The sequence below is a fragment of the Trichoderma asperellum genome, chromosome 5 (genome assembly GCF_020647865.1).
Source record: "Trichoderma asperellum chromosome 5, complete sequence".
Taxonomy (NCBI): Eukaryota; Fungi; Ascomycota; class Sordariomycetes; order Hypocreales; family Hypocreaceae; genus Trichoderma; species Trichoderma asperellum.
The window spans coordinates 3,453,502-3,980,309 of record NC_089419.1 but is presented as its reverse complement, the minus strand read 5'-3'; the positions used below and the strand labels follow the sequence as shown (position 1 = coordinate 3,980,309).

Sequence of the window (526,808 nt, the reverse complement as noted above, 5' to 3'; positions counted from 1 at the left end):
ATAAATATAGTAAAAAAAATAAAGCTAGTTGCCTTTAAGCTTAAATATATATAATTTCCTTTTATTATATTTACTGCCTTGTTTATTATTTATATAATTACTTTAAATATTACTTATATTAATAAATATTAATTTATTTTTTATTTAAAAGTTTATATTACTAAAACTTAAATTAATTTTAAATTTATTTATTTTTAATACTCTATACTTTTAATTAAAGCTTTTTTTAATATAGTAAATATTTTTATAAAAGAAAATAAATTTAATATTATTTAATAAAATAAATATTTTTATAAAAGATAGTAAATAAGATTTTTTATTTAATATAATTAATTTAAATAACTTTATACTTTATAAAGTATTAATATATAAATATAAAAATTATAAAAGTATAGTTATAAATAAATAATAATTATTAAAGCTTTAAAAAAAAGTAAATAGCTTTTAAAGTATTATAAAAATTTAAATTATAGCTAATATAACTATAAATATAATATAATTACTTTTATATACCTTTTATATTACTACTTTATTATACTTATAAAAGTAATTATTAAATTAACTAGTTATTAAATTAATATTTATATATATAATAGTTATATTATAATAAAATAAAAATACTTTAATATTATATTTATATAAAAAAATATTTATAATACTTAAGTATAAATTAATTATAAAAAGCTTAATAATTATATACTTACTATAATATTAATTAAGTATTTTAATAAAAAATAAATTTTATATTTTATTAAAAATATATATTAATTTTTTAATTATTATTTTATTAAAAAGCTTAAGATTATTATTATTAATTTTAGTAATTTAATAAAAGTTATTTTTAATAATTAGTTTTTTAATATATAACAATAGCTTTATATATAGTATATTTTTTTTAAATATTATATTTAAGTTTAAGTAAAAATAAATACAAATATAAAAGAGTAGTAGTAGCTTAAGTAATAGTAATAATAAAAATATTTTTTTATAATTATAAGTAAAGCTTAATATTATAAATAAATAGTTTATTAATACTTTAGTTAATAAAAAAAGATTTTATATTTATTAAAATATTTTACTTATATAAAAGTATATACTTTATATTAAAATAAAAAAAGTTTATAAATAAATATAAAAGAACTTTTATATAAAGTTTAATAATTACTAAATAATTTTAAACTACTTATATAATATTTATTTATTAATTAAAGTTTAATAAATATATTACTTTATTATTATTATTATAATTTTAATATTTATATAACTTTTAGTATTAAAGTATATAATAATAATATAAAAAACTATTTTTTAAATAATATAATTTATTTTTATTAATTTATTAAAGTATTATAAAATATAATATATAATTAAAAGTATAACTTTAAAAATATATATAAATAAAACTAGGTTTTAATTAATTATAAATACTTAAGGTTTATTAATAAATATTTGAATAAATTATTAACTATAATATTATTAAAAAAGCTTAAATTTATTAATAAATAATATTATATAATATATTTATTTATATTTATAATAAAAAAGCTATTTTTAATTTAGCTAGGTAATTATAATAATAATTATATTATTTTTATTAAATTTAAAATCCTCTGCTATTATAAAATTTATAAAAAGCTAGCTTTTAAAATTAGTTTTATTAAATAAAAGGTTTATTTATATTAATTATTATAAAAGTTAGTATTTATAAATTTATATTATTAAATTTTAATTTTAAAATTATTATTATATTATAAAAAAAGTTAAAAAATATTAAATAATTTATTTTAATATAATTAGCTATTATAATAAATAATTAAGCTTTTAATAAATTAATTAATTAAGCTATTAATTAAATAAAAATATAATAAACCTTATAAAAATATAATTAACAAGTAAATAATTAAAATAAATTTATATTTATTAAAAAAGCCTAGAAAAGTATATAAAATAATAATATAGTATTAATTAGCTTTTTAATTTAACTATAAATATATTAAATAAATAAAACTTTAAATTTAAAAAAATAATAAAAGTTTACTTAAGTAATTAAAAAATATAGTTTAATATTTAAAAAAGAAAAAATTAATAAAAGTTGTTTAAAAAAAATAATTTATAAATAAAAATAAGTTAATATTTTTAATTTATAAATTAAAGTAATAGCAAGAGTTTATTTAATTTATAAATTAAAAAAAATATAAAAAAATATTTAATTTATAAATTAAAAAATAAATAAAAGTTTAAGTATATTTTTAAAAATAATTATTAGCTTTTATAAAATTAATAAATATTTATTTTTAAAAGGCTTTAAAATATAAAAATAGCTATTAAAGCAGCTGGCTTTATTACTTAACCTAAAAAATATTTATAAAAATAACTTTTTTTTAATTAATAAAAAAATATAAAAAGTTATATATTTATAAGGTTATATATTTATAATAAAATAGTTATATATTTTTATTAATTGCTTATTTATAATACTATATTAACATTATATAAAATAATTAAATAAACAAGGTTTTATAATATATAATTAATATAATAGTTTTATTTTAAAATTTATAAAAATTACTTTATTTTATATTAATTATAAATTTATATTAAAAGCCTATAAACTACTTTATAATAATTTAAATATAAAAAATAATTAAATTTTAGCTAAAAATATAATTAAATTATAAATAAAACTTAAGGTATAACTTAAATTTATATAAGATTATATAAAATATTATATTAACTATATAAAAATTAAAAAATTAACTTTTTAAAAAAAATAGAATTTATTTACTATAGCACTTATATAATAAAAAGTTATTAAATATAAAAATAAATTAGCTAACTAATAAACTAGATTTTAAAAAACTTAAACTATTTAAAATTTTAAAAAAAAATTAAAAAAGTTAAGTATAAGTTAAATATATTTAATAATATAAAATTAAAAACTGCTATTTTTTATATTTTATTATTAAAAAAAGTATTAATAAATAAAAAAACAAGCAAGCTTATTATAAATAAAATTATTATTTAAAATAAAAAAAAAATTAATAAAATAACTTATATATAAATAAATAAAAAAATAAATAAAAAAGAATATTTTATAAAATAAAAAAAAAGTATAATTTATTTAAAAACTTATAGGTTTTAGAAAAAAAACTTAAAAAAAATACTTAAGCAATTTTATAAAAATATTATTAGTTTTTAAAAATAAAAATAATAACAAGTTTAAGTTAAATATAAATCAATTAATATTATTAATAATAAAAAATAAACTAGCAGTAGAATTAAGCTTTAATATTATAGCTTAATAAATAATTACTTTTACTTTTTTATATTTTACTTTCTTTAGCTTTTTTAAATTATTAATTTTTTATATAATAGTATATATTGTTTTTTTTAACTATAATTATTTTTATTTTTAAAAATATTTAATTTTTATATTAATAATTTTATATTTTTCTTTAGTTTTTTTTAAAAAAAATATTATAATATTTTATTTTTAAATAAAACTTTTTATAAATATTTATTATAATTATTAATTAAAGAATTAAAATTATTAAAAAAAAAAAACTAATATAATAAAAAAAAAAAGTAAATACTTATATTTAATTAAATAAAGTCTTAAAAACAAGACTAATAAAAGAAAACTATTATATTATAACCTAACTCTTATAGTTATAATAGTAAACCTACTATATAAAAATAGCTAAATTAACTATAATTTAATAAATTAATTAAAAGTAAATTAATAGCTTATTTATTAATTTAATATAAAATTAATAAAAAATAAATTAATTTTTAAAAAAATTAATAATTATTTTTTTTAATTTTATTTAAATTAATTAAATATATAAGTTTATTTTTTATATTTATTTAAATAACTTAAATAATTAATTATTAATATAATTTTATATTTATAAATTAAAAAATATATTTAATTTCTACTAGTAATTATTATTATAATATTATTGCCTATAGGTTTTTTAACCTATCTGCTAATATAAACCTAAAGAACTTATTTTAGGTTTATCCCTTAGGAATTTACCCTATACTAACTATTTAGTATATAGTTTGTTATAAAAAGATTAGGCCAATAACTACTATTATAGCAGTTACTGTAACAGAACCAGCTGCTTTATAAGGGATCTATCTGTTACAATACACCAGGTTGTAACAATATATACTAAATATATAACTTTACTTCTTATACTTATTTCAATAACTTAAATAACTACCTAGTTATTAATAACAGACTTAAAATTAAAATATATTTTTAACTTTTGTTTAGTAGTAACAAGTAGTATAATTATTATATTGCTGTTATAACCTGAACATTCGTTCATACATTAGCTAAGCAAGAGTATATACTCTAGGAATAACTATAGACCGATAGACCAATTACAAAAAGATTATAGTTTACAGACATCCCTATTAAATTATTAAGTGAGCTATTATAAGCCTATATAAAAGTAATTTAACCATAAGCCATTTAAAATAACTTACTATATAAAAACCATTTATTATGCTTATTAAATAAAACTTAAATAATTAATTATTAATATAGCACTTTTAAATAATAATTAAATTAGTTATTTATAACCTTATTAGCTATATAACTGCATTATTTATAAGACTTTAACTTATCTCTTTACTAATATAAACTTAATATTAAGTTTATAGATTAAGAACCTACCCTATACTTAAGTATAATAGTATAGGTTAGGATATTATATATTAATAACTTTTATTTAGAAGATCTTTTAAAATCTTGTAAGTAATTAAATTACTATAATTAAAAATAATACTGTAGCTCTTTAAATTACTCTAGCATTTACTGCAACCTTTAAACCTATTAGATTTATTAATGTAAATAGCGATCTTGCTATAAGCTATAAGCCTGACTAAAATAATCTAGAGGGAGATGCTTTAAAGGAATATCTTTAAGATATATTTTAAGTTAATAAGTAATTAATTAATACTTTAAATAATAAAAAAAAAAAATTAAAAAAAATATAAGAATTTTTATTAAGCAATAACTACCTTTTATATTTAATAAAAAGATTAATAAACTTAAATTTTTTTAAATTTAGCTTAAGGCTTACTTTATAGACTTTAAGAATATAATTAATATTAAAGATAAAAAAGTTTTTTTTATAGTATTATACCTTAAGGGAACTGTATTTAAGTAGTTTTAACTTATATAAGATAAATATCTTAAGGATTTAATTAATCCTCTGCCTGCTGTTAAAAAAGTATTTAATAATTTTAAAGAATTTAAAAGAGAACTTATAAAAGCATTTAAAGATGTTAGAAAAGTTTAAATAGTTAAAAATAAACTTATAGAAGTATTTTAAAAAGGAAAATGCTTTAATTATACTGTAAAATTTAAAGACCTTGCCTTTTAAATTAAATAAAGACAAGCTGTATTTATTAAATAATTTTATAATAGACTTAAGAAAAGCATTAAAAAAAAAGTCTATAATATTAACTAAATTTAATATAACCTTTTATTTTTTATTAAAAAATATATTAAAGTTAATAATCTTTTATATAAACTTAATATAAGCATTTATAATAATTAAAGAAATAGAGGTAGGAATAATAAATAAATTACTAAAAATAATAATAGTACTCCAGGACCTATAAATATTAGTATAATTTAGAAAGATAATAAAAAGAAAGACTTTAAATATTATAATTATAAAAAGCTAAACTATATAGCAAGAAACTGCAGATTACCTAAAAAGTCTACTATTCTACTACTAAAAAATAATTATGCTATAAAAAAAGATAGCAAGACTATTTTAATAATAAAAAAAGACTTTATAGCTAAAGAAAAAAATAAATACCCTTACTATTAATTAAAAGCTAAATTATTAAATAATTTTAATACATTAGCTAAAGAATTTAAAATACTTAACTAATAAATAATCCTTTAAAAAGACTTTTAATTAATTAAAAATATAGATAAAGTAAATATTAAGATAGATAAAGATTTTAAATAGTAAAACTATAGATATAACTATAAGCATAATAATAATATCTAGAGATAATATAATAACCTAACCCTAGAAGTTAATTAACTATTTAAATTTTAAAATTGCATTATTAAAGCCTAAGAACCTTTTAAGAATAACACTCCTTTATTTCTATATAGATAGTTATTTAAACTCTAATAGTAAGAAATAGAAAGATAACTTATTCTTTAAGCTATTATACTAGACTAAGCCTTATAATAAAACCTTAGTTATAAAAAAAGATTTAAAGATGTTAATTATATTAATTTAGACTATCTAAAATACTATTATATTAGCTGGGTTAACTGTATTATATATTAATATATAGAATATTTTAATAACAAAAGGAAGTATAATATCTTTCTTATTAAGATTCTATTTTTTTTTATTATTTATATATACTCTTGTATATGCTTTTTATTATAGGACATTAAGTAAAGGTTTAGATCCCTTAAGGTAGTTGTCTTAAGAAAAGGAGAATATATAAAATTAAATAAGTTTACAGAGGCTTATAAAAAAGCCTTCTACAAATATTATAAAGCTTAAAAACTCTTTATATAGTATAAAAGAGAAGATGCTTAAGAAGAATGCAATAAAATTAATTTTTTTAACTATAAAAATCTAAAATATATATAATATGCGGAAATTAAGATTTTAAACTAGTATAATTTAAAAAATATAGACAGTCTTCTGTAAGAGGGTAATAAAAAGATTTAAAATATATTATATCTTTTAAACTAAATAATAAATATAATAGTAAGGAAGAAGAAAAAAGAATATTTAAAAAAATGTTATATAATATATTTTTAAACAGAGAGCCTTTTATAGTTTTAATAAACAGTAGGTTGTAATATAACTATATATCTGCTATAACTGCAATATGCCTGTGGTTATTAATATATAAGAAAAAGAAAAAGTATTAGTTATAATATATAGAAGAAGTGCACTTCCTTTATAATAATAGATAGATTAAATAATAAACTAATTATTTATTAATAAATATTAAAAATTGCATTACTAGAACTATATATAATATAGCTAATATTCTATAATATAACTTTATTCTAGGGATACCTTAGTTAAGTAAATATAATCTTAATATAGACTGGGAAACCGGCTAGATTTATTAGTAAAATAATAAAATTTTAGAAGAAAGGAAATTAAGTAGCCAGAAGCCTAAGATTTTCCTTAAGCCTACTATAACACCTCCTTAATATATTAAAAAAAGAAGAAAGATATTAGAATAAAGAATGTAAAAATATATTGCTATTTTACGCTAAGAACTAATGCTATTAAACCAAGAACTTAAGAAAATTAAATAATTTAATAATCTACTAGCATAAGTTCTAAAATAATATAAAAAGTATAAAAAACTCTTTAAAAAATAATTAAAAGAAAGACTTTTATTATATTTAAAATAAGACTATAAAATAGTTTTAAAAGATAGAGCCTCTTTAAAGTTTTATAAAATTTATAATTTTAATAAAATAAAACTTAAAACCCTTAAAGAATAAATTAAAGTATAACTTAAAAAGAAATATATTTAAATCTTTAAATCTCTAGTTAAATACTTTATTATTTTTATACTAAAGAAAAATAATAAACTATAGTTAATTATTAATTATAAGGAGTTAAATAAAATAATTATTAAAGATAAAACCCTACTACCCTTAATTTTATAAATTAAAAATAGATTGTATAGGAAAAAATAATTTATAACTCTTAACCTTATAAAAGTTTATAAGCTTATTAAAATAAAGGAAGGATATAAATAAATAACTGTATTTATAATAAAATATAGATTATATAAATATATTATTATGCTATAGGGATTTATAAATGCACCTGTATTTTTTTAAAAAAAAATAAACTATATACTTAAACTATATTTAAATAATTTTATAATTGTATATATTAATAATATTTTAATTTTTTTAAATATCTTTAAAAAACATAAGAAATATATTTATTTTATATTATAAAAGCTTAAAGAAAATAAACTTTTTATTAACCCTAAAAAATATATATTTTATTTTTAAAAAGTTAACTTTCTAAAATATATTATTATACCTAAAGAAATTTACATAAACCTTAATAAAGTTAAAGTAATTAATAAGTGGCCAGTACTGACTATACTTAAAGAATTATAAGTATTCTTTAAACTTATAAATTACTACTAAAAATTTATTAAAAACTTTTTGCTAAAAGTAATTTTATTTATTAATATAACTAAAAAAAATAAACCTTTTAAATAAGGGGAGGAATAGTAAAAAGCCTTTAAAGAACTTAAAAAGGCTATTACTTTAAAGATAATTTTTATTATATTTAACCTAAAGAAACCTATTATAATTAAAACTAATGCATTAAATTTTATAATTAAAGGGGTTTTAAGTTAACCAGGCGATAATAGTAAACTTAAACCTATTATATTCTTTTTATATAAACTTAATAAACTAGTGCTATAATATCCTACCTATAATAAAGAAATATATACTATATTATAAGTATTTAAAAAATAAAGATATTATTACTATAAAAGTAAATATAAAATTACTGTCTATATTAATTATAAGAATATTTTATACTTTATTATTATTAAAGAGCTCTTTAGTTAATAAGTTAAATACTTTAAATTTTTATTATAATTTAATTATAAACTTATTTATTATAAAGGCATAGAAAATAAAAGAGCTAATGTATTAAATAAAAGAAGTAACTATAAATAAAATATACTAGAATTTATAGTATAAGCATTATACTATAATAATAAAAAAAACATTAAGCAAATATATATTTATATAATATTTAAAATACTTAAAGAAAACCTAATGCTTAATAAAATTAAAGAATATATAAAAAATTATAAGAATAAGGAATATTTAAAAGGAGTAATTATAGAAGAAGGATACTTTAAATATAAAGGAAAAATTTAAGTACTTAAAGAGTTAAAAAGGGATATAGTAAAATATATTTATAAGCATCTACTGTATAAATATAAAGGAATATAGAAAATATATAATTAAGTCCTTATATATTATAAAATAATTAAACTTAAAGCATATATTTAATATATTATATTATACTGCAGTATATATTAATAAATAAAAGATAAAAGATATAAACTATATAAGAAACTATAACTGCTGCTAGTAGTAAAATAACTATAGGAATTAATAATATTTAATTATATTACTGACCTGCTTTTTTTTATTAAACTTTTTATAAAGGTAAAATATAATAGCATTTTTATAGTAGTCTGCTGCTTTTTAAAAGAAATATACTTCTTGCTGTATAATAAATTATATACAGTAGAAGACCTTGCTTATATTTATATAAAAATAATTACTGTAAATTATAGACTACTAAAAGAAATAATATTAAATAAAGAATAAACATTTGCCTTTAAATTTTAGCAGGAATTTATAGCTAAATTAAAAATAAACTATAAATTAAGTACTATATACTACCCTTAAATAAATAAATAAATAAAATATATTAATTAAATTATTAAAGTATACTTAAGATACTATATTAACTTTATATAAGATAATTAAGTAGAAAAATTATTAATAGTATAATACTGTTATAATAATATACCTTTAAAATCTATAGAAATTATACTATTTTATATAAACTATAGATTTACACTAAAAGTATTTAAATTACTATAAGAAGGACTTAACTTTAAAAAAGTAAGACTATAAGCAGAATTAATAATTAATTTATATAAAGAAATGCATATATAACTTAAATTTATCTAAGATAGAATAAGGAAGTATATAAACTAAGATAGAATTATAGAATTAATTCTTTAGAAAGGAGATATAGTTTATTTATTATAGCACTTATAAGGCTATAAATTACTAAATATTAAGACTAATAGGCTAAGTAATAAGTTAAACATTAGAAAAATAAAACCTTATAAAATCTTTAAATAAATTAAAGAAGTTAATTATAAGCTAGCATTGCTAGATATAATAAAGCTTTAAAGCCTAGTGTTTTATATATTATAACTAAAAAAAGCATAAGTTAATGAATTTATAAGAAGATTTATTTTAGATGAAATTATTGTTAAAGATAAAGAAGAAGAATATAAAATTAAAGAAGTACTTGCTATATATTAGAACTCTAAGACTAATAAAATAAAGTATTTTATTAAATAAAAAGAATATTTAAAATTAAAAAACTTATAAAAATTAAAAGAATACTTTAACTTTTATAAGCTAATAAAGAAATTTCTTTAGTTTATAAAATTAATAAATTAAAATCAGTTAGTATAGCATTTTAATTAATTATATTAATACCTCCGCTAAGCTAAATATTAATTATTACTTTTAATTTAGTATGCTTTGCTTTATTTAATTTATTAAAACTCTTTAGGCTATAATTTACTATCTCTGCCCCTTAAGTTACTAAAGATTTATGTTAAGAATGGATATGTAATAATTAAAACAAGGCCTTAGTGGCTTTTTATTAATACTTAGCAAGCTGTTTAATAGCTTCCTTTTCTTTTAAATATAATTATTTATGCTTAAAAGTTATATAATTTACTATATTATTAAAATAATAAGACACTATTATTTTAGAAAATAAAACTTATAAGCTGATAATAGAATACCTATTCTATTATAAGAATGACTGTAATGCATACACTCCTTGTAATATATTATATTATTTATTATTTTACAACAGTTGCCTATGCTATAATATTTACAGAAAGAATAAGCTATTATAAGAAATTCTAATTCCTTAATAGTAGTGGCTAAAGAAAGGCGCTTATGTATTTTTTAAGATATTGGTTTAAATATATAGTTAAGCATTATAAAAATTATAAAAAGAGTCTAAAAGAAAAATTACCTTAATAAGCTAATATAGAAAGGGCCTCTTTATAAGCCTTAAGGACAAGACTAATAAAGAGAGGGCATTGTATTATAACTTAAACATTTATTTATACATTAGCTAAGCAAGAGTATATACTCTAGGAATAACTATAGACCGACGGACCAATTACAAAAGGATTATGGTTTATAGACATCCCTGTTGAATTACCAAGTAAGCCATTGTAAGCCTATGCAAAAGTGATTTAACTATAAGCCATTTAGAATGACTTATTATATAAGAACTGTTTATTATGCTTATTAAATAGAACTTAAATAGTCAGTTATTAATATAGCACTCTTAGATAATAATTAAATTGGTTATTTATAACCTTGTTAGCTATATAACTGCATTGCTTATAAGACTCCAACTTATCTCTCTGCCAACATAAACCCGACGTCGAGTTTATAGATTGGGAACCTACCCTATACCTAAGTACAATAATATAGGTCAGGACGTCACAATTGCCTATAAATCTTTTTAATATATTTCCTAATATAAACCCGAAGAACTTATTCTAGGTTTATCCCTTGAGAATCTACCCTATACTAATTATCTATTATATAGTTTGTTATACTTTCTTTAGCTATAATTAGCTATTAGCTCTGAGATTCTCCTAGAGATATATATTTAAAAGATTTACTATTATTAGCCTATAACAGCAAGTATAAGAAGCATGTATTCATAATCCTTTGTGTTTTAATACAGTTAGGTCTTTTTAATATATTGTATTAAGTATTTAGTATATAGTTTCTTTAGATATTATACCTTAGGTAACTTTATCTATTAATATATTATAATCTATTATTATCTAAGTATTTCTTAACATTAACTATATTATAATAATATAAGCAATATCTTAGAATGTAATAATATAAAAAAATAAATATAACATTTTAAGAAAAGATATTGGTATTGCAAGCTGGTGCAAAGTATCCTGTAGTATCAGTAGTAAAGTCTCCACTAGGAGTTGTAATAGAAAAGTAGCTCTGGCCTGCTCCACCTCCGTTTGCCCAAAGCCACGTCAAAGGGATGGCATCACCCTGGTTCATGTTAATCTGGACCGATCCGCCCACGTACGGCCACGAGGTACGGCTCGCCTGGAAGTCAGTATTGTCGTCGTTCCAATTCTGATAAGCATTGCTTCCTGTCCAGAGATATCCCCAGTTGTCAATGTAATCGCCGCTTGACCCTAACGTATACAAGCCCTCCTCTTGTGCGACAAAGAAGCCACTTAAAACCATGGCCGCCTGAGAGGAGTCGAAGCTGCTGCCATCGGGTAGCGTGAGAAGGGTCACACTAGGCCAGTCAACTGTGGCAAAAGTGAGGATATCCAAGGTGCCACTCCAGTCGGGCGTTAGACCTTTGAAGAAGGTTGACGTGAAGCCTGTGTCTGGGTCATCAGCATTAAATTCGTGTGTAAATTTGCGATAGTTGAGACCATTGCCGCCAGTATAAACAGAAGTAGCTACGGCGTAAGCTGTGACGGTCTTAGTGGTCGTTTGGATGACAGTGGTTGTTGTGATGCTCGTTGAGGTCGAAATTGAGGTTTCAGTGCTAGGACTCTTAGTGAGACTAAAATAGGCATTCTTAGCGGACGTTTGCTTACAGTGATATAACAGGTGTAACAGTATCAGTGACAGTTACAGCAATAGTAGTTGGCGTTTGATACTTTGTTGCAGTAAGGGTAGTTGTCGGAGCAGTGACAGAGAGACATGAGCAAACTCTAGACACCTTGTTCGAGTTCCAGTCCTTGGGGATACAGGCTGGTCTCTGATCCTGAATGGATCGCCTGGCTACGGTTGCGACAGGGGCAACGGCAGTATAGGCGCTGTTCAGGCAAGAGATATACGAGGTTGAAGTCGTGGAGGTTACAGTGCTAGTAGCAACAGTCTAGAAGAGAAATGAGTGAGCCAAGCTAGAACAATGTGAGTAGTTTGAGGTAGCTAACCTGAACAGCAGTAGCTGTCACAGTCTGTGTCTGCGTTATGACCTGAAGCGCAGTTTCTATCCTTGTGAGCGCATCCGCGGTGGTGGTCAGATACTCTGTGTTGTAGCCTGGCGCTGCCTCAGCCGTGAAAGTGGTTGAGCTACCTAGTTATTAGAAAAGGTTGTCGTAACGGATTGGGAAAGAACTCACACAGTCAAAGTGTCAAGCCCTAGGTAACTAACGCAGAATGCAGTAGCAGCCTTGTCTTGTTTCAGACTATCGATGACGCCTGAGTTGATGCGGCAGAATTGCTTGTCGGCACAGGCATTCGGGGCCGCAACTACCGCGACTGGCAGCAGCGCGAGGCAAGACTGAAGACGCATCTTATCAAGATCACGATATCGTAACACAGGCGGTTTGTTAACAAAGGAGTCACAACAGTCTAGCAGGCAGAGTATATCTATTTATATTACGCTATTTAGACACACTTATGTCAGATTAGTGTAGACGAAAACCCCTTATTGTACCTTAATGCACCCGATTTGGCGCTAAGAACTAATAGCGGCGGCAACTATTAAGTAGCTAAGATGAATCACGTAAAGCTGTTAAATAGTTTGGCTGCAATTTTAGCAAAGTTCCACAGACGCTAATTTTTCCCCTGGTTGTTCTTATCTTCTTTTTATTTTCTGCTCTTAGATCCATATCGTAATTTTATTAGTCCTACGCGCTTGAGATTGATAAGTAAGAGTTTTTCTTTTCTCAGCTTCTAAAAGCTGTTTATAAGAATCTTTCAAACACTCTCCTAGCGACCTATACTGCACTTTTAAGATTCTCTCCACCATGCTCCCGTCAACATTATACGTAGTACTTTGCGCAGCTATCCAAGGACCTGGCTTGCCTTCATCAATCCGATTCTGTAATTCAGGCAATATCCTTCTTGCTTCATCTTTCACAAGCTGCCAGTGGCATTTTTGTGCGGCCAAGAAACGTTCACCGCCTGCCTCTGGGATATTTACCGCCGCAAGCAAAGCTGCAGACACATCACGGACATCAACTCACACTCCAAGGTGGCCAGAATTATAAGGCGGCGGATTTGGCGAAGGGACGACAAGTTCCCACATCATCTGAGTTGATATATTCAAATGATTAAGATCCACTGGCCCAATATGTGGTCCAAAGATCGGCGCTGGATCTACAGATACCATGTCGAAAGCGGGTATGTTTTCTTTCATCCAATTCCACATGCGCTTTTCAGCCAAAGCCTTCGATCCAATATACCCAGTTCTGTGCTCATCAATTGCAGACTCCTCATACGTTAATTGATTCCAGTCACTAGGTGAATATGTTTTCCCTGGAGCGAGGCCCAGCGACAGGTAGAGTGTCGATGCAAAAGATCTAACATAGATGACACGTCTCAGCTGTGGCCCAGCATATTTGGCTGAAGCCTCAAGAACTGCCCCGCCACTTTTGATGGCAGGATCAAGGACATCGGTCTTAACGTCCTTTGGGCTATTTACTAGTGGTGACGCTGTGTTGATGACAGCTCTAATTTTGAACTTCCGAAAGGCCATTTCGAAATTGTTCGCCTTTGTAATGCCGGGCACTTCGATGATTTGCAGCTGTGAAGATGAATTAGGAAAGACTTTCATGATTTTCTCAGCTGCAGCTACAGAGCGAACTGTTCCTACAACTCTGTATCCCTGGGTAATGGGCTTCCTTAATAACATGAAGAGCAACAAAGCCGTTCGCTCTAGTAACAAGGAGTGTATCTGCCATGGCTAGATCTTTAACATTTCTTCAGATGGTACTCGAATAGTCAAAAAAAAAAAAAAAAAAAAAAAAAAAAAAGAGCAGGAAAGACAGAATTGTATGATCTTGAATATCTTTGGACATTTTACTTTAGAATCATACTTTTCTTTAACCTGTTGATTCTTCGGCACTAAAGAGTCGACTAGCGGACACACCAGACATTATGGACATTACGGCATAAAGAAGCTACCTAGACGTGCAATGTAATTTTTAAAATAGATTTTGGGTACCTATGTCCGTATACTATCTGAACACATCTCGTATGCCTTTTTCGGCATACGAGATTCCTTACAACAACTAGCCAGATTGGTTTGGAGTAGTTTAATCATCCAAAATTTTATTCGGCGCCTCCGTGCTTTCAAAAAATACAATACTAATTATAGGGCTTACAAAAGGGCCATTCTTTTGAGCCTCCTGTGCAGTAGTGATACCCATAGATAGTTCTAAGTTAGAAATGATAAAATTTTGATCAACTACTTTCCGCTGACCTGGTGAAATTAGATTTTCGAAATTTTCGACCTTCTGTTAAAAACCAGGATTCTTTTGATAGAAGCTTTCCTGCAATAATGAATTATGGTTCAATAACTAACTATGAAATGTGTTGGCAAGTAGCCTGTTGGTTAGGGTTAATGAACCTTTGACACATGGTAGTTTTTCATCATAAGCAGGCAGCTGGCCTCCATAATACATCAAATGTAAGCAGAGCAAACCCAAGGTTAGAGGCATCCCTGCCTCTAAGCCAGCATGCATAGGCTGGCGGACAAGCATCTGGACTGGCCGGTTGACCCCATGAGGAGATTGAGATTGTGGACTCGGGTCAAACGTCAATGGCAACTGCCATTGCTTGCTCAAGGTTCCCGTTTTTAATATATTGTTTCTTGGACGTAGGCGCCTCGGTAATGCTGTCTGTCATATCCCTATTAGACATGGCGCGTATCGGAATACTGAAGCATGTGCCTTTCCACATCTGATCGACTTTTTGGTTATGTTCGTCCGGTACATAGCGCACCAACTGCCCTTTGGTTCTTTAATCTGATGTTTATATACGCTGCATCTATGTCGCTCAGAAAGTATGCTGGCGGGTACTGGTCTCTGTCGCATTTCCCCCACTGCCGGTCCGCTACTATAGGCTGACTCGACCAAGAAGCCGTCACGCTAGCGTTTAGATAATGCTTCGTCGCCGCTGCCTCTTGCGGGTAGGTGAATGTCTCCCATAAGCGATTCACTTGCTGGGCTGTGATGGCGATTCGCCTGTGTCCAAGCACTATCTCAATGTTTGGCCACTTGCGTTGGCTTCGCATTGAACGCGTAGTAGAGCGAGGTGATGATGCATTCGGTAGCTGTCGTCTTGTCATTGACATTAGATTTTATGCGCAGTGTGTTCTTCCCCGAGCTAATGAGCTGTCTCCTTAGAGGCCACAATCTCTCATTACTTCCTGGTCGGCGGTGCTCTGCAACTACCACCAATGTCGCTTGGTACCAGTCGGCGTCGAGAGGCTTCCCAACTTCAGGAATCAAGTCCAAACCGTTAGGCCGACCGAGTTCTGGGGATAACAAAGGAACTCGCTAGAGATGGCCACTAATATAAAGAATTGAATGCAATGCGTCCCAGACTTGAATGGATTTTTTTGCACTATATCAATAATGTATATAGCCGGATTTGTCAACCAAGTATCCCTCTCTTGCGCGTGGGTTCTCTCGAGGTAGTCTAACCTCCCTAGCTTGCAACTTACCCTACTCTACTCTCATTACTTCATTATAACTTCCTTACAGCCGAGACACTACACAAGAGCCCTCTAGCAGTGTCCCAGATCGCAGCTCCACTGGCTTAGCTAGTAACTCTGGTAGTTTAGCTGAGAATTTGCGGAAGTAGGGGGCTTTGAGGTGTGCTTGAACAGCGGCTTGGTTTTTATATCTGGAAGCGGTTAGGGCCGTTGAACTTATCTCAAAGCCTTCTAGCTGCGGTAGGAATTGACAACACATAAGAAGATTATGTATACGGACGGATAGCAAAGGGAGGGGAGCGTTGTGCTCCTATATGGGAATTCCGTAAATAGGCAAAAGATTTACCTTTCGATGATGACAATTTCATTCTTTTTTTGAACCCTGATTGCATAGTATACAAGTGTATCCGGCTCGTTAGCCTGGACATTGGTAGTGACCTCAGCAATGAGTGCAGCGAGCTTGATTACATGGACGTTGGTTAGATTGAGAACAAAAAGATCGTATAACAAGAGGAAAAGGACGTTCTCACCTCATCAAATTTCTCAGGCTTAGGATAGAGCACGGCAGCGACGTTGATTTCTGACATGGTGGAGTGGCGCTCTCGGTGCTGGCGGGGAAGTCTCTACTAAAAAGACACTCTCGCCGTAATAGCCGTACTGTAAGTAGAGATTTCTTAAAATCTTTCTAACTGTGTTGGCTTCACCTTGGTGAAAAGCTGGTGCATGGAGTATATATGAAGGTTCAAGTATTCAAGTGAGGGATTGATTCTTATCTTTTGAGCCCTCAATTTTGGGCCGCGGCATTGGATGCCATAGACCCACACTACACATCGTACCGAAACCTCGGCGGGAATTGTGATTACCTAACACTGAAACATGCTACCTTGGGCTGGCCTCTAATTTGCGGGAAACGGCGAATAATTAGAGGTTTTGCTCTTTACACAGTTTTGACTTTAGTAGTAATTTACATTAGCGGTCTGTATAGTCTACGGATAGACCTGTTATCATAGTCATTCAGCAAGCCTAATTAACTGGGATCTTATACAAGGGTGGTATTGTATAAGTCCATATTAGGGAGTGCGTAGATGTCTGTTCAATTAATGGTAAACTTGGCCTTTGATTTACATATTAGTGAAGACGATATTCTTCTTGCCATGGGTGATAGACTAACTTCATACTTATTCTAATACATACCCGGTTTCCAGAAGAGTTTTGTCACTAGAACATCTCCCAATCGCACTTGTGAGAAGTCGTGGGCTTAAAGTTCCATAAGTTGACCAGCTTACTCGCCCCCACGTCCTTTAGTGCTGCCTGTGTGGCTCAATTATAAGTGATTAAGCTATTTATGGCAGGGCTGTCTAACCCAACTGAATTCTCAGGCTCTTGGTGGGCATGGAGCCGGCTGTAGCCCCCGTTCAATTTGACTGGTTGAATTTCAGTCTAACTTGAGACTCCTCTATACAATAATACGTGCAGTCTTACCGATATATTAACGTCACATTATAGGTGCTTTTTAGACATACGGAGCCTGCGGAGTCCTTTTTAACTTGCAAATACGAGACTTGAGTTAACTAGAGCTTTGTGCAACTGCAAAACTCATATATTTACTTTTCGGCGCCCCCGCTGCGAGTAATGAGTCCGTGTGAGGTGGTTTTCAGAGGAGCAGGATACTTAACTGGGAAGTATTATATTTTTTGTAAGTTAAGTCACTTACGTTACACACAGTCCACTCATGGCAGTTGAAAGAATTATTACTGCTCTAGTCGATGGTGAAAAGTCTCTCTGGCTGGGTAATAATGTATTGTTATCACTCTTAATAGACAATCCAGACTCTAGACATCCCGCATATGTGTACATTCAGCAGATATCAAGACCAAATACAGCAAGTCATCATACCCGTCTACCAGATATTCGGAAATTAAACTTAAACAAGAAAATCCCCACGGCTACGTTCAGAGCGGATGTCTTCGCCTAGTAAACAGTCAACCACACCACACTTCCCGATAAGTTGCTAGAGTAATGCTTTTGAATCAGAACTGTGTTGTGCGTGTTGGTGTGCTAGCAGAGCGGCCATACCACCTGGCTAATGTGAAATAGCTCCAGCTCCCCACTTGATGACATTGAAAAAAGTTCTGCACCACGTTGACGGCTCTCAATCGTCAACTTTACTATGCTCGACCGCCCTAACACACAAACACACTACCATGATATTCTAGATGTTTGTAAGGTCGTGGAAATTTAGGGTTTATAATTCTCTCGCACGCTGAATAGGGGTAATACCATCCCACTGTTCAAATACTGGTTGATATAGCGTGCCTCGTCCTTCGGCTGCTGCAAGTCCACATTTCCACAGCGTCCTCACAACCCAAAACTGATTGGGAGACGACCTATTGACACAGGCTATCGAGAGTTCGAATCCGGTAGTCCCATTTAAACGTCAAATGCGGCACGGTGGCATGTCTCCAACCACGTGTGATTGTTCTTGCAGCTCATATCTCACCAACTGTTGACACTTTGCCAGATGATTATTCTCCCGCATCCTACTTCTATCACACCTGAAGAACTCTGGGAAATATAAATAGATTCTGCTTCAAAAAGTAGATTGCCTTTGAAGATATTGGCGATACAAAGGGTAATGATGGTACTTGTAGATAGAGGGGTTCAAGGATTGCTAAAACCTGCAAGATTCTTAGAATCAAGAAAAGCGCCTGGTCAACACCAGCGCAAGTGCTGTAAAGAAGCTAATGATTCCAAGCCATTTACAATCCAAGATCCTGATCTCATGACATGTGGGATTTATAACACTGGATAGTAGTCGATATTGGCTCCTAATGGATAACGCGGAGCTGAAGAGGAGTCGCAGAGGAATAGCGACCGCTTGGTGTCCGTGAACATATCTCAGGGGATGTACACCGAGTAATTGGAATCAGATTGTGACGGAATACGTCCACCTATACTGGGATAAACTCATTACAGCCATCCGCGCTAGGATACACAATCCAGCTGAGATGAAGCTAATGACTGCTTAAGTACCTCTGCTTACCATTGCAAGCCAGTTTACTATAACAACATGCGCAGCTACCGCAGCATACTCCATATAAGAAGCAAACCGCCTTGCTAACTCCTGGTCTATCATAGGTACATGTCGCCTAATCCCCCCCCTGCCTAGACTCTGAACCCTTTCAAATCAGCGTTCAAACCGCAGTCTCGGTCAGCATGTTCCCACATATGCAGGTCTACACAGGTCTCTATGGCTAAAATCTTCCTGGTAATCCTTCAGAGCAACCGAAAGATCCTAGTAAACTTCAGCCAACCGTATGTTGCAATTGTTTCGCCAAATAAGGCTTGGTAGTCAGCACACGAGATACACGAGGACCATAAAGTAGTAACAGCAAGGTTTCTATTTCTAAATAATGAAGTATGGTAACCGAAGTAAAGGTGATCGGCCAACCCCATTAACTAGAGCGCTAGAGAACAAACAGCAAGCATGGTGACTTTACATCGGCTGCTCTTCATTTATTATGTTGGTAACCTATTTGAATACAAGCTAGAAAGGCGCTAAGAAACGCCGAGTCTCCAAACTATACTCAGGATGTTCCGAGCTATCTTCTGAAGTCGCGAGAGCCTCTTTAGGCTGGTCACTGGAAAAAATAAATGAAAAGAAAAGAAAGAAAAGAGAAAGTCGCTTGGCTCGTGCAGAGTGTCCTAGACTCGTCCGACAAATTAAGGAAGTTGGGTACAAGAAAGATTGGCTAGCGTCCATTGCTATTAACTTTATCCTTTCAAATTGGTAGTTCGGCCGCAAGCTATTTAGCCGGCAACAAACTTATTAGGGATGGAGGCTATGGCCCTTGTCCATGTCGCCATTTTCATGGACGACAACCTTTACCGTTACCAACTCCGTGTACAGTCAACCTTATCTCAAACTGACTTAATCTGGGCCTGGTGTAAATAACCAAACCGTTCAATTCAGCGAGCTGGGGTTGCATGCTGGATAAGCTAGCGTGAATCACTCCGCATTCGAGAGCTCGTGAGTAGCGGAAGTCGGAACGTTAGCACGATGCGGGGTTGACTTCCAGATTATGAGCCTGTTCCTTCGGGCCTTCAGGGGGGGAGCGTAACTTGGCTCGGCATTGGCTCGCTTCTAAGTCAATCAATTTGTATCTAGCGGTGCGTATGTCTACCATTATAGCCCAGGCTGTTCATTGGGTCGCAAAAGAAGCTGACCTAGGCTGATCAGCCACTGCAGCTGTCGAGTCAGCCATTGGTGCCTATTGGGTCGGAAAATGGCAGGCTATGTGTTTCCCTCAACGCGGTTGCGGCAAAGTTCCCATTTCCCCACGCTTGTCATTCCTCATTACTAGATTGGGAGACGCTGCTCGGTGTAACCTAGTCCGCAGGATATGCGCTCGGCCCGTCTTCCCCCCCTACCCGATTTCTTTCAGGATAACAAGTCAGAATAGCACGATAGCATAAAAGCCAGGAGATGGTGTTAGCCTTTCCCACCACCGGCGTTTCTTCTGTTTTGTTTCTGTATTCTTGTCCTGTCATCTTCTTTGTTTACAGGATTACTTCTCTTCTGTGCATGTTATTCATGCGGAAATAATATCGGCAAACACCAGTCCAGCATGAGTAACCCCGTCGAACCCAAAATGGCGGAATCCAAAGCGCAGGACGACGCTCCACAGGTCGAGAAGGAGGTTCAGGTAGAGAATGCTGACGATAATAACGTTGACGAGAAGGCGGATCATACACTCGACGAGAAGGCGGATTATAAACTTGATGAGAAGGCGAAGATCGCCGATTATAAGGCGGATGCCATCGAAGCAGAGAACGCGGAGCATAATATGACGGTGCTCGAGGCCGTTCGAGCATATCCCATGGCTTCCTTTTGGGCGTTCATTATGTCCTTCACAATTGTGAGCTGTTTAATGCCCAATTCCGATTAGCTCTTATATTCTCCTCTCTTGATTCTGAGAATTTCCCTTTGAATGAGGACTAGCCATCACTTGGACTAACACTTTTCCCAGATCATGGAGTCGTACGATGTCTTTCTCTGCAACAATTTCCTCGCCCTAGGTGCCTTTAGGGCAAAGTATGGTGACCCTGTCGATGACAACCCATTGAACAACGTCGTTGCCACCAAATGGCAGTCGGCACTTTCTGTGTCTGGGCAGCTCGGTGCGCTTGTTGGCGTCTGCCTCGCTGGCTCTCTCACCAGTTGGTTGGGATACCGCTATGCAACATTGACTGGCCTGATGCTCTTGAACGTCTTCATCTTCGCCTTTTACTATGCAGAATCAATGCCTGTAATTTTCGCGGCCCAAATTCTCGAGGGCATTCCTTGGGGCATCTTTATTGCCAATGCGCCGGCGTACTGTAGCGAGATCGTGCCTATCCAGCTGCGAGCCCCTTGCACCCAAATGTTGCAGATGTTCTGGGCTATTGGCAGTATTATTGTTGGTGCTGTAACCTACAGTTACCAGGGTCTTGACAGCCCTTTGTCCTATAAGTACGGCCGCTAGAGATCCTGTTTACAAACATGCAGAACAACTAACACAAACGGAATTTCCTACAGGGTCCCGATTGCCCTTCAATGGATGTTTCCCACTCCGCTTGCCATCCTAATCTTCTTCGCTCCTGAGTCGCCCTGGTGGCTCGTTCGAAAGGGGCGACTGCAAGAAGCAGAGCATGCCGTTGGTCGCCTTGGGCGGAGGTCCAGGCTTAACACTGGTGAGACCGTCGCCATGATGCGTCGTGTTGTCGAGCTTGAGGCCACCTCTAAGCCGCCTAGCTACGTTGAATTATTCAAGGGCACGGATCTCTATCGCACTCTTATTGTGTGTGGCGTGTACGCGGCCCAGAACCTCACGGGTAACCTCATCGCCAACCAGGCAGTTTACTTTTTTGAGCGTGAGTCAGCATCAGCATTATAAACATATCATCTATGCTAATCCACAAGCAGAGGCCGGCATGAGCAATAAAACTGCCTTTGCTCTAGGTCTTATCACCTCGGCATTGCAGATGATCTTTGTTATGCTCTCTTGGATTCTCACTACGTACTTTGGCCGGCGTACCATCTATCTCTGGGGATCAGCTATCAATGTCATCTTTCTCATCGCTCTCGGTGTCGCAGGATCTGTCGGAAAAAGTAATGCGAGCTCTCTAGCCCAGGCCTCCTTGGGCCTCATCATCTCTGTGCTCTTTACCTTGGGACCTGCCCCGGCCTCCTGGGTCATTATTGGTGAAACATCGGCCATTCGCCTTAGGCCACTGACTACTGGAGTGGGCCGCGCTTCGTACTACATCATAGAATTTCCTTGCATCTTCTTGGCAAGCTGGATGCTCAACCCTGAGGTGAGACTTCCCTTTTACCTCGCCCCATTCGAGTACTAATATAATATGTTGCAGGGTGGAAACCTCGCTGGCAGATGTGGCTACGTCTGGGCTTCTACAGGTTTAGTCTGCTACATACTGGCATATTTCTTCTTGCCTGAGATGAAGCATCGGTCCTACCGCGAAATTGATATCCTGTTCAAGCGTAAAGTTCCGGCTCGACAGTGGACAAAGACCACCATCGATGTCGATGACGATGAGTAAATGGAGGTGTAATGCATTTAGTTAAGAAGGTCCACGATATTATTTGAGACAGGACTTAATGTCGGCGAGTAAGGAATAAAGCATACAGCGCAGTTACATTTACCCCATATTATCAGCTAATGCAAACACCTTAGAATTCGGTTCCAACTTCAACTAGCTAATGGGTGATAATTTGCAGCTGCTGAGAAGCTGTGTAGTATATAGGGTTTGCACCAAAACATGAGAAAATATTAAAAGTTGCAAACAGGAGCTACATAATCTAAGTCTAAGCCGACTGTATCGCAAAGTACATGTATATTAATATGCTCAAGCCAATTGATAGCAATAAGTCGTCCAAGCTGTTTGTTTGTTTGTTTGTTTGATAATTAGCGACCGTGGCTTAGCCAAAATCCCCTTATGGGGACTGACGGTCAGTTAAAGCTAACTAGTTTTTATCTATAATATATATATAGTTTTTGTTATTTGCGACATGTGGCTAATAAAGGAAATTAAGGTATTTTTGCCTGTTTTATCTGTTCTTTAATAACCTTCCTTTAGATGCTCTTTTCCTAGTTCTAGAAAAGGGGATCACTCTTATACTTATAGACTTATAAGCTTACAAGCTTATATCCCAAGCTGCAGGGTAAGGGCCTTTTAGGCAGGATTTTCCTGCTGGGTCTAGGTCTAGGGTAGGTAGTAGGTTTATTTGCGAGCCCAGCTATAGGGTAGGCTTGGGCTACGGGGTAGCTACAGGGTAGCTTTGGGGTAGCTGGCTTTTCCCTCCACGCCGGCCGATTTAAAAATCTAGCTAGTTTAGTTTATTATTTATATGGCCGTGAGTCGATTTGACTGTTTTTGCATACAAATGAATTTTTGCAGAAAATAGGAATTGGCCCGCGAACCCAATTCCGGCAGCCCTGCCCGCCCGGGAGCCCGGAGGACCTGTGAGGGAGAGCAGATGCGAGGCAGCCGGCACGGGGCTTCAGGGCTCGGGCTAGCAAGCTATATATTTTTAAGTAATAAGCAATCAGAGACTGGAAAACAAGTAATTTAAATTAGTATAAGCCAAAATAAATAATATTCTAATATCTCCAAGTGCCTAATAGAGTTCTAATACAATTATAACTTATATCTGTAATTACATTAAATAAACTATATTACAATATTTACAGCGCCTAGTTAAAAGTCTCTTGAAGGCTAGGTAGCTGCAACTGTTAAAAAGATATAATTATATAATAAAAATATTTATATTTTAATTAATTTTATAGCTAAAAATAAAAAAAATAACTAGAAAAATACTTAATTAATTACTTTTTAAAACTTAATTTACTATCTTTTAGTAATAATATATTATTACTGCTAGTACTTAATATTATTTATTAATACTATAATTTTATTTTAATTAAATATAGCTTATATTTTTTATAAGTATTTTTTAAATACTTTAATATTTTATAATTTTTTTAAAAATTAAAAATTTTAAGGAATAATTTATAAAGTTTATAGTTTAATATATATTATATATATTTTATAAAATTAAAATTTAAACTATAGAGTAATTATTTTAAAATTAAAATTTTATAATTAAAAAAAAAACCTTTACTGCTAGTAATTTATAAATAAAAATATTATTTTATATAAAATAATAAATTTTATTATAATAAAAAATTAATTCTTTTTTAGTATTTTAATATAGCTTTATAAGATTTTTACTTTTAAGTATTAATATCTTAAGTTATAATAATATAAAAACTATATTTAGTTTTTTAAATAATTATTTATATTATTATTATAGTTTATAATTAAAAACCTTTTTTAATATTTATATATTTTAATATATATATTTTAAAAGTATTTTTTTATATTTAATTTATAAAATTAATATATATATTTTATATAAAATATTTATTTAAAAAATATACTTATATTTTAAAATTAAAACTATAATAACTTATTAACTTTAATTCAATATATTTATATTAATTTATTATTTTTTTTAACTTTTATATTATAAAAGCTTGCTTTTTATTTTTTTTTTTAATAAAAAAAAGCTTTTTTTAATTTTATATATATAAATATTATTATTGCCTAAAGTTTATTTAAATATTAAAGTATTAATTTTAAAAAGTAAGTTAAAAAAAACTATTTCCTAGGTTATATAAAAGTTATAATATATTATATATATTATTATATAATTACTATAAAGTAAAATACTTTAAAAATATTTAATTAAAAGTACTAAATATAAAAAACTAGTTTTTTTAAAGTATTTAATAATATAAAAGACAGCTTATTATAAAATACTAAAAGGATACTTAATTTAAATAACTTATATTTATATTTATAATTATAATAATTATTATATATATTTTAGAAGAAATCTCCTAGTTAGCCTAGTAATTTAAAAATAAAATAATCGCTAAAGTATTTATTTTAAATAAAAATTAAATCTTTTATAAATTTTTAAAGTTTATAGTAGTTAAAAAATATTTTTATAATTGCTTAAATAATAGTCTTAGTTAGGGGGCCAACAAAAGACTTCCCACTGTACTCAATGCACCTATTTTACACTAATTTTCAGGCTATATTTTAGCGCACAAGCACTGTAACAGCCGCTACACTGTACTAACTACTAAATGTTACATGCACTTGCTTGGAAGCCAGATAAGTCGCCCCGGAACGTATTGTAATAGATCATGTGTTATTTTAATGCATCTACTTTAATCTTGCCAACCAACACGCGTCCTTCGCTGGCTCTTCTGCTAGTTGCGTCATCCGTTGAAAACTCTCATCTCTAAAGCCGTAATCTAGCAACCCCAACTCTATTGCCACCCGTGCATAACGAATTGTCTCCCAGTACAATCCTTGCATGCAGCTTATTAGCGCTGCATACCAATATGCTGAGCTTCTTGGAGCGTGCAAGCGCTCCTGCTCGTAGAGACTGATGAGTGTCTGTGCCATTTCTAGTGGTGCCGTCTCCCAGTCTTCCAAACGGTCGTTTATTCTTTTAATCTGGCCAAGGCGCTCGTCAGATGCACGCGATAGCTCGGAGTGGAGGCTACATAAGCTGCAGGAGCAATTGAACCCCCAGAGAGAAGATAATTTCTTCAGACGTTTCTGGAGTGGCATATGAGGATCAATATATGTAATGGTAATTTCGGTGCCTGGAGTAATGTCGGTAATAGCGTGCACGTAGTGTGTGAGGGTTTGTTTGTCAAAAAAGTAGGCCGCGTTAGGGCGGCAATCATGGTTAAGACGCTGAAAGTTGTCAGAATCGATATCGTTCCCATCTACTTCTTCAATACATAGATTATGAACTTACAGCTATCTCAGGAAATACAGCGTAATATACTACCTCATCCAGCTCAAGTTCAAAAGCATTTGTGTCAATCCGGTCGCTCACTGGATCCGTCATTGGGCGACCATATAGTGCCGAAAACATCTTTTTAGTTTTTGGTGGAAGGTTGTTGGCAGCTGTATGTTCCAGTTCAAGCCACTGTTTCTTTTCTAAGTCTCCAAAACTTTCTCCATCAAGCATCAAGATTGGGGTATGGGCAAAAATCCTGTCGCCACGATGCAGCGTCTTATTCGCAATGAGGCCACGCCCTCTTCCTGGAAGCTCTGTTTCTTCAAACGGCGGCGATACTTGCTCATTGATGCCCGACAATGCATCGTCATCAGAAAATGCTGGTAGTTGCTGGAGACTCTCAACGCGGTCAGGTGTTGTTAAGATGGATATACCTCTGCCATCTGCAAAGCCGTAGGATGAAAAGACACAAAACATTTTGGCATTGTTGCGACAATCGATTTGTGATGTCCATGGAGCTAATGAATTTGTTACATATATGGGACTGAGCTTATGCTGGCCAAAGTAGCTGCACAATTCTAATTGATTGTGTTGAGCAGATGAGATCTGAAGCAGAGACGAAGAGCAGACGTCTGCAGAAGTAATATGTTGCCGGAGAGCTAATGCTACGGTTGCACAGTGGAGTAACTCTAGAAGCATAATCAACTTCATCTTAATTCTCTACACTTTAACAACATAAAGGAAGCGAGAAAAAAAATTCGGCGCGCATAGCAACTTTTAAAGCGGTGCCGTGAATATGTAATATACCATCAGTGGCACTATCATCGGCTGAATAGGGCTCTTGGCAACGTGATTGTGTACTAGGTAGTTGCCAATTGTCTTTTTACATAATTAAAACTCCGGCAAGTTGAACCGTAATGGTAGAGATCTCGTAAAGAAAAAATGATGACTTATGTGAAGTCATAATAGTGTCGGCCTGTGTGCAGGCGTTGTAGTGGTACCTAGTTTAAGGTGGATGTAGTTTATGACACAGACCATGCGCCACGTGTACTTTCTTGGGAAAACTCTCATTCCAGCCTGTCAGACGCAAGTCTCAGATACTTTTACACCTCGCACACATGTCATTTTCAACAACTTTATTGGTAAAAATCGACTAAATTTAGTTTTCGATTATTAGCTTACTGCTTATGCCTAAAACTAATGCATGATTCTGTTGATGTGTCTAGAGTTACCTGAACGGGCTCCACCCCAAATGACCAGCTGTTCAATTTCACCTTAGATTAAGTACTTAATCGAACATTCGTAGGCTTATGCACTGATAATCATGGGAACTCTGCCGCTTGTAGGTTTATTTGGGCCTGGTTACCTTGTAGAGACGTCTCCTTCCGCCAGATCAGGATTGCAAAGGTATTTAGTAGTTTTTTGTTTTTCGTTTTTTTTAAACAAAACTATTTGTTTTTCGTTAACAAGAAACAAATTTTATTAGTTTTCTTTAACCTACTAATAAAACTACAGTAGTTTTCATAAACTATATAATAAAACTAATTTATTTTTATTAATTAAAAAACAATATTATTACTTTTTAACAATTAAATAAGTTTTAATATAGCTTTCTTTAATAAATTATTTATATATATATAAAAGCTTATAGAGAATACTATATAAAAAAGTATAAAAGGTTAAATATTATATAATATTTTATAACTATATAACTATTAATTTTATTTAATTATTATAAATTAATTACTTTATTTTATATTATTTAATTTATTAATAAAATTGAAAATTTATTAAATTAGTAATTAATTTTTTAGTAATTAAACTTTTAGTTAGTAGTTTTGTTTTTAGTAACTACTATGAAACCCTGCGCCAGGTGCATGCGTCACCGTGGTGCTACAGGCAATTGCTCGGGTACATAGCCCGATATCTCTTAATACGCCCAAAATGAGAAAAAATCGAGAAGTAAGATTTACTGCCCTCCTATTTTAATGCGAGCTTGTTCTAGTAGGTATTTGGGACCTAGCGAAGTAGAATTAACTATGCGCTCTATATGGCGTAGTACAACTACTGATGCTGTGTAGCGTTACCTTATTCTGGTGAGTATATTCGCTATTACCCTTGGGAAACGCGTGAAACGCAATCCTACATGACTTGAGATTGCCGAATGTATGAACTTGTAACAGGCTTCCCACTCACCGGATTTGATCCAAGAGACATTTTGGGGTTTGCTATATCCAAATTGCCGCTTCCCGTTAGTGGATTTTAATATTTTATAATGTGTTATTAGTTCAGTGACGATCTCTAAGGACATGTGTGGTAATCCGATGATGCTTACCCCACATGTGTACCCTTAACAGCTTGAAGAGAGAAATTATGTGATATGTTGACTGCATTATCTGCATGTATTTGCATCTTGTACCTCCTTTGGGAAATGGCCGATCTTCCCCACTCATATTGAAGCTTACAGGTATGTACTCCGTATAATGCATAGAATCCCTAAGTACCTTATACCTACACACTATGCAGGTGGAAATGCCTTGTCATTGTTATTTAGACAAGGCCACATTGGTATATTTGGTCCACTTAATAGCGGATACCAGTACATGCTTGATTCCTTCTTATAGCCAGACTTCCATCGATAAATACTAAACAGCTGGTCCAAGATCTAAGGAACTCTTTGACCATATTCAAATCGACACAATCATTCCACCTTCAACGAAAAAAGACCGCATAACACTCTACATATATAAACAATAATGAAGGCATCTCTCGCTCTTCTAGCGGCTACTTGTGCCAGCAGCGCTCTAGCAACGTCCCTGAGCGGCATCGGTCCTAATATAGATGAGCGTGACGTTCTTACTGGAGACTTTAAGCGCACAGGGACCTATCCAGTAGAAGCCCAAGTTTACCCTAGACGCGATATTGAAGAAGATGGCGACATAAATATTCCGGATGCAGGACAAGGAAAAGGCAAAGGTGATGGTAAAGGAAAGGGCGATGGCAAAGGAAAGGGCGATGGCAAAGGAAAAGGTGATGGCAAAGGAAAAGGTGATGGCAAAGGAAAGGGCGATGGAAAGGGAAAAGGTGATGGAAAGGGTAAAGGTGACGGTAAGGGTAAAGGTGACGGTAAGGGTAAAGGCGATGGAAAGGGTAAAGGAGATGGGAAAGGGAAGGGGAAGGGGAAGGGGAAGGGGAAGGGGGACGGGAAGGGTGATGGCAAGGGAAAGGGGAATGGGAAAAGGACTTAATCAATTCTACATATAGAATATAATATCCTATTGCCTTTTATTACCTGAGTTACCTAAGCAAACATCATATACTACCCTCTGCTACATATCTTCACCGTGCAACTCTTAATTGCCCCCTTTGGCCATTTCGGTCTTGGGTTTTCTGCTTTAGCCACAAATGAATGATTTGCTCTCCTGCCGCTGGGTAGATTAACACCGTTATCTAGTCCACTGCCGATATCGATGCTACTAGATTAACGTATTGCCTATTGATACTCAGTTTATTAGTATAGACCTTGTCAACAGCTTCAATATAACAGAAAGTGGAGGGACCTACTGTCTTGACCTGGTAAAGTCTTCTTATTATAGCTCACTAAGTTAAGCAATGCTACTCTATGCTAGATTACTGTAGCCGTCTCGGAGAGCAATCTTGCGCTATAAGTTATATATATATATTCGCATTAATATATACTAGAATTCATTAGATTAGAAGTACTTTGCCAAGGTGCACAAGTATATCTTATAGAAGGGAATGTTAAGTAATTTCCTCGCCTCTTTGCTTCCCTCAGCAATGATTAAAAAATATCAAGGCAGCACTAGCCACGTGCTTTAACACTGCTGTATCAACCCCCTCCCCCCTTTTTATTTTTTAGATTCACTCATTTCTTATTCAAGTAGATCCCTACACCCAAAAAGAATAGGAAGATGATATGTAAGGTTTACAAAAGTAATACAAAAGTGTATGCTAAATCTACTTACGTGGCAAATAGTAGGCGAGACAAACAGTAGACAAAAACCAAAAACCCATTGGGAATGCCTATATCGACAAGTATTTATTCCCCAAGAATGTATATATGTTTGTTCTGGTTGAGAAAATACTTAGTGGTTAGGTTAACTGATGTGATAAGCCTAAATAGCCGCTACGGTCCAATTTTAAAGTGAGCATGGGGTCTGATTGAATGTCCCCATTGTAGCTAAATGCCGGCTACGTCCTTGAAGAAGCAGAAAGCTAGCTGGCTGTATTTACTTTTTAATTTTAAAAGAGGTTGATTGCCAGACTATATCCTTTGCGAAACTACTTTTCCAACTGTGGCTAAGGGGGCAGGCTTTGAGAGCGGGATCGGAAAAGGTTGTGACTCATACCATTTCCAGCGAGACTGCAGGCACAGATATAAATTTTCTGCATTTACCTCCACGGTCTGCACATTTCTGGTGTTCCCGATTTCCATTAAGTATTCTGGATTTCGTCTCACGCCTACTGCATTATCCCCCGCTTTTTCTTGACTTGCGTATGCCGCCATCCATAATGTTTTCAACACAGGCCACCGATAAGCCCATGAGCGAGAAACAGCGGCTGAAATTTGAGAAATTCAAGCAAAAGCAGGAGAATCTCGCACAAAAATCGCAACATATATCAGAAAGGAAGACAAAGAGGCAGGGTACCCCTATGGTCGCGGCCAAGGATTGGGTTGAGGAGACACCTGCTGGACATAGAAAAATTTTAAAGCCATTGGATGACGACTTTCACAAAGCCTATCTACCTAAGGTCGTCGAATCTGCGTGGTACAGCTTCTGGGAGGACCATGGCTTGTTTAAACCGCAAACTGAGAAGGATGGTAGACTGAAGCCAAAAGGCAAATATGTCATTGCCATGCCGCCGCCAAACGTATGTACTTGTGGATCCATTAGTGCAGTAGTCATTTTGTTAACGCCTGAAGTAGGTGACGGGGAAGCTACACATCGGACACGCCTTGGCGCTCTCACTGGAAGACACCCTCATCAGATGGCATCGCATGCGACAGTTCTCAACTCTTTTTATCCCTGGCTGCGATCATGCAGGTATTGCGACACAAGCTGTTGTCGAGAAGCAGCTCGCCAAGAATCCGATAAATGGCAAGTCCAGGAGGCAAGATTTCAGCCGAGAGGAATTCGTCCAACTATGCCAGGATTGGAAGGAAGACTATCAACAGAATATCAACAATGCGGCACGCAGACTCGGCATCTCTCCTGACTGGTCTCGGGAGGCCTTCACCATGAGTCCTCAATTGTCTAAAGCTGTCACTGAGACCTTCGTAAAGCTACACGAAGATGGCCTTATATACCGAGCCAACAAGCTTGTACATTGGTCGTGTCGCCTCTCCACGGCTTTGTCAACCCTAGAAGTCGACCAGAAGGAAATCGAAGGGACGACGAAGCTTGACGTGCCAGGCTATGACAGAAAGATTGAATTCGGAAAACTTACGTATTTCAAATATCAGATCGAGGGCTCTGATCAAACGATAGAAGTTGCAACAACAAGGCCTGAAACGATGTTGGGCGATACTGGTATTGCTGTGCATCCTCAGGACGATCGATACACAAGTTTTGTCGGCAAGACTGCGATTCATCCGATAATACCCGGTAGAAAATTGCGGATCATTGCTGACGAATATGTTGAAAGAGAGTTTGGTACTGGCGCAGTCAAGCTGACACCCGCCCATGATTACAATGATTTCAACCTCGGCAAGAAACATGGCCTATCCTTCATCAACATCCTAAACGAAGACGGTACTCTTAACAGTAATGCTGGCCCTTATGCCGGAGAGAAGAGGTTTAATGCGAGATACCGTGTTATTGAGGAGCTCAAGAATCTTGGCCTCTATACGAAGTCGGAGCCGAACAAAATGACTGTTCCGATATGCAGCCGATCAGGAGACGTCGTTGAGCCGCTTCTCAAACCCCAATGGTGGATGAAGATGGAGTCACTGACGAAACCCGCGATTGCAGTGGTTGAGAGTGGTGAGTTGGTCATTAGGCCAGAGGTACAAAAGCGATCATACCTTCAGTGGATGAGAAACCTTCAGGACTGGTGCCTATCAAGACAATTGTGGTGGGGCCATCAGATACCAGCTTACTTTGTCAGTATCGAGGGCGAAGACGCCGGTGATGATGCTGATGACAAATATTGGGTGTGTGGCAGAACAGAACGTGAAGCTCGTGAAAAAGCGGAGAAAAGGTTCACAGACAAGAACCTGACGCTTAAGCGTGATGAGGATGTCTTAGACACCTGGTTCAGCTCTGGGCTTTGGCCTTTTAGCACCCTTGGATGGCCAGATCAGACGGCAGATTTTGAAAAATATTTTCCAAATACCACTATGGAGACTGGCTGGGACATTATCCCGTTCTGGGTGAGCCGTATGATTATGTTCTCTCTGAAATTGACTGGAAAAGTGCCTTTTACTGAGGTCTACTGTCATGGCTTGATTCGTGACAGTGAAGGTCGAAAAATGTCCAAGTCGCTCGGTAATGTTGTTGATCCGATTGATATAATCGATGGTATTAGTCTTGATGGCCTGCACCAGAAGCTACGGCAAGGGAACCTGGCCCAGAGCGAGATAAAAAATGCTGAAAAATACCAGAAGAAGGCCTTCCCGCATGGTATTCCCGACATCGGGGCCGATGCGTTGCGGTTCTCACTTATCAACTATACACAGTCATCCGGCGGTGACATTAATTTCGACATAAAGACGATGCACGGCTATAGAAAATTTTGCAATAAGATCTACCAGGCCACCAAATACGTCCTTGGCAAGCTGGGCAATGATTTCGTTCCTCGTGAGAGTTCTGCTCTAACAGGGAAAGAGAGTCTGCCTGAGAGATGGATCTTGACAAAAATGAATACTGCCGCAAAACATATCAACCAGGCACTCGAGGCGCGTGAATTCTCAAAATCGACCCGGATTAGTTATCAGTTCTTGTACGATGAGCTGTTTGACATCTATATTGAGAATTCCAAGTCGATAATATCGGATGGGACACCCGAGGAAGCTCGTTCAGCCATGGATACGCTTTACACCACGCTCGAATCTGGCCTACGACTTGTGTCTCCATTCATGCCCTTCTTAACTGAAGAGCTTTGGCAGCGGCTGCCACGCAGACCAGGCGATGATACATCTTCAATTTCGATCGCCGAGTATCCAGAGTTTGAGGAATCCTTCCATGATCCGAAGTCTGAGGTAGCCTATGAACTCGTACTGGGCTGCTCGAGAGGCCTCCGTTCTCTCTTGGCGGACTATGTTGTTAAGGATAAAGGCATAGCTTATATCATACCTCTCAGTCAAACGCCACATGACACAGCGTCTGCTCAACTCTCCGCGATCAAGTCACTCAGTGGCAAGACACCAGTGGATATTCGCATTCTGCCAGTTGGAAGTGCCAGCCCATTTGGTTGCGCAGTCTTCCCTGTTTCCACTGAGGTGAATGTCTATCTTGAAGTCAAGGATCGTATACAAGATGCTGGAAAAGAGGTTGAAAAGTTCAAGGCAAAGTTAGCCGAGACAAGAAGGGACCAAGAGGATAATGAAACGCACAGGGCAGATCTCAGTAAATTACAGGACATTAATGTCACCGAGGCCAGACAATTGGTTGAGCGTCGAAAACTGGATCTCGAAGCTAGATCGCAGGCATTGCAAGAGACAATCGTCATGTTTCAGAAGATGATGGTTTAGGGCGAGCGGCGCATGCTAGGCCCATAGAATGGCTAAAATATGGGACATACCAACCAGACGACGCTACCAGGCTAGGATGTAAATATTTGAACAGTCATGCCCTAACACGTTTTGTAGCCTGGTGGATAGATGTGGGTAGATAAATGCCAGCTGGATAGTCCCTTTTTCATAACGGCTGCTTACTCCGTTTTTGCCGTTAGCAACGAACGCCTTCACCCCTACTGGGCGCTGAAGGCAGCTCTCAATTATGCAAATCGACACTTACTATTCCACAGAGGATTGTTTTGTTTCTTTACTGCTCCTAACATTTGAGACAATTACTGCGGTGGCCTTGAATCTTATACATAGCTGGAGGTGGAGAGGAGAGATAGGGGAAGCCGGCGGAAAGCACGAACGACATTCTTTTAAATCCCTTTTATTTGCGCAATAACAAAGCAATATTTACTATAAAATATTTCGTGGTCGCCCTTTTCAAGGCCTTGTGATAAGAACCATCGTCTTGTTGTTTGCAAGGATATCACTGTACAGCACCCCGCTCGCCCATGAGATCTCTATAGAGCTCTTTCTCTGCCTCAAATCCGCAATGGGATAAATCAAAATGCACGCATAGCATCAATAAAGCCCCACTCTGTCCCAGTTCCAAACTCCGTCCAGAATGCCCAAGTCCATTTCCAAAAACTCGGAATCATCTGCCGCCAAGATGTTTTCTACAGATCGCAATCCCTCGTGCGACTCAGAGTGCAAATGGCTACTTGACTCATTGATCGAATGAAACAAGTCATCGTTTGCTGGTTCAAGAATGCTGTTCAGAGCCTGTGTGGTGATATTGGCTTTGCCAATGCTCTTTAGCTCCTCGAGTACGATCTTTTCCGTCGGATATAAATTAATACGCCTCTTGAGTGTTGAGAGAATGCTCCATGTGATGTCGCCCATCTTCGTGCAACCGCGCAGCCGGTGAGAAATATGTAACGCTTGTCCAATGGCGTAAATAACTTCCGATCGTCGAGGGATCACTGTGCCATTAACATCGTGTATCAGCAAAGAACTTAATAGCGCTGCATTGTCGAAAGGGCAAAAGGCGACCATGTAGTATTTTGCTTGTTGTGGAAAGCAAAAGTCAAAAGTGTCTTTACTAATAGACATAGCCTTCAGACTAAGGTTGACGACCTGATGTATTAACATCGTGGTTTCCGAATCAAGTCCAGTTTCAAGATGATTTGTCGTCGAGAATATTTGACATGAGGTCAGAATGGACCGTACAAGTATCACTTGCGTCATATAGCCTATACAGTGAAGTTGCAGACGTTGAAATGGTATATATGGATAACTGTATATATGGATAACTGCCGTCCCAACACTTGTCTGGGTTGACAATACTGAATACTGGTGGTAAAGACAACATCCATTTTTCCACACAGGCGATCTTGCTTTGTAGGTTCGATCTGTCAACACGGTCCCCTTCTCCCAACTGCCTGGCAAGCTGACACTCCAATATCTTAGCGACAATGTAGGATGGAGCGTTTGGATCAGCTCCAGACTGGTCTAAACCAGGATTGGGGAGCGGAACAGGAGCTTCTGATTGGATTATCGGAGGACGATTAAAGCTTGCGGTCATGTATCTTGTAGATATGATTGTTAGCCATGACGCATAAGTAGAGGCCAGGGCACCAAGTGGCCACAACTCAATCAACAACTCACCTATCCCAAGTGTATAAGGCGCACCATAGCCTTCGTCTGATTTCCAGGTCGAATTCATTCATCTCATCAGAAAAAACGTCCCTGTGGATTCCTTGAAGCATCCGAAATCAGTGAACCCAATGTCTAAATGGTCATCTGCCAACGGAGAACTATACCGATTTCTTGGGATTGCCTCACGGCAGCACCAAGCTCATGCCATGACTTAACAAAATCGGCCTGTCCCTTATGCCATGTGGCAGCTAGAAAAAGTTGCTGCGCAATGAGAAGGCCGCCGGTTCCTGGAGATAAAAAGCTACTGATAATTTGCGCAGCATCATGGTATGTCTTGCTCAAATTTTGGGTGGAGTCACCTAGATCTATTTCAAGCTGCGACGAAGCATGTGGCGACAGAAACTGCGTAGAGTTTGCACAGATGCGAAGTATCAGGCAAGTGAGTGCCACGGCTGACGGGCGGCGTAAGCTTTGAGCATCGCGGCGTTCAGACCACCAGTCGACGTAGACGGCCATGAAAGATGGCTGGTGTAAAATCCCATAGTGGTGGTTGACATTATCGAAGAAGTTTTTTAAAAGCATGTCCGTATAAGGCCGTGGTGAGACAGCACGAGAGGCTTGGATAACTAGCTCCGGAAGAGGCTCGGAAGAATCCGCATATTGAGTCTCCTGCGAGTCAAAACGAATCAGTAGGGACATTCTACATTTTACATACACCTTGAGCCTTAATAAGACGACTTACCATGATACTGCCAAAGAGCGCATCATTCTTCGCGTACATGTAACCTAGCATATGCACCATAGATGCTGGGCCTGTATTACTCGCAGTGTCGTCTTGCGACTCTGAGACAGAGTTGGTGGAAGCGGTCGAAGGTGTGTCCTTCGGAGACCTTGTTCGTGCTCCATTTAGCCTGAGGCTATCGAGTGAGATGGAATAAACATGCAGGTAGTCTAGGGAGGCTTTGGGCCACTTACCGCCGATGGCTTCGAGTCGCCTGTGAGAATTGACACGTGTGTGCCATTTTTCGGGTCGTGCATTGATTGCATGGCCATCGACAGTCACACTTCTTCTTCATCTTTCGGCACTCGAGGCACGCTGTGACCGTGCGGCCTCGATAGCGTTTGCCCACATTCGTCTTTTCAAGATTCATCGTGATTTGTGTTACAATAACGTTATGCCAAAGCTATTGATACAAGCGCTACGTTTGTTTGTTTGTTTATTACGACGTGTCCCGCGGCCGACATATAGCGGGAAATAAAATCATTGTCGGCTTTTGTTGCACAAGCAAAGGTCTAGCGCGAAACTGCTGACTGATACTCCGAGCCGCAGCGGGTTTCATCAGCATTATCGGAAAAGCAAGTAAAGGAAGATCCTGGAATGCGCTGCTAAGATATCTATAAAATGACTTCTATGCAGTATATATTAGAGATGAAAAATCACTTTAATCGTGTCAAAATACAAAAACGATAAGCAAATATTCCAGGATCATAAATACATTAACAACCCATCGATATCCTTCATCTGTCTCACAACATATGATCAAGCGTCCATAAAGATTGCCAAAAAAAAAAAAAAAAAAAAAAAAAAAAAGATTAGCTGGATTATTTCAACATCATGGCACCTCTTATATGGTTTATTACTGGAGCAAACGCCGGGTTCGGCCTCCTACTCGCAAATCTAGCGCTGTCCAAGGGTGATACAGTTGTTGCGACTGCCAGGAGCCTCTCGAAATTTCCAAGGTCTCTTATAGAGAATCCCAAGGCTGATTTGGTGGAAACAGAGATCACCGCATCAGCCACCAGTATAACCGAATTGGTCGTTGCCGCTGCTGCTAAACATGGCCGTATTGATGTTTTGGTTAACAACGCAGGATTTGGACATATTGGCGCCGTTGAGGAAATATCAGACGAACAAGCTCGATACCAATTTGACGTCAACTTTTTTGGTTTGCTTAATTTCACAAGAGCTGTGATCCCACACATGAGAAAACAGGGTTCTGGCGTCATTGTGCAGCTTTCTAGTGGCGTGGGAATTCTCGGCGCCCTTGGTGGTCCGATTTACTCTGCTTCCAAGTTCGCCGTTGAAGGATTGAGCGAGGCTATGGCTAACGAGCTTAAGCCTTTTGGCATCCGCGTTTACATCATTGAGCCCGGGATTTTCCGGACCGACTTCTTGAAACCTATCTCGAATGGTCAAAATGTGGGCCGCCATTTGGAAGGATATGTGAATTTGGAAGAGATGCTCGGTGGTATGCATGGAAAGCAGCCTGGGAATGCAGAGCTTGGCATCCAGCGCATGTATGAGGTAGTCACTGGAACAGGATTGGCCACTGGATTGGAAGATCAACTTCGTTTCCCTTTGGGTTCCGACTGCTACTCAATGCTTGAAACGAAACTTAAGATGCTAAACGAGACAGCCGATAAAGTAAAGCATGTTTCTTTAAGCACTGATTATTAGATACTTCAGAAACATGCCTCGATAGATAGTATAGCTGATAATATGAGAAGGAAAATGTTGACATGAAATATTTTTACCTTCACCTTGAATATGGGGAGTAATTGAAATGGATATTCAACCTAGATGATGATCGTGGGGAGTGCTTTGCCAAATTTTTGGTAGACGATTGTCAAGATTGCCAAGACTTAATTGACTGGCCAGGCAAGAATTCAAATTTAGCTGTGATAATGAACGTGACAACGGAGGCTTTGAGTTTACTCGTGAGAATACTTTAATGCTAAGGCCGATGGAGTGCATCACTATTGCTGTGGTGCAGGAATATCAGCGGATGAGACAACTATGTCCGCTCTTTGGGGTCCTTTAACCCCACATCTCTATAGTCCCAGAAACAACCCTCCAGAGTAGGACCGACATCAACTTCTAGCCAATTAGGCCGTCACAAGATCTTGGTAGCGTGATTTCAGTGCTGTTAAACCTGCGGCAACTAGATAATATAGATGGCATTAGGGCAAGCTATAACAATCAAGTACTTCCTAAAGATGCCAGTTGAGTAGCAATTTCTCTCAGCTTAGTCTCGAGGAGCTCCACTGGTGGGCACCTTACCAGCATGCATTCTCCCTACATTAGATGATACCGATAACACGCAGTCGCCATCTTCCCTCTACCATAAAGCTCCCGTAAAGCCTAAGACACCTCCAAAGTGGCCGAGCCACGCGTTCTCCTCAGAGTCTTCCATTTTGAAGAGACAGTGGCCTATCTCAGCAGCCACATTTGTAGTTGGCCGCCACATCTTCATTGTCTCTAAGGATTCTGTGTTTAGAAGTCTTCCATCGCGAAGAGCAGTTGCAAATTTGACAAGATCAGATGGCGAGGAAAACATATCGCCGGCTATCCATTCAACTGATAGGTTAGACGCAGTGCAGTCTATAAGCTTGCCGTCATCAATTTCCGGTAAAGCAGGATTCATGCCTGCCGTCTCGCGATACAATTTTGTAGCAAACTGATATCGCCGTGGTATATTGCCTTTGTTCTTGGATTCGAATACCTCCAGAAAAGTGTGCTCCATGCCAAGCGGTTCTATAATTCTTCGACAGATTTCTACTTCTGCCGTATTTTGTGTGATATTCTCAATTACGTAGCCCAGAAGCTCGTAGTTTGTATTGGAATAGTAGTAGCTGCCACGTTCCGGAGCCGAAGGAATATAGAGAAATGATATTCGTATTTAATGCCAGCTAATCTAAGGCTATACCGATCTATGCGCCTCGCCAAACTGCAATGCTTGGTATCCACCTCACCCCTGGCTTACCACTCCAGATATTAGGTAGAGCCATTTTCCATGCCATAACAACATTTATCCTACAGAGGAACGTAAAATGGAGAATTGGGATAAGAGAAATTGCTTTTATTTTTACTTTTGAGAAGGCGCCTGTCTTTAGAAGGCGTCTGTAACAAGGGGGCATCGGTAGGGAAAGATATTGATTAGTATTTCTAGAAGTAAAGAACTAAGAGTACAATAGCCTGAGACTTCCATGTCGATGCGAATCTATAATATAAGCTAATCAAAAAAACTTACATTTGGCTTGAGAATGGTCCGTGTTATAAATAGTTGCTCTCGAGCGATCCACTTGAAGCTCAGTGGAGCGTTCCAACTAGCTGTTCCCTATAGCTTTAGAGGGTATCAATATATCAACATGCAAGCTACAGTGAGCCGTTATTTATATACCTTGGCCGCCACCATTTATGCCTCTTAAAAGAATGTTATAACATTATACACAAGCGCGATATTATAGTGGACAAGTTCTGTATTATAGCGGATAAGTGCTGTATTTTATTAGTAAGCCAGTACTATAAGCAATACAGGTTTCGCTTTTTTAAATATATAATACACCTGCTTGAATACTGAACGAATCTTCCTTTGGTATCCAGCATGTATAATGTAAAGTTTAGATATCCTTATTACAATAATGAATATATAAGAATAAATATAATATTTAATTGAGGTTAGTAAACCTTTCTCTCCCTCCTCTCTCCCTTAGCAAAGTGGTGAGGTTCGACTTAGCTAACAATGGCCTTACGGTGTATAAATAAAGATAAAGGTTGTGGCTCCTTCGCGCAGTAGCAAATAATATTACCCTAGAACTTTTATTGACTTTAAGTAACAAGCTACACCACTCTCGTGGGATGGGAACACTATTATAACTTATTATTTACCTTCCCTAAGTAAGGCTCAATTAGAACTCAAAAACAAAAGGATGCTAAAAGATGCGAAGCTATTAGGACAAAGTACATGACCTACAATTGTGGGCTATAATTATTTCTACCCCATCTTCGGATTCGACAGGACCGCCTCTAGACTGGTAGAACAGACAGACTTTCTATCTATCTGCGGGCACTGCCAATTCTCCGGCCAAACATACAATGTTCAATTACTTTTGGGGTCATATACTACGGATTAGAAGAAACATCTGTTGAAATCATATATATACTAAGCCTTTACACTAAATTTAGTGGTTCGGTTGTAAATTAGTTGTCTTGGAACACCGAGAAATATCACGGTGCTGTTCTTGAATAAAGCAAAAAATTCCTGGATATTCGATAATAGTTTCCTACCCTACAATATAATTTGGGAAAGTTCAGTGTTGGCATTTCGCCTGATGGAGATTTCGACAGAGACAAAAGAAGAACGCAAAGGTGATGGACAATAATATATCTAGAGTCTAAGAGAAAATACACCTCCCCGCAATATTTACCGCAGCCGTTAGACACCCTCAGTTAAGATTCATAACACGATTGGTGCTCGATAATATAAAGAGTGAGGTTGGTGGGATTGCTTAAGCTGCCTCACAGAGGTATACAACTTAGCAAAGCGCCTTCAATATTTTTTTAAAAATCCTAATTAGGCGGGAGGGATTCAGGGTAAAGACGGCTTTCAAGATTGCTCATTAAATTATGTAGTCTGAGATACTAACACTAGTAATTAATCAGCATCTTTCTGACCACATGTGGAAGTGAGCTGAATACGAAAAGTTCCACCTTGACCCAGTATGTAATGTCATAATTGTGGATGTTCCAAAAAGCCCTCAAATTTTGCCTGGTAACGAAGCTGTTAGAATGCATATAACACATATCGACGCCTCCGGATATCTCTACAAAAGTAGCTTTAAAATAGTGTTTAATCTATGATAGTATAAGTAGAAAAACAATTAAGAATTGTAAACGCTATGCAATTTTGCGAGCTAAGATCTTGCAGCAGAAGCTTAATTAAAATAGTTTATTCTTAACTAGCTCGTATGTAATAATTCTAAGTGCTGGCACTACTAAACGCGAGGGTCATTAGAGGGAGAGAAATAGCAAGTAGGGCAGTCAATGAAGAAACCTTGAAAAATAACAAAAAAAAATAAAAGGTATGGGGTGGGGAATATGTTTTATGTAATTATTGTATAAGTTCGTTGGCCTTGAACTCTTGAGTAGCTTAAACACTTTATTCTTTATGCTCTGAGGAAAATATTTTTGGACTTAGTTATTGTAACGCCAGCATATTATACTATACTCACTTGCCGTCCCCCTAAGCCGTTGCCGGTCTTCCCGTGAACTAGGCGAGGTTTCTTGTCCGGATTCTACAACTTCACTTTGGTCTCTTGAACTTTTTATAACATTACAATTGCTTAGGATATTTCTCTCATTTCTTCAATTCTCTCTCTTTTAACTTATAAAAAGTACCTTAAAGTACAAGCGCAGCTTAGACTTTTCTTATAGCATTATTCATACAGGAGACATATTTGTACATATACATTCAGAACTTACTCCATGGAGATATTTGAGGCCGCGGACATTTACGCAGGTAAATTGGCTAGATTTAGAGGGGGGCTGGAACGTTTCCTCAAATATAAGGCGTAGCTTTGACTTGGGAATTTAGTGGAAACGGGGGTTTATCTCCCTCGGCAGATTGCAACCGACGCCGAGGGTTACATAGCTGCAACCCCAAGGGGTGGGTAGGGGGGAAAATACTGCTGCACGTCACATACAAATTATAGTGGTATACTAGCGATATTTTTTTTGGCTATCGCATGGCCCGACAGGAATTGCCGATTCCGACCCCTGACACGTATTTTTCGGTGGTCCCCGTCCCGCTAATCAGATAGAAATTTCCAGCCGGCCGTGCCGTTTCCCTCAGCCACACAGATCTTGGGTATCCATAAACGTCAACCTGAGTAGCGCATAAGTGGGGGCTGTTGAGATCTTGGGAAAGCGAGATGCATTACAGTGTAGGATTCAGGCACGCTGTCTCTTCGACCTCATGCATTGGTCAATAATATTAGATATGGCATTTTGTGCTATTTGCGTAACACTATCATTTCACTATTATCGATGAAACTTAGATTTCTCATTTTAAATTTATATTTTGCAAAGACGGTACTTGCTTCCTAGCAAGACTATATTACTACAATACGTTTACTCAACTCTTTGAGCGTTATAAAAAGAAGGAGTAGCTGGCTGAGAAGACTGGTATTACTGATATGTAGTCTAAATATTGCATTAAGAAGAGAACCCCTAAGCCTTTATTGCGTCATTTGATAATAACTGTATCCCTAATCACCCCTTTACCCTTGAGCCAGCGGCAATGAAAGGTTATCTCTGCATTACGTTTACACAAGATAACAAAATATCTCTCTATCCACTGTTATTTCGCCCCTCCTCGTGGGTACTTGGCTGAAAAAAAGGACCCAAATAAATACATACGCAACGGGATGCATCGGATACTCCGGCACCCGTTCATAAGAAACCCATATATAACATCCCCAACATCTCCTACAGATAAATCACTTTGAAATGGCATGGATGGAATGTGCGTTGTTTGCTTTCTTCCATCCAGATAAAATACAGCCATTATGGAGCAAAACGATCTTTTCAACGACTCTGAGGCAGATTTGCCTGAAACAAAAGAACATGGAACTCGCACCGTTCCTCATCGCGATATGCGGGAAGCCTCCAGTGCAGAAACTCTCACCTTCTACCATGCAGACAACACATCCACGCCTAAGAAGAATGCGGAATGGGGTATGACTCCTCAACTGATTCGTCAACAAGAGCGTGAAGCCGCAGCAGGATTCAAGAGACGCGAGCTCGGCGTTACCTGGGACAATCTCACAGTAGAGGTCCCTGCTGCTTCGGCGGCTGTCAAGGAAAATCAATTTTCTCAATACAACATACCACAGCTTTACAAAGACTGGCGCCAGAAGCCGCCTATGAAATGCATTTTAAAGGACAGCCACGGTTGTGTGAAACCCGGAGAAATGCTACTGGTCTTGGGTCGCCCGGGATCAGGCTGTACTACCCTCCTCAAGCTACTTTCCAATCGTCGTCTAGGATACCATACAATCAAAGGCAATGTCCGGTTTGGGAACATGACTGAAAAAGAGGCTTCTCAGTATCGATCCCAGATCGTGATGAATACTGAAGAGGAGCTTTTCTATCCTCGACTGACGGTCGGCCAGACAATGGACTTTGCTACTAGGCTTAAAGTTCCTGCTCATCTTCCGGACGGCACTAGTTCAGAGAAGGATCATACAGCCGATACCAAACAATTCCTTTTAGAATCTATGGGAATCGCTCATACATTTGAAACAAAAGTTGGGAATGAGTTTGTTCGAGGTGTGTCTGGTGGTGAACGGAAACGTGTGTCGATTATCGAATGTCTGGCCACCAGAGGATCAGTATTCTGTTGGGACAACAGCACACGCGGCCTTGATGCAAGCACAGCATTAGAATGGGCCAAGGCTCTTCGCGCCATGACCGACGTCCAGGGGCTTTCGACTATCGTCACCCTATATCAAGCTGGAAATGGAATCTACAACCTTTTCGATAAAGTTTTGGTTTTGGATGAAGGAAAACAGGTTTTCTACGGCCCCGCTGCAGCAGCAAAGCCATTCATGGAAAATCTGGGGTTTGTGTATACTGATGGTGCTAATATTGGTACTGCATTTACTATTCCGTTTTGATGTTTATGATAATAGCACTACTAACTAGAGTTAAAGGTGACTTTCTTACCGGTGTAACCGTGCCCACTGAGCGAAAAATCCAACCTGGCTTTGAAAACACATTCCCAAGGAATGCTGATGCCATTTTGGCAGAGTACGAGCGATCTCCGATTCGAAGCTCTATGGCGTCGGAATACGACTATCCAAATACCCAGGATGCGCGTGACCGAACCGAGTCATTCAAAGAATCCATTGCCTTTGAAAAAAATAAACATTTACCGAACAATACGATCCTCACCACTAGCTTCATGACACAGCTCAAGGCGTGTACCCTCCGTCAATATCAGATTCTGTGGGGCGAAAAATCGACCTTTTTGATCAAACAGTTTCTATCACTGGCTATGTCTTTGATTGCTGGCGCCTGCTTCTATAACTCCCCCGATACATCTGCTGGCCTTTTTACCAAAGGCGGTGCGGTCTTCTTCTCCCTCTTGTATAATTGCATTGTCGCTATGTCTGAAGTCACAGAGTCGTTTAAGGGGCGACCCGTCCTGGTTAAACACAAGTCCTTTGGATTCTATCATCCGTCCGCATTTTGTCTGGCACAAATTACAGCAGATGTCCCCGTCTTATTGTTACAGTGCACTATTTTCACTGTTGTGATATACTGGATGACAGGGCTCAAAGCCACTGCATCAGCATTCTTTACTTTCTGGGCCATCCTTTGGGCAACGACTCTGGTGAGTGAAACATATCGCACGTAGCCTTTCATAATCTTCTAAACTGACCAATAAAAGTGTGTTACGACTTTATTTAGAAGCATTGGTGCTGCATTTAGTACTTTCGAAGCCGCTTCGAAGATCTCCGGAACGGCCATTAAGGGTATTGTCATGTACGCTGGATATATGATCCCGAAACCGCAGATCAAGAACTGGTTTCTAGAACTGTATTATACCAACCCATTTGCATATGCATTCCAAGCAGCCTTATCGAATGAATTCCACGACCAACATATTCCCTGCGTGGGCACCAATCTCGTACCTAGTGGACCTGGATACGAGAATGTTGATTCTGCTAACAGGGCCTGCACTGGAGTTGGTGGCGCTTTGCCCGGTGCAGATTATGTGACTGGTGACCAGTATCTTTCTTCGTTGCATTACAATCATTCTCAGCTCTGGAGAAATTATGGTATTGTTTGGGTTTGGTGGGCCTTATTTGCCACCATTACCATTGTCTGCACATGCTTTTGGAATGCTGGAGGCGGCAGCGGTGCTTCACTGCTGATTCCCCGCGAAAAACTCAACAAGTTTCGCGCCTCTGTGGATGAAGAATCACAGAGTCAAGGAGCAGAGCAATCGAAAGAAACCACCGTTGGCAACGGAACGGGAGAAGTGAATGGTAACTTATCTCGTAACACCTCCATCTTCACCTGGAAGAACCTCAAGTACACAGTCAAAACTCCATCAGGTGATCGTGTGCTCTTGGACAATATCCATGGATGGGTCAAACCAGGTATGCTTGGAGCATTAATGGGTTCTTCTGGCGCCGGTAAGACCACCTTGCTCGATGTCCTCGCCCAAAGGAAAACCGACGGCACTATCAACGGTAATATTCTTGTTGATGGCCGCCCTTTACCAGTTTCATTCCAAAGAATGGCTGGGTATTGTGAGCAATTGGATGTCCATGAGCCGTTTGCCACAGTCCGTGAAGCTCTTGAATTTTCCGCTTTACTACGCCAGCCCCGAACAACTCCAAAAGCCGAAAAGCTCAAGTACGTTGAAACCATTATTGACCTTTTGGAACTCCATGATTTGGCAGATACGCTTATTGGCACTGTCGGAAATGGTCTTAGTGTAGAGCAGAGGAAGCGTGTTACAATTGGTGTTGAACTAGTGTCCAAGCCAAGCATCTTGATCTTCCTTGATGAACCTACGTCTGGTCTAGATGGGCAATCTGCATATAACACTGTTCGTTTCCTGCGCAAACTGGCTGATGTTGGCCAAGCTGTGTTGGTCACAATTCATCAACCATCAGCGCAGTTGTTTGCACAGTTCGATACTCTCTTGCTTCTGGCACGCGGAGGTAAAACGGTTTACTTCGGCGACATTGGCGATAATGGGAAGACTATCAAGGAGTACTTTGGGCAATACGGTGCTGTTTGTCCCATCGAGGCCAATCCCGCTGAGTTCATGATCGACGTCGTCACTGGTGGCATTGAAAGCGTCAAGAACAAGGACTGGCATCAAATTTGGCTCGAATCTCCTGAACACGATCGAATGCTCACTGAACTCGATAATATGGTCTCCGAAGCTGCTGCTAAACCGGCTGGAACTGTTGATGATGGCCACGAATTCTCAATGCCAATGTGGGAACAGATCAAAATTGTAACTCAGCGCATGAATACTGCTCTATTCCGAAATACCAACTACATTAACAACAAGTTTTCATTACATATCATTTCTGCATTATTAAACGGATTTTCCTTCTGGAGAGTTGGTGGTAGCGTATCCGACCTGGAACTGAAGATGTTCACAGTTTTCAATTTTGTCTTCGTTGCACCCGGTGTTATTAACCAACTTCAACCACTTTTCATCCAAAGACGGGATATCTACGACGCGCGTGAGAAAAAGTCCAAGATGTACTCTTGGGTTTCCTTTGTTATTGGTCTAATTGTTTCCGAGTTCCCCTACCTCTGCGTATGCGCGGTTCTCTATTTCGTGTGTTGGTATTACTGCGCGCGATTGAATGATAATTCAAATCGCTCCGGCGCTACGTTTTTCATTATGCTTATATATGAATTTGTCTATACGGGTATCGGCCAATTCATAGCTGCTTATGCACCCAATCCCACATTCGCGGCTCTGGTAAACCCTCTCATTATCAGCATACTCACCCTGTTTTGCGGCATCTTTGTACCATATAGACAGCTGAATGTCTTCTGGAAATATTGGTTATACTGGTTGAACCCCTTCAACTACGTTGTCTCGGGTATGCTGACTTTCACTATCTGGGGTGCTGGGGTTCACTGTAAGGAGGAAGAATTTGCCGTATTTGACCCAAGCAATGGAACATGCGCCGACTATCTCCGCGAGTATATTGCCGGAAACGGTTGGCGGATTAATTTGACTAACCCAGATGCTACATCAGGCTGCCGAGTCTGTGAATATAAGAATGGTAGCGACTTTTTGACAACGCTCAACATCAACCACTACTATTACGGCTGGAGAGATGCAGCAATCACGGTGATCTTCGCTATCTCTGGATACGCACTAGTATTTGGCATGATGAAGCTTCGAACTAAAGCATCAAAGAAAGCCGAGTAAGCAAAAATAAATGGCACCGTGCAGGAAGACAGGGCAGTCCAAATTGAGAGCTTTCGGAAATAAGGAAATAGATAATTTGTGTTTTAAATACAATTAGAATATTAGAATATTAGAATGTTAGACTATTAGACGATTAGAAGATTAGAATATTAGAAGGTTACTGGAATTTATATTATAAAATTATTAATTGATCTAATTCTATAAAAAGGGGAGGCTTTATCCCCTATCCAAGCAGTTGTATTCTGTATCTAATGACCTAAACTTTTTACTACTTTGACGAGACTCTGCAACCTGTCTTCTTCGCATGGATGGACGCTAGGATTACTATTTAAGACAGCATAAAGAAATTAAGTTTTCTTTACTAGATAGAAAAACAGCATAAGTTCGCTACGCAAATTGACCCCTAGCTGCTGCAGGAGATTTGTTCTTGAGAGAATGAAACAGTACGGGCTTCGTCAAATTGTTTTGTAACTTATTTTTGCTCTGTGGTCTTAATATCGGTACAATACGGCAGGTACCCACAGATGTGTTTGTATGCGCGAGCCAGTTCGAATGTGCGTTCCCGACTTATCAGTAAACTACTGCTGGTTAATCTTTATAAAATAAATAAAAATTTACAAGTTCCTTAGAGTATATATACATAATTTTTTTTTTTTACTAATATTAACATCTTCTTATTGTATATCAAATACTATGAATTTTATATAATTTATCTATTAACTTTAACTAATGTCTATTGGTATATTTTAATTTATATAGATTATATACAGTGGGGTATTAAAAGTCTTTTATTGCCCCCCTAACTAAGACTACTATTTAGGCGATTATAAAAATATTTTTTAACTACTATAAACTTTAAAAATTTATAAAAAATTTAATTCTTCTTTAAAATAAGTGCTTTAGGGACTATTTTATCTTTAAATCACCGGGCTAATTAGGAAATTTCTTCTAAAATGCATGTAGTATTTATTATAACTATAAATGCAGGTGTAAGTTAGGTCTAGACTGGGCGCACTTTCGGCGTCTTTCAACAGGCTGTCTTCTATATTATTAAACGCTTTAAAAAAACTAGTTTTTTACATTCAGCACCTTAAATTAAATATCCTTTAAGTATTTTACTTTATAATAATTAAGCAATAGTATATATAGTATATTAAAACTTTTATATAACCTAAGAAATAATCTTTTTTAATTTATTTTTTAAAATTAATGCTTTAATATTTTAATAAACTTTAGGTAATAATAGTATTTATAAATATAAAGTTAAAAAAAAGCTTTTTTTTATTAAAAAAAAATAAAAAATAACCTTTTATAATATAAAAGTTAAAAAAGAAAAGACTATAAATTAATATAAATGTATTAAGTTAAAGTTAATAGGTTATTGTAGTTTTAATTTTAAAATATAAGTATATTTTTTAAATAAATATTTTATATAAAATATATATATTAACTTTATAAATTAAATATAAAAAAATACCTTTAAAGTATATATATTAAAGTATATAAATATTAAAGGCAGTTTTTAATTATAAATTATAATAATAATATAAGTAGTAATTTAAAAAATTAAGTAAAGCCTTTTAATTATTATAATTTAAAATATTAATACCTAAAAGTAAAAATTTACTTTATAAAGCTATATTAAAGTATTAAAAAAAGAATTAATTTTTTTTTATAATAAAACTTATTATTTTATATAAAATAATACTTTTATTTATAAATTACTAGCAGTAAAAGTATTTTTTTTTTAATTATAAAGTTTTAATTTTTAAAGTACTACCCTATAGCTTAAATTTTAACCTTATAAAATATATATAGTATATATTAAAGCATAAACTTTATAAATTATTCCCTAAACTCTTTAATTTATAAAAAAATTTATAAAATATTAAAGTATTTAAAAAATACTTATAAAAAGCATAAGCTATATTTAATTAAAATAAAATTATAGCATTAATAAATAATATTAAATATTAGCAGCAATAATATATTATTACTAAAGGTTAGTAAATTAAATATTAAAAATTAATAAAATAAATTCCTTTTTAGCTATTTTCTTTATTTTTAGCTATAAAATTAAGTAAAATAAAAGTATTTTCGTTATATAGTTATATCCTTTAGCAGTTGCGGCTACCTAGCCTACAAGAGACTTTTAACTAGGCGCTGTACTTTAGAAGTACTCTGCTATAAGGTATAAAGATAAGCGCTGTAATTTAGTTGATAGGCACTGTAACTCGGCGCTCTAAGTCACCCGACGCAGCTTCCTTTTACACGTCCCGCCATTTTGGATACATGTATACCTACTCGGAAACCGGATATATTGACATGGATAAATTTTCCCGCGCACATATGCAGTATTAAAATTGCTTTCTGTACTTCATCTGAATGTAAACAAATAGTTTAATATAGAATTATGTATACATTAAAACTATATCGTAGCTTCAAAGGCTGTCTAGTATTTCACTGGTCCAGGTCCAGAGTTTGTTAGCTAACTCTTCATTCTTGGCAGTCTTATCCTTATTCACATCGCTATTGCTCAATACTCCTACCGGGATGTAGTATGCTCCATTAAAAAGATCATTCCGGTTCGCCCCTGCGGCTGCCCACAATTGATTGAGGACGCCCTCCTCCGGCGTAAGAATGGAAACGCCTTGAATCGCGTTTGCAATATATAGGAAAGCCGAGTCTGCAAAGGACGAGGTGTTTACCAAATCTGTTCTCACAACGCCAGGGTGAACAGAGACGGTCATGAGCTTCGGAAATCGACGCCCAAGTTCCGCCGCATATACAAGATTAGCGAATTTGGATTGACTGCGAACAATTTTCCTGTCAGCACGAGTCCCTCAATATCTCGAATTTAAGTGAATAGATTAAAAGTGATATTACCCATATCTTAACAGCCAAATTGGCATTCCGCCTTTATCTGTTCGCACTTTATCATACAATATGCCGCCAGATGGGTGTCCTTTCCACCCTTCTGACGTCAGACACACGACTCGCACGTCAGAGTTTGGCATGTCTGCAGTTCGTGTGAGAAATGGTAGAAGTTTCTGTATGATCATAGCATGGGCCAAATGGTTGATTGCAAAATGGACCTCAAATCCATCTTTGCTTACTGCTGGCGGCACTGCCATAACGCCGGCGTTGCAAATGAGGATATCTAACCGGTCATGTGCGAATTGTTTGATGCCAGCCCTTACCGACTCGAGGGAACTAAAGTCCATCTGTAGAAAAGTTAATTCCACGCCCGAATTTTCTGCGTTGATATCATTCATGATAGCGTCGGCCGCTTTTTGATTACGACCAGTGAAGTAGATGTGTTGGGGACCATGTTTTGCAAGAGCCCGGATGGACTGTTCCCCCAAACCGCCGGTTCCTTAGGTGTTAAGTATTAGTAGTGGTTGCCGAATTTATAAAGCGAGATAATACATTAAAACGTACCTCCAGTAACAAGGATAACTTTGTTGGTCAGAGACGGGATGTCTTTTTCTGGATTGAAATTCGCAATGCCAGCAAGACGTGGCATGTTAAATGATGAAAAACGAGGACGCTTAGATACAATGTGATAGGTGTTTGTTTTGTGTGTGATTAGGAGAGAAGAATTTACAAGCTGTCTGTCGCGCATCTTATATATCCTATCGAGGGCACCCAAATGAGAGGACCACATTCGCTGGTCCTCCGTGTTCGCTATTCCTTCAGGTGGATTCGGTTTACACAACCTTGGCATTACTAAAAAAGGTGTTAGCGCGTCACGATCTTGCATTAGCCCTTGCAGGCCGGCTGTCCAATCACATACAACCAGCCGTAACAGTGGGCCACTGTTTCAAGTTGAACTCTTGATACTTTGGTAGTTCCGTGCTGACGGACGAATGCCTATTGCCTTCATAGCCTCCTATTTTCACATCTTCGTGAGAGCCATTCATCGGCATAACCATCATTCTGAAGAGACGATTGCAGACACGGACATTAGTGTCAACTATCCACTAGAGCTTCTCAAGGTACAGCCCACTAACTCAGTCAAATGCTTAAAATTTAAGCGACACTTGGTTTCGTGTGACAAATCTTACAGAGGTGACGTTAGATGATTGTGGACCGGGACGACTGGAGAGGAGTGACAGACCCAGCCGAAAGGAAGAAGCGTCAGAATCGTCTCCGCCAGCGGTTAGCACGTAAGTATTGCAGTATTCTTCAAACTTAAACTGCGAAGTCAATGAAAGATAATACGAGATCGCAGGCAGTCTAAATAGACTATGCTGCGCTACTTGGTATGTGAAACTGATTCATGGCTAGGTGAGAAAAAAAGGACCGCCGCGTATGCAACGCTTACGTCTAATATCGATTCCTCTTGGAATGGTTTCGGTATTCTAGTCTCTAGAGCATCACACAAGCCTATGGCTAAGAGCGAGGATCTCGCCATTTCCAACTGCTTTAGACATGATTCGTTTGACAAAAATCTTTATGAATCATTCGAACCAGACACAGAAATCCGGAAAGAAGAGACACACATGGTTATGCCGCCTCTCATGCTGTACACGACAGCCGCAACCTTTGGACAGCCAACGTCTCCTCTCATTTTTCCTCTGAGCCCAGACTATTGTCTACTCACGATGGTTCAATACAACGTTCAACGCGCTTCGCTGTTCAATATGGCCGTCCTATCTCTTCTAGACCATCTCCCTCTAGAATGTGGGGCCACCCTCAACCTTATTACACTCAGATGTATATTGTATTGTATAAGAACTAGAGTTCTAACTACTGTAGGTATCTAGTACATAACTTAAATAGTGATATCCACTAGGCACCCTGTCTTATAACCTGATTGTATTATAGAAATCTAGCACCCTTTCTTAAGCTGGTTATAAAGAGGTACCCTATAGTTTTATTCCTGCTATCTTTATTAAAAACCCAGTAAAAAAAAAATAATAACTGCTGTTATTAAATAATAATCTTTAATATAGGTTAATTAATCTATTAATATATTAATTTATATATTTTAACTTTTTTAATTTATTTTTTAAAGAGATTTTAAAATAAAGCTTTAATCCTTAAGTCTATAAAATTCCTTTCTTTAGGTATTTAATTAATAGCTATAGTATTATTATTTATTAACTCTTTAATTTTATAGTATTAAACCCTTATATATTTAATTTACTTATAGTATTTAGCTTTCTTTACTATAATTATTAATTTATTATTATTAATATATAATTAAATAATGCCTGGGTTAATATATAGCTTTTTTATTAAGCCTTATAAATATATAGCCTTTAAGCTGCTGGCTGCTAAAGTAATATATTTTAATTTTATGCTAGAGGTTACTATAATGCTTTATTTAATGCTTTTTTAGTTAATAGTATTATTAACTAAAAAGAAAATATAATATTATATTAATTTTAATTAAAGGTATCTTTAGTTTATTTTATATTATTATATTTAATTAATTTAAGCCCTTCCTGACTTTTATAAGTTAAAGCAAGCTTTAAATTATATATTATATATTTTAATATTTATTTTATAGCTAAAAGATATATTACTATAAGGTTAATTATAAATTTATTAAGCTTAGCTATAGGGTAGGCTAAGTTAATTTTTATATAAATTATTATAAATATTAATATTTTAATAATATATTAATAAAGCTTTTTTTAATTTAAATTTTTTAAGTTTTTAAACCTTGCTAAAATAAGCTTTTTATTTATATTTATAAAGGTTTACTAAAGCTTAATATTTTATAGCTTTAAATATTTAAGTAATTTTTTTAAATAAGCTTATTATAAAAGTTAAAGTTATTATTATTTATAGTTTTAAATAATTTAAATTTTTAAAAAATAGTATATAGGCTTTAGATTATTTATTTAAAAATAACTTTTTAATTAATCTTTAACTTTATATACTGCTTTAATATCTATATTAAAAAAAAGTAAATTATTAATATAGACCCCTATAATAACTTTTTTTTTTTTATTTATAAAAACAGCTTTATTATATTAAAAAACTATAAAGTTAAGCTTTATTAATATTTTAGTAAGTATTTTATATTAAACTTTTAGTGCTTACTTTAAACTATAAAGTGCCTTTTATAGGCAATAGACTTTATAATTATTATTAAAATTAATAGGAAATTTAATATAAATTAATTTATTAACCTTGCTATAGAGGAAGGCTGTTTTAATATTTATTTATTTAATTTCTTAATTTAATACTACTATAATTATAAATAGTAGCCTATAGGTTTTCTGCCTGACTACTATAGTAAAGGTTTTATTATAGTTAATACTATATTTTTATTTAAAGCTATAAATAACCCAGCAGGCTTTATAATACTTAATTTAATTATTAATATTAAGTTTAGTCTTATATATTTATTTATTAATTAATATATTCTATATTTATAGATAATTAATTAATTTTTATATATTATTTTTTATTAAAGAATTATATTTATTTTATATTATAGTTTATTATTATTTTTATTATAATAACTATTAGGCTTTTTTATAGTTTAATAAATTAGTGTTTTTTAAGGCTATATTAATAATTATAGTAAAAGTTTTAATTATTATAAAAATATTATATAGCCTTAAGGGTAATTTATTTATAATTTTTTATAAAAATTATTATTTATTTTAATTTAGTTTATTATATTAAAAAGGATTTTTTTTTTTAAATATTACTTTATAGGCTATAATAAAATCTTTTTATATAATTTAAAGTAACTTTTTAAATAGATATTTTAAAGCTTTTATTATTTATAGTATAAACTATAATTTTATATTGCCTTAATATTTATTCCCCTCTTTAAGCTAAACTATAAGTTTTTTAAGTATTAAAGGCTTTTTTAATCTAAAAAATTAAAATTTCTTAAATTAATATATTAATAAAATTTCTTTTACTATAAATAAAGCTAGTAGGTTTATACTTTTTATAAAAAGCTTATAGTCTATCTTTAGGTTAATCTTTATTTTTTTATTAAATATTACTTCTTTAGCTTATTTAATTTAATTAATAATAAAATTCTATAAATAATAAATAATATTAGCTTTATAGTTAATTAAAAAGTAAAGTTATATATAATTATTTAGCTTCTTAAGGAACTTAAGCTTAAGGATAAGTTTATAGGCCCTGTAGCCTAGGTATTTAAGGTATAAAATATTAAGCTTAATTTTAATTTAAGCTTTATATAATATTATATTACCTAAAGCACTATATAAGCTTTTTTTTTAAATATATATTATACTTTATAAAATTTCTTCTTATAGTTCTTTAAGTAGTTAATTATTAAAGAAAATAACTTTTATTTTATTTTATATTATTTAATATATTTTTTTTATTAAATTTTATAATAATATATAAAGTATAATTTACTTAAAATAGATTTTCTTTTATAAAAAAAAATTAAATATAATTATATTTTTAAATTTACTTTTATTATTTATTTAATAAAATTAAACTTTTAAGTTAATTTAGGCCTTTAAATAAATAATATTTACTTAAATATATATAGTTGCCTGGCTTTTTTTTTTTAATAAATAAAAATAAAGTTTTTTAATTAAATTATTAATTATTAATAAATAATAATATTTACTTTAAAATATTAATAATTTAATAGGTCTGCTTAAATTTATTATTTATCTTTAGCCTTTAATAAGTGCTTTATATAATATAGCTTGTGTATTTTTTACTTTACTTTTACTAGTAATATAGGCCTTATATAGTCTAAGAGTTTTATTAATAAATTTTATTTTAATTAAATCTACTAGCTTAATATAATTTTAATAATTTAAGTAGTTTATTTATTAATATAAAATAAGTAAAGGCAGTGTTTTTATAATATTATTTATAAAGTAAGCTATTAAATTATTAAAGTTATTAAATATCTTTTACTTAAATATATTTTTTATATATAAGTAATTTAAATAGCTAAACCTTTTATAGATTATACCTTAAAGAATAAAATAATTTTTATATATAATAATAATTTATTATTTATTTTAATAATACTTAAAGTAATTATATTTTATAAAAGCTTTTATAAATATTAAGTTTATTAATATAAATAAAATATATAAAACTTTTATTAAATAAATAAATTTAATATTATTAATTTATTATATTATAAGTAATACTTTTCTTTAACTAAAGGCTTAAGTGCTTTATTTTATATTACTTATAAGAATTAATATAAAAAAAAGTTTATATTTACTATATATATATTAATTTTAATAAATATAGTATTTTACTGCAGTATTAAAAATTTAATCTAGCTTTTTAATATTTAATATATTTCCTTTTATTTTTATTTAATAAATTTTAAATTTATTTATAGTAGCTATAAAGTAATTACTTAAATTAATTAGCTAATTAAAGAAAATATTTATGCTAAATAAAGGTTATTTTTTTTTATTAAATATATTATTTATATTTATATTATAGACTGCTAGTTTAAATACTTATTTAATAAATTAACTTTACTATTAGTAATTTTAAATTTATTTATAGCAGGATTTATTATTATAGTTAAAGGCTATTAATATTTAGCTATATATAAAGTATATCTTTTACTATAGCCTTTTATAGTTAATAGGTTTTTTAAATTTAGATTTTTTTTAATTTAGTTTTTAAAAATTATTATTATATAGTCTTTTATTTAATTTACTTTTTTTAAAATAGGTTATATAAGTTTTAGTAAAACTAGATATTAAATTTATAAATAGTTTTTTTTTAATTTTAAATTATTATTATTTATCTTAGGCCTTTTTTATTAATTAATCTAAAGTAAATTTAGCTTTATCTTTAATATTAGCTACTTTATAGTATTAATAAACATTAAATTAAAATATTATAAAGGTATTATTTAAATTATTTAAAAACTAAAGTTAATAAAGCTTTTTAAAAATACCTTAGCTAAGTTATATTTATTTTAATTTATAAATATATTTTTTAAAGGCTTAAGTATATTTTTTTATATTACTATAAAATTAAAGAATATTTATAATTAATTTTATAATAATTTTATTAAATATATTAATACTATATTATTAACTATATTTTTAAAGTTTTTAATATACTGCTAAAGTGCTAGTATATTTATATATTTTTTTATTTATATAGCATAAGTAATATTAATAAATTTTAGCTAGCAGGTTTATATTTATTTTATTTTAATATATATTTTAATTTATAAAGTAATTTTAAACTATAGTTAAGTATACTTTAAAGGGTTTTATAAATTATAGCTAAATGCTTTTAAAGATATAGTATATTAATTTTACTATAGCAGTATTTTTTAATGTTTTATTTTATTTAATTTAATTATTTACTTCTTTAAATATAAAAATAAATATATAGTTATTACTATTTTTATTAATTTTAATTACTTTTATTTAAACTTTAAAATTAAATTTATTTAATTATAGTTTTTTATATTATAGTTTTATTTAAATTATTATTTTTTATTATTTTTATATTAAAGGTATTATAATATTTTATACTTAATAATTTAATTATAGTATTAAACTATAATAATATTAATTATTAAAAAGTTTAATAAAGTTATTATAATTATATTATAATATTAATAATTAATTAATATATTATTAAATTATTTATTTTATTTATTTAGCTAATTATAGTAGTTATAAACTATAAAATTATTTATTAAAACTTTTTTTAACTTTTTATTTTTAAAAAAAAATATTATTATATAATTCTTTTAATTTACTTTAATTAATTAATATTTTATTTATAAAGGTATTTTATAAATTTTAAATAGCCTGTAGAAATATAAAGTTTAATTTATTATTTATAAATAATAAAAAGTATTAATTTAATATTTAAAGAATATATTTTAAAAATAATATTATAAAATTTATAATATATATACTATTATTTTAAATAATATTCTTAAGTTTAAGATTAATGCCTTTAATTAATATATTAACTAGCTTTTTAAATTCTTTAAAAACTTTATTTAATATTATTTTACTATTTATTTTATTAATAATATTTATAAGTTTATTAAAGGTTTTTTTAAAGCTTTATTAATAATTAAATATATTTTATATAATAAAAAAACTTTAATAATTTAAAGTTATTTTAGTAATTTTATTAAAAAAGCTTTTAAAAATTACTTTAAAAATTTATTAATAATAATTAATAATATTTAATTAATAAAAAAAATATTAATTTATTTTAATAAAGCTTATATAATTTATATTTATTATAATAAAAAATATATTAATATATTATTTTAATTTTTAAAAAAATATTAATTTAATAAAAAATTAAAAATTTTTAATAAAGTATTTTAATATTAAAATATTTAAATTATATAGTATTTTAAATATAATATAATTATATTATTAATATTATATAAATATAAAAAAATTTAAATTTATTTTTAAATTAATTAATTTAAAGTTAATTAAAGTAAATACTTAATTAATTAATTAAAAGTTTATTTAAAATTAATTAAAATTATTTAATTATATTAAGGCTTTCGGGCTTATAATCTATTATACTTAAATATATATTATATTATATAAGAACTAGGGTTTTAACTACTGTAGGTATTTAATACATAACTTAGATAGTGATATCCACTAGGCACCCTGTCTCATGACCTGATTGTATTGTGGAAATCTAGCAAACCTTCCAAGCTTAGCCATAGATCCGCCTAGTTGCGTCCCACCAGAGCTTTTACCCACTACTTTACAGAAATCTACGCCTCACGAGTACTGGATAGACATATTCCCATGCCCTGTGATGCGGGATAATCTGATCCGCCTTTATAAACAATACGATGCTCACGCCCTTCAACTCGATCTAGCGAAGAGTTTGTACGAAGGGTTTGTTGACGGAGAGCAACGCGGTTGTATGGTCTGGGGTGAGCCATGGACGGTCCACGGGTGGGAAGTGAGTGAAGGATTTGTCAGAAAATAGGGGTTTTTGCTCAAAGGCTGTTCTAGACTTCTTGCATCAACGAACCGCTGGAGGGAATCGCGAGGCGAAGATACGCTAGCCATAGAAGTATGCGGGAGAAGTGATCATGTATATTGAGTATTCTAATTTTTGCAAAGTCATGAGGTTATTTGCGGGTCAGGCGGCCTATATAGTCAAATAAATCTTCCTGTTTAACCTCTCTAGGGTTCCTAGGTTATTACTAATATTATTATACATACGTGTACAAATATATGTATTTATATTGCTACTTTGCTTCCAATAGAAGGGCAAATATACCCTTTTATCGCCCATATCGCTAGGTTTAACAACGCAAAAAAAAAAAAAAAAAAAAAAAAAAAAAAAAAAAAAAAAAAAATAAACAGCTATTGACTATGCATCTCCAAGAACATTAATTACGGAGGTAATACAGCCCTGCATCTAAATTTATTATATATAGTACAAATTTACTTTCTATTTTTGAAAGAGCACTTGGTATAATAGGAACGAATGAAGATTTCGGATGCTTTGGGTATGTCAATTTAATATTAAGATACCGAGAAGCAATTGAGACACTATCGACCAATGGCCGGTTCTAGCTCCACGCAAACGTTAAATACAATCCTCATATGCAAACCCCATTCGTCAATCTTATATTTCATTTTCTTGGAGACCCAGTACTTTGGCAAAGTCTTTTTTAAATAGTGTCGCTCAGTCCTTAGCGGAACTTGTTTCTACAAGTTTATGTCAATGTTCGTAGTTGATATAAAACAACTGTCTTGCCCTCCTTAAATCACTTGTAACCTGACAGATCTTCAACAGGTTCTAGATCAACTTTCGTATAATACCCGCAAATTAACTTCAACAGCAAATATAATTAAAATAACAATGCCCATTAGCGAAAACTCTTATTTTACTAAAATAATGGTGTTAAAATTCAATATCACCAGTATGGGCACGGTCCAGTATGAGTTTTCGTTCACGGCCATCCAGATAATGAAATAACCTGGTCCCAGCAGATTGATGGCTTTTCTAAAGATCATACTGTTAGGGACGGCCTATCCAGTATTCAAGCCGGCGTCTTTTGTGTCCAAAAAAGCGAAGCTTGTAGAAAGAAGTTCTTATACTTTTAGATACTGTATTAGAAGGCTTTCCACTATAATACAGCACTTGCCCACTGTATTACAGCACTTATCCACTATATTACAGCGCTTACCTACATATACAATAACGCAGTACTTATCTATATGTTATAATACATATTGATTAATATAATATTTATATACTATATTATAGCACTTATTTATTATAATACATTCCTTATTTTATATAATATAGTGTTTATTAATTATATATATTAGTCTTTAATATTCTTACTTTATATATATATACTTTAAGTTATTTATTTTAATTTCTAATTATACTTAAATTAATATATATATTAGCTATAATAAGATAATTTTTACTTTTTTAGATATTAAATACGCCTACTTAAATACTGGATAAGCCGTCTCTACTGTTATTCTCCCAACAGTTCGGGAGTATCCGCCGAGCGACGTCCTATTATATGAGAATGCCTATGAACGCCACGCAATGGCCAGAGACATGGTGGCACTTCTAGATCATCTGAAATTCAACAAGGTCGTCTTTGCTGGCAGTGATATCGGCGGTAATATTGTACAAAAACTTGCCTGATACTATCCCGGCAGTGTTGCGAGTCTCGTTATCTTCAACAACTTAATTATGGGCACTATGATGCATCGCATCCACTACGACAAAGGGCAACATAATTTCCAAGTTCTCGGTAAGGTTTATTAACCATAATTCTGGTGACCCTTGGGACGTGGACCATGTCATCCGTATAATCGAAGACCCTGAGAATCGCGGGGAAGTTAAGAAATATCTCCAGCAATCTCCCGACGGTGGCATGTTTTATTGTTTCCGTGCAAATTACCCTGGACCTCCTTATGGCCAGAATATCGACACTTCCGAGATGTATTATCAAATACCCTGGATTAGGTATTATTTGGAGAATGCATGAACCATATTTATCTGAAAAAATTCTCGATGGTTTTTATTAGTGGTTCATGCAGTCTGTGGGGGAGGTTACACTCCCTAACGCTGGATATTGGCTGTGGCAATGATCTGCTGAAGGTGAGTAGGGAGCTGCGATAGTGGCTGAGCGCGCTTGAAGCTGAGGAACTCTTATAGCGAATAGCCAACTACCATATTTGAAGCAATAAGTAAGGTGCTGGTACAAAAGATCGACAAATTTTGTCAATTTAAAAAGCAAGCTTGAAGTTTAATGCAGGTGATCCAGCCAATCCAGCTGATCCTATGATATTTACTTGGTAACTTGTAAGCTTATTTCTACAATTACAAATATTAGGCCCTAGTCATATATTTATTAGCTGTACTTAAAATTCGCAATATTATATTAATAGTCTCAAATCATAGTTAAAAGCTCTGGATTTTATTTTCCTGAATACTTATTAGCTCCGACAGCTCCAACTCCAACAGCTCCAACAGCTCCAACAGCTCCAACAGCTCCAACAGCTGCAACAGCTCCAACAGCTCCAACAGCTCCGATAGCACCCACAGCTCCAACAGCTCCAACAGTAAATGACCCCAACAGCTCCAACTCCCGTACCTTTAACCTTACCAATTATCTTAATACTACCAATGCTAATTAATGTTAGGCATGCTTTTTTGATGGACAGTGCTGATTCATGCCATTTTCCCTAATATGTTATAAAACCTAACCCCCATGTGAGCATTATATTTGCCTGTCGTGTCTTATTATATTTGCTTACCTTCACTGATAAATTCATACTCACTCCATTAGCACAGGCTTACAACATGGCTTCCACACAAACAGTTTTTCGTCTAAACAGCAGAAAGAACATTGTCGATCTTACCAAGGTTGAGGAGGAGATTCCAAAGGCTGCAGCACATGAGGTCCTTATCAAGATTCACAGTGTTGCGCTAAATTATAGGGATATAGCCATTGCTACCTCAAATTATCCGTTCCCCGTTAAAGGCAATGTAATCCCTGTTTCGGATGCTGCTGGGGAAATTGTTGAAATCGGACCCAATGTCCAAGGGTTTACTATAGGTGACTTGGTTATTGCAAATTTTAACCCGGTCCATTTATACGGGCCGATGAAGGACTGGAATGGTGGTTTAGGAGGCCCTGTGGACGGTGTTCTTCGGAATTACCTTACCATCAATGCCAACTCTATAATAAAAGTCCCTAAAGCGTCTTCCTTAAAGGCTTCCCAGTGGGCTGCACTTGTCTGCACTGGCACAACTGCTTGGAATTCTCTTTATGGAAATGTTCCTTTGAAGCTAGGGTAGACGGTATTATTCCAAGGTGAGCATACCATACTTTAGGAAGTGCCCAAATTGATTTGACTGAACGGCATAAAGGCACGGGCGGTGTTTCTATCACTGGATTGGTCTTGGCTAAAGCAGCAGGAGCAAAGACAATCATGTAAGACTTCTTCGACCTGCTCAATGTTATGGTAAAATGCTAAGAAATGATGATTAGAACCTCGTCCAGTGACGAAAAGTTGGCCTATGTAAAGGAAAAATTCGGCGCCGACTACACTATCAACTACAAAACTTATCCCGAATGGGCTAAAGAAGTGCAGAGAATTACCCAAGGAAACGGGGTTGATCACATTTTCGAAAACGGCGGGTCCGGGACAATTAAACAAAGTATTGAATCTGTTGCATTTGGTGGCGTGATATCTGTCATAGGTTTCTTATCCCCCGCTAAGCAGGAAGAAATGCCGGATGTAGCTGGTCTTGCACTTTCCAAAGGATGCGTCGTTCGGGGAATCAATGTCGGGTCAAAGCAGTTGCTTGAGGAATGCGTACGTTTTGTTGGGTCTCACAACTTAGATATTCCAGTGGAAAAGGCGTTCCCATTTACAGAGGAAGGTGTGAAGGCTGCCTATAAGTATTTATCCGAAGGTCAGCATATTGGGAAGATTTGCATCGACCCAGAATAAGGGAACCAGTCTGAACTTGAGACGCCGCCAAAACCTACTTAAATGGGCAAGACTTGTAGATTAGATTATGTTAGGTACTGACTAGAGTTCTCATAGATCTTCAAATATTCATTTAGACATTCGCCAACGTGCTCTGTGATCGCCCATGAGGACTTTTCGCTGAATACTTTCGACCAGATTTTCAACACGGCTATACTCATTTGGCGGGGACCTTGGCACCAGGATGATGTATCTGCATCTCCCCAATCCCCAGAATCAAGTGCTTCTTTGATGACAGATTCAATCGACGAGAGTATATGTCGTTCGTAGACTGTGCTCGAGTGATTAGGGCTGAAATGCGGAAAGCGTATGGGGAGAACCTCATGTAGTGCGGAGGCTGAACCAAAGAGGAACTCACGCTCTAGAGCATTTGCCATCTGATAGATGGTAATATTCTCTAGCCACTTGGAGAGGAAAACTGCACTCTCAAGGGCGCATGCTGCATGCTGACAGCACCATAGAATTGACTGACTTCTAGCCACATGGTCAATGCCAAAAGCTACTGGCAGGCTTAGTGCGTGAATTGTGTACAGTAAAACGCTTGTTAGATTTGAATGGCGTCGCGGAGGGGCGATTGAAAACAGCGCCAGCGCCACAGTTGCTGGGTCGCGTGTTGCCAACCACATTTTAGGGCCTATGTCTAGATGGGTTCGGACATACGCTAGAGTGAGGAAAGCAACAGAGGTGAAAGGAATGGGTCCATGTTCGCTGCTGGGGTGTAAATCTGACCCTGATGCGCGCTGCCAAATTCTAGCCCATTTGGAGAGTGCTGAACTGTGATCGAGTTAATACTAAGGTACTTGCTCTCCAACTCGTGTTTGTAGATCGTTAAGGACGCATCATTGTTTGCTCCAACGTACTGAATGTTGTCTATTTCATGATCACTCAGATTGTGTCCAAATGATAGTTGACGCAGTAAATAAATGCGTTGTAAGACTCCGTGAAGCAATATCAAATTGCTAAAAGGGCAAGGCAAGGTTTCTCGGTTGACTGCCTTGGGGTCCACAAGACGCTCAAGTGCATCTTGGAAGCTGATTATATTGCATATGTACGCTTGACGAGTTGCTGCCCAATCTAGCTCATTTGTGATTTCCCACTCCTTTGTTGAACAGGGAAGGCGAAGTTGAATTTCTCTAGCGAGCAGAGATGGTGGGCGATTATATATTAAAGTGTGAATGTTGAGGAAGCAAAATGAAAGGAATTTAGTTCGACGTTCGGATTCATATAATGACCATTCAATCCAGCTTTGCTCCATAGTGCTGTCGTATTCGGCAAACCCACTTGCCTGCATATATTGTACCAAGGGCGAATGTAGCTCGAACCCTTCAACAACAACAGAGGCATTACGAGCCCAGCTTGAATATATAAGGAGAAAAAGCAGGGTCTGAGCTGACTGCAACTTCAGACTCCGGCTAATGGTATCTGATCTTGATGTAGTTTTAAACTTTTAATAGGGGTTAGTACCTGGCATTCCACAAAATATACAACTCAAACACAAACTTCTAAGTTCAGGTTATCCACCTTCAACTTCTGCCAGGCGATGGCTCTAGCAGCCCGATATAGCTTCTTGGAAACATTCTCTTCCAATGTCTGTACTGCACCGAGCGCCGCCATGGCTAGAATGAGTTCAGGAATGCAATGCCCTACTTGAAATGTAGGAAAGTGTATTACTGGAAAATGAGGGGCTAATGAGGTTCTCCAGACATCTATATGCCTCGTGAGCGTACGGAGCGATGGTAGAGTAAAATCACTGACAACACTCCGGAAGGGACGAAGACTTTCTTCAAGGATCTTTATATCGTCCACGGTTATCTCGAGAGACTTTTCAGTAGGTCGAGGCTGCTGTTTGGAACAGCAATTATGCCTTTACCAAATATAGAGAAAGGAAAAACCTGCTTGAAAGATACTTGACTTGCATTGCAAGGGGCATTCTCCGTATTAAAGGCTCCAGAATGATCATACATTGCTAAAGATTGACATTCAAGCGGTGTTCGTATAATAACAATAATAATATTCAAGCTCCTTTAGAGCCTGCTTTATTATGGAAATTTAGTAACTGAAAGAGTGACCAGAATCACTGCCACAATAGTTGAGACTTCGAAAAGTAACATGTATACTAGGCCCTTCTTTGAGGTGACACGTGCGTGAGAGAAGCGCTGTGATAAGCCTGTTCATGTGATATTTGTTGTCCCATAAGCATTTCAGTGGTGTTATTTAACGAAAAAGCAAGCACCGGTGAAATTTACCGCAGAAATGGATGAGCTGTTGGGTTGATAACCCCTAGTTTCTTGGCTACAGCACTAGCTGAGGCAGAGTATTCTGGGCGGCGCCATTCATCACCTTCTGGGCACCGAGCCGTAGCACGTGCTGCGGCATGGCTAGAAAATAAGTCCTTGGCAGATGCTAGGCAGCCATTGGCATCAAGAGGTTTTAGTTTTACGCTGATCCGCAGGTTGTGCAAAGGATCCTGAATCGTTTCCTGCCGCTAGTTCCATAGAGATGCCTTTAAATCTAGCCGTAACTCGGCATACCTACAAAAACTCACTCATGTAAGGGCCGCCACTTCAAGGGAAGGGATCTGGAAATAGCTAGCGTTAGATATTCCGCCAAGCTTAATTATTAAGTTTATGCAGCGGTTCCCCAGTAGTTAACCTTGCTGTGGTTTAGCTCAATGGCTTGCCAAGCTTAGCAAAGCCAACGCACGAAATCTTTTCCTTGAAGTGTCCGAGCACGTGCTCTACGCGATTAATCTTTTCTTGCTAGTACCCCTACAACCTTTTTCTTCGTAGCATTTTCTCATGTACGCACGAAGCTCAACCTAGAGAGCACATGCTGTATCAATCCAAATATCCGAGCGATGTAGATTTCTGATTTACACCCAGTTGCCATCTTAATCTTCTACTGGGTGATTGATCTTACTCGGTTCCCTGGGCATTCACGCGCCACACCGTCCAACTTTGAGATATGGCGGCTATGTGGCCGCTTCAGGAATCTCTTGGCCGAAGTAGTATACCTATTTAGTGGGTCTGGGGCCTATATCGATCTACCGTTACGGCGTCTTGCTTGAACCCACGTGTATATTTTTAAAGATTTGATAGGAAGACAGACGGTTCTTAATATCTATACCGGAGGTAGTCTCATTCAACGACGTCGCCCGTTTGAACGGTGTAAGGTTCCACAAATACATCTGCGAAGCAACTATTGCCACAGGTCTAAGAGAATCGTATGGCTATACGCCGATTTAAATTATATTTCTCTCCGATATTCGTATTCATTTGGAGATTTCGGTGTCATAAGTGGAAAAGACCGCAATATGGTACTCCACTTTATTCTTATTTTCTTCTCATAAGCCCTACAATTCAATGGCGCTTATGAAGCACGCGAATAGCCATAAAGTTGGACCGAAACCTAACAATTCTGGTACCTTGTGTTGTGGCTGTCCTTCAGTTACTAGATGCACACGTGCAGGCAGGACGCTCATATAGAAGAATTGTATATATCTGGGAAACTTCCTGTGCGACTGGCCTGAGATCCCATCTCGGCTCCTTTTCAGACGACATTCCAACCCTCCAAAGATCAGTCGAATTACCCTGCAGAGCTGCCTAGACACTTATCCATCACAATGGTGCTCCATCAATACGACTACATCTTTGCCATTGGCACTTTATTTGCTATGCTAGATGCCTATAACAACGGTGCAAGTGCGTTTTTAAACATTCAGCTTCATCATCCTTTTATTGAATGAATGTATGAAGCAATATGATGCTCACATTTATTGTCTCTTTCAGATGATGTTGCCAACTCTTGGGCTACCAGTGTCTCCTCAAGATCGATCTCCTACCGACAAGCTATGGTTCTCGGAACCGTCTTCGAAATGCTAGGTGCCATTACTGTCGGTGCCCGAACTGCAGATACTATAAAGAACGGTATTATTCCAAACGTTGCTTTCCAGGGCAACGCCGGTGTCCAGATGCTCGCCTTTACATGTGCCCTTGCCGCTGCATCCTCTTGGGTTATGTGGTGCACTCGCCATTCTGCTCATGTTTCCTCCACCTACTCGCTCATCTCTGCTGTTGCTGGCGTCGGCGTTGCAACAGTAGGCGCAGGACAAGTCCAGTGGGGATGGAACAATGGCAAGGGACTTGGTGCCATCTTCGCTGGGCTGGGAATGGCCCCTGCAATTGCTGGAGGCTTCGCTGCCAGTATTTTCCTTTTGATCAAGTTTGTTGTCCATGTTAGGAAGAGTCCTGCTAAATGGGCCGTATATACCTCTCCATTCTTCTTTCTCATTGCTGGTACAATCTGCACTCTGTCCATTGTCTACAAGGGTTCTCCCAATCTCGGTCTAGGCAAGAAACCCGCATGGTACATTGCTGCTGTCACTATGGGCACCGGTGGAGGCGTTTGTCTTCTATCTGCTCTCTTCTTTGTCCCTTTTGCGCGCGCTAAAATTCTGAAGAAAGACTATACTATCAAGTGGTGGATGTTCATTCTCGGTCCTCTCCTCTGGAATCGCCCAGCTCCTGCAGATGCTGAATCTGCTGCCGTCCCCAACTATGCTGTTATTCAAGAGGAAGAGCACGTTCATGAATCTAGTCGCTCGTTACAGACCGAGTCACTCGATAGCGAGTCGCCGAAGAAGACTGATGGCGACGGTATCACTGCCACTTCCATTCCGGCCGAAAAAAACCTTTCAATTGTTGAGGCCAATACTCTCAGTCACGAAGAGCATACGCAGGCCAATGAAGCCAAATTCAATTCCCGCCTTTACAAAAGCCGAGGACCAATTGGCTGGGCTATGCGCACACTTCGCGACAACCCCATGGGCCCAGGCCAAGTTTACGAGTGGCATAACGTCAGAATCTTGGCAAAGCGCATCCCAGCCATGGTTGTTTGTGGTGCCCTCTACGGTCTCTATTACGATATACATGCCGCCCAGACTGGTACTGAGGGAACCCCTGATGGTGATCGCATGAAACGGGTGTACGCCAATGCTGAGAAATATCCAAACGAAGTTGAGCACACGTACTCGTTCATTCAAGTTTTGACAGCATGCACTGCTTCTTTTGCCCATGGTGCTAATGATATTGGCAACTCCGTCGGGCCTTGGGCTGTCATATACTCTGCTTGGAGAACTGGTAACGCCGCTGCGGCAAAAGCCCCTGTCCCCGTTTGGCAGTTAGCTGTCTTGGCTGCCATGATATCGATTGGTCTCATCACCTATGGGTATAACATTATGAAAGGTAAATATCACTGTACCATCCATTCTTTACTTAATATCAGCTGTTAATGTCGTGAAATAGTCATGGGCAATAAGATCACCTATCACTCTCCTTCTAGAGGTTGTTCCATGGAAATGGGCGCTGCTATTACTGTTCTTGTCTTTTCTCAGTACTCTCTGCCTGTCTCTACGTCTATGTGTATCACTGGCGCAACAGTCGGAGTTGGTCTCTGCAACGGTTCCTTGCAAGCTGTTAACTTCCAGCGAGTTGGACTTCTGCTATTTTCTTGGATCATGACTATTCCCGTCGCAGGTACTCTCGGTGGTATCCTCATGGGCCTCTTCCTAAATGCGCCACACTTTATATCTTCGTAGGATATCCAAGAAAAATTAGATAGGAAGATTCAGTAGTAAGTTCATTAATGGAAGTTTTTGAGATATTCGAAACCAAGACCAAAAGTCACAAATTTATCAGCATTACAGTTGCTCGCTTCTTGCTCGATTATGCTTAGCTTTATTGCCCCGCCATGCCGATGGGGCCGATGAGGGGTGTTGGCCTTTACATCTAGGAAAGAAAACGCTCTATCATGGCATAACAAAGAATTTCACATAATCAAGGGGTATAGCTCCTTAGTTAAGGCTTTATCTGTTTATTTTAAGCCAATAAGCCAAATCTTCGTATTTCCACAACGTAACGCCACTATTCCACCCAAATAAATTGCAGTTTTCCACACAAATGTCTTGAATCATTCAGAGAACGCCAGCTAACTTGCTTTCTAATCATTAGTAGATCAAGCTGCTAAATTGATTCCATAGCCCTTTGTGGAGACGGATATGTTTTTTTACTCCAATTAAATTTGAATTACTACACCTAAGGTGTACATGCATGCGGTGTGTGCAACTACGAGCGTCGATTACAAATCCCAAAATGGCGTTAGAATCGGAATTACACCAATTGAGCAAAGCCACCAATTAAGGTAACTTAAGAGAATTTATTGGAAAGCCAGCCAGAAATCCTTATCGCTAGCAAGATTGGGTAATAAATGACAAATGATACATGTTCACCTGTTGGTATAATAAAAGTATTCCTAGACTAAATTGAGCGGTTGCGAGAAACAATATATAAATATCAATGTAAACTAATAGAATTATTTCACATCTCTGGAAGTATTACGCTGAATCATAAAAACCACCTACTTCAAGTGAAAAATAATAATAATAATAATAATAATAATAATAATAATAATAATAATACATACATACATACATACATACATACATACATACACAGATACAAAATGGCTAATGTGGGTTACTGGCTTTTTGGAGTTGAAGAGCGACCCAAGCTTGGCTCCGGAGATTTATACGACCCTGGAGAAGGGGAAATGTTGATACAGGTTCGCTTAGGCTCCGATATGTGAGCTACTGGCTTTATAGAGTGATACTAATTTGGGGACCAAGGTGAAAGCCGTAGCAGTTCAACCTGGAGAATGGAAAATGCAAGAGGGCCTCATTCCAATCTCACTCAAATATCCAACAATTATTGGCCGTTAGTGTCCATATGATTTCCTATTTTCGCTTCATTCCTAAAAATTATCAGTGTCTGCCTCTGGCATCGTTAAAAAGACGGGTCCGGGAGTGACTCGCTTCCAGCCGGGTGATCGCATCTTGACAAACACTACGGGCGTCCTGCGAAATGATAGTCGCTTTGGGGCCTATCAAAAATATTGCCTCGCCCCGGAAAATCTGGCTTCAAAGATACGTCCGTTGTAAAAGGACAAAAAATGATGCGAATGCTAATAGCTATATACCCCAGATTGGTGATGTGCCATTTGATGAAGCTGCGAATCTTGCGACTTCTTATGCAGCAATGAGTGCTCTAGTCCTTCATCTCCATTTAAACAAGCCGCAGATGCCAAGTGCTATTTCGACAGGAGAAAAGATTCTCATTTGGGGACTGTCGTCGTCGATGGGAATATTTGCTGCACAGCTGGCAAGACAAGCTGGCTACGAAGTTGTTGGCGTCGCATCTGGACGCCATCAAGAGCTAGCAGCGCGATTTGGAGTCACTCATTTCGTAAACCGTACAGCAGTGGATGTTGTCACTACAGCCTCTTCATTGGGTCCGTTCAAGGCTGTTTTCGCAGCGGCTGATTCCGCTGAAGACCAGGTTAAGATCGGTAAAATTTTAGCCGCTTTAGGAGGAGGCTCGTTTTTAACTACAATGGGAGTCCGAGCGGGAGTAAAATTGCCCGAACATGTCACTGGGCATTTTGTCCAATATATTGATGACTACTTGGACGAAAAGAATCGTGAGTTTACCAAGTGGTTTTGGTGGAATTATTTAGAGACCGCTTTGGAACAGAAACAGCTCAAATCCATCCCTGTTACAACTGTTGGGGGATTAGACAAAACTGGGGAGGCCTGGAGGATTTTGGAAGAACGGCGAAAACCATGGTACTAGATTGATCATTGTGCCAGAGTAAACAAAGGCGAGTTTCTTGAGGGAAAAAAAGTGAGAGAGCCATTTGCTCGTTCTTAGGATACTCTATAGTTATTTATTAGCCTAATGGGTAGTTCGTTGCAGGTCATTAAGATAGAGCCGTTCGTGAAAATTGTTTTCAGCAGTGGGGAACATATTTCATGAATCTAAAGTCAACAAAATACATATTCAGTTCTGGTGCAATGTTCATTGACAGATTATGTACACGTAGCAAGCTGGCAATCAGAATATTGTTGCACTACCCACGATGTCATACTAGCAGTAGGAAAATCTGAAGAGTAGCGCCCTCCAAACATGTGGGTCGCGCAATCAAAATTTTGTCTGCTCTTCCAAGCGACCACGACAATGCATGCATAACCAGTTTACAAACTCCTAAAGTTCTTGAAGATCACGCAAAGTCAGTCTTTCAACATGACGATATCTTCTTACAATGACAGCTATGTCATTATCGACAGAAACGGCATTATTGAGAACAGACACTTTGTTCATGCTGCCATCGTTGATTCCACGGGAAAGCTTTTATTTAGCCTAGGGGATCCCTCACGTATTACCTTGTTGCGTTCAGCTGCTAAGCCTGCTCAAGCGCTGGCAGTCGTAGAAACTGGTGCGCTTGAGAAGTTTGGTTTTGATAATGCTGATCTGGCCCTCATGTGCGCCTCACACAGCAGCGAGGATCGACATATTGCGCGGGCTCGGAGTATGCTGGCTAAATCACAGCACACTGAAGACCAACTACAGTGCGGTGGCCATCCAGCTCTCAACCCAGCCGTAAACCGCGAATGGATAAAGCGCGATTTTGAACCTACAGGGATCCACAACAACTGCTCTGGCAAACACGCGGGTATGCTAGCAGGAGCCAGAGCTCTGGCCGTTTCATCAAATGACTACCACTTGTTGACGCATCCAATTCAAGCAAGAGTCAGGGAAGTTGTGGAAGAACTGTCCGGCCTGAGCGAAGAAGAAGTCAAGTGGGGGGTTGACGGATGTAACATGCCAGCACCGGCGCTTCCGCTCTCTTGCCTTGCTAAGCTGTATGCTTCCTTCGCTCGGGCATCTGACGCTTCCGCGAGCGGTGATAGCATCGATGCCAGAACGCAGCGCATGGGCCAAATATTTAACGCCATGTCTCAAATGCCTGAAATGGTTGGTGGTGAGGGTCGGTTTTGTACTCTTCTCATGGAAGCTTTCCAGGGATCGCTCATTGGCAAAGTCGGCGCAGACGGTTGTTATGGCGTTGGTATGCGTGAATCTGAGATATCGCGAAAAATGGGTGCTGTTGGCGCTGTTGGCATCGCGGTAAAGGTTGAAGATGGCAACTTGGATATCCTTTATGCAGCAGTTGCTGAAATCTTGGAGCGGATGAAGATTTGCAAACAAGAAAGTAAAAAGAATCTAGACGCATATCACCATCCTACAATTAAAAACACTAAGGGCATTGTCACAGGTACTACGAAATTTCACTTCAGCTTTCGGTCCACCGGCTAGTCGATATCGATTTAACTACTGAGCAGAAGTACTGCCACAAGCATCGCAGGATTTTCTCATCTTTGTTATATTTCCTACTAGATTCTAAACTATCTATTAAATATTTTATACCTCCTTGCTATTGAATAGAAAATCGTTAGAGTACATGTGGCCGTAATACCATTTTATGATATGCTCCCACTTGCCTTACATCGTTCATACCCATCAAGGAAAACCCCATGCAATCATACCTCCCATCCTCTATGTGACAAGTATAGTTTTTCCCAAAATATACTAACCAATAAATACAAAATGCGACACAAATAGCACGCATATAATTGATTATTTCATCGGGTTGTTTTCAATGGATGAAAATGGGTTATGAAGCTGTAAAACAAATATTCATGGATGTGACTCTGTGTAATACAACTGCAAGAGAGGCTATTCTCTATGAATGTTAGAGGACAATCTTTATTTTTTTGACCCAATTCAGGCAGTAGCGTTAATATAAACGCCACATAATGAAGAAATAAAATATAATGTTAAAGCATTTGGGCCTCTTATTATTATCGTTAGATGGGTGAAAAGAGGTGATCTTTCCAATACGAACTGGTACCTTAATTGCACTCCACGCGTTGTGGAAAGAAGATGTTTGTAGTGGCAAAAGCAAGCACCCTCGGCTGAATTGTTACATCGGAATCGGCATCTTCCGTAATGTACGGCGCCAAAATCTGGAGGTTGTACTATAAATATCGCTGTTACGTGACTATCAATGCACCTCAAAAGACTTATTGTTCAGTAGGCTTTCTAATCAATCAAGAATCAAATCGCAATTCTCAATATGGCTTCCTATAGTGGCACTTGCAATTGTGGTTCTGTAACTGTCACACTCGCTGTAACCCCTTCTATGACTTATGCGTGCCATTGGTAAGATATTGCGTGAGTATTGCGGCACTGTATGTTAATGAATCTTCCAGCTTGAACTGTCGTCGTGCCGGTGGACGTACTCTTGACTTCACCATTAACTGTGCTTCACTTGACTAACAATGAAACAGCTTTCTCGATTAATTATATTCTTAGCGAAGACGAAGTGACGGTTCAGGATTCCCATGATTCAAGAGAGCAGTATATTGACGTGAACACGATATCCAAAGCCACTGTGAGGGTGCGTCTATTAATTTTAATTTCAGATCAGTTAAATATCCACTAATTCGTATTCATTAATAAGAGAACATTTTGCCAAATGTGTGGGAGGTCCGACATATCATTCTGTTAACAATGACATGGGAAGTCATACTGATCCGATATCGATTTCACAGCCCTCTCTACAGCCAGTTGGAAAGTATGGCGGGAACATTCTTTATCAAGGCTTCTTTGTTTGATGAGATAACTCCGACAAAAACAGATGTTTTCCAAGATCGGCAGATTCATTGGATTTGAACGCTATTCCTTTACCCTCTGCTCGATCCGTTGTTGAACTTTGAATCTCATCATGGATGGTTGTTGTCAAAAGTTTTATATACTATGACGACAGTTGTCTTTGGAGACGAGAGAATTGTGCTAAAACAGCGTTGAGAAGATTATATTTCAGAATTTTACAGAGTTTGTTCTAAGCGCCGGAACAGGTTGTTTTATAAGCAATCAAGTCCAATTTACCAGCCGTTATAGCTACCCACAAAAACTCAACCAATAAGTAGCAATATATGTCTCTGGTTGCAAATTCGTCCAATTAATGTGTTGCATGCTCAGATTCTAGCTGTCCAGTTGGTGTAGAAACGAGTCCTTTGATCTGCCTCGAATAGACTTTCCAAAAACCCAAAAGAAGAAACCAAAACCGCAGACCAATGTAATTAAGGCCATTAGTGCCATAATAGGCGCGAGATAACCAGCATCAATTGTCCAGGGCGTGATAAATTTGCCAAACCCATAGCCCCACACGTTCTTGTTACTTGTATTAACCGTTAGCTAAAAAAAGAGAACCATGATGATATGAATATCTTGACTTACATAGTAATTGCAACAAAAATAGCACCCGTGGCTGGTTTATAGCTGTCAACGGCGTAAGTTGACGCTATGCTCGGCAAACTTGTTACTTGCATTCCGAGCAAAGTATACCCGACAATGACAATGACCTGCCACGACCATAAGCGACTATAACCCACGCCAACCACAATAAGGCCAATCATCATGATTAAGGTGTATGGAATCATGGCGATTAGTCTCATTTCGGGCTCCCTAATGCCTCGATTGCGCTTGGTAAAGTAACCTGCAACCCAGTCTGACAGTGGACCAGACGTCAATAATCCAATCATCTCGCCAACAAAAATAGCGAAATTGGTAAATCCGACCTGTTCAGTTGAGAAGTTATAAGGCGGTGCTCCAAAAAATTGTTGTTGGGTTAGGTTAGCCAATAGAAAGCCAGACGCGGAAAAAGAAACAACAAAAGCAGCAAATTCGACGATAGGGAAGACCAGAAGGTACCACGGAAGCCATAATTCTTGCAAAATATTCCCATGATATGAGCCCCAAGGACTGAATTGCTTGAGAGATGGGCGTCCTCGCGATAGCCAATGATCCTGAGGTTGCTGGTTAGAAACGTTCTCCGAGTGATCTATAACAGAACTGCTCTTTAATTCTGGTGACTCAATAGGCGCAGCCGGCTCCGAAAACGTTTTGGTTTGTGTTTTTCGAGCAAACCGTGTTTCTGGAAGTAGCCCAATATTGAGAACCAGAGTGAAAATGAGAAGGCCTGTGTTAAACCACCAGAAGCTCCTCCACCCAAAACGTTCAGCCATACTGCCAGCTATAATAGGGCCAATCTATCAAATGTTAGCGATTTATCATGTACAGAGAGCCTACATACGAACAGCAAGCGATCCAAAGTAAATTGTAAAGTATAATGTCTGGTATTTACCCCGATCGTGAAGGAAAATAATGTCAGAAATTATTTGTGGCATCATACTTTCGCAGGGGCCAGCGCCGAAACCGTTGAGGCTAGCAAAACGTTAATATCTTTGATCTTCTGTATTATAGTGGCGCTATATGCACTGAAGGTGAATCTTACGCTGCTGCTCCAAGAAATGATTTATAACTAGTAGCCCGCACTCTCCAAATTGAAGAGACCGTACATACTAGAGTGCTGAAAATAAGAGCTGGCCTTCTGCCGAAGCATGTCGATATCGGAATCCATACTAAATTGCTGAAGCCAAGTATCAGGATTGTCACAGCTAAAGTCTGTGATTAGTAGTGGATTGTAGAATGAATGACGGGTCACTATCATTAGCGAAAACTCACCAGTCGTCTGAACAGCATCAGCCAGCTCAATGTTCCACTCCTGCATATATAATCCTATCCGGAGAGGAAAAGAAAAATATTAGGCGTCAGAAAGCTATGTAATTAATTTGAGATACTGACCGAATAGAGGCGCATTTGCAAGAGGACCAAGATTCTGACTGATAGACACAAAGCTAACACAAAGCAAAGTCGTGATTTTCCATAGCGCAGTCCAGTTCAGAGGATCGAGAGGGTCATCGGAAGGCTGGGGAACAAGTACGCGACCCTCATCTTTACTATCGCCGGATTTAATGAAATGGTGAGATCCAACATCTGCCATCACCTCAGTCCCGGGATAGATCGTAATATCGAGCTCATTCTCAATATCCTGTAGAGAGCGGTCTCCTAATATCTGGCTCATGATGGACAGCTCGAAGGAGACAGTCAAGACTGCCTATGCACAGAATCAAAGCTAGAACACATAAAATGGAATAATCTTAAGCACAGAGACACCCTTTATATAAAAGATGGATGGACGGCAAGGGTACCTCTTATTACGAGTAATGCAGCGAGTCGACCAATGGAATTCCAAGAAATAATTCCCCATAGCCGTAACTTGAGCCAACGATGTGTGTACATCCTCTAGATGCTTAGCCGGTCATTAAACTGGCCGGCGGCATGGGTATTTAGATCATAAGCCACCATTAATCGGCAATAAGGCACGGTATCTGTACTCCATCACCCGAGACTATACTACAAATAGCCCATGCACCATTGGTTACGCAAGTTCTACGCTGATCCGCCCCCAGATTTACCAATCGTTAGCGCAAATTGGTTTCTGGGTGCCCCGTAATACGCGAGCCGACATCTGGTTATCCCCGCATTATGTTATTGCCACCTGCCGGGTATTATGATGCTAGGGAACATGAATCAGGGGCGCTCTGTATTTTGAAGGCGTGTTTGAAAGCTTCAGAAATTGGTAGGTTGATGCTAAGCGTCTGATTACCACATACACTGTGTGCTCAAGAGATTCGCTGATAAAATCTGAGACGCACGTTACTGCCTATTTTATCTAAATGCTTGTAGAAGGCACTTCAAGTTGTAAATCTCTCTTTTTATCTAGCGGCTCCCGCTACACCTAACACGCTTTTCTCAGCAGGCAATGTCATGGTCATCTTTAAGACTATATCTATGGAAGACAGGCTGGACTACTATTATGCCTTAGACATGTTATTATTAGCTATATTGACTGTATTCATGAGTAATTTTGATTTGTACTAAATTTTAGACAGAAAATTTGTACATTGGGATTTGTTCTGAGTTTCTTTATATATCAATCGAGATCAGATTCATATCATGGTGATATTACAATCTATTTCATTGGAAATGGCCCTCTGCTTTGTCCGGATCGTAAACTCGATGAGAAGACTGCATACCAAATATGCCTGGGAGAGAGTATATCTTTCTCGGTACCAAGTAAGTCCTGAACCCTCTTTTTGGTAAACGCAATACGCAGATAATGGCAAGATGTAGTTTAATCAGGTACCCAAATTAACATGGAGATTTATGCGCTGACAGCCAGATTGATGAACTGGGAGCCCGTTGCGTGCCATAGAAGAACTAGGGTGAATATTTATCACTGATTTCATTATGTCATGTCGATTCATCTTGCGTAAAGTAGTATTGAAGCGGGTATGCGTGTCCCAGATCATAAAGTACATAACCAAACTGATTTATAACGATGGTACATTGTTAGATTGGTTCCGAGCAACCGACACCGGCAAATTGTGATATTGGCTAATAATGTTAGTGCCATGCATATCCCCATTTTCGACGCTGGATCCAGACTCAGAAACCCAAGATATCGGTTTTTTTTTTCTTTTGTGGGGAAGCGGGAGAGGGAGTGTGTGTGTGGGGGGGATTTTTAGAATTTTCTCCTTCAGAACGCATATATTCTGACAATATGTTGTAGGGGGTGACAGCAGCTAAAATAATGCAGCATGCTTAATCAAGCAATTCAGTTGCAAGGCAGCTTTCTGATAAGATCTTTTGTCCAAGAGAATGCGATGGTAGCCCCCTAGTTGTCCTCTTGCGGTACCAGCAACTGCTCACGTATGTAGAATAGAGCATACTAGTAGTGACTGCAAATCGAAACTAATATGGCGCCTGGTAAACAATCATCCGAGTCTTGTTAGCCGGGGCTCTTGCTAGGTCTACGTTTACTAAATACTTCTTCATTGACTAGTAGCTCCATGTTATCCTCCTTTAGTGCCAATTCGTATTGCCGTGATGGATTGCCGTAGCGCCACCGCAATTTTTGCAATTCGTTTGCCCCCCAGCTTTTCTCAGCACCGATGCACCTTACAAATGCACTTGCCAGTCAAGCATATACTTGCATAAACCTTCGCTGCTACGCTATTAATTAAGGGGTTATCTTCCGTGGATTCGAGATCCAAAATCAGATGAAGAGATAGTTAATAAATATGACGCACAAGTCCTACGGGAATTGGAAAGCCAGTCCTGTGTAGATGCCTATGTTTACCAATGGTATAGGTTGATTAACAGGTGATTAATACCCATGAGACCCATGAGCAGCATCTCGACGGAAGAGAATTTCGCCTCGCCCCCGCTCTGATTGGAAAAGTCCAGATCTTTTTGTTTCTATTTCGCATTCATAGGAAAGGCATTTATAGGAAAGTTCTTCTGCCATAACAAAGCTATTGCCTTGTGATATTTCATTGGCTGAGTCCATAGTCTTCAACTGCAGCTGGATCAGATCGGTTGCAATGGCAGCCTGACATCCACTGTCGGCTTCATAGCTGTGCATACTCGACCCAACGGAATTTCCATGTACATAGCAGTATGACAATAGAGGGGAAAGATGGAGACTGATGCGGATGTGCATAAACTATAAGCGATTAACTACATATATGATACGTTTACAATGTTAAATTTTTCCTGGCCATTCTTTCTTCTTAGCTCTGGTATCATAAAGCTCATAATCGGACTTTCTTTACATGTCGAATGTAACCGGAGACAGTGCGGCAATACGTAAAAACAATGTATTCTCTTCCAATTTGTAACAGGAGATGACACTTAAATCGGGGATGAAGAGGTACTGTTAGCTTTATCGGCCACCCTGCCAACTACAGCTTCCTACGGGAGAGCTACCTCATTTCTCTTCGACAATTTGGAGACCGTATCTTGGTAAAATATACATATCTTCATTTTACTCTGCAGTTAATAGGATACGAGACAACTTGTCTACCGGTCAGTATGAGAGCAGTCTGAAGTTACTCGGGCGATGTATTCTTAAAATCTGCCATCTGCGCCCAGCCACAGACGGGGTTACTAATACGACAGCCGAGCCATATTTAATTTCGGCCGATGTGTGAGACGATTAGTTCTGATAGACGATTATATAACTTCTTCTGCTCTATGTCCTTATATTTTGTAGCTCATTTACGCAGAAATGCGGCGTACATGGATTCGAGTCTAGCCATGTGTGAGGCTTACGCAGTGGAACATCGTAGAGACGTCTCTACGCTGTACGAATCATGAGAGAGTACATAGAAAGGGAACAATTATAGCAAGGTCTCACAACACGATTCATTCTTCAATGTGCCATTTGTTAGACCACCATACAACCTCGAAATTCGAAATACAGTAGCCGAGAAAAACTCCTCAGCCATGAACAAATTGTCCTTCATATCAAGCAACGTTTTAAATTGAGAATATGGCAATAGCAAACGCATGTTCACATGAATACATTTGTCGTGTGCGCATATTAGCATTCTTCCGTAACGCTTTTCTACATAGATATTTTATTGTACAATCTACCAGGTTACTTTCTCAGCCTATTGAAAGCTATAGCTTGCTTTCAAAGGTAGGTGATGCAACAGCATTCTCTGCCCCGTGGCACAGTTGCGCGGCCCCCTTCGTGCGCTGAGCTTCTAAATTGCGTTTCTCACTCTCTCCTACCACTTGATTAAACGCTTCTTCAACGTCATGCTCGGATAGCCACAAGAGATCAGGTCTGCTCTTCATTCTTGTTCTGAGAGCTTCGTCTTCCTCTTCCGGCGTCGCAAAAGTTGGAACTTTACGATTCATCAAGCTGTGAACAATGCTCAATAAACGTGCCGTGTGAGGTCTTCGTGTTTGGTCATAGAGTGCCAATGCCTGTTGAATATTTTCTTGCGGAAATGAAAAGCCACCATAAGGGAAAGCATGTTTGAAGGCTAACCCAAGGGCAAGAGAATCATCGAGAGCTAGTGAGCCACCTGCAGCAAACGAGCCTCCATGAGTGTGCGCCGCATCGCCTACTAGGGTGACTCGTGCAACTGGCACCCACGTCTGGAGAGATTCTCCAGCATAATTGGGGTAAAGGCGAGCGTAGGGCGTCAGTTCTGTTAGAGCTTTAATAACAGGATGCCAGTCCTTATGAATCGTTAGCTGAGGAAGGCATCAATATCAGGAAGAAATTCGTACTTTGTATTTTTCTCTCAAGAATTGGACATTACCGACTTGGTCCCACGTAATAGACTTTTCCAACTCTTCTGCACTACGCCCGTCGTCATATGCACCAACAACTGTATATAATCCCCTGCCTTTCAATGGTCAGTTATATTTCGCATACCTGGCAGATAAGAACGTTGGGCGTGAAAATACCAAGTCTAGAAGAAAAGAAGGAGTCTGTTGTTCCCCACTAGGAAGTTGTCAGCAGACTGATCCTTAAAACGAGATGGGTCAGCTAACCCAGTGGGCAGCATCAGCTGGCAAGTCGGGAACTTTGCCCTCCACTAGAGATGCGTCAAATGTAGATCTCATAAATACTTTCCCACTGAATCGCAGTTTATAATCAGGAAAAAAGGAAGCTCTGACTTGCTAGCACTTAATGTTAGTGTTTTACAGTTGAATACAGATTGAACACAGAAACTCACTGATCGAATTCCATCTGCTCCTATTAAAATGTCCCCATAGGCACTGGAGCCATCCTCAAAATGGAGCACCACACCATCATTATTACTTTCTGCGCGAGATATTTTCTTTTTGAGATGAATCCATTCTTTAGGGACATGCTCAAACAAGGCGGTATGGATATGTCCTCTGTGGAATCTCGCCGTCTGGTGGCGACGATCAGGAACATTGGCAAAAGTATCTACTGATACTACCTGATTCGTCTTCCAATGCCTTTGATATGATACTGTTAGCGAATTCTACAATCTGCAGTTTCATTTTTTGAGATATCGCACCTGTATATTTGAGGTATTCCACTTGGTCCTCTGAACCCAATCTCATCGCCTAAAGCCTCGTCAATACCAAGTTTTTCTAGCGTCCGCAAGCCCTACATCCTATCAATTAGTAAAACATAGACACGAACAAACGCGTTGCAATGCTCTCAAAATGCTTACATTAGGACTAAGGGCAATGCTGGCTCCAATCTCTCGCAGCTCTGTGGCTTGCTCATATAGCTGGATATCTAGATTCACGATCCCGGATATACGCACAAGCGATATAGCGGTTGCTAACCCCGCAATACCCGCGCCTGCAATCAAAATGCGGAGGGGCTTTTGATTGCTTGCCATTTTCCTACCTTTACTTCTTTTTTTTCCCCTCCTCTCAAAGAGTGAAGATTGGTAGTCGATGAAATGATCAGCGATGTGCAAACGCGATACACTATTTTATACCCGGCAGAGAGTTAGCCCCATCATACCAGGCGAATTTCTAATCTGTGATCGAGCAATGCTGAGATAAATTAATCGTCGGGATATACTATGGATGCAAAGGCAGAAAGATATGTAAGAGTTTAACCGGAAGTGGGCTGATACGTTAATATTAAAAGGTATGATAGGCCTAACATAAGCACGTCAACTACACGACCATGACGCAAGGCCGGGCATTTTTACCAATTTCGAATTCTGGGTCAGCAGTAAATATCTTGCACTTCTCTCTGGTGTTGATGTTGAACCTTTTCAGTGGGTAACTTTCTGCAATTCGCCAGTGTAAGTGAGGTCCATATCATGTCTACTGTGGGCGCGTTTTTTATGACTGCCTTGGTCTTATTGGGAAAGGGTAGACATTGATCTTTATTGATGACGATCAACACCGTTACAATTGCGCCATGTCTTAGAATACGGGGCCACAAGTTAAAACTTACATGAAGAGCATTCCTGAAGCAAGTATTAAATAGAAGATTTGATTCATATGCTAGTTATCGTCATCTCATCAAATATTCACGGAAACCATGTCGTTAAAAACTGACTATGAGGAAACGACACACTCGCAGCCAGATTCCCAAGCTGCGGGCAATTCGACCGGGCCCAAGCTCAGACTATCCGATCGCTTAGTTGATGAGAGCTACAAGCTCTTTTCTACGGTACATGTGTCAGATCCCACGCCGGAAGAAGGCCGGAGAATTCGTAACAAATGCCTCTGGAGGATACTTCCGTTCCTTTGCATCGGGTATCACCTGATGTATGTCGATAAACAAACAGTATGTTAGTGATATCTAAATGGCCGCTGTGAGATTGCTAATATACAAGATGATTATTTATGTATAGCTAGGAAGCTCAGCTATACTAGGTATCCTTGAAGATGCACATTTGAATGCAAATCAATATAATCGGCTCTCATCAATATTTTATTTCGGCTACGCGGTAGCTGAATGGCCACAAAACTGGGCTCTTCAACGCTTCCCTGTTGCCAAATGGTTATCTGGGAATCTCATAATATGGTGCGTAGGGCTAAGTTTTCTTCATCTACAACTCGCGAAAAAGCTTTGGTATTGACGTTTTCAGGGGTGGTATAACATTGCTACATATTCCTTGTAACAACTTTGCATCACTCTTCGTTGTCCGCTTCCTTCTAGGTCTGAGCGAAGCTTGTATGGTCCCTGCGTTTTTGCTCTCCATGTCCATGTTTTTCACATATCAGGAGCAAGTCATTATGGTGTCAGTCATGTGGTCTATTGGCAATTCCAGTCCAATTACTTCTGGCTTTCTTTCATATGGAGTCTTATGGATTAAGACAGGATCATTTCACCCCTGGAAATGGCTTATGGGTACACATTCCACTTGACGTATTAAGAACAAGCTGCTAACTTGGTATTGATAGTTATCACTGGTGTGGTAACCATTATTTTCGGCATTTTTGTGTATCTACTCTTTCCTGACAGCCCACTCCATGCGAATTTTCTCACACACGAGGAACGGGCCGAGGCAGTTTTAAGGATAAAGGAAAATAACTCTGGCATTGAAAATAAACACTTCAAAAAACATCAGTGAGAGAGACCGATTGCCTCAGCTCTTACATCTATTAACCTTTTCGTTATAGATTCATCGAAGCAATCAGGGACCCTAAAACATGGCTATTTGCCTTGCATGCCTTATCTCAAGAGATGGGAAACGGAATTAACAACCAGACCTCGCTGATTATCAACTCGTTTGGGTTTACTGTCTTCCAAACAACGCTGCTTAGCACTGTATCTGGCGTCATAGCCTTTTTTACGCTCTCATTAGCCGCAATTACGCTATACAAAACTCGGGTAGGTTGCTTACAATAGTCTTCCATGTTTTATTCTAACAGGCTATTTAGAATGCTCGAGCTTGGATATCACTTGTTGCATATGTACCTGCTGTAATATCCAGTATTCTGCTATTAAGTAAGTCTGTCATTCCTTAAAAAGCTTTTCCGAAATGTGTCTTACCATCGCAATGTACAGCTCTCCCGTGGTCCAACCGTTGGGGCCTAATAGTTGGCGTTTGGCTACGATATACAACTGGTGTGCCGTATGCTGTTGTTATGATATGGGCGGCAAATGCTTCAGCTGGTCACACAAAGAAGACCACTGTTATTGCTCTCTATCATATAGGATACGGATTAGGAAACATTATTTCACCTCAGCTTTTTGAGCCACGATGGAAACCTCGATATAAACCCACGTGGGTCATTTTATTGATCGTAAGTAGGAATACGCCCATATCGCCATTGTAGCAGCTGACACATTTTAGTTCTCTGCGATTCTTCCTTCAGTTGTTATTGGTGTCCTTCGATTCTACTTATGGCGCGAGAATAAACGCCGTGACAAACTAGAAGCGGAAAATCTTGTAACGAGTAACGGTTTTGTAGAAACCACAAATACTGACGGAAGTAAAGTTATCCATGAAGTGGACGCTAATCAGTTGGATTTAACAGACAGAGAAAATCTCAAATTGTGAGTAAAGACGCAATGACATAAGATCTCATATATTGATGCTAACAATCTATAGTCGATACGTTCTTTAAATTTGCCTAACTAAGAATGAACGAATCTATCTTTGTTTATCTAATCCTCGACTCATTAAACTTCTTGTTTCCATCCTTTTATATGAAACGCCTTTTCTTGACACACTATTTGCTCTTCTATGGCTGTTTGTAACTTGTTGCCTATCGGGAAACAAGCAGATTGTGCATAGCATAAGTGATCAGACGCCATGATGTGTTGTAATCTCACAAGCTTCATACATGAATGAGACAACACTTCAATATATTAGATGCCTCCAATGAAAATCCACCTATATCTTAAATCTCCACTTCTATCGGTACCTCAAAATGAAGAAGAAGAAACTGGATAACTTTTTTGAATAGCATTGAACCGAATATCTCTGGCGTACCGACTTAGTTTGGCAATGAAAATTGTCATTCCCTTTTTTTTTCTTTTTATATCATAAGTCGTTCTATCAGACAATACTTAGAATATATATATCCTCAATACATATTGAGTTCTAAGAATTAGTATCATGCCAAAAAGGAAAATATATGGCCTATGTATAGAGTTGAAGCTAAGCAAAGACTGATCAGAGAAGAGATTGTGTGTGTATACAAGTTCTTCCTACCCAATAACCATCAATATATATTTATGTCCACTCATTTAGTAAAAGATTCCACTGCTCTCACGATAAACTCAGCTGTTTCTTTTGGCTTGCTGAGCATTGGTGAGTGGCTGGTATGGATTTGTTCAATAACAACTTCTGCTCCTTGCTCTTTAGCACCTTGACCAATACCAAATTGAACTTCGGTAGGAAAAGTCTTGTCATCTGTCGTAACCAAGTATCGAGTTGGAACATCTTTCCAACCTGAGTAAACACGCTCTCCACTGTCTGTGAGAGATTTCAATGAGTGGTTTAAAAGTCGGCTAACCCAGTAGTTGCCCTCGTCTTCCGGGAGGTCGTGATAAAACAATTCTCTTGTATCAACAACAAGCGTAGCGTATCCTTTCTGTGCATCTGCTTTCCAAAATGGCGGCGGAGATCCCCCAATACCTTCAAGGAAGCCAATGCCTGTCATACAATAACCAGTTGCCACCATTGCAATGCCAGTGACACGTCCGGGTCTTTCATTTGTAGCCTTAGTAAGACCTCTAATAGCGCTTGGGCCCACCATTCCACCATACGAGTGTACCACAACGACAACATCGCGACCTTGCATTGTTTCAGCTAAAATTGCCTTTCTTGCCTCATCGATATCATCCGCTATGCCCTTTCTTGGATCTGAAAGAGTTGAAGGGAGAGTGATACAAATTGACTTATAGTCTTGAGGTTCCAGCTCGGCCGTAACTTTGCCCCATGTATCAGCGCTATGCCATGCACCAGGCACGAACACAAGAGTAGGCTTCAAAGACATGGTTTGACTAGAAATTTAAATTGAAGCACTTTTTGGCTTCGGTTAACGAAGAAGTGGTTGTATATTATGAATTAAATTGAATGCCATTTGAGTCATATTTGAGGGCAGCATACCCACTTTTTATAGCAACATTACTCAGTGCCGAATAATGCTCATTTAATCCTAGCATCCGAGTCTTTTTCGTATCTGCTGTCAACTTCAAGTAACCATCTCCTAAACTGGGTCCATCTTGGGACAGGGAGGGTTCTTCTACAGGTCCATAAATCTGTATAGTTTACCAAGCGTTGGTATAAATCCGTAAGAGATAACCTAATTTCTCTTCTCTCAGCTGACCGCTGACCTGTTATGATACTTAATACTTCCGCCAGTCGACAATTGGAATGGAAGCTCAGCAGCGATATGCCAACTCTAATGCAGTTAGACTTCTCAATCCTCAGTGTCATTGTTTTCTACATGGGAAGCCAAATGATCTAGACATTTAGTCTACTTCGTAAGCAGATATTTAATTAGAAATCTGCTGTCTTAGAGGTCGCAGGCCGAGCAGCTCCGACAGCGATGCATTTCAGCTATTTTAGCATATAGCTTGTCGCATTTTGAGTTTTTCCAGGTCGCACTTCGGACTTCTTTCTTGGCCGTAGCGTTGTGCTTGGCTGATCATTGAGTCATACAAATCGGCTAGGTACCGCAAATATTTTATCACATCTCAAAGTACGCATAGAATAGCAAAATCATCCTTCCCCTTTTATCTAGCAGTCTAGCAGTTCCAGAGTGCTCATTGGTGGGATATTTACGTTTAATAAATTGCCACAAAGCAGTTATCGATATATACTAAAACACACATATATACGTATCATGTGCCTCTGCCCTAATTACAGCTGACATGACTACTTGTTGCTTTCCATAAGGCTGGAGATTCAGCAATGCATTGCGCCCATTTATATAGCCTATATCTAACAGCGTTATGAGTCACGTCATTATCTTTATATGATCTCGCTTATGGTCTGTTATCTCTCTTTACAGCTTCAATGCCCATACGGTGGCTTCTCCCGTGTCGAATATCGCAATTTGTAGGCCATAGCTTTTATGATTTCTCCGTCAGCTCCATTATCAGCCCAATCTCTACCAGCATATACACTTTATTCTTAACTTCCTTTAGTCATATGAGCGGCTAACGAGCCTTGCCTTGTCCTGTATATCCAATTGCAATTAAGTTCTCTAAAGTCTTGGCTAGAGCCGAAATAATAGTTGTTCTTTTAACCTAAAGTTAATAGGATTGGAATATTTAGGTATGACAGCAAGCTTTTGGGGTCGTTAAAATTCTAGCGTCGGCAAGCCAAAGCCTAAAAGAATTGACACTTTCATGTCCATTAAATTCGCACGCCACTTCCGGAAGCTACCCTATAAGTTGCATCGCTGCAATCCCGCAGCACATTGTGCCGTTAAAAACACAGAAAGAAAAAAGCGGACCTTGGTAGTCACAAATATCAATTTTGAGCCTATAGCATTTAGTTTAGCTGTATGGCCCATATAGTGATTTCAGCTGAGCCACAGTCAGCCAGACACAAACAAATAAACGAATGCAATATAGTTTATTACAATCAGCTTTAATGATTCAGTCGGCACCAGCAATTTTGGCCAATGCTTGAGTAATATATTGTACATCATTGTTCATTTCTACCCAAGGCCTATTACAGAGGGAAAAATTAGAGAAGTTACTATTTCTTGCTGCATCAATCATAACCGAGCTGTTGGGCGGTTAAATATTTCCAGCTAACAGATAACACGCAAATTCTTCCACCAGCAGGCCAAAAGCGGGCATATCCACCTTCAACTAAGGCTGACAGCGACTCCTCAATCTCATTCCAAGATTTATGCGAATTGCGAATTACGGAGTCCATGCAGTGTTTATTAAGATAACGAAGCTGATTAGTCCAAGTCAGTAAGGATGACAATTCGCTTTTACCCCTAAGTCTGATATATCCACACCAAGGTTTACTTGATTTACCAGAAACGTCCAAGAGCCATATCGTCAAGACTTTGCGCTGCCACTATATGATCATTGCATTCCAATTACGAAAATATACTGCAAGTGTTTTTCCATATCGTATGGAACTCTCCACGCAGGAAATGTTAACTCAGATTACACATGGCATATCGTGTTTTTAATTACTAGTCAGGGGGCCGTGTTTTGAACAGTTAATTAGCAATGCAGCATACAGCCATCGAATGTTCTTAAGCAATACTTTGCATTAACAACCAGGCCTAAGCTTTCACTCTTTAGGTCATTACGCTTTATGTCGTGTCATTTGGCGCAAATTTAGGCCGCTAATTCTCTGCGGGGAGAGTCTAGCCCACTGACAGTGACAGTTGGCGCCCCGAAGGATGCACCGAGCAATCGTCCGCGGCCTCTCTCCACAACCCCAGCTTCCCCAGATTCCGGTCAAAAGGCTCGTAATGATGAGATTTAACTCCACATGAATTCAACCGCGGAATTGACGTGAGGTGGTCATGAAGTATCTAAGGTTTAAAGGCTCGACGTGCTTATCCGGCTAGTAAATTGGTCATTGAATAAATAGCCCTCGGATAATAACTGTGCTTCCTGGAGATAGCTTGCAGGTGAGCTCTCCAAGTTCTAGGCCCTTGTGTGCCCCGGAAATTTCACCGCAAGCGCAGCAATCTCTGCCGAGCTGACAACATGAATGTCGAATGTCGGCAGGGGCTGGCTTCAAAAGATCCAAGGAAATACACACACATATATAGGAGCCGTGGACGTTTTCGTGGGTGCAACACTTTTTTGTCAAGCAGAAGACAAAGAAGAGGCTTATGGGCTTAGAATTGTTTCTCAGCACAATGGCCCCTGCTACCACACTTATTGCCTCGATGGCAGGGCTCCTCCTGTTTCGCCCTGTGGTCGCTCAAACTTCCTGTGGTGGTAATCTATATACCCCCGGAACTCTCAATTTCACTTTGGAATGCTACAATGCGTTTATAGACTGCGCCGCTAAATTCGAGGCCAACGCAAGCTTGGTGAACTGCGACGATGGCAAGGGAAATCTGTTCATGCAGCAACAGGCCAACTTGGGGGCTGCCGCGGGGAGCCAGAATAACGACGCTGTCATTGCTTTCCAGGACATCCGCGAGCTTTGCCTGCTTAGTGGTACAACAACTGCCACGTGGGGCTACAGCGATAATCAGTGGTATTGGGCTGCAGCCGAGGATGCTTGCTACACCAATGATCCCAGTCGCACAGACGTTGTCAAAACCCATCCGGCGCCATTCTGTATCCAGAATCGTGACTCTCCTCTATCAGAATGCTATCCGGAGCCAGATATCACCTCTGGCGGCCCCTTGAAAATCCTAAAGACTGCAAAGACGCCAAATGGGTTCAAATCCTCCGCCCGAGGTTGGAATACATACGGAGTCCAGGCATTACAGAACGGTTCTGCAGTGGTGCCATCCTTTGCTGGGCAGTCTGGCTTGTATTACACCCAAAAGTTCGTTGAGACTCAGTGCGGTGTGCTTGCGCGACCTGAATTCAAAGCTGCTGGATATGACCTTTGCAGTCTTGATTCTGGCTGGCAAGCCTTTAGCGCTGTTGATAACCATGGTCGTATCATCTACAACTCTACACGCTTTAACCTCCCGCAGTTAGGGTCATGGCTCCACAGCAAAGGCCTAAAACTAGGAGTTTACATTACGCCTGGAGTTCCATGCGTTGCTCATAACCAGACGATTCTGGGCACAAACATCAAAATCGCCGATGTCTTGAACGGCAATAATGACCAGATTAATTGTGACTTTGATTTCAGCAAGGACGGTGTTCAGCAGTGGCATGACTCGGTTGTAGAGCAGTGGGCGTCATGGGGCGTTGATATGCTTAAACTGGACTTTGTGACTCCTGGCAGCCCCTCAAACGGCGCCAATCTTGCTTGCGATAGCTCGGATGCTGTGCGTGCCTATAAGAAGGCCATTCAAAAATCAGGGAAGCACATTCGCCTTGATGTTTCATGGAAGCTTTGCCGTAATGAGACCTGGTTGCCAGTATGGAGCGGCCTCGCTGAATCTATGCGAACAGACCAGGACTTGGATAACTACGGCACAAACACATTGATGGCTTGGCAGGTCGGTCAGCGCGCAATTGAGAACTATCGACAATATATCGGTCTTCAGGCACAGCGAAATGTTCCAATCACAATATATCCCGATATGGACGCATTATTCACGGTCAATCCAGAGCATCTCGCAGGTGTCAATGATACTATTAGAACTACTGTTATGAATCACTGGCTGGGAGCAGCCGCTAACCTTGTCATTGGCGGCGACATGCAGCAAGTCGATGCACTGGGTCTTAAGCTGACCACTAGCAGCCAATCCGTTGCTGCTGCAAATTTCTTTGCTCAATACCCCATGCAGCCCCGCAACCCTGGCACAGGAAGCAATGCTGCAAAGCAGCTCCAAGCCTGGATTGGAGGTCCGTCAGACAACCACAAAGAGGCTTATGTGCTCATTGTAAACTATGGACCAGACCAGGGGTACGGAGGTTTTGGAACCCAGCTTTACGCTTCGCAGAAAGTAACTGTATCTTTAAAGGATTTGGGCATCTCTGGGTCAACTTGGACTTTTACAGATATTTGGAAGGGTAACTCTACCAGAGTGTCACAATCATACTCTGCTTGGCTCACAGAAGGAGAGTCACAACTACTGCGCTTATCAAGGGTTTACTAGAAACTATGCAAATCAATTTGTAGTTTCCTACAGAGCTTTAGATGGTACGTAATCACGAATTTACAGCAATTTGCAAATGAAAGAAATAGTCACTAGCCTCTTCCTAAAGCTTATGATTTATGCATATGTATATGTATATATGTGCGTGTGTGTATGTGTGATATATAGATGAGCAGTGATACTCAAAGCCGTTTATAGTAAGAGATGGATGGCTTCTCTCATTAATAGCTGTCTAGCTACATATTTGGTACCATTAATGGAAACTATAGCACGTATCTAAACATTGGCCCGTAATTTTCTATGGCCTTAGCCTGAACAGTTTCTTCGCCTCTCTCCCGTGCTTCAACAAGCCTCGCTTTCTGTTCCTCTATAGTGCCATATTTCTGGTCCAATTTCTTGTTCTCTCTGACAAGGAAAATACGTAAACCAACTACTAGCAGCGTGGTAAAGAACATAAATGCGGCACAAACTGATTGTCCCTTTATATAGAAAGGTCCTTCCTTGGTCGGATATAGTCGCGTGCCTAGCAATGGACCACATTGTCCGATGACATTGAGAAGAACAATGCCCGCTCCTCGACGTGTATCGCTTCCCTGATTATCTACGACACATTAGCTGGTAGAAATGGGATGAAACACCATGTCTTAGGGGACACTTACTTAATACCCACGGCAGAATATTGGCAATAGAGGGAAATATGCCCCCAGCAGCCATAAATACACCGAAGTAGCGTGCTCCAACAGACTTTGCAGTTGCTAGGATAACGTATCCCACCCCGCCAATTAAGGTGAGAATAATCAGCATAATACCACGCTGCTGAGTTCTATCGGCGATGTAAGGCGTAGCAAGAGTAACAAGAAAGGAGAGGAAGAAAGGAGGGGCCGTTAATCCTTGAGCATCTACGTCAGAGAATCCCATTTCTGAGAGAATCGTCGGCAGAAAGACAGGGAGAGAGGCGAAGCTGACATTGCAGCTGAAATACATGAGCTATAGGAACCGTCAGCACAGACTTTTTCCAACCATCAGAGAATCTTCTTACGCCTGTAAACCAAGCCTTTACGTCAATAAGGCCTCTCAAAAAATCCATCCAGTCAACGCTGCCTATTCTTTCTGCAGAGCCCGCTTGTCGGACGCTTCGAGCATTAGCTACTCTCCGTTCGTCTTCATCCAAAAATTTCGCCTTCTCAGGAGAATCGGGGAGATAGAAGAAAGCTACAACAGCCATTATAATGGTTGGTAAGCCTTCAACTAGGAACAGCACTCTCCATTTCGCAATGGAAGGATGCCCCGAGGTAATTCCATACGCCAGAGCTCCCGCAAACGTGTTAGCAAGGGGAGCGGCAGAGAGAAATACTCCGCAGCGGAAGCCGACTTCATGACGCAGATAGAAGAAGGAAAGTAGAAATGGTATTCCAGGCCCGTACCCAGCCTCAGCGGCCCCCATCAGAAATCTTAGAGCCATCTCGCCCCCCAAGTTTGGGTGACCGATTGGAGGGTCGCTACGATGCCCCTAATTCCAACCCTGTTAGTATTGCATGATGGCGATGGTTGCTCAATTTGGGTCTGTACCATGTAAAAACAACGATAGTAGCCCATAAATGCGGCGGTACGATTTTCCACATGATGCCGAGGAACTCAAATATAATGTATGGAATATAAAATATTGTGAGCAGCCAATCGTAACGATCTCCGATTAGATTGAGATCCTGGCTCATGCCGGCAATACGAGCATTCCTTTTATATTTGCTTTAGAACACAGCCTTGCACTTAGTTAATTAGGGCGAATACATACCCGACATTTGATCGATCAAGAAATGCGAGGAGATCTACCCCCTCCCCCAAAAACAAGTTAGCTGCAGGTGGTGTTACAGGTGCGATGCAACGTACAAAGAGCCATCACTAACGGAACCAGATTCCTGTCCGTTTTTCGGACAACGCGTCGCTCCAATTCGGCGTCGATAACATGCTGCTGTTCGACGACGTCTTCATGTTGGACAGGCGGAAGCCCTTTTTCGACATTACCCGCCTCCACGTCTTGTGGTTGCGATCGCTTTGCCTTTGCCTTTAGAAACTGCATTGCTCTTTCTTGTGGTTGCCAACAATGAGTGGCGTGGAATGTTCTGCCAGCAAAGCGTCGCGAACGCTCAGATTTTATGGGAGTGTCCGTTTGCGGGGTTGAGTCTCAGACATGGGCAGGGAGACATCATCGACTCCATCTTAACCCCGGATTCTAGCTGCCGATCCCTGCGATTTATGGCCATCGATGTGCATTGAGGAAGAGTACAAGAGTCAGTATCGGCACTCGAGTTCCGATGCGAGCGTGACTCAATCTGGCAGTTACTGGCGGAAGAAATAAAAAGAGAGACCCTTAGCCTCAATTCATATCGAAAATGGCATCTGCAGGTCAGTACGTGTACATATTCTTTGATCCCAGTGCGTGCAATGGCCTATCGTTATTCCCTATTGCGTGGCTACAATGTGATTATCGGCTCCGCCCTCAGGATCTTATTCCGCGCCTCCATGCAACCCCACCCAGCAGTATACAAAGCGAAATCGGACCTGTAGAGTCGTCCCAACTCAACATCTGGTATCAGTAAATACCTATTCACGATCATGAATCAGATTTTGTGGTTTTGTTACCTCGCAGGATTAATGGCATAGCAGAGTACCTATCACGGCTACTGTATGGCCACGGTAGTAGCTGAAGCTGCTAATCGCCACTCGCGAAGGATCGTTTGCCCAAAGTTTATTACTCGCCGCTAGCAGTTACAATAGAGGCAAGGATGTAGTACAAGTGTCGTTACTACTATGTGGTCTATTTGTCTCTAAGTTGTATCATGCTCCTACAACGGAAGTTGCCCGACGAAGTGTTCTTCTTCAAACTCGTCCAAGAGTTATACCGACCAGCGGAATCGGCGATGTTCACAGGCGTAAACTTAAGATATTTTGGTATCATAATATAAATAACAAGCATCTCCCTCTTTTTTTTTTTTTTTTTTTTTTTTTTTTCCAAAACGCAGCGCGTCAATACCATGCATTAAGCTTTGACCATGCTATAAAAAGCTGTCAGAAGCTGCCGAAACTGTACACAGCATGCGAATAGAGCGTTCCACCGAGCGAAAAGCACGTTGGGGGCAGCTATATAGTTGGATAATTTAGCGGGCTGTAGTTCTGTGGAGAATATAGCTTCGGCGAAAAATCTCCGGGGCCCACCTCTCTCTTTCGAAAACCTCGGAGGCGTCTACCATGCGATCGTGCTTTTTGTCCTTTTATCGCCATTCGCCGGTGATGGCTAGGCATTCTTTTACGGAACGGGTGAACAGTCTCAGTTACAGCCAACGTTGCAGGACCCTAGCGACCCTACCCATATGCAGCCGCTGGCTTGGGCCACGGCCAGTCTCACTACATGGCGACCAATACCGCAAGGGCGTGCGTTCGCTGCCACCGTAAAAAAACAAAGGTAGGATAAAGCAAGGCAGCAAATCTTCAGAAGAAATGAAACGTCGATAAATAGAGATGCTAAAAAAAAAAAAAAAAAAAAAAGTGTTCTGGCTACCCAAATTGCCTATCATGCGGGAAAGCGAAAACTACCTGCGAACCGTACACCAGGCATAGGAAAAGCGATAGTTTAGCGTACGTAACTGCTTATTAGCTTTCAAAGAAATTGAGCGCTGATTAATAGAAGGGAACTTAAATATTTTAGGCAAAGGGCTTCTTGGCTTGAAGATGAGATATATCGACATTTCCGCATCCAATGCAAGGATGTGCCAACTGGGGGTTCTCTCAGGTCAGAAGGTCGTGATTTTGCTGAAGGGCCCACGTTAAGCCCAGGAATTATTCCACACAGCACCCATACGCAAGAAAAACAAGCCCCCTCAACGCCAGCTGGCGACTCCACAGATATGGGAATTTTAACTTTAAATGCTACTGGTGAAATGAAATATCTTGGCCCTTCAAGCGGCGCTTTCTTCGCTGCATACGCCAGTGCGCTCGCGAGATCTTGTCTCTCCGCAAAGGGCCTTTGGAACACCTCACTCAGTTCCCAGCAAGCAGACGCTAGGAGAGAAGAAGGACATAAATCAGCCGATAAGCCGAGCAGACTCTCTTCCAGCGACATCAATCTGTTTCTCCTGTCATATAAGATGTGGATACTGCCTCTCTATCCTATTCTGAATTCTGATGATCTGGATTTGCTAATAAGTAGGTATACTGAAGATATTGGGAAGGATGATTCACAGCTACGCCAAGGCGACTTTGAGAAAAATATATCGCTGATGACATTTTACATGGTAATGGCGCTTGGGGCAATTAATACTTCAAATACAATTCAGCAAATATGCAAACAATCTGGCCAAAAAGCTTTACTGGACTTTTCGGTTGGGAGGCCATCACCGACATCTCTTTGCACACGAGTTTTGCAGTTGATAGACTATAATTCTCATATATTGCGTCCGAGTGTTGGATTCATCAGAGTATTTCTCTTGATTTCAATTTATAGCTCTTTTGGACCTATTGGATCGAGCCAATGGCAGCTAGCTGGCTTTACAATGAGGGTATGCATCACCGAATCTTTCTTTCTTGTTGAGAACCTATTCAATATCGTTGCTGACGTTTTGTAGATGGCTGTAGAAATAGGTTTGCATTGTACTCCTGAGGCAAGTGATCTCTCAGATGAGGCCAAGGACCAACGGAATCGCGTCTTCTGGACCATATATGCGATTGAGATTAGTCTCGCTTATAATCTTGGGCGCCCTTCGTCGATTGGAGATGATCATATCGCTAGTACGCTACCAAAATCCACAAATGAAAATTTATCCAGTCTACATCATGTGCGGCATCGACAGATACAAAGTCGAATTGTGGCTCAAATTTACGGCATCACCAACAGTACTCGAAAAATGTCAGTCGAAAAGAAGCAGCTGCTGATCTTGGATTTACAAAGAGATCTTGACGAGTGGCAAGTCAATATACCAGTCGATTCCCAGTACGAGGTAGCATACCCATATAGGTTCGTCAAAATAACCTTGCTGAATATCTTTATATGTGCTGACTCAATTAAAGCTACTGGAATCGCCTTTATCATGGCACAACTTTTGTCTTGCACCGACCAAGTCCGCTTTGCCCACATCCCTCTGCTCAGTCTCTGGAGCGATGTATTACCTCCGCTGGGAGCTATATTGACGACGTTCTTACAATTCTTCGCCTCAACAAAATACCATTGCCTTGGATGCTAGTTCAAGGAGTCTTATTCGCGGGCTTGACCATGGTCGTAACAGTTAGAACCGGTCTTCATCAGTTACTATCGCATGTCGAAGCATCTTTCTTGTTGATTGATCTTCAGTCTTGGGTTAGAAATTGTTCTATCTGTCTCGCCATTATGAATGAACGACTCCAAGAAGAAGAATTGATGTCAAAATTGGATTCTCAGTATGAGCTTCTTGCAAATGATACTCTTAAATTAGTATCTTCAACTATGACTTCACAAGCTGGGACTATTTGCCCTGAAAGCTCTGCATCCGCGACAAATATAGAGAATGACTTAGAGACAGAACAAGGTCTTAACATGGACACATCATATTCTAGTATGAGCTTTAGGGAAGAATATGATTATTTCGAAATGTTCAGGGATTTTTTGGGCCAAGACCCAACAGAAACATTTTGGAATATGTTTCCCAATGAAATGAATATGGCGGCTGATATAGATCCGGGAAAGACATCTTCTAATATCCTCTAGTAAGCCCCCCCCCCCCCCCCCCCCAAAACAGGCTGTGGAGTTTGTACGATGAGCTAATTATTAATGATTTAGAACTATTCTTAAGCACGCGGTATGTTTCTTAATTGACATATCTATAGCTCTATTCTAAGCTTTGCCACGGCGTTTTGTATGGCCTGTATGGCTTCATCTAGCAAAGGTAGATTTAGAACATTATTCGCATCCGAAGCTAAATCTAGAAGATGATATCCATGTTCATATCTTTCAATCTGGTCATGGAAATACAGGTAGCTTGTGGCCATCCTCAGGCGATATCGACCACCAATGGGCCCAGCATCGTCCTCGCCAAATGCCGAACCTGGAAGGGCTGCGACACCACACTCTTCAATAAGCCACCGGGATAACTCTTGGCTAGACCAAATTCCACGAGCTTCAAGCTGTTTCGAAAATGGATGAAACGATGGATAAACATAAAAGGCACCCTTTGGTTCTGCAACTGCGAGGCCACATTGACGTAAAGCTTGATACAACGCCAACGTGCATCGCTTGTGTAATGACACAACCTGGCTACGATACAAATCCATTTCTGGACTAGTATCGAACGCTACGGCAGCGGCTTTTTGGGCGGGTGCTGAGGCGGCAGACCAGCACTCAGACGCATATGCCAAGACTGCCGATTGTACCCTCGCTCCAAAGTCGTTTGCAGGAAAGATGGCATAGCCAACCCTCCATCCTCCAGCAGAATAAGTCTATATAAAGGTAGTTAACGGTCAGCTAATTAGAGATTATAACAAAGGAGGAATGTTACCTTTGAAAGTCCACCAGTCAAAATTTTGTGGCCAATGTTAAATTGCGACCCTGAGCATGGAGTTGCACTGCTTTCTTCAGAGAAGCTTATGTCAGAATATATCTCATCACTGATGAGAGTAATATCATGGCTTCTGCAAAAGGCGCTGATGGTCTCTACATCACGCTTATTGAAAGCCTGACCAGTGGGATTGGAAGGACTGTTTATAAGCATAATTCGAGGATTGCCACCTTCTTTGACTGCGCTTGAAAACGCCGATTGCAGAGACGCCTCTTTGTAAGCTGTTAGCTTAATTGCCTGTAAAGTAAGTTATGGAAATATAGCTTCGCACCTGTGATAGTATGACGATCGTCTTTATCTGTTTCTACCCAGAAGATTTGCTTTCCTGCATGGATAATCTGAGGCTCGTAACTGACCCACGACGGTCGCGGCAGTAAAACGTCTCCTTGTAGAAGGTCAAAAAGTGCGAATAGCAATGGCTTGGATCCTGGGGCCACGACAACTTGGTCGGGCTGAATGTTATTCTTTAGACGCCGAGATTGGAATTTGGCAATAGCCTACCCCAGGAGTTAGTATCCTCGTTAATATTAGCATATGGCATCAAAATACGAACCTCTTGTAATTCGGGCAACCCTGCAACTGGAAGGTAACTAGTGATATCGCTGGCGTTCCTGTGAGCTGCAGCTACATTGCGCTGAATAGGAAAAGTAGCCTCGCCAAATCCCAGGTGCACAACTTTGTAACCTTTAGCTGTGCGCCGATGAACAAGCTCGTTTATTGCTAAAGTGGCGGAAAGACGCATTTTCCTTGCCAGCGCAGTCAAAACGCCAGATTCTGTCTCTTTAGATTCCATCTTTTTTTTTTATTAATCTTGTTAGAGTGAGAGGAGGAACTGCAGTATTAGGCAACTATTAATGGGAAACTGGGCGTTAAATACTCGATTTTTACCTCAACCTCCATGTATTCGGCGATATGCGCCGAACAGGCGTGGTGAAAGCAGAGAGCCGGTGCAACGGCGCCGCCCGCCGCGTGCACTCGTAGCGCGATGGCTCAGGTATTTTCTCGTAAACATACGATAAAATATTTTATTATTTATGGAAAGTCGAAGGGACCTAGGAAACGGAAAAAAAAAAAAGTATAATTAGCTTAATGGTTCGTATATCTGCGGGGAGAGTCCGTCCAAATCATATACACATAATGGCACATAATGGCTTCACATCAGAGTTATTAGAGTAGCTCTGTTGACACCTAGTAGCTGTTAGAAAGGTATGTCATGAGCCACCCGCGTTCCAAAATACATGTTGGCAAAACGCCAAAGATATAGTGAATTATGCTGCCGCATGCATAATTTGTAGAGCCTTAAACATATTTCCTCAAATGATAACACTTTTTTTTTTCACGCAAGATGATACTCTTCATTACATATAACCCTGGTGGCTTTACGGAAATGGTCGGACGGCTAAACAGGAGCTCTGCATAGAATCGGAGTTTTGGCCAACCTTGCCAACGTTCCTAATTTTGAGCTAAACTTCTTTTCTCCACGCTAAGAATGGCATCATTTGCCAAGAAACACGACTAGCGACTAGTATATTATTATAATAGTGGGCACCATACATAGTCAGCAAGTTAAAAACAGCTATACGAGAGTAGGTACTATTGCTACAACACGTATCTATATGCTGAAATGTATATATAGCAGACCTTATAATAAAAGGAAACACATGCTTGTAGCTAGCTAACGGCCGCAAGCCAAAAGCATAAGGTACAAAAAATAGCATGTATTTCATCCGACATCCTGCACATCGTATGAAGAGCAAATTTAGCGATGGCTCCTAGTGTATTAGATACCCAACACACGAAACAATTGACACAAATATTTGTCAAATGCATTTGAATATTTTATGCATCTTCCCCCTGGCGTTGAAATTTAATAGCGGTGACCATTATACTCTACATAGCAGAAGAAATTGTTTTCCTCTATCAATGTTTTGGAAATCAGAATGTTTTATATTCTCCCAGCCTGAGAATTATACTAACCACTGGTCTTTATTTTGCTTATATCTATATTCTTTAGCTTGCATATATGTGCTCAAACTCTAGTATAGCTATTTGAATTCCCCAACGTAATCAGTCTAGTAAGTAAAATGACACCCTGGCGTCTAAAGTGATTTATATCGTACTATATTACGTCTAGACAGATATAAATCCGGTTTATTGAGTAAGATGTGAGCCAACATTACCCACAAAGTGTTTATTTTGTGCACCGATCACATAACACATATTCATAGAGGGTGGCTCTAGCGTCTAAGTATTAGCTCAATATTCTTGATAAGGTGATAGACAAAGCCGGTCAGGTGTTCGGGGATATTCGTACTGGATACTACTACAGTTGCTTTTGAACGTGACATGGGTGGCAAGGTGACCCCCAAAACGCCGAAACAGCTGTGGATAAATGTAACCTTCTAAGTTATTCGCCGTACATACTACTGATATTTAAAATACCCGCAGGTCGCTTTCTCAATGCAGGGAAAAAAAGGGTCCAGGAAAGGTGCCTATTCGATTGCAAATAACAATTGTTCCATGTGACTCGTCTGCTTTATCCTTCTACAGATGCAAGCCAGAGCCAACAGGAAAATCCCATATATGAAGATTAACATGCATTTTACTGCACTTTTATGCTAATTTATATGGATGAGTCAAAGTGCTAGAAATGCAGTACCTATATATTGTAAGACCATTACCCATATATCTTCGCCTGATTTTCTTGAAGCGTGGCGGAGCGTACTACTGGACTTGTTGTCTCTTTTCGGGGCAAGTGAAGCGCTATGTAAGATGATATCTAGTAAGTAATTTCAATGTATGCGCAATTTATGAGAAGTTTGATAAATTTTGTATGGAAGGCTCGCCATTCTTGTCGCTCTGCGATATAATCTAGAACGTCTACATTAACTTAATCTACAAGCTAGCCTCGGGAACTTTTCCAGTCGTATGGAATCGAGACTAACCACAGGCGGAAAGTCCGTGCCATTTTCGTGCATATTTTCAAAAGTCCCTCCCAGAACAACAGTAGCTGGTCTTTAGTTGCCACTCTAAAATACCTGATCTATTGATTGCATAACGTCTCACCAGTATTACACCACCGTCCTGGTAATTCCATAACAATTCAAACGTATGTTATCGCTTCACACTATCACGTTCCTAGTATATCGTGATTCAGAATACCGAGGAGAAAAAAATGAAAATGCTTATAGAAATAGACTCTGCCAAAATGCCAGCCATTTTTATCTCCCTTTTCTTTTTCGTTATGATGCAGCGTCTTCACTACCTGCGTGAATGCTGATTTATGCCAAGATGGCGGCGTCAATGCCAGATGATACTGTTGTTACTGAGAACAAGGCAGTCAGACATAATATTTCCGATGAGGGAGTTCCTTCTGGTGGCAACATAGATTTTGAGAAAAACGAGAAGGTTAAAGGCGGAAGCAGCACTGTTCCCATCGATAGTGACGACTACGACGACAATAGTGGCCAAGACAATGCCAGCGACGATGTTATTATCATTACCGGCGCTGATGCAGCTGCCCATCTACTGCCACTACGAGATGATCATGAACCGTCCGTGACTTTCCGAAGCCTCTTTTTAGCTACTTGCCTTTCTGCTTTTCAAGCTATCATGAGCCAGATCTACCAGGTGAGTAACTTTGCATTGGCAAGTGCTCTACATATATATTGAGAATAATCTGACACACAATTTAGTTCAAGCCAACGTCAGTAACAATCTCAGGAACCTTTATCGTCCTCATCGCCTATTTTGCAGGCAATGCGTGGGCTGCGTTCCTTCCCCGTGGCGATCGACTAAAGGCACGATGGGCAGGCAAAAAAGGCCAAGAAAAAATTCCATTCTGGATATCCGTTGTCTCTTTCATCAATCCTGGCCCTTGGAATCTTAAAGAGCATGCTGTATGTGCCATTACAGCCACATCTGCTTCAAATGCCTCTGCCAGTATCACCGTTTTCACCGCACAAAATCTATTTTACAACCTACCCTTGACTGCATCAACTGTTATCTTAAGCACAATTTCGATTGGATTATTTGGCTATGGCATCTGTGGCATGCTGCGTCCTATTGCAGTCTGGCACGTGGAAGCGGTATACTGGAGCACCCTTCCGACAGTCAAGACACTTCAAGGACTTCACTGGCAAAGCTTGAAAGGCTCTAAACCACTTCGGGTTTTCTGGTACAGCTTCGTCGGCATGTTCTTTTACGAATTCTTCCCGGCTTACATTTTTCCGTTCCTAAATTCCGTTTCTATTCCATGCTTAGCAGCCATGCGTGCAACTGGCTCAAAAGCAGCCGTTCTTACAAATCTTTTCGGTGGCTCGCTTAACAACGAAGGACTAGGGATTTTTAGTCTTTCTTTCGATTGGCAATACGTAAGTGAGCACCTGTTGATTGAGATGCTAATTAAATTAGCAGACTAAACTGACGTACTTCATTAGATCACATCTATCAATACTTCTTTGCCCTTGACGCTGCAAGCTCATTCCGCACTTGGATATATCGTTTGCTACATTGTGATGATCGCCATTTATTATAGCAATGCTTGGAATGCAAAATCGCAGCCATTCATGTCTACGCAGCTCCGATCTGAAAATGGTACCAAGTATCCTATTTCTAAAGTGTTTTCTGGTGGCGTGCTTGATGAAAGCGCTTTGCAGAAATATGGCATCCCTAGGCTTACAGGAAGCTTCGCATACGCAATGTTCATGGCAAATGCAGCAGTGAGTATCCATGTACCACACACCAAGATTATGACCCAAATTTGTTAACAACTATTTAGATAGGAGCCCTAGTTGCACATTGCTGTCTATTCTGGGGTGGAGATATCAAAAGGGCATACAAGAGCGCAAAGAACGGACGATACGACGACCGCCATCATGCACACATGTCTGAGAATTACAAGGAAACACCATGGTGGTGGTACATATCAGTACTTGTTTTCAGCTTTGTCCTCGGCCTTGTCGTTGTGATCAAAGAAAACATTACGCTTCCTGTGTGGGCTTATATCGTATCGCTAATCCTTGGAATCTTTATCGCGCCCTTTGTAAGTGTTTATCATAAGAGACTATAAGTTGAGCGATCTAACACACTTGCCAGAGCACCATCCTCTATTCACGTTATGGTAACGGCATTGCTACCAATAATCTTTCCAAGATGTTAGCTGGCCTGATGCTTCCGGGCCGCCCCGTTGGCAACATGTATTTTGCTGCTTGGTCACATAACGTTATTGTGAATTGTGTCAACTTATGCAATGACCTCAAAATGGGGGAATATCGTATGTATTATTTCTTATAATGCGCAACTAGAAATATTAATGCATCCATATAGTCAAAATTCCTCCTCGAGTCATGTTTGCGACACAAATATACGGCACTGTCTTGGGCGGTTTTGTCAATTACGCCATCATGATCACTATCGTCAATGGCAACCGCGACCTTCTTGTAGACGGTAATGGAAACGCTTCATGGAGTGGTGCGACTATTCAATCATACAACACCAATGCGACCTCTTGGGCCCTCGCAAAATATCTTTATAAGGCTGGTGCAGAATACGAAATGGTATCTGTCGGTCTGGCTATCGGCGCTGCAGTAGTTGTTCTTCATCGTATATTTGCATATGTAAGTCTCATCGTGCCTACCAGTCCATGAACGACTCTTAATCGGCCCCTTTCTTTTTCTGCAGTTCGTCCCCAAAATCCGAAACTTTTCCACTTCAGATATCAATATGGCCCAGTTTATTCAATATGCGGGATTCATACCGTACAATGCGTCCCAGACTTGTGTTATCTTGAGTCAGCTTCTCGCCGGGTTTTTCACTCAGTTTTACCTCCGAAACTATCGACCTCGTATCTTCAAAGATTACTCATACCTTATTACTGGTGCCTTTGATGGTGCTAGTCTTACTGCACTTTTCATTCTATCTTTTGCAGTATTTGGGGCCGGCGGTCGCTCTGTACCCTTTCCCTCATGGTGGGGTAACCATGTCGATGGCTACTATGACTTCTGCCCAGTCTCGGAGTAGGCAAGGTTGACCATTTTCCTTTTCGTTACTAATGTGATTTGGCAAAAGAAAATTGGTTGTCAAGTCCAAAAACCTCTTTCGTGTGTTCTTTCAGCTATTTCTCGAATACTTTGTAAGAAGGATATGGCTCAAGAGCTTATAAAGGGAGATCCATCGGAATTTCACAATTGGCGCATCGCCTTGCGACAAACAAAAGGGCAACGAGATATCATCTCAAATAATAGCTTTGATTCAGGTTGCTTAACATATGTAGTCATATTGGAAGTGAATTTTAGTGTACACCAGTGTGAAGCGACACATAGAGCTAGCAAATGTTACGCCATCACCACTTCGGTGATAATCAGGCCATCATCCCGATACACTCGCTCAAAGACTCGTGTGCCTACTGGTGAAGATATAATTTCTCTAGTTAAATGGGTGGATATATCAACGCATAATTTAGTTGAGATTGCCATCAACGAGGTGAAGGTTGAGTTTGGGAACTCTGCCTCAAAGGATTACTCAAATAAATTGCCGAGTATGAAGGTTGTTGGGCGGAGACTTTTGGAGTAAGACAGAAAGAGTATTATTCATTCCGTCATTCCGTCATAATGGTGTTATGGCATCATATCGCTGAACATTATTACTCATTATGATTAAACCAAGTGGATGTGTTTCAAAGAAAAGGTAGCTGGTTCATCCATGCTGATGCTGATAGTCATGTTACTTTTTCAAATATGTAACAGGACTTATGGAACTAGAGGACAGCGCCATACCAAATACACAACGAAATTTTGACTTTTTGAAAGTAGCAAAAAGTAACAAATTAGTTACAGCCTAGACTTCTATCAATACGGCTATACCCAATCTTCCACCCCTGGTCATAAGTCAAAGATACATAGTTAGAATCCCTCTGGTAAAAGTCAACACCATCAATGTTCACAAAAGTTCCAGGTGTAATTTTGTAGATCTCTATCCATATCGTCTTTTTTTATCGATCTTTCTTCCATTAGGTCCAGCCGGATGCTTTTGGCTTCATTCAAGCTGATCGGAAGTCCTACCGCATCTTCAAGAACGACGTTGGCCAGTTCATTCGGTAGCCGATTAGCAAGAGCTTCTTCAACACCAGATTCGCGAGACCACCAGTTCCGCTGCTGTGGTGGTACATTGGCTGTGGAAATAATAGGAATTGCTGGATCCACGAGGAAGAGAGCTAGAATTTTGCGGTGGCCTGGCCGCGTTGAGTCCTTAAGGCGAAATGAAGAAACCCGATGTTGCAGAAGGTTCGGAAAGAAAACAGCTCGAGTATCAGCATCTCCTGTAGAAGGGCTGTTCGTGGTGAGAACGCCGCCAATGTTTTGTAACCTGTCGCGGTTGGCATTTGGGATAGCGAAAGTGCGCTCGATCGGATAATGTTGGTCTTGTTCGTAACCGAGATTTACAACAAGCTCCTCACGATCCGCAGGCGTACGAAAGTCAAGATGACAGTCGGTAATATTTTCGGAATCGTAATAGAAAAGCGCGGTTGCGCAGATATGCTCATTTAACATTCCCTCTGTGTGCCATGATCCGCCTTCAAACTCAGTAGGATCGTTGTTCATATATAAGTCATGATAATCGGAAAGGTTTAGGGACAATGATCGTCTCGGGTTTGACGAAATATCGGAATCCGATGTAGAAGCCTCAGAGGTGCCCGGCTTGTAAGAAGATCCCTCTAAATCTAGATCGCTGGCATCTTTGTTGAGAGGGGTCATATACCAATCAGCAAGCTCTCTCGATACCTCAAATTTAAATTCGGGGTCTTCGGGATTGAGGTGAACATTAGCCAACTTGACGATAACTTGGATACGAGATGCTCCGTTGAAGAAGCCGCTCGATTTGACGTCAGATGCCTTTAACCGAATGTGGCTATCATCGTCAGACACAGGTTCTGGCAGATTGAGCTTGTGCGTTTCAACCATCCACTCCATATCGCGCTTAAAACGTTCAGAGTCCCGATACTCTGCTGTGTAAGGCTCCCTATCATCGCGCCATGGCTCACCTTCGTCAAGTGGACGATTCCACGGCTTGCAACCTCTATGTTGACAAATTTCATTAGTTGTACACTCTTCGCGCGCCTGGGTCGTTGTCAAGCGCTGAGTTTCAAACTCTGTAGGCCATCGGTATATAATATCCCATGCCGATAACGACTTCTCGATGAAGCGTTCAATAATAGGGTATAAGCTTGCATGATCCACTGGATGCAAGTTATTGATATAGCTGTCGATTTTGGCAGACTGGCCATCAAGTACAACGTCACATGGCAGCCATTGGAATTTGTGTGAAAGAGAAGGCATAGATAGCTGATAAGGTGCTGACGAAGACCGCTTAGGATCAGCCATTTCGATTGGCTTTGGAGCCGGAAGGATAGTTCCAACACCACAGTGGCTCAAAGCGTCCGTAACATTAATTCGTTTGTCAAGTAGTACGGGAGTACGGCCATAGATGAATGGCCACAGAGAGGGGTGTACAAGGTCGAGAACCTTGCGGGTGCTACCTGGATGCCAATCTTTTTCTCCATCAGGAACATTCTCAAGTTTTGCAACTGCCGCCCGAAGATCATCTCGTAAGGTCTCGGGGACAAGGCTATCGGATTTGATGACACAAGAAGAATAGTCAAATATAGGAATAAGTCCAGTCTTTATAAATAAATCCGCTTTAATTCGCAATTCGCGAATGCACTAGTGGTTTTTTCTGTCATTTAGGTGTTCTCTTGGCATTACGGATGTAAAACTCACAGCTTCTGCCATTGCGGGAGTGAAATCTGCGTAACTTCGATATTCTTTCCAATTCATTTCTAATGTCTCTTGTGTCCACTTTTTGGCAATTTGAGGATTGAAAACTTTTTCCCACCACTGAGCCTTGTTTGTGATCTCCTCTACAAACTTTAACATACAAACTTCTCGTATCAGAAGTGTTGCAGCTTTCCAGTCATAGCCTTCAGAACCTATCAAGACAGGAAATCGCTTGTCTTCGGGCGGCATATACAGTAACGGAAGACCTAAACCAGGAATTTTGAGATGTGACAATACCTATAGTCATCGTCAACATGCATTTATTAATGAATGTTGAGGGTAGCGACATCAAAACAATGAACAAAAATTAAAACTACCTTGTTGCGAATTTTCATTTCATTGACAGCATCTTCGATGGCCTCGTCAATGAGTGAGCCCAGAGTCTTGTCTAGTGAGGCATCTGGCTCATCATTGTTGTGATAGGAGTCACGGAACCATTGTCGAGCATCCCACATGTAAGGCCTTTTATTTTGGGACTGAACCCATGCTTTGAACCCGTTAATTTCCTCTTCGGAAAGCCCGAATTCTGCGTTGCCCATCATGATTGTTGTTGTAAAGTGTTGCTTGAACTGGGCGCGTATCGCCAGGGGCTAGGCAACAGGAAGACTTTAATATGTAGCAAACAACGCTAGGCTAATTTTACCTAATCGCCATGTGCGTGCCTAGAATACGAACGAGTCTCGCGACCCGGGATTTCAGCTTAAACAAAAAAAGCACGTGAAGCTATGAAGGCTACCTTATATAATATGATTTATAATAATAAACCCTCAAAAATCACTACAGTATGTGTGTGATTCATGTTCTCTCCTTTTCTTCCCTTTTCCCATCCAGAATTACAGACAGGAAAGCTCCTAGCCAGAAACGAAAGGCAAACATCCTTTGTAGGCTACTACTCTACCCCGCACTTTCTCGACTCTTGAACCCTCGCCCAGCCAGATTTTCTCAGGGGATGGTAGAGTCTCTGGATAGTACTATGCGCCGCACCAATCAATTTTAAACTATGTTGGAGAGCGGAATGGCATAGTAAAGATAAATGCCGAAGCTTCAGCTATGACTCCGTGCAAAAAAGGCCGGGAGGGGATTGGTGGCCGCCACTGAAGGCTCCTAAATCGAGAGGGGGTTTGCCGTTAATAGGTGGGGGTTGGTGGGGGTTGTTGATCTCTTCTCAGCTCAATACTCATTAGTATGTGAAATCGGCCACCATCTGCGTTCACTAATCGTTCCACCTCTGGGGCAGAACACAATGTCAAGACCAGTTCAATGCGAAGTCGGAAGCGTCTGGTGGAGTAACTATTAAGCCTTTAAACTGGTTTCGCATTAGGCGCGGCGAAGTAGTAGAAGCACTATTAAAATAATAACTCATCCAGACACTTCAATGCCATCGACCTTGCATCAATGTCATTTCGGATTTATCAATAGCTATCATAATATCAACATTACCCAAGTGGCCTAGAATGACCGAAAGTATCCAAAATGGCGTCTTCCGGCGTAACAACACGACGCCCCCTGCGGATAACGGGGTGATGTCTCTCTTCTCCCTCAAAGGCAAGACAGCAATCATATCAGGCGCAGGAGGAGGGATTGGTCTTGCCGCTGCCAAAGCATTCGCCGAAGCGGGTGCCAATGTGGCTATTTGGTATAACTCAAATGAAGAGGCTATTGACAAGGCAGTAGGCATTGAGAGAGCCTTTAATGTCAAATGTAACAAAGACGAGCCCGAAGAAGAAGAAAAAAAAACCCGTTTTTCTTATTCCACCGATTCAAAGCAACTGTCTTGTACTAATCATGTTACTGAGCAGGCAGAGCGTATAAAGTCAACGTTACATCCTGCGATGAAGTAGAAATAGCGATGGAGAAGGTTATCAAAGAATTCGACGGCCGCCTTGATGTATTTGTCGCCAACTCTGGCGCTTCTTGGGGCGATGAAACATTTGTTGACGCAGACATTGAGAGATACCATAATCTCATGAAAATCAATGTTGACGGAGTAGTCTATTGTGCACGTGCCGCTGGCAAGCACTTTCGGAGACAAAAGAAGGAAGGAACAACTATAGATGGAGCAAAATTGGGTAATTTTTCCAGTGGCAGCTTCATCGCCACCGCCAGCATGTCTGGACACATTGTAAATATTCCTCGACGCCAGGCGGCGTATAACGCTTCAAAAGCGCATATTATTCACTTTTGTAAGTTGGCCCACGCTCCAATTTACCTCCGAAGCGATATCTTACACTAAACTATTTTGGTAAAGGTAAATCTCTTGCCATCGAATGGCTTGGGTTTGCCAGAGTTAATAGCGTCTCCCCGGGATATGTTAACACCGGCTTGTCTGGGTCTGTGGCTGAAGAAGTTATGAATTCAATTAAAGATAAGATTCCTATGGGGTAAGTAGATACTTCAAATCCTACCATAGAGACACCTAGTTAACAGTTTTAGACGTTTTGGAGAGACGGTAGAGATGCAGGGAATTTACCTATACCTGGCCTCCGATGCCTCTTCTTATGCAACTGGGGCTGATTTTATTGTTGATGGTGGCTACACTGCCCCCTAAATCATGCATCAGACGTCTAAGTGGAACTGTAATGGTAACACCGCACCAGAGAAAAGTACTCTGAATTCCATCGCTTGTCGAAAAAGAGCCGATGTTTGAGATTAAATATAAATACATCCTTAAAATATAGCTTCAGACCCCGTAGACTTATTGATAGTTCTTCAAAAAGTTCGCTCTTCTCTTATAAATATTGCTTTTTAATTTTACAGATCAAGAGCTTCTTAACGGTATGTTCACCCGTATAACGCATTGCACACTTGATCTAGACTTCAGCTTTCATTATTCACTGTGTATAATAGCTGCCTATTGCAAAGTCTCTCTTGGCTTATCCCAGGGCTCGTTTAGCGGAGCAGATAGACAGGTGTACATGTATGATGAAATTTGTATAGAAAAGGAGCTGTTAATAGTCTGCTAATTCCTTTCTCTTATTTTTCCGCATCAATCAAACTTAGGTCAATCAGCGGCTAAACCGTACATGCACCCTATCCACACCACACCTCACAAAACCAAGTCTAAGAGTACTCAGAAGTTATAAAATGCCAATTTATATCGTGTAATCTATCACTATAGTAAACATCCCGAAGCTCTGTCGCTTGGTAAAGTTTCAGCCTAATCCCTACACTCATAGCTGCAGTGGTGTGCGGCTCAAGTTATTTACAGTGTTGCAGGCTGCGTATAAAAAAAGATCAATCTGCGCAAATACTTTGTAAGTAATATATCGCCATGTAATTGGGTTTAAGGCACGTAAATAGATGGAAATTAGAATAGAGCATCCCCTAAGTTATGTTTTCTTCGCTCACTTTGGCAAAAAACCTGCCCACTCCCATCATGCCAACAGTCTTTACAAAGTAATGCTCTGAAGTTGTCATATTCTTAAAGGCTATAAGAATGAAGCTTGCCAAATATATCACTTCATTTGTTTATCTGAAACAATCACGCCTCATACCGCTAATAACTACTGCGTGTTTCATAGAGCGCGCATTTTGGAAATGCTGGCTGTGAAGTTAGTCAGATCCTAGTGATTGCTAGGGACATCCTTCCCACTTGTAAAATGGAAGAAAGAATGATATAAGGGGGAACAATATTGAACAGATGAAATATTACTTTTTTTTTTTCCAAAAGCCCTTGCTTCGTTCGCACAGAGCGCTCTGCACACCGACACGACTGAATATCCCGCGATCGGACTAGTCAGGGCATTCGGACCTCCGAAATCTTCAAAGGGCGCGAATGATTTGTGCATCGTATTTATTGAAGACTGGCCCTTGACAAAAAAAATTCTGCAATCCATAAAGATCAAAATTTCAATGGGCAAAACCCGTCATTTTTTTGCGTCGTATACTCAAGAAGCTAAATTGTGCGATGGATATCAAAGGCGAAAGTCGTGTTCGTTCTATACCTGTTCCCAAGCGACATGACTTGGGTGAAAAATTTAGCGACTCTGAGTCATTCCCAGATGGAGGCTTGCGAGCATGGCTCGTTGTTTTTGGCGCATTTTTCGGTCTATTTGTATCCTTTGGTTGGACGAATTGTACGACATATCCATCATGGCATAGAAACATCGTATTCTTGTAAAAGCTGACTCTCATAGGTGTTGGCATTTTCCAAGAATATTACGAGACTCATCAGCTTGCATCATTGTCGCCAGGTACGGTATCTTGGATTCCGTCATTATCCATGTTTACGATCTTTATCGCGGTAATTGGAACATTTTCTCGAATCTGAATAGACCCAATTTCTTACTTTATCACAGGGGCCTTTTGTAGGGCATCTATTTGACCATTACGGTCCTAAGATTCTCTTGCTTTTTGGCACTGCTATCCACATATTCGGTCTCATGATGGCATCCATCTCTTCGAAATATTACCAATTCATTTTATCTCAATCAATATGCAGTCCAGTTGGAGCAGCCATGGTTTTATACCCGTCTTTTAGCTGTACTACAACATGGTTTCAGAAGAAGCGCGCTTTGGCGATGGGTATTGTGGCCAGTGGATCCAGCATGGGCGGAGTCGTAATGCCCATCATGGTAAATCGACTCATGCCTGTTATCGGTTTCGGCTGGACGATGCGAATATGTGCCTTTCTTATGCTGGGGTTGCTTATCATAACGAACCTGACTGTTCAATCACGCCTACGTCCACAGCCAAAAAACTACGATGCTGGAGCCTTGATAAATTCATTTAAAGACATTCCATTTCTATTAACGGCCATTGCTGGCTTTTTCTACTCAATGGGCATGTTTATACCTATCACCTTCTTAGTAACGTACGGAAGAAGCCTAGGCATGTCGCCACAACTTGCTGGATATCTAGTCTCTATGTTTAATGGAGCAAGGTAGGTCACATCAATGCGTGTCGTATGGGTCTGAAACTTTGTTCTCTATGCTAATCTGCCGTTGATGGGTTCTAGCGGTATTGGTCGTATTCTTCCAGGGTATATAGCCGACAAGGTGGGAAACTTCAATGTATCGCTTTGCGCCGCCTGCTTGTCTACCACTCTAGTATTCGCTCTATGGCTTCCTAGCCATTCTAATGCAGCTACCATGGCTTTTGCTTCTCTATTTGGATTCAGCAGTGGAACTTATACGGCAATAAGTCCCGCATTGGTGGCTCAGATATCAGATATACATGAGATTGGCCTGAGATCTGGGACCATGTATGCTTTCATGTCAGTCGCAGCATTGACAGGAAGTCCTATCGGAGGTGCTCTGATTACGGCTGCAAATGGGAGTTATTGGAAATTACAAATCTTCACTGGGGTCATGCTAGCCACGGGAAGTATTTTTTACGGGGCCTCAAGATTATATTTGGCAAAAGGCAAACTATGGGCGAAAGCTTAAGCATATTTGAAGGTAAATACATTCACCAATTGACTGAATACGCTCTCCTCGTTCATGTGGCACATATTTTGACTTAGCTAAAAACAGAACGGAAGGAGGGTCACTATAAACAGAGATACGACTGTCGAATAGCTGTAGCCAATGTTACTAGTGTTGCATATACAATGTAGGAAACAGATATAATATGTCAAATAATGCACAAAGAGTAGAGTTTTATTATAAAGAGAAACACAAATGGTTTGCTATGTTTGCAGCGAGACCGACTGCTCGGTCACCAATTGGGCGGGAGCCATATATTAAGCGCATTATCCTAAAGAGTCAGACAAAGGGACCTATCACTGGGATTAATCGGGAATGGCCAAGGTATTATGATCAAGCGGACGCATTATTACTACCTTGTAGTTTGTATGACTATAATGAGCTGGATTTTGGTATCAGTAGCTTTCCACTTCTCAATTGACGTACTCATTTTCGCGTCGCAAACGCTGTCCTTGGTCAGAAGCATAAGCCAATGATCCAACTTTATCCGGACTAAGAATTGAATGCATCATCCTAATGATTCACTCATAACGTATAAGTAAAGTATTTAGAAATTGTCCACTTCAATGTTAATAGGCTGTTGAAGTTCTTCACTACCATGCCGACTGTTACGATTTTGAGGGCGTGCGTGCCCAAGATCTCACTGCCAGGGGCGCAGTATGTCATGGTGATGTCTTTCACGAAAGAGTAAATAAGGGCTCTTGAATGGTTAGCCATATACAGCAAAAGAGATGTTAAGATGTTAAGACAGGTTAAGTTCTATAAACTACCGAACTTGGTCATATCGCATTGGGCTTTGCGTAAGATCACAAGTATCAGCGAGGAGGCCCTAAAACTATATCAAGCCTCTTCAAAGACTACTTCATATAAATACTATCCAATATTGTTTTCATTTTGATTTAATATAGTGTTTAACTCTAACAGTCTGGTACAACTTTGCAATCTACCACAGTTGTTTGTCCAGCCTTCACTTTGGCTACAGCATCTCTCAGAATACTTTCGAGTTGGTTAGCGTTCGTCACTTTCAGTGCGCAAATATCGCCTGCGCCAGCTGCTGCTGCAATACCAGCATAGTCAGGTGTTGGATTAAATGAAATATTCATTTCTTCGTTGGTTACCTGGGCGGCTTCACCGTCGGGATGAATCAACATGTACGATTTCCTCGGCGCATTCCATCCTATGCAAATTAGTACATGCCTTTCTAAGACGTACGGGGCCAAATACATAGAACTTACCATTGTTGTTCAGAACAATTGTTAAAATCGGAATATTATACCGTTTAGATATCCAATATACGCTCGAAGGCATGGAGAAGAGATACGTTCCATCTCCCACAATTTGGCATACAAACTTCCCCCTTCCTTCAGCATCAGTGGCCAGTTTAATGCCCAGAGCACCACCGCCGGACCAGCCAAGACCACCACCTCCGCAATTGATCCATGAGCCTGGTTTTGTCGGTCTTACGTTATCGTGAATAAAGCCAGTGTTGGTCACTGCCTCCACAGCCCATATTGTGTCTACTGGGCAAACAGTTCGAAGCACTTTACTCAGATGGCCCGTTCCAAAACTGCCATCAGGGAACGGTTGTGCCGCTTCAGTGATGCGTTCAATCTTGGCAGCATAAGAGCTACGACGCGCTTCTTCGGCTGTGGCCTGGTCTTTTGTCGCGAGGATCCCGGCTGCTTCGCCTGTCTTGAGATTTTGAAGGATTTGCTCAATAGAATTTAGTCCATCTGCCAGGTATCGAGCATTGGATGGAATATAGTGCAAAGGCATCCGTTGTTTTAAGGGGTCGGCATCAATGTGATATATCTTTGCATCCGGATTAGGCTTGCACCGCGTTGGGATCCATGGCACGTCGCAGTCTAGAACCAGTATAACGTCTGCTTCCGGAATAGACTCATCAGCTCCTTGTTTAACTCCTAGCCAGGCTGGATGGTCACCCGGAAAACACAGGTCGCTTGCCCCGGAGTCAAGCACACGTAGGGCCTTGATAATATCTGCTAACTCGACCAAAGCACTTGGAATACCATGATTTCGACCCGAATAGCCGGTCACAACCAGTGGCCTCTTAGCATTGGCCAACGCTTGAGCAATGTTGCTTGCAGCATTTGAAGGAAGGCCGCCTAATTCGACAGAATTCCAAAATTCTTGCTGAATAGAGTAAGGGCTGATCTCTGCCTCCATGACCTCTCTAGCCGCACAAAGGTATACTGGACCCTGCGGAGCGGTTTTGGAAAATTGCAACGCTCGGTTAACCATTTGCTTGACATTGACGCCTGTTTTAATCTCAGCTGTGTACCGGCAATATTGGCCAAGAATAGCCTTTTGATCAGGGACATCTTGTAACCAGTGGATAAACTCGGTGCGGGAGCCGAGCAGCTCACCCTCCTGAGTAAAAGGGGACATTCCAGCAAAGATGAGGACAGGGGCATGGCCACTTGAGGCATTGTGAACCGCCACACCGAGGGCCTGTGTTCCAACATCGACATGGACAATAACACACTGTGGCTTTCCAGTTAATCGGGCGTAGCCGTCTGCCATGGACATGGCCACCATCTGTCCACGTCAACTATTATCAGCAGCCGGTTTACAAGAAGCTAGGCTCTATGTAGGGAAGGATGATACCTCGCTAGGGCACGTAATAATACGCGGAAATTTTCCTTGCCTCTCTCGCTGGCCCTTCACCATGGCCTCAATCATACCTGGATGATCTGACCCCAAGTTGACGAAACAATGGGTGACCCCTGCGTCCCATATTGCTTCAAAGAATGCGAAAGATGTCGAATACATACTGGGCCTTCTTACGAACCCTACAAGTGAGTATGTTCTTGCTGACGAGTCGGACAGCATGCAGCAGAGTGAGACTATGATTGTTTTGCGTCTTAGGAGAACTAACCGGCAAAGAGCTTCTGCTCCGCGTCGTGCGCTGTGCCCCTGTTTAAAAGAATGTGACTATGGGGCCTCAACTATCGCTAGGCCGCATAAACCGATCCTTCCAGTGGACGCGATCAAGCCCCATTGATTAGCGAATCCCTACTCTGTCGTTTGTATGGAGTACCAATGCATACCCTGGCCTTCTCCTCCAGCATCGTATCGAGTAATAGCTAGTAATAACAGTCTGGGTCTCACTTGCAAATCCTGACAGGCGACTTTACGAGGAGAGACCCCAGCATCGGTCTCAATAGTCTCAATAGTTACAGGGCTCATGGCCCCGCTGCATGGATTTGCATATATGCGACATTCATAAATTTATGGTTACCATGGTTCGTCGGGGGAGTATGGTATCATCAGCTGTTCAAGGTTAGCCTCGCTGTTATTATTGAACTGCTCAGCCTGTGCCAGTTCTCTTGTCCTAGTGAAGTTGCAGCACTAATACATACTAGCTACAATTGTATGTTAATAGCCGACACGGCCGATGCGGTTTTCGCCGGCGTGGCCGCATGGCTACTAATCAATCATTCTAGCCTCAGAAATTCAAGCCCATATTCCCATGCCATCTGTACATGCCCTACGCCGTTTCGTTAACTCCATTTGTAGTGCCAACAGTATCGTCATTTCTTGGTGCCGCGTACCTGGTTGATAAATCTAGCTAATGGGCCCGCAAAAGCAAAGCAACACCACAGTATTACACTGTTCCGTATTCCGTAATCCTACATATGGATATCAATACTACTAGTACTAGGTACTAGTATTGTGTATCCACCACACACAACGGGCCGACCGCAAATGGAATGTCTTCAAACACTCGAAGATTCTGGATGGTGATACTACTCTGCAGATGCTGCTTGCATGCGTATCTACTCACTTCTAATCCCGTAGTGCCTTTAGCTTTTGACGCATCAAGAGCGCTTCCGCCGCATATATTCACTTATATAACTATTGACTGATTGATTCTTCAGATATGGAAACAAACAAGCATGTATAATTACTTTGTATATTTGAATCACTCTGTTTTCTATATATTAGTCTGATCTGAATGTTTCTTTACCGCGAAATCGTTAATATCACGGCGTATAGAACACGTATTAAAATAGCTAGGTTAGGGTATGAGAGGGGGCCTGAAGAGTCATACAACGAAAAGCGGATGAACCGCAGGATAAGGATAATCTCTTAAAGAGTAAACCGGAAGGTGGGATATGCATCACCCAGGTTATTCTTTACATCGTCGGGAAGGTTCAGTCTATCATCCCGCTCGCCGGCATCACGCTTCTTATTTTCACGCCACATGAGCAAGAACATAAGAGTTGCCGCGATTAATCCAACCCACATGCAGGCAAGAGCAACACCATAGCCAGTCTTATATGTGGGGGCCTCGCTGACGAGGAAAATGTTGCTTCCAATGATGCCCGCAATATTGCCAATTGTGACTTGAATTGACGAACCGAATGCGCGCTTCCATTGGCCAGATAAATTATTCTGCAGCCATGCAAGGGCCATGGGCGTGACCATGTAGGCGCCACCGAAGACGAGGAAGACGGCACCGAACTTGTAGTCTCGAGATTTTCCAACTTGGGCAAGAAGCATTCCATATCCAATAGTTACCAGGGCGGTTCCGAAAACAAAAAAACTATAGCGGTGCTTGAGTCTATCAGAGGCCCAGGCACCAATGATCATCATGCCGGCTGCAAAGACGTAGACAGGGATAGTGCGGACTTGTGCCTCTTCAGCCACCCAGTCGAATTCTAGCAGAATAGTGGGGAGGAAGAAGGTTCCAGACAGACCAGGGACACCGACTCCCAAGTAAACCAAAGCTCCAAGCCAAATCTTATAATCTGACAAGATGAGCTTCAGCGAAGCTTTGTTGAGGACATCCATGCGGCACGAGTCATCGACATCGGTTGCAAGACGACGGCGAAGCAGCTCTTTCTCTTCTGCATTAAGATATTTGGTCTGCTCCGGCCAGTCGATGATAAGAAACGAAGCAATGATGGCGATTGTTGAGGTAATGGCGCCTTCAATGATGAAGATCCAGCGCCAAGCGGCATACCCGTGCTTGCCACCGAGGTGGGCAATGGCATAAGCCAATAATCCGCCAAATGCACCTGCGACGACGGTGCTGCAGAAGAAGAAAGACATGCGTTTTTGATACTCATGTCGCTTATAATACTGCGATGTAACATAGATGATACCAGGTAGGAGACCGGCTTCGAAAATACCGAGCAAAAATCGAAGTCCAAGGAGTGCACCATAGGAATGGACAAATCCCATGCACATGTTGATAATACCCCAGCAAAACATCAAAGAAGACAGGTACAGGGAAGGCCGAAATCTTTTGATAATCATGTTAGAAGGTACTTCAAGAAGAATATAAGAGATGTAGTAAATCTGGACGAGTTAGCTTCTGTAATATAACGCGCCGTCATTTGTTCCAAGCTTACAAAAAGCGCGACATTGAATCGATTTCCGACGAGATCAAGTTCAGCGACCATTCCCTGAATACGAGCGTTGCTGATATTGATACGATCCAAAAAAGACATCATGTATATTACAAAGAAAGTAGGGAATATGATGATGTCCAGTTTCGTAACCAGCCTACTCTCGGCCTTGGGATCAATTGGGGAATCCGAGGAGTATTCGCTGCTTTTTTGAGGCGTCTGCGGGAGAGCCTGCTCACCCGTCTCAACGGGCATCTTCTCATCGGCCGTCGCCATATTGTAAACGTTGTGGTAACCCTGATATGGTAATATATATGGTCCCAAAGCAGGTGGTAATTGGGATACTATAGGAGGCAGGGGCAAAAGAAGAAAAAAGGGTAAAGAATCTGGAAAGGAACAAATGAGTAGTTGTGTAAGAACACTAAATGGTCACGTTGTGTGACATTGGCTTTGGCAAGAATGCAAGTGAGACATCTACAATGTGGGCGCTACGAAAGAAGGATGTATAAAAAGGAAACAAGACGGGTGATTAAGAACAGGCTCTGCCTGCAGATACGGATCGCATGGCCCGGGGTAGTGTTTAGCGAAGCTGTGTCTTCAGTCGGCTAATAAACGACGAGCCCCGTTGAGCAATGCAGCTGTTTGACATTGAGGACTGAGTTCCGTCTTGCATACGAGCCGTACTGCTGTAGCAGAGTAGGGAGTGCCGAGACGGGACCAAGAGTCTCGACACAGACGAGCCAACTAGAGCTAGGCCGCAGATTTAGCTTCCCCGTACCATCATGGTGGGAAGTCCAGAAACAGATAGCATATTCAATATTTTTTTCTTATTACGCAGGGGAAGCCCCGGCCCATGGTCGGCCGGCCCCCAATGGAGAGCAGTGAAAATGAAGAACCCGGACAACAGCTGTGAGCACATGCGTACGCTGCTCTTGCCTTTGCCCCAATCAGCTAAAAGCTTGTGGGTTTCGGCGTAACTCATTACAGATAGAGTAGAGCATATGCCTATGAAGCACAGCCGATGTAACGTGGCGAATTGAGTAAGGGAGCATGGCCTGATTTGTTCTGCCGAGCCGGACGATGCACTCGAAGGAGCATCTACAAGTACTACCTACGGTAGATGCCATGGAACGACTCCGACAAACAGGAGGGACGTCTTATAAAGCGCAGCAAGAGGAAGCTAGCCTCGTGCTAAATTCTACCAGTTCCCCACTTGGATTGGGTGCTATTAACCGTCAATTGGGTTTGCCCACTATTGACCCTCTTCGCTGTTCACAATCTCGATGTAGTCCTACTCATACGCAATTCCCCAGATAGATCTGTCTGCTTAGTGTTGATCCCGGACAGCCGCGAACTTGTGGATCGGCGCCGGGTAACAAGTATCTGTACACTGGCAGCCGTGAACCTCTGGCGCCGAACTGTGGCTTTAGCCATCCCAAACACGCCCAAAATCGCTCTGCAGGGGGAGTTGAACAACTTCTAGACGAGGTAGCATCAGGCCCTGGATGAGAATTTTTTTTGTGCTGCAGAACTTTTGCATGATAACCTGACGGCCAACAGTTCACAGACCTAGAGCCAACAGCAGACATGCATCAGAGTGGGTACGACAGGGGGAAGACCGCTTTTCTTCAGCAATCTTATTTCTCACATGGATCGGCCAAAGTTTTCACTTCCACCCTTGCAACGCCACCGGAAGCGAGACGCGGACCAATGGGGCGAATGGTCAAGACGGTTGCGCGAAATGGCGCTAGGTAAAATCAATACAGACAGCTATTCGGAAGGCCTGCCGATGGAATCGAATTCCTGTGGAAAGAGCTGCACCAGGCAACGACAGGCACAATCAATCAGTCCATCGCAGGCTCTTGAAATAAAAAAGGAGCTGGGGCCCAGTCAATGCAATCACGGTGGCATCAAATACGGACTAAAGGCCACCCCTGCGCCGGCTCCCGCGAGGTTTGATGTTATTTTGATTTGATTCAACGTCTTACACCCATGTGCGTCTGTATGTAGCCAGTAAGCAGGCAACTGTGGCATGAAGGACCCAAGTACGAGAATGTAGGAAGGGTTCCCAGAGCCTTGTCCCTGCATTGGTTTGACGCTTCGTAAGTAGTAGTAGTGGCCATTCGGCAGCTGAAGTCAAGTGCAACCCTCTCCAGAGTGCAAGTCAGTATTAGACAGCGGTACTTGTTATTATTATAACGAGGCAAGAGTGGCCACCCTCCCCCAGGCTTGGAATTTGATTTTGATTTTCCAAAATTTTCACATTTCCGTCGACACATACTGGAGCAGTCAAGCCAGAAACAGCGGAGTCCAGCATGACCACTCCACAGGCGCCACGACCCAATCCAAATGATAATGACTCTCATTTGGTATACATACCTGCAATCATTTTTCTGGTTATAAGCCCTGTTGTCGTTGCATTGCGAGTATGGGCTCGGCTGAGGCAGGGCGGGAAGATGGGGGCTGATGATTGGACTGCTATGGCGGCCTTGGTAAACATCTCTAGATCGGATTTCCTGCCCACTATTCGTATGCTAACGATTGAATTTCTCTCATTTCTTTTTGTAGATATTTGCGATTCTTACCAGTGTATTTTTGATGACATGTAAGTCATTAAATCGCCAGCTAAGTTCCACCTCGATGCTAATAACTCATGCAGGCTGCCATTACGGCATGGGTCGGCATTTTCTCTATATAGAACATCAGAACCAGATCGAAACACTAAAAGTACGTTTTACTCAGAGTTTGTTCCAGTCATGTACTGTTTTTTGGCTATCTAACATGGATGGAGCGGATAGTACCTGTATATGTCCCAAGTCACCTACAAAGCGGCAATCAATCTCACCAAATGCTCCATTCTACTGCTCTATTTGCGTCTATTTGAAATCGTTCGTTGGATTAGATGGACTTGCAGGGGCCTCCTTGCTTGTGTCATTATTTACTGCATATCTTCTATGGTCGCGACGATCTTCCAGTGCAACCCGGTTGTCAAAGCCTTCGACAAGGCCCAGAAAGGAACTTGTATTAACCTTGCTACGTTTTGGTTCGCCAACGCTGGATTTTCGATCGCTACCGATGTTATTATTCTTCTGCTTCCCATGCCCCTGGTCTATCAGCTAGAGGTTCCTCGGCCGCAGAAAATCGCTCTAATGGCCGTATTCGCCATTGGTGTTTTCGTCGTCATTACCTCATGCCTCCGAGTCACAACCCTCGATGTATTTGCTACCTCTAGCGACAACACATACGACATCGCGAATGTGATGTGGACGATCATTGAACCAAACGTGGCTATTCTTTGCGCATGCTTACCAACTCTGCGGCAACTAGTTGTCAAATTATTCCCAGCACTCGGCAGCAAAAACTCAGCCAATAGATACGGCACCCCTGGCTACGATTCGAATGGCTACGGTTCGAAGTCAAGAGGTTCGAGAGGTACGGGAGGAAGAAGTCAAATACCACTCGCAGATGAATGGGTGGAACCTGGTGCGAAGTCTAACGGCATCCACATGGCGACTATCCGGCGAAACAACTCCAGTGCTGGAAGTGAAGACAGTATTTTGGCCGGCGGGCAGAACGATGCGAATAACGGAATTAAGAGGACGGTGGAGTATAGTATTCAATATTCGGAGAAGAAGTAAAGAAATATCGTGGAGTTCCCTGAAGGCTTTGAAGTCATGTTCAAAGATTTAATGTTAGTTGCGATAGAACTTTGTGCTTTAAGCGAGTTAAAGGAAGGAGAGAAAAGCATGAAATATTGTACATATATATCACAAAAAAAAGATGTGACTGCCCAACGCCAATTCCCTATGTTATCTTTATATAGCGATAGTTTACAATACCTAAAACGTATAACGTAAAACTGTGGTCTCTCCGTTTTCTATAAACAGCTATGTTATATTTTCTTGTGGGATTATACAATATATAAGTAGGAACTTCAAGTCTTCAACAAAAGATTCGAGAGGCAAGGCGCCACATATCTTTTCCGAGGAGCAACATGTCTAAGGCACCTCGGTAGGTAAATGTTACGCGTACGGAATATATAGTGGCATGAAAAGTATTCCTCTAGAACTTGGAGGTAGATGTGTCACTAGGTTTCTTATTAGGCGTAATTGTGAAAGATTGGAGAAAGCCTGTTACGCACACGACTCGAGCTATGAAGATTAAAACATTAGGGAAGTCTGTGCAACCAATCTGATTTAGCTTGAAGATGCCCCTTTATAAACTAAAAGCTAGGATACCGGTAAGTACTACTTACATAAATGTATAGCATTAGTATAACCTTTAGCCACTTTATATTTCCGACGCAAGACTGCATCCAACATCCAACAGTGATGCTCACGGGTAGGTCGCGGGACGGGCCGCAAGCCAAGCCCGGTTTGGCGTAAATGACATATTAGCTAGTAATATTTTATCGGGGCACGGGTTATGCGATACCTGTTATAGCAGTATTGCAGTATATACATTATCAGTATTAAGAACCCAAGTTATAGCAATTTGCATTGAAAGGATAATTGGCATATTAAGTAAGAGATTTTCTTTTATCTCGATATCCACTAAAATTATTTAATATATATAAATTTTTAGTGCTATCTTTTTTTGCATAATATCCCACTCGCATCGGCGGTGGAGTGCAGTGGGTCACGTGGTATCTCTAAAGGTTATTTGGTGAGCTAGTTGCGTTGTGGACTATGATACCGCTCAGACTTAGTCAATGCCGATACTCTGAAGATAATGCCTCTTCTCAGATCAGAAACTTCAAAGGAGGCTAGTTGAAATGGTATCGGTTCATTGCCTGTCTGCAAGAAGATAAACCGACACCCAGTCTACATCATCAGGTTGATCGAATCGCGAGAATACCAATAGCGTACGCGCGACCGGTGATGCGCGTCGGCTTGACTTACGAAGCAGAAGCTTCGCATTGTTATCATGTGGTGGCTGATTTGACAGCCCAGCCAAGCAGTCGACTCCTCTGTCAAGTACGGTAATCGGTGGTTATGGATAGTAGCTTGAAGCTACGAAAACTATTAGCCTTGTAGGTCTCCGTCACTGAATAGAGATTGGCAGGCTGTTTTTCGACTAAGAATGGTGGTGACAAAGTCTTTGGAGAAAAATTTGCCTGTAGTTCATCATCTGTTCAATCATTCACGTCGGGTGAAAGTACTCTAGCTCTCCTGGCTTGAGTAGATGGCATCTGCCTCTGCTCTATTCTCTTTCGCTTTCTGTCATCCGTGACTGACTGCCCATGTGCCAGCACAGGCACCCATGCTTTATTTGCAAGTGCTTCCTCGGCGCTTGGTCGGTCCTTCGGATCCCAGGCCAGCATTTGGCGTAAAAGAGTTGCAAACGGGCCTTGTATAAAGCCCTTTTCGCTCTGGCTATCTAATGTCTTCTGCAGAGTGTGATAAGACTCTTTGGTAATTCTGATACCGCTTGGTGGTCGTACGAAAGCAAACAGCCATGAGGCAGCAAGTGACCAGATGTCAGCTTTGTACTGATCCAAATTCTCCTTGGATTTCCAAACTTCTGGAGCAACGCATACACTTGCAATTGGCTTCTTTCCAAGCGGTTGTATATAAAGAGAAATAGCCGCCCTTTTTGGCAGCGCGTTAACACCTGGCAGTGGTTCGCCTTTCGCGTCTGCCAGTATCAGCAACGATTCGGGTAAAATATTCCCGTGGGTAATATGTTGCCGATGTATCTCGGATAGCCCTTCCAAAGTCTGAAAGAGATAAAGAAGGCGAGTGTTGATATCGATCTTGGCCCATGGCATGTTGAGAAAATCGTGCTCGGCTAGGGACACGGAGTAGAAAGTGTGGCGACAGTAATCCACGGCTTCGCTCCGCCTACTAAAAAGGCATGGTGAGGATGACTTGTGCCTGCACCAGACATCAATAACACCCAGGACGCCTTTATGCAGTTTATCCTTATACTGACTGGCAATCTGTAGCCGGCGTCGCATATGCTGTCGCCCTTTCGCCCTAGTCTCTAATTGTTTAACAGCAACTGGCCAGCCCGTGTAGATATCAATGCCAGATATTATCGAAGAATTTGGAATTTTTTGATGAAGCCATACATTCCATGAAGTCTCAGATTGTGACATTGGTATAAAGCTCAGGAGCTGTGAAGGACGAAGGCCGCTGTAACAGCAGCCGAGATTTTCGTCAAGCTGTGAATCCAAGCTTTTGCGACTTTGGTCACTGGCGACAAATTCGAGAACAAAACGGTATCGGCCGAAGCGAAGATAGTTCCGCTCTCGCCGCAAAACGCATGTGTTCCTCCTTGCTGACGCATCCAAGATCAAATCGCCATCGTCCACGTCGCCTTGTTCGTAGACAATAGGCCGGCTAGAGTGCGTCTTGAGCAATAGAACGCCCGATCGCGGATGAATATGAATGGTGGCGTGAATGTCTTTGACGAATCGACGGACTGCCGCCGAGCTGGGCGTTCTGCCTGGGGGGCACAGAAGGATGTCCGGCTTGCAGTGACACAACCCTTTCTCAATCAGTGCGGGAGACGGCCCGGCGCCAATACGCCATCTGAAGCGTCCAGAGTCGAAGCTGTCGCACGACAAGGGTAGCGATAGTTGATAGCCGATTGCGTTTTCGTCGCTCTTGAGGGTAGGGGGTGATGCTTTGCATTCGACGGTCTCTAAAAGGTGAATAGCAGCTTCGTTATCGGCAGAGAAGACTGCAAACTGGATGTCGCCGGCTTCCTCAGTTGGTACGCCATCGGGAGCAGCTGCTGCGTGTGTCATGAGAATGGCGGGCGAAGAGCAGTAGCTATGGCGGGCGATGGGTGCTGGAAACAGCGGCTGTCGGGCATGAAGAAGGCAGTTAGAGCAACCGGGAGCGAATTAAGTAGAAAGTTCTGCCAATGCGCATCTGCTTCTGAGCTCACATCTATTTTGAGTCTCTGATACGGCAGCTTTGATTCTACGTCGGGTCGCGTCTTGCGCTGATGGACATTGTGGGTCACGTGATGTTGCTGCGCGCCTCACTTGGCCGTATCGTCGGCAGCTTCTTAGCGGGTCAGCAGAGGATTGAATCCATCGTTCGCCAGACACTCCACGACGGTCGCCGACGCCTTCCCCAGACATTATTCGGGCGTGAATTTGCCGTTTAGCACCATGACCAAACGAAAATCCGACACTGGCCCGGTTTTGCCGCGCAAAAGGGCCAAGCTAACGCAGCTCCACGATCCGTCCGAACCTCAGAGTTGCGATGTCTTCCTCGCGCCATCGCGGCCGCCGTCACCAGTGATGCCTCCACGACTCGAAAGGCGCAAGAGGAATAGGGCGGATACTTCACAGACCGACTCGGACGAAGAGCCGGGCGCAAAGCGGGCTAGGACGAACTACAGCTCAGGCAATCTAACCAGACGCTCTCGAAGCTCATCTCCAGAGCTGTGGTCAAGCATTGGATATGAGCCAGAACAAGAAAAGAAGCCAAATCCGCGAGCAGAGGCATTTCAAAGGGCGTGGACAGACGCAGAATCAGTGTGCAGCTGCCAGCCACAGACTGTTTATCGAAATCCACTACCGAGCCCAGTGCCTTCAGATAGGGACGCAAGCGAGCCCGTTGGAGACGATTTCGCAGCTGTCAGCGCGACCTCTCTACCACAGCAGTCTAATTTAATATCCCAGCCATCACCATCTTCGAAGTTGCAGCAAACGACTCTACATGGCCCCTCTCCGCTCGGAAGGAAACGTCGAATCTCTCGCCGGCAGTCTACAATCCCTACCCCAGCATCATCTCGTGGAAAAGAATCTCAGCGGCAACCACGGCAGAAGAAACACAGCCGCAAAGATCAGCTGCAAGAGAATAATGATCCATCTCTCATTGAAACTATTTTACACTCAAGGCGGTCTTCTAGACGGAGTCCAGGATGCGAACTGTGGTATTTAAACGACAATGGCATTGCGTGCGCAGTTATGGACAGCAGGTGATTTTAAACCATGGGGAATCCAACATCGAGTACCGGCTGACTGGAAGGCATACCCGTTAACCTGGCAGGGCTGGGGGCAGCGGGCAGTCTTTCAGGATAACTACTATACAAAGCTGGTAGCACGTCGTAGTATATACACCAAGTGCCTTGGTATGGTCGTTAATCTGACAGGGTCGGAGGCAGCGGCGTAATCAAGCTGGAGAGTCGTTTACTACGATGGAGCTAGTTCTTAAATCATGGTCGTTATCCTGGCAGGGCTGGGTGCAGCGGCGAAGATTTGGATGGCTCGCATATTGGATTCTCCCGATTGGCGTTACAATCATAGGGAGCAGGCGTTATTTCCATTCATCTTACGACTTGTCTTTATAGTAGTCTTTTCATTATAGATACCCCGGCAAGCTTATACTCTGCTCGCCACAGTACAATATATACCCACCTATATCGTATTCTAGTAATCTCTATTCACTCATACCTTGGTTTCTAATTTTTTTTATTGCGATTTCTGCAGCACGCTCTTGGCGATATATTTTCTAATAGACAGGCCAACAACCACATGTATACAATCACTGTAAAGCAGCGGACTAGATAAAATAGTAGTATTATTCACTATCACATCTCTATGAATCTTGTAATAGCCTTTTGATGTCTCTGTTAATTTTGCAACGCTAGATACTCCTTACTGAATGGATAATCAACAAGTCCCTCTGGGGCGCCCACCTTATAAAATGAGCTGCGGTCATACGGGTTTAATTCAAGTCCTCTCTGAATACGGAATGGCAGATCAGGGTTAGCCACATATCGCCTTCCAAATGCAACCACAATGTTCTTGTCCTTGTGCCCCTCCACCAACGCCAGTGCTGTCTCTGGCAGATAGCCACCAGTTGCAATAATCACTTTATCCCAGGGCGCCCACGCCCAGTCAAGCTTCTCCGTACCATCTGTGTAGTCGATCCCCGAAACGCGAGACTCGATCAAGTTCAAGTAGCCAAGGCCAACGTCCTTGAGACGGCGAATGAGGTCTGTGAATTGTGGGATTGGATTTTTCATCCGCATGCCCTGGAATTCAGACCATGGGCTCAGCTTAATACCGACACGCTCTGCTCCAAGAGCGTCGGAGACAGCTTGGGCAATTTCTATTACCAATCGATTTCTGTTTTCGATGCTGCCGCCGTACTCATCTGTCCGCTGGTTGCTCACATCTTGAATAAATTGATCGAGAAGATAGCCATTGGCAGCGTATAGCTCGACGCCGTCGAAACCCGCGCGCATGGCGTTTTTGGCAGCTTTGACGTAATCTTTGATAGTGTTCTTTATATCCTCTTTGGTCATTTCTTCAGGTACTGCACCACCCTCGAACGGAATGGCACTGGGTGCTTTGATCGCAAATTCGTCTTCTTCAGCGGCTGAAGGCTGGGCAGCTCTTCCGAATGCCATAAGTTGGAGATACATAGAGCCATCTTTGTTGTGGATGGCTTCTACGATAGGCTTCCATCCCTGTACATGCTCTTCGCCCCAGATAGCCGAAGTATAAGACATGCCACCGTGATGTTTAGCTACTGAGGCGGATTCGGCAATAATAAGGCCTCCTGGCATGGAAACGCGTTGAAGGTAATATTCCTTCATTAGATCCGTTGCAACATGATTTTTATTGGCACGAAGTCGCGTGAGGGCGGATAGTACAACTCGATGACCAAGCTCCACTTTGCCGATAGTTAAGGGTGTGAAGAGGAGAGAGTCTGAGGAAGCCATTGACGAACGAGAATAATATATCTAGATGCGTTAGATGAAGGGAAACAAATCGTGTTTGGGTTCAAGATGTTTGATGCGATTGAGAGTAATCTTGGATAATATGGGAACTTGTAATTCCAAAGGCAAAAAATAATAGATAACTCAATGAGCTGATGGTTTGTTGTTGATACTATTAGAAGCTTTAAAAAAGAAATATCAGAATCTGTAAGAACATCTACTGTATATATACACCTTTGGGAATCGCTTTCAGTAAGGAAGCTGCGAGGTTCTAGAGATAGCCATAACTTGGATCGGAGCAAACGGTAATCAATCTAAAACTCTACAATACAGCTTTATAAGAGCGAGTAAATATTATAACAAGAGCTCTCCTTAAACGAGTTAGTGTCGAGACCTTCAGTTCTCAAGATTCCATTCTTGCAACTATTATGCTCGAGAGGCTATCTACATTTCGTGTGATTCCAGCGTTAGCAAGCCTCAACTACACGTTCCGGGAGGTTAGTCCAAAATAGGAAAAAAATATTGCGGGCTAAAATCCTATATCAAGTTAGCCCTCAAGATTTTCAAGAACGAACCCTAGAGCAGTAGACTGGATTGGCGCTTTTGTTTTTCCCACCAAGTTCACCAGTGTCCCTTGCGAGGACGCAGCAATATTCCATGTACAAGTGAAACCCAAGCTGCAATTATTTGATAAGCATTATATAATGATTTAGCGTTAAGCCATATTTGGGCACAACCAATGCAAATATTTTTACTCGATTTGGAACGTGCTAGTACGTAAGTCATAACGATCAACACCCACTTCCAGTCTTAACGCCTGAATGCTTGACAGTTCAGCGATGTTTCAGCAATATCAAGATCCTGCGTGATGCGAGAGACTATGAAGAAATGCGGCTATGTCGAAGACCAAGTTTCTTCATCACCTGTTATGTAGAATAAGTATTAGGTAGTAAGGCTACTATAAGACAACCGGATCATTAAGAACTTGTCGAAGAGTCGCTTATATTTTCGATAACATTTCTACATCCTTATTTTCATGCGTCCTAAATGCGCTGGGTATGCTAAATGCCCACTTGGTAGCTATATTTTACAATGGCCGGGGACTCTCTAGACTGCCTAGATAATTGAAAAGACGGCTTATCCTGAAACATTGCTCCTTGCTTGTCTTAAGCACCACCCATCTCTATATCCTATGCAGTCCTATTACTATAGCTACTAGTGATACTTAGACCTTGTTGTTGCACAAGCTGTTGATGATTTATTAGCGAAGTGTTGCTGTTTGCAAGAAAATAGCGTTGGCCTAGGCGTGTGCCCGTTGATAGCTATGTACACTCCGAGCCTGACTTTCACTCGAAACTAGTGGTTGCCTGTCGCTTGGCTCGCTTGATTCTTAGTGTATCCTTCATATGGCATTTATTGAGACCTAATTTGCAAGACTAGCCTACCATAAAAGCCTTGTGACAAAGCTCGCATATAGTACGATTGGGATTTTGGATGTTTAAAGTTCTTTGGGTACTGTTATAATAATGGATTTGTACATGAAGATATAAAGTGTAGCAATTTGTCCAACACGTTACAGGTTGTCAAAGTCAAGTATATATTAGCTTCTTATACAAATTACAGAGTAGTCAGTGGACGATTGGGCTTTCCAGTTATGTCTGGCTCGTTTGTTGCGAATACCGAATTAGCACTATAGAACAAAAGAAGTAATCAACAGGCATGTATAGTAAAGAAAGCAAGATAGGAAATACAGATAGCTACTACTAACATATCTAGTTATTTCATGACGGAGCTGTTGGAAGTAACCTAGTAGCTTCTACCTCCAAGCTCAATCTTTTTCATATCGTCGGGATATCTAACTAGTTGACGAATATCTCAATTTGAGAACGAGTGTTTTGGTTACTACATTAGTACACATATTTCATAGCATCACCATAAGAAGCAATATGAAGCTGCCGATAGCTACATTGCTTATGTAGCGATGTAATATCTGTCATCGATTTCGCGTTAAAATTCCTCAAACTTCGCCCTTCAGTTACTCTCAGTATTCAGCTGCAGCAAATACACTTATACTCACCTCTAAATCTGACATTCGGACGTACTAGCTATTAGAATGTCCTCTATCTCGCCTTGTAGTATTTAAGTTTGGTTAGCGGCCGAAACTAATAAGTATTAACGCAGCTACAACATCATGGCTTTTTCCAGTAGCTGGAATCTGCGTGTGCAATATGAGCAGCTTGGAATAAACTCGTCCGTGAAGTTATCCTAATTTCTTTTGCTAGGTAACCCATCAGAGGACTATTAGAGACAAGTATAGATTAAGTAGAACGGACATATCGGCTCTCAACGGACTATCAACAAGCGGCACATATACATGTCGATTCCACTGAATCGGGCTTAAGCCATAATTCCGGCGATCCATTTTCACGCAAGCCAACTCGGCGAGTGATAATCGCGAGGCTCTGCATGCTATAAATTTACCATTTCTAAAGTAAAGCAGTGGCCGTTTATTCACTTTTATCAATCTTCTTGATGTACACCACCATTTCTTTTGAAAAGTGAAACATGACCGTCTTCTTGATAACAGGCGCGAGCTCTGGCCTAGGTTCCGAGCTGAGTCTCAAGGCTCTGCAGCATGGCCACAAAGTCTTCGGAATAACTCGCAACTCGGATAAAGCTAGAGAATCTAGTCCAAATTTTGCGAATTTGGGAGGCGTATGGTGTGAGCTAGATGTTTCCAGCGCCTCATGCGAAAATTTAATTCGCGATATCGCTGAAAAGGAGAATGTGGATGTTCTAGTCAACTCAGCCGGGTATGCACTCTTGGGCCCTGTGGAACAGATTAGGTTCGTGATATCATGATCATCATTTTCCAGAGTATAGCATCTCAAAAGCAAAAATGTTAATATCGGCGATTGCAGCGACACAGAGGCTCACGCCCAGATGGAAACCAATTTCCACGGGACATTGCGGGCCATTCGAGGCGTCCTCCCGACATTTCGCTCTCGCCAATCTGGCACCATCGTCAATATTACTAGCGGTGCAGGATTTATTGGACTCGCTAGCCGGGGACTATACGCCAGCAGCAAGTTCGCAGTAGAAGGTCTTTCCGAAGCACTTGCAAATGAACTCAGTCCATTTAACATACGAATTATCATCGCTGAGCCCGGTGCATACCGAACCAATTTTATGGACACTCTCACCTTCCCAGAAGCAGGATTAGGTCAATATTCGGACACTCCAGCTGCAAAAATGCTTGAATTGACGAAAAACATGAGACATCGTAAATTAGGAGATGTCGCCAAGGCTGCCGAGGTGCTTCTCAGCGTCATTCTCGGAACGGGCCCTGCAACTGCTGAGGACATAAAAAAGTGTTTGAGAATACCTATGGGCCAAGACTGTTGGCCTCTGGCTAAGAAGGAAGCAGAGGCATGGCTGAAGGAATTGGATACAATAGAGACCATCTCAATGAGCATTGGAATAGAAGAATAGGAAACTAAGAGTAACATATTGTAGTAATTGCACAGCCACCGCATTTGAAAAGGAATTTGAAAAGAGAGAAAATTGAAGGATACATATTGCTGATAATAAAGGCATTTTCTCAATGCTAAGATAATCCCCCCCCCCCCCCCCCCCCCTTCCCCTCCCCGAGCGGCTTTCTCTAATCCAGCAGCGGCTCTCAGCCGAAAGGTGAAACGTAATGACTGAGCACTAGATAGATGGATAGGTACCGGATACTTAAGCGGAATCTTGTTACCAACATAAGTATCCAGGCTTATATATAGCTAAGGATACCACATCGTGCTGATCTCCTTTCGGTTTCTTCTGTATTTTCTTGTCTTTAGATCTGCATTTGTATTAGCCATGTCACGCACAGTGTTGCCTGAGGTTGATACACACAGCTGTGAGATTTCGATTCGATCAGTGTCGGTGAGTAGTTTCCTAGGATACAGCCCAGGCTTCATCGATTTAAGGAAGTCTTCGCAAAGTTCCCAAACTCTGTAAGGCTGTTTTTGCTGCAAGGGACCTTTGTAATCCGTACCAAATGCAAATAGCGGCCAGTGGACTAGTCGGCCCAGTGGATAGCGCCCGGTTTGCGTATAGCTTGGCATGAGACATTCCAAATATCCATAGAGCTGTTTTTCGGTGATGATATCGTAAGGGGTTTTCCCCTCTAAATCCTCATAGAACAGAACATGAGGCGCTTTCTCGATAAACGGGAGAATGAGACTTTCCAGCGACAACATTGCGAACTGGTCGAGTATTGCTATTAGCCAGCTGAATAACCTTGATAGAAAAGAGGGAAGCGTACAGTGTGGAGGGGTGTAGAGCCTCTGCCGTCCCACATCTCCATTGCCTTTATTGTGGAAAACTCTAACAGAGCAATGGATAATGCGACTGGAGCGAATTTGACAGTAGCAGATATCCAACGCGCAAGAGGCGTCAAACCACCAGGACTTTCAGCACAGCGCTCTTCTAGAAGCTTGTGAAGCGCTGGCCTGTCCACTATGCGGAAGAAAGAAGAAAGTTTTCCAAGTTCATAAACATGACTCTGGGTAGGGGAAACGAGAAACAGGTGGAGCATGTTACGGCCAAATGGATCCGTGGTGAAGGGGTCAGCCCCTGCTTCAAGAAGTGCTTGTATACTCTCAACCTGTTGACACATTGCTGCTGTCAACAAGGGCGTCCACCCGTCTATAGATTTAACTTCCAGAAATTCCGGACGAGCTGACAGTACAAGTTTGACGAGATCCTTTTTTCCAGACAAGATGGCGCAATGCAGAACTAGATTCTCTGGCGGGCAACACTTATTAATGGTTACCAAATAATAAACAGAGAGACCCTCACCTTGTTTGCCTACCCATTCCTCTGCGGCACTAAGGAACTCCGCTCGAGCTTGTTCGGGACCCAATTTATTGGTTGAAAAGTCGGTGCGTGATGCAAAATGCTTATACGCTGCTATTATTTTGGATTTATCAAGAAGAAATCGCACCATATCTAGGTTACCAGACCAGGCAGCTCGAAGAAGAGGCGATAAATGGTGAGTCTTGTCGAGTTGCTTTTTCCCTTTTAGCTTACCTTGAACCGCGGCATGCTGAAATGGAGCACCCGTTACGTTAATGTACTCTTGGAGGCCCTCAGGCCAATTTCCCCATTCTATTGAATGATAGACGGAATTGGCATTTTGTTTCACATCGTTCTGCTCAAACCCAAACGAGTAATACGTCTCTAGCGAAAACTGGAGCATCTCCTCGTCTTTGAGCTTTCCTGCAATAGAAGTAGCTCCACTGTCGCGAATAATTGTTTTTGCTAATGTAGTTGACTTGACTTGAGCTGAAACAGCCTTGATGTCTTCAACGGAGTGTACATCGTCGGCTAAAGCACTGGATAGATCGTTCGTTTCATTATCTATAAAGTCAATGTGCTGAACTGTCGCAATTCGAACAATAATGCGAGCAAGATCATAATTTTTCGATTCCATAGCAGTGTAATAAGGTCCTTTCGAGGAGCCAGACACCTCCGATATCGAAATCGGGGGAAACTTTAAGTCGACTCCCCATCTTCCCAATGTAAGTGCTTTTACCAGCGCAGCATCATTGTTTCTGCAAGCTGCCAGCCTAAATTATAAAGACAAACTTGTTTCAGCACTCACACTTTACCGATTTGGAAGGCAAATTCAGGGACCTACAGTGCCATCTGGCCATCCTCCGCCGTTTTCAGCGTCTTGAAGTCGACTTCTTTAGAAGATATGTGTGAAGGTAGTGCGATCTCAGCTTGTGTCTCAGAATTAGGGGCATGCAATTGAACTCTTTTATGAGATCGACGAGGCGCAGCACCTGATTGGTCTAGGAAGTTCAGCCCGTCAGTTACCTCGGCTGCTAGTGAGACCAATTTTGCTTCTGCTTCTTCATATAACTTGATCAACTGGGTGATTGCATTTTCTTTCCCATCGCGTTGCTTAGACCCCTCTGGCGTCCCTACGAGATCGTGAGAGACGGTTTCATCCTCCTTATGCCAGCCACGCAGCTCTGCGAGTTTGGCTCTCACTAGGTCCAAGACACTGCGGCAATCGCGATAGTCAATTAGGCTACGAGCCTGGTGATCAGTGAGACGGGAATTGGGGTCTACTCCGCGATCTAGCAGCTCTATCACCAACCGTGGCATTTCATAGTGAGCTGCGCTCAAAATTGGCTGCCAAAAATCGCCTTCAGCGGCCTCTAAAGCAGTTTTTCCAAATATGTGAGATGGACGGTTTCCTGTAGTATCCAGGGAAGAATCGAAATCTAATTTCGGAGGTGCTCCATATGAGAGGAGCTTTAGTGCCGTATCCTCAAGGCCAAGCTCGATTGCACTAGTTAGAGCGTTGTAGTATTTCATCGACTCCCCCCAAACAAACTTCTTGATCGCATGGGCAAAAGCTTCTGAGTCAAGTTCCGCAAAAATATCCAGTACATCCTCACCTCTCCGCAATATTAAAACAAGCAACGACGGTGATACAGCACCCGTTGATGGGTTAAGCAAGCTGGCACCACGCGGAAGTAGCATCTTTAAGAGAGAACGACAGGTATCACGAGGATGCTGAAGAGCTGCTTCAAGAACATCAGCCGCTCGTGTCCCTCGTTGGTCGTCTTGTTTACCAGCAATGATGTTGATATCGGCATGGTAGGTAGTCAGTAGAGCTTCCACAACTTCCATGCGTGCTATTTTCTTGTGTGAGCGCCTATTGACAGTTATGGGGCAATATGTAACTTACCAAGAGCAACAGCAATATAAAGTGGTGACATTTGGTACTTTTGCGTGAGGCAGTTCACATGTACAGTGCGATCATCCTTTTTCCCACCAGCGGCGATATTGTCCTGGGTAGCTGATTTCTCTGCCACAAGAGGCGGCATTATCGCGTGCAAAACATCCACTTGTCCTCTCTTAGCAGCTAGATGTACTGCCGCTTCGCCTTGTTTAGTCCATGCATCCAATCGCGCGCCATTATCGATCAAACACTGGCAAATATCTGCTGATGCTGCAGTAATAGCCAGATGCAGGGCAGTTCGACCAACAGGGTTTCGAGCTTCAAGGTCCACTTCCTTTGTTGCCAGACTTTGTTTGAGACTGGAGATATCTGCACAGGCAATTGCCTTGAAAATTTGGGACTGAACCGGAGGTGAATCTCCTTCCGCCATTATGGTAGTACTGCCTCAGAGCAATGTTTTAGTGAAAAGAGGAAAAGAGTTGTGTAGTCTTGTCATAAGTCGTAAACGGGGGAGTTAAGTGAAAATGAACACGACTTGAACATGACTAGTGTAAGTCAGCGCTCACTAGCGCTTGGCTGCCTAGCAATACCAATCTGTCAGCAAGGTCGAATGACTAAGCTGGAGAGATTGTTTCTTCTCTCTGGCTTGTATAGCTGTCTTGTTCTATAGGTGAGTGGGCCACTGAGTGCAGCTCAAGTCGCTCGCTGCTTGCTGCATATATTGGCATACAACCATAACTTGAGTGTGGTGTATGCAGTTTCACTAATATAGTTCAGCCAAGAAGCGCTTTACTGGCCCTTGTTAATACATTGATCGCGCTCATCCGTGCAAGCCCGTTACTCCGTACGAGTGGATGGAGAGTTTTATATGTCCGACGTATGCCTTAAAAATACTCTCTTAAATCTAGTGTGTTTGATATCTAACTATTTGGCAGCTCGGGCTTTCGTAGTGTTTCAAGATCGCTCAAGATTTCACGGACTCGCAGGCTCTTACCATATATGTGGTAATATGTATGCGTATAGATACGTATGTATATAATATATTTTGACTGATATATTGAGCTATGACTAAATCTGTAGTTTCGGAGGCTAAGGGAGTTAATGGTTCTATCATTAGCCACAACAACAAGGCCCCCGGATGACCATTGCGAATAATATTCCTTTTGAAGCGCCACTTAACAACACAGTTTGGCACAAGTAATGATTGCAACTCGCTATCCGAAAGATTTAGTACTTGCTACAACAAACTTGTTGAATACAGCCCGTATAAGCATTATACTGGTATACAAAGTACCTGGCGCGTTTGAGGGCGACACCTGCAGACCCTGCCTCTAATGGCGACGCCACACCTTCAAGGGCATCGAGAGAGATCAAGCTGGCTGCCTGCACCGAATTCTAAAAAGGAACCCCCCGCGGCATATTTCACCTTCGCTTTTATTGTATTTAATTTTCATATTGCCAGAAATCCACAATGCTGAAAAAGGGATTCGAAATACAGGTAAGGAGAGTTATGCTATACATTGCGTTATCAAGAATGTATATACTGCTGGAGGAATATTTTTTCATCCTACTCTAGATAAGTTGGCAAATCTTTTATGCCAACGTGCTCAAAGATTAAAACTACTTGTTGTATAAAATTACCATACTATTAGTTTATATCTTTATATTTTGTGAAAGCTGTAGAAGGAGGGTTAATAACTTGTGGCAATGTGACAGATCATCGTTTAGTACGGTATAGATCCTAGTCGAGTTTATAAGAAAATAGGAGCTCGTACTGCGATAAATATAATATAGCTATTTGTATATAAAAGAATTATTGAGGGATTTATTACGAGCTATTCTATTAGGCAAATCTTGTATTTATTATTTCTAGTTGTCTAATTGAACCAATTTTAATTATTGTGATGGTAGATATAAAGCAGATGCATTACCACTCCCAATGAGATAGATTGACTTTCTCTGTTTGATGTTAAGTGACGTTACTAATGTTATATATCTGTACAGTGACACCGACCAGGCGTTGCATCTATTATTAACAGTCTAACTCTTCAAACCATGGTGAGGGGTTTCGCTTATACGGCTTAGTGTATTAATGGGGCGCAGCTTAACACACAAAAAGGGGGGGACTTTCACAACTCTCGCCTCTACCTTGCACTCTTCTCCACATCTGCCTTTTCCTCTGCACAGCCATCCCTATTACCAGCCAATTATCATGTCTGCTGAACTTATAGCCAAACATCCTTCCCTTAAAAAAGCCATTGAGCTGGGCGATGCTTACGTCGAGGTATGTCTTGATGAGCCAAACCCCTTTTCGACCATCCCCCACCTCCCCCTCTTAATACCGTTTTCAAGCATGCCAAGCTAAATCATTATACAGTGGAATGATGGCAGAGAAGCCAGATTGATGGAGTATATTTACTCACATCCCGAATTGGACTCGTTGAGAGGACACCCAGAGAAGATCCTAGCGGCTATGGACGAATTTTCCTCTCAACAAGATTTGCTCATTAGTGTCGGTTTTCAGAAGGCAAAAATCCTCAAGGATCTTGTTGCCTCTGAATCACCCCAAATTGTGGTAGAGTTGGGCGGGTATCTGGGGTACTCAGCCATCCTCTTTGGTGATCAGATGCGTCGCAACGCAGCTTCAAGCATGGACAAAGTCTCTTCGCTTCGAGTGTGGAGCCTAGAGGCCAGCCCAATCTACGCCGCATTCACAATGAGCATGATTGACCTGGCTGGTCTGAGTGACATTGTCAAGGTGGTTACTGGTTTGGCTGAGGCATCCCTCCGTCGCCTTCACCATAGCGGAAACCTAAAGCAAGTCGATTTCCTCTTCATGGATCATCAGGAAACTCTATACACTAGTGATTTGAAGTTGTGCGAAGAGCTTGGCATCTTCAAACTTGGCTCTGTTATTGCGGCTGATAATGTTGTTCGCCCTGGAGCTCCCGAATATCGCGAATATGTCCGTGGTCAGTCCCGCTTTGAGAGCAAAGGTATTCCCTGTTTTATTACACCAGGGGACTTGCCGGTATGTTCTTGTCAAATTTTTGCATTGCAAATATATAGGACTAATACAATGCTTTATAGGACGAGATGGAGGTAACCAAAGTTCTCTCGTAGTACTGAGATAAGCAGGGCATTTGTTGTACAAAGACTACTAGTATCATGTCTAAAATATAGTGGGAAATGAACAACACAAAACGCATTACTCATAGCGACCCTTCTTCACACCTATTATCCAGTGTCCGGCGCAATGTTATGTCTCGTCCTCTTCTACCGTAGAGCTATTACCTTGAAAAAATCACCCACAAATTCGGTCGCGATAACCCATATTCGAGCTTCTTATGACAAACGACTTGTAATTCTGCAACAGAAACCCTCTAGCTATGTTGCTGATACAAGTCGGCCAATTGCCATGGATATAGCAAAAACCTGCCTCAGTCACTCACTACCTCCTGAAACTGCCCTCTATGTGTTCTTGATTGTATGTATTGCTAGATCTTAATTTTCTCTTGTAAGGGGATGTATATAATGGAAGTGCTTCAGCTGTTTACACTTAGCTAATAAGCATTGGCCAAGTTACTTATGAACGTCAGCGTGGAAGGATACTTCCCCTCCCTCCCTCCTCCTCCCCCAATTGATGGGAACACGCCATAGCGGTCAGGGTGGACATTGCATGAAACTGAGTATTTTCTTTCATCACATGCTAAGAGGACTTGGCTTTCATATTTACTTAACTGGTGTTTGTATTGGTTGTCAGATTTTACGAAAAGGAGAACCAACAAAAATATCCCTGTGGGGAGTGTAAGTAAGATCGTGAGTCGGAGATGAATATCGTTGGCAAAGTAATGCTCATCAATAATCTAATCAAGGTTAATATGGGCAACAAGACAAAGGTGGTGTATCAGGTTAGTTCCGAGGCAGAGAGATTGGCGGCGTTGGGGGGATATTTTGGCATTCGTCTTATGGAAGAGGACGCTAATTCGATATGTGGCTGGGATATGGCGTTGGATGATTCTAGCTAAATGAAGCTAACAACCCAATACTTTCAAGAGGGATCCACAGAGTCGTTACGGAATCATTTCTTTCTATCTCTTTTTGCCAATCTATCTGTTCCGGAAAGATGACCAGTACAATGAATAGCTGCAAACTACTCAGAAAAGCAAAGACTTCTGAATATCTTCCCGCAAAGTCATTCTCTAAACATTAAAACAGAACCTAGCTCCCAGACTAGCTATATGACACAATAGCTCAACAATGTTTCTTGGATGGGTATCAACCCCGCTCCGCCTTTACGATTATATTAATGGAAGCAAAAGAGCGCAGTAGCTCTATGCAATATATGATGTTGGGTATAGATAGAGAAATTATCAGCATCTGCTTGTCCATTGCTATTTCTATTCTTGTTTCCTAGAATATTCTCTGACGTACATTGATCTGACATCATAAGACACAGCAGTTACTGAAATATGTGATTCAAAGGTCTGGATGAAGCTAAAACAAATGTACTTCATATTACACCATTCTAACTCATAGCTACTCTATTTATAATAGTTATTGTCGATATAAGCTGAGACAAGGGTATTAGTTAGTCTTCTCCGTTAAATTGGATCTTGATTTTTTTTTTTTTTTTTTTTTTTTGGGGGGGGGGGGGGAATAATTGACTTACAGGAAGTACCAGTATATACTAAATCGAGAAATTAGAGGAGAGGGGAAAGTAAAAACATGAGCAGACGAACATTTTGATCACTAATCAGAAGACACAAATCACAAGATTAATAACCATTTATAGCGAGATACGCGAATTATGGCACTCGAGATCACTAATCATTCAACTTGGTGTATATCGGGAGCTTAGTTATGATTTATAAAATAACAAAGTGTTCTTTGGCTACTATAGTGGTATGCACACCAATTGCGACATCAAAATAGTATAAAGTGGAGGTCTTCTCAAGAATTATTCAAGGAAGCTCGAAAGGTATCTAAAGAATAATCTCGGTTTCATCTATTGAAAATGTCAGCCTTGAGGCAGATCTTAGTCATTGGTGGAACGGGTGCCCAGGGCATTCCAGTTATTAAAGGTAGGTATACGATCTCTGAGATTAAACGTAGGCTAATAATTGGAAATAATTCAGCGCTTTCCGAAAGTAAACGTTACTGTGTAAGGGTACTGACTCGAGACTCTAAGTCGCGACGAAGCCTGGAACTAGCCGCTTTGCCCAATGTTACCCTCCTCGAAGGTAGCCAAGACAACTTGGAGGATCTCCGAAGAGCGTTCGAAGGAGTTTATGGAGCTTGGGTTAACCTAGACGGGTTCACTCTTGGCGAGAAGAACGAGGGCTTTTACGGCGTCAGGGCTTATGAGATAGCTAGACACCAAGGGGTAAAGCATTACATTTGGGCCAATTCAGATTATGCACTTCGCAAATCGGGTTGGGATGAGAAATATCACTGGGGTCATAACGATGCCAAAGGTCGCATCGGTGACTTCATACTCAGCCATGGCCAAGAAAGCATGAAGACGACACTTTTTACCACCGGGCCATACATGAATATGCTCTTCGACGGCATGTATGTGCCAAAGGAGCAAGACGACGGATCGTTTGTTTGGGCTAATCCTGCCAGTATGTCCAGTGATACTGCCAATAGGTTCAATTAGAAGTTTTGTAATCTAACTTATTTCGAATAGGTGATGGCAAGATACCACTGATAGCTCTTGAAGATGTGGGCGTCTATAACCTATGGATCTTCGACAACCCACACGAATCAGCTGGGCTTGATCTAGAGGTCGCCACTGACCAAGTTAGTATGACCGACATCGCGAATACATTTACCAAGGTCACTGGAAAGAAAGGAGTTCACAAAAAAATATCACTCGATGAATATTTGGATCTTGCCGAACCTTACCCCAATGCATATACTAATTGGGCAGCGGGCCCCGATGCCATTCGAGACAAGGATATAATGACTTGGAGAGAGAATTTTACCGCTTGGTGGCGGTACTGGAGCGAGGGTAAGGGTGCGACCAGAGACATGACATTATTGGATAAAATTCATCCTCAGAGAATTAAAAGTTTAGAAGAATGGATGCGAACCGTGAACTATGATGGAAGACAACGAGAGGTAATGAAAGGACTTGAAGACTTGAGAGCTAAGAAATCGGCGATTGACCCCTAAGTACTTCTCAGCATTCCACGCAATGCATTTAATAACGGAAGGAATAGAAAGGTTATACAAATACATGGTTCATCAAGTCCAATTTGTTCCAAGTGTCTTGTCTATCTAGCTTTGTTGTAGCTGTAATACTAGACGGTTTAATTCCTTTTTTGGAGGAAGAGCTTTCTTTTCGGCTTTATAATCTGTCTCAACGCAATGTACTAGTTTCCAAGAATAAAATACGCAGGATCATTATAACCGGGGTTGTTTCTCTTTTACCCTTTGTTTACTAATGTAGAGCCAAGTTTATCCATAAATTCAATTAATAATTTGCTATTCGCGGCGCGGTTTTGACAAAATTGCGTGGCGAAGGCGGTGGTATGAAACCGCAACAGGGTAGCCAATGGCAAGAGTGATAAGATTATGGGGGAAAGGCCAAGTTATAATGCAGAAGGTTAGTACGTTGCACATCGAGACAGTTTAACATGTAGGCAAACATAGAGATATGTGCTAAGAAGATGCGCATCTAATGTCGAATAGTAATCTAGCTTGGATCATGGCAATGCAAATCAGCCGGTAGCGAGATCGGATACTAGAGATAGAATTGAAATAGGCAACTGTAGTTTATAGCCAAAGGGTAGTAAGACAATCCCCTTTTCCATAAACCGCTAAGAACATAATGCAGGTACCATAGTTCTATTATGATATTCCCTAATGGGTTCTATAATCGCTCTTCATATACCCATGCAAGCCGGAGAGAGAGAAATAGAATATGTGAGAACATTGAGCACCCACGCCAAGATTATGCACATCCAATATCGTGAGTCAATTAGTGTAACAGGTGCTCATATTCTAGTTTTTAACGCGCCTATTCATTTCTTGCCACGCCATGAGCCAATTTCTCCGCATACCTATGCTCATGCCGCCACTCCTACCGCAGTGCACTAGTACTGTCTCTTTTCCATGTATTGCTTTTCTACAGCTGTTCTGGTGCCCCCTACCTGCTAGCTCATCCCCTAGGCAATTCATCTTTACGCAAATTAGTATATTATCAGTTCGGAGTAGCACTTCGAAAGACTACTTATGTGGCAAAATTACCTTTGATGAGGCTGTCTCCTTCGTCAAGCCCCTCTCTTATAAAGTGCCGGTACGTTATTTCGCCTGCCCATAGTGATTGCCTAGTCTTCTTGATGCTCTGTTAGGCTCTGGATGTCTCGGAAAAGGCTGTTGGGCTCCTCATGGATTGGATTCCCTGTACGCAAGTGGGGGCCCGTTGGTAGCAACAAGTGGTGGCGATGAATGACAACCTGTAAAAAGGCTGCCGCCTTATCCGAGATGCCGACACCCCGCAGCAGGAACGAGATCCATACTGAGAGCTAGTTAACCGAACTCTTTTTCCCAAACAGGCTGGTAGCAGTCAAGAGTGTCGATAATCTCGTCTTTAAAAGAGAAGGCCACTGTAGGCTCTAAGCGCTAAAATTAGCTGAGGGGAACTGGGTTCAATGATCATTGTGTGGTTTGTCAAAGTACCCTGAAGTGTTTACACTTATAGAAAATTGAACCTAGATACTATTCTCATTGATCTCATATGTAAAGGCCTTGCCGGAAGAGCTATAACGTAGCTATAACATACACAGCTGATATAAGAGTTGTATCGAATGTACGTAACTGGTAAGCTACTCGCATGTAAACTTTCGATAAAAGTAAACGGCGTATTTTTGCTGACTGCCATACCCCACACGGATAGGTAGTCGTCAATAATTTCAAAGGTAAGTAGAAGAAAATAAATTATTTGTGTATTTTTCAGTTTATGGTAGCTGTAATTTCCCGCTGACACTTGCGTTCAATTTTGAATATCTAATGGGAGTGACATAATAAACGGTGTACATATTCTACTCTTATCGTTTCGGATACGAGATGAGTGGCGTAAGGGTTATTGTATATTCCCGTTTTGGCTTACCTTTATTCCAACTGACATTGGGGAATATCGTTATTCTTTCAACACCCTTTGGCCCTTTCAAGGCCAATACCGTAGTGCCTCGCAGGAGATGGTACCGACATTCGCGAAACGCTGCATATCGGCGGCCGATTTATGTACTTAGCTTATACGCCTGCTAGGAAATCGGTGGATCAGCGATCCATTTAGTGGCACCACACCGCGGCTTTGCAACTCTAGCTACACGCTTCACATACTACGTACATAGGTACTTGTACTACCTACTTGAAGTAGTACCCTCATGTTCCATGCTATCATCTCCAATGGCAAAGGGTGCATTTTCATTTCTAATTTTAGATATCCGTCACATGTATCGCTTCACTTCGCTGTCTCCTGTGTATATTGTGGATTGGAGACTATTCTGCCTGGTACCGTGACTTATAGAGCCTACCTAGGTAGTTATCGCCAATTCCGTGGTAGATGGCTTGTTAAGAATGACTTTTTGTTCTCTCATTTATACCCAAAAAAGTTACAGATCATTGCACGAGTACGCGCTATGCGTCCATGCGGAGTGAGGTATCGTTACGTCACGAAGCAACGGCATGCATGGCTAAAACGTCTCGTATGGAATGGGCACTCACTCCAAAGACGGGCAGATACCTACTAGCACTGATGCTATTTTCTCCCAGCAACCATAAAGCGGAACGGCATACCACCTACTAGCGGCACAACGATACCGAATGTCGTATTTGTGGTTCGTATTCATGTAAACATCAGCTACATAGTTGTAACTGCATCGCAAATCATCATCCGTTTTGTTGACATCTAGTCAAAACGCGTCAGCCTAACATTCTGGCTAAATATGCTAGTAGCTTAGTCTCTGCCACGCGTTGGCGTTGTACGGTTCTCAGCGACATGGTCCCACACCCTTCCTGTAGGATGCCGTGGTTTTCTTCGCCGCTGCCCCCTGTCATCATAGCGGATGTGCCTGAGTTCCTGCCTAGCCGCCGAATTCATGATGGAGGGTACTGAATATAAATCATTAAATTGTCCCGGCCGCTCACTCTACCGTACCTGGAATCCCCCCGCGTGTGATTAAACGCTCCGACGAGCTGATTTTCGCTGCGACAACAAACAAGTATTGTTGACTCGATTGCTCTGGTGCTTAATTCGGTGGTCGATATCCGTTGTATATGCGCAATCGAGAATGGCATTTGTATAAGTAACATCTACTTCGCAACCCACAGGTTATCGACCTATTCCTTCGGCAGAAATCTGTTGTATTCCCCCCCCCCCCCCTCTCGATCCCGCTACCTAGCTTCTCGGCCACTTTTGTGAAGTTTTAACGTTGGATAAATCTGTATTGCCTTTTTTGTGCCTCTACGGATTACTGCTGCCTATCCGAAAGCTACGAGCGAGATCTCTAGTATTATTCCCAAACGAATTTCTGTGGGAGCTCACGGCAACGGAAGCATCCACCTTGACTTGTTATCGCTAAAGATCATAAATATATCGTCATATTACGACCGCCATGGGGATGTACAGAGTTTTGTTTCCCATTATAACGCTCGCTTGCAACGTTCTAAGCGCTGAGCTGCAGCCAATTCAGATTAAAGTAGGTTTACGAATTCTCCTCAATTGCGTCAAGTTGGTCATCACAACGGTAATGGCCAAATGGCCTACGGTATTGGATTTGATTCTCACGCCCCATGACCAACTTTTAGGGCTCCAAGTTCTTTTACGCCAACGGAACTCAATTCTTCTTAAAAGGGGTTGCCTACCAACAGGACTCTTCCGCCAATGGCGCAACAACCACAAGTACCAAATTCATCGATCCATTGGCGAATGAGGCCAACTGCAAGCGTGATATTCCGTTACTGAGTGAGCTTGGGACTAATGTCATTCGCACCTACGCGATCGATCCGGCCGCAGATCACTCTGCTTGCATGAGTTTACTTAATGATGCGGGTATCTACGTTATTTCTGACCTCAGCAATCCGCAACAATCTATAGATCGCGAAAATCCCCAATGGAACGTTGATCTCTTTACTCATTTCCAGCAGGTAGTAGACAGCTTCTCCAATTACTCAAACGTCATAGGCTTTTTTGTTGGCAATGAGGTCACAAATAATGCCACTACTACGTCTGCTTCGTCCTACGTCAAGGCCGCCGTGCGAGATGTGAAACAATACATCAAGGACAAGAAATATCGCGCCATGGGTGTCGGATATGCCGCAGATGACGACCAAGATATCAGGAACCAGATAGCGGCTTATTTCAACTGCGGGCCAACAGAAGAGTCAGTTGACTTCTTCGGCTACAATGTTTACGAATGGTGCGGCCAAAAAACATTTGAAACGTCCGGCTATAATAGGATTCTCAACTTCTTCCAACATTATTCTGTTCCGGTATTCTTCGCAGAATATGGCTGCAACCTTCCAAACGGCGCTGCAGGTCGTATTTTCCAAGAAACAGGTGCGCTCTACGCACCAAACATGACGGAAGTACTTAGCGGCGGCATTGTCTATGAATACTTTGAAGAGACCAACGACTACGGTACGTTCTGCCTGGAGCAATTCTGATTTACCATTCAAGAGAAGAAGAAGGGAGAAGTCTGGGTTGGCGGCTTGGGATGGCTGATATTAAGAAATTGAAATGCATAGGTCTCGTCCAAGTCAGCGGAAATTCTGTGAGCAAATTAAAAGACTTTGCCGCGCTTCAGAACCAGATCCAGCAAATAAGCGTCAAAGGAGTCCAGATGGCTGACTATAAGCCCTCTAATGTGCCTGAAGACTGCCCAGCAGTAAATGCGACGTGGCAGTCGAGCGATAAACTCCCACCCACCCCGAACACTGACGCCTGCAGCTGCATGGTGAAGGCGGCCCAATGTGTTGTTGCAAACAGCACAGATGCAAGCGACTACGGTAAAATCTTTGACTACATTTGCGGGTCGGATCAGACTTTATGTGACGGTATCAATGGAAACACTTCTACGGGTGTCTACGGTGGATACAGCATGTGCGGCGACCAGGCCAAACTAACCTACGTCCTTAATCAGTATTACCAAAAGCAGAACAAGGATAGCTCAGCATGTGATTTCAACAGCAGCGCTCAGACACAGACAGCTTCAGGGACTCTGGACAAGTGCAATGAGCTGGTTGCCTCAAGCAACTCTACCAGTTCGGGCGGCGGTTCAGGTTCGAGCGGCGGTGATGGAAAGGACAATGGTGCTCTGGACGCTCCGATTCCCGGCAGTTGGCTGCTTGGCTTGCTGCTGCTGGCCACCATTGTTAGCACGAACATGATGAGTTGATAGATTAGCTAGGAGTTATTGACGCTGGAAGGAAATTGAAAAGAAATACACAGCAAACAGAAAGTGTATTCTGTAAATTATATATATTTAATACACTAATACATAAATGTTTTGCTTAAGTGCACTTGCGATCAGCGATACCAATTGGTGTCTGTAACCAAGTGGCAAATGCCCAATCGGCACAGTTGATCTCAGATAGCTATGGTACGTCGGAACTAGGCGTAGGTGTTCCGCGGGTACTTCGGGTTTATTCGTGGGGATGGTGATTTGATTTTCCGTAGCGCTGGGAGCTTCCAATGTGAATTGTCCACAAAGCGGGTACGGCTAAATGTAGGCTTATATCATGTTGCTGCGTTAATTTCTTATCTTCTTGATTACAACAACACAACTGGACCACACAGGAAAAAAAGGCCAATAGCTCACGTAATACCACTTTTAATATCTCTACGAGTAGAGCCAGTCTTACACACCCCTAGGATCACATTGACTGCTATATCACGCAGATAACTAGTTAAGTCCCACAGCCTCTCGCCAAGAACCGCCAACATGCCTGTTTACCACGTGGGTATGATAGACCCAAGAATGTGCAAAGAATTAAGAGTTTTTGAGTAACAAGTGGAATAAGTTCTCTTTAAATTGAAGCCAGAAGTTACTGCGGAGCAGGTTGAAAACTGGGGAAAGATAATTTTAGACATGAAAGGCCGGGTCCCTGGTGAGTAAATTCTTCGGAAACGTGACACATTCATATTAATATCCGCTACAAAGGCCTCCTTAAAATATCCTTTGGAAAGCCGTTGCCTATAACTGCTTCTAGAGCAAAAGGATTCGATGTCGGCCTTGTGGCAGTATTGGATAAGCCAGACACTGTTCCTATCTACGCCGCACACGATGCCCACCAGCCGTATGAATACAATCCCCAACAGTAAATAACAGCTGCTAATCTCATTTTTAGAGTTATGAAATTGAGAGGAGAACTGTGCGATGATGCTTTAGCATATGACCTTGAATTTGAGGATTAGATGGGCAACTAAGAACCAGGTCAAAGATTTGCAAGCTTGATACAGCTTTATCTATATAAATAGACTAGTCATTACATTTGTCCAGCTAAATGATGAAGCAATTATATATAGCATCATAGATGATCAATGTCTAAAGACGTGCTGTGATAACTTTGTCGTCATGATAAAAAGTTCGCCCAGCTGGTTCAAGTATGGGAATTAATTTTGACTGCATCCATAACCAGTAATTACTTTTTGGGTTGTTATCTGAGATGATATCTGATCTACGCAATGAAATGTTTCTCTGTCTAATATTGCCCTTCTTTTGGTGGAATAAAGTTGCGCGTAGGCTATCTTGGCGCATGGCTTGACATCATGATCTTGCGGTGCATTAAGGCTTTTTTAATGCCCGCAATCAGCTGTGCTGGGAGATTATCAAATTTTGTACTATTATCGAGGTGTGAGCGATAAGTGTTTAGACGTTTTCTTCTTTTCTCGGTCACTTTTGTAAAAGCTTACATCAAACATCCTAAGTATCCTTTAGAAGTAATATATAATATGTCTTCGAAAATATTGAGCTCTATAGCCTATATTGAATTCTACGGGAACGGCTGACTAAATTGTACTGAGCGCGGCAGTGTTAAAAATAACCTGCAGTTATTATCGATAGGTCTCTAGTGAATTAATTCCTCAGTCGGGTTTGCGTGCGGGCAATGCTATTGTAAGTGCTTATAAAATTGTGGTCCTGTATTTATAATTGAATTTTAGTACAATATTGCGTGCGACGTCATCTGCTTTAAAAAGAACTGATATATACCTAATACATCTTGGCTTCAAAATAGACCCGTAAAAATACGTTCTTTATCTCTTTTGAAATAATAATTAGCTTCTAGAGAAGGTATTCTACAAAGAAAATTGCAGATGTCTACGAGGAAGCCAATTTTGATCTCGGGCGGCGGCCTCGCTTCCTTGCTATTGGCTCAATCGCTACGACAATCTAATATACCCTTTAAAATATTTGAGCGAGATGCATCGTTTACTTTTCGCGCTCAAGGGTATCGTCTTAGATTGTCATCAGAAGGACTTGAGGCTATTGAGTCGGTTTTAGACTCTCAAACGTTCCAGCGATTCTGGGACAAGTGTGGTAAAACGGGCGGCGCCGGCTTTACCGCATATAATGCCATAACTGGAGAAGAAACCGAGCATGCCGCTCCCGAAACTTTGGCCTCGCGAGGCGGCAAAATTGTCGGTATCGCTCGGGGAGAGATGCGGAAAGTATTTTCGGCGGGTTGCGAAGAGCATATTGAATGGAACAAGCACGTAGTTGGATATGAACTAATTGATAGCGGTGTTGTTGCTGTGTTTGCCGATGGAGCGAAATCGATCGAAGGCTCTATGCTTGTTGGGGGCGAAGGCATCTATTCTAAAGTCGCAAAGCAACTCTCAGGAGGAAAGCTCAAGGTCTATGATACAGGCGCCAGAGGCATACACGGCCAGGCGCCAACTGCGGCTTTCAAAGGCCTCGGAGAGGGCGTCTTTAGCATACGAGATAATACACGGCCAGAGGGTGCTGTATTTATCATTACTAACGTCCGTCCTAGCGAAATGGATGACCCCAATGTCGAATTTGGGTGGACAATGGGTGGCCAGCCGGGCATAATCAAGGCTCCGAACGATGATTACACAATAGTGGGTAAGCAGGCTGCTGAAATCGCAAAGTCGTTGGTTAAAGATTGGCATCCACGCTTCAAGCCTCTATTTGATGAGATGGCCGAGTCCGAGGCGGCCTTCTGGAAGATCACATGCTCAACGCCATCCGGAGTACCTGAATGGCCCAACGAGCCTCGCGTTACGCTAATCGGCGATGCAGTGCATTCGATGACGCCGGCCGGGGGCATTGGAGCTAATACTGCCGTTCAGGATTCAGCTTTGTTGGGCAAATTATTACACGAGGCTGGCGGTTATGGGCCTGGCGTGACTGCCGCGTACGAGCGAGAGATGAGAATCTACGCAAGCAAGGCTGTTCATCTTAGCTATACCACTGCGGTTGGTTCATTCGGCATCACGATTGATGAAAAGACCACCCCAACCATATAGATGCAATTAGAATAGGAATCGTCATCTTTGTTAGTTTGAATGAACGTATAAAGCCCTGGAAGCTTGCTAAAACATCAGCGAGACCGCGGTTTCTTTCATCACTACCACAATTTACTCTTCTGTTGGAGGTGAAATACCTTATTCTAATTACTTGACTTTCAAGCATCACTATCTTCAAATGTGGAAATCTATCTAAAGTTTCCAAAGACTGGCTCGGTGTTAAAATGAGTGATCATTTCGTCAAGCTTAGATGGACAATGGTAACTTGCTTGACCTTCGTTGGAGACAGAGATAGTGCTTCTGGAAAGGCAAAAAAAGCGAAAATGTCTGTTACGGTGAATGCTTTGGTAAAGAATATTCGCGGAGTCGGGCAGAATGGATTCATGATGTTTACCAAGCAGGCGGTCGATGGGTCATGTGCTTTCTCGTAATGAAATGGACTTTCAGACGGCTGATTTAGTGCTAACATCAGCGCTCGCCGGGGGTCAGATCAGCTCAATGCATGGCATACAGCATTGATACATGTACATACCACAAACAACTACACATATACCTACTTAAGGACTAAATTTCGCAGGAGCCTTCTGTATATAGCTGAATGAGCGTTAAAAATCTAATAAATATTTGAGGTTTTTACAGCAAATGTGCGGGCTAATTACTCATGAACAAATGACCATCCCAGTATTGCTAAGGGGAAAATATTTCGGTAGATATCAGCATTTAGTGCAGGTAAGGTCATACACATATGTCTGCGCGTGCGCCCGCGAAGAGGAAGCTAAGACAGCACAAATTGAAAGCTAGTAGTCTACTACTTGCTGAATGATAATGAATATGGTAGCCACGCATTACTTCGTCTTGTCACTCTTGTGAGACGTAAGCATAAGCGTAAGCAACATATCTAGCACCATCACAATAACTTAAAATCTCCTATATTCTTGACTCAATACCATGAACTCACATACGTAATGAGGTCAGCCGCTTTGCTAAGCGAAATGGAAACTTGGGAGCCAGTATTTTACTCGGGTCGCTCAGCCCATGCAGCGGAATTCAACCCATCTCACAATACCTACCAACGGTCATCAAGTCTCTCTCCTTTCTTTAAACAAAAAAAACTTTTGCTATCCTGATTCAATTTGGTGTTGGCAGACATATCACTACTGATCTTTCTTTTTTTGTGTTATAATTGCTCCATCGTTTCAACCTCGGCTGTGCGTGTATATTTACTCACCGAAACATGATTTCGATGAATGTAGAACGAAACAAATTAGCCGTTGTTGGACTTGGTGAGCATCGTATCTGAGCATCAAATTGCGATTGCACATACTACTCTCACTGACATATTAAACAGGGATTGCTGGTATTGCGGCTGTGAAGAATCTGACCGAGGTCGGGTTTGATGTAACTGGATTTGATGCTGCCGATGCAATTGGCGGACTCTGACATTATTCAGAAGAACAAAGAACGACATGCTTATATAGTAAGAAATGAAACACACACTTAAATCTATATCGGCTAAGTAACTTACCCACTCTGCAGATACTAAAGCATTGATAGGAGGAGCACAGTAAGCGCCACACGTAATTTCGAGTCAGCTGCATCTAACTGATCCTGCTGCAAAGTTCGGCTTCTCCGATTTCCCCTACGCCGCCGGTACGTTTTCGCGCTTTTGCGCAATTCCTTTCAAGATCCATGTTAAAATTCTCTGTTGTTTATAGGTGACAATGAGGTTCCACTTCGCCCGGCCGAAGTCCAGGCATTCCTTGAGTCGTATGCTCACCATTTCAATATTAAGTCTCGATTTCAGCTTAATACCAGAGTGACGGCTGTCCATCGAGTTGGAAATAAGTGGCATTTAATTCTCAAACGTAAAGAAGGCAATCAAGAGGAACAAGCATTCGATAGACTGGTCGTATGCACCGGACTCTTTCAGACTCCGAGAGAGCCCCACGTTGAAGGGCTCGATCAGTTCGAGGGCAAAGTATTCAACACTCAAACCTATAAAAAGTAAATAGCGCTATAATACACCGTTATAACATTAGAAAAGCTAACTAAGTATTGATAGGCCGGACAACGTTGAAGGAAAACGCGTATTGATCGTCGGTCTCGGCGCCACGGCAACAGACATTGCTAGAGGCCTTGTAGGAATAGCCAAAGAAATTTATATTTCTCATAGACACGGATGTCTTGTCGTTAGCATTCTTTTTCATCATTTGTATTCTGCAGCTGACGTTTTGTATAGCTGCCATATGGCAAAGCAAACGACATATGTTTCCCATCTCTTCGTAAACAGCATGAGAACGCAAATGTGCCAACTTCAGAGCAAACAAAGATGCTTCACAAGGCTCTCATTAAAATACAAGATTAATCATTCGATATTAAGCCGGAATGGGGCCTCGGGAATGCTCCATCATTGCCTCACAAATTACCAATCCTTGGAGACGGATTTTACGATCTTCTTCTTTCTGGAATAGTTACTTTAGTTCCTGGCCTGAAACAAATTCATCAATCTCACGTAGAACTAACAGACGGGAAAAATCTGGAAGTCGATGTTATAATATTCGCAATTGGCTACGATAGGTCTTATTCATTACTCGGCCCATACGATCCATCCCGGAATATGCCACAAGCTTGGAAAGACGCTCCTGGATCCATGGGCCGGCCTCTCCCAAGGCTTTACCAAGGGATCTTTTCTCTAGATTTCCCAGATTCCCTTGCCTATTCGGAACACGTAGGTTCCACTCTATCCGCAACGATAAACGGAGACACGGCATCAATGGCGCTCGCTCAGGTGTGGCTCGGCAATTCAAAGCTACCGTCTGATGAAGAGATGGCGATCAGTGCCGACAAACAGAATAAAATGGCCACAGACTTGGCGAATAAAGGAGGAGTTTATGACCCTGCTCTCGTGGACAGCTTGGAATGGAGCTTATGGGCAGACAAAGTAGCAGGGTTTGGCATCCAGGAGCGACTTGGATATGGGTGGAAAGCTTGGTGGCTTCGGTTCACCGATCCCAGCCTTTACAAATCGCTTCTGGATGGGAAGTTTTTACCACAAGTCTATCGCCTTTTTGATGAAGGGAAGCGGCCCCCATGGAAGGATGCTCGAGAGTCGCTCGTCAAGGCAAACGAACTCGGGTAGCCTGGTGCTCACTTCATCATGTGATAAATACAGTGTCCATTTAATCTTGACGACCTGTATTTCAGTCTTTTCACCCTTTAGTCTGACACACAGTCGTGTATATATAATGTTGGACTAGCAAATAATTTAGCATTCAATGAAGCTTGCATCAGCGAAGATTAATCAACCAACACAAGGCGTATTGATTGCCAAGAAACGCTATGTGGGTCGCTGTAGATTTGCATCAGGTCGCAGTCGATTGGCTACGGCCCTTCGCAAGTAAGTCACACCAGATATGTGATTGCATGTCAACCCAGGCGTAGTAGGACTGGATAATGATACCATAGTATAGAAGCTATCAAGGACATACCGATAGGATCGCAATTACTACCAATACTACAGTATATAACCAGGATCGGACATACTTTGTCATTGTTGAAGCGCGCCTTAAAATTTCAACGTTGATTTTGCCTTCTAGCCGGGCTTTAAGGCATTTTCGGGATTTTAGTAAACAATTGAAAGCCACAATCTCATTTGCATTTGTGTGTAGCTGAGATCGGATAATTCGCTATACTACTAAATGCCGGACAATAAGCCGGCTCGACCTATAGATATAAGAAATCAGTCATGCTATGCCTCTGCGCACAAATATGCTACAGACTCAATCGAGTATTATAGCACACTATCTTTTCGAAACAACCTACAACCGCTGGCGGACAATCAAAACCTATAATACAATCAGCTATGGCATCACCCTTCTTCATCCCGGTAGATATTGCTCATACCGCGTTGCTTCTTTCGGACGTGCAAACGCAAATCTTACAGAGATTCCCTTCCGAAGTCCAGAAAAACTATATCGGCAACATCAAAACACTTCTTGACTACTTCAGGACTGAAATCACCAAGCGCCGCTCGAATAAAGCTTCTACAGCTGGATACACTCCTTATGACGGGGTGCCTCTCATTGTCCATCATACATTGCCCTTCAACCTCAACTCCAATGCCTTTGTTTCACCTTACAACAAGTTAAGCAAATGGGTTGAGCAGCTTGAAAAGGCAGGGTATTTTGCGAATGCACCCTCGGATCCACACCATCCGCATTATGGTATACCGGCCGAATTAACGCCGTCGGGTAGCTGGGGCAACAAGGATGAAATTGTCTTGGGCAAACTGCAGCCGAATTGCTTTGGTTCATCGGACTTGGTCTCATATCTACGGGCACGTGGCGTTCGACACATTGTATTAGTGGGCCTGACAACAATGGGGAGCATCTTAGGATCGGCAAGAGGGGGCGCGGATTTGGATTTTCATATCAGTTGCGTGGAAGAGGGAATTATGGATGATGATGCGGAGGTGCATAAATTTTTGATGACAAAGGTGTTGCCAAAGTTTGTGGACATAGTTGATCTTCAAGATATTCTGCGGCTGTGAATATAAGAGATACAGAACTAGCCTTAGTCTTGAGTCAACCAAAGATAAGTATTGGATCTTGTTGATGGCTTAGAGGCAGAGGAGTATGGGGAATATAACCTCACGCATATGGATAGCCAATTCAGAATACCTTGTAATTCACGTCCATGTTGGAGATGACAGCATAATTTAAATAGTCATATTGCTCCGTCGTATATCCCTACAACGGATAGTGGCCATTCAATGTAACGGTGCCACTGGCTCTCCAAATTCTGTCGACATTGCTCCAAGATCCTTGCGGCACAGCCTTCCATAAACCAAAAAGAATCGAGCATTTTTAGCATGACACAGTAATGAGCTAAAACTATGAGGGCCTTAGGCTTCCTTTCACTGATCAAAGTGATGTATTTTTGAGGGACTTGCACTGGCCAGGAGTATGTAAGAGTTTTGATAGTGATGGTCTGCCCGGGAGTGGCAGCCATGGCAAGTAGTCGTCGGAGGCTATTGAGGGCTGCGCAGCAGAGGTTGCTGTCTTCAGAACTATCAGCAAGCAGCAGATATAAAAGTTGAGCGAGGTATGAATCATCGGGATTTTGGCTGAAGTCGGGGTTTTCATCCAGTGGCTTTTCCAAACAGAAGCCGAGTGGGCCATTGGAAAGCCATGTCTCGGCATAGCCATGCATTGTAAAGGCACCGCGAAGAAGGCCAATAAACTCTGATGGGGTTCCAACGGCCGGCGAAAATATCAGATTCCGCCGAGACTGCGGACTGGCAAACGAGTATTTTATGACAAGATGGCCACACGCGTAAAGAGCATGGCTGCTGCTCTCCGTAACATTAGTCAGAGCTGAGCGGAAGAGCGGAAGAGCAAGGCTCTGATGATGCGCAGCCCGCTTTTCGTATTCTTTCGCTTCGGTTGGATGCAGGTAGGCCATATGGAGAGAAGTCAACGCTAGCATTGCGTGCCTAGGACGGACATATATTGGTTAAAACAAGTATAGTTAATAAGGCGGGATGAGGTAATTCACATTAGATATCTGTGGTTCATGGCTAAAACGGGAATGAATTCTCGCATAGCACGTTGTAAGGCTGCATTCGGCGCAAGTGTATCGGCCGTGCAGATATTCCAGTGGTGCATCAGTTTAAAGTCCGAAAATGAAAAGGGAGAGTTGTCTGGGGATTCATGCTTCAAGCGCCCAGATGTGTCGACAGTTGTCGAATAACTACATTCTAATGAATGTCTAATGCAGCCACTGCATATCGGCTTTAACTCGTCGCACTGCGGCGCTTCTTGTTAGGCATGCCAAGCACATGTTGTCTGGGCAATCATACATACCTTGACACGGCGCCGTTTACACGAGTCACACCCTGTCCGGACTTTTTTATGGGATACTTTCTTAAAAGCCATTTTGGATTTGTCAAAAAAGATATATGCGATGTCATATGAGGGCCAAGATGGAGTAGGGAGAGAACACAAAGTTGCGAGAAGCGAGAACGCGAGGATCAAATATGTATGGAGCGAACAAACGGCAAGCGAGGAGCGGAGAGCGAAGAACGAAGAACGGGGGAGCGAGAACCAATGAGCGAGAATCGATCAGCGAGAGCCAATGAGCGAGAACCGAAAATGCGAGAAACCAACTAGAGAGGCTTAACGAAAATTATGTCAGCTGTTGATTAAATTAGCTTCAGGACCAGTTGGTTGAGAACTTGGTGATAGTTGCATCACTAAATCGCCCTCACCGATAGCCCCTCAAGGATACAACAAATTACCATTTACAATGCATAGGTAGCTTAAAACGTCACAACCATCGTATTGTTTTAGTGCTATGATCTTGTATGCTTCGTCATGAATCGTAAAACTCTGCTCGCTCAAGATATATATATCTATGTGCATGTTCAAGTTCTAGATCTCGCCGTTCAAAGACCTTCAACAGGGTTTCTACAGCGCAAGGGTACAATTACCTAATATTGCTCGCCATGGTTGGCAAAATCCCAGCAAGCGCGGACTATATCATCCTTGGTGGCGGCATAGCCGGTTGCGTCCTTGCTTCACGCCTTAAAGAGGCAAATTCTTCTTTGTCGATTGTATTGATCGAAGCAGGGCAGGATCCTACTGGCCATCCTCTGACAACCGCCCCGCTCGCTTGCTTCGCGGCGCACTATTCCGATCTCGACTACGCTTACAGTACCGCGCCCCAAGAGCACTTAGGCGGCCGCCAATGCTACGCAGCAGCCGCAAAGGCCCTGTCAGGAGGCTCTGCGATCAATTACGGTACATGGACTCGCGGGTCGGCTGCCGACTTTGACTGCTGGGCTGATCAAGTTGGCGATTCCGGATGGAGCTATCGTGGCCTCCTACCCTACTTCAAGAAGACAGAACAGTATACCCTCAGTCCTCGGGTAGATCCCGAGCAGCACGGAACCAGCGGGCCGATCAATGTGGTGTCTGTATCTAGCAGTGATCCGATGCGAAAATACCCCCTTCGAGAACCCATAGAACGGGCATGGTTGGAGATTGGGGTGGAAAAAGCTTGGGACGCCAATGGTGGTGAACCGCTAGGGCTCACCGAGTTGGCGGAATCTTGGAGGGATGGCAAGCGGCAGTGTGCATCTCAGGCATACAATCTGTCGGGTGTGACAGTCCTTTGTTCTACAGTCGTCTACCGCGTAATTGTCGAAGATCTATCAGGGGTGAAGACTGCAACAGCAGTGGAACTAGTTGGGGGTCAGACCATAACCGCGTCAAGAGAAATCATACTTTCTTGTGGGACGTATCGAACGCCGCAGGTATTGATGCTGTCTGGCATAGGAGCTAAGGAAGATGTTACACGCCACAACATCCCGTTGACGGTTGATTGTCCCGAAGTGGGCCGCAATTTTCACGACCATCTAGCAGTGTGTCTCTGGTGGAAGTTGCGGCATCCCGAGCGGGGTTCTGCGTTGGGAACCCCGGAATGGAAAGACTTGGCCTACAGCAAAGGGCTTCCATCTGATTGGATTGCTTTCTCGCAAGTTCCGGTCGGGATCATAAGCCGAGCGTTGAATGCCGATGGCGAGGATCCCGACGCCCACGGCCTTCTAAAGCCAGAGCGGTGTCACTTGGAAACGCTAGTTGCTTACGCACCCGCTGGCGCGCAACTCGCTGATGTTGCGATCCCGCTGGATGGAACGCATGTAACGACGGCGGTGCTTGGAATGACGCCTACTTCGCGCGGCACTGTCGTTATTACCTCGAATGATCCTCAAACGCCACCAAAGATCGACCCAAATTACTACGCAACAGAAGCTGATCGCGAAGCCCTTCGGTACGGCATTCGTCAAGCTTTACGATTGCTCCAGGAAACCCAATCCGGGAGTAGCATTATCGAGAACGAAGTTCCTCCCGCTGGATATCCGACCCTGAACGCTAGTTCAACAGATGCAGAAATTGACGCAAGGGTTAAGCGTGTAGGCAACACCTTTTATCACGCCGGAGGCTCTGCATCAATGGGCAAAGTTGTAGATACCCAATTACGCGTATATGGTGTCGATAGGCTGCGCGTCGTGGACGCGAGTGTCATTCCACTTCCTATTGCGGCTCATTACCAGGCGGCTGTTTACGCAATTGCTGAGAAGGCTGCCGATTTGATTCTGCATTCTGCCAAGTAGGCTTATTATTGTGGGTAGTAGTAAGCACGGCAATTTCTTCCAGCCCTACCCCTTTTGTTCTTAATTTTCCGGGTCAGCCTTATAAAATTGGGATGGTCATTTTCTATGCATTTAACAGCCGCCTCTTCTCTCTTCGTTGTTTACTTAACCCATCTTGTTTAATTCACTATGTGTGTTCCTTCGTATTGTCTAGAAGGCTAGTCATTTGAATAGAGAGGCTTGTGAAGAGAATGGCTCACTACTGTTGTAATGGAGGTTGCTGAGGAACGATTGAATGCGAACTACAGTTTTGGCAACTGTCTGCTGGCGGCTCGTCCCATTAGATAATTTAGATAAATCTTTTGTTCTTTGGCAATTCTTACAACGGCGGATTGTGGAGCAATTACCTAATTAACCCTGCGTTCTGCTCGTTATATGCGACATCACGAACCTATCTGTAAGTGCACCCAAGTTCGAAAACGTGTTGTCGGTCGCTGCGAGGTGTTATAGGGAGGGCAAATGAAAACAAATAATACAGGGCAACCGCAAGTATTTCCAGGTGAGATTGGCTGAGTGGCCCCACCTGGCAGCCGAGGCCTGCACAACTAGAACTTTGATCTATCACTCAAGGCGGCGATGCGGAACATGAACTGCGCACGGCAGCCGGAATAGGATTTCCACTTTCAAGAGCTGGAAGAGCAGCTTTTGAATGTGGAAATCACTCGATCATATGGTGTAGAGTAGGTCATCGTATTACTATTTCGTATAAGTGGATAAAATGTTGGAGAAAACACACAACATTCCTCGGCTGGGAGTGGGCCACAGATAAAAGACAAGCTTTTTACAGTGCAAGAGGGGCCTGAACCACGGGCGGCAGGCCCGTGAATTCTTGCTGCCGGCCCAGCAGTTGCTGCTTCGGCGTAAAGTGGATTACTTGACCCGAGAAAGGCGGCATCGCCGGCCTTTCAGTATCCATAACTTTTTTTTGGCGGCCGAGGATGGCCTCGTCCTTGCTTGATATTTGGAATTTCAATGTTTTAGCATTTCATGGCAAGCTATATATACATATCAAGCTTCATTCTTTCCCAGCAGCAAGGCCTCACTCACCCGAAGCAGACTTTCAGGGTAGATGCACGGTCTATTGAATCCAACTTCTCCAACACAACCTACCACTTCTAGAATTGTTAAGCCGCAAAGTTAAACTTTCGCCTTGACCGAATATACACGAAACGGCAGCTAAGATGAGCTCTTCCGACTCTCACCGAGCCCGCCGTCGAAGGCACCATACGCGAAGCCGCAATGGTTGCCGCGAATGTAAGCAGCGACATATCCGCTGCGACGAACTGAAGCCTTATTGGTAAGCTATCACACGATAACGTATGGGGGCCGTATGAGATTGCATGTATGTAGTAATGACTTACTCTATTGTGGAATTCTAGTACCAACTGCCTAGTGCATGGACGTGGCTGCCATTATGACGCTGTTGGGCCGAATATGCGGCTCAGAACCACGCTATCGAATGCCACGTCGGATCCTATGGGATTAGATTTATTCGAAGTTTTGCCTATCCCTATGCCGTTTGAGTCGATGAAACTGCTTCACCATGGTTAGTGCATCTGACGAATTTGCGAGATGAAACGATTGAACTAAATCCGTCTCCTCATAGGAACTCACTTTCGTCTTTTGACAACGACTGTCGTGGCTAAAAATCCTAATGCTAGCCTGTAGGAGATGCGCCCCAATACCTTAACTTCGCATGTTCCATGACTAAACAGTGTTCTTTAGTGCTGGGTTTGTCACGCACAATGCAGCCACATTCAGGTCCTTCTTACTCATAGCCGGTATACATCATGTCTGGGCCGGTGGTTCGCTCCAAGCAATCGAAGAGACCATGCTTCATCACAAGCTCGAAGCAATCCGTGTTGTCAATGGCATGATTGGCGATCCTCTGCTGAGCCAAAGTGATACATGTATATCGGCTATGGTCGGCCTGGCCATGGTTGAGGTGCGTCCTCCCTAGAGCTAACGTAATTCGACTCTGACGATGTAAATAGGCTGCCTTGGGCGATAAAAAGGCTGCAGAGGCTCATTTAAAAGCTTTAGCCCGGCTGTACGATGATCGACATTCGGACCAGGACAGGTACAGGCTGTTCGGACTGCTTGAAAGACTTGTTCTGTTGTAAGCCTGTCCAAAACCAAAAAAAAAACTACTAATATTTGCGTCACCATTCGGTCTAACATGGTTTCTTCCATCTCTTAGGGCAGCCAGCCTAGTTGCAGCATCTAAAGACGGAAACGACAACGAGTCTCATTATTTTGTTAACGAGCCGCGCGAGAGTCTGGAGCGGGCTTACCATTTCACACGACCAACACGGCCTGTGTTCAGCGCTGTTCCTTTTCTTAGTCTACATCTATCACCCTTCTATTACTCAACTCCACCGGACATTGAAGCTTGCAATGCTGATGCCGAATGTGAGATTATCGCAACGACCTTGCGCCGATTGTCTAAGTCTGTTCCAAATGAGGGTACTCAAGGTGGGGAGGAAGAGGATATAGCATCGCTTAATCAACAAAAGATCCGAGAGACTCTTCGAGAAGATGCAGAATCATACATTGTCTCATTACTTTTCAAACCTTCTAGACCCGCACGAGGCGATAGAAGCGACCACGGCCAAGGTCAGGCGCGGGGTTCGAGACCCAGCTCGCAGCTTCGGCGAGACGATTTAGAGGATATGGACGACCAGTATGTCAGCTTTTTAGAGTATCCCTTCGCAAATCTCCCGCCTGTCATCTTCCCATCTACCTCGCGAGCTTGGGCGTGCGCTGCATACTTCTATCTTCATTTGGTTGTAGATTGCCTCCCGCAGCAGCAAGATCGTGCTCAAGAGGCAATGAATATGGACAAACATCTGTGGCGTTGGTTGATCAGCAGTTTGCGCCAAGATCTCGTTCACACAGAAGAAGCGATGCGCGTCGGAGCACACAGCTCAGAGTTATGGCTATGGAAAGCCATGCTTGGCGCTTATGCAATGACCAAGAGTCCACTGGAAGCAACCGATGAAGCGAGTAGTAGCGATGAAGACGAGAGTGATGACCAAAACATCCCCCGCTTAACGAACAGGATGGTGATTAGCCCGGGGGCACGATCAAGTGGACGATCAAGCCAGGCGTCTTCTTCAAGTAACAGAGCAGACATGCAGTGGTTTACTTCAAAGCTGCGGTTATGGAGCACTGTAATACGCATAACGTCATGGGATGGCGCAAAAAGGGCTCTGAGTCGCATCGCATGGCCTGAGAATTTTCGCGACGAGCACCACTTGGCTGATCTGTGGGATGAAGCTATGGAATCAGCGGATCTAGAGTATTGAAGTTCGAGAAAGTTGCTCGCTGCTGAGGGATTTAGTATTTTTGGCATTGGCAAATCCGTATAACCACCCAGACTGAGTGGGCTTTGAGATCTGGCGCGAACAAGTCCTCTGTCGAGCATCTGGAAAAGAATAAGTGTCAACAGCACCATTGTACATGAGCAAGGAGTTTTATAGGAACAAAGAATATAGTTTAAGTTCAACTAAATGAAAGCCTGTCTCCTACTCCTATGGTAGGTTGTTCATTATCTCATCGGGATTGCAGACTTAAGCGCTCGCCAATTTCTTCTTAAAGTCAAATATAGCTTTAAGCCCTTCCGGAGCATCATATTTATCCAGCACCATATCGATGCACTGCAAGCCAGTCAGTTCAATTTGATACCATTGAGTGATAGTGGATAAGTCTCACCTGTGGACTCGTTGCGTTCTGGAAATCATCATCAGAGAGTATCCTGTCAAGCTCTGCTGCTGTTCGAACTTTAAATGTATTTGTCGAAACCTCAGGGGAAAACGACTTGAAGAGTCCGCCGTAGTCCCAACCAGGCACGTCATTGTAAGAAGCGTCCCAGCCCTCAAAGTAGCGCTCAACAGTGTATCTAATCATGTTATATTAGCATCCACTAATCTCTTCTCCGAATGAAAGGTTTGTAGATACCCATTGTTATTAAGAATGAATCTGCTCCCATGTTAGTATGTAACCTTCGCTCATTAATAAGTGGCTGACGACATACAAATAAGGGACTACCCCATGGCGATTCAATATTGACATAGCTTGCGCTGTTAATTGCAAGCTTCCTTCGCCAGTGAAAATAATCATCCTCTTGTAACGACCTAGCTCTTTGCCAGCAATCGCGGCACCTACGGCACCGCCAATGGCATAACCAATGCTTCCCCAAACTGCTTGTGTCCAGTAATAGGTGCCTTTTGGCATTTTGGTAGCGACGGCTCCAACTTGAGAGGTTCCTGTCTCTGCGACAACCATATCGCCCGATTTGATAAAGGAAGATAGGCGCTGCGTAAAGAGAGATAGGGGTTAGTCGATGTCAGCTTGCTTGTCTAGGGGTTGCAGAAAATACAGGCCAAAGGTAATTTTGCGTAATTATTGATGCCAGTATGCCCGAAACTTGTTCAAGTAGTGGTGCGACAGGCTCTGGAAGCAGTTTCTCAGCCAAAACAATACTCATTTTGATTGCTTGAGTCAATCTGGGCAAAACCTGCTGATTATGAGACTCTGAACTATTGCGCATATCCTCTACTCTTGACTTACGGTGGTTATTCTTGCTTGGAACTGCTTATTCCCTACCTAAAGCCAACTATTGTTAGTATTCTTTCAATATTAGGGCCACGTGGGTATATTTTACAGCGATATGGAACCGTTGAAAGTCAATAATTAATGAAGATTTGACTTGATCGGTGAACATTCCTCTGTAGCCAAAGTGAGTACGATAAGGTAATGTAGAGCATGGCGCTGGGGCACTGACGTATTAAAATCAGAGGGCATATGGCCAAGCCATAGTATACAGTCTGAATTCTCGACAGCTTTGCTCGTTAGCGGCAAGGAACCAACGCCAGCATAACAGCCTGCGAACAAGAGGTCATCCTCTGCAACGGCGCCCTTGCCCATAATGGTGTTGAAGTGTAAACATCTGAGCGTTTTGATGAGATCGCTGGCGTGAGGAGCCCAGCTACCTCTACCAGCACCGCCGTCAACAACCACAATAGGGTTTTTTGATGCTTCTAGTGCTGCCATGATGGCTGCCAAAGCGTGGTCATCTTCAAGACCGGGTGATAGTGTCATCTTGACTGATGTCGCATTCAGTGAAGAGGCAGGCACCATTGTTTTGACGACATCCTCCGTAATGCCGATGCTAACAGGTATGAGCAAAGAATAAACCATAAAAGCTATTGATTTCGAGACTTACTATCCAGGTTGAGAGTGAAACATCATCGCTATTGAGAAGGTTAGAGAAGTTTTTGATCTCAGAGATTTCTCCTGATGTACACATACCATTCAAAACTTGATCGATTTCGGCGATAGCGTTCTCTGGATCCTTTAAAATGGTAGTTGCACAAGACATTTCCGAAGAAATACGGACGTAGTGGCTATATTGAACTTCATTATGTGAGCTCTAATGCGAGATAGAGGCTTAAACTCACTCATAGCTTTTGTCACCAAGAGTATGGTGCAAGATCCGTCCGCTTGACTGAGCTGCAAATGACGGATACCCGACGATATGCAAAACTGGGACCATTTCACAGAAAGCTCCACCAATACCACAGAGAGCACTCAATTCGCCTGGTCCAAATGTCGTGACAAGTGCCGCAGCACCTTTGAGGCGGGCATATCCATCAGCAGCATACGCTCCAACAAGCTCGTTTGGGGTACCGATCCATCGTACACCGGCAGGTTCTACGTGGTTAAGAAGAGCAAGTTCATAGTCTAGACATGGACAACCGGTATTAGATATTAGAAGTAGCTTGTGGCTCGACGAATAAAATGTAGCGGTACCTTACCTCCAGGAACACCGAAAGCTGTCTCAATGCCCATCTGTTTGAGACGGCGGAAGAGATATTCGCCAATTGGAATCTCCGCCATTGTAAGATGTAACAATATTGTTATATGAATTGAAATAAAATTGTAGAAAATTAACGAGTTGCTACGCACTCAGACTCATAGCTAGGATAAAAAGATCGCTCGAAGCTTTATAACTTTGGCACGAGGATATGTCAATGATGCTCTATATACTATTATGCTAGTTGGCGAGTGATCGATCAATTTGTCATTTATAGATATCAAGGCTATCAAATGTCTCGGCTATTTCGGCAACTTGAGCATGCATTTAGAGCAAATGGATTCCGCTATTAGTACACTCCTCGTATAATATACGACAATGAGCTGTAATAGTAGGTGCTCAACATACCCACCCTCTAGTCTGTAGAACTACTTATTGTGACTCTAGTTTCGGCCGTACTTACTATAGCTTTCACTGCATCGTACTTTCAGTTGTGTAGTGCGGAATAGAGGCTGGGGGTTCGGCCAGAACTATTCGAGCTAGTTTGGGATAGAAGCGCCAACACACAGCATCAGTATGCATAAGAAAGTACGAGGGGTCCGCATAGACGAACATACGCAGCTTGCATATACGTGGTTCATGTATGGAAGGATCCTAAAGTATTTTACCCTATGCGAGCATTTATCCATCCACTCATAGAAGTGACTACTTTTAGTTCATGCAAGTGTCTCATAGCTGAATGTTGTTAATTCGAGTGATACTGTTAAGATCGCGGCGATTCCTATTTATTTCGATCATGTGGGCCCGAATCATCATGATTCGAATTTTAATATGCTCCCATTATACTATTTCCAAGAGCAAGAAACCTCATTTGCCTCGTGATAAAGAACAAATGGTGGGGGGTCATTTCTGGTGGCTAATTGTACTAAATGGTAAGGGTGTATTGAGATTAGATTGTAGTATACACTAGGTGACCGTGTACTCGTATAGATGTTTAAGGGACCCATGCATCAGTTTCACACTAATTTTTGGCCGGAAAAATATACACGTTACACTCTAGAAATAAATTCTATAGGAGAAAAGCAATGCCGAATACAGCAAAATAATTGAGCTTTCTGGCGGAAGAAATGAGCCATCTATCTCGAGAAATCCTTCTAATACTGTATGAACCTGGTAGCCACCTTTACGCTACTAGTTTTATATTATATTATTCAATAACGGCATTACATCCACCCCCATGAGTTTTTACTACACTTGAGTGGGCTAAAACCATGCATTTGAAAATCTAGATTACTTTTATAAACGTGAAAAAAGGGAGTGGGGCCATCTTGCCTAAAAAGCGAAAACTTGGCATTATTACACAAACCTATTTAATATTTGGAATTCTTCTGTTAATCACTACCTATGAACCAGAGCCGGTAATGGCTGTAAAAGTATAAGAACGTATGAGCACCGCATCTAAACGGTGGGTGCTCTGCATTCAGCGACTCCCAGAGGAGCCCAGAGGAGAGTAAATTCTTCTGTCCGTCATAATTTTCTGTTTAGAATTAGCGTTGCGATTCAATCACTACATCGTGTCTTGGTCAATCTTCTAGACTCTATCTCTATGCAGCTAAAATGGCCGACATCGCATCTCCAAAACGTACTGTCGTCCTCATCCACGGCCTCTGGATGACTCCTCTCTCATGGGAATATTGGGTTCGTTATCTTGAGGCAAAAGGATTTAATGTTTTGGCTCCCGGTTGGCCAGGTGTTGATGACCGGACACCTCAGCAAATCCGTGAGGACCCAATGCCAATGGCTAATAAGAGTATCGATGAAATCTGCGATCATTATACGGCCATCACTACACGTCTCTCAGAGCCACCGATATTGATAGGCCATAGTTTTGGTGGATTGTTTGTTCAAATTCTCCTCTCTCGTGGTCTTGGAGCAGTGGGTATCGCCATCTGCCCAGCCAATCCAGCTGGCGTTTTTGCCCTGCCTCTCAGTACAGTGAAGGCAACGCTGCCAGTCCTATCCAACCCTTTCGACTTCGAAAGCACAGTGAAGATTACAGAGTCCGAATTTCGGTACTGTTTCGGCAATACCATATCTGAAGAAGAGAATAAAGCATTATACGAACGATACTCCATTCCTAGCATTGCACACGTTCTTTGGCAAGGCGCAATAGGTGGTCTCGTACACCCTAAAGGCGTATTGCATGTGGATTTTAACAAACGCGACCGTGCGCCACTTCTTCTTATTTCAGGGTCAAAGGATCATGTTGTGCCGCCTCAGACAGTGAAGAAAGAATACAAAGCGTATCAAAAGGGAAGTGGGCTAGTGGAGTACAAAGAATTTGAAGGACGCTCGGTAAGAACACCCTCAGTATTTTTGAGTTTATCCACCTCTATTATGATGATCGAGATGCTTATTCCAAGCTTTGTACTTTCTCTCAATTCAGTGGCAGGATCGCTAACTCAAAGCTACTTAGCATGGTATCGTCAGCCAGGAAGGATGGGAAGATGTTTTGGACTATGCTCTCGGATTTGTAGAGAAATATTGGCATAGCGCTTGACTTAAGTGGTAAAATCCTTATAATAGTAACAGGGTGATTCGCAACGATTTTAGTCTTGTCGACTAAAGCTGTAATAAACGCTCGCACAATAGTTTATCATGGAGATGGTGTATTCCTTAGTTTTTAAGAGTTAATTACTTTTTGTGTGTAACGTGGTTGAACAAATGTTTCATGTCGCATTTTCTACGCCTGATCGGCTATCCAAGCGTCCTGACAAACCAATCTAAAATTCCCTTCATCATTTGCTGGTTTTGGCATTGCTCTAACTTCAGAAGATACACTAGCGACCGTCATATGTAACGCCAAGCTATGTTTGGAATAGAGGATGCAAGCTGTTTCATTAGTTGAACCGATATCCTAAATCTCTCATGAAGCATGTATGGCAGCACGCAGCAGCAAGGCCAGGAATATTTGGCGCTGGAATCTTGGCTCCTCAGCACCCTGCCGCAAAATTAATTTGCCTGTAACGATGGCAGGTGCGAACAAGCGCCTTTGGCAAAACTCAGGCAATCGAAAGCGCTTATTTTTTGTATAAACTGATATGGAAACACAGTCCTAGCACATCACGGATATATCTTTTTCCCCTTTTCAGCTAACTTTCATTCATGAAACGTCAAATTTGTTGTTTATATTGGCTCCTGCTTTTGTTTAATTGGCACGGGTAAACTGGGATTTCCGCTGTGGACATGTTTCCAGCTCTCTTGCCTGACCGATGGGACCCACCCATGGGGCTTCAAGGGGTTCAATTGTAACAGCCCTGAAACACAAACACTGCGAAGCCATCATCACAAACGTCTGGGAAAGTGCTATACGAGCTTCATATAATAGACTGCCTATAAATCTACAGCAAATATCCTGCATCCAGTTTGCTTTTTCGTTAGACAAACACCGATAAACTCTTCCAATTACAATAGATATTTACACAGTCCACACTTTTTTATCCTCTCATCAACTCTACTCATCTATTCATCATGCATTTCGTCAAATTTTGTGCCGCTATCTCCCTAATCTCTTCAACTATTGCACTGCCCATTACTGGCACATCAATAGCGAAAAGAGACTTGCAATTCCGCAAATATGCCGATTTTCAGATTTCTAGTGGGGAAGCGGGAAATGCCTTGAGTGAAGCTCAAGCAAAATTTCCGGTACGCAAATTTAGTCATTTAATTACCGACCATCAATTAACTCCTCTTAGATTGATACAAACAATTTGAAAGGTGTCTCCAGTTCAGATCTAGCTATTATCAACGCAGCTCGGGAGACTGCAGAGGCTGCTGAAACAGACGCCTTTAATGGTCAAATTAAAGCTGCCAGCGGCGCTGCGGCAACAGCACTTCAGAATGGCAAGATTAAAAACAAGGTTTTGAAACTATTCTTGGAGGTGTCAGCTCTTCAAATCCAACAAGCTCAAGGAGCGGATAACCAGGACAAAATTGATGAAGAAACGAAAAAACTCAATAATAATATCAGCTTGGATAAAAAGGCGGCTGGACAGACGAGTAAAGCAGTTACTTTCACAGGAGATGTTCAACCAAAAAACTAAATTAAACAGCTCGTGGATTCAAATTGGATGTTCTAGGTAATTAAGATATGCTTGCTGGACAAGTCATGAATAATATCTTTGTTAAATTTATAGCTCTTCTTGTCTACTTCATCACTATTAGAAGTTATAACAAGTCCATTTTCGTACTCATAATGCCAATGGCATGATATGAATATATATATATATATATATATATATATATATATAGGTTCAACTCTTTAATAGCATCAATACCTGTATAAATCTGGCGAAAATCCAAGGTAACAATATCTCCCAATCGTTAATCTTCCGCTATATCGCTTGTGTACTATCATGGTTGTGCAAAAGACAAGATTAAGCCAAATCTTAAGATATACTAGAAAGTCTGCATCAAGCACAACGGCCTCAAAGAGCGACTGCATGAGAAATAAATACAGTGAAGTGCGGGTAGTAGATGTTTAAGCCAAATAATGCATTCTAGGCGTAGCTCAGGTTTCTCATGCACCCTATCTCTGTATCGCTGGAATGGCATGTTAAACAAAATAGAAGTACATCAACCCTGGGACCTGAAGTTAAATGGCCTGTTCATTCCAAGAAGGACATTCTAGGAATTGAATGCGGAGGTATCAAATTGATAGGATTAGTAACGTTGCTAGTAATGTAATATTTTAGTTGAGAATATTCCTTTAGTCACAATGATCATTGGTGTACAGCAAGTGACTAGGGTGCACACCATACCACCCTTTGGTAACAATCATAAGCTACATGATAAACACCAACATATATTCATCGTTTATGTAGCTTTCAAAAAGCCAAGCATCAATGGCTTGTTACAACCTGGCCCCTTTTAACAGTTAGGTACCCTATAAGCAGCTGGTTCTATCACAGTAATTGCCGCAATTGCGGTTATTAGCTTAATCTTTTACCCTGTGGCTTAACGGTCTAATGGGTGATTATATAATTTTGCTAATTATCATAATGTTTGTGCCGACTTTTTGTGTTATATTAATATATGCCTTTAATCTTCCTGTACCACCCTGGCTTCTTGGCGGACAATTGTAGGTAGACAACCTATCATTAATAATACATGTATAATTTTTTAACAGCTAGAGACTCTTTTATTAGCTATTAAATCCCGCATACTTTGTGTGATTGCAATACTACCTTTTGTAAGCTTGGTTACCTACATATAGCTCATTATCATGAGGCTGACATGCATGAGCATATTTATAAGGCTAACGTCTTACCTCGGTACAAGAAACTTAGTGCCAGCTAGTCTGGTTTTCAGTAGGCATTTTCGAGAACACCAGCGTGTAATATGAAGCCAAATACAAGAACGCTGCAATGGCATTTCCATTACAATTTGACAAAGAACTGTAGGATTCGCTATTTAGCTTGAGGATTTCGTTTACGCATTTTATCAAGGAACACTATCGTATCTCTAAGTCTGGGCCAAGACGTCTATGATATCAGTTGGTAACAGGGCTAGTAATGCAAGGCGTACGTGTGGCCATGGGCTTATCAGCTACAGCGATCCTCCAAAACAGGCTGCGCCTTCTACACAAGGCTACCTATTTAAACAGCAAAATGTATTAAGTCTATAGGTATTATATAAGTACATTATCTGTATACAAATACCAATATGCATAAAGGTCTTCTATGTTAGAACCTGTATTTAAACCCTATAGTATATATCAGGATCAGTAAGTATACGTACTACCTTTTAATTTTCTATATATTTTCATTTATTCTTTTGCCAGATCGGCTCCGGTCGCCCGACCAATGTTGGTCTAACTTTCTCTGTACCTCGCATCGCTGGGGGGCATGCTAAAGAGATTATACACACATGAGGGCAGTGATAGTACCTTACAAGGACAGGGTTGCTGTAGTTGCCCTCTGAAGATGTGCGGGTGTTTAGATCGAGATCTTTCATTTTTGATATGTCGTGGGTACTAGTTTGCCCGCTATACCTCTATTGTAATAATGTAACTTCCTAATATAACTCTTTTTAAAATATACAACAAGATACTTCTTACTAGAAGGGACTTTACATTACTAAATGAGAGTAGTATGGCTTACACGTCCAACAGGCAGTCACTACCCGTATGTTTCTTTGTAACCTAAATCGTGCTAATAACTCTATGAGTCTTTGCCTCTTTCAGTAGCAATCGCTTACATCTTGGACTAACCTCCTTTACTACTACTAATGTCGGTCTCGATTAGCCAAGCCATTTTTGTCAAATCACCCTTGTTACTTGTGTCAGCTTGTCTTACGCACAGTAGTTCTATCAGCCGTTCCGGCCATCACCATTTTAATTTTGTATGTTGACTGGACCTATGAATGGCCATTTATTGACAACAATGGCGTAATATTTGACACCTAGTTATGGTAAGCTCCGATTTCTTCATCAGCCTCCTGTAGTCTACACGTCAATGACGTCTCAGCCTCCTAAAACGCTCTCTAACTTGCTCACTTGCTCTACGTGACTCTGTTCTGTAGACCGTTATACACATATAAATATAGACTACAATATCTCCGAGGAATCAGCTCCCAATCTGGTCTCTAGTTCCTCATCATCATCTGTACCATGGGATCTCTCAGTGCTGGAGGAGCTTTCATTAGCCAGCTGGGGCTCAGCCCATGGCTAATTTACTCTTTGGCTGGCTTTGCCTTCTATCTCATACTATGTTCGTCTTTGCGGTATCAGAGACTTAACTCGATGCGCCGGCGCTTCAACTACCCAGATCGTGAATCATTGTCCCGAATGACGAATGAGGACGCACAAAAGATTGTCCACGCTGTTAGCGTTTATGAGTTTCCCCTCCTTTATGATCTGGCCCTTAAATACGCAATTTTCAAGGTTGGCCTTTAGACTTCTCGATCTGCTATACCTATATTTACAATTCTTAGTCTTATGCGATAGATCAAATCGGTAATCTCCTGTATAGAGTCAGTGATCTTTCCCGGCCTACGGAAGCCTCCAAGCGGTATATACTATCCATTCACCACAAATCGTGATTTTTAAGCTTAATTTGAACTAACGTTTTACCACAGCTACGATGATACGTCGGTCTTACTCACCAGGTAAGGGTATTTGTATGTTGCTTGAAAAAGAGTCTAACGCTGATAAACTCTTCAGCTTTGTCACTTTTGCCCCTGGATCAGACACTCTAGCAAACAGCATTGCTCGGACAAACTTCATGCATAATCCGTACTTACAGTCCGGCAAGATTAAGAACGAAGATATGCTGTACGTCCTTTTTGACAACATGTATGAGCCGGTTCGCTTCATGAAACTGTATGAGTGGCGAGAGTTGTCAGATATGGAGGTAGCAGCTTTCGCTACCGTATGGAGGTACCTTGGCGACATGATGGAAATTGATTTCAAAGCCGAGCTAGGAAAAGACGAGTGGAAAGATGGTATTGAATTCTTCGACGATATGGTCATCTGGGCTAAGGATTTCCAAATGAAACACTTGGAGCCCTCACCAAGTATCACTAAGCTTGGTGTAACATTGAGAGATCTGCTCTTGTCGGCTTATCCTGAGTTTATGCGAGGACCTATGAACAAAATTCTTATGGTTCTCATAGGCGAGCGCCTGCGAAATGTTTTTGGGTATGAAATTGGATCACCTATCTTTGATAGTGCGATATTAACATGGAAACAGTTTCGATGAACCCGGAATGTTGGAGACATCCTTTACATACACTTTCCTTCTTGTACGAAAGTTCATCTTACGCTATCTAACTCTACCCCGCATATTCCCCGAGCAATACATCAGTCAACCTGACGCCGTTACGGGGCGTATTCAACATTATAAGTGGCTTAAAGATCCTTGGTATACGCCTGCTACTTTCTGGTCTCGTTGGGGCCCCGAAGCTTGGTTCCGACGCGCATTTGGCCTCAAGATTGCTGGAGATGGTGGTGAAGGAATGAGGCCAGGCGGCTTTTTATTCGAGGATATCGGGCCACGCAACAAAATGGGTAAAGGGATGGAGGAGACAGCTCAACTGGCAAAAATTGCGCAGACAAGAGTGGCTGCCGGAGGGTGTCCTTTCGCACTACCAAGGAAGTCTTAAACCAAACCGCAAGAAAATTGGATTGTTTTGCGCTCCTTCTAGACTGAAATCATGGAGGGTCGATATCGCGACCTAACCAATTTTTTTAACATGTCTCCCCATGGGGAAAAATAACCTTAGTATACAATCTATTAAATAGAAAAAGGGCAGAAAAGAAAAGAAAAGAAGCAATATATTCTATGACTATCACGGACTCTTCGGTATCAGCTAAGCGCTGCACTGACAGGAAGACCACTGCGTGACAGCGAATTTAGCCTGGCTTTTACAGCCGAGTGACATGCATATATTAGTTTTAAAAGTTATTGAATCTCTACTTTATACTACATAAAACTGGCCTGTCTTGCATTTACAGTTATCCTACTGCGTACTCTGCTGGGTTTCTATGTCTTAGGCCTTTACAAGCAAGAGCCTTGATCCTGGATTTTATATTTCGCTGCTCCACAGATCGCTCTGAGCGGATTATTAGTAGTACGCAGTTATTGTAATTAGTAATACCTACAGGGGCTGTAGTAATAGCATTACTACTAGGATACAAGTTGGTGAGCCTAGGTAATCATAATGAGACATACAGTGCATTACAGTGCATCCCAGCGATGAGAACCAGAAAACAAAAACCCATTGGTGATGGAGTTCTCGTGTGATGATTTAAACCACTCTTTTTCCAATCTAATAAAAAGGCTTCTATTCCCGCTATTCCCGCTATTGCAGCTGCATTACTTTGACTGATGATATTCGTTACTGGTTGTCATATCATCTGTCAATTAAGATGTTGCCTGCATGATATTGACTGAATCAGAAAATTTTACTGCAATTTTACGAACATATTTTATTGTATAAGTTGGACGCTGCTCAGCTTCCTTCACGCCATATCTTGTGCTTTCACTTGCAAGGCAGACTCATTCTTGGTACCAATTACCAGATCAATTAGATTTTTCCAACTGAAAAACATGTTCTATTTTAGAGTCCTTGTGTCATATTCAAAAGATCAACAATTAAGCTTTGTTCACCTCTATCTGGGCACTTTTGCTGTCTACTTGGAAGAAGACTACCTATCTCATTCCAGAAGGTAAAATGGTGGGTGGGACGATGAATTCTAGAAACAATAATCATCCACGATGCCGATATACATCTGAATCGCTCATTACGGAGGAGGAGTAAATGGTTTTGAGCGTGTTTTTATAATGAAGAGTGCGGGCTAGATGGATGCTCAGTGGCGTATCTTGTGTGCTCGGGAAAATTACTAAAACATTCCGAAGTTGAGGGGCAAAACGCTCTCAAAGCCATGGCCAACCTTAGCCCAAGCCCCTTCTCCAGCATATTGCTCCTATTAGTAAGATGATTAGAGGGTGATTATTCCAAAAGCGGAATTCAGTACCCTGGCCTTCAGGGATACTCCAAGCATGAACACTCGGATGCCTCGCAGCTATGGAGTGTTTCCAGATTCTTTCAGGTTCTCCACATTTGTAATCCACCTTATTGCCTATTATTCGGCTTGTTTTTGTGTATCGGGCAGCCAAAGTTTCTTTTCTTTAGTCGAAGCAGACTATTCTTATTATTGATACTCCATATTAGCTTGGTATGCTGCTTTACGATTTAAAATTATGCCGTGGACTAAAGTACCATATAGTTTGGCGCTTGACTATTTGTACAGCTCTATGATCCTATGAGTGGCAAAATGCAAATCAATTCCTCCCGCCACAGTTTGCTTTGAGGGAAGGATTGCATAACTGTGGTGAATTTCGATGTTATTCTGCTATTGCCCTGATTTATAAATCATGAAACATTTCCAAATTGTATCTCTTCAGATCAGTAATCTCTATTTTATACTTACAACGCTAGGTGCATATCGGATACGTGACATCATGAAAACAGAAGTAGAAGAAAAGCCATTGGTTGCGATTAGTGAACCCTATAAAAATAGGCAGATCATGAGGATATATAAGAGTAAAGCATGTCTCCATCAAAATATTTCCAGCAGCAACTCATTCAATAAATCATTTGACTACCTTATTACTATAAAATAAATAGACGTGTTCACCATGTCTAAGGTCATCCTCATTTTGGGAGGAGCGGGTGCTCAGAATGCCGCCGTGGCCCGAGAACTGGCTAAAAACGAATCATTTACGGTCAGACTTCTGTCGCGAAATATCAAGTCAGAAGAATGTGTGTCTCTCTCTACTGTCCCTCGTATTTCGCTGGTTCAGGGTGACTGCTATGACGAAGACACTCTTCTCTCCGCCTTCGAAGGCGTTTATGCTGTTTTCGTAAACACCAATGGCTTCGCAGTTGGTGAGAAGGCTGAGCTGTTTTGGGGCATTCGAATGTACGAGATTGCATACTGGGCCGGCGTCACGCATTTTGTCTACAGTTCTCTACCCTATGTGTCTAAGAAGTCTGGATTCAACCCAAAGTATCGTGTTCCCTTTGTTGATGGCAAGGCTAAAGTTGTCGGTAAGAAATCGGTCCTATTTGCGTCTACAACCTTCGAGTTGTATTGCTAATCGACGGCATATTCCTAGAATATTTAAGAGCACAGCCTGTAGATAAGATGAACTGGAGTGCTATTGAGAGCGGCCCCTATCCCGAGTCTCATCTTGCTACCTGGTTTCCTACGCGAGGTGAAGATGGTGTATACGTCTTCCGCATGCCGATTGAGGCCGATGGTGCTATGGCCATGGTCGGATTAGCTGATTTTGCTTGGTTCACCCGCTACATATTTGAGAATCCGAAGGAATTTGAGGCCGACTTGCTTAGCGTCGGCATCGACCATGTGAACGGCAACACTATTGCGACTGCCTTTACTGCCGTAACTGGACAGCCTGCTCGATTTGAGCCACTGCCACTCTCAGCCGTAGCCAATACATGGCCGGATACTAAAGTTGGTCTTGCTGGATCTCCAGGTTATGACGATCCAACATTGAAAACAATGGCTGGTCACTTTATTCCATGGTTTACAATCTGGCAGGAGAGCGGTGGTAATAAAGGTCTATGGACAAAGGACTACGAGCGACTAGACAAGATTCACCCGGGCCGTATTAAGACTATTGAGGAGTGGATGCGGTCGGTAGGCTACTCGACTGAAGAGTATGCCAGCGCTCTCAAGACTGGCATTTTCGGCTGAGTGATAGCGTGTAAGGCAGTTACTGGGAAAGAGTTAATCTCAAAATAAGTTTATATCTGAAAATAAGTATTCCAATAGTGCTACACATATTTGGAACCAAACGAGCGTACATGCATCATTGTTTCAATCTCACTTCTTGATCTTGGTTCGTCAAATGTATTATCCATTCAGTAGGCGCATCACTAGCCTAGGTTTCGTATTCGATATAGAAGTGGCTTCGCTATAGTGAGACTATATACGGGGTGGATTGTATTTGCATAGTGCACGTGGGCAGAATATTATTTTTGAATAAGGATTATACCTACACGTACTATGCATGCAACCGCAAACTTGAAGACAATATTTTTTTGACTTCTAAACTATTAGTTAACGCTATCCACTTGGCCTTAACATCTGAATCGTGATAGAAGAATACGGTCGAGTTTGTATCATAGCTGGTTATTGAATTAAAAAAAAAATTGTACAATCAATTTTGCTGTGGAAACACTATTCTAGGCTGCAGATATCATCTGTGCTATTTCGACAACGCAATTTGCTGCTCAACAAAGGCACGGATAGTGTCTTCCATAGGTGTCCAATTCACTCCAAGCAATTTATCAGTTACGGTCATATCCATAATCATTGTAGGCTCCTCTTGGGGCGCAAATTTCATATCCAAAGCAGGATAGCTTGATTTGACAAAGTTTGCGAACTTTTTCCATGTATAGAGGGGGCCAGTGATTGGCAATTCGGTTCCGGAAGGAACATCAGCATCGATGAGCCGTGCCAGCGCGCGTGAAACATCGCGAATATCCACCATCATGTACGGCGTCATAGGAGGTCCATCAGATTGTAAAGTCATCCACATGAGGAAGTTCACTCCACTGAGGTCGCTTCCGGACTTCTGGACCAGGCTAGGCCCGAAGACTTGGGATGGATGAACGCTCACAATCTTGAAGCTGGACTTTTCTTTGCTGATCCAGTCGCGATATGCCTGGTGACCAACAATCTTGCCTGTTTGGTATTTGAGAAACTGGCCTGGTAATCCATCCGGGAAAGCCATTTTTAGATCGACAGGGAACGTTTCATTCGTATTAGCTATTATTTATTCGTTTATTTTTCTTTTCGTCTTAATTTTTTTTTTAAAAAGAAAACTTACCCTTGATATGAAACGACTTGTGCATCACAGCGTCGAGGGGCATTAGAGCCACAAAGGACGAAACAATGACAACTTTCTGGATGCTGCCTTCTTTCTTTGCAGATTCCAAGATTGACAAGGTTCCGTTGACCGCTGGATTAACAAAATCGCTTTCGAGATCAGAGCCCTTGTCAACCATTGCTCCGGCCAAGTGAAACACATAGCTGACACCTTTCAAAGCGTTCTGGTACGCGGTTGGCTGTGACATATCAGGCACAACGGTAAACTCAATTCTGCCCAAAGAAGAATGATACAGCTCCTTGATTGCCTGGCCCTTCTCCTCACTTCTTACAGCAGCACGCACACGGTGGCCGGCTTTGAGGATATCTCCGATTAAGTGAGTTCCAATGTAGCCAGAAGCTCCGGTAATTAATACAAGGCTGTCTGACATTTTGCAGCGTAATTGGTTTTGGAGATTGAATGATAGATATGATAGATGGTGTATTAAAGATAATGTCGAATGAGGTGAATGTTGGGACGAACGAACAGGGTTTTTATATCAAGATTGGCCGTGAAAGTGAAGATATTTTTTCATAGAGAAGTAGCTCTTGTCTGTAGTAGCGCATGTTAATGCCTTATTTTTTTTGAGGTCAACGTTAAACAAGCAAGTAATTCCGGATTTTTCATCAATAGCTTCAATAACTTCGTATCTACAGGGTTATTCAAGTAGTTGTTAGCGTATAGATTATTATTAAATCTCTTTCTTTCTATTAACGGCGCCCATAGTCCCTAATAAGGGTCCGCAGGTTTCAAGCCAGATTAGTGATCCCGCAAGCAGGGTCGGAAATACTATGGGAGAGGGAGAATTGAAAGGCAACTCTTTCCGAAAGCGCTACGGTAGGCAATATCGAAGATTTGATTGGCAAGTTAAGATACAATAGCGGGCCTCGCTATTTGCGCTTCCCCGGGCCAGACAGCTTTTTGCGGGCAATTCTATCCGTGGCAACAATCTTTTGGCACATTATTGGCCAAATCTTCATCTATAAACTAATCATTTTGCCTCTTCTTCAATCTTTGAGGTCCTGCGTGCGATTCAATCGCCCTCAATCCCCCCCCCTTTTGTTCGCAATACTTGCGACGCATGCTGAGTCTAACACTAAACTTCCGAGAGTGAATCATTCATTGGGATAAAGTGTGCTAATTACACTATATAATCTTCAGAGCTGCTAATTACCATATAAAACTTTCCTCGTAATAATCGATACGGTGGTTACCCTCTTTCAGTGCATGGACCACTGCCAGTCGTGAATCGTCTTCCATCTTTGCGGGTCCACATGCCACGACAGCTAAATTACCGGCCCGAGTATCCCTTGCCGCCGACGTAATGACCAAGCCAATGTCAAGTCGACCAACATGGTGTTGTACTTGACTTGGTAAACTGTCAATATAAAGGCCCTCTAGCTGGGAAGATGTATAGAGTTGCAGAGATAGTTTGCCTGTTTCTATAGCCTGCTTGACCCCTTTGGATAACAAATATAAAGATAAAATATCCTTTGCAAATGCAGATTCTCTGACCGCCCAATATAGATCGATTTTGGCCGGCGTTTTTATTTCTTTGAAGAGAGAGGTCAGGTATGACAGCGCAACGACAATTCCCGATCCTCCAGCGATGAAAATAACGCGATGATACTCGTGTAGTTTCTGTGTATGTCCATATGGCCCATCTACCAGTATTCTAAGAGGCTTGGGATTCGCCTCTTCGTTAGCCAACATATCTCTGAGGCGCATTGTGAATCCATTATATGGTCTGATGAGAAATGTCATATGCTCATTTGTTGCTTCTAGTGTTGTATACTGAGAATTAGTCTCTGGGGTTGTCATAATGGAGCCCAAAAGCGGTAGACTCTCCTCTGAGACCTCCATCTTTTGCGGCATCTCGTCTGATATCGAAGCAACGGTGAAAGGGTGGCTCTCCCAGGAATTCGAGTCGTCTAATATTGACAGAAAAAAATAGTTGCCGGCCCGAGGCTTGTATAATGCGCTACCAATGGGAACAGCTAAGCGGATGATATTTGCAGAGTCATTGTAGCTTGCCAATGCAACAGTTGACCAGTGTCCAGGATTGAACATGATGATTCGCAAAACCCTCATTATTCGATCGAAGACCCAAATGATCGCTGGGGCCCAAAATAATGCATCGTATTCTCCGTTGAATATCGATACATGTCTGCTATCGCGTTAACTCTTTGTTATTAACCCTCCCATAGGAACGGGGTGATCCCACCCAAGCATCGTTAATAAGAGGAGGATGGATAGTCCAATGTGGATGACCAGAAATGTCTCGTAAAATCGACGCCTTATCCAGTACACAGAAAGTATTAACAGCGCGCACATAAAAACTGTGGCCTATTTGTGAATTTAGTAATATTCTTCAAAATGATAAGTTGTAGATGTTTTACCATTTGACCAGCGTTCCAAAACCACATAGTGAACCACCACGCGTAATAAGTTATTCCTCCATCTATGTCGCAATTAATAACAAGCACTGAGCACTTCATACTGTCACGGCTATCGACCCGCAAACTTACCCATGAATATTAGAACTGTATAAAGAACAGAATGGATGACAGCTTCTATAGTCGATATTCGGGCACACCACCGATGGAAATTGTTATACGTCCCAAAGTCCCAACCAGTAAGCCACAGAGCGACATTATTTCTCATTCCAAATAGCCATATGAAAGGAAAATTGGCGAAAGAAATTATTCCAGTACGATCTGAGACATAACGCAGTACCTGTTTCGTAGGCGTGGAAAAACTGTACGTACGAGTCAGTATGGCAGCTCGGAAACACAATTGGAACAGTATTGACGTACTAGAGGCTTTCATCAATAATTCTGTAGCCATGGATGCTGAAGATGGCATTCATCAGAAAAAATATTATGAGTGTAATCGTCTGGATTCGTGGCGGAATAGTAGCCCACCAGACATTCTGAGCACACCTGTACCCAAATGTTGCAGGAATGGCCACATTGCGCTTAAACCACGAACTCGTCTGCGTGCGAATTCCAACAGATGTAAAGCGATCTTGGCTACGATACATCCGAAAGATTGCTAAATAAACTTTGTATGAAGCGCCTAACAATGCGACAACAATCCAAAAAACCATCACGCCGATGCTGAGAAAGCATTAGCAGAGTTTCTTTGCCATTAAACGCAAATCGAGTTACCCATAGAGATAATGGTGTCTACGCGCATATTCAGAGGCATCCTGTGGGTAATTGAACTTCTTGTTAGATTATGGGTGATAATAAAAAGTAAGAAGAAAGCATGTTTACCAAAGTATTGAACCAAGCACTGAATAATTCAGGTGATGGGATAACTACCCCATTCAAAGGGTTCTCATGGTTAAAGGAGTCATTTTTGTTGATTCTCTTTAGCCCTGCTATCTCTTCATCGGTAAACCCCGTCTTGAAGTACGGGATAGAGCTACCAAACGAATCGTAACAGGTAGTATTGAGTTGTCGCAAAGCCCGGTCGCGTGTCTCCTTTCCACAGTTGAGGCCAAGACACAGATACGTTGATGATAGAGAGAGACGACTTTGGCAAGCTTGCTGTGGTGCTGATGCCTCAGCGCTTGCATCAATATATCGCAGTGACTGCAGAGAACTTTCACAGCTTTTCACACATAAACCAGGCGAGCTTTTGGGTTCGGAAAGTGTAGCAACAGCGACATAAGTGAAGTATGATAAGAATAGGGCATGTGTAAATGCCCTCATTGCGCAGACACGTACTATTCGATCAAGCTTGTCGCCGCTGGTAAGCGATCTTGTGGTATCTCCAAGATGACCGTGATGCTGCGTGATTTAGACCGCGTGCTATAGCCGAAATTTCCAGGTATCAGCTGATTCGATGCCTCTGCGCCCCTTCGGAGCGACTAATGAGCTCCGAGCCATGATAGTGGATTGCTTATCTGATTGATAAGATCCACCGACAACCGAAGTTCGGCGGGCTGCTACGACTCGGCTAATCGTATTATGTTTGTAGGATACCATTGCTAAAGTCATGCGGGTCTTGTGTATAATAGCTCTTCAGCCAATGCATGTTGCTACCAAAGCCCGGAGGAGTACATAAGCTTAAAATCTTGGTCTTAGGTATAGGTCGCGACAATCATCCTTCCATTCTTACGTCCATTTCTATTACTCAACACTTTAATTCAATTATGACACATTTTCTCCAATTTTCTATCTCTAAGATTCTCTACAAAGAGCATAGTCTATCTGCGTTGTACCAAAATTTGCATGAGGTGAACGGTGAAATGACTTTGAATATCCGCGGTGAAAAGCTCAGAGCACTTCTGTAATCTAACCGGCGAAACGGCAATTGTTATTATTCTTTCTACATCTTCATCCATCAGGCGTCTGGGGAGCAGCTGACGACAAGATAGCCAATCATCGACCATCGATATGCGAACCAAGGCTGTGTCTGTATGAACAGCTTTTCCGCACCATATCCGAGAATTCATCCCCGTATAATCGGGATTAAAAAAAAAGGTCAAAAACGGTCTTACCATAAGTGACCCATATTTTATGGCACCTACAGAGATTAACTAGACTACAGTTGACTAGCTGCCGTCTTAATCCTCAGCCATGAATCTGGGGTAAGGCTCATTTTCAATTGTCCTTACCTGACGCCAATCTGTATTTAGGAGTTTCCAATTTGGTACAGGTTTGAGGAAATAACGAGAGAAACACTATGATATTTATTCGCATGACTAAAATTGGGACTCAGTAGAACATGAGCAAGTTACAAATAAGACGTTGCTGGCTTTCTTTCTTCCCTTAGGTACTTTACCAATTTGAGCGCCCTCCAGTGACACTCACTCTGTTACTTATTCATCGTACTCATTATAACACTGCTTCCAGCGGCTCTTCTTCTTCGCAGCTCAGAAGCGAGTTGCTGCCGTCGGCTAGTGGACTTTCTCCACGATTAACCCCTGTCAATTACCAGTGCGCCGAGATCAGTACAGCTTAGCTCAATGGGCTTACTTCCCAGTCTTGCTTCGCGTTGAAATAGGTAGTGGGTTAGCAGATACTAGTTTGCGAGATTCCCATCCCACAGCGGCGGAATAGACGCCTTTCATCGCATAGTTCTTAGGTATTGGTATCCGTCGGCTTAATAAGTAAAACCCCTACGGGCCGAGTAATTCTCCTTCACGATGCGGCAAGTTGAAGAGTTCGACGAGGTTTCCAGGGCCCCCGTCTTCATAGTAAGCTATATTCCGCTGTAGTAATCGCTTATAGACATCTCGACTCATATCCCCGCACTTTTCAAACTCCATAATGCATGCCGATGGATGATGCCAGGGTTCCCCTGTGACAGTTATTTAAGAGGCTAGAATGGCCCAGGTTATTATCCTAGGAATTGGCAGTTGTTTCACGCTCATCAGCATTGAAGACAGAGTATCACTGGGCAACGATGCTTCTAGCTGGGCTCATCGGCGTCACAGCCTGCGCCCAAGGCGTAAGGGCAAGACGGCTGTGGGCAACTGAACCTGCCGACCCAGCCAATATTATTATGACTGCTTATCCACTAGGAAATGGAAAGCTTGGAGGTGAGTATTTGTAACGATTTCGCCAATTGCTAGTAAATGAGCTGCAGTTGACAACGCTTTAGCCATGCCTCTTGGTTTAGTCGGAGAAGATATCGTGGTCTTAAACGAGCACAGTCTTTGGTCCGGAGGGCCTTTCCAAAGTCCCGTAAGCGTTTAGATTCCTTTTATCGCTGTTTATCGCCTGGTGAAGCCTGATAGATTCGATATAGGACTACATTGGCGGTAATCCACCCGGCCCAGTATATACAGCCCTTCCAGGCATCAGAGAGACAATTTGGCAAACTCAAATCAATAATGGTATGCTACAGTGGGCTCAATTGGTTCTGTCCTTGGTTAGCTAACAACCCGATGCTCGAGCAGACATAAGTCCGTTGTATGGTGATCCGGCGGATTACTATTACGGCAACTATGAGACTCTGGGGAATCTCACAGTCAAGATTGCCGGGGTCAGTCAATATACCTCTTACAATCGAGCGCTAGATCTCGAGACAGGCATACATCAAACGGTATTTCGGTCCAACGGTGCAAGTTTTACCACGTATGTATTTCTGATTGCCAAACTAAGCATTTTATAAGATGGTATTCTATTGACGACTAACGCATCATTTAGAACAACCTTCTGCACGTTTCCAAACCAAGTTTGTGTCTATAACATTCAATCCAACAAGCCACTGCCGGCCATCACCATTGGTCTACAGGACAATGCTCGAAGTAACCCATCGTCCAACTCGTCTTGCGATGCTAATGGAGTACATCTGCGAGGACAAACCCAGGAGGGTATTGGCATGGTGTTCGACGCCCGCGTCCAAGTTGTTAACCGGCCCAAGGGAGTAGCATGCATAGCATCCCACGAACTTATCATTCCTGCGGAGAGCAAAACTAGTTCAGTCACCGTGGTATACGCAGCTGGAACAAATTACGACCAGAAAAATGGTACGAAAGCCAGCAATTATTCCTTCAAAGGAGTCGACCCAGCATCAGCAGTGTTATCAACTATCCAAGCAGCTGCAAAAGAAAGCTATAATAGCTTGTATAACTCCCACGTAAAGGACCATAATGCCTTGTTTAGCCAATTTACTCTGAAGCTCCCAGACCCCGATAATTCGGGTTCAATACCCACTGCAAAATTGATGGAAGACTACGACGATGAGGTTGGCAATCCTTTCATTGAGAATCTTCTCTTTGACTATGGGAGATATCTTTTCATTGGCTCGTGCAGACCAGGGTCTTTGCCTCCCAATTTGCAGGGTATTTGGACGGAATCTCTAACTCCAGCTTGGAGCGCAGACTATCACGTCGACGTTAACGTTCAGATGTAAGTGTGCTTCTATTCTTTCTTCGCTGTAGCTGACCCTTGTTCATGCAGGAACCACTGGCACACCGAACAAACGGGACTTGGCGACATCCAAGGGGCGCTGTGGGACTTTATCACCGACACATGGGTTCCGCGCGGCACTGAAACTGCAGCGTTGTTGTACGATGCTCCTGGATTCGTTGGGTTCAGCAATCTTAACACATTCGGGTTCACTGGGTAAGAGCCTCATTAACGGACAACTTTTTGTATCACTACGTGAGCCTGCTGACCATCTAAAAGCCAGATGAACGCTGCTGTTTGGTCCGATTACCCAGCATCTGCTGCCTGGCTGAGTAAGTACATCTAAGCGAAATTTGCCTATTTTACATGCCTGTTCGCTAATTTATTCCGCAAAAGTGCAAAACGTTTGGAACCGATATGACTACGGCCGTGACACCAACTGGTGGAGGACGGTTGGATATCCACTGATGAAGGCTGTTGCCGAATACTGGATCCATGAGATGGTACCAGATCTGTATTCAAATGATGGAACCCTGGTTGCCGCGCCATGCAACTCTCCTGAACACGGCTGGACGGTAAGATAATATGAGCCCTAACCGCAACATCATTTGTCATTTACTGACTAGAATAGACATTTGGATGTACACACTACCAGCAGCTAGTGTGGGAAGTGTTTGATCATATTATCCAGAGCTGGGAAGCTTCTGGTGATACCAACACGACATTCCTTCAAACCGTCAAAGAAACGCAGGCCAAACTATCTCCAGGCATCATTATCGGTTGGTTCGGTCAAATTCAAGGTAATCCCACCTCATAGTTCTCTAATTCTTTACCATGAATTCTTACTAAAGAGATCATAGAGTGGAAGATCGGCTGGGATCAGCCTAACGACGAGCATCGTCATCTTTCCCAGCTGGTCGGCTGGTATCCTGGCTACAGCATCGGCACAAATATGTGGAATAAGACTGTGACTGATGCTGTCAATGTCACCCTGACGGCCCGAGGTAACGGCACGGCTGATTCAAATACCGGCTGGGAAAAAGTCTGGCGAGTTGCATGCTGGGCTCAGCTTAACAACACAGATATCGCGTAAGACTTTGCACCCCACCTAGATTATTCTGGTTCCCCGAGCGTCCTCGTCATAGTTACTTACTTTACTTTTATAGATACACATACTTAAAGTACGCTATTGGCATGAATTATGCGGATAACGGCTTTTCTGTATACACCACTGGCAGCTGGCCGTACGAGCTAGCAGCACCGTTCCAGATTGACGCCAATTTCGGCTACACTGCCGCGGTATTGGCCATGCTTATCACCGATCTGCCTGTGCCATCAGCGTCCAAAGCTATTCACACAGTTATTTTGGGCCCGGCTATTCCATCAGAGTGGGCAAATGGCTCGGTTACGGGTATGCGCGTAAGAGGTGGTGGATCTGTGGACTTTTCGTGGGATAAGAATGGCCTTGTGAAACATGCGACCCTTCATAACCATAAGGCATCGATTAAAATTGTTGATGTAAATGGCAAAATCTTGCTTCACCAGTAAAGAGAAGAGAAAAGGCCTCCTTAAGAGGTAATAAAACAAATTGCGGTGCATATTGTTTGATATTGGCATAATAAGTCTGCCACGTTTTAATCTTAAATTTATAAGGCTGGGACCGATTTCTAACTCTTAGTGAAGGATCTGTCTAAATAGCCAATAATAATTGGCACGAGCCATGTTGAAAGAAATCAACGTCACTACGTAAATATCCTGCACCATTATGACTTATCGCTTCTGTAAATGATTCACTATAGCACATGCTATGGCAGATATGCTTATGAAGGCGGGGAACAGGTTAGTCATTTTTTTTTCTCCTTTTTTGTTTTCTTTTGTACTTGGCGAAAGAGTGTTCCTTATGCTTACGTACCAGAAAGATGCGGGCAGTATCTTGAAGCTAGGATGATTGAAGCTCTTTGCATGTCCATCTCTTTACATGTACTTAAAAGTGACACCTATACTTTTCCAATTTCTATATTTTCGTAGTTTATGAGGAGCATACTCTTGTTTACAGCACTGCTGGGCTGCAGTGAGAAATTCTTGGCCTAGAGAAAAGCGTGCGGTGGCCTGTGAGTGGCGAAGATTTAAGCCAGAATGACTCGGGCTTGGCTGCGTATATGCCATAATGTGATGATGCGTGCTCCGTATAAACCCTGTTACAAACAACCAATCTTGAGTCTCATCCGCTAGCATGCAACGTATGTAAACTAGTATTTGATGCAGCTTACCCATTCACCCAGCTCCTATTAGCTAATACAATTTCTGGCACATGCAAATCCCCATTTCATCACCCTTTCGTTGTGGCGCAGTCTAGCAACGAGTGGAGTCTGCCGTAATGGCTATTGGTAAACCGTCTCTCTGCAGCTGTAATGCGCCTGTGAACTGGACTTGTGCAGCGTTTCCCCAGCACCGGCACACAGATCCGACAGCCAAAGATGAGCAACCAATCGATGTCCTACGCTGGCGAATCCCTTGCAGCCCTACCCACATGTGGACGTAAACGTAAACCTGTCCTGCTGCCAATCTCTCGACACATTACGGAGTAGAATAGGAGCTCTTCTCCTGAGGCTGCTTTGCCCGTCGGCTAGTTTTCCGAGTGAAATATCGCAGTTTTCCGTGGACGGCTAAATCGCTGCTCTGCGTCTCTCTCTTCCCAATAACTTCGGCTCCATCCCAACCGTATTCGGCGCCCCGGCCCGGCCTTGGCATTGACGGACAGATTCTCGGGCGTCGCTTCGGATATTTCACCATCGCCTGACCTCTGATTCCGCATCCAGCATAGCCATCGCCGAGAGTGCGCCGGAAACCGTTCTTGAGCAGGCAGGGCGGAAAAGTGCGCCATTGGCAGACACCAGCACCGTTGTGTTGAGATGCCTCTACATCTGCAGGTGCCACCACCCACAGATCCGGCATATCGCCGGTCGCCGTCACCGCCTCCATCGCCCTCGAGAGCTCTTCAGACGTATTGCGATAAATATGTTGTAGTCTATGACTTCAGCGATATAGGTATCTCTCTACTCATCGTCGTACCATAGCTTGCATATTAATCGTGAAAATAGATTACGATGCGGCCACAAAGGAGTTCATTACCCTGCTCCAGAATCTGGAAGCCACTGGTCTTCACGTGGAGGTGAGACCAGGGTATGAGCAAACTATCCTGCTGTTTGTTAAAGCACCAAGCGAGCTTCTTGGAAACAGGGTCTACAAGCTGAGGTATATATGTTCATATGTAAACTGACAATCACGGTATAAAAAAAAAAGGAAAAGAAAAAAAAAAGAAGCTAATGCTATATGAAATAGAGTAAGAGATTGGCTCTATGGCATCACCCAAACGCGACCACCGGGAAACAAAGACACCATTGTGTCTGCGTGGTATGAAGCCGAGGATATCTTGTCCATGGATCATTTAGTTAGCTGGCCAAAGTCTATGGGAGGAGCAGGCATCACTCCCGGCCATGGCCAATGGAAGAATGTTAAGTCAATCTTCCCCATGCATAATGAAAAAGTCAACCAAGCATTTCTCCGGCGTCTGAGCAAGAAGCTGCTCCTGGGAACCGACGATCTCGACAAGATACGGGACCTCTTTGGCTCAAAGGTATGCGACCCTGTCCCTGGCGTATAGCAATCGTTTTCGCCAACAACTTTTAATGTCTCTCAGGTTGCATTCTATTTTGCGTTTGGCCAGTCATATTCGGCCTTTCTACTGTTTCCAGCTATTACTGGCCTTATCGCCTGGTTATGGCTGCCCAACTACTCTCTTGCCTACGCAATTCTGACCGTTATTTGGTGCACCGTGTTTTTGGAGTACTGGAAGGTCCGTGAAGTTGATTTGAGCATTCGATGGAAAGTGAGAGGAGTAAGCAAAACCAAGATGAACCGGCCGGAATACAAGTATGAGCAAGTCATTGTCGACCAGTACGGTCGGACTATCCACTACACTCCGAAATGGAAGCAGATTTCGCGACAGCTTCTTCAGGTACCGTTCATGGCCATCTCCACGGTAGCACTGGGGTTGATGATTAGCTCGGTGTTTGCGGTCGAGATCCTGATATCTGATTCATATGACGGGCCAAACAATTTCTATCTTGTGAGTTACGTTTCATGCGATATTTTTTTTTTGGAAAGACCGTGCTATTATCTTCTTATCTGTGCTAATATGAGACTGCAGGAATATATACCCACTGTATTACTGGCTGTTCTGATCCCCTACATCAGCTCATACCTTGAAGGTGTTGCGAAGTGGTTAACAAACTTTGAGAACCACCGAACAGCAGACAACTTCGAAATGTCACTCACGCAAAAGATTTTTGTTCTTAGCATCATCACCAACTATTTGCCTATCTTGCTGACTGCCTTCGTCTATGTTCCTTTTGGAAATCAAATATTTCCTTGGCTTGAAGGCCACATCGTCCAGTTTGCGCCCAGCATCGGCAACCGTCTCACCGAGCTGCCTTTCCGACTGGACGCTGACCGTTTGCGCCACGAAGTTATTACATTGACTGTTACTGGCCAGCTTTCCAGTTTTTTCGAAGAAAACATATTGCCGTTAATCAAGCACAAGATGAGCGGCTGGTATCGAGAATATCGTCGCGCTTATACCAAAGACACCATCCTAATATCCATGGTCACTGATGATGATGACGAGGCAAAGTTCTTGGAGCAGCGCCGCAACGAGGCCACGCTGGAGCCATATAATGTCCAAGATGACATTGCAGAGCTGGTTCTTCAGTTTGGATATCTGGCGCTATTTTCGCCTGCCTGGCCACTCATCCCTTTGGGCTTCCTCATCAATAATTGGGTTGAACTTCGGTCTGACTTTGCCAAAATTTGCATCGAACATCAGAGACCGGCGCCGTATCGAGCTGAAGGTATCGGTCCTTGGATTGCCTCGCTGGAGGTCCTTGTCTGGCTGGGAAGCATCTCTTCCGCCGCGATTGTTCACTTGTTCAGTTCTGATAGCATGCTGGGCGGGGGTTGGTCTACCCTGCCATTGACCATTTTTGTCAGCGAGCATATTCTTTTAGCGATTACGACCATTACCAGGGTTATCTTTTTACGTTTTGGCTCGGAACAGCTGCGCAGAGAAAGAAGTGAGCAGTATGCCAGGCGGCTGGCTATCTTGGAGGAGATTGAAGAGCACAAGCGTGAAGGAGAGCACATTGATGTCAGAGAGAGACAACGGAGGAGGTCGTTGCTAGTCTCTGGCAATGAGAGCTTCTGGACAAAACAGGTTGAGGAGGGTGCGAGCGTAGCAGCTGGTGTGAAGTTGATACAATTGGCGAGGAAGTGGGAAGAATCCAAGGATCTTAAGAAAAAGCAATAGAGGGCTAGGTACATGCAGCCGTTTTAACTGGTGATTTGGTATAGCCATTTAGACGATGCCTAATACGGCCTGATCGTTTGCTTTATACCACAGTTAATAGCCACTTTTGCCCCTTCTTTCCTTCTTTTTTTTCTTCTCCCCTTTGTTTATGCTTAACAAAGGATAGTGAAGCTGGTAGAGATATGTAAGTTGCGCCAAAGTTTGTAAGTCGGCAAATTCTCTACGCAAGACACCATATCTTTCTCAGCGCCAAATGGGTCTTCTAAGCCGTTCACTAATCACCGTGATTTTACCATAGCTACCGTATCTATCTTTATTTCATGACTCCGCAATGCAATTTATCGGCTCTCGTCGGCAAATCGGCGGCCGCCGTGCTCCGCAAATGAAATCTCCATTTCGTTTTTTAGTGTGTCCACGTTTAAGCTTGAAAATTGGCGTAAAGCCACAGCCCGATATATCCTCTCTGCCCGTTAAAAATCGTACGCCAATTGCAAGCAGCTTGCTCTCTCTACTCCTCAATTCGCTCGCTAAATCAAATTCAACGACAGAAATAAATTCTTGAAAACATAAAGAATCCGAAAATGTTGCGTTGGGGCATTCTTGGTACCAGCTTCATCTCCGATACGGTGGTAAAGGCCATCCTCGCTAGCCCTGGTTCACGCATCACGGCCGTCTTTGGGCGCAACGAGGCTCGACTCGCAGCCTTTGCCGCAAAATACAACATCGCCACCAAGTATCAAGACTTGGATGCCCTGCTCGACGATGCTGAAGTCGACGTCGTCTATGTAGGCTTGCCTAGCCACATGCACTCTCCCGCAGTGATTGCTGCTGCGAAGAGGGGCAAGGCTATCCTCTCTGAGAAGTCGCTTGCAACGACCATGGAAGACTCCCATGCCATGATTGCGGCTGTTAAGGAGGCAAATGTCTTCTTCCTTGAGGGACTTATGTATCTCTGCCATCCTTTGATGGAGAAGGTCGCCTCAATTGTGCAGTCTGGTGTTCTCGGCACAGTCAAGGGCATGTCTGGTTACTACGCCGCCAACATCTGGAAGAAAGCCAACCCTCTTGGAATGGGCACTATTTACAATTTGGGCTGCTACCCGGCTTCTCTGGTGCACTTTATCATGGAGACAGCGTTTGGATCTGAAGCATTTGGAAAGAGACAAATCACCGGACTGGGTAACGTTTCCAACGAGGGCAGCTTGCATGTTCGGGATGCTTCTCTCAATATCCGGTTCGACAATGGAGTTTTGGCCACCATTCAATCCACTGATAGCTTTGGCAACGACTTTTCCTTTTCGATCCAGGGTGACAAAGGCGTTCTACGATTCAGGACAAACCCGTGGCTCCCGCTGGCTGGTGATAACATCATCGAGATCAAGACGTACGGCGGTTCCACAGAGGAAATTGTTGTCAGCGCTCAGATGGATGCTTTTGGGCATCAGGTCAAGCGTGTGGAAGACTGTATCGCCCAGGGTGTCAAAGAAGCCCCCCGACCATCACCCAGCTGGACAAATTCTGTTGAAATCATGGGACTGTTGACCGATTGGGAGGCAGACATCAAAAAGCGACACTCTGATTAGGTGAAATGGGTTCTAAGCGAAATGAGTCAAATCGACCTTTATATATTTTAATATTATCTTATTATGTGCATCAAAGTGGTATCTTCAAATTGCAAAGCCTCCAGAAGTCACCTGCCTTGGCTCTCCTGCTGCCTCAAACGTTCCGTTAGGGAGCAATCTTACGGCTTGCGCTGCACTTTCTCCCGGCGCAATCCATGTAACATTGTGGCCAAGTGACTTCATGAATGCTACAGTCTGGTTATCATATGCGTATTCAAAGGTTGCCTGATTGGGCACCAGCTGATCATGCAAACGCGGCTGGGCCAGCGCTTCAGCAGTTGTCATATTGCCATCGATGACATGAATTGTGTTCTGGATATTGGCAGTAATGATGCGGCTGCCCCCAGCAGCACCAAGTGCAAGATAGAGCTTGCCGTCTGCAGTCTCTGCAATGATGGGAGAAATGGATGATAGGGGACGTTTCCCGGGCGAATGTAATTAGCTGGGCTAGGTATATAGCCAAAACTGTTGCTAAGACCAGGAATGCTAAAGTCGTTCATTTCATCGTTCATGATGACGCCTGTCTCTGGAACAATGACGGTTGATCCAAAGAGCAAGTTGATAGTAGTCGTCATTGATACGGCCATTCCACTGGCATCTGCTGCGACAATATGAGATGTTCCTGGAGTTTCAAGAGATTCCAAGCCTTTGGGATTGTAATAAGAGACGTTTTGCGTTCTGAAATCTGAAATCTTTGACCGTATCTCGGCTCCAGTTGCCTCGGAAATCATCTCTTTAGTGTATTTATCTATGCCATCCACAAATGATGGATCTCCCAGCTCAGTGCGCTGGCCATACGCAAATCGAATAGCCTCATCTAGCCGATGGGTTGTCAGATTTACTTGTGAAGGATCATTAAATCCATCATAGCCGCTGACAGTATTTAAAGCGCTTAGTGCCACCGCACCACTTGAAGGAGCATTCGTACTGGTGAGTTTATAACCGCGATACTTTATCTGCAGAGGCTCTCTTATGGCAACAGTGTAGTTCTTGAGATCCTCTAGCGTCATGATGCCCCCGGCAGCATTCAGCGCGCGAATTGTAGCGTTGGCAATGGGCCCAGTGTAAAATGCATCAGCTCCATGTTGAGCAATCGCCTCCAAGGTATCAGCATATCGCCTGCGAGTCATTGTCTCGCCCAGTCTGACGAGGCGCCCCTTGGGAGCAAAGTCAATAGCCCATGCTGGGTCTTCTGTGAGGAAGTTGTTGGGTGATGTCTGCCGGATGGTGCTGATCAAGTCCTCTGTCACCTCAAAACCATTCCTGGCAACTTCGATCGCAGGCTTTATTACGTGGGCCCATGGGAGAGCACCATATTTATCATGTATGTACTCAGTGCCTCGAAGCTCCCCAGGAACACCACTATTTACAGGAATCAGTCATTTGTTAGAAGAGAAGAAAGCCCCGTCGTGTTGCGATCTTACCTTGCCATACCGCCGTATATGCTGAGATTTTCATCATCATTGTACATGTCTTGAGAAGCGGCACCTGGAGCTGTCTCGCGCATGTCGACAAATTCGTACGTGCCATCGCTCAGTCTCAAGAGCAAGAAGCCACCGCCACCAATACCACTGTGGTACATCCCAATGACGCCAACGCAGAAGACCGTGCCCACGAGAGCATCGACAGCATTGCCGCCATCTTTGAGCAATTGGATGCCAATATCACTGCAAATAGTGCTTTGAGAAGCGACTGCTCCTTGTTTGGGAATATGTACACCAGGAGGTGTACTGCATGGTGGTGTTGGAGATGCCTTGCCGTAAGGCAATACCGAAAGGAGGAGGGCAAGCGGCTTGGCCACTGACCTTAAACGGTGATGGGCCATGTTGAAGTGCAGATTTTAGAAATGACCCAGCCTAGGAATGTCGACACAGGTATATCTGAGCTCCCTCAAAGAAGTCTCTTGGCGTGGTGGCTCTCCAATTTCTACGAGCAAAGGATTGAGCTATCCTTATATACTTTCTTTCCCATCTCCTCCCATCTTCTCCTATCTCTTCCTATCCACTTGCCTGCCCATGTGACACATCGCAGCGTTTGTGACATTGTCAACTAGCCGTTGGCTGTGTTCCCATGTGTAACAGAATAAGAGCTGAGACATTATGAGATTGGCCTATCGGTCTTTGCGAGCGTAGGCACCGAAAAACGGAGCTCTGGATTTGTCGATGTTATTGCGGGGGAATAGACAGCAGGGATGCTAGTAAATGAGGACGTGCTTTCTCTTGCTATTCAAGGAAGATAGATAAAGGCACTTATCGGTTAGGTTACGTGCTTGTTGCAACGACCGTTGTACTATGACGTTTGGATCATCCATGTGCATTCTTATCTTGGCCTTCCTGTCTAAGCTAAAGAAGCCGAATGGCCGGGGGTTATCTCTATTAAATTGCTACACAAGGAGGCTGCAGCAAATCCACGAAACCCGGGCTCTTTCTCAGATCCTACCAGCCAGCCTTGTTGTCTGCCGACATGATCAAAGCGATCAGTTGTTTATATAATGCCTTTTCTACGATAGAGCGAAGCTAAGAGCCGACCCGTATCTTACACTCAGCCTCGTGCCGTGCAGAGTCATCATTCGATAAGCCACGCCTTTGTCTCCCGTACCGTACCCTTGTGCTTGCTTTCACGCTTCTAAAAAATCGCCTACAGAGGGCGCACGTTATTACGGGGCCTTTGGTTCAGTATCCCCGCTTTCCCCTCACATTAAAATAGACAGTTGTGAATCCACTATGCCAAAATAGATTGCTCTTTGTCAAGACATACAGAATTGCATTCTGCTTCTTCTCCATAGTTGTCAATCTAGGAGGATTCGAAATCGTGTCTGATGCGCTAAGGACATTCACAATAATAAGTCTCCAGCTGGAGACTAGAGTCGGCCGACATTGGAGCGTAATGACATTTTTTTTTTGTGAAATGGAGTCTAGCGTGAAGATTGTACGCTATTACCTACAATGCCATGTTAGCCTTATTTCTTCATAGAGAGCAAGTCTCGGCTCAAGATGCCGGAGTCGGTGGCCATTCAATTACTCGTATAAGAAGGTGCCTACATCCCCAATAGAAGCATAATTACAATCCAAAATACTCTATTAGTAAGAATTCTTCAGAGCTAATCATCTCCATTAAGCTTGTATTTCGACCATGCCATATTAAAGTTCCGTTAACGCAGCATGCACTCTTTCAAGGCCCTCACGCAGATAGGCTTCTGGGTGAGAAAATACAATTCGAAACCATCCTGGTTCTTCTGATCCAAACGCCGTGCCGGATGCGAGAAAAACTCTGTGCTTGAGAAGTGTCGTAGCTATTGTCTTGTTCAAGTCATCCGTGGCAGCATCTGGATGCAGCGCCTTATAAAAACTTCCCAAATCCACCCACAAAAAGAACGCAGCGTTGACGCCGGGCCGGTACGTGATGCCCTTCGATTTGGCCCATGAAACAACTGATTCATACTGGCGCGCCAGCCTTCTTTTATTCTCGGCGATGTAAGACTCCACCCAATCATGATCATCAAGAATGTTTGCCGCAGCGTGTTCTGAGATGGAGGATGCTGAGCTGTAGAGACTGACGGGTACCAAGGCATCGTGCAAAGACTGGTTAGCCTGTGAAATAACGGCACCAATTCTAATTCCATTTGCCCCAAAGTCTTTTGACATGCCCCAAACAATGTGAACCCTTGATGGCTCAATAATGCCAGCCAGGTCAATGCTGAGGCAAGATGTAAATGGCTCAAAAGAAACGCCAGTATCGATGGTGTTCTCCCAGACAGACAAGGCGTAGATCTCGTCACTGATAAAATGCATCTGGTACTTTTCGCAGAGCTTTAAAAGTCCAATGATTGTATCTCGAGAATAGCAGCGGCCAAGAGGGTTGTGTGGATTACAGAGGACAAGTCCAGCGACTCTCGTCCCCTCCGCCTGGGCCTTTAAAAAGGCTTCTTCGTATCTGGCGACGGCGTCATTACATAAAGGATCGACGCCATGGAAGGGCACCGGGACGACTTTTGCGCCTGTTCGAGCTGTTATGTCCTCTATAAAGGTCCCGTAGTATGGTTGTCCTAGCAAATAACCCTCTCCTGGATTGGCAAATGCCCACGCAAGATGTTCAACGGCGGCACTGCACCCATTTGTGATGGATATGTGTGCAGGGACAATTGGAGTAATAGGTCTGAAGTGTTTGTTGAGAAATCGTGACAGAGATTCCCGGAGACGATTCGACCCTGAGGAGCCATCGCCATAAGTAAATGCATGGTTCAATAGGGCTAAATTCTGATGGATGTGTTCAGAGAGAATGTCGTGCATAAGCCTATTTTCAGCGACGCCCAAACTGACAATTCCAGAGGGATTGGTTTCTGGATCCCATAGATTCTTAAGGACTTTCCATATCAAAAGACCTTGGCTGGCCTTTTCAGACTCTTCAGCCCGTGCTGACAGAGACATGGTCGTTGAATGAGAATGAGGGGATAATCTTGAGATGGGAACCTATTAACTTGAGACCGAATAGATATAGAAAAATTTGCCTCTCAAATTATTCAGGGCGCATAAGACGAGATGATATTAACAAACAGAGTGCTGCCTAAGTCTGACTCTTAACGGTCGGCGACCTTGATCGTGATCTTGTCAGAGGGCGTATTCTCGCGCCCTTCTCCAGACAGGCCAAAAGTACATGAAGTGCCAACAGAGCGCTGTGCTAGTTGGTCAAGCTAGCCGAGCCCATATGTTGCCAAGCGCCCCGCCCAGTAGTAGTGAATTTAATGTCCACGGCCCATTCCCGAACCAGAGTGGCGTTGCATTTCTACCATCTATACTACTATTTCGCAACCTCTGTGGCCATGTGCGAGGCTGTATTGATAGTAAGAAATACCAGAGAAAAGATGTAATTAGAGTATGAGTCAATCAAGCCAAGCTTTGATAACTGCCTATTGGAATTTCTGCACTTCCTCGTAATCGAGCTTCTAGAACTGAGTCGCAAGGTATTTAATTGGGCAAGAATCGAATGGTTCCCCCTTATCGTGCCTATTCCGGCGCAAATCCCTTCTTAACCATTGACTGCAATTTCTAGGTGAAGACAATTAATAAATACGTTTTCACTTTTCACGGCTATACTTCTGGACCCTACCATGCATCGGAATTACTGCGCCATACTCCGTACTTTAGACCAATGTCCGAGTGTTTAAAGCCTTGATTCATGATTCTCTCCACGAGAATCGACTAGACCAAGAACGGTAATTGCCCCTCCGGCTGCTGTCTGAGAATGCAGCACCAAAACTGCTGGAAACGCCGGAGCAGCGCGGACTGAAGATTGCCTCATTGGGTAATTGAGATGGCCTTGACTTCGGCGCCTGTCTCCGAATCGCCTGCAAAATCCGCTCTCAGGAAAGGATCTTATACATGTATATAGAAAAAACTATATTCATACTGTAAATATCCATAGGTCTATATATACTGCTATAGAAGCCAACTCTTTGAGATTGCTTCTGGATATCTTCACTCCAACATATCAGGAAGAAACGAAATCGTCAGTTTAGCAACGAAACATTCTTACAAGGCGCCAACAATAAACTTTGAAACCCCTTGAGATTCTTTTTTTCTCCTCAAAATGACCAAAGTTCTTCTTCTCGGAGCCACTGGTTACGTCGGCAAGAGGCTCGCCGAAACGTTGGTACGCAGCGGCCAGCATAGGGTATATGGCATCGCTCGTTCTGAGGCCAAGGCCAAGACACTGGCTCTCGCCGAAGTTATACCCATCATCTGTCCCGATCCAGTAAATGCGCCCAAGGCTTACATGGATGCTATCCGCGACCACCATGTCGAAGTAATTGTCGATGTTGCTGGGGCCAATCAAGACACAGCCAAGTTTCTCAGCCATGCCAAGGAGATCAGCCAAGAGCGCCTGGATAGTTACGTCGCTGCTGGTATCAGAGGTCCTAAGCTCGGATTCATTTACTGCTCGGGTACTTGGGTCCATGGATCTAGCAATACGTCACTAAGCGATCTCGATATTGTCGGTCCCACTGCCGTTGCGCCTCCAAGAGCCCTAGTTGCGTGGAGGGTTGGTCTTGAAAACTCCATCTTGTCTTCTTCTGATGTCCTTGATGTTGCTGTATTGAGACCAGCGTTGATCTATGGCTATGAGAATACTATCTGGACTCCATTTATCCTTCCACTTCTTGAAGCATCTCGAAGTGGTAGCTCAGAATCAATCAACGTCCCTCTAGAGGCCGATTCTAGGCCAGCCCTCATTCATGTGGATGACGTGGCAACTGGCTTTCAGAAGGCTATTGAGAATCTATCACTCGTTAACAGTGGTTCTATTTACCCTGTGTTCGATCTAATTACTAGCCAAGAGAGTATGTCCGACATCTTTGCGGCCATGGCTTCTAGCTGGGGGTATAAAGGAAAGTGTACCCTGGTTGGAAGTGGAGATGATTTGTTTGCAGAAGCCATGAGTTCAACTTTGCGTGGGTCATCATCGCGAGCGAAGCAATTGTTGGGCTGGGAACCCACGAGAACAAACGGATATGTTGCAGAAATGGATCTATACGCAGCTGCATTTGCCTCTCAACACTGATACAATTGTATGAATGGAGATAAGTACGGCCAGATATGGATACTTTATATATATTATAAAAAACCGTCTGATTGCTAGTATTATGCTTAATTTTAGTCTCGGTTTGTTAGCCAGCTTTACCATTAGAACTATTGGAACTTTTCACAGTTTTATAAGACCCAACAAGATATATCTCGAGGCCACCTAGCCTGCTGGCAGAAGGTGTGAAGTGAATCAAGTGTTTTCTTTCTTTAGAGTATTCCAGGTTGTCTAGAGTACACCTCAATTCTAGTAACAAGCAGATTTAATATTCTGTATTAGGCATAAGCCATTGATAGGCCGCCATTACGACTATCATTATCAACTTCAAACGACTACTCGTTCAGAAACATGAAACTACCGATACACACAATAGCGGCGTTAGCGGCAACCCTACAGAGACTTATAGAATTACAGTATCAACTGCCACCAAAACCTGCAACCCAGTTTAGCGTGTTCCAATAGCATGCATCAGCACAGCCTCTTAGTGCTGTCTTCAATTCCTGTTCGCATCTCGGTTAGCATTCTGAAATTTCTTTCTAGTTGCCATACATCATATATTGAGTCTTTTTCTTTCTTGTTTTTCTTTTTGGCGTGGGTCAGCCATGCATCCAACTTTCATCTACCGATGTCCAGATTTCAATGTCAGATTAATACGCACGAAGCTTATTCGTCAGAATATCCCTTCCCCATGTCAGACTAATTCCAGGGCCTCCACATCGCTACTAAACATGCAGACAGGGATCCGCAAGGTAGGTTTGACTCTTATATGATATCAGCCTCAAAGCATTGAAGTCATCCTCATGAGTGGCTGCTTCTTCCATACATGTAATTGTATGAAATAGCCCACACCCCGCCTCCCTTCACTGAATCAATATTTTTTCCGAAATTAGAGCAACCCGACAGGTTTATCGTACAACTGACTCAGACATGACAACCGGGACTGGAGATGATGTGGCTGAAAAGCCACAGACGAAGTTGAAGAGGTCAAGAAATGGTGAGAGCAACATTTAAGCCGAGAGATGGCATGTATAGACTCACAAACAGTCTGCGCATAGGCTGTATCAACTGCAGAGCAAGGCGCGTAAAGTGTGATGAGAAGCAGCCTGCTTGTGGGAGGTGCTCCTCTCTAGGCCTGCCTTGCCACAAGCCTGAGCGTCCAATTCCGCTCAAAATCCGCAGGCGTGGGCATGGTCCTGTTAAATCCAGAAACATCCTACGTTGGGAGCCACCGAAGATCTTGCCGAATATCCAACAAATCACCCCAGACCGTCAACCATCATCAGCCGTTAGGACTAATAGCGCATCTATCCCACAACTTGACAACTCAGTGAATCTCGATATCGTTAGATCGACTGCAGACATAACAGATGGCGCTCGCTCATTGGGGTTTATGGAGCCTATATCCGGGAGTGCTGGTACGGATGCTGCCATTACATCACCAGGGGAAGAAATAGCCAACCAGCTCACGGCGGCATCGGTAACGGCGGCCGGGTCAATAGCCAGTCCCCTTCGCCAAGCATTTGATAATAGTTTCAGTCGTATGCTAGATGGTCTTGTCGAGAACCCCAATTCCCACGAAGAGGGAAATACCTTCTTGGCGAAACCATCATTTCCCGCACAATCCTTGATTGCCGAGCCCACAGATGTGTACTTACAGCCTTCATGGTTGAATACTTCTAGAAGTTTTAATAGCGGTTCATTGGATACTTTGACTCAACCTTTTTACACGTACACAGAGCCGTTATTACCTCGCAGGTGTTTGAAGGAATATTTCAAATTACAGCAGACCGCAACCCTGCTATCGCCCAAAATGTCCTACGAGCTGGCCGACGCTCTCAATCTTAACCAGATCGAGAGAAAGGCTTTGGATTATTATCGAAGCCACTTTTCATGCTTTCGAAGTATCAAGGGATTTCTATGGTCAGAGTATTCTATTTATCTTACTGCCGCTACTAATAGCAACATGATACTACATCTCATCTTGGCAATTTCACTTCGGGGCTTATCACGAGATACACAAGATGCCAGCGCCTTGCAGCTGAGCACAGCCCACTTACACAAAGGACTTGTGCTTTTGCAAAAGCAGTTGGAGGGACAAAATAGCGAAATCATGGAAGTCATGATATCCTTTTGGTTCTTGGCTTTGTTCACAATGGAAAGCGACTCTGCAATCGGTCGCATCCAACGCCATGAGCTGAGCAACAAGGTATATAGGTACTCGCGAGCATATCTGCTAGATGAGGTTTGCGGTCCACCTAATGCTAGCATGGCTATGCAGTCATCCAAAGAGAACAGCGCAGCGAGAATAAGTATGGCGATGAAAATCTTGTGTATGATTGCCAACTTGGACGTGCAGTTGAATATCTTTGGCTATGGAGGAGAGCTTTCCGACTTCTGCTATGAGAAGGATCGTATGCATCACATACAGCAGATGGCTCACAATTTTTTAGAGTTGAACCATGGAGATGAGTACCCGTACTGCGAGCTTGCCTACGATGTCGAAAGTTCAGAATGTGCCAGAGTCTACCAAGATCAGCACAGACTCTATCATTGGTTGAATCAGCTGTTCTGGAATGGAGTTGGTGACTACCAAAGCATCGAGAAAGATATAGAAGCACACGAAGAGGTAAAGAAACGTATACTTTGCAAAGAGAAGTGAGAAGATAGTTTCTTACACAGATGGTTCATTACAGAAATACCGATCTTTCTTTCGAATCGCTCATCGCGATGATATAGATGATGACGGCTATTCTCGGTTACACTTTCAGATTGATGCTGCAGTATGTGAGTTTTACGCTATTCGCCTGTATCATTTCCGCTGCCAGAATGAGAAGCTGCCTGACGATAAGGTTCAAAATTGGGTCTCGTCGTACTTGCAGATTGCCTATCGACTGCAGCAATCAAAAGTCCGCTATCACTGGATCGACAAGTCCCTCTTTCTAGTAGGGTCCGAAACGCGTGATGCAATCCACAGAGACTGGATCCAGAGGCGTATGCTGCGAGAAGATCTGAAAAGGGCATTGAAGTGCGTATGGCAGAAGGAGAAGATGCATGGACGGCGGCTTAGCCGTGAAGAATTTCAGGCAGTATTACGTGATGAGGCTGGCATGCATGATCCTGCTCTCACTACAATCGTTCAGACGGCAGTATAGTATAAGTTTTCAGCTGCTCTTGTTCTCATTTCTAGCGCTCTGGTCTCAAATACTTTAGAATTAGGCAACGGACAGGGCGGTAATATGATAACACTTCTTTTACTCTGCCGACTCAGACTCATTACCATTACACTGCGCTGCTTAATCATGGACTCGAGTCGTACATCGTTGAGCATACTTTGGAAAGCCATAGACTCTGGTATCTTCCAGCCCTGATTGATACTAGTTGCTGAATGTTGCTCCAGATCGTTCGCTGCAGAATATGACCGAGGGACGGACAATGTTCCATCGAAATCAATTATGTCAGCATAGCCAGCTTCATAAGTATGCAAAGCAGTAGAATGTTCAAAGGCCTCAGCATCAACAATCCAAAAATTATAATGGGCACTTGAAAGATGGAACTGTAGCCAGTAGAATAGTAAATAGTGCGATTGGCCAGAATATCGAAGGTGGAGAAGCAGATACTGGCACTACTGCTGAGCTTTGTTCATTAGGTGGAGATGAGGTATCTGGTACATGTTCTTTGGTTTCTTGCATTACTTGGCCTACTAGTAGCAGAAACGAAGGGGATGAAATGATCAACCGGACTTGATTGTGACACACCAAGAAATGACGACCGTTGAAGAATTCAAGATGAGTACACGAAGGAAAGGCACCTGTAGGCCGGCGTCCAATCACGGCGCGCAGTTGGCAGCGTTAGCGCGTAAAGTCACTGCGAACTACAGATTTGGTGAAGAAGTACTTTTCCTGCTAGCCCTGCAGCCAAAACCAGCGCCTCCAGCTCTTATCGGAAATTTCCCTTATCGGTCCTGAAAATCTTCTGGGCCTCGACATTTTTCTGTAGGTCAAATCTTCCTCCACATTGGCCACTCTCTCTGCACCAAGACGCCAATTACCGATCCGCGAAATTCAACATGCGTCCTCTCACCGAAGAAGAGACGCAAGCCGTCTTCAAGAAGCTGGCCGAGTACACCGGCGCCTCGCTCAAGAACATCATCGCGCCTCAAGAGGACGGCGATCGCAACGTCTTCCGTCTGTCGCAGAACCGAGTCTACGTCGTTCGACTCTCCATGGCCAATCTGGCAACGTCAATTGCCCGTGACAACCTGCTCTCCCTAGGAACCTGCCTCGGTATGTGATTTGATGTGTGCATTGCTCTCTGCGTGATGTTTTGTCATGTGAGCAGCAGAAAAGAAACAACAAAGCAGACACTAATCTCGAGTGCGCAACGAACAGGCAAATTCACCAAGTCGGGCAAATTCCGAATCCACATCACGGCCCTTCCGATCCTCGCCGAGCACGCACGGCACAAGCTCTGGATCCGCCCCAACGGAGTCATGCCCTTCCTCTACGGCGGAAACATCGTCAAGGCGCACGTCGGCCGCTTCTCAGAGGACTGCCCCGAGCACCAGGGTCTGGTTGTCTACACCATGGACGATGTTCCTCTGGGCTTCGGCGTCAGCGCTCGCAGCACTGCGGAGAGCAGAAGACTCGACCCTACCGGTGTTGTTTGCTTCCGACAGGCCGACTGCGGCGAGTACCTGCGTGACGAAGATACCCTGTTTCAGTCCGGCTAGAGGGATGTAATATCAGCGTGATTGGGGCGAGCAAGAGCCGTGTCTATGAAATGGCTTTTTTTCAAAGCGTCGAATGCAATACATCATGGAGTTTATGGGCGTTGGTGGCTGTGATATTTTACAACTCGGCATGGCGTTTTAAAAAAAAACGAGGGAATGTTTGGGAGAAGAATCTTTCAACACAAAGAAAGCAGCGAGTTGATAGCAGCAAAGTTGGATAGAATCATCCAATGCCTGCCTTGGGATATGAAACAGTTTACACTTGTTGTGGACATGGTTGAGCAGGCTTGCATCCACCATTCAGCTCTATGAACCAACAGGTAGTAGTAGAGTTGCTATGAGTGAGGTGCCGAAATGCAAGGCTATTTGGCTAGCAACGCATATGGTGAGGAGCCAGGCTACTCACTGAGGCATGGCATTATTATCTTTAAATTAATAGCTTAGCACATCAATGTTATACGCAAAATTCAAGATCACTCGAACCCCCGTGTGTGCTAGTGATGTTCTATGCTTCTATGCTGCATTGCCGAGTGGCTCGTTTACTCAGACATTCAATATATAAAACATTCATTCCCATCAAAGCCTAAAATGTAAAAATGACTGAAAACAATATATTTATTTACCTAGATTATTGTCTTGCCACTCATTACGCGCAGTCCCCCACTTATAGATTCCACCACGCCATAGTTGTCACCCTCTCCTCCCTATTTCTGAAACGCAGCTTTCATGGCTACCTCATCTTGGTTCGTGTTTCCAACTGTTCCTGAAAATCCTTTCTTGTAAATATCCCCCAGTACCTTACTTTTGTACTCAATTGCTGCTCCAACTTCCGTATTTGATGTCTGCCCTACCGCAATCTTTAGAACATCCATCGCCTCTACCACAGGCGTCTTATCGCCGAGAGGAGCTCTCCATGCCACATGATCATCAGGCCTCACAAGAACTGCACCGCGCCCCCAGATCGCCTGCACGTGCTTCTCTTTTGGTAAGTGAACTTTGTGTAGAGGCACTTTGAGCTGTAGAGCGGCATCAACAAAAGCGTCTGCCCATTTACCCTCCTCAGAAAAGTCAACAATGGTGTAGCCTTGTCCAAATAAGTCAAAGATGCTAGTGTGTCCATCTGAAAGAAACACATGTGGTGGTCGAGCTCCTGGCCAAGTCGATGGAATGTAATGATCGAGATCCCATCTGGGTTCTGCAACCTCGGTATCAGGAACAACAATAGGAGATGCGTTGTAGCGGTAGCCCAGCTCGATACCATGAGCTTTGTTCTCAAGATTATTTGTCAAAATCCAATTTGCCATCTTACCTTTGAGCGCTTTCCCTTCCTTGCTCTGTGATAAAAGGACTGCTACGTCAGCTTCGGTGCTCCAGTCCCAAATCTGCCGCCATACTTCCCAAAAGGCACCCGACTGATCAATATTCCGCGTTGCAACAGGTAGACGCTCTAGTTCGTAAGACTCCAAGAGAGCTTTCCCACCGTATCCCTTCAAAGTAGCGGCGATTTTCCAGCCAAGGTCGAAGCTATCACCAATGCCGGTGTTCATCCCGTAGCCCCCTGCGGGAATGTTTTGATGTGCCGAATCGCCTGCAAGAAAGATCCGCCGGCTGGTAGAAGCATATCTCTCTGCTATGAAAATGTTTGGCCTCCAAGCGCTTTTAACAAGGATTTTGTCTACTTTGATAGGATATGGCGTTGATGGAGTGCCTAAGCCTCTATATATAGCTTCTATCGGGTCAATCTTTTCCCAATCAGCACCGATGGCAATTGGAACATGTAACGTCCAAGTGTCTATCTCATCTTGAGAAATCAGGAAGCTTCCATTTGCAAACGCTATATGCCAAAACTGCCCCAATTTGTGCAGTTTGGTAAGATCTCGAGATTTGAAATGGATCAACATCATGGCCGCGGGACTGTGCTCATTAGAAAAGAAAAATCATCAGTGAGATGAACCAAAGGATTGAAATGCTCAAAAACACTCACACAGGTCCACCAATAAGGTCAATTCCTGCTGATCGACGAACACGGCTACCCGCCCCATCACAGCCCACGAGATATTTGCTATGAACAATGTGCTGATCGCCAGTAGTCACGTCGGTGAGAATTGACTCTACTCCATCATCTGTCTCCGTGAATGACTCAAATTTGAGACCAAAATGTTCGTCAATAATTTCCTCATCTTGAATTCGAGGTTTGAGCCACGCTTCGAGGACAGCCTGAGAGCATCGCTGATATGGCTCTCGTGGAAGTGAACCATCATTCTGCTCGTTAATCCGTTGACGCCAAGCATCAACGGAATCCAGTTTCTAATATTTTTCGCAGTTGGTTTGAGGTTCAATCACAAGAAACGAGAAGTGAGTTGTAAACTCGACTTACCCATCTTGCTACTTCTTCTCCATCATCTGATAGCCCCGTAGTATAAATTACATCAAAAGAGTATTTCGGTGGGACGGCTATATTTAACATTAAGATGCATGAAGGTGTAACCTTTGCTGTTGGAAAGACTAACCTATTTCTCGAAAACCACTGGCTATCCCCAAGCGCTTGAATAATTCCATGCTGCGACAATTGGTGCAATCCATTTTAGGCCATTTTGTCGTATCCAAATTGCGTTCGGCCAGCATACAATTGATGCCAAAGCGAGCAAGCTGGAGGGAGAGAATTAACCCCACAGGGCCTCCGCCAACTACCAGAACTGGCGTCTCGTGATGGAAGGTCTAGTCATGTAAGAAGCCGATATAGAGTCGGTCTCGAGAGAAAGACATGAGTAGGACTTACACTCTTGCTCGGCATTTTGAATCCAAGTGTCGGAGAGAAAGTAACAGTTGTGAATATATAATAATGTTTAAACTCGAAGAAATGGCAAACTTCACTGCTGTCTGTAGTTAATAACTTTTGCATGGTTAAACATTATATATATATAGATACTATTTATCTCTACATCTAGGTGTATATGAATATTCCCTACTGCATCATGGCATAAAATGTAACCATACCAAACACCATCATTAACCCTGTTCTGGAGGTTGCGGAGCTGCGGAGTGGGGAAAGAGATCCTCACAAGCTTATTTTCTAACCAGTAATAAAATCTCCGTTCTGTAGAAGCTTACATGGAACTTTAACAATGCCCGCTTACATAAATTAATATTCAGGGGCCTTTGCGGAGAGGTTGTGTTCCCTTGTATTAGTTATGATATACCAATCATCTCGTAAGAGTTTCCACATGGATTAACGACGAGGTTCACAAGGCTGATTAGTTTCCACGGATTTTACAAACCGAAATGTAACCGAATGCACCCTTATTAATGCTGAGAAATAAACAATGGCGGAAATAGGTATCGACTCTCGGAGATAGCTATCTCTCGATTTTGAGCTTTCGCAATTAATGCGAATGACTCTTTTGGGAAGCTAAGCATTACTGCTACAGAGTATTCACAAAGTGGAGCATTATTGCGCATATTGTGTATTAGTCTTCCTTTAAATTATAGGATGATATTGCAGCAGTTGTAGTACCTAGCATCAATGAATGTCAATCAAGTGGCTACAAGAGACTCTTACCTACAGCGTCAGACAGTTTCTAATTCTCAAGTGCTTGAATACGTCAGCCGGCGCGTGGATTGATCAACAACCGGCTTCATAGTCTTTCAAGTTCCGAGCAACATCCGAGTTACAGAACACGGCATGTGCGAGTTTCGTGAGCGTCGAGATGTCACTTTAAAGCCCGCGTAAGCCATGATAACAGGCAGAACCAATGCCCGCCAAGTCGGACTATAAGCGCGCGGGAACCCCACCACCAATGCATAACACTCACGATGTGCAACACTGGGCGTGGGCCTGGCAAATTGGAGTCAGTTTCTGTGTGCACATGTACTCCTTAAAACTCCGTCCGCTCTTTCGACATTGTATTCCCAATACGTAAGCTTAAAGATCACAAGAAACATTAAATCTGGCCTTAAGATGTCCAACTATTCTTAATCACTGCCCTAGTACGGAGTATCTGAAACAGAAAGAAGCAGAAGTCTACATTTCAGTAGACTTTGAGCCGACAGGTTAGCCGAAACCCGTTGTTCAAGCAATTATGGCCAAACGTATGATCTTCTCACAAAGCGTTTTCTCGTCACAACGACGTACTATTCTGTTATACCTTTATTTAATCTATGCCTAAAAATACTTTCACCGAAAGAAGTACCTACCGTGCACTAGTTTGTAATGCATATCGTCCAACTACTTATAGTCAAAGCGCAAGGTGTGGCGTATCAAGAAACGGTCCGAACCGAGCCTACCGAGTGTCTCCCGCAACAGGGTTATAAAACATCAGTAAAGAGGTCACAATGCAGGGAGTGGAATACAATCATGATTCACAACACGTGAATCAAGTCTTATCACGATAAATTCCTCCAACTATTCACTGTACTAGAACGAACATTTTCTGTACCCGCCAGTAGAATACGGAGACAGGATGCGAATATTACGTATCTAAAAGTAATGACTTCACGCTCGCTGGCACATCCCTATTTGGGAACCGATGGATATAAGCCCAATGGCAGAGGAAAAAAGAATTAAACATTCCGCTTACCAATGATTCCTCATGAAATAAATACCTACTGTCAATAAATATGTATATAGTCTGACATTCTTCATAGAAAGTGCAATACAATAATACTTATGAACCTAACTCGCTCTAATATTTTTGCTTTGCCAGGAACAAACCGGATATCTCGGTGGCGTCGGAAACAGCGCAGCGCCGGATGAGCCTTGATCGTGTCTCTTGATTTTACATACTACTGAGCATTTCCGTGAATATGACAGCTCGCAAACGGAACTCGTTTCCAGAAAACAGTTCTGATGATGCAAATTTCGACACTTAATGCAATGTCTTAGCATTATGCCATTTCATGTGGAGGTAACATACGATTTGGCTACAGGCCCGCAGCATTAAGCTGACGAGACTAATCACGTCCCTGAGAGCTGTAAGCTTAGTTTGACAACGGCCGAATTTATAGCGCTCCTTGCTCAACATAGATCGCGTAGATTGCGCAGGAGAAGCCCATTGCAGATGTTTTCAATCTTGGTGAACATTCTCTGCATCCATAAACGCAGCACCTCAAATGGAGCATTGGAAGGTATTTAGGCTAATGCAGAAGAGCTCAAAAAAAGAGGCAGAGTTCATTTCTGAATTTGGCGTTGCACATTGCCGCTATAACAGTATAGGCAACTGGAAACAATCTTCGCGGGGACGCGAACCGATATACCGTTTATTTTCCGCAGAATTGTTTTACCAGTGTCGTCACATTGACGGTGCGGTGACATACAAAACAAATTATTAAACAGAATCCAAGTTTAACAGAATGTCGATACAATTTTTGAATTTTGTAATACGGAGTATTCCGCAACATCACAAGCTGCGGTAAGAAGCTAGACTGGGGGCACACAGCGCCCTTTAAAAGACGCCGCCGAGACGAAAAGCTGTCTTAGCAGTCAGTCCGAAGTGCCGTAATGGGAAGAAAACTGTCGATCTCTCCATTTCGATTGGGCCGGGAAGATGTTCGGGGGCTAAGTACAGGGAGATAGCTCGCGTTCGCATCATAATAGCGCTTACGCTACACAGCTGTTGAAGCTTGGCGACGTGAGAAGAGCCACAGATGCTCCATAGGCGGCAAAGCATATTGGCCAGAAACAGTATATCCTATGATATAATCACCATAAGAAGACAAATGCATAGCGACAGTTTTGAGGAGCTCTTCCTGAACCTTGCTACTCCACATGAATATTCTAATCGAGAGCTTTAATGAGCCGGATTATATAACAACGGCTCCCTCCATCTAGGCAGCTTGAACATTCCGGGAGACAATCTCCTCACCCTTCTGCCTAAATCCACGATGATTCACCTTGAACTACTCTCCCTTGGGCTGGGCATTGCTGGGGTCACGGCAGCTCCAGCGGCTTCTGCTGCGACGCCCTTGAAAGTCATCAGCTATGCTCAAACTCCTAATGGCTTCAAGAGCCCAGCTAGAGGCTGGAATTCTTTCGCCCTACAGGCAAATCCCAGCGCAGCTCCAGGATTCAAGTTTGATCAAGCACATGTTTTGACCCAGTGCAGCGTCTTGGTCTCTACTCCCTTCAATGGCCAGTATGACACCTGCAGCTTGGACTCTGGCTGGTCAGTTGGCGACCACGGAGACGACTTTGGCCGCCTTATATACGACGACACTGTTTTCGACATTCCTTCGCTGGCCAGCTCTCTCCATTCTCAGGGGCTGAAGATGGGCGTGTATGTCGTTCCTGGAGCCTTCATTAATGATGCAAATAAGACCATCCTCGGCACTGAGACCACTATTGGCGAGGTCTGCACCGGAAACGAGGGCTTGGCTCGGTGCGTATTCGATTATACAAGACCGGAGACGCAGGCTTGGCACAACTCTGTGGTCAACCTTTTTGCTTCGTGGTAAGTTCTCTATGCCGTTTTGAAAGGAAGATGAGAGCTCTTATGCTAATTTTATCAACAAGGGGCGTTGACTTTGTGAAGCTCGACTTCGTCACGCCAGGCTCTCCTGACAACGGCCAAAGCCTACCAACTGATCAGAGCGGCACTGTCATTGCATGGCACAACGCTATCAAGAACAATGGCAACCAGATCCGCCTAGACATCTCCTGGAAACTGGATCGCACCCAAAAATATTTCGATATCTGGAACAGCAACGCCGACTCCATGCGAACTGATCAGGATCTCAACAACTCGGGATCAACCACCTTGGTAAACTGGGGCATCGTTCAGCGCGCTATTGAGAACTACCGCCAATGGATCATTGCTGGCCTGCAGTTCTTTGACGAGTTGAACATCTACCCGGACCTGGACAACCTGTTTTCCGGGAACCCAGAGAACATCTCCGGCCTTAGCAACGGCCAGCGCACTACTGTTTTTACTCACTGGATTGGAGCCGGCGCCAACCTCATCATTGGCAATGACATGACCACGCTGGATGACTTTGGAAAGAGTCTCCTCACCAACTCTCAGGCACTCGAGGTTGCTGATTTCACTGCTCAATTCCCGATGCAGCCCCGGAATCCCGGCTCGGGAGGTCAAAATGCGGCTCAGCTCCAGGCTTGGATTGCAGGCCCATCTCCGTCTGGCGAGGCTGTTGTTGTTCTTGTGAACCTTGGTCCAGACAATGGCCAAGGCGGCTTCAATACGCAAACCAGTGGTGTTCAGACAGTGACGGCTACTTGGGATGATTTGGGCATATCTGGACAGTTCAACGTCCAGGATATTTGGAACAATAAGAGCTTGGGAACTGTAAGCGACCAAGTTTCTGCGCAACTGGACGAAGGCGAAAGTGTGATGCTACACTTAACTTCGGCGTGAAGAGCTGAGGCCGCCTGGAGACATAGAATGGGGCATTAGCACAAAAATGTTGGCTTTTAATCACGTACATATCTTTGCCATAGAAGAACTTGGCCTTTATTCTTATAAACCCCTCTATTTCTTTACGGAAATTATTAGTGTGTACCGAGTCCCGACGAGACCTAGTATTCTGTAAAGAAGATGGTGGATTCTCGTATATTTATGTGAGTTCTACACATTTGCTATTGGAATTAGTTTGGAAACTACTCGCTCAGACCTTTGTGTGAATTCTTTATTACGTGGCGTCATGTATTTAGATGACCAGGATACGAAAGCAATAGTGAGAGACACGAGGAAAACAGCTGGTCAAAGCTTTATTTCACCAAAGTAAACTGGTCTTTAATGTGCGTCTACTTCGGAAGGAGATAAGGGGGGGAAAATCGAATTTTATTGAATAATCGGCCTTCGCACTTGATAAATTTTCCAATGCCCGAGCTACCGTCGCATGCTCGCGGAGCGAATGGACTTGGACGAACGTTGAGGGCGTGCGCGCTTGCTGATACATGACACCTAACACCAAGCAGCTTATGAAATGATGTCTATGAAGTGACCTATAACAGAAACATGTTCTTGATGGGGTTAGCGTTCCGGACTGCTTCCAGGATTTGGCGCAGAATCCACCGCTGAAACATTCCATGGCGACAAACGGAGTCTGTGCCACTGCCGCGCCGAGCAGCCGATTCCTCCACCAGGACCGTCTAGGGAGTACAGAAAAGGGCTTGTTTGTGCGAAGACTGCATGGCGTGTATACAAGCTGTGGCGGTGGAGAAGTAGAGCCGAGGCGGGGTTAGTTAAAAAATTGCTGCCGTACGCGATGCGACTCAGGTTTCGTTAGGGACGGGAGAGGGGCGGATCAAGTAAATCTCTGAATAGCTCACCCTTGGACAAAAGGAGAAGAGACACAGGCCACATCACCAGGTAGCAGCCAAGTCCTCGGGGTTAGCTACTGTGCCGTTCTATGGTAAACTCCGGCAGCGTCTAATAAGTCCGCATACAAGTTGGCCGTTGATCGAGATATAAAGGCTTAGGAAAAGCCAATTTCAGGTCCACGACTTGCGATTGGAACATTGCAATTCAACAGTCGTATAAATAACAACATCTCTTACAGTCGGCTAATTTGATCCCCATAAAGAAGAGATTTCTCCTATTCCCAGCAACATGGTCAAGTTTCTCGACAAGGAGGTTGGTCCCATTGGATTTGGCCTTATGGGTAAGTGGCAATTCGGCTAGCTGTCAAAATCTATAACTCGCCGAATCATCCAAGAGCTAATTCGGTCGCAAGGCCTTACTTGGCGCGCCAATCCTCCTCCATTGGAGCAGGCTCTTGCCACAATGAAGGCCGCCGTCGAGAATGGCCTCACCATGTGGAATGGCGGCGAGTTCTATGGAACTCCCGAGTACAACTCCATGACCATCATCAAGCACTACTTCACAAAATATCCTGAAGATGCCGACAAAGTCTTTCTGGCAATGAAGGGGGGTGTAAAACTGGAGACGCTCCAGCCTGACGGATCACCCGAAAACATACGCCGGTCACTGGATAATATCTTGGCCCAGCTGGAGGGCAAGAAGAAGGTGGATGCTTTCTGCTGTGCCAGGCGAGATGCAAACTACCCTCTAGATATTACCTTTGGAGTGATCCAAAGGGAGTACATCGATACCGGAAAGATTGGCGCCATTATGCTCTCAGAGTGTGGCGTCAACACGATCCAGGAAGCTGTCAAGGTGGCCAAGATTGTTGCCGCCGAAGTCGAGCTTAGCCTGTTTACACCAGATATTCTCAAGAACGGAATTGCAGCTGCTTGCAAGGAGCATGATATCCCCATCATTGCATATTCCCCCATTGGAAAGGGAGTAAGTATCACCACGTTGACCCCGCTCACCAAGCCTTGCGTGTTGTCTTCGCGGCTAACACTCGCAGATGCTCACTGGCGAATTCAAGAACCTGGAGGACGTTAAGAAGCTGGGAATTATTGCCCACTTCCCGCGGTTCCAGGGGGAGGTTTTCGAGCACAACCTCAAGCTTGTCCACCAAGTTGAAGCAATTGCCAGTAATAAAGCTTGCACACCTGCTCAGCTAGCCATCAACTGGGTAAGGAACATGAGCACCGATCCAGAGCTGCCTCTCGTTATCCCAATTCCCGGCGCCACCACGATCGCGAGAGTAGAGGAGAATGCAAAGGTGATTGATCTCACCGAGGAAGACATGGAAAGCCTTACTGGCCTTGCAAAGAATTTTGAGACGGCTGGTGCCCGATACCCTTCTCACGTACCAACTAATACCTAAGCGGTGTGCGTTGTCTGAATGTGTCATACATGCAGCGTTATAATATGAATGAAACTTCAAGTTGTTATCTCAAAACTATGCTTGATTGTAGCTGGGAATGGTTGTGATATTATGAAACCAGAGAGCATGTAGCAATCTAACAATCCCGTGAGCGATAGCATCCTGTGCTAGATATATTTATGTATGAATCCTCGAACTTGAGGAGGGCTTACACAAAACAATTGTAATCCTCGCCTGTTTAGATCTTATTAAACTCATATCATCTACAAGGGTATAGAACCGGTTGAAGGGTGCATGCGATTCGCTTGGCTACATATAATCTATCACATAAATACCACGTGTAGTAGGGTAGTATATCGTATATCGTATATCTTCCTCCATTATAGGTCTGCATGTGAGAACTGAGATCTTGAAGCTGTAGCTTGCCTCGACTAATCACAGCTTGCTTAGCAAGCCAGTGGGCTTTGTAGCATGTCTGTCTTGCTCCACATTTTGCGTTTGTGTGTTGGCTATTTCAGGTAACGCATTCTCTGGACCCAAAGACGGAGGGGGGAGAATAACGGTTCTCATCCTTGTCCCTTTGGCTTTTCCATTCCTTTTTCTTTTGTCTGTGTGATTACTGTATCATTTATTTTCTCCAATTTCCATCCTTCAACTATTATCATCCTCTGCGGGTTGAATGGCCGTCAATATCCAGTGATATTAAGCTGCATCTTCTCGTACTCTATATGCTAGCGTGATAATAGGACCTTCTCTGCCCATCATGTTCCTACGCTGGAAACGTTGATTTGTAAGAGCATTTCTATTCTCCAGAGATAGCGCAGGTTCAACTGACGTTTTCCCTTATTAGAGGGATAAAGTCACCCTTTTGTTCAAAACCACCCACAGCCGGGTGATCCGCGCCCCGCATCTGTCGATGTCGTGATTTAACGTCCCGAGCACACTAATTTACTTACACGCATCCCATTGCTAGATTGTATATAGCTATATTTCCCCTCATACATAGCTATAGGTATCAAAAGGGTTATCGTAGTTGTACAGACCTATCTTGGATTTCACCCAGGCAGTTCAAAAAAACAAAACAAAAAATAACAACATGTCGGATAATAAGCAACTGCATCTGTTCGCATTCATGCGACCCGTCAGTCTTCATACTGGCGCATGGCGGTATCCAGGTGCATACGCAGACGCCAACTTCAACATAGCCCATCTCAGATCGTTTATCCAAAAGCTAGAAGCAGCCAAGTTTGACGCATTCTTCATGGCCGACCACCTTGCTGTCCTGAACATGCCTATAGAAGCCCTAAGACGCAGCCAAACCGTCACATCTTTTGAACCATTTACGCTGCTCGCATCACTTTCAGCAGTAACTGAGAGAATTGGTCTTGCTGCTACTGCTTCTACAACATATGATGAGCCCTACCACGTTGCGCGGCGCTTTGCCTCCCTTGATCATCTCAGCGGGGGTCGTGCGGCCTGGAACATCGTGACGACGTCCAACCCAGATGCGGCCAAGAACTTTGGTCGTGACGAGCACATGGACCACTCGGATCGGTATAAGCGCGCCAAGGAGTTTTACGACGTCGTGACGGGCCTGTGGGATAGTTTTGCAGATGACGCTTTCATCCGGAATCAAGAGACTGGCATATTCCTCGACCCCGAGAAGATACACACTCTCAACCACGTGGGAGACGAGCTCAAGATCAAGGGTCCATTGAATATCGCCCGACCTGTTCAGGGGTGGCCTGTCATCGTACAGGCTGGACAGTCTGAGCCAGGGCGACAGTTGGCTGGCGAAACAGCCGAGGCAGTCTTCTGCGCACCAGGCAACATCGAAGCAGCAAAGTCGGTATATGCAGACATCAAGGCACGCGCAGTTGCCGCAGGCAGAAAGAGGGAGCACATTAACATCCTACCAGCCGCCTTGGTAATCATTGGCGATACCATACAAGACGCCAAAGAGAAGAGACTCAAGCTCGACAGCCTCGTCAACTATGAGAGCTCCATTGCCAGTTTGTCAATTGCCCTCGGCACAGATGCTTCCAAGTTTGACCCGGATGCGCCTCTGCCTGTCGATCTGGGCGAGAACAACGCCAGCGTTACAAGCCGAGAGAACGTCGTGAGGGTGGGACAGGAAGAAGGGTTGACTGTGAGGCAGCTAGCCCAGCGATTTGGAGGATACGGCGGGTTAGCCTTTGTGGGCACACCAGAGAGCGTTGCCGACGAGTGGGAGCGGTGGCTAAAGGAAGAGGCCTCTGATGGCTTCGTCGTTACGTTCCCATATCTGCCACAGGGAATAGACGATGTGGTGGAGAAGCTGGTGCCGGAGCTGCAGCGTCGGGGCATCTTCCGAAAGGATTATGTAGGCAGCACTCTGCGTGAGCATCTCGGCTTACCAAGGCCAGAGAATAGGTTCTTTCCGTCTGGAAATGCTTAAATTCTGTTCTCGTCCATACATGAGATGTTCACCAGCGCAACTATCAACGGCATAGAAGAAACATTGATGGCGTGTAAGATTGTGTCACATGTATGTGCATATATATTTAACTAGTTATTCATAATACTAGATTTTTATGTACTGACGAAGCTAGATATATATACAGCGCTTCTTGTCAATCTGTCATTCATACAACATAAAGTCATTCATTTCCATTACCCCCCCCCCCCCCCCCTCTCTCTCTCTCTCCTCTCTAAATTTAAGCCTTGGGCAAGATCCAGCTAGTAACAGACAGAGCAGGAACACGGGCATTCCAAGTCTGAGACTCGGACTCGGTGCCGACCTGGACCCAGATTTCCTTGTTATAGCGGTTCTGGATGACGACCGTGCGGGTGCCATCAGGGTTAAGAGTGCCAACAGCCTCCATGCCGGAGTTGTCGTCAAACAGGTAGCTTCCGGTACCGTCAACGACAACAGCGCCCTTGGGAATGTACTTGCTGAACTGTCCCATCATGTAGTAGTCAATCTCCTTCTTGTAGCTGCTGCCATCAGAGCTGACGGTAACGAGACCCGTGCACTGGTGGCAGTTGCCGCCGCCGGAGAGGGCCGGGCCGCCGCCGGTGTAGGAACCAAGAGTCCAGGCGATGATGCCGTTGGCCCAGTTCTGGAGAGGGAACATGTTGAAGCTGGAGCTGTGGATCCAGTCAGTGGTGCCGACGGAGGTCCAGCACTCAGTCATGTACTGCTCCTTGTTGGGGAACTCGTTGTGGAACTGGGTGAGAGGAGTCCAGTTGTTGGGGTTGTTGCCGGCGTAGCAGTGCCAAGCAGCAGCCTGGACGTACTGGCTGGCCATGTTCATGACAGTCTGAGGGTAAGAGTAGACGTCTAGACAGTAACATGTCAGCGATGGAGCTTCAAAAGAGTGATGCTGGGAGATGGCTTACCCTGGTTGTGGTCCCAAGCCCAGACCTGAGTGCTCAGACCAGCAGCTCGAAGAGCAGGGCCGACCTTGTCACGGATCAAAGCACCAGACTCATCCTGCTGGACAAGCATGGTAGGCATGTCGTCCTTGTTGTTGAGAGGCTCGTTCTGGATTGTGATGGCGTCGATGTGAGCTCCAGCCTTCTCGAATGTCTGGATGTACTTGACAAAGTACTGAGCATAGGCATTCTCGTATGCGTGGTTGAGCTTGTTGTTGCCGGTACCGCCGCCAATCAGCTTGCCGTTTTGCTTCATCCATCCGGGGGGCGACCAAGGCGTTCCAAGGATGGTCAGGTTAGGCTGAAGCTTGCGCATGGTGGCCAACATGCTGGCCAGGGCATTGCCACGATCACCCAAGTTGAAATTGGCCAGGTTAGTATCAACGTTGCCGTTGGCGTCATCATAGGTGTATGCCGGGTCAGCTGAAAGATCTGAGCTGGCAATGGTGTGGCGCATAAGGCTGAAGTTGATACCCGAGGGGGTCATCAAGTCGTTGAGCAGCTGAGTGCGTGCAGAGGCCGACAGCTTGTTGAATGCCAGGACGGTGGAATCGGTGACGGCAGCACCGAAACCCTTGACGGTCTGCTTCTTGCCGGTCTTCTCCTTGATGGTGAACTTCCAATTGTCAATGCCGGGGTTGGCGGCATTCAGAACAGGCGCCTGAGCGGCGCTGAGCTGGTACCTTCCATCCGCACTCGAAGCAAATGAAGAGGCAGCGTTGACGCCGCCAACAGCGGCGATGGTGGTGAGGACTGATAGGAACAACATCTTGAATGTGGGAAGAGAAGATGGAGGGGTTGAGAGAGCAAACGTTTGCGTCAATGGAGCATGATCGTCCCCTTTTATTCACCAGACGCGATTTTGCTCTCGGATCAAAATTCCGGACGTCGTCACCGGGTCAGGCCGCTCAAGAAACATGGCCCGCTCGACAAGATACCAGTATGGAAGCCAAGGTTCAGAAACTCGTCCATCCACGTTACCTGCTTAGGAAACTGGCCAATGACCCCCTGGATGAGTCCATCATAACCTTGCTTAACATTGTCAATAAGCTTAGTCGCATGAGTGATGCTTAACTGCGGCATAACCTACTGAAGGGCCAAGGCTACGACATAGGCCCAATTCGAAAGATTCAAGTTGATCCACAGATGTGAGGACCAGGATAGGCCTAGAATCAATCGGCCCTATATCAAACCTTCGGTTCTCGGAGCCGCAGCGCTGTGAAGAGAACATAGCGGCCGGTCAACTGTAGCCAGAATACGGAGTACCATACCGCCAATTTTCGCCATGGAGTACCATTGCATGTACAGAGTATCAATCAGTGTTATTTTGCATAAACCACCTCCCTGCAGCACTACTAATCTGTACACCCGATAGGCTCCAGCAAGCAATTTTTCCTTCCACTCAAGCCTTCTAGGTGAAGGGGGAAAGAACAGGGGCATGGAAGAGAGCATGATTAATACTACACAATCACGTGTATCTTGTCGGACGCCAATGAGCGTCTCGAATCCAAGAAAATGTGGCGTTGCCAAGAATCCATCAATCACTTCACAGCTGCCGTTTCAATCCAGCTTGCCTATTTGGGCAATGAAGGCGTGGCCATGTCCGGGCCGCAGAGATGGGAGTCCACAAGCAGTGCTGGAGAAGATGACTAGGACTAGGGTACAATGAATGACATTGCATTCCTCTGGTTGCACTACAAAGGTGTGATGATGCTTACTACATAGGTATTTGCTCCTCCATCTACATGTATGCTTACATGTATGTAAATGCGCTACTCATGTGGCAAAGCCTTGACCGAAATCTGAGAAGAAGCAAAACAAATTACAGAGAAAGCCAAAGCCAAAGCAAATATCCCCTCTCCTTTTATCCAAATCATCTCCACCCCACCGCCATTTTCTTCCCCACGTTTTCCCCATATTGTGCAGTTACCTATATACCGTGCCGTGTGTGTCTAGGCGTTAAAGGCGGCTCAACAGTTGAGAACCTCTAGAGATGCCACTCAGAAGACATTATTCCGGCGGCCCGATCTCCTCTATTTGCTAAACAAAAGGCCCGTGTGTCGAGATACCAGCAGAACTACGAGTAATGCATGCTACAACTACTCTCAAGAGATACTCTGTAAAAATGACAGCCATCCATGTCGAGACGCCACTCTAACAGCCTAGCTACATACGAATATTACCCCTACCTACCTAGTAGCTGAGCGGCGTAGCATATTAGCGTTGAATTTAAGCGTCCAAACAAGCATAACGCCTACATGACGGCAGCGTGTTTTATCTCCCCTAAAGCTTTTCGGCGGCTCAATGCCACCCTTCAATCTCTGCATATACGAGCAGATAGATATACGGAGAGTGCTGTAACTGTGTCAGTTCGTTCACGGATAGCCTTTTCCGTACACTTGTCTTGTATCAATCAAGTCCTGGCAAAACAACGAGTACATACTTATCCAAAAGTCGCACATAACCAGTTATGCTTATAGCATGCAATAATCGGCAAAAGAGTCAAAAGAACCAAACCTTCTCTTTCCGGCTCATCTCCACATCCCAGAAGAAGAAAACCCACGGAAATCCGAGCATGGCCGAGACTCCCCTAGCCTGAGCAGATTGATTAATGATCCTGGAGATGATTAAACTGGAGAACGACCCTCTCTTTCCTGAGCCACACAGGCAATGCCATGTGTTTGATGGAAAGCCTTGTAAACCAATTGCACCAACCACTGTCTTTAGTTTCTAGCATTGCAAAGTCTATAGCCATCCAAGACTATTCCTGCCTGGTAGGAGACACAACAGAAGGGACACTGAATGCTCTTTAGCCACTATATATATTCTCAGCCATCTGAAGTCCGAAACAAGGTACTATTACCTAGTAAACAAAGCGTCCCTCTGCAATCTATTCAGAGCTCTGCCATTGATGGGATTTCAGTAGCGGCATCCCGCTCCCCACGGTTCCTCGGCCAAGCTTACCACGAACAGCCTAGGCAAGTCACAGCTCCATGCACCCCATGACTGGGGATCAAGACTTGATGCTCCGAGATTCTGGATTCAATGTTTGTATGCAGTACCTATTACTAGCCTTTTCTATAACCAGACTTTCGTAAACATCTCGACTTTATATAAGCGTCTCTATATTTGCCCTCTGGTCATAAGTGCATATATGCATATCTCAATCTGACAGGCGCTTGCTCCCTGCAGGAGTCTCTTTATCAGATCACAGTTTGAATACGATGGATGATCTGATGATGCGATTTTCCCCAAGGGTGAACTGCCGGTGACACGGCAAATGCTATGCATTTTTTATTCTCCTAGCCATGCCGCGAGGTAGCTCTCTCTATCATTACTCTTATTCTCTCCTCTTCCTATCTGCTCTCCCCATATTATCTGCTATTCATATATTCCGTCCCATTAATTGGGACCGATTTCAGGTATAAATTGGGTATAAATTAGAACGAATTCACAGTCGTCAAGCTCTTCTGCCTATACCAAAGACTGTCGTAAAGAAGGGCCGAATTCTAAATGATGTTGATGTCGTCGCAAGGCGGACAGACAAGGGAGCCCCATCCCGCCGCAACAAGAAATAGGACAGAGTCCTACATTACCAAGCCAGACTAGGCTTGGTCCGTATCCGTATCGACGGCATGCAGCTGTGCATCTGATTTCCTAAAACTGCCCATCACCGCCTCAACATCTCATATGGATGATGGTGCCTTGTCTAGCGCGCAACGTTCCACTTTGGCGGAGGGTTGGGAGGGCTGAGACACATCCCCCAGTGCGTTGACCACCTTCGATTGAGCCGCACTCTGGAGCAACTCGTCCGCTTGGCACGGAGTAGATCGCATTGGGATTTCGATGTATATTCTCGTGTGTAATAGCATTCAACCTAAGCATTTGCCAGGCATCACTTCTCCTTTTCGGACAGCACGTGAGAAGAAGCGAACATGCTAGAGCAATGCTGTGATATAGCAAGCGCATCGCTGATATCAGGTCTCCCGTTACTTCACAGAGGCGGGCCAAACAAGTCATTGGCACCCTCCAACTTCCTCCTCTTCACGTCCCTCGCATCCATCGCCTCCCCAAAGACAGCGCCGTCGCTTTGTACTGTTCCTGTCGGCTTCTTGACCTTTGTCGTTGCTTGCTCGCGTCTCGCACGCTGCAGAGCCACCAGATCTGCTCTGTCCGTGTCTCTGCACTTTTGTAGCTTCTTTCGCAGAGGCTTCAAAGATTTGACGAGCTCGGGCTACTTCGCCGTTAGCATACTGTACCGAGAAGGGAGAGGAAAATCGAATCGTATAATCACTAGTGTTGCAAACACTTACCGTCTCCCAGTACTCTTTCATCCGCTGCGGAGGCTCCTTCTCCATCATGGAGCGGCAGCTCTCAATCGTCCTAATAATCTTCTCTCGCATCTCTGCATTTGATCCCATATGTTTGTCGCCGTCCTCCCCAGTCCGAGACCCAGCAGGAATTAGAATTTCGACAAGCTCCTTATCCACCATCAATAAAGAAGCCATCATTATCTGGCTAGGCGTATAGTGAAAATAGGCGTCGGTTAGCAGAGGGCTGAACTTGAGAATATCTCTGGCCATCGCGTGAGCCTTGGCAATTCTGCCCTCTTCCTCTGGCAGACGCTTCCTCAATTCCAGAATAGCTCCCTCCAGCGCTCTAAACGGATGTCGTACGTCAAACGCGAACCGAATGCCCTGGCAGAGCAAGAATTCCCCCGCCAGAATCTGCTCGCTCGTCGTGTTGGGAAACATTTCGGCCAGCTTGGCCAGCCTGATGTAGTATCCCTCCGCCTTGCAACCAAAAAACAGCGACGTCTTCAACAGCTCGGTGGGAGGGTATGTCATGACCGAGTTTGTAATGTAGAATCTGCGAAAGAAGACGGCGGCCGTGGATCGGATCTCGGTCGGGAGCTCGCAGAACTGGGCAGCGCGGATCAGCTCGGTGGTGAAGAATTGCACCAGCGTTGACTCTTCGCCAGGGGTCAGGAATTCGGGCTGGGCATCGGCTGCGAATCGCGGCGCGATCTGCTGCTTGGCGAGGTCGTTGGTCTTGTTTCGAAGCTCTCGCAGGCTGGTGGGCGAGAAAGACCAGAGGCGGAACTGGCTCGACTGCCGGTATCTTTCGTCTTCCGTGGCCATTCTTGTTTTGCTGAGGATCAATCAAGATATACCAAAGCAATCAATTAGGGAAAAAGCAATAAAAGGAGGAGGAGGAAGAAGCTTCAGTCGATAATTACCACGCGTTGAAAGGTGTTGAAGCTGCGAGGAGCCATCTCGAAGCTTTAGCCAAATTCACGTGCAATACAGTGTTGCTGCAGTTGTTTTCATACTGTCTTAACACCACCAGATACGAGCCAGGATACGAACACCAATTGAAGCCACAAAGGACCTTGTAGCACTAGCAGTAGTAAAAAAAAAAAAAAGCTTATTACGGCTGTAATCAGTGTTACAAGTTGCAGATTGATATTCAATTTTCCCAGAAAATCGCGTCCTGGCGTGTATAAAACTCCTTGATAATACATATATAATGCGGTACATGACCATCCTCCGTCTAATAGTGTATTTCCTATTTCTCGGCCTGCCAACTGAACCTCAGCGCATCTCCATGAAAAGTGATGCTGCCAACTTTTTATTCATATGCAGTTGGCCAATAAAAATAAAAATAAAAAAGTTTAACTCATGTCGTTTCGTTTCATTGCAGGGGAGTGCTCGGGCACAAGAATGGATACCGGCGCGCCGTCATCCCAAAAGAGAGAGTGTGTGTGAGAGAGAGAATGGAAGATGCTTGTTGCGGCTCTAGTCTGTTTCAGTAGCCAACAGTGGAAAGCTTCCTGGGAACAGGAGGTGGCGGCGGCTTCTTGGCTCGATTAACAGGGGGAGGCGGTGCTTTCTTGGCTTCGACCGGGAATTGAGGGTTCGTTTGCAGGCTGCCATAGCTCGTTGCCGGACTGACGCTGCGCTCTCCCCAGCTAGGGGTATTATCCCCGCTGTATACTGAGTTGTCGTCAAAGATGTCCTCTGCTCTGCTTTCAGGAACGCTGCTGGTCGTATTCATTCTAGTGAAGGAAGCCGATGCGGCTCTTGCGCGAATCACGGGCGGTTGTCTAGCATCATAGGTTGCTGATCTCAACATGGGTGGTCTGGATGATGCCGGCGGAGGTGGAGGCGGAGGAGGTTCTCGGCTCGTCATGGTGCGGCTAAGCTTGTAAACGGGAGATGAACCGGCGCCCTCATAGGCCTCGTTGATGATGGTGTTTCGGACAGGTTGAGTGCGGATGGACACGTTGGAATAAACGCGCTCCAAATCTTCCCGTGAAGACGGACGTGTGGTGTCTGCCATGCCAGCAGCCCAAGACTTTCGGACTCGGCGCAGCTCGTTAGCAGCCCGCTCATGGTACTCCAGCTCGGCGTCGAGAAACGATGTCAGAGAGCCAATTGTATCCTGCTCTGCCTCTCGAATATCCTGCATGCGCTGCAAGACATCTTCGGTGCTGTCGTCAAACTTTGTTTTGTTGACACGCAGCTCCTCTTCGAGGCGGATGTCATCCTTTTTGGCTTTTTGCATCTTGCCCATGGTGGCATCGTAGGCGAGTCGGCGGTTTTCAAGCTTCTTTCGGGCAGCCTGTTGGGAGCTTGTGTAAGCAGTCACGTTTAATGTGTCTGAGTGCTTCTCTGGGTGGCACCACATACCTGATACTCCTTCATCATGGCGAGGTTTCGCTCAATGTGCTGCATCCAGGTGGCATTGGCACAGTCCAAGTAGGTGGTCTGAAGCTCAGCGAGCTGTTCGTTGGCGTTGCCCATGGACGCCAGGCGGCGGCTGTATTCGGTGTCTGGCAGCTCTGCCGCATGGGCAGTCATGGTCTTGCCTAGGTGGGCGAGCGGCATGCTGCGGCTTCTGTCTTCGAGGGCATCGCAATGGCGGGAAAGCCATCTGGTGTAGATGTTCATGGACTTGAGGAGGTGCTCCATGCCTGCAGATGGTTGCAAATCTCTGGTCAGCAAATGATCTGATCTGGTCTAATCTTGCCACGACTGCTCCTGGCAGCCCAATTGATGGCTAGGACGCTGGGAAACACAAACCTTCATGTCGAATGTCCATCTCGGCCTCGAGCTCTTTGAACTCTTCGGTGTGAGTGGCCTTGGCCTCGGCGCCCATCTTCTCGCCAGCCCACTGCATGGCACGGTCAATCTTGCGTGTGAAGTTCATGATGTCGTAATCAGCGTCGAATCCAGCACTTGGGAGAGTTGTCGACAAAGAAACTGAGGGCGCTGGGCTGTCCAATTCCCAATTTGCAGAGACAAGTTTTTAAGCCGAGCAATGGAGCAATGGGCAAATAGGCAAAATAGGACGATGTATAGTACTACTTGTAGGTATTCGTACTACTCCGGACTAAGAGCCAATGGTTTCCGCTGGTCCAACCCCCGGCCAAAAAGCTAGCACTTGATACCGAAGGTAGATTGACTAGCTGCAGTAGCCAGCAACGGTTGAGTTGTGAATGGAACAAGGGAGGCGTAGTATGGCAGTAGGGTATGTAGGTTTTGTTCGAGGCGGTAGCAAAAAGGTTGTGCTATATCTCGTGTAGATCGTTTGCAACAGAGTTTGGCGGCGAATTCAGCGAAAGACAGTCTGGCCTTGCAAAGGTTCCAGTGGGCCAGCCCAAACTGAGGAGGTGAAGCGAGTTGAACGAGCGAGAAGAAACGAGCGAGACGGAACAAGTGCAGCAACGTGGCATTGATCTCGGTCACGAGAAACACGCATGAATGGGAGAGGCTGGCTCGAGGTTCTTGTACAATTGCGAGCCAAAAGCGCCGGAAGGCGCTGAGGCCAAGTGACCTCCCCAAGATGGAGCGACGCCAGCAAAGGGTCCGCCCGTCCAAGGCGCGAAACCGGCCCAGGGGTCGCTTCCAGGTGGTCTCTGGCGTCGCATCGCCCCTGGCGCCGGGGGGGCGCTGGCCGGCCGCCATTGGCCACGCACCCGTCGCTGCGCTGACTTACAGCCCAACATCCCGCAGCCTTCAGGGGCTCTTTGGGACCCTCTGGGGCTGCTGGGGCTTCTGGGACTTCTGGGGCACGCCTGGAGCTGCCCTATCCCCACTAAAGCCACCATAAACAGCAGCTAGGCGGATGGAGCCCGCGTCCCCAACCAACCACCACGAGGGATGGACAGTGGCAAACTTAGCATGAGAGCAGAGTATTGCGCGTACACTAGGAACAAGGAGCAAATGCGTGTGAGTGGGAATGTCAAAGGATACGAATCGCGGAAAAGAATACGAGCTGGGTGGGTGAAACAAAGGCAGGCCGGGACACATCATGACGTTTTGGGCAGCTTGCATTTTTGCAGCCGGGGAGTTGGTGGAAAGCTTGTATTGTTTTTTTTTTTTTGTTCTTTTTGTTTATATAAACAATTGATTAGGTTCATGCTAGCTGGGTTGTAATGCTTGGTAGTAAACACTGGAGATGGTTTAAACTTGTTACGTGAGAGTTGAGAACAAAGCGTGTGCATTATTCAATGCTAGTGACTGCCGTGCCCACCGACATGGTTTTACCACGAAAGCCTCAAAGTTTGATGCCATCAATTCAGCACAGAAATAGATTCTACTAGTGATCACCCCAGCGTCAAATGTCAATCACAGCCCACATCAGAGATCGTCTCGCGATCGTCCCCCCTCCAGTCTCTCTTCCTCCACCCTCGCCTCCTCATGGCATGGAGCATGCGGTCCTGCCGGGACTCCCCTTTTTTTCAACTTGGCTTTTGTCTTATCATCTTGGCGATCGCCTGCTCTGATCTACAGGCATGCAGGTAATGGAGCAGTTGCAACAGGTTATAATCAAAGTAGAGATTACACTTGTACGGGGGATGCACATCAACGCCTGTCATACAACATACGGAGCGCTGCTGCGGCACAGCGCAATCTCGTCTGAAGGGTTTCGGCTCCCGTCAAACGCTTCAGGTGCACCGGCAGCAGAGAAACGCCTCCCAGGTGGCCCCGTCTGCCAAGCCGTTCCGAGCCGGCACGCTTGCAATAATAGCCGAGCATAGACTCGGAATGCCTGTTGATACTATCTATGTACTACTATCCATACTCGTATACTATTCATATTCGTATATTGCCTGTTTGACATTGTGCTTTCACGTGCTGTATCCATCATGACGTGGTCCCAGTAGATAGTATACGGGATGCAAGCTGTTCTCTCGTATTTGATGCAGCACGCCTAATCCAGTAATGGGCCAAGAATGAAATGCACGTCTCTGCAGGAACAAAGGCTCCCAAAGACCCGTCTACGGGCCTGCAACGCAGCGTCGTCCTGTCACGAGTCAACCACAGCTTCTAGAACAAAGGCTTCTTTTTTTATCTCTCCTTTTTTATTCCCTCTCCGTCGGTGCCGCTGTGCTGGGGCAGAAGCTCCATAATGTGTTTCATCTTCTTCCGAAACGGCCTCGAGACTGGCCGGCAAAGCGCCGCAGAAAAAGCTTACTTTGGGCAAGGGTACATGTACCTGCTACATTGGCATTTGCGCCAGTCTGCTCAGCGGAGGAAGCGAAATGCAAGTTGGCGATACTTTGAGCTCCAGCAGCCAACCAGCACTCTGTTCTTGCTGACTCATCACTTTCATGTCGCCATCTCAACGCTTATTCTTTGCGTGCTGCAACATTGAACAGATGCGTTGATCTACTGGGCAATTTTACGTGCATGCCTTGTGTAATTCTACTTGAAGGCTTGAAGGAGCGATACACTTCGATACACTTCACAACTAACGTGTTTTTGAGACACAATAGGGAACATGACATGAGTTAATTGTAGGGAGTACGCGATACCCGCCACACTTTAACCGTCATGTGCAGGTACAGCTTCGCATAGCAGCCAACCACTAACATGAAGACAGCTACAGCCTTCAGCAGCCGCGTTGGAGAGGCCGCCCGCATCCCCGACCCCTCCACGATGTAAATTAATCCTTCATCCTTCGTCCCTGTGCCAAGTAATTAATGTTGCTCTTTCTACACCACCAGTATCTAGGGTACGTACAGAAAAGCACGAGTCTACACGCACACGCAGTTGTACTGCCTTGTGAAAGCTGCCTAACGTTGATAACGCATGTCCGTTTTAAGAAGCGATGTGGCATCCAGCAGCTCACAGATACAAATTCGGCAGATGCTAATTGAGAGTCCTCCACTTAGCACTTAAGCGCCCCTAGGCCAAACGAAAGTTAATATGTCGCACTCGCAGCATCATGCCATTTGTAGCACGGGTGAGGCCTCAAGGCAGATTTTATGACGATGGCTAGTACCGCTTTCTTCTTATAAAGAGGCTAGACATGCTTTCATGTAATATGAAGTTTCTTCTCCTACCCTAGTAAAAGGCGTACAACAGCTCCAGCTCAACCTACAGAAGAAGTATATAATGAACACCCAAAATCCGCCATACGGCCAGCAAGGCCCCTACGGAGGTCAGTATCCACAAGGACAAGGGCCTCCGGGCCCGATCCCGGGGCAGCCTGCGGGGCAGCAGCCCTTCTATGGCTACGGATCAGCTCCCGCCGGATCTTACCAAGGCCAGCCGTCAAGTTATCAGCCTCCGTATCCTCCAGCAGGTGCTCCAGGACAACAATATCCGGGGCAACAACAAGCACCCGGGTACATGTCTGGATACAACGACCAGTCGACTCAGTATGGTCAGCACTATACACACCAGCCCGTCCCGCAATCACCATACTCGCATCAAGCTTATGGCGCTGCAGTAAGGGGTAGTTAATTCATGTACAACATATATACTAACACGAAATAGCAGCCCCCTCAACAATGGCAGCAGCAGCAGCAGCAGCCGCCACAGCAACAGTATCAGCAGCAGCACCCTCAGCCTGGATATGCTCCAGGCCCTGGCCAGCAGCCATATGGCTACAATATCCAGCCCACACCGGCCTCTCCAGGGTACGACCCGGCTCAAAAACTCATGGTGCAGCGTATAGACACATCTGCCGATGTAGAAGCTCTTCGAAAGGCCATGAAAGGGATGGGCTGTGATGAGCGTGCCCTTGTCCGCGTCTTTGCCAATCACAAGTACCAAAATCCGTGGGCCTTTCAGCAGCTACGAAATGACTACGAAAGTCGATTTATGCGCGACCTGGTGAAGGACGTCAAGGGTGAGACCCGGGGAGATTTCGAAGATGCATTGGTCGCTTTGATCAGAGGGCCTCTTGATCATGACGTCTACACCCTTGATAAGGCATTGGACAGAGCAGGCACCGACGAGGAGGCCCTGATGGACGTTCTTCTCTGTCGTTCCAACGCAGACATTCGAGCCATCGCCGCAGAGTACCGACATGTCAAGGGTAAAGACTTGCTTGCCGCCATCAAAGACGACGTCGACGACACGCTCTTCCGTCTCTACAGCATGGTCCTCTCCGCAACTCGCGCCGAGGACGCAGCTCCCGTCGTACCCGCAGATATCGACCATAAAATCACCGAGCTACAACGTGCCACCGAAGGCATCATCGGCACCAACGATATTGCCGTTGCACAAATCTTCACGAGCGCTAATGCCGCCCAGCTGCGAGCTATGAGCATCGCCTACCAGCACAAATACCATCGCAGCCTACAAGATGTCATCGAGAGAGAGTTCAGGGGCGACATGGAAGACGCGCTACTGCGGATGCTCACTTCTGCCACGGAAGATGGTGGGAAGGCTGACGCAGACGCATTACGGGCACCGCTGCTGAAGACTCTGCAGAATAAGAAGATTATTACCTACCGAGTGCTGAGGTTGTATTGGGGCGATAGGGCAAGGCTTTACGCGGCGCAGGCGGCACATCAGAAGTTTTACCACAAAACGTTGACCAAGGAGCTGAAAGAGTCATTGAGCGGAGACTATGAGAACCTGATGGTTGCGTTGATTGGGGAAAAGTAATCGTATCTAGCTATGGTAATGATATATGCAGCCGTCCATTCACATCAAGTCAATGCCAATTCGTAACTCGTATAATAAATACCAGATTAACCTCAAACCTCTCTCATAACTCACATAACCAGTCTTCACCGAAGGACCACCAACATAACAAGCCCATTGTTGTGATGTCACTTCAGTTCATTGTACTTCCATCCTTGTCAAACGCGTGTCTTGAGAAAACGGAGAAATACCGCCAGAGGACCATGTTTCCACCTCAGCGTCTCATCGCAACTGTCGCTTTCCGCATGCTGTAACAGTCCGCTCATGAATCTGAAATATTTTGCGCAAGTCGGGCATTTGTAGTCGCCGTCATTGTCAAGGTATTTGTGAGATTCGTAGCAATCCGTCGCGAGATCGTCGATAACATCAACATCAATGCCGGGTTTGCATGTTCCCTCTTCCAAGTGCAACACCATGGCGGATTTGGTCACAAACATGCGATAGCACGCAAAACATTTGACAGTTTTCTCGCGGTGAACGAGTTGATGCTAGTTTGGAGCGCAATCATCAATGTTGGGTTTTCCGCGAGATACATATCCAGGAATATGAAATGAACTTACATATTTGAGATTGGAAGGGGATTTGAAGAATTGGTTGCAAATAGAGCACATATTGTGCTCCTCGAATAAATGGTCTTGGAGATCTGACTCGCTGTCAAATATATCATAGCATTCTGGACACCCGTCATGTTCATCGACTAAATGTTCCCTAAGTTCGTACAGCGTCTTGAAGTCTCCCGTGCACTCGGGACACATATGATGTTTAGAAGAGTCGTATGTATGCTGGTTTAGGGCCAGTAGGGTCCTAAACGGCCTTTCGCAGCGGTAGCAATACGCCATCTCGACTGTATGTGATTGACTTGATTGATGAGGGAAGAGAGCTTGGAGGGATGGAAACAAAGCAGAATTCTCCCGACGATATTCATTCGTAGGGAGCCTCGAAGGTTGACCTGTAAGTGCTACATGCATTCACCCCGCTCTCCAAGATGTGGTGATGTGACGTGTCAGTCGCCTACCTACATGTACCTAGGTGGGCAAGTAGTACGCAGGTAGCCACAGCAGGTGCCTCGGTACAGCAGGTATTACATGCAAGCACAACACACGAGGTACTTGGGAACAGAGTAAACAAAACCGGCTTCACTGCTCATGTTATTAGACAACACATTTTGCAACAGCCAGTGAATGAGAGCTGTCAATATCTCTACTTATAAAGAGCTCGCAATTTGCAATTTATTTATTTATTAATTAATTAATTATTGATTTATGTGAAATTATCTTAGACAACCTTGTTGATTTTGCCCGTCTTGACATCAAAGATGTACCCCGAAATAGGCACGTCCAGCACCGCAGGATTCTTCTTCAGAATCTCCACATCGGTCTTGACGCTCTCTTGCAGATCCTTGATAGTCAAGAAAGAAATATGACTGACGTCTTCACCAGTGTTCTTCTTGACAGCATCGCGGAATTCATCCTCTTTGATGAGCAGCATGCCGCAGTCGGTCTAGTTTGACAGCATATTAGCCAACACAGTCCATCTAATATAAGGCAAGAGAGGAGGAACGAAAAAAAAAAATTGATCAGGGCAAAGATCATACATGGTGAATGACGACGACTTCTCGAGTTCCTAGGGCCTGCTGTGAGATGATCACGGATCGCAGCGCCTCAGAGGCACGGCCTCCAGCGTTTCGATAGACGTGGGCGTGGCCCTCTTCCAGGCCGAGGAACTTGGCTGGGTCAAGGCGAGCGTCCATGCATGTCAGGACAAAGACTTTTCTGCATTGTGTTTATGATGCGTTAGCCATCTATATGAACAATTACATCTATCATGCATAGCTGGAGCTGGGAGCATATATAGCATACCGTCCAGGGGGCATTGGAAGGTCAGCCTTGTCAAAGCCAGCCACATATTGCTGGTTGGCCACTTCAAACTCGCTGGCGACAGTCATGTTGGAGGTTTAAGTGTGTGTTTGAAAGAAGAAAAAAAATGAAGCGAATTTATCAAGTTGTGGTATTATTGTTTGCTATAGTTCCTTAGAATCAGGTTCGGGCTCAGAGCAACTCGTTCCCTCTTTATACTTGCACAAAACACTCACCCCTCTAATAGGCCCCCAACTCGTTCCTCAAACCGCACATCTCAGCATCATCTCAGCCTACGTCCCCCACACACAGCAGTTTACAAGGGCTCAGAGCTGTCAATCAACGCAAAAGTCGCAATTCATCCGCGTTGTGTCGCCATGCTGCGGGGAAAATTCGCCCGTCTCTGACCAATTAGAAGCGCTGCCGTCGAGAAAGAAGCAAAGGTTAGACATCCGCAACCCAGGGCGGGGAGCTGATTAGAAACTCAAACTCAAACCGTATCGCCAACGCGACTCAATCTCGAGCCATGAGACGTTTTGCGACCGCCCGCAAGACGTCTAACAAGGGGACCTTTTCCCTGTTTCGGGCGTTCGGTGCGGGGAGATCCGAGGGCCCGTGGATTCGGTTCGGTGGGACAGGAGTTTAGATGGAGGTGTTTGGGCGGGCTATCCAATGAGGAGAATGTCTCAGCTTCGGAGGCGGTCGCAAAGTGTTGCTAGCATGGGGAAGGCTGGCGACGCGAATGGATTCACAGTGAAATGGGACTCGGCTAGGGAGGACTAAAGATGAAAGACTGTGTCATGTTGATATTTTGCATCTGAAATCTTTGCAGAATACTATTGTGAGATGGTCAGTCGATGACCAACATACCGGAGATTAGCTTAGTAAACCACTAGGAATCGAAGAAGAGCAGACAGCTCAAGCTTCGCAGAGTCCTTCCTTGCTGTAATGCTCGGTGTTGAGAAGACAGAGAGGCAACTTTAGGCGTCCTGGCTAGCTCTAGTTTACTAATCCTAGAACTAACAGTCCTCTTCGAAAGATAGGTCTCCAGATCAAATAGCTCAAATGGTACTGGGCGGCCTGCCCTTTATGAATTCAATTTTACGGCTGGTAATCACTTGATTGGAGTTGGAACATGTCAAATACTAACACCACAATCTAAATATAGCAGCTCTGGTTACCAGACTATCAGAACACCATCTGCCAGCTCATTTTAGTCCGCCATCTGCTCATCTGCATAGTCACCGGCCTTGCCTATAGCTGATAATTCCTATCCAGGTAGATGCCAATTACGGCAAGGTGTGGCGGTGCGAGCGTCTGCCAGAGCTCGAGCCACATGACGCTCTTGCTCGCTGACGGCATCTTTGGAATCAGCGCCGCAGAATCTTGGGGTTTCTAGTGGCTTCCGACCCTTTTTAGACCGATTTTGTCCGCCACGCTTCCAGGCCATTGCAGCGAATTACAGCGCCCGCACCAAAGCGCTGTAACTGTAATTGTAATTGTAATTGTAATTCGCCGCAATAGCCTACATGTAGTAATGTATGATCTGACACCACATACGCCATTTATTCCAAATGCACGTCTTCGCTGCCAAGTATATATTAGCCAAGACGCCCTACTTTTTTGGAAATGTTCTTCTCTTGAGCATCAATCAACTAAATCCAGCAATACAGCATCTGGCCAACCAGCCAACAAACAAACAAACAAACAACATAACCAACAACAGCAAACAAACATCCCGAATCATCACCTATAAAAACAGCCTCAAATCCTCTCTTCCGTGCCACTTCAACGCACCGATTGCGGCATCTTCTTTCTGCGGATTATTGCGGCCCGCTTTTGCTCCCCACCTGCGATTGCGCCCCTCATCATTGCACCATCCAGCAAAAGCGATCGCCGTTGACACCATAAAAGCCCGGCTCTGATCTTGCATAGAATATAAAGTCCATCCTTCCATCTATCGATCGCATCGCAGCATCTGTCGCGCACAGCTATACATACAGCCGCACTATAGCAACGTCTGTTCAGCAATATCTGAATAGATAAATCTTCTTCTTCTTCTAACCAATATACACACACACATCACAGCCAAAATGAGCGCCGACAACATCCACCACGTCGAGACCGCCGAGCAGTTCGACTCTCTCCTCGCCGCAAACACCTACGTCGCCGTCGACTTCTACGCCGACTGGTGTCCTCCCTGCAAGGCCATCGCCCCCATCTACAAGTCTCTCGCCGACAAGCACAGCGCCGAAAACACCCTCGCCTTTGCCAAGGTCAACGTCGACAACGTCACCAAGATTGCCGCCCGCTACGGCATCACCGCCATGCCCACGTTCCTCTTCTTCAAGGAGGGCCAGCAGGTTGCCGTCAACGGCCAGGCCATGATCCAGGGCGCTGACCCCCGCAGCCTGGGCGCTGCCGCCGAGAAGCTGGGCGGACTCGCGCAGAAGAGACTCGAGGAGGCTCAGGCCGCTTCTGCTTAAGAAAAGCAAAGTGAGGAGAGTAGGGAGCAAGAATATTACCATTACTCTGTTTGTTTTAGTAATATGAGAATGTGAAGGGAGGAACGCATGCATTTTTTACCGGGGCGCACAAGAGAGCAACGTCACTTCATGGGAAAACAGACAGCGGGTTGTCTAGCATTTTTTGAGCCATACAGTATCAATTTATCAATTTACAATCTAGATTTCTTCTTTTAACCATCTTCCTTGTGTTAATTAGCCTCTGTGAGTCAAATGTAGCAGCTCAAGACGTGTACTCGAGAGCAAGATTTGCTCAGTCGTACATGGCCAAATCTGTATATCAGACTCGTTTACGATCAGTATTAGCCGTGGATAATGCAACATCAATGCGCATGTGTAATAACATCATTTACATATTCATTAAACATTGTATAAATTTGGCGAAATCTTCTTTTCCATATAACCCATTATAATGGACACAATTTGTCTCGTGGCTTATTAGCTTCCATGTCCTCAAATTTCTCTTCCTCCCAGAAATCATATTACAACACGCTCTTGTCCAACTTGCTCATTCATTCATCTTCCTCCAAATCTTCAAAGCTGTCCGCTTTCCAAGGCAGTAAGCCACGATCGCAGCTCGCTAGTTCACTTTTCTCGCGTCCTCCCTCCAAGGCCAATGCCCGGCCTGGGGCAGCGTAACCACTCGAACCGACTGGTCAAACCATTTATAGAAGCCGTCGAGCATCTTGTCCGAGAAATACGGCTCCTGCATTCCCCATATAACCACGCACGGCATCTTATAGTGCATGCCCGACGTATCAATGTTTTGTCCATACGGTGGCGCTGGAAAGTTCTTGCGAAAAAAGTAAAACATTCCCCCCTCTGGAGAGTTTTGGAGGTACTCCTTGATCTCGGCGCGGTATTTAGGGTCGGCTATGGTGCGAACAACAAAGTCCAAATCATAGGCGTCTCCCGGGTTGTGCTTGATGTATTTGAGTGAGTACTTTGACAGTTCCTGCTGCTCCGGGTCGTGGTGGATGAGGTGCATCATGGTGCCCAAAATTGGCGTGTTGAAGATGACCAGGCCCAGCAATCTCTCTGGGTGAAGAAATGCGAGCTTCTGCACGGTAATGCCTCCAACATCACCTCCCGCGAAAACTGCCTTTTCGATCCCCAAGTGATCCAAAAGGGCCACCAAATCGCCCGCCATGACATTGCCATCGTACGCATCTGGGTCCAGCGGAACATCACTCGGAGGGTATCCTCGAAGGGTAGGAAGAATCACCGTGTGGTCTTTGGCGAACTCTTCGATTTGCATCGAAAACGTCATTTCGTTGTCGGGGTGGCCATGGACAAACACCAAGGCCGTGCCTTGTCCATAGAGATGGTAATGAATCTTGACTCCGTCATTGGAGAAGAATGAGAGTACTGATCAATAGGCATTTTGTGATGGGTATAAGTGATGCGATGCTGGATGTTGTAAAAGAAGATACTGAACCGTGTATTTCGATTCAAGGCGTTTATGTTTACGAGGGCATTTGAAGATGTTTATATCGAGGTAAAGATATGTCAATTCAATATTGTTTTTGCAAACGTATCGCTGTCTCCATATTAGCATCGGAGATGCTTCAATCAGCTTCAATCACACGCAGTTGACAAACTTGACGACAAGCTAAATCATCGGCCTTGATGAACGGCAGATGCATCTCGGAGCAGATATCTCCAGAACTCTAAATAGAGTCAGGTGACATCTATCGAGTTCATCTTAGTAGCTGTTTAACAATCAAAACGCTTGAGGGTTCAAGGTAAAGTTTCGTTTCTTAGGCTTAAGCTAGAATCTTGACCGCTGTCTGTTCCGCGTATTGGACAGGATCTATACTAGGCCCCATTTAGCAAAATCTTCCGCCTCTCCTTCGGCGATAGCCGCTCGCTGCAGGTTTTTCAACGCTTTCTAAGCCGGCATATGGCTGAAAGGCTTGGCCATCCATGTTATTACCTAAACCTGCTTTGTTCTCTAGGGCCAATGAAGATGACGTTGTGTCGTTCATAGACGCTTATCAATCCCTTCGGGCCTCGTCCGGTTCTCGTCCGGATCTCGCCATCTTCTGCTATTCGCGTAATTCGCTTCGCTCGCTAGTCCGTCTTCGTCCGCCCCTGATCTACACTCTTGGTGCTGCGTAAACAAGCTGTATATTGCCACTAAGACAAGAAGAGTCAAAGCCTCCATCTTATTCCCCGTCCAATTGCCGTTCTCTTGCATCTCCCAAGCATATAGCGTCTATAGAGCACGGGAACTATCCCGATAAGGAGTTATCTGAACTATGTGAACGGCCCATCTCCGCGGGAGAGCTTTCGGGTTGTTCCGAAGTTGAGAAAGACAAGGTGAAGTCAAGACACTCAATACAAAGGCTGACAAATGTTGTCGGCGTTGTAAAAGCCTTCTTCTTTGCAATTGTCGTTCCTTGATAGCTACAGTTGGAGCTCTGATCGCCCAAGTGGGTGCTCTCGGGATGGCATCACGGCTACGCTGTCGATGAAGATGATGGGATTTATCAGCCATGGCGATGGACTCTGAGCGATTACATGATTCGGAGTTAAAGAAACACCTCGTTCAGATTTTCAACTCCAAAAGAATGGATATACAGGCAAGACACAGGCTAGCATGATGAGAGATGCGGGAAGTCTATAAAGGAAAGCTTCAAAGACAACGAGATGGAAATTTGTAGATACCAGCATCAGCATTCAAAAGCATCACAATAACACAAAAGCACACAGTCTTCAATACTATCTTGGCTTTACCTCAATTCACAAATTAAATACTTTTCCTCAAAAGAGTTCTACAAAAAAGTAAAAATGACCCAAACTGTCCTCGTCACCGGTGCTTCAGGCTTCATTGCCGCACACGTCGTCGAGGCTTTCCTGCGAAAGGGCTACAATGTTCGCGGAACCGTGCGCTCAGACAAGACTGCAGCCGAAGTTCTCAAGACGCACGCAAAGTACTCTGAGCAGATCAGCGTTGCCATTGTTCCCGACATTGCTGCTCCCAATGCCTTTGACGAGGCAGTCAAAGGGGTCGATGGCGTAAGTGGACTTTCTACGTCTACAACCAAAGACTTGAAAAGGAAATGAGCTAATATTCTCTTTTCAATGTATAGATCATTCACACGGCCTCTCCCTTCATCCTGAATGCCGTCGATTTCGAGACGGAGCTTTTGCAGCCTGCCATCAACGGCACAACCTCTATCCTAGAGGCCACCCAAAAGTACAACTCGGCAGTCTCTAGAGTTGTTGTTACCTCCTCCTTTGCCTCAGTCTTGGACCCAATGCAAGGCCAGCGCCCTGGATATGTTTATACCGAGGCCGATTGGAGCCCCGTCACTGTTGAGCAGGCCAACAGCAGCCCCGTGATGGCATATCTCGCCTCAAAGACATTCGCTGAGCGCGCTGCATTCGATTACGTTGAGGAGAAGAAGGTGAGCTAAACAGGACCAGCTTTATGCCTATTTCAGTTGACTAATGATATATTATTTATAGCCCAACTTCACGGTGGCAACCCTCTGCCCTCCGATGGTGTACGGACCGGTCGCTCACGCTGTCAGCGGCGTTAATGCGCTCAACACCTCTGCAGGGGACATCTACAGACTCATCAACGGCTCAGAGAAGGCGGTTCCCGATACTTCTTTCTGGGCATTCGCCGATGTCCGCGATCGTAAGTTTTCACTTTCGTCCATAATTGCCTCCATAACCTCGCTAACAATACGACTACAGTTGCTGAAGCCCATGTTTTGGCCTACGAAAAGCCAGAGGCCGCTGGACAGCGTTACCTGATTGCCAACTCCGCATACAACTACCAGCAGATTTGCGACATCATCAGGGAAAAGTTCCCGGAGCTGCACGACCTGACGCCCAAGGGCGACACTGGCGCTCCCCTTCCTCCCATCTACAAGCTCGATACTACCAAGGCTGCTACTGAGCTGGGCATCAAGTTCCGGCCACTGAAGGAGACTATTGTGGACATGGTCGACAGCTTGTTGGCGCTACAGAAGTAGGGAGAAGGACTTATTTTTAGAACTTAGACATTTTTGTATAATAGATTAGAATTCTGATGTATTGAAAAAAAAAATTTCTCTCAGCCGTCTTCCTTCGGCCGATGCTACATATATCCGTGAGATCATAAGCTGCAGCTAAATCCCGAAATCATAGACGCCAAGAGCCAATTAACTATTTCCCTCATTACCAGTTGCATAAGTGCATACCTCGCAAATCTGTATGTAATATCCCCGACGCTTTCCAGCCGTAATCAGATGCTCCAGCTCCTTCGCCCAGCAGAGCCAAGCCCGCCGCAACCCTTATATCTTCGTATTTTTCTTATAATGCTACATCCTACAAAGTCCCATTCTATGACTTATGCAGGTCTAAAGACCTAGTTCCAAGTTTACCAGGTAAGCTTAAACCGCCACATCAGACCACGGCCAACATATATTACGTACTCTGTACGACCCCTTGCATCGTTGCTACTACGTGGCCCTGTCTATCAAACTGTTGTGAAAATTCATTCAGCCGACTCTTTGCAAGGAATTGTTTGCCATGTTTCATAATTAGGCTTATCCAGGCCGTTATGTCAAAGCTGCTGAATCCGTGCGACATACTCGGGTCGGTGTCGTGGAATGATGTCTCGGGTTGTCGCGGGCAGCTGGATCAGCTCATTCATCCTATGGCCAGACTGCAGAGCGGACAATCGCCCCCGAATGAATATTTAAGATGCTGGATTGGCTCTCACCCTATTGATGATCATGGACACAAATTCAACTTGACCAAAACTTCACATCTACTCTAAAAATAACAGTCAAATCAACCGCCCTCACAATGTTTCTCAAATCTATTCTTCTCGCCGTAACCGTCTCCCTCGCCTCAGCACAAATCCCCCGCCCAGAACATAGCCAGGTTGGCCGCGCCTGTGGCTTCAAAATCGCCCCCTGTCCCTTCGACATGAAGTGCGTCCCCAACAATCCCTACTGCTCTGAACTCAACCGGTGCCCCGGCCATTGCGAGTTCAAGAACCAATATCAGTCCTGCGGGGGCTTCACGCCGCGACCACACAACTGCGGTGACAATTCAGAGTGCCAGGACGATCCTCGACTGCCGCCAAACTGCGGTCTGGCGTGTGATGTTCCGGGAATATGCATCCCGAAGGAAACTCATTTCTGCGGAGGGTTTATCGGGCTCAGCTGCCCTGAGGGACTATTTTGCTATGATGCGTTAGATGGATGCGATCCCCTTCATGGCGGAGCCGACTGCGGTGGTATATGTTTGTAAGGAGAAAGTTGCCAGTTTACTTGCTAATTACGAAATTCTTAATATAATCCCGTATGTCATTCGTCTGCATCGTAACTCTAAGAGTACATTGAGGATCTTTGTGTGTCCGTTGGCAATTGCTAGAGCCAGTGAAGTTCTGCCGTAGATGTTTGATCCGATACCTGCGTCGGGAGCATTTGAGAGTCATAGATTCATTTTCCGCTGGTTCAGGAGAATATCCATATGTGGACAGAATGATTTCCTGGTGGTAAGGCTGTGGTACGGATTATATACTCCGTGAATATAATTTCGAAATTGTATTAACCAAAGAATAACTTAAAAGCATATTTAAAATATTCTTTCCAGTTTGTCCCAGTTTCTTCAGTTATCTACATGAGGGCCGTTTTATGTTTCATTTTGCGATGAAGGTCTTTATAATGAACGATATTTTTTCCTTTCCTATACAAGGTATTCTAAATCGCTAATGCTATAACTCCAGAGATCTTGTAACGCAGAGTCTCGTGATATATTATCTACGTTTTAGAAGAATGTGACTGAATTGGGATAATGAGAGCAAAGGGTATTTATAACTTTATAACCACATCCTTTGTTCCCCATCGCAGCTTGAAGCACGTCTATTGCTATTCTCTTTATTCCCTTCAATCGAATCCGTTTAGAAGATAAAATGAGACTTAACACTTTATCACCGCATCCTTCATTCTTTGCTGCAGCTATCAGCACTTCTTTCATTATTCCCTTCATTCCCTTCAATCGAACCAAATTAGAAGATAAAATGAGACTCAACACCTTATCACCGCATCCTTCATTCTTTGCTGCAGCTATAAGCACGTCTTTTGTTATTCTCTTCATTTCATTGAATCGAACCCGTTTGGAAGATAAAATGAGACCTAACTGTTTATCATCGCATCCTTTATTCTTTGCTATAAGCACTTCCGTTGTTATTTCTTTCATTCCCTTGAATCGAACCCGTTTGGAAAATAAAATGAGACCTAACACTTCATCACCGCATTCCTCATTCTGTGCAGCGGCTATAACGGCCTCGACCGTAAGACTCAGCGTATGGCCAAGAGATAATAGAGCATGTATAGCTTTATTACCACAGGCTTTATTCTTTGCTGCGGCTACAAGCACTTTCTCATTTATAGCTTTGGGCAGATCCCACTCGGAAGACGAAAGAAGATTTAACACTTCGTCGCCGCATTGTATGTTCTTCGCAGCGGCTATAAGCACATCGTCTGAGATCGTGATTCGGCCCCTTTGGTAACGTAACAGAGCTTCAAATACCCCCTGGGCGCCACGCAGATTTTTTGCTGCAGCCACCAAAACTTCGTCATCTACTAAGACGTCCTTTTCCCGGTATCTCAGGATGATTTCAAACACTTTGCCTGTCTTGTCGCGTGCCGCCGCGGTCGTGACAATTTCTTGATTGATCCTGACTTCGGGACTCTCAAGAAGCATTTCCATATCATGAGGTAGAGAATTTTGCGCCAGACCCATACAACGATCCAAATCGTGAGCTCTCAGGCATTTTATCAAGGCTCGAATTGTGCGCGGCGGTGTCAACGCCAAGTCTTCCAACTCACAATGTTCGACAAACTGAACAACATCGCGAACCAAATCTTCTTCTGATTTATCATAATCAGGAATAATGGCATTATTTCCTGCTGCATCTGATGATATCCCTCTCAAAGCATACACAAGATCTCGTGATTCTGTCGCTTCGCTATCTCCAAAAGTTAATAGCAACGTGCGAAGATTTGGACTCTTGCTCCACCAGAGAGTCTTTCTCCATGGACTAGGCATGATATCGAGGACTGATTGACAGTGTGTATCGGGTTTTATATCTAGAAGCAGAGGAACAAGACCAAAGAGCCGAGTTGACACACTTTTCGTACCGCAGAGTATGATGCCGACCTTTGCAAGCGCCACTTCTTGCAGAATCCACACTCTCCGAAACCATGGTCTTGATAAGATCTCCTGTAAGCCATCTCGTTGTAAATCGCTGAAGTGCGTGTATGCTATTTTCAGTGTCCGCTCCACCATAGCCCATTTATGCTTCCAAAAGGGGTCTTGAAGCGACCAATCCTTGTAGTTGTGTTTAATGCTCTCGCGCTGCAGAAGCTTCAAAGATTCCATGAGCACGTCTGTTTCTAATGTTGCCGGCCCTAGCCAGAAAACTACCCGGTCGGCTTCCTTGTAGATTTTGCTCATTTGTTCAACTTGATGTCCTCTCTCTTTCACGTTTCCTTGATCAATACATATTGCATCAATCCACAGGATACGGTCCTCGTCCTGATGGCGAAGATGTTGAAGAGCTACGTAGAGGTGAGAAGTTACATTAAGGCAGTAGCCGTCGACAATAATGCTCTCAGTTAGGTCTTGGGAGCCCCAGGTGTATGAGAGAGCTTCGTACGAGATTGTATTGTCTCGCTCCTGCAGCTCTGCCTGGAAGAGGCTGCAGCGTATCTTGTCGTCATTGCTTCCTCGATTCAAAATAAGCAGTCGAATTGCGGGACGTCCAAGATTAAGAGTATCATAACTATATTTTTCCATAATTGTATGCAGTGTTTTATTTAATCAAGAGTTGCGCTCAACGAAGAGGAGTTGTTAAGTGTTGTAGGTGCATCTGAGCTAAGAAAGAAACTGGGTGATTAAAAAAAATCGTTCATGCACTCGTATGCTGCATGATAAACTGCCTGACTCGCTTTTATGCAATTGCGCTTAATATACAAGGCAGATTCAAGGGATGTTAGGCTAAGGTGGATTCATGTGCCCATTCACGGAATCTGATTAGCTGATTCGATTCCTTAGAGGGACAATAGCAAAAATAGTTGCGGGAAAATCAGTAGCTGCATATGTAGGCAAACGCTCCAAGCAACTAGATTACCTATGTGCATACATTTATTTCTCTCCAATAGTATGTTAATCTCATGTAGGCTTATATATCTTGTGTGCTCATGTACAATTAAACTCCCCTCAAGGCGCCCACCATCAATTTGGCCTAGGCATAGGCAGTGCCATAAGGCTGAAAGTCAAAGTCTTCGATATCTAGAGGACCAAGTCGGCCAGACCATTTGCTCAGTGCGGCCGAAAAGACCTTCTGGTGGTCCTCTCTGCTCAAGTCAAGGGGTTCGTGACCAAGGCCAACAAGTTTCATCCTATATTGCGTCGATATATCAGCAATTCGCATTCTTATACAGGCTCCTAGGTATGTGTAAGCTACTCACTCGGTTTTCGCTGCAAGAAGACCTAAGCCAGTATCGTTCTCGTCGAAAAATGGCTGCACTGCACCATCCACAGCACCGTCAAGGATTCTCTGCGGCAGCGCAGGCTCGTAAGCAGCTGGTCGGCCCAATCCGACTCCATCCACCGAGTTTAGGGCCTTGACCATGCCAGCCGCCGAGCGCAGACCGCCAGTGACATACACTTTGGTCTTCTTCAGATGCGGGATGATCAATTCGGCGAATTCGAGGAAGTAGGCCTCTCGTTTGATGGTAGACTCTTTTCTATGCGTAAATGCCAACTCCTCGTATGTGCCGCCTGAAAGCTCGACCCAGTCAAAATTGTTCTTCTCAAGCTCTACACAGAGATCCTTGCATTCTTCAGGGGTGAAGCCACCCTGCTGGAACTCTACGCTGTTAAGCTTGATGCCGAGACTGAAGGCCTTGTCAGGAACGCGAGCGCGGATGGCATCGGCAATCTGGAAGATTAGTCTTGCCCGGTTGAGCAGCGAGCCGCCGTATTCATCGGTCCTCTTGTTAGTTGACGGTGCTAGGAACTGGGCCAAGAGATAACCGCTGCAAACAACGTCAGTATTTCTTCTCTTTGTCCAGCTTATATCTGCATATCCGCAGCTTGAAAGACTTACTGTGCGCCATGCAGCTGAACGCCATCGAATCCAGCCTTGTAGCTGTACTCAGCCGCGTGAGCAAATTCGTTAATGACCCTGTCAAAGTCGGCCTTCTCCATCGGTCTCGGTTTGGCAAAGGTCCCCATTGCAGGTATCACCAGCTGCACGTCGCTAGCGGAGATTGGATTCGGCTGAATGGCTTCTTGAACCTGTCGACCGGGATGGCTAAGCTGAGGGTATACAAGACTACCATGCTTCTTGGACTCTGAAGCAAGCTCCTTGAACTTCTCAAATCGGTCTCCGGAAAAAGGTGCATCTGAAGGAATAATGTGATTTCCGTCAATCTCCAGTTGGTCGACCTCGATCATGGTATTGCCGAGAAGGATGACTCCATATCCACCCTCACCCCATCGTCTGTACAAATTGATGAGCTCATCTGAGGGGATTCCTCTCTTTGCTGGATCTTTCTCGTCCCAACTTGACAGTTGCTCAGACATGGAAGACTTGAGAAAGCGGTTCTTAGCCGTTTTGCCACTGAACTCAAAGGTCAGCGGCTGGCCAAGAGGCGCAGGGTCGACCTTTTCAGCTGAAGAAAATCTCTTTGTCACCATGGTGAAGGCTGATAAGACGGTGTCTTTGGTTAAAGGATTATATATTATATACTCTTTTGTGCTTTGGGATGCCTTTGTCTATTTACTCTGCCAAGTCACCCTATATCTAGCCAAGGGCAATCCATCCTTTTGTACTCCAGCATTTGTAAGTTAAGTGGAGTATCGCTGGGCCTTGCGCTCCTAGAGCCAGAACTAGCAACCTATAACAAGGCAATCTGCATTTATCACTCATGCTCTGCTAATCACAAACCTGGTTTCAAAACTGCTCAATAGGTGGAGCGATGGAGGGGCAAGAGCAGGGGCCTAAAGAGAGAGGTGGCACATATCTTATGAGGAGAAACGCTACCGAGGTTTGCATTGTTCTGCACGAACTAGATGATTAATAAAGATAGGAGAGGCTAGCTTTGACAAGACGCTGGACAAGTTTCAAGTGTATTTAAAAACATTTACCCATTTTAACTAGCATAAACAAAAACAGGCAGATTCATTTTGGTACAATCACTCTTCTCTTTAGAAACTACCGATAAAAGGTCATGTTTGAAGAATTAGGCCATAGATTTATTTAGACCCTAGTCTGCTTCAAAAAGAGAAGGAAATAGAATGGAACAGGTTAGAATCGTCCCATAAACAGCCAAAAGGCGGCAGGTTAAAAACCGGCAGTTGAGCCTTGCCGGTTTTACCAACTACCTAGGTAATATGGTACCCACACGAGCAACTAAGCGGAAGCAAGATCGCCGAATAAACTGGTGCTATTTGCCGGCGAATAAGCCTAGGAGATTAGCTACATGTGCTTTTATTTTGCAGGTAATGCTAGTAAAGTCCCCAAAAGTATGAATCTAAAAAATCCTTCAACTATACACAACCAATATATGCAATGTGCAGCTAAGTTGCGTTCAAAATCGCAAACATCTTCTATGGAAAGTGGAAACCTTGGAAGGGAAATCGACAACTAACACTACCAATCCGAGCTAGATCCACTTCAAGATTTTTCGCCGGCGCAGCAGTCCCTTTGGTTGCGTGGTTGATAGCATGTAGCAATGGTCCTAATGGTACCTATACTAATACGAAACTAATTCTAGCTGTATTGAAGTCTAGAAGCTTGGTAAATGTCTTAGGCATGCACCCCGGAATTATCCAGGTAGTAGTAATCGTAAAGTAGCTTACCAAAGAACTCCGGATCCTACCCTAGATGAACAAGGGTTTGTGCCAGTCTAGCTCTGCAAAATATTATCAATGATAGCTAATTCGCCCAAGACTTCTTCATTCAATCTCAAGAGCAAAGTGGCTATGCTGCTAAGAGCACATTTATCAGTTATAGACAGGTGGCTTTGGTCATCAAATGGTCTGATCAAGGTATTTGCCCAGCAGGGATATATTCCCGGGAGGCTCGAATTATTAATATCCCTTGTCTCAAATGCTCACGCATTATAGTTCACGTCATTTAGAGTTTTAAATTATGGGAATTACTTATACAGACTCGCTCATAATGTTTACACGACCTTTCCAGAACTTACAGAATATAGACTACTTAATGCCACTCTTATACGGAATACTCCTCCATCGGATCACAGAAGATGGATGGCACACTAGCAAAGAGCTAAATTAGCATGCGCGGGTGCTGATCGAAAGGGGGCAAGCCCCGATGCATTATAAATCCACTGTTAACTAGCACTTGTGATGAGCCAGTAACTAATGCGTACTACTCGGCTCATCCCACTTTCATGCTGGCATTTCCATCATGTTTGTAGTCAATTTATCATGGACACTTGCAATATTTATTCACTGGCACCGTCTTTTCCTACGCAGTCCGGAATTCTCTTTGAATGTCTGCAAGTTTGAGTGCTTGCAGTTCTCAAACTTGATCTCTGACGCCACTATCCCCCTCGGTACTCGGCCAATTTGATGCTATGGATCCCATCTGTCTTACTAATTCACGTAGATAGTATCTAGCGCAAAGTAGTAGATGGATGGAGCTTTAAATATTGCTCGGACAAACAACGGAGCACGCCTTTCGGGGGCAATGAGGGTTAAGTCGGCTATTTTGCTCTGTGCAGATAGATTGATTTCAAATCCTCTAATTATTTAAAGGATTTGCTCTCTGAGCGGAGATACCCTCTCCATACAAACCATCAGGCCGTTAGTATGCTCGTAGAGGATCCTAAGAATATTGAGGCACGCAGTCAAGTATAAATAAACGGTCTCGGCCAAAAACAGACGATAAAGCGACCTCGTCAACTGTCCATATTTTTCCACGACTTGTACACAAGGTTACAGTCCCTGAAACCACAACCAACTCAACTCAAATAAAACAAGGACCGCAAACCTCAGTTGCCGCAACCATGGTAAACTTCCGCATCGACGTCGTCTCAGACACAGTCTGCCCCTGGTGCTACGTTGGCCGCAAGCAAGTCCAGCGAGCCCAGCAGATCTGGCAGCAGCGCTACCCTTCTTCCACCGACACCTTTTCGGTCAAGTACGCGCCCTACCAGCTCAACCCCGATTCGCCCCGAGGCCCTGGCAACAGCGTCGACAAGCACGAGTACTATCTGCAGCGCTTCGGCCCAGAGCGCACCGCCATGATCCACGAGCGCCTCAGCGGCGTGGGCAACGCCCTCGGCATCAACTTCAAGTTTGGCGGCAGACTGGGCAACTCGCGGGACTCGCACCGCCTGGTTCACCTCGCCAAGAAGTTCGGCGAAGAGACGGAGCTCAAGGTCGTTGACGGGCTCTTTGCCGCGTATTTTGAGAATGAGAAGGACATTACGAGTTATGAGACTCTCAAGGACGTCGCTGTGGGAGCTGGAATCTCTGAGACTGACTTCAGCAAGGCCATCGTGGAGAGCGACGAGGGCGGCAGGGAGGTTGACGAGTTGGCTGGAAGTGCGAGATACAGGGGCATCAGCGGCGTGCCGGATTACACGATTCAGGGCAAGTTCAAGCTAAGTGGTGCTCAGGATGCGATGGAGTTTGTCAACGTCTTTGAGAGAGTCAAGGCTCAGGAGCACGCGTAATGCATAAATTAAGGGGGGGGGGGGGGGGGGGGGGATAAGATGGAAGTAAGTAGTTGAGAAGACTTCTTCATGCTACTGGAGACCAATACTATATCATCCTTTTAATTTCCAATGTCTTCGATATGATCATCAAGGGTATATCCAACAAGCTAGCAATATCAGATCTATCTATTCACCTATCCTTGCTCCGAAACACTAATTCGGCCCTCTTCTCCAGCACATTCTCCCATACTCTCCTTTCCCTCAGTCCCGGCATGTAAAACAGCACGCCAATCTCTTGACTCGTCCACCAACTAGCTCTATCCATGTTTCCCGAACCTAGCATGAGATACTCTCCATCCACCATTGTCATCTTGAAATGGCTAAAGACGGGCTCGTCTTCAAGCTTGGCTCTGTCGTCGAGCTGCTTATAATAAAATATCTCTAGATGCCCAGGGGATACTAGCTGAGCCTCGGGGTCGCGATTCTGAGTGCGGCGCTTACACAGAGCTTGGTACTTTTTAACAAAGCGGCGGAGACACCATGATGTAGTTGTCCCAGCGGTAATGAGCTGCTCAATCACCATCATATTCCGCCCCGTGCGGACTTGGACGTTGACTCCTCGAGATAAGGCCTCTAATAAGGCTTCTATAACCGGCCATGAAGTGAGATTTGGCGTAACAAGGTGGATTTCGTGATAAGCATTGGCAAAAAGAGTGAGCAGCGCGGCGTTGAGGGGAGTCATTGGCGGATTAGATTGAGAGAAGAAAGGGAAGAAGAATTTGAATCGGGGGTTTCGATGATGCGGTGACGGTAAGAAGATGGTCGGAGTTGGAGCAACAGCAGTGAAGTGAATGCATTGTGTTGCCGAGCGATCATCGTCGTCGCCCTCGGTAAGCGGTGATGAGCTTGAGGTTTCGACTAGCAGACCTTCTTCGTCCACGCCCTGAATCGCGCCTCTATTTTCTGCCTCTCTTCTTGCAAGCTCAATGTGATCATTATCATGTGGTTTTGCCATATCAACTCTTGCACCCCAAACTCGGGCATGGAAAGCCAGCAGCCTATGGATAAACTCGCCCTCAAGCTCCACGCAACCTTCAAACCACCGCTCCCAGCTCACATTGCAGCTCGGAATCCACGCCTTGGCTTCATCGATGATGACGTATTTCGGGTGCATCACGCTCAGCGGCGTGAAAAAGAGACTCTTCACCGTCATCTCGATGCCCCCTTTTCTCAGCGCCTCCTCATCCGGCAAGCCCAGTTTAGCCCATCGCGAAGGGGGGTACACGCACCCTTCAGGCGCTGCTGTATGGAACAGCTTCTGAAATAGGCCCCAAGACGAGAACCCAATGCTCACATTGAGGGTAGTCAGAGTCTCTGCCGATCTTGAACGCGCTTCGGCAAGCTGGAGGAGAGTCTGACGGATGCCATCGAGAGAGGGCGAGGCGGCCCAGTAACAGGTGACGAAATGGATTGAGTGTTTGGCAGACGCAATGGCGGGCAGAATTGCGCGTGTAAATATAGAGTGGCCGGTGCCCACGTAGAGCAAATTTGGCGTGCTGGTCGTCAGCAGAGAGTCGATGGCGTCGGCGCTGTGATAGTTGGGAGCATCGCGAGAGCGCTCGTTTTGGTGAGAGAGGAGCAGGTCCTTCCACGGCGTGACAAATGAGGAAGGGAATTGCAATGACTGCGACATGGGCAAGATGTATGAAGAGCTGAGAACGCTATAAATTGATAAAGGGAAAAAAAATAATAGTATTTACGCTATGCGAGTAATTGAGAATAGAGAAAGAAAGTTGGATGAGTTCTCGAGAAGCTTATACTTGAGGCTGACGATTGTGTCTTGAACGTAGCAGCACAGCCACAGCCTGGCGTCATTGAGAACGTGGTTTCAGATGAGTGTGCAAGAGAGGTACTAGGTAGGTATAATCAAGTCAACTGAATGCGACATGTATTGAATGTATTGTTTGAATGTATAAGATATTCAACAAAGAAAAAGAAAAAAAGAGAATAAATACGATGCATCTGAAAGAAAATACAAAAAAGAAATGTCCTCGGTGAGGCTCGAACTCACGACCTTCAGATGGCCCAGACTAATGTCTAGATCATATAGATGTTTCAATATGAGACTGACGCGCTAGCCAACTGCGCCACGAAGACTTGTTATTGAATGACCGGGGCTTGGAAATTGACTATGAGCGTTTCCTAATTTCTGGCCGCGAATGGCCTTTCTAGAGTCGACCCTTTGCAGTACTCGATGCCGTGGCAATTATCAAATGAGCTGTATTGGTAACATTCGTTTCGATAATAAGTTCTCCGGGGCTCCAGTAGTTATCAGTATCTTCTTCATTATCTTCTTCTGCACTGCATTTGGTGTAATAAGCAGTAGACCAGTATGCGGCCACATGCAGAGGTCCATGTAAGCGCACCCGGAGCTTCAGAAGACGCAGTGCTGTTAGTCCAGGGGTCTGCAGCAGTCAGCACCGCTGTAAATGTCCGCTTCGGTGCTGTAATCACGCGCCTTGGCGGGGCTCCGGCACGCTTTTGCACCTGCAGCTCCCCAAGACACGCGCACTAGTCGAGCTCCTGGCCGAAGCGCAGTCGCAGTCGCAACCTCGTCTCGACAAACCACCAGCAGCCACCAGCTCGTGCCAGAGATTCGGGCCTCTCTTTTCTTTTCCTTCTTTTCCTTCTATTTCTTCTTTTTTTGTTCTCGCTCCGCCACGATGCTCTCCGGCGTGCTCATCTTCAACCAAAAGGGCGAAAACCTCATCTTCCGCGCCTTTCGCAACGACTGCCGGCCTCGCCTTGCCGATGTCTTTCGCATCCAGGTCATCTCCAACGCCCAGGTGCGGTCGCCCATCCTGACGCTCGGAAGCACGACCTTTAGCCATGTCAAGCACGAAAACATCTACTTGGTGGCCATCACCAAGAGCAACGCCAATGCCGCGCTGGTCTTTGAGTTCCTCTACCGCCTGATCCAGCTGGGAAAGGGGTACTTTGGCAAGTTTGACGAGGAGGCCGTCAAGAACAACTTTGTGCTGGTCTACGAGCTGCTGGATGGTGGGTTTTTCTTCCCAAAATCAGTGTGATATGGGCACTGGCGCTGGTACTGACCCTGAATCTCTAACAACCAGAAATCATCGACTTTGGCTATCCGCAAAATACCGAGACGGACACATTAAAGATGTACATCACCACCGAAGGCGTAAAGTCGGAATCGCGCCCCGAAGACACGTCCAAGATCACAATGCAGGCCACCGGCGCGCTGTCATGGCGCAAAGCAGACGTCAAGTACCGCAAAAACGAAGCCTTTGTCGATGTCATTGAGGATATCAACCTTCTCATGTCCGCCACTGGCGCAGTACTGCGAGCGGATGTCACGGGGCAAATTGTCATGCGCGCCTATCTATCCGGTACCCCTGAGTGCAAATTTGGCCTCAACGACCGATTGCTGCTGGACAACGACGGGCTGCTAAGCCTGCCCAGCGGAAACAAAATGGGAACCAAGGCGACCAAAGCGGCGGCGGGAAGCGTCACCCTGGAGGACTGTCAATTCCACCAGTGCGTCAAGCTGGGCAAGTTTGACTCTGACCGAATCATTAGCTTCGTCCCCCCTGACGGCGAGTTCGAGCTCATGCGCTATCGCGCCACAGAGAACGTCAACCTGCCGTTCAAGGTGCACGCCATTGTCAACGAGGTGGGCCGCACAAAGGTCGAATACAGCATCGGCGTCAAGGCCAACTTTGGAGCCAAGCTCTTTGCTACCAACGTCGTCATCAAGATCCCTACGCCTTTGAATACTGCCAAGATCACCGAGCGCTGTACTCAAGGAAAGGCCAAGTACGAGCCCAGTGAGAACGTGATTGTCTGGAAGATTGGCAGATTCACTGGCCAGAGCGAATACGTCCTCACTGCCGAAGCTAGCCTCACCAGCATGACAAATCAACGCGCGTGGAGCCGGCCACCCCTGAGCATGAACTTTAGCTTGTTGATGTTTACCAGCTCGGGTCTTTTGGTTCGCTATCTGAAAGTATTTGAGAAGAGCAATTACTCTAGTGTCAAGTGGGTGCGATATATGACGAGAGCAGGCTCATATGAAATAAGGTAAAGTAACCTCTCATATATCCACTAGGATCTACAGCACTAACCTCCAATCCACCGTCTAGGTTCTAAGGTGATTTGATTGTACGATGATGGATATTTATGGCATGTATGGCGTTGATGGATACTCGGGCAAAAGCTTTAATATCATTACACCTTTTTAATCCTTCTTCATATTCGCACGGCTCTTCTCTTACCTCTCCCTCCGACAACTGAGGTTGCAATCTTTACGAGTGTATGCAATACCACGGCTAGTATTGCCTCTGTGGTGCTTGAAACCTGCATGATGTGTCTCTGGGAGACCCTTATACTTGAGACCCAGACTGAGCTTGGTTACGTGAAGTGAAGGATTGTCTCAGGAGCTGAGAGGCTGTGGCACATCACTTTGACAGCCTTGCTGGCATGTTTCCTACCTCTCAGATTCATTCATGGATAGCTGCAGGTCAACATGTCAGATCCCCTCCTTAGCCGTTTATGTTGTCCAATCCGGGGACAGCAGACTCGCTCGCTCACAACCATTTTACCTTTTTATTATCAAGGGCTCACAGCACTGGTCAAGAAGATTCTCGGCTGGGCATCACTCCACGTACTAGCAGTGTCCACGCATGATTCGCACTTGCCTTAGTCGGTCCGAAGCAAGATATATCAGCGAGCAGCTATCGTTGATTTATTATTCCGACAATAGTCGGAAATAGTACCCAAGTCTAGCTGCAACTCTAGCTTCTCCAGCAGACAATTGATTGTCACAACCGCCACGGCTTGATCAGCAAGCACGTGTGGTTTGGATCCTGTCCAATCGATAAAATCCACCTGGCTTTGTTCCTAGGAGTATTACATTATCTGAATCGATCCCGCGCGTGTATCATCAAGTGACGCCATGAATGTTTCTTTTCCAAATGGGGTGTGACGAGAAATTGCTGGGTATCGGCCACCCGCGTGCTTTGCTACTCTATACCGTTGTTGTGTGACTGTTTCTTGGGCTTCCACGTTTATCTTCTCTGACCTAAAACTTTAGGATATACAACACTTACAAAGGGTAACGAGTTACGAAAGCAATTTTCCAACGGACGTAACAGAGACAGGCTATCTGATTATAGCTATACGGAGAAAGCTAGAAGCAAAGAGCAGAGCCAGCTCTATCTTCTTAGACACCATACAAGAGCTGAATATTTGGCAGCATGTTTGTGTTGCACCAATCTATCATCGCAGCATGTGCTGGTTCCGAAGCCGAACCATGAAAATGTCAAGTTAAACTTCCTTCGGCCATCAGCTATAAACTCCACTATCGACAATGTTCGCCTCTCTTCTTGCTCTATCCACCTATTGCTCCTCTTTTGTGGCGTTGGGCGATCCAAATTTGGCCATAAACCCGAAGCAGTATACATCAAAGCCACGGGTGTCTCATCCAGCGATGTAAGGTTTGTTGCCGCGGCGCTTCCTATATCGCACATGAACTCTATCAACCTAGACAGTATCACGATGGGGTCGTGGGTCGCTTTCGTATGTGGTCCGACGGCGTCGAATATCGGATCTTCACTCACGCGGTTTTGGTAGCACCTGCAACTTTCCACGAGAGCCTCACGCATTACCGATCTGCTGTAACCTACACAAAGGCACTTTGAACGACCATCTAGATATATTTACAAGCTTTTTTTTTTTCTTGCTTCATTTGTTCAAACAGCTCTGGTACATCTCTGAAAAGTCTCTTGTGCTCTAAGCACGAACTATGACACGATCGAGATATCTTACATGTACCAAACACACAAGTCTCGTTGTAACCTGTCACCTGGTCAATAATGCACGAAGAAATCACTTCATATGGGTTATAAACCCATAGAAGCTCTCCCAACCCACTCCTCTTCTTCCAGTCATGTATGCTTACATTAGATCCGAGAGCAAAGTGTCTTACTCCCTGTACTTCCCCGTTTTAATGCCAAGGCAAACGATTTTAACGATGTATGATCACCGCCATCATCGCCAATAAGTGCGGAGACAGCATTCCTTTAGGAGAGTGGTAAATACCCGCTTTTGTGGGAAGAAAATCTACGATGGCTCCACGAATTGGTCTGCTGCGGCGATTCTAATACGAGCGGGCGTCCCGACTAGTTAGCGAGGACCGAGGATAAAGTCGTTGGCAGTTGATCGAGCAGCAGAGGCAAGCAATGATGCATTGACGTTGGTGAGGTATATAAACGAAGTCGGATTCCTCTTTCATCATGACATTCGTCAGCATAATAACAGACCAGAACAAACATCACCAACACCCAGCTAACAATACTCTACCTGATATCAACGCTCTCTATCTTCAGAACTCTTTGTTTTCTCGTTGCCTTGCGTGGCATATCATTGTGCTTACCAAGCTCAAACTCGATAATACTAAGACGTGCCATCAGCCCGTGCCAGGGAGGTTTCTTTCTTTGATCTTGTTATTGAATTCTATAAGGGCGTGGCTAAGAGAGGGAGAAAAACTGTGACAGCCAGACACATACTCTAGCTGCAGCATAGCAGGAACAGTGCAGGAAAGGAGATTGATATCAAGTTTGCGAGCATCTATCCTAGGCCTCTCTCTTCCTCAAGCCCCCGACCACTCTCTTAGGTTGATATTTCCATACGGGGACTTTTGACAAGCACTCGGGGCAGACGCTTTCCAACCATCAGCTCATACCCCTTGCTCTCAACCTCAACGCAAGGAGACATAAATCAAGGTCACAAAAGCTAATAAGCCACATTATCTTCTGTCCTACAAGACCGCTAATTATCTTAGGCCGCGTCACCACATTATCGTCTACTTCAAGAACCATCCGGGTGCGGACCTAGAAAATAGGCATCCTGCCGAGACAGACGCCTCAAATTCCTGCAACGCCCCATTTCCGAAGCCGTCGTCGGGCTCGGGCATCACAAGAAGTCTCGGCCAACCGCCCTCCTACCCCTCCGAAGTGAGACTTGAAGAGGGGAGAGGGAGAGAGAAAGAAATACAAATACTGCAAGGCAAATATAGGAAGCATGTGCCAGTACTCGTACATTCACTACCACCACCAATACCCCTGTACACACCCATCAAGCCTCGTCCCCCGATATTCGTACTGCTCTGAGGCGGCCCTCAATCCGGCCACCAACCACTACAGCCCTTGTGCTGCCACCACCGTGCTCCCATCTCCTGAAGCCACCGGCGAGAATCCCTGTGAGCGGGGGAGCTGCCTCATCTCGCCGGCCTGCAGCTCGGGAACTTGTCGGCTGCAAGATCTGAATGGGAGATGGATCTGCTGCAAGTGTAAGCGCGGTGGAAACATTTACCGGACTTGCCAGCAACGGAAGAAAGGGTGTCCTGATACGTTTTGTTACCATGACATTTGTGAAAGCTGCACTCCTGATGTATAAAGTTCCGACTCTTCCTCCACTAGTTTTTTTATCTGCCTCCTTTTCTTCACTCTCTTCTTTCTTTCATGGGCGGCTTGTACGACCTTTCATGCTAAGGGGGGAAAAGGCGGGCATTGCAATCATGCGAAAGTCAGGGATGAGCATGCAGCCAGACGCCACGAAAAACAAATAGGCTTGAAAACCTTGGGGGCGGAAATCGGGCTCAACAATGTCTCAGTTGGACACGCCACAAGGTTCACAGGCATAACTGAGCTCGGCACAAGAGTACTACTACCGCTTTGTGGCATGGTTGTGAAGCCTTTGGCCCTTGGGTTTGCGCATCGGGATAGGGATTCTTGACTTTGCTTTTTGTTCAGGCTTTCTGCCGGTGACGTTGTGTTCAAGTATTGCTCTTTTCCTCGCTCTAGGTCATGTATGTTATTATGCTAATATACATTTACATCTACCACCAATCAGTTCCATTACACAAGACTGCCTCTTATTCATTTGCGTAATAAAAAGCAAATTAATGTGGCCAGTCAGCCAGCCACTCATCTTGGGAGGATCATCTTGCAGCGGCCACAACTGAGCACTCCCAGCTATCCATTCCAGCCACTAATACCATCACATTCACATCTGCCCCCCGAATTCAAAGCACACCCATGTCCAACACGCCCCCCTCCATGAATCCATCAACCCGGTTTTCGTCTCCTCATCCAGAGAGATAAAAATAAGTGACAGATTCAGGATATCCATACGCCACAATCTCTGTCTCTCCCATTTTACGGGTAGACAAGTCTATGAGGGCATCGCATACAAGTAATAAATGAAGGTCTGTTTACTCACATCCAATAATACAAGCGAATAGATAGCACAAGGCAAAGACTATAACCCCAGCATAATAAGCAAGTGGAGCGAACATCAAAAAAAAAAAAAAATATCCAACCACCGCATTTCAACGCCTATTTCCTCCCATCGCGGTAAAGATTGCATCGCTCACATGTTTCTTTAATATTGGGTAGTACCCAATACCATCTTCGGTGTATTTACCGTAGCCCATGAGCCGCCCACACCACTATGTTCCTCGCCGTATGCATTTGCTGCTCACTTTGCCGTCCTTGCTTTCTTTCTCTACATCCATTGATCAATGGCATACGCACAGAAGTGATATAGCACATGCACAAGTACTCTGTACACACAGTCCGTCTCTCAGCCGCAGCTCCAACTTCCGCCTCTAAGCGAGCCTCGTCTCCAAAGTCTCCCATTGACTAAACCCTCCTATCATCTTTTACAGCATGAAGTACCTATGGTTCCCGAAAGTAGATGTCTGGTCTTAAAAAAAAAAAGGCGAGAGACCTCATAGCTTAGTGTATCCCTTGCATCTAAAAGTATTGTCTGGTCAAAATAGCATTTTGCATTTTTTTTTTTCGCAGCTGACACGCTCGCTCCGTAGAAACGATATAGACAGACTGCCAGACACACAGAGATGGACAAGAAACAAAGTAAACTTTCAGTATTTTATGAAGCAGATATGCAAAAGATGTGTATTTGGAAAGAACGATGAAGACCAAAGACAAGTAAAAGATCAAATTAAAATTACAATCCCCCCAGCCGACAGCAAGGAGAGATGACGGGCCGCAGTCCCGGGAGTCGAGGCCTTGTGTTATGGAGAAGAATGACTTCATCCCGCTTAGGCGAGGCGGCTTCTGTGAATTCGTGGACGTGATTCAAATGGCAGGGCAAGGGACATGTCGGACTGGATGGTCTATAAATTGCGGTGGAAGCGAGCATTGGATTGATGGATCGTATTATATTGTGGTTAAGCAGACGTGTTAGTTCTGTTCGTTGATAAATAAGAAGTCGGCTGCTTCCCTTATTTCTTCTTTCATCGTCTCCTGCTATCAGCTTTATAAGTTCATTTTCTCCAAGTTGCTTTCATTTTTTTCTCCACAGAAAGACTTCTTTTCTTCTCTCCTCTCATCAGATTTGGACCAACTCCTATTTGCAACGAACACCATCGCCTCCCTCAGCACAAGCCCAAAAAAAAAAAAAAAAAACAATGTGTCAACTCCTGACATACGATCTCATCTGCTGCCACTCCTCCCAAAAATGGGACTACTGCGCAGAATCCCAAGCCAACGGCCGCATCCCCTGCAAATCCCAAACCCACAAGGTCGTCTCCTATCCCACGCCGGCGGAGTTCGAGCCGGCGCCCCTCTGCCATCGCCCAGAGTGCCACTTCAACCGCCTCGACGGCGTCTGGAACTGCTGCTGGTGCGGCAAGACGCACAACACGACGGGCCGATGTACCGGCATGATGATTTATCAGGAGCTCGCCACTTGCGATCACATCTGCTGCCCGTTTTGCGAAAGGGGGACTACCACGGGGCTGTTGGGCGAGTGGATGAAGTGAAGAACAGAACACGGAATGGATTTTCTTGTTTCTTTTGAAAGGCCTGGACGAGCTTTTGGGTGAGACTAACGATATCCTCTCGTAAGATAGATATATGATGAGAAAAGCCGGCATCTAGATAGCTTTATTGTTCTTTGCGGTTCAATTAGCAATAATCGACAAACAGATTGGAAATAGAAACTTGATTTCTCATTTATTGCATCGTAAAGTGAAACTTCTGCCTTCTTTTGGCTTGACAAGCAAATATCGGCTTGCTCCATTGCCACAGTAGTTTGTCTTCTCTCTTCAGTCCTTTCAGCACAAATCCCTCTTCGTAAATGGCTACCGAGTCAATGTCAACTAATGACGTCTTCCAACATTCGCCTCTTACCTTTGCCGTCTCTCCTAGTCATTCTGACACTATTTGTTATCTGCATAGACCCCCTGCACACACTCACCAGCAGTTTGCCCTCATAGCGAAATTATCAAGGCTGTCAAGGTCAGGGTTCGCCGCCTAGTCTAAACTCAATGCTGTGAGACAGCCCCAGCCTCAATGATTGACTCGACGCCAACCTGTCAAAGGTGTCATACGAGCCATCCGGCGCAACTACGCCGGGTCCGAGCGCAGCTTGTGGTGCCCCAAAAGGCGACACTCAAGGCAATAGTCGCTAATTTCTATAATTTCGTGTTGACCGGGATTGGGGGGCAGTCCGCTATTTACGGCATTGCGACGACAGATGAAAAGATGAAGAAGGAAACAAAGGTAGGGTGGTATCTCAAGATTCGAGATTCGAGATTCGAGATTCGAGATTTCGGGAGGCAATCAACCCGATGGCGCATAACACTCGGAAGAATCTTTCCCAGACGCTCGGTAAAGTGACACAGATGCGACTCATGCTTCCAACCGTAACGCAGAGCCTCAGTGACCGGCTGACTTGCGGAGTCGTTTCGGTTCGTCCGTTTTGCTAACAAGGTACCAGCGTCAGTGCAGACGGTCCAAGCTAGAAAACGACCAGCCTGTCCGAGAATAAAGGTCCTATTGGCCATTATGATACCGTGATTCTGTCGACCTGAAGCTGAGGAAAGGTATTACACATCTTTGGTCTATCAGTGCCTCCTGCACTCAAAACAATGTAACACATAGCTCAATTTACGAACCCAACAGGCTATTCGAGACATTGAATCCGATTGATTGTTTAATTTAGCTCAAGCCCGGTCTGCAAACCGGGATTTTCTGGTCTCAGAGCAAGATCTCAACGCGCCGGGCCGCTCATCTTGCATATGTCTGCAGGCAAAGGGTATCACGAGCGTAAGTTTGTATGACTGAGCACTCAGGCTAATCTCGTAGGATCTCACATCCAAAATACGGACAGAGGGGGGCTCGTATTCGAAATTTGAGCAATGGAATGAGACGAGTGGCTTCAATATAGCCAAGGATGGTAGACAAAGATGCCACAGGAGATGCCACAAGAGATGCCACAAGAGATCTGTGAAACGGCAAAGAGATACTGTCCGGCACAATATGACTGCAGCCAAGCACTGACGCTTTGCTTCGTCTCGTATGGCGCCGTCTATCGATCCTGGCCCTGAGGTGGCGGAAACCTGTTCGGCTCGATGAGAGCAAGCAGCCAAGATGCCAGTCAGATATTTTATATAAAATCACGGTTCTGCTCCTGTGAGATGAAAGAAAGAAAGTCTGAACAACAGATCTACCTCATAATCTTGCCTCATCATCCTACCTTCTCACTATCAACCTCTTGTCGAATACCATTACCTGCCTCTCCTTTTTCAGATTCCAGAATCCAGAATCCAGACTCTATCGTCGAATAAACTGCCGCCTTTCTCACAATGTGTCACGGACATCCCCGATACCATGAATGTGCTCACACTTCGCTCGTCTGGTATTATTGTCCCTCGGCGAAGATTGATCTGGAGACGGGCTACGAAACGCCTTGCCGGAACACAACATTTGCACCAGCCCAGTCAAGCTCACTGTCCTGCCCGCTCAAGAACTGCCAGTTTGCAGACAAGGGCGGTAGCTGGATATGCTGCAAATGCAACCAGGGGCCTAATACCCAGGGCTGGTGTTCCACTCCCTTGACTGATATCCAAGATGATATGGGCTCGCTGAGGATAGGGGGAGACCAGAGGACGTGTGATCACGGATGCTGTGATGACTGCAGGAGATTCGGTTCGTTAACCCAAAATTTCCCCCCCTCCTTCTCTTGTCGAGTTTCGGTGAGGCTGACTTTTTGATGGTAGGGCCGAGCCGCAGCCCCTCCCCAGAGAGGAGAGTCACGGATAGTCGCAAGGGGAGACCACGCAAGTACGCGTGTGGTACATCGTCCAGAAATGCTGGGTGCGAGTCACCATATACTATGATGAAAGGGTTGTCACTCGACAAAAATTCAGAGTCTGGGAGCACGGCTGCATATTCGTCGTCTAGCAGCTCGTATGACTATCGATCCAAGAAGTCGAAGTCATCCAAGAAGAGCCACAAGTCGAAATCTCGAAGCTGAGAGTCGAAACCTTTGGGAGGCTGTTTTCGCTGATTTTCTGGTGGCTGGCTCACTTGAAGCACAAAATTGTTTCTCATTCATTTACTTTTAGGCTGGAATCAATACAGAAATGTTTCTGTTCCGATATGCATTCTTGCAGGGCAACAGGTGAATTCCCCGTACCTTGCCTGCTAATGTCTCGTATTGCGATGGCTACCTAAGTAGTAAGAGCTGCAAGTTAATAAATGGGCTCATTACGATTTTCTCCAATCAAGAGATATAACGATATCTCAACATGTCTCGATTAGTTCTTCGCAGCATGTTTAAGCCAGCTATTCAAGCAATATTGCTGTAGCTCACAGTTGGTGTTTCGGTGATTGCCACGTCCCTTGGAAACAGCTTGCCGAAACATGTCGCGAAGCACTAATCGAGATATCCGCATTCTTCCGTCCAAAGAGCCAACCTTTGAGTGAGCCCATTTGTTCTAGAGCTTCTTACGAATGTGGTTATGCATAGTTAGAGCAAAGGGTCCTAGACAAATCAGCTGAAAGCGCAAAATGGCTGGATGGCGTTGCGCCGGCGGCATGCTTATGCAGGCTAACATGGAGGATTAGCGTAACGATGTCGATCCCAATGTGACAAACTCTCTTCGCAGCCACAGTGCTCGCCGACACGGCGCCCGCAGCAAGTCGAATCGCACTCGCGACGCCATTGCTTTTCATTCGGGCAGCAAGCAGATTGACTGACTGTGCAGCGTACGTACGCCATGCTTGTCGACAAAAACGGCCATCACAATCACCATCGCCATCGTCATCGTCACGGCCAACGCGGCAGCCGCCCATCTTTGCCCTACCACGGCGTTCTCCGGACCAGGCCAGGGACCCTGACAGCGCAGCATGGATCAGTGGCCTGTCCTCAGACACTGGCCTCGTCCAAGCTTCAAGCCTCCCCTGGCCAGCCACGTGCAATGGCGCACGAGATTGCAGGGATGGGCTTCTCTTTTTCGCCGCTTGGCGTCCCCGCGCTGGAATGTAAGGAATTGCCCTGCGAGAGAAGAATGGGGGGCTTAGGCGGAGCCGGGCGATGGCCTGATTGGCTCAGCGGTGCGCTTCGGCTGAAGGATGAGGCCCGACTGAGTGGAGGAGACCAGCGTGGGTGGTTCGACATGCGCGCTGGAAGATGCAGATAGTACTATGTAGGTATTTGGCGCAAGAAGATGGCTGCTGGTGGAGATGATGATGATGACGATGGTGGTGGTGATTGTGGCTGTTTGTGGTTGTTGTGAGCTGCGATTTGCGAATCTTGCAGAGCGACGAGTCAAATCAGGGAACGCTGAGTCGTGATGGTTTGCCCTGCGTCCCCCCCCTTTGTGCTTGTCGACAACGAGATGATGGATCTGCCACATGTGTGTTATGCCCAGAAAAGAGACAAGTCTGCGGTTAGGGTTGCTGGTGGCGGAGAGACAAGCCAGTCAGAGGCTGCGAGAAATCAAAGTGGTGGCCTGACCATGCGCCTGGCACATGGCAGGTTTGCGCCCCGCGGCGCTGGGGGGGTTCGCTTAGGGGACTTTGCCAGCAGGTACCCGCTAACGCGCTGAAGACGGCCAGCACACAGACAGAAGCGGGAAGACGAAGATCTAGCAGCAGCAGCTCGGGGCAGTAGCAAAAGCTTGTTTTGCTCTTTTTTTAACCTGCCGCCGTTTCATCGATGGATGGTGCTGCTTGTTGATGATGGATGGCGCAGGACAGAGAGCGGAGGCATTGATCTCGGTGGAATCATGGCGCTGCTTCGTGTATAAGAGGCAGCACTATGGCCATCAACAGCTTACCTTGTGCAGGTATGGAGTACAGCACCAGAGAACAGGGAGTGTCTGCCACTGCCAGCGCAACATGCTGGGATTCATGTCATCACAAATAGGTAGTGTAAGATTCTTTTTTTCTTTTTCTCTCTCCCACTCGTATCTTCATGTTCAAGTGACAGGTAATAAACAAGGTAATTAACACAAGGAGCTTTGCCGCCTACTCTCGGCAGTATGTACCTACCAGGTACCATATGGATCAGCAGCCCGCTCAGGCGCTTACAGGTACGCCACTTGTACCCACGCGGTGTGATGTGGCAGATCAACGATGCACTTGAAGCCAATGATGCTGCGAAAATAGTCGCTGGAGCTGCACCGAACTGGACCTGCTCCGTCATGACATCCAAATAGAAACCATGTTCCGTGTCTATCCGCCAAAGCCAGCACCTTGAGGTGTTTGTACAAGTAAATACTATATAGTACTATCGAAGCCTAGTGCTAGACCTGTCCATGCTAGGCACCCGCTATCAAAGCTCCTCGTCCCCCATAAAACCCGCTACAGCGCTGCCCCCCTGCCTAGCACCGGCATCAGCCCCGTTTCTTACAGCGTTTGGCCGGTACTTGCCCGCCAGGTCACCCCGCTGTAGCGCTGCTGGCACTCGCCAAAACGGCCCTCGCTCCAGGGCCTCCCTCCCCTACAACCGTCGTCTCTTTTCCCTCTCGGTGCTGCTCAAACGAACCTAGCACCCCTTCGCATCTCCATCGGCTCCACCAGCTTCGTGCTCATCATCTCCCGTCCGTCCCTCTCTTTTCCTTTCTTTTTGTTCTCACTCTCCAGCGCGCCTCTAGCCAACAAGCGGCCTTTTTTGATTGCTTCTCCCTGCAGAGCCCACTCCAGCATCGCACCGAGCCGGCCACCGCGACGCAGCCCGCCGCAGCTCAATTTCCTGCCAGGAAGAAAAACTCCCGATTGGCTACGCGGCAAACAAGCAGCGCAGAGCGAGAGAGACAAGAAGAGAGATAAAAAGACGACAAAAGGACTCGTCTCCATTGTTTGTTTCCCGTCATCGCCAGGCTCTCTGACTCTGAACCCGGTCCAACCTGACACCAAACTTGCGACAACCGCCCAAGCCAAGCTTTGCATCTTAGCCTGCCCCCCTTGCCAAATCAAATCACACACCTCCAACTTACTCGTTCTGCTCTCCATCTTGCATTGTTTGTCTAGATTGGAGCGACGGAGCTCGTCACACGCAGTCGCCAATCAAGCCCGCCGCCTAGCACGGAACCCCTGCCTTCGACAGGTCTCACAGTCCTCCCAGCGGGTCGCTCTCTTTTTTTTCTCTCTTTGTTAAAAAGGCTTCCAAGTCGCCAAAAATACCGTCGCTATGCCTGTCTCCATAGACTCTGCTCGCCCAATCATGGCTCCTTCGGTATGTCTTGCTGTCTCTCTCTCTCTCGCACTAAAACTCCCTTCATTCGTGGCTCCATCTATCTCGTGTTTTGTGCTTTCCTCGAGCCAGAGCTCCTAGCATAGCATAGCATAACATAGACAACTACTCTGTTGTCGTGTGTGCTGCGCGACTCTTCTCCTTTCACTTCAACTCTCTCTAATCTGCTTAATACACCTCTATTTTTCTCTCTCGCTCTTCTAACCATGCATCTGCAGAACCGCGCTTCCCTCCGCTACAGCACCTACAGCATGGCCGCCCCATCTGTGGCCATGTCGGTGCAGACCAACGACTCTCAACACGCCGAAATCCGCGAGATCGCCACCGGCCTTGATCGCATGGAGAACAAGGCCCTCTCTTCTCAGCGCGTCACCCTGTCCGAGGAGAAGTACGAGCGCATGAGCAAGCTCGCCCTCGGCGCAAAGCTGGAGCGCGCTCTCGACCGTCGCATGAGCAGCCAGGATGCTGTTATGCGACCTCGGAGGAAGACGACTTCTGCGGTGGAAAAGACCATCAACGAGAAGGCCCAGTAAACGAAAACCAGCCACGCTGGGTTAATCGATACTTGCCTTGCAGCGCCGTTGTGATATTTCGAGTCTTTTTGATAGCAGCTTCTAATGCACCATTAAGCTGTTCGCAACTATCTCCAAGAATCACAGCGCATGACTCGACTCACTTACACCAAACCACACCAAAATCAACCCCTTATTTTTTTTTTTTTTTTTTTTTTTGCATCATCTGGGATATAATGGAATTTTTCCACTGGAGGGGGGTCATTTTACTCGTTTTGCGGAATTGATAGAGATGAACAAGTCCAACGCCACAGCATCCACTCACGACATACTCAAATGACAAATACCTCATGTCACATATACCCCTTGCGTCTTACATGATACACTCAACATCAGATCTCGTCTGCTAATCCCTACCGGTTTTTGTTTTGTTTTTTCTTTGCTCCGTTATGGTGGGAAGAATGGAAACCTCTTGTTTCTTTGTCTCTTTTTTGTTTCCTTGTTTGGAAAGGGTAACAGCGGTTAAAGAGGAGGACAGCGCGCGCGTGTGTTTAACAGCCAGAAAAGCAGTCGGTATAATATACAGAAGAATGATACGATATTGACTTTAACCCCACCTACTTGCAATCTTTTGAATTGGTCGTTTAGGTCTCTCCGCCGCCATCTAGGGAGAAATGTGACGTGCGTATTTTAAATTACCTGCATTGCGCTATACAAGCTTCTTTGCCACTTTCATTTTACTGCCGTGGCTCTAAACTCAAAAGCTTGGAAAATATGACTCGTCTTTTTCGTCCATTTGACGCAAGGGAAAGAAGAGGCGATCGATCGATTCCCTTGCGTCTAAACTACTGCTAGTAAGCAGATAGTCTGGCCTAAACTGCCGCAACGCACGGAGCAACCAACAGACAAGACCAGCAGCTGTGCCTTTTATACATGGCCATGTTTTTTGTTGTTGTTGCTTCTGCTGCTGAGATTGGGATAAACGTGGCATGCGGTTATTTCTCCACAACTTTAAACCACGTTGGGAGGGCCTTGCATGATGTGGACTTGGATGCTTTGCTTGTACATCTTCTAAGCCCACGTTGTGTATACATGTATGCGGGTACAACAGTCTAAGACACATTTTGATAGACGACCATTGTTCATGAGATAGACTTGGCCGTTTGTGTATATGCCATCTAGAGGTGAAACAAAGCAGCTCAGCTCATATGATGAGTTGCATATTGTATTATGTATTATTTATTACGACATGTGAAAGAGAATACAAGTAAACTCTCTCCAAGACCAGCTTGTTTATAAAGCTCTCCCCATCTGGTCCATTGCACACGTAATGTACGCATAACACATATACATACATACATACATCCAACCGAGCGAGTCCGCGATTCGCCCTTGGAGAGCAAATGAAGAGCCTCGTCGTTTGTTTCGAGCTGAAGGCGTTTCAAGGCACTTTGTAAGGCTTTGCGCGGGGCAGACACAATGCACCTTGGCAGCGTTTTCATGCATGGCGAGGCTGCAGTGTATTTGTCACTCTGTCACTTTTCTTGCCCTGCCATTACGGCCGGGATCCTACAGGGAGAATTGCGCGGAGATGGAATGCTGCCTGCCAGCCTAAAAGGAGAAAGGAAGAAGAACTTTAACCATCAACGGCGAGCCATGAAATCACACATCCGACTCCATATCGTTGAGCCACGATGGGGCGTCGTGACCGTCTTCGCAGCTTCTGGCGTGATTTTGGAATTGCAGCGAATTCACCGCCGCCTCAAGAAGATGAAGCACGGGCAAACCTTGGGATCCGAGCATTTCCTCCCAGAGCAGATCTGCCACCGCCCGAGATATCCGGGGCCAATGTCCGGCATGTAGAGTTAGCATCCATAACCGGCCTCATTCTGCACTTGCTGCACACATGTACTGATCTGATTCCACTCTCCAACATGCAGCATCATCGCGGTTCATGGACTGGGCGGCAACTGGCTGAAAACATGGAGGGCCGATGATGGCGCTATCTGGCTTCGAGATCGCCTGCCCCAACTCTTCGCGGAGAAGAACATTCACGCAAGAGTTCTCTCCTACGGATACGATGCCGACTTCATCTTTACAAACACCATCAACGACATTGAAATAGTTGCGAGAGACCTCCTCAACCAAGTCGACGGCGCCAGAACTACAGATGAGCAGAGGAAGGCACCCGTCATTTTCGTTGCGCACAGTCTAGGCGGCCTGGTAGTCAAAGCAGTCAGTTTGCACCTTACCCGTATGCCCTATCTGGATATCATACCGTATATGTCCTGCTAACGATACCGAATAGGCATTCAACAAGGCCTGGGTAGAAAACATCCATTATCAAAACATCGTCGACAGGGCCGCTGGATGCATCTTCCTCAGCGTTCCGCATCGCGGTGCCGATCTGGCCCGCTGGGCTCGCAATGCTGCCACCATTATGAGGGCGCTGAGCGGCCTCGGCAACAAACGACTGGTTCGCGCGATTTCGAGGAGCTCTGAGGAATGGAAGAAAGTGGGCTGGGACTTTGTGTTTAGGACGGCGGATATATCCATTGCCACGGTTTTTGAAACCCAGTTGACGGGAGGGATAATGGCAAGTCTCTCTATATTCAGTCTTGGCAGGCTCTAATCCTCGTGTTTGTACCAGCACTGCCCCCTTAGCAGATATACAACTCTTGTATTGATGAAGTGCCACTAACAGAAGTAGGTTGTGGACCAAGACTCTGCCAGGCTGGGCCTCTTTGGGGAGAGAACTGGAGGCTTGCCGAGGTCAGATCATCGCACCATCTGCAAGTTCGGCGACAACCAAGACGAAAGCAATCGATTCTTCGTGCTTGGCAACTTTGCAACCTGGATAGCCGAGTGTGCCTTACAGAAAGGTCAGTGATGGGTTTCCATGGGTGTAGAGTGCTATATCTTTCTGCACTTGGTTTCATCAGTCAATATACGTATGTACTAAGATACTTGTTTCGGCATCATAGCCATCCAGTCGCCGTTGGACGTAATCGAAGAACTGGCCGCTGACGAAGAGCTGATGCAAAGTCTGGCTTTGACGCACCCGCAACATCAACTTAGAGGTAGCCCGATTGCGCGCCAGTCCAACTTTCCCGCTTGACTGACACGAGGCCAGTAACTTGCGCTCTATTCTCTGCCGTGGGTCAACATCAGGTCGAAAGTGTCATCAGACGATATCCTCACTTGGTGTGCCAGGTCCAGCGCAAACTCTCCTCCAACTCTCTGGACGACTCGCTGGCGGGTTCCGACAACTTCATCCCGGAGCAGTACTCGGTGGACACATTGGCGCCACGGTTTCTTGACCGCAAAGGTGTCCTCTTCTACGGCCGCATCGTCAAATTCCAAACATGGTGGTTACAAAGTCCCAGGCGTTGGAGAAGGATACGCGTCTCTGTTGCTGGGGTGTTTAATAGAAACAACCCCTTGGACGTAACTCAGACCAAGTTATTATACATGCTGCTGAATCTAACTCATGGCGGTGTTCCCTTGCTAAACTTTCTTCTCGGTCACTACTTGGTGGAACAGGATTTATCTGGCTGGGAAACAAGCATCAAGATCATCGCGTCCTCGCCCAGAGGCTTCCTCGATGTTTTGGGTCTCAATTTCCTATCAAACAACTTTAGCATCGAGGCAAGATCCCAAGACATTAGTAAAGATTCTGTCAGACGCACGCAGAGAATCCTAGAGTTGGGCTGTCATACTTATCGAGAGGGCAACATCGCGATGGAGGCAAGACTCTCAGGCTTGACTTGCAAGGTCAGGCTTCGGGGAAAGGCCTGTGCTCAAAAGCAAATGCCTTTTCGGAGAAGGCTGCATGCAGCGCCTGATGATTACAACATAAAGTCCTTTTTCTTCGAGATTGAAGCTTTTCGAAAGCTTCACGGTTGCAAAAGAATCTCCGAATTTGTTGGCGTGGTTCTCGACGACAACCAGTGAGTCTTCCACAATCATGTACTTGAGAAAGAAAAAAGATTCTAACATACAGCTACAGACGATACATTAAATCATTCCTCCGTGCCTGGGAGCCTCACACCGTGACCGACTTGCTCCGGCAAAGCGTCAAAGCCAGCAAACCAATTCCCTGGCCCAGCACAGAGAGGTGGGCAAAGCAAATTGTCGAAGCCGTGAGCTTTGCCCATTCAAACAAAGTGATCCTCGGCAGGCTACACTTGGGCTATTTCGGCGTCAACGACCAAAACAACATCAGCCTCCTTCACATCAGGAACGAGCCGCCTGCTACGATCCACGGATGGTCACCGCCAGAATGCAGAAACGACCGCTTTACACCAACACGAGAATCCGACATCTACCAGCTCGGCCTTCTTCTTTGGCTGCTCACAGACTTTAGCGCCGCAATCCCGTCAAGCAAGTACTCGTTCCCAAAAGAGACGGTGTTTTGGGAGAGAAGAGTACGCCCGGACACCACCTATGAGGGCCGTCCTGTCGACTTGCCGCCTTGCCAGCTGCACGTCCCTCTCTACTACCAGGCAATCGTCAAGATGTGTCGCCAGGAGCTTCCCAGTGACAGAAAGGCAGCTAGCGAGCTGCTTTTGCATTTCCCTGGACAATCCTTGAATTGCCAAAGCACCGCCTATTACCACCGGCTGGCCTATGGGGACATTCAAAATAGCCCGTGGATGTTCCCTCCGCCAACGGATAGGCTGGAAGACCTGCATATCGACAACGACAGCCCCGGATTACCGCGCAACATCGAGATCAGTGGGTTCCTTTAAGGTCGTAAGGTATTGGGGAAGCCATCACGAAACATCTACGACAGCAGGGAAGTTGGCGAATGCCGAAGCGACGGATGCGATACAACTTACAACACCGTGATACCGTGATATGGCAGAGGCCAAACACAAGGTATATATATACCTAGCAGTGTATATATAACGCATTATCCCGGTCAATACACAGTAATATACAAGCAAAAACAAGCTCAATGGCAAATCAGGTGTATATAGGATAAGCGTATTTGTTGTGTGTGTATATGCCCCTCTATAAGCAAGACAAAACAGCCCAGCTGATGTAGCAAGCAATGCCACATATCGTTACAGCATCGCAAGTAGTACAAGTAAAAACTCCCCAACGCCATCTTGCTCCCAAAGCTCTCCCCATCCCATCCCTCGCAATGTATGAAACGTACACGCCCACTCAAAATCCCCCCCTTTCCCCTTCTAAGCAGCCCGCACCTTTGCAATCTTCTCCTCAATATCCTTCAACAGCGTCATCAAATCCGCCTCCTCGCCCTCCATCTCCAGCGCCCTCTTCACCCACTCCCGCGCCTCATCCAACCTCCCCATCTCCGTCAGGCACCGCCCCCTCCTCCACCAGCCCTTCGCATTGCCCACCCTCCTCGCCTCCACGCTCGCCTCGGCATCAACCGCGCCCTCGGGCCAGTTCCCAATACCCATGTGCGCCTGCGCCCTGTTCGCATACAGCATCGACACCTCCTCCCTCACCAGTGCGGCAGGCTCCCACAGCGGCCGCTGCAGCGCCATCTCGATGCCCTGCGTGTAGAGCTTGATCGCCTCGGCGTACTTTTGCTTGCGGTACTCGGCGTTGCCGTTGTCGCGCAGCTTGGACACGTTGGCCGTGCGCTTCGGGTTGACGGGGATCGGAGGCGGGGGCACCAGCGGGATGGCGCCGGGGGGCACCTCGATGCTGAGGATGGCGCGGTGCAGGTTGTTGAGCTTCTCGAGCTCGGCGGCGAGGGCCCGCGACGGTCTGCTGCCGGAGGGGAGGATGGCCTTGGACTGGGGGTCCATATGGATGGGGAGCATGCTGAAGTGGTCGAGGTCCGACATGTTTGCGGTATTGCGACTTGGCCTCTAGATAGGATGGAGAGTGTGTGTATGTGCAGATGTTCTTTTCTTTTTTGTTTTTGTTTTCCTATTTGTGTTCTGTTTCTTTTTTCTCTGTAAAGATCGAATTGTAAATGTCTTGAAGACAAGAAATGAAGTCAAGCACGCCAATGACTTGCGCTGGCAAAAGAAGCCGTTGTTGAAGAGAAGGAGACCAGAAAGCTGTGTCGCCAAATCATACCAGTGAGGACACCTCTCACTGCGCCGCCCCCAGAAAGTTATCTATCTTATCGGCACATGACTGTGGGGTACTCACGACTTTCAGCTGTGGATGCGCTGAGCTTCAAGGAAGGCGTCTTACCCTAAAACGGTCCAATTCAAGGTTTCCAAAATCGGTACTCGATGGCCATGGGATGTTGCTGTATATTAAAGATGTTGAATAAAAAATTATAAATTAGTAACATTACGTATAGATCTATACAAACGCTGGAAATTGCATATGTGGAGAGAATCTACGGATAATATAAACAAGGAACAATCTAATTTTCGTAGAAGATAAAATATCAAGATTGTCGAAATGGCATGTAGCATTCCAAGTTCAAGGAATATCAAGTTACACCACAAGGACTGTTATATCCAAGACTGATGCCATCACGCGCTCCAAAACAAGAAAACAGACTCCAAGAAATCACATATTATTATCATCATTAATTGTTCAAAGCATTTATCATTTCCGTCTACTCCTAGTATTTGTGCAATGCTAGACACCTCTTTTGCTCAGAGAAAGGGTATGATCATCACTTGCCCATCCTCTCCCACGTCCCCCAATTCCTTGTCGCCGACTCACTTTTTTTTTGCTCCGTAATAAGCCGGGAAATAGCGTCCTTGAGCAGTAGTAAAGGGCCATCGCGGGTCAGATATAAAAGAAAAAAGAGAAAGCATTTCCTCCCCAAATTCCTGTCCCCAAATCCCAATCTGGTTGTACCTTGAAAGCAGAACAAAAACGCAAAAAGAGCCACATTACAACATCGCATCAGTCCATCCGCTATCACCCTCACGAGGAGAAAAAAAGAGAAATTGATTGTGAAGAATACAACGTTTTCCTTTTTTTCCCATGTTTTTTTCGTGCTGATTGTTGGGGTTTCCTGTGCTTTATTTTCTCTGTGGAATTGGGTTATGGGTTCCGATGACAAAGAGAGATTGTTCATGAAGAAAATAATTTGGAGAAAAAAGTTCCCATCCGCCCCCCAAAAAGCCCGCCGCCCTTGCCATCACTCAGCAAATCAAGTATAATTCCTTTGTGAACCGCCGCGCCAATCTAATGAAACGCACGAGAAAAAGACAATGCGAAGTACCAAGGTTCCCCCCGGCAGGGGATCCAAGGAATGGCCAGCTTAGTAGCCATAAGCCGCAAGGGCCTTCGCGGTCTCCTCCTTGACCGAGGCGTTCTTCTTCGCGTCGGACAGTTGTCGTGCAGCAACCTTCTTGCGCTCGTAGTAGGCAGCGCCCTTGGCCTTCCGCCTCTCCTCCAGACTGCAGATAACAAGTCAGTATTTGAAGTTCCGCCACAAATTCACCAAAAAAACAACAAAAGGAGCCATGTGTGAACATACCGGGCAACGACGTCCTGGTACTTCCAGCCGACCTCGTGGCTCAGACGGCCGACGGTGCAGTACTTGCGACCGGGCTGCAGTCTCAGGACACGGAGAGCCTGGGGAACAACCATCTTCTTCTTCTTATCGTAGGGGGGAGGGACACCCTCGAAGACCTTGAGGCGCTCCAGAGCGGCGGCACCGCGGGCGGTCTTGTGAGGAATCATACCACGGACGGCCTTGTAGAAGATTCTGGAGGGGGCGCGGAAGTGGAAGGGACCTGAGCAAAGACAAATTCGTTAATATCCTCAAAGTACAGCCAAAGAGGATGTTGGAGTCGCATGAACTCACCACCGCGAGTGGGGTTGTATCGGGTCATCTTGCGCAGGTAGGCGTGGTACTTGACTGCTCAAAGTGTCAGTAATTCCCTTCTTTCCAAGTCGCTCTGTATGTATGTATTCTAGCGATTGCTCATCCGGCCGACTCCGGAGAGTGGCTCTAGCTCAAAACAAGAATCGCATAGAATGAAGTTCGGGTGGACGGCAGGAGATGATAGACATACGCTTGGCGCGGAAGAACTCTCCAGAGATGTTGAGGGCCTCGCAGCGGACGACAACGATCTTCTGGCCGCTGAGAAGCTGCTTGGCGACAATGGAGGCGAGACGGCCAAGGAGGTGGCCCTTGCCGTCAATGACAACCTAGAGAGATTCATGGTTAGCATTCGATGTCCTCTTGCGTATTGTATGCACATCCACTTTGTGTCTCGTCCCATCATGAATCGATCGTTGTGTCGTGCCAAAGAAAAGAGAAGAAGCAGCTCGAGAGCAAGCATGAGCAGCAGCGATTGCCACCAGCGCGAACAAATAAAAAGCAAATCATGATTCCATCTCCAGCAATCAATCCCCTGCTCCCCTGCTGTTGCTATGGTCTTGCATTGCGCGCAAGCATCCACCTGCTCCCAGGCAACTCGTTCCCTTCTTTGGCACTCGACAGAAAGATTTCGGATCCCCAGGCGAGACAACATGTGCGTGCTTATCACGGGATATTGCTGGTGAGTACTCACAACCGACTCGAACGACGACATCGTACCGGTTTCTTTCGGGGGGGGTTGGAAAGAAGGTGAAGAAAGACAGACGACGGAAGACACACAAACCCTCACCGGCGAGAATTTGTTGCTGTGCTGCTGTGGGTTAGTCGTCCCTGGGCGAAGTTGGTGGAAGTGGTCGCGATACAAGTGAACGGGCGAGAAAATCGTAGTGCCGACTTGGGGCTGGTTGTGCCTTTGGAACAAGGGCGGCTAGCCGCATCGGGCAAGGGTGGGTTCCGGGGCAGGCGAAGAAGGGCTCGCAGGTTGGTGGTGCTTAGGGCTGCGAGACCTAGACGGCCTGGGCCGATGATTTGCCGGCTTATCGGGATTTTGGCTGGCGAAGGGCGATTTTTTTTACAGTTTGATTGACGTGACGTGGGATGACGCACGTGATTGTGGTTCCGCAGTTGCGCGTGTGCTGCACAGAATAGGTACAGTACAACGAGATAAGGTGCCTGTGAACGTGAATGGATGAGCTACTAATATGGGGCACAGCAGATACCAGCGTGAGGTGATGTAGATCGCGACAGTGCAGTAGCAGACACCAAACATGGCTGTTCTATTGAGATGACGAAATTAATCTACAGTGTCTTATGAACAGAACATCAAATAGTCTTTCAATTGTAAACTTTCATATTAATCGCCCAGAATCGGTTTCTATATCGCCATGCATCATCGTCAATCTGTATAGTAAGTAGTATAATAGGTATCCATTCCGCTTCTACTCTTTCTGGCGTCATCTCGTAACGCACTCATCCATCCATCCATCCATTCTTTCAGCCTCCATTTCCATAACATGCGATAGGAATAGCAGCATCTTTTTTCTAGTTTCTTGTAATAATGCGCTGTGCAAATGTGAAGGAGAAAGAAAAAAGGTCTAGTGTCTCGCTCATGGACCAAGCTGCTGCGGTATCGCCATCCCTGCGCCCACTCTGCCGTTTTGTCTCTTTTTGTAAAAGCAACGCCATGTATCTCCAAACCAAAGCCTCTTCCAAAACAATTTTTTTTAATACGTGTGTATGTTTGCGAAAAATCGGAGAAAAGGAGTGAAGAGTTGTATGTAGTGTAAGCTGAAGGCCAAACAGGTACTTCAAAGCAAGTCTGAACAAAATGATGATTATAATCGCGACAAAAAAACAACAACGCATGAGATAATCATGATGCTTTTGCGGCGTCCAGTCGCTTGAGCACCTCTTGGGTTCGTCTAACGAGTTCTTTTCGCTTCTGTCGAATCTCATCGATACCCTCAGTCTCTACGCCATCTAATTTCAAAATGACTTGCTGCAACACAGTTTCGGATATTTTCCTGTGCTCGTCCTCGCGCTTCTTGGGGTCTTTGGGGGGCGCGTCGATGTAGTCCAAGCATAGGGGGAGCCATTTCGACCGGAATTCGTCTTCAATCTCATCCAACTTCTTCGAAGCAGCATTGATGACAGCGCCGTTTGCCGCATCGCCGGTTGATCCGCTGTCGAGAGGGCTGGTCGGGGATCCAGGATCATTCTTGTCAGATTTCCTCTTGCTTCCCTTCTTCTTCTTCTTGGATTTCGAGGACTTTGTGTCATTTCGAACAGGCTCGTCCACAATAATCATTTCGTCATCCGATCGACCGCTGTTTTCATCATCCACTTCGGGTATGACGGCCATGAGCTCGCTCTTATTCTTGACTCCATATTCGCGAATTGGGGCAGACGACTCCTTCAGCTGCTTGCCCTTGTAGAGGAGCTTGATGCGACGGGTTGTGCGTGATGACAGGTCCATTAAGATGCCGATGCGATCCCGCACATCCTTGACGTATAGTTTGCCATCGCCGATCGAGTAGGCAGGGAAGTGTGCCGGATACGTCACACCCTTATTCTTGATCAGCAAGATGTCATCTTCAGGCTCCGAAGGTCCCCTGGATCGCGGCCGAGGAAAGTAGCGGGTATCGGCGTAATCAACCCTGGGATCGTCCAAGTCCTGGGCGGGAATGTAGCTGAAATCTTCGTTTGTAATGTCCGGCACGCCTCCTGGCATAGCGCCGAAGCTCTGCTCGCGGTTGAGCGACCAGCCGAATCGCGACATGGTGATGGGAAGGGCCACGAGGGCGGCGAGGCCACTGTAGACGTATGTGGGCGGGACACCCAGGGTCCCCGAGATGTAGTCGCTCGACTCCTGGAAGGCGGCCGAGAGGTTGGTGAGTGTACCGTTGAGGTAGTTGGCGATGAAGTGTTGCAAGGCACCAGAAGATGCCACGACGGGCTCGCTGGAATCCACCTTGGCGTCTTGGGTATCAAGGTGGCCCTGACGGAGGACACCTTACCAGCTAGGAAAAGAGAGGGGGAGAGGGGGGAGAAGAAAGGAAAAAGACGGTTGTCTGGCCGGGATTCGCGCTCTCCCTCTGTGTGAGTTTTCTTTTTGTTCAGTATGCAGCACGAACGAGTAGAGATTGATCGCGGGGTCGTGTCGTGGGGCGGAAAGCAAGGCTGAGCAGAAGCTAAAACCTGCGAGGCGGATTGTCTCGTGGGAGGCTACGATTGGGTCGATTGGCAGCAGGCAAATAACTGGGCGAGGCCAGCAGGGCGCAGATTGGCCACAGGAACCAGCGACGATCACGGCCCTAGCCGAAACGACTGACTGGGTGTGTCTCGGAGACGCCAGAAGCGCCGTGAGGCTGTTGGCTCGGAACAAGCTGTGCGCCGACGCGGCGAGAGCGACGAGCTATTCGCTGCTGTTGGATCCAGCACAGCCCAGCAGCGGTCCTCGCGATGGCGACTAGTGGGATTCGGGCAAGGCCAGGCCGTGGTGTCGTGCCAGCGATGCGGGCGAGATGGATTGGATGCGACGATGGATGGTGTATGTATGGGCGAAAAATATGGGACGCTTGGTTTTTCTCTGGGCTCCAACTTTTACTGGATGCAAGCGACAATTGGAGAACTGGCGGGGCTCTTCTGGGGGGCTCTGGGGCATTCGAACAGCACTTGGGGCCGAGCTGGAGGTGCTAGGGGGCCTATAGCTGGCTGACGCATAGCGCTCTGGGTATAGGAAGTTTGTACGAAGAACATGACGGGAAGCTTCCGGGCAATGGTCAAGGCCGATATTGAACCTGACTCTCCAAAACTGCACCATGTAATCGGCAGCCAGACAGGCACATGGCCCTTGCAGGACTTGGAATTGAGCCCCAAACTCCAATATCTCGAGCGTCCATATGATGGTGGCCGACTTGAAACAGCTTGCCCTGCTGATGATGCCCCCTTACACAACACTGCAGGTGCCATCATGGCATCCATCAGGTCTCGATACTGCCAAGGTATTGGCAAGGAAGCGTTCGTATATTCGTATGCTATACCTTTTTTAGTGTGCAGCTGCTGCTCAGCCGTATTCACATGTCCAGCCAATGTGCGGCATCTCATAAATAATCGTAATAGAAATAAGATGCCTTGGCCGCTAGCTTTTGTATACGTGTATGGAGGATCGACAACGCTCAAAAGCCGAGAATCACATCCGACGCAACGGTCCTGCCGCTCCCCTCCGCAGCAGCGCCGCTTTGTGTTGCTTCTATCCTGTAATATTGCTCCTCTGCCAAGTTCTCTGCCATCGCGCTGGGGGTTGCGTCTCAGCCTCTTACCCCAGAAACCTGCGTCTCTAGACTCAAAAGGGCAGAGTCCCAGGTTCCCCGCGAAGATGGTTGGCAGCCACGAAGCCCCCCGGGCAAACGCCGCCTCTCGTGTACAGTTTCCAGTGCTAATATTGATGCCATTACTACTCTATCTGTAATCTGCGGGGGCTGTGCTGGGGTCTGCCGTTGGCTGCTCCCGGGGTCATGGCTTTCAGTGCTTGACTCGAAGCAGTCACAGTTCACTCGCTAGCAGACTCTAAGAGTTGCTAAAACGGACCTTGATATCGGCAATGGGGAGGAGGTGTTTTGGTAAGTATTCGTGCCACTGTGTCATCCGAAATATACAACGAAACAGATTACTGCAAAATGCCAACATTATACTTCTTAGAGAATGCTGAGTCGTGATATCACACTGTGCTGCTGTATCATCAAGATTCGACTAATGTCCCTGAGACAGTGGGGGCGACTTGGCGCTACAGTCTACCTATATCTTGATTCAACAATTCCCAGCTGGCCGTGTAGTGTAGTTGAGCTGGGCCCCAGCCCATGTCAATAGCCGATTTACACGAGTGATGGAGCTACACGCAGCAAAGCATATGAAACGTGCGTCGAAATGGGGGTTGTCTTGAGCTAAAAGTCTACATGGACGAATATCATACCGAGAGCGGAGAGTATGTGCATGTCGAGGGGATGGGGGTACATGTAGATGCGTAGGTATATATACCAGCTCGTGGTGTAACCATTCCAGAGTATATCTCGACTCCTCATCTCTCTCAATACCCTCCAAGAAGCTAAAGCTGCTCTCCTTGCTTAACAAGATTGACACTCTTCAAAATGACTGTCAAGCGAACACTTGATATCACGGTATGCTTGAGACTATGATGGCAGATGAATAAGCAATCCAACAACTGGCTAACTTCACTTCATGTTATCAGACTTACAAAGGCAACATTATAAATGGCGAGTTCGTGGCAACGGCAGAGACTCGACGCGCAATAGATCCCGCCACCGAAGAACCGTTATTTGCCGCCCCCCTCGCAACAAAAGAAGATCTCGATAATGCAATCAAGCACGCTCGCAATGCCTTCAAGACGTGGTCGAAAACAACGTTTGATGAGCGCTCCAAGCTCATGCTCGCCTACGCCGATGCGATAGAGGCTCATCGTGAAGAACTCGAGAAGCTCGATACGTTGGAGTCTGGAAAGCCTCTCCTCGTCTCCAAGAGGGAGTTTGATAACGTGCTGGAATGGCTGCGGACCTTTGCCACCATGGAGCTCAAGGACGAGGTCCTTGACGAGAACGACGAGCGCACCATCTACGGAACGTACAACCCCGTGGGTGTCGTCGCCGCCATTGTGCCCTGGAACTGGCCCGCCCTTCTCGGCCTGGGCAAGGTTGGACCTGCGCTGATGACTGGAAACACCGTCATCATGAAGCCCTCGCCCTACACGCCTTACACAGACCTGAAGCTGGGCGAGTTGGCAATGTCCATCTACCCACCAGGCGTCTTTCAAGTCCTCAGCGGCGATGATGCCCTCGGCCCCTGGATAACAGAGCACCCGGGCGTCGACGCCGTCACCTTCACCGGCTCGGTTCGCACCGGCAAGCTCGTTGCCGCAAGCTGCGCAAAGACATTGAAGCGATGCGTCCTCGAGCTAGGCGGCAACGACGCCCTCATCGTCTGCCAGGACGTAGACATCCCCAAGTGTCTGCCCAAGATTGCCACGCTCTCGTTTATCAATGCGGGACAGATTTGCATGCTCGCGAAGCGCATCTATGTGCACGAAGCCATATACGACCAGTTCAAGGAGGCTCTGGTCCAGTTTACCAAGGAGCATGTCAAGAATGGCGGCGGACTAGAGCCTGGCGTCATGGTCGGGCCAGTCCAGAATAAGATGCAGTGAGTTGCCCACGCACTTGTCCCCTGATTTAAAATAGCGATGATGGATTTCCGGCTTTGCTGACTTTTTTTTTTTTTTTTCCCAAGGTATGAACTTCTCAAGGACATGTATCAAGACGTCAAGGACTGCGGATATCAAGTCGCCCTCGGCGGAAGCATCCCCAACTCAAACAAGGGCTACTTCGCCGAGCCCACCATTGTCGACAACCCGCCCGACAACGCGCGCATCGTCGTCGAAGAGCCCTTTGGCCCCATCGTGCCGATCCAGAAGTGGTCCTCAGACGACGAGGTCGTCGAGCGCGCAAACAGCCTCAGGCTCGGCTTGGGAGCGTCGGTCTGGGCCAAGGACCTAGTGCGTGCCGAGAAGATGGGGCGCCAGCTCACGGCGGGAAGCGTCTGGATAAACTCGCATTTCGACGTGGCACCGGATGTCCCGTTTGGAGGCACCAAAGAGAGCGGAATTGGAAGAGAATGGGGGTTGGAAGGGTTCAAGGAGTTTACAGACCGGACGAGTCTGTGGGTGTGGAAGAAGATTTTCGACTAACGATGTGGTGATGTAGTCTATTTGGCGAGTTCTATGCAAAAAAACTACTATGCTAGTATGTAATTAGTTATAGCGGGTTGATGGCAAGTGTTCTGTTCATACATCTACGCTGGCATCAGTTCTCACGGAGCTGTATGGCAATGAGCAAAGTGATGATTACATGTAAATGAATGCCAGGCTAGCAGTCGATAACAATCAACAACGAGTTTGAAATAATGACGATTTAATTCCAGCCGAAGCCGAAGCCGACAATGATGTCGGTGTAGATGCCATCAGCAGCTTTATTATCCAAGCAACTTGGACCGAGTTGGGCCGAAGCAGGCGAAACATCAATGTGGGCTATTCGCGGTCGGGCACAGCGCCTGTTGCCCGAGTTGGCAATTGTCCCAACTGGGCAATAAGCGCGGGTACATGTACATGTACTCTTGCGCGGTGCATCCCCAGACATGGACGGGCTTCTACAGCCATTTCGCTGCAGAATCCCCAACATGAGATGGAATAGCGCTGTGGCTGCTCTTTCACAGCATCATAAGATACCCACACGCGCGCGCGCCTACATCATGAGCTCGTCTTGTTATACAGCCATGATCAAACGGGGGCGCCTCCTGCGAATCGTGCGCCACCCCGCCGGGGCCAACGCCTTTGGAATCAAGCCAATCCAGGACCACGACCCTGATTAGTATTTTACAAATCCAAACCGGGCCCCCCTCGGCTGACTGATGCACAATTTTTAGTGGCTGCAGTTCGTCATTCTCGCAGGCGGTGGTAAATCTCACAGGAGCCCGCCGCATCACATCATCTTGGCCGAATCGCGCCCCCAAACCGAACTCGTCCAGATTCGATTACACACTACTGCAACTCTATAGCAACATACACACATATATATCTCTCACACTCCTTTGCTACCCCAATTTTACTCCCTCTTCCAACATCCAATCCACCCACATCCATGAACTTTGTTCGATCCTTTTTTACATCTGCAGTCAGATTCAGCCCCGAAACAAAAATGGCCAACGTCGAGGAAGTCCAGCGAATTATCAAGAAGAACAACGTCGGTATGTTTGCGACCCCTCGACACTCTAAAAATACGCGCTCCACCTCAGTGCGAGTCCTCGGCTAATGGTTAAAACACACAGTTGTCTTCTCCAAGACGTGGTGCCCCTACTGCAAGGCCGCCAAGGCTGCCCTCAACGAGGCCAAGGCTAACTACGAAGTCGTCGAGCTGGACAACCGAAGTATGTTTGCTTTTTCCAAATGCTTCATGTATCCAAAGAAAGAATAACGCTTCTAACCACCGCATCACAGAGGACGGCGACGACCTCCAGGACGCCCTTCTCGAGATCTCGGGCCAGCGATCCGTCCCCAACATCTTCTTCGCCGAGCAGCACGTTGGTGGAAACTCTGACCTGCAGCAGCTCGTCAAGAACGGCACCCTCCAGAGCCGTCTCCAAGAGGCCGGCGCATATGCGTAAGCAATAAGCTTGGAGGAGAAAAGAAGAAGACTGTGTTTTTGGGCTGACGGCATCATGTGTTTTTGCTGTTTGGCGTTGAATAGAGAAGAGGATAAATCAAAGCTATAATAGATGGGCCCTACACTCTACGCAAAGAAGATGCGGATTGTGTCGGTTAGAATGCAGTGTGGAGGTTTTTTTTTTCGGCGATACTCCAGACTTGGATAGAGTATAGAGTTGTCATCTTGTCAATTTTTTTTTTTACTTTGGCTACAATATAAAATATTTCATCCATCACACGCACTTCGCCTGATGAGTTGCGCTTTCTTTCTTTTGGCAAGTGAATGCGGCCTTGATATGCCTCCAGCCGCTTGTATAATACATGAATGTGTTTCCCCTCCACCTTGTAGCAATCAATATTGCACGATAATACTAATACTACCGTCTATACAACTTGCGTTGCTACCGTCCCAATCGGCCTCTCTACAAACTCCATAACGCCCTCAATGATGCTCTCCCGTGCCGGCTCTGAAGCAACCTTGCTGCCGGCAAGATAGTTCAGCCACAACAACCGCGATAGCCTCTCCTCGTCAAACGTGCCCATAACCTCTCTCTTAGGATTATTTCCCTGGTCAGGGTTATAGAGCACCGACAGTAGACCATTTTCGTCGCGACACAGCAGCAACTCCTGTTTCTTCTGCACGGTGCCTCGGTTGAAGAGTGTCTTAAATTTCCTCATGGCAACGCCAAAGGCGTCGTCGTTGTACGCCGCATTGCGCTGCGACCGCGCGGCAATAGCACGCACGAAGCCGTCGCGCAAGTGCGGGAAGTCGGTATCCTTGACTGGGATGATGCGGAAGATGCTGCGACAGCCGGCCTCTCTCAACAGAGTGTCCCATGTCTCTTCGCCTTCCACCGCATCCCTAAGGGCCTTTCGCAAGGCATCTTTCTCAGCGGGTATCAGTGTCGTGGCGGTGGGGTTGATCTTCTTGACCAGATACTGCTGCAGCTTCGCAATGTCCTGCGTCGCAACGTAGAATCCCGTCATGTAGACCTGGATGCTGAGAAAGGTCACGGTGCGCACACCCAAGCCGACAAGTGTAAATTCGTCGCCCTCTTTGTCCGATATGCTCGCCGCAACCGAGTTCCGGTCTTTCGACGTGGGCAGCTTGACGTTGATGGTCCGAGGGAACGCAGGCACCACGCTGTTCCCCGTGGGGACAATCACTCTCCCTTCTTCATCGTGCACAACTATTTTCCTCTTCTCTCCAGCTTCCGTCTTGAACGTCTCGGTGGGAATTGCCGGTGCATCGCATTTGACTGCAATCTTCTGCTTCTGCTTCTCGCTCTGTTCCCCAAGCGCCTGCTTCAGCTTCCATGCCGTGTAGATGAAGGAGATGAGACCGGCCGTAGCTCCTGAAGCGAGAAATATCGTGCGGTGGCGCTCGTAATCACGTCGCTGGGAATTGAGCCTGTTGAGATCGAAGTCTTGCGATGCGCGGGTCGAGCCTTTGCCGGAGAAGAGGCTGCGGCGGAGGCATTGCTGGCACCGGGGCGAGGACCGCAGCACCGGCCGGAGGGCTGTTGGACGGAGCATGGCGGAGCAGCGAATTGTCGAACTGATACTGCCAATGGACCGACTCAATTCATTGGCAAATGAAGCTCTTCGGAAACGGGCGCAAGGTGGCGTGATGCCGGATCTGAGAAGGAATTGGAGATTGGAACCGCCGTGCCCCACGTGATGTGACATCACTCGGGCCATAGTCATGTCCGAGGCTACCCTGGATTTTGGACGAATTTCAACATTTGCTTCTTTCGATACACATATATAGTAAGGACATAGGATAAAATTTTATGTTTTATTCTTATCTAGAGATGGATTGTGACAAACTTTCCCTTCCGTAATAGAAGTGGTTGTTGAAAAGCCACTCTACAAAGCACATTGTATTGGCGTGAGAAACGCAACCAAAAGCACTCTAAGAAAGATGCTTTGAAAGAGCTGTCAGCGTACGCTACCAATTCTTTTGCATGATTTGCTATTAGATTCAATATGGTTTGCTTCAATGGTAGAGACAAGTCTTTTTATGGCAGAAAAACAGTATTACAAGTTAGATATCGTACATGATCATTGAATCTCAGCTACAATAACTTCCATCTTGATTGAGGTAACTGTGGCTGAAATGCTACCACCATTAAGCTGCTGCATTAGTCCATGAAGGCAACACATACAAACTCTTGCATGTGATGCTCATTGTTACTAGTTCACGCGAGGCGACCAACCTAGTAGCAGGGCGATCTAGTGACCTGCATTAGGTAGATCCTTATCAAGGGAAAAGGATGCGAGATTGTGCGTTGGTAAGACGAAACCTCATCCCAGGAAGCAAGCACTTATGTCCACCACATAATAAGAGCTCTTTACTTTTACAAATGTTAATAAATCTTTGGACCGTCACGATCATCAGAATGGCCAGCTCTCTAACACACATGCTACAATCAGTAAGACCAAGCTTTGACACACGCTTTCTTCAGACTATGTTCACATATTCACCGTTTTATCCACTCTTGCTAAAGATGAAGTATATTAGACTTCACTTGCCAAAATCTTTTACGCTTTGCCATCTCAACAACTATGAAATCTGCAAATCCATCTGCTGCTATTTTTCGACGGCCCGAGCCGCTGGCTCTTATCGATAACGCGGCCACTTAACTGGCTAGGTCATCTTTGCACGCTGATTGGCCAGCCCCCCTACCGCCAATTGCCTGTCGCCAAAAATCGTCCAAAAGATGCAAGCTGGATAGAACTATTTCACTCTCTTTGTCATCCGCCATTTACTCGCGATCCAGGCTTTGAGTTCTGTGCCGCTCCTTTTAATTCTTTGCAAGGCAGAGCCATCCTCTCCGCCTGGCGTTTTTCTTGGAGCCATAGCTCGGTCGCCGTTGCATTCATTCTTTTCTTGTTCTTTTTCTTTTCCTTTTCCTTTCGTTGTTCTCCGCATTTTCAGTCAGTCGTTTTGCAATGTCCAATTTGCTCCCTGGGCTTCATATGAGCAGAAAAATACCGGGGAATGCACCGATAGAAACAGTCGTAAGTTGGTGTTTGACTTCTTGTTCGATACCTGTTGTGCCATTCTAACTGACCGTTTGACAGCATTTTCGATTCGGCACTCGTCACATCACAGCCATCGGCCAGGCCGCCGACAATTATCATCCAAATGTCCGCCGCTTAAGGATCCAACCGTCGTTGCTCGACCGAGTCGTTAAAGCCATTCTTTATCTTTTCCCCAAATTTGCGCAAGCTTACATGCGAAAATGGTACCCCGAGTGGTATCTGCCTCCGGCCATTGTTCTCAAGTCCCAGAAGCCAGACTGGGAAGAGGAGTTCGACAACGAGCTGGCATCGTACCGAAGCCTACAATCACTTCAGGGAACTGTCATTCCGCGCCACTTTGGGGTCGTCCAGTTTGAAGGGGTGCGAAGCCACCTCATGGCGGACGTTGGCGGAGTGTGCATCCCTTACACGATCGAGACGGCAGAAGAAGCATACACCATTGTTCGAAAACTGATACACGAGTCACTCTCTGCACTTGCTTCAAGAGGCTTTGTGCAAGACGATGTGAAGCTTGACAACTTCCACGTTGTGGGAAGTAGAGTTGTGGTGGTGGATTTGGAGCGCGTAGAGAGGACCAGAAACCCAGATGAGTTGGCCAAATTTGTTGATTCCAGCGTTCAGCTTCTGATGAAGCAATACCGAAACTATCTGGAAAACTTGAGAGCTAGATACCCATGATGCCTGTTATACGTCGGAATGCATAGAGCGGCGTTTTTTTTCTTTTTCTTTCTCATACAGGAGGCATATTGACGACATATCATGATATATTGAACGTTATTTATATACATACACATAAATCGCCGCAGAATGACGACTTTTCACGGCTGCATTTTTGTCGAAAGAGAGAGCTTGTTTGTTATACTTTAAAATTGGAAATGAGGTTCTTCGAGCACTAGTGATCTCTGGACTAAATATCTTTTGAGTTGATAGTGGAGATGTAGACCATAACTCGACGTCATCGTACGATGTATTGAGGAAGACCGAGTCTCATAAGGGCTTACGTTTGCTGTGAAAAGATCCCGGGCTGGCTGAAATCTTTGAGGTTTACTGTGGGGTCTTAAATAGACGCAAGCGTCAGGAGGGCTTAAAAATGCTATGAAGCTAGATACCCAAGGCTCAAGACAAGGCAGACACGAAGTCCTAGAATATATAGATTTGTAGGTCTGTTCTACTCCTGTGATTGCTCACGCTACTATAGATATATATGAGTAGATCTCTACTAAAAGAAGTATAGATTGAGATCATGAACCATTTTGTGTAGTGTAGTATTGCATCCAACCTGCCGTGACATCGTTTGCGAGTGGAAGAGACACAGTCGTATTGATAAGTGCGAGCCAAGTAACAGCGATGTCTATAGAAATAAAGACACCACGTATTTCTGCTTCTTCTTGTAACCCAAATCTATTTATTGATCGATAGATTGGCTGTTATAGTTATTTTTTATATCATTGACCGACTTATACGTTAATAAACTACAAGCGCTCATCAACGGAAATAAGCGACGTTCTATTGGTACGGCTACTTGCTTCAACCCAAAGACAACTACCTAGTACTAGTATCAACTTCACTTGTATGTAGTCTTGAACTTTTTCAAAGACATTTTCCCTTCTAAAACTAAAAATCAATTGATTTTCATTACACCTTCCCGACGGGTATATATTCGGCTTCCTCCAGAGCACATTCAGCATTAGCAGTTGCCATCTGCCGATCACCACCCAGATAGAGTCACATCGGCCCCCCCGTTTTATGGAGTTTTGGCAACAATCGCCCAACAGCCCTTTTCCACTCCCCGCATCGTGCCTGTTACTCCACCGCTCCAATGACCTCATTCGCGCTGGTTTATGGGCCTTGCAGATTTCCCGGAGAAACTGGAGACGATGGCATTGGTGCGCAAAAACAGAGCCCGCGCGGCGTGTTGCTGCTAATTGGACACTTTCTTTTCTTGGTGGAGAAAACAAGCATGAAAGTAGGCATTTTAAGAAGCTTGGGCGAGAGGCTAAGCTAAATGTATAAAGATGCTACTGCTGCTGCTGCTATTATGACAATGTGTGTGGTGGGACCTTCTTGCTCGGCACTCCGCCGGCCTTTGCATGGAGCTGCCTGCCTGCCTGCTTCTTAGGATTTGGACTGAGGATTAGTATACCTTGCACCATGAGAAGAGTGGGATGGCGCGAAGAAGAGGTCCGTATCGTGCCATTGACCCCGACGGAAGGAATGTTGCGGATCTCAGTCGATGATCATCTCCCTGGGTATAAAGATGGCCATGGCTGGGCTTCTCTCGCACATACACTCTCTAGCCTTTGCTGGTGCTGCGTCCAGCATAATAGAACTTGATCCTGGGCTCGGCGGAACTGCACAATGGTTGGGTCTCCATCTCCAAGGCGGTTGGCGGCCGCTCTCACCGTAGCTGCGAGATTGGTTGCGTCGGTTGGTGCAGCAAGTCGTAAGTAAAGCACTCCACGGAACTAAAGCTAGTAGTACTTAGTAAAACTTCAATTGTTTATACGTCTCGATACTAATCTTCTTCGAAATACTTAGCCATCTCGGTCTCTGGCAAGTCCTTTGCTCTCAACGGCGACAACGTCTCATACCGCTTCCACGTCGATGATGACTCCAACGACCTCATTGGCGACCACTTTGGCGGCCCTGCCACCGAAGACGGCGTCTTCCCTCCCATCATTGGCCCCATCCAAGGCTGGGTAGATCTCATCGGCCGGCAGCGTCGTGAGTTCCCCGACCTGGGCCGCGGAGACTTTCGAACTCCCGCGGTGCACATTAAACAGTCGGCGGGCTATACAGTCAGCGAATTCCAATACAAATCACATAGCCTTATCAAGGGCAAGCCCGCGCTGCATGGCCTGCCGTCGACATTTGGCGACGCCGACGACGTGTCTACGCTGGTTGTGCATATGTACGACAACTACAGCTCTGTGGCGGCGGACTTGACATACTCAATCTTCCCCAAGTATGATGCTATCGTGCGTAGCGTCAACATCACCAATAATGGCAAGGGCAATATCACCATTGAGAAACTTGCCAGTCTAAGTGTCGATCTCCCATATGAGGAGTTTGACATGTTGGAGCTGAGAGGTGACTGGGCTCGTGAGGGCAAGCGGCTGCGTCGCAAGGTGGACTACGGTCTTCAGGGGTAGGAAAGGATCTGACTCTGGGATGAAGCTTCTTGTTAGCTAACGTTGGTGCCTCGCCGTGTACAGATTTGGAAGCACGACTGGTTACTCGTCTCACCTACACAACCCTTTCTTCTCGCTCATCACGCCCACGACGACCGAATCACAAGGCGAAGCTTGGGGCTTCTCTCTAGTGTATACAGGCTCATTCTCTGTAGAGGTTGAAAAGGGCTCCCAGGGCCTCACACGCGCTGCCATCGGCGTCAACCCCTATCAGCTGTCGTGGCCACTTGGACCAGGCGAGACTTTTACCACCCCCGAGGCTGTTTCTGTGTTTTCGAACACTGGCGTTGGCGGAATGTCAAGAAAGTTCCACAGCCTCTACCGCGAGCACCTTATCAAGAGCAAATTCGCGACGCAGATGCACCCCGTCCTGCTCAATAGCTGGGAGGGCCTTGGCTTCGACTACAACGATACTACCATATTGCATCTGGCACAAGAGTCTGCCGAACTCGGCGTCAAGCTGTTTGTATTGGACGATGGCTGGTTTGGAGTTAAATATCCCCGCGTCACTGACAACGCTGGCCTCGGAGACTGGGTTGCCAATCCTAAGAGGTTCCCTCAGGGGCTGCCAGATTTCGTCAGCAGCGTGACCAAGCTCAAGGTGGCCAATTCCTCAGACCATCTCCAGTTTGGTCTCTGGTTTGAGCCAGAAATGGTCAACCCCAATTCGAGCTTATATCACGAGCATCCAGACTGGGCAATCCACGCCGGGTCGTATCCACGGACACTGACAAGAAACCAACTCGTCTTGAATGTGGCTCTCCCTGAAGTGCAAGATTTTATCATTGAGTCGCTGTCCAACATCCTCGGCAACGCTAGCATCTCATACGTCAAGTGGGACAACAACCGTGGCATCCACGAAACCCCTTACCCAGGCCTTGACTACGCTTACATGCTAGGCCTTTACCGTGTCTTTGAGACGCTGTCATCCCGATTCCCGAACGTGCGCTGGGAGGGCTGTGCATCCGGCGGAGGCCGTTTTGATCCCGGTGTCTTGCAGTACTTCCCTCACATCTGGACTTCCGATGATACAGACGCAGTCGAGCGTATTGCCATTCAGTTTGGCACCTCGCTTGTCTACCCGCCGTCGGCCATGGGCGCCCACGTCTCTGCGGTGCCCAATGGCCAGACTCAGCGCACAACGCCCATCACTTTCCGCGCACATGTTGCCATGATGGGAGGATCGTTTGGCTTCGAGCTCAACCCGGCCAACATGCCGGATGACGACAAGGCTCAGATCCCCAGCATCATTGCCCTGGCCGAGAAGGTGAATCCCATTGTGGTCAAGGGCGACATGTGGCGATTGAGCCTGCCAGAGGACTCCAACTGGCCGGCTGCGCTGTTCATCTCCGAGGACGGCAGCGAGGCGGTTTTGTTCTATTTCCAGATCAAGGCGAACATCAACAACGCCTGGCCGGTGCTGCGGCTGCAGGGACTGGATGCCTCTGCCTCGTACAAGATTGATGGCAACCAGACGTTTTCGGGGGCGACGCTGATGAATATCGGGCTGCAGTATCAGTTCAATGGCGACTATGACAGCAAGGTGGTGTTTTTGGAAAAGCAGAACAAATAATAAGATGTAGGATTTCTTGTAACTCCCTGCTTGGAGTAATAAATAGTCAACAGCACTAGTAATAGGATATATCGTTTATTATTACCAGACATGCCTATTTCAACTTGTTCGAATGTTTTTTATACACCCCGAATACGGTTTCAAGATTGCCACCAGCTTCCTCAATTCCACTAATAACCACTGGTATTGAAGAATGGTGAAACTGGGAAAGCTAAAAGCTCATTGCGATAGTGATAGTGAAGTGGTGGGTGTATAAAAGGGTAAAAGGGTATGAAAGAATAAACAAGCTACGGTTGGTAAAACACAATAAAACATGAAATCTACGGAGTACATGTATGTGGGTACTACTAGGTAGCAGTATTGGATACAACAACCATGCAACGACTTGACAGCTGAAACGTCCGTTTCTGGCGCTGATTTGTTTCTCTCGTGAAACGCATCTGCGAGCGTTCTTACAGTACAGACTCCACGAGGAGATGAAAGGGTTCACCAAAAGGCTCACAGATGTTAAACATCTCTGCGCGCAATGGTGCTGCTTTTGGCATGTGATGAAGCATTGCATTGGCGTACCTACTAACCTACTAAGGTAGTATGTACATGTAGAGAGTACATGCCACAAGGGTCTATTCTTAGCAGCACGGCCTGAATCTCGAACTTGCCACGGCTCCAGCGCCATATCCATGTCTCAAACCGCAAACACAACACAGGGAGAGTCGGTAATAATAATAAATCTCTCAAACACCATCGAGAAACAGGATCGTGATCATGTGCATGTGCTGCTGCTGCTGCACACGCATAATAGGCATAATAGGTACCGGCACCTGTGATGCAGCTGCATGCCCGCTATCACAACTCAGAACAGCATCACGTGCATGCGGCGGCTACTGGCCGAACCAGTGACATTGAATCAGCGTCAATCTGCCGTCACTGCACCAGCAAAACAAGGTAGCGAGTACCTCTTCCTGGTTGAAGCGCGGGGATGGGGGCCGCTAGCAGCGCAAAGCTGACGCTATTTCTGTCAGGTATCGGAGTACAAGGCGGCGGCGCCGCTGATAGGTCGCCCGGGAGGTACCTCCCACTGCCTTGCTGCACCGAAAGCAATCGTGAGGATGGAGCCCAACCCTGGGACGCAAAAGAAAAAAAAAAGTGAGGATTTTTTGGCGAGGCGAGAGGGGGGCAAGCGAACGAGGTGAGGGAGGAGAGAACAAGGCAAGACTCTGTGCTCTGATTGTGGTTAGAGCAGCTGAATGAGTCGTGAGCTCTGTGTTAAATTGTAGGTATGGAGTGGCGCTACCAAGGTTCCATCTCAAGTTTTGTCTTATTAATCCACCAAGTGTGCTGTTTCACTGTTTGCGGAGCTTCTGCCAGCTGCGGCGCAGTGGAACAGCGCCCTCACAGCGCTGCCTCAGGTGCTGCAGCACCGCTAGCGCACCACTTACAGCGCCCTTATAGCGCCCCGGCGCCCCAATCTCCAGCCCCCACGCGGACCGTCTTGATCTCCGCCTTGGGCTGGGCTTGTGTTCTGCCGCCTTCGACTGCTGACCAGGCCATCACCAGCCTCAACGGGCAGACCAGCCAACCAACCACTTCTCCGGCCAGCAGCAGCAGCAACCACCACACAGACGTGCAGCTGCGCTCCGCCCTTCCAGCGCCTTTTTTCTGCGGTCCAGCACGTTTCTTGACCTGATTTGATTCGATTCCCTTGGAGCGCCGTTACAGCAGCAGCGTCTTTGCGGCAGACACTCACTCGCTCAGCCCGAGCTGAGCTGAAAGACCAGCCAAACAGAAAGCCCGATCGACGTCATCCAACGCTGCGAGCCAGACGCTCTCACTCGTCGCCTGGTGCTGAGCTCTTCCCTCTTCGCTACGGCCGCCGGTGAGACATTCCGACGCACGCCTGAAGTCGGTGTGTCTGGACGTTGTCCCTTCGTGTTCGGACAGGAAAGCCTAAAGAAAGCCTTAAGCCTTGCGACAACCGGACAACCCCCCCTTTACCGCAGCAAGGGCTCCTCCTTCGCCCGTCTGCCTCGTTTTCACCATCGCGACGGCCCCTTTGTTCTATCCTGCGTCGATTCCGTCCATCGCCAGCATCCGCCCGAGAGACGGCGGCCGATCGAAACCCCGCGACTTGTTCCTCTCCCTCTCGGCACCATCGTCAGAAGCAGCAGTACGGCAACCCTCCCTTTGCCTGCTGTTATATGTGCCCAGCGTGCGAATATTGTCTTCCCACAGAATCCGAGCCTGAATTCGGCAGGCACGCGGCCGTCTGCTGCTAAACCCATCAAGAAATAGCCATGGCCACCTTAGAACCCGGTGCCGGCTCGGGAAGGGAGGACTCTCGCTCCTCTTCATCCACAAACTCGCCCGCCCCGGCCGACAACGAAGAGTCCGACTTCTTCCTGGTTGCCAATGACTCCCAGTCCTCCCTTGGCGTGCCCAACTTCCAGGACATGCAAGTCGACGACACCTGCTGGCCGCCGGTCAACAGGCTGCCTAACGAGATCCTTATCGGCGTCTTCTCCAAGCTGGGCTCGACCTCGGACCTGTACCACTGCATGCTCGTCTCCAAGCGATGGGCCAGAAACGCCGTCGACCTGCTATGGCACCGGCCTGCATGCTCCAACTGGGGGAACCACCGCAGCATCTGCCAGACGCTGGGCCTGGAGCAGCCTTACTTCCACTACCGTGATTTCATCAAGCGGCTCAACCTTGCCGCCCTCGCCGATAAGGTCAACGACGGCAGCGTCATGCCTCTCGCCGTTTGCTCCAGGGTGGAGCGCCTGACGCTGACTAACTGTCGCGGCCTGACCGACACAGGCTTGATTGCTCTTGTCGAGAACAGCTCGTCCTTGCTGGCCTTGGACATCTCCAACGATAAGCACATTACTGAGCGATCCATCAACGCCATTGCTAGCCACTGCAAGCGTCTCCAGGGCCTCAACATCTCGGGCTGCGACAACATCTCCAACGACAGCCTGCTTACCCTAGCACAGAACTGCAAGTACATCAAGAGGGTGAGTATATGTACACACACACACACATACACACACACACAATATATATATATATTCGTTCCACTCCTCCCCTGCGAAACCCCCCTTCCTTTCTTGTCACATTCTATGACATGCTGACCCCAATTTCTTGTCTGTTGTAGCTTAAACTAAACGAATGCATCCAACTGCGCGATAATGCAGTGCTCGCCTTTGCCGACAACTGCAGAAACATCCTTGAAATCGATCTTCACCAGTGCGTCCAGATCGGAAATGGCCCCATTACGGCCCTCATGTCCAAGGGACACAGCCTACGCGAGCTCCGGCTCGCTAACTGCGAACTGATCGGCGACGAAGCTTTTCTCTCCCTACCGCCGAATCAACTCTATGAGCACCTGCGGATTCTCGACTTGACCTCCTGCAGTCGCCTCACTGACGCAGCAGTTGCCAAGATTATCGATGCGGCGCCTCGGCTGCGAAACCTGTTGCTCTCCAAGTGCCGGAACATCACAGACGCTGCCATCCACTCCATCTCCAAGCTGGGCAAGAACCTTCACTATGTCCATCTGGGCCACTGCAGCCTAATCACCGACGATGGTGTCAAGCGTCTGGTAACCCACTGCAACCGTATACGGTATATTGACCTGGGATGCTGCACGCTCCTCACTGATGCATCGGTCAAGTGCCTTGCCGGCCTCCCCAAGTTGAAGCGCATAGGCCTGGTAAAATGTAGTAGTATTACAGATGCCTCTGTCCTTGCGCTTGCCGAGGCCGCTCATCGTCCTCGTGTCAGAAGGGATGCCAACGGAATGTTTGCTGGCGGCGAATATTTCTCTCCAAGCTTGGAGCGTGTGCATCTCAGCTACTGTATTAATTTGACTCTCACTGTATGTTTCCTCCTTTGCCCCTTTCAAGCAGCATACTCCATGCGGCAAGAAAATATTTGTATGGTTAAGCTAATGCAAGAGATAGAGCATCATAAGACTCCTCAACTCGTGCCCTCGCCTCACCCATCTCAGCTTGACTGGCGTGGCCGCTTTCCAACGAGACGAGTTCCAACCGTTTTGCAGACAAGCACCAGCAGGTTAGATTTCTCTTCCCTTATTCTCACTGCCAACAACATTTGTGCTTACTTTTTAAACAGAGTTTACACAGCACCAGCGAGACGTTTTCTGTGTCTTTTCTGGAAATATGGTATCCAAGTTCCGCGATTTCTTGAACACATCACCACAGTTTGAAGCTCTCCGAGAGAGCCTCTATCCGAGATATGCCAGCCATATCAGAGCATTTACTGCCCGTCGAATCGGTGCATTCCCCACTACTCTGCAGCCTCCGGAAGGCGAGGCCTTTGACGACGAAATGGCTTTTGAGGACAACGATTTCGAGGGGTTAGATACCGGCGAAATGGTCGTGGATGCCCAGCAAAACCTGCCTTTCCACGTGCAACATCCTCCGGCGTTTCCATCCCTGGATCAAATAGTGCCCCCCATGCCCGGCGTGCCTCCTCCGTTAGAACCGCCAACCGCCACCTCCTCGTCGAACTTCCTCGCCGGCATGCTTAATCGCCCGTTCCAGCCACGGCCAAGTGCGGAAATGGAGCTGCTCCTTTCAGAAAACGATGACTTTGCATTGCCCAGGACATTTCCGTTTGGCAATCCTGCAAACGGGATGGCATCTGGTTCTCAAAGCGCCAATGCCCAGCACGCCAGTGTAGCAGGCTTATCACAACCCTCGGTCTCTCGACAGGGCAATTCACCCGCTGCAGGCTCCTCAGCAGCAGGTGCTAGTACCGTCACCATGCACCAGCCAACGAGAGCGCCGCCAGATGAACAGCAAGGCGAAGCAAACTAAATTCTTTTGGAGTATCTTCTGAAACAATTTTACGATTCGTCATACCTTGAACTCATTGGTTAATGGGTATAGCAGATAGAAGGGGATACAAAAAAAATGTTGAATCGTTAATCCGACCGAGGGAGCACTTTCACCGCTATAACCCCTGAGATTTGAAGCTTCTCTATTCGCAACATACCCCCTTTTTTCACGATGCATGGGAATAGTATTCTACTTTACAGCGCAGCCATGGAGTTTCTTAGTGTTTGGCGTGCATGATGACAGCATGGGTTACGTGGTGCAAAATCGGTCTTGGTTCGGAATTTAATTTACATCAAGCTGTGATACGCTTTCAGATAGGGAGCTCAATCACACATACTCGCATAGGGACACTTCAAATCGGCTACAAGAGCTGATACAAGACGGCTATGCAGCTGTTGCGACTTGATGAGCTACGCTGCTGGGATAGAGGCACCGTGGCATAATTGCCTCTGACAAAGGAGGCAAATGGAGGATTTTTTTTTTTTTTCACTTTTTTTTTTTGACAGGATTATTGTTCTAGGAAGGTTAACACTGATACTGACTCGGCTACGTCGTGTATGAAGAGAGAGAACGGGAGATCTGTGTAGTAAACTACGACGGCTGTGGGAGTGTCGGGAATGAGATACGTTGTCATGCTCGTTTCACTGTCTACCTCTCTCTTTTTTCATTGTATCATGGAATGGATGGATAGGTGAAATGGCACGATGGGAAATAAGGCACATGCATGGGACGAACCTGTGAATAACGGATTCGATGGGCGTGATGGAAAGTGAGAGAGAATGGATCATATTATTAGACGGAGTGATATAGTAATGCGACAATTGATTTTTTTTTCATGTTATACAATGACTGGGGCTGTAGTCAGTTTGTCTAATGCGTGTGAACCGAGAAGTTAGTCTCATGTATATATTTACTGATGCTTGATTTAGGTTGATATGATGTAAGACATTCACGATAGATATGGCACTCTTTATATATATGTATTTATTGCAGATGTACATGTCTAATTGCACAAAACTATAAAGTGCTGTAAAAATGGTATCAATATCATAATTTTCATCCTCCGCCTTACCCGCCAGTTAAAGAAGCAAAATAAATTATGTACTCCCATTCCATATTCCCTATTAAATTTGCAGTGTATATGTTCGAAACAAAACTCCCTTTTCCTCCTCACCCTTTTCTGCCTTAGACCATCCCCACGGGCATCTTCTCGGCAGAGTGCTTCTCCGCCGTGCTCGAGCTGCTGCTCATGACGGCCGGCGTGGAGAGGACCTCGCCGTCCAGGACGTGCCTCCTCATCTCGACGTAGTCGTAGGCGAACTCGCCGAGCTGGCAGTCGTCGACGCCGACGTCCTCGTCCTCGGCGTTGACGCGCAGGGACAGGCCCGGGATGAGGTTCATGAGGAAGAGGATGATGCAGGAGAGGGTGAAGGAGTAGCCGAAGACGGCGCAGACGCCGGCAAGTTGGTTGCCGAGCTGGACCCAGTGGCCGTTGACCCAGCCGATCGGGGGGTAGGAGGAGCCGTCGAGGTCGGCGATGGAGGAGCTAGAGAGAGAGAGAAGTTAGTGATGAATTCCTCTTTTTTTTGTCATAAAATAAGAGAGTTTGGAAAAAAGACTTACGTTCCGAAGATGCCGGTCAAGATGTTACCGACCATTCCACCGATGCCGTGGACGGCGAAAATGTCAAGAGCATCGTCAACGCCAATGAGGAACTTGAGCTTGGTAGCAAAGTTGCAGCAGATGGCGCCAACCATGCCAATGATGAAGCTGGCCCAAGGAGTAACATAACCAGACGCAGGAGTAATCGCCACGAGGCCAGCAATAGCCCCTGAACAGAATCCAATCGTGCTCCATTTCTTCTCCAGACGATAATCCAGCAAGATCCATGTGACGCCACCGACCGAAGCAGCCAAGTTGGTGACGAAGCAGGCCATGATAGCGCGGAGGTTCATGCCCAAGGCCGAGCCACCGTTGAAACCGAACCAGCCGACCCAGAGGAAGACGGTGCCGACGACAACGTTGGTAACGCTGTGTGGGCGGTAGGGCAGACCGCGGTTCTTGTCGTAGCCGGTGCGCTTGCCCAACATGATGCTGTAGGCCAGGGCGCAGGCTCCTGAGGACATGTGGACGGGGCCGCCACCGGCGAAGTCGTAGTTGGGGAGCTTGGCGAGCCAGCCGTTGGCGTTCCAGGTCCAGTAGGCGATGGGGTCGTAGACGACGGTGGACCAGATGAACATGAAGACGATGGCGGGGAGCATGCGGCCGCGATCAGCGACGGCACCGATAGCGAGGGCAGGGCTGTGTGTTTGTTATGTTAGTTGATTTTCAATTTCGGGTTCTCTATTAAAGAGTGTTTTTAAGAGACAACTCACGTAATAGCGGCAAACATGCCCTGGTACAGACAGAACAAGATGTCAGGCAAGTTGGCGGAGCCGTTGGGCTGGGCCAGCGTCTTCATCAAGCCAAACTGTGTGAGATCGCCGAGGAACGCATTTCCAGTTCGTGAGAAGGTGAGTGAGTATCCCCAGAAGAACCACTGGAAGCTGATGACTCCCACGGAGACCATGGAGAGGAGGAGGAGTGAGAGGGCCGACTTGCGGCGGGCAAGACCGCTGTAGTAGAAACCCACGCCGGGAATCATGAGAAGCACAAGGGCAGAGCTGACGGTGATCCATGTCATATGGCCGGTCTATATCATGGGGAGGTTTGTTAGTGTTTGATTTGGCAGATTGTTGTTTATCAAAAGATGAAAGCGTACGTCGTAGAAAATGTTGAGGTCGCTGACTCCGGTCGAGTGGCCGGAGTCTGCCTTCCCTATGGTGCCGTTATAAGGAACGACTGACGCCATGGCGATGTTTCGTTTGTTCAAATCTGATTGCCAATATGGTGTTGTCCAATGTCGGTCTCTTTCCTTGGTGTTTAATCGATTGTAGACTCGCTTTACTCCCAGTGTCAACCACAACTAAGAGAAAGAAAAAGCACCAGAAGGGTGAGAAAGAAATGTAACAACAGGTGATAAAAAGACAGCTGAGATAAGGGGATGGGATGATATATAGTTCCCCCAGTTGTAAGCTCAAGGCACACACACTCAATCCATCAGCTCTGCGCAGGGTCCTTGGGCCCCCCCGACTTATTCCGCATGGCTCTCAGCTCGTATAGATTAGAGTTGTATCACTTGATGAATAGCAGCCCATCAGGATCTAACGGCGTCCCATCCCACGCCGCCATGTAGTATAAAGGGCTGTGAAGCACTAGCTCAATGAGGCCCAATAGTCTCCCACATCAGAAAAGGTACGGCTTGGAATCGGGCTGCGAGTTGCGCCTCTCAAATGAGCTTATCGCCCTTGCAATGCATGGAGACTTATTGGTGCAGCATCTCACAGTAGTGTCCGGGGTTGAAGCCACATAGATAAGTGACACGACTCCCACAGGTCGTCCAGGCTGTCGGTGCCATATTAGGTCGATGCTTATCTGGGAGGCTTATCTCTTGCGTGCCAAGGGCAGGCTGGGTTGGAGTAGGTGAAAAAGTACTAGCTGATGACGGACAATTTTCCCCATTCAACTGTCGGTAATCACTGGAAAGTCTGATAGCCTGAGAACAAATCCTTTCCTCGGGTGATCATGTCTCTTCATAGTATGCAAGCATACTTATTGTATAATGAGTGAAGTATAAGTTGTCGCAAGGAGTGGTGCGCCTTTTGTCTCTCAGATGGCACCCCCTTCTCGATCGGTCACACCAGCTGCAAGGTTACGCGTACCAACAGATGAGATGAGAGACATCTCAAGAGTCTATTCCATGGTATCGAAGAGATATAGATGCGCGAACCTGCAGTGCGATGTTGCATTGCTAGGCCGCACCCCATTATAGCACATCATGAACCTCAGCATGGATAACTCCACCCAGTACCAGGCAAAGCGAGCTATCGCAAAAGGAGGGTACAGAACAGCATCTCATGCACCAGATCTGAGACACACTCAAAAGAGAGATTTGGAATTGCCCCCATAAAAGGCGACTGATAATGAATGCGCATCTCATCTGTGAACCGCAGATAGTCAGAAGGCTTTACGCAAAGCCATTTGTGCTTATCCGCTGTTGTCTTACACACAACATGGTTCTTATCAGTGGCATCAATCCTCAAGCCTCTGCTGTTAGGACCACGGAATCTATTCCCTGTCTGGCGTAGACGCTCACTTAGACGCATGGCACCCCAGCCAGATAATGCCCATGACGCTCCCGTCTGGGGTCGTTGATTGGGCGACATTCCTTATCTCTTGGAGTGGCGCTTGTGGGGGGCGCACTTTGGGCTGGTCTTAGCGTGGTGAAGCTGTGCCTGATGGCTCTCTCAGCTTTGATGCCTCGATATCCCAGGTTCCCCGTACTTTCCGGGTAAACCAAATACTGTTCGGCACAGATAGGAAGCATTGTTAGCCATTTGAACGAAGACGAATAGCGTCCGCCGTCGGGATGAGTAAGGGAGCCTGTAAATGTATAATTCGCTCATGTAGGCGAAGCTGAATCGAGCCGAACCAATTGACTTTGCTTTCACATGCGCGTTGTACGTCTGTTTGTCAATCGTCCCGGATTGTCGGAGCTGTAGCCATAGCCGTGGCGCATCCTCCAAGCCCCCAATATCAACGAATTCTCAGACTGCTTTAAGCACAGAACAGCGATGTTGCGAACACTAGAAAGGCACGGCTTCAAGTTGATATATTCGATAACGAGAACGTGAAAAGAAAAGGCACCGACTTGATGCGAAAAGTTGTTTGGTAGCATAAATTTCACCAATTCCTAGTAGCTTAAACCTTTGCTGAGATTCGGCTATCCCACCTTGGCTGGAGACTCGCCATACTTTATACGGCAGCATACATCATGAAAACAGATGTCCCTAAATCTGTTTCTCAGTAAATTCTGGCCAAGCTCCTGTGCTGCGTGGCGTGTCCATCTCGACGGATTGTTCTTCTACCATTAGTGCCGTCAAGCTTCTATCGGTAGCCATATTCTTTGGATGCAATGCTCTGACGGCAAAAGATGCAGTTCTTGTACTGTAGGGAGTGATGTGCCCTTATTTGCTGCCTTGAATAGATCACGAAGTCTAAGCAGGCAAAGAACGCCACTCATGGTTCTACGTTTCCTCCCGAGCCTCCCAGAATCTCGTTTCTCCATTGGTTCTCCAGTTCTATGAGGCACTTTGCGACATCCCAAGGGGTGTCTTCCTCTAATGTTGTCCGGGTTTCGCGAGATATCTTTTTGAGTACATAGCGACTCACTGTAGCCGCATCCCTTTCCTCGGGTCGGCCAATGCCAACGGCAATTCGAGCGAACAGTGAATCCGGATACTTTTTCGGCGAAAGTGATGACCTAACACTTTTGATGCCGTTGTGACCCCGAGGGCTGCGGTCCCAGGGAATCAGCTTGACAACTCCCAGATCCTTCTCCAACTCGTCGTGAACTATCACCAGACCAAGAGACTCAGAGCCGTATTTCTTGACTGTATCCTGCCATACACTGGCCACAAACCCTCCCGAGACATTCATATAAGTTGGAGATTGCACAAGAATGTATTTCGATCCCTGGGATACTAGATAAGACTGTCGACCAAGCGTCACCTCGCGGAACGCTGGCTGTTGCAGAGCTTTCGTGAGGCCATTGAGGACAAAATGGCCAGCCGAATGCAGGCTCTCGTACTTTGGCAGCGGGTTCCCAAGGCTGATGACGAGAAACCGAGGGTTGAACATGCTTCTCCCGCACAAACCAAAACTCAAAAAATCCACACCAATTCCGTCTGGCTTGCAAATCAAATTGCCCGGGTTAGACGGATTTGGAAGAAAAATCGGCGTTGGCGTCTATGCCGGGCTCACGTGAGGGAGGCGGTTTCCAGGTGTGGCTGTGCCTGTGGTCGCTGACGTCGATGAGCCCATTGGGCGCAGCACATCGTGGCTGCGCTGCCCCCGGCTTGGTCGTCACTTCTGGCTGCTTGTCGCAAACTCCTTTCCCCGTCATCTGCCGCCAACAGCTCGAAGCAACGTCCACCAGCGAAGCGATCTCGATATCCCCGATACAAGTGATAGAAGAGAACACATCAGTCATCCTAATTAGAAAGAAGGACTAATAATCACCATGTCGTGGGCGGGTACGGAGCTTGCGGATGCCCCGCTGACAGAGGTGCGAGGGGCTGACATTGTGCTATAGGCTTCAAGAAGAATGTGAACCGTGCGACGACGCAGGTGATGATGAAGACGGGTGAGCTGCGCTGCTTGGGATTTGTGCGTATAGTGTATTGGGCGCCGCTCTAACCTGGGTCTTTGCAGGGCATGTGGAGAAGACAAACGATCGAGATTATGAGGTTGAGGAAAGGTGAAGCTGAGCAAACAAGAGGCCTGCGAGAGACGGCACATGCTGACCAACATGCAGGCGGTTTAGGACAATGGAGACAGCCTCACTACGGCTGCAGAAGGAATCTAAGGGCTACCTAGACTCGTTGAGAGGTATGCAGACACAATGTCGTCATGACCGAAGATGCCGGACCTCATGCTAATTCTTTGTGGAAAAAAACCAACAGCCATGACAGCTTCACAGATGAGAATTGCCGAGACGATAGATGCGTTTTACGGTGACTCGGGCGCGAAGGACGGCGTCAGCAGAAGCTACAAGCAAGCGGTGGAAGACCTCGACGCTGAGACCATCAAAGCTCTCGACGGACCTTATCGAACGACCGTGCTCGAGCCCATTGGCCGGTTCTGTGCCTATTTCCCCGACGTCAATGAATGTATCAAGAAGCGCTCCCACAAACTCCTCGACTACGATGCCCTCCGCGCCAAGGTGAAAAAGCTTGTCGAGAAGCCGGATAAAGACGCCACGAAGCTGCCACGCACGGAAAAGGAGTTGGAAATGGCAAAAGCTGTGTACGAGCAGCTGAATGAGCAGCTTACCACTGAACTGCCGCAGCTAATCGACCTGCGTGTACCCTACCTGGATCCCAGCTTCGAAGCTCTCGTCAAGATCCAGCTTCGGTTCTGTGCGGAAGCCTACTCGCGTATGGCACAGGTACAGCAGTATCTTGACGCAGACACCAGAGACCAGTACGCAGAGGGTCATCTGGATGCAAGAGTAGAGCAGGTTCTGCAGGAGATTCGCGAGCTGAGCATTAGCGGAACGGTATAATTGGACAGGTATCAAGACATTTAAAAGAAAAGAAATTTTTGTGGATCATGGAGACGTGATTAGGAAACGAGGAGTTTGCGAATTACAAGCTGCCGGCGTATGGGTTGATTGGAACGTTGTTAATTTAATGTTATCTAGATATTGGTTGCTCAGGATGAGTCTATGGATAGACCAATGCTTGCTCGAGCCGGAAGCATGCCTTTTGAATGGCGCTATGTTCCGTATAATGAGATTATTCATATTCAAGCCCTTCCAGCATGTGCAGCGATGAAGCAGCTTCGAGCGAAGGCTTCTGGTGTATTTCTTGGAACAATGCTTCTGTCTCTTGTGGTAGATTGATTGTTTAGCAGTTGCCGATTCCTCTCTTTTCCGCCAAGTAGTAGCCATATCTCGCTCAATGCCCTCTATCGAGAAAAGTCGTCAAGTCTGTTACACATTGGGTAACTACAGTGTCAAACAATTTCTTGTGACTTGTATACGCTCAGCTCCCCCCAGCCGCCTGTTGTCTCCCAAATAGCTCGTTGAGCGTTAGAGGACGGCCAATAGCCTGCATTGCCGGACCAGCCTCTGGCCTTGGGCCTTCATTTGATACAGTCCCCGCAGCACGGGCAATCTTCCAGCTCTCTTCGATGATGGCTCCGTTCGTAGCCCTCGTTCCCTCCTCGTCGTTGTGGATCCACAGTCCAACGACCTTCTCGCCCTCTTCCCGATGACCTTCGACTTTGAGAATCACCAGCTCCCCCGCTATTTCAACATGGCCCACCCTCGCCAAATCGACGATTACGTTGTCAAGACCACGACGGCTTAGAACAAAGACACAAGCCCGAGGGCGGTGGTCAGGGTCCTCTGGCAGTGGCGTCTGCGCGCAAACAAACATGGTGCCCTCGATGCCGGATTTCTCCCAGCCTTGGCTTGCGTTATCGAATGTGTAGACCACAGCGTTAGCAGCGATGCTCAAGATCCTGCTTATGGACGGTAAATAGCGCTGTAGGACGGATAGGTTGAGCTCGGTGTTGGTTCGCGGCGGCGGGGCCTCGTATCTGGATGTTGTGATTGCGGCGTCGGATTCGTAGTCGGATATGGCGGGGATGCGATTTGAGGGATGGCGGTTGTGCCGCGACTTTCTAGGCGTTGGCTTGCTCATGATGGATATGTTTCTGTCTCCCTCCTGGAAGGACACTGTGGATAGAAGAATGCGAATGGATGAGAGCTGGATGACACTCTGCCACGATATGATGCTCTGGAACTGTCTCTGCTGGCAGCAGGGGAGGCTGTGTGGTTGTCGCAAGAGAAGAGATAAAACAAGATTTTGGATGTAGCACAGAAGAGCTGTGGCTTGACGAGTATTGGAAATGACGATATCGCCGTATTTGCGCATGCGGATCTGTGGTTTGGAAGCTGATGTTGACGTTGATGCTGGCGGGAGCTACTAACAGCAGTGCCTAGCACCGGCCTAAGAGGGGCGAATAGCTGCTAAAGATGCGCTATCGATAAGAGCCTAGCAGCCGAGGACTCCATGACGCGAGCTCTCAGGCGACATTGTCGTTGCAACGATAGCTTGCTCAACTCCAATTGCTGCATCTTCTGCGCCTGGCAGTTCTAGGGAACCGTATGACCAGCCGGAATTCAGCATCGAACCCGTTACCACTCACTCAGCTTTCCATTATATCAGATTGCATTATTCTTACGAGTCTACGGAGTGTATAGCTATATACTGCAGTATATGCGGCCGCCTTACGCTGGACTCCATTGCCTGCGTCGCAATCGCAACCGCTGCTGCCGCACCATGATCTAGCAGCCAGGCTGTGGCAAGAAGATCCACGACTTTGAGAGGTAGCGACGCCGCATTCAACGGTCTTCCTCTTTGTCGACATCGTCGTATTACACAATGGAAGGGCCCGCACGAGACCAGTCCGTCGAGTCTGAGCCTGTTGACGTTGGAGTCCCCCAGTCACTGGCCAGAGCTGTCCTGACTCGTCGCTCCGAATATCTTCGCCCGAGCACGATCCGCATCAAAGTGGGCACTTGGAATGTGGCGGCGTGCACAGGAACCGATAAGGACCTTGCGAGCTGGTTTACCGAAGAATTCGAAACTGGCGAAGCCATCTCCAGACTCGACATCTCAGGAGATGGCCCCTCGCAGCGTCCAGCCGAGCCGGACGACAAAGACCATAGGCCAGTAGAATTGGAGAGTGGTGAGGGCTTTGATCTCTATGTTCTGGGACTGCAAGAGGTGGTGGACCTTAGTCGGACTGGAGAGTACATGAGCCGAATATACGTCGACAATGGGCCCCTGGAAAAATGGACTGCCGCGGCGGAAGCGGCAATACCTCGAGGATACCAGCTGGTCGTATCCGAGCAAATGACGGGGCTGCTGCTCTTGGTTTACGCCTCTCCCGCGATTGCTCCCACCATCAGCAATGTTTCCACTCGGCAGGTCGGAACAGGCCTCCTCGGCTACTTTGGGAACAAAGGGGCTGTAGCAACGCGCATCGTATTGGGAGAAACTACAAAGCTCCTCTTTGTCAATTGCCATCTCGCTAGTGGCGCAGATGCAGCATCGCTTGACAGACGGTGCTGGGATGTAGGGCAGATCGTATCCAAGACGCAATTCGACCCGGTGGTGATTAGTGGCGTGTCTGATGATGACGGAGACAGGATTGGGGACGAAGACTATGCATTCTGGTTTGGAGATTTGAATTTCCGCCTAGACGGCCTTCCAGGAGACGATATCAGAAGGCTCCTAACGTTACATGCTCGAGGGGAGTACGATCTGAGCAACGACAAGACCCCGGTGCCTATAGAAGGCGGCGATGGAATTATAGTCACGAGGACATCTGAAAGCGATGATGAGACAACCACAATGTCGTCACTACATTCTCAAGACCACAGCTTTGATCAGAGTTTTGATTCATCCAGTTCGCTGCCGGATCCAGATGACTTCGAAGATGACTTCCCAGACGATCCTAGCCAAGATCCAGCATCTCTTCAAGCAACCATCGATTCACTGTTACCGCATGACCAGCTGAGGCGAGTCATCGCAAAACAGAAACTGTTCCATGACGGGTGGAGAGAAGGACCCATCTCATTTTTACCAACTTTTAAATACGACGTCGGTACATTCGGCTTATTCGATACGAGCGAGAAGCAGAGGGCGCCAAGCTGGTGCGATCGAATCCTTTACAGAACCCGCAAGGACAGAGAGGTGCATGAGAAGAAATTACAGGATTTGAGAGAGGCCAAACGGAAAGACGAAGAGATGAGAGCAAGAGGGATTGAAGAGGATGATGATGTTCTCTTCAGCTACGATCCTGACACTGATGGAGAAGACCTGCCTCCAAAGGCTGCCACCGCTGATGATAAGGCATATGATGAATACGACGAATACGATGAAAATGATGATGGGGAGGCATTCGATGATGGTTCACAAGACAACATCTCTCTAGAGTTTTACAACTCGTTCCAGCGAGTCACATCTTCGGACCACAAGCCGGTTGTTTCCACTTTTACTCTCAACTACGACACTGTTGACCCAGAAAAGAAGGCACAGATCCATGCAGAGATTGCTTTTGAGCTGGACCGAGCCGAGAACGAAGGTCGGCCTGGCGTTACTCTCATCGTAGAAGGCGGCCACGGCCAGACAGATGGCGCTGTTGACTTTGGCGAAGTAGGGTTTTTCGAGACGCATTCTTGCCTCATAACCATTGCCAATACTAGTAGTGCTGTAGCCAGCCTCGAGTTCCTCAACGAAGCGCAGTCCAATGAGGAGGAATCAAATGCAGCAAAATGGTTAAAGACGTCGTTCCACCGGCCTGACGATGATGGACACAAGGCCACGCTAGGACCGCCAGTGACCCTTGAACCTGGCGAGACAGTAATGGCCGTCATTGAGGCTCGAGTTTCGGAGATCTCACATGTTCGGGCGCTAAATGACGCCAGCTGCAAGCTTGATGAGGTGTTGGTATTGCGTGTCGAGGGTGGGAAAGACCACTTTGTGCCGGTACACGGAACGTGGCTCCCAAGTTGTTTTGGAAGATCGATCGATGAGCTTATTCGAGTACCGGAATACGGAATCAGAAAGTTCATCAAAGATAACAATATTCAAGGGACCATCACGTACGACTGGGACGTGCACTGCTCCGCGCCACGAGAACTATTCAAGCTTACCGAAGCCATACAAACCATGGCTGAGCGATGTGTAGCCGACGAAGCGATGCTTGAGGAACTGACCATCCCGGGGGATCCTGGCTGGCCATTAGACCCTTCGACCTGGACGGTGGAAGCCACCAAACAAGATACTTTGAAAGCAGCATTGATATCAGCCCTAGACAGCCATTCGCCTCTAGCAGACGCTCTGCCCGTGGAGCTCTTGTCAACACAAAAGCTGGAGATTTACTCTTCCGTCTTGCTTTTGTTCCTCGCGTCTCTAATGGACGGACTCATCCCACCGCACCTTTGGGCCAAGCTCTCAATAGAATTGCCTAATCTTACGTCGACACCTGTAAACGCATGGCCCGATGTGAAGAACCACATTCTGGACTCGCTTTCAACTTCCCCATCCCACAATATTGCATTTGTGTTTCTGACGGCGACCCTTGCCCGTGTGGTGGCTGAACTAAGTCCGGCCACCCAGCCGCCGCCTGTTCGTGGGGCGCTGACCCGACGATTGAGTTTCCGCCCTAATGAAACTGAGGCAGCTAGAAAGAGAAGGACGCGGGAGAGGAGATACGCCGAATTAGTGAGCCCACTGCTGTTCCGGACGAGCGACGACAAGGACAGAGCGAAAAGGGATCGAGAGCGAGTCGTCCTGGAAATGTTCTTGAAGAAAGATGATCGGAGCTAGACGCTCAATAGAGGGAGGCTAGCCTGGAAGAAGATGAAATGGTGTTGAACGCTTGGATTGGAAACTTTTAGAAGTTGAAGGATTTTTACTCGAGATGAGCTATGATGATTAACGTTATTGGTAGCTGGAGAAAGTTTTTGTGGAGAGATGATTTGCGTTGAGTTGGGTCTTTTGTGGGCTCTGGGCATGCTAGCGAAATATTGGGAGTGCTTGGTGTTTATTCTTCATGTTGATACCCTGCTGATGAAGCTGGGGAGTTTTATTTATATAGAATGAGTGTTTTGTGAATAGCCTTTATATGGCAAGTCTAGGATCATTAATGGCTTCATGTTCATTTCAACAGCCACTGACAGATTGACCATGCTCGAACCGGTGGCTACACTTAAGTGGAGGGTGGTTTATTCCTATCTGCAACTCCGCGTCTGTAATTTCACGTTGTGATGGATGGCGTTTGATGTGACGTCTGTGTCCATGCTTTGTAGCAGCTGTATATGCCCGTTGTGTTTGCTTGCTTCAGGGGTCTGTGCCGCAGACTAGATGTATTTCTGTTTACAAAAGTGACTGCACAATAGGGGCAAGAAGTTGGCACGCAAACAGGCACTTTAGAGCCATGAATTAACATAAACAGAGAGAAAATAAAAGACGTTGGAAATGCCACTGCAGAAACTTTATCATCTGAAGAGCGGTCAGGCAGAGCTTCAACTGGCAGGCACCGCTCTGAAAAAACTCAACTCATTCATCACTCTCGCATCATTTCCTCTTTTTGTTGTGCGGTTTTTTGCTTCTTTGTTTGGTCATCCCTCTTGCAGATTGCCAACTCTTTTGCTATCCTCTCTTGGACGCACCACCAACTTTGCTCTGGGCGAAGAACCTGTGCTGTTATACTTTCTGTAAGTTTTCCGATGCCGATTTTGACCTTTTATTAGCCTCTCTGCATCAAGATACAAATGGTTTCACTCGTCTTTAGCTTTGCCCAATGTCCACGATCCCACGCACAATCAACCAGCGAGGCGAAGCCTATCTCACAAGCGCGTAACGCTAGACAGAGCATTCTTTGCTAAAGCGCCTTGTGATGAATTCTAGTTTCTCTTTGTGCTAATACACGCGTAGTACTACGTCCGGAGAGGGCTTAACAAGTACAGTTGACTATCCGTGGCAATGTTTTGCTTCTTCAGCTGGTCGAAATCGTTGTCTTTTGGTCACAAAGTCTATTCTCTGTTGGTTCGCACGCAGCCTCCACCAGAAACCTTTCCTTAGCATTATTATCTAACTCACACGCGGAAAGATTAAACATTTCAGCCTCTATGTTTGTTGTTTTCTTGCCCGTTCCCTCGACTACGCCCCGTTGTACGTTCGGTCAACAGAACTCGAGCTTCTTGGAGTGGTTCTCCAGCATCTTCAATATTACTCTTGCTCATACTCCTTATATCGCACAGATCCACCACGTCAATCCTCGGTTTACTTCCTTGATACCTGCTTCTATTATTTACTGGCTATTAAGTTCACTACTAGTAGTCTTGCCTCTTATCACTTGGTTGCACATCTCTCTGGTGCCGCAATATTTGCTGCCTCTATCCACATCTTCTTAAACTGGGAAATAGTGCAAACAGTGTTTTGCGAGATGATGGACATGCGCAAAATATGTCGCACTCGAGCGTCATCCCAAATGCACAAGCGGGTATATATTCGCAGTATCGAACGTACACTCATCCCCTACGGGGGGCTGCGCAAAATCTTCAGTGAACATGCGATACCGCCTCTTAAATTATATCTGCAAGATACAGACGATCGGATTCCAGCACCGCCGAGCCCCTGGGGCTCAAACCATGATCCATTCCAACCGGTAAGCGATGCGAGAATATCATGAGTCACATTTTGTTCTACTAACAGGCCTGATTAGGTGGACACGGCATTCTTTCAAGCGGTTACAGTTCCATGGAAGAGCCTCTTCATTTCTCAATTTATCGATTATGCCCAAAACAGGATGCTCGCGGGCTTACCACACCCTCTGATCTTTACCTCTCCTGCTACAGAATATGAGGCGTGGAAGATGGATAAGGAGTATAAGGATATAAAGGATGCTAAAAAAATCCTTCAACGGTCTATACAAAATATGGAAAACAGGGGTTCCCCGACAAGATGTACTTGCGAGATTAGACAGCGAGCTCTGCGCCTTCGCTCTCGCGGCTACGGATCTGGACTTAGAGAGGTCATTTCTGTTGATGAAGTGTGGCCACACGAAGGCTGGGCAAGTCTGGTCTTTTCACCGGAGGCTTCTTACGATGCCAGAATGGAGATCAAAATGAGAAACAGGTCCTTCCTCCTTGGCAATGATCCTACTGATCGCTCTGGCATTGTTCCTCGCTCGCGGGTTGCGAGAATGTCGGGAGGAAATTAGTAATGCTTCTTGCACCGACTAACAACTACTACGAGCACATACCACGGAACAGCTTGTATTGCTCACGAAGACATACGTGTACACATATCAATAAAGAAATCGGAGGGAGAATACTGGAGATGAGGGCGATATTACAGGATAGATTTTCTCAGATTGATTTCAGGAGGAGTGGAGGATTCTTGTACAATTGAGTTTTCAATTCGGATGAACTGGCGTTTTATTTACAACATATGCTTTGGGAGGGAGCTAAAGACAAGGAAAAAAAAAAAAAAAAAGACTGGGATAGAGCTTGGGCGGAGTGAGTATTTTTGGTGTCTTTGGGCTTCCTGCCAATTTTCAGTCATTACTGCCTGTGTAGAATGTGTTTTGCTTTGGTATAGCCTGGGTATTTCTTATGGGTCTGGCAATTATCTTAGTAGGTAGCAATAATCAAGGGTATCCTTGGACTCTGTGCGACGTGATGCTTTCGTTTTTTTGGGCTGCGTTTCTTGTAGATACGACTCCTGATCTGGATCGTAGATGGAGTTTCTCGTAGTATCCAAATTTGCCGCTGCCACCATTGATGTCTATTTCCCACTGCTATCGCTTTGTTCCAACTGCCGTCAATCATTTTCCTCGCCATCGCCATTACCGCCGCTATAAATGGCCAAGCCGTGCTTTTGCGGCTGAAAGTGAGACAAACCACACCATCTACTCCATTCTCCATTCTCTAGCACAGTAAGCTAAAAATAACACGACACAAAAAAAGGAAAAAAAAAAAAAAAAAAAGGCGTGCCAACAAACAAACAAACAAACAAACAAACAAAACGAAACAATGCTTGCCTGGTTAGGTACTAAATTCGGGGTCCATGCGTTAGCTTCCGAGACGGGCTGGGGCCCTTCCCGTCTTTTGCCGCCCTATGCGCTAATACTAGTTGAGAGCCCGCCCGTCCGCAACGTCCAGGGGGTTAAACTAAAACACTTCCTAGTGTCTGGTGAGAGTATTGCTAACTACCTATCTATTCTATATCCAGTACTTTATCATTCCATTTTTCTTGCTACGACATCTTCGCCCTGGTATTGCGGGTCCCGGAGCTGTATACGTGGGAGTAGACGTGTACAAGCTATTAGTATGCATTACGTGTTTACTTGGGCACTATTATCGTTCAAGTCCAGCCTTGGTTTAAGAAATGCTTTGCGAGGTGAAATGGTCACGCTGTGCAGAATGCGGAAAATATGGGGGAAGGGGGTTGGTTTTAATCTCGCTTTGGCTTCAAAACACCTGAAAATGAAAGGAAAACTTTTTTAGCGGGTCTAGGGGATAGAGAATGCAAAGAAGGAAGGATGAAAACAAGTACTATATCAAATGGTAGTAGCAGCAGTATTATGTTGTTTGGTCGTTGACCAAGCGCATGTTCAAAAGTTCCCCCCAGAGCGCCATACATGTCTGCCTAACGGCACCCGAAAACACACGGCAAACATACAAATCCACTTACGCAAAAACGGTCAGCTTGCTCACGTATACAAAGCTCCCTCCTTCAGAGTCTACATGCGTGCTCCGGATCGAAACATCCGGCTCAAGCACCGGCATAGTACTACTGCTTTTTACGCTTGCTGACCTGCATAAGAGATAACACGACAAGGAAGGCAGACAGCAAGGCAAGGCAGGGATTGCGGGCGTGTCGTCACCGTGAAAAAACGATGGCGAATAGGTATGTGGTTGCGCATATGCAGCTGCAGGTGCCAATGCTAATCTATTGGAAAGCTACTCATTTGTCAGGATGAACAGGCAAAAAGGACTGTATCCCTGCTTTTGCGTAAGAAATTCCTATTTCGCAAACGTAGAAATGACGACAAATCCAACCCATCTTTAATAAGCGCTGCCTGATATGATCCGAAATAAAGAGCCTCTAAACCCAATACATGATGCACCATGATATATAGTAATGTAGGCGCCATCGCCGATTAAAGGAGTGAATTAATACTAACACTCGTGGTGTTTAACTAAAAGAGTGATTACCTGTACCTTTATATCCTTGTTCGACCCAACCCGCCACATTTCCCTAAAATAGCCAATCGCTGCGTTCATTATGCAATGCAACCCAGGCGTTTGGGTATGATGTCACTTACACCAATCCTGATACTCTAATATGGGGACACCGGCTCTTGCTGATATGTTGGATGAGCCTCCCAATGGTCTTCAAACATTTGCGAAATCCAGTAATAAGGATGGTCCCAATCGTAACGGCTCTGGCGCCCCTGATATGATCTACCCTCGATTTCTTTTGGAGTGGGATTATCCACTGCATTGAAGCTGGTAAGCATTACTGGAGTCTTCTGCTCATGGTGCTGTCTAAACTTACCCCGTCCATTATTCTCCCTGTACATTTTCCATACGCCCAATTGTCTCTGAACCATAGGATCTTCGTACGTATCCAAGACAAGTGCATGTTGGGATGAAGGCAAGTGGGCCAGACTAGTTCTATGCCTGTCGGGGTTGGATATGACGCCCGGCCACCCGTCGGGGTTGTAGTAATGCCAATGATGAAGGAGATTGTTGCAGCCATCTTGCAGCTGCTCTACAAACTCGGGGACCGAATAACGAATCTGAACCGAGATAAAATTAATAATGGAAAAAAAGCACTGGGCTAGCGCATAAATTGCATAAATTCCACTTACACTAGAGCCATAATTGTTTCGCGCGTGGCGATAGCGATCTTCACTCAACCAGCTTGCTTCACGCAAAAGGATAAACAAGCAAAGGTAAACCGTATACCACATTGACGTCGAGCCCCGTGACATAAAACCTTCAAGTTCGCTGAGAACTTTTTTTCCATACTTGTGGAGAAGATGGGTGTTGATGCTGTCAAACTGAGCAAGGATCATGCGTGGCACCGAAACTTTCCCAAACAATGGGTAGGATTCATCTCTCGTCTCAGGCTTCATCTCCAATAAATCATCGCCACAGATCCACGAAGACCCAGTTGAGTGGCCTAGCACCCATTGGTCAGCCTCAGTTGCATCTCTCCATCCAATCATGTACTGAACTTACGCAGGGCGAACCAGAAATAAAATAAAACCTTTAGGAAATCCCTTTCCTTCTCTTCTGTCCATGTGAGGAATGGTTTATGCTAAGCCAGCCTGTTAATAGACTCGATCGTTCATGAGCGGATCTGAAGTCGCTTACCACCAGGTCTTCATAGTAGTCTATGGCTGCTTTGTATGTCGTCTCGAGGATGGTTCGAGGAGCCATCTCTCCACCAGCTCTCTCCCTTTTCAAAACTTCGACTGCGTGCTTCTCGATATAGTCTTTGTAGTACGCAAAGGTTTTATGAATATCGGCCAAACAAAAGGGCGTCAAATCCTTCCTCTTTCGCACTCCATGTTCGCCGCCAGGGACCGTCCAGAATCGCGCAAGGACGTCACCATCACGGGGACGGAATTCGGTTACATTCACAATGATAGGGTGTTTGGATATGCCTAATGTGAAAGAGATGGTGCGAATTTTCCTGGGATGAACCCGATCGCCTACATCCTTCATCTCCGTCCCTCTCCAGCGGGTAGTAAGCTGAAGCCCGCCGCTGCGAAACAAGACGGCGTCTGTGATCTTGCCGCGATAACATGGCATTCGGTGGATCGTCTTTTTCGATGTCTTTGAGTAGTTTTTGCACCCCATGCAATCTCCCGAAAGGTCCGTTGAGTCAGGTTCACACTGCCGCAGAGATTTAGCATTGACAAACAATTCAATTGATTTGGGTGTACAAGTAAAGAGAGACTTACCTTCATTTTTTGCATCCGGCATCGAATACACACCTTGACTTTCTTGATCTCTGCAGCCTGATCTGGGTTGGAAGGGCTAGGAAGAGTTCGCCTTGATGGCGGACCTGAAGCGAGCCTTGATCTTTCCAATTGAAAAGAGGGTACTGGTTCCACGTTTGCTTCCGGCGAACTGATATTGGCGTTCAAGTCGATATCCGTATTATCAAGCTCTTCCAAATCATCTGATGTATTATGATCGTGATCAGGTTCAGCACGCCCATGTTGAGGTTCGTCATTGTGATACATCGCCGGCGGCAGCCAATTCTGCACTTGAATAGCTCCACTTAGCATATCTCCGTATCCAGTGAAGGCTGGAGGGCTAGCTCTGGGCACATTATCATAATCTTCATCTATACCCGTTTGACGAGAGTCACGCGGGTTATATTGTCCTCCCCCCATGATGTTGTTGAGGTTGTTGATATACTCCGGATACGGAAGGCTCGTCCCTTGGAATTGTTGGACGAGATGGTTGCTGTCTTGTGATGCCTGAGGTAGTAAGATGAGTGAGTGAGTTATTGAATTGATGGAGTTTTAGGAAAAAGTAATTGATGACGAGTCTGGATAATGCCAACTTCTCGTTTTTAGAATGTATGGGTGCAGTAGAAGGGTGTGTAAGGCCGGCGACTATATTTGGGGGGAGCATGGGATTATCTCGACTCACCGTATAATCAAATGGCTGGTGATGCTGCTGATATCCACCAGGGTTGATATCAAATGATGACGATCCGGGAAAGCTCAATGGTTGTTGGGAATGAGACCGGGCGATGTTAGTGTTGCCGGGCCGGCCAGTGTCATACAATTGCTGGGGATGAATTGTATTTGGTGCCTCGGCGGAGGGATCACTTTCGATCGGCATGACGCTGCTGCCATAGGAAAACTTACAATCAAACCCAAGAGAGCAGAATGTCGGACAAAGGCCGCCGTGTGCGTGACCTATACACGTCTGCGGCTGAAATGCATCATAGACAGTTGGTAGACCGTTCAGAGACACATGTCCAGGTGCACGCCCAGGGGCTGATGGGAACGCCACTTGCAAGAGCGGTGTTGCGGCAGCGGCAGAAGAGCTTGTTGGTGAAGAGAACGTGTAAGCCGCTTCTATCGGAGCTTGACCAGACGTGAGCTGAGGAAAAGGCCCTGCGTCATGAGTCGTTGTATGGGCTCTATGGACCCGGGAATAGGCAGCTGAGGTCGCATTATTGGAAGCCACGCTACTGTCGCTTGTTCTTCTTCGCTTTCCCCGAGGGCCACTTGTTCTGCTTGCTGGGGACGACTATTAAGGAAACCGGTCAAAACTCAATGTCTTTCTCTTCAGGCTGTCTTGGCCGGTTGAGCATCAACCCCCGGCCCGGTGGGATGAGGGGGCTGGGCAAGCTGCAACAACGGCAAGACAGGACAACGCACCGCCCATCTCATCTGCCATTTATACACAGCTGGGAGGAAATGGATACAGGCAAACGAGGGGGAGGGGGGTAACGATTGAAGGGGTGTGCGAGACCAGAAATAAACAAGATAAAACAAGATTTATATAAAAGAAAAAACAAGGGAAAAAAAAATTCGTGTAACGGTAGAACAGCTTGAACGGGAAGCGGAAAAGGCGATAAAAGCACAGCGAGTCAGAGCCAAGCGACTCATACACTCGCGCAATGCATGCTACCCGCTATCTGCACACATCGTACCAGAGAGGGGATGGACGTCACACTTACGGGGATTTTAGGAGAGGGTACCACAACAGCTGTCTCCATGGCTGCTGCGGCGCAACGCTGCCAGGCCACAGGAGGGTGTGTTGCACAGCTTGAAGATTGAAACCGGCCAAAGGAGCCAGGACAAGCAGTTTTCTGCGGAGCGATAGGGGAGAAAGGACGATGCCCGGGGCGAGACCACGGGGCACAGCGGAGAGGACCCCCCAGGAGCGCTTCCGAGGGGACGCAGAAGCGAGAGAGCGGGCAGCGTGGGACGGCTCGATGCGGTGCGTCTTCAACGGGGGTGATACGTGCTGGTCGTATCAGATCAAACCAAATCGCCTGACAGGAGGAGCAGCGGCCAGAGTTCGAGAGTCACAGCCCAAAAGAGGAGTTCAGCGGCCAGAGATGGGTGGGAAAGGAAACCGGGGGATTGACATGGAGAGAGAGCAGCTGTGATCGCAGGGGCCGTATTTGTACAAGTACTCGCACAAGAAGGGATGTACGACGCCGATGGTGCTCGATGGCCGTGACGCCTCCCATACCATTCTATCGGGACGTAGCCTTCTCCATCAGGGAACGTCGACTGCGCCTTGCAGCAGATGGCGGTACTTGGCCGTCCGCGTCGCTGGCTGCGAGGACGAGGTATCTCCAAGGGGCCGTCGCCTGTCGGCCGAGCTTGACGAGCGGCTGAGCAGCGCTGGAGTTGCTTCTTCTCAGCTCTGGAGATGGCGCCCGCATCGTCGCCCGCTAGGGGCATTCCCACCATCACAGCTGCTGGCTGCCGGCTGCCAATCTGAAAAAGGCCTCAGACGCAAGGGGGCCCGACGCTGGCAGCTCGGCCGGGACGGTTGCAGTTCGTTTCTTTTTGCAGGCAGGCCGGCCATTCTGGGTCTGGCGAGGACTGGAGACCAGGCTGGGGCGTGGATCCGGCAAGACATGGATCCGTTTGGAGTTGACAAGCTTGAGGCCTGCAGGCAGCATATCGGAATGAATACCGGCCCGGCCCTCTGAGTCTGCATCGCTGACGAGGCAGGAGCTGGATACCTGGATGGAGTACGGGAACGCAGCGCATCATGAAGTACAGCAGCCTTTTCTAGCCATTTCTCTCTGCCCAAGGTATCAACTCGCAGCCTACAGTGAAGATGGCTTCAGCTTTGCCAATGTCTCGCTGCCAAAGACAAATGCGACCACACGCTTATCACAGCCTTCATCCTGCGACTCCCCATCCCCTCAAAACGAGGCAGACGCCCATGTATGCAGCCAGCACTACTACCTGCCAGGTGGGTACACGTATTACCACCATTACCACCTCCAAGACCTCCAATAGTTGCAGGAGCAGCGGCAATAACCATATGTACTAATAGCACCTTGGGTAGTAAACAGCCACAAAACTTTCGCTGGGAGTCGGAGCAAAATGCATCAACCTATTTTCACACTGGCTGCGCTACCAGGCCCAGTCACTCATCGGATATGATAGAAACAACCTCCAGCACGCCGCCATGTACGAAGCAAGTCCAGACCTCCAGACCCTGGTTGGCTGCTCCAGACCGGCCTGATGGGGGCCATCATGCAGGAAACACCTCGGCCAGGCCATCAATCTCCCAGTGGCGGCTGCGAGCTCGACCTCCCGAACCCACTTCTTGCTCGTCACATACAAGGGTCCAATCACAAACTGCGGCGCCCCAGCACGGGACCCAAGCCTTGCTGATGTTCACAGCGATGGGTCTCACCGGTTGAGGTTCGAAGCCCCGTCCCTGTCATTTATGCAGCTCTGAGTGGCTAGGTAACACCGACATGAGGGGAACCAAGATACACGCAAAGTACAACTGCGCATGGTACTGTTTGACGCTCCACTCCGTATTACAGCACAAGGCAGCCTGAGTTGAGAGGATATGAGCTGAAAATTGGACGATTTTAGACGACATTAAACGATATTAAATTACAACAGACGACATGTCGAAAATTATGCTCATTACTCAGTTTCTTTCAGCTCCCTTCCCGTCTGTGGCTCTACAGCTGAGTGGGCGCGGGTCTTCGACGACGCTGCTGCCGTGTCGATGAGGCATGACGTGCGACAAATTATCATCATGTACATACTTCAAGCATGCTTACTGCCAACAAGTCTTGTTGCACGTGCTGCAATTTATATCTTTCGTATTTCGTAGCAGTCGTATCTCTGCTCTGAGGAATGATCTCCCAGAACAAAATGACGGGAGTGAAGAGGAAAAGGGCATAATATGATCCGCCCCCCTTCGCCAAAGATTTGTTTGGCACGATCTTTGTTGCTTTTACTCAGTTTGCCATGAGGCACAGCAGATGCCCATGGTCAAGCTCCAGATAAGAGGGCCCGGTGCCTCGTCGAAGGCTCTTTATCCAAGCGGCCTTTGCGGCGACGCTGAGAATTTCAGAAGTGTGTACTTCTCATCAACTGGCACATATACAGAGTGATATTCCGTCCTTGGGAAGGAGCGCGGTGATGGGGCGAGATATATTTTTTGTGGGCTTTGTATGGATGTCCGCCTTGCGTGTGTGTGTGTGTGTGTGTGTGTGTGTGTGTGACAAGGACAGGCACTCCCGGCCTTTGCACTTAGGCCGAGCAAATCTAACAATGCTGCAGCTTGCTTTCACCCGAACGAGACGGTACCATGCGTCCCATTTGCTTAAGAGGTTACCAGATAGGAAGAGGCAAGACGGAATACAAGTGATGATGTCCAGCAGGACTGCAGCGGCTCGCTCCGTATACTGATGAAGGGAATTGCCATGTGTGGTTGTCAGGCTCCGCAGACGTGACTCCGTCAATATGGTCCCCCCTCCCATCACATCCACCCCATTCACTTTAGCCCAGTCAGTCGCTGAGTGTAATGAGGGCGAGGGCTGAAGCTAAGCGAGTCGTCCCGCCCAAAGGCAGATTTTTCGTCTTTGCGTAGTCAAAGCCGACTGTCTTTGTAGCTCACGTTTCGTATTAGTGCCGGCAGCCTGGAGTTTGATCGCTACCAGCGGAAAGTTAGTCCCCTTTCGATCCGAGGACTCATCAAGGTTTTCCTCCTCTCATCAATCTCTCCGGTACTCTCTAGCAGTTGCCTCGCAAAACGTTGAATCAAATACTTCTTCTGCTGTAGAAAAGAGCTGGTTGCCTGGGCTTGACATTGCTTGGTCGGCTCGCTCCCTTTTCGTCTGTCTTTTGGTCTGCTACGGAGTATTTTTGGCCCGTTGTTATTACTTCCAAGCATGGAAATCATGACACTGCGTTTTGGGGAATACCCATCAACCCTTTATCCACCCTAGGCAGGCCTCTCGACTGGAGGCGTGCTGCAATTGGGTTGCTATCGCGGGATCTTGGTGCGGTTTGAAAGGCTCGTTTTATTCCACCTCGAACGCAATGCGACGACCCAGCGACTCCTCTGATTCTCTCGAACGAACCACCAGTGGCCCCCTCTCCGGTCCAATTACTACCGCCGTGTATCTCCGCCCCTGGGTTGCTGCAGCCGTGTCCCGAAGGGCATTCTTGCAGTCGCAAGTACCCCTTTTGACCAAGCAGTGCGCCGACGGGCCTTGTTACAAGATTTGCACCACCGACTCAGCAAATGGATGCCACTTGTTCTTGCAGCACCTTGGGCACTCTGCGTCTACGCCGCGAGTCCCTATACGTCTTTGGAAGTGTGATAGGCGATGTCGTGTCGTGTTCGAACAGATCATCCGTCATGTCGCACAACGACGAAATATACTACGGGGCCATGGCCCACTACCCGCCTCCACTTTCTTGGAGACGTCAAAGCATCGCTGTTCTAGCCCCGAGTTTGCTGGCATCTGTATATCTGGTGGCAAACCTCGAGCCTTTGGTGTGCTTGCATCTCAACCCAAAGCCATCCGTCGTCGTATCCTATCCTTTCCTATATATACCCCAGAACCGCGACTATTGTTGAGTTCGCATGGCCTACAGCACAATGAGCAAAGTACTCTTCTCTGCCAGTATGTCTGAAGCTATGAGCATCATTGACGCAGCCGCTGCAAGAACCAAGGAAACAATGTCAGAGCTCACAAACGTGATCAATGGCTCGCTTGCTTGGTCAGGAGATGATTTCAAAGATGAAGAAGCATACACCTTGCAACTTCACAAAGAGGAACTCCAAGAAGTTGATGCGGCTCTTCAAAACTTCAAATGTAAGAGTTACATTGAAACAAGCTTCGTTGAAGCTAACAAATGGACATCACTAACCTTTGAAATACAGCCCTTGGTCTTGACGGGGATGAAGTAGACAAGCATAACTTTCCTTTGCCTATGCTTGCACCGCAACTTGCCCAGTGTGCCAAAGATATTCACGAAGGGCACGGATTCTTCGTTGTTAGAGGTCTTGATGAATTAAGATACCCTGTCGAAGATAGCACTGTCATCTACTTGGGCATAGCCAGCTATGTTGCTGATAAAAGAGGACTACAGGATAAGAAAGGAACCGTGCTCAGTAAGACATTTTCCACTTCCAAATCTCTCATGTGTTGGGGTAAAGACAGCCTCTGATACATCACAATAGCACACGTCACCAATTCGAAATCATGGACAGTTCCGATTGAAAGGCGCCACGGAATTCATTCCAATCAAGCTCTGGTAAGAGGGAAAAGGCATCGTCTTCTCCGTATCTATTTATATACACTTGAACTGACCTTTTTTGGATTGAAAAACAGCCTTATCACAATGACATGGGATGTGATATCCTAGCTCTTCAAGTTCGGCACAGCGCAGAAAAAGGGGGGTATACGTACCTAAGCTCAGTCAGCAGAGCTTTCAATGAATTGCTCTCTGAAGCTCCCTCAGCGGCATCGACTTTATTAACTCCAGAATGGCCTGTGCAAATGTAAGTACACTACTCTATCGACCTTTTACTTATTAGCATTTGTGCATTCACTAAATTGGTGTTGTCTAATAGTTCAGGCCGTGAACCAAATTATTACTTGGCGCCTGCTCTCACGATCCATGACGGCAGATTGATGGCAAGCATGGATCCAAATCGATTCGGACCTCATCCATCGTACGGATCATCCAACGTGCCAAGTTTAACGGCGTCACAGCTATTGGCTCTTGAAAAAATATCAAATGCCGCCTATCGCACAGAGCTACGGCTTGATCTTAAAACAGGAGATATCCTATTCTTCAACAACTGGGCCTTGCTCCATCGACGCGATGCTTATAGAGACAGTGATGATACCTCCCGCCACATGGTCAGACTTTGGCTACGAAATTCGGAGCTAGGCTGGTCAGTTCCAGACTCCTTACTGCAGCCATGGTTTGCTGCTTATGGAGAAAATGGAGTTCGAGACAGGCTCTACCCCTTGGTTCCATCACCAGAATACAAACTGCCCAAATATTCTGCGGGCTCCGCAGCATTTGTGATTGAGGACAGCGATCTTTCTGATTCCGAGTAGCTCATTTCAAAGGATAAGCCATGGGTGGCATGGAGGATGTCTATGATACCTTACTGGGGCGATGGAAGGGGAGGCGATGATACATTCCAACTGTTCTTTTCACAGCTTATACGTTTCATTGATACATACGCTCGCTATGTTTTTGGTTTGCCACGCACCCAAACTTGATTCTGACCCAACTCAATGACTCGGCCTAGTGCTCTACCTCCTCTTCAAGTGACCAATATGTTCGCCAAGCTGAAGCTTCACTGCCATTTTGCTCTTGCGAGGCGCCACACGGTGAAACAAATTTCGTGCCTAGCCAGCTCAGGGTCCCCACAGTGCTCTATGCTACTGAGTTCGCTCCGGCACGCGCATCAAATTACTATCCACAACTGCCGCCAACGAGGTTTTAGCCTGGGAAGTGCGGCGGTTAAGCAACAGCAGGTTCAAATAGGAAGCTTTTCCGGCTTCCGGTTCAAATAGGCGCTGGTTGTTGAGGAACTAACAAAGGTTGGTCAATACGCAAACACCCTCAAACTCTCTATCGCCGTATTTCGCGCTTTATCAATCCAACCGACGTCTAAGGCCGCACGATACGCCATGTAGCTTCCCTAAACAGAACGACTTGCAGGAAGGATTGACTCGTTTGTTTAAATGAACCATATGCTCCTTGTCAACTATCACATGCTCCAATATCTCTTCCCCCCCAAGAGTTTGAATACGCAGGTGACGTGGTTATTCCCGCTTTTGCCATGGTAATCTTATTGCTGGATGCCCAGGCAAATCGCCTTTTTTTAATGCACAAAAATAAACTTAGATTCTATTGGGCGAACTAGGGCGTTAGATCGATTCTGACTGGTAGGTGGCCCTGACCGGCAGAGTCAGTAGACTACTGCCACGTTGTTGTCGACTATCGTGGGCCGCCATTCAGCCCAAGTGCCCGCTTTGCTGCCCTTCTTAAGGGGGGAAAATGGCAAAGCATGCAGTAAAACGGGTCAAGCTTGTGCTGTTCCAATAGCCAAGAGAGGAGGAAATAGCCATCGGTGAGTGTTCCGAGAACCTAGATATCGGCATGTGTGGCAATGGTATGCATAATGGGGTCTGCGTAGCTGTCTCGGGCCTTTTTGCAGGAAGTGTGAGCCGGAATATGTGCCATGTAAGGAGGGTTGGCCGATTATTTTTCGTTTTCCATCGCTTTATATTGACATACGCCACTCTGCGTTTCTACCGGCATCAACGAATCGGATGTCTCTGGAGCACATTAGACTAATGGATATATATGTATGATATTCGCTTAGCGAGCATGTCCCTAGTTTCTGCTATGTAATATATGTAATGTTACGCTGCAAGACAGATGCAATAGTGCATAAACATTACATGACTCTCTCATCGCTCCCCCGAGTGCCCAACAAACACTAGTTCTCATATCGCCGGCTCGGGACCGATAACGTAACCGCGCGCTTTCATTAATCTGCATTCTCCTAACGATTTAGGATAAAAGGAAATAATAGTTTTGCTGAGATAGGGGGGACGAAGAGACCTGAGACCACGCTTTCTTTGCTGATAGGTGCTTTTTGATGCCAATAAAGTGGAAGAAAAACAACCAAGAACCTTTGAGACCTGCGATGATGTGACAAGTGGCACTTTAGACAGTTGGATATCCGGGTAAGAATGCAAAGTTCCCCAATTTCCTAAGCGAGTCACTTTCTTGCATGATCCTACAGTTCCGCTATCTCATCCTTGGACCTTCTTTTAAGATATTCTAGATACTATGTTGGGAGGGAGAAGGGAGCCAGAATCGAGCATATGACAGCAAAGAAACAACTTTTCAGACGTAAGAGAGGCTCGGGAGAAGTATCAAACCACGGTCCCCCCCCCCCCCCAAAAAAAAAAAAAAAAGACCAATCGGAAACTTTGGGAATACGATTTAGCTCATATGGCCCATTTTTACGAGAACTCTATATTAAATTCATTTTCTAGTCCAGGCATGCAGAAGAATTAGGAAGTTGGAATAGCTCTTTGGGCTGCCATCCTCACTGACAAGGCTGTTTAAGGTCGTGACGAGTGTCTTGGTTTTACTGCCACTAAATAGCTGTACAATACTGCACGAAAACAGGGAGAATCGGCTTCATTACATCGAGAAGCGCTATTGAGAAAGCAGCATGCATTGCCACCTCGTCTTGCATCTGCTATCTGCAAGTGCAAAGAGGAGAAAACATTATGGCGCGATTCGTGCCTAAAAGCGAAGTCAAGTGGACATTTACTTGCATTACTTGCTTCTTTTTACGTGCGTGTGAGTAGCATTATTACTGCCTGGAAGCATAAAACTAACCACCCATGTTCATGGGAAGATCGTGTAAACGCGTGCATGAAAGGAGAGCGAATGGCATGGAAAGTCCATGTCCACGTCCACGCCCCCCCTCAAAACACGTTAAACGACTCCACTGGCAAGATGCCGGTGTCTTGCGTGGGGTTGTGCAATCAGATATTAACTGGGACGTTCTATTGGATATCGTATCGATGCTAGCCTGCCAAGAATACGTATTGGTGCTTGCCGAAAAGCCCTTGGAGAGAGGTTTGATAAATAATAGATATTCCTTGGCGAATAAGGAGTGCATTCTGGCTCGTGTATGCCCAGAAGGAAGAGAAATTATACATTAACAATTGCCTAAGAAAGTATCAAATTGAGAGGAAGCCGCTAAACGATAATCTCCCCAACAAATTAATCTCCCCGGTTGTCTCACCCCCATGCGGTACACATTTTTGTAGTATCATATCAGAGCACACACATCTCCCTTGTCCCTCTCTGCCTACTGCATGCCATTTTCCATCCACAAACTACCCCGGCACGAGTCCACATCATTACGCCTCTTCTCGAGAAAATCGAGGACAAAAGGGGGGGAAGCAAGGGAGAGAGAGAGAGAGAGAAACATTCACACCTACAACCATGAGCTTTAACACATACAAGGTACATTCGAATACTTTGCCGATCAGGCCGCGATCAGTTTAACGGGGAAAGTTCCCCCCGGCGCCGGGAAATTTGTTTCGTCTGACTGTTCTCGTTTTCTTTTCCGAGCGGAGTCGACGTACGATATGGACGATAGATCCGAAGCCCGTCGGTACCAAAGCAAAGATGTAGCGAACCGAGACCCATTTGCTGGGCTTGACGGCATAACCGAAGCGTTCAAGATCGTTTTTAGGGAGAAACGAACACTCTACCCGGACGTGGGGTGGGGACGAAAATGAACGACATAAACTACCTGGCTCAGAAACAAAAGCTGAATCTTGTTATTGGATGCAAGTAAGACGAAAATGAACCCCTCTGATAAAACTAACAACTGCTATAGGACTTAGAGAAGCACGGCGAGGAGCGCCGCCACGACACCGAGAGTGCGGACTTCGGCTGCCTCGGGGGCTGGGCGTCCTCCTCCTGTAACCACAGGTGGAGTTTCATTGCCGCTGGATGGTGTTGCTGTCGTTGTGGTCGATGCTGATGAAGTTGTTGATGTCGAAGCTGGGCTTGCGCGTTCGTCGTCTGAGCTCGATGGCGGAGGATAGGCAGTGACTTCTGGCGACCATGTCATCGTGGCTATGGTACTCGAAAACGACGACGAAGACGATGAAGACGACGACGACGAGCATCCACCTCCATACACCGAAACATAGTCGGACGCGGTTGTACAGTCAGCCGGGGATGGCGAATTTGTCGTCTCGGTCTTCGTCACCGTCACGGTTCCTGCTTCGACCGAGCTTTCGATGTCGGTTAGAGTCGAGTAATAAGTCTCTCGGATTATACTTGTGATTGTCGTCGAGCGAGAGAGCACCCATGTGGTGGTTCTGACGGTTACAATGGCTGAATATTGGGGATGAGGCGTATAAGATGAGTGGGAGACGCCTGGGACAGGATACGCTGTGTCGTGGAATGAATATGGTTCCAGAGAGGCGTATTCGTCTGCGGATGGGATTGGGGTCTCGTAGGCGTCTGAAGAGGAGACGTAGGATAGTACTCCTGAACCTCGCCATGGCGGTGGTGAAGCAATGGTTGGTCTGCAGTCGGTTTATCTACGGATTAGCTTCGACTAGAACGATTAAAAGAGGGGATCGTTTTGATAGTTTCTCTTATCAAGGAAAATTGGCAGGGGCATATGCTGCTACCAATAGTTTCAAAGTCTCTCATCTGCAAATGTAGTTTCTTGTTACCTTTCTACGATGCCATTGTCGATTGCGTTGGCAAAGCATGCTAGGACAAGCCCAACGAGAAGAAGTCTTGGAATTAATTCCATCATGCTGTATATTATAGATGACGATCTGATAGCTATCCTATCTTCTTGGGGGAAAAAAGAAGAAGAAGAAGGGGTAATGTCAATGGATGATAGGAAACGTTAGATTCAGCAGTTTAGCTCCCGAGATGTATCCATCATGAAGTTAAAAACGGCACGACGGGCCAGCCCCAGCTTCAAGTAGTCCATCACGCGTCACAGCATCACTGTCGCAAACACAGGTGCCGTCTCTCTTTTGCGTATACGTGCTATTGGCCGTGTGATGTCACCGTACGAGTGTGTGATCAGGTTTTATATGTGAATTCCTCACAATGTGAGCAATCTTTGGAGTGACAGACCAGAGTAGTTTGCCGACACTTGTGACAACAAGGTCTTGGTAAAGGGATACTGGGAGATGTGATTAAAGGATCTATTTTGGGGCGTACGACGAGATGATGTGAAGGGATGTGAAGGGAGTTGTTCTGTGGTGATCTTGGGAGTGATGAAGGGATGACGGTTTGAAATGCATGATTCTAGTCGATATATAGGTCCTAGTGCAAGATATTAGAAGACTGCATAGAAAATAAGTATTATTCCATTTTTAGTAAGCTTTGAGGACATATGAGATAGATGGGAATTTGGCTTTGGGACAATGGTTTCTATCTCATCACTATTTTTTTGCCGTTAGACCACAAGCTTAGCTAATGTTAGGCAGTCATTTGCTTTGTGACCATATATACGAATAATAAGTAACCATGATCATAAACGTGAGAGATTTGCGAAATTCTTTGGTGTTTGCCACCACTCAGATGATCCTCATGACCAACTATGCTAGACACGCCATGTGAATGAATAGACACAGAATCGATGTTATGCAAGCTCACAAACAGCTGTGGTAGTGGATCACGTATTTATCGCATTTAAGTTATTCTTATATATATCATAAGTGTTAAATGTATTTTACTCTTATTCTTCACAAAGAGAGTAGCATAATGCTAAAAACTTGAAGCCTTGCAAGAGTGGCTTAGCTACAAGTAATTTGCGGCAACGAGATATATATTTCGGATGGTATAGTAATTGTAATAGACTCCAAATTTAGGGATCACCATAATGCTTAAGCATAACTCCTTTTGCTTTTCTCAACCGAGAGTAGCATAAACCTTCGACCTAGTTACAACAAGTTCCATCTCACACAGGTACCCCTTTTTTTTTTGTCCAAAAGACCTCGTACACTTTTTTTTTCTTCTATCTACGTGATCATGGTCTTACATATAAGCCATATTAAGCTTACGAAGCGAATGCCACCGCGCTTCAGACGATAAAGATCTCAAATCTGACTCTTATTATGGCGAAGAATCTGGGTCATTGCACCCTGCGTAAGCGAAATCTGCGTCGAATTCAAGAAGAACCCTGCAAAAGGTCCTGAAAGATCACTCTTGTCAATAGATTCTCGCTTGTGTCACACTACAGTTGAGGTTTTCTTACCTCATACGCGGTGATACACGGCTTCACGTTACATCTATCTATATCGGAGACATCTAAATTGGGCTGCTGCCGAGGTTTCTCAAGGTGTAACGTTTTATTCTTTGCCATCAACAAGAGATAGATACGCTAAGCGAAATCTCGGTTGCTTTTCCAATCAGAAGCAGTCTTGGGATGAGCAAGCGGGAGTAGGTCAGTGAGCTGCGCCAGCTAGAGCTCAGACGCAGTCATTCAAAGCCGAAGCCCCTGTTACTTAAATCACAGGTAATACAGAGATATTGCCAACTATGCTTATTTGCTAGCTTCTAGGTGCATGTGATCACAGTAATGGCACTGCGTGTGATTATGTTTCTGTGATATCTTATACATGTGTGTATGAAGAAATTATGTAGCATATCATTCCTCTAGCTGCCTCCACCTGAGATCAAACGGACACTATAGCCCTTGAAGTTTGATCGAATGCATTTGAGCCACACTGAAAAATCATATTAAGGCGTACAAAAGACATTCAGCAGTGTTATCAGACCGCGATGTCTAAAGAAGCAATGTTATGATATCAACCTACCCTGAACTTGACTAGAAGTAACGGACTATATTAAAGACACATGTGGACATGTGCTTCAATCTCACAATCTATATTTAGAGAGACGAATTTGACACTAAATATCCAATAGAGTCGCTGCGCGTCTACTGCGATTTAGTTGTAGTGACATCAATAATTTGTACTGTTTGTTGCCGGCTTATCAGTCTCGTATTCTACATGCTTGTTGTTAGAGAGCGCTGTTTACGTAGTTGAAATGAACACAAGGTTTAATCAAATTAACCTCAATCAACAAGATCCTCTTGGACATATAATTTTATATATTAACTCTAACTTTATATAAAACCTTTTCAGAGGCCGGCATCATAACAGCCATGAAGCCAGCTCCAGAGTTCTGCCGCAGCCTCGACCCACTTACCCCAGACAAACACGTCCACAATAACGATGCAACTGGAATTCTTCAAGTCTTGGACCTGTTTCTTAGCTGGAGTCCAATAAAAGATGCGGGCGGAGGCGCGCGTTGGCAAGGGCGAGATTGCACATGAGCAAGCGTTATTTACAGAGCATACGCGTTTACGCGAGTATGCATGCATGTCTCTTCACTTTTTTTTTTTTTACAGCCCTGTAGAATTCAGCTGTTTCCTAAGCACAAGACTGTCCGTCTATCGCGAGCTCCTATTTCCAAATTTTGCAAGGTGCTATTGCTCCGGCACTCTTCGTGTTTCAACTACTGAGCCCGACCTATCCGGACGAGAAGAGGCAAAGAAGCATTCAAAAGTTGGCGTGGAGTAGTCATACAGCCGCAGTAATAATAGCAACAAGTGGCAAGCCTGCTTACGATTACGAGCATCGCCTCCTTCGCCAAAGCGAGAACAGACGCCTTTTTTAGCAATGTCCGGCATCTGAAACGTTGCCTGGGCATGCACAGCACTTTAACCCGCAGCACCCGCTAGGAATACTACTGGCAGTAATTCATCTTCCCTGCGCATATCGAGCTGCCTAGTCTTGTGTGATCTTACACCACGGACCCTTTCATTATCGATTCGAGCGCTTCTGCCGGTGCATGGAGGGAGGAAATGCTGTCCCGTAAGCACTTGCTGGCTGGCAAGACGAGCATGGATTACAGTGCCGTATACCGTACAAGTTATATTGGTGTGCGCTACTGGATCCTCATCTGCTGTGCCCAGAGCCCAATGCAGCAATTGCGAAGATGATGAGCAGCGCATAATACCCCGTAGAGCTAGTGCTAAGCAGTAAGACGGGTGCGAGTAGCCGCCCAGCGAGTGCCGGCGTGCCTGTCTGTGTAGGATCCGCATGTGCCGGATGAGGTGAATAGTGAGAATGAAGAGTTTTCTTGGTCCTTGGCATGCAAAGCTGAGTGTGGTTTTCAAGCTGATGGATGCCGCGTTGTTTAGCAGCACGTAGGCCGACTATGTAATAAGATGTCGTAAAACTACAGCAAACTTTGCGTTTTGAAGACGCACGGAACTTTGGGCGGTGCGAGCTTTTTGCAAATACGCAGCAATGAAATTGAAGCAAACAGACAAGCACGGAGACTGGCGGAATCGGAATTCCTCAGGATGATCAAGGGTCCTACATAAGACACTTCTCACATCCCATCATGGCCGTCCAGCATCCCACATCCATATCCTGGGCGCCACCATGATCTGAGATGATTCAAGGGCTATGCTTAACCGTCCTTGTAAGCGAGATAGAAAGCGATGGCACTGGCCTATTACGTGTAAAGTGTGTGCATTGGAAGGCGGAAGCGCTCTAGGCGGGCGTTGCAGGGTCAGTGATGAAATCATGGCCATTTAGATCTCCAGCCCCTGAGATTACCACCCTGCCATGTGCATGTGCTTGCCAGTTGAGGCCAGCAAGAAGTACATACATGTATGTAGGACTGCGCATCTCTCTGTCGCTTTGACCAGCTCGGCTAGAGATGGTGATGATGACGATGGCGCAAGACGCTCGTCGTGACCGCCTGGCTTGTACATACAGCTTGGGGCACTTTTTTGCTTAGCGTAGAGAAAAAGGAGCTGCTAGTAGTGAGGCAGTTGTACAGCATGAAGAACTTGACGGGGGGTTTTGTGTTAGTGCCTCCAGTCGGTGAAGCCACAGACATGCTGTTTGTGCATCATGACGCAGTTGGGAGAGGAGCACAGACCAGCAAGCGTGGCATGTTTGGATCTGCCTTTGTCTGGTGATGTACAGATGCTGATGTACCGATACAAAGGACCTACTAATGTACATGTGTATGGGCAGATGAGAGGGGAGAGAAGACGGCTTCCAGTTATATGGATCGTCATGAGAGACGAGAGATGGAGCGGTGATTCTCACGTGATGATGAGATGCCGATGTCTGGCCCACTACCGTAGTGTAGAAAGGAATGGATTCAGCAGCATACTTACTTGTACGTGCATGCGTTCAGTATGGGCATCGGTTTCAAACTTTCTGCAGTATGCCGTGGGCTGTGCTTCGCGTCGAACCGAGACTGTCGAAGCACACGCTATCAGCACCACAGTACCTATTAGTTGTTGACCGCGACTACTCCTAATAACTACATGTACGAATACGTGGTGCATGAACAAACGCAAAAAGCTGCATTAGATCGCCATGCCATGATCATCATCAGACCAGAGTTGCCAGTTTGTTGTCAAGAGAGCCAAAAAGGCGGACTATCCGTCGTCGTCGTCGGTGTAAGAAGATTGAATCTGTGTGCTGTCAGGCAAATCTGTAGGTTCTGCCCCCATCCCCCCCTTTCTGTGCGGCACCCCCTTTATGCAACGTTGTCTCTGGCCCTCAGCCTTGCAGAAGAGGAATGGCCTCTTCGGTCCGATGGTCGCAGCAGCGATGCTTCTCCGCATTTTGTATTCCGTACCTGCTCGTCCTGGCATACCGCAGACACTGGCGGCGGGCAGAGAACATTGAAGTTAAGAGAGCGAGAGCACAAAAGTCTATAGACGATGAGCTGGAGATGCTTTGTATATGTCCAAACTCAAACAATAGAGCAAGAAGCCAAAAATTTGCCCACATTTTGAGAGTTGGTCCAGACACGTGAGTCTGGATCACGGCCACCACCTGCGTGGGTGCCGAGACGGGGCTTCTCCATCTCGACCCGGATCGGCATAGTCAGCGATGGTGAGCCAGTTTTTTTTCAGTTTTTTTTTTTTCAGTGTTTCCAGAAGTCGTGCTAAATCGATCTCAGTCAGCAGAAAGTCTCCTCTCCGGACTTCTAGCTTGTCCGTCACGCTTGGCTTTGCCGAGGTTAGTGGCTGAGGGCTTCTTTATTAGTGCCGTCTTCTAGCCAAAACTCTCACGAGAGCAATGGGCGCGCCCCCCTTGTGCTGAATTGGGTGCTGTGGCCGACCAAGACTGACGAGTTGTAGAGCGAGCTGTGCTCAATGTGAAGCAGGCCATCAATCGGGCCCGAGATTAACGGATCGCCGCTGTCAATCTCAATCGTCACAGAGGCGCGAGTCTCCGCGGCTGCCGATGCCAAGACGATGCCGCTACTTTCATTTCTCAGCCGCACAAGCTGTGTGCGTAGCAGATGACGACGAGTATTTCAAATCCCCTGTTTCAAAGTGGTACGGGCAGAGAGGCAGCAGCAGTAGGTGCTACGGATCGTGCTCCATACAGTAATACGCGATGGTGGCTTGTTTCTCTTCTGCGCCCTTTCGGGTTCCCCATCCAAGCCAGCTCAACGAAACAAGACGATTGGCTGAAAAGCTTAACTAGAACTTGCCCAGCAGAGGCATGACTTTTTCTTGGTCTTCGTACTGTAGGCGGTTGGCTGGTGGAGGGTGCCCACCCACCGCCACACCAACAATCCGCAGCCATGGCTCCCTTGTGCGCTCCCAGTTCTTTTATTCAAATCTGGGGTACGAGGGAAACTGGGCTGGGCTGGGCTGGGCTGGGCTGCGTGATGGCCTGAGCTCCTCGCTGTCGTACGTTTTGCAGCAGCCTTGCTGCAGATGAGAGGTCGTTTCTCACCATGTTCTTTTCGTTCTTTGCAGCAACGCGAAAAGAGCACGCCGTTGACACTCTGTCGACGGAGTGTTTGTTCAGCTTTGAATTGCGGGTGTGGTTTGAATTCTATTCTTAATTTTCTTTTCTTTTTTTCTTTTCTTTTTCTTTTCTTCCTTTTTTTTTTAGCCTCATGCCTGGTTTAGAATTGGGCGTTCAATGGTGCGAGAAGAAGGCTTCTGGGCGTATAATGAGTTTTCAACGCAGCCCTTTTTTGACAAGGGCATTTGTCCGCTCTGCATGTACTGATACCCTGTCGATAATCCGATGGCCAATATTGGCTATTTGGATCGGGGAAACTGGCATGCCGTCGTCGTTTCTTCTGCTGAGCGGTTAAAGGGAACTCCAGTTTTACCTGCAGCTGTTTGCATTCCTCAATACAGGCAGTAGAACAGCCAATCTACAGTATAGCGGCTTCGTGGGTCCCTTGCAAATGTGCTGACAGCAAGACATCGCTTGATGGGAATCTCGTGTGAGCCAGGGCGAGTCAGATTCCAAACAGTGTACCGGTACCTGCGCCTATACATACGAGCGTGACCACTCGAGACTCGGACCTCTCGCCACAGACGTACGAGCGAGCAGCGAACCTGGCTTTGATTTTTCTGGCTCTTGACTAGAAGCAGCAGTAGGACCTAGCGTTTGATTCGATCTAACAGAACCGTGCTGGGCGCAAGCGCAGGTACAAGTACAAGACAAAACAAAGTTGTCGCGTTACTCGTGCCTGTGCAGGCCACTGTCTCGTGATACTCTCAACCCTCGCCCTGTTCCAAAGCCCCCGGTACCTGTACGCCCTCGCACAGCCGTGCTACGATTACGGAACACTATTACTGTATTCTGTGCTGTAATACAGGCACCGCCGCACCAGTCGCACGACGAGCACCGGCCCAGGCAGCCTCAGCGCACTTATACGGCCGGGTCGACGACTCTCCTCTGGCACAGCGCAGGAGACGCGCAAATGGCTCGACAGCCCTTATTAGCGGGTTAATGCGCTGTCGTGCCTGTACTGATTGGTGTCTAGTACTTGTACTTAGCTCCCAACTGTGCGACCTGCTCTGGACGGACGGCTCGTTTAGGACGCCGCGGCGTGGCCGAGAGTTGCGAACTTGTATATAGCCTGGAGTCTCTTTGGGGCGCTGCTTTTTGCCGGACGCTGTTAGGAGGGCGTGCGAGCGGTGGACAGCGGCACTGTATGAGCCGTCCTGTTTCGCTCGCGCTCGTCCAGTGCCGGCTCGTCGCGCGCACGGCGCCCCGCTAACAGCGCCCTGCCGGCTGCTGGCAAATTTCGTCCTCCCTTCCCCGATGCCTGCACGGTGGCTACAGTGCGAGGCCCTCGCCAGCAGCGCGGCTAAGGCTGCCGCCCAGCGCATGCCCACTGAGCGTCCAGGGCGGTCGCCACTGCGCGCAGCCGGCTAGCCGGGCTAGCGACGCTGCTAGGGCCCTGTCGCGTTAGGCCAGCGCCGTTAGCGCACAGTGCGGCGCGCCGCTCCCCCGTGGGCTCATTTCAGCAGCCTCCAGTCCCCATCCCGCATCATCTCCTCATCCACATCTCTCGCCGCTCCACCCCGCCAGTCCGACAATCCTCTGGCGCTGCCTCAGCCCTGGCCCCAGCCCGCGGTCTCCAGGCCTTCCCTGTTCTGGGCTGGTGCTCCGGCGGCCCCAAGCCAAGGCCTCATTCCAGCAGCCAAGTTGTTTTTACGTACTCTGGGTCCGCCTCCCCCCAATAAGTCCTCGCCTTCTCGCTGCTGACTATCCAGGCCCAGTTCTTTTCCCTTCCCTCGCCGTTCAACTTCGCCATCGTGTCGTGTTCAACGCTGGCCGCGTGGGCAAAAGCATCTCGACGGCTGTTTCCACGGCCTCGCTCCTCTCCTTTCTGCGCACATCCGCCATCGCTGTTTTGCGAGCGTCCCGGCCTCCCAGTCCCAGGCGTTTGGGCCCCCAGACTCCGCCTAATAAGCGACTCTCCCCGCGTTTTCGCTGGCCCGCATTCGAAAGGGCCGAATAACATACATACGCCTACATCCCAAGCTCGATCTGCCACATCCTCAGCCATACCAAAAACCACCCTAACCACGCACTGGTCGCTGCAGAGCGCCTGTCAAATCGCTCCTTTCCCCGCCATCCAGCAGAGGGAAGCATTGTCCATCACCGAAACCCGGGGCCCCAATCCATTCGTCCTTCAGCTGCGGCGATAAGTCTGAGCGTTCCCCAGATTGCGTGCGCCGCCGTCTTCTGCTATCCGCTTTCCCCCAGGACGACTTGGACGCATCTCGTCGCCTCAGCTGCCCATCATGACTCAGGCCGTTAAGAGGGCCTGCGATGCCTGCCATCGCCGAAAGGTCAAGTGCGACGGCATCAACCCGTGCCGCAACTGCTCTTCCGCCCAGCTGTCCTGCACCTACAATGCCATCCCCCAGAAGAAGGGTCCCAAGGGCTCGCGAGCCAAGGTTATCAGCGAGCTGCGAGAGACCCAGCGACAGACGAGCCTTTCCGCCAAGGTGCAGAACCGCATGAACGGCATTCCATGTCCGCCCGCAGCCCAGAGCCTCGCCCCTACGCCGGGCATGTTGACCAGCGACATGGTCAAGGAGTGCTCTCAGTTTTTCTTCGACCACATGAACGCACAGGCCCCTATTCTGGACCGGAGACAGGTAGAGCAGCAGATTCTCTACATGGAGCAGAACCGAGATGCCTATTGTTTGATGACTTCCATGTGCGCCTTTGTCATGCTGCAGCCTGGCATGACCATGCCTGCCGGTGACCCGTACAACCTCGACATGGTTCCCGGAGCCAACATCATCTCCAGCCAGCTTCTTTTGGAAGAGACCCTTAGAGTTCGGAAAGGATACGAGTACCTAGAACAGATCACAGTCAATGCATTGGCCACCAACTTCTTCCTCTTTGGATGCTACTACGGCCAGGAGGCGCATGAGAAGGCATGGTACTACCTCCGCGAGGCTACCACCATGATCCAGATGATTGGCATGGATAAGGAAGACTACTACCTGCAATTTGATATCTCTGAAGCCTCCCGTCTCCGCCGGCTTTACTGGTTGTTTTATGTTATTGAGAGGTGCGTTTTGCAGTGACATTTGACGTGTCATTTTTTTTTTTTTCCATTCCACAACTCATGGCCAAAATTTACTGACAATGTAACTAAACAGAGCGTATGCCATCCAGCGCCAGCGCCCCTTGACTCTCCAGGCGACAATCAAGCTCCCCACTCTTGGAGATGATCCTACCGATCCTCTCTCCCATCAGCTGAACGGCTTCATTCTGCTTATCAACCTCTTTAGACCTTTTGATGATGCCTTTACAAACACCTGGAACAAGACCCGGAGCCACCTCTCCCCTCAGTACATCAGTGGCCTGCAGAAGCAGCTTAATGATGCCGTTCAGACACTGGCCTGCCATGACCCAGCATGGAACGACCTCAACACTAACCAGCAGTGGCTCAAGAACACTGTATGGCAGCTGAGCAACGGCGGAGCCGTCGCCACTGAGGGATCCATGTCCTTCCAGTTCCCCATGAACGTATCCAGAGAGATGCTCATGAACATGGCCTCGCAGTTCCCTGGCCAGGGTATGGAGCTATTGAACTCTGGACTGCTTGAGAAGCTTGTCGAAGGCACGTATTCTATGACTGAGTATCTGGCTATGCAGCCCGCGTCTCGCGATCCCTTCGCAATTGGGCCTCAAGAGCACCTCAGCCAAATCATCACTATTGTTGCCGCCTCCAGAAACGGCGACTACCGTTTCCTTCCCCTTCTCATGAGCAAGGTTAGCGAAGTGCTCCCACGCCTTGCGAACCCAATGCTCCAGAACGTCCCCGAGACGGCGGCTATGGCCAATGTCGACATCTTTGACGGATTTGGCAGCGCTGGCATGGCCCAGCCTCCCCAGATGCAGATGATGGACGCCGAATACGACCGCAAGTTTTCCGTTGAAGAGTACGAGAAGAAGTACACCATGGAAATGACGGGAGGCACTCCAGACTCTCATGCCACCTCAAACTCTGGCAACACTCCGCCTGGCGCTCGCCAGTCTTCTGAGATTGCAAACTCTTTTGTCAGCTCTCCACCAATGATGTCTCCTACTATGGAGTATCCTCACGGCATCAACGGCTTCTCTGTTACGCCAATGTCTGAAATGGTTATGAGCCCAATGGGAACCCACCCGCCTCCACCCCAACAGCATCACCAACACATGAACCAACAATCGCCTAATCATATCCACGACGCAATGGGCCAACCGCACATGGGCATGACACCACAGAACATGCGGCCAGGCGGGATGCAACCTACTCACCACATGAACGGCATGATGAATGTCCGACAATCGCCACAAAGACAAGACAGTTTTGCCATGCCTGGCCAGCCCCAGCACTTTCACAGTATGAATGCGATGACCGGGGAGATCAATTTCAACTCACTGCGGTAGTTTCAAGATGCTTCGAAACCTACTTCGCATAAACAACCTTTACTCTTCGGCTTCTAAACGAGCACGTGTATTTTCTCATTCTACTTCTTCTTATCACATAACCTACTTTTTACTAAGCTCCCCTTTTTTCCTTTGTCGAAGCTTTTGATTCCTTGACATACAGGATCAAACATACGATGATGATTACCGAACATTAAAAAATAACTGGGATGTTACGTCTTTCGCTTTTTTTGGATGGGTCTTGCTATAGCGCATTGAGAGGAAAAAACGGGTTTCGTTTTTTATCATTATTATCATCTTGCTGGGGGATATGGCGTTCTAATGCCCTTTCCGTTTTGCTCTCGGGAAGGTGGATATTTTTTTTTTTCTGATTCGAGATGGGATGCGGGAGTTTTAATTTGCAGATGGACTTTTCTCCTCTTTGATATCGGAAGAAATTCTTACTTGTTGTGAGACAGTTTTTTATCCTTGTTGGATTTTGTTTTCTGAGGCGTGGTAGTCTCGTTAGTGTCTACTGCTGGTTTACAAGCTGCTTCTTTTTTTTATAGTAGACGAATATGAAAAAGATTAGATGTCTTAACATTCGATGCGAGTTTTACTATCGTGACGCTAGTGTGCGTATCTGGTTAATGTTTGATGTTTGTTGAGGCATCTGTGAAGAATATGACGATGCTGTGATTAGATGCTTGTTGACGGAAGCTACATTGCTTGGTCAATTGTAGTAGCATCTTTGACGCTTTCACAGCTTAGATATAAATACATCACTGGAGTGATGATGCAAGCACTGGTTACACTGGTAATCACGTTCATTCTAGACCTTGGTCATGCAAAAACTTACACATGTAATGCCCCATCCTGAAGCAAGCTACATCTACTCCGTTCCCATGCATGCAAACTCCCAGCTTGTCCTGTTAAAATCTAGAAACCCTTCGAAAAGTAGTAATACCCAAAAGTCAACAAAGTTTCATGACGTTAAAAAAAATGATTATGTTAAAATGGCACCGTTCTTTTTTTCTCCTCTTCTTCTTTGCTTTCATGGAACAAGTCTCTTAAACGGATGTGCCTCTGTGTTAAACACATATTCGTCCAGACTTATCACATCAGTCTCGCTAAAGATCAAGTAAAAGTACTTGAGCGTCTCGCCGAGCCAAAACGATTCCATAGAATTCGCCCGTTCGGGTTGCTGGTCCTGAGGCACAGTGACATCCCACACGGCCGAGTTGGCGAGCTTGGTGCTCGTCGTCCTGTTGATGGATTCGAACATGGTCCATGCGGAGTCGAGGAGGTCGGCCCGGCCTGTGGCTCGGTAGAGGATGAAGACGCTCTCGATGGCTTCTGGACGGAGAATGTATCGACGGTCTGGGATGGAAGCGAAGCCTGGCGGGAGGCGATCTCGCTTGATGATGTCGTCGACGCTGGTGGCTTGTTTGTCCTTGGCAAGGCGGAGGACCTCCTTCTTCCATGCCTCCTCGTCCCATTCGCAGCCGTCGCGAGAGGGACAGGGGAACATGTGGAAAGTTTCGGGCATGATGCCGTGCGGTAAAGCTTTGTATGTCCAGATGCAGCCGTCGACCAGCTTGGTGGCGGCAGATATATCCTGGGCTCTGTTGAACAATCTGCCTCCAAGCGTTAATAGGCCACCTAGGAAGCACACGAGGTGCTGTCCCTGAGCGTCGAGGGTAACCTCGCCGTTTTCTGACTTTACCGCGCCTGAAACGAGGATATCCTCGTTTTGGGGCGTCATTGGCCGGTATAAGGCGTGCTTGATGGCTGCTGTGGCGGCTTTTTCATACATTTTTTGATAGATGGGGAGCTGGCCCCCCATCAGGGCTGACATCTTTGGCAGATATTCGTATGCGCTGTCGGCCATGGCGCCCAAGGTAAACATGTTGCCGATATTAAAGATTTGATCCTTTGCACTGACGACGAGCGGCCAGAGCCCAGGCAGCGCCGTTGAATCTTGCTGATCCGCCATGGCGTCCATGATGCGCTGCACGGCGTCGAACCACTTTGCGTCTTCCGTGATGATTGAGAGCCGCGTAAACTCCATGGTCAGGCTGCCAATCTCAGCGATCAGCAGGCTCGGCGGCGCGGTCTGCCTTTTACCGCTGACGGCGGCGTGGATGGCCCACCTGGTGATGGGCATCCGGTTCGGCGTGTCGAATGCCTTGTAGAGCATCTCGCCGACCTCGACGGCCTTGTGGAGCAGGCGCTCATCGCCGCTGAGGTCAAAGGCAGAGATGAAGCCCCCCAAGTAGCGGATGTTGGTTTCAAAGACATTGACTTGGTCCAGGTCTGTCTTGGAGAAGTCAATGGTGGCGGCGGCCTGGACGGCCTCGTCGAATTCGGGCTTCATGTCCATGATCCAGAGCGTGTCGAGGGCGTCGACCAGGGTGGCCGCCCAGCCGCCGAAGGGATTCTTCTTGCCGCCGGACACTGGCGCCAGCTCGTCTGATTTCCAGGCATATTCTCTGTAGGATGTCCAGCATTTGGTGAAGACTTGCTTTACGGCACGCTGGCGGTGCTCGCGAATGGCTCGCGCCTCTGCGGGCTCCTTGCCGAAGGATGTCTGGACATTGGGGTATTTCACGGGTGCTTTGGTGGGCAATGGACGGATTGACTGCGGCGGGTAATGGACAGGGATGAGCTTCCAGAAGTCGGCGCCGCCTTGAGCTGCTCGGCTATTCGCGTCTGTATAAGATGGCGGCGGAGAGCGTGTTGAGGCGTTCCAGAAGTAGAACAGAGTCAGGGTGGCGATGAGGGCAATCCAGGCGATGCTTCTCCTTCGGACGACGGGCATGGTTCCTGCGTATACATTTATGCTGCCGTGATGGAAGAAGGGAGAGGAGAGAGGAGAGAGGAGAGAGGAGAGAGGAGAGAGGAGAGGAGAGAGGAGAGAGGAGAGAGGAGAGAGGAGAGAGGAGAGAGGAGAGAGGAGAGAGGAGAGAGGAGAGAGGAGAGAGAAGAGGAAAAAAAGAAGTGAAAGATGTTGCGGTAGTGAAAGCTGGATTGGGCTTTGGGTGCTTGAGGGAGCTGAGACGGACTTGCGGCGGGGCGACGATGCGGCCATCAAGTGCCGGATTGCCGTATGTCAATGGACACTGCAGAGCGCTAAGGCCGCTAGAAATGCGCGGTGAGACGGGCTGCATTGGCGCTATAAATCTTGGCGACGGTCGCTGTAAGACGGTGGAGAGCACTGAGCACTGCTGTGCAAACATGGCATTTATAGGTTCAGTGTTCAATGTCTGGTGCTGAGTCTCCATGCAAGGCTGGACGTAGCTGAATCAAGTGCCGTTGGTGGCTGGAGCGCGTTGCCTATTTAGATGAAGACGGTTGGTTCTAGCAGAAGTGAGTGCAAATAGAGAGGCATCCGGGGTTGGTGTTTGGCGGTGAATTCGATCAAATGGAAGCCGCCGCTGCTCAAGGCTTCTCAGACGTCGTGTAAGTCGATGAATTGGTTTGCTCCCGCTGTAAACGACAACCCCTGCGTACGTGTAAATATATGCAAACTACATGTTTTATAATTTACAGAGATTAAAGCTTTGCAATGCGATAAGATTCTAGCCATATTCGTTGCACCTTGTAGCAATTCAAGCATACTTCGATGTATTGTGATGGCTGCCTATAATCAAGCCCTAGCTAACTTGACTGTTTTTGAGCTCTTCCCATTGATCACTTCTACTGTATCATCATCGCGCAACCGTATCAACACTTCCAGACCATCCACCACCAAGTTCATCACTTCTGCTCCGCTGTCGACCTTTGCGTCTGCCATCACTGCCTCCACGAGCGGGAAAGGCAGCAGCTGATCATACCGAATAGCTGGTCGGCCAGTCTCGTCGGCCTGAATACTCCAACTCTTCTTGCCGCAAGTCCAATTGCCCAGCCAACGCTTCCATCCGGCATCAACTTCTGCTTTGGGCGCTCCCAATGGCACGATTGTTGGATAGCCTATTGGATAAGGAATCTCTGGCCACTTCTTAAGGAAAGGTATGGCTTGCAAGAGTTTCCATATGGTAAAGTCTCCCTCTGCCGAATTCGTCATGATAGAGATGCCGCAATTCTTTGGCACTTCGACTTTGCTTCCACCAGGAAGATTCGCATACCCCGCAACATACGTTCTGAAGCCGGGCCAGTTGCTGCCGCCGTGCGAAAAGACTGTTCGTGAATCTCCGGGTATAAACCATGAATGGGCAATGTCTAGATCTACGACCGTCAACATGGTCTTGGCTGTTTCCTGTCGAAGGAATCCGCTGTTATCAGAGCTCTGGAGAGATTGCTGTACGGCTCTGACCAGTTTCAAGATGTCGCTGGGTGTAGTCCATAAGCTCGCAGCACCTTGTTCAGGGTTGACACGCTGAGCATCCTCGCAGGGAGTGTAGCCGGTATAGTGTGCTTTTGCTGAGTTTTTCTCCTCGGGTGGTAGTTCATTGTAGAAAGATCTTGTCATGCCTAGAGGTCCAAGTACTATATCCTGCATTGCTGTGGGCAAGTCCTTTTTCGTAATGCTTTCAAAGACAAACTGAAGGACTGTGAATCCACCGCCGGAGTAGGATAGCGACTGGCCCGGAAATCCTTGCAAGTGCACGTCTTTAGTATTGACAGGATATGCGCCAGCTAACACCTCACGCGGTGTTGGAATCCGAGCATCGTCCAAGACAGAGTAGCCGGGGAAGCCACCTTGGGAGAGCCCAGAGGTATGGCTTAGAAGCTGGGAGACGGTGATGCTCTTGATGGCAGATATCCGAGCAGAAGATGCATCTTTTGTCAATATATCCAAAACATCCTGTGGCAATAAATCGCCGATGCAGCCATCAAGGCTAAGCTTGCCTTGGTCAACGAGTTTCATCAAAGCGACCGCAAACGTTGGCTTCGATATGCTACAAGCTTGGAAGATTGTCTCTGTGTCATCCTTGCCAGTCGAAAAACAGTGAGATGATATTACACCATCTTCCATGATGGCGACTGAGGCGCAAGGAGTGCCTAGCTGGGCTAATACAGAGGCAGCGCTAGCATGTCCCTCATGCCCAGAGCGAATGAGGTCCTCTAACTGACTAAATAGGGTTGACATGATGTGTGCGAGAAACGTTTAAGTATGAGTAATAGTGGTAATATAAAGCAGAAATAGTCAGGCTTCGATATATGAAGCGATTCTGATACGTCAAGGCAGAAGAGAAATATGTTTCGAATGCTTTGAAGAGGGGAAGCCAACTCTAAGCACGTAGTATTTGACCATGAGAGTCCTCTTTGTTAGTTAGTTGTGCTTATTTATAAGTGCTAGACCTATGAAGCTCTAGAGTTCTAACCTCATAGGCCACGCATGTTGATTCGTAGGTCGCTTCGTCATCCCCACTAAATCGTCATTTGTATACGTCGTCGCTTAGTACTAGTTGCAGCTAGCAAAAGTGCTGATTTGTGTGTTGAATTACCGTGACTCATGATATTGTATTTAGCCGTCAATCCGGCTTACTATTCCATTGGAACTTGTACCCGTTCATTCGACGTCTCTTTGTTGAAAAAGAGTCGGGCACAACGCTTCTCAGTTGCTCTAAACTTAGCCCAGGGCCCAGTTATTTCCCCTTGTAGAGTCTCGAGACTAGTGAGGTTGGCTGTAATCGTGGAGTTGTTGCATTAGGTTATGCAACAATACATCTAAATACTAGAGCAGGTCTATTACGCCCGAAGTAACCACAAGGGAACAGACATTGCTGGACAAAACATTCAAGTATAATAGTGGTTTACTGTTACGCATTCTATGATCCTGTAGGAGAGACCTTATTCTTATGACCTAGGACTGATCCATCCATAGTTACCTAACAGACTTCCAAATTTCACTTTCTCATATGCTACGTTGGCGGCTACATGATGGCACTGAAATGGCAATACTGGTGAATAGAGAGTAGGCGTCGACGCATCTCGAGAGGAAGATGCGGGTAAAGCGATGGAGATTTTCATCAACGAATATGGTACTATTACAACGAAATCTGAATCGGGAAATTCCGAGACGGTGTACGCTTCACGGGGGCATCAGACTGTTAGACTGGGGATATGATATCAGTTTACACAACAGCTTAATTAGATGATAAATATGCCATTATTTTAATTGACGTTTAGCATCAAAGCTTGCGTTGTGAGAGTGAATATAGCCTCTTTTTATTTATTATTCTCAACTGTACTATCGCTACTGCGTAGTCAAATCCCACAAGCTCTCCACAGTTACCTGCTCAGTCCACTTTCCTCCAGTAGTATCTTGCTGGAGAGTAAAGCCGACCTCCTTCTTCTGTCCGGGAGCCAACACGAATGCATTGTCGTCGAAGAATCCCAAAACTCCAGCCGGATGCGTCAACCATGTATACAAAGATACACCAGCCGTGGATTCCACCGTGAAGGTCTTCTTGGATTTGTTATATGATAGTTGCAGCTTGGGATCAGATACTTTCGCTTGGTTTGGCCAGACAGGAAGGAAGTGGTTGTGGTGAGTAAAAGTTGTCGCCTTACTGCTGGCTGAATTGGGAAGTTTGCCATTGGCAGTGAGTTCAATGATCAAGACAGCATTACTAGTGTCTGGAATCTTGAGATCTGACACCACGTTTGTGGAGATGATTTGCGTAGTGTTGATGGCACCAACTTCGAACTTGATCGATTTCGGCATACCCGCGTTGTTTGCAATAGCTTTGCCTTTTAGATCAACCCAAGTCAAAGATACTTCACCAGATGCAGACTCCCAGAGATCCGATGTAACCCAGATTTCGAGCTGGTTGGCAGTGTAGTTCCAGAAAGCCGACGCAATAACATGGTCGTAAGTCCGGCGAGCAACATACGGTAAAACTTTCCATCGTCCGTCATACTCCAGGCCTGCCCAAGTTGGAGCCTGCCAGATATCGTTGAGCTGCCAGTATAGTGAGCCAAGTTGTCTCTCTGGCATGCCGCTGCCTCGTCTGTAAAACTGAATCTCGGATTTGTACATGTCAGCTTGGAACAGCTGAGTAGCGTGGCACCAGGCGCTGAAGTTGGCGACGGAATCAGTTTTATCGGGTGTAGGATAGTACCGCTCCACCGCAAGAGTCATCTCGACTTGGCCCAGGGTGCTGTTGCGAATATTTCTTGTCAATCCACCGGCGGGGTAGTGATGATTTCGTAGAATGACCGTGGTCGAGTTGAAGTGGAGGTCTTGAGGCTCGACGGCCTGCTGCCACGTTTGGATACTAGGCATGCTGATGAAGCCGAATTCATTGGCGAAACGACCCACTGGGTACGCAGAAGTGTCAAAAGACACTGATGTGTCGTAGTTGTAAAAGTCAGTATCGCCATAGATATGTCCAGAAGTCGTGTTATAGTATCTCTCAACAATAGGAATAGGTAGACTAAGGTCAATATCCAGCCAGCCATTGTTTGCACTGCAGGGGCTGTACGAAATGGAGTGGCTGTTGGCCGCCAGAATATTGAATATCGTAACGATGAAAAGATCTTCATATTGTCCCAAAACATATGGGTAGGTTGCTGGATCGGCGCCCTGGGCAATTGGCAACATGAGGTTCTCAAATTCATTGCCACCCATCCAACATGCCAAGGAGGCGTGGTGATTCAGGCGGCGAACGTTGTAGGTAACTTCACCAATAACATTTTCTTTAAACTCTGGACTGTCGGGGTATAAAGTATCACTGAACTGAAACTCGCTCCAGAGTAGCAGCCCGCGCTCATCGGCAATATCGTAGATCCAGTCTGGCAAGTATGCACCAGAGGACCAAACACGAAGCATGTTGAAGTTTTGTGACTCAACGGAATCGAATAAGCGGTTCATTCTATCAGAGGTGACTCTTGGCCAAAAGGCGTCAGGAGGGATCAAATTGGCTCCCTTGGCGTAAAATTCGTGGCCGTTGATCTCAAAGTGCCAGTTATTTCCCGGCGTGATGCCACTGGCAATTTGGGCTTCTGTGACGTTTCCTGAGCTGAATAAAATGGTTCGGAAACCCACACGCCGCTGGGAGACAAGAAGAGGCGTCTTAGACCCTGCGCTGCTGACAGAGACTGTTATGTTGTATAGTTGTTGGCTACCCATGTCTCGAGGCCACCACAACTTCGGCTTGCTGGCATCGATGGTCACAGAGCCAGTGATGGTCATATCGGACTGTGTCACGCCCTGCAAAATGCCGGAATACAACACTGAACGGCTATCCTTTGCATCTGTGATGACCACTGACATAGAAGCATGCTTTGGCAGCGTTCCCACAAAGTCGAGACTTGCATTGACAACCCATGGCGCGGACTGATCTGGCGCAAAGTTATTGAACTGACCCTTTCGGAAGATGTCGATATCCGTGTTTAGAGAGTACACCTCGCCGCCCTTGCTGAGCTGAACAATGCGTCCAGGCAGCCAAGGGCCCACAGGAGAGAACGCTGGGCCCCAATCCCAGCCGAAGTCATTTTGTTCCTTGCGAACCCATTGGCGATTGGGATATTCAAAAGGATAAACCACCGAAGCCGGCCAATCTAGTGACATATTAGTTTTCCTGCACAGATGTATAAGACGAGATATCTGGGAAGAAGATCCGCCACTCACGCTGCACTTCGCTGCTTGCATTAATAGCATTGATGATGCGAGGCACGCTTCCAAAATTGATGCTTAGAACGGGATCGCCCTTGCAGCTAGCAAGAACAGAAGAGACGTCGTAAAACCATTGTCGGAACTGGTTGTCTGGTGTGCCAACAATGTGATCACAGAACTTGACGGTTGCGTATGTATCCAAGCCGTCAAATACCAGCCAAGTAGCCGTGCTCGATTGTTTGCTCCTAGAGCTGCTGTTAGTTATTATGCTTATCTATGAGGTGAGTAAAAACGCTGGCCACTTCTAGTGTTCACCTACAGTCCGTTAATAGGCTTGCTGGTATATGTCCAATTTTGGGCTGCAATCCATCGTAGGTCAAAGTCATTCAGGCCGGAGTTTCTGTTATTATTCGCATTAGTCTTGCCCCTTGAATTGACACTGTTATGATCATCAAAGAGTGGTCCTCACGGTTCATCTGTGGTTTACTGGTTAGCATGGTGAACAGCATCATATGCGTTGAATTACTGTGTTTCCTTGACTTACCAATCACTCCAGCTGCGTGGAGATCTAGGTGAGCTTGCGATGGAAATTTGCCAGGAACAGTGATATTGCCATATTCATTCGTGACTGTCCATTTGAGAAGGCTCAGATCATGAATAGCTGCTGCGCTGGAGCTTTCGGTAGTTGCCACTGCTGTGCCGGCGAAGATGCCGAGCGCGGCGAAAAGAGGCCTCGTAAACCCCATCTCTGGGATATGACGTTTCCTTTCCCAGGAAGAAAATAGCTTTCCTACCTCTCTCGAGACAGAGTTTTGGATTGTGGTAGTGGCCACACGCAGAAAGCGCGGAGGCTGCAAATTAAACTCAGACACTGCCAAGCAGTTTCCAGGCTGTCGACTTGCAGGCAGAGCCATCCTCTTTTGCTGCCGCCCCTTGCAGCTTTTATGTCTCCTAGACTAGTTCTCAACCATACCTGCCTGGAGTGAGACATCAATGAGGGGTCCGGAAGAATGCTCGGCCATTGTTGCACAACGCGCTTTCTGCATGATGTCGAATGGAGCCATGGTCGCGTCGATCGCCCAACAATGCGGCGAGACGAGGGACAAAGCCGTATGTGTGAATGACTTCATTGGGGAGAGAAGACCATGGCCGGGCCGGGGCCCCAAATGCCGCCACAACCGGTAACCGCCGGCAGATGGTTCCCTACGATTATGGTGTCACCAATCGCGATCACATTCGAGCGGGAGGCGGATATAATTCATACATGCGAGGCCCCATTGCGGAAAGCACCAGTTCCCTTGTAAAGCTAGACCATCAGAATGATGTGCTCCGACTGGGAATCGGATCGGGAATACTGATGCCGATGCTTCTGTAAATGAAAACTCCGGGCAATTGATCTTCTAATCAGATGATGGTGAATCAAGAGAGACAATTACAAGTGGTAATCCTGCTAGTGTGATGCAAGGGACGTCTACGGAACTTGCTCGACCGAAGATCAAGAAAAGTTAAAGTGCGGGGAGAGCAAATTGAAGCTACGCATCCGAGTGCAACGCTGAAGCTCCATATTAACTGCTTTTCCGATGGCGATTACGACACAGCATGCTGCATACTACGTCTATGTGTCATAAACTCCTTCATACCCATGGCGAACACGTTGGATCGGGTGTTGTTGCAGGAATTTGAAAAGAGGAGAAGCCAACTAGCCAGCGAATTAATAATCGGAAAACGCAATGAAAGATGGGCAATTTGGTCGGGCTGCGACGTCGAACGGGGCATCGACCTATACGCTTGCAAAGAGAATAATAAGAGTCGGATGTCGTCTAAAAATATGATGAGAGGACAATAGGGATCAGCAAAAAAGCTACACCACTATGCTGCATCTGAGATTGCTCCTGTTTCAGAGAGACGCAGGTACCAACCGAAGCCACCATTCGGCGCATAGAGATTAACATAAGCCGGTAAGCTTAAATCAAGGCTGAAGAACGGGTGGTCCAAGCATGCCGATGTGGTGGTGGCGTTTGAGGAAATTATCTAATAACCATTATTTAACACGGCATGTATGAGACCTGGCCACTGCCGAGAAAATTGAGTTTCACATGAGAGACCCAGGCATAAATATGTATATATATGTATATATATATATCAACACTTGCAGACGCTTTAACGGTTCAATAAAATACAACGCTCCAAAATATTACTTCGACTTATCAAAATTGTGATGTTCCTGCCAGCGCTGGTAGCTCGGTAGAGGTGTATATTCTGCCCTCACAGCCTGCAGTCCAAAAAGACGACCGATTAAAGAAGCGAGCGACAGCAGCAAGTGAGACACAAACCAGTCTGCCGACAAGCCAGTCTTTGCCCGCGATGCCTTTCCGTTCCAATACTTCGTCGTACTCAAAATGACGGGAATATTGTCCAAAGAGTGAAAGATGATAAACAGATTGAGTCTGATCCAAAAGTCGATGATCAAGTCTTTTATTGACGCCGGAAAGAAGGAAAATCCAGGCACGTTTGTGTTGAGGACCCTTCCAGCATTCAAGATGACCCCATTGAGATTCCAGAAGAATATGGCCTTTTCACCATCCGCTGGGTCCGTCCTCTCAACCACTACAACTTCATCGCCCTCCAGCTCCGCCCGCTGCCATTCATGCCACGCATAGCGCTCAACTTTGAGTTCTGGCTGGTTCTCTTGAGTAGCTGTGATGATTTGCTCGGTATCCCCCAGGCGCACTTTGATGCTGCCCTTGATCACCTTGAGGTATTCTGTGTGTGTTTCGTGCCAGTGAAGGCCGCTTGACCATGTTGATTTTGGGGGGAGTGTAACTGTAACTTTATCCGGCTGCGAGACATCATATGTGACGGCGTTGGGAAACTCTCGCTCGATTATTCCCGTTGTTTGATCCATTGTTGTTATTGCTTGACAGGTTTTCCGTTACAACCAAAGACTGCGCTGGTTAGTTCAATTATTGCTTACTTTGTCAAGAGCGAAATAATTAATAGAAGAAAAAAAAAGCAAAAGAAGAGAAACTCTAGGCACATTTTATGTAAGCGATTCGCTTGTGTCACTTATCTATGTAGCTTCAACTGCCAGAATGCACCTGCTGACAAATTCACGTGCCAAAACTTTGGGCGCATCTGTCAGCAGTCGCAGTCATGAGATGTGTTCAGTACTCAAGACAATCTACTGATGTTGCATCATTTGCGCCGGGCGCTAGCTACACAAAGCTAGAACAAGCTGGAGAGCCAAAGATTGATTCGTTGCGGGAGCAGACCTCCAGACTAGACACTCACCAGTGCGAGTAACAGCGACATGTACATGTAACCAGCTGATTCTCTCTCAAGATATGGCACTGAAAATTTAACTAAATCTCTTCAGTTATGCCATGGTGTTTTTGACTTTGTCTGGAGCATGTATGTTTACTGCTTTCCAGCTGCCAACTGCTAGAACGTATTCACGTATTCACGTATAAGCTCACTCACAACTGGACAAAATTTGACAAAGACAGAATATGTGAGAAGACTTGCAGCTTCAAAATTTCGAAACTTGTCCATGGTTTCAATCACAAATCAGAAAGGATATCTATTTTGCTTCAATAAAGAAAACGTTCTATAGACAGAGAAGCACAAATTATATGCAAAGACCACTTAATATACAGGCATATTACATTTACTCTTTATAATCAAAAGCTTTCATCATCTCAAAACGTTTAAGAAGTGTAGCGACCAATGTCGGCACCAGGGCTCCAGCCTCCAGTGAAGTCAGGCTGGGCATTGATCTTGGTACCGTCGCCCAGGCGGAGAGCAACTGAAGTGTCCTTGGAGCACATTCCGTACATCTGAAGGTTTGTGGGAGTCGATGAGATGAAGTGCATGTAATCTGTTTCATGTTAGTAAATAGTGACTTTGAAATAGTTTATCATGAACGTACCTTGGCACTGATAGGAACCAGAGCAGCCCTGGTATCCGGGGCCGCTGAAGAAGGCCCAAGAAGCAGAGCCGTAGTAGTAAATGTCAGAGCCCCCCTGGACAAAGTTGGCAAGGCCCATGTGGCAACGCGCAGTATCATCACACCAAGAGAAATCAGGGTCACCCCAGCCCTTGACATCGGCAGTCCACGGCGCAGGAGGGACTTGCTGAGTGTTGTCGCCCTGGTCGTAGTTGGTTTCACTCTGCAGGAGAGTGACGGCAACGTTGCTGGCAGACTTGAGGTTGAGCTGGTACAGCCACCAGTGCTCGCTACCGAGACCGTTGAGCCAAGTGCCCTTGGTGGACTCGACCAAAGCACCGCCCTTTGCGGCAATGTTAGATCCTCCGTTGAAGCCCTCGGTGATGTGGTCAGCAACCCAGTTCCAAGTGTTCTCAACGTAGACCGAAGAGTTTTCGGTGAAGTGCAGGCCAATGAAAGCTGCCTGGCATTCGTTGCTGGCGTCGGTGCACGCGTTGGTCAAGGCACTGGCACCGTGAGTTCCGCCGACGGTTACGAGAGAGTTGAAAAGCGCGACATCACCAGGCTTGTCACCGGCTGCGTTGAACTGGACAATGATGGCACCAGGCAGAACGTCGGAGACAGTGAAGCGGAAGTCCTGGAGTTGGGCGACACCAACATCGCCTTCGTTGCCGACTTGGACAACAGGCTTGGGGTTGGATGAGTCCTTGAAAAAGTCACCACCGCCAGAAATAGTTGCCCAGGCCTCTCCAACAAGCTGGGAGCCAACCGGGACCAGGAGAGTAGACTCAACACGGTAGTCGCCAAAGGGGAAGTAAGCAATCTTGTTGTTAGTGGCGGCGAACTGGAGGACCTTGTTAAGGGCAGCAGAGTCATCGGTGCTGCCATCACCCTTGACGGTCTGGCCTCCATTCTGGCTGGGATCCTTAACATTGATGAAGTCGCTCACAGGGCTATTAGCGTAGTTGGGCACGACGACAGCTGGAATACGACCGCCAGGGGCAACACCGCTAGGGCGAGTCGTGTTGCCGTTAACGCCGCCGTAAACAGGGTTACCTCCAACAGTGTTTCCGTAGCTGTAGTTGATGACGTTCTTTGATGCGCCGACAGTTGTTGTGCCGCGGATAACAGCAACATCGGAGTCGGAATCCTTGGTCAAGTTGTCGATGACAATGGAAGGATAAACGGAGGTTGTGAAAGTAACGCCTGAGTTGATAGATGTGGCATCGACAATTCCGATGAAGGGGCTGCCACCAGTATTGGAAACACCAGTACCAACGGAATCAAAGGTAGGGCTCAAGAGACTGATGGTGTTGCCGCCGCTGATGAGCATGCCAACAGTGTTCTTGTAGAAGTAGATGCTCTTGTAGAGAGCCTGTTGGTGGCCGTTGTGCCAAATACCAGTCTGGCCATTCTCAATTCGGATATCAGCAAGTGCAAGAGTAGATCCACGACCCAGCTGAACACCGGTGTGGCCCTTGCCGTTGACTGAGGGCGCAAGGGTGATCTTGACGTTCTGTAGCTGACAAGCTTGAGCAACACCCCAGTAAAGAGCAGAGATACCAGAGCTTCCATCCACAGCAGTAGTGTCCAAAATAACATTCTTCAGTCCAACAGCAAAGGAAAGTTCGCCGGCTTCACCTGTCGAGGGGTCCTGGCCGTTGACGAGGTACTTATCGCTGAATCCTGCCGCGGCCTTGATGACGGGAGGGTTGGTAGCATCACCGAATAGAATGGTGTCAGTCCGCATGTTGAGAGTGTTCTGGAGCTCGTATGTTCCAGATGGGATGTACACGACACGAGGCTGCGATGCCAGCCATTCGTTCTGTCGGTTGCCGCTACCAGCTGAGTCGATGGCATTCTGAAGAGAACCGGCGTCACCAGGGTTGACGGCAACAAACACGTTGTACGAATCGGGATCTGATACATAAGGCGCAGAGCCCTTGAACTGACCAGTGTGGTCCATAGAAGCATACCAAAAGGAGCTATTTGCTCGAGGCTGAAGTGCAGAGCGGCCATGATGGCGGAGAACTGCTGGCGAGGCTGTAACGGCGCCCAGGAAGGCCACCGCAGCGGTGAGGGACTTCAACATGGTGAAGGAGAGACTGAAGCTAGAGTGTTAGAACACAAAAGGCAGTATAAAGGAATGAAAAACGAGACGGTGCTCGTAATAAAAGAAGCAGTATCCTGGTGGTTGGCTACACCCACGAGTGCCGCGTGATTAAAAACATGACAGACACCCCGGAAATCATCGAAAGCTATATAAAGAATTTCGCTTGTCTCGCTGCTGCAATTACTCCTCGGACCGGGTCTTCATGCCCATCGGCCCGGGGCTCATAATGTTGCAGGCTGTCCATTGTGTCCTGCCTATACTAGACATCCACAAGCCTATCAGGAAGCCCGTCAAAATCGCAACGCAGATCACTTCAGGACCTCTCCGCCGATCTCGAACAACTAGGTAAGCTCTCCGAGACGGTTGAGCTCACAATGGTGGAAATGGTCACGTCCGTGATAAATGGGGCGCTGCGTCTTACTGTGGCCTTCACTCAGTGGTCCTGTTCATAAAAGATGGTTCAGATTCATTGGTTAGAAACCGTCCCCCACTGCGTTTCACGACGATCGGCAGTGAGTAGTCCACATTAAGCAGCTATTCTTAGGGAACACCAAGAAGCTAGTAAGCACTGCTAAAATTATGATACAGGGGCGAGCGGCGCTCCCCGGCGGCTTGACCGAATAGACATTCGGGCTGTGTCGAGTACGGAGCATATTGTAGAGTTGAAATCGCTTTACTCCTTGTTAAATGCTGACACGGGCCCAAGCGTGAGGCTGAGACTAATACCGCGTGGGTACGATCCCATCGACGTGGGGCTTTAGGGGACCTCCAAGGTGATGATGAGATAATCAAGATATATTTACTATCCACCTACACATGATATGTTTGCTGTATTTCAATAAAAGGGGTATGACAGAATCGGTTTTGGCTACATGGGCAAACTCATAGCCTCTGTAACGGCCATAAAAAGAAATCACCTCGCGTGACTGAAATCGCAACACTCTGTTGACGATTCGAAACGCACTGAAAAATTCTCGTAGCTGATGCGGGTCCTGTCTTTCCAGGGTGATCCATAGCCTTGGGTCTTATAGCATCTTTAGCTTACCAAAAGATAAACATAGAGGGGAAGAGACAATAATAGACCACTTGTGTTGATGGATCTTATCTTAGCCGCCAGTCTCTTTTTCGTCCTTACTTGCAATACTAAACCATCAGTTAGCCGATGAAGCTATAAGCAGGCCTAGCTATCTTGACACGATTGCGGCACTGACATGATGCGAGGATTGGCCATATCCAATCTGTCATATTTTTGGCAAGATTACATCCATCACTATGTGGCTGCGCCCCCTCTCATTGAGTTAAATCGTGGGTCCCTTTGTCTGTAAGTAAAATAGCTGCCGTGGGAAACGATTTGGCCTAAAAAGGCTAGCAAAATAGTAACCTTCTTTGTTCTAGCTGTGGAATCATGAATTACATTGGACTATAAATGAAAGATATAAATAAATAGTATTTCCACCTTTACGTATCGAGCGCTGTTGACCCAGTAGATACATATGTTAGGCCCTGTCAAATTGTAGTTATGGTTAATTGGCAGTCTTTATTTATTTGTATTGTGTTCACCCTAGCCTCTTGGCTCCTCTTAAGCTTGGCAGCCACATTCACAAACAACATTGGTATTGGTAGTCTTAGCATAATATCTTCCATGAAATCAAGAACAGGACATTATGTTGGAGAGGATTCGAATGCTACAAGGAAAGAAAGGCCCTGGTCGTAACCGATCTGGGGAAACGGTTCAGCCCTACAGTGGCGTTGACATTGATGTCTGCCAATGGCTTGTATACCTACGGGTAGTGTGAAATACATACGAAATACTTGGGGTGCTTTATAAGAGCCATACTTTAAATCTTGGTGTGCGAGGAGTGCTCCCGATACGTCATGCCAGAGAATGATAGAAACTATTAAAGACACGCCATAGACAGGGGTCCCTTCATTTTGGCTCACGCCCTAGAGACGCACTGCATACCTCATAAGCCTTCTTATCTCCTCGACTGTGTGAAATAGTATAGTAGATAGGCAGTATCTTCAAGGATCAAGGATCTTATACTATGTAGTAGAGTGATATATCAGGAGGGATGCCACAATGCACCTCGTAACTATGATCTGAAAGATTGGTTTCCCGGAGATGAAGTTCGTTGTTTCCTATTCACAGGCAAAACTCATAGCAGAGCTACAAAAGAAGGGAATACGGGGCAGTCAATCATGTTTTCCGAAAGTAAGCATAAATGCAGCGAATTACATAATAATGCATAATGTTAATATAAAGCCGGGGTTTGGGAAAGCAGAAGCTACACTATGGAGTACGGAATAACGGTGAATAAGCTCGGGGATACACGGGGAATACCAGAGGAGGAAGCTCAAACATAGCACTACTACCGCTTGCGTCTCGGGAACTCATAATTCAACAAATTGTAGGATATCTCATGGTTAGCACCCATCTGCATGCTTACGAGGGGTTTCTTTATAAAATGCGAAAAAGGATAGGCTTATCATGCATGAGTAAGCCTATAGAGTAAGTTGCATGAATGGAACACCAAAGAAACTAGAGGAAAAGAGAGTATATTAGGTATTACGTGTATCATACTATTGGTATTGTATATACTCCCTATATAGTTTTAAACGTAATGCAAAGCTTAAAACAACAAACTAAGTGCAGTATATTGATCTGGCTTGTTTGTGTTGTTTCCGCAGTAAAGCAATAAACTTTGCCCTAAATGCAAAATTGCCCTTAAACATTGAGGATTTTTTTTCTATCCTATTATATCTAATCGTGCTATCCATGATGTTGAAATACGCGATACTATGGCTTCGCTTGTCAAGGCAACGAGTTCCTGTCTCTGCCATTACTCAAAGACCATAGACATGTGCGCTGCTTACCTCGGCTAGTTCCGAGCAGCTTACAAATCCCTGTCCATGCCAGAAGAGTTGGTGATACAGTAATGTGCTCAATACGCGCTCTGGGTTAGCATCTCTAATCCCGATTTCCGAATCTCACGCGTCTTGCGTAGCTTATTTCCGCATCCGCGAAGCGATAGCCTCAACCTAGCACGAACTGGGACTGCGCACGTAGCAGACATATAAGAACCTAAATGATCCTTGAATTCAATTGCTGTATATGAGGGTATCGATACTACCATGCCGTAGTATTGCATGAAGCCACTGCCGCTTTTGCCTATATAATCGGCCTACTCCCTTGAACGCCGAGCTTTGACCTTTATCCCGCATGGGGAAACTGCCAGCAAGAAATTAATATGTCAAAATTAGTCTGCTGACGTGAATGCCTTCACTATAAAGGAACTAGATCCTTGTTCTCCGAAGACCTAGTGGTATTTGCTGTTTCGAGAGAACCGACTACACCTCCTCGGCCAACCACTGCTTCATCAGCTCGTCAACGTCAACCGCAGTATTAGGCCCCATAAAGTCGATTGTGGTCATAAACGACGGCGAATAATCCAGGCCTAGTGAAGGATCGGTCATGTGGTCGCCATTGGTGTTGTCGGTCTGCATTACCGTCGCATCGCTTGGCTCGCCGGCAGGCATCTTCCGAGCAATGGAGATGACCCCGAAATAGGGTATCGTAAAGTGAAACTTGTCGCCCTTCAGGCTTTTGGGGTCATTCTCTATTGCTTGGAGCAGCTTTAGAACATCGCGCGCTTGTAGCGCCACGCGGTCGTCGAATCGCTCAATTGCCGCATCCAAGACGTCGATAATAGCCGCAATCAGGGCCCAGTCTCCGGCTCTCTGGCCAGACAAAACTTCGAATTCGGCTGTTGGTGTCTGTAGAAACATGTTGAAGATGATAGCCACTGCGGCTGTGAATGCTTGGAAATTTGTCATGCAGCAGGAGAACATGCCAAATGTCGTTCGCAGTGGGATATAGACTTTGATGAGCTCTCGTGCGGCCCTGAGACACTGAATCCTGCTGTACTCGCCTCGCCGTTCGTCTGTAACATCGAGCATAAACGGTAGGTGATTCGACATGTCGAGGTGATGGTGCCATAGTTGAACGTTATATCGACTGTAGAGCATGCCCATTGCTCCTGCTTGGCTTCCTGAGACCCGGTCAAACGGATGCCACCATGAATACGGCATGGCTTTTGCCAAACTACCCAGTGCACTATCGATGGACATCATGATGGGGACTGCTAGTGTTGGAGAGCGTTGATCTCTCTCGATCAAAAGGGCGGTGATCCTGTCAAGCTGCCTTTGGTAAAGCATATCTTGCTGGCTTTCACTCAAGTGTTGCATAAATGCGAGGTCGTCTAACACGAAAGGCTCGTACGAATCTATAATTCCGCAGGGGAATCCGAGAATCTGAGAGAGATGACGGTCGTGGTGCAGAAGATGAGGCCAGATACCCACTATGCTGCCGTCCTCCTCGGTATCGTGCACAGAGGCCCTGTGGAGATCCATTAGTTGCGCGACTGCTAAAGCTCTTCGATTGTTAAGCCATGCCCGCCGCGGTCTGCCTGAGTTGACAAAGAAGATGGAGATGAGAAGTAGGCATTCCAGGCCCTCGTTTGTGGCAATAATCTCGTCATCAGATGTCACCAAGGAGATTATAGCTGTCGTAACCTGTTCCATGTATTCGTTTCGCGAAGATGGTAATCGGTACTTCTTCATATCTGTACTCTTTGGAAGCTGTTGTAGACATATAACAATGACCATTAAAGCTCTTGCAATAACTGTCGGATGCCTAGCAGGTGTCGGTTCGATCGGCAGCATTCTGATTAGCGAAAATTTGAGGGATTGACGAAGAGAAGGTAGGGGCCGCAGCAATTGACCGATCCAGGGTGAGCTTTCGCTATCGATGAGTTCAACAACTGCACGAGGCGGTGTAAGCTCTAGCAGCATGCGAGATATTCTCCCTAGTTTCGGCCACATTCTCGTGCTGCCGGGCACCAGGGCTCGGTTGCCATCTAGTGTTGAGGCTGATGCATCTGTGGAAGATATCCCTTCACCACCAATTTCCAACATAAACTAGAAGGAGTGAAGAGAGGGATTTAGCGAATATTTCATGCTAGTATGGAAGGGGGGGGGGAAAGCAGCCTACAGAAGCGTTGTGAAAGACAGAAACCACGTTAGATGTTGAAGAGGGTGCTGATATCGAATCCGTGTTAATAACGTCGATTCCGGTGCTATCCTCGGTAGTTGTCGCGTGTTCCGAGGACTCCGTGGTCTGCTGCGTATGCTGGGCTCCAGCCTCCAGCTTTTCAAGTACTCGTTCTAATAAACTCTCTACACGAAGCACCCGCTCTTCCATGTTTTGAGAGCGCGAATGATCGCTGCTGTCATCTTGGTATTGCTGGCTGACACAGGCTGAACCGTGGGAAAGACACCACACGCATTTGGTCGAGTCTCCGTCAGCGAATGTACATCTGATCTTGCGACGTTTGCCTAGAAATCCATCATGATTAACAGTTGGATGGTAATAGCCAGTGGAAGCTGATTGCAGGAATATGCTGGCGGCCTGAAAAAAAAAAACCTACATTCCCAACAGCTCCGCGTGCCCTTGCGGACCTTTCGGACCTTGAGATGCGGCAGCGAGTGGCCCGGGCGATGCTGAACAGACGATGGAGCCATTCTGTAGGTATCTCGAGGTTGATTTGGTGTTTCTCAAGTGATGGTGAAACGATCGAGGGTCGTGGGTACAAATAAATGGAATCTCCACGTTCTATTCGTACTTGGCCCGATTACTTATTAGGGGCCGCTCACACTCCATGGAGTCGGTGACTTGTGTTATTAACCCCTCACTAGCACTATCCGCAGCGCCATGCCAGGAGACTATGTGTATACGAATGCGCCATGCTTTAAGAAACAAATCATTCCACGGCAGAAATATTGTTGGGTGCTACCTATTGGCCTTGTGTTCGGCGGGGCATTCTAGCACAGGATGCCGACTTGGAGAAATTCGCCCACAGCACAGCAGGGTGGTCTGCCCCCAGGGCGCAGGAACCTTCCCACAACTAACCACCATTTATCAGACTCCAGAATCAGTAGTGATGGTGGTATTGGTAGCCGAAAGTGGACCTAACAGCTAGCTTGGCGGGCTCCGGCACCCTTGCTAATGCAAGCAGACGGTTTGGGAGGTTGTAAGTCCAGGCCTATCATTGGCCATGCCGGAGGGGTGTTCTTAGTGATGACGAGATTCTCGCTGAAGTTCTCGAGCTATGAGGCTTTAAGGCTTACCTTACATCGCGATGGCGTCCCGACGACCTGGTCGCCAGCACGGGGGATGATCTCTTACATGTACCCCGTAGTCAGGTGAACCATGACCGGGTTTGGTCGAAACTACAAGGCTTTGTCTTTCAGCAACTTTGAGTGCTACTCTGATCTGATGCTGGTACACCTTTGGCGTACGTGGCAATGGGCGCAAGTAAAAGTCCAACGGGCAATACTACCAGTAACAGCGTAGAGCCAGCCAATAGCAAACAAAAAGCTCAAAGGCGTTTAATATACATGGTCCTTTGTGCTTGTCCCAAGCGCGGAAGTCGGCCGTTTCGATTGCCTAATGGTGCAGGGGTGAACGACTCTGGGCAAATTAGCTTTTCCCAGTTCTGGAAATAATGTTTCTTAAGCCTAAGGACTGTTTAAGCAGCTCTGAATTTAACTCATTGCTAATCGTCCGAGCCATAAATCCTACGAAACTTTTATCGATTGTGTCATTATCGAACGTTTCCAGTTGTCTCGTCAGAAACTAGTATATTGAACAGCAGCAAATGTTTTCATGTAATACGACACAGCAAACAGCACTAGATATGGGAACATGCCTCAGCTTATATAATACCTAGGTCTGCATGCATGCAGTCAAAAGCGTCCAAGAATATGACGGTGCATCACCTCAGAACACCAAAAGTCACCCTACAAAATACTTATAGGATTTCATCATTTCATGTTGAAGAAAATTAGAGAGATAGAGAGAGAAAAAAAAATACATAATATAGTAGTCTAATAGAAGGATATATATAGACTTTTGATCATTCAGAATTTATTAATACTCTTTGCTCCAAGATTATGGTGTAAATATAGGTAATAGCTTACAGTTAAACCAACAATGAAGGCCAATAACACGATACCTGCAAGCATAACCCTGTATAAGTAAATTGTATATGAATGATATAATTTAAAATCTGGTAATCTCTATAAATTAATATAAAAAAGAATAAAAAGAAGGATAAAATTAAGTATTTGTTACTAATGTTTTTTAAAATACAATAGTTCTCTAATTTTTTATTACTCAGCTTTAATATTAGAACAAGTTTTAGTGTAAAATATATCGTTTGTATTCGGAGGCTTTTGGCCACTTATTGTTGCGCCGATATTTAGCAAAGTATTTGCCCCTAGCTCAAAGTATCCAATGACAATGAATACCTTGATGGAGAGGATATTTATAAATGCAGTCATATGGGCCACAATAGCCGGTATAATAAATGACTGTATCTAGCCCCTAATTAAATGCCTGAATCAAGATGAAAGCATCGTCACTTCTCGTTCGACAGTGGCATCTAAGCTTTCTTCCAACTTCATGCCTAGCTTTTCATTCATCACGACGCCCTCCAAATCGTAATTGCCTCCAGTCCGGTAGATTGCTTTACTAAGAATATAGCCCAGGCTGCCAGAGTCGCCCTGTGCCAACTTATTCCGCGCCTCCAAGACTTTCTCTTCGAGGTCAACATCAATGATCTTCCACTCAGTGTGGTCCCGGCCCCTTGAGATATCCACTCGTTTCGTAGCCGATATAAGCGACTGCAAAATTTCATCTTGGCTTGCATTGAATGATCTCACATGCACGTATCGGTTGTCCACGATTGGGAAATTTTTGGACAAAAGGACATGCGCCACAGCCTCTGCAACATTTGCTAAGTTCGACCAACTGAAGCGGTGCATATGGTGCCCAGGCTGGTGGATGTAAGCTGTGCGAGATGGGACATCAAATGAGAAGAATCCCTGACGTAGACTCCTGTTCGAAAATCCTGCGTCAGCACAACTCTGCTCGAAGAACGCCATAGTGCAATGTGTTGAACGAAAATAATGTACAAGACAGTGGATTACGTACCAGTCGAAAAAGGGCCCGGTTATGATTCCCGTCCAAGTTATTTTGTCTTGGATAGATCGAAGGTACTGTATAATCTGTGGCTTCATCTTTAAAAAGGTCATGATCTCGACCGTTTCCTCCTTCGAGGTATCGATCCCAAACTCCGCTGGTATAAATCGCTTCACCCTAGCCAGGACTGCGATATCAATCATTTTCTTTTGCGCTGCAAAGTCCGGCATTGTAATTGTATTAACAACAGCATCTTGGTCCTTGAATGCAAGCAAAAGAGAAGAGTCCGAATAATCGGTGCGATAAACCGTGATTCCGGCGGGAGGCACAACGTTCGAAGTGTTTCTAACCAGAACAGAGACTGAGAATCCGTGCGACTGCAGGGACGAAATTACAATGGGGTTCAAGTAGCCTCCAGCCTATTCGTGGTTAGAATATGTGACTGACGTTTTGTGGTGGAAACCAACATACCCCAACCACTATAACTTTTGTAATTTCGCTCATGGTGAAAAATACGTATGATGGCACATAGAATTTTATTGATCCATATCCTCAATGAATTTTCCAGATGCTCCCTCTTCCTCTTCACTTCATGATATTTTTATGCTGCCGGCTTTCATACGTTATTTCATTCGGCCGAGCTCGGCGGACGAAAGATGCCGCTGTTGAAGTTCTCCACACTTAGCGTACCCCTAGTTGGCAGTGCGATTGACCGATTCTTTGCTGTTCAAGTCATATTCTCTCGTATAAATGACGTCGCAATTTAAGTGTTGATCTCAAATAGATTGGTTGTTCGACCGAAGGACGGGCGAGTGCGTGCTTTATGAAGTTTGTATATGTAGAGACTATATAAATATATATCTCGACAGCAGCGAGTGGCGCATCAAGGCAATCATAATGAATTCATTTGACTTTGACTTTTAAATCTCTTGTCTAATAATACTGGCATCAATTTTTCATCATTTACCTCAACTTTCTCATCATGAGTTCCTCGCTATACAAAATATGCTTTATCAGACGCCGACCTGACCTCACAGAGGAGCAGTTTTATGACTACTGGAGGAATGTTCACGCCCCCAAGATTGCGTATTGGTCCAAGAAGCATGGCTTAATCGGATACACACAGGTAACCATAACTATTCTTCGAACGTCTCTCTATGCTTAACTAAATCAACTCTCTTGTGTTACTAGATCCACACATCTAGCGCTCTACGCCAGCCATTAACAGCAACGCCGCTTCCCCTGGCTGTTATGGACTTTGACGGCGCTGTTATATGGGAAATCACAAGCTTGGAGCACTTTTTAAACGCTTTTAACGACCCATACTACTTGAACGTTATTGCCCCAGATGAAGATAACTTTCTCGATAAGAGCAAAGAAGTAGCAACAGTTACTCTTGGCCATTTTCATAGCATTGTCGCTGGTGGCGAACCTCTTATTGAGTATAGCAAGGCAGCTGAGCTATCGGAAACAAAATAAGTGGTTCGTTTGTTAGAATTAGTACATGAGAAGTGAAGTGAACCGATAATAGACTGATGTTTTTATTTACTGTTTATTTACGGGTAGCTTTTAGTTGGTAAATGGACTTGGCCTAAATCCCTATGCTCACAAACTTTCTAGAATACGTTCAAAATAGGCGTGTCGCTTGTATAATGCAGAGATGAATGGGTGTTATTTAGAAGGTTGTGCAGATTAGCACAATACTGTAAATCATTACCTACAGTCGATATCTAAATCCCACCGTTTTCCAGTCTGTCACATCTTCGTAATCCTCTGGTCGTAATTGAATACCTGTAACTGTTTCCGCAACATCTTTTCCATCTAAAACATCCGATACCTTTCCCGCAGCCACTACGCCAGCTGCTCCCGCATTTCCAACAAAGCCCTCTTCCTTCATGCGCTTCGCATTCATCCACTGCAAATAAAATCTCAAAACAACAGCCAGAAATATGACGAGGCAGTAGCAAATCATAATTGTCTTGAAAGCCGTCTTATAGGTTGGCGCTTCAGATGCGCGGAAGAACTGAGGGCCAGCGATATTACCTGTACAATATGCAAGAAAGAGCATGGCTGTGACCGTCATCTTCTTCGTAACACCGCGATAGTTGGACTGCACGAGGGCCATGGTGAGAGGCATCGCGGCAGGACCAGGGGATAGGAGAAAATACGCAAATAACTGAACGCCATGGGGCACTGAATCGCGGCGGTAGATGACAGCAGAGCCAACGACACATGGGATAAGGACAAGAACGATGAGGATGCAGTTTAAAGTACGGTAGCGGCCAGCAAGCCACCCGGTTCCTGCAATGATACTTGCAGAGAGAACGGAATAAGGGATATTGATGAGAGTAGATTGTAAGGAGGTGAAGTTGAAGGACGCGATGATGATGTTGGAGAAGCTTTGCGTGCCGCTATTGGGCATTTGACCAATGAGCTCGATAAGAAAGATGAGCCAAGTCTTTGGGTCCATCAGACATTCCACAAATTGATCCCATCTCCAGCGCGTATTTTCAGTAGTTCCTGTGCCCGCAACAATTGTGCGGTTCGCTGCAATCTCCCGCTCTTCAGCCGTGAGGAATTTCGCCTTTGAGATGCTGTCTGGGAGAAGGAAAAACATTGGGATACTCCAGAGAAATGTCACAACCCCGAGAAGGATATACATCCATCGCCATGGATGCACATTGTCATGGACGTGTCCAAGCCCAAATGCAATCAGACTAGAAATGATGCCACCGATGGAGTTGCCCGCAAACCAAATGCCTACCCGCGTCGGCATCTCGTCTCGAGTGTACCATGTTGACGTCAGAAACATAAAAGCCGGCGTGATGGTTGCTTCTGCCATTCCCAACAGGAATCTCACGGCCATGAGGCCCCCAAAGTTGGTACATGCCGCCGTCAGCGCCACGACAGCACCCCACACAAGAGTGTTGAAGGTGAGATACTTGGCAGTCGGTAGACGGGCGATAAGCAGCGTGGTTGGATACTCCCATATGAGATAACCAAAGTAGAAGATGCTGCTCACCCAGCTGTATTGCTGTCCTACAAGATGCTATATATAGATGAGTTTACGAATTCTCTTATTATGCGGCTGTCGCCGTAGAGGGTCGTGATTTCTTACAGTATCTTCGCGCAATCCAAACACAGCAGCGCTCGACAAAATAACTTTGTCCATAAAGTTGAGCATGTAAGTAACAAACAGCAGAGGTATAATGACTCGATCAATTTTCTTCACCACGCGACGCGCAAGGGCAGCATCAGCGCCCGTCTCGAGAGGAGACGACTCTAGTGCTGAAGAAGTCATGTCGTTGTCAGCCATGCGACACAGCAACGGCTCAGTCTCGTCGGATGAGCGATCATGTTGGCGGTTCATCGAATGCAGGTACAGAATAGGTATATATGAGTTACCCTAGTTCAACCGCCGATCTAACAGATTGTCTCTGTTATCACAGCGCGTTTTCCCCTCACGCTTATCTTGTATTGTGATAGATGGAATGCAGCGAGTTTGTTACCCGAGATCGGCCAATCGCCAAAACCAGGGTTATATCCGGCTAAAAGCTTAAGTGCATGTAACTGGCTCACTACATAGTTCACGGACGATCTACAGTACAAGAAAGGACTGAGAAATTGATGCCATAGGAATCATAGAAAACATGAATCTTGACCCAGCGCAATTTCTGAAGGTTAGGATTGTCAGGATATATGTATGTTAGAAGTTTGTGACCCTTACACTTCGTCGCGAATTCCCGTTTTATTGCGGGCCGAGAGTTTCATCAAGAAGCTCCGCAAATTCGCCTAGTAAGGATTCATGTGGAGGAAATACCTAGTGCTATACAGATACGACAAGAAGATAACAAGCAAAATGCTGTATATTGATTGATTGATTGATTAGTCTGACCGCATACATTGCATTCGTTGTAGGGGTTGTTCCAGTAATATGGCTTTACATTTACGTTAGTCCCATCGTATTCACGATTGTGGCTACCTTCTTAAGACGACCTTTTGTTTACATTGACGGAAACTATGCGGAAATAACCCAGTTGCTATCTAGCATCAGTTAAACGCAAATATGAGTAATCCTCACGGAGGCTTATGTAGCAGGCTAGGAGAAACAGATAATTCCCCGAGGCCGAATAATAATAATCAAAGCCACTCACTTCGTATTTTATAAATAGTCTGGCATTTGAAATATCACCAGGGTAAAGATGAATGCTACGCTGACTTTGTTAATTACCTTATTGGCCTCAGAAATTTGAATATCCATTTGTCACAAGATGGAGCAAAAAAGGTTAATATGGGATGCTAAGACATTCTGGAGGGCGATATGGAGCGCTATTTTGAAGAACACGCGGAGCATTAACCCTGTGCTGCTATAGTAGGACCTGATTTTGGTCTTTTTTTTGTGCCTTAAGAATTTTCGCTTCATCTTCATCAAGTGTGAAGTACAATACTTTCCTTGCATCGGTAGCGGAAATTATTCAAGTTTAGACGCTTGATGATTGCATAACTTTCATTTTCTTCTTGAAACTTCTATTTCTATATTGTATTCGTCTTTCTTATACGTAAAACGCCGCAAAGATCTTTTGTATATTAATATGAAATCCAGCATATGAAATCCTTCCAGTTGAAACGTTGCTACGACCAATTCTTTGACAAAATTTGACCATCTCTTTCTACCTCTTACTTGCAATAGCAGCGGCAACGAGCACGGCAGAGCCGCAGACTACTGAAGTAATCCCAAAGATTTGGGCATAGAGAAAATTTCCTTTATCAAGGTCAATCAGGGCACCCGCAATAGGTGGCCCAGTAAGGCAGGCAAAGCTGATGATGGAAAAGATCATTCCTACCCGGACGCCCATCTTCTGGGGGTCTTTGGTCAGGCTACCGACGCTGCCGACAAAGAGACTTTGCACAGCATTTGCAAAGAAGCCGTAGACGATGATCCAGGCAAGAAAACCATTGTATGAAGTGATATACTTCCACAAGTAGAGCAACACGCCGGCACTAAATGTGAGGGGAATGAGGACGTATAATGCGTTTCCCACAACGTGCGTGGCAAGATATGCTGGGAAGATACGGCCAGGTAAGCCGATGCCATTGATGGCTATGATGAGATAAAATGACGGTGCAGATGGGACATGAAGGATTTTGGAGCCAAATATCGAGATCTGCATTAGTATTACAAGTTAGAAAAACAACATATCGATGGAATAAGAGAAACTTGCATAGAAGTAGGCAAAGTAGAGACCCCAAAGACTCAAGAATATGCCGATGGCGTACAAGAGATAAGGCAGCTCTTTAAAAGCCTCCCATTCAATAAAAGCACCTGACTTGCGTGGTGCTACCTTGGGTCGCACAACGATCAGAGCAATGACAGAGTTGAAGGTGAACACAAAGCCCATGACTCGCACTGCCCAAGGTTCGCCAAGTGTTGGGATGAGTTGTCGAGCAATGGAGGGAAACACCATTCCTCCGGTAGCCGCACCGGCTGCGGCAAATGATACCGCTAGGGCTCGATTTTTTTCATAGTAAGTGCTGATCAGGGAGATCATCGGACAGAAAATGAGGCCATCGCCGAGGCCGACGCAGATGCCCTGCGAGAGCAGGATCTGCCAGTAGGCAGTAGCAGACGCAGTGGTGAAGATGCCAATGATCTGGAGGCTGCAGCCAACAGCCAGGGTTGTGCGTAGGTAGCCGGCATCAAGGACTCGCCCTGAAAAAGTTCCGACAAAATAAATGAGAAAGATTTGGAGGCTCCCAATCCACGAGATGTCTGATTGTGAACGGCCCAGGGTGGAAATGTAATAGGATTGGAACAAACCCCATGAGCCAATGTAGCCAAAGGTGTCAAAGATCATCAAGTGGCCGGCTAAGATTTGAAGATAGCCAGTCCATGGCGAAAGAGTGGTAGGCGACGAAGGGGACGATAAGGATTCAGAGGCTGATTCAGAATTTGGTATGGCCTCAATTTTCTTTTCGTCGACAGATTCCATCATTTTTCTCCTTCTTGCCGCTGATACGCCTCACTATTCCTGCTTTGCTGCCCTAGAGAGAGCGGGAGGTTAAGAGTCTCGTGGTCCTCGGCAGGAGGTTTCCTGATACTAATTGATGACCAAAAGATTTCTCCACGTCTTACATGCCAAGCGATGTCAAAATAAGGCGGAGAGCGTGGGGTACATACCAGAGATCCACCCACATAGATCCTAGCTGTTAAAGCGGAAGGTATATGTGAATATACCCAGCAGTTGCCTAGTAAGGGAAAAAGGAGAACTTTTCAAAAATTCCGGGAATATCGACCTAACTCGAGGATTTCTTACGAAAGATTTCCGAGCAGCCCCAAAGCTTTACGAGTGCAGGTAAGCCCTATTGTTGAACCAGCTTTATGTGCACGTTAAGAGTTTGCGATGACATGTAGCTTGTGATTGGCGGTTTAATCTGAGTCCAGCGCACATGCCACACGCTATGTTGAATACGGCTTCTTGGAAAAACACATCAGGCTAAAGCGACCGTCAACAGTGCATCAGCAGGGTTGCTGAATAAGGACTTTGCTTCGGTACTTCTGTAATGCAATGTTTGCTCAGTAAACTATACATGTATTTGCGGATAGTATTCATAATACACGGCAGGGAAAACATGGCTAATAAGGCTAATAGTTTTACCGCTAGGCTGGGAACAAACCCTCGAGTCATGAGAAATAGTTGTTGATTCTAGATGCTTAGTAGGAGATAAATCTGTATACATATATACATGCGTATTCAATACTTTTCTACGATGACGTTGAGTCATTCAACTGTCTTATGTTCAAATAACCGGAATTGTATCCAAATTGCAATTGGTTGCATCGATTAACGTTGCCTGAAAGTTATCCTAAGAATATAATAATATCATGGCGTAATAAAATCACTGTAACAAATTGAGATATTTCAGGTTTGAATCTGATTTATTACAGCTTCCAAGCACTACGCCCATATGAAATTTTAAGGGCGGTGCTACGGTCTGGTGTCAGCACGGCACAATGAGGGAGGCATGCCGTTATGTAAGAGAATGTTACGTTGGCCTTTTAGGTTCCTTTCCGATCAAGGCGAATATTCTGTTGCCGATTTAGTTGAGAGATAGGTGCTTAGCTTAGCACAGCACACTCTGCTGCTGATGACGATTCAGCTCTGTGGCAGATCTTTACTACTCTCGGCATGCTGTATACTGACAACATGAGGCTGTAGGAGCTGGATCAACGGCACGTGTCTGCCTCAAAAAGGTGCCATAACGCGCCAGAATTGTAACAGCAGCTGAAGATATCCCGGTGGGTGCCATAGAGAATACCTACGGTATACCTGGCGAAGAACTATCAGGAAGGTAGTATGGACTGAGGACACGGCACTTCTGCACCTTCGTAGCATCCATCTAGATCTTGTAGTACATGTGCCCTCAAATCTCTTTAATCCCCTGTTAGTATCTTGCTAGTACCCGGCACGGCGCCACCCGCAGGGGCAGCAGCGCACTTCCATAAGCCCCCACAACATGTAGACAGCGGGGAGATTCAGCCCTCAGGCGCTAACAACGCCGTGCAGTCAGCGCTATACAGAGGAGAGGCAGGTGGATCGGGGGCTAGAACAGTGCTATGGAATGTGGTATGCCACCCACGATGCGGCAAATCGTGTAGCTAAACGGAAATGATCTGCCGAAATTAGCTAACGCCGCCCTGCATTTCCTTATCAAAGAAGCTGTCACTCGTATGTAGCATTCTTTTATAAACAACTGTTATAAACCTGTGGGCCTGGGCTCAAGAACAAGGAAATGACAAATAGAGTTTTACATTACATCCTAGCTAAATATAATTATCCGTAATGTGTAACGTAAAGCACGTTGCTTATTACTCTCCTTTTGTACACAGGTATACAGTTGTCATTTGATATTAGAAATTCCTACTCCATTACTAAAGCAGACTTCTTTTGAGGGGAATTTTCCTCCGGTTTCATCTGATCTACCCGTAGCTTAGAATACCAAGCCTGTAGCCTTTCTTGTCTAGTTATTTGTGCTGTAGCTAATATGCGAGCCTAAAAGCTTGTTTTTGCTTGCGCTACAGACAACAGACGTTCCAGTCCTGAGACAGCATTATACTTAAATAGAGCTTTATATGGATCTTAGCGTGGATGCTAGCTTTTCATTTAGTAACCCATAACCGTCGTAGCGCTTACAAGCTAGATGTAACGTAATCACTTAAAGCCGAGGCTGCTCAAGCCTTGGAAGAGGGATAGTAAGAGATGGAGATCAACTTCCTCATATAAAAGTTCGGCCCACTATTGTCAGATATATTTATATAAAATAAATTTTTAATTTAGATATAATATTTTATTAATAATATATATTATTTTTAACTGTTTATAAAACTATTTCTAATAAGCTAAATATTAGTTGTATATAGTATATAATATTAATATAGCCTAGTTTTTATTTTTTTAAACTCCAAGTTGTATTCTAAACTTTAATTAAGCTAGCTGAACTATTAATATTATTATTAATATTATTATTTATAATATTACTTGTAATTATTATTATTATTATTATTATTATTACTATTACTATTATTTCTGATATTATTTGCAACTGTTATATATTTATATATAGATATATAAATATGCCGAAGTGTGCTATTCTATGTAATACGCTGGGATCATTGGTGTATAATATCTCGTAAGGGGCAGTACGAGCAAAAAGTGCTAGCATTGACGAGTCTTGTGGACTATTAGCTTATTCGACAAGCATTACAATCTGTTACATCCTGCTCCAATCGTTTGCGCCTCAGTGCTCCCATCGCATACATAACCAGGCAGTTCCTCGTTGCAAATATTCACTTTCCTTCGATCTTCAACACACTCATCCCCTTCGGTTTCTCAGGAGCTCCTCTTTCATCTTTTCATCTGAAACCACAATCATGTCTGTTCTTGCATCTAAGTTGATTGCTATCAACATTGTTGATTTGCAAGATGGTAGCCATGCCATCACTGATGTCCATTCTACCAACAATTTTGACCGGTTGGCCAAGCTTGAAGCTCAAGTCACCGAGCTCTCTCAGTGGAAGAATGCCATGACTCCTATCATCTCCAACTCCATCACAGGATCAGGGACTGCATCCAATTCTGGGGCTTCATCAGATTCTGAATCAGACTCTAACCAATCTATTGGTTCCCTTGACCCAAATTCTCTTATGGTTCGTCCTGCAGCTTCACAAAAGAAGTCTAACACCACAGTCAGGAAGAGTAATCTTCCCAAGAAACAGGATACTGATGTCACTTCACGTATCATGACTATCATTCAAGGCTACGGCCAGAATGAAGAAAACGATGAGGGCTCGCCCTGGCTGGGTCGTGTCAAATTCGAGCCACGTGTCCGCAAGCACGTAAAGGCGAACGTGCCTATTGACCTTGTTCTACCTGCTTTCCCTTGGAAGAGCGTCAACAAGGTCGAAAAAGTTCTCGGTGCCGTGCCCGATTTGGGTGAAGAGCTAGGGTTGGGACGTCTTCAAAACCTTTGCGAAGATATCCAAGCCATCTATCCCCCTGGAGCCTATGTCACCATCACTTCAGACGGTCTTGTCTACAATGATCTCCTAGGTATTTCCAACGAGGAGGTATACGAGTATGGTGGTGCCCTCCGACGTATGGCTGTTGAGAAGGGCTACGACCGTCTCAAGTTCATCCGAATTATGAACCTTCTAGGTCTTACCGATAGCCCACACATGACTAAGGAGGAGTACCTGGGATGTGTTGATGACTCGCGAAAGATGCTTGTGGAAAAGTATCTCCCTGCAGACTTTGACGCTCGCGACGCTATTCTCAATGACGCCGATATCAACCTCACTTACTGCGGTTACATTATCTTCTTGAGCAAAGATATGCGCCACAGCCCTATTACCGCTGGTGTTACCACCAAGCGAGAATATAGAACTGTTGTTAAGCGAGTTGCCCACGACATGATTACTCGTGGCAAGGTACGTTACATCGCTTGACTCTCTTTATGTCTTTACTTAACTCTTATGTAATAGGCTTTTGCTGCGGTTATCGAAGACCGTCTCCCTGACTACGTTCGATTGTCTATTCACCGATCCACGGGTCTCAACAAGCTGTCCTTCCCTCTCGTTCCACAGCCCAACCACTTTTCCATGACTCCTTGGCATTGCTGCATTGCTGTTACTGCCAAGGGCCAGTTCCGCACTGCTCACGCCATCGAACTGCGTGAGACGCACGACGTAATTGAACAAAACGGTCGGCCTTACTACTACAGAGACCGCTCTGATGTGTGGAAGTGGGATGTGCCTGTTGAATTTGAGTTCTTCTATCCCAGGGGTATCTACGTCAGAGCAAAGCCTGCTGAGGGTGAAGCTGCTCCCAAGTTAGGTCCTAAGGAGCTTGCCAAGATCAAAGAGTTGGGTAAGGGTTTCTCTCCCGTCATTCCTACGGGGTTTGCTTAAGCTAGTCGGGTGATGAGTGTTGGATGGGAAAAAATATATATATAAAAGAGAACTGTCATGATCAAGAAAGATATATAGATAGGAAAATCGAAAGTAGAATTCTTCAAATATATTCATGCTCTACTTGTGTAAAATGGTCATTTTCTCTTACATACTAAATTACAATCCTTTAATTGTATGCGTAATATGAGAGCAGTGCGTACACTAAAAAAACTCTCATCCACGCTAGCTCAAAGAATATTTGCACCCTACAGAAGCATCCGATGTTTTCTTTTGAGATTGTTATTATCAAGCCAGCTCACTGAATCAAGAACCCTTCTACAGGGTCTAAGATCGCAGATCAATATCTCGGAATTGACCAAGTTAATTTGCATAAAACCCCGATGTAGTAAGATATGCGAAGTGGTTGATCTTCATAGCTAATGTACATGAACAGTTGAAATACTACACTACAATACGTAAAAACCCCATAGCATCATCATTATCATTAATAGGATTATTTGTTTCTATATCTGTTTATTTAATATTATCTAGACTAAGTTTTATAGGTTTTTCTTACTTGATAGTTTAAATAGGAGCTGTATCTATAATATTCGTATTCATTCTAATGTTAATTAATATAAGAACAAGTGAATTACAAAGTAACAATATAAATAGTATTCCTAATGATGGCTTAATGTGTTATAAAGGGTTAATTTTGCGGGAAATTTAGTAGTTATTACGAGAATTTGGGCTTTTGGTTTTGATCGTACAGTCCGAAAATGATGTACTAGTTTATACGTTTCCGCAATGAGCATGATGAGAGATACAAAGTATCTCTTAACAAAGATCGTCCACAATACATAACATGGACCCATATAATTCTTATATACTAAATCTAATAACTATAATAACTGTAAGTTATATGTTTGTATCATTCTCTATTAGTCACAACTTCTCTCCGGCACTCACTCTTGCCATACATAGCATATCATTTACTTTATTAATGCACTCCTTTCGCGTTCCCGCTTCTTCCTATTTAGTAATATTTGCTAATTGCACTCAGATATGCCTGGCCCGACTGAGAGAGACTTCCATCGCTGTTCACAGGAGGCCAGACCGAGCCCAAGCCGAGGCCGTCAGTATATGCATATGCGAACACATGCTCGTTGGCCTCAAATAGATCTACAATATCGCTGATCCACTGGTTGATCTGGTTCTGATCCGTGCATGGAGTAAAGTTATTTTGGTCAAAGACGCACGCAAACCCTGTCACCCAAAGTGGCTTCTGATACGTGTTCCAGTAATAGTCGATATCGGCCTGCACGCCCGCCATGTCCGGCTTGAAGATATGAATGGATGTGAAATCCCAGCTCTTTGTAATTTGCTCCTGGTTAAATTGCTTGAGCCAAGACTCGTCCTTCTTGCGACACATGGCCGAACTTCCAAGCACAGCACCTTTCTGGCCCATGGGAGCGATCAGACTGTTCCACAAGCTGACGCCTGTGTTGACGTCGATGTTTGCAGATACATCAGCCCCGGAGCAATCAGGCTCATTGAATCCCATGACATAGGCGGGCGTGGAGTTGAGATGCTCAAATTGTTGCAACCTCTGAGCGTCTTTGGGTCCATTGTTACCGCCACCCCAAAGCATAGAGACGGGAACCAGGCCAGCACCTTTGGGGCTTGAAGGGGCTGGTGTCCAGTCATGCCACCAACTCAAGTGATCTTTCCAAAAAACGAGAGCGGTGTCGCCGGCCGACCCGGCTTTTCTACCATTGGGAGATAATGAATGCTGGGCCATGGCCGAGGCCAATGCACCAAATAAGAGACAGTAACTTTTCAGGGCCATCATGTATGATATTTTCTTCAGAGAAGAATAATTCTGTTTTGAACCCAGGGGACAGTGCGATGAGACGTAGTTTGATAACCGGCGCACTTATATATTGCTGCAAGTGCCGAGCGTCAGCTGACATTTACTAGATATGCTTAATGCCGTGGGCAACAGGCTCTGTATTCGGCAGCTGCGTTCTTAGGGGCATAAGTTATTTTGGGTAACCGTTTTGTAATGCTGAATACGAGGTACTTATATTCGTATTCTTAATTGAATATTAACAAAATCAGTGCTTTAGGAAACTACTTTTTAGTAACCCTATGTGGGAGATTCATCTCAAAATGGGTGATACTACGTCTTTCGAATTTTAGACGGAAGGCAGTTCCGAGTTTACCAAGATTGAAACGAGATCAACTTACCGACATTCCGCGCAGGTTGGTACCTTGTAGGAAACATATCGGAGCCTTCGGTCCCTATGCCTGTGGAAAAACGGTTCCACATTAATATATCTGACATTCAGAAGATAATAAGGACCGGGGAAGTGGAGAGTTGAGCCGTTGTATAAAGTCCAGCCGTTGTCCATATATAGCAGCTGAATCCACTGCAAATCCACTTATTCTTCTATTGGAACACCTGTCACATATTGCCGAAAGTGTATTTAGGTACACAACACTGCCATAATAGTGGTAAACTACATGTAGAGTTAAAACATCAAGCATAAGCATAACACAGCTAGAATGGCAGTGATCGGCATGTGTCTAAGGGGCAGTGGCCCAAAGCCCATTTCAAGTTGGACGTTACCGTAAAGAGAAGCTTCTTTTCAAGATCGGCATTCGGTCCGAATGACATGCTTGTCTACGAAATACCAAATGGGCAAGTTGCCATACATTGTTGTGATACTATAACTTCATGATATTAATAACGTCTTCATTTATACCCGTAGTTTTAACTAAATAATGTTAAAATTAGAGTTGTTTGGTGTTGAGCATGATTATGGTGAAAGCTCTTAAGAAGTGTACTTGGAAAATGAAAATCTGACAATTAATACATTATGCCTCCTCACAGTGCTTCGGAGCTCTCCAGCTGTTTGCGCATGCAAAAGCCGATGGATATTTCAGATTGACTAGAACATCTTTGAAGAAGATTGTCGGTAACTGATCGACACTTCCAGAAATGGCGATCCCGATTGTTGCTCGCTGTCTCTTCCTGTTCGACTCCCGAGTATATAGAGCATAGATGTCTCCCCAGATAATCACACCTTTTCAGGCCATCTACGACTCCTTCGAAGTGCTTAATCAAGGTCGTACATGATCAATATGTTGTCTACATATGCCCTTTCGCTTCTGGTAACGTTGGCCAGCGCCTGGACTCCCCAGTCCAATGCAAAGGGTCAGTAAACGTCCAATTAGAGCCATAATCACTGTTTGTCTGTTGGATAACAGCTTACGAATAATACAGTCTTCGGCCGAGATACCGATGGCGTTATGAGATGGCTCCCTGGCAACGACAAGTTCCGCGGTGTCAATCTCGGCTCGCAATTCATCATCGAACCATGGATGGCTTCTGACGAGTTCTCAAGCATGGGCTGTGGTGGACTTAATGACGAATGGTCTTGTGTCCAAAGCCTCGGACAGGATGCTGCTGATGCCGCCTTCCAGAAGCACTGGGACAGCTGGATCACTCAAGACGACATTACCCAGATGAAAAGTCTGGGGCTTAACACGGTCCGTATCCCAGTTGGCTTCTGGATCCGTGAAGACCTTGTCCAAGAAGGTGAATTCTTCCCCCGAGGTGGTATTCAGTACCTGGACCGTCTAGTCGGATGGTGCAATGATGCAGGTATCTATGTCATAATGGACCTTCACGCCGGCCCTGGAGCGCAGTTCCCTAACCAACAATACACTGGTCATGTAAGAGACGCAGTTTAATGCCTTCAATCTCCAACTTCTCGACTAAGAGTACACCAATAGGGAGTCTCACAGCCAGGGTTCTACACCGAGGCAAACTATGAGCGAGCAGCCGACTTCCTTGAGTGGATGACAGAGCGCATTCACACCAATGCTACCTATGCTTCCGTCGGCATGCTGGAAGTTCTCAACGAGCCTGTCCACTCTGGTGATTTCCCCGACCAAGCTGCTGATATGGTTAATACCTACTACCCTCTTGCCTGGAACCGCATCCGCGACACTGAAAGCAAATTGGGTGTCTCTGACGATAAGCGTCTTCATATCCAATTCATGGTTTGTTCACCCTTCTCACTAGCTATTGAAAACTTTTCTTGATCAATAGATAAGCTGACGTATTGACAACAACAGGCCTCTGCCTGGGGCTCTGGAGACCCAACCAGCGCTCTACCCAGCACCGATTTTGCCGCCTTTGACGATCACCGCTACCTCAAATGGGATACCAGCATCACCGCCACCAAAGATGGCTATCTAAATGCCGCCTGCAGCGATAAGCGTGCAGACAACGTCATTGTCGGCGAGTGGTCCATCTCCGTCGCCGACAATGTCCAGGACAACGACGAGCTCGGCATCAAGAACCGCTCCGACCAAGCCGACTGGTACCAGAAGTATTGGGCCGCTCAAGTGCTCGCCTTTGAGAAGTCGGCCGGTTGGGTCTTTTGGACGTGGAAGTGCAACTGGATCACTGGGTACGATGACTGGAGGTGGTGTTACCAGTCTGCTGTCGCGGCGGGAGCGATTCCCAAAGACGCCGGCAGCGCGGCTAGCATCAATCCTTGCTAAGAGGTTATTGAGTTTATGTACATGTGTTATAAGCTTTGCAAACTATGATAACTTCATTATGATATGAATAGCTCCGTAGATATAATGGATACAGGCACAACTGTGAGAAGTATCATGAAATTTGTCTTCATAACGGCACAGTTGAAGTAACAAAACTTTCAAGTCATTTGAACAGAGTTAGTCTACTGACTAAATCTAAATTGAACAGACGAGTGTGCAAATAGCGGCCCGGTTCCAAATCACAATCATGTGTCCGGCAGCAATCCGGTCTCCAAATCATCATCGATTGTGCCGTTCAACATCTCCACTACAACTGCTTCTGGTCGTTTCGCTACCCAAACCCAGAAATTTGGCATTTTTTGGATTCATTCCCTTGGCGGAGCAGAATTGCGAGGTCGAAGAATGATGATATGGTGCCATTCGGTGCAATGTCTGCACTTGTCGGCATTCCCTTTTTCGACCACCCTTATGCATCCGCATAGGCAGTTGCAGACGTGCATTTTGAAGTTCCTAGGTAGTATGGATAGATAGTTATTAAGTAGCGATGTATGCCGAAATAATTTGAACTAGATTGAAAGTTGAAATGAATCTCAGGACCGAAATGTGTGGCTGCTTCTGCGACTCTTGAGAGGAGGTGGATGAGTTGCTTCGCATTTTGGATCTTATACTGGGTATCCACACACGCATATAAATAGCCACAGGAAATTTGTGAATCGGTTCGAAATTTATCTTTGCTCGCTCTTGTTCACCGATTTGAGGTTACACTTTTTTAGGCGAATATTCGACTCCTAAATACAAGGTATAAAACACGAGGCTATAGTTTGAAACAGTACAACACAACATATTTAGTCAGACACAGCCTGCATCCTACTTAGCTCTCATCAGTGAAGAGTCTTTGTGAACTAGTGCCATATTTCATCAATATGATCAAGGGTATCCTGCAGAAAACATAGAGCCTTGTGTAGCGTAAACTTGGTGTTGTGCGCAATCTGTGTTGCATTATATTAATAACGGCCGGATGCCCAGCATCGTCTTGGCGATTCACCGAACGCGACGTCTCATAATCATAACATTATTTTGTTTTCTCTCCAACACGCACAATATTTTCACTGCCTAAGACAGCATACCAGAAGATATTCCGCTGCGCCTTGGCTTCGCTGTCCCGCTTCGCTTCGTCGTCTTGTTGAGATCCCTGGAGATCATTAAGGAATCGTCCAACAAAAGTACCCACGAAAGGTTTACGGTATAGCCTATACAGCATTTCAGACTCCAAGCTCCTTTGACCGGGAGGTTCGGTTGTTGCAAAGAAACGCAGCGCAAGGGCCAAGGGGAAAAGACCCGAGGCGCCTTGCATCGCGCCGGCAGCAGGTTCATACAAGAGGTGTACCATGTGGGCGATTTTGCGAGCGTAGATTCCTGGGTTTTCCATCTTTATCTGAGGAGGACTGTAGTATGGCCCGGGGGACTTTTCGGACGACTGCCCCGGTGAGGTGGCTGGCGTCGACGCCGTACCTGCAGTCGAAGCTGGAGAGCTGCCGTTCATAGATGGTATGCTATCAGCCCCCGGGCTTGCAGCTCCGGCTGAATGTGCCAAGGTCATCCCAAGGGTGCTGTACAGCATCAGGCGAGCACCCCAATAGCATCCCGATATATACACAAGCCCAAACTCAGTGTCGTCTTGGGGTGTGGGTAGAGGAGAGCCGGAAAACGTATAGTCGAACTGACGGAGAATTGGCCCAGCTTCCTCTTCCCAGACATCCAAGCTTGTTGCAATGTGCTGACAGTTCAGCATTACAATCTGGCGTAGTTCGTCGAAACGCTCGGGATCCTGACAGGCGCGAAGTTCGTCATAGGCGATCAGCATAAATGGGACATCTTCCAGGATATCGATCAGCTTGTCTTTGGTCGACTTGGGGATATCACGCCATGGAGTTGATCGCCACTCGGGTGTGTGGAGCGGAGATTTGGCCCGTCTTCCGATTGACAACATGACCTATTTCACAGTTAGACCGGCTAAAGAAGAAGAAAAGCGGACTGGGCTCGTACAATAAGGATTCGGCCATCAACATATAGCTGATGTGCCTGTCCAGATACGAAAGATTCTGGGCCTCTGGCCAAAAAGAGAGCCAGCTGGCCCTCAATATGAGCGCGCCAGTCGGGTGCCTTTCCAAAAAATAGCTAGCAGACAATTTGGTTAGTTCCCAGGATCAAGCTGATGTTCCAAACGCAGCCGTCCATACCTCGTAAAACTGTAATATTCTGGCGGCGACGATAATGCCGTCGTTCTTAGATCGTTTTGAGTCGCTCAACCCCCGGACCATTTCGAGGATAGCTTTATTATAGGCTTCAAAGCCCTGAAGAGTCATTTGACTAGATTGTGTAATTTGTTTCTTCCTCTCCTCAACACCCATAAAGCCCACGCTCATTGCTAGCGAAGCATATCGAATAGCCGGCTCTTTGTCGTAATATGCTTTGACTGCCGACACCCATCCGTTTGTCAATACGTCCGAAGCCCTGGCCGATAGTAGATGGCCGTAGGGAAGTGCTGTGGAGATGAGCGTGCTGAAGTAGAGTTCTTCTCGGGCCGATCGAGTGAGCGAATCGTGGAGAGTGATGTTGGTGTTGACGTGGTTTGCTCCTCTGGTGGTGTAAATGACACTCCAGGGCCGCTGTTGAGTTGACGAGGTTGATGAGCTTTTCCCTCGAGTCGGTAATGGCACAGCCTTGCCGGTATCATCGCCGTCTGGTGTGGTATTGACCCAAACAAGATCTCGTCCATAGCCTCCGCATTGTAGGCCGGACCGTATGCATTGGTGACACGACGGGACGTTTTTATCGCACTAGGAGACAGGACGTAGTTAGCAACATGGCTCCAGTAAGGCCATACCATCAGACTGAAGACGAATATGCAACTCAAGGAGAACCTCCTAGAGATGCCAAAGATAACTGTAGCTGTGTATCGTTGTAGTATTCATAAATCCTGTTGCTGAGGGTGAATCAAAAGTGCTGGAGCCAACGATTCTGAACTTACGCCCTTCTTTCGCCGCCGGCAAGTGACGCAACCCTTGGATCGTCCAGGAACGCCCACCATCTTTATCGCCTCCCCCTGCTTTCAACCCCCAGAATCTCAGTCTGTGCTGGTAGCTGCCGGTCAAGTTTCAAAAGCTGTGGGCGACCTTTGAGCATGTGGCCGCCGCAGGGTGACTGTTCGTTGACTGGTATGGATATGTTTTGTTGCCGCAGTGTCTCGGCTCCCCGCTCGTTGTTGTTTAGAAATTTCTGGGGCCAGCGATAACCGTGACAAGAAGCTGAATAGGGTTTATGCGACAGCAATAGAACAGCTGTGCCTTGCTTGTGCTCCGGTATAATATAGGCTTACGTAGGGAGTCCCCTGTCCGGCTGCAAGCCCAGGGAGCGCTTTGCTGACTGTGCGTTTTTTCGGCGCTGGGGGATATAAACAAGTCTCAAATTAGCGAATCCAAGCTGTCGAATTCATCGAGTAGTCATTATTTATTCGGATGGCGATGTCCCCGATATACTCGGATATCCCATGCGACTCCTCCCCCGCCAAGCCAGCCCCTCACCAGGCCTCGCCTCTCTCGATCGCCGGAGATCAAGAAAGATCGAGGATCTCGGGCAGACTCCAAGTCCTCTCCTCCTCCTGTGGGTTTTTCGGGATGGGATCGAGTCGCTTACTGTGGGCTAGGCTATTCAGCTAGTGGAAATGAGCTTTGGATTCGACACGTCGCAAGCGCTGCAGATCTAAGAGAGATTGATGCCTCCATGTCTTCTGCGACAGCCCTGCCGGAGATGGTCCAGATACATATAAGTCAAGCTCCTGTGGACCCCAAGCTTTGGACTACGACCAGGCAGGGTGGGTGCTAGCAAGGCGTACACGAGTAAGCCTTAAAAAAGCCAAACGGCAAACCTCTCGAGGCATCGGCTTCTGGGCCCCGGCGCAGCCCACACCGGAATGTGGCAATCGCCAGATTGGGGGCCAATCACCGGCTTGTGCCATATCGTCCTCCGGGACTGTGCCGCCGAAACAGGCTTGAACTCCTCTTCCTTCTGCAACAACTGATGGAGCATCAACACGGCTATTTTAAGGACTCCGAGAATACGCCTTCGACTTCTGCTAGTGTCTGGTGGTTGTGCTAGTTCAACAGGGAGCAGAACTGCTAGTACTATCACTACCGTTGATGCATTAGCGGACTCCGTCTCTGCAAGCCACATAACGCAAACAATTATTAACAACGCGGGGGAATGCCACGCGCTGCGGCACTTTGCGGCAGTGAACAGGCTGTGCTGTGTGACGCGAAGATTCGCTGTATAAAGTCAAAAGCTGTCGGTTATGCCAAGCCATGAACATGAACCTGTTCCTAGGCCTTTTGAATTTCATAAGATGTCATATTATCCTCATCTCTTTGGGAGCACGTACTAGTCCCTGGCCACCGCAAGGGAGGCGATTTCCTAGCTACACGCACTATGCGACGGTTTGCTAGTTGGACCGGAGCTTGTCAAGTAGGGCAAAGTTCCCTGGCAGGCTTAGTAGCCAGTCGAGAGGGGTCAACTGAAGGATCTTGGACAAACCACTCACGGCCTGGCACCGGATTTACAAGGCGCCACATTGAGTCTTGAGTTGACCACAAGTTCGCCCACATTCGTAATAGCAAAGAGTTTGGAATGGCTAGGATAACCTAGTCAACAGTGGTCGCTGTTCGCCGAGGTGGTTTAGGGCTGCAGGGTTTGTTTTTCTCTATTTGACAGCCAAGACTAGATCAGCGAGATGGCATCATTTATGAGCTAGCCGGGACTCGGTCATTTACAAGCAACACCGATCGCAAAAAGGGGCTGCGTAGCGCCGAAATAGCACATTTAACGTACGATTCTTGACTCAGAATAGTCGCAGTAGTCAAACGTGAGCTTCTGCTATCCTACCGAGAGGCTAGCAAAACATCCTGCAGGTGGACGAAACGGGCTGCACACCTTTCCAATCTCGACAGCCCTGTGCAGAAGCCGCCGGCTTAGCCTCTGAGATTTAAATGACGGATATCTGGTCAGCCTATCGAAGCCGAGTCAGTGGCGCTATAAGCGATCCACATCATATTATCCGTACATGTAATCGACTTCACCGAACGGTCGCTTGGCACCAACGGCTATTTCATTGCGCTTATCCTTGAGCGAAGAGCCTCCATGATGACTATTCCAAATAGAAAGAAGAAGGAGAATGAATATTAATGAGTGATGGATGTCTGTCTATAAGAGCCCATCTAGTATTCCACCCGTACGAAGCATACATATTCTCGTTTTTGAAGGTGAACTATATGAAGATACTATAAGAGATTATGCTAGTAAGATGGCCTTGATAAATCTCTCAACAGGATAACCCCAGCTATGAGTGATGCCAACTTGACAGCATTAGTGCAAGATAGTTGCTGTCAACTATTTAGGTAATATCTCGCTAGCAATACTCTAGGAATATTGCTCCGCACGTCAGAGCGTCGACAAACGACGACACTAACAGAGCCGATATTAGATCAAATATTGACATCTACTACACCAGAAGAGGGATAGCATTTGGATTTGACCGTGTGAATTTGCAAAATAAGGCGGAATTAGGCGATTCCCTGAAAACTCTCTTTCATTGCACGATCTCAGAGGTGAGAAGTTAAATGTTGGCTCTCACCATCTCCCAAGATGCAAATCGCAGATAAGCATCAGGGGCTAGACCTCTGATCTCCTATCATCGGAGTACCAGGTACCCATACCTCGGGCCCGCCTCTATGGAACCTTAAGTAGTTGGTTCAAGCTAGCGGCAAACATCAAGGTACCGGATGCTCAGTGACTGCACCGTTCTAGAAGCTGGGCTGGCCGCCGCGCTAGATCGGACCGGCAAAATACTTTTTCCGCTATCAAGATTGCCCGAAACTTCAGAGGCGAAGTTACGCATTTTGGCCACACAGGCCACTTCACCAGACCAAGTCTCGCACTCGTTTGCTTTTAGCATTGCCTTTGTCGCAGAGAATCGTCGCATCCGCCGCCGAAATGTCTTGGAGGAATCAGGGAATCACAGGCTCGAACAACATCCCGCTCGGGAAGGCGCGGCATTTTGGCGCTGGCGAGGAAGATGGCATCATCGAAGAACGCGACCTTAAGCGTGGCCGCGATCCTGAACCTCGCAGCGAAGCCGACGGCCCTCGTCGTCGAAAGAAGCGCAATCGATGGGGCGACGCGTCGGAGAACAAGGCTGCCGGCCTTATGGGGCTGCCTACAGCCATTCTCTCATCCATGACGAGCGAGCAGCTTGAGGCCTACACTCTGCATCTTCGGATTGAGGAGATCAGCCAGAAGCTTCGCATCGACGACGTCGTCCCCGCAGATGGTGATCGGTATGTCTCCAGCATGTGTATCTCCCGTGTTGATGAGATGGGAATGTTTTGGCAAGTTCTAACGCTAATATGATGCCCTACAGATCCCCATCACCACCTCCCCAGTACGACAACCATGGTCGACGTATCAACACTCGAGAATACCGCTATCGCAAACGTCTCGAGGACGAACGCCACAAGCTGGTCGAAAGGGCCATGAAAACTATTCCTAACTACCACCCGCCCCAGGACTACCGCAGGCCTACAAAAACCCAGGAGAAAGTCTACGTGCCTGTTAACGACTACCCGGAGATTAACTTCAGTATGATTGCTAACCCTTTAACCCTAACCACTAACCCCCCTTGTCTTTCCTTCAACTTGAAGTATAATCAGACTCTCGTTACTATACCGACATGCGGTGTTTTAAGAGACTCTGGTTTCTTCCGTCGATTGATTGTGCCTATCTAATTCTAAAGTCTCCGATTCTGTTTCTTTTCAAGCTTAGTTACTAACACATAGCTCTCCCCCAAAGTTGGTTTACTCATCGGACCCCGTGGTAACACACTAAAGAAGATGGAGAATGACTCTGGTGCCAAGATTGCTATTCGTGGCAAGGGCTCCGTGAAAGAGGGCAAAGGTCGCTCTGATGCAGCTCACTCCAGTAACCAGGAGGAAGATCTTCACTGTTTGATCATGGCAGATACCGAAGAAAAAGTCAACAAGGCGAAGCAGCTCATCCACAACGTCATTGAAACTGTACGTCTCTTCCCTAGCACCTTCCCCCGCATCGATGTCGATGCATCCAATATGCTAACTTTTTTTCTCCCCTCCAAAAGGCAGCTTCGATCCCCGAAGGTCAAAACGAGCTCAAGCGTAACCAGCTTCGAGAGCTTGCGGCGCTCAACGGAACCCTTCGAGACGATGAAAACCAGGCTTGTCAAAACTGTGGTAAGATTGGACACCGTAAATACGACTGCCCTGAGCGACAAAACTTTACGGCAAGCATCATCTGCCGAGTTTGTGGCAATGCCGGCCACATGGCTAGGGATTGTCCAGACCGCCAGCGAGGCGCCAATTGGCGTAATGACGCGGGCGGTCGCCCTGCAGGTAGGATCGGGGGTGGCGATGCCGTCGACCGTGAAATGGAGGTATGTTTGGCATTCTTCACTGCTCTTTTCTAGACTGATACTGATGCCCCATTGCAGCAACTCATGCAGGAACTTGGCGGCGGCTCAGGAGCTGCCCCTGCGCAAATCGAAGCCGGCCCAAGCAGCAACAACTACAACGGGAACAGCGAAGCGAAGCCATGGCAGAGAGGACCAACCGGTGGACCTGCACCCTGGAGATCCCGCAACCAGGATTCTAACGAAGGAGGCAGTGGGGGACCGGCACCTTGGGCTCGTGATCGCAATCGCGGCCATGATCACAGCAACGGCAACGGCCATAGCAACAGCCATGGTGGTGACAACAACTACTATGGACACAACAACTACGAATCGTCTTCCTCGGGAGGAGGAGGAGGAGGAGGAGGAGCCCCTTGGCATCACCAGGCTCAACACGGAGCCTCACACAACCAAGCTCCTGGAATGGGTGGGTATCCCAACTACGCTGCGTATGGCGCATACGGCGCTGCACCGGGTATGGGCGCGCCTCCTGGTCTCCCTCAAGTCGGTGGCGCTGGCCTCTCAGCTCCTCCGGGTCTAGGCCCCTTGAATGCCCTCATCCAGCAGTACGCAGGATCTGCTCCTCCGCCGCCGCCTCCCTCGGGAGATGCTCCCCCACCTCCTCCAAGCGACCAACCCCCTCCGCCTCCTCCCCCTGGCGCCTAATCATGGGCGGCGTTATTACTTGGACCAGTCACCGATTTTCAACAGATTGTAGTAGGGCATTAAGGTAATGCCAGATCTTGACTCACAGATTTTTAACGGATTGTGTTCAGTCCCGCTTCTCAAAATAAGAAAGAAAGAAAGAGAGGTACTTACTTGGTCCGAAGCTTAGGATTTTCATATAACGGCTTTTCCAGACTGTATGGCTTCGTAGTAGGCCTTGTTTATGTTTTGTCCGTTGAAGAAGCAGACTAATCGCACAGGCTCTTGCATTTCCAATTATTAAAACTTGCTTAATAAATGTACTAAGTGTAGCTATACGAAATCACGTCCTATTTCTTAGAAGTAACACGTTTGGATAAGAGTTGTCAATTTGTATCCATCGCCGAATGGTCGCCCCAAGCGCAAAATGCTGACTGAATTTGTCCGCTGTAAATGTATATACAGACATGAGATCTCGTTTTAATACCTGAAGGCATTGTTTCATTATTTCTGACGCTCAGTTGTCTGCTTTTGCCTACACAATGTATCAACACTAGGTCAACACTGGGCCTAGCTTGCCAAAGAAGACATACAACGGATGATTGCGTTGAGCTTTCCATGGCAACAGGCTTTTAAGACTATACCATGACACATAGGCCAGTAGCAGTCCAGTGAATGGTGCCTGCCGTGCCATATCAGATAGAGCAAAAAACAAACCTGGATATTAGCTAAACTTGAAGTGCTATTATACCTAGTATTCTTCAAACATCACAATATCACGAGATAAGGACACAAGAAGTCGTATACTTTTTTCTTTTCTTTTTTTTTTTGCTTGGCGCTCGAAGTTATCATTGAAAGATATAAATGGATCATCGGCAGTCTGATGGACCACCCAGTCTGCACACTCCTCAGAATCTCATAGAAGGCAGCCCGCAGCAGCCTCCACGGAAAGACCCGTTCCCACGGCCTTCTTATGCTCCGCCAGATGGAGCAGTTCGTGGCCGAGGCCTCACGGGAAGAGGGTTGCCTAGCTTGTGCTATTCGTGCTTGAAACAGCTTCCTGCGGAGGACCTTGTGCTGGGTTACTGTTACCACAACTACTGTCAGGAATGTGTGGTTGAAATGGTAAAAGTAGCGCTTGAAAGCGACCACATGTACCCGGTCCGGTGCTGCAAGATTATGATTCCCTTTGATTGGGACACGCTCCAGATGCCGCAAGAGGCAGTTAACAAATATAATAGGAGAAAGAGGGAAATCGAAGCACGAGGGACAACCTACTGTTACCGGAATGCCTGCAGAGCGCCTATTCACCCAAAATTTATCGTGCATGGAGAGGCGTTGTGCACAACATGCAAGGGCAGCACTTGCGTTCGCTGCAAGAAGGCTTTCCATGAGGGACTTACTTGCGGCGAAAGGGAAACACAGGAGGAACAGAGACTGCACGACCTGACAGTTACATATGGCTGGGGTAAATGCTCTCATTGCGAGAACTACATCCAGCTCAGTGTAGGCTGCAATCACTTGTGTAAGTGTCCTTATAAGATACACTTGATGCTCAGGACGGACAAAGAGGAAGGAGAACAGCTCTTGCTAACCGGAACGAACCAGCATGTCTATGCGGCGCCGATACTTGCTTTTCATGTGGCAGAGCATGGCAGACGTGCGACTGCATCCAGCCCGATCATAACGCAGTTACAGATGAGCTTGGACGAATAGTGCAGGCACAAGTCGACAGCGGTGGATTTGATTCAATATTGCACAATCTGCGCCGGCGCGTTAGCAGACCAATGCTGATCAAATATGAAAACTATATGACAGAGCGGATGGAGCGTCACCTTGCCGAGGCGAAGCGCATACAACTAGGCATCAATGCAATCACTACGTCAGGAGGTCTCAGACCAGAGCCCTGCAAACATGAGCGGTGGGTTCTTCACCAGATAACCTATGTTCCCTGCGATTTTTGCGGAATTTTGCCAACTGGCTTTACGCAGAGCTGTATGTATTGTTTGATTCAAGTGTGCCAAAACTGCAGGGTCAGTGTAGATCAGACGAAGGAGCGGGATTGACGTATTGGTATTGGATAGGAGGAAGTGGCTGTGCTTTTGAGGCGTTTGGGCAAAGATATATGGGTAGACGGTTGCTTGATACAGGGCGGGATGTATACGGAGACGCAGTATTCATGTTAACGATGAGACTTGGATTCTTCTTCCAAGATTGTGTGGCTTGAAATGAGTTTAGACGTAGATATGAACCAGGGCATTACATTTCTCTTCGGCTGTGTGAGTGATTTTGGTTGATCCCAGGGATGGGCCTTTCGTTTCTTTTTCATCATTATCAAAATTGAAAAGGGGAGACACAGCGTAACCCCTATCTTGATGAAGCCATGTGCTACATGCAGTTATCCTGGAGGCCTGGAGCACAGCAAGACGAGAAATTAAATTATGTCTGCCAAGTAGGGTCATAGCCCGTGCCTCTTCTTTGTCCAATCAATATACTGCCGATCACGTACGTTGCACATAGACTTTGCCAGCGTGCATGAGGTAACAAGCGTAGTGGATTCAGACGTAGGATTCATAGTTTGCCATTCCTTAGAGCCAGCTGCTAATTGCACAGCCATCTTTCACTTGTTCAAAAGAAAGATATGTACTAATTGAGAGAACAAAAAGGATTGTTGTGTCTGCGCCTTCGGCCGGATTCCGATATAAGGTGGGAACAAGGGCTTGGACTATTACAGTACTACTACTACTACTACGATTTAGCTGGGCCTTTTGGGGTCTCGGCAACCTCGGCAGCGGAGACGCAAGACCGCCCGATGATGAACCCGCTTGAAGCATCGTGGACGGATTTTAATGCCGTGTTCGACATCGGCGGGAGTAAAAACCTCAATGGCGGATCGGGGGAGAGAGAACCAAGGATGCCTAGACTTGTAGCCTTTTGGACGTGACGGCACACAAACAAGCGCCGCTGCAATGGTCTTTTTGTTCGGGACCCGGGCATTCCGCTGCGGTGAGCCTGGGAAGGCATCGACGCAGAGCCAATGGACCCTGAGTTTTGGCGATTCAGGTGAACACTTGGATGGGATGGGAGAGACGCTGGGCTAGTGACGGACGGTGGAACAGTCGGCAGTCCGCGGAACGGCGCTCGTACATGCAATGTACTTACTGTACTACCTAAGGCATACACTGATTTGCTTGCTTGCTCAGCGTTGCAGCAGCAGTAGCACTAGCTGGCGCGCGCCATGTGGATTGTCTCTCTTCATGATGCGTGTCTTGCTTGGCTGCTGAGTTGTTTGCTGGATGCGTGGCTGGCGTTGGCTTGGGAAATTGCAGATGGTGCTTGGCAGCGGAGACGGAGGCAACAAAGGAGCTTGTGTTGGGCATCCGAGCATTTCGTGCGGATGTCTGTTGGTTGTTGTTACGTAGCAGCTGTCTCGCACGCTGCTATGTTTTAGCAAGTTGGATGATGTTTCGTGGAGAATGGAAAATGGGTTGTACAAAGTGTCAGAGGGAAGGAGGGGAGAAACAGATATCCCGGGGAGTACTTCGTGTGTGCCTCGTGTCTCGTGCGACTTGCTTGCAACATCTTGTTTCTGTACCCATGAGATACAATCTGTAATACTATCTACAAGGTACCGATAGCAGACGCTGCTTCTACGGTGATTTTGTCATTTTTTGTGCTGATGGAGTGGTTCGTCAAAAAATCCCAGTCCGCGTCCCTCGAATCGGCGACCCTCTTTGGGCATCAAACGGGCGATAGATCCAGCAGCTCTGGGGCCAAGAGTGGCACCCCCTGGCGCTGGCCACCACCCAGAATCAGATTCCACAGGTCCCTGCAGGGTTTCGCATGCCCTTTCAGGCAATGGACACGGGCCGGAGGGAGATGAAACGTCAAAGCCGCTCGCAGGATCTCATGACGCTGTGTCTGGTGCTCGAGGCGTATACTGGCGCGTGTGCCTTGGCTTACGGCGTGCGTTGCGGATTGATCACCAGTGCGACCTCCTAAAACACAGTGCACTGACCAGCGTCGACAGTTCCTCGCGCAGATCTCGAGGCATCGCAGCAGTCTCCCGCGGATGGCCCGGCGCGGTGCAAAGCTACCTGGAAAGGTTATGTCCCAAAACACGCGAGGGGCGCAGGAACTGGTCAGAAAGTAGTTAAAATCTACTCCATACACAGCGTGGCGGCCGGGCCCCAAAAATAAGCGGCAGGGCGACCGTCGTCATTTCCGGCAAGGCGCATTATGGCTATACAGCACTATTGCTGTGAAGGTAAGCAGAGGAAGTGCTGGTCCAACAGATGGAATAGTGCTGCTTCGCACCAAATGAAGCTCCCGAATACCGTTTGGCGCCCTGCGCCCTACAGCAGCCTACAGCAGTGCTCTCATGATGTTGGCACTGCCTCACTCCTTCGGCCATCTCCCTTGAAGGTCTCAGTTTTGTCACAGTCGCAGTTGGACGCCGCCATGCCGCTGGTCTCCTGCCAAGCTCTTGGTATCCGTGCAGCGCTTCGATTGGTGGCTGGGCGGGCAATCCAAATTTCAGATGCGTGAGTGCCCACGGCTGGCGGCCGCCCGCTAAACCTCATTTCCCTTTGGCTGCGAGAGTCCGAGCAATGTGAAGGGAATGCAGTGACAACGCTGGACAACGGGCGGCCGATAGGGTGGTGCCGGAGAAGTGACAGAAGAGCATTAAGCGCCAGTCGGGCTTTTTCCCGAAATCAACGATGCCGCCTAGCACGTCTACCGCCTCTTCGTCATGGTCTAAATGTGGAATTGTGGTAGCTGACGCACAGCAATGGACCCGGTCGCGGATCTACTGGCCGTTCGGATCCGCAGCATGTGCAGAGTGTTAAAAAAAAAAAGAAAAGGTGAGATGATCTAGCGGAGAGTTTTGTGGAGGGCGGCCATCAACATCGACTAAGCCACCGCATCGGGTCTGCTCAAAGGGCTACACTTTGGTGCTACAAGAGTGAATAAAATCTCCGCGGCTCCCTCGTTTGCACTTGTTCCTTGGCGTTCATGCCACCCAACGGTCTGAGCTGACACTTTTCATCTCGGGCCTTGTTCGTATTTGTTCTTTTCTTCTTCTTTTCTTGTTCTCATACCCTCCCCATTTCTGTCTGAACAACCCGATTACTATTGCTTCTTCCCTTTCTTTCTTTTTTTATTTTCATCTCAAGCTCATTCCCCTGGATTGTCGACATCATTGTCATTTGCTATCAGCTTAGATTTGAAAATTCATTCATCTTTGGCGCCTCATATCTTTATTGTTGACTATGAGTCGTCTGGCGACTTTGCTCGCGGCGGCGGCACTATTAGCGCCTACCGGAGCTTCTGCAGGTACGGACAGATTCAGCTAGAACCTCTGCCATCACGATGCCCTTTGGAAAACATGATGAGATTATCATGTTTGTCTTTCTTGGATACTTGCAGTAAAAGGGCACGAAATGGTGCAGATTCAGGCATTGGCAATTATGCCAAGTTTGGTTCATTATTTCATATGGTCTCTTTACGAAGCATCCACGATGCAAGAATAATACTTCAAATCTACCTGATGGCGAGTTTTCTCAACTAACTTTGTGTCCTTGTGGCATCTTCAGTTCCTCATGATATTCAATATCGAGATGAGCTTCCTCGATCGCTCGGAAGCCGGGCCACCGACCAGTCACCCAAAGGCTATGCGCCCTCTACTGTTGACTGTCCTAGCGAGCGTCCTGTGATTCGTCTTGGCTCTGAGCTGAGCCCCCAGGAGAAGGAATGGCTGCCCCGGAGACGCAATGAGACCATTGCGCCTATTCGAGCTCTCCTGGACCGTATCGCTATCCCCGGCTTCAACAGTGATAGATATCTATCCAACGTCGAGAAGGACCCCAAAGCTTTGCCCAACATTGGCCTGGCTGTGTCTGGTGGTGGCTACCGTGCCTTACAGAACGGTGCTGGAGCCATTGCCGCCTGGGATGCTCGATCCCCCGATGCCAACTCCACTGGTAAATTGGGCGGTCTGCTGCAGAGTGCAACCTATATCTCTGGTCTGTCTGGTGGTGGGTGGCTGGTTGGCAGCATCTACACAAACAACTTCTCCTCGGTCCAAGGCATAATAGATGCAGGCGCCTGGAAGTTTGATGAATCCATTCTTGCGGGTAGGTAAAAAGTAAACATGTTGAAAATGAAGCTGCAAATATCTAACGAGATATTCCAGGTCCCAAGTCGGTTAGTCTGTTGAGCTATTACAATGAAGTCTTCGACGACGTCGATGCCAAGGACAAGGCTGGCTTCGATCGTTCCATCACCGACTACTGGGGCCGTTTCCTCTCTTATCAGCTCGTCGACATCGCCAGCGGTGGCCCTGGCTACACCTTTTCTTCCATCGCCGAAGACCCTGATTTCAAAAACGCCAAGGCGCCTCTTCCTTTCCTCGTGGCAGATAGTCGCCCGCCTGGAGAAACCATCATCTCCAACAACTCCACAATCTTTGACTTTAACCCCTGGGAGATGGGCTCATCCGACCCAACCCTGAATGGCTACATGCCGCTCAAGTATGCCGGCTCCAAGTTCAACAACGGCGTGCTGCCCAAGAACGAATCTTGCTTTGTTGGATTCGATAACGTCGGCTATATCATGGGCACTTCTAGCACTCTTTTCAACCAGATCGTCCTCTACCTCAAAGACAGCAATAGCACAAACTCAATCGTTCCCAAAGGCATCCCTGATTTCGTGGTTAAGATTCTCACTGGTGTTTTGACTGCGCTTGGTAATGACAACAACGACATTGCCGACTGGACACCGAATCCATTCAAGGGGTGGAACGCCAAGAACAACCCATTCGCCAACAACAACCGATTGACTCTTGTGGATGGTGGCGAGGATCTGCAGAACATCCCCTATCACCCTCATCTGCTGCATGAGCGCCAGGTCGACGTTGTTTTCTCAGTCGACTCCTCGGCCGATACCAATGGCTGGCCCGATGGTGCCTCTCCCATTGCCACCTATGAGCGTGCAGTCAGCAAGATCTCCAACGGCACTGGGTTCCCCTATGTGCCCGGCAGGGAGACTTTCCTCAACCTCGGGCTCAACACCAAGCCCGTCTTTTTCGGCTGCAACTCGACCAACGTGACGGACACATCACCCCTGATTGTCTATCTGCCCAACTACCCTTACCAGTTCCATTCGAACCTGTCTACTTTCCAGATGACATACAAGGACGATGAGCGTAACGCCGTCATTACCAACGGCTGGGATGTGGTCACTCAAGGCAACGCGACTCGCGACTCCAACTGGCCGGTGTGCGTTGGCTGCGCCATGCTGTCCCGCAGCTTCGAGCGCACCAAGACCCCCGTGCCCGATGCCTGCAACAAGTGCTTCCAGCAGTACTGCTGGAATGGCACAATTGCCACAGGAACGCCGGCAGACTATCAACCCAAGATCTTGGACACACCCATCAAGGTTGACAGCAACATGGGTACGAGGTCTGCCAGCGGCGCAACGGTGATGACAGTATTGGCGGCGGTCACATGTGCCGTCTTGCTCATGTAAAGCATTTGACCTTGTCTTTTGGAGTTTTTCTTTTTTTGGCATTCCTAAGATGGAATAGAAAGGGGGATATATAATGGGACATTACCCATCATGGCGAAAGCGCATAAAATCATGAACTTTTTTTTAGCCTATGCGTTTTTTGGTTCTAAGGCTGGGCTTGGTCAGGTTGGGTTTTTGCAGACACCATATTGATTTCATAGGTTTTTTCTTTAGAATATTGATTATTCTTTACACTCTTCATTTGTTCATTGACATTGTGTTTAAAACAGGCTTATGATACGATCAGCCTTTCCAACAATCTCTATCGCACTGGATGAGCATCGGAGTGCAGTACAAATTACACAATCTTGACATCTTTACAATGTTGTTCGCCATTGAATTCAATTAACTCCTATTTTTACTGCTCCTATGTAAAAAGCTGGTATATATATATCCATAAAATATCCAAATCGTAACATCATCCACACACATATACATTCACATGCTCTCCCCCCCTCTCTCATTTTCTTCGATTCGCCGCTTATGCAAAAACAGCATCCTTGCCAGTCTTGGCACTCTCCAACACACCCTCGATGATTCTCAGCACATCGCGGGCCTGCTCAGCCTTGACGGGGATGTCCTCCGCCTTTCCGCTGACCAGCGCGTTGGCGAACTGGCTGTAGAAGGCGCGGTAGGTCTCGGGCTCGAGCTCAGGGACAGGCACCTCGCTGGCCTTGCCGGTGGCCTCGTCCACGGCGGTCAGGGTGCTGTTGGCGGTGCTCTCGACGCCGTAGCCGGCATCGGTGGGCTTTCCGCCGGCGCGCAGCTGGTCCTCCTGGGGGTCGAGGTGGAACTTGCGGAAGCTGCCCTTTGTGCCGCGGATCCAGTAGCGCAGCTGGCTGACCTCTGCGCTGAGGGCGCTGATGTTGACGTTGACCAGCAGGCCGTTGTCGTAGAAGAGCTGCGCGGAGACGGCGTCGGGCGTCTCGAACTCGGCGCGGCCCTCGCGCTGGTTGAGCAGGCGGCCGCGAACGGAGCGGGGGAGGCCGAACAGCACGTAGGCCTGGTCGATCAGGTGGGTGCCGAGGTCGAAGAGCGCGCTGCCGCCGCCGGAGACGCCCAGCTGGCCCTTCCAGTTGGTGGGCGCGTCGGCGCGGTAGCGGTCGAAGTGGGTGTTGAACTCGACGACGCGGCCCAGCTTGCCCTGCTCGATCAGGTGCTTGGCCAGCAGGAAGTCGGCGTCCCACCGGCGGTTCTGGTACACGCAGATGAGCTTGCCCGTCTGCGCGGCGATGTCGGCGAGCTGCTGGGCCTCAGCGGACGTGGGCACAAAGGGCTTCTCCGTCAGCACGTGCTTGCCGGCCTCGAGCGCCTTCTTGGTGAGGTCGAAGTGGTTGTTGGGCGGCGTCGTGACGACGATGACGTCGACGTCCGGGTCGGCGATGAGGGCGTCGGAGCTGGTGTAGTGCTTGAGGGCGGGATAGTCGGCGGGCGCGGAGTCGTTGGCCTTGGGCGAGCGCTGGACGATGGAGTGCAGCTTGAGGCTTGGGGTTGTGATGATGAAGGGGATGTGGAAGACCTTGGCGGAGAGACTGAGAAGAAGACGTTTTGTTAGTTTGGCTGTTGGTTCTGGGTTGGTTGGTTGGTTGTGGTGTCTCTTTTGAACTTACCCGTAGCCGACGACGCCGACGTTGAAGACTTTGCTGGCCATTGTGAGGTTGTTGTGCGTGGTGATTAGAGGATAATGGGAGATGAGAATGACAGAGTCAGAGAAAAGCTATGGGTTTTGGTTATAGTTTACCAAGAGGAAGCTTAAAATCATAGACGGGAAGATGAATATTTATACTTCTGCCAGTTCGCCTCTTCTGCCATGTAAGTCACAACTATCCCACAACCCAGATCCACTCAATTGGTCATGAATAATGTAGCCAATTCGACTCATCATCGCGACATCTTCTCAGCAGCCACAGGCAATTATAAATTGACAAAAAGAGGCCATTTCCAAAACAAAGGCAACTCTCGCCGCACTGAGGCTTTTGCTCCTACACAGGCAAGTCCCTCCGTGGCGTGGCCACAACCCCTCCACCCCACCGTGGCATGAGTCGCTTCTAATGACGTTCTGTAATTCTTTTTGGCTGGAAAAAAAACGGGGTTGGGCGGGTTTACGGGCGATAAGCATACTTCTGTATGGCAGCTTGGGCAGATGGTTAAACTAGAAAGGGAGATTTTAGGAGTTTCATCGGAGTAACTTCTAGTTTAACGGGGCGGTTGGAGAGAGGGACGATTCCTGAAAAGGAAAGTTTAAGAGTTTGGTTGATGGCCATCGACGCTTGTGCCCCATAGAAGAAGCGGACTAGGAATTGTCTGATGGAGAACACAATGCCATGGTATTGATTTTGCACTATGGATTTTCATATAAAAGGCACTAAACAGCCACACGAGCGGCTTGAGAAACTACTACATTGGTTTCGAGAACCAATGGAAACAGCTTACAGGTCTAGTTTTCCAATTGTAGGGAAAAGGATAAGTGTATTTAAATTGTACGCAACAAGAAGACGAGAAGCAAATTTTTGTCCCTCTTTCGGTTACCCTAATACTGATCTGAGGCTGACGCAATCTATACTGAATTGACGACCTCTGGGGCGCATGACCTTATCGGCATGAAGACGAGAACTAGGAATTTTTAGTATGTATTAAATTCCGCTGATTTATTTGCCAACATCGGTGGAGGCTTTCGAGGATGAAAGGTGTCATCCCACGCAGAGAGAAATCTGATAAGAGTCGCTTCTTGATGCTTCCTTGCGAGAGCAACCATGCCGAATGCTCTTCCGTCAATATCCAGGTAGCCAAGGGGCGTCCCTGCAATAGGATAGCCTAGACACATGATCAGTGACGAAACGAGGTGAAACGTTAGAGAGTTCCTTACCACTTCCACTGGCATGGCTAGACAGTCCGCTATCTACTGGCCCAATGATAACATCAGCGTCATATTTGTCACGAATATAGTCAATGCCTTCATCTCTAGAAACTTTTCGAATCTTTGTGAGATGTTCTTGGTACTGAGCCTCTGTCAGGTTCAAGTCCGCGGCTTGCTCCAAAATTTTCTGGTTTGAGTGGCCTATTTATTAATTAGCTACAATGATGGGAGACTGGCCTTGGCCAATAGGTGAGAGCGCACCTGGTGGGAGCTCAATATCAGCGTGTTTGCGGTTGAAATCAATTAGTTCCTGTAGACTTTTGATTGGTGCAAACTCGAGATCATCGAGATACGCTTGAAAATCATTGCGAAAATCCGCCACTACATACAAAAGGTCAGGACCGAACTAATCCTTGTTAGAAAATGATGGGCATATTTAGGCATTATCATCAGCTTGCAGCTTTTCCCATCGATGGATGCCGCTTCTGGCTTGATGAGAGGCACATTGTCAGATAATTTCCGTGTTTTGAGCTTCAAGGGGTCGTATGCTTCTTGAAATTTGCGATTCTAATATGGCATTAGCTTCAAAAAGCACTACATCAAGCGCATGACCTACCATTTCGGCTGTAGCACTCTTCTCGGGCGCCATATACTCTGGTGGAAATATCCAGTTTGTATAGTCCACAGCAACGATAGAAAATTCACTCGTATATCCAGGAAGCACGCTCGTATATCCACCAGCTGGATACTCAGGGGCATCTTCTTCCCTGAGAATATCCAGGAAGGCGGCGATGTCATAGGGGGTCTTGGCCATTGGTCCGGCAGAGTCCATGGTATGCGAAACTGGAATCAGCCCTTTTTGAGATACAAGGCCAATTGTCGGCTTGATGGTATAGACAGAAGCACGGCCGGCCGGGCAAACCAGCGATCCATCAGTCTCTGTGCCCACACTGAGCGGAGTATATCCAGCGGCCACGACAACAGCCGATCCAGAAGAAGATCCTGAAGGACTCTATGAAGAATATTAGTTTAAATATAGGCCTCCTGATACAAGCTTCTCACGCTATGGCCATCTTTTGAATCGTTTGCAAGCACTCCACCTCGAACGTATGGCGATTGACATTGGCCACCCAGAGCAGACCAACCGCTGGGAAGACGCTCCCCCCTAGTCGCTGATCAGTGGGCATCGCTTGTCTTGTCTTGCAGAGAATATAGAGTATACCGGAAGTTGGATAGTTCCTAAAGGAAGGGCGGTTAGGAAAATGGCACAAAGCTAAACATAGAGGGGTCATGGTGGCTTACGCTCAAATTCGCTTTCCCCAGAATAATCATGCCAGCAGCAATAATCTGCAAAAATTTGAGAAGTTGACACTGCATAGAGGGTGTCAGTAGAATCATACCTTGTCCACCAAACGCGCATTTTCACGTGGTCGAGCATCTTCAAGCGCCAGACTTCCAGAAGTGCTTTTCATGCCCAGATCGGGATACGTATTAATATTGTCCTGGTCAAAAATCCAATGTCAGCTTATCAAAGGATTCATACGTGGTAATAGATTGCTTCATCTTTAGAATGACTGGGATGCCGTGAAGTTTGCTTCTGGCTCTACCAGCCGCCCTCTCTTCATCCAAAGCCACCGCGATTTTCTGAAGCGCCTCCCTAGACGGCATAGTGAGCATGCCGTGAAGATAGTCGTCATGGCGCTGAATTTGATCCAGATAAAGGTCAACGAGGTGAGAGCTCTTGATTGATCCCTTTTCTAATAAGGCTTGCAGCGTATTAGTGTCGACGTTCAAGACGTCAATGTGAGGGACAGTCATGTTGAGATCAATGCGTGGCTCTGCAGGGAACGGCCACCCAGAGCGAATGAACCAAAGAAGTGAAAAAGAAACAAGCAGACTGATTTCCTCTTGAAGATCGCGCGATACATGGACAAAGGAGGAGAAGATGGTTCAAGGCTTTTGGCTGTAGACAGAGTGACCAACTCTGCGGGCTATCACCAACGTTGATGGCCGATTCGCTGGCTTTGCTATCAGCGCACAGAGTCATTTAGAGGGGTCCAAAAGTCATATGGTACAAGTCGGGGTGTTGCATGTCAAATTCGCAAGCACGGGCTTTGGCGCACAGAGCCGTGGCTGTCTGCCTTGCATGGGCCAGTAGATTGGCAGTGCTGTTTGTTTGTCTGGTGCCGATATGCATGAATCGAACATAATCAAGTTTTTCTAGTGGTAAGAAAGAAACAACTAGTTTGCGGATTTTGATAACGGCGGCTGAGAGGGTCATGTAGGGCTTTACGTGGTGATGTAAAGTGTTCTCCTTGATGTGGGTGATTGGAGCTACAATGTAGTGATGGTTTCTCAGAAAAGATTTGCTGAGGGGAAAATGCGAGACTTGGCCCAACATGGTGAAGCTGATGATGGAGAATGATAAATGATGAGGAAATGGTGTTGAATCTGGAGATTCATAAACCGCGACGTCTTTCTTGTTGGGTTGAGTTTACCTGCGGTAGTCTATGTGTTAATTTGGAGTTGAGGTGACTTTATGAATGCTCCAGTCTAAGACATCGTAGACGAGGAAATGTGAGATTTGAATCGTCTAGAGAGGCCTTGACGATATTTTTGAACTCTTTCATGTGCGACCAAGTCAAAGATTCAAGCGTAGAAGAGCAACGTTGAAAGAGCGTATTGAAGAAAGCAGATGTGGGATCATCCATGCTATCGTTACCGTGTTGCCCAGGATTGCATCTACCTCGGAATAATAAGGATCACCAGCACTAATAGTCAAGTTTACATCGAGGTCAAGCGAACCAAGGTCCTACCGGACAGGGGCCAAAAACGGTCTCATCGGCCACGTTTTGTCAATCTGTATTCTTTTAAACTTGACATGCTTGGCAAAACAACGGGAAATGGCCTCAATAAAGTCATTGTCCAGACCAACCTGATCGTTGCAGACAAGAACATCATGATTGGGCATTTTGGAGGCAATCCCGGCTACGAGGAGCTTTCGTTGGTTGACGTAGTCCGCATCAGCCGCGACCTGGAGCTCGTTAACCGACTGCTCAAGCCCGCTGATCGACTGTGCTTGACAAGGACATCGAGACATGGTGTCGTACAACTCCGGGTGAATAGTGGGGGAAAAAAACTCCCGAAGCGGTAACTTTGCGCACGCAAACGCCAATAGGAAACAAAGGCTTCGTCTCGTTTTTGTCATCAGAAGGCTCGGTTGCCATGCGCCTGAGCAGCTCGTGCGACTGAAGACTGTAGTCGAAACGAATCTGAGTGAACTGGCGCGTACGAGCGAGGTACCAACAATCGCTATCTACCAGCGCGAGGGAAGCCAGAGCTTCCTTGTCGTCCTCTAGCAAATCAATGATTTTGTCTAGTATCTCGGCAGGTAGCCGAAAGAGCATGGGTCGAGACCGACGCTGGCGGCCTTGCATGACAGTGTCAAGCAGAAGACTCTGAAGTTTGGGCATTTCTTTGCCATATTCATTTCTAGTGATGGAGCTATGGAAATGACAGAAGATGGGGGGGACTGCTCATGATGAAGATAAATCGGTACGATGAAAGTAAAGATGCTAAAAGGGGGGACGATGAATTGAGAGCGATTGAGCGAAGAAGAGCTAAAAGGGAAACAATGGAGAGATATGGACGAAGAGGATAGGTTGAAGAAGATTGGGCAAAGAAGATTAAAAAGAGTGTGAGTTTCAGCGTAGTCTTAGGACGCTCTCTCCCTATATCTTACCAAGTTTCAACCTTGCAACGCTTTCATCACATCAACCCGATACATATAAGGCAAATCCTCCTGCTTCAAATAAAAACATATATGATAGAAACAAAGAGCGGGGAAACCATCAGGCTCTTCCAACCACGCCATCCTCGAACTAATCATGAACTGACAACATTACTCAGTACCAGGCTGAAGAGAGCCCCTCTGCATTTCAGGTGGCAGGGGACTGGGCAAGCAAACAATGCGTAACGAATCCTGGATGCATGTCAATGACTACAAAAAGCTTTGCAGCAGTAATTTTTAGCAGTGACAGCCGGGGGGGTTGAGCGCATAGCATTATCTTTCAGCACTTCTGCCTTCTATGTTTCTTGGACAGAGGTTGCTTGGATGGATGGACGTTGATTTAGCTCATGGGGCGAACAGAGCCAGTACAAGAAACAGAATAATAGCATTCCCTTATGTATTCACTCTCAATAATCGTATTATATAACCCGATTTCAGGGCACACACAGTATCTTTAATACGTAGACTATAACATTTTACACAATCCATACTTACTTCATTAGCACGGCTAGAGATCACTCACCCTAAACTTTCCATCTCGAATAAATAAAAAATGCCAACATATGAAACGCAGTCAAAATACATCAACTCAACCTACAGTATATGAATAGAATAAAACAGAGCAATTGTTATTTAAATAGCCGTTTTGGGGAATTATAAAAGTACACTCTGATAAAATCATTATCGACCTCAACTCTTCATATTGAAGGTGGATGGAGATCGCCCTTGTACAAGTTACCCCAATCTACCGAATACCTTAAAACGCAAACTTCAGAAACTCCAAATCGACCAATAACGCATAGAAGCCATTGATTTATCAACTCAACTTCATCATAAACTAGAAAATGCCATAATTCTACATCATGCACAAGCACATTCCCCTCAGCAAGTCTTCTCCCAAACAACTCATCAAATCCATATTGGTCAAGGGTAAGCAGATAGATCAGGCCAGGAGTAGCACAATACGATACTCACACAATTCAAGTAGTAGTACTAGTCGCAATATAATTTGCTCACTACTTCATTCACATGCCAAGCTATTACCTCTCAGAAGCAAAACAAGGGCCGCAGCTAGGACAGCCACCCCTTCATACGACGTATCACGAAAAGCTTGGCGCATACACGAGTCCTACCTGACTGACTGACAGCTAACTGTCAATGTACCGCGTGCATACATTAGATCATCTCGTGAGAAGACCACATGAAAGGGCGATCAGTCAAGTCTAATCTAAGAGATGGGATGAGTACGGCAGCATTCGCTCACACTGAAGTAGCGACACGCACTGACGCAGTCCAGAGCGCCTACGCAAAATACACTCTACGGTCTGCATACGTATATAGCACAACCCTGTCCTCTACTGTTTCAGACTCGCACGTCTAACCCTCCAAAGTTTGCCACCCACAAAGCCTAAACCCCCTTACAGAGCCTCGTCAGTCCAGATGGGCGTGAGGCCATGATAGGGTTTCAGCTCCTCATCAATGGTGCTTTCATACGCTTAGGCCCATTCAGCTTCAATGTAATCGAGAGAAAAGATAGTCCCCCGATAGAGGATTGGACCATATACAAAGCATGCATGTATATACCTACCGCGGCTTCAGAATGTGCGCATCCGTACGCAGGTCCCAATACTACCACACTAATAATGTGCTGGTACATTTCAGTGACACCTCTGGCAAGGACCTAATCCATGACGCAAGGAAAGTTGCAGGAAGCTCTCAATCATTCATCTCATACTGAGACAGCATTAACGTCCCGGAGTGCGGCAAAAGTGACACTCCCGAGCCAAAAGAAAAAAAAAAAAAAAAAAAAAAAAAAAAAAAAATTCCCGAGCGAGATTGACAGTCTCACCATCAATGCGGCAAGCAGATACTGGTAGCAGTATTACTAGATAGTACCGCTGCGTACGTACATGTACCTGCTTTGTCTCGGATCGCAAGACAAGCATGTATCGCCTGACAGTAGCCTTGGTAGCGGCTGTAAATACTTACCCCGTGAGATAAACCAGAGGAAGGAAGAAAAGATCGGCTGTGGAAGTAATCCGCGGCCGTGGCCTTCAGGTCTTTGGAAAAGATTACTCCGTACAGGTAGTATCTGTGGCCGTCCTCAGCTGTGGCTTGTTTGCCACCTGCAGAGTGACAGACAAAACAACGCGTCGTCTGTCCAATTCAGGAGCAAACCAATTTCCCAGCGGCGCCATCATATGCAAGGGCGGAAACATGATGGATACCGCCATGGTAAAGGCTGCTGCCATTGACTGACCGCGCGATTGAGTTGCTTAGGATGGCCTATATCCAAAGCATCAAGAGGATTTCCAACCGCACAAACACATGGGTTCTAGGACACGCAGGGAGACGATCCTCCCCCCGGCAAAGCAAAAGTCCAGCCCGTAATTCTCATTTGCCTTCGTCTCAGGACAGGCGGTTAGTTAGTTCTGCTTGGTAAGGAGGAGCCTGCTGGGACTTCGTATTCCCATATCCCGCCCTGCATGTCAAAAGCCTGTGCAAGTGCCTCGAACTTTGTGGAAAGCCAGCATGCAGACTCTGCAGCCCACTACGCACGGACGGTGGTGGGAAGTATGAAGTCTAGTCGTAGTAGGTAGGACTCAACATGTAGATGCGCTGGAATTCGTCATCATAAAGCTACTGGTTACAGCTGAAGTAAAAAATCTTTGTTGAATGGAAGTTGGTTTTTTTCCCTAGGCGCTTCAATGTAGGGAGGATTTGGAGTATAGATTCAGCCGCGTAGTATTATAGGCTGTCGATCCTATTTTCACGATATGCACGGCAGAAATGTCTCAAATCATCTCTTCCCTTGCAAGGAAACCCGCGCTATAAGGTAGTGAAAGTAATATCCGGGCTTTGTGCAAGCTAGAATTGAGGCACAGCACTGCTAGTGCACTCCACATGAAGCTTCTTCCACGAGTAGTGCTGGGGCCGTGCCGTCCAGAGGCCCACAAGACAGCCAAGGATATTGCTTGCTCGGCCAATTCTGCGACGGACTGCATCAAGTAAAGCACATTCAATCTCCGAGCGTGCACTCTGTAGTGGTATTCTCGTAGTGGTTGCCGGCAGTGCATCTCGACGATCAAAAGCCTTTGGCTTAACAGCACTGTCATTTGGGATAATAATAGCATCCAATGCGAGTGAGGCTCCTCCAGTCAAGCGTAATACTGCTAGTGGTAGTGCCCAAGACAGCTCGTTCTAAATGCTGCAAGGACGACGCCTGCGAGACAATATAGCAACGTTCCAAACGGGGGCAAGCTCCAGCCATATGTAGACAATTCTGATGGCGCGACAAGCACTTTTGCGTCTTGTAAGATTATACTGCAACTGCTGCTGCTGTAGAACCCTGTATTAGTGAGATCGGGACATACTACCACCAGTCACGCATTGCTGGGGCTGCAATAAGCACCGGAGAAGGATACCTCACGGCGTAGACTCGGTCGCACGCCGTGGGAAAGGAAAAAAAGAAAAAAGCAAAAAATCCTTCAAGCTGCTCCATGGATGCATGCCTCCATGGTCTCCGAATCTAAATTGAACAAGCAGTTGGCTTGGCTGGTTCGGAGCAAGACTCGACCCCGGGTTACATCGATGATGGCCTGATTTTTGTTAATGCTGGTTTTATCCCGGAGAGCTGTAGCAGCACCTCGGCGTGTTGGTAGTTGAACATAGAGGAGCCATGGCATTGGACACAGCGGCATCTCAGTCATGTTTCTTTTGATCTGGGGCACTGGCCAATGCGATGGGATGGCAAGGGGTTCAAGCAAGTCACAACAGCCCACCAGCCTGTACTCTGCCATGGCATGGCCTCATGGCAGGCTGGTCGCTTTCCGTCCGTAGCATTCTCGTCCACGGAAGTACTCCGTAGATCTGACTAAAGCTGGGGCCCGCATGATTCATCTCAGTCCAGTCTGGGTCTGTATGCACGCGGTGGGAGAGCATAATTTGGATCAGATTACGATCGGTGTCCGACCACGCCTTTCGAGATCACTTCCACGGCGCAGATGTGGGTGGCGTTTTTGCGTTGCCCCTATTGCTCGCAGCTAGAAAAAGTCCCTGTGTAAGAGTGTTGTTTGTCCCAATACAATCACATGGTTGAAGGATTTGCGTGCACGCTATTGACCTCGGCTCGGCGCGCTCAGGGCAGAGAAGCTGGTCCTAACAGGCCTAGTTGAGGCACGGTATGACGACCAAGGAACAGAGTGAGCAGGCAAAAAACCTTGGTTGGCCAGCAGCTGCAGCCAAGCGCGTTTCGGCACGCATATTAGTATTGACTTGACATGCTCGGAGCTTGGAGGCCACACTCTTTTCTGCTGCTCGCGGCAGGGCTAGAGCAGACTAGCCGATGGGCCGTGGGCCATATGGAGATCCCATCGGATCAGGCGCCTGGGATAAGCAATTGGCGTCAGGGGGTTTGCTGCGGGGGAAATTGCGTTGTCGAGAGGCCATGGCGTCGTGGCGATTCAGGCAGGCCGCTGAAGCGCCCATTCCCCGGACTTTTGTGACCGATTCGCTCGGCTGGCAGGCTTCCAAGGGGGGCGATGCCTGCCCTGGCCTTGGACAAGGGGGCAACAGAAGAACTTTTCGCAAGCATGGACAGAGTCTTTTTTGCTCAGGGTACTTTGTCGATGGATTGGAGGAGGAATGGCGGGCGACGCTGCTAGCTTTCGAGGCCGTTCGCGCAGAATTTCACGCCACGCTCCCGGTCGACGCTCTGGGAAAAGAGCAGCAGGGCTAGCAAAGCACCGGTGATGCTCAGCTCATGTGCCGTCTTGTTCCTGCGTTGGGAGTTTGCCATCGACGAATCCTTTTTTTCATTTGTCCAAGCCGTGTCTGAGTCAAGAATCCTGTCGGGTGGAGCACAATCTTCATTCCAAGCCATGAACCTACCAGATGGTTCGCCTCCTTTGCCCATTGGCTTCTCGAACGCACGAGGAAGCCTTCTCCAACGCCTGTAGCTTTGCTGCTGGCTTTGTATGGTCTGGGCTGGGCTTGGACTTGGATTCTTTGCGGTGTGTCCCGTGTGGGAAACTGGGACGTCTGACAGTCGCCATCAAGGAACAAGGCCGTAACACCTATCAATGCCGGCAGCAGTAGTACAATTATACATACTGTACTCCATGGTACAGTCAGTAATCCCATATTTCCCCGCAGGTTCATTGCGGTACTACGCGCCATTCAATAAAACAGGCCGAAGAAGCTGGGCCAGAGTGCATCTGCCTGCAGAATCGAGCAAGGCGCAGATTTAGCACCGTGCTCAATAAGGCGTAGCCTGTGCTCAGAATCCAAGTATAGCAAATCCAGAAAGCCACACATGACGGCGTTGAAGATGTCTCCGGGCTTCGCATGGGCGAGGAAAAGAGCGCTCCATGACATGATGCTGACGAAAAGGTGATAGAATTTGGATCGGCCAAAGGTTGGGAGATCCGCATTCTGCGCATAAGGTACACTGGGCACCTGCCCTGGACGCTGGCGGTGGGGACAGCAGCTACAGCTATGCCTAGGCAGGTTATGGTGACCGAGACAGGCCAGGAGGGCGCTGCAGCGCTTTTGCCACGGCCGGCCGGGGGCGCTGTGGCCCTCTGAAGACGACCTTGGAGCTGCTGGAATTCCAGCGCATCGAAGCCTGGAAACGGGTTCTAGGCTGTTCGCCGCGGCAGGTCGGCCGAGCCTAGCCCGACGTACTCTGTGCGTCTACATACTAGTAGTATGTTGGTGTAGGTACTAAGGTACTCATGATACGCTCTTATGTACTGTATATGAATGAATTTCCATGGTACATGTGCATTGAAACACCGACACCGCGTGGCATCACCGTCATGGCGAGCATGATTTCTGTGTTAGTTGGTTCGCCAACGCGCTGATGCTAGCAAGAGTCACAGCGTTGCAGTCCCGGCCACAGCCACAGCAGAACTTCAATGCAAGGTTACGTCTGGTGTGCGCTTTTTGCAACCCATCCATCCCACACCACCCACCCAAGCTGGCACAGGCACAGAGGCGGCCGCACCACAAATGACAGCCCAGACGACGCTGGCCAACCACGATTGCCATCCAGAACCCCAGATCTGCGCGCAGAGGAGGCAGGGCAGGGCGAATCAAAGAGGATGAGAACGAAAAAAAGGGGAGGGGCTGGGCCAATGATGGACCGTGATGTAGCCCTGCTTGCGTTGCGCGCTCTGCTTTCATCCACGAGGCAAGAGACCAAATGACAATGGATCTGAATCAATCGACAGCTATTTGGCTCTCGCAATTTCCGGCGGCGAGGCCAATGGGACGGACCAGTGGCCTGTCGGGCCATGGTGCGGCATCTCCGCGCTCGTTTAGCTGGCGAGAGACAGGGGTATTGCAGCCGGATGTCCAGTTCGAGCATGCTGTACGTGCGAACGACGACTCGCTACGGTATATGAATTCACATGTCTGCTGTTGGTTGGCCTCTCTGCGGCGAACCAGGTCAGCAGGAGGCACTGGCTGGGTATGCAGTACACGGCACAGGGCGGCATGACGGCGGCGTCCAGCTGTACCTGCAACCAAGCCGGCGGCGTGTCGCACGGCTCCCGAGGCTGCGCAGAGCGAGGCAGAGACCATCACCGTCCAAAACCTCGTCGATCTCTGCTGTGCCCGGCTCGGCCGTGTGTAGCGAATCTGGTTAGGGCAGCGCCTATCCCTGTTTCCGGCCATGGGGCGCTCCAACGGGCTGCTCCACCGCCTCTGAAGCCACGCTTGCAACAGCGTCTGCCTGGCCGCGAGGTAGTCGTGACGGTGGCTCGCCCGCAAGAGCCGCAGACGACACCGAGTATTGTCTACTCTGGACCAGCTCTTTCCCCCCTGGCGATGGCCCGTGGTAGAAGCTGGCGAGCCTCTGGGTGGCTTTTTCTTGCCGCTTGCTTGGTACCGTAGATGTTTGTGAGTAAGTTAGTAGGTACCATGCAAAAAGAACTTTGATTTGCCTCTCGTACCTGTATGAGCTTGCCCGTGTTTGGCCCCAACGGTACACGTAAGCTGGTGCTCGCTACTTTGCTCTGTTCCAGCAGACCAGCAACAAGTGCGCTCCGGCGGCCGGGCATCTTGACTGCGCTGCAGTACCCAGCACCTCTGCTTCGAGTATAGCAGCACTCCAGCCCAAACTCCATCCGACTCCATCGCACCTATTCTCTAGTGCTATTCAGCAACCTTGCTGTCTCTGTCTATTCGCCCTTTCGGCCCAATTTTTCCCTCTCATTTGCAACCCCCGGCCCGACGATCGAAATGGGGGGGTGTGTGCGGCCCCAGCTGAGACCTTGGCTAGCAGCGTTGCATTAGAGCATATTCCGTCCGGGCCCAGTGACTTTGCAGTAAGCCAAGGGCCAGGGAAGGGAACTTGGAAGGCGTGGTTTATGATGGATGGATGGATGGATGGATGGATCAACGGGGCATCGGGGAGAGAGAAGCAATTACCTGCTAGTACCTCGTCTAGTGCTGCTACTACACGCCTACTCCATACTCTATTCCGGTGCAGACAGGTACTGCGCGGCCGCCAGCTGCTCCTGCGTCTATAGGTACATAAAGGGCCTCCATCCGCCTCGTCTGCCCGAGATCTTTTCTTCCCTTTTCCCTTTTTCTTCTCCATCCACTCGCTCGCTTTCACAGTCCAGCCACATTCGTTGTTGCTCATCAAAAACCAAAAAAATACCAAAACATTAGCCCTTAATAATTCCCCCGGAATCCAATCTAATACCGTCAAAATGAAGGCCGCCACCGTTCTCGCTGTTACCTTTGCCGCTCTGGCCCAGGCTCAGACCCGCGCTGATATCCCCTCTTGCGCTCTGCCCTGCCTCGACGCTGCCGTCACGGCCAACACCAAGTGCTCTACCACCGACTACGCCTGTATCTGCAAGGACTTCAGCGCTGTCCAGACCTCTGCCACCTCTTGCGTCATCGAGAAGTGCGGTGCTGATGTTGCCCTGAGTATGTTGATCTGCAAGCCGTGATATTCAAGACGATCTGATCTAACAATGATTACAGACAAGGTCCTCCCCGCCACTCAGGCTCTCTGCAAGGCCCAGTCTGGCTCTGGCTCCTCTGCTGCTGCCAGCTCCAGCGCCGCTGCCACCAGCGCTGCCGCTACCTCTGCTCCCGCCAGCTCTGCCCCTGCCAGCTCCGCCCCTGCCAGCTCTGCTCCCGCCACCTCTGCTGCCCAGACCTCTGCTGCTGCTACCACCTCTGCCGCTGGCACCACCATCGTCACCAGCAGCACTCCTGCTGGCACCGGTGCTCCCCCGCTGGCAACCGAACCACCACCGGCCCCACTCACGCTCCCACCAACGCCGGCCCTGTTGTCCTGCCCGGCCTTGCCATGCTCGCTCTCGGTGCCCTTGCCCTGTAAGGGACTTGAATACTCACGGATACCCAAAGGCGAGATTTCAAGATTGGAGACGATGTATGGGATGGGAGGAATTAGGATGGAAGGAATTTGGAACAGTTTTTAGTGTGCTGGGGAGGCTTTATGGTGTTATGAACTACGAGCTGGACCCTATACGACATATGTTGTTGGATTTGGATCATCTGCCCCTCCGCGGGCATGTAATACACAAAATATAACCAGTTTACTGGCTTTAATGCTAATGTCTTCGGACGATTTTTTATCTTTTCAAATGGTTTGGTTTTGTTTGAATATGTGACTGTATTCCGCTTTGTAGTCCCATTTGCATTTGATAGCTTTTTCCAGAGCCATAGCAGTTTACGGTTGCCATTTGCTATTTGCCATATGCCTGCTCCAACTGCTTTAAGAGAGGCGCGGGCTGTCGCCGAAATGCTGCTGGTGCTGCTGGTCTGCTAGTGGAGTGCAATCCATCGTGCTTAAGCCTAGGTAGGCCGGGACGTAGCAGTCAACAAACAGCCTGGAACACTCAGAATCACACAAGACAAGGAGGATGGAGGGCCCGCCATGTCCGAGCTTCCGTTTGCGACGGCGAGCCGTGACTAAGAGAAAAAGGGGCCCTGGTCCAGAAAATTTAAGCGTGCCAGTTGACGCTGGGTAGAGCAGGAATTGATGCTACAGTACAGTACAGAGGACATGTACTTTGTATATAGAGGAGCTTGGCTGGGCAGATATCCGGTGGCTCCGCCGGCTGGGACGACGTGGCTGGGATGGGATCCGGGGGGGTGTAGATTATTGTGATGGCACGGTTGACGTTTTATATTTACTGTCTGTGTACTGCTTGGCCTCTATGTATGTATGTGTACTGTATTTCCTGGGCAGTGGAGCTGTGTTTGTTTTACGTATTGGGTTTCTTCTTCTTCGTCTTCGTCTTCTTCTTCCATATTGGATGAGGGGGGTAATTTTTTTTATTCCTTTCTCCCCCAGTGGAGTTGAGAAAGAGGAGGCAAAAGAATGAAAAAGACAGGTGGAGAACTAGAGTGGATTGGACTGGAAGAGTTGAAAAAGCGAGGACTGGGCCTAGAAGCGGGAAGAAAATGGGAGCTTGGATGGAGCTCTCTGGAGGTTCTAGTTCCTTTTTTTTTTTTTCTCTCTCAATGCAACGGTTGATTGTTTGTTTGTGATGAAGAAAAAGTGACTGAGTGGGTAGTGGTGCGAGTTGCAGCCACGCAACCAACCAAGTGCTTCAAAAAAAGATGACTTGTTACAACTTGTTACGTGTATCGAAGCAGAGGAAGAAAGAAGAAAGAAAAAAGTTGGAATTAGGCTTGTTTTGCGTTTCTGGGCGTGGCACCACCTCTGCGTTATGCTGGTGTAGAGCTATGCTTAATGCGGGAGGACGGGACCGGGGGGGGGGGGGGGGGGCAAATGCTAGTAACTCTGTTTTTTTTTGCTGTTGGTTACTAGTCCCAATGAGAGAAGGATGGGAGTAGGTAGTAGCTAGAAAGAAATGCTGCTGCCGTTATACGATTGTTGTGAAGAAATGCAGGTGGTTGGCACAGCAGAAGTAGAAGCAGACTGGAGTTATACTGGAGAAGAGGTTGGACGTTGCAGACGCTGCATTGTGCAGGGCGCTAAGGCGGCATTTTGAGGTACGAGATGCAGCGCGGCGGAGCGTCGCGCCTGGGGGATTGATGGTGTGTGTGCGTGTGGATGTGTGACTGACGATGCTTACGAGTTGCAAGTGCTGGACGATGCGTTGATGGCCATTGAAGCGAGTGGATGAGTAGCAGTGATGATTTGAGGTTGGATGGGTGTTGCTGCAGAGCAATTAGACGGACTGATGTTTTTTTTTTTTTTCTTTCAGCAGCATGTAATAAAGTGGTGGTGTGTCGGCTACAGGTAGGTAACCAGCAGTAGCACTGCAGCTCTTACAGAGACAACTGTCGTACAGGCTGTATTACATGCATCGCAGCGCCAATTCACGTCAGCACAAATCAATGCCCCGTGGCCAAAAGAAATCCATCTGTGTCACATGCCTACGAAAATCCGGGGGCCATCATTACGGCTGTACAAGGTGAATAACAGGCAGCAGGACGAAGAAGACAAAAAAAAAAGAGAAGACACAGCCGACACCGCACAGCACAGTCGCAGCAAGTCTATACACACACACACACATACACATTTGCATACGTACTCTGCACTCACACCAAATGCCTCTAGCGGCGCCTTCGCAAGCCAAGTTTTCTTTGTGGCTTGAGGGAGCGTAGCCTCATTGGGACTTGGGAGGGTGGCATTCCTTCGTATTTGGCGGAGGAACTAGCGAGGCTGGTTGCTTAAAATAGGATCCAGTTCTTAAGAGGGAACAGAAGAAACAAGCGGCGCAGAGAGAACAAAAGGGAAAAAAAAAAGCTGGGGGAGGAGGGGGGGGTTGAAATGACGATGATGATGCCGATGGTGAACAAAAGACGAAAATCACCAGCAGCCAATTCACCACGGCTGCGGCCCAATCTGGCGCATCTCTGCTGGAACCCTGAACAAGGCCATTTCTATAGCGCAAAAAAATCTCTTTTTCTTTTTATTTTCTCACCGCCCCCCCTTGCACACACTGAATTGTGCACAAACAACTGGGAGAGCTACTGGAAGTTATACGAGGTACGAGGCGGTACGTACGGTATTACAGCCCAGCCCGTGCCTTTGGCTTTTTTTGGTGTGGAGGTGTGGAGATTATGTGTACTGTGACGCCTCGTTATGGGGGGAACCGGCGGTACGTACCTGCAAGTAACGAAACGAAACTGAACTAACCCTCTTTCCTAGCGTAGGATTTTTTTTTTTTTTTTTTGTTGTTGTTGTTCATGGTGCATAATAAGGCATTGGATCCAACTGTGGGGGTAGGGGAGAGAGAGGCAGTTTGTGCAGCAGCAGTGGCTGATGCATAAAAGAAGCTGCATATGTGTGTGTGTGTGTGAGAGAGAGAGTGTGTGTGGCAGTGACAGCGAGGGTGACAGCAGAGCAGGAAAGCTGAATGAATTCACTACTACTACTATTAGCCGAGCAAAAGAAAGAAGAAAAAGTGTATTCTAGGATGTGAGTGATTTTGGCGCTCTTTTGTTCTTGGAGACGTTTGATGACCGAGTATTACCAGTAGTTTTGGTGTAAGTTGCACCACGTTTTTTGCATCTTCCGAGCGTGTGTTCCGGCTTATCATGGCGTCCATTCCATCGACAAGCCACCAATATGTAGTCTATATTGCAGCAATGATCTAGGGACAAAAAAAAAAAATTAGCAGAGAGTCGAACAAAGCAGAATAAACATAAAAATTAGACAAAGAGCGAGAAAAACTCAATCCCAGCAACCATTGCCCCTTCCGGCCATCCGCCTCGGGGCTCCCCGTGAAGATGACGTCGGGGCGTGCCTAACAAACAGCCAATCACGGGCCCAGAACACAGCTTTTATATACATACAGAACGACACACACCACGCAGATGGAAAGTCATGATGGCATAAACTTTGTCATTTGTGCTTCGCCCGCCCCAGCAGAGTGACATTCTCGAGCCTATTCCTCGCTCGCGGGCAATCACGTCAAAGTTGTCAAAAAACGTCACTGTCAAAAGTGTCAGTTGTCAGTGTCACTTGTCAGTCACGACATGATCGACAACGCCCAGCCTGCAGGGTCCGCCTGACAACGAACCAGGCAAAGATTTGCCGTCATGGGGAAAATAATTTCCCCATAGTATCTGCCGGAGTGTGTACTCGTTGTGTAAGACGGCTGTATGTATGTATGTATGTATGTATGCCTGCTGGGCGTGATGCCTATTTCTCCGTACGAGCCCCCCCCCCCCCCTTCTTTATTATGCATATACATACCATTCACGTTCTGAGATTGTATGTATGTACACCTACTACTACTCCACGATGACACTATTCAAAAAAAAAAAAAAAAAACATTCTTTGCCAAGATGTCAGACCCAAAGGGCCGGGATCAAAATAAAGATGATCCTGACGTCAAGAGGCCATCATTACTCTCAACATTAGCCTCGCATGCCATGCTCACGCACCCTCTTTGGCCTTGGGGATCTCTCGACCCAGCGCTGCATCTGGACTGGCCTGGAACCTTGAGACAAACCCTCTAGAAAAAGAACTTCAAATAGTCCGAAAAGATAGTTGCAGCGCCCTATTTTTATTGGCTCTGGAACTTCTTCCATCCTTCTCCGGCTCTCGCGGGGGGACCTTTTTTTCAAAACGGGAAATCTCAAGCCATGAAAAAGCTTGACGACTGACGATGACTTCTAGCTTTTCATCTAAAACTTATGCTTTTTCATCTAATTCACTAGTATTGCTTTTCCTTTTTCTTCTCTCTCTTTCAAGCTTCACGCTTCAATCTCAGCTGTCGGCACCACTATCCTCTTCACCTCCCTCTCCCTCACCCTCGTCCTCTGCTCAAACCCATACGCCAACCCCAGCAGATCCTCCTCCGCCCACCTCCTCCCCAGAAAGCTCATCCCAAACGGAATCCCCGGCCCCGTCTCCACCAGCCCGTTCGATTCGTGCACCGGCTCCGTCTCCCCAAGATGTCCCATCGGCACGGTGATCCCAGGGGCTCCCACCACCGCGGCCCACATCGGCGCCATGATGGACGGCATGGCCACGGCGACGAGCCTGTGCTGGTCCAGCAGCGCCGGTAGACCGCCCGGCCCGCCGAGTTCCTGGAGACGGTCGTATTTCTCCTTGAACTCTGGATCGGTATTGTCCCACTTTTGCTTGTCTAGGATGTTGTCCCAGATGCCCGTGTCACGCTCGGGGTATGACTCCAGGGGGTGTTTCTGCGTCTGTTCGCGCACATCTTCAAGCGTGTGGACGTTGTTTGGGTTTGTGGCGAGCTGAGAGAGGTATGATGCCAGGTTGACGCGGAAATCCGCTCCCATGAGTGGCATTTCGATGTCCCGGATGTCCTTTGTAGCTGAGGCGTAATCGGCCTCGACGAGGACCGCGCCAGCAGCTTCGAGAATAGAAAGAGCCTGTTTAAAGCCCTCCACCTCTGAAGCGTAATGCGGATTCTTCTCCAGGCCCTCATTGATGGCCTTCCAGGGAACGCCTATGCGGGCTCCTGCGAGAGTGTCCTTACACGCGGCCACATAGTCTGGAATGCGTGGTATCCCAGCCGTGTACTTGTCGTGAGCATCCTTTCCGGCAATGACTTGTAGCAGATAGGCCGCGTCTTTGACCGTCCTTGCCATCGGCCCAACCGTATCCTGATGCTCCGAGACGGGAATGACAAGATCTCTCGACGTCAGACCAACCGTGGGCTTCAGTCCTACAACGCCGCTGCGCTGTGCCGGGCAGATGATGGATCCATCCGTCTCGGTGCCCAGCGCAGCCCACGCAAGGCCCAGGTCGGCCGCCACGCCACTGCCGCTGGAGCTTCCAGAGGCATCCTGGTTTGGATGGTAGGCGGCGTGAGTCTGGCCCCCGTGGGCGGACCAGCCGTTGATGTTGAAGTCGCGAGCGCGGAAGTTTGCCCATTGGGACATGTTGGCTTTGCCGAGAATGATGGCGCCGGCATCGCGGAGCTTCTGAGCAACAAAGGCGTCGCGGGGAACTGTGGCTCCGATGAGAAGCTGTGAACCAGCTACATTATAATAAAGGTGGTGAGAAACAATGTCTTTTTAAACAAAATACTGCAGAGAGAACAAACCTGTCGTGTCCATCTTGTCTTTGGTGGCAATGTTGTTTTTCACTAGGACTGGGATTCCATGAAGAGGACTGTGTCATCTGTGTGTGAGTATATAGACGATGCAGTTTTTTTTTTTTTTTTTTTGTAATTCAACTTACCCTCGAACCGTACCAGACGCTCTCTCATCGTCGAGAGCTTTCGCGATGGCGAGTGCATCGGGATTAGTTTCAACGACGGCGTGGACCGTCTCGTTTACTTGCCCGATGCGTGCGAGATATGCCTAGTGAGCAAGTGAGTAAGAGTCTCGGCTTGAAATGAATCTGGGAAAACTGACCTTTGTTAACTGAACGCTGGTAAAGTGACTGTTCTTTAGACCCTCGACGAGCTGGTCAAGCGTGGCGTTGAGGAGGCCTGGCCTACGGGATTGATGCGTGGTTAGACCGGTCTATCACTATCATCGTCTCTTCTCACAGCATAACATACAGATCGCTTTGCACTGATTGCAAGTCTCCCATTGTGATCAAGCCCAATCTATTTTTTTTTTTTTTTTTCACACGTTATTGCCAGATATTGCCTCTCTCCTTTTTTTCTCCTTTCGCTTGCCTCTCTTATGATATTCTCCAAGGTGCCAAGTCCGAACTGCGGGGCAGAAGCAGACAAAAGTGCCGCCGTGAAACGAAACAAAAAAACGAAACGAAACCCGCTGCTGACGAGTTTGCCGGAATGAAATCGTTAGCTGGGCTCGTGGATCGATTTTCTGCGCGCCCTCTTGTAGTAGCACGAGTCTAGCAGGATTATGGCACTTTGTTTTGATGGAGATGAGGAATCGTTGCATGTATATATCGCAAACGAGAATCGGTGAGTGAGTAACTGGATAGCCGGTGAGTGACTAATACGGACTTGTATCTCAACGACACGTAGTAAATATTTGCACGCAAGGGGGGGAAAGCATTGTCTTTTATATAAAAAAAGGATTCAAAATCACGGCCGTTCTATATATCGTCTATCAAGCCAAAAAGAAGAAGTAAAAAACCAATAAATAAAGAAATCACTGCTGCTGCTGTCCCTCCTCAATCTCCCTCACCCACCCAAAAACCTTTTTCGCAACCACCCAGCTCGTGTCTAACATCATCATCACTCACGTCAGTATCAACACATATTAAAAAAAAAAAGAAAAAAAAAAAAATCCAAGACAAAAAAGACTCACGCTCTCTCACACAAAACGCATGCGGTATCCCCCCCTCATCAATCGAAATCCGCGCATGCCCCTTCTCGCTCCTCCTCTCAATAAACGCATCCCGCAGGTGATTCGCAACCCAATGGTCGTTTTTGCCGTAAAAGATGAAAAACCTCGGCACCTTCTGCTGCTGCTGCTGCTGTAAAGCCAACGATTCCTCTCCCTCTCCTAATGCCTCGCCGCTGCTGCTTCTGTAATCGTCCTCAGCATCATCGTTGCCCTCAACCGCCGCCGTCGCCTCCCACAGCTCCTCCTCCCACCTCTCCTCGCAAATCGTCCGCATCTCCGACAACCCCAGATGAATCGCCTGCCACACGCCGTCCCGACTCTTCAGCCACCGCGCCGTCACCTCCGCCGTCTGGGGCGTGAATCCCATCACATGCGTCACGATCCACAGCACGCACGCCAGCGGGATGCAGCCAAGAACGAACTTTGCCACGCGGTGCGCGTTCTCCTCCACGCGCGGGATCTTCGTCAGCAGCGTCAGTCTCTTCCCGCTGGGCGAGCTGGCAATGTGCGTCAGCGTCGGGAAGAGCAAGAAGCCGTGGCGGAGGTTGAGATGCGGCGCCCGCGATGCGTCCTGCATGTGGCGGTGCATGACCTCGACCGAGATGTATGCGCCGACAGAGTGGCCCATCAGCACCACAAAGTCGTACGGCCGCGACCCCTTTCCCTGCTCGCCCTCGGCCCCGGCATCGTCTGGGATGACGCTCCGTGCTGCGACGTCCCGGTAGATGCCCTCGATCTGGCCGTCCAGATCCCACGGCTCGTTGCTCTCGCTAAACGGCTCATGGTCGTCGTCGCTAAAGCCCAGTAGATTCCTCCCGTAGAGATCGTACGCCGTTCCGCCCGAGCCCTCGTCTGCCGCATCCAGCATGCCGCGGAGACAATCCAGGAAGGTGACGTAGAAGTTGACGAGCCCCGGGTTGCCGCAGATGAAGTAGATGAGGCCGTGTTTCCGGTAGGGCTGAACGCCTCGCTGCCGCGGCTTGGCGAGCAGCGAAATCACGGGCGACATATTTGAGACGAGTGTGTGAGAATGCGGTGATGAGTGTTTCCTTAGTTCCAGAGCTGCATCCTCACATCTAGGCATTCACAATTGGATTGCTGCTGACGGCGCCGATGATGATGATGCATGCCGATGCCGATAACTGATGCCCGCTGTAATGACGACAAACCAAACTGTGGGTCGCAGCCGAGGCTGTGGCACGCATGTTTGTCCATGACCAAATTCAAATTCCAAGACGTCGTAATGCTCGCTGAGTCCCATAATTTTGCAAGCGTCTAATCAGTTATATCTGGTGAGAATTTCGACATGCAATTGCTACTGTCAAATCACATGTATTCATTTGCTCAAACATACCCCTATGCAATTTCAACAAAATGGCTTTAAACATCATGTCCAAGAGGGCATCAACAACATCCAGCGTCTCTCATCTTAATCATCCACAATACCGCTACCATTAATGCTACACAAATACAAATGACGTGGCAATCTATTCAAGAAACTCAGCCGTGCTTCACAGTATACTTCTTCCTGACTTCAACAAGACCAACAGCCGCCTTGGAGATGACCGCCCATTTGGGCATGTACTGGTACAGCTCGTGCAGCACCGGAATCGTCTTTTTGTCATTCATGTCGCTGTATGCGCACTTCACCGTCACATTGAAGGGTTTGGGGTCAGTTTCGCGGATATCGCGCGTCAGTTGCAGCTCAACATCCCACGCCCCCTTCCATTCTCGCCTGAAGAGAGTAATGCTCTTCATCCCGTTTTGCGGGCTAGAACCGAATCGCTCGTCTAGCGGAAGTCCTTTATCCAATTTGAATCCATATACAGGCCGGGAAAGGTCAAGGATACACATCTTGGACTCCGCTGCATCGATTTGGAGCGTGGCGGTTCTTCCACCAGGCAATATGGAGCCTTTCACCTCGATCAATTCCTCTGGTGTTTTGCCATCGACGAGATTCGGCGCTAGCGATGAGACGGCATACTTGCAGGCAGTGAGGCCAGCCCTCGATGATTTTTCGCTACAGTTGATGTGTTGGCTAGCAGCCGATGGAATTGATGAAACGACTGCCTGAGCGTATTCTGGAAGGCCAGACAGCGACACGACATCCGTTTTAGCGTCTACATCGATGACTTCTTGAAAGTACAATTTGTATCGGTAGTCGGTAGAGAATGGGAAGGCGACGAGGTTATAGATGAACGTGGCGATGAAGACAACCAAGAGGAAGAGCGGCACATGGCGAGTGATGCGATGCATAAATGGTGTCAGGGGAAGCAAGAGGAGAATCGTCATGACCCCAATTCCCATCAGAGGAGCCAACAGACTTCCACCGTCGGCACCAGTCATGTTCATCGATGAAGTCTGTATCAGTCCCAAGTTGCCTATGATGATGACATGGACAGGAGCAAGTAGCAGGAGCTGAATAAACCAAGTCCAAGTCGGAAGTCGCCCAGACCACGCTTGTTCGTGTTCGTACGGAGGATAGCTCTTCACAGGCGAGGGAGCTGGCGACTCCTCTGCCTGCGCTGATCGTCTGTATGTGCTAGCAAACGTCGGTTGGTCGCTCGACCCGTAGCCTGCTTCTCCAGCTCTGAGCGGTGTTGTTTCCGTAGCACTCTCGGCTGCGTACTCATGATCTTCCTCTTCGTCTTCATTGCCTGTAATGGTGTTGTTAGAGCTGGTAACTCGGACATGCTCCGGAGCTGGATCGTCCTGATAGCGGTTGGCAAATTCATGCTTCCCGGGCAGCGCAAATAGTTCAAGCAATGAGATGAAGAGTGCCAAAAATATGGCCGAGTGGAAAAACGCGGCAAAGTAAAGGCCACCAAGGTGGATGCGGTCCTCAACCAAAGCCGCAATGACTTGAAGGGCCCAAGAAAGGACGAAGAGCCAGACGAGGGCAAATCCACGATGGAGAGCGGTGGGTCTGACAAAGTTGGCGCCTCTCATGATGAGCCAGAAGCTGAAGTAGAAGAGGGATATCGTCATAGCCCAGCTACCATAATTGTCAGTAAATAAAAGTCACATTTATGGACATCAGTATGGCAAACAAAACTTACACTGCATATCCGCTGCTGTAGATGATGAGAGGATTGACCTTGGCGACGAGTAATATCGACGCTATGGTGAGGCCAATAGCGAAGATCAACGCCAAGGGGTATCGGAAGAAGCCACGCCAGCCATTGATTGCAACCGGCTCGTCATGAATCTCGGAGTGTCTCCAGATATCCATGGCAAAATAGTAGTACTTGTCCTGGCGGACGAGCAGATACGTAACAAGAAAGAGGACCACGGGAGTCACGACGAGCAGCGTCAGCGACCACGCAAACAGCCCTCTAAGCGGAAAAGCTAGCCATCCGCTGCCATACCAATCAAAGTAGACGCCCTCGGTGGGTTTGCCGTTCTGGACTAGGCTTCCATCACCGTCTGCGCGATCGCCGCTGAAGACAGTTCCAGTAACCTCAGAGAGTCTCTCAGTGGACGCCAGAGCGGCAGAGAGCATATGCCAAATGCTACGGACAGAAGTGTGACGCGAATCGTCGTCTTCGGTGTGGTAGCGCGAGCGAGGCTCATAAAAGGCAATATCCAGACCTCGCTGTCCGAATGCTGGAGCAAATACCTCGAAATCGGTGCCGCTCTTGATAACTCCTCGCTCAAAGGCATTTGCCGCAACAACGGAGCCAAAGGGATGAGGGCTCTTGGCATAGGCCTCGGCCGCCTGAAGATCGGTGGTTCGGAAAAGCATAGCTCGGCCTCCAGCTCCAGCCCCCTCTAGGTTCACAAAAGTGTAGCAGAACTTGAGAAGCGGGCTATAGCCAAAGGCCCGAGCACCAAGGAGGCCATCCTCTTCCGCATTGTTGAAGAGGAGCACGATGCCATGCTTCGGTTGGCGGCCCTCGGTGGTGAAGTAGCTGAGCAGCTGCAGCATGCTCACGCACGACATGCCATCGTCAGTCGCACCGTAGCCTGTCGAGACACTAGAACAGCATTAGCCGATTACTATTTTATTTCGATCCGTTACCTGATATGTGAACCAGACCGGGGACTTACGAGTCGAAATGGCAGTTGACGAGAACGCCTCCAGCTCGGCTATAGTCTGCCACGCCATCTTGAGAGTTCCACCAGCCGTCATCAGGATCATCTTGGCCGTGGATATAGACGTAGAAGTTGTCGCCCTCAAAGTAGTAGCCCTGCCACGTCTGCGGGCCCTTTTTGGCACTCTGAAGCAGCGAGTCGACCGTCCAGGTGACGTTTGAAATCCGGTCGTCGAAGATGGTAGCACCCCGCGGTTGCTTCGCACTTGCGACGTTGGAATTATCGTGACTCTTAGATGTATATCGTTCGACACTAATTCAGAGTCAGCTGCCTGCAAAATCAAAGCCAAATACCCTGATGAACAAACCTGGGATTCCATATCACCCCACCGGCTAGATCAGTCTTATGAGGAACACCATTCCGGTCCAAGATCTCTTTGGAACGGTCAATGAGATACTGGCGGACTTGTGCGTTTGCCTTGCTGTTGAACGGATGGTACTGCTTTGTGATGATCTGCAGATCGTCCCATGCCTCGCTTAAATTCAGGCCTTGCCTGCTGAGGGAGTGAGCCGATGGCGCAGGTGGCACCGTCTCGTGAACGTAAATCAGCGGGATCGTGACGGCGAGATAGATGGCGGTCGTCCAGAAAGTAACCGGCCCGGGCCGGAAGCTGAATGGGTTCGGGAGCCTCATCTTGGCTCTGCGACCAAGAATCGACCAACGGCTTTAGCTGGCGAGCGGCGCTCTGGTCATGGGTCGAGGCGAGGCGAGCCCGAGGAGCAAGGATGGATTCGGCAGCGAGAGGGAGAGAGTCCAGCGACCAACTTCACGATATCAATGTTGGCTGGGCAGCGCGAGATACGAGAACAGCCCTGGCTATGCTTGCATGCGTTACTTCTTGGCCAGCGCCTGTCAAGACGCTCAGCTTAAGAAAGAAAGCAAAAAAGGGAAAAGCAGAAGAAAAAGGAAAAAGAAAAAAAAGACCGGCGCCGCGGTGAAGCAAGAGGCCGGGATTATGCCCAGGATGCAGGATGCAAGACGCGCTTGGCGGTGCGATAAAGCAAGGTACCGGGCTATCTATCATGCCTGCTGCAGCTGCAGCGACACAGCTCTCCCAGCTGCCCAGCAGCCCCTACAAAAGTCCCCATAGCGCTACAGCTCCCCATAGGCGGCCCCGTGGCAGCTGCGGTGCGGCCACTGACGTCAAGGCTAGGGCGGCCAATGCCTGTCAGCTTGCCTAAACCCCGCTATATAGGATTGCGCTAACCTGACGGGATGGAATATGCGAGTATGTCGAGCACTTCAGCTGCTTTTGCTGGGCTGGATAGAAGTATTTGGGTCATCTCGACTTTAAAGTAACGGCTCATAGATCAAGTCAAGGTAGCAGTATTTATCGTATTTTACTGTGCTTTATTTTTATTTTTCTTAACAGCAGCTAGCCTGTCCTGTCGATGCTCAGCTGTCAATCTGCAGCTCTTCCCCTGTTTATGCCTTGACGGCCCTGAGCTGAAATCGTCAGTTACGATTCATGGGCTCATCTCTACGAGCTGCGCAGCCAGCCATGCTTGCACACCTCGTTGCCTTTTCTTCTCGGCGGGATGCACCATTACGGTCGACTGTAGAACGGGGGTATCATTTCGTGGTTAGGGACGTGTCCAATATAGATAGGTACGTAGCTACCTAGGGTATTCACGAGGCTCTGGGCCTGTACCACTAGTCAGAAAAGTCCTCGTTGGGAGGTTCTCTGCCAAAGGGGTGATTGAACTTAAGGAGTCCATTGAGTCCACCAACCCAAGGATCATCATCCTCGGTGCGTATCACGCATGGCACTCCTCCATGCCATTCCTCTCCAGGGCCGGCTCGCCCTACAAACTCGCCCTCGACGTGAATCTCCGAGCCAGGCAAGACCCCAGCACACCGTCTGCCATCAATGCTAAGATCTAGCTCGCGGCCTCTGTTCTTTGGGCTCATCCGCAGCGTAACCTTTGTATCCAGAGGAAGCACAAGCGATCGGAAACTAAGGCTGCAGGGGCTGATTGGCGTGATGAGCAGCGACTTTACCAGAGGATGCACAATCGGACCTCCGGCGCTTAAACTATACGCAGTTGAGCCGGTTGGCGTGCTGATGAGGATACCGTCCGCCGTTGTTTCTGTGAGAAAGTGGCCATTCTGGTAGATATCAATGATGGCAAGGTGCGGGTGAGAGCCTCGGTGGACTGAGATCTCGTTGATGGCGCGCAGAGGAGGCGAAATCTCCTTTGGACGGGCGATGCCCGACTTGGGCTGGCTGGCCAACGTGTTGGAGACTTCGTGGTTGATGTTATTGCCCGCCCTATCAAAGATGTCCGCCTTGATGCGGTGCCGCAGCAAAACTCGAGATGCTCTGTTGATTCCTTGACTCTTGCCCTTGACTCGCTCCCATCCCTCGCCAGCCGCCGCACTTGTGCCCAAGCCATCGTCGGTCCCTCGCGGCACGGCAGCATTACGCCCCGCGCTGACGTCGCTGCCGCTCATGTACATCTCCCTCCAGGCCTTCTTATGCTCTGCAAAGTTCCATTCCCCCAGAAAGCCCAAGGTCCCCATGCTGAAGGACAGGATGGGAGGCACAGACCCATGTAGCTTGAACAAGCTGGCGGCGCGCAAAACCGTGCCGTCGCCGCCAAAGGTCGCAATGGCGTCGATCTTGTCGGCGATGCTTGTGCCGTTGTCGACGACAAAGATGGGAAAGTCGAGCTGCTGCTGGATCGGCACGGCGACACGGGCCTCGATGACGATGTTGACTTCGGGGTAGTCGCTTCGGATGTGCCTGGCAAACGAAACCACAGACTCGGTGACCTCGGGCGAGTAGAGCTTCTGCACCAGCAGCAGGTTGCGGGGCGGCCGCGGCCAGTTGAGCGACAGCAGCGACGAGCCCGGCTTGGAGATCTGGAGGTATCGCGGATGCGTGCGCTCCGGCAGCTCTGCCACGCTACGCGATTCTGCAAGCCTCAGAGGGTGCGCGATAGAGAAGCGTCGACAACTAAAAGCCTCTGATGGCGGGAGCAGCAGCTGTCGCCGACTCGGCCGAGCTTGGGCAATTTTGCGCCATGGCTCCCGGAGAGCTCGAATATGCGTGGCCATGACTTTTTTTTAGGCGCAAGAGGCGCTCATCATGTTGGCAGCAAAGACAAAAGAGTTGCTGTTTGTATTAGAGATGGTGATCTCGACTTGGGATCATGAGTCATGTGTTGAGTTCGTTGTCGAAGCCATGATGCTGCTAGAATCAAGCTGTTGTGGAAAGATGTGTTAGCGTCATAGCACGTCGAAATCATTTGGCTGAGCAGCTATCGGCACTTGATCAAAGTGGGTTTACTGCTATAATAGGCTCGACACCCACTTGTTTAACTAGATATAGTAGCGCCTTTTTAATGGCCTTGATAAAAGCAGCTTGAGGTCTGCACAATCCAGATACCTTTTGATAATTGGAGTCAATATAGCGCTGTACTTATAAATGCTATAGCGAATGTAGACGTTATGAGCGCTATAAGCACAACTGCGTGCACTACACCAAAGCTGGGCGGTCTACATGCCCATCTACGCACGCGAGATGCTGGTGATCTGCAGCGTGCTCAAGCCACCAAGCAGCCAAACCAAAACCTCTAGTGCAAAAGAAACTTGTCTATAATCTATTCAATAACATACGAAATAATACAATCTCTATAAAAACAACATAAACATCCTTTCCTTGCACAGCAGGCTGACAGGATGTGAAGAACTGAACCCCCCTTAATATCCTTCTACATCTATTCATCCTCCTCTCGCCAAGAACGATAAAAAATCAACCATGTACTCCATGCTTCCTGCCGCAATACTACGTGTCTGGGACCTAAATATATATCCCAATAGACTTCCCTCAAACAATCCCATCCTAAATTGACCACAGTTGCGCCTCATGCCGAATTCTCAGCGACCCTCTTGCACGCTGCCTTAAGCACTGGCCTCAATAATCCTGCGCTCCGTCTTCATCAAGAGATCATCAAGCTTACCCATAGCATTCATATCATTGAGCATCCTGGCAACTTGAACGCTGGCGGAGAGAATCCTGAGGATTGTTCTGTCGTCCCTCAGGGGCTCCGGATGCCTAAGTACGTCAGCTACCCCCAAAGAGGTGTACAGAACCGCCCTGAAGTGAACAGCCAAGTCACTATCCAACAATTCGGGAGATATTTGCTGCTCTGCGATGAGAAATTTGAGCAGAAACACAAATTCACCCCATTCGCAATATGGAGCTTTCTTGCGCCCAAGGTTTTGCACAAAAAAAGGCGGTTCCCCAGACTCCATGCCTTGGATGACGGTGTTGGGCAGTCTATGCCGGTTGCAAAACTCAAGTGCGCATGCTGAGAGACAGCGGCTGGCCTTGATCAGGACTTTTCTCTGCTTCCTCCTTGAAAGGCTGGTTGGAAGGAGTGGAAGTCCTTCCTCTGCCGAGCGAGGAAGCGCTGGCAGTGGATCACCTGCGAGAATTCCATTGGCGGACTCGGATGGTGTCGACAGGCGGTGAGTATTTTGAATGATCTCAGTGTGCTGAATTATTTGAAGGGAATCTTCGGGCGTTGTTGCAGCTCGGAAGCCTGGGGGTCTGGTTAGAACAGGGTTGAGGATGGAAGGTACTTGATCATAGAGACGTGCATCCATGATGGGATTTCCAGGGAATATCCGATGCCCATAGGAATTGATCGGATCGTTCTCAGTAGTGATTGGCCAGCCGAAAGAAGGAAGCTTCGCAGGAGGGGGCCTCGCGAGTGTATCGAGGGAAATATCAGAAGACTGTCCGCAATGGTTCTTGAGAAGAGGCGTGATACTGGTCTGGCTACTATTGCTGTCTCCTCGATGAAGCACCCTTCAAAGAAGCCAGTGTTAGTGTTTCCAGCTATCAAGTAATTTACAGGAAAATCCTCACCGGGAGCCGTCATACCCATATCCTTCTACATCCTCGAATGTCGATGAGACACTATGAAATTCGTTAGTATTCTTTCAACAGCAGCAAAGGATACTGGACATCGTACTCGCTAAATACGTCGCACTGGTTATGACATTTCAAGCCATGGTACGTTGAAGGTTTGGCAGTTGACGGAGAAAAAAGGCCGCGGATTCCCATTTCGATATAATTCCATCCTCCAGCACATTTTGCGCGAAGTTTGCGCAGCCAAGCGGGTCGGGGCTCTCCTATCCTGGTCCGCGACCAAGGTTGGGAAAAGTAAGTCATGAGCACCCTAAAGACAGGTCCCTGAGCTTGTATGGGTCGCCAGTTCGGCTCGAGGTTCAAGAAGACTTCTGGTTTGACATTTGGAATAGACACCATTTCCGCAATCTGCTGCAGCATCAAGCATAGTGGCACCACGTATAGTTGTTGAAGGCGATTGACACCGATAACATACCCGCACGGTTGACCTGTGATGGAGTCGATGACAAGAGACCCGCTGTCTCCCATCCGTACATCTCCATCACCTGGTATGGTAGTCAGCATCGATTTCATCAAGGTCAGAAAAGAAGTGGATTCATACCTAGCCCTGCCACGGTAACAGTCCAAACCTCACATAAGGGGCTGTCGCTACCGGAATTGGTGATAAAGGTAAGTGTCCTGCGAATCGTACCTTGTAGCGGGCCCCTAGGTGTTATGACCTGCACCGCACGCTTCTCGTCACCCAAATCAAATATTTGGCGTGCGTCGTCAGCTGCTGTAAGTCCATGGCTTGGGTTGATTTCTACCAAAGTCCAGTCAAGATTGGGAGAATTAGGCTGGACTAGTCGCCCCCAGGCTCGGCTCGGCGTTATAACTCGAGTTCCAGGAATCTGCACATAGCCATCGCCATGCTTTTTCGCCGGCTTCGATTTATACTCACGGTGCACGATAGCTTCAGCTGAGTCTTTCTCGAGCTGCCTGAGTTCGGCCATGTCGTACTCCACATCGGCCAACACACATGTTGCTTGCGGTTCGCTTGGCATAGACTGCAAGCTAGATGTACCCTTCTGGATTTTCTTTTCATTGCCTTGCCCATTCTGTTTTAAAGCATGGGCAGGCGTCAGCGCAAAGATTGTGTCATCGGTATTGGAAAATCGGATACCGCAAGTGATGGTGCTGACACTATCACAATTGTCTCCTGAAGCGAGGACAGCACCAGAAAGATAGGGACTCTTGAAGCAGATACTGAGATTATCGGAAGGGGATGCAAGATACTCAAACGTGGGCCTGAGGGAGAGGTATATTTGAAACCGAGTCGCTGAGTGAAGCTTATACTGGTCCCTGATTTGGGTTTGGGCCAAAATCTTCAGGATCGCAAGGCCAGTCCGTAGATTATCAGACGGATGTGCGATAATAATCGACGGTTCAGCGGTTAACCTGTGGCAGCCGCACATCTTAAGCTGAAACTCTGTTCGGGTTGAATGCTCAAGAAACAGTTCAGGGTGTTTTTGAAGATGTTGTTGGAAAATGTCTACGAGGATGGCGAACCGTTGCCGGTGCTCTGGGCTGATGTATCCGTCTGCATGAGGATATACGTAGGTTGCTAGCTTGATGCCAACGATCCTTTCAGCATCACGGAAGCTCGATGACGATCCGTCCATTGGCTCGATCTGTGTAATACTTGTCAGCTTCACCTCCTCAGCCCAAAAAAAAAAAAATGTCTCCTAGGGAGGTCATGTTGCCACAGACTGAATATTTCAGATGCTGTTGAAGCTGCTGTGCAAGGTTGTTACCTTACCTGTATAGATTTCGGACTGGAGCCCAGTCTTGCTCACTGGTCGTTTCAAGGGAAATTGTCCCTAAACGCTCATTAATTGTCGGCTGTTCCTTTTCTGCTTAGGTTCGGTCAGTATAGTGGTTCACTAGCCACCACGTTTGTCTGTATTGCCGAAATAATACGCATGGCTTACCAACACAGGCTTGCGAACTGAACGTCTTAGATTGTAAGTTCAGTGGCGGAGCTTGTTCGACAGAGTTGAGCTTGTTCGAGGGCCATAGTCATTAAAATAGTAAAGTATCATATGTCAACTATAGCAATAACAAGTTGCCAAACTATCCCTATACCAGCTCAGTCTTCAGGAGCTTTAGTTGGTACAGTATTCTGGCAAGCTGTTTGCTCGCGTATCGCTGCAGCTTTGCTTGCTTTGGCTATCTCCCCAGCCCATGATGTTACTTTCCGGCCTAAAACAGGTCTATTGGCCCATGTGTAGAGTGTTGGTGGCTGCACTGCAGCGATGGATTTGCGTCGCCTCGTAATGATTCTGTAGGGTCAAGGAGGCCAATAGACGTCGCGATAACTTCATCACAGACAAACAAGAGTCAATCCTCTCTCTTGGAGCAATTGTACTAGCCATTCCGAAATTTTGACAGTGGCGCAAAGACTATCCATTGCGAGACAGCACCTCGCTTGCTCTGAGCGCAGGCATATCCCATTTGGGTTTCGGGCATTATGTTTGCTCTTTGTTCGATCCACTTTCAGTTCTCCGTTAATTAACCCTCACGGAACTGGCATTGACGACTTGGGAAAAGCCATCTGTTGAATCAATGGGCTCGTCTCATCTCAATCTGCAGCCTTCCGGCCATTGTATTTTGATGTCACTCATGCTAGTCGAGCAGGTGACATTCTAGTCCTACTCAACCACCTTTACCGATCATCTCATGCAGCCTTATTCCAGGCACCTACTTAGACCCCAACATAAGGAAACTTGGAGAAAGTTCCAGCAGGGTGCATTTTCGAGCTATCCCTTTAAAGATTGGAGGCGGCAAAATGCATTGGGCAACTAACGTTCGTGGCTGGTGCCTGTTTACGGGATAGACGTCTCATAGCTTATAGCATCGAGAAAGGGAACATAATTCCCGCCGCCAGGTGGCTGCCAAATGAGCCTTTAGTAAAGTTCCCGTTTTCCAAAGTATATCGCTGGAACCTTTGACGCTCTTCGACCTGAAAAACTCTTACAACTTGGGAATCAAGGTGTCTTCTTAGCAGCGGAGCCAACCGTCTTGTGCTTCGCTCCCAAATGCAAACCTTGACTGCCTTTATCAGGTAGATATCTTAACGCCCCATTCAATGTAATACAGATAAAATCCTGATGAAATCGAGGAGACGGATTTGGCCAAGTTTGATTCCTCTTTCGTCTAGTATGGGACAGCCGGTATTCGTCCAGAGGCTTGAGCGTGGTGGTACTTTGTCTGCGCAGCTCGACGTCGAGTCATTTTGTCAATATACTCCATTCTTTCCCCGTAGTGATGGACAAGAAATGAAATTGGCCCAACGACCTACACGGGCCGTACCGCTCAGATAATTGGCCGCAGTACGCAGCGGAACGACCCGCTCATTGCCACCTGATGTCAAGCTTGTGTACTGGCCCAGGAGATTGGGGGAGGCTCTGCCAACGATGGCGGATCATTCACGATCTGCAAACAAGCGTCACTTTGTTCGTGGCTGGGGAAAACATACTCCAAACATCCTGGCCGTCGCGTTACTGGTCTACTTACGATGGTGTTTTCTAGACCCCTCTTTTCCTTTCTCTCATTGGCAGGAGGCTGTTCAGCTTGTACACAGATGCTTTGAGGCAACGAGCATCTCGATTCAGGAACTGCATTCAAACGACCCATGTAGATGCTATTAAAAGAACCTGTTGCTTGATGCTGCCGCCAGAACAAACAGTCGGGTACCTTGGTGCGTGCACGGCCACTACATGTATTGAAGGTACATAGCAGGTGGTTGGTATTTGGTAACAGGTGATTGTTGCAAAGGGCTCCATCTCGGGAGCGCCTCCGGTCTCCACCGCCTGCTGCTTGTGGTAGGCGGGGTAGCTGCCGGGTACCTGTAGCAATGCATTGCCAAGCTACAAGGTGCCTATACGAGACATGACTCTGGTGGATGACCCTGCGCAGTGACATGTGATCAGGTCACCTCGAGACTCAAGGCAGGTTTCGTTTCATACCTTATCTGATAGACAGTACCTGGTTGTCGCTTGTCTCGCTGCTGCATGGGGCGTGGAAGACGAAGGATGCTCCAAACACTGCTAGGCACTCTCTCTGATGGCTTTGTTTGCGCTCAAGCCACTTCGGGAGCACGAGAGAAGATACAGTAGAGAGAGCACGCCCGGCTCCCGCCATTTGTCCGGCAGACTCGCCGCGTTCGGTCACCGCCCTAGACCGATTAGGCACTCGATAATGCGCCACCAGCCCAGCCCAGCCCACTCTGCTCTGCTCTTCTCCAACACGCGCATAGCATGGCACAGCTTGACAGCCTCGAGCGACTCACGGGCTCTGGAGGAACCCGAAGCCTGCGCCAGCCCCCACACGAGACTTGGCTCTGGCTAGCTCCGGGGCTCCAGGGCTGAACTGGCTGGCTGGCTGCGCTGCTGAGCGCCAACTGCAGCATGACAGCTAGGCAGACGCAGGGAGCGAATAAGCAGCCGCAGCGCAGGGCCGCCGTGCGTCATCATGTGCTGCTCCCAGCCGTCGCCGGCCAAACCTTCACCTTGCACCGTCTGCCTGACCTCGAATCCGCAGAGACGATCGTTCGAGCAAGCAAGCACCTGGTCTGCGAAGTGCGACGCTGCTTGTGAGCGCAGAGCTGGGATCCCGGACTGTCCGCACCTGACGCCAGCACCTCAGCTGCCCTGTTGTGGCCCTGCCTGCCTGAAGCTGCCGGCAATTCGCATCCGTGCCGTGTCCTATCTGGGACGCCTGTGCCTGGCCGTTGTGCCGTCGTGTCTCGTCCAATAGCTGGCGCGAGGCTAGGTATAACCGCCGAGAAGCCACATCACCGCCTCAGTTTCCCCCTCTCAGTCTTGAGCCTCATGCCGGGCTGCTGGGCTTGATTTGCAGTTACATATTAGACGATCCGTCTGAACATCCCGGAATTCCACCTGCGCAAGAAACCGCGGCTCGTTCATGGCTCCTAGCAAGGATACCGACGGGTCCGAGACCAACATACCAGCTCCCGCGATTGCCATGGGGCTCAGCCAAGCATCCAAAAAGGCCTCTACAAGCCCTAAAGATGCTCACCCATCAGGCAAACGGGGCCATGGTAAGGCCATGCAGATACTGCGAGGGCTGGCTTTTACCATTTACTTCCTAACTTGCTGTGTCACGTACGTTTGCTGTTTGCTCCATGTCCTCCATGTCCTCCATGTCCCCTGCTCCCGTCTTGCCGCAATACACACCATGATGAGACCGCCTCTCACTAACATTCTGGTGTTGCAGCATCGTCATTACGCAGGTCCTCGGCTGTTGGCTGTATTTTGTTAACCGCGATATATACTATGACTACATGTCAATGACCAAGCGACTGTTTGCCATCACCACCATTCTAATGACGCAGATCTGGGGTCCGACAACGATCCGGATCAGCGGTGATGAGTCGGTAGCAGGAGAAATCCTCCCCACGGAAGGTAATGGCGTGCAATTCAACTTTCCGGAGCGCATCGTTATGATTGCGAATCATCAGGTAAGATGACCCTCTGAGGGACAGCAGCGGTTTGGCGGATTCCCATCACAGCCTGACTCATTTGCGATCACACTTGGTTTCATCCTAATTCTAGCGAGAGAATGTTTGTCAAAGCTGAGCTAACTAGCATCGGTAGATTTATACGGACTGGCTGTATCTCTGGTGGGTCGGTTACGTTAACCGACCTTCTGCGCATGGCCACATATACATCATCCTGAAGGAGTCGCTACAGTACATCCCTCTCGTTGGCTGGGGCATGAAGTTTTACGGTTTCATCTTCATGTCGAGGAAGATGGCAAAGGATCAGCCCCGGCTTGCGTATCGGCTTGGGAAGCTGAAGCAAACCAAGACTGATCCCAGCGGGAAGACGTATCGCGTGCCCATGTGGCTACTCCTGTTTCCCGAAGGCACCAACATTTCTGGAAACGGTCGACGGAAATCTGCGAGTTGGGCGAACAAGAATGGATGGAAAGATCCCGAGCATATGCTGCTCCCCCGCAGCACCGGCAGCTTCTTCTGCCTGAACGAGCTGAGGGGAACAGTAGACTATGTTTATGACTGCACGGTCGCGTACGAGGGTATTGAGTAAGTGTTCTTATTGTGGCATGGGCCATTAGAAATCATGTAGAGGTCAAGGCAACTAACTCTTGTCGAAACAGCCGAGGTAAATACGGCGAGGATATCTTCACTCTGGGCAGCACCTACTTCCAAGGCCGGCCGCCCAAGTCGGTCAACTTTTTCTGGCGAAAATTCAAAATGTCAGACATACCTCTCGATAACGCAGATGAATTTGATCTTTGGCTGCGCAACGAATGGTACAAGAAAGACGAGCTAATGGAACAATACCTGACAACTGGGCGTTTCCCCGCCATGGCCGGATCCAAGGTTGATTTTGTCGAAACCAAGGTCCGTGCGAAAAACCCTTTTGAGATCTTGCAGGTGTTTACCATTGTTGGCATCGCCGGCCTGTTCTGGCACAACGTTCAACGATTCGGCGGCGTGGTTGCCAAGCGGTTTGGGTTCTCTGCGTAGAGAGCCCAGGGGCTGAGAAGTTGAAGGGGCCTTGTGTGTGAGCCAGTGCTGTCATCTCATCTTTGATGAGAAACATCGTCTTCCTTCTGCATCTCCAAGTACTCATACGATGATTTTTATTGGATAAGCCTCGTTTGTGGTTTCGTATTCTTTCATCAGCGTTTTCATGGCATATTTTTGGAATGGTACGGTATTTTCTTTTCTTGGATAGTCGATCAGGGTGGGGTTAAACGAGGTGGCGGATAGCACAGAATACCAATTACAAGACTACAGGCGTCTCTTGATGGTGCGGAGTTTTCGAAATGGTATGTTTCTTGAGATGGGCTATTAGATGCCAGGGCATCGTTTGCGGTGATGAGCTGCACGGCTAGGGTTGGGGTTCGATTTGGCTTGGTCTGGTTAGACCTTGGTAGGATTGCTTTGTATGGATTGTGCTGGATTCAGTTGGTTCTTATTATTTGCAGTAACACGATACTAGGCGATAGTCAAGCATTGATATTTGGGCCCTTTTTGCTTTGACTCTGGTGCTGCTTTGAGAATTGGAGTCTGATCAAGGAGTAGACGAGATAGGAGCAACCCAAGTGATGAGTTACCGGGCCATCAACAGTTGACTAAGCAATCTATAGATGATACAGCCTGCGGATGAGCTGAAGACTGATGCCAAGCACAAATACTTCACAGTCCACACTAGCCAAATAGACGGCAAGCTTGCGAAGTAGGAACAAGGTCATCAGCAATTATCAACGAGATATCGGCGAATCGGGGAATTTCTGTGGCATCTGCATATCTTGGTATCCTCCATCTAACATGCTTTTAGCTTTGAAGAATGGGATCCAATATTGAAAGCTGAAAAAAAGGTAAATCTTGGCCTTGAAGAGTGGATAAGACTAGCAAAGATTTGAGGTGAGCCTCGGTATCCTGCTGGTCGGATCGACGTGTTATTGGTGGCGGCAATGGGAAACGCGGGGGAGCGCAAACGTGGCGCTCATTCTTATTTTCTAGTCTCTTGGTGTTCATGGCTGAATGGATCATGATGTGGCGTTTTTGTTCTGTGGGAGCCAATGGGTCTTGGGGGCCAAGAAGACGGTTGGAGCGAATGCAGCTGCAATGTATCCCCAAATCTGGGCTGTTACCTTGAATCTTCTTTTCGCTTATCGATGCCACTGTCTTGAGTAATGTCATGTATCTATAGCATAATATAGCATAATATAGCATTGGTCTAGGATGTCTAGACGCCAGACAAAGCATTTTTCCTTTTGATAACGAATGTCACTGCCTTTCTTGCCCCCCCTTTTTTTTTCGCGCCTCTACAGCGTTTATACATGTACTACTACTACACATGAGCTAGTGAATTAGAGTGTCCTCCTAGAGCGTTTAGAGTTGTTTAGCTTCCTTCTTCCCCGCGAATAAAGATTTGACCACAACGGGATGCTTGTATTTACCACGAGCTTGTGGCGTTTCTGGACTTGTCGCAATGGAAGACTCGACATGAAGCATACACAAATAGACGAATATGGGTGTAATGAGTAATGCTTATGATAGCAACGAGTTGTGAGTTCTTAGAGCCTAGACTGCTACCTAGTTTAGCAGCCAACTGGTGTCTCTTCTCTGCCCAGGCATCCATCCACTCACCGTAATTTCCAGCCACCCTCTTCCACTTCAACGTCTCTCATCTAAGCATCCAGGCGGGGAGTTAGGTGTCAGTCAGACCCCGGATTTTGCCACGGCCACCCTGCACATTTCGCGTTCCCTTCCTTATAACCCTGGTATAAGCATAAAATAGGCGATAAGCCAAGAGGGGGGCGCCCAAAATCTAGCCGAGACGGTCTCCTTACCCCACCGAGTAAATTACCCATTAGGAACAAGAGAGGGAAGAAAAAAAAAGTCTGGGGAAGATCTGCTCATTCGTTCATATCTTGGCCAAGAGTATGGGTATTATGGGGCATGGCTGCGAAGATGGAGCTGACACTCGTCATTTTATGGCCTCGCATGAACAACCGAGAGGGGAAACGACAAGGTTCTCGGCTCTTGGGCTCTTCATTTTGTACCGAGACTATTGAAAATCAACCGCATGATACGGCTTAGACGCTTAGCCAATGCTACCCAGCCCTTGGGGCAACGTTCGATATGACCTGTAGAATTAGAATCCCCAGCGGCAGTTGCGTGGAAACCTGGGGTAGAGAGGCCAACGGCTTGAATCTTGGCAGGTCTGATGGTACGCAACGTGCATGTAAGTATATATTCTTCATGCCGATCCCCCTGTTTTCGGGATGTCTCAATATGTCTCTTGCAAATGAGACAAGAACAAAAAAAAAACTTTTCTTTTTTTCTCTTCTTCACTTTAAATCTTCTGTTGTGACAAGGAAAACATAGCAAAGTTGCTTCTTCCAAGTCTTCACCACCATGAGTGCGGAAACTCCTCACCTAGAGTCTGAAAAGCAAGGGCTCGAATTCAGCCATGTCGATGACCCGATGAAAGACTCGGAGAGCAACCACCGTGTTGCTCCGCTGGAAGACGATGACTTTGGCTTCACCCAGGCCGAGCAGCGCAGCATCATCCGCCGCGTCGACCGCCGCTTGGTTATCACGGTGGGGGCCATGTACTGCGTCAGTCTCATGGACCGGACGAACATGAGCGCTGCCAATATTGCTGGCATGAGTGTTGAGCTGAACCTCATCAGCAACCGCTACGTAAGTCTTTTCATCTGTTTCAATCACATAATTCGTCCAAAGAAACTACTTTGCTAATTGTATGACAATCTCTCTAGAACATTGCCAATCTCGTCTTCTTCACTACCTACATCGTTTTCCAACCACCCTCCACTATCCTCGTCCGCAAAATCGGTCCGCGGCTGCACCTTGCCTTCATAACCCTCTTGTGGGGCGCCGTCATGATTGGCATGGGCTTTGTCAAGGACTTTAAGCAGCTGGCAGCATTGAGAACAGTGCTTGGTATTCTAGAGGCTGGATTCTTCCCGAGTTGCGTGTACTTGCTGAGCACATGGTATACACGATGTAAGTGGGAAGACGGCATTTGAATTCCCCCCCTTGGTATTATTCAATGTCAGCTAATACAGCGTAACCCTATAGATGAGGTTGGAAAACGGTACTCTGCATTCTATCTTGTCGGCTGTGTCGCCTCCGCCTTTGCCGGTATCTTGGCCTATGGTGTAAGTCATCCCCCCAATCTCCTCACTAATATGTACATGAAATCTCACAACGATCCAAACAGCTCATGCATCTCAACGGCCGCGAAGGCCTCAGCGGCTGGCGCTGGATCTTCATCATCGAAGGCACCATCACCTGCGCCCTCAGCGTCGCCAGCTACTGGCTCCTCGTCGACTTCCCCGACTCCACGCGCCTCACCTGGAGCTTCCTCGGCCAAAAGGAGCGCCAATGGATCGTGCACCGCATCCAGCGCGACCGCGGCGACACCGAGGCCCCGCCGTTCAACCTCAAGAAGTTCCTGAGCGCCGGAGCGGATTGGAAGATCTGGGCCTATGCTATGATGTTCTTCAACAGCACCACCATGACGTACTCACTGGCCTACTCACTGCCCCTTATCCTCACGCGCAGCATGAAGTTCTCCGTTGGTGAATCCCAATGCCTCGTCGCACCCCCTTATGCATTCACCGGCATCGTCATGTTCTCGGCCGCCTGGGTGGGCGACAAGCTGCGTGTCCGCGGCCCAATCGTCATCTTCAACATGGTGCTCTGCCTCATCGGCCTCCCCATCATGGGCTGGGCCGAACAGGCCGGCGTGCGCTACTTTGGCGTCTTCCTCGTCACGGCCGGCGCAAACAGCAACATCCCCTCCGTCATGTCCTTCCAGGCAAACAACGTGCGCGGCCAGTGGAAGCGGGCCTTTTGCAGCGCCACGCTCGTGGGCTTCGGGGGGATTGGCGGCATTGCGGGCAGCTTGGTGTTTCGGCAGCAGGACGCGGCGACGGGGTACAAGCCCGGCATGTATGCGTGCATTGCCTGCGCGCTGCTGAACATTGTCTTGGTGGTGGTGTGCGATTTGAATTTTTGGAGGCTGAACAGGAAGGCTGATACGCAGGGTGTTACGCTGGAGGCTCACGATGTAAGTGCCCGCGATTTTTTTTTGGCATTATGTTTGCCATGTCATGAGGCAATAGCTGACTTATGACTAGGAGGACGCGAGTCCCGATTTCCGATACACTTATTAATTTACTGTTTGCTTGACGCTCAGATGGGATGGGATGGAATGTGTCATGACTCTGTTGTTTGAATAGGGTGGCAGGATCTAGCTAGATCAACATATGCCATACTATACTATCGCTTGATGAAAACCTTGAATTCAAAGATCTTTTGTCCATTTGGTCATCAAGGGTCTGAATTAGAGCCTATAAAGGTGCACATAGTGGTCCTGGCTGCCGTCCAGCTGGCGTCCCTGTCTTTGCGTAGCTCTCTGATGCTTTCTGCTGCTGAATCATCCACAGGCAGCCAAAAGTTCCTCCTTTGACCTCATATATCCACAGAATATTTCAGCCTCAGGAGCAAGGGTTGCCTAAATGGGGGCCTAGCTCTGAAGTTGGTAGCAGCATTCCGTATATGCAGGGGGCCTCGCTTTCTTGTTTGTTTGTTCTTTTTTTTTGCCACTTTAATTTCGGATGCGGGAGCGTTGATGAAGGTTGCTGTGTCATTGTTGTTCTGTTGAACTGTAGAATGAGCAGGGTATTGCGCTTGAAGCATATTGATGCTTCTGCCCTCTTTGCCCGAGACATTCTGTATAGGAGGACGACATTAATATCCGTATTAGCATGATAGATTTGGACGACTATCTGGATCTGTGATTCACGGCTTTCTTGAATAAGCCAATTCGTGATTCTGTCCTCAAAGCTACTGCAGTGATTGCGATACATGGTATTTCATAGTTCATCGGGATAAGTTATATAGTCCAATGAAATATATTATACTCAAGACCTCTACTTGCTCATCCAAGCAGAGCAGAATTGACTAAATTAAGGTTGTTCCTCTAATAGTCCTTACCAACCCATACCACTCGTCAAAATGTCCACCGACGGACTCTGGCCCGTTCTCTTCCTCATTACTATATCTGCCTGTATCGGCATTCTTGCGTGCCTCACATTCACAGTCTTTAGCATCATTTTTGAGCGTCAGGCTGTAGATGGAGAGACTCAGCGTCGTCACGTTGTCGAAGACGATTCTCCAGTGGAGAGTTACTGCACACTTGAAAGATCTTTCAATGGGCCTTTTGACGATAATGCCTCGGTCAATGGACAAAGGAGGGCTTCCATCACGCCAAAAAAGTCTCCGAAGCAACAGAAAGGAAAGAGATTACAAGCGGCCACTGTGAGGCGAGATTTTCGTTTAAGCCAATCAGGTATCCAAGTAAAACGCTAGATACGGCCATGACAGTTACAGAACTAACATATACAAGGCCGACAGCTTGAGAGAGTCGTGTCAATTTGATGCGTCTTTACAGAAACGAGATCGCTAATTATTCTGCCCGGTGAAATAAAAAGATACAAAGAATAACAAATATATATACCTAATAACCATTTCATCTATGCATAATCTAAGCTGAAAACACCTTTTGCACCTTGCCCGCAAATGTACCAACCTTTCCTATTCTCTTCTCCAATGTATTCTTCAGGGGCGTTCTAGCCTTGATGTAATCTACCAACACCTCATCTAGTGTATCTAATACAACAAAGTCGTCTCTCTTGGGCAGAATATTATCTCCACCTGTAGCAACGAAATCCACAGTCACAATTATATACTTCTTCTCAGGGTCGATTCTCTGACCAGAAATCCTCGCATCAACAAGCATGTGCCCAGGGGCCTTTGACGGGTCGTATTGAACCTGGAGGTTATGCGATGCTTGAATCCCAGACGACAGTTTCTGGCTGTTGAACTGGTTTATCCCGGATACAGCGCCTTCGAGAATCTTGAGCAGGTCGGCACCAGAATATGTCAATTTCACAACGGCATTACCAAATGGAAACGCCGTAATGACCTGGCCCCGGGTGATGTTGCCAGCGTCAATGGTTGCTCGAACACCCTTTGCATTGATGAGTGCAAAGCTCGGCCTCAGGTCCTCCGGTACGTCTGTGGTAAGGTTGTAAGCATACTCAAATGCAGCATCGGCCATAACTTCACCCAAAAGGCAGTCGCCGCTCTGGCATGCCGTCTGGTCAAGAGTGTTTTCCGTAGTTCCCACAACCTCGTTGGCATAATCCTCAAATGGCCCTCGCCACGCAGTAACCTTGGCCTGAAGATTAGGCTCCAGTTTGGTCGTATTATCCATGTGGATTGGGGCGCCATGATAGATTAGAGCTTTGCCCTCCTCATCGAAAGAAACGTCAATCGAGCCCAAATACTCTCCCCAGCGGTACGATGTGACAATGAAAACTTCATTACCAGCAAGATCTTCCACAATGGTCGGATACTTTCCCTCTGCGCCGGCCATATCTCCAAGGAGTGTATGGCTGTGACCACCAATGATGAGAGACAGGCCCTCTGTTTGTGCCGCTAGTTGCTGATCGACATCGTAGCCAATATGCGTCAAAGCCGCAATGCGCTTGATATTGGTAGTGTTGCGGATCTCCCAAATGGCCTTTTGAACCTCTTCAGCTGGATCGAGAAATTTGGTCAGGGGACCGACGTGTGAAATCGTAGGTGTAGTCGGTGTCGATGCCCCGATGACAGCCAAGCCATACTCCTCAAAGATGTGATAGTTTTTAATCGTGTCTTTGAGGTCAGTATACTCGCTCTTCACATTACACGAAACGACTGGAAACGTTAAATTCTTCAAAAACACTCCTAGCTTCTCATCGCCGCCGTCCCACTCGTGGTTCCCCAGTGTCATGGCATCGAACTTGAGATCATTCATTGTCTCGGCAATCTTCTCTCCGCCGTAAAACGAGTAGAACATGGTGCCTTGGAATTCATCACCGGCGTTCAACCACAGATGGTTGGGATATTGAACACGCAGCTCGCTGACTTTTGTCTTGATGCGGGCATAGCCACCGAAGCAGCCTTTGGCGGGATCCGTGCAGTCTGTTCCCGCCTTCACATACTGGTCTAGATGAGCGTGAACGTCGTTGACGTGAAAGAAGGCTAGTATACAGACATATGAGCTAAGTTTTGTTTTATACAAGAGTAAAATAGAAGATAGATGAAGCCTTACAAATATTGTAGTGCCCCCCATCGTCAAGGGCGCGTTTGGCCAGTCGCCTGCTATAAAGAACGTCGTCCGCAGCCGCATAGCCCGCCGCAAGAGCCGACAGAAAGAGAGACGCCTTCATGATGTCTATTTTGCTGCTTTCTATGTATTCCACCACCTTCGCACCTTACCAGGCGACTCCTCTGTTTGTCGTGATCGCAAGCGGCAAAGAGAGAGGCCCACGACGAAAGATCAGATGCGCGCAAAACTCACTCACCAGACACGTTCTCTCCAGCCTCGACAACAACCGGAATAATGTAAGAGACAAAAGAAGGGAGCCATGCCTTTGGCCGCCCTTGGAAGGACTCTGGACGGCCAAGAGAGGCTTAAAGAATGGGGCTTGTGTGTCGCCAAAGGTCCACGTGGGTATGTCATGTCACAGTGCGTGATACAGTATCAGCTTTACTTTGTACTCCGTACATGCTCCATAGATAAGGTAACTGAGGCTGATATTTGCTATCTATACATGTACTTTTTGCCTCAGCATCGCCCACAGTCAGGTTAATAGTCTATTGATTTCTTGCCAGGGCCTGGCAGAGATGACGCAGACATATAAACTCTTGGATATAACCGCAGTATACCGAAGGACGGTTGTAAGCCAGCACTGTGTCAGATACGAGCAGCACACGCATGTCTTGGATTTTTTGCCTTTGCGCCAACACTAGCAGTCTGCGCCCCGCAAGGAGGATAAGATGGCTGGTCGATATTTGAGATTTCAGTTTACGATGCTTATGCTGATCTGGATGTCTCTATTCTGATGTTGAGCGATCTGGACTCGATATGATGGGTTATGGGTTATTTTCCAGATGGATAGTCAACCTCGCTCTACCCAGCATCATAATGAAGACTACACTACTGTATATAAGTCAAAGGCGGCGATGAGCCAACAGACGCAGCGTAAAATTGCTTGTGTCAAATGGTTTCACATTCTTGAATGAGCAACAGGCATTTCGTAAGCTAATAGACCAAATCTGCATAATTCGGCAACCTGATGCACGAATCTAGCATCAAAACCAATGCAAGTTGTCCAGCTAGCGCTTGCATCCCCGACATGCCGACATTCCACAACCATTGCACGAGAATATGAATCTAGGTAACCAATCCTCGCACCTTTCGCATTGATAGCCGCCGTACAAAACTGTCCAATGACGATGCGTACATTCAACAGGGCCAACTTGCAACATCCGCTGTCTCTCGGCGCGCTGTACCTGGCGTACGAGTAATCGATTTTCATGCCAAAGGGGACAGGGGCATTGCTTCCATTGCAGGCCGCATTGGTAGCAAAATTCGGCTTTGCAGCGACATGCTGACTGATGTTAGCTGAGCAGAGCCATGCAGAGAATCCAAATAGCTAAAACGTACTTATGTGATTGCATCCTGTGGCGAGCTCGACCATCCTGTGGCACGAGTAGCATCTCTGCCACTTTTTATTGGCTGCGGTATTAAGAAGTTCTTCCATGTCCATGTCCTCAGGACACTCTTCATCTTCATGGGATGGGGCCTTGCAGATAGCGCACGTCTTGCAGGAACAAATTTTGCATGTCGCCACGCCATTTTGAATGCATTTGGGGGGGATAGATGCCAAACAAGTGGATATATAACAGTATGTCCTGTTCGATGTACCATATTCCAGTTCTTTTTCTTGATATTCTTTGAGCAGCTCTGTAGACAAGAAGCTCTTTGTGGACTCCAGAGGCATATGCTGACCACAGCATCGAGGGGGGAATAACGACTCATCCACCATGGCGGATTTGAATAGATCTGTTACACATCTGTGGCAGTATATGTGGGAGCAAGGAGACTCTATTGTTTCCAAGCATGAAATATCCGTCATGCAAGCAACGCAATGTCGTTGCTCGCTGGCTGCTTCCGGCAAGCTATGCTGGACTTTCAGTTCAGGCGAAGGCAAAGACTTTTCGACTAAAGGCATGCCATCATCATTCTATGATGTTACAAGCGGTTTGGTCGTCTCTTCCACGGTTTCGAGGCTACCACTAGTATCTGAGGTAGGACTTATGCTGGACCCTGTTGACGCAACTTCGTCGTCGGATTGACTGGTCGTCTCTTCGTCAACGATGCTAACACTAGCACCAGTGTCAGAGGTAGAACTTATGCTGGATTGTTTTGATGCAACTTTATCGGCTTTGCTTCCGGTCCTGTTTAGAGCTGGCTCTTCCTTTTCAGCACGACCTCTAAGAGGATAGCCGGCCTCCAAGCCCAAGCGACTGAGACGACGGCAAAGGGCTCGATCAGAGTAAAATGTCTGCAGTGAGTGCAACTCGAACTTGTAGAGCTCAGCGGCGAACTCGATATCAGGTGGTTGCTCGTCCTCTCTCTTTTTTCCCTTGATTAATGCAACGGCATCTTGCGACTGAAGCTGTATACATAGTCGGAGAGATGCTTCGTCCATATCGGTAGCCATATTTGGTGTTAGATCGCAACTTTCGACAAATTTGATGATGACGAGGAGGAGAAGGACAAGGAAGATAAAGAGCAAGATAATGAAGAAGGGAACGGGAAATGAAAAGAGAAATGAGGAGAGAAATGAGGAAGAAAAATCCTAAATATTAATTGAGAATCATACACAAATCAATAATGTGCTCTTGTGGCCCGTGCAGAGAGCACATTAGGAGATATCATCTCAAGCCACAACATATTTCAATCTGCCAACACTAGTTAACAGTGCAGTGTGTTGAAATATAACGTGGTCTGAAGGCTGGATTATATCTCGTGGCTTTGAAACGATGAGCTTCTCAGATTCTAGGCAGGCATGTAGCGCTCCAGCTGCTCTACTGTCAACCAAGTCAAACGCTCGGTCCAGACAAGCACGCATCTCTCTCTTCACACTGCCATACCGACCTCATAACACATTAATTCACTCAAATCCATGAATCTGCAAAGAAATTTGCCTTTATTCTTCATGCATAGAAGACCAAAGCGACTGCGTTAAAACGAGGGAAGCTGAAGTGGCCAGCTGCCAATTCATGATCCTGAAGAAGAAACTTAACTTGGTTCATTTTCCGCACAACATTGGGTGAGAGAAAGAAGGCAAAATAGAGAAATCATCTAAATACAAGCTCTTCTATAAACATGTAGTCACATCACGAGACCTTCAGTTTATGTAGGTGTGACCGTGAAATGTTCTTTCCTTCAGCACCCATCCACGTCATCTAGTCAGCCCATGTCACATCAAACACTTTATACACATCTTTACAATTACTTTCCATCATCCACATATACATCTAGAACCCCAGTTTATAAAAGCCTCAACCCCATCAGCCACAATCATGACGACTCCCAAAGGCGCAGCTCAAACCTCCAAATCGCAGCCTCATCCCTCAGCTCCCGGCCCCGTCACCGACACCACAGAAGGTAGTATTTCAATGCCTATACAATTCCCGTATTTCATCATACCTCAAGATAAATGTGCTAATCTCTCAACTCAGCACCACCCCAAAGCCTGCTCACCAAGCAGCATAATCTCGTCCCCATGGTCGTTGGCACTGGAGACAATCAGCAGAACACCATGCCCTTGGAAGGCGCTGAGAAAGAGGTCTTAATCGTAATTACGACGATGATATCGCTCGTATCACAACAAAGTAGCTGACTCTTTGCTTGATTAGGAGAGAGTTCACAACACCGGCGCGCAGACGCCTTCGTCTCTCGCCGCGCAGATTGAACGCGAGCTGCAGAAAAAGAGTTCAACCTAACAATTAGTCACATTGACGCACATAATGCCATAGAATCAATTCATTACTTGAAACGAGTACATTGCGCTATAACTGATATCCATGATGCATTTTCATGACAATCCCACCAGCAGTAGAAGAATCCATTCTCATCATCTCACATTCGCATTTGCTTACCAACCATCCTGATTAATCATCATTCAGTTCGCTTCCGACCTAGAATCTGGATTCGCATTTGAGATAGATTGTATCAGTCATACGCCTCGGCTGCAGATCATTGCAATTATAGCCTGGCAGCGGCTCGGTCCTTGGGTTCCCGTGCTTGTCCACTGCTTTATAGTTGAACATTGCCACAAACGTAGCCGTAGAAACAAAGAGTTCCATTTTCGCAATCTAAATATAACAAGTTAGCTCTTCTTGCTCTGGAGAAATGTCAAGTATTGTTGCCACGGCCTACTCTCATGCCCACTGCGTCTCTTAGTTAGCACATCAACATCGTCAAGAATTTAGGTTGGAGTCTTCTTACAACATGGGTGCAGCCCAGATCCCCATCCAATATATCCATGCTGCTGCTTTTTGTCTTCTCCTCTTTCGGACAGATATCGGCCAGGGTCCCATCTTCCTGGATTTTTGTATAATGTCTCATTCATGTGAACATCCGATATATTGTAAACCTACATAGTAATCATAAGACATCAATGCCGCTCAGTCAAGAGGATTGGATAGGCACATGTACTTACTGCAAATGCATTCTTTGGAATAATAACACCCGTATCGCCGAGCACAATATCCTTGCCGGAAATATTCTGGCGCATAGAAGCTCCCATGAGGTTGAGCCTGATGCTGTCTTGCACTCCCAAGTCCAGAGAAGGAAATTCAGACTCCCATATCTCGACAGAGAGCGTTTGCAGGACATCAGCCGGGGTCTGGCCTTCAGAGGTTCGGTATTTGGCAACGGCAGCGTCGACCTCGGCTTGAACCTTGGCGTACCAGATCGGATCGTAAGCGAGATAGCAGAGGATCCACGCTGCTTGAACGGCGGTATTGATCAAGCCGGCAAATAGCGCGCCAATAATGAACTGCCATATTATGTATTAGCCCCCAAAAACGTACATACATGTGTAAGTAAGATACTCACTGCTGCATTGACCATATCGGTTTCGCCCTTGTCCATCAGTATCTGTACCGTATCCTCTGCTCTCCGACCAGTTCTTCTCCTCTCCTTGATAATGTTTAGAAACAACATGTGCAGCTTACCTCCTCCCCAAAGCTTGTTCATCTTTGTAGGAGTTGGCAGCCAAGGGAACATGATGCTCATAGCAGAACTTGAATCCAACATGTCATAGTACTTCATCGTCTTCGCCCGTAAGACAGGATCCTCAGCGACGTCGTGGCAGCCAACGGTACGATGCGTCATCTTGCAGATGAGATCATGCACAACCAGGAATGGATCCATGGGAGCAGACGTATCAATAGCGGAATATGTATCGTAGGCATCTTTGTTAAGATAGGGGAGACAGTTTACCAAGTGTTCCTTTCCAGTGAGGCGCTTGAACAGCGCCACGAAATAGGTGGCCATGTTACGCCCCAGGATGCTATCAACATCAGGGCCTGCTGAAAAGAGTTTTTTGAATCTATTGCGGAATCAGCCACTTTTCATCCAATGATATAAATGATTACAGCACTGCAAGGGGTCCGTCCCATGAACGATATCTATACATACCCAGCGCTCAGATCAAGCCCGCGAGTAGTAAAATAGGCCGCCCGCGCAGCCTCACCCGAGATAGCGACGATAGGATACGGTCCAAAGAAGAAATTAAAGTGCCCGTTGGCACTGCGCTCCTTGCCCTCTCTAAGGAAATCGCCTCTCCTTGAAAAGAAGGGTAGGGAGCCGATGAAAGGCACGCCCCTGTCCGTCCATGATGCGCCAGAATGGAAATCAGCACGCTTCGAAAGGCGAACAAAAAGAAAGATGGCAACAGTCGCGACCAGCAACAAAGTGCTGGCCGACCAATTCTGAGGCGAAAGGATGGTAGCGACCACGCTGACCATTTTGAAATAACATACACCAGCGCTGGGAACGTTTACAAAGCAAACGAAGACGGAAGACACATCTGCAAATCTGCTCTTGAAAAACGAGGGGGAAATGATCGGTGATTTATAGCGCCGGCATGTCTCAGTTATACTTTTGCCGTCCCGTCAATCATGCATTATCAGATTGGCTCGGCACTCAGACATCCCGGATTCTAATAGGGGGGTTGTGCAGCTCAGCTAAAAACTTAAACCTTTGACCTGTAAGACTATAGCTCATACTCTAACTTGGAATCAGCTAAAGGGGTAATACGGGTATGGAATATCCGCTAGATTACGCTGATTTCGTACGTAGGATCGTGTGGCTTGGAGTTTGGTGTCAGAATCAGACTTTGGACTAGTTGGCTCATCTCGATGGCCCATGCAAGGGATGTCGTGAAAGAGATGTCGCGAAACCTGGTTGCGCAATTATACGACGGTCGTATAGAAGACTGATTATAGGAGCGTATTGATATTGGATGATGTGATGGGCTCTTCTCTAATACCGTATTCAGAATTCTTCTTAGCCCTCTGTGCTAGCGATGAATTTGTATATCCTAGCTATGCAATAGATCTCCTAGCTATTCCTCAAGTCCCATAGCTAGATGCATAGCTAGATGAGCGTGAGATAGTAGTATCAAGTAGTGGCCTCCTTCTCCAATGACTCGCGGTATAGTCTAGTACCTATCCTATATAAGGAGTCGGGCACGAATTAGTAACATACATACACTTGGTCATCTTCCTCTCTTCCCTCTCCCAAAGCGAAAGCGGGCCACGGGAGTCATTTCACATCATTTAGCACGTCGATCCCGAACACATGTAATCAGCACCATAATATACAATATCGCCGTAAGGAGCGCCCTGATCTGCACCGGCAATAAAAGAGGCTTTTCATCTCATATACTCAAGGTCCCGAGCTCCTCCCCCGCTCAGCTCACCTGAAGCCGTCACGATCGAGTGAGCACTAGAGTCGCCGCAGCGCTATCGAAACGAGAAGAGGCATTCAAAATGGCGCTACAAGCTGCATAATAACTATCATATAGTCGAAGAGGCCCTAATCTCTTGATTCACCGACTCATGTTATGGCGATGCTATAAAAAGACTCGTGATCGATCTGGAGTCAACGGCCACAGTGAGCCAATCTTGCAGATCTTAGTCATCGTGGCGACCGCTGACCTCACCATTTCAACGACCAATTTCACAGCCCCAACATCAGACCATATCGTAGAGTTGAATTATGCTTCACCGTAGATCTATAGAAACCAACCTCATTCATCAATGCGAAAGCCATAAACTCCATCAACCATGACCACAAAGACTCTCCAATCGCCCCCTCCAAGGCGCAGCCTCCGCAACCTCAAAAGACAAAGCCTCACCGAAAGCATCACCACAACAACAACCACAGCCATCAAGACAGAATCCAAGCCCGCAAAACCGCTAACAAAGTCCGAATCTACAAGCACCACATCTCTATCCAACATCCCCGACAAAAAGGCCTCCATCCTCCAAGCCCGCAAGCTCAAATCCTTCGCAGCCTACTCTCAATCCTCACCCTTCCCATCCTTCCCCCATCCAACACCCCAAGAATGCTCCCGCGCTCACCGCATCCTCGCATCCATCCACGGCGACCGCCGCCGTCCCGACACAATCATCGCGCCGAGCAACGTCGCCGGCTGCGGAGATTCCCCGTCGGTTCTTGACGCGCTGGTCCGCACAATCCTGTCCCAAAACACCAGTGACAAGAACAGCTCGCGCGCAAAGCTCTCCATGGACAAGACATACGGCCGCAGCGACAACTGGGAAGCCATTGTCCAGGACGGCACCGACAAGCTGCAGCGGACAATCAAGTCTGGCGGCCTCAGCGTCATCAAAAGTAGAGTCATCATGAACATCCTCTACCAGACAAAGGACCGGTACGGCAGCTACTCTCTCGATCACCTCCTCAACGCTTCCAACGAGGAGGCCATGCGGGAGCTTCTCTCTTTTCAAGGCGTGGGGCCCAAGACAGCGAGCTGCGTCTTGTTGTTCTGTCTACGGCGGGATAGCTTCGCGGTTGATACTCATGTATATCGCATATCAGGCCTGCTGGGATGGCGGCCGGGAGAGGCGAGCAGAGAAGAGACCCAGGCGCACTTGGAAGCAAGAGTGCCAGATGGGGACAAGTATGCACTACATGTGTTGATGGTGACGCATGGGAGGACGTGTGACGAGTGCAAGGCTGGAGGCAAGACTGGAGGGAAATGTGCTCTGCGGAAGGCGTTTGTGAAAGGGAAGAGGGCGGTAGATGATGAAGATACGATGGTAAAGGAGGAAGATATGTAAGATGCCATACACATGTGTGTGTGTATTTGTCGTAGGCGCTATATTTCTATATGAAAGATGCCGAAAAACACTTCCCAATAGCAAAGACACTCAGGTATACCTCGCCTGGCTTTTAACTCCTATGCTCTCTTCCCCGAAAGAAACCCCATCCAACAGAAGCAAATACACAAAAATACCCATACAGCCAAAATCACAAGACTCCATTCAACCAAATCGTATTTACGGCTCCAAGTCCATGGGGTCTGCCATCATCCACCTCCATGTGTTGTCATCGGCGCCATTGCTTCCATCGGCGCCATTGCTTCCATCGGCGCCATCGCCAGCATTGCCATTGGCTTCCACCTTTAACTCTTCGACCCTCGCAGCCGCCATTTTGTATGCGACGCCCAGTCCCTCAATGATGCGTCCTATAATCCACGACAAGTCGTACATTCCTAGCGGCGTCGTTTCTCCTTCCGCCGCATCTTTCCACCGATTCCGCAGCTCCTTGGCCTTCCACAGCGCAGAGTTTACATCACCGGTGCCCAGCGCGCTTCGCAGCGGATTGTCTTCCTCGCCCAACGCCAGCAGCACGTTGTGGTGGTAACTATGGGTTGCCTGGCCCCTTGGCCCGCCGAAGCCGCGAGGTACGCTGACGCCATATACGAGGAGAACCAGCACGAGAGCCTGCTCAATACGCATGTAGAATTCGTGAAAGTCAATCTTGAAATTGACCTCGGCGTCATCGGCGGAGAAGCCGCTGTCTTGCGGGGAGTGCGCACGGTGGTATGAGTTTTCGAGGTCGACAGCCGTCCATCGGAGGCGCTGGCAGGTCTGGTGGAATCTTCGGAAAGCTTGTGCAGGCGACAGTGAAGGGGCTGTGGCGGCGGCAGAGGCAGCTGTTGAAATCGAGCCAGGGACTGCTGTCGTCGTCATCGTCGTCGTCGAGGCAGATACTGGGGGCACAGATCTAGATCTAGAGTCGAATCGATAGGTGTCGGAGGGGCGGCTCTGAGCCGACGCCCAGATGGATGCTTTTAAGCCACTTGGCCCCATACTTTTGTGTATTTATGCTGTCTCGATGTTCTCTGATATCGGTACAAGTAGTATACAATAATGCGGGCGTAAGAGCGACATTCGGGAGGTGCGACGAGCTGATTTGAAGGCCGTTTAAGCAAACAAGAGCCCCGCGCTTTGGCCCCGCGCCTTTTGCGCACAGAGAGCTGGAAAAAAAAGCAAATTGCTATTCAAAATGAGAAAGACAAACGGAAGCTTCTAGCGCACTGCAAAAGCCATTGTAGGCTGCGCCAGAAGAGGTGGTCGCCGGCCGAAAATGCAGAATGGGGCGAGAGCACCAGCAGTGCGATGTTTTTTGGAGGTTCGAGGTTAGTTTGCTGGTGTTGGATCCCAAGGCTGTTGGTTGGCGCCTATGCTGAAGCCCGCCACCAGCCGGTGTCGCTACAGCATTCGTTTATCAGGCCAGCGCTCAGCAGTCGAGAACTTTGATGATGAAAGAAAACGGGTATTTGTAAATGTCTAGAATTGCTCATCTGGTTAGTCGCGGTTGAGTAGCAGTGGCGATAAACTCTCAAAGTTTCGATCGCATCTTGTGCTCTATGCGGAGTAGCCGTAGTAAACATCTAGAATAGCAGCTTCTATTTCTACCTCTAATTGGCAACGAGCAAGTTCAATCGGTCAAATAAGGCTGCGCTCTACGCAACCACTGTCAAGTTGCGCATGCCAATTTTCGCAGAAAAAGAGAAACCACTTTCTTTTTCCCCTCCTCTTCATAATTTTCTCTTCCCATTGCGAATTTAGTGAAGGTCGTGCTGGTTACAGGGTAGGTAGTCGCAAAGAGCTACCACCGGGCACCTAAGGCGCTATGACGCGAAGTACAAGTCGATACTACGAATTGGATTGAGCCTTACGTGCTGCCTGCAAGATCGGGGCAAAAGCTTCTGCCACCCGAAGCGCCTCTCCCAGCGGCACAGGCGCTTATTGGCTTCGAGCGGTACAACAATGTACAAGCAAACTAACTCCAATCACAGCGTCCGACGTCCAGAGCTCCTCATAGGTAGTCACGGGAATTCGCCTTCGGCCGTGCATATGATCGGCCGTGGTGGGACCCGATCCGGTCATCCGGCGCCGAGTCCAAAACTTGCGATGGATTCTGTGTGGCGGGATGCACCACAGCAGATGACTTACTAGATGACTCGGCGTTGCGGTCAGGCATACTTTTGTTTCTACGGAGAGACATGTAGCTGATTGTACATTGTAAATGAGCAGATCATGTGTTGAGATTCGGAAGGATTTAAATATAGTGGTGCTGCTCTTTTATTTGTTGGAGGTGGTTTGCATCGAGTCTCCAAATCTTTGCAATAACATCATCACCGCTACCGCAAAACAGCTAGTGTGTTGCTTTATCTCAACTAGCTACCGATTAAAAACATATTCAAACCACGCATTGTGTATGCGTATACCAATAACAACAACCACGACAACTCTACTATACTCGTCCAACACAAGCGAGGCGAGGAAATTACAACATCGTCTCCGGCATCACATATCCGTGGCACAGCACTTCCGAGCAGATCACCGTTCGCCATGACCGAGCTCGTCTACCACAACGGCCACTACCACGAGGTCCCCCGCCGCGATCGGCGTCGCCAGAAACGCGACGACTCCTGGAACGTCATGAAGTTTTGGGACGAGGTGCTGTATGGCATCGGCGATCTCTACTACAGGGTGCGCAAACGATACTAGCTTGTGTTGCAGCGCTGCTTCAAGGTTGCGGGAGTGTCAAGTACGAAAATAGTATATTGAATTATACGATCGATATTTAAAAAAGGTAGCCGGACGGGATATACGCTTATTAGTGCCATTTCACGGAAAGCATCTCATCTTACATCCTAGTGCGATGCTACTTATACTACTACATAGTACGAGCAGCTACCCACGCACCGCCACATTCACTCTCTCGTTACTCGAGAGAAGAGAGGCAAAAGAAGGCCAAGCAACAGCACCGCCCCGGATACGCGGCTCCTAGACGGCCCGTATCCGGCCTCTTCTCTCTGTGCCGTGGCTCCGAGAAAAGGGAGAGGGGGCCTCGCGAATCATGACTGCAGTCTGAAAGGGCAGTTGATGAGCAGCCCGGCTCCAGCGCGCTACGGCACTGAGCTCCCGAGATATTGGACTGGAAAGCAGTAGCGGGAGTCGATCGCTGGCCAGTTTTCTTTTTGGCAGGACAGAGAGAGGGAAAAATTCACGGTGAGCGGGTGTCGGACAATGGGCTTGGGTGGATATCGTGGGATGTTCCTGGTTAGCGGATTTGGATGCGAAACACGTTCGACTGTCGGCCGGTCGGTCGGTCAGTTCGCCGTTGGAACCCGCTGTCCACCTTCAAGTATAGACAAGCAAGTACAGTATAGTAGATATGGAGCAATGCTATTGCAAGTAATAAACGCGGTTACGCTACGAGCAAGTGATCAGCAACATGTGCCGACAAGGCTGGCCAACCAAGGCAGAGCGAGCAGAGGCGAGCACGGGCTGTTCCATGTAAAACACCTTTCCTCATGCTCACATTCAGGTGGGTTTGAGGCCCTGGACGCGTCAGCCGAAAGGGAGGCCACTGCGGCGAGTACCTGGCATTGGGTGACGAGAGCACGGAGACATCAAGTACCTCGTAAAGAAGCACTGCATCGGCGCGCCTCGGCAGAGTGGTATTAGGCATGGGCTGGTGTTGGCATCTCGTAAAGCAAGTGAGAGAAATATTGCCCTCAGCCTCGATGCAGAGAGAGAGATACGACGGCTTTGCTTCGCCTTGTCCGCCAAGCCAAGGAAACCGTCTTAGTTGGAGAAAAAGATGAACCCATCATGATTGCAAGGACCGCAAAAGTAATGAAGATCCATCATCCCTCGCCTGCCCGTCCCGCCACTCGCAGCGGAATCACTGGACAAAGAAAAACACACTCAGAAATCAATTTCGCCAGCCCTTGAGCTGGTACCTTGCATTGGCAGCGCATTGTGAATGGGTGTGGGCTGCAATCAGGGGAAATTTCGACGGTGGGGCGGGCTATTTTGGCCCCTATTCCATATTTTTCCAGGTCCCACCCTAGACGCTGGCCTACCTATGGCGCACAGTGCAGGAAAAGGGCATTCGAGAAGATTGGAAGCCGTTGCGATTTAGCAGGAAACTGCGCGTAATTGTGTTCTCAGTTGCTAGCTGCAGACTTTATGCCACAGTGACAAATACAGTGTCTGCGCCAACACTCGCACGGCATTATTGCTCTAGCTCATGCAGCAACCCCCCTGAACGGAGCCGCTATTGGCTCTGATCTCCCAGAAACAAGCTTCGCGCTGCGCCTCCCACTGAGTGCCAAAAGGCCTCGACAGGCCCCAAAGCGGACTGGCTCCAGGGCCCGAGCACGCCCAGGGCCCCAATAGTTCCAGGGGTGCCCCCTGGTCCCGAGACTTGGCCTGTCGCAGGCCTCAATTTCCCCGTTCTCCTGGGGGCGCCTTTGGGGGGCGCGCGAACAAAACACTGGCCGTCTGCTCTAATTGGGACGCTCTCTTCTCTTTCTTTTTTGGAATCAGAACCTCTTTTCGCATCTTTCGTTTGAAGTGCTTGATTTTTTGTAATTTTTTCTCTTTTTTTGAGGCGATAGCTACCTCAGACACTCCTTAGAACCACTTACACACAAACAGCTTTCTCCTTCTACCGTTCCCTTGTTACTTTTACCACAGGACAGACGCCGAGTTTGACCAGCAAGTGTGAACAATTCCAATCGCTATAACCAACTTAAGAATCGCAAACCGCTATCGACAGCAATCAAATTCAAAACTTCGAATATCACATCCGCAAAAATGGGCTTGTCCAAGCTCTCCGTCTCCCTGCTCGCCCTGGCCAGCAGCGCCGTTGGAGCTGATCTTCCCGCCATCACAGCCAAGGTGAGCCACTTTTTCGTCTCCAGAAGCGAAACGATCCCTTTCCTTCTCTCGCGTGGCGCAGAGAAGATCGTGGAGAACAACCCAGAAGATGATCAACGGTTTGAATCTCGGGAGCGACCGCTAATCGACCACTTTTCACGTGTAGGGCTCCAAGTTCTTCTACCCCAACGGCACCCAGTTCTTCATCAAGGGTGTTGCGTACCAGCAGGATGTTGGCCAGGCCGGCACCTCCAGCCCCTCTGGCAACGCCACCTTCATCGACCCTCTGTCCAGCGAGGCCAACTGCAAGCGTGATATCCCTCTGCTGCAGCAGCTCGGCACCAACGTGATCCGAACCTACGCCATCGACCCCACGGCCGACCACTCGGCCTGCATGGCCCTGCTCGAGGCTGCCGGCATCTACGTCTTCTCGGATCTGGGCGAGCCCTCCATGTCCATCAACCGAGACTCCCCAGCTGGGACACCGACCTGTACGCCCGCTACACGGCCGTGGTCGACGAGATGCAGAAGTACTCCAACGTCATCGGCTTCTTCGCCGGTAACGAGGTCTCCAACGCCAAGAACAACACCGCTGCCTCGGCTTTCGTCAAGGCCGCTGTTCGTGACACCAAGGCCTACATCAAGTCCAAGAAGTACCGCTGGATGGGTGTCGGCTATGCCGCCAACGACGACGTCGATATCCGCTCCCAGATGGCCGACTACTTCAACTGCGGTGACCAGACCGACGCCATTGACTTCTGGGGCTACAACATCTACTCCTGGTGCGGCCAGAGCTCCATGCAGAAGTCTGGCTATGACACCGAGACCGCTTTCTTCTCCAACTACTCTGTCCCCGTCTTCTTCGCCGAGTACGGCTGCAACCTGCCTAGCGGTGCTGCCGACCGTATCTTCCAGGAAACCGCTGCTCTCTATGGTGACCAGATGTCTGCTGTCTTCAGCGGTGGTATCGTCTACATGTACTTTGAGGAGGCTAACGACTATGGTGAGTTTTCTGACGTGTGATTTCGACATACAGCACAGTGACAAAAATGACTAACATTTCTCTCTCTCCAGGTCTGGTCAAGGCTAGCGGCAGCTCCGTCACCAAGTTGAAGGACTTCAGCGCTCTCCAGGCTCAGGTTGCCAAGGTCGACCCCAAGGGCGTCGACTCCGCCGACTACAAGCCCTCCAACGTGGCCGCCAAGTGCCCTGCCCTGACTGCCAACTGGCAAGCCTCCGACAACCTGCCTCCTACCCCTGACGCTGGTCTCTGCTCTTGCATGCAGGCTTCCCTGTCCTGCGTCCGCTCCTCCGGCCTCGCCACCAAGGACTACGGTGACATCTTCAACTTCATCTGCGGCAACAACCCAGCTGTCTGTGCCGGTATCAACGGCAACGCCACCAGCGGTGTCTACGGTGCCTACAGCATGTGCGACGACGGCGCCAAGCTCGACTACGTCCTCGACACCTACTACAACTCCCAGAAGAAGGCCTCGACTGCTTGTGACTTCAACAGCCAGGCCCAGATCGTCAGCGCCAAGCCCGTCGCCACCTGCTCTGCTGCCCTGGCCTCCGCCAGCGCCATCAACAAGCAGGCCGCCACTGCTACCGCCCCCGTCAACGCCGGTTCCACCGGTGGCAGCTCTACCAACGGCGGCTCCAGCACCAGCAGCAGCGCTGCCGTTGCTGGCCGCCCTGCTGCCTACCTGCTCAGCATGGGCGAGCTGTCCATGGCTCTGTACATGGGTGTTGCCGTGCTCACCGGTGCTAGCATGATCCTGTTGTAATTTTGAAGAAAGAAATATTAGAAATGGCCTTTGTTTGTTTGTTTTTAATTTTTTCTTTTCTGAAACTTATATATCTTTTGGGTTGTTGTATGTAGAAAAACGGGAAGTTATTTAGAGGAAAGTGAAATAATTTATTCGTTTTTTTTTTTTATAACTCGAGTCATTTCTTGGACAAGATATATATACTGTCCAGGATTATGAATGGCTTCCTTCCTCCCTCCCCCCCTCTCTCTTCCTCTATTTATACATGTTGCTTTTTTTTCCCCTTCTCCTTTTGGGGGGGGAGAGAGGTTCACTTTTTTCTTTTTTTAACGTTGATGTATAAAAGGCATCTTATATCATTGGTGTTGCGCCTGCGCGGCTTTTTTGCTATTAGAATAGGTTTTTTTTTTGTTGTCTTTTTGATAGCAGTATTGACTCTTACGATTCTATTTTATATCTTTGAAAGATTTATTCTAGAAAGCTAGCCCCTTCTTATTTGAATGTGAATACATACTCGCCATATTTATCAACCTCGGGCGTGACATCCCACAGGCCGATTTTATGGAGTGTTTCTTCATCAATTCCTATTTCATCGGTGAGATATTTCGCGGTTTCTGCTTTCCCTCGCATCCATGTCCTGGCCATCTCTTTATTATAGTAGATGAATTCTTCTGGATGTCTGCTTAAGCGGAGGCACTGAATTGCCTGGCTCCTTGTAGTAGCGCTAATCATGGGAACGAGAAGCTCTTTTATCCCATGGAAGGCAGCGGCGGCAAGTGCACTACCATGGTCTCCTCTATCAAATACCATCGTCGGATCAGCACCAGACTTGAGCAAAAGATTAATAATGTTGATGTCTTCGGTACTCCAATTCCCATAGTTAGCAAAGGATTCGAGTGCGCTGCCGTATGCGCCACATTTCAAGGGCTGGTTGGGGTCTGCGCCATAGTCAAGCAATAACTGGGTAATTTTGTAGATTCTTTCTCGCCCCCTATACACAACCCTACCTTTCGCCGCTGCAACAAGAGCACTGCCATAGTAATACCCACATTCCACGGCTGCGTTTGCATTCGCACCTGCCTTGAGCAAAATCTCGACTGATTGTAGATTTTGGAAACAGGCGGCTGAAATCAAGGGGGTGCCATATGTTGTATCACATTCCTTATTCACATCTACCAAGCCTTGGTCTATCAACCACCGGAGCATTTCAGGTCTGGATCTCGCTGCCCGTTGGACGATAGTCTCAATATCGTCATATCTAGCGTTGATGTCGATTTCTGCTTCTGTCATCAACAGTGTTGCGATATCCTTTCGTTCATCATGGATTGCTGCTCCCATAGCCTCATATCTTTCAGAGAGCGGGTAATCTGTGCCAGCTAAGCTTATTAAACGTGTGAAAATTGGAAAACACCGACTCATGGCTGCGAGTACAAGCGGAGTTTGACCATTGCCGCTTTCCTTAAGCGCCATTTCCTTGCTGATTTCGTTTCCCTCCCACCAGTCACGCAGGGTGTGATAAAATCCATATCGACACATTGCGAATAAGGCCATAGTATCAGGCATTAGCTCCATCCTCTCCCAAAAATCAATCTCAATGCCATTGCTAAGATTGCCAATCCACTCTTTATAATAATCACTGCTTTTTCCTGGCGATCCGAGAAAGCGTTGGAGGACTGTAACAAGTTCTGGGTCTGGATTTGCGCATATCGCAAGGCCCAGCCATTCATCATATTGCCCAACATGTTTAAACCAGTTGTAAACGATATAATTTTCAAAGGGTGAAATTGGTTTTTCCTTATCCTCAGTCGATATTTTTGGAGACGCTTTAAAGTCCATAAGCAACTGAAGTGATATCCTGGAAACAAATAGGTCGCACTCCGACCGAGCTATGCCCTTCTGTTCAAAATATTCAGCCACAGAAGCATGTGGCAGCACCCACACCTGTTTGTCTGGATCGATTGTTAAAAGATCTCGGCACAGGGTTAATATTTGTTGTTCGGTCTGTTTTTCTTTTTGTACTACTGATGACCCGTCAAGAGAATAGCGAATGGCTTCTAATAAAATCTCGGAGCGAAGCGGCCTCATAGAACATCGCACCCATTTAATAGCACGCTCAGCTAAAGCCACATCATGTTCGTTATGCTTTCTTATATCATCGAAAAGCTGATCGTACGCTTCGGCCAAAGTGCTGGGCAGCGTAGTGGCCCACGATTTGACTGCATCATGAGATGTATAGTTCTTGAGTCTTTGGACCTGTAGATGAACCCACCGAAACCTGCACACCAGGCTCAAGTTAGTGCGTAACTAGAATATGGCTTCTTATATATCTGGCTTACATGCTGCTATTACGCGAAGAAAACGCATTTCTGATTAACTCCCGAGTCTCCGCTTGGCGTTGTTTAAATGATGAAGTTGAGTAAAGTCTCTCCTGCAGGTATTTTTCAATGTCACCTTGTTGATTGCTGGATTCGACAGTGATTGTAGCAGTAGATTCAAATGCCTGCAGATATTCTCGGTCTGGACGACTAGATATAAAGATTTTAACCGGTTTCTTGGCTTTATCCATTATGTCAATGAGAATCTCTGCTAGGTTGTGGTTCGTACTCGTCGAGCTAGCTTCGTCCAAAGCATCCAGAATAATGGTTGTCTTTGAATATAGATTAATGAATTCCAAAATCAGCTCTTTGCAGTCCTTCAAGCCTAGACTGCGCCCTTCTTTCCTTGCCATATCGTATTTCTGGATCAAGTGATCGTAGCCGTGTTCGGATCTTTTGTCAAATAGCTGGCGAACAAAGCTTCTAAGGATAATTAGAGGGTCTTGTAGCGAAGTTGCTGATCTTTGGCAGTAGAAAAAAGCAAATCCTTCGTCACAAGACATTTCTGCCAATGTCTTCTTCACATAATCAATCGCTCGCCAGGTGAGATATGTCTTGCCGGTGCCAACTAAATTTGGTTTGAACATTAATAAAGATCTCTTTAAAAGATAACGTGTGAATTAGGCCTACCGGTTCCTTTGAGCCACAGGAGCGTGGATGATGAAGGAATAGCTTGCCAGGCGCGAAAGCCTTCATGGTCTACCAACCAATCGCCTGTATTGTCGATTCTCGAATCTTCGATCTCGCCGTGACTTTTCCCATGTCCTTCTGGGCTAATTAATTCCAGAAGCTTTTGGAGTCGGTCCTCATCAATCATTTGTCGAATGCCTGTTACTCCCTCGTCAATTCGTATTAGTGGTGACGACAGTTTATTTAACTTGGTGAGCAAATCTCTTGATTTCTCATCGGCTTGTCTACCCGCTCTTTCACTTCGAGAAGCTTCACAGACTGGAATTTCTTGTAAAAGCTTCTGTTCCTTTTGAAACAAGTCTGCAACAAGCCCTGTAGCCTGCTCTGGCCTTAGAATGGCGTTGAGTGTCTGTTTAGCCAGCCTGCTTCCAACCAGGATGTCAGACCGAGCCAGAAGCTCTATTGCTGCGACGTATAAATCCAAGAGTGCGTCATGCAAGTTTAGCACCGCGTTTTCATCAGTTGTTTTTGTGTTATACAGTAGCTCATATAACTGGCCTCTGCGAACTATGCGAATAAAACACTGGACTGTGCCAGCAAGGACTGCCATCTGGTCGCTTTGTTTGACTGGAATCTGAATTCGATCAATATCTACGGTCATAACCGGCAATTTTAGAGTCGTCATGCATATAAATGCCTATACTTACTTGAAGAACTCCTTTAGCAATAGCCCAAGGTGCGCTGGCTTGTGGTGGCGCGAAATTTATAGCAATGTCGCCCGCCATGGTAAGAAATGCAACAACGCCGGCAATATAGTCACGGAAAACAATCTTCTCATAGCCAATATCGATTTCGAATTGCCATCTTTATCTGTACATAATGTGTTGCTTTCGATAAGGCGAGTGATCTCTCTAATATGGTCCTCCGGCTTCGCCTGCTCTGAAAGGTCGAGATCATGTTCCCGAATCCATTTCTTGGTACCATCGCTTGATTTTTCGAATGCTTTTTGCCAAAGATTTATAGGAGGATCCTGTTGTTCGGCTGCAATCTCCCGCGTCGATACCGCAGTAATCGGCATCGAGCCCTCAATTAGTGGAGGAGGCGATGCTGAGGCTGACGGAGAGTCTAACGACGGAGAAGGCCGAGCTGATGATGGAGGCGTGAAAAGTTGGTTTGTAGCTGGCAGAGGGCTTCTCCGTGCAGACCGCCCACGCTGCCGGAGCTCCCTCCATTTTTTCCTAGATCTCCCAAACAAGCTCTCTTCAGTCATATTATCGGTTGCGTTCGCTAAATGAGAATGCAGGATGATTTGAAGCGGGGTTGGGTGCAGAGAGATATCGATGAAACTAGATGTACAAGGCTCCCGTTGGCCTGCAGCACGTATAATCCTGTACGCGCCGTGCTACTACGCTAACAATTTTCTGTACAACCAAGTGTATTTTATCCAATAGTCAATCTTGTATCAAATATATTGCATGTTGCATTATCACACAGGTGGGTATCGGCTACGTTGCTATGCAAAGCGCTTAATTTTTTTAAGCGAGCATATATACACGCAATGTCGTTTTTTTCTCTCGATCTAACAAAAATTCACCCAATGCTGCTCTCTTCAGAGCCAGATGCATAACTACTGAGATCTGTATCCATATATCCTTCATACTCTTCGTCTTCCCGCCACACATAGAAGGCATGCCCCGCATGGATCATGTTTCGTGATCGATAGCATTTGAAGCAGAGGCGAAAATTTTCACAAATTTCGCAACTATGCATAATATCGTTAAGCATCTGTAAAATATACCGTCAGCATCAATAATCTGCAAAAGATCTATATCGAATATTGCTATGTAAGACGTACCATTAAACATGCATCGCAGTAGCTGTCAGAGGGCCCATCTCGCCCCTTTATTTTAGGTGATTTTATTCTGTACGCCCATAAAGCGCTGTGTTCTTCGCCGCTGACTTTCTGAAGCTCTTCAGGCGTGGGGGTGACGATGTCTATAATCTCTTTGTCGAGATTATAGTACCAGGCGAGCTCATACGCCGTCCATGTGCGTCCTAGGCCTTCTCCTTCAACCATACGATCTGCTCCGTGGTTGAGGAGCTCTTTGATGATGCCCAGTCTGTAACTGGATCTCGTATCCCACTTTCCACATACCCTCACTGCCCACATGAGAGGAGTCCAGTTGTCTATGTCACGACTGTTTGTGAGATCCATATTTTTGGCTAAAACATATCTCACTATATCCAAACGGCCGCTAACAACAGCGAAATGAAGGGCATTTCGTTTCATTCGGTCGGTTCCCTCAATTTGCAGCTCCAGGTTCTGAGAAGATATTTGACGTGATCGAGCGTCCTGTATAGAGCAAAGTGAATCGGCCTTCTACCAACCTTATCTGCTTCATTTACCTTTGTACTGTCTTTGGCTGTTAGAGTGCTGAGCAGACTCAGACTGCCACATAAACACGCAAGGCCCAGATAACCACCCCACCAAGGAACACTCTGATATAGATCGAGCTCTTTTCTTCTGAGTAGGTATTCAATTATGCGGTATTTCTCATCATCATCAGGGCGCAGCATTGCCGAATGGAGCGGATTCCATAGAGGCCAGTGTAGCTGAAATTTACATTTGCCTTGTTTTCCACCAGATTCGTGACGCTTTCGAGCTTACCCGAGTAGCATGCCATATTCAGAGCTGTTCCATATTGTCCAGTAGGCATATTGACGTCGGCTCCTTTTGAGATGAGGTAGTCAACTGCGTCGTTGCTCTGACGCTGGATCGCTGATAAGAGTGGTGTAGTGCCGCTATAGTCTGCTACATTTGTATTCGCACCGCGGCGAATACGGATCTCGAGAGTCAATTTTGTAGTCAAGCTATCAATGTTATGTAATGCCACGGACCCATTCTCGTCTCTTTCGTTGACATCGAAATTGAAGCTCAGCAAGGCCATTAATTGATGACCAAGGTTTTGTCAGACGCAATGGTGTAAAAGAGGAGTTTTGAGACTTGCCGCAGAATATTCCAACGGATTCACGCCATTTTCGAGGAGCAGCAAAACAATTTCCGATTTGCCGGAGAGCAAAGCAACGGAAAGCTCTGTTTCACGGTCGATAGAGCAACACGTCTTGGCACCGAACTTGAGAAGCACTTTAACGGAGTCGTAGTAGCCCCATCGACAAGCGTAAAAAAAGTGCTGTTTTGCCCGCGCTGTCAGTGGCGTTTACATGTTTAGAAGCCCCAGCTTCAAGTAACAGCTCTAGAATTTCTGGGTTATCGTAAGCGGCATGTATGGGCCTCCAGCCGTCGTTGTCCCCAACAGCATTAGGATCGGCTTTGGCTTCAAGTAAAACCTTCACTATCCCCCCTTTGCCTCTCATAGCGGCGTAAAAGAGCGGATGTCTTTTGTCCCAAGTAGGTGAATCGAGAGGCGGCGCTCTCTCGAGCAACTGTGATACTAGTTTCACATTGCCGTTTCTAATCACAGGATTGACCATAGTAATAATTTCATCAGTTGATGAATTCTACTCGCAAGCTTTCAGGCCTTCTTGTACCAATATTTCTAAAATCTCAGATACTTGGCCGTCCTCTCGAGCGGTATAGGACAGCAGCAATGGAATCACCTCAAGCTCGGACCCCACCGAGAATCCTAGCAGGTAGCGAACGATGGGCGTTGCGTGAGCTTGTATGGGAGCTTCCAATAGATCATTGATCATCTCTTTCAGAATTTCTTGCCCTAAATGGGAAGCAAGCTCACTAAAGCATTTGAATTTACCATTTGAGATGGCATCAGTTAGATATTTGAGCGAGTCAGCTGCTGGGCTATCAATGAATCTTCATTAGCATTTAGTGATCGATGCATCGTATATTAGTAGCGATTGCATAAAAGACATGTAGATAACAGTATAAACAACTAAAATATATATATACCAAGACGTAAACCTCTGAACATTCTTTCTCATTCGCTTGCAGCCTCACTCAGGTTGGTTAGCTGCGTCCTTTGCCACTTTGATGTTGAGAGGCTTATGAATCTGTCTTGCGCGCAGCTCAGACATCAAAGAGTCTTCGTGGCGCAGTTGGCTAGCGCGTCAGTCTCATATTGAAACATCTATATGATCTAGACATTAGTCTGGGCCATCTGAAGGTCGTGAGTTCGAGCCTCACCGAGGACATTTCTTTTTGCATTTTTCTTAACTATCATGATGCCTATACTTTTGCTGACATTTAATTGTTGTTTGTTGTGGTTTCATGATATTTTCTTTTATTGTCTTACTTCTCGGTTGTGCCTCCAGCTGTCAGCAGTGGTAATTGTGTAGCTGAGCTAAACGCTCTCTTAAAGTGAATGTTGGAGCTAATACCTACTCGCATTTGTTGTTCAAAATTGAGCGACTGTAAATAAAGCAGATGAAACGATATATTGACTCACATATGTGGACAGTGATGCACCATCAAATATGAGACATGTTGCAGCTATTCAAGTCATCCCCCGCTTTGAAGAGAGACTTTGAATATCTCAGGATTCTAGCCCCGCAACGTCATAGCCTTATCTATGCACCTAGCCAAGGTCACGCATGCCATTTCTCAGCCTACAACCTCATGCACCTCATCTTTCTTGTCAGACCCACAGCCTCTAGAGCTTCATCGAAAAGTATCTATAAGTGACCATAAAGAGACAAGAAGAAGACGGTATTATGGCTGAACCCGCCCAAGCCATCCATGGAACTCTAATCCACTCTCTTTCCCAGACGCAACTTCAAGTCCTTCCAGATACTCTCATCATTCTCTCTTCTTCAGGTAGCATCGTATCTCTCCAATCTAATATCCCTTCTTTACAAGTGAATAATTTCCTCGCCGTGCAACGCATCGAACACATTCGCCAAACTATACTCCCCTCTGGCCAATTCGTCATCCCGGGCTTTGTTGATACACATAATCATGCTCCGCAATGGATGCAAAGGGGCTTGGGCCAAGGAATGCATATCCTAGACTGGCTTGATGGCATTACTTTTCCCAATGAAGCCAAGTTTGCAGATGCTTCTCATGCAGAGAAGGTGTATGAGAAGCTCGTTCGAGGGATGCTTAGACAGGGTGTTACGACGGCATCTTACTACGGTTCTTTGCACCAAGAAGCGACGAATGTTTTGGCATCAACGTGTCTTGAAAGAGGTCAGAGAGCTCTGATTGGAAAATGCAACATGAATCGCAACTCGCCATCCTTCTACTGCGAAACTTCTGCTGAAGAGTCCATTTCTGCGACGAAATCATGTATACATCATATTCGAACCATCGACCCGAAGAATACTCTTATTAAACCTGTTTTGACGCCTCGCTTCGCGATATCGTGCACAGCAGAATTACTACAGTCTCTCGGCACCATGGTTCGCAATGATACTTCTCTAGCTATACAAACTCATTTCAATGAGGCCGAGCAGGAGATCAACGCCACGCTGTCTCTCTTTCCGGAATTTAAAAACGAAGCCGATTTATACTCTTCTTTCGGGCTTCTTACACCAAAGACTATCCTCGCCCATTGTACTATCATGACTGAGTACGAGATCCAGAAGCTTCACGATTTTGGATGCGGCGTCGCGCATTGTCCTACAGCAAACATGACCATTGGGGGAGGCTTCATGGCTGCTCCCGTAAAGGAGTTTCTTAGACGTGGTATCAATGTCGGCTTAGGAACAGATTCGGGAGGTGGTTATAGCTCGAGTATGTTAAATGCGATGAGACATGCTCTCATCACGTCGTATGCGAGAGACGCGCTGTATCCGACATTCAAACAAGCGAAAGAGACGAGTGTCAGCGGTGACAAGGGAGGCGGCAAAGAAGCTCTGAGCCTGGAAGAGGTTTTCTACATGGCTACCCAAGGAGGCGCCAAGGTCGTTGGCCTTGATGACAAAATTGGCGAATTTGCGCTTGGAAGGGAATTTGATGCCCTGGTAATCGACTTGCGGGATGAGAGAAGCGGAGTAAATGTGCCGCTGGATGAAGACGACTCGACACCAAGGATGCTCGAGAAATTCATCATGACGGGAGACGATAGGAACATTGTGCAGGTCTATGTTAAAGGAAGATTGGTTCATGGTGAATGACTTGGGACTTTGATATGTGGTGAAAGCATTCGAACTGGCTTGGCTTGAGATAGCAGCTTTCCGAATACTCTAGACCAAAGTTGAATAGAAAGTGAATACAAAAGGTACGGCTTCAGAGGCAGTTTATGCTGATATTACTTGATATGTATTTTGTTGATTCGCGGCGCTAGGAGACCTTACGATATTAAGCTTCCTCTATAATACAAAGCTGTTTCACTGGCAGTGCATCAACCGGATGAACTGGCGGCTTGGTGAGCTCTTCAACATCATCTTGAACCCAATAACTGGAAAACTTGCGAATTTGAACGATTTCATCTGTTGGAATCGCGCTGCCGTTTTGATCGAGGAGATCACAAGAAGGGTATCGTTTTCCTCGAGAGCGAGTTAAATCCGCCATATCCGCCAAATCCATCTCCCTTCCCGTCGTAATAACTCTAACATCGGTTATATTGGCAGTTCCAAAATAATTGATGTTGTATTCCACCAGCACAACAAATCTTTCTGAAGTTTGGCGGCGATCCATCAGTTCTATGGCAAAAACATGCTCCTTTTTGAGCAAAGGAAACCCGTCCATGTCTCCAGTGACTCCGCCAAATATGGCAGGAAAGTACCGACTCTCAGTCTTTGCTTGCGTTGGATATGTCAATGTCGTTGTATAGCTTTTCCATACTGTTGAAGAAAGGCTAAATCCATCTCGATGACGGTTCATATCTGCAGTTTGCGCTTGCCTGAGGAAACGAACCAGTCTCTTGTCGCCTTCGCCGACGAACCTTTGTGCGACCCAAAGGGGGTCCGAGAGTCTAACGGCTTCTAAATCTTCACCCAATTTTGATGTTGCTCTGGTAATCAATAAAGGAAGAACCAACATGTTGGAAAAGGGACGGTCAGAGTTTAGCAGAAAAGCATACCCGAGCGCCAAGTCATGCTGATCGATATGGACCCTCAACGTAACTTGGACGCCTCGGTGTGTCAACGTGGGATTGATTGTTGCAAACTCGAAGTTACTATTGCTCATTTTGTCTATCAACCTGGGGAACTGGCGAAAATGGTCTGGCGATGGAGCCAAGCCATTAGGTGCGAACCCAGTGTCAGCATCAGCATGGCTCCATGCTAGTATAGATGCGTCTTCATAAACTCTGAGAATTTCTTCTTGCAAGCGCTGGAATGCTCGCCCCCCTTCGCCGTACATCATTGGCAGATTAACATCGAAAAGCCCTAGTAGCGAATAGGCGCGGTCTTCGATCCTAGTCGTCGTTCGGGTTGCGGCCCAAGACATACACTGTCCCACTTGGAGTATCTCTGATCTTGTACGACTTCGATGCACATGTCTGCGAACTTGAATACTTGTAGCTGTTTCGATAAAACTTTCCAAGTCATATGCCGTGCCAAACTTTTTCCACGTTTGGTCGACAAATATTAGAGCTCGTGGAGCCAGCAGTTCTTGGAGCGTCCAGCCGCGAGTGAACCACTGGGACCTCTGGAATGGCTGAAGATCTGACGCCTTAAAGAGGAGCCTACCATCTGCATCGGTGCGATCAGTCGGAATAGACACGTCAGAAAGATAGGCGTAACAGACGTCGGAATTCCAGTACCACTGATACATCGAGTTGATGGCCTCCTGGAGTTCAGCGCTGCTAGTTTTGTCAATGCAGCAGGTGTCAACCCATATGTATTCATAACCATCCTTCAGAGCCAGGCGGCGGAATTCGCTAATTTTGCGATACCCTTGCTTTTGCAAAACATCCGTCGTACCAGGCCAAGTGTTATTATTCCGCTCCATTTCCTTGGTCATGTCCTGGTAGGACATCTCGTCGCGTTCCCATCGGTGCGACAAAATTGTGTACCGTGGGATGTCAGTCCCAAGGAAGTCGTGAAATTCAAGGGCCTTTGTGCTGAGTAGACGCATCTTTCTTTGACGGTGTGCAGAGATGTCTCATTGCTAATTAAGCTTAATATATACGTGGAATCTTTCACCTGAGAGATTTATGGCTGAAATAGTGGTGAGACGATCCCTGACGGCTGGGGCTCAAACGCGCGACTACACACTAGCACTGCTAGCATGCATCCATTGTCCATATCCATACCATGAAGTGCGCATCCAGTACCGCTTGTGCAAGCCTAATAGAATGAGGGAAATTGTAACGAATATACTGGATTATTAGATGAATCCAAAATTCAGCTGCCAATGCTGCAGAAATAGGAAGAGCCAGAAGCCATTGAAAAACATAACTAGAGTTAACATTAGCGGTGTTACAACACCCAAGGCTTACAGGCCGCCATCTATCTTAGAGCTGTAGGAATAAAGATCTACTTGAGATTCCCACCTAGTATCTTTTCGCCTTGTATTTGTCACTTTCAGACTGTATACTGGTATTTAGTTTTGGATAGTTAATCGCAGAGGCTGTGTCTGCCTTTACCGTCCTCATACATACGCACTCTCTTCGTACACATAGACTACATCTAGGTTTCATTGAGCACAATATTGCTCAAAAGGAACTGATCATGTATATTTGTATAAGTTTAATAGCAAACATTTGATGTTTATTGCATACTGAGTATTAGTAGTTTCTCATAAAGTATTCCAAAGAATATGACGGTGTGTATATATTAGCCACGTCTCTTAACTCTTTCAATATGTTTTAATGATAACTGGTCTGTATTGTTTCAAGCTGTCGAATAGGCCCTGTGCATAACTCTCTGAATAAATGATTCTTCATGTATTCTTAAGCACCACCAAACACCAAAAGACTTTGAACACCGACTCTACCAAACCCGCGTTGATACAGTAGTTGACGCCCACCATGTGTAGGAAATTCAGCAACAATCATAACACTCACATCTTCAGGATTGACGCCAGCTTTGACCAATAACTGCAACACCGCGCAGAGTGTCTCCCCCGTAGCAAGTACATCATCTATCACCACCACTGAAGCCCCTCGAGAAACCATATCCCGATCCATCGCGATCTTCTTCTCTCCCGAACAATGCGATGAGATATGCGATGGGGACTTGTCGACGGTAACCGTAGGCGGCGGAAGCTTGCCAGCCTCGCGAATCAGCAACAAAGGCACATCAACTCGCACAGACAATGCTGACGCAAACACAAATCCTCCAGCTTCGCAGCATGCTATGGCATCGACTTTGGCCCAGTTACCACTGAAGTGGGTTTGCAGCAGAGAGGAGCATAAGGCCAGCCCGCCTGGTTGCTGAGAGATATCGAGGACGTGACGGAACTCAATCCCTTGGCGCGGAAAGTTTGGTATTGGACGCACCATATTGGCCAGCCGCTGCAGGTTTTGGTCGAAGAAGGGAAACAGGTGGCTGTTGGCAAACGCCACTGCCGCTTCGTTTCCAGCTATGTCGTTGTAAAAGTTAAAGCTTGGGCGGTAGTCTGATGGTGTCACATGCCCTGAATTGCCGTTGCTGTTACTATTTTGTTCACGATCTTGGTGGTCATCAATATCACCATCATCACGACAGCCATTATCATCACAGTTACAGCCTCGACGAGCCCTCTTTGTCTCTTTGCTGGCCTCGATGCGAACCTCAAGAAGCCTGCTATCTGGCACCAATTGTGAAAAAGCAGCAACCGGCGCCTCATCTCTCATCCCAGTGATTAGCAAAGCATCCACATCTGCAGCGCTATGAACAACATTCATAAAATGCTCCTCTGGCAACTTCGGTCGCTGCCGTACCTGTTCCTGAAAGAATTCTGTCAGTGCTGGCCGGTGCTGCTCTTTGTATGCACGATCATTTAGCAAAGCGTTCAGATCAGCTCCAGTAGCAGCTGCGTATTCTCGCTTTGTCTCATAGCTAATGCTGACTGCCCGCGCTTTGATGCTTCTATGAACATCGTTGGAGAACACAGAAGCCCAAACATGAGCGCAATAGTCTTTGCCAGCGCAGCTTTCGCCCGTGACAAGAATGATGAGCTTTGGCTCCATTGGGCTTTTCGGGAGTGGACAGGCAAAAGCCAGCACATTGTGAGGATCCAAGTCGCGTTTGAGACGAGCCAGTCGTGGCAGGTTTGGTCCAAACGCCCTGGCTGCCAGAGAGGCATCTCTTGGATCTGGTCCAAGGTCGGCCCCATAAGCTCCGCTGCTCAGGGGCAGCAGGTTCTCAGCGACGGCATAAACCCACTGCACGGCAGCTCGAGCAGCATCAGTCCCATCTTGGTCGCGGGGCCAGACTCCAGTGATGACACAGGCAAAGTCCCAGTCCCGACAGCCGAAAGCAGTGGTATTAGCAGCAACGTGGGCGACTGCTCCGCCACCGTGGATAAGATGGAGATAGCTGAGTGCTGAGGGGCGAGTCTTTACGGCAGCTATTAATATCTTGGCGATGTTGGCTGTTCCGATATCCTTGATGAATAGACACCGTTTGAACGAGGAAGTCTTGCCGCCACCGTGTCCGCCATGCATCCCGGACATGTACATCTCGGTATCGAATAGGCCAACGCCATCCACAACCTTGAAACTCTCTTTTGGTCCTAAAACTTCATCCAATGGCATATGTGTAGGAGCGTCAACGTCGAGGTTGACTATGGGAGACTCATACATAGTCACGCCAAGATGCAACTGGTCAGCTTCCCAGTAGAGATACGCGTCCGCAGACCAGACATTGGGAAGTTTCCTGGCGACTACATTGAAATATTTGAGCCATTGCTGCGATTTGAGGCTATCACCATCGCTCAGAGGGATGACCCAGTTTCGCACCGTATATGTCGAAGCAACGAAAGCCTTAAAGGTGACGCTAATGACGATACCGAAGTTTGTTCCAGCACCTTTCATTGCCCATAATAGGTCAGATTCATTATCCGGACGCACAGCATCAACAGGCAGATGCTGGTTCGGCACTTGGCCAATGCACAAGACCTTTCCAGATTCAAGACCAACAACCACGGCACCGACAATAGCATCGCTCGCAAGACCATATTGTCGAGCCAAATGCCCGATGCCCCCTTGAAGCCACAGTCCCGCCCCTACACTTGGACGAGAACCCAGGGGTACTGTCAGGCCTGCTTCCATAGTCTTTCGGATGATATCCCCAGTCTTGCAGCCAACCTCGACGACGACCAAAGGATCTGAGCTGGATCCATCTCCCCCAGTCGTGAGAATGTGTACTTGGTTAAAGGCTTCCATATCGACTGAGACGATATTGGGCCAGAGGCATTGACCGCTGTGGCCTCCTCCAACGACAGTTAGACTGACTCCGTGCTTTAGGGCCCATTGAACGCACTGCTGAACATGTCGGATCTCTGTCGGTTTAGCAACGGCAGCGGGACGGTAAAGACGAGCCTCCCTATTCTTAACCGCCTTTTCTCCCTTCATTAAGGGAACATGCACAGCCAACTCTGGCAACGCAGTGGCATGTTGAGAAAATGCCACCATGGCCTCGGGTGCACTAAACTGGAGATGATGTGGGTGGTCTTCCTGGCGGCGACCTAGAGCGCGACACACTTCACGCCACTTTGTCCGTACTGCCATGTCCTCGTCAGCATCTTTCATGATGAAACCCGCAATGAAAGGGGCAAAAGAGTCTAGTGCTTCGTTCTCATCTGCCACGAAGATATTTCCAGTAGGAAAAGAAGCTGTCCGATGGCACACTAAACCGTCAAAGTCCAAGGCATCATCACGATGGAAGACGATCACTAATCCATCATTAGGCTGCCCAACGAGCATTTCCAGTGCTCGTTCGATGAAATGGCGTTCAGACTTCATACCGTACATGCTATGGCAGAACAATATGACGTCGAATTTTTCGTCGCCATCATTCGTCGTATTTTTTGCATCGCTCCCCAGAACAAATGGCACTCGACGGATGTCTGGAGGACTCTCTAGACATGGCAGAGGAGGCTCCGATGTCGCGCTAAAACAAAGCCATTCTTCCAAATTTGTAGCAAACAGTCCATTCGGCTCAGATGCAGCATATCTCTTAATCTTCTGCCTTAGATGATGGGGAAGATGTGCAAGCACGCTCTTCGGGCCCGGTCCGATCTCCAGTATCGAGACGCGATTGCGCGACTTGAAGAGAGGGGCTAGCAGTTGGGAGAGCTGAGGGATAATGAAGTTTTGATACGCCGTCAATCTAGATTCATTAGTGAAGAAAGTGAAGCCAGCGCTGTACTGGGCGTCGGACAGTGGCTGTCTCTGAGACGATGCTGCCGCGGCTGTTTGTCTAAGTGCCAGCTTTAAGGATGAAAGAGTAGCCATGCTAAATAATCAAGCTTGAGCTGATATATATGTATTTCTTATTGCATTCAATGAGTATTTGATGGGTCTATTGGCAATTTGGAGATCTTTATGCGGGAAATAAACACGATTTTTGCCTGGAGAGGAGAAAGAGGAGAAGATGGTTGGTTGTTGAACAGCGAAACACGAATCCCTTGGCGTGTGCCGTGGATTAAGATGCTTTAGTTATCACATATCGCATAATCTATGCCCAGTTAATCATGTACAAGGTACTACATAGGGTATACTTCGTGATTTCAACCGGCGTAGTGCCTCTGAACTACCGCTCCAGAAAGAAATGCCTACATGTACTTGGGGAGTTGTTCTACCAGGCTGTGCCAATGTACCGTTTTATAGTGGCGGGGTTTATACTTAGGCACTACAAATAAATACTTGTAAACATTATAAACCTCTTCATTTTATATTTATATGACGTGATGCAATATTTCCGTTTTACCAATATTTTATAATATCGTCGTAGAGCAAGCTACTAGCCTGCATTGATGCATACTGAGAAGCTCCGTTCATATATCGCCATGGCCCTCCTACACATTAAGTACATGTTGCTAGGTACATGAACTATTTAATGACACAGCATTGGTAGCTAGGTAGATGTCCACCTACGTACTTACCTAGTCATATGGATGTGTAAAATAAAAACATATAGCAGAAACAAATCTCCTGGCTTAGCTCCGCATGTGTGGCTGACACGTAGTATCAGTTACGAAGAACATGGATTTTCTTCACGCCAAAACCCTTTGTAAACCATATTCTCAATTAGAAATTGCTTTCTATTAATGGGCACTAATACTATTATACTACCCAAGCCGTTATTTGCTCAATTAGTGTGGATATCCATAGAGTACACCTTTAGGTGTATCGCAAGTTATGCATATAAAAGCAACGTCCACATACATCAGACGCCATACAACATAAAACATCAAAAGGGCATTTTGCATATCGTCGAGTCTAACTCTGCTATGAGCCAGGGAGGCGTCTCTCATAATTCTTCGTGCGCATCGTGGAAATCATCATCTGAATCTTCATCATCCCTCTGCTGCAGGACCAAGCACCTCTTCTCCCAGCTCGTCGGCGACAAAGGAGAAGTACAATGCATTTGTCCAGATTCCAAGAGACTCTCTTCAGACTCTGTCATGTGGGAAGCGCCCTCGAAAATCCGAAGCAGCTCATCAAAAGCAAAATTCAACTTCTCAGTGGCATCTTTGCGATCCCGCAGCGTCTTTCTGAAATCTCCGAGCGCGTAGTTCTTATCGTATCTGAGACGAAAATGATTGGTATTTGCTAGAATGTCGATTGTCTTGAGGTCTGCGTAGAGTGCAGTGATATTGAGAAGATGTGGCCCTTTTAGCCGCGGGCACTCGGAGTATTCATGCCAGCGTTCAAGGAATAACTGCAACACATGGTAGCTATTATGCGTAATGGCCGTAGTCAGTGGCGTGTCTCCTGTCGAAGAAGACATATTGATCTCTGCGCCGTACTCAAGCAACAGAATGGCAAGACTTGCATCATCTTTCTGCGCAGCATGGAAAAGAGCCGTTTTACCATCGACTCCGGCTTGGTTGACATCTGCTCCAAAGTCCAAAAGAATTTTGACAAGGAGAGCATCATTTGCATTTCGGGCGGCGACGTTCAACGGGCCGCCTTTCTTGATGCCGCTTGGCAATGGTGGATCAGGATCAGCCCCGGCATCGAGAAGCAGCTTGACGCATGCTGTATGGCCCTGTGCTGCTGCGTTAGAAAGAGCGCCGGATATTTGCACATCAATGATATTTGGATCTGCCCCATATCTGAGTAGCGTAACAACGGCGCGGCTGTCATTTCTGGCAGCAGCCCACGCCAGAGCCGTGCGGCCCATGGAGTCTTGCATATCGATTTCCTCAGGGTGGAGGAGAAGTTCAGCCTCCAAGTCGCTGCTACAGAGACCTAGGACAATCCGATGCGTCTTTGTAAATCTTGAGTCATCGATGAAATCCTCCAAGTATTCGTTGCCCTTGGTAATGGCACGCAGGGCATCTACGGCAGGCTCCGAGAGATTGCCCTCCAGTAAAAAGTGGCATGCTTTGATACGGGGGCTGTTGTCAAAGGCGCCAATCGGCTTGTAATCGACATCGGCGCCAGCTTGGAGGAGAAACTTGCAGGTTTCGTACTGCTTGCTATATAACGCCCAGCGAAGCAAAGAGTATCCTCGCTTGCTGCTGACGTCTCGAGGCGACGCCAAGCCGCGATCGAAGAGAAATTTCAGCCCGCCAATATTTCCGTCGACAGCAAAGTTTATGCATTGAGAGTTGTCGGGTATGATCCTTAGCATGTCTAGCTGCAGCGAGGGCCCCGCCGCGTGATGGAATGACAGCTCCATGCGCAAAATCCTGGACCAGACGCTTGCTGGAAACCAGTATTCCAGGCTTATTTTGCCTGAGCGCGATCCTTGGCACTCTTGGTTATCACATTTCGGGCTCATGGCAGGCATGCCAGCATAGCCGACGAACAGGCGGCCAAGCACATTGTTTAAGAATGCTGGCGATGCTGAATTTCTCTGCGTGTGGCATGAACAGGAACAATGCTTTCGACAAGCAATGTTCGATGGAGTCACGCGGATTCCTAAATTAAGCTGCTCGGGCATCATCGCCGCCGAGTATGGTTTCGTCATTGTGTGTCTTTTCTTCAGAGGCAGGTTGGTTCCGTATGCTGACTGGACTTGAATGAACTGGTTCATCTGCAAGATGTCGGCTTGATGTTGGAGCATTTGCTCAACTCGTGCGATTCGTTCGTCTACGCCGGCCAGACTGGTGATGAATCTCTCGCCGAGAGCAGACTGCGTCTGGGATGCCTGTGTGGTGGTGGTAGAGATTGCTTGTATGTCAAGTCGGATTCTCAGCATATCTTCGCTAAATAGTCAAGCGTGTAAGCCACCGTTAGCCGTCCATGTGTCTCGCTTCTATAGGTGGGAATCGGGTGCTTATTTACGAGTTGGTAGCCCCAAGCATGATATTCAGGCTGCTTTTCACAGTCCGGATGTCATCCTGCAGCTCTTTGAGCCGAGCCTGGTCTGCGCGCCATGTGTTCATCAGACTGAGGGGCCGCCTTGATTTTTGGTAGGCCCGCGTGAGGGCACTGACGATCGTTTCGACTTCGTTCAGCTTGGCCCTCGCCTGCTTTAGCAGATGCGGCACAGCTGAATATTTGCTCTCTGGAAGACTCTCTCGCCCTTCGACCAGCGAGGCGAGCTGCAGCAGAACCAGCTCGAAATCAGCCACCTCATTGCTGAGGGCGTGGATCCGTCCAGGCAGGCTTTTGCAGAGAGCCCGCAGCAACGCAATCGACTTGCAGATTTGAGAGGCAAAAGTGACGATGCCGATGGTGCTCGCAGATAAAGGGAGTGGATCCATGCGATAGATTAGTGAGTAGCAGTGCTCCGTAGAGGCTGGCTTGAAGAACTGATGATATACGTCGTATAAGTGGTATTCTTTGTAGCAGTCCCAAACGTGTGAAATGGGCTAAACTGGTGGTATTGCTAGTGCTTGGGAGCACACGACAGCAGCGCAATGCTATGCTTGAGAAGGATTTCGCGCTGGCGCCAAAAAACACTAGACGGGCCGTTCCGTCTCAAGACTCGATTTTAGTGCGAATAAGTGCATATATATATATACATGAATACATGTGCATGTATGCCACCTCCCTCTTAATCAACGAGCAATATTATGCGCGAGTGTGTGTGTTAGAGGTAGAGTAACTGCTTGCGCCCTGTTATGCAGGGCTCTTAATGTGGCAATGGGCAATTCCACTGGATTCCACTCGTCTTCAGCTCCGGTTTCGTTTTGTCAAAGTTCCCGCGGAGCCCCATGCCTAGCACATGTAGCAAGCTGACGGGCTTTCCTACAATACGGTGAGAGTACATGGGCTTGTTAATCCAAGAATGACTTTTCCTTTGGCAAACCGGGCCATGGCGTCCAACCCCGCTTTGATATCACATGTACCTTTCTGTATCCTCAATAACCGCAGCTGACCTGAGCTTTGAAAATCAAACCTTAGCTCCAGCGCACAATCTGAGGAGCCATTGAAGTCACTCCTGCCAAATTCCTCCGGCTTCTACATCATGAGGTTTGGCTTGCATTATCACCAGCATCTGCTGGCAAAATGGGCCGATGATTACGTCGATTACAATGGCCTCCGGCAGATGATACGGCTTGCATCGCAGCGGGAAGAGCCCCCAGCAGGTCGGTAACGCACAAGTCTCTGAGTCTGCTTCTCCCTTTCCTTAACCGATTTCGATTTAGATGTCTTGAAATGCCTGGAGGAAAGCATGAAGAGCTTTGAAGCGTCCCACCAGAAAAAACTCACGTCTATCATTCAGCGAGAGGCTGACCTCTGTGCCATAATTGGCTTGCCTTCAACGCCTGCCGACATCCCCGACATCGATACTGTGGAACAGTCCGAACTTGGCTTGATTCTCTTTGTTTACGAAGACTTGTTGCGTGAAGTATGCGACGTTGAATGGTTCGATAGAGTAAACGAGGCCGCTATAACAAAAGTCTTTGCCAAGATTGCCAACGGATTCGAAGACGAGACAAGCTATTACCATCATCTTCAATCACAATGGCTTGCAACACAACAGAGTCTCGAAAGTCTTCGAATAGATACCCGAAAAAGGTATTCTAGCATAATAGTTGATGCACGCCGAGTACGCTCCATGACTCGACAACCTACACGATCCTTATACATGAATGCGTGTATTCGGGTCGACAGTGCGCCGGAGAATTCATATGATTGGATCAAGAACGACCAGGTTGCTGCATTGCGAGAATATTATCTCTCGTGTAATCCTCCAACAAGCTCGCACGGGTCTGAGTTTGAAAGGCAACTTTACAGCTTATTCATTGCTGCGATTATGATGGAAGCAAAAGAAAGTGCAAATTTTCTTTTTGAGTTTGTGACTGAAAATGGTTGGGCCATGCATATAGATCAGATATTCTTTTTCTTCAGTTTGTGCGGCCACATGAAACAAAATGGCTCACGGACCACGCCCACGCCCGAAGATTGGCTCGTCAAATTGCTCGACGGACCTTGCGCTCTCGCTACTGTCTTCCTGCGTCGCGGAGGTGTTCACGGGCGTCTTGCGCTTTACTACTCCGCAAAATACGGACTGGAAAGCTTTTGTGAAGCTTCAATACGTTGCGCATTTAATTCAGATGTCGGGCATCTTGCCGACATATTATCCTGGAGAGACAACGATGGCATGACGCCGCTACACTATGCCGTCCTATCTGGCGAAACATCAGTCCTAGCCATCCTATTGAAATGGCTGGTTGACTCTAATGATATAAAGCAGTCAAAATCTGATCTTCAACCTCTGTTTGGGAATCTTCTTCTTCTATCTGTAAGAAGCGGCCAAGATGATATCGCAAACATCTTGCTAGACCATCAACCTGATATCAACTACACAGCGCCTCATGGTGAAACTGCCCTTTACTGCGCAGCTCAAGCAAATAATCTGGGCCTGGTTAAGCTGTTGCTCACCTATACTCAACGTGGGCTTGATGTAAATATTGCAACAGCTACAGGGTGGACCCCGCTTATGGTTGCATGTGCAAACGGACACAGCGACATTGTAAGCTGTCTCTTGGAGGCTGGGGTTGAGCCTGAGAGCTGCGATGCTTTGGGGTGGACTGCCCGAGAACTTGCGGTATTCAGAGGACATCTTGGTATAGCAACGCTTTTTACGTCGACTCCATCAGAAACTACAAACGGAGGGCCTGCAGGCTCTCATAGGCTGGCTTATAAGAACCCTAGGCAGACTTTTTTCAGTAACAGCAGCGAAAGATTAGTCGTCGTCAACCTCGGAAGCACTCAGGGAGGACACGATCGTGCTGCATTTGAGCTCTCTCATTATATTCCTGAGAGGAGCAGTGGCCCCAGATCGACGTCTTCTCTAGTACTCGAGATCTGTGCTCCAGGAACAGAGGCTGATGCAAAATTAGTGCGGTTGCCAATACTGGAAGACCAAATCAACCAGCCCTTTATCTTCCAGGCCAAAAATGAAGCGCCCCTTCAGATATCTGTCCGACTATTTCGTCGTGAGTCCATGGACTCGATGGTACTCTTGAGCCGCGGAAATACAACACTAGATCATGGAAAAGTGTTCTTTGGAAAGAAACGCGAAAGCATGGTTCGTGAGGTCACTGTCTTTATGATGGATAAAGAGACTATGGACTTGACGGGGACTGTGTTGCTGAGCTATGTTGTTGCTACGCCTTTCGCAGGCCTCCAGCAGCCGGATACAACAAACTATCAGAGACGATTGGGGGATCCGATGCGGATGGTTGGTCATAGAGGTATTTTAACTTCATCTTTTAGACGACCCTTTAACCATGACATGAAGCTGATGATATTGCAGGCTTGGGACAGAATACTGATAACCGATCGTATTTGCAGCTAGGAGAGAATACAGCCATGGTGCGAAATAACATATCTTTTGAATATACTTGGGCACTGACGTCGAGTGTTATAGTCCTTTCTATCTGCCTTCAAGTTGGGAGCATCGTTTGTTGAAGTAAGCTAGTCTTGTGTCTACCGGTCTTGATTTCATTCTTACTAATATTCTTTAGTTTGGTATTGCATCTTTCTTCTCACACAATGTGGCAACTCTAACAGATTCATAGACTTGCAAATTACTCGCGATCTCGAGGCCGTAATATTTCACGATTTCTCACTGAGCGAATCTGGAACCGATGTTGCCATCCATGACGTTACGCTCTCTCAGTATAAACACGCAAGTGATTTACAAGAACCACAAAGCATAACTCCGGCCACTATAGACACAAGTGGCGTGTTACATGGTTACCCGCAAAGGCGACGCGCCTGGTCAACAGGTGAAGAGTCTCGCCTAAGAACTGTACAGCTGCGTGATAGATTGCGTTACACTGTAGACTTCCAGAGCAAGGGCTTCAAGCCTAATACCAGGGGGGACTTTATACAGGGCTCATTGGCTACGTTGGATGAGCTGCTTATGAATTTGCCAGAGGATATTGGTTTCAATATTGAAATGAGTACGTCTGTCTTTGTCTCTCAATGGAATCAACAGTGGCATAAACTGATTACAATGTGCAGAGTATCCGCGACTCCATGAAGCGGTAGACGCTGGAGTAGCTCCAGTTACCATCGATATCAACACATTCGTCGACGTTGCTCTCGAAAAGATCCAGAGACTAGCGGGCAACCGCCCAATAATACTGTCATCGTTCACGCCTGAAGTCTGCATTCTGCTCTCCGTGAAACAAAAGACATATCCGGTCATGTTCATCACCAATGCCGGCAAAGTGCCCATGGCAGATAAAGAGCTCAGGGTAGCAAGCCTGCAAGTGGGCGTGCAGTTTGCTCGGTTCTGGAATCTGGCTGGAGTCGTCTTTGCATGTGAGGCGCTGCTATATTGCCCTAGGCTTGTGCAATTTGTGAAGAATGCAGGGCTGGTGTGTGCTTCTTATGGGCTGCTGAATAACGAGCCTATCCTTGCACGAGTGAGTTTTTCTCCGTCCCTCTCCCATATTTTGGGGATTTTGATGATGACACTACTGGATAGAAACAAGCGGATGCTGGCGTGGATATAATCATGGTGGATCGGGTCAAGTTGGTTGCGGAGGAGCTAGCCAAGGATGGTACAATGTCTAATACTAGTCTCAACTAGAGAAAGGAAAGACGGAGAAGAGGAGTCTTCTATTAGAGATCCGTCTAAGATGAGAGACAAAGGGAGATGTGAAATAAAGAAAGGGGACAAATGAGGCTATTGCACATTCCACGCGTGTAGCTTCATGTTTGGGTTGGCGCTATTGGTTCTCTGCAGAACTAAGACGGTTTAGTGCAGCTCGGAAGCTGAAATCATCGACACCTCAGGTAGTTGTGAGCACTGACTCGACTCTCACACTGAAATGATTCGCAACAAGAGGTTGAACTGCACGCAAATCGCCTCTCAGCCTTGTGCTTTTGCAGAATACATGTTCATGAGACGCAGCGTGACGCTCATCCTCGATTGGGGAGGCCGCTGTGGCGGTGCTGAGGCCGGCGGTGCAGCTGCTGCTCAGCCCAACGAACGGATCCCAGCCCCCTCCATTGCATGTAACCACCATCACTGCTACTGAACATACCCACACATGTGCGTCAGAAACTCTTTATACGAAGGGGACGCTGCATATACTCTGCGACAGAATACTTGGCAGCCTAACAGCCGCTGATGTCTCGCAAACCATCGCCAACCTCGTCCCTCTGCGCGTTCTGCAGCCCAAAACCCCTGCAGGCCGTCGTCATTCCAGCCCACCGCCCCGTTTTCTACAGCAAAGAGCAATCCCCACCAAGCCGCCACCCAACACGCGACCACGATGCCCTGGCTCACGCTGCGCTGGCCAGGCCGTCAGCCCCCCGTGCCACCAACCAGTTGCCGCCAGGTGAAGGATGGGCTCGGCGCTTGCCGGCGTGTTCGTAGGGGTCTGATCGCTAACGAGACACTAAATGGGACGCTGAGGTGAATCAGTCAAATGAGTGAGAACCACGGGACCCCCTGGCCCTGGGCAGCTTTAAATGCGTTGATGCCCTTTGGACAACAAAGAGGACGAGGCAAGAAAAAACTTTGACGTCGGACGTGGCATTGGCCGTGCAGCATTTAGCGGCAAGCAATTGACGTTTAAAAGACGGCGGGAAGAGGCAGCGAGTCTCAGCTCATCTCGATACGGTACAATTCGAAGAGAAAACAAACACAAAAGAAAACAAACAAACACGACATTCACCCTCTGCCCGGCTCGCCTCATCTCTCCCTCTCCCCGCGATGCCCTCCTTCACTGGCACCACCCCCGAGTCGCTCCTCGCGCGCAACGACTCGCTCAACCCCGAAGCAACATGTCGCGGCATCACCTCCAACGGCCGGCCCTGTCGCCGCCCCGTCAGCCCTACAGGCCATCCGCCGCCGTCGCGCAAGAAGCTGTCGCCGCCCACCCCTGACGACGACGGCGAGGACTCCTACTGCTGGCAGCACAAGGACCAGGCCGGCCGCTCGGGCAAGTCGAGCCCCGGCGCGGGACGGCCCTCTGGCGGCGTCATCCGCGAGGAAGGCCGCACGAGTCTGGATACGCTGGCGGATCGCCTGGGGCTCGTGGATATCAACGACAATAAGCGACCCAGCGGCCGGTTCTCGTCGGAAAAGTACCGGCCCAAGCCAAAGACGACGACCTTTTGCTTCTGCTTCAGCGTCCCGGAGGAAGACTTTGACGAGGCTCCGAGGCCTCACCAGCCCAGACCGCAGCCTCACCCCGTGCAACCGCAGGCTGCTCGGCCGTCGACCCCCTCGGCGCGTCCATCACAGCCACAGACCTCTCATCATCAGGGGCACTCCCGCCCCTCCAGCTCCTCGGCCCCGACGGCGGGCCACCTCAAGTCTCTCATCCCAGACTCCCTCGACGCCCACACGTCGTCGGTGCTCATGAAGGAGGTAGCGAAGCCGTTTTCCGATGCCGACGAACCCGGCTACATCTACATGTTCTGGCTCACACCCGAATCGGCTGCTGATCCGGCCCCCGTCGACGCTGCAAGGGACCTCCTCGCTCCTCCTCCCCGAGGCGGCACCCGCAGCAGAAGGCCCAGCGATGTTGTGTCTACATTCGCCAACACCAACGGCCAGAAGCCAAAGACTATGCTTCTCAAAATCGGCCGAGCTGCCAATGTCCAGCGCCGCATGAACCAATGGTCCCGCCAATGCGGCCACTCCATCCAGCTGCTGCGTTTCTACCCTTACATGTCCTCATCCACCCCTCCGTCTTTCGATGCTGCGTCGTCCAACTCTCATGGAAGGGGTGCTGGGGGGAGAGCCCCATCCCCAGCTGCTGCGGCTGCGGCTGTCCATCCCACACCGCATGTCAAGAAGGTGGAACGCCTCATTCACCTTGAGCTTGGCGGCATGGGACTCCGTGCTGATCTCGGCGCCTGCAAGACATGTGGACATGAACACAAGGAGTGGTTTGAAGTGGATGCCACCAGAGATGGAGTCAAGATTGTTGATGACATTATTCGTCGTTGGGTGGGATGGGATGATGGCTCTGCTGTTGGCGGGCGATAAGTAGAGAAATGGCATGGTAATGTTGGCTTTGATGAGTTGATTGAGTAAGACCTATGTTTATACTGGCGATGGATGATTTTCGTTTCATTTTGATGGCATGATGTTTATATGGTATGGCATGGCATGGTAGGCGTTCATGAACATGATAGAATACACAGATATACTGTGACCTTTTATATATTAGATTGAGCATAGCATATACAAATGACAATTGCGCAGATGCACTACAATCCTGCCTTCATTGACACTGATATCTAATTTAATTCGTCAATTATTCTTTGTTCGTTTCTATTGGCTTCACGCCATCGAGGAAATTAAACAAGTCTGATTACTTGCGGCTGAATATCTTCCCACAGCTTGCTACCACCGAGCCCTTTCGCCACAGAATACCACAAGCCAACTCTAACAAACTCATCCACATTCCGAGTCGGCATAACTAGGAGACCAACCATCATCCTCTGGTCAGAAAGGGCCTTATCCAAATCTCGATGTACATCTCCATCGCTGAGATCAGAACTCGAAATCAGCAGCATTCGCATCTCATCCAAAGGAGCATCCGGGTACCCATAGCCATCATGACGAAAACCTTTAACATCCCAATCAAAGTTCAAATTAGCCACGTAGTCGCCCTGTTTCGAGCGCAGGACGTAGTGAAACGGGTAAGTGTGCAGATGTAGCCTCTCATCTTCAGGAGCTTCTTTTGCACACGGCCTCCTCCTGCTGCTGCTATCCTCTCCATCAACTCCCAGCGGCACCATTCTGTATATTTTTGCACTCATTTCTAGGCATGCGCTGAATACACGGCCGTAAGGGTTCAGTTTGTCCGTGACGACATTGGCGGCTCGCAGCTCAAATTCCGGCGTGTACTTGACGCCGACGGAAAACTGGACGCCCAAGAACCAGTAGATGGGACCTGGACGACGTGCCCAGCTCCATGAAGGTGCGACGTATCCATACTTGAGTGGCTTGACGTATTCTCGGTAGCTTTGCGTGGTCCCGGATATCCAGAACAGTCCTCTATGAAGATCGGCTTTCCATAATCCCGCCAGGTACCCTAGATCGGGAAACGAAGTTCCCAAAGCCCTAGCGAGGCCGGACAAGGCCGGCAATCTGTCTCGCTCGTAAGAAAGCTTTCTCCGGACGTAGAATCTAACCATGGTATACCACTGGTCTATAGCGTCACGCATGCTCCTATGAGCTTCCAAAGTAAGCTGTGACCTATCGTGCCGAGTTCCGTCCATCGACACCATGCTCTCTTCATGCCACATATACGCCATTTCATCCCCGATGAGAAGTTTGCGTTTTGAAAAATGACTTTCCTGAAACGTCCATCCGCGCTGGAACCATGGGGCTTTTTCAAGAGCCCACTCGTCAACTTCGAGCTTGTCATTTCTCATGAGCCATTCGGAGACAGACATCTTTGTATATTCTGTCGTGAGATTAAGTGTAGGATGCTTGTACATTCGGAGAAATAGCTTTCCTTTGACTGCTGGATCTATCTGAGAGGTGAAATTTATTTGTAGCGTGTTTGGATTATGACGCTTGTCCAGGAATCCAGCCGAGCACGAAGTCCCTGTAACAACGCAGATTGTAATAAAACTGTTGGCGTATATATTGGACATTTCAAAGGATTCCCTCGTCCAGTCGTTGTCATCGTCTTGTATAATGCACAAAGCGTCAATCCATAGATAGCGCAGGCCAATCGCGCGGCACAGCCGAACAGCATCTGCAACAGTGTGTGGCATACTTTTGAGGTCAATTTCCGAGAAACGCTGCTGCAGAGTATTCACGGTAGTTTTCAGTTGCTTTTCGGCTTCCTCTTTGGTACCCCAGCAGTAACTCACAGCTGCGTATCTGTTTGCAAAGGCATTTGCCGCTGCCGGTTGAAGCTGTGGATAATTCTCCAAAGAGACCAAGCGGAGATATGGCTCTGTGGTTGATCCTACATCTAACAGACGCGTGGGCAAATATGCGTTGTCATCCGAAGCAGACATCTCATTTGATGATGATTGAGCGATTAGCTCGCGCAGGCGATTCACTGCTAGCTCCGATAAAAGTCGATTGGAAAATGGCCTCCTCTGAATATTAAACCAGGTGGCGCAAGGATCTAGCCCTTCGTTAACGGCTCGTCTATGTATAGTGCTGGTATTGATGTATTTTACAAAATCAGGGGAGAGATAATAAATACCAGAGGCTTCGGCGTAAATATCATAATGAAGCGAGTAATTGCCCACCGGCTCTCCTCCCACCTCGACGGTCAAATAGACATAAAGTGAATCAAGCGTCGTCATTTGATGTGCACACACTTCTACATCATAATACTCCCCTAACTTGTAGGAGACTTCAGTAATAATGAGTTTTATCTGACCAGAATCACCAAAGCCATCCACAATTTCTGAAGAAGTAGTCCCAATCTTGGGCAAAATGGAGATGACATCTCCCCTCAAAATACCGCAAAAAGAGCATCCTTGAGAGGCAGTAGCCGCAAGACCTGGAAGGTTTGGCAGTATATCCTCCCTCTTATAGCCTAGGTTTATGCGAAGATTCAGTAATTCTTCCCCATGCGGCGTCCAAGTTATCAGATTGTTATGATACGATGTTGCTGTGGATAGGTCAACGTTGCCAAAGAAAAGATATCTCTCTCCATTGTATTTAAATCGGATGGCTTCGCCATGCTCTGCCTCGTCGAGATGGAGTAGCATGCAGTATTCGCAAGGCTGATCAAGAAGCAAAATCTCCACGTTGCTTTTGTTTTTCTCTGGAGATCCGACATTACTTGAGCACGTCATTACCCTGAGCTGCGATAGTTGCATTAAATCAGAGTAAAGATGGTCGAAGTAAACTGCACGCTTTAGTACTCATAGCCTCGAGATTTTGTAAGGCAGACTAGTACTAGATACTAACCATGGTGGAGAGGTACAGGGAGCCATTACGGGAAGCCTGCTGCATTATTTATGCATACGTGTACCTACATGAAATCAGCCTTACCCCAGTGTCTAGGCCAACTGGAATCTATCAGCACATAGCTACTGCAAACTTGTATATAGAAAGCAGCTTATGTAAAGAGATTGGCGGGTTAATAGACCTCCAAGCTACAGTAATTGGTCTCTAAATAAATGGGCCCTGTGGCTGAGTTACTTACAACCCTGCTAATATAGCCGAATTTGGGTTTTCCTTATGTTTGTATTTGTTTTTTTTGTTAGTAGAAAAACACTCCATGTACGAGCTTGAAAATATATGCAATATAATCTTATATTTCTTTCAATCCAAGCTATGTAGTTGCTATTCGGGTTTAATATAGGGCCATTAGAGAGATTTAGGATGCTGTTAGGTTTGAGCGGCTCATACAAATCTAAGAATGAATCAAAACTAGCAACAAAGGCTTATAAATTGAATGCAACATGTGATTATATTGGTATAGTACGACTATTAAACATTTGCATCATTAGCTTCAGTTGCACAGCACGGGGCCATGTTAACTAAGCTCCATCCAAGGGTATCAACAAAGAGGCCACCTGCCTACTCTTTCCATCGCTTCTCAACCACATTATCATGAATATCGCTCAAGATATCTCAACTAATAAACCCTTATTTACTCGGGAGGGGGAGTCCTCTCCTCCTCGTGAGTGTGGATCGGAGGCTTCTCAGTGTCGTGGCCAATCTTGGCCTCAACATCACCCTGCTCAGCACGGATAGTAAGGCTGGTGGCGACCTTGGTCTTCCAGGCAGGGGTTCCCATGTACTTGATGCCATTGGGGTCCTCAAACATGGCCTCGGTCTCTTCTAGCGTCTTTCCAGCAGTCTCGGGGAAAACAAACAAGACGTGGAAGAAAGCGACGGTGTTGAAGATACCGAAGATGAGGTACGTCTTCCACTTGATGTTGGCAAAAGCCACTGGGGTGAAGAGACCTAGGGCGGTGTTGAAAGCCCAGTTTCCAGAGGTGGCCATGGCGACACCCTTGCCTCGAAGTCGGAGAGGGAACAGCTCTGGGGGGTAGGTCCAAGAGACGGGACCCCAGGTAGGAGCAAACGAAGCCACGAACAGGTACGTGCAGGCGATGAGACCCTTTGCGGGGGCGCCAGTTACCTTCATGGACTGAGCGGCGACGTGGTCGATACCACCGGGAACGACTACACCGTGAGTGGCGAGAATACCGGCGTTGGCGTACATCCAGAGGGCCATAAGGACGGAACCGACGAGCAGCGTAGGGCGGCGACCCCATTTGTCGACCCAGAGCAGAGCTGGGACGGTCATGAGGACGTTGATGATGTACTGAATGGATGAGGCGAGCAGACCAGCGTTACCGGTGTAGCCGGCCATGGAGAAGATGTTGGCAATGTAGTACACTGAGAAGGGTGTTAGCTTGATTCTATGCTGTGAATGAGAAAATAGCACTTACTCATAACGTTCATGCCAGTGAGCTGAGACCAAATCTGAGTAAAAAGGCCAATAAAGGTGCGGTTGATCATATTGGGCTTGAACAGATCCAGGTAGGTAACATCGGCATGCTGACGCTCAAACTCGCACATGTCCTTGATGTCCTGCAGCTCGTAGGCAACAAAGGGGTGGTTAGGATCTCCCTTGCCGTGAACGAGAGTAAGCACGGCACGGCAGTCCTCCCAGCGGTCCTTACGGGCGAGCCAACGAGGGGACTCGGGAAGAAGCATCATCATGAAGAAGAGGAAGAAGGCGGGGACCATCTGGAGGCCCCATGGGATACGCCAGGAGGCAGTGTTGTACTCGACAGGGTTCTGCTTGCCAATGAAGGAGCAGCCGTAGGAGATGTAGTACATGATGAGGATACCCCAGGTAATGGCCCACTGCTGCATACCGATGAAGCGACCACGCTTGGAGGGGGGAGAGATTTCGGCAATGTAGACGGGGACCTGAGCAGACTCGATACCGACGGAGAGACCGTTGATGATACGGGCGACAATGAGCATACCAATATTCTGGGAGGCACAAGAGAGAGTAGAACCAATGACCCTGGAACATGTATCGTCAGTATACAGGAAACTAGAGCGGCGTCTTAAGGCATTATTGCATTGGCTGGTTTTGCAGTCTTGACTCACCAGATGATACAGCCAACCATGATGGAGTACTTTCGTCCCAATCGATCAGACAGAGGACCGGAGATCAGAGCTCCTAGCCAGGAACCAGCCGCCATGGAGGCGGTGATACCTCCCTGGACCAGAGAACGGGGACCACCACAGGTGCCGTTGGCGTCGGTGGGGGGGTTCTCATCTTGGTTGAAGTAGCATAGATACGACTGTTCAGCCAGCTGGGCTGAGACAGACGAGATATCAAAGCCGAAGAGCGCGCCGCCGACGACGGACACGCCGGCAATCACGTAGATGTTGCCGATAGCCATGGCTCAAGCAGTCCACCCTGAGTTTACTTGTGAGTCGGGGTCTTGACCATGAAACGCGGTGACGAGAAAAGGGCCAAGAAGTAAAAGAGAGGATGGGGGTAGGTGGAAGGGCCTGCCTATATATATCCAGACGGGCACACTGCACGGCTTTGAGCGCGAGCCCATCGTTACGCCGGAATTGTGCGAGCAGCTGCCAGTTGGATCTTGCGGGCACAAAGTCCGCGGCGGCTTCCCACCAGAACGAGACGAGAGGCGTTGAATGCGATGGCCGATCCCTCCTCGGCTGGCGGCTCTTCTGGGGCAAGGCTTCCTGGCAGTGGTTGGCCAATCCATCAGTCAACGAGCAGGCCACGAACGAGGGGTGTGGATTGATTGATGGGACGTGCAAGTGGATGCCTCTCGAGGGTTTTGCGGCGTGATGTGCGTGGGTATCGAGAACATTGGGATGTCTCATCGCGGACTCTTTCCCTGGGCGAATCCGGCCAAGCAGCGCTCGTAGCCAGCATGTATTGGGTACTGACGCTTCCGGGGGGCTGGAACCAATGCAACACGAGGAGGAGGATACACATTCAAGCATTCAAGCAGCATACAGTACATGTAGCATTGCTCAGCGGCGGTAGTAGCAGCAGCAGCAGCGCGTGCTGTAAGTCGCATTCGGGAGGCGATGAGGAGACGAAGGGAGCTTGCGCGAGCCTTCTGCGCAAGTACCGAATACACCGGCGCCGAGGCATGTCATCCGGCATTTGAAAAGTACTCGTTACCAAGAATGGCGTTTCCCCCCCTGACTCTGACCCCCATAAAAGCCACCAAACGCACCTAAAAGCTACCCCAGCACGAACAACCTCATGCCCCCAATAACGGCCCCCAGCAAAGTTGTATTTCCCCACACCCCTCCTCCAACTCTTTCTCCTCAAAATCCCCAGGCCCGATCCCCCGGGGAAGAAGTGAAATGCGTTTGGAAGCTGGATGTTTTTGTGGGTGGTCTGTGGGCATGGAGAGGCGCGAAGCGAGCAATGCCAAAACCCACGATGGGGAGGAAATGGGAAGCAAGAAAGCAACGAGAGACTGTCACCAAAGTGCAATAGCTCCCATACCGTGCTTCACTACCTACCTTGGTTGCACGCGCAGAGCCTAATCCAATTACAATGCAAAAGCCAGGGGTCCTGCATGCAATGCAAGTACTTGTACCTCTCGACCTGTAACAGCTGATTGGGTTACGTACAACATCAACTTGTTTGAGTTCCCCGAGCAAAGAAGCAGCAAAAAATCGCCAGCTCTTCTAAAACAATAATGCCACTAACAATGCCACTCCCTCATCCCAGTCTCGTCATACTCGTCCACAGCGCACGACAACAGAATGCCATCTCCAGCAGCTCGGTAGCACCACCCGCCGCTCGCGTGGTGACTCGGCCGTGCCGTGCATACGACTGGGTTGCCTTGTAAGACTCACGCGTATCACCATGACACATGATTTTATCCTTTTCTTCTTACACGTAAATCTATGTATCTATGATCTGGTGAGAAAAAGTACATGGAGTGAGTGTGCCAATAAGAAAAGAAAAGATGAAAAAATAAATAAAAAAATAAAATAAATGAATATTGGTTCCAACCACCCCGGTTCATGCTTGTTCCAAGGCACGAGGCTAGAGGTCCAGGGGGCCCCCCTCGCCTCTCCCATGCGAGAGGATCGCCACAACAAGCGTTTTCTTGCTCTTTTCGTCTGTTGGAGCGCCAAGAGGATGGAGACTGGAGGTTGCATGTCGCCGAGAGTTTGGCCGTCCGCGGAAGAAGGGGGGGGGTGTGAAACCCAATCGATTGAAGTCAGAGTAAGTGAAGAGGCAACACGTCTAGATGGCCACTAGAAGCTGCTGAGAGCGAGAGGGGAAAGGATTCTTTGGGTTTGCGGCGTCTTGGCCGCAGCGATTGTCGGCAGCAAATTGCCGATGCTGCAAAAGGTCAGCATCTCCGTGTACGATGAACGATGGACATGGTGGTGTGGTGCTCGTGAGCTTGGAGTGCCTATTGCATACACTATGTTATGGCTGTGACCGTGTTGTTTTGCTCTCTTATTTTGTTCCCCGTTGCTCTCGCTAGTGTCGCATTCCAGGGCAGACATGCCCACTGCTACTCTATCTATCTTGCCTAGATATTTATGCTCTATAATACTACAGCATCTGGCTAGTAAGTACATAGAAACTACCTACTTGATTGTATAAACGCATTGATGATGCCTTCAAAAAAAAAAAGCTCCAAGATGGAGAAAAAGAGAGAAACCCACGCCCCCCTCCAATCGAGCCTTGCCCGCTGTCAGTTAGCTCCCGAAACCCGCCCTCGCTGCGTAAATTGCTGCTCTCGCAGGGGGGGCTTTTAGGCGTCGGCGCCCACTGTAGAGGCACGCTGTCGGCTCTCCGCCTCCACTCCCCCGGCCTTTGGCGCGCAGCCCAAAATGACGTCGCAGGCTTTAATCAAAAACTTATCTCTCCGGCTTTGGCACGGCAATGCAGCCGCGGCAGATGTTTTCGTAAGTGCCCGAGCCTGACAGCTGCAAGAGAAAAAAGCGAGATGCAGACAAGAGAAGAGAGAGGCGGCCAGCCATCGACGCTGGGCATCGCCAAAACCCCGGACAATGATCCTCCCGCCAACAACGGCCAGCTTTCGGAGTTGAAGACAGATTATCTTGTGCCACCGCCCGCATCAGGCCCGGCGAAGTTCGTTGCTGCTGCCCATCTCAGAGCGGCAGTGATCGGCTTTTGGAAATACGACAATACGGGCCATTCGCCACAGTGTCGCTCGCCGCATACTCGCACAGTCCTGCACATGACTGCTGCACCCAACGGCCACCACCCAACATCCACATCCACTCGTACGAGTATCTCTCCTCGATCTCTCTCCCCATGGACCCCGGCTTGAGCAGCGTCCCACTTCTCATCCTGCCAGTATAGCTCTCACTTCCTTCAATAGCACGTCGGTCTTCGCTGTCACACCACCAGCAACGCATCTCCGCGTTGGCTGATTTGACCAGCTTCACGCACCTCGCACTCCACTCGTGCTGCTTGTTTGACCACTCTTGTTGGCTTCAATCCACAGTCCTGGTACAGTATACGAGCACTCATGGATTGGACTACGGGTACTTCGCACAGCTATGTAGGTACTGCTACTGAATCGTGCCCGACACGAGGAGAACAGGCAACAGATTCAATCCCCCTGCGTCTCTCTGGCCTCCAACTCAGCTATCCTTCTCCGCTGCGATGGTCCAATGCAACCCAAGATTGGACACTGCAGCATGTAAAAAGAGCCCTCAACTTGATGCATGGACACGCTGCACATGGCATGGTATACAGCCTAACCAGCACGGTACCGTTTGCGCCCCAGCTCTCCAGATTTCTCCAAAACATTTACTCCTCCCACGAGGAATGTGCCTGGCGGCCAAGAGATGCGACGCCCCATATCTCTCTTCTTGAACGCCAATTCGTCAGTAGACAAATCCAGGCAAACGGCTGCTTCTCAAACGACCTCCCATAGCTCGAACGTGACACTGTCGTCTCCAACACCGGCCCTTCCAACGGCTTTTGATCAAAACGTCAGTCACCGGCCGAGACGACAATGACTCCTTCGCGCCTCACCTGGCCTCGCCTAAGCAAACCCCGGAAAACAACATGTTTCCGAGTAGCCAATAGGGTCAGCAACAGCTATATTGCTTCTGTATAGAGTTATACCTCCGCAGGCTTTAATCCTGGGTGCTGCAAAGCAAGGCCAGGGGCTGGTTGGCACTGGACTGACCTCTCGCGGCAGCTTTGTTCATGCACGGTATGCCTAACTTCTTGCATGTGGCGCGAAATGCCCGTCGGCTTAAGGTCCAGCACCTCCCGAGATTCAATCCTGGTTACGCTTCCTAGAATGATCATCAAACGCCAACCGCTTTTTTAGCTCCAAACTTCGCGCGGACACGAGAGCAGCCAACCGCATCTTAGCCTCGGGGGATTTGTACTGGAGGCGGGTGACCTAATCCATGGCGCTTCCCCACCGCCGCCTTTTTTCTTCTTCCCTTGCTCTGCATGGTGAAGTGTGGTTTTCCGATGCCTCTTCCGTCTGTCCTTCCGTAGGTGGCTGACATAGCTTAACCGCTATCAAGAGGGATGGTCAAAGAGGGGCATCTAGGAAAATTAAGCGGCCACTGTTAATCATCAAAAGAACGGAAACTGAAAAGAGATCCTCGATGGTGCCAAAAAATAATGGCAAGGTGTAAACGGAGTACAGTCTATGCGTTTAGCCCACTCTTCCTTGTGAAGCCGGTTGGCTTTAATATGGCTTAAGGCTGCAAAATGCTTGTACAACGTTGTATCGCGCCTTTAAGCTTGCATCCGAGTCTTAAAACCGCGTGGCCATACCAGCTCGTGATTGGGAACGGCGAATGGATGACCATCTTGTGACCGTTCTCTTTTTTTCTTTTTTTTCTTTTCACGCCATCCCCGCTCATCAAGAAGCCAAAGAACGAGGGTTTCGTCCAGGGATGCCTACAGCGCGCTAAGAAGCAGGACCAACAGATTCATTGTGATGAATCTATCTCTCTATCTATGGTGTACACAGTATCTGCTTTTGTTTGGCCTTCACAGTAATGGATCTTGCAGCATGGTTATCTCGCTTCCCCGCCCGCTGTTACCTCAAAGATCTCGAGAATGGATAGATCCTCCAGGATCGTCGGTTCCAAGCTCAGTTTCACATGCTGTTGCTGCTGTTCGCTGTCTCGAGGAGCAAGGCTGTTGCTCACAGCCGCAGGCTTCGCGGAACTAGCTCGGAGGAAAAACGAACGCCACAATAAGCCACCAGCTCCGATCCATCTCCCGTTTGGGACATGCTTGCAAGCGGCAAGCTACGGCATGACGGAATGGGGCCCTACTTTAGCTGGCCGGATCGAGAAGCGCAAGCGATGCCCGTAGCTGGCGCTGGCCTCCGGGCTAGGACCATTCATACCGCCAGAGTGACCGCCAGACGATGCGAAAAGCGTCTGATCTTCGGCATTGGGGGCCTGAAACGCTGACCGGCCACGGTCGTTGGGTGCTTTGATCATGTCTACGTAAAGAAGGGCCCTTTTCTCGGTGGAAAACGCCACAGTCTCCACGGGCCAAGGCGGCTGGCCGGCGAAGGATTTACACCACAATCGGCCCTGCCCTGCCCCGACTAAAAGTAGGCAAAGGGCAAAGGGATCAAGGCCCCAGAGAAAATCCACTCTTGGCTGCCATGTGGTCCTGGTGGATTCCCTGAGCTGCATACCGTCCTTGCGGTACGAAGTACAGCTAATATTCTACATGCACCTCGACTTACAAGTAAACTCGATGATAGGTCCACGTACGCGTATCTTGTAATACACACGCAAGTCAAAGAGGAGAATCTATCACCACAGCACGTGGTACAACAATATCTGCAAAGGCTTTGTTGTCTTATCCGAGACTTTGCGTTCCTCAGGTTCACCTCCCTTGACTTACCTTTTTAGACTGCTACTCTGATTTACCAGCTTCGTATAACCCCCGCCCAGTCTTAGCTAACGGCTGTGCATTGCCTAGAGCTTGGCAAGCCCGATTTTGGACAGATCTGTGTCATCTCTTGTCCTCAACCAGCTACTACTACTATACGACCTTGCAATGTGAACGTGTTACACTAGAGACCATGGATGGGTCTGAATTCTCGGTCGTTTTGAATGCTCGCCTCGTCAGCCTCGCCGGAATGAAGAAAAGGGCATAATCTCCTAATTCTCCCCACAACAAACAATCTCGCCGAGCAGCATACGGTTGATCAATAGCAAAAGATCGTATACACGTCAGATTTCGATGCAATCCACATGCCTCGGCCGGTGGTTGCTATGTGCTGCCGCGGCCATAATACGGCATCAGCCTTGTGCTGCTAAGGCCTGGGTAGTGCTCCACATTTGCGCTTCAACTTCAGCTTTCAGCATCCGCGTGTTGAATGAATCGATCTTGACATGTCTTTGAATAACAACTACCCAATACTACGTCCCCTGATGCGTCAGCATAACGATGAAAATAGCATTTCTCTGCTGCCTTCGGGCCCTTCTCGGTAGCATTGCTTTAAAATTGCGGGCGTATGGGGTCGGGCCGAGAAAGTCTACCAGTTATCATATAGCCCTGGCTCCTACTATTCTTTTTGAATAACAAGAATTCAAATAGGGTATAATTCGTGGAAGAACAATGGATGAAGAGGCTATCATACGGTGGAGATGTATGAATTGGAGCTTTTCTCTGTCGGTTTAAACTCCGAATCTAGTCCTTCCTTTGGGCCGAAATTGAAGAAAAGATGTACATCACGGTGGACGACCAGAATGAAGCCTCGGTCGATATCGATATTCATGCATGCTCAGGCGGTGAGAGCTGAAGATGATAAAAAGAGAATGAATACCACGGTATCATGCAGCTCTGACCCCATAAATAAGCCGATATGAATACTCTGGTGCCTGATAGCTGGGACCATTGAACGCAGATGGCCCGAGGCCAAGTTTTGGGAAGTCAAATCCGAGAGACCGGATGCTTTACCCGTTTTCCTTACAAACTACACAAGTATTCCGGTAGGGATGCTACCACGAAACTCCATACAGTATTATACACGCACAATCAATTGCAATGGGGGGTGATACCCTCACCCTCCGTTAGGCGTGATTTCAGAAGTGGAAAAAAAAAGGTCATAGGATCAATTTTCGGCCAATCTCGCCGAAATTGGTCCCTTAAATAGATCCTAGATCGCCGTAAAGATGTAGAAGGCCGAAATCCACGTTTTTATGGCCAAACAAATCAGTTTATTGACTGGGGATTGGGAAGATGTTGAAAATTGCTGAGTTGCGTTGCAGATGAAATTTGATACCGGAGCTTTGCTTGAGAAAAATGAAAAAAGGGGGCGCTGCATGAGAGCCTACGTGAGAAGCTATTGGTGGTGTTGCTATTTAGGATTGCGTGATGATAAGGAGGCATTTTACAGCCGGTGAGCACCCATGGACATGGTGTTTTACAGAGCAAGCTGTTAGGGATGCACCTTTCAATACATATATGAATGAAAGGAACTTGAATCATCTCATACCCGCTACTCCATAATGATTTAGCTGCCCAGTCGCGATACACACAAAAGGAACATCTATTCACGGAACGCTGGCCAAGTCTTCTCGAATCTTTGCCTCAAACCTTTTGAAGTAATTGGTCTCATTATTAAGTTGATATACCTTGTTCTCAAGATTCGTTTTGGAGAGATGATTATCATTATCATGTAAATTACAGAGAAAATTTTAGACGTTAGTATATCAGAGATGCCCCTTATCCTCAACCTTCGTCGGTTCATCTTAAATAGATCGCTGGCAAGGAACATGTCTTATGACAGTTTCCACGTTCGGCAATTTTAGTACTGGTACTCGCGGCATCGAATATGAAGTGTTTTATGACAAGGAGTGTATCTACTTATTAAGAACTCTTTTGACGAGCTGACATTCACTGCTGACTTTGCTGGGCATACAGTAGGTCAAAATCACAGGTATCTATCTAGAGCTAGACGATTTATATCTATATGGTTCCAGGCGTGAGGGAGCAGAGAAGAGTAGAATTCATGTCAGCTGCCTCTCGGGTTTGTTTACTTCATATAGCTTCCACAAAGTTTGAAAATTGATTACCTCTCACGAGATTTTTCATAGCCCAGGTGGTTTTCTATGTGTATAGCTCACGCATAAGCGTAAAATCCACATTCTGCCTGGCGCTCCTCATCAAATCCTTGCACAAAATTCTAAAACGCCATTGGAGCGGTAATACGGCCCGATCTCATACGGCGAGTGGGTCGCACCCGTCAAAGCACGTCTGTGATGTCTCGCCATATGGAGTTCCTGTGTGGCCTTTCTTGGACTTGAGCTAGGAGGGCGGTGACATACATGCCGAGTTGTCCGCTGGAAATAGCTCCTTGGCGGGATGATTGTGGTGATGCTATGTGGTTTGCTCTCTGTGCTGCTGCCTTATTTCTTGAGGCGTGGGATCTACTTCTCAGCGCGAATGTCACATATCTGGTGCATTGTTAAGCTTGGGACTCGTTCTAAATCCGGCGGTCGGTAGTTGACCGAAGGCGTCTGGAATTTGGTGATCCACATACAAGCACACCAAACTGCGATTGTAATGCCAAAATAGTCTAATTACAAAGAGAAGAGATGCGCATGGAATTGGGTAGTATTCCTATCTGCTTCTCTCGATCAGTGCAACCAAACATGGCCGGGGGTCCTAATTTCAGTTTATATATATTGTACACATGATTTTGTCGAAATATTTGTCATAGACCCCGCAGATATGTCAGTAGGAGACAGGATTAAAATTGGATGCATTTAATGTACTAAATCTTCCCGTCCGGAACAGCCTAGACACTCTATTCCTCTCGTCCCTTGTTTGTGTGTAAGATGCATGCAGTGAGTACATAAAGAGGATAACTGAAATGCAAGATGTAATCAACTAGAATTTAGAAGCACCGGGAGGTTTTGTTTGTTTGTTTATGTGTTCCTTGGTCATAGAATTAGAAATTCCTAAAGACTCTCGTACACAGAATAGTGATGACACTAGAATTAGTCGGAAAAGACACATATTCCTAGACATGTATCGCAGTCTTCGTTGTATTTCTTGTCAGATGGATTCCTTCTTGTGACTTTGAAGGTCAAAATGTCCAGTCCACTAATGTAAACAGCTCCTTAAAAAAAAAAAAAAAAAAAAAAAGAGCACGCTGCTGGTATCGTGGATGTTAAACAGTTGTAAATGATGATTTATCTACACCCTGCATCATACTTACTTTAATACAGAAAAAAAGGGTGTTGTGATGCTGTGATGCTAAGATGTGTACAGGTAAAGGCCAATTCGCGCCTTACAACCATGCAGCCCCAGACAATATTGTAAATTACCCCAGAACAAAAGCTTATTTTAAGCTAAACTACGATTATTTAGCCAATCTCCGGAAGTATGCCTATCTTGCAAGGTAACATGTCCTCTTACCGTATGGAGCAGCAATCTTGCTGATCTTTGCCAGTTCAGTCCCGCAATCGCTGAGCCATAGGGCTAACACATGCATGTAACAGTGACAAGGTGTAATACAACTGCCTGCACGACTATGGGTGGTGGTTGAGTCAAATTTGCCAAGTAAAGACAAAAATAGCACTTTTTTTTTGGTGGTTTTTTTTAAGAGAGAGAGAAAAAAGAGAGCTTCATTGAATCCCTAATATCTACATATGAAGAAAATACCCAAATCGTCCAAAGGCCATATGCTCCCAGAAGCCTCATAAACAAATCATAAATATCGACCACGTTATACAGGTATATATGTGCATCTTACCAAAGTAGTCCTTCATAAATGAGCCAAAGTAACAAAAAACGCTCTCATATATACTCAGAATAGAAACCATTAAAAAAAAGAGAGAGGAGAGGGAAAAAAAAAAAAAAAAAAAACTCGTAAAATCACTCCTCTCTCCAGGATCCCGTGAATAGATGCTTCATCATAGCACCTTCTGGGATGGACCCGTCATTCGTACTGGCCGAATGAGCTTGTCCCATGCCGAACCCGTCAATCGGGAGAATCAAGATGTCTCCAATAAGCGTCGGCTCCTCCATAAAGGAGAGATCCTGCGTGTCGTTCAAGATGGGATTGTACTCTTGCAGCTGCTCAAACACAACATCCGTCCAGGCCGCCGGCCCCGTCGAGTTCATGACCTCGAAGCTCCCCAGCTTCAGCTCGTTGACCGGCACGCCATGGATGATGGACAAGTCCTCCACCGAGTATATCACGCGATCAATCATCTTCTTGAAGACGGGGTGCCCCGGGGCCGCGGCAATGGTCCACTGGCAGAACTGAAGCCAGTGGGGGATATCGGCCCAGGGACCGCCATCGCGGCGATCGAACTCGATGCCCACCACCAGCCGGGCCTTGTCGCGGAACTGCTCGGGGATCCAGACGTCGATGGGCCTGATGGCGAGGGTGTCGGTGTCGGTGTAGACGCCGCCAAAGGCGTCGAGGAGGAGGTAGCGCAGCATGTCGGACTTCATGCCCACGTTGGTGAGCTTGTGGTATATCTCGGCGATCTTGGGACTGTGGCTAAAGTGGCTCTTGATGAACTCGTTGCCGTCCTTGTGGCCTACCAGCGAGCTGTTTTCGGGAGAGAGACGGGTCAGCACAACTGCAATGTCCTTCTACTACTACAACACGCAAAGCTAGAGTCTTGCTCACTACTGGTAGCCGGGATTCGTAGCAATCCACGAGGCCGCATTTTCCAGCTGTCTGGGATCCACGTGGACGTGATCTGGGTCTCCCGGATACGGCTGCGTCTTGGGAAGCACAATCTGCCAGATGTTTGGAGGAACCAGATGGGTGTGGTTTGTGCCGGTGATCTTCTTGGTCGGCCACAGCGACACACGCCTGCTTGCAGCCTCGTCGAGCCATCTCTGGCTGGAGTCGCTGCCGCTCAGGTTGCCGCTCAGCCAGACCATGGACAGCAGGATCAGGGCGATGCCGGCGGCGGCATAGTTTCGATATCGGCGCTGGGACGAGACATGGCCGATGATTTGGCGCAGCTGCGAAAACGAGTCTGCCTTTTCGCTGAGAGGCATCTTTTGTAAGACAGATGCTCCCTCTGTCTGTCTGTCTCTCTCTCCCTTTCTTCCCTTTGGTCTACTTCGTTTTACTTTGCTGCTGCCGCTCTAGATACACAAAACAACTCTCCAATAAAAACAAGAAAGATAAGAGAAAAAAAAAACGAGTGAAAAAGAGTCAACAACACAAACACAAACAAAGAATCACAAGAAGAAGAAGAAAAAAAGCGCTCACGCAAGGGAACAGGGGGGAGAGAGAAATAAAGACGCGAAACGACGGAGCTAACAGCGATACGGCACTCTTCCGTCCTTGTCACAAAGTAGGGCCAGCAATAAAAATGAGATTAAGCTGTCTTGAATCATCGTGTTAGCGCTGCGCCAAACTAACGGATCCTGCTCGTATTATACAGGATTCCCCGGCGTCGACACGAGGCTGTGTCCGTCCTGGACGCCAAGACGGGCGTCCTGCTTAGCCTGCCGGCAAGAATTCAACCAGCGCATTTTGGCAGTGGGAAAAGACACAAAGAGGCAAATTAGAGATGAAAAGGGACGTGGTGACTGGCTTATACGACGACTACTACTACATACAACTGGCCTGCCCCCCCTCCCCGCCTCTCCAGGAAGCAGACGCAGAACTGGCTAAAACATAACTCTAAATTGAAGCCTAGAGCCATCATGCGGCCCTTTTCTCTCTCTCTCTCTCTGTCTCTGTCCCTCTCTTTTGCCTAGATGGTGCAGTAGCAGCACTTGGCACTTTTACCTACCACTTCCCCTTCTCGTGTCAAGCGCCGGACGTGGGGAACCCTCCCCGGTTCAATATGCCACAACGGGCCCTTCAGCCACGTCTAGAACACTGAGGATCCGACCAACGAGGCACCGCCGGACGCGGTGATTGGCTGGGGCCGAGGCAACCCATAAGCTGACGTGCCCCAATAGCTCCAGTCCAAACGAGCAGCTCGCAGCTATTTTTTTCATTCTGGCTCTGATTTGTTGTGAACTAGCCGTTGCTGGTAATGGCCGGGAGCCAATTTTTTTTTTTCCACTGGCTAAAGATGGATACTTAACCCCCCGCGGACGGTAACGGCGTCTTAATTTTTGTTTTGGTTCAGGTACAGAAAGAGAGGGGGAACTGACTTTCCAGAGTGTAGAAGAAGAATTGCCAGGTTGTTAGGAGCACCAAAAGAAAGTAGTATAACAGAATATCGCCCAATATGCTCTGCTGCTTCAAAGTTGTCGACTTGAGCTGAGAGCGTGACACGGCAGAAACTTGGCGCCATTTGACTGGACGTGGGAGCAACTTACATTTTTCTTCTTCTTCTTCTTTTTATTTATTTTTTTTTTTAATTGAATGCATGTAATGTAATTAGCAACTTACGCCACAAACGCCACCAGGGGATCAAGCCAGCTGGCAACTTCATATACCACAGGTAGTACTACATACTACCTACTAGTATAAGCAAGCCTAATCCTTGGAGATGAAAGAGTATGCATACTTGTACAGTAGTATGCCAGATATCTAACTGCCGGAACTGATGATCCGAATCATGAAAACAGACTAAAGACTCCCTTACATACGCGGATATGTGGCGATAGGTTTAAGCATAGGCTGTACTATATCACTCTCGCTCCCTCCCCCTAACTCTCCCATATTACTCTTTTTCCATTGGTGAAAAAGGCTGTTCAATGCATATCCTCATTAGCCTCTACTCGCGGTATTACTAGACATTAAGCCTACCGTTCGTATGTCTCTGCCATCCGTCATGTCACACGTCTTACATCAAACCAGTCTCGTCTCATCTTGTCTTGTCTTGTCTCAATTTCAGCCTGTCGTACCTGTATCTTATTTCAGCCGCTACCTTGCTCTCTCTCTCTCCGTGACTGACTTCCTTTCTCTCTTTTTCTCCCAAGACTTTGTAAATACAAGTCATCGTAGCACCAAAATCATCAGTACAAGCAGTCTGATCAAAGCCTGTGTTAGCATGAGCAGTGACAGCCTCATCTTACTCAAAGATAAACCATGCTTCGTACAACTGTTGAGGGGCCTACTTATACAGTGGCATATACCGCAAAGGAGGTGCCTATCCTTAACGGCTACATCTCCCCATCGTTCACATTCATTGTTCCCTTGCAGAACCCGCAGTAGCTAATCTCACATGCAAGCCTATACAGTGGCTGATTCTGAGAGCTTCGACCGTTTTGTGAGCATGATAATGTGGTATCCGACAGCTTTTTCCATCGCTGTCTCCATGAGCGATTTGTTCAGCAACGGAATAGTACAATCCTTCGATAACAAAAGTCCACCACCACAACAAAAGTGCTTGCAACTGCAGCGTCTCCATCTAAAGATGGCTAGATCAAATGCTCTCCCTCAGCAGAGACGACCAAGACGGCGTCCTCTTGCCGACGAAAAATCCGCTCTGAAAAAAAAAATTGTGGTCCTAAAACGCCATCACCTTCATGTAGATGGATTTTGCGCCTGCTCGGTGCGCAAAACTGTGGCAGCTCAGCACCTACTAGATCAGTCGAAGCTAACTACGAGTTTCTGAGCGACTGAGTATTGAAATGCCAAATCGATGGATTTTTCACTCTGCCTCTATGGAGGGTGTTGCTGCTATGAAAAAAGTTGCTCTTATAAGCTGTTCTGTGCGTAGGTCTGTTAGAAGATATTAGTATAAAAAAACCAACCATCTGGATAGGCGAGTTCAAGAAAATGTCCATATAGCTGGCCAAATTAGAGACAAGTAAGGTAAATATCGTATAGAGCCGCACGATACCTAGTTCGCGCAGCATGTATTCGCTTTATACGCATGACTTCTTTGTAAATGGTATCTCTGTCTTGAATTGAAATATGGGTCGCATCATCGCTGTGTCGTACGTAATAGCAATATGCAAAGCGATAGGGAGAGTTCTTTTTATAAGTCTTTCATCAAGACTAGTAATCGGACTTGTTCGTTCTGATTTTCTAAACTTCATACAACATTCTCCACCATGTACTGTTAACGAAGTTCCCCAAGAGCATCTCGGGTGTCTTAACGGAATATCCATTATTCTGTCTATACCCCGTTAGCTCACCTTTCTATGGGTGAAGCCATAAGTTCTGCGTATTAGTAACATACCTGTTCCTTTATGGTCATTATAGAATGCTTCATAAACGACCCCGCCGTCTCCATCTTGTCAAGATTTCACTGGGACTGGCCATGCAGCAAGCACTGCTCCCATGCAGCTCATCCTAATAGGTTACACGCTACGCAAAAGGTCAAATAAACACGCCCCTCCAATTAGTTTCTTTAGGCCCTTTCCAAGGCCAGGTCAATTTGTGGAATCTACTCTTTTCTTCACGTACATACATACATGCCACAAGGCGCATACACGTCATGTCATAAACTCGTGCAAATAAACCCGTCGGGTGAATTGCCATCTCCGACCTCTTCTTGCTATCCATAAATGGCTGGGGTAATATGTGATCAGGGTATGAAAGATCGAGCAGCAATTGGACACACAGATAGGAAGCAAAGCAAGCCACACACACACACGCACACACGCACGCACGCACTCTCTCACACAGACAATATTTTCCACAGCCCACTCTCATCATGCTATTCTCTAAAAAGGCACCTCTCTTCTCGCACGATGCAGCTTTATACAATATGCAACATTTCTTGATCGTACTACAGCGACGCCCTCCATCCACCCGGCTCTGGTGCCGCGAAGAATGGAGAACGCATCCAGTCCCGAATAACTCCCCGCATGTGATTTTGTTCTTGCATTCCCCGGGAAAAAAAAATCCTTCATCAAGTGACAGCATCTCTGACTTTGCATCAAATTAAACAAAGCGTACCTCGTTGAACAGCCCAGCCCGAACTTGCATCAAGCTAGCCAGCTCCAAAAGGAACGCTTGGTATATCAGTACGTTGGTAATGACGTGCGATACCGACACCATGTTTTCATCACTCGTCGGACTCGTTGGCTCGGCATTGTCTGTCGTCTCCGTCGTCACAGTCGGCTCGGTGGTAACTTCGCTCCGGTCCGCACTGCTATCGTCTCCATCTAGACTAGCCAGTTCATCTCCAGAGAACAAAGACTCGGGTGCATCATGTGTCGGCTTTCTCTCCAAGTCCAAGGACATGAGCTTGACTTGCTCGCCCGGCAAGGCTACCCGCCGAGCTAAGATGCTTTGATCCATGGCGGTAAATTCTGCTGGCTGAATGTTTGCTGGGCTGTGCCGACTTTCTCGCCTCCCGCTGGCTTCGCGCTGAGCACTTGACGGCGACAAGCTCCGGTTGAGGACATTTCTAGTGGGGTCAGGCAGCGGCTTGGAAGTATTGGGGAAAGGGCTAGGAGAGAGCAAATCCGACACGTTATAACCAGGTGTCGATGCACCGGACGTCCGAGTGCTATTCTTGCGTCCTCTGGGCGTTACAGAGCGGCTTGGAGTTGAGAGCTCCGACAGCAGCCGCTGAGCAAAGCCCTCAAGGCCAGTTGGACGTGACGGAGACACTGATCGGATAACCTCATCAAGGGTGGAACTCGGCCGTTCTGGCGTGCGAGGCTGAACTGGGGCTGGGGGGTTGTCCATAATCGCATTCGCCGTCTGGAAAGCTTCTCGTCGCTGTTGAAGAAGCTCATCAAACCGAGGTATCGTCTGCTTGAAAGCCTCGACCTGGTCGCAGAGACGCTTCAACACAATGAGAATACGAGGAAGAGATTGCTGAGTCCATTTTGGTCGGCGCCTGCACTTTTCCATTGATTCCAACCTCTCTGCTTCCGTATCATCTGTGAATGCCGAGAAACCGCCATCCGAAGAATCACCGTCTTGCGAACCAAGTTCGTCAGCCAGTGACTTGTTACCGGGTTCAGTCTCGGCGTCTTCTCCCTTCTCCGTCTCCGTCTCCGCCTCTTCCTCCCCTTCTCCATCTTGCTGTGATTTAGTTTCCACCCCTTTTTCGGGTCCTGGCTGTTGCTCGTCCCCGACGTAGGTGTAGCTCTTGGGATTTCGCGCAAGCCAACCCTCGATACTCATGTAGCCGCATATTGCCATGTCAACTATGGTATCAGTGACTGACAAATTCGTCTCTACTGGGTTCATGAAGAAGTTTTCCATCAAGTCGAGTATAGAATTGAGCAAAAGATCATCGCTGCGGAGCGTGTGTTCTCTAACATCTTTGGGCGCGCCGGGGAGACTGTCTGGAATTGTAGGTAGCTTGTGGTTGTGCTGTGACAATCTGGGGGCAACCAATCTCAAAGAGCACGGGTGACTCTCAAGCCGAGCCATGGTATCTTTCAAAATGCTCTCGTAGGTCTCATCAAAGTCGTCTCGTCCTCCAATAGTCTCTGCTAGGGCCATCAGATACTCAATTTCTTGCTCGTGGGCGCCCACAGTTCGGTTAATATTGTTGCTGGGAAACATGTCGGTCTGGAGGAGGGTGAGGACTGCATATCGATGGTGCCTTTTCACGATGGCTGATACCAGCTGAAGGGTGACATAAATTGTTTGCTGGTTGCGCGATCGAAGACAAGCCAGAATAAGGTCGACTAAATTGAAAAGCAGCGGAGTAGCGGTTGTGTCGGGTTTCTCCGCCATCATCGTAGCAAGATCCATGGATTTGCGCTGCCGAGCAGCGCTTATGGCAGTCCCTGAAGGGGGCTATTCGAAGTGACAGTTTCAGGCAAAGCCAGCAGGTAGTGGAGAATGAGGTTGATCATGTCAGGGTGATCTAGAGATTCTATGATACGACGAAGATAGGTCAAAACTGCAACGGATGAGCCTCCGTCTATATCGGAAGACTCAAGCAATGATGGGTATCTAGGGTTTGGCTGACGTTAGCATACGCACAACTGCCATATGAACACTCATGGAATCTTACAAAAGCTGCTGTAAGAAAATAACCTGGAAATGTTCAAGGAGCGTCGATTTAACCTCCACAGATTTGCAGTGGTTCAAGACATCCTGCCAAAAGAGGAGGTGTGACAAAAAGGTCTCTAGATGGGATTGGAACTCTCCAGAGCAAGAGCTAACAATTTCGTAGTTTGATGTTGGGTGTTGGTAGTCGGAGAGGGCGAGGATGGGCGGCAGATTATTCGGCAGGTGGTCTATAACAAGCTTTCGACTCAACTGGCTGTATAGAGCCCCCAGTCCAGTGGCCATGAGAGTCGACAGGTCACTCTCGACGATCCATTGCTCCAGCGATTCCGAGCTCGAAGCGGCCTCGATGATGTATAGAAGCCCCGTACGCGCAAAGTCACCGACCTTGCCTTCGTGGTGGATGTAGTCCATCAGGATATAAAAGAGGGGGAAATCGGCCCTCTTGGTTCGGCCAGCGAACTTGTCCCGGACACTGGCGGCCCTGTCGCTCGGGCGGTTGACGTCCTGCTGCGTCTTAAACCAAGCAGGCAAGATCTCAGGGTCTAAACGTATCTTGGTGGTGATGTTGAACGCCAGCTCCACTACTCGTGACTCGGTATCCAGCCCGAGACGAGCACTGTTGACGCCAGTAATGCGCACCAGCAGGTTTGTTAGACTAGCAGAGAAGGTATGGTTCTCGACAAATGCCTCTTCTTCGCTCTCAATTAGGGTTGCAAAGAAGAGGACAGCCTCTTTTATGATCCATTCGTTGTAGGACGACGTCGCAATCTTCCCGATGGGCACGTATATCTGCTTGATAGAGGCATACTGGATACACGGGTGCGGCAGCGGCCGGCGGCTTTCGTCGCTGAGGATATTGGTAAGCTCTTGGAGCCTAATCTCGACCGTTTCGGCGGCGTCGATGTCTTGGGACAGGTTGGTAGATTTGCGCCAGATAGACTAAAGGAGGGGGACACGGTCGCGTTAGCATGGCCGGCCCAAGGATGGGTACACACACACATATATATGTGCTGTTGGCCTGAGCATCGCAGCAGACACAGAACTAACTCACCAGCAATCCGGCGTACTCCTTCTCGAAGCGATGAAGACGCTTGGCAGGATCCTTTGCCTGTTCCTGACGGGAGCTCCCGGAGGAGAGAGGGCTTAACAAGCGCGACCACTGCAGAGGCACAGACGGGTTAGACACTGCGATCTCGTTTATCCGCTCAAGCTCAGCTTTAGGGGTCTCCCCCTGATCATGGGCTGCTCACGAAATCCATGGCGACGGCCGAGTCATCTCTGTCCGGTGAGACGAAAATATGAGGGCAGAAGCCTCTGAGGCGCGGGGAGGGTCCGATCACAAGCTGCGGGGAGATTTGTGGTGGATTTTTTGGCGATGCCAGCACAGAACGAGACAAGGGCAGGACAAGGTCGTCGTTCTGGTGATGATGCCCAGCGAATCGAATGCTGGGCGGTGAAAGCAGTGGGGTAGCCCGGACCTCTGATCTACGCGCTTTAGCAGCATTAGCTGAAGTACCCTGTACTCTGCCGGCAGGCCAGACAGAGGGGCCTGGTAGGTAGAGGCTGCACACGTGCGCTAAACACCGGACCGTCTTTTAGAGCCCAGCAGAATTTAATCCCCTACAGTTTATGTGTGCTTGTACGTCAAAATAGATTATCCAGGTGCATTCGACTTGGCCAATTCAAAGCAATTAACTCTACTTCTATAGGTTTAGATATTATAATATCTTTAAAGTCGAAGTATATTTCCGTTACTGCTGTCATCTGAAGGGCATTCCATATACCTATCGAGTCTATTCCATGACATATCACCCGATTCTCTATATACATGTACACTCTCTACACTACCTTTCAAATCATCTTGCCTTTTCTTACCTCGTTTTTTAGAGTTTGTTCGTTATGAAACTCTTCCGTCGTTGCTCATTGGACGGAGGAGGACTGTTCTTCCTCGGTCACTTTTGTACGCTGAACTTGTAGGCTTTCAAAATCTCGCCCAGCGCCTCAAGATGCTGTTCAAATTGGGGGACGCGCGATTACACATTCGAGAATGGCTTTTTTAATAACATTGTCAGTAAGTTTTGACGATGCGATAAGTGTCTTAATAATTAGCTCAAACTTCATAAATATATAATTTTGTCTCATGTGAATATCTAGACGATAAATTACTGTTGCAGCTTTGCCAACTACGACCGAGACTAAGTCAATGTCGATTGTATCCCGAAAAAATAGCACTATTGCAGAGATGGACGGTTACTTTTAAGACTAAAAGATCACATTTATGTAGATGTGATGACATAAACCGCTTAAAAAAAAATCTCAAGTCCGTGTCTCGCCATTTGCAATTTACAGCATCGATCCCGCAAGCACCCAACTCGGTAGCCCCCCAAGAAGAGGCATTTACATAACCGGCAACCACTAAAGTTTTATAAGAAGCCGATAATGTATAGGAACCTGCCTGCTGCCATCAAACCCCACTTCCAGTTGCCGCAAAACCGAAAGAAAGAGAATTTTTGAAAGCGGTCGGTGCGGCATTACAGTAGGGATTCACGGAATATGAGAGCTGTTAGCAAACAACAGCCAAGACGAGCATACATGTATATAGCAGCGTGATGGATTTGTTCAGCTTCGACCTGTAGTATCCCATTGGAAGCCCTGCATCTACCAGATTTGGGTCTGCTACTCTCCATGGAAGTCGGCAGAAAGTCTGTACAGAGACCAAGGCTTTCTCCTCCTCAGAATAATCGCCAGATCCCTAATGGGGCAATCCTCGCAAGGCAGACTAACACACCACAGTATATGCTCCTCTGGCTTGTAGCAGTGGCCCTTTACCGGAAGCTATTAATAGCTCGAACCAAAAAAGCACAGCACTAGTTCATGTCCGCTCCAGCAATGCCTGTTTCAACTACTCCATTCATGTAACTAGCTCCTTTAAGCAGCGTCCGCTCAGATGCAGCATAGCGTACGGAGTTGCCGGCCGAACGCCTCATCTCGTACGAGTTTGTTTGGTTTTGAACCGCAAGCACGTTTATGGGTCTGGATGGAATCAGACATCTTGCATAGAATCCCTGCCGGCCGGAGAATTACATTATGAATACAAACAGCATCCTAAATGAGTGAGGGAGGCGCGAAGATGTAGGTAGTTGGGATAAGTTTAGAACATGAATTCATAATTGACTGCTAAATCATCAAGTCGTTTATATACGGAATAAGCACATGAAGCCAGATATTATCATCCCGCTTAAATAGTGCATGTACAGATTTTTCAACAGATATACAAAGAAAATTCACTCTCAAGAGTATCTCCCTCCCCCTAACAACGGTCTATAAGTTCATCGCTTACTGGCGAGTCCAGAAGCCAACATCAGACCAGGTGATGCTCAGAGGGCCAGTGCCGCTGTCAGTGGTGTAAGCACCAATCTTGTCGTAGAAGCTTCCGGAGGGAGCATTGTCATCACGGAAAGCCAACGCGCCGTTGACGTAGACTCTGAAGCTGTGAATGTCCGCATTGTGGACGGTGTTGATGGTGATGCTTGAGCCAACCTTGGCAACGCCGGAAGCCAGAACGGCACCGCCCTCGACGCTGTACAGGGTGCCGTCACTCTGAACGCCCAGGATGAAGTAGGGGCCGGTGCTGCCATTGAAGGTCTGCTTGATGGCAACGCGGTTGCCGCCAAAGGAGTTGATCTTGAAGGTACCGGCGAACTGGTGGACACCGGAGGTATAATCGTCGGTGTAGCGGTTCTCGGCACGCAGGTGGCCATTGGAACAGCCAGAACCTGAGGTGCTGCCGTTGGGGCTCGTAGGAATGCTGAAGGTGTTGCCGCTGGCGCTGCCGCCGGCGCAGGTCTGCAGCTGGAAGCCGGGAGTGAAGGCGACCCAGTTGCCGCTCTCAAGGGGAGTGGCGGCCAATGCCATGGTGGCGGCCGAAAGGCTGGCGAGGACACTCTTGACAAGCATTTTGAAGGGTGATGCGGCGTTGGAGCGAGCTGTAGCAACGGTTTGGAGTCTTGAAGCCGGCTGTGAGAATGATGCAGATAGGACAAGATCAGCCGCTGATCCGGGTCGTCTTATATACAAAAACAACCCTGACCCAGCATCACGTACGTCAACATGTATGCCATACTTGTAAGCTGCCCTTGATCCAGCTCCAGCGAGCCAGCGGAGCTGATGGAATATTCCACCTATACGAAGCCTAGACTTCTGGTGCCGTCGTTTGAGCTATACAAGCTGGGAAGGTCTTAAGATTCAACCCCTGACGAGGCTAGCGCTACTTGGCTCAGCACAGTGCCGGCGATCCGCCTCGCTTTTGTACAGCGTCGTGGAGGATGCAGAATACCTAGTCTTTGTTTAGAAGTGAGCCGTTATGTAAGCAATCAGTAGTGATTGGTGGAAGAAACGACAAAACAAGTCGTATATACAAGCATTTTCTTACCTGCTCTGAGGAGACACGAAGTGGACCAGCACTATTGCCTGTTTATTCACAGCGAGAACCTAAAAAGCGGCGTTACAGGGGTTTCATGTTCAATTGTTTGTTCCGCTTCAATGGCCCCGCTACCATATTGCACAGCAGATTCAAGGAAAATGGTCACGTATTACCAAGGAGCTGAGCCGGACATCAGGACCGGCCAAGGCCACGGAATGGATAAGATGACTGGCTGTGTAATCGATGGTGTAAGAGGGCTATAGTAGACGGGATAATTCAGCGTGAGGCTGCACTCCTAACGCAAAAGCATCAGTTGTCATTGGATCGAGTTCCCGGATTGGGCATAGCTGGCTCTTGGGCTGCTTTTACGAGCTGCATTGTAATACTACGTCTTATTTCCTATAGACCGTTTTTAGTTGGTAGAAGTGCAAAGTTGCTGCTAGTAGTTGCAATCATCATGGGTATTTCGCCGTTCTATCTGGGGAGACCAGTCTGTCTGAGTAAAGCTGTTTCGTGTGAAATGGTGAATTGAGCGGGTATATGCAGCGGACAAATTGTATGTCAACTGTCTTGCATGTACATCTAAGCAGTCTCGATGTACGTGCATCCAATAGACTGCAGAGTGAAGTTGGCGCATCATTGAATGCTATGCACCTCAAGAATATGATTAGAAACTAAGTAATTACAGTTCACCAATTATGACATCGAATACTAGGAGAATTGTACTTGACACCCTGTATTTGATCTACTAGCCGGCTCAAAACACGTAGCTAGCAATTGCTATTGAAGACTCATCAATCTCTGTTCGTAAACACTAAGTCCATGCTCAGCCACCAGTTCCATACCTACATTCATCAGCCGCATAGTGTCATTCTTGGCCTAATTCAGAACTGCTGTGTATAAAATCCACCAGTCAGCAATGCTTATTTCATCTTTCTGTCAGCCAGCACAATCGTTCGCTCAAATGGTAACAGCTCGTTCAATAATCCACTCTACCAGACTGATCCTCGTATATGCAAGAGACACCAAAGCCCTACAATTCTCGAGCTTGCTTTTCTCCTAACGCTTGGAAAAGAGAGCTTATTTGCTCCTTGTAAGCTGTTCTCAACCTTTCAATTTTGTTTTTCAGATGCTGGACTTCATTTTCGAGCTCTCCGTTCTTCTTCATTAAGCTCTCTTCCCTCCATGATGATGATGATGATGATGATGATGATGATGATGATGATGATGATGTGGATGGCGGCGGTGGCGTCAATGGAGAAATATTCCGAATCGAACGCCTAGTAGGAGTTACCGCATCCGGCAACTCGGCAATTCGTGTAGTCGTATTTGTTGTAGGAGTAATCGGTGCAAAAGAATAGGAACTCCATCTCACTGGCGTTGAAGGAACCGCTGCTGTGACCGCAGATTGTGATTCCTCCAAGATATGGGTAGCTATATTATCAGAATGAGCTGCATTTTTCTTCGATTGGCCATATGAAACAGCCTTCAGATGAGGAACTGACTGCTTATGCTTCGTCAAGTTCACATAGTTTGCGAAACGGTGCTCATACCTCGGGCACTCAGGTTCGTCGCATGCAAGATTAAGCTGATGAAAATGTTGTCGAATTTCCGCTGTCGGTGATGTTGGATCAGATACTGAACTGAGAAATGGGTACACATGCTTTGCTGTGTGGACATGTCGATAAAAACTTTGGCTCGTCTTCAGCTTTTCTCCAAATGACGAACAGCCCTGGGTGGTACACCGAAACTCTCTCGCTGCTTCTTGTTCTGCCGTAATATCCTCCGTAGATTTTCCAGATTCTCGAAGATCCTCTGAATACTTGACAGCGTTGACGTGCGCGTGCGACTCTTCATGTCTGCTGAATTCGTTCTCAGAGTGAAAAAGCTGTTGGTACCTCCGGCAGGATGGCTCGGGACATTGATACGCCTCTTCCTCCGAAGACTCAGAAGTAGTATCTTCACAATGTATTACCTCAGCATAGTTGAGTCTTTTTGGTGACACAGGGCTATTGAGCCCTTCGGTTGGAAATAAGCGGTCATGGCCGCCGGCGCGCAAGGCATGAGCGACAAACTCAGATCGATTCGCAAATAAGATGCCTTTCATTTCGCACAATTCCTCCTGGCAGATCCAATTATAATGGCCGGTATTTTTAAAATGCCTTTTGAGCGCCGGCATTGCTGCGAAACTCGCTTCACACTCTGAGCAAGAATATGGGGGATTATGCCAATCTTTTAAGTGGATGTGGCACTCATTGATGGTGTCGAAGGTGAACCCATCACAGCCAATCTCAGGGCACGCAAATAATCTGCCTCTGTCTCCTTCGTTGTCATTTATATCGTCAGCAACCATGTACCCTGGTGGGGCAGCTTCCGTCGTACCATCGTGCTGTTGACGCAGAACGCAATCCATCAGAGATATGAGAAAAAATGGACGGGTTGACGGGTTGACAAGTATGGAAGTTCTGAGCACTTGTGGTGATGATAGTAGAGAGCGTGATACCGCCAAGGCAGTCGATAGAAAACGCAAGGCAACATATCACAACTTTTTTGTTTCTAGCTTCTGGAAATAACTATCGAAGCGAGAGCAGAACTGGGATTGCAGGTGAGTTGAATGTGACATGAGAGCTTAGTGAATTACTGCATCGTTGACTTGCATTTCAGGCTGACCTTTTCATCACTTTTGAAGGCCATTCACCGTTCTGCGCTACTGCCACTTGGCAAACGCTCACGCACATATAAGATAATATGTACCTTAGGGGCTGTTTCTCTCTTCTTGTATAATACCTAAACAGATCCTTTAGCTTTAGCTACTTTATTGTGTTGAAAATCCCCCTTGCTATCGGACTCACTATTCTATTGTCACTTCTTCCCAGTATGCTTCACCAATCACGACATACCCCGGTAATACAGGAAATATCCGAACCACCTTTCTTTTTCTTTTTTCTTCTTCCCCCCATTAATTGCCTATCAAAAGATGTACCAATTATTGAGGAGACTAAGATGAGATTACCTTCATTCGCATCCGCTCGTCACCACCCTGCTCGCCCCTACGGCCACGATAGACTATGACGATTCCACTTTTTGGGGGCGGAACTTGCAAAGCGTGGAAAGAATACGTTAGACAAATTCTTCAGCTTCAATGCTGTTCCTTGTGGATATAATTTTTTAGAGCCGTAGAGCTACAGAAAGAGAAGAGGCCAGAGATAATCCATCTATTTCACGCTGTTATGAAAGCATTGGCGACGCTAGGGAGCTGCAACCAACTAAAAAACATGTTTGTAACGATCCGTTTTACCGTTAAGCCAAACAAGGCAAAATATTAGGCCAATAGTCGCAATTGTAGCAATTACTGTACTGCGCCAGCTGCTTGAAAGGGATCTAGCTGCTATAGTGGACTAGGTTGTAACAATGTTGATGGCCATATTTGAGCAAAGCTGCGAAGCAGATTTGCGAAGGTGGCAACCGGAGAAGAGCTTATTCCAGCTTTGCTCGTATTAATAGGATAAAATACCAACGTTAAAGCGAGCTTAACAGAATAGCTGACCACTTTTGCGATATAGAAAGAACACCTTAAACGAGGTGCCTCGAACGATCCTGTTGACTACGATCAAACTAGGTGGCCTTGATTGGCGCAGCAGCTTTGCTCACCACTATGAACGATTTGAGCGGGCATCAAGAGCTTATGCAATGGGAACCAGCATAAGAGCGCCGTAATTAGGAGTATTTATACCTTCAGACATCAGATAATGAAACATACCAGGATAAGCATAAGACATATTTCGAACATATGTTTGGTTCTGGACCAGGTGTGTTCCTCATGGTCCATAGCATGGATCAGGCGTGTCGGCACACGAATACATATTCGCGCAGTTTGCACCACCTGACTCTTCAACTGGCGAGAACTATTTGTTCAACGCAGGCATTCTAAAGTCCAAGTGTCAAAAGTCTCCCATTTCACTCTTTAAAAGCAACAAAACCAACTTACGTATTCAGCACAGGCGTCTCTGGCAGCGATATCAGAAGCAGGGGCCTCAGGGGAGGCAACAGCAATAGGGGTGGCAAGAGCCACAGGGAGGAGAGCTAGAAGGATAGAAAATTTCATTTTCAGCAATAGTTTGAAGTAAGTGTGTGAAAGAAAGTAAAAGAGATGTTATATAATATAGGAGAGACCAGGGATTTTTATAGAAGTTAATGAGTGAATTTATTACATGCATTAATACTGTTCTCTGGCCCTAAATAAATACATCCATAACCAACATCAGTTATTCTAACTTAATCCACTACGCTTAAACCACACTGCAGTCTTCGCTCTTTATGAATAGAATCCATTGAAATAGAATACAAGTCTATTTTCATTCATGTAAATGCAGGGACAGTATTTTTTAAAATATCCACATAAAAGTAGCTCAAATACCGGATTCTATGCAAACCCCCATAGAACAATACTTAGAGAATCATTTACATATGTAATTCAAGCAAACAAACTCGTCAAAGACCTAACCACCCAGTATGAAGTTTATTGTCTTCGCACTTTTGCTGCTGGCTCTTGCTTCCAATCAGCAGTGCTGCAGCGAATGTAGCACCGCCGTCTTCCAACAATGTATGCAGAGGTGCGACGATTATCCCCTCTTTAGTAACTGCGCCTGGCAGTGCGCTATTACAAACCGAGTATGTCCAAAAGAAATTATATTTTCTGTTTCACCCTATGAGATACAAAAAATCAATTACTAATAGACGCTTTATAACTCCCTAGGACTTTTGCCTTAAGGCTTGCAAGACCTTATGCTAGCGTAGGCTTTTTGTTTGTCGCCAACCTACGCTCTTAGAATGCTAGCTTACCTCTTCCTGTTTATATGTCTACTATACTACTGGAGAAACTTAAGAGCAGAAAAGGTACATAGTTATTAAGTTATAGAATAAAAGAAAGGAGCGGTAATGAAATATTATAGTCGAAAATGTTGTTAGCAGTTAATATAATACTAATGCAGTAAATACATAAGCCTAGATTTTATAAGTACTGTATTAATACATACATATGTAGTAAGTAAATATAAGTATATAAATTAATTCCTTTTTTATTATCCATTCCTTTAGTGTATTGATCTGCATATCCCCACTTACAATACTTAAATTACTATACAATCTTTCTGTAGTACAGCACTACAGTATACTAGATATCAACTGCCTAAAGTAATAGATATAGACGTTAACATGTACATATGTATACAGAAGTATATGTTGCTTTAATGAAAATCCCATATGATGTCATTTAAAACACTTTCTCCTAATAATATAATTACCTTCCAAGTCCTCCTTATGTTCTCTCAAGAAAAACACCCATTTCCCTGAAATATCAACACCAAACTCTCCAAATATAATAAACTCTCTTACCCAAGCTCTATTATTTACATAAATAACTCAATAGCAATATCTGCCAACAACTAAAGATGAAGAGTTCTGTTATTCTTTGCCTCCTCCCTGTAGCTCTTGCTGCTCCTGTGGCTCCTTCTCCGTTATCTATAGGATATAATCCATTTATTAGTGGATATAATTACAATTGCTGGTCTAAATATGTAAGTTATACTTATTTTATTCTATTTTACTTTCCTCCAGTTTAAAAAACAACTATTTAAAGAGAGATATTAATACCTTTACTCTAGTATTCGTGCATTGCAGACAAGGGTAGTGGAAACTGTGAAAATAAATGTTCGTGCAGGGGTATATTCTTTTGTGACCCAGAGACAGGGCCGTATCATATGCAAAAATAGTCTGTGATTCCTTAGCTATTAGGAAAGGAAATTAAGTAAATTAAATGCATTAATTTATTTAAATACAGTTATATTAAACACACCTGCTCTATTTGGAGATTCCACCGTATTTTTTATTGAGGAATATATATAAATATTGAGTGTTTGACTTGGGAGCTAGGTAGAATTAACAAATGCCAACTCAAGCAGCTAGTTTTGCATAGATTATATCTACAAGCCCAAGAATCGCTTTACTTCTAATAGAGAGAAGAAAGCAGCAAATATCCTCCGTATAGTGACCTCTAGCTACCACAATGGTCTCCTTCCTTCAGGACCAATGTCTTCGTGAATTAAATGGCTCCTTGATGTCTTCTTGTTCCGTGGTCTCTACAGCCAGTAGCAGAGCAAGCTACATGTAGTCACCGATTCAATTGAGTGTGTTAGTTTGCGTGCTGAGTCCACAAGTGGTTCCCTTGTTCTTGATGAAAGTGTAGATGTTTTTTTGTGTTGTCTTTGCATGTATTATGCTAGTCTCTCTACCTCTCTCGCTGTTGTTTGTTTAATGTGGGTATGCAGTGTATACATAGATTTACATAAGGGATTGTGAGTGAATTACAAGCACAGACCATAATTTACTAAATCGCACAGGCCAAAGTTTGATCTAATGCACAGGCTGAATGTATTTGAATACACAGTACTGTCTATTGAAATGAGACATTTATTAAAATATATCAATATAACTTATTAGTTAACTTCTATATATAAAGCATCCTTGTTTCCTCCTTCGATAATAGGTTTTAGTATCTCTTACATCAACAACTACACCTCGAGTACAAACAACTGCCTTTATCAACAATACCAAAATGAAGTTTTCTTCTACTCTTCTTGCCCTCCTCCCTGTGGCTCTTTGTGACGAACCGTACACTAGATAGTTAGTATAGGGTAGATTCCCAAGGGATAAACCTAGAATAAGTTCTTTAGGTTTATGTTGGCGGATAGGTTAAGAAACCTATAGGCAATAATATTATAATAATAGTTATTAATAAAGATTAAAAGTGCTTTTTAATTTATAAATATAAAATTATATTAATAACTAGCTATTTAAGTTATTTAAATAAGCATAAGAAGTAAACTTATATATTTAATTAATTAAGCTAGATTATTTATAGATTTTAATAATTTATTATAAATTATTTTATAAAATTAATAATTTACTTATAGATTATTAAATTATTATAATAATTTAATAATTCTATTATAATTAATAAGTCAGTCTTATATTAATCTAGTTTAACTTACCTTATAGGCTTATTATTATAACTATAAAAGGCAGGTTATAATATAATACTCTCTTTCTATTAGTTTTATCTTTAAGACCTTTATAAATTTTAATATAAATAATATATTCTTTATTTAGTAAATATAGTTATTTTTTAATTCTTTTACTAATAGTTTTTAGTTTCTTTAACTAACTTTATTATATTAGATAAGATTTTAAAATTAATTTATTTTAAAACTATATATTATAAGTCTTTATTTAAATTAGTTATTACTAATATTAATAAAATAAATAAATATTATTTTTTTTATATTTTTAAAGGTTATTAAAAATATTTATTATTTTTTATTAATTCTTTTTACTGCTTAAAGTATATTAAGTTAAATTAATTATATTATAATATTTAAGGTTTATTTTTAAAGTAATTAAAGTATATTACTATATATTATTTTTATTTAAAAAATAAACTTAAAGAGGCTAAAGAAAAGTATTAATATATTAATATAAAAGTTAAGCGTTTTTATAAATAAAAGAAAATATAGTATAAAAAAATAAAATATATGGTTTTATAGGGTATTATAAACTTAAAGGAATTAAATTATATTAAGTATAAAAAAGCAGAGGCTGCTGTTTATTAGGCTGTTATATTAATGCTTAATTCTGCTGGCCTATTTTAATTTATTAATATTATTAATTAATCTATATTTAATTTAAATCTATTATTATTTTTATTTTTAAAAACTAATAATATATTTATAAAATTACTTAAGTATTTTTTTTAAGTTTTTTTTTAAAAACCTATAAATCTTTAAATAAATTATATTTTTTTTATTTTATAAAATATTTTTATTTATTTATTTTTTTATTTATTTATATATAATAAACTATATACTAGCTAGTTAATATAGGGTAAATTCTTAAAGGATAAACCTAAAATAAATTCTTTAGGTTTATATTAAAGAATAAGTTAAAAAACCTATAGATAATAATATTATAATAATAGTTATTAATAAAGATTAAAAATGCTTTTTAATTTATAAATATAAAACTATATTAATAACTAGCTATTTAAGTTATTTAAATAAATATAAAAAGTAAACTTATATATTTAATTAATATTTTTAAATTATAATAAATTAATATTAATTTCTATTAATCTTAAATATATATTAAAATAAATTAACTATAATTTATATTAATTTATTATTAATTAATGCATTAGGCTTAAGTTAATTTAATAATATTTATTTAATAGGCCTATAGTTATAACTATAAGAGTTAAGTTATAATATAATACTCCTTCTTTATTAGTTTTATCTTTAAGATTTAGTTATTTAATATATAAGTATTTATATTTTTCTTTAATAAATTATTTTCCTTTTTTATATTTTTTTTTTAATATTTATTATATTTTACTATATTTAAAAATCTAAAATTCTTAATTTTTAAAAATAAAAGAAAATTAATAAAAGTATAGCATTTACTATATTTATTTTTTTTATTTTATTAAAATAAAGCTTTATTATTTATATAAAAAAAAAGGTATTTAATACTTTACTTTAGTAAAAGATTTAAATTATTATTTTAAATATATAAAAAATTATAAGTTTTATTATAAGGCTTTTTTTATTATTTAGTAATTATTATAAATTTCTTATTACTAAAATTAATTAAATAATAAAGTTAAAGCTATTAAAGAAAAAGTAATATATTTAATAGCTAAAATTATTTATTTTTATAAGTAATATAAAGATTAAAAGAAAAAAGTAATATAAGTTATTTTTTATAGTATTAATAATTTAAAAAAATTAAAGTATATTAAGTATAAAAAAAGGGAGGCTATAAAGGCTATTTATTAAATTACTTTAGCAATGCTTAATTTTACTAGTTTATTTTAATTTATTAATATTATTAATTAATCTATATTTAACTTAAATCTATTATTATTTTTATTTTTAAAGATTAATAATATTTTTATAAAATTGCCTGGGTATTTTTTTTAAATTCTTTTTTAAAAATCTATAAGTCTTTAAATAAATTATACTTTTTTTATTTTATAAAGTATTTTTATTTATTTATTTTTTTATTTATTTATATATAAGTTATTTTATTAATTTTATATTTTTTTTCTTTATTTTAAATAATAATTTTATTTATAATTAATTTATTTATTTTTTTATTTACTAATGTTTTTTTTAATAATAAAATATAAAAAACAGCTATTTTTAACTTTATATTATTAAATAAATTTAACTTATAGTTAACTTTTTTAATTTTTTTTAAAATTTTAAATAATTTAAGTTTTTTAAAATCTAGTTTATTATTTAATTAATTTATTTTAATATTTAATAGCTTTTTATTATATAAATACTATAATAAATAAGCTATATTTTTTTTTTAAAGGGTTAATTCTTTAATTTTTATATAATTAGCTTATTATTTTATATAATTTTAAATAAACTTAAGTTATTTTTTAAATTCTTTTTATAATTTAATTATATCTTTAATTAATATTTAAGTATTTTTTATATTTAAACTATTATAAAATAGTCTATAGGCTTTTAATATAAATCTATAGTTAGCATAAAATAAAGTAACTTTTATAAATTTTAAAATAAAATTATTATATTAATTTTATACTATAGAAAGTTTTTTTACTTAATTATCTTATATAAGGTTAATATAGTATTATAAGTATACTTTAATAATTTAATTTATTTTTTTTATTTAGCTATTTATTTATAAATAATATATAGTATTTAACTTATAATAAGTTTTAAATTTAATTATTAATTTTTATTAAAATTTAAAAATAAAAGTATTTTTTTTATTTAATATAATTTTTATTAATAATTTATATTTTATAAATATATATTATATATAAAAATATATTAAGTTTTTTATAATATAAGATTTTTTATATAGTAAAAAATAAACTTATTTAAAAAGTTTATTTATTATTATAAAAATACTATTATAAACTATATTAATTAATAATTTCTTTAACTTTAGTAAATTAATAATATAATTAAATATAATAGTATATTAATTTTATTTAAAAATTAAAATAAATTATAATTTTTTATATAATTAATATTATTTATTTTTTATTTTTTTATATATATTATATTTTTTAATAACTTTTTTAATTTTTTATTTAAATTTTTTAAAATAATAATAATATAATATATAATTATAAATAGTTTATATACTTTAATATATTACTATAATTATACTATAATAAATATTTTATATTATTTTTATTTATAATTTTTTTAATACTTAGATTTATTTACTTTATTTTAAAAGTTTATTAATTATAGTTATTTCCTTAAAGAATTATTTTAATTATTAATTTTTAATTTAATTTTTAATTTTATTAAAAATAAAATTATATTTTTTTATAATAAATAAAGTATTAATTTTAATTTATTAATAATTTTTTTAATTATTTTTATATAGAATTTATACTTTAAACTTAAGAATTTCTTTAAAATATTTTTTTTTTTAGCTTAAAGTATTAGCTCTTTTATTTTTTATTTTTTTATAATAAATAATTTTATAATTAAAGTTTATTAAAAACTTAAAATAATAAGTTTATTATATAAAAAGTTATTATATAGTTATAAAGTAAAATATATTTTAATAGTTAATATAAACTTTAATTTTATATTTTATTTTTAAATAATAATATTACTATTTTTTAAATACTTTAATAATTATTAAAAATTTTTTATTATAAATAAAATACTTTAGTTTTAAATTATATAGTTTTTTTAAAAAAAAAGCTATTAACTTAAGTTTTTTATTTTTATTTTATTATTTTAAGGTTTTTTTTAAAGTAAAGTTAAAAGTATTTATTTTTATTTTAATAAATTTATTTAAGTTATATATAATAAATATTAGTTTATTTATAATAATATCCTTAAGTTTTTAAAATATTAATTTTATTTTATTAATTTAAAATAATTTTTTATTTTTTTATTTTTTTTTATTTTTTTTATTTTTTTTAAGTTAAATAATATTAATTAATAATTTTATAATTTTACTATATTTTTAAATAAATCTTTAATAATAATTAATAAATTTTAAAAAACTTTATAATCTTTTATATATTTTTAAAAGTTTTTAATTTTAAATAATAATAATTTTATTTAAATTTATTTAAACTTTTTTTAATATAATAATATATTTAAAAAATTTAATTTATTATATATAAAACTAATATTTATTTAAGTTAATAAAGAGTTTAATATTTTATAGTTTTTATAATATTTTATAAATATATTTTTTATATTTTTTTAATATTCTTAAGAAAATTAAAATATTATTAATATAAACTATTATAAAGTTATTTAAGTATTTCTTAAGAATAAAGTTAATTTTTTTTTAAAATAATATTAATATATTTATAAATTTTTATAATATAATTAAATATTTAAATAATTTATATTTTATTTTAAAGGCAGTTATTTATTTATATTTTTTTTTTATTTTTATAAGTTTATAAGCTTTTATAAAATCTAAGGCTATAAACTAATTTATACTTTATAACCTTTTTTTAATTTTAATAATTAATAATAAAGGTATTTTATTTTTAATTATTATTTTATTAAGCTATTAATAGTTAATAATTAAATAAAGCTTTTTATTTTTTTTTAATATAAAAATAATAAAGTACTTTACTAAAGAATTTAATACTTTAATATATTTTTTATTTAATTATATTTATAGCTATTTTTTAAGTATTTTAAGCTTAATTTTATTAAAATTATAAATTTTATAAAGCTTTAATAAAGTTTTATTTTTAAAAATAATTTTATAATTTTATTTTAAATAAAATAATAGTTTTTCTTTAAATATTTATTAATATAATTTTTTATATTTTTAATATTATTATAATATTTTAGCTAAAAGCTTATTTTTATTAACTTTAGCTTATTTTTTTACTTTTATTAATATTATATTAAATTTAGCTAGTTTTATATAATATTTAATAATAATTTTATTAATTTATATAATTTTTACTTTTTATTATTAATTATTATATTATAGTAATATTAATAATTTTTTAAAGTTAAATTTAACTTTTTTATATATTTTTATTTTTTTAACTTTATTTTTTTTATTTTATTTTTTTTTTTTAATTATATAAAAGGTTTTAGTTATAGATTTATAAGTATATTTTTACTTTCTTTACTTCTTTTTTAGCTTAATTATAACTTTAAAGAAATATTTTTTTTTTAAATTATTTTTTTTATTTTTTAATTAATTATAAAGTTATATTTTTTTAATTATAAATATTTTAGTAAAATATTATAATCTTTTAAATTTAATATATTAAACTTAATATTTTTAATTTAATTAATAACTATTATAAGGAAATAATTAGTTTTATAGGTAATAGTTATTTTTATATTTATGCTTATAATACTAAAAATAATTAATAATATTTTTTTAATAATATATAGTATTTTAAGCTAGTTTATTAGGCTATTAATAATTAAATTATAATTTAAACTACTATTTATATAAATTTTAATTAATTATTAGTTTAAATATTTATTAATTATTAACTTTTTTTTAAATATTTTAATTAAATTAATAATAATTATATTTAAAAGGCTTTTTTATTATATCTTAAATTAATACTTTTTATACTATTAATATTTAATTTAATTATTTTATTTTTTAATTATTTAATAATATTTCTTAATTAAAGTTTTATTTTTTTATTTTTTATTAAAATAATTATTAAAGTTATAGTTTTTTTATAAAAGTTTTTAAATTATTTAATAAAACTAATATTTTTTTTTATAATATTTTTTATAATATTATATATTATAGTTTAAAAAGTAATTTATTAAATAATTTTATATTTTAACTTTCTTTAATTATTTATTTTATTAATTTATTAATTTATTAAATATATATATTTAGCAGTATATATTATTATATTCTTTTTAATAATATTTTTTATAATTTTTATTAAAAGTATTAAAAATATTATAAATTAAAATATAAATATAGGTATCTTTAAGGTTTAATTTAATAGCCTTTATTTACTTTTATATTTATTTTAAATTTATTTTTTATAATAAATATTCTTTAAAATATTATTATTTTTTTTTTTATTTTTCTTTTTTTTTTACTTATACTTTTAAAATATATATATAATTATATTCTTTATTTATTAATTTATAAATATTATATTCTTTATAGTTATAATTAAAGTTTTAAAAATAATAAAGGTTATATTAATATATATAAAATAAAATTAATTTATTTAATTTTTATAGTTTTTTATAATAATAGTTTATATTTTATAAATAATATTATAAATATTTATATATTTTTTTATTAAACTTTAAGTAAGTTTTATTATATTATAGCTTTTAAAAACTATATTAATAATATTTATAATTATTAATATTATTATTATTATATATATTTTTAAAAGTATTTTTATATTTTATAAAAAAGTATATATTTAAAAAAGTATTAATTTATTATTAATATTTTTTATTAATTTTATAAAAACTATATTTATAGATTTTTTTATTTTTATTATAAATAATTTTATTTTTATTAATTTTTTTATTTAAAAATTTTTATTTTTTTATAAATTATACTTTTTTTTATTTTTTAAAATATTTTTTAGCTAATTTATTTTTTTTTTTAAAAAGTTTATATATAGCTTTTATATTTTATTATTATTTACCTTTATAACTATATTAATATTTTTTTATAAATCTATAGTTTAAGTATTTTTAGTATTTATAGTTAAAGTTTTTTAAATAATAATTATGTAACATTCTAATCCTATACCTAGTATAGGGTAATTAGTTCTTAAAGGATAAACCTTTAATGTTAGGTTTATATTGGCAGAAAGATGTAAGGGATTTTATAAGCAGTTTTAATTATATAGCTGATAACTTTAGATGTGAGTTTAATTTAATTTTTATATAAATGCTATATTAATAATTGATTATTTAAGCTATATTTAATAAGTATATTAAATGGTCTTATATAGTAAGTTGTTTTATGGTTATTACTTGTATAAGTTGTATTATACTTAATGAGAATGCTTCTTTAAAGTTGTAGTTTTATTTTATGAGTAGGTATATATTTTGCTGAAAATATATTTTTTTTATTATAATTGGTTGTCTTGTCTGTGGTTTACTTAGAGGTATGTATTAGAGGGATTTTATGTAGTTGGTTTGTAATATGATGCCCTCCTTCTGTTAATCTTGTCTTTAAGGCCTAAGACTATATAAGATTTTGTTTTTCTTTCTTTTGGTAGTAAGTAACTGTATTTTTTTATAATGCCTTATAGTATTTTTAAATAATGTTTTTTAGTTTTTAAGAGCTTGATTAATTATTGTAAAGCAGTAATAATAGTTATTAAGATTATTAAGGTTTTTATTATGCTTTATTTTTTTTATAATTTTTATGGCTTGCTCTGTAAAATGGCGATAGGGTATAATAAATGTTTAGAATATATTTATAGAGGTTGGATGTATAATGGAAATGGTATTTCTCTGGCTGTAGGTGAGTGTTTTTTTTTGGCTTTTAATAAGTGTGTATTTTGTTAATTTATATTTTTAGTATAGTATTTAGCAGCTGAAAAGGAGTGTTTGAATGCTGCTAAGTGTTAGGCTGAGTGTAAGTTTTTTAAGCAGTAATAGAAATTAATAGAGTATTAATAATAGTTAATGTTATTATTTTAATAAATAAATGAGAGTTTTATGTAATTATTATATCTTTAGGAGCAGTATTAATAGATTAATGTGCGGGGTAAGTAAATACTTTATTGCAGGGCTTAGTTTTTTAATAAATTAAATAATTTAAAGTGTATTAAGTTAAAGGTAGTAGTGGATATATAGCTTAATAGTGGTGTTAATATAATTAATTAGAACGCAGTGCTTGCTGATTTAGGCCTAGTGTTTAAAGAAATTTCTTTATTAGTGCCTGAGAGCTGAAGTGCTTAATGGGCTTTTATAAGTTCTTAAGTTTTAAGTATTTTTTTTATTTAATGAGGTATTTAATGTTTTAGGTTTTGGAGTTTTGGCGTATAGCGATAATGTTTTTAATTTTGTATTTTTTTTTTTGATTTTCTATAATAATTTTATCTAAAATAGGCCTTTTGGTTTCTTTGTTAATCTATGCTTTTTTAAGTTGTGATATGTAAAAGACTGGATTTTGTATTTTTATTGTGTTTGGTAAGGCTAGCTTGTAGTTAACTTCTCTGATTTGTTTTAGAATTTTATAAGGTTTTATTTTTTTAATGTTAAGTTTATTACTTGGCCTGTTTGTTTTGATGTTTGGTAGTTTATGGCCTTGTAAATGTTGTAGTAGGTAAACTATATTTTCTTTCTGGAGAATTAATTCTGTAATTTTATCTTTATCTGTATATTTCTTTATGCACTTATTAATAAATTTAAGCTATGTATATATTTCTTTGTATAGGTTAATTATTAATTTAGCTTGTAGTTATGCTTTTTTTAAGTTAGGTCTATCTTGTAGTGGTTTAAATGCTTTAGGCGTAAATCTATAATTTATATAAAAAGGTATTATTTTTATGGATTCTAATAGTGTATTATTATAGTATAATTAAGCTATTAGTAGTTTTTTAACTTAATTATTTTATGTAAAATTAATATAGGCTTATAGGTAAGCTTTAATAATTTAATTTATGTATTTGGTTTATCTGTCTGTCTGAGGGTGGTATGTAGTGCTAAGTTTATAGTTTATTTCTAGTTTAGCTATAAATTCTTGCTAAAATTTAAAAGCGAATGTTTGTCTTTAGTTTAAAATAATTTCTTTAGGTAGTCTATAATTAGCGGTGATTATTTTTATGTAGGTATAAGTAAGGTCTTTTAATAAGTGTAACTTTTTATATAGTAAAAAGTAGGCTTGCTTTGTAAGTTAGTAGACTACTATAAAAATACTGTTATATTATATTCCTGTAAATAGTTCTTTTAATAAGGGTAGATTAGTAATATAGTTAAAAGTGATTGATTCTTAAGGTTGTTCTATAATAGGTAATGATTGTAGTTTTCTATAAGGTTTATGTCTTTTGTCTTTTATTTGTTAGTATATATTGCAGTGTAATATAATATACTTTATATATTCTTTAAGCTTTTTAATGTTATAGTATATTAGAACTTGGTTATATGTTTTTATTATATCTTTATGTTTATGCAGTGGATGTTTGTGAATATATTTAACTACTTTTTTTTATAGTTCTTTAGGTATTTAAATTTTTTTATGTTATTTAGGGTATTTTAAGTTTATAGTGACATTTTCTAGGTATTATTTATTTTTCTAGTTTTTAATAAATTCTTTAATTTCTTTAAGCATGGGGTTGCTTTTTAAGACTTTAAATATTGCATGAATTTATACTTGTTTAATGTTTTTATTATTGTTAAATTGTAGTGCTTGTGCTGTATACTTAAGTACTTCTTGCTTATAATTAATTCTTTTGCTTAATGTATTAGCTTATTTATTTTTTAATTTTTTGTAATAAATAAGTTTGAAGTTGAATTGTAAAAGGAATTTAAAGTATTTAATTTGTTGGCTTGATAGTTTTTATGTGGTGGTGAAGTAAGTAAGGTTCTTGTAGTCTATAAGGATTGTAACCTTATGCTTGCTTTTATAGCAGTAATATCTTTATTTTTTAAGTGCTTTAATAATAGCTAATATTTTTTTATTGTATGTAGCGTATTGTATCGCTGGCCTATGGAGTTTATGTAAGAAAAATGCAATGGGTTGTAGCTTGCTGTTTTCTTTAGGTTGACTTAATATTTCTTTTATTGTAAATATTAATGCATCTGTTTTAATTATGATGGGTTTTTCTGGGTTAAATATAGTAAGGATAGGTTCTAATGTTATTGCTGTTTTAAGTTTTTTAAGGGTTTTCTGCTATTCTTCCCTTTATTTAAAAAGAATATCTTTTTTTATTATATTTATTAATGGAGTAGCTTTTTGTGTAAAGTCTTTAATGAATTTTTGATAATAGTTGGTGAGTTTAAAGAATGCTTGTATTTCTTTAAGTATTGTAGGCGTTGGCTATTTTTTAATTGCAGTAACTTTCTTGGGGTTTATGTAGATTTCTTTTAGGGTGATAATATATTTAAGAAATTTTATTTGTTAAGAATAAAAAATATATTTTTTAGGATTAATAAGGAGTTTTACTTCTTTAAGTTTTTGTAGTATAAGATGGATGTATTTTTTATGTTCTTTAAGGGTCTTTGAGAAGATAAGGATGTTGTTAATGTAAGCTATTGTAAAGTTGTTTAAGTATAGTTCTAATATATAATTTATTTTTTTCTGGAAAGATGTAGGTGTATTAGTAAGCCTTTATAGTATAACTATGTATTTGTATAATTTATATCTTATAGTGAATGCTGTTTTTTATTTATTTTCTTTTTTTATTTATGTAAGCTTATAGGCTTCTGTAAGGTTAAGAGTTATAAACTACTTTTTTTTATGTAATTTATTTTTAATTTATAAGATTAATGGCAAGGGGGTTTTATTTTTAATAGTAATTTGATTTAATTTATAATAGTTAATAATTAATTAAAGTTTATTGTTTTTTTTTAGAATGAAGATAATAGAATATTTAATAGGTGATTTTAATATATAGATATATTTTTTTTATAGTTGTATTTTAATCTATTCTTTAAGTGTTTTTAATTTTTTTTTACTTAAGTTATATATTTTATAGAACTTTAGTGATTTTTTTTTTTTTAATATTATTTTATGGTTTTATTTTAAGTGCAGTGGTAATTTTTTTTTTAACTGGTTGTTAAAGAGTTTTTGATATTTCTGATATTATTCTAGGATTAATGCTAATTGTTTTTTAGGAGTAAGTTTCTTTATTTTTAACTTATGTAATTTTTTATTAAGTTTTATTAGTTTTTGGCGTAGGATAGTAATATGCCTTTGTGTATAAATTTATTTTGTTTTTTCTTTTTTTTAATAGTACTGAGGAGGGATATCTAAAGGGCTGAGGAAAACCTTAGGCTTTTGGCGACTTAGTTCCTTTTTTAATGTTTCTGCATTAGTTTTATTTAGAGTACTTCTGTTATTGCGCCAATAGATTTGGCCTGTTTTTTATTTTATGTTGGGTTTATATTTGTATAATTAGGGTATTCTTAAGATAAGGTTATATTTTAGGATATTAGCTATATTATATATTATATTTATAGTGCAGTTGTTAATTTATAGCGGCAGGGGATTAGTCTATTGCTTTATTTATTTTTTATTATATTTAAAGGTTTATCCTTTGGCATGGAAAAGTTAATATAGTTTTTTTTTCTTATATGCTAGTAACTGCAGGTGTATTATAGTTATAGCAGATATATAGTTGCTTCCTGACCTACTGTCTATTAAAATACTAAGTGAATTCCTATTTAGTAATACTGTTAAGATAATTCTTTTGTTAGGGTGCTTTTTTTCTTTTTTATTATTGTATTTTAAGTTAATAATATCTAAGTGTTGTAAGTCCTTTTGCTGCCTTTTTGTAGAGGACTTTAGTAGTTTTTTAAATAGTGTTAGTTTTTGATTTTTTTATCTGTATGTTGTAAATATTTTATTTTATTGCAGTTTTTAAATTCTTTTTGTTGGTAATCTAGTTTTACTTTTTTAATTTTTTCTTGCTTATGTTAATTTTATAGTTTTTTTAATTTATGTATTTTGTAGGATTGATTAGTGTATTTGAAAAGGTTTGTTTTGTCTGGATATTTAAGGGGTTTTAAAATAATTGTCTTAAGGGATTAGTATTGTTGGGTAGCTTTTTATATAAGGTAGTATAAATTGTTGTGAGGCTTTAATATTGTGCATTAAGGGATGTATGTTAGAAAAACATTCTTTTTGGTTTTTTATTTAAAATGCTTTATGTATTTATAAGTAATGCAATTAGTTTAACTGATCTAATGATGCAGTGGATATACTGGGTTAATGTAGTTATATTCTCTGACTACTTTTTTATAATTAAGGCCTTGGATGAGTGTTTAATTAATAGTAATAGCTTTAATAATATATTATATTTTTAAAGTTTACTTCTGTAGGTTATTTAAGTAAGTGTATAATATTATTGGAGTATTTTCTACATCTGCATTTGCCTTTTCTATAATGTTGCATTAGAATAAGTTAAGTGCTATAATTTTAGGGGTGAAATTTTTATGATGTTGTATAATATCTTTAGTTTTTTTAAAGTAATGTCTATAATTGTATTGTTTATTGTTTTTATTTATTTTTAGGATGATGCCTTTAACTAGGTTTGCTAAGTTTATAAAATTAACTTAAGGGATAGGTTGTTGGTTAGGGATTTTATTGTTTGCTTCTATATCTATTGTCTGGGAGTAGTTTAAGAGTTTAGATGTAGATTTATAGAAGTTGTAGTTATTATTATTTTTAAGAGATTTTAATTATTTTAATAAATAGATAGTTTTATTGCCTTTGTTTATGATATATGTTGCTTTTAGCTTAGGAATAGTGGATTATTTCTTTTTTGGGGATTTGCAGTTTTTAGCTATATAGTTTAGCTTTCTGTAATTGTAATATTTAAATTTCTTTTTTTTCTTTTGCATTATGTTGAGGTCTATAGGTCCAGCTGTGCTACTATTATCTTTAGTAATTGGTTTCTGTTGTTTTTTACTTTAATTTGCTTAAAATCTTAAATAATGTTTCCCTTTTTATTTAAAGAGATCTATTTTTAATTCCTATAGTAAATTATCTACTTCTATATATTTCTCTATAAAGGATAAAAGATTATATTATTCTTAATTAATTTAATAGACTTCTTTTTTAATTTTAGGTTTAAGTTTATTATAGAATTGTTTAATAAGTGCTGATTCTCCTTAATTAATGTGTGTTGCTAGATCTTGAAATATTATAGTATAGTCTAAATACTTCCTTTTTTAATAAATGGTAGTAAGTTTGTTTTTAACTATTTTGATTTCTTTAATATCTTTAAAGGCTTTTTTAAGTTTTTTTTTAAATTTGTTGAAACTTTTAAAAATAGCTTTAGTAGTGTCTTTAGCAGTGAAGTTATATTCTATATAATTGTCTTAAATTGGTTTAAACTATTTAAGAGTAAGTCTTGAAAGATGAGATGCTGTAAAGGATACTTTATTTTCTTTTTTTTTAAGGATAGTAGGGAAGTTCTGAAAATAAGCCTTAAGTTGTATAATAAATAATTAAAGTTTAGTAGGCTTGCTATTGTATGCTGGTGGAGGTTAAAGCTTAAAGGTAACTTTAATGTCCTTTCCTGGGGCTGGTGTTTTTTATTTTTTATATAGTTTTTTAATAAATTTTTTAAGCTGCTTAGTAGTAAGCTTATTTTAGTTAGGTTTGCTAGTGAGGTTAATGTCTTTATTTATATCTTTAATAGGATTAAAGGTAGGGGTGTTGAAGTTGCCTGAGGTTGCTATAGTGGTTTAAATTGCTTAAAAGATCTAAAGTATTTTTTTAAATAAAAGTTGTTAATGTATAATGTTTTAATTCTATACCTAGTATAGGGTAATTAATTTTTAAGGGATAAACCTTTAATGTTAGGTTTATGTTGGCAGAGAGATGTAAGGGATTTTATAAGCAGTTTTAGTTATGTAGCTAATAACTTTAGATGTAAGTTTAATTTAATTGTTATATAAATGCTATGTTAATGACTGACTATTTAAGCTATATTTAATAAGTGTATTAAATGGTTTTATATAGTAAGTTATTCTGTAGTTATTATTTATGTAAGTTATATTGTACTTAATGAAAATGCTTTTTTAGAGTTGTAGTTTTATCTTATGAATAGGTATATATTTTGCTGAAAATATATTTTCTTTATTATAATTGGTTGTCTTGTCTGTGGTTTACCCGGAGGTATATACCAGAGGGATCTTATGTGGTTGGTTTGTGATAAATTATTATAATTATAGTTTTTTTTTTAAATTATAGTTTATTTTTTATTATATTTATAAATAATATTAATAAATTTATAGTATTTATAAATTAATTTTATATTAAAGTTTAAACTTTTATTAAATAGTTTATAAAAGGTTAAAGTATTAATTTTAACTTTTTTTTAAAGCTTTACTTTCTTTAGCTTCTTTAAATAATATTTTAATTTATTTTTATTACTTTTATATATTAAATATATATTATTATAGTAAATAATTTAGCTAAAGCTAGCATAAGGTATTTTAATAATAGTATTTATTTATATATTTTTCTTTATAATATTAATTATTACTTTATTTTTTTATTTAAGGCTTTTTTTATTTTTTTTTTATTTTTTTTTAAAATAATAATAAACTTTTTTATAGCCTAGTTTATTATAAAAATTATATTTTCCTTTAAATTTAATAGCTTTAATAATATTAAAGTTTATTTTACTTAATTAAATTTTATTATCTTTAATAATATATTTATTTTTTTTCTTTTTTTAATTAATTTATAAATAAAGCTTAATTATAATATTATTTTTTTTAGCTTTTTATTTTTATTTTCTTTTTTATTATTAATTATTAATTTTAATAGCTTCTTAAGTAAAGTTAATAAAATTAATTTTTTATTAATTTATTTTATAGATTTTATTTTTAACTTTAAGTTTTAGACTATAGTAATAGATTTTTTTTTTAAAGTCTTTAATTTAATTTACTTTAATAAATAATTAAAAAAATATTAAAGTATATTAATAATATAGTTTTTTTTATTTAAAGTCTTTAAGTTTTTTTTTAGCTTTTTAAGTTTTATTTATAATTTTAAAAAACTTTTTTAATTTTTTTTTAAAATTACTATAATTAATAAAAATAGCTATAGTTTAAGCTTTTTATTTATTAAAGATATTTTCTTAATAATTCTTTAAAATTGCCTTAATTTAATTTTCTACTGCTTTATTTATTTAAGTTTTTATATATTAAATATATTTAAATAATTTAATAAATATAAAAGAATTTAAAAAATAATATTTAAAATAAATTTAAAGATTATTAAAAAACTTATATAGTTTAGCTAAGTCTTTATTAAACTTATTAAAGTAAAAAAGCTTAAGAATCTCTTTAAATTATTTTTTAATTACTTTAATAAATTATATAATAAATATAACTATAGTAGGTATTATAACTAGTAGTATTATTAATAAATTATAAAATATAGTAAACTATTATTATAAAGTATTAATATTTTATATATTATTAATTTTTTATACTTTTAATTATTAAATTAATTATTTAAAAATAGCTAAATAGCTTATAAAGTTTTATAAATTTAATAAATTTAATAAAGGCATTTATTATTATATTTATTCTTTTATATTAAATTAATTTATAAACTTAATAAAGTTTTAAAAGTTATTTATTTTAATATTGCCTATAGATTTAATAATTATTTAAATAAAAGTTATTAATATATAATAAATTATATATTAATTAATTAATATAAAATAAATTTTTAAAAAATAAACTTAAAATAAATTCTTTAAGTTTATATTAAAAAATAAATTAAAAAACCTATAGGTAATAATATTATAATAATAATTATTAATAAAAATTAAAAGTATTTTTTAATTTATAAATATAAAACTATATTAATAACTAGCTATTTAAGTTATTTAAATAAATATAAGAAGTAAACTTATATATTTAATTAATATTTTTAAATTATAATAAATTAATATTAATTTTTATTAATCTTAAGTATATATTAAAATAAATTAACTATAATTTATATTAACCTATTGTTAATTAATACATCAGGCTTAAATTAATCTAGCAATGCCTACCCGGTAGGCTTATAGTTATAACTATAAAAGTTAGGTTATAATATTATATATAAATTATTTTATTAATTTTATATTTCTTTTTTTTATTTTAAATAATAATTTTATTTATAATTAACTTATTTATTTTTTTATTTATTAATACTTTTTTTAATAATAAAATATAAAAAACAGCTATTTTTAATTTTATATTATTAAATAAGTTTAACTTATAATTAACTTTTTTAATTTTCTTTAAAATTTTAAATAATTTAAGTTTTTTAAAATCTAGTTTATTATTTAATTAATTTATTTTAATATTTAATAGTTTTTTATTATATAAATATTATAATAAGTAAGCTATATTTTCTTTTTAAAGGGTTAGTTTTTTAATTTTTATATAATTAACTTAGTATTTTATATAATTTTAAATAAACTTAAGTTATTCCTTAAGTTTTTTTTATAATTAAATTATATTTTTAATTAAAATTTAAATATTTTTTATATTTAAATTATTATAAAATAGTTTATAAGCTTTTAATATAAATCTATAATTAATATAAAATAATATAACTTCTATAGATTTTAAAATAAAATTATTATATTAATTTTATACTATAGGGAGTTTTTTTATTTAATTATTTTATATAAAGTTAATATAATATTATAAATATACTTTAATAACTTAATTTATTTTTTTTATTTAGCTATTTATTTATAGATAATATATAATATTTAATTTATAATAAATTTTATATTTAACTATTAGTTTTTATTAAAACTTAAAAATAAAAGTATTTTTTTTATTTAATATAATTTTTATTAATAATTTATATTTTATAAAAATATATTATATATAAAAGTATATTAAATCTTTTATAGTATAAGACTTTTTATATAGTAAAAAGTAAGCTTGCTTAAAGAGCTTATTTACTATTATAAAAATACTATTATAAACTATATTAATTAATAATTCTTTTAACTTTAGTAAATTAATAATATAATTAAATATAATAGTATATTAATTTTATTTAAGAATTAAAATAAATTATAATTTTTTATATAGCTAATATTATTTATTTTTTATTTTTTTATATATATTATATTTTTTAATAACTTCTTTAATTTTTTATTTAAGTCTTTTAAAATAATAATAATATAATATATAATTATAAGTAGTTTATATACTTTAATATACTGCTATAATTATATTATAGTAAATATTTTAAATTACTTTTATTTATAATTCCTTTAGTATTTAAATTTATTTACTTTATTTTAAAAGTTTATTAATTATAGTTATTTTTTTAAAAAACTATTTTAATTATTAATTTTTAATTTAATTTTTAATTTTATTAAAAATAAAATTATATTTTTTTATAATAAATAAAATATTAATTTTAATTTATTTATAATTTTTTTAATTATTTTTATATAGAATTTATACTTTAAATTTAAAAATTTCTTTAAAGTATTTTTTTTTTTAGCTTAATATATTAACTTTTTTATTCTTTATTTCTTTATAGTAAATAATTTTATAATTATAATTTATTAAAAATTTAAAATAATAAATTTATTATACTAAAAGTTATTATATAGTTATAAAGTAAAATATATTTTTATAGTTTATATAAACTTTAAGTTTATATTTATTTTTTAAATAATAGTATTATTATTTTTTAAATACTTTAATAATTATTAAAAATTTTTTATTATAAATAAAATATTTTAATTTTAAATTATATAATTTTTTAAAAAAAAAAGCTATTAGCTTAAGTTTTTTATTTTTATTTTATTATCTTAAAGTTTTTTTTAAAGTAAAATTAAAAGTATTTATTTTAATTTTAATAAGCTTATTTAAGTTATATATAGTAAATATTAATTTATTAATAATAATATCCTTAAGTTTTTAAAATATTAATTTTATTTTATTAATTTAAAATAATTTCCTATTTTTTTATTTTTTTTTACCTTTTTTATTTTCCTTAAGTTAAATAGTATTAGTTAATAATTTTATAATTTTATTATATTTTTAAATAAATCTTTAATAGTAGTTAATAAATTTTAAAAAACTTTATAATGTTTTATAAATTTTTAAAAGTTTTTAATTTTAAATAATAGTAACTTTATTTAAATTTATTTAAATTTTTTTTAATATAATAATATATTTAAAGAATTTAATATATTTATTATAACCTAACTCTTATAATTATAACTATAGGCCTACTGGGTAGGCATTGCTAGATTAACTTAGGCCTAGTATATTAATTAATAATAGGTTAATATAAATTATAGTTAATTTATTTTAATATATATTTAAAATTAATAAAAATTAATATTAATTTATTATAATTTAAAAATATTAATTAAATATATAAGTTTACTTTTTATATTTATTTAAATAACTTAAATAATTAATTATTAATATAGTTTTATATCTATAAATTAAAAAATATTTTTAATTTTTATTAATAACTATAATTATAATATTATTATCTATAGGTTTTTTAACCTATTCTTTAATATAAACTTAAAGAATTTATTTTAGGTTTATTTTTTAGGAATTTACTTTATATTAATTAATTAATATATAGTTTATTATATATTAATAATTTTTATTTAAATAATTATTAAACCTATAGATAATATTAAAATAAATAACTTTTAAAACTTTATTAAGTTTATAAATTAATTTAATATAAAAAAATAAATATAATAATAAATGCTTTTATTAAACCTATTAAATTTATAAAACTTTATAAATTATTTAACTATTTTTAAATAATTAATTTAATAATTAAAAGTATAAAGAATTAATAATATATAAAATATTAATATTTTATAGCAATAGCTTATTATATTTTATAACTTATTAATAATATTACTAGCTATAGCACCTGCTATAATTATATTTATTATATAATTTATTAAAGTAATTAAAAAATAACTTAAAGAAATTCTTAAGCCTTTTTACTTTAATAAATTTAATAAAAATTTAATTAAACTATATAAATTTTTTAATAATTTTTAAATTTATTTTAAATATTATTTTTTAAACTCTTTTATATTTATTAAATTATTTAAATATATTTAATATATAAAAACTTAAATAAATAAAACAATAGAAAATTAAATTAAAGTAATTTTAAAAAATTATTAAAAAATATTTTTAATAAATAAAAAGCTTAAATTATAGTTATTTTTATTAATTATAATAATTTTAAAAAAAAATTAAAAAAGTTTTTTAAAATTATAAATAAAACCTAAAAAATTAAAAAAAAATTTAAAAACCTTAAATAAAAAAGACTATATTATTAATATACTTTAATATTTCTTTAATTATTTATTAAAATAAATTAAATTAAAGACTTTAAAAAAAAATCTATTATTATAGCTTAAAATTTAAAGTTAAAAATAAAATTTATAAAATAAATTAATAAAAAATTAATTTTATTAACTTTACTTAAGAAATTATTAAAATTAATAATTAATAATAAAAAAAAAATAAAAATAAAAAGCTAAAAAAAATAATACTATAATTAAGCTTTATTTATAAGTTAATTAAAGAAAGAAAAAAAATAAATATATTATTAAAGATAATAAAATTTAATTAAGTAAAATAAACTTTAATATTATTAAAACTATTAAATTTAAAGAAAAATATAATTTTTATAATAAGTTAAATTATAAAAAAGCTTATTACTATTTTAAAAAAAAATAAAAAAAAAATAAAAAAAGCCTTAAATAAAAAAATAAAGTAATAATTAATATTATAAAGAAATATATATAGGTAAATATTATTATTAAAATATTTTATATTAACTTTAGTTAAATTATTTGCTATAATAATATATATTTAATATATAAAAGTAATAAAAATAAATTAAAATATTATTTAAAGAAGTTAAAAAAAGTAAAGCTTTAAAAAAAAGTTAAAATTAATACTTTAATCTTTTATAAATTATTTAATAAAAGTTTAAACTTTAATATAAAATTAATTTATAAATACTATAAATTTATTAATATTATTTATAAATATAATAAAAAATAAGCTATAATTTAAAAAAAAAACTATAATTATAATAATTATTATTTAAAAAACTTTAATTATAAATACTAAAGATATTTAAATTATAAATTTATAGAAGAATATTAATATAGTTATAAAAGCAAATAGTAATAAAATATAAAAGCTATATATAAATTTTTTAAAAAAAAAAATAAATTAATTAAAGAATATTTTAAAAAATAAAAAAAAGTATAATTTATAAAGAAATAAAAACTCTTAAATAAAAAAATTAATAAAAATAAAATTATTTATAATAAAAATAAAAAAATCTATAAATATAGTTTTTATAAAATTAATAAAAAATATTAATAATAAATTAATATTCTTTTAAATATATATTCTTTTATAAAATATAAAAATACCTTTAAAAATATATATAATAGTAATAATATTAATAATTATAAATATTATTAATATAGTTCTTAAAAGCTATAATATAATAAAACTTACTTAAAGTTTAATAAAAAAATATATAAATGCCTATAATATTATTTATAAAATATAAATTATTATTATAAAAAACTATAAAAATTAAATAAATTAATTTTATTTTATATATATTAATATAACCTTTATTATTCTTAAGACTTTAATTATAACTATAAAAAATATAATATTTATAAATTAATAAATAAAAAATATAACTATATATATATTTTAAAAGTATAAGCAGAAGAAGAAGAAAAATAAAAAAAAAGATAATAATATTTTAAAGAATATTTACTATAAAAAATAAATTTAAAATAAATATAAAAGTAAATAAAGGCTATTAAATTAAACCTTAAAGATATTTATATCTATATTTTAATTTATAATATTTTTAATACTTTTAATAAAAATTATAAAAAATATTATTAAAAAAATATAATAATATATATTATTAAATATATATATTTAATAAATTAATAAATTAATAAAGTAAATAATTAAAGAAAGTTAAAATATAAAATTATTTAATAAATTACTTTTTAAACTATAATATATAATATTATAAAAAGTATTATAAAAAAAAATACTAGTTTTATTAAATAATTTAAAAACTTTTATAAAAAAACTATAACTTTAATAATTACTTTAATAAAAAATAAAAAAATAAAACCTTAATTAAAAAATATTATTAAATAATTAAAAAATAAAATAATTAAATTAAATATTAATAATATAAAAAATATTAATTTAAAATATAATAAAAAAGCTTTTTAAATATAATTATTATTAACTTAATTAAAATATTTAAAAAAAGCTAGTAATTAATAAATATTTAAATTAATAATTAATTAAAATTTATATAAATAATAGTTTAAATTATAACTTAATTATTAATAATTTAATAAACTAGCTTAAAATATTATATATTATTAAAAAGATATTATTAATTATCTTTAGTATTATAAATATAAATATAAAAATAACTATTATTTATAAAATTAATTATTTTTTTATAATAGTTATTAATTAAACTAAAGATATTAAATTTAATATATTAAATTTAAAAGACTATAATATTTTATTAAAATACTTATAGTTAAAAAAATATAACTTTATAATTAATTAAAAGATAAAAAAAATAATTTAAAAAAAAATATTTTTTTAAAGTTATAATTAAGCTAAAAAGAAAGTAAAGAAAATAAAAATATATTTATAGACCTATAATTAAAACCTTTTATATAATTAAAAAAAAAGAAATAAAATAAAAAAAATAAAGCTAAAAAAATAAAAATATATAAAAAAGTTAAATTTAACTTTAAAAAATTATTAATATTATTATAATATAATAATTAATAATAAAAAGTAAAAATTATATAAATTAATAAAATTATTATTAAATATTATATAAAACTAGCTAAATTTAATATAATATTAATAAAAGTAAAAAAATAAATTAAAATTAATAAAAATAAGCCTTTAGTTAAAATACTATAATAATATTAAAAGTATAAGAAATTATATTAATAAATATTTAAAAAAAAACTATTATTTTATTTAAAATAAAATTATAAAATTATTTTTAAAAATAAAACTTTACTAAAGCTTTATAAAATCTATAATTTTAATAAAATTAAGCTTAAAATATTTAAAAAATAGCTATAAATATAATTAAATAAAAAATATATTAAAGTATTAAACTCTTTAATAAAGTATTTTATTATCTTTATATTAAAAAAAAATAAAAAGCTTTATTTAATTATTAATTATTAATAGTTTAATAAAATAATAATTAAAAATAAAATGCTTTTATTATTAATTATTAAAATTAAAAAAAAGTTATAAAGCATAAATTAATTTATAGCTTTAGATTTTATAAAAGCCTATAAACTTATAAAAATAAAAAAAAAATATAAATAAATAATTATCTTTAAAATAAAATATAGACTATTTAAATATTTAATTATATTATAAAAACTTATAAATATATTAATATTATTTTAAAAAAAAATTAACTTTATTTTTAAAAAATACTTAAATAACTTTATAGTAGCTTATATTAATAATATTTTAATTTTTTTAAAGATATTAAAAAAATATAAAAAATATATTTATAAAGTATTATAAAAATTATAAAATATTAAACTCTTTATTAATTTAAATAAATATTAATTTTATATATAATAAATTAAATTCTTTAAATATATTATTATATTAAAAGAAATTTAAATAAATTTAAATAAAATTACTGCTATTTAAAATTAAAAACTTTTAAAAATATATAAAAGATTATAAAGTTTTTTAAAACTTATTAATTATTATTAAAGATTTATTTAAAAATATAGTAAAATTATAAAACTATTAATTAATGCTATTTAACTTAAAAAAAATAAAAAAAGTAAAAAAAAATAAAAAAATAAAAAATTATTTTAAATTAATAAAATAAAATTAATATTTTAAAAACTTAAGAATATTATTATAAATAAATTAATATTTACTATATATAATTTAAATAAGCCTATTAAAATAAAAATAAATACTTTTAACTTTATTTTAAAAAAAACCTTAAGATAATAAAATAAAAATAAAAAACTTAAGCTAATAGCTTTTTTTTTTAAAAAACTATATAATTTAAAACTAAAGTATTTTATTTATAATAAAAAATTTTTAATAATTATTAAAGTATTTAAAAAATAATAATATTATTATTTAAAAAATAAATATAAAATTAAAGTTTATATTAACTATTAAAATATATTTTACTTTATAACTATATAATAATTCTTTATATAATAAATTTATTACTTTAAGTTTTTAATAAACTTTAATTATAAAATTATTTATTATAAAGGAATAAAAAATAAAAAAGCTAATACTTTAAGCTAAAAAAAAAATATTTTAAAGAAATTCTTAAGTTTAAAGTATAAATTTTATATAAAAATAATTAAAAGAATTATTAATAAATTAAAATTAATATTTTATTTATTATAAAAAAATATAATTTTATTTTTAATAAAATTAAAAATTAAATTAAAAATTAATAATTAAAATAATTCTTTAAGAAAGTAATTATAATTAATAAACTTCTAAAATAAAGTAAATAAATTTAAGTATTAAAAAAATTATAAATAAAAATAATATAAGATATTTATTATAGTATAATTATAGTAGTATATTAAAGTATATAAATTATTTATAACTATATATTATATTACTATTACTTTAAAGGACTTAAATAAAAAATTAAAAAAATTATTAAAAAATATAATATATATAAAAAAATAAAAAATAAATAATATTAGCTATATAAAAAATTATAATTTATTTTAGTTTTTAAATAAAATTAATATATTATTATATTTAACTATATTATTAATTTATTAAAGTTAAAGAAACTATTAATTAATATAATTTATAATAGTATTTTTATAGTAGTAAATAAATTCTTTAAGTAAGTTTATTTTTTACTATATAAAAAATCTTATATTATAAAAAACTTAATATATTTTTATATATAATATATATTTATAAAATATAAATTATTAATAGAAATTATATTAAATAAAAAAAATATCTTTATTTTTAAATTTTAATAAAAATTAATAATTAAATTTAAAACTTATTATAAGTTAAATACTATATATTATTTATAAATAAATAATTAAATAAAAAAAATAAATTAAATTATTAAAGTATATTTATAATATTATATTAACCTTATATAAAATAATTAAATAAAAAAACTCTTTATAGTATAAAATTAATATAATAGTTTTATTTTAAAATCTATAGAAGTTACTTTATTTTATATTAACTATAGATTTATACTAAAAGCTTATAGACTACTTTATAATAATTTAAATATAAAAAATGCTTAAATATTAGCTAAAGATATAATTAAATTATAAAAAAAATTTAAAAAATAACTTAAGTTTATTTAAAATTATATAAAATAATAAATTAATTATATAAAAATTAAAAAACTAACCTTTTAAAAAGAAAATATAGCTTATTTATTATAATATTTATATAATAAAAAGCTGCTAAATATTAAAATAAATTAATTAAATAATAAATTAAATTTTAAAAAACTTAAATTATTTAAAATCTTAAAGAAAATTAAAAAAGTTAACTATAAATTAAACCTATTTAATAATATAAAGTTAAAAATAGCTGTTTTTTATATTTTATTATTAAAAAAAATATTAATAAATAAAAAAATAAATAAATTAATTATAAATAAAATTATTATTTAAAATAAAAAAAAAAATATAAAATTAATAAAATAATTTATATATAAATAAATAAAGAAATAAATAAATAAAAATACTTTATAAAATAAAAAAGGTATAATTTATTTAAAAACTTATAAATTTTTAAAAAAAAATTTAAAAAGAATACTTAAGTAATTTTATAAAAATATTATTAATTTTTAAAAATAAAAATAGTAATAGGTCTAGGTTAAATATAAATTAATTAATAATATTAATAAATTAAAATAAGCTAGTAGAATTAAGTATTACTAAAGCAGCTTAATAAGCAGCCTTTATAGCCTCTCTTTTCTTATACTTAATATACTTTAATTCCTTTAAATTATTAATATTATAAAAAATAACTTATATTACTTTTTTTTTTTAATCTTTATACTGTTTATAAAAATAAATAATTTTAATTATTAAATATATTACTTTTTTTTAATAACTTTAACTTTATTATTTAATTAATTTTAATAATAAAAAATTTATAATAATTATTAAATAATAAAAAAAGCTTTATAATAAAACTTATAATTTTTTATATATTTAAAATAATAACTTAAATCTTTTATTAAAATAAAGTATTAAATATTTTTTTTTTTATATAAATAATAAAGTTTTATTTTAATAAAATAAAAAAAAATAAATATAATAAATACTATATTTTTATTAATTTTTTTTTATTTTTAAAAATTAAAAATTTTAAATTTTTAAATATAGTAAAATATAATAAATATTAAAAAAAAAGTATAAAAAAAAAAATAATTTACTAAAGAAAAATATAAATATTTATATATTAAATAATTAAATTTTAAAAATAAAATTAATAAAAAAGAAGTATTATATTATAATTTAACTTTTATAGTTATAACTATAGGCCTATTAAATAAATATTACTAAATTAACTTAAGCCTAGTGTATTAATTAATAATAAATTAATATAAATTATAGTTAATTTATTTTAATATATATTTAAAATTAATAAAAATTAATATTAATTTATTATAATTTAAAAATATTAATTAAATATATAAGTTTACTTTTTATACTTATTTAAATAACTTAAATAATTAATTATTAATATAATTTTATACCTATAGATTAAAAAGCATTTTTAATCTTTATTAATAATTATTATTATAATATTATTATTTATAGGTTTTTTAACTTATTCTCTAATATAAACCTAAAAAACTTATTTTAGGTTTATCCCTTAGGAATTTACCCTATATTAACTAGCTAGTATATGGTTTATTATAATATTATATATAAAACTAATATTTATTTAAGTTAATAAAAAGTTTAATATTTTATAATTTTTATAATACTTTATAAATATATTTTTTATATTTTTTTAATATTTTTAAAAAAATTAAAATATTATTAATATAAACTATTATAAAGTTATTTAAGTATTTTTTAAAAATAAAGTTAATTTTTTTTTAAAATAATATTAATATATTTATAAATCTTTATAATATAATTAAATATTTAAATAATTTATATTTTATTTTAAAAGCAGTTATTTATTTATATTTTTTTTTTATTTTTATAAATTTATAAACTTTTATAAAATCTAAGGCTATAAATTAATTTATATTTTATAATCTTTTTTTAATTTTAATAATTAATAATAAAAGTATTTTATTTTTAATAATTATTTTATTAAATTATTTATAGTTAATAATTAAATAAAGCTTTTTATTTTTTTTTAATATAAAAATAATAAAATATTTTATTAAAGAATTTAATATTTTAATATATTTTTTATTTAATTATATTTATAATTATTCTTTAAATATTTTAAGCTTAATTTTATTAAAATTATAAATTTTATAAAGCTTTAATAAAGTTTTATTTTTAAAAATAATTTTATAATTTTATTTTAAATAAAATAATAGTTTTTTTTTAAATATTTATTAATATAATTTTTTATATTTTTAATATTATTATAATATTTTAGCTAAAGGTTTATTTTTATTAACTTTAATTTATTTTTTTACTTTTATTAATATTATATTAAATTTAGCTAGTTTTATATAATATTTAATAATAATTTTATTAATTTATATAATTTTTATTTTTATTATTAATTATTATATTATAATAATATTAATAATTTTTTAAAGTTAAATTTAATTTTTTTATATATTTTTATTTTTTTAATTTTATTTTTTTTATTTTATTTTTTTTTTTTAATTATATAAAAGGTTTTAATTATAGATCTATAAATATATTTTTACTTACCTTACCTTTTTTTTAGCTTAATTATAACTTTAAAAAAATATCTTTTTCTTAAGTTATTTTTTTTATTTTTTAATTAATTATAAGGTTATATTTTTTTAATTATAAATATTTTAATAAAATATTGTAGTTTTATAGGTTTAATATATTAAACTTAATATCTTTAGTTTAATTAATAATTATTATAAGGAGATAATTAGTTTTATAGGTAATAATTATTTTTATATTTATGCTTATAATACTAAATAATTAATAATATCTTTTTAATAATATATAATATTTTAAGCTAGTTTACTAAACTATTAGTAATTAAGTTATAATTTAAACTATTATTTATATAAATTTTAATTAATTATTAATTTAAATATTTATTAATTATTAATTTCTTTTTAAATATTTTAATTAAATTAATAATAATTATATTTAAAGGGCTTTTTTATTATATTTTAAATTAATACTTTTTATATTATTAATATTTAATTTAATTATTTTATTTTTTAATTATTTAATAATATTTTTTAATTAAGGTTTTATTTCTTTATTTTTTATTAAAGTAATTATTAAAATTATAGTTTTTTTATAAAAGTTTTTAAATTATTTAATAAAATTAATATTTTTTTTTATAATATTTTTTATAGTATTATATATTATAGTTTAAAAAATAGTTTATAAAATAATTTTATACTTTAACTTTTTTTAATTATTTACTTTATTAATTTATTAATTTATTAAATATATATATTTAATAATATATATTATTATATTCTTTTTAATAGTATTTTTTATAATTTTTATTAAAAGTATTAAAAATATTATAAATTAAAATATAAATATAAATATTTTTAAAATTTAATTTAATAATTTTTATTTATTTTTATATTTATTTTAAATTTATTTTTTATAGTAAATATTTTTTAAAATATTATTATTTTTTTTTTTATTTTTTTTTTTTTATTTATACTTTTAAAATATATATATAATTATATTATTTATTTATTAAATTATAAATATTATATCTTTTATAGTTATAATTAAAGTTTTAAAAGTAATAAAGGTTATATTAATATATATAAAATAAAATTAATTTATTTAACTTTTATAGTTTTTTATAATAGTAATTTATATTTTATAAATAATAGCATAGGTATTTATATATTCTTTTATTAAACTTTAGGTAAGTTTTATTATATTATAGTTTTTAAAAACTATATTAATAATATTTATTATAATTAATATTATTACTATTATATATACTTCTAAAAGTAACTTTATATTTTATAAAAGGATATATATTTAAGAAGGCATTAATTTATTATTAATATTTTTTATTTATTTTATAAAAGCTATATTTATAAATTCTTTTAGTTTTATTATAAATAATTTTATTTTCACTAGTTTTTTTATCTAGGAGTTTCTATTTTTATTCTTTAAAGTACTTTTTAGTTAATTTATTTTTTTTTTTAAAGAGTTTATATATAGCTTTTATATTTTATTATTATTTACTTTTATAACTATATTAATATTCTTCTATAAATCTATAGTTTAAGTATTTTTAATATTTATAATTAAGGTTTTATAAATAATAGTTATTGCAGTTATAGTTTTTTTTTTAAATTACTATTTATTTTTTATTATATTTATAAATAATATTAATAAATTTATAATATTTATAAATTAATTTTATATTAAAGTTTAAACTTTTATTAAATAGTTTATAAAAAGTTAAAGTATTAATTTTAATATCTTTTTAAGGTTTTATTTTTCTTAGCTTTTTTAAGTAATGCTTTAATTTATTTTTATTACTTCTATATATAAAATATATATTATTATAGCAGGCAGTTTAATTAAGGCTAGCATAAGGTATTTTAATAATAGTATTTACTTATGTATTTTCTTTTATAATATTAATTATTATTTTATTTTTTTATTTAAGACTTTTTTTATTTTTTTTTTATTTTTTTTTAAAATAATAATAAACTTTTTTATAGCCTGGCTTACTATAGAAGTTATATTTTCCTTTAAACTTAATGGCTTTAATAGTATTAAAGTTTATTTTATTTAATTAAGTTTTATTATCTTTAATAATATATTTATTTTTTTTTTCTTTAGTTAACCTATAGATAAGGCTTAATTATAGTGCTATTTCTTTTAACTTTTTATTTTTACTTCCTTTTTTATTATTAATTATTAATTTTAATAGCTTTTTAAATAAAATTAATAAAATTAATTTTTTATTAATTTATTTTATAGATTTTATTTTTAACTTTAGGTTTTAAGCTATAATAATAAATTTCTTTTTTTAAGTCTTTAGTTTAATTTACTTTAGTAAATAACTAAAGAAATATTAAAGTATATTAATAATATAGTTTTTTTTATTTAAGGTTTTTAAATTTTTTTTTAATTTTTTAAGTTTTATTTATAATTTTAAAAAACTTCTTTAATTTTTTTTTAAAATTATTATAATTAATAAAAATAGCTATAGTTTAAGCTTTTTATTTATTAAAAGTATTTTTTTAATAATCTTTTAAAATTACTTTAATTTAATTTTCTACTGCTTTATTTATTTAAGTTTTTATATATTAAATATATTTAAATAATTTAATAAATATAAAGGAGTTTAAAAAATAATATTTAAAATAAGTTTAAAGGTTATTAAAGAACTTATATAGCTTAGCTAGGTTTTTATTAAATTTATTAAAGTAAAAAGGCCTAAGAATTTCTTTAGGTTATTTTTTAATTACTTTAATAGGTTATATAATAAGTATAATTACAGTAGGTGCTATAGTTAATAGTATTATTAGTAGGTTATAAAGTTTAGTAAGTTATTGCTATAAAGCATTAATATTTTATATATTATTAATTCTTTATGCTTTTAATTATTAAATTAATTATTTAAAAATAGTTAAATAGCTTATAGAGTTTTATAGATTTAGTGGGTTTAGTAGAGGCGCTTATTATTGCATTTATTTTTTTATATTAGATTAATCTATAGGCTTAATAAAGTCTTAGAAGTTATTTATTTTAATATTATCTATAGGTCTAGTAACTGTTTAAACAAGAGTTATTAATATATAATAAATTATATATTAAATAGTTAGTATAGAGTAAATTTTTAAAGAATAAACCTAAAATAAGTTCTTTAGGTTTATATTAGTAAATAAATTAAAAAACCTATAGGCAATAATATTATAATAATAATTACTAATAAAGATTAAAAGTGCTTTTTAATTTATAAATATAGAACTATATTAATAATTAGCTATTTAAGTTATTTAAATAAATATAAAAAGTAAACTTATATATTTAGTTAGTTAAGCTAGATTATTTATAGATTTTAATAATCTATTATAGATTATTTTATAAAATTAATAATTTACTTATAGATTATTAGATTATTATAATAATCTAATGATCCTGTTGTAATTAGTAG

The 526,808-nt window shown here is 44.1% G+C and overlaps 169 protein-coding genes and 2 non-coding genes across 178 annotated transcripts; 83 read left to right on the top strand and 88 right to left on the bottom strand.

Annotated features, from left to right (window-relative positions):
• Positions 1–11,785: 11,785 nt before the first annotated feature.
• Positions 11,786–13,202, bottom strand: TrAFT101_009443 (uncharacterized protein; the record flags this gene model as incomplete). The annotated part of the gene is made up of 4 exons (XM_024904723.1): positions 11,786–12,446; positions 12,499–12,782; positions 12,841–12,979; positions 13,030–13,202. 4 exons carry the CDS (start codon positions 13,200–13,202, stop codon positions 11,786–11,788), a joined length of 1,257 nt encoding a protein of 418 aa, XP_024754594.1.
• Positions 13,203–13,874: 672 nt separating this feature from the next.
• On the bottom strand, positions 13,875–14,790 carry TrAFT101_009442 (uncharacterized protein; the record flags this gene model as incomplete). The annotated part of the gene is made up of 2 exons (XM_066128648.1): positions 13,875–14,569; positions 14,742–14,790. 2 exons carry the CDS (start codon positions 14,788–14,790, stop codon positions 13,875–13,877), a joined length of 744 nt encoding a protein of 247 aa, XP_065984768.1.
• A 604-nt stretch (positions 14,791–15,394) lies between these two features.
• TrAFT101_012055 (uncharacterized protein) lies at positions 15,395–16,200 on the bottom strand. The gene has a single exon (XM_024909169.2). The coding sequence runs from the start codon at positions 15,987–15,989 to the stop codon at positions 15,612–15,614; it is 378 nt and encodes a 125-aa protein (XP_024754591.2). The 5' UTR covers positions 15,990–16,200; the 3' UTR covers positions 15,395–15,611.
• Positions 16,201–16,205: 5 nt separating this feature from the next.
• On the bottom strand, positions 16,206–17,104 carry TrAFT101_009441 (uncharacterized protein). The gene is made up of 3 exons (XM_024911121.2): positions 16,883–17,104; positions 16,699–16,811; positions 16,206–16,543 (listed from the first exon to the last, which is right to left on the bottom strand). The coding sequence occupies exons 1-3, from the start codon at positions 16,937–16,939 to the stop codon at positions 16,396–16,398; spliced, it is 318 nt and encodes a 105-aa protein (XP_024754590.1). The 5' UTR covers positions 16,940–17,104; the 3' UTR covers positions 16,206–16,395.
• A 3,152-nt stretch (positions 17,105–20,256) lies between these two features.
• TrAFT101_009440 (uncharacterized protein) lies at positions 20,257–23,325 on the top strand. The gene is made up of 6 exons (XM_024902918.2): positions 20,257–20,522; positions 20,593–21,271; positions 21,383–21,864; positions 21,931–22,265; positions 22,318–22,709; positions 22,764–23,325. Exons 2-6 carry the CDS (start codon positions 20,981–20,983, stop codon positions 22,950–22,952), a joined length of 1,689 nt encoding a protein of 562 aa, XP_024754589.1. The 5' UTR covers positions 20,257–20,522; positions 20,593–20,980; the 3' UTR covers positions 22,953–23,325.
• Positions 23,326–26,241: 2,916 nt separating this feature from the next.
• TrAFT101_009439 (uncharacterized protein) lies at positions 26,242–26,715 on the bottom strand (the record flags this gene model as incomplete). The annotated part of the gene is made up of 1 exon (XM_024904722.2): positions 26,242–26,715. The coding sequence occupies one exon, from the start codon at positions 26,713–26,715 to the stop codon at positions 26,242–26,244; it is 474 nt and encodes a 157-aa protein (XP_024754588.2).
• Positions 26,716–28,920: 2,205 nt separating this feature from the next.
• Positions 28,921–29,502, top strand: TrAFT101_009438 (uncharacterized protein). The gene has a single exon (XM_024909168.2). It carries the CDS (start codon positions 28,995–28,997, stop codon positions 29,484–29,486), a length of 492 nt encoding a protein of 163 aa, XP_024754587.1. The 5' UTR covers positions 28,921–28,994; the 3' UTR covers positions 29,487–29,502.
• Positions 29,503–30,695: 1,193 nt separating this feature from the next.
• Positions 30,696–34,701, top strand: TrAFT101_009437 (uncharacterized protein). Its single transcript, XM_024904721.2, has 2 exons — positions 30,696–31,131; positions 31,187–34,701. Exons 1-2 carry the CDS (start codon positions 30,757–30,759, stop codon positions 33,950–33,952), a joined length of 3,141 nt encoding a protein of 1,046 aa, XP_024754586.2. The 5' UTR covers positions 30,696–30,756; the 3' UTR covers positions 33,953–34,701.
• On the bottom strand, positions 34,486–35,011 carry TrAFT101_009436 (uncharacterized protein). The gene has a single exon (XM_066128647.1). The coding sequence runs from the start codon at positions 34,883–34,885 to the stop codon at positions 34,565–34,567; it is 321 nt and encodes a 106-aa protein (XP_065984767.1). The 5' UTR covers positions 34,886–35,011; the 3' UTR covers positions 34,486–34,564.
• A 222-nt stretch (positions 35,012–35,233) lies between these two features.
• On the bottom strand, positions 35,234–36,808 carry TrAFT101_009435 (uncharacterized protein). Its single transcript, XM_066128646.1, has 4 exons — positions 36,617–36,808; positions 36,384–36,531; positions 35,651–36,310; positions 35,234–35,571 (listed from the first exon to the last, which is right to left on the bottom strand). Exons 1-3 carry the CDS (start codon positions 36,790–36,792, stop codon positions 35,774–35,776), a joined length of 861 nt encoding a protein of 286 aa, XP_065984766.1. The 5' UTR covers positions 36,793–36,808; the 3' UTR covers positions 35,234–35,571; positions 35,651–35,773.
• Positions 36,809–37,206: 398 nt separating this feature from the next.
• Positions 37,207–38,144, top strand: TrAFT101_009434 (uncharacterized protein). The gene has a single exon (XM_024905075.2). The coding sequence runs from the start codon at positions 37,257–37,259 to the stop codon at positions 38,097–38,099; it is 843 nt and encodes a 280-aa protein (XP_024754584.1). The 5' UTR covers positions 37,207–37,256; the 3' UTR covers positions 38,100–38,144.
• Positions 38,145–38,760: 616 nt separating this feature from the next.
• Positions 38,761–39,165, bottom strand: TrAFT101_009433 (uncharacterized protein; the record flags this gene model as incomplete). Its single annotated transcript, XM_024901546.2, has 1 exon — positions 38,761–39,165. The coding sequence occupies one exon, from the start codon at positions 39,163–39,165 to the stop codon at positions 38,761–38,763; it is 405 nt and encodes a 134-aa protein (XP_024754583.2).
• Positions 39,166–42,988: 3,823 nt separating this feature from the next.
• On the top strand, positions 42,989–47,400 carry TrAFT101_009432 (uncharacterized protein; the record flags this gene model as incomplete). Its single annotated transcript, XM_024901547.1, has 3 exons — positions 42,989–44,072; positions 44,135–44,817; positions 44,875–47,400. The coding sequence occupies 3 exons, from the start codon at positions 42,989–42,991 to the stop codon at positions 47,398–47,400; spliced, it is 4,293 nt and encodes a 1,430-aa protein (XP_024754582.1).
• Positions 47,401–49,834: 2,434 nt separating this feature from the next.
• TrAFT101_009431 (uncharacterized protein) lies at positions 49,835–51,338 on the bottom strand (the record flags this gene model as incomplete). The annotated part of the gene is made up of 4 exons (XM_024901548.2): positions 49,835–50,211; positions 50,287–50,776; positions 50,842–51,129; positions 51,197–51,338. The coding sequence occupies 4 exons, from the start codon at positions 51,336–51,338 to the stop codon at positions 49,842–49,844; spliced, it is 1,290 nt and encodes a 429-aa protein (XP_024754581.2). The 3' UTR covers positions 49,835–49,841.
• Positions 51,305–52,195, top strand: TrAFT101_009430 (uncharacterized protein). Its single transcript, XM_024905074.2, has 2 exons — positions 51,305–51,569; positions 51,691–52,195. The coding sequence occupies exons 1-2, from the start codon at positions 51,482–51,484 to the stop codon at positions 52,167–52,169; spliced, it is 567 nt and encodes a 188-aa protein (XP_024754580.1). The 5' UTR covers positions 51,305–51,481; the 3' UTR covers positions 52,170–52,195.
• Positions 52,196–61,197: 9,002 nt separating this feature from the next.
• Positions 61,198–61,695, top strand: TrAFT101_009429 (uncharacterized protein; the record flags this gene model as incomplete). Its single annotated transcript, XM_024905610.2, has 1 exon — positions 61,198–61,695. The coding sequence occupies one exon, from the start codon at positions 61,198–61,200 to the stop codon at positions 61,693–61,695; it is 498 nt and encodes a 165-aa protein (XP_024755208.2).
• TrAFT101_009427 (uncharacterized protein) lies at positions 61,377–64,448 on the bottom strand. 3 transcript variants are annotated; one of them, XM_066128644.1, is made up of 5 exons: positions 63,254–64,448; positions 62,925–63,167; positions 62,752–62,867; positions 62,393–62,664; positions 61,377–62,296 (listed from the first exon to the last, which is right to left on the bottom strand). In XM_066128644.1, exons 1-4 carry the CDS (start codon positions 63,682–63,684, stop codon positions 62,420–62,422), a joined length of 1,035 nt encoding a protein of 344 aa, XP_065984764.1. In that variant the 5' UTR covers positions 63,685–64,448; the 3' UTR covers positions 61,377–62,296; positions 62,393–62,419. The 3 variants fall into 3 exon arrangements, with proteins under 3 accessions (XP_065984764.1, XP_065984762.1, XP_065984763.1); XM_066128643.1 differs by having other exon boundaries at positions 61,377–62,664; positions 62,752–63,167; positions 63,254–63,837; positions 63,894–64,448; XM_066128642.1 differs by lacking the exons at positions 61,377–62,296; positions 62,393–62,664 and having other exon boundaries at positions 62,925–63,837; positions 63,894–64,099; positions 64,149–64,448.
• Positions 61,858–62,354, top strand: TrAFT101_009428 (uncharacterized protein; the record flags this gene model as incomplete). The annotated part of the gene is made up of 1 exon (XM_066128645.1): positions 61,858–62,354. Exon 1 carries the CDS (start codon positions 61,878–61,880, stop codon positions 62,352–62,354), a length of 477 nt encoding a protein of 158 aa, XP_065984765.1. The 5' UTR covers positions 61,858–61,877.
• A 1,173-nt stretch (positions 64,449–65,621) lies between the features above and the next one.
• TrAFT101_009426 (uncharacterized protein) lies at positions 65,622–68,421 on the top strand. The gene is made up of 3 exons (XM_024909035.2): positions 65,622–66,094; positions 66,182–67,636; positions 67,697–68,421. The coding sequence occupies exons 1-3, from the start codon at positions 66,016–66,018 to the stop codon at positions 67,987–67,989; spliced, it is 1,827 nt and encodes a 608-aa protein (XP_024755210.1). The 5' UTR covers positions 65,622–66,015; the 3' UTR covers positions 67,990–68,421.
• A 491-nt stretch (positions 68,422–68,912) lies between these two features.
• On the top strand, positions 68,913–69,387 carry TrAFT101_009425 (uncharacterized protein; the record flags this gene model as incomplete). Its single annotated transcript, XM_024902855.2, has 3 exons — positions 68,913–69,011; positions 69,076–69,163; positions 69,215–69,387. 3 exons carry the CDS (start codon positions 68,913–68,915, stop codon positions 69,385–69,387), a joined length of 360 nt encoding a protein of 119 aa, XP_024755211.2.
• Positions 69,388–69,484: 97 nt separating this feature from the next.
• TrAFT101_009424 (uncharacterized protein) lies at positions 69,485–70,219 on the top strand (the record flags this gene model as incomplete). Its single annotated transcript, XM_066128641.1, has 1 exon — positions 69,485–70,219. The coding sequence occupies one exon, from the start codon at positions 69,485–69,487 to the stop codon at positions 70,076–70,078; it is 594 nt and encodes a 197-aa protein (XP_065984761.1). The 3' UTR covers positions 70,079–70,219.
• Positions 70,220–70,475: 256 nt separating this feature from the next.
• Positions 70,476–71,755, top strand: TrAFT101_009423 (uncharacterized protein). Its single transcript, XM_024909036.2, has one exon. It carries the CDS (start codon positions 70,529–70,531, stop codon positions 71,600–71,602), a length of 1,074 nt encoding a protein of 357 aa, XP_024755212.1. The 5' UTR covers positions 70,476–70,528; the 3' UTR covers positions 71,603–71,755.
• Positions 71,756–73,154: 1,399 nt separating this feature from the next.
• Positions 73,155–75,387, bottom strand: TrAFT101_009422 (uncharacterized protein). The gene is made up of 6 exons (XM_024902155.2): positions 74,996–75,387; positions 74,876–74,929; positions 74,646–74,808; positions 74,449–74,575; positions 73,589–74,400; positions 73,155–73,529 (listed from the first exon to the last, which is right to left on the bottom strand). The coding sequence occupies exons 1-6, from the start codon at positions 75,273–75,275 to the stop codon at positions 73,334–73,336; spliced, it is 1,632 nt and encodes a 543-aa protein (XP_024755214.1). The 5' UTR covers positions 75,276–75,387; the 3' UTR covers positions 73,155–73,333.
• Positions 75,388–78,634: 3,247 nt separating this feature from the next.
• Positions 78,635–80,445, bottom strand: TrAFT101_009421 (uncharacterized protein). The gene is made up of 7 exons (XM_024910811.2): positions 80,266–80,445; positions 80,107–80,198; positions 79,795–80,044; positions 79,610–79,738; positions 79,523–79,559; positions 79,343–79,461; positions 78,635–79,291 (listed from the first exon to the last, which is right to left on the bottom strand). Exons 1-7 carry the CDS (start codon positions 80,437–80,439, stop codon positions 78,722–78,724), a joined length of 1,371 nt encoding a protein of 456 aa, XP_024755215.1. The 5' UTR covers positions 80,440–80,445; the 3' UTR covers positions 78,635–78,721.
• Positions 80,445–83,662, top strand: TrAFT101_009420 (uncharacterized protein). Its single transcript, XM_024901411.2, has 10 exons — positions 80,445–80,652; positions 80,706–81,347; positions 81,415–81,587; positions 81,652–81,914; positions 81,968–82,133; positions 82,187–82,397; positions 82,448–82,514; positions 82,575–82,813; positions 82,864–83,066; positions 83,122–83,662. Exons 2-10 carry the CDS (start codon positions 81,099–81,101, stop codon positions 83,135–83,137), a joined length of 1,587 nt encoding a protein of 528 aa, XP_024755216.2. The 5' UTR covers positions 80,445–80,652; positions 80,706–81,098; the 3' UTR covers positions 83,138–83,662.
• On the bottom strand, positions 83,373–84,566 carry TrAFT101_009419 (uncharacterized protein). Its single transcript, XM_024910354.2, has one exon. The coding sequence runs from the start codon at positions 84,512–84,514 to the stop codon at positions 83,759–83,761; it is 756 nt and encodes a 251-aa protein (XP_024755217.1). The 5' UTR covers positions 84,515–84,566; the 3' UTR covers positions 83,373–83,758.
• A 2,772-nt stretch (positions 84,567–87,338) lies between these two features.
• On the top strand, positions 87,339–89,292 carry AGL3_2 (Alpha-galactosidase 3). The gene has a single exon (XM_024904597.2). It carries the CDS (start codon positions 87,365–87,367, stop codon positions 89,237–89,239), a length of 1,875 nt encoding a protein of 624 aa, XP_024755218.1. The 5' UTR covers positions 87,339–87,364; the 3' UTR covers positions 89,240–89,292.
• Positions 89,293–89,396: 104 nt separating this feature from the next.
• Positions 89,397–91,671, bottom strand: TrAFT101_009417 (uncharacterized protein). Its single transcript, XM_066128640.1, has 6 exons — positions 91,127–91,671; positions 91,032–91,065; positions 90,809–90,973; positions 90,279–90,749; positions 89,899–90,226; positions 89,397–89,840 (listed from the first exon to the last, which is right to left on the bottom strand). Exons 3-6 carry the CDS (start codon positions 90,833–90,835, stop codon positions 89,503–89,505), a joined length of 1,164 nt encoding a protein of 387 aa, XP_065984760.1. The 5' UTR covers positions 90,836–90,973; positions 91,032–91,065; positions 91,127–91,671; the 3' UTR covers positions 89,397–89,502.
• Positions 91,672–92,500: 829 nt separating this feature from the next.
• TrAFT101_009416 (uncharacterized protein) lies at positions 92,501–95,979 on the top strand. Of its 2 annotated transcripts, XM_066128639.1 has the most exons (6): positions 92,501–92,699; positions 92,784–92,872; positions 92,925–93,792; positions 93,859–94,247; positions 94,301–94,972; positions 95,046–95,979. In XM_066128639.1, coding segments are annotated over exons 1-6 (2,073 nt in total). In that variant the 5' UTR covers positions 92,501–92,645; the 3' UTR covers positions 95,047–95,979. The 2 variants fall into 2 exon arrangements, with proteins under 2 accessions (XP_065984759.1, XP_024755220.2); XM_024901419.2 differs by having other exon boundaries at positions 92,501–92,872; positions 95,046–95,317.
• Positions 95,059–97,170, bottom strand: TrAFT101_009415 (uncharacterized protein). The gene is made up of 4 exons (XM_024909037.2): positions 96,374–97,170; positions 96,092–96,317; positions 95,761–96,032; positions 95,059–95,701 (listed from the first exon to the last, which is right to left on the bottom strand). The coding sequence occupies exons 1-4, from the start codon at positions 96,611–96,613 to the stop codon at positions 95,087–95,089; spliced, it is 1,353 nt and encodes a 450-aa protein (XP_024755221.2). The 5' UTR covers positions 96,614–97,170; the 3' UTR covers positions 95,059–95,086.
• A 1,561-nt stretch (positions 97,171–98,731) lies between these two features.
• On the top strand, positions 98,732–102,154 carry TrAFT101_009414 (uncharacterized protein). Its single transcript, XM_024907116.2, has 8 exons — positions 98,732–98,929; positions 99,012–99,450; positions 99,516–100,193; positions 100,260–100,541; positions 100,601–100,864; positions 100,918–101,095; positions 101,149–101,438; positions 101,503–102,154. The coding sequence occupies exons 2-8, from the start codon at positions 99,094–99,096 to the stop codon at positions 101,839–101,841; spliced, it is 2,388 nt and encodes a 795-aa protein (XP_024755222.2). The 5' UTR covers positions 98,732–98,929; positions 99,012–99,093; the 3' UTR covers positions 101,842–102,154.
• A 434-nt stretch (positions 102,155–102,588) lies between these two features.
• Positions 102,589–105,271, bottom strand: TrAFT101_009413 (uncharacterized protein). The gene is made up of 3 exons (XM_024909038.2): positions 104,972–105,271; positions 104,598–104,891; positions 102,589–104,540 (listed from the first exon to the last, which is right to left on the bottom strand). Exons 1-3 carry the CDS (start codon positions 105,194–105,196, stop codon positions 102,753–102,755), a joined length of 2,307 nt encoding a protein of 768 aa, XP_024755223.1. The 5' UTR covers positions 105,197–105,271; the 3' UTR covers positions 102,589–102,752.
• Positions 105,272–105,376: 105 nt separating this feature from the next.
• On the top strand, positions 105,377–107,419 carry LXR3_2 (L-xylulose reductase). Its single transcript, XM_024909039.2, has 4 exons — positions 105,377–106,355; positions 106,454–106,837; positions 106,903–107,035; positions 107,088–107,419. Exons 1-4 carry the CDS (start codon positions 106,109–106,111, stop codon positions 107,200–107,202), a joined length of 879 nt encoding a protein of 292 aa, XP_024755224.1. The 5' UTR covers positions 105,377–106,108; the 3' UTR covers positions 107,203–107,419.
• A 1,059-nt stretch (positions 107,420–108,478) lies between these two features.
• On the top strand, positions 108,479–110,239 carry TrAFT101_009411 (uncharacterized protein). Its single transcript, XM_024902156.2, has 4 exons — positions 108,479–108,730; positions 108,791–108,897; positions 108,953–109,536; positions 109,612–110,239. Exons 1-4 carry the CDS (start codon positions 108,562–108,564, stop codon positions 110,039–110,041), a joined length of 1,290 nt encoding a protein of 429 aa, XP_024755225.1. The 5' UTR covers positions 108,479–108,561; the 3' UTR covers positions 110,042–110,239.
• Positions 110,240–110,831: 592 nt separating this feature from the next.
• Positions 110,832–113,264, bottom strand: TrAFT101_009410 (uncharacterized protein). Its single transcript, XM_066128638.1, has 4 exons — positions 113,152–113,264; positions 112,709–113,075; positions 111,316–112,639; positions 110,832–111,257 (listed from the first exon to the last, which is right to left on the bottom strand). Exons 2-4 carry the CDS (start codon positions 112,931–112,933, stop codon positions 110,998–111,000), a joined length of 1,809 nt encoding a protein of 602 aa, XP_065984758.1. The 5' UTR covers positions 112,934–113,075; positions 113,152–113,264; the 3' UTR covers positions 110,832–110,997.
• Positions 113,265–113,874: 610 nt separating this feature from the next.
• Positions 113,875–116,002, bottom strand: TrAFT101_009409 (uncharacterized protein). The gene is made up of 2 exons (XM_024902856.2): positions 115,462–116,002; positions 113,875–115,408 (listed from the first exon to the last, which is right to left on the bottom strand). The coding sequence occupies exons 1-2, from the start codon at positions 115,732–115,734 to the stop codon at positions 114,194–114,196; spliced, it is 1,488 nt and encodes a 495-aa protein (XP_024755227.1). The 5' UTR covers positions 115,735–116,002; the 3' UTR covers positions 113,875–114,193.
• Positions 116,003–117,369: 1,367 nt separating this feature from the next.
• TrAFT101_009408 (uncharacterized protein) lies at positions 117,370–119,317 on the top strand. Its single transcript, XM_024902157.2, has 4 exons — positions 117,370–117,950; positions 118,027–118,063; positions 118,118–118,185; positions 118,257–119,317. The coding sequence occupies exons 1-4, from the start codon at positions 117,774–117,776 to the stop codon at positions 119,094–119,096; spliced, it is 1,122 nt and encodes a 373-aa protein (XP_024755228.1). The 5' UTR covers positions 117,370–117,773; the 3' UTR covers positions 119,097–119,317.
• A 511-nt stretch (positions 119,318–119,828) lies between these two features.
• On the bottom strand, positions 119,829–122,366 carry TrAFT101_009407 (uncharacterized protein). The gene has a single exon (XM_024907117.2). The coding sequence runs from the start codon at positions 122,210–122,212 to the stop codon at positions 120,593–120,595; it is 1,620 nt and encodes a 539-aa protein (XP_024755229.1). The 5' UTR covers positions 122,213–122,366; the 3' UTR covers positions 119,829–120,592.
• TrAFT101_009406 (uncharacterized protein) lies at positions 122,095–123,860 on the top strand. Its single transcript, XM_024909041.2, has one exon. The coding sequence runs from the start codon at positions 122,585–122,587 to the stop codon at positions 123,401–123,403; it is 819 nt and encodes a 272-aa protein (XP_024755230.1). The 5' UTR covers positions 122,095–122,584; the 3' UTR covers positions 123,404–123,860.
• A 193-nt stretch (positions 123,861–124,053) lies between these two features.
• TrAFT101_009405 (uncharacterized protein) lies at positions 124,054–125,151 on the bottom strand (the record flags this gene model as incomplete). Its single annotated transcript, XM_024904600.1, has 1 exon — positions 124,054–125,151. The coding sequence occupies one exon, from the start codon at positions 125,149–125,151 to the stop codon at positions 124,054–124,056; it is 1,098 nt and encodes a 365-aa protein (XP_024755231.1).
• A 2,562-nt stretch (positions 125,152–127,713) lies between these two features.
• Positions 127,714–128,640, top strand: TrAFT101_009404 (uncharacterized protein; the record flags this gene model as incomplete). Its single annotated transcript, XM_024910355.1, has 2 exons — positions 127,714–127,994; positions 128,070–128,640. 2 exons carry the CDS (start codon positions 127,714–127,716, stop codon positions 128,638–128,640), a joined length of 852 nt encoding a protein of 283 aa, XP_024755232.1.
• A 154-nt stretch (positions 128,641–128,794) lies between these two features.
• Positions 128,795–132,380, bottom strand: TrAFT101_009403 (uncharacterized protein). Its single transcript, XM_024902158.2, has 6 exons — positions 131,903–132,380; positions 130,838–131,849; positions 129,997–130,766; positions 129,461–129,942; positions 129,049–129,401; positions 128,795–128,995 (listed from the first exon to the last, which is right to left on the bottom strand). Exons 1-6 carry the CDS (start codon positions 132,324–132,326, stop codon positions 128,902–128,904), a joined length of 3,135 nt encoding a protein of 1,044 aa, XP_024755233.1. The 5' UTR covers positions 132,327–132,380; the 3' UTR covers positions 128,795–128,901.
• A 1,692-nt stretch (positions 132,381–134,072) lies between these two features.
• Positions 134,073–135,118, top strand: TrAFT101_009402 (uncharacterized protein). The gene is made up of 3 exons (XM_024905616.2): positions 134,073–134,180; positions 134,274–134,927; positions 134,987–135,118. The coding sequence occupies exons 1-3, from the start codon at positions 134,109–134,111 to the stop codon at positions 135,017–135,019; spliced, it is 759 nt and encodes a 252-aa protein (XP_024755234.1). The 5' UTR covers positions 134,073–134,108; the 3' UTR covers positions 135,020–135,118.
• Positions 135,119–136,913: 1,795 nt separating this feature from the next.
• On the top strand, positions 136,914–138,076 carry TrAFT101_009401 (uncharacterized protein; the record flags this gene model as incomplete). Its single annotated transcript, XM_024910356.1, has 3 exons — positions 136,914–136,980; positions 137,035–137,523; positions 137,589–138,076. The coding sequence occupies 3 exons, from the start codon at positions 136,914–136,916 to the stop codon at positions 138,074–138,076; spliced, it is 1,044 nt and encodes a 347-aa protein (XP_024755235.1).
• Positions 138,077–141,022: 2,946 nt separating this feature from the next.
• TrAFT101_009400 (uncharacterized protein) lies at positions 141,023–143,389 on the top strand. Its single transcript, XM_024911110.2, has 3 exons — positions 141,023–141,606; positions 141,716–142,547; positions 142,655–143,389. The coding sequence occupies exons 1-3, from the start codon at positions 141,523–141,525 to the stop codon at positions 143,302–143,304; spliced, it is 1,566 nt and encodes a 521-aa protein (XP_024755236.1). The 5' UTR covers positions 141,023–141,522; the 3' UTR covers positions 143,305–143,389.
• A 269-nt stretch (positions 143,390–143,658) lies between these two features.
• On the top strand, positions 143,659–144,500 carry TrAFT101_009399 (uncharacterized protein). Of its 2 annotated transcripts, XM_066128636.1 has the most exons (5): positions 143,659–143,727; positions 143,781–143,869; positions 143,930–144,016; positions 144,070–144,205; positions 144,257–144,500. In XM_066128636.1, exons 2-5 carry the CDS (start codon positions 143,851–143,853, stop codon positions 144,321–144,323), a joined length of 309 nt encoding a protein of 102 aa, XP_065984756.1. In that variant the 5' UTR covers positions 143,659–143,727; positions 143,781–143,850; the 3' UTR covers positions 144,324–144,500. The 2 variants fall into 2 exon arrangements, with proteins under 2 accessions (XP_065984756.1, XP_065984757.1); XM_066128637.1 differs by having other exon boundaries at positions 143,781–144,016.
• A 614-nt stretch (positions 144,501–145,114) lies between these two features.
• On the top strand, positions 145,115–146,507 carry TrAFT101_009398 (uncharacterized protein). The gene has a single exon (XM_024909042.2). The coding sequence runs from the start codon at positions 145,224–145,226 to the stop codon at positions 146,397–146,399; it is 1,176 nt and encodes a 391-aa protein (XP_024755238.2). The 5' UTR covers positions 145,115–145,223; the 3' UTR covers positions 146,400–146,507.
• A 2,665-nt stretch (positions 146,508–149,172) lies between these two features.
• TrAFT101_009397 (uncharacterized protein) lies at positions 149,173–149,538 on the top strand (the record flags this gene model as incomplete). The annotated part of the gene is made up of 1 exon (XM_024910812.2): positions 149,173–149,538. The coding sequence occupies one exon, from the start codon at positions 149,173–149,175 to the stop codon at positions 149,536–149,538; it is 366 nt and encodes a 121-aa protein (XP_024755239.2).
• Positions 149,539–150,235: 697 nt separating this feature from the next.
• Positions 150,236–151,047, top strand: TrAFT101_009396 (uncharacterized protein). The gene has a single exon (XM_024904604.2). The coding sequence runs from the start codon at positions 150,262–150,264 to the stop codon at positions 150,946–150,948; it is 687 nt and encodes a 228-aa protein (XP_024755240.2). The 5' UTR covers positions 150,236–150,261; the 3' UTR covers positions 150,949–151,047.
• Positions 151,048–151,103: 56 nt separating this feature from the next.
• TrAFT101_009395 (uncharacterized protein) lies at positions 151,104–152,721 on the bottom strand. The gene is made up of 4 exons (XM_024909043.2): positions 152,698–152,721; positions 152,264–152,594; positions 151,956–152,206; positions 151,104–151,893 (listed from the first exon to the last, which is right to left on the bottom strand). Exons 2-4 carry the CDS (start codon positions 152,333–152,335, stop codon positions 151,125–151,127), a joined length of 1,092 nt encoding a protein of 363 aa, XP_024755241.2. The 5' UTR covers positions 152,336–152,594; positions 152,698–152,721; the 3' UTR covers positions 151,104–151,124.
• A 183-nt stretch (positions 152,722–152,904) lies between these two features.
• TrAFT101_009394 (uncharacterized protein) lies at positions 152,905–154,970 on the top strand (the record flags this gene model as incomplete). The annotated part of the gene is made up of 1 exon (XM_024901398.2): positions 152,905–154,970. The coding sequence occupies one exon, from the start codon at positions 152,905–152,907 to the stop codon at positions 154,573–154,575; it is 1,671 nt and encodes a 556-aa protein (XP_024755242.1). The 3' UTR covers positions 154,576–154,970.
• Positions 154,971–155,795: 825 nt separating this feature from the next.
• On the top strand, positions 155,796–158,138 carry TrAFT101_009393 (uncharacterized protein; the record flags this gene model as incomplete). The annotated part of the gene is made up of 6 exons (XM_024902160.2): positions 155,796–155,911; positions 155,994–156,160; positions 156,221–156,278; positions 156,340–156,559; positions 156,609–156,733; positions 156,815–158,138. The coding sequence occupies 6 exons, from the start codon at positions 155,796–155,798 to the stop codon at positions 157,920–157,922; spliced, it is 1,794 nt and encodes a 597-aa protein (XP_024755243.2). The 3' UTR covers positions 157,923–158,138.
• Positions 158,139–158,186: 48 nt separating this feature from the next.
• On the bottom strand, positions 158,187–160,515 carry TrAFT101_009392 (uncharacterized protein; the record flags this gene model as incomplete). Its single annotated transcript, XM_066128635.1, has 11 exons — positions 158,187–158,273; positions 158,329–158,515; positions 158,575–158,595; positions 158,651–158,931; positions 159,187–159,222; positions 159,281–159,344; positions 159,401–159,787; positions 159,842–159,869; positions 159,928–160,022; positions 160,077–160,359; positions 160,434–160,515. 11 exons carry the CDS (start codon positions 160,513–160,515, stop codon positions 158,187–158,189), a joined length of 1,551 nt encoding a protein of 516 aa, XP_065984755.1.
• A 1,344-nt stretch (positions 160,516–161,859) lies between these two features.
• TrAFT101_009391 (uncharacterized protein) lies at positions 161,860–163,148 on the top strand. The gene is made up of 2 exons (XM_024901408.2): positions 161,860–162,787; positions 162,909–163,148. Exons 1-2 carry the CDS (start codon positions 162,050–162,052, stop codon positions 162,990–162,992), a joined length of 822 nt encoding a protein of 273 aa, XP_024755245.1. The 5' UTR covers positions 161,860–162,049; the 3' UTR covers positions 162,993–163,148.
• Positions 163,149–163,797: 649 nt separating this feature from the next.
• Positions 163,798–164,670, top strand: TrAFT101_009390 (uncharacterized protein). The gene is made up of 2 exons (XM_024904607.2): positions 163,798–164,137; positions 164,188–164,670. Exons 1-2 carry the CDS (start codon positions 163,964–163,966, stop codon positions 164,533–164,535), a joined length of 522 nt encoding a protein of 173 aa, XP_024755246.1. The 5' UTR covers positions 163,798–163,963; the 3' UTR covers positions 164,536–164,670.
• Positions 164,671–166,844: 2,174 nt separating this feature from the next.
• TrAFT101_009389 (uncharacterized protein) lies at positions 166,845–168,794 on the top strand. The gene is made up of 6 exons (XM_024909044.2): positions 166,845–166,903; positions 167,015–167,375; positions 167,426–167,502; positions 167,570–167,599; positions 167,655–168,131; positions 168,184–168,794. The coding sequence occupies exons 2-6, from the start codon at positions 167,103–167,105 to the stop codon at positions 168,593–168,595; spliced, it is 1,269 nt and encodes a 422-aa protein (XP_024755247.2). The 5' UTR covers positions 166,845–166,903; positions 167,015–167,102; the 3' UTR covers positions 168,596–168,794.
• A 1,772-nt stretch (positions 168,795–170,566) lies between these two features.
• TrAFT101_009388 (uncharacterized protein) lies at positions 170,567–171,830 on the top strand. The gene is made up of 2 exons (XM_024902161.2): positions 170,567–171,046; positions 171,115–171,830. The coding sequence occupies exons 1-2, from the start codon at positions 170,635–170,637 to the stop codon at positions 171,714–171,716; spliced, it is 1,014 nt and encodes a 337-aa protein (XP_024755248.1). The 5' UTR covers positions 170,567–170,634; the 3' UTR covers positions 171,717–171,830.
• A 400-nt stretch (positions 171,831–172,230) lies between these two features.
• Positions 172,231–173,284, bottom strand: TrAFT101_009387 (uncharacterized protein; the record flags this gene model as incomplete). The annotated part of the gene is made up of 2 exons (XM_024901410.2): positions 172,231–172,793; positions 172,855–173,284. The coding sequence occupies 2 exons, from the start codon at positions 173,282–173,284 to the stop codon at positions 172,231–172,233; spliced, it is 993 nt and encodes a 330-aa protein (XP_024755249.2).
• Positions 173,285–173,998: 714 nt separating this feature from the next.
• Positions 173,999–176,633, bottom strand: TrAFT101_009386 (uncharacterized protein). 2 transcript variants are annotated; one of them, XM_024901400.2, is made up of 7 exons: positions 176,172–176,633; positions 176,064–176,104; positions 175,710–176,012; positions 175,422–175,651; positions 175,293–175,354; positions 175,118–175,239; positions 173,999–175,060 (listed from the first exon to the last, which is right to left on the bottom strand). In XM_024901400.2, exons 1-7 carry the CDS (start codon positions 176,610–176,612, stop codon positions 174,064–174,066), a joined length of 2,196 nt encoding a protein of 731 aa, XP_024755250.2. In that variant the 5' UTR covers positions 176,613–176,633; the 3' UTR covers positions 173,999–174,063. The 2 variants fall into 2 exon arrangements, with proteins under 2 accessions (XP_024755250.2, XP_065984754.1); XM_066128634.1 differs by having other exon boundaries at positions 175,710–176,104.
• A 1,519-nt stretch (positions 176,634–178,152) lies between these two features.
• On the top strand, positions 178,153–181,369 carry TrAFT101_009385 (uncharacterized protein). The gene is made up of 11 exons (XM_024911111.2): positions 178,153–178,447; positions 178,510–178,592; positions 178,657–178,744; positions 178,808–178,985; positions 179,058–179,762; positions 179,814–179,978; positions 180,042–180,094; positions 180,159–180,337; positions 180,394–180,562; positions 180,623–180,851; positions 180,929–181,369. Exons 1-11 carry the CDS (start codon positions 178,312–178,314, stop codon positions 181,308–181,310), a joined length of 2,367 nt encoding a protein of 788 aa, XP_024755251.2. The 5' UTR covers positions 178,153–178,311; the 3' UTR covers positions 181,311–181,369.
• A 1,305-nt stretch (positions 181,370–182,674) lies between these two features.
• On the top strand, positions 182,675–185,127 carry TrAFT101_009384 (uncharacterized protein; the record flags this gene model as incomplete). Its single annotated transcript, XM_024904608.2, has 5 exons — positions 182,675–182,810; positions 182,864–183,017; positions 183,105–183,399; positions 183,463–183,891; positions 183,973–185,127. The coding sequence occupies 5 exons, from the start codon at positions 182,675–182,677 to the stop codon at positions 185,125–185,127; spliced, it is 2,169 nt and encodes a 722-aa protein (XP_024755252.1).
• A 581-nt stretch (positions 185,128–185,708) lies between these two features.
• On the top strand, positions 185,709–186,710 carry TrAFT101_009383 (uncharacterized protein; the record flags this gene model as incomplete). Its single annotated transcript, XM_024901392.2, has 1 exon — positions 185,709–186,710. The coding sequence occupies one exon, from the start codon at positions 185,709–185,711 to the stop codon at positions 186,708–186,710; it is 1,002 nt and encodes a 333-aa protein (XP_024755253.2).
• Positions 186,670–188,942, bottom strand: TrAFT101_009382 (uncharacterized protein). The gene is made up of 2 exons (XM_024910813.2): positions 188,174–188,942; positions 186,670–188,111 (listed from the first exon to the last, which is right to left on the bottom strand). The coding sequence occupies exons 1-2, from the start codon at positions 188,572–188,574 to the stop codon at positions 187,031–187,033; spliced, it is 1,482 nt and encodes a 493-aa protein (XP_024755254.2). The 5' UTR covers positions 188,575–188,942; the 3' UTR covers positions 186,670–187,030.
• A 794-nt stretch (positions 188,943–189,736) lies between these two features.
• Positions 189,737–191,369, bottom strand: TrAFT101_009381 (uncharacterized protein). The gene has a single exon (XM_024909045.2). It carries the CDS (start codon positions 191,174–191,176, stop codon positions 189,890–189,892), a length of 1,287 nt encoding a protein of 428 aa, XP_024755255.1. The 5' UTR covers positions 191,177–191,369; the 3' UTR covers positions 189,737–189,889.
• Positions 191,370–192,335: 966 nt separating this feature from the next.
• On the top strand, positions 192,336–193,307 carry TrAFT101_009380 (uncharacterized protein; the record flags this gene model as incomplete). Its single annotated transcript, XM_024904609.1, has 1 exon — positions 192,336–193,307. One exon carries the CDS (start codon positions 192,336–192,338, stop codon positions 193,305–193,307), a length of 972 nt encoding a protein of 323 aa, XP_024755256.1.
• An 864-nt stretch (positions 193,308–194,171) lies between these two features.
• On the top strand, positions 194,172–196,590 carry TrAFT101_009379 (uncharacterized protein). The gene is made up of 3 exons (XM_066128633.1): positions 194,172–194,322; positions 194,384–195,954; positions 196,022–196,590. Exons 1-3 carry the CDS (start codon positions 194,256–194,258, stop codon positions 196,478–196,480), a joined length of 2,097 nt encoding a protein of 698 aa, XP_065984753.1. The 5' UTR covers positions 194,172–194,255; the 3' UTR covers positions 196,481–196,590.
• A 760-nt stretch (positions 196,591–197,350) lies between these two features.
• On the top strand, positions 197,351–198,631 carry NIP7 (ribosome biosynthesis protein nip7). The gene is made up of 2 exons (XM_024904610.2): positions 197,351–197,611; positions 197,717–198,631. Exons 1-2 carry the CDS (start codon positions 197,395–197,397, stop codon positions 198,055–198,057), a joined length of 558 nt encoding a protein of 185 aa, XP_024755258.1. The 5' UTR covers positions 197,351–197,394; the 3' UTR covers positions 198,058–198,631.
• A 52-nt stretch (positions 198,632–198,683) lies between these two features.
• On the bottom strand, positions 198,684–200,851 carry TrAFT101_009377 (uncharacterized protein; the record flags this gene model as incomplete). Its single annotated transcript, XM_066128632.1, has 5 exons — positions 198,684–199,971; positions 200,042–200,364; positions 200,435–200,511; positions 200,568–200,775; positions 200,837–200,851. 5 exons carry the CDS (start codon positions 200,849–200,851, stop codon positions 198,762–198,764), a joined length of 1,833 nt encoding a protein of 610 aa, XP_065984752.1. The 3' UTR covers positions 198,684–198,761.
• Positions 200,852–203,415: 2,564 nt separating this feature from the next.
• Positions 203,416–205,577, top strand: TrAFT101_009376 (uncharacterized protein). The gene is made up of 2 exons (XM_024902162.2): positions 203,416–204,503; positions 204,566–205,577. The coding sequence occupies exons 1-2, from the start codon at positions 203,938–203,940 to the stop codon at positions 205,419–205,421; spliced, it is 1,422 nt and encodes a 473-aa protein (XP_024755260.1). The 5' UTR covers positions 203,416–203,937; the 3' UTR covers positions 205,422–205,577.
• A 545-nt stretch (positions 205,578–206,122) lies between these two features.
• Positions 206,123–207,981, top strand: TrAFT101_009375 (uncharacterized protein). Its single transcript, XM_024902857.2, has 3 exons — positions 206,123–206,670; positions 206,743–207,314; positions 207,382–207,981. Exons 1-3 carry the CDS (start codon positions 206,619–206,621, stop codon positions 207,745–207,747), a joined length of 990 nt encoding a protein of 329 aa, XP_024755261.1. The 5' UTR covers positions 206,123–206,618; the 3' UTR covers positions 207,748–207,981.
• An 805-nt stretch (positions 207,982–208,786) lies between these two features.
• TrAFT101_009374 (uncharacterized protein) lies at positions 208,787–210,258 on the top strand. The gene has a single exon (XM_024904259.2). It carries the CDS (start codon positions 208,844–208,846, stop codon positions 210,182–210,184), a length of 1,341 nt encoding a protein of 446 aa, XP_024755262.1. The 5' UTR covers positions 208,787–208,843; the 3' UTR covers positions 210,185–210,258.
• A 91-nt stretch (positions 210,259–210,349) lies between these two features.
• TrAFT101_009373 (uncharacterized protein) lies at positions 210,350–212,226 on the bottom strand. Its single transcript, XM_024911112.2, has 2 exons — positions 211,129–212,226; positions 210,350–211,069 (listed from the first exon to the last, which is right to left on the bottom strand). The coding sequence occupies exons 1-2, from the start codon at positions 211,931–211,933 to the stop codon at positions 210,444–210,446; spliced, it is 1,431 nt and encodes a 476-aa protein (XP_024755263.1). The 5' UTR covers positions 211,934–212,226; the 3' UTR covers positions 210,350–210,443.
• A 1,749-nt stretch (positions 212,227–213,975) lies between these two features.
• Positions 213,976–216,461, bottom strand: TrAFT101_009372 (uncharacterized protein). Its single transcript, XM_024904260.2, has 2 exons — positions 215,478–216,461; positions 213,976–215,398 (listed from the first exon to the last, which is right to left on the bottom strand). The coding sequence occupies exons 1-2, from the start codon at positions 216,303–216,305 to the stop codon at positions 215,159–215,161; spliced, it is 1,068 nt and encodes a 355-aa protein (XP_024755264.1). The 5' UTR covers positions 216,306–216,461; the 3' UTR covers positions 213,976–215,158.
• Positions 216,462–216,604: 143 nt separating this feature from the next.
• On the bottom strand, positions 216,605–218,983 carry TrAFT101_009371 (uncharacterized protein). Its single transcript, XM_024907119.2, has 3 exons — positions 218,250–218,983; positions 217,857–218,140; positions 216,605–217,788 (listed from the first exon to the last, which is right to left on the bottom strand). Exons 1-3 carry the CDS (start codon positions 218,374–218,376, stop codon positions 216,973–216,975), a joined length of 1,227 nt encoding a protein of 408 aa, XP_024755265.1. The 5' UTR covers positions 218,377–218,983; the 3' UTR covers positions 216,605–216,972.
• A 29-nt stretch (positions 218,984–219,012) lies between these two features.
• On the top strand, positions 219,013–219,279 carry TrAFT101_009370 (uncharacterized protein; the record flags this gene model as incomplete). The annotated part of the gene is made up of 1 exon (XM_066128631.1): positions 219,013–219,279. One exon carries the CDS (start codon positions 219,013–219,015, stop codon positions 219,277–219,279), a length of 267 nt encoding a protein of 88 aa, XP_065984751.1.
• Positions 219,280–221,463: 2,184 nt separating this feature from the next.
• Positions 221,464–223,143, top strand: TrAFT101_009369 (uncharacterized protein). The gene is made up of 2 exons (XM_066128630.1): positions 221,464–221,906; positions 221,955–223,143. Exons 1-2 carry the CDS (start codon positions 221,571–221,573, stop codon positions 223,071–223,073), a joined length of 1,455 nt encoding a protein of 484 aa, XP_065984750.1. The 5' UTR covers positions 221,464–221,570; the 3' UTR covers positions 223,074–223,143.
• On the bottom strand, positions 223,027–224,079 carry TrAFT101_009368 (uncharacterized protein). The gene is made up of 2 exons (XM_024901396.2): positions 223,673–224,079; positions 223,027–223,600 (listed from the first exon to the last, which is right to left on the bottom strand). The coding sequence occupies exons 1-2, from the start codon at positions 223,949–223,951 to the stop codon at positions 223,271–223,273; spliced, it is 609 nt and encodes a 202-aa protein (XP_024755267.1). The 5' UTR covers positions 223,952–224,079; the 3' UTR covers positions 223,027–223,270.
• A 308-nt stretch (positions 224,080–224,387) lies between these two features.
• TrAFT101_009367 (uncharacterized protein) lies at positions 224,388–225,057 on the bottom strand (the record flags this gene model as incomplete). Its single annotated transcript, XM_024901389.2, has 3 exons — positions 224,388–224,612; positions 224,707–224,884; positions 224,972–225,057. The coding sequence occupies 3 exons, from the start codon at positions 225,055–225,057 to the stop codon at positions 224,388–224,390; spliced, it is 489 nt and encodes a 162-aa protein (XP_024755268.1).
• A 2,004-nt stretch (positions 225,058–227,061) lies between these two features.
• TrAFT101_009366 (uncharacterized protein) lies at positions 227,062–227,454 on the top strand (the record flags this gene model as incomplete). The annotated part of the gene is made up of 1 exon (XM_024901405.1): positions 227,062–227,454. The coding sequence occupies one exon, from the start codon at positions 227,062–227,064 to the stop codon at positions 227,452–227,454; it is 393 nt and encodes a 130-aa protein (XP_024755269.1).
• A 418-nt stretch (positions 227,455–227,872) lies between these two features.
• TrAFT101_009365 (uncharacterized protein) lies at positions 227,873–229,218 on the bottom strand. Its single transcript, XM_066128629.1, has one exon. It carries the CDS (start codon positions 228,761–228,763, stop codon positions 228,074–228,076), a length of 690 nt encoding a protein of 229 aa, XP_065984749.1. The 5' UTR covers positions 228,764–229,218; the 3' UTR covers positions 227,873–228,073.
• Positions 229,219–230,286: 1,068 nt separating this feature from the next.
• Positions 230,287–231,509, top strand: TrAFT101_009364 (uncharacterized protein; the record flags this gene model as incomplete). Its single annotated transcript, XM_024902859.2, has 4 exons — positions 230,287–230,514; positions 230,589–230,906; positions 230,968–231,142; positions 231,202–231,509. 4 exons carry the CDS (start codon positions 230,287–230,289, stop codon positions 231,480–231,482), a joined length of 1,002 nt encoding a protein of 333 aa, XP_024755271.1. The 3' UTR covers positions 231,483–231,509.
• A 263-nt stretch (positions 231,510–231,772) lies between these two features.
• TrAFT101_009363 (uncharacterized protein) lies at positions 231,773–232,818 on the top strand. The gene is made up of 2 exons (XM_066128628.1): positions 231,773–231,875; positions 232,009–232,818. Exon 2 carries the CDS (start codon positions 232,300–232,302, stop codon positions 232,747–232,749), a length of 450 nt encoding a protein of 149 aa, XP_065984748.1. The 5' UTR covers positions 231,773–231,875; positions 232,009–232,299; the 3' UTR covers positions 232,750–232,818.
• Positions 232,819–233,184: 366 nt separating this feature from the next.
• TrAFT101_009362 (uncharacterized protein) lies at positions 233,185–235,401 on the bottom strand. Its single transcript, XM_024909047.2, has one exon. It carries the CDS (start codon positions 235,300–235,302, stop codon positions 233,269–233,271), a length of 2,034 nt encoding a protein of 677 aa, XP_024755273.1. The 5' UTR covers positions 235,303–235,401; the 3' UTR covers positions 233,185–233,268.
• A 163-nt stretch (positions 235,402–235,564) lies between these two features.
• Positions 235,565–237,276, bottom strand: TrAFT101_009361 (uncharacterized protein). Its single transcript, XM_024902163.2, has 3 exons — positions 236,618–237,276; positions 235,977–236,546; positions 235,565–235,907 (listed from the first exon to the last, which is right to left on the bottom strand). The coding sequence occupies exons 1-3, from the start codon at positions 237,208–237,210 to the stop codon at positions 235,751–235,753; spliced, it is 1,320 nt and encodes a 439-aa protein (XP_024755274.2). The 5' UTR covers positions 237,211–237,276; the 3' UTR covers positions 235,565–235,750.
• Positions 237,277–239,009: 1,733 nt separating this feature from the next.
• TrAFT101_009360 (uncharacterized protein) lies at positions 239,010–240,295 on the top strand. The gene has a single exon (XM_024909048.2). The coding sequence runs from the start codon at positions 239,550–239,552 to the stop codon at positions 240,219–240,221; it is 672 nt and encodes a 223-aa protein (XP_024755275.1). The 5' UTR covers positions 239,010–239,549; the 3' UTR covers positions 240,222–240,295.
• Position 240,296: 1 nt separating this feature from the next.
• On the bottom strand, positions 240,297–242,067 carry TrAFT101_009359 (uncharacterized protein). The gene has a single exon (XM_066128627.1). It carries the CDS (start codon positions 241,894–241,896, stop codon positions 240,394–240,396), a length of 1,503 nt encoding a protein of 500 aa, XP_065984747.1. The 5' UTR covers positions 241,897–242,067; the 3' UTR covers positions 240,297–240,393.
• A 182-nt stretch (positions 242,068–242,249) lies between these two features.
• On the bottom strand, positions 242,250–242,360 carry TrAFT101_009358. Its single transcript has one exon. It is a non-coding gene; the product is annotated as a tRNA-Met (tRNA).
• Positions 242,361–242,926: 566 nt separating this feature from the next.
• TrAFT101_009357 (uncharacterized protein) lies at positions 242,927–244,311 on the top strand (the record flags this gene model as incomplete). Its single annotated transcript, XM_024910357.1, has 2 exons — positions 242,927–243,263; positions 243,338–244,311. The coding sequence occupies 2 exons, from the start codon at positions 242,927–242,929 to the stop codon at positions 244,309–244,311; spliced, it is 1,311 nt and encodes a 436-aa protein (XP_024755277.1).
• Positions 244,312–247,551: 3,240 nt separating this feature from the next.
• TrAFT101_009356 (uncharacterized protein) lies at positions 247,552–247,854 on the top strand (the record flags this gene model as incomplete). The annotated part of the gene is made up of 1 exon (XM_066128626.1): positions 247,552–247,854. The coding sequence occupies one exon, from the start codon at positions 247,552–247,554 to the stop codon at positions 247,852–247,854; it is 303 nt and encodes a 100-aa protein (XP_065984746.1).
• A 4,047-nt stretch (positions 247,855–251,901) lies between these two features.
• TrAFT101_009355 (uncharacterized protein) lies at positions 251,902–252,572 on the top strand (the record flags this gene model as incomplete). Its single annotated transcript, XM_066128625.1, has 2 exons — positions 251,902–252,244; positions 252,316–252,572. 2 exons carry the CDS (start codon positions 251,902–251,904, stop codon positions 252,570–252,572), a joined length of 600 nt encoding a protein of 199 aa, XP_065984745.1.
• Positions 252,573–255,889: 3,317 nt separating this feature from the next.
• On the top strand, positions 255,890–256,528 carry TrAFT101_009354 (uncharacterized protein). The gene has a single exon (XM_024910359.2). The coding sequence runs from the start codon at positions 256,004–256,006 to the stop codon at positions 256,328–256,330; it is 327 nt and encodes a 108-aa protein (XP_024755282.2). The 5' UTR covers positions 255,890–256,003; the 3' UTR covers positions 256,331–256,528.
• A 1,385-nt stretch (positions 256,529–257,913) lies between these two features.
• On the top strand, positions 257,914–261,824 carry TrAFT101_009353 (uncharacterized protein). 2 transcript variants are annotated; one of them, XM_066128623.1, is made up of 7 exons: positions 257,914–258,173; positions 258,250–258,544; positions 258,618–258,905; positions 259,020–259,191; positions 259,294–259,389; positions 259,443–260,259; positions 260,319–261,824. In XM_066128623.1, the coding sequence occupies exons 1-7, from the start codon at positions 258,004–258,006 to the stop codon at positions 261,058–261,060; spliced, it is 2,580 nt and encodes an 859-aa protein (XP_065984743.1). In that variant the 5' UTR covers positions 257,914–258,003; the 3' UTR covers positions 261,061–261,824. The 2 variants fall into 2 exon arrangements, with proteins under 2 accessions (XP_065984743.1, XP_065984744.1); XM_066128624.1 differs by having other exon boundaries at positions 257,914–258,544; positions 260,319–261,282.
• Positions 261,272–262,335, bottom strand: TrAFT101_009352 (uncharacterized protein). The gene has a single exon (XM_024909049.2). It carries the CDS (start codon positions 262,132–262,134, stop codon positions 261,505–261,507), a length of 630 nt encoding a protein of 209 aa, XP_024755286.1. The 5' UTR covers positions 262,135–262,335; the 3' UTR covers positions 261,272–261,504.
• Positions 262,336–262,838: 503 nt separating this feature from the next.
• Positions 262,839–264,996, bottom strand: CRP46 (60S ribosomal protein uL13). Its single transcript, XM_024901413.2, has 5 exons — positions 264,787–264,996; positions 264,286–264,421; positions 264,075–264,128; positions 263,745–264,003; positions 262,839–263,664 (listed from the first exon to the last, which is right to left on the bottom strand). Exons 1-5 carry the CDS (start codon positions 264,805–264,807, stop codon positions 263,526–263,528), a joined length of 609 nt encoding a protein of 202 aa, XP_024755288.1. The 5' UTR covers positions 264,808–264,996; the 3' UTR covers positions 262,839–263,525.
• A 969-nt stretch (positions 264,997–265,965) lies between these two features.
• On the bottom strand, positions 265,966–266,871 carry TrAFT101_009350 (uncharacterized protein; the record flags this gene model as incomplete). The annotated part of the gene is made up of 1 exon (XM_024910362.2): positions 265,966–266,871. One exon carries the CDS (start codon positions 266,869–266,871, stop codon positions 265,966–265,968), a length of 906 nt encoding a protein of 301 aa, XP_024755289.2.
• Positions 266,872–268,297: 1,426 nt separating this feature from the next.
• TrAFT101_009349 (uncharacterized protein) lies at positions 268,298–271,113 on the top strand. Its single transcript, XM_024904613.2, has 4 exons — positions 268,298–268,714; positions 268,794–269,269; positions 269,341–270,305; positions 270,393–271,113. The coding sequence occupies exons 2-4, from the start codon at positions 269,240–269,242 to the stop codon at positions 270,847–270,849; spliced, it is 1,452 nt and encodes a 483-aa protein (XP_024755290.1). The 5' UTR covers positions 268,298–268,714; positions 268,794–269,239; the 3' UTR covers positions 270,850–271,113.
• A 685-nt stretch (positions 271,114–271,798) lies between these two features.
• TrAFT101_009348 (uncharacterized protein) lies at positions 271,799–272,321 on the top strand (the record flags this gene model as incomplete). Its single annotated transcript, XM_024909050.2, has 3 exons — positions 271,799–271,904; positions 271,986–272,084; positions 272,155–272,321. The coding sequence occupies 3 exons, from the start codon at positions 271,799–271,801 to the stop codon at positions 272,319–272,321; spliced, it is 372 nt and encodes a 123-aa protein (XP_024755291.2).
• A 215-nt stretch (positions 272,322–272,536) lies between these two features.
• TrAFT101_009347 (uncharacterized protein) lies at positions 272,537–273,981 on the bottom strand. Its single transcript, XM_024909051.2, has one exon. The coding sequence runs from the start codon at positions 273,895–273,897 to the stop codon at positions 272,746–272,748; it is 1,152 nt and encodes a 383-aa protein (XP_024755292.1). The 5' UTR covers positions 273,898–273,981; the 3' UTR covers positions 272,537–272,745.
• A 1,131-nt stretch (positions 273,982–275,112) lies between these two features.
• Positions 275,113–276,132, top strand: TrAFT101_009346 (uncharacterized protein). The gene is made up of 2 exons (XM_024907120.2): positions 275,113–275,385; positions 275,449–276,132. The coding sequence occupies exons 1-2, from the start codon at positions 275,317–275,319 to the stop codon at positions 276,085–276,087; spliced, it is 708 nt and encodes a 235-aa protein (XP_024755293.1). The 5' UTR covers positions 275,113–275,316; the 3' UTR covers positions 276,088–276,132.
• Positions 276,133–277,365: 1,233 nt separating this feature from the next.
• AGL2 (Alpha-glucosidase 2) lies at positions 277,366–280,303 on the top strand. Its single transcript, XM_024902164.2, has 3 exons — positions 277,366–277,852; positions 277,948–278,557; positions 278,625–280,303. Exons 1-3 carry the CDS (start codon positions 277,768–277,770, stop codon positions 280,171–280,173), a joined length of 2,244 nt encoding a protein of 747 aa, XP_024755294.1. The 5' UTR covers positions 277,366–277,767; the 3' UTR covers positions 280,174–280,303.
• A 1,401-nt stretch (positions 280,304–281,704) lies between these two features.
• Positions 281,705–285,914, top strand: TrAFT101_009344 (uncharacterized protein). Its single transcript, XM_024907121.2, has 4 exons — positions 281,705–283,187; positions 283,328–284,050; positions 284,136–284,247; positions 284,308–285,914. The coding sequence occupies exons 1-4, from the start codon at positions 282,468–282,470 to the stop codon at positions 285,012–285,014; spliced, it is 2,262 nt and encodes a 753-aa protein (XP_024755296.1). The 5' UTR covers positions 281,705–282,467; the 3' UTR covers positions 285,015–285,914.
• Positions 285,915–285,997: 83 nt separating this feature from the next.
• Positions 285,998–287,819, bottom strand: TrAFT101_009343 (uncharacterized protein). The gene is made up of 3 exons (XM_066128622.1): positions 287,411–287,819; positions 286,659–287,336; positions 285,998–286,581 (listed from the first exon to the last, which is right to left on the bottom strand). Exons 1-3 carry the CDS (start codon positions 287,716–287,718, stop codon positions 286,221–286,223), a joined length of 1,347 nt encoding a protein of 448 aa, XP_065984742.1. The 5' UTR covers positions 287,719–287,819; the 3' UTR covers positions 285,998–286,220.
• Positions 287,820–290,153: 2,334 nt separating this feature from the next.
• TrAFT101_009342 (uncharacterized protein) lies at positions 290,154–291,126 on the bottom strand (the record flags this gene model as incomplete). Its single annotated transcript, XM_024901403.2, has 2 exons — positions 290,154–290,821; positions 290,898–291,126. The coding sequence occupies 2 exons, from the start codon at positions 291,124–291,126 to the stop codon at positions 290,154–290,156; spliced, it is 897 nt and encodes a 298-aa protein (XP_024755298.2).
• HOB3 (BAR adaptor protein Hob3) lies at positions 291,005–292,453 on the top strand. Its single transcript, XM_024910363.2, has 5 exons — positions 291,005–291,169; positions 291,229–291,279; positions 291,348–291,393; positions 291,451–291,524; positions 291,599–292,453. The coding sequence occupies exons 1-5, from the start codon at positions 291,157–291,159 to the stop codon at positions 292,198–292,200; spliced, it is 786 nt and encodes a 261-aa protein (XP_024755299.1). The 5' UTR covers positions 291,005–291,156; the 3' UTR covers positions 292,201–292,453.
• On the bottom strand, positions 292,261–293,608 carry TrAFT101_009340 (uncharacterized protein). Its single transcript, XM_024901387.2, has one exon. It carries the CDS (start codon positions 293,576–293,578, stop codon positions 292,682–292,684), a length of 897 nt encoding a protein of 298 aa, XP_024755300.2. The 5' UTR covers positions 293,579–293,608; the 3' UTR covers positions 292,261–292,681.
• A 140-nt stretch (positions 293,609–293,748) lies between these two features.
• On the top strand, positions 293,749–297,389 carry TrAFT101_009339 (uncharacterized protein). Its single transcript, XM_024909052.2, has one exon. The coding sequence runs from the start codon at positions 294,089–294,091 to the stop codon at positions 297,041–297,043; it is 2,955 nt and encodes a 984-aa protein (XP_024755301.2). The 5' UTR covers positions 293,749–294,088; the 3' UTR covers positions 297,044–297,389.
• Positions 297,390–298,709: 1,320 nt separating this feature from the next.
• On the top strand, positions 298,710–299,441 carry TrAFT101_009338 (uncharacterized protein; the record flags this gene model as incomplete). Its single annotated transcript, XM_024906287.2, has 2 exons — positions 298,710–298,886; positions 298,944–299,441. The coding sequence occupies 2 exons, from the start codon at positions 298,710–298,712 to the stop codon at positions 299,439–299,441; spliced, it is 675 nt and encodes a 224-aa protein (XP_024755302.2).
• A 1,654-nt stretch (positions 299,442–301,095) lies between these two features.
• TrAFT101_009337 (uncharacterized protein) lies at positions 301,096–307,653 on the bottom strand. Its single transcript, XM_066128621.1, has 7 exons — positions 304,943–307,653; positions 303,901–304,509; positions 303,201–303,725; positions 302,608–303,132; positions 302,473–302,551; positions 302,100–302,413; positions 301,096–302,027 (listed from the first exon to the last, which is right to left on the bottom strand). The coding sequence occupies exons 1-7, from the start codon at positions 304,979–304,981 to the stop codon at positions 301,566–301,568; spliced, it is 2,553 nt and encodes an 850-aa protein (XP_065984741.1). The 5' UTR covers positions 304,982–307,653; the 3' UTR covers positions 301,096–301,565.
• A 1,212-nt stretch (positions 307,654–308,865) lies between these two features.
• On the top strand, positions 308,866–310,339 carry TrAFT101_009336 (uncharacterized protein; the record flags this gene model as incomplete). Its single annotated transcript, XM_024904614.2, has 5 exons — positions 308,866–309,082; positions 309,151–309,381; positions 309,451–309,524; positions 309,602–309,771; positions 309,844–310,339. 5 exons carry the CDS (start codon positions 308,866–308,868, stop codon positions 310,337–310,339), a joined length of 1,188 nt encoding a protein of 395 aa, XP_024755306.2.
• A 3,332-nt stretch (positions 310,340–313,671) lies between these two features.
• TrAFT101_009335 (uncharacterized protein) lies at positions 313,672–314,604 on the bottom strand (the record flags this gene model as incomplete). The annotated part of the gene is made up of 2 exons (XM_024907123.2): positions 313,672–314,368; positions 314,522–314,604. 2 exons carry the CDS (start codon positions 314,602–314,604, stop codon positions 313,672–313,674), a joined length of 780 nt encoding a protein of 259 aa, XP_024755307.2.
• A 7,342-nt stretch (positions 314,605–321,946) lies between these two features.
• TrAFT101_009334 (uncharacterized protein) lies at positions 321,947–322,427 on the bottom strand (the record flags this gene model as incomplete). Its single annotated transcript, XM_066128620.1, has 2 exons — positions 321,947–322,070; positions 322,333–322,427. 2 exons carry the CDS (start codon positions 322,425–322,427, stop codon positions 321,947–321,949), a joined length of 219 nt encoding a protein of 72 aa, XP_065984740.1.
• Positions 322,175–325,657, top strand: TrAFT101_009333 (uncharacterized protein). The gene is made up of 3 exons (XM_024904615.2): positions 322,175–322,337; positions 322,393–323,702; positions 323,794–325,657. The coding sequence occupies exons 2-3, from the start codon at positions 322,921–322,923 to the stop codon at positions 325,067–325,069; spliced, it is 2,058 nt and encodes a 685-aa protein (XP_024755309.1). The 5' UTR covers positions 322,175–322,337; positions 322,393–322,920; the 3' UTR covers positions 325,070–325,657.
• A 73-nt stretch (positions 325,658–325,730) lies between these two features.
• On the bottom strand, positions 325,731–327,869 carry TrAFT101_009332 (uncharacterized protein; the record flags this gene model as incomplete). Its single annotated transcript, XM_024909053.2, has 1 exon — positions 325,731–327,869. The coding sequence occupies one exon, from the start codon at positions 327,867–327,869 to the stop codon at positions 326,103–326,105; it is 1,767 nt and encodes a 588-aa protein (XP_024755310.2). The 3' UTR covers positions 325,731–326,102.
• Positions 327,870–328,621: 752 nt separating this feature from the next.
• Positions 328,622–330,170, bottom strand: TrAFT101_009331 (uncharacterized protein). The gene has a single exon (XM_024904617.2). The coding sequence runs from the start codon at positions 330,138–330,140 to the stop codon at positions 328,698–328,700; it is 1,443 nt and encodes a 480-aa protein (XP_024755311.2). The 5' UTR covers positions 330,141–330,170; the 3' UTR covers positions 328,622–328,697.
• Positions 330,171–331,161: 991 nt separating this feature from the next.
• On the bottom strand, positions 331,162–334,360 carry TrAFT101_009330 (uncharacterized protein; the record flags this gene model as incomplete). Its single annotated transcript, XM_066128619.1, has 5 exons — positions 331,162–333,559; positions 333,630–333,865; positions 333,934–334,014; positions 334,084–334,090; positions 334,159–334,360. The coding sequence occupies 5 exons, from the start codon at positions 334,358–334,360 to the stop codon at positions 331,251–331,253; spliced, it is 2,835 nt and encodes a 944-aa protein (XP_065984739.1). The 3' UTR covers positions 331,162–331,250.
• Positions 334,361–334,570: 210 nt separating this feature from the next.
• TrAFT101_009329 (uncharacterized protein) lies at positions 334,571–334,892 on the bottom strand (the record flags this gene model as incomplete). Its single annotated transcript, XM_066128618.1, has 2 exons — positions 334,571–334,817; positions 334,879–334,892. 2 exons carry the CDS (start codon positions 334,890–334,892, stop codon positions 334,571–334,573), a joined length of 261 nt encoding a protein of 86 aa, XP_065984738.1.
• An 826-nt stretch (positions 334,893–335,718) lies between these two features.
• TrAFT101_009328 (uncharacterized protein) lies at positions 335,719–336,639 on the bottom strand. The gene has a single exon (XM_024909054.2). It carries the CDS (start codon positions 336,517–336,519, stop codon positions 335,809–335,811), a length of 711 nt encoding a protein of 236 aa, XP_024755313.2. The 5' UTR covers positions 336,520–336,639; the 3' UTR covers positions 335,719–335,808.
• A 524-nt stretch (positions 336,640–337,163) lies between these two features.
• On the bottom strand, positions 337,164–340,304 carry TrAFT101_009327 (uncharacterized protein). The gene is made up of 2 exons (XM_024901393.2): positions 337,543–340,304; positions 337,164–337,491 (listed from the first exon to the last, which is right to left on the bottom strand). Exons 1-2 carry the CDS (start codon positions 339,650–339,652, stop codon positions 337,322–337,324), a joined length of 2,280 nt encoding a protein of 759 aa, XP_024755314.1. The 5' UTR covers positions 339,653–340,304; the 3' UTR covers positions 337,164–337,321.
• A 2,075-nt stretch (positions 340,305–342,379) lies between these two features.
• TrAFT101_009326 (uncharacterized protein) lies at positions 342,380–345,565 on the bottom strand. Of its 2 annotated transcripts, XM_024904618.2 has the most exons (3): positions 345,160–345,565; positions 344,724–345,067; positions 342,380–344,650 (listed from the first exon to the last, which is right to left on the bottom strand). In XM_024904618.2, exons 1-3 carry the CDS (start codon positions 345,251–345,253, stop codon positions 343,022–343,024), a joined length of 2,067 nt encoding a protein of 688 aa, XP_024755315.1. In that variant the 5' UTR covers positions 345,254–345,565; the 3' UTR covers positions 342,380–343,021. The 2 variants fall into 2 exon arrangements, with proteins under 2 accessions (XP_024755315.1, XP_065984737.1); XM_066128617.1 differs by having other exon boundaries at positions 342,380–345,067.
• Positions 345,566–347,078: 1,513 nt separating this feature from the next.
• Positions 347,079–348,218, bottom strand: TrAFT101_009325 (uncharacterized protein; the record flags this gene model as incomplete). The annotated part of the gene is made up of 3 exons (XM_024902165.2): positions 347,079–347,630; positions 347,727–348,133; positions 348,186–348,218. 3 exons carry the CDS (start codon positions 348,216–348,218, stop codon positions 347,135–347,137), a joined length of 936 nt encoding a protein of 311 aa, XP_024755316.1. The 3' UTR covers positions 347,079–347,134.
• A 357-nt stretch (positions 348,219–348,575) lies between these two features.
• On the top strand, positions 348,576–349,314 carry TrAFT101_009324 (uncharacterized protein). Its single transcript, XM_024902166.2, has 2 exons — positions 348,576–348,840; positions 348,906–349,314. The coding sequence occupies exons 1-2, from the start codon at positions 348,697–348,699 to the stop codon at positions 349,191–349,193; spliced, it is 432 nt and encodes a 143-aa protein (XP_024755317.1). The 5' UTR covers positions 348,576–348,696; the 3' UTR covers positions 349,194–349,314.
• Positions 349,315–349,320: 6 nt separating this feature from the next.
• Positions 349,321–351,173, bottom strand: TrAFT101_009323 (uncharacterized protein). The gene is made up of 2 exons (XM_024901397.2): positions 350,833–351,173; positions 349,321–350,763 (listed from the first exon to the last, which is right to left on the bottom strand). Exons 1-2 carry the CDS (start codon positions 351,082–351,084, stop codon positions 349,432–349,434), a joined length of 1,584 nt encoding a protein of 527 aa, XP_024755318.2. The 5' UTR covers positions 351,085–351,173; the 3' UTR covers positions 349,321–349,431.
• A 1,009-nt stretch (positions 351,174–352,182) lies between these two features.
• TrAFT101_009322 (uncharacterized protein) lies at positions 352,183–354,389 on the bottom strand. Its single transcript, XM_024910364.2, has 2 exons — positions 352,937–354,389; positions 352,183–352,879 (listed from the first exon to the last, which is right to left on the bottom strand). Exons 1-2 carry the CDS (start codon positions 353,705–353,707, stop codon positions 352,385–352,387), a joined length of 1,266 nt encoding a protein of 421 aa, XP_024755319.2. The 5' UTR covers positions 353,708–354,389; the 3' UTR covers positions 352,183–352,384.
• A 2,012-nt stretch (positions 354,390–356,401) lies between these two features.
• On the top strand, positions 356,402–358,318 carry TrAFT101_009321 (uncharacterized protein). The gene is made up of 2 exons (XM_024901407.2): positions 356,402–357,699; positions 357,754–358,318. The coding sequence occupies exons 1-2, from the start codon at positions 356,644–356,646 to the stop codon at positions 358,177–358,179; spliced, it is 1,482 nt and encodes a 493-aa protein (XP_024755320.2). The 5' UTR covers positions 356,402–356,643; the 3' UTR covers positions 358,180–358,318.
• An 879-nt stretch (positions 358,319–359,197) lies between these two features.
• On the bottom strand, positions 359,198–359,962 carry TrAFT101_009320 (uncharacterized protein; the record flags this gene model as incomplete). Its single annotated transcript, XM_024901409.1, has 1 exon — positions 359,198–359,962. The coding sequence occupies one exon, from the start codon at positions 359,960–359,962 to the stop codon at positions 359,198–359,200; it is 765 nt and encodes a 254-aa protein (XP_024755321.1).
• A 1,346-nt stretch (positions 359,963–361,308) lies between these two features.
• TrAFT101_009319 (uncharacterized protein) lies at positions 361,309–362,739 on the top strand (the record flags this gene model as incomplete). Its single annotated transcript, XM_066128616.1, has 4 exons — positions 361,309–361,381; positions 361,451–361,902; positions 361,963–362,232; positions 362,308–362,739. 4 exons carry the CDS (start codon positions 361,309–361,311, stop codon positions 362,737–362,739), a joined length of 1,227 nt encoding a protein of 408 aa, XP_065984736.1.
• A 1,072-nt stretch (positions 362,740–363,811) lies between these two features.
• On the bottom strand, positions 363,812–367,367 carry TrAFT101_009318 (uncharacterized protein; the record flags this gene model as incomplete). Its single annotated transcript, XM_024904619.2, has 11 exons — positions 363,812–364,732; positions 364,786–364,917; positions 364,980–365,579; positions 365,771–365,845; positions 366,119–366,183; positions 366,436–366,446; positions 366,668–366,836; positions 366,925–366,929; positions 367,178–367,183; positions 367,248–367,275; positions 367,337–367,367. 11 exons carry the CDS (start codon positions 367,365–367,367, stop codon positions 363,812–363,814), a joined length of 2,043 nt encoding a protein of 680 aa, XP_024755323.2.
• A 1,314-nt stretch (positions 367,368–368,681) lies between these two features.
• On the top strand, positions 368,682–371,451 carry BBP1 (Branchpoint-bridging protein). The gene is made up of 5 exons (XM_066128615.1): positions 368,682–369,128; positions 369,212–369,429; positions 369,640–369,863; positions 369,944–370,255; positions 370,313–371,451. The coding sequence occupies exons 1-5, from the start codon at positions 368,785–368,787 to the stop codon at positions 370,934–370,936; spliced, it is 1,722 nt and encodes a 573-aa protein (XP_065984735.1). The 5' UTR covers positions 368,682–368,784; the 3' UTR covers positions 370,937–371,451.
• Positions 371,452–375,130: 3,679 nt separating this feature from the next.
• Positions 375,131–379,060, top strand: TrAFT101_009316 (uncharacterized protein). The gene is made up of 3 exons (XM_024904280.2): positions 375,131–376,252; positions 376,513–377,052; positions 377,112–379,060. The coding sequence occupies exons 1-3, from the start codon at positions 376,189–376,191 to the stop codon at positions 378,443–378,445; spliced, it is 1,938 nt and encodes a 645-aa protein (XP_024755326.1). The 5' UTR covers positions 375,131–376,188; the 3' UTR covers positions 378,446–379,060.
• Positions 378,813–380,679, bottom strand: TrAFT101_009315 (uncharacterized protein). The gene is made up of 2 exons (XM_024909055.2): positions 380,095–380,679; positions 378,813–380,016 (listed from the first exon to the last, which is right to left on the bottom strand). Exons 1-2 carry the CDS (start codon positions 380,133–380,135, stop codon positions 378,966–378,968), a joined length of 1,092 nt encoding a protein of 363 aa, XP_024755327.1. The 5' UTR covers positions 380,136–380,679; the 3' UTR covers positions 378,813–378,965.
• Positions 380,680–381,107: 428 nt separating this feature from the next.
• On the bottom strand, positions 381,108–383,254 carry TrAFT101_009314 (uncharacterized protein; the record flags this gene model as incomplete). Its single annotated transcript, XM_066128614.1, has 10 exons — positions 382,917–383,254; positions 382,742–382,843; positions 382,644–382,688; positions 382,564–382,580; positions 382,404–382,506; positions 381,958–382,353; positions 381,846–381,908; positions 381,603–381,747; positions 381,351–381,542; positions 381,108–381,298 (listed from the first exon to the last, which is right to left on the bottom strand). Exons 1-10 carry the CDS (start codon positions 383,157–383,159, stop codon positions 381,108–381,110), a joined length of 1,497 nt encoding a protein of 498 aa, XP_065984734.1. The 5' UTR covers positions 383,160–383,254.
• Positions 383,255–384,153: 899 nt separating this feature from the next.
• On the bottom strand, positions 384,154–384,778 carry TrAFT101_009313 (uncharacterized protein; the record flags this gene model as incomplete). Its single annotated transcript, XM_066128613.1, has 2 exons — positions 384,154–384,375; positions 384,452–384,778. 2 exons carry the CDS (start codon positions 384,776–384,778, stop codon positions 384,154–384,156), a joined length of 549 nt encoding a protein of 182 aa, XP_065984733.1.
• A 4,800-nt stretch (positions 384,779–389,578) lies between these two features.
• TrAFT101_009312 (uncharacterized protein) lies at positions 389,579–389,869 on the top strand (the record flags this gene model as incomplete). Its single annotated transcript, XM_066128612.1, has 1 exon — positions 389,579–389,869. One exon carries the CDS (start codon positions 389,579–389,581, stop codon positions 389,867–389,869), a length of 291 nt encoding a protein of 96 aa, XP_065984732.1.
• A 1,920-nt stretch (positions 389,870–391,789) lies between these two features.
• Positions 391,790–392,195, bottom strand: TrAFT101_009311 (uncharacterized protein; the record flags this gene model as incomplete). The annotated part of the gene is made up of 2 exons (XM_024904620.1): positions 391,790–392,011; positions 392,088–392,195. The coding sequence occupies 2 exons, from the start codon at positions 392,193–392,195 to the stop codon at positions 391,790–391,792; spliced, it is 330 nt and encodes a 109-aa protein (XP_024755331.1).
• Positions 392,196–392,730: 535 nt separating this feature from the next.
• TrAFT101_009310 (uncharacterized protein) lies at positions 392,731–393,786 on the top strand. Its single transcript, XM_024909056.2, has 2 exons — positions 392,731–393,075; positions 393,133–393,786. The coding sequence occupies exons 1-2, from the start codon at positions 392,853–392,855 to the stop codon at positions 393,594–393,596; spliced, it is 687 nt and encodes a 228-aa protein (XP_024755332.2). The 5' UTR covers positions 392,731–392,852; the 3' UTR covers positions 393,597–393,786.
• A 4,071-nt stretch (positions 393,787–397,857) lies between these two features.
• TrAFT101_009309 (uncharacterized protein) lies at positions 397,858–399,676 on the bottom strand (the record flags this gene model as incomplete). Its single annotated transcript, XM_024909057.2, has 5 exons — positions 397,858–399,116; positions 399,183–399,250; positions 399,320–399,441; positions 399,496–399,577; positions 399,645–399,676. 5 exons carry the CDS (start codon positions 399,674–399,676, stop codon positions 397,858–397,860), a joined length of 1,563 nt encoding a protein of 520 aa, XP_024755333.1.
• Positions 399,677–400,209: 533 nt separating this feature from the next.
• TrAFT101_009308 (uncharacterized protein) lies at positions 400,210–401,491 on the bottom strand (the record flags this gene model as incomplete). The annotated part of the gene is made up of 2 exons (XM_066128611.1): positions 400,210–400,283; positions 400,369–401,491. 2 exons carry the CDS (start codon positions 401,489–401,491, stop codon positions 400,210–400,212), a joined length of 1,197 nt encoding a protein of 398 aa, XP_065984731.1.
• Positions 401,492–401,907: 416 nt separating this feature from the next.
• On the bottom strand, positions 401,908–405,135 carry TrAFT101_009307 (uncharacterized protein; the record flags this gene model as incomplete). Its single annotated transcript, XM_024901412.2, has 4 exons — positions 401,908–403,402; positions 403,467–404,384; positions 404,458–404,754; positions 404,810–405,135. 4 exons carry the CDS (start codon positions 405,133–405,135, stop codon positions 401,908–401,910), a joined length of 3,036 nt encoding a protein of 1,011 aa, XP_024755336.2.
• A 646-nt stretch (positions 405,136–405,781) lies between these two features.
• TrAFT101_009306 (uncharacterized protein) lies at positions 405,782–407,702 on the bottom strand. Its single transcript, XM_024905626.2, has one exon. The coding sequence runs from the start codon at positions 407,560–407,562 to the stop codon at positions 406,156–406,158; it is 1,407 nt and encodes a 468-aa protein (XP_024755337.2). The 5' UTR covers positions 407,563–407,702; the 3' UTR covers positions 405,782–406,155.
• A 402-nt stretch (positions 407,703–408,104) lies between these two features.
• On the bottom strand, positions 408,105–413,044 carry TrAFT101_009305 (uncharacterized protein). Its single transcript, XM_024901401.2, has 5 exons — positions 411,183–413,044; positions 409,986–411,054; positions 409,488–409,929; positions 409,382–409,432; positions 408,105–409,321 (listed from the first exon to the last, which is right to left on the bottom strand). The coding sequence occupies exons 2-5, from the start codon at positions 411,043–411,045 to the stop codon at positions 408,409–408,411; spliced, it is 2,466 nt and encodes an 821-aa protein (XP_024755339.2). The 5' UTR covers positions 411,046–411,054; positions 411,183–413,044; the 3' UTR covers positions 408,105–408,408.
• A 1,305-nt stretch (positions 413,045–414,349) lies between these two features.
• Positions 414,350–415,937, top strand: TrAFT101_009304 (uncharacterized protein; the record flags this gene model as incomplete). The annotated part of the gene is made up of 4 exons (XM_024904288.2): positions 414,350–414,549; positions 414,662–414,905; positions 415,042–415,490; positions 415,565–415,937. The coding sequence occupies 4 exons, from the start codon at positions 414,350–414,352 to the stop codon at positions 415,935–415,937; spliced, it is 1,266 nt and encodes a 421-aa protein (XP_024755341.1).
• Positions 415,938–418,254: 2,317 nt separating this feature from the next.
• TrAFT101_009303 (uncharacterized protein) lies at positions 418,255–420,245 on the top strand. Its single transcript, XM_024901417.2, has 5 exons — positions 418,255–418,628; positions 418,706–418,952; positions 419,028–419,107; positions 419,170–420,021; positions 420,092–420,245. Exons 1-5 carry the CDS (start codon positions 418,341–418,343, stop codon positions 420,125–420,127), a joined length of 1,503 nt encoding a protein of 500 aa, XP_024755342.2. The 5' UTR covers positions 418,255–418,340; the 3' UTR covers positions 420,128–420,245.
• A 726-nt stretch (positions 420,246–420,971) lies between these two features.
• On the top strand, positions 420,972–421,422 carry TrAFT101_009302 (uncharacterized protein; the record flags this gene model as incomplete). The annotated part of the gene is made up of 2 exons (XM_024901399.2): positions 420,972–421,274; positions 421,363–421,422. 2 exons carry the CDS (start codon positions 420,972–420,974, stop codon positions 421,420–421,422), a joined length of 363 nt encoding a protein of 120 aa, XP_024755343.2.
• Positions 421,423–421,427: 5 nt separating this feature from the next.
• On the bottom strand, positions 421,428–423,450 carry TrAFT101_009301 (uncharacterized protein). Its single transcript, XM_024902861.2, has 2 exons — positions 423,115–423,450; positions 421,428–423,044 (listed from the first exon to the last, which is right to left on the bottom strand). Exons 1-2 carry the CDS (start codon positions 423,230–423,232, stop codon positions 421,501–421,503), a joined length of 1,662 nt encoding a protein of 553 aa, XP_024755344.1. The 5' UTR covers positions 423,233–423,450; the 3' UTR covers positions 421,428–421,500.
• A 1,642-nt stretch (positions 423,451–425,092) lies between these two features.
• On the bottom strand, positions 425,093–425,572 carry TrAFT101_009300 (uncharacterized protein; the record flags this gene model as incomplete). The annotated part of the gene is made up of 1 exon (XM_024904621.1): positions 425,093–425,572. The coding sequence occupies one exon, from the start codon at positions 425,570–425,572 to the stop codon at positions 425,093–425,095; it is 480 nt and encodes a 159-aa protein (XP_024755346.1).
• An 865-nt stretch (positions 425,573–426,437) lies between these two features.
• On the top strand, positions 426,438–426,860 carry TrAFT101_009299 (uncharacterized protein; the record flags this gene model as incomplete). Its single annotated transcript, XM_066128610.1, has 3 exons — positions 426,438–426,522; positions 426,597–426,703; positions 426,774–426,860. 3 exons carry the CDS (start codon positions 426,438–426,440, stop codon positions 426,858–426,860), a joined length of 279 nt encoding a protein of 92 aa, XP_065984730.1.
• Positions 426,861–426,879: 19 nt separating this feature from the next.
• TrAFT101_009298 (uncharacterized protein) lies at positions 426,880–428,940 on the bottom strand. Its single transcript, XM_024909059.2, has 6 exons — positions 428,563–428,940; positions 427,978–428,473; positions 427,580–427,918; positions 427,366–427,513; positions 427,297–427,307; positions 426,880–427,232 (listed from the first exon to the last, which is right to left on the bottom strand). Exons 1-6 carry the CDS (start codon positions 428,889–428,891, stop codon positions 427,056–427,058), a joined length of 1,500 nt encoding a protein of 499 aa, XP_024755348.1. The 5' UTR covers positions 428,892–428,940; the 3' UTR covers positions 426,880–427,055.
• Positions 428,941–429,622: 682 nt separating this feature from the next.
• On the top strand, positions 429,623–431,336 carry TrAFT101_009297 (uncharacterized protein). Its single transcript, XM_024904290.2, has 2 exons — positions 429,623–430,041; positions 430,114–431,336. The coding sequence occupies exon 2, from the start codon at positions 430,215–430,217 to the stop codon at positions 431,229–431,231; it is 1,017 nt and encodes a 338-aa protein (XP_024755349.2). The 5' UTR covers positions 429,623–430,041; positions 430,114–430,214; the 3' UTR covers positions 431,232–431,336.
• On the bottom strand, positions 431,283–432,576 carry TrAFT101_009296 (uncharacterized protein). The gene has a single exon (XM_024907126.2). It carries the CDS (start codon positions 432,264–432,266, stop codon positions 431,451–431,453), a length of 816 nt encoding a protein of 271 aa, XP_024755350.2. The 5' UTR covers positions 432,267–432,576; the 3' UTR covers positions 431,283–431,450.
• A 945-nt stretch (positions 432,577–433,521) lies between these two features.
• On the top strand, positions 433,522–434,757 carry TrAFT101_009295 (uncharacterized protein). The gene has a single exon (XM_024909060.2). It carries the CDS (start codon positions 433,815–433,817, stop codon positions 433,971–433,973), a length of 159 nt encoding a protein of 52 aa, XP_024755351.2. The 5' UTR covers positions 433,522–433,814; the 3' UTR covers positions 433,974–434,757.
• A 3,210-nt stretch (positions 434,758–437,967) lies between these two features.
• Positions 437,968–442,222, bottom strand: TrAFT101_009294 (uncharacterized protein; the record flags this gene model as incomplete). The annotated part of the gene is made up of 5 exons (XM_066128609.1): positions 441,618–442,222; positions 440,911–441,544; positions 440,242–440,848; positions 438,420–440,180; positions 437,968–437,977 (listed from the first exon to the last, which is right to left on the bottom strand). Exons 1-5 carry the CDS (start codon positions 441,693–441,695, stop codon positions 437,968–437,970), a joined length of 3,090 nt encoding a protein of 1,029 aa, XP_065984729.1. The 5' UTR covers positions 441,696–442,222.
• Positions 442,223–442,500: 278 nt separating this feature from the next.
• On the bottom strand, positions 442,501–443,125 carry TrAFT101_009293 (uncharacterized protein; the record flags this gene model as incomplete). Its single annotated transcript, XM_066128608.1, has 2 exons — positions 442,501–442,695; positions 442,766–443,125. The coding sequence occupies 2 exons, from the start codon at positions 443,123–443,125 to the stop codon at positions 442,501–442,503; spliced, it is 555 nt and encodes a 184-aa protein (XP_065984728.1).
• A 932-nt stretch (positions 443,126–444,057) lies between these two features.
• TrAFT101_009292 (uncharacterized protein) lies at positions 444,058–444,402 on the bottom strand (the record flags this gene model as incomplete). The annotated part of the gene is made up of 1 exon (XM_066128607.1): positions 444,058–444,402. The coding sequence occupies one exon, from the start codon at positions 444,400–444,402 to the stop codon at positions 444,058–444,060; it is 345 nt and encodes a 114-aa protein (XP_065984727.1).
• Positions 444,403–444,966: 564 nt separating this feature from the next.
• TrAFT101_009291 lies at positions 444,967–445,077 on the top strand. The gene has a single exon. It is a non-coding gene; the product is annotated as a tRNA-Met (tRNA).
• A 407-nt stretch (positions 445,078–445,484) lies between these two features.
• Positions 445,485–447,829, top strand: TrAFT101_009290 (uncharacterized protein). The gene is made up of 2 exons (XM_024909061.2): positions 445,485–447,104; positions 447,171–447,829. The coding sequence occupies exon 1, from the start codon at positions 445,597–445,599 to the stop codon at positions 446,998–447,000; it is 1,404 nt and encodes a 467-aa protein (XP_024755355.2). The 5' UTR covers positions 445,485–445,596; the 3' UTR covers positions 447,001–447,104; positions 447,171–447,829.
• Positions 447,107–448,921, bottom strand: TrAFT101_009289 (uncharacterized protein). The gene has a single exon (XM_024909062.2). It carries the CDS (start codon positions 448,904–448,906, stop codon positions 447,185–447,187), a length of 1,722 nt encoding a protein of 573 aa, XP_024755356.2. The 5' UTR covers positions 448,907–448,921; the 3' UTR covers positions 447,107–447,184.
• Positions 448,922–449,493: 572 nt separating this feature from the next.
• Positions 449,494–453,344, bottom strand: TrAFT101_009288 (uncharacterized protein). Its single transcript, XM_024909063.2, has one exon. The coding sequence runs from the start codon at positions 453,210–453,212 to the stop codon at positions 449,724–449,726; it is 3,489 nt and encodes a 1,162-aa protein (XP_024755357.2). The 5' UTR covers positions 453,213–453,344; the 3' UTR covers positions 449,494–449,723.
• Positions 453,345–453,990: 646 nt separating this feature from the next.
• Positions 453,991–456,947, bottom strand: TrAFT101_009287 (uncharacterized protein). Its single transcript, XM_066128606.1, has 2 exons — positions 456,216–456,947; positions 453,991–456,136 (listed from the first exon to the last, which is right to left on the bottom strand). Exons 1-2 carry the CDS (start codon positions 456,635–456,637, stop codon positions 454,231–454,233), a joined length of 2,328 nt encoding a protein of 775 aa, XP_065984726.1. The 5' UTR covers positions 456,638–456,947; the 3' UTR covers positions 453,991–454,230.
• A 143-nt stretch (positions 456,948–457,090) lies between these two features.
• TrAFT101_009286 (uncharacterized protein) lies at positions 457,091–460,929 on the top strand (the record flags this gene model as incomplete). Its single annotated transcript, XM_066128605.1, has 8 exons — positions 457,091–457,134; positions 457,281–457,465; positions 457,526–459,580; positions 459,643–459,701; positions 459,757–459,798; positions 460,183–460,294; positions 460,356–460,762; positions 460,825–460,929. 8 exons carry the CDS (start codon positions 457,091–457,093, stop codon positions 460,927–460,929), a joined length of 3,009 nt encoding a protein of 1,002 aa, XP_065984725.1.
• Positions 460,930–462,060: 1,131 nt separating this feature from the next.
• On the top strand, positions 462,061–463,344 carry TrAFT101_009285 (uncharacterized protein; the record flags this gene model as incomplete). Its single annotated transcript, XM_066128604.1, has 1 exon — positions 462,061–463,344. One exon carries the CDS (start codon positions 462,061–462,063, stop codon positions 463,342–463,344), a length of 1,284 nt encoding a protein of 427 aa, XP_065984724.1.
• A 314-nt stretch (positions 463,345–463,658) lies between these two features.
• Positions 463,659–465,635, bottom strand: TrAFT101_009284 (uncharacterized protein; the record flags this gene model as incomplete). Its single annotated transcript, XM_024901394.2, has 1 exon — positions 463,659–465,635. The coding sequence occupies one exon, from the start codon at positions 465,633–465,635 to the stop codon at positions 463,659–463,661; it is 1,977 nt and encodes a 658-aa protein (XP_024755360.2).
• A 976-nt stretch (positions 465,636–466,611) lies between these two features.
• On the bottom strand, positions 466,612–469,250 carry TrAFT101_009283 (uncharacterized protein). The gene is made up of 3 exons (XM_024901420.2): positions 468,418–469,250; positions 467,745–468,331; positions 466,612–467,691 (listed from the first exon to the last, which is right to left on the bottom strand). The coding sequence occupies exons 1-3, from the start codon at positions 468,714–468,716 to the stop codon at positions 466,937–466,939; spliced, it is 1,641 nt and encodes a 546-aa protein (XP_024755361.1). The 5' UTR covers positions 468,717–469,250; the 3' UTR covers positions 466,612–466,936.
• A 2,028-nt stretch (positions 469,251–471,278) lies between these two features.
• On the top strand, positions 471,279–471,626 carry TrAFT101_009282 (uncharacterized protein; the record flags this gene model as incomplete). Its single annotated transcript, XM_024904294.2, has 1 exon — positions 471,279–471,626. One exon carries the CDS (start codon positions 471,279–471,281, stop codon positions 471,624–471,626), a length of 348 nt encoding a protein of 115 aa, XP_024755362.2.
• Positions 471,627–471,827: 201 nt separating this feature from the next.
• On the top strand, positions 471,828–472,238 carry TrAFT101_009281 (uncharacterized protein; the record flags this gene model as incomplete). Its single annotated transcript, XM_066128603.1, has 1 exon — positions 471,828–472,238. One exon carries the CDS (start codon positions 471,828–471,830, stop codon positions 472,236–472,238), a length of 411 nt encoding a protein of 136 aa, XP_065984723.1.
• A 1,111-nt stretch (positions 472,239–473,349) lies between these two features.
• Positions 473,350–473,784, bottom strand: TrAFT101_009280 (uncharacterized protein; the record flags this gene model as incomplete). The annotated part of the gene is made up of 2 exons (XM_066128602.1): positions 473,350–473,503; positions 473,591–473,784. The coding sequence occupies 2 exons, from the start codon at positions 473,782–473,784 to the stop codon at positions 473,350–473,352; spliced, it is 348 nt and encodes a 115-aa protein (XP_065984722.1).
• Positions 473,785–477,903: 4,119 nt separating this feature from the next.
• TrAFT101_009279 (uncharacterized protein) lies at positions 477,904–479,833 on the bottom strand. Its single transcript, XM_024909064.2, has 2 exons — positions 478,953–479,833; positions 477,904–478,871 (listed from the first exon to the last, which is right to left on the bottom strand). Exons 1-2 carry the CDS (start codon positions 479,330–479,332, stop codon positions 478,187–478,189), a joined length of 1,065 nt encoding a protein of 354 aa, XP_024755363.1. The 5' UTR covers positions 479,333–479,833; the 3' UTR covers positions 477,904–478,186.
• Positions 479,834–483,137: 3,304 nt separating this feature from the next.
• On the bottom strand, positions 483,138–484,898 carry TrAFT101_009278 (uncharacterized protein; the record flags this gene model as incomplete). The annotated part of the gene is made up of 1 exon (XM_066128601.1): positions 483,138–484,898. The coding sequence occupies one exon, from the start codon at positions 484,896–484,898 to the stop codon at positions 483,138–483,140; it is 1,761 nt and encodes a 586-aa protein (XP_065984721.1).
• A 38-nt stretch (positions 484,899–484,936) lies between these two features.
• Positions 484,937–486,436, bottom strand: TrAFT101_009277 (uncharacterized protein; the record flags this gene model as incomplete). The annotated part of the gene is made up of 4 exons (XM_024904626.2): positions 484,937–485,117; positions 485,179–486,116; positions 486,229–486,336; positions 486,428–486,436. 4 exons carry the CDS (start codon positions 486,434–486,436, stop codon positions 484,937–484,939), a joined length of 1,236 nt encoding a protein of 411 aa, XP_024755364.2.
• Positions 486,437–488,335: 1,899 nt separating this feature from the next.
• TrAFT101_009276 (uncharacterized protein) lies at positions 488,336–489,514 on the bottom strand. The gene has a single exon (XM_024909065.2). It carries the CDS (start codon positions 489,132–489,134, stop codon positions 488,514–488,516), a length of 621 nt encoding a protein of 206 aa, XP_024755365.1. The 5' UTR covers positions 489,135–489,514; the 3' UTR covers positions 488,336–488,513.
• Positions 489,515–490,633: 1,119 nt separating this feature from the next.
• TrAFT101_009275 (uncharacterized protein) lies at positions 490,634–491,779 on the bottom strand (the record flags this gene model as incomplete). The annotated part of the gene is made up of 1 exon (XM_024906289.2): positions 490,634–491,779. One exon carries the CDS (start codon positions 491,777–491,779, stop codon positions 490,634–490,636), a length of 1,146 nt encoding a protein of 381 aa, XP_024755366.2.
• A 1,712-nt stretch (positions 491,780–493,491) lies between these two features.
• On the bottom strand, positions 493,492–493,705 carry TrAFT101_009274 (uncharacterized protein; the record flags this gene model as incomplete). Its single annotated transcript, XM_066128600.1, has 2 exons — positions 493,492–493,527; positions 493,589–493,705. 2 exons carry the CDS (start codon positions 493,703–493,705, stop codon positions 493,492–493,494), a joined length of 153 nt encoding a protein of 50 aa, XP_065984720.1.
• Positions 493,706–526,808: the final 33,103 nt, after the last annotated feature.

Bases quoted from the DNA above. Each gene is read 5' to 3' on its own strand.
- TrAFT101_009323 (XM_024901397.2), bottom strand. From the start codon at position 351,084: ATGAACCGCCAACATGATCGCTCATCCGACGAGACTGAGCCGTTGCTG. The intron at 350,764-350,832 runs GTAAGAAATCAC...ATCTATATATAG, and splicing joins TTGGATTGCGCGAAGATACT to CATCTTGTAGGACAGCAATA.
- TrAFT101_009391 (XM_024901408.2), top strand. From the start codon at position 162,050: ATGGCCGACATCGCATCTCCAAAACGTACTGTCGTCCTCATCCACGGC. The intron at 162,788-162,908 runs GTAAGAACACCC...AAAGCTACTTAG, and splicing joins AAGAATTTGAAGGACGCTCG to CATGGTATCGTCAGCCAGGA.
- TrAFT101_009326 (XM_024904618.2), bottom strand. From the start codon at position 345,253: ATGGCTCCATCGTCTGTTCAGCATCGCCCGGGCCACTCGCTGCCGCAT. The intron at 345,068-345,159 runs GTAGGTTTTTTT...ATGGATTTCTAG, and splicing joins CACGCGGAGCTGTTGGGAAT to GCAAACGTCGCAAGATCAGA. The intron at 344,651-344,723 runs GTAGGCTGCTTT...CACTCCTTCTAG, and splicing joins CTGTCTTTCACAACGCTTCT to TTTATGTTGGAAATTGGTGG.
- TrAFT101_009385 (XM_024911111.2), top strand. From the start codon at position 178,312: ATGCTTCTAGCTGGGCTCATCGGCGTCACAGCCTGCGCCCAAGGCGTA. The intron at 178,448-178,509 runs GTGAGTATTTGT...ACAACGCTTTAG, and splicing joins AGGAAATGGAAAGCTTGGAG to CCATGCCTCTTGGTTTAGTC. The intron at 180,338-180,393 runs GTAAGATAATAT...TGACTAGAATAG, and splicing joins CTCCTGAACACGGCTGGACG to ACATTTGGATGTACACACTA.
- AGL2 (XM_024902164.2), top strand. From the start codon at position 277,768: ATGGTTGGGTCTCCATCTCCAAGGCGGTTGGCGGCCGCTCTCACCGTA. The intron at 277,853-277,947 runs GTAAGTAAAGCA...CGAAATACTTAG, and splicing joins GTCGGTTGGTGCAGCAAGTC to CCATCTCGGTCTCTGGCAAG. The intron at 278,558-278,624 runs GTAGGAAAGGAT...CGCCGTGTACAG, and splicing joins GTGGACTACGGTCTTCAGGG to ATTTGGAAGCACGACTGGTT.
- TrAFT101_009288 (XM_024909063.2), bottom strand. From the start codon at position 453,212: ATGGCTACTCTTTCATCCTTAAAGCTGGCACTTAGACAAACAGCCGCG.
- BBP1 (XM_066128615.1), top strand. From the start codon at position 368,785: ATGTCTTGGAGGAATCAGGGAATCACAGGCTCGAACAACATCCCGCTC. The intron at 369,129-369,211 runs GTATGTCTCCAG...GATGCCCTACAG, and splicing joins GTCCCCGCAGATGGTGATCG to ATCCCCATCACCACCTCCCC. The intron at 369,430-369,639 runs GTATGATTGCTA...TCTCCCCCAAAG, and splicing joins CTACCCGGAGATTAACTTCA to TTGGTTTACTCATCGGACCC.
- TrAFT101_009406 (XM_024909041.2), top strand. From the start codon at position 122,585: ATGACCAAACGAAAATCCGACACTGGCCCGGTTTTGCCGCGCAAAAGG.
- TrAFT101_009376 (XM_024902162.2), top strand. From the start codon at position 203,938: ATGATTCACCTTGAACTACTCTCCCTTGGGCTGGGCATTGCTGGGGTC. The intron at 204,504-204,565 runs GTAAGTTCTCTA...TTTATCAACAAG, and splicing joins GTCAACCTTTTTGCTTCGTG to GGGCGTTGACTTTGTGAAGC.
- TrAFT101_009409 (XM_024902856.2), bottom strand. From the start codon at position 115,734: ATGGCGACGGCCGATGAGAAGATGCCCGTTGAGACGGGTGAGCAGGCT. The intron at 115,409-115,461 runs GTAAGCTTGGAA...TAACTCGTCCAG, and splicing joins GATTCAATGTCGCGCTTTTT to ATTTACTACATCTCTTATAT.
- TrAFT101_009389 (XM_024909044.2), top strand. From the start codon at position 167,103: ATGGGATCTCTCAGTGCTGGAGGAGCTTTCATTAGCCAGCTGGGGCTC. The intron at 167,600-167,654 runs GTAAGGGTATTT...TAAACTCTTCAG, and splicing joins ACGTCGGTCTTACTCACCAG to CTTTGTCACTTTTGCCCCTG. The intron at 168,132-168,183 runs GTATGAAATTGG...ACATGGAAACAG, and splicing joins CGCCTGCGAAATGTTTTTGG to TTTCGATGAACCCGGAATGT.
- TrAFT101_009430 (XM_024905074.2), top strand. From the start codon at position 51,482: ATGATTGTGGACCGGGACGACTGGAGAGGAGTGACAGACCCAGCCGAA. The intron at 51,570-51,690 runs GTAAGTATTGCA...ATTCATGGCTAG, and splicing joins TCTCCGCCAGCGGTTAGCAC to GTGAGAAAAAAAGGACCGCC.
- TrAFT101_009381 (XM_024909045.2), bottom strand. From the start codon at position 191,176: ATGTCTCTGTCAGCACGGGCTGAAGAGTCTGAAAAGGCCAGCCAAGGT.
- TrAFT101_009363 (XM_066128628.1), top strand. From the start codon at position 232,300: ATGTTTCTCAAATCTATTCTTCTCGCCGTAACCGTCTCCCTCGCCTCA.
- TrAFT101_009436 (XM_066128647.1), bottom strand. From the start codon at position 34,885: ATGGGCGACATCACATGGAGCATTCTCTCAACACTCAAGAGGCGTATT.
- TrAFT101_009379 (XM_066128633.1), top strand. From the start codon at position 194,256: ATGACAACCGGGACTGGAGATGATGTGGCTGAAAAGCCACAGACGAAG. The intron at 194,323-194,383 runs GTGAGAGCAACA...GTCTGCGCATAG, and splicing joins GTTGAAGAGGTCAAGAAATG to GCTGTATCAACTGCAGAGCA. The intron at 195,955-196,021 runs GTAAAGAAACGT...GGTTCATTACAG, and splicing joins ATATAGAAGCACACGAAGAG to AAATACCGATCTTTCTTTCG.
- TrAFT101_009373 (XM_024911112.2), bottom strand. From the start codon at position 211,933: ATGTTGTTCCTATCAGTCCTCACCACCATCGCCGCTGTTGGCGGCGTC. The intron at 211,070-211,128 runs GTAAGCCATCTC...GTTACTGTCTAG, and splicing joins GGCTTGGGACCACAACCAGG to ACGTCTACTCTTACCCTCAG.
- TrAFT101_012055 (XM_024909169.2), bottom strand. From the start codon at position 15,989: ATGTCAATGACAAGACGACAGCTACCGAATGCATCATCACCTCGCTCT.
- TrAFT101_009438 (XM_024909168.2), top strand. From the start codon at position 28,995: ATGAAGGCATCTCTCGCTCTTCTAGCGGCTACTTGTGCCAGCAGCGCT.
- TrAFT101_009327 (XM_024901393.2), bottom strand. From the start codon at position 339,652: ATGTTGAAGTCCCTCACCGCTGCGGTGGCCTTCCTGGGCGCCGTTACA. The intron at 337,492-337,542 runs GTACGTTCATGA...AACATGAAACAG, and splicing joins TGGTTCCTATCAGTGCCAAG to ATTACATGCACTTCATCTCA.
- TrAFT101_009400 (XM_024911110.2), top strand. From the start codon at position 141,523: ATGGGGATGTACAGAGTTTTGTTTCCCATTATAACGCTCGCTTGCAAC. The intron at 141,607-141,715 runs GTAGGTTTACGA...ACCAACTTTTAG, and splicing joins TGCAGCCAATTCAGATTAAA to GGCTCCAAGTTCTTTTACGC. The intron at 142,548-142,654 runs GTACGTTCTGCC...TGAAATGCATAG, and splicing joins TGAAGAGACCAACGACTACG to GTCTCGTCCAAGTCAGCGGA.
- TrAFT101_009316 (XM_024904280.2), top strand. From the start codon at position 376,189: ATGAGTCGTCTGGCGACTTTGCTCGCGGCGGCGGCACTATTAGCGCCT. The intron at 376,253-376,512 runs GTACGGACAGAT...TGGCATCTTCAG, and splicing joins GCCTACCGGAGCTTCTGCAG to TTCCTCATGATATTCAATAT. The intron at 377,053-377,111 runs GTAGGTAAAAAG...GAGATATTCCAG, and splicing joins TGATGAATCCATTCTTGCGG to GTCCCAAGTCGGTTAGTCTG.
- TrAFT101_009333 (XM_024904615.2), top strand. From the start codon at position 322,921: ATGACTCAGGCCGTTAAGAGGGCCTGCGATGCCTGCCATCGCCGAAAG. The intron at 323,703-323,793 runs GTGCGTTTTGCA...GTAACTAAACAG, and splicing joins TTGTTTTATGTTATTGAGAG to AGCGTATGCCATCCAGCGCC.
- TrAFT101_009349 (XM_024904613.2), top strand. From the start codon at position 269,240: ATGACTGTCAAGCGAACACTTGATATCACG. The intron at 269,270-269,340 runs GTATGCTTGAGA...TCATGTTATCAG, and splicing joins AGCGAACACTTGATATCACG to ACTTACAAAGGCAACATTAT. The intron at 270,306-270,392 runs GTGAGTTGCCCA...TTTTTTCCCAAG, and splicing joins CCAGTCCAGAATAAGATGCA to GTATGAACTTCTCAAGGACA.
- TrAFT101_009390 (XM_024904607.2), top strand. From the start codon at position 163,964: ATGCATTTCGTCAAATTTTGTGCCGCTATCTCCCTAATCTCTTCAACT. The intron at 164,138-164,187 runs GTACGCAAATTT...AACTCCTCTTAG, and splicing joins AAGCTCAAGCAAAATTTCCG to ATTGATACAAACAATTTGAA.
- TrAFT101_009408 (XM_024902157.2), top strand. From the start codon at position 117,774: ATGACCACTCCACAGGCGCCACGACCCAATCCAAATGATAATGACTCT. The intron at 117,951-118,026 runs GTAAACATCTCT...TTCTTTTTGTAG, and splicing joins GGACTGCTATGGCGGCCTTG to ATATTTGCGATTCTTACCAG. The intron at 118,064-118,117 runs GTAAGTCATTAA...TAACTCATGCAG, and splicing joins CAGTGTATTTTTGATGACAT to GCTGCCATTACGGCATGGGT.
- TrAFT101_009360 (XM_024909048.2), top strand. From the start codon at position 239,550: ATGGTAAACTTCCGCATCGACGTCGTCTCAGACACAGTCTGCCCCTGG.
- TrAFT101_009441 (XM_024911121.2), bottom strand. From the start codon at position 16,939: ATGTCAGAAATCAACGTCGCTGCCGTGCTCTATCCTAAGCCTGAGAAA. The intron at 16,812-16,882 runs GTGAGAACGTCC...CATGTAATCAAG, and splicing joins AGCCTGAGAAATTTGATGAG to CTCGCTGCACTCATTGCTGA. The intron at 16,544-16,698 runs GTAAATCTTTTG...AACCGCTTCCAG, and splicing joins GAAATTGTCATCATCGAAAG to ATATAAAAACCAAGCCGCTG.
- TrAFT101_009354 (XM_024910359.2), top strand. From the start codon at position 256,004: ATGCATCTGCAGAACCGCGCTTCCCTCCGCTACAGCACCTACAGCATG.
- TrAFT101_009407 (XM_024907117.2), bottom strand. From the start codon at position 122,212: ATGACACACGCAGCAGCTGCTCCCGATGGCGTACCAACTGAGGAAGCC.
- TrAFT101_009372 (XM_024904260.2), bottom strand. From the start codon at position 216,305: ATGGCCACGGAAGACGAAAGATACCGGCAGTCGAGCCAGTTCCGCCTC. The intron at 215,399-215,477 runs GTAAGTGTTTGC...ACGGCGAAGTAG, and splicing joins TGAAAGAGTACTGGGAGACG to CCCGAGCTCGTCAAATCTTT.
- TrAFT101_009435 (XM_066128646.1), bottom strand. From the start codon at position 36,792: ATGAATCTTGAAAAGACGAATGTGGGCAAACGCTATCGAGGCCGCACG. The intron at 36,532-36,616 runs GTAAGTGGCCCA...AGCACGAACAAG, and splicing joins GCGACTCGAAGCCATCGGCG to GTCTCCGAAGGACACACCTT. The intron at 36,311-36,383 runs GTAAGTCGTCTT...TTTGACTCGCAG, and splicing joins CGCTCTTTGGCAGTATCATG to GAGACTCAATATGCGGATTC.
- NIP7 (XM_024904610.2), top strand. From the start codon at position 197,395: ATGCGTCCTCTCACCGAAGAAGAGACGCAAGCCGTCTTCAAGAAGCTG. The intron at 197,612-197,716 runs GTATGTGATTTG...CGCAACGAACAG, and splicing joins CTCCCTAGGAACCTGCCTCG to GCAAATTCACCAAGTCGGGC.
- TrAFT101_009339 (XM_024909052.2), top strand. From the start codon at position 294,089: ATGGAAGGGCCCGCACGAGACCAGTCCGTCGAGTCTGAGCCTGTTGAC.
- TrAFT101_009417 (XM_066128640.1), bottom strand. From the start codon at position 90,835: ATGGGCTACTATCGTTGTTTTTACATG. The intron at 90,750-90,808 runs GTACAGACCCAA...GGTTGGAATTAG, and splicing joins ACTATCGTTGTTTTTACATG to GGGCATCGTAGCGACCCTCC. The intron at 89,841-89,898 runs GTAAGTGTCCCC...AATGTGTCGTAG, and splicing joins TATTCTGCCGTGGGTATTAA to ATAATCAGGGAAGCGATACA.
- TrAFT101_009322 (XM_024910364.2), bottom strand. From the start codon at position 353,707: ATGATGGAATCTGTCGACGAAAAGAAAATTGAGGCCATACCAAATTCT. The intron at 352,880-352,936 runs GCAAGTTTCTCT...ATACTAATGCAG, and splicing joins TCTACTTTGCCTACTTCTAT to ATCTCGATATTTGGCTCCAA.
- TrAFT101_009398 (XM_024909042.2), top strand. From the start codon at position 145,224: ATGTCTACGAGGAAGCCAATTTTGATCTCGGGCGGCGGCCTCGCTTCC.
- TrAFT101_009382 (XM_024910813.2), bottom strand. From the start codon at position 188,574: ATGGCCCATCACCGTTTAAGGTCAGTGGCCAAGCCGCTTGCCCTCCTC. The intron at 188,112-188,173 runs GTAAGATCGCAA...TCCTGTAAATAG, and splicing joins ATATACGGCGGTATGGCAAG to TGGTGTTCCTGGGGAGCTTC.
- TrAFT101_009362 (XM_024909047.2), bottom strand. From the start codon at position 235,302: ATGGAAAAATATAGTTATGATACTCTTAATCTTGGACGTCCCGCAATT.
- TrAFT101_009343 (XM_066128622.1), bottom strand. From the start codon at position 287,718: ATGACATGGATCACCGTCAGCTCTGCCCTTGTGCTTCTCATGATTCCC. The intron at 287,337-287,410 runs GTGAGTTGTCTC...ACAAACACACAG, and splicing joins GGCATGTTTGCCGCTATTAC to CCCTGCCCTCGCTATCGGTG. The intron at 286,582-286,658 runs GTAAGTCTTTTT...CTCTCTCTCTAG, and splicing joins TTGACCGGCATCTTCGGAAC to CTCCTCCATCGCCGACCTCG.
- TrAFT101_009434 (XM_024905075.2), top strand. From the start codon at position 37,257: ATGGCACCTCTTATATGGTTTATTACTGGAGCAAACGCCGGGTTCGGC.
- LXR3_2 (XM_024909039.2), top strand. From the start codon at position 106,109: ATGACCGAAAGTATCCAAAATGGCGTCTTCCGGCGTAACAACACGACG. The intron at 106,838-106,902 runs GTAAGTTGGCCC...ATTTTGGTAAAG, and splicing joins AGCGCATATTATTCACTTTT to GTAAATCTCTTGCCATCGAA. The intron at 107,036-107,087 runs GTAAGTAGATAC...TAACAGTTTTAG, and splicing joins AAAGATAAGATTCCTATGGG to ACGTTTTGGAGAGACGGTAG.
- AGL3_2 (XM_024904597.2), top strand. From the start codon at position 87,365: ATGGCCCCTGCTACCACACTTATTGCCTCGATGGCAGGGCTCCTCCTG.
- TrAFT101_009410 (XM_066128638.1), bottom strand. From the start codon at position 112,933: ATGCTGTCCGACTCGTCAGCAAGAACATACTCACTTGTAGGGTTCGTA. The intron at 112,640-112,708 runs GTATCATCCTTC...TGACGTGGACAG, and splicing joins TTATTACGTGCCCTAGCGAG to ATGGTGGCCATGTCCATGGC. The intron at 111,258-111,315 runs GTAAGTTCTATG...TAATTTGCATAG, and splicing joins AATTGTTCTGAACAACAATG to GATGGAATGCGCCGAGGAAA.
- TrAFT101_009306 (XM_024905626.2), bottom strand. From the start codon at position 407,562: ATGGCCACGCATATTCGAGCTCTCCGGGAGCCATGGCGCAAAATTGCC.
- TrAFT101_009440 (XM_024902918.2), top strand. From the start codon at position 20,981: ATGAGTAACCCCGTCGAACCCAAAATGGCGGAATCCAAAGCGCAGGAC. The intron at 22,266-22,317 runs GTGAGTCAGCAT...ATCCACAAGCAG, and splicing joins GGCAGTTTACTTTTTTGAGC to AGGCCGGCATGAGCAATAAA. The intron at 22,710-22,763 runs GTGAGACTTCCC...AATATGTTGCAG, and splicing joins GCTGGATGCTCAACCCTGAG to GGTGGAAACCTCGCTGGCAG.
- TrAFT101_009328 (XM_024909054.2), bottom strand. From the start codon at position 336,519: ATGGATCAAACAACGGGAATAATCGAGCGAGAGTTTCCCAACGCCGTC.
- TrAFT101_009375 (XM_024902857.2), top strand. From the start codon at position 206,619: ATGGTCAAGTTTCTCGACAAGGAGGTTGGTCCCATTGGATTTGGCCTT. The intron at 206,671-206,742 runs GTAAGTGGCAAT...TTCGGTCGCAAG, and splicing joins CATTGGATTTGGCCTTATGG to GCCTTACTTGGCGCGCCAAT. The intron at 207,315-207,381 runs GTAAGTATCACC...TAACACTCGCAG, and splicing joins ATTCCCCCATTGGAAAGGGA to ATGCTCACTGGCGAATTCAA.
- TrAFT101_009437 (XM_024904721.2), top strand. From the start codon at position 30,757: ATGCCGCCATCCATAATGTTTTCAACACAGGCCACCGATAAGCCCATG. The intron at 31,132-31,186 runs GTATGTACTTGT...CGCCTGAAGTAG, and splicing joins TTGCCATGCCGCCGCCAAAC to GTGACGGGGAAGCTACACAT.
- TrAFT101_009315 (XM_024909055.2), bottom strand. From the start codon at position 380,135: ATGGCCAGCAAAGTCTTCAACGTCGGCGTCGTCGGCTACGG. The intron at 380,017-380,094 runs GTAAGTTCAAAA...TCTTCTTCTCAG, and splicing joins GTCGGCGTCGTCGGCTACGG to TCTCTCCGCCAAGGTCTTCC.
- TrAFT101_009388 (XM_024902161.2), top strand. From the start codon at position 170,635: ATGTCTAAGGTCATCCTCATTTTGGGAGGAGCGGGTGCTCAGAATGCC. The intron at 171,047-171,114 runs GTAAGAAATCGG...GCATATTCCTAG, and splicing joins TGGCAAGGCTAAAGTTGTCG to AATATTTAAGAGCACAGCCT.
- TrAFT101_009305 (XM_024901401.2), bottom strand. From the start codon at position 411,045: ATGGACGGATCGTCATCGAGCTTCCGTGATGCTGAAAGGATCGTTGGC. The intron at 409,930-409,985 runs GTATGAATCCAC...CTACCATACCAG, and splicing joins TGTTACCGTGGCAGGGCTAG to GTGATGGAGATGTACGGATG. The intron at 409,322-409,381 runs GTGAGGATTTTC...GCTTCTTTGAAG, and splicing joins TATGGGTATGACGGCTCCCG to GGTGCTTCATCGAGGAGACA.
- TrAFT101_009427 (XM_066128643.1), bottom strand. From the start codon at position 64,007: ATGGCGGCGCTCGGTGCAGTACAGACATTGGAAGAGAATGTTTCCAAG. The intron at 63,168-63,253 runs GTACGTTGGAGC...ACTCGATCACAG, and splicing joins CATGAAATAGACAACATTCA to TTCAGCACTCTCCAAATGGG. The intron at 62,665-62,751 runs GTGAGTTCCTCT...ACTCGAGCACAG, and splicing joins GATGGCAAATGCTCTAGAGC to TCTACGAACGACATATACTC.
- CRP46 (XM_024901413.2), bottom strand. From the start codon at position 264,807: ATGTCGTCGTTCGAGTCGGTT. The intron at 264,422-264,786 runs GTGAGTACTCAC...GAATCTCTCTAG, and splicing joins TGTCGTCGTTCGAGTCGGTT to GTTGTCATTGACGGCAAGGG. The intron at 264,004-264,074 runs GTGAGTTCATGC...GTCTTTGCTCAG, and splicing joins ATACAACCCCACTCGCGGTG to GTCCCTTCCACTTCCGCGCC.
- TrAFT101_009287 (XM_066128606.1), bottom strand. From the start codon at position 456,637: ATGGATCCACTCCCTTTATCTGCGAGCACCATCGGCATCGTCACTTTT. The intron at 456,137-456,215 runs GTAAATAAGCAC...TTGACTATTTAG, and splicing joins ATGCTTGGGGCTACCAACTC to CGAAGATATGCTGAGAATCC.
- TrAFT101_009347 (XM_024909051.2), bottom strand. From the start codon at position 273,897: ATGCTCCGTCCAACAGCCCTCCGGCCGGTGCTGCGGTCCTCGCCCCGG.
- TrAFT101_009337 (XM_066128621.1), bottom strand. From the start codon at position 304,981: ATGGAGACAGCTGTTGTGGTACCCTCTCCTAAAATCCCC. The intron at 303,726-303,900 runs GTGAGTCGAGAT...TTACTACCTCAG, and splicing joins ACCAGCCATTTGATTATACG to GCATCACAAGACAGCAACCA. The intron at 302,552-302,607 runs GTAAGCGACTTC...AGGCTGGCTTAG, and splicing joins ACTACTATGAAGACCTGGTG to CATAAACCATTCCTCACATG.
- TrAFT101_009374 (XM_024904259.2), top strand. From the start codon at position 208,844: ATGTCGGATAATAAGCAACTGCATCTGTTCGCATTCATGCGACCCGTC.
- TrAFT101_009289 (XM_024909062.2), bottom strand. From the start codon at position 448,906: ATGCGTCTACTCAGCACAAAGGCCCTTGAATTTCACGACTTCCTTGGG.
- TrAFT101_009415 (XM_024909037.2), bottom strand. From the start codon at position 96,613: ATGGAATCTAAAGAGACAGAATCTGGCGTTTTGACTGCGCTGGCAAGG. The intron at 96,033-96,091 runs GTGCGAAGCTAT...CAGCTTACAAAG, and splicing joins CGATCGTCATACTATCACAG to AGGCGTCTCTGCAATCGGCG. The intron at 95,702-95,760 runs GTAACATTCCTC...ACCTTTATATAG, and splicing joins TGACTGGTGGACTTTCAAAG to ACTTATTCTGCTGGAGGATG.
- TrAFT101_009297 (XM_024904290.2), top strand. From the start codon at position 430,215: ATGACCACAAAGACTCTCCAATCGCCCCCTCCAAGGCGCAGCCTCCGC.
- TrAFT101_009303 (XM_024901417.2), top strand. From the start codon at position 418,341: ATGAGTGCGGAAACTCCTCACCTAGAGTCTGAAAAGCAAGGGCTCGAA. The intron at 419,108-419,169 runs GTAAGTCATCCC...CGATCCAAACAG, and splicing joins CCGGTATCTTGGCCTATGGT to CTCATGCATCTCAACGGCCG. The intron at 420,022-420,091 runs GTAAGTGCCCGC...ACTTATGACTAG, and splicing joins TTACGCTGGAGGCTCACGAT to GAGGACGCGAGTCCCGATTT.
- TrAFT101_009290 (XM_024909061.2), top strand. From the start codon at position 445,597: ATGGCTGAACCCGCCCAAGCCATCCATGGAACTCTAATCCACTCTCTT.
- TrAFT101_009414 (XM_024907116.2), top strand. From the start codon at position 99,094: ATGCTGATTTATGCCAAGATGGCGGCGTCAATGCCAGATGATACTGTT. The intron at 100,865-100,917 runs GTAAGTGTTTAT...CACACTTGCCAG, and splicing joins GAATCTTTATCGCGCCCTTT to AGCACCATCCTCTATTCACG. The intron at 101,439-101,502 runs GTAAGTCTCATC...CTTTTTCTGCAG, and splicing joins TTCATCGTATATTTGCATAT to TTCGTCCCCAAAATCCGAAA.
- TrAFT101_009386 (XM_024901400.2), bottom strand. From the start codon at position 176,612: ATGAGGGCATTTACACATGCCCTATTCTTATCATACTTCACTTATGTC. The intron at 175,240-175,292 runs GTAAAACATCTA...ATTCACAAATAG, and splicing joins TTTGGAACGCTGGTCAAATG to GCCACAGTTTTTATGTGCGC. The intron at 175,061-175,117 runs GTGGGATCACCC...ACGCGATAGCAG, and splicing joins CTCTTATTAACGATGCTTGG to ACATGTATCGATATTCAACG.
- TrAFT101_009353 (XM_066128623.1), top strand. From the start codon at position 258,004: ATGGGGCGTCGTGACCGTCTTCGCAGCTTCTGGCGTGATTTTGGAATT. The intron at 258,906-259,019 runs GCAAGTCTCTCT...TAACAGAAGTAG, and splicing joins AGTTGACGGGAGGGATAATG to GTTGTGGACCAAGACTCTGC. The intron at 259,192-259,293 runs GTCAGTGATGGG...TCGGCATCATAG, and splicing joins CGAGTGTGCCTTACAGAAAG to CCATCCAGTCGCCGTTGGAC.
- TrAFT101_009403 (XM_024902158.2), bottom strand. From the start codon at position 132,326: ATGGCGGAAGGAGATTCACCTCCGGTTCAGTCCCAAATTTTCAAGGCA. The intron at 131,850-131,902 runs GTAAGTTACATA...ACAAGAAAATAG, and splicing joins TTATATTGCTGTTGCTCTTG to CACGCATGGAAGTTGTGGAA. The intron at 129,402-129,460 runs GTACGCTTCCCT...ATACTCGACCAG, and splicing joins GCTCTACACCCCTCCACACT to TTCGCAATGTTGTCGCTGGA.
- TrAFT101_009340 (XM_024901387.2), bottom strand. From the start codon at position 293,578: ATGCGCAAATACGGCGATATCGTCATTTCCAATACTCGTCAAGCCACA.
- TrAFT101_009283 (XM_024901420.2), bottom strand. From the start codon at position 468,716: ATGGCTATCGGCAACATCTACGTGATTGCCGGCGTGTCCGTCGTCGGC. The intron at 468,332-468,417 runs GTGAGTCAAGAC...TACATGTTCCAG, and splicing joins ATGGTTGGCTGTATCATCTG to GGTCATTGGTTCTACTCTCT. The intron at 467,692-467,744 runs GTAAGTGCTATT...CACCCTTCTCAG, and splicing joins CACTGGCATGAACGTTATGA to TGTACTACATTGCCAACATC.
- TrAFT101_009352 (XM_024909049.2), bottom strand. From the start codon at position 262,134: ATGTCGGACCTCGACCACTTCAGCATGCTCCCCATCCATATGGACCCC.
- TrAFT101_009423 (XM_024909036.2), top strand. From the start codon at position 70,529: ATGACGATATCTTCTTACAATGACAGCTATGTCATTATCGACAGAAAC.
- TrAFT101_009321 (XM_024901407.2), top strand. From the start codon at position 356,644: ATGTCTGTTCTTGCATCTAAGTTGATTGCTATCAACATTGTTGATTTG. The intron at 357,700-357,753 runs GTACGTTACATC...CTTATGTAATAG, and splicing joins ACATGATTACTCGTGGCAAG to GCTTTTGCTGCGGTTATCGA.
- TrAFT101_009296 (XM_024907126.2), bottom strand. From the start codon at position 432,266: ATGGGGCCAAGTGGCTTAAAAGCATCCATCTGGGCGTCGGCTCAGAGC.
- TrAFT101_009331 (XM_024904617.2), bottom strand. From the start codon at position 330,140: ATGTCAACCCTATTTAGTCAGTTAGAGGACCTCATTCGCTCTGGGCAT.
- TrAFT101_009279 (XM_024909064.2), bottom strand. From the start codon at position 479,332: ATGCCTCTCAGCGAAAAGGCAGACTCGTTTTCGCAGCTGCGCCAAATC. The intron at 478,872-478,952 runs GTGAGCAAGACT...TCCCGAAAACAG, and splicing joins ACGAATCCCGGCTACCAGTA to CTCGCTGGTAGGCCACAAGG.
- TrAFT101_009371 (XM_024907119.2), bottom strand. From the start codon at position 218,376: ATGAACTTCACACGCAAGATTGACCGTGCCATGCAGTGGGCTGGCGAG. The intron at 218,141-218,249 runs GTTTGTGTTTCC...AACCATCTGCAG, and splicing joins GATGGACATTCGACATGAAG to GCATGGAGCACCTCCTCAAG. The intron at 217,789-217,856 runs GTATGTGGTGCC...AGCTCCCAACAG, and splicing joins CCATGATGAAGGAGTATCAG to GCTGCCCGAAAGAAGCTTGA.
- TrAFT101_009324 (XM_024902166.2), top strand. From the start codon at position 348,697: ATGAGTTCCTCGCTATACAAAATATGCTTTATCAGACGCCGACCTGAC. The intron at 348,841-348,905 runs GTAACCATAACT...TTGTGTTACTAG, and splicing joins GCTTAATCGGATACACACAG to ATCCACACATCTAGCGCTCT.
- TrAFT101_009426 (XM_024909035.2), top strand. From the start codon at position 66,016: ATGGTGCTCCATCAATACGACTACATCTTTGCCATTGGCACTTTATTT. The intron at 66,095-66,181 runs GTGCGTTTTTAA...TGTCTCTTTCAG, and splicing joins TGCCTATAACAACGGTGCAA to ATGATGTTGCCAACTCTTGG. The intron at 67,637-67,696 runs GTAAATATCACT...GTCGTGAAATAG, and splicing joins TGGGTATAACATTATGAAAG to TCATGGGCAATAAGATCACC.
- TrAFT101_009276 (XM_024909065.2), bottom strand. From the start codon at position 489,134: ATGCTTGTCAAGAGTGTCCTCGCCAGCCTTTCGGCCGCCACCATGGCA.
- TrAFT101_009420 (XM_024901411.2), top strand. From the start codon at position 81,099: ATGTCGTTAAAAACTGACTATGAGGAAACGACACACTCGCAGCCAGAT. The intron at 81,348-81,414 runs GTATGTTAGTGA...ATTTATGTATAG, and splicing joins TGTATGTCGATAAACAAACA to CTAGGAAGCTCAGCTATACT. The intron at 82,398-82,447 runs GTAGGTTGCTTA...CAGGCTATTTAG, and splicing joins TTACGCTATACAAAACTCGG to AATGCTCGAGCTTGGATATC.
- HOB3 (XM_024910363.2), top strand. The intron at 291,280-291,347 runs GTGAGCTGCGCT...GGGTCTTTGCAG, and splicing joins GCAGGTGATGATGAAGACGG to GGCATGTGGAGAAGACAAAC. The intron at 291,525-291,598 runs GTATGCAGACAC...AAAAACCAACAG, and splicing joins CTACCTAGACTCGTTGAGAG to CCATGACAGCTTCACAGATG.
- TrAFT101_009301 (XM_024902861.2), bottom strand. From the start codon at position 423,232: ATGAAGGCGTCTCTCTTTCTGTCGGCTCTTGCGGCGGGCTATGCGGCT. The intron at 423,045-423,114 runs GTAAGGCTTCAT...TCTGTATACTAG, and splicing joins TGGGGGGCACTACAATATTT to CCTTCTTTCACGTCAACGAC.
- TrAFT101_009402 (XM_024905616.2), top strand. From the start codon at position 134,109: ATGTCTGCTGAACTTATAGCCAAACATCCTTCCCTTAAAAAAGCCATT. The intron at 134,181-134,273 runs GTATGTCTTGAT...ATCATTATACAG, and splicing joins TGGGCGATGCTTACGTCGAG to TGGAATGATGGCAGAGAAGC. The intron at 134,928-134,986 runs GTATGTTCTTGT...AATGCTTTATAG, and splicing joins TTACACCAGGGGACTTGCCG to GACGAGATGGAGGTAACCAA.
- TrAFT101_009298 (XM_024909059.2), bottom strand. From the start codon at position 428,891: ATGGTCAGCGTGGTCGCTACCATCCTTTCGCCTCAGAATTGGTCGGCC. The intron at 427,919-427,977 runs GTGAGTATCTTA...ATAATATGGCAG, and splicing joins CCGATATGGTCAATGCAGCA to TTCATTATTGGCGCGCTATT. The intron at 427,514-427,579 runs GTAAGTACATGT...ATTACTATGTAG, and splicing joins TTCCAAAGAATGCATTTGCA to GTTTACAATATATCGGATGT.
- TrAFT101_009295 (XM_024909060.2), top strand. From the start codon at position 433,815: ATGACCGAGCTCGTCTACCACAACGGCCACTACCACGAGGTCCCCCGC.
- TrAFT101_009368 (XM_024901396.2), bottom strand. From the start codon at position 223,951: ATGGCGTATTGCTACCGCTGCGAAAGGCCGTTTAGGACCCTACTGGCC. The intron at 223,601-223,672 runs GTAAGTTCATTT...GCTCCAAACTAG, and splicing joins CCCCTTCCAATCTCAAATAT to CATCAACTCGTTCACCGCGA.
- TrAFT101_009369 (XM_066128630.1), top strand. From the start codon at position 221,571: ATGAACACCCAAAATCCGCCATACGGCCAGCAAGGCCCCTACGGAGGT. The intron at 221,907-221,954 runs GTAAGGGGTAGT...AACACGAAATAG, and splicing joins ATCAAGCTTATGGCGCTGCA to CAGCCCCCTCAACAATGGCA.
- TrAFT101_009310 (XM_024909056.2), top strand. From the start codon at position 392,853: ATGAAGGCCGCCACCGTTCTCGCTGTTACCTTTGCCGCTCTGGCCCAG. The intron at 393,076-393,132 runs GTATGTTGATCT...CAATGATTACAG, and splicing joins CGGTGCTGATGTTGCCCTGA to ACAAGGTCCTCCCCGCCACT.
- TrAFT101_009413 (XM_024909038.2), bottom strand. From the start codon at position 105,196: ATGATGGGCAACGCAGAATTCGGGCTTTCCGAAGAGGAAATTAACGGG. The intron at 104,892-104,971 runs GTAGTTTTAATT...CGATGACTATAG, and splicing joins AAATGAAAATTCGCAACAAG to GTATTGTCACATCTCAAAAT. The intron at 104,541-104,597 runs GTGAGTTTTACA...AAAAACCACTAG, and splicing joins CTCCCGCAATGGCAGAAGCT to TGCATTCGCGAATTGCGAAT.
- TrAFT101_009395 (XM_024909043.2), bottom strand. From the start codon at position 152,335: ATGGCTTTTAAGAAAGTATCCCATAAAAAAGTCCGGACAGGGTGTGAC. The intron at 152,207-152,263 runs GTATGTATGATT...GAAGCGCCGCAG, and splicing joins GTAAACGGCGCCGTGTCAAG to TGCGACGAGTTAAAGCCGAT. The intron at 151,894-151,955 runs GTGAATTACCTC...TGTCCGTCCTAG, and splicing joins ATGAACCACAGATATCTAAT to GCACGCAATGCTAGCGTTGA.
- TrAFT101_009361 (XM_024902163.2), bottom strand. From the start codon at position 237,210: ATGGTGACAAAGAGATTTTCTTCAGCTGAAAAGGTCGACCCTGCGCCT. The intron at 236,547-236,617 runs GTAAGTCTTTCA...CGTTGTTTGCAG, and splicing joins GTTCAGCTGCATGGCGCACA to CGGTTATCTCTTGGCCCAGT. The intron at 235,908-235,976 runs GTGAGTAGCTTA...GACGCAATATAG, and splicing joins CTTCTTGCAGCGAAAACCGA to GATGAAACTTGTTGGCCTTG.
- TrAFT101_009346 (XM_024907120.2), top strand. From the start codon at position 275,317: ATGTCCAATTTGCTCCCTGGGCTTCATATGAGCAGAAAAATACCGGGG. The intron at 275,386-275,448 runs GTAAGTTGGTGT...ACCGTTTGACAG, and splicing joins ATGCACCGATAGAAACAGTC to CATTTTCGATTCGGCACTCG.
- TrAFT101_009419 (XM_024910354.2), bottom strand. From the start codon at position 84,514: ATGTCTTTGAAGCCTACTCTTGTGTTCGTGCCTGGTGCATGGCATAGC.
- TrAFT101_009365 (XM_066128629.1), bottom strand. From the start codon at position 228,763: ATGACGTTTTCGATGCAAATCGAAGAGTTCGCCAAAGACCACACGGTG.
- TrAFT101_009411 (XM_024902156.2), top strand. From the start codon at position 108,562: ATGGATATCAAAGGCGAAAGTCGTGTTCGTTCTATACCTGTTCCCAAG. The intron at 108,898-108,952 runs GTAATTGGAACA...ACTTTATCACAG, and splicing joins TGTTTACGATCTTTATCGCG to GGGCCTTTTGTAGGGCATCT. The intron at 109,537-109,611 runs GTAGGTCACATC...GATGGGTTCTAG, and splicing joins TCTATGTTTAATGGAGCAAG to CGGTATTGGTCGTATTCTTC.
- TrAFT101_009359 (XM_066128627.1), bottom strand. From the start codon at position 241,896: ATGTCGCAGTCATTGCAATTCCCTTCCTCATTTGTCACGCCGTGGAAG.
- TrAFT101_009416 (XM_066128639.1), top strand. From the start codon at position 92,646: ATGGCGACCAATACCGCAAGGGCGTGCGTTCGCTGCCACCGTAAAAAA. The intron at 92,873-92,924 runs GTACGTAACTGC...GATTAATAGAAG, and splicing joins AGGAAAAGCGATAGTTTAGC to GGAACTTAAATATTTTAGGC. The intron at 93,793-93,858 runs GTATGCATCACC...GACGTTTTGTAG, and splicing joins TAGCTGGCTTTACAATGAGG to ATGGCTGTAGAAATAGGTTT.
- TrAFT101_009399 (XM_066128636.1), top strand. The intron at 144,017-144,069 runs GTGAGTAAATTC...TCCGCTACAAAG, and splicing joins CATGAAAGGCCGGGTCCCTG to GCCTCCTTAAAATATCCTTT. The intron at 144,206-144,256 runs GTATGAATACAA...TCTCATTTTTAG, and splicing joins GCACACGATGCCCACCAGCC to AGTTATGAAATTGAGAGGAG.
- TrAFT101_009422 (XM_024902155.2), bottom strand. From the start codon at position 75,275: ATGAGCCAGATATTAGGAGACCGCTCTCTACAGGATATTGAGAATGAG. The intron at 74,930-74,995 runs GTCAGTATCTCA...CTCTCCGGATAG, and splicing joins TGCAAATGCGCCTCTATTCG to GATTATATATGCAGGAGTGG. The intron at 73,530-73,588 runs GTAAGTCAAGAT...GGTTAATACAAG, and splicing joins ATTTTTGTTGCAATTACTAT to TAACAAGAACGTGTGGGGCT.
- TrAFT101_009421 (XM_024910811.2), bottom strand. From the start codon at position 80,439: ATGGCAAGCAATCAAAAGCCCCTCCGCATTTTGATTGCAGGCGCGGGT. The intron at 79,739-79,794 runs GTGAGTTTCTGT...ATTAAGTGCTAG, and splicing joins GAGCAGATGGAATTCGATCA to CAAGTCAGAGCTTCCTTTTT. The intron at 79,560-79,609 runs GTTAGCTGACCC...ACAACTTCCTAG, and splicing joins CAGCTGATGCTGCCCACTGG to TGGGGAACAACAGACTCCTT.
- TrAFT101_009344 (XM_024907121.2), top strand. From the start codon at position 282,468: ATGGCCACCTTAGAACCCGGTGCCGGCTCGGGAAGGGAGGACTCTCGC. The intron at 283,188-283,327 runs GTGAGTATATGT...TGTCTGTTGTAG, and splicing joins ACTGCAAGTACATCAAGAGG to CTTAAACTAAACGAATGCAT. The intron at 284,051-284,135 runs GTATGTTTCCTC...TGCAAGAGATAG, and splicing joins GTATTAATTTGACTCTCACT to AGCATCATAAGACTCCTCAA.
- TrAFT101_009396 (XM_024904604.2), top strand. From the start codon at position 150,262: ATGGCATCACCCTTCTTCATCCCGGTAGATATTGCTCATACCGCGTTG.